Source organism: Anser brachyrhynchus (genome assembly GCF_964034855.1).
Source record: "Anser brachyrhynchus genome assembly, chromosome: 3".
Lineage (NCBI taxonomy): Eukaryota > Metazoa > Chordata > Aves > Anseriformes > Anatidae > Anser > Anser brachyrhynchus.
Genome location: NC_137696.1, coordinates 41,813,298 through 42,390,013, shown reverse-complemented (window position 1 = coordinate 42,390,013; position 576,716 = coordinate 41,813,298). Strand labels below are relative to the sequence as shown.

The 576,716-nt window shown below is 42.1% G+C and overlaps 8 protein-coding genes and 5 long non-coding RNA genes across 29 annotated transcripts in view; 7 read left to right on the top strand and 6 right to left on the bottom strand.

The window, feature by feature from the left end:
* Positions 1-39,395: 39,395 nt before the first annotated feature.
* On the bottom strand, positions 39,396-43,410 carry LOC308192812. The gene is made up of 2 exons (XR_013949134.1): positions 42,610-43,410; positions 39,396-42,489 (listed from the first exon to the last, which is right to left on the bottom strand). It is a non-coding gene; the product is annotated as an uncharacterized lncRNA (long non-coding RNA).
* A 6,924-nt stretch (positions 43,411-50,334) lies between these two features.
* Positions 50,335-86,862, bottom strand: ADSS2 (adenylosuccinate synthase 2). Of its 2 annotated transcripts, none has more exons than XM_080586727.1 (13): positions 86,557-86,862; positions 72,395-72,497; positions 69,926-69,994; positions 69,128-69,178; positions 66,828-66,894; positions 64,021-64,128; positions 63,711-63,792; positions 62,406-62,532; positions 59,420-59,574; positions 58,447-58,571; positions 57,336-57,433; positions 52,400-52,549; positions 50,335-51,673 (listed from the first exon to the last, which is right to left on the bottom strand). In XM_080586727.1, exons 1-13 carry the CDS (start codon positions 86,845-86,847, stop codon positions 51,621-51,623), a joined length of 1,479 nt encoding a protein of 492 aa, XP_080442853.1. In that variant the 5' UTR covers positions 86,848-86,862; the 3' UTR covers positions 50,335-51,620. The 2 variants fall into 2 exon arrangements, with proteins under 2 accessions (XP_080442853.1, XP_080442854.1); XM_080586728.1 differs by lacking the exon at positions 86,557-86,862 and adding an exon at positions 85,675-85,802.
* Positions 86,863-104,795: 17,933 nt separating this feature from the next.
* CATSPERE (catsper channel auxiliary subunit epsilon) lies at positions 104,796-111,135 on the top strand (the record flags this gene model as incomplete). Its single annotated transcript, XM_080587005.1, is given in 4 exon segments — positions 104,796-106,329; positions 106,333-106,356; positions 110,954-111,002; positions 111,005-111,135. Coding segments are annotated over 4 exon segments (351 nt in total). The 5' UTR covers positions 104,796-106,182.
* A 678-nt stretch (positions 111,136-111,813) lies between these two features.
* LOC308192813 lies at positions 111,814-115,159 on the top strand. Of its 2 annotated transcripts, none has more exons than XR_013949135.1 (5): positions 111,814-111,941; positions 113,523-113,636; positions 113,930-114,013; positions 114,100-114,396; positions 114,998-115,159. It is a non-coding gene; the product is annotated as an uncharacterized lncRNA (long non-coding RNA). The 2 variants fall into 2 exon arrangements; XR_013949136.1 differs by having other exon boundaries at positions 113,921-114,013.
* Positions 115,160-116,456: 1,297 nt separating this feature from the next.
* On the top strand, positions 116,457-130,232 carry DESI2 (desumoylating isopeptidase 2). Its single transcript, XM_080586741.1, has 5 exons — positions 116,457-116,878; positions 123,421-123,493; positions 125,313-125,406; positions 126,117-126,258; positions 128,166-130,232. The coding sequence occupies exons 1-5, from the start codon at positions 116,840-116,842 to the stop codon at positions 128,397-128,399; spliced, it is 582 nt and encodes a 193-aa protein (XP_080442867.1). The 5' UTR covers positions 116,457-116,839; the 3' UTR covers positions 128,400-130,232.
* A 5,449-nt stretch (positions 130,233-135,681) lies between these two features.
* On the bottom strand, positions 135,682-143,292 carry LOC308192814. Its single transcript, XR_013949137.1, has 2 exons — positions 136,085-143,292; positions 135,682-135,966 (listed from the first exon to the last, which is right to left on the bottom strand). It is a non-coding gene; the product is annotated as an uncharacterized lncRNA (long non-coding RNA).
* A 6,118-nt stretch (positions 143,293-149,410) lies between these two features.
* Positions 149,411-152,905, top strand: COX20 (cytochrome c oxidase assembly factor COX20). The gene is made up of 4 exons (XM_080586742.1): positions 149,411-149,566; positions 151,255-151,369; positions 151,508-151,571; positions 152,144-152,905. Exons 1-4 carry the CDS (start codon positions 149,534-149,536, stop codon positions 152,283-152,285), a joined length of 354 nt encoding a protein of 117 aa, XP_080442868.1. The 5' UTR covers positions 149,411-149,533; the 3' UTR covers positions 152,286-152,905.
* Positions 152,906-164,481: 11,576 nt separating this feature from the next.
* On the bottom strand, positions 164,482-178,055 carry HNRNPU (heterogeneous nuclear ribonucleoprotein U). The gene is made up of 14 exons (XM_080586724.1): positions 177,058-178,055; positions 176,358-176,469; positions 176,159-176,232; positions 173,723-173,862; positions 172,097-172,196; positions 170,941-171,053; positions 170,250-170,513; positions 169,905-170,024; positions 169,295-169,423; positions 168,755-168,923; positions 167,984-168,223; positions 167,316-167,518; positions 165,982-166,053; positions 164,482-165,607 (listed from the first exon to the last, which is right to left on the bottom strand). The coding sequence occupies exons 1-14, from the start codon at positions 177,797-177,799 to the stop codon at positions 165,554-165,556; spliced, it is 2,532 nt and encodes an 843-aa protein (XP_080442850.1). The 5' UTR covers positions 177,800-178,055; the 3' UTR covers positions 164,482-165,553.
* A 133-nt stretch (positions 178,056-178,188) lies between these two features.
* On the top strand, positions 178,189-230,099 carry DRC8 (dynein regulatory complex subunit 8). 6 transcript variants are annotated; one of them, XM_080586737.1, is made up of 9 exons: positions 178,189-178,527; positions 178,899-178,983; positions 186,018-186,343; positions 216,875-216,959; positions 221,592-221,664; positions 226,306-226,388; positions 228,250-228,292; positions 228,374-228,461; positions 229,474-230,099. In XM_080586737.1, exons 3-9 carry the CDS (start codon positions 186,175-186,177, stop codon positions 229,602-229,604), a joined length of 672 nt encoding a protein of 223 aa, XP_080442863.1. In that variant the 5' UTR covers positions 178,189-178,527; positions 178,899-178,983; positions 186,018-186,174; the 3' UTR covers positions 229,605-230,099. The 6 variants fall into 6 exon arrangements, 4 of the variants coding, with proteins under 4 accessions (XP_080442863.1, XP_080442864.1, XP_080442865.1 ...); XR_013949132.1 differs by having other exon boundaries at positions 178,189-178,983; positions 228,192-228,292; positions 228,395-228,461; positions 229,474-229,512; XM_080586738.1 differs by having other exon boundaries at positions 178,189-178,983; positions 228,395-228,461.
* An 807-nt stretch (positions 230,100-230,906) lies between these two features.
* Positions 230,907-244,933, top strand: LOC308193597. Its single transcript, XR_013949803.1, has 3 exons — positions 230,907-232,865; positions 232,983-233,178; positions 243,221-244,933. It is a non-coding gene; the product is annotated as an uncharacterized lncRNA (long non-coding RNA).
* A 179-nt stretch (positions 244,934-245,112) lies between these two features.
* Positions 245,113-250,145, bottom strand: LOC308192425. Its single transcript, XR_013948809.1, has 3 exons — positions 249,003-250,145; positions 245,593-246,845; positions 245,113-245,494 (listed from the first exon to the last, which is right to left on the bottom strand). It is a non-coding gene; the product is annotated as an uncharacterized lncRNA (long non-coding RNA).
* A 262-nt stretch (positions 250,146-250,407) lies between these two features.
* On the top strand, positions 250,408-544,189 carry KIF26B (kinesin family member 26B). Of its 8 annotated transcripts, none has more exons than XM_080586714.1 (15): positions 250,408-251,929; positions 252,024-252,425; positions 342,862-343,263; positions 372,719-372,885; positions 438,698-438,881; positions 479,437-479,643; positions 480,820-480,913; positions 482,963-483,225; positions 486,132-486,315; positions 491,190-491,349; positions 519,457-519,619; positions 520,729-524,164; positions 536,970-537,172; positions 538,485-538,635; positions 540,460-544,189. In XM_080586714.1, exons 1-15 carry the CDS (start codon positions 251,867-251,869, stop codon positions 540,606-540,608), a joined length of 6,228 nt encoding a protein of 2,075 aa, XP_080442840.1. In that variant the 5' UTR covers positions 250,408-251,866; the 3' UTR covers positions 540,609-544,189. The 8 variants fall into 8 exon arrangements, with proteins under 8 accessions (XP_080442840.1, XP_080442839.1, XP_080442843.1 ...); XM_080586713.1 differs by having other exon boundaries at positions 250,412-251,929; positions 342,862-343,395; XM_080586717.1 differs by lacking the exons at positions 250,408-251,929; positions 252,024-252,425 and adding an exon at positions 269,085-269,152 and having other exon boundaries at positions 342,862-343,395.
* Positions 544,190-566,124: 21,935 nt separating this feature from the next.
* SMYD3 (SET and MYND domain containing 3) overlaps positions 566,125-576,716 on the bottom strand; it is a 377,644-nt gene continuing 367,052 nt past the window's right edge. For all 3 annotated transcript variants that reach the window (XM_080586731.1, XM_080586733.1, XM_080586734.1), the window contains exons 11-12: positions 573,668-573,776; positions 566,125-567,162 (exon numbers count right to left, since the gene is read on the bottom strand). In XM_080586731.1, the coding sequence (XP_080442857.1) occupies positions 567,061-567,162; positions 573,668-573,776 (211 nt within the window). In that variant the 3' untranslated portion in view covers positions 566,125-567,060. The remainder of the gene's footprint in view (positions 567,163-573,667; positions 573,777-576,716) is intronic.

Below are 576,716 nucleotides of genomic sequence, written 5' to 3'. Positions count from 1 at the left end.
AAGCGGAGGCTCTGAGATCTGGAAACATCAGTCTGAGGATTCATGCCTGGCAAAGAGTGTCAATATTATTGCCAAGCATATTCTGCTGAACTTCCTGTGAGGTGGCTCCTCTTGTTTCTACACAACAGCAAACATCCCATGAGGTGTGAAAGACCACTGCCATATACTTGCACATTTCCACCACAAACCAAAGAACAAAGCCACGAAAATTTCAGTGATTTTCAGTCACTCCTACAGCCATTGTAGGCACAGTGGCTTTATACATGGAAAGCTGTATTGCACAGAAAGGCAAGTTTCCCACTCAGGATCTGCAAACCAGAATCTCATTCGTGGCACAAAGTCACTGGACTCTCCCTCCCTTGTACCCTGGAAAGCTAAGATGAAGAGCAGATGATCGGGCAGGAGATGATGTCTACTCTGTCGGAGCCCCCTGCTCCCTAATGGGATGGGGTTGGGTTGGGCATGGGGCTGGTCTGCACAACTTCGTAGTGAAGGCTTTTCTGGCTCTTTTACCTCCGCAGGCAGAGGTCTGGATTACACAGACACTCCTGTGATGCAAATGCTGTGCTGGCAGTCCTGAACTATCAGGATTCAACCTCATCCTCTCCTTCTTCCTTTCTAGCTCCTGTTATTTCTCTTTTTTTTTCAGGGATGAGCACATAACTCCCCATCTTTTTGTAAAAGGGTTATAAAATAGCTAGAACAGCACCCAGAGACACAATGCTATGGTCCAGGCAGAATCCCTTAAATCTGAACATCCAGAGGCACCTGTTACCAACAGCTCACTGAGTCAGCTCCCTCTACCATCAGGTGTATGCAAATTAAACATATTCTTCTGCCCAGGCCATTGGGTAAATGCTTATTTTTTAGTGATGCTATAGCTGTCTTCTTGGTAAACCATGGTTTAAAAAATAAAATAAAATCATGTTTACTTTAAACAACTACCAAAGGAAATGGCTAATGAACAAATTAGGCATTTTTTGACTGTGAAGGTGGCATCTTTCAGTGACATGCCATGATGAAAGCTTTGGGAGTGATGACCTGGAATGGTAGCAGGTTCATGCGAACAGCCTCTCTCAGCTATGCATCTTATAACTGGAGCTGAAGGAACTGAAGAGAGAGTGAAGGATTAAGAATGTGTTAGTTATCAGCTTCTCTTCTGACAAGTTTCTCAATACAACAAGACCCAAAGGCAAGTTGGTATGTGCCATGAAATCTGTAGATATTTATGAAACAGTGAGCAAACCTAAAAAGCTGTATTTTTCAAATGTGACTTGGTAGTTATACAGTGGAGTTACAAAACAAAAAAGATTTGTTTTGGAGACATTTTGCTTATCTGAAACTTGAGTCTAACTGTTTCTGAAGTGGAAGCAGGGTGGGAGAGAAAAACCAACATATCAGGAACACACCTGTGCCTCGTCTTTCCTTCCTCTTCTTTTCTCTTCCAAAACCCAAGTTTTGTCTAAAAGGCACAACCAACTCCTAAAAAAGTTTACTTTGACACCCAAATTCTGAATGTTGGTTGTTGTGTTTTTTTTCTAGGAAAGGAGTGTGAACACAATGGAGCATGAAGGAGACTGCAGCTTAAGTGGGGCAGAAGCTTGTGTAAGAGAAGATTAACGCTGGCTAGGAAGGGGCTGTAGTAAATCATTTCTCTTCCTCAGAAAATTAAGCGTATGCAAGGAGTCACAGACAGTGACTATGGGAAAACCTGTCAGAACAAAGTAGCAGTCTTCCATTCTCTCCTACCTACAGATGCAGCCAAATGCACAAGAATGGGGTTGGGGGTTGTTCATAAATAGTCTGGCTGCTGTTTGTCAGAGGCAACAGTTGAAATGTCCGTACACAATTGCTACTTTCGCATGTGCTAAAAATGACAATGGCATCCAGTCGCAATGGCCCCGCTGAGAACTGTCGTTCCAAGTCACAGTCATAAAACTACTGGTGGGTGGTCTTCATCTCGCTTGTCCTCATTATCATTTCATTGTGTTTCCGTGGCCCACTGCACCATGGCACTCCCTGCATTTTAAAGCATTTCATTGATGGGGCAGTTTGACATTCATATTTATATGTCCTTGTTGTACTGCAGTGGTTTCTCCTATTCTTGGGATCCAAGCCCTTTGTGAAATGGTGCGAGGAAGATGTGTATTCAAATCTTGGCCCAATGAATTGGGTATTGTCAGGAAATAACAGAAAGTTTTGAGGATTTAAACATCCTGGACACCATCCTGCTGCTGCCAAACGTAAAGGAAGGGCTTTTTCTTGCCAGGGACTGAAAGCAAGGCTGCAAAAGGAAATCAGCTGGGGAGCACATACCTGCCCTTGGGTTCAAGAGCAAACAGCAAACTTACCAGGTTACGGGGCTAAAGCAAGGCAGTCTGTGCTCCGTCCTCCTCTGCCAGGTATGGACAGAAAAGCTCCTGTTGACTCAAAAAACAGAAAGTTGAAACCCTAATAATATCCCTTTTTATTTCTCAATTCTTGCTTAACATGCAAATCCAAAGCTAAATGAAGCCTATATGCAGCTCAGTGATTGGGCAAAGCCTGAACTGCAAAAGCAAAACATTTGCCAAACCTGTGGAAAATAAAAGCAAGAGAGAGTTTGCACAGTAGAAGAGTAAAAACTATTGAAACCTGAAGATTTACTTCAATTGTTTTACTTTGTGCTGTTGGCAGACAGCTCCTCTGCGTCAGGAGCTGGGGCAGGAGCAGTGCATTTGTCCCATGGGCAGGATGGCCAGGGGGCACTGTGGAAACTTGACACATGCTGGGCTGCCTTCTCCGAGCTGGAAAGCAGAGTAAAGTGGGCAGGCATAAGAGGTACGAAGGGATTTTGCCATTTTGTGGGGCCAGCGTGTACATTGCTGGCTCACTGTGCGGCAAATACCCCTGCTCTGCATACATCAGGCTGCACTACATGGCTGTTGTGATTTTCCAAGTTTCACTCGTTCCAGACACATGAAGGAGCAGCTGCTGCTCATGTGTGCGTGCAATGTTGCCCAGTGAGGAGTTGAGGATGTGTCTTGGCAAATGGCAAGAGCCTTAAGTTTGCAGGTAAAATGCCATGGAAAGGAAAAGAACAGATAGGCCCAACTAAAAACGTAAGAAGGTGTTTGTTTAAATGTTCTGTGGATGACTGTTCAAAGTAGGGCAAGGCACTGCTTGAAAATCAAACTAAAAGAAGAAAAAGAAATCTGGCATGGACTTACTCCAGATTTTCCTTTAAAAAATCACCCTTGGCCAGGAAGTCAATGGGTTGCTGTCAGCCCAAAGGCCAGTCTGCCCCCAAAGTGCCCCTTCCTGGAATACAGCTTTTAAACATGATTACCTTCAGACACCACTACTGAGAATGCCGAAATTGGTGGAGGAGCCCTCAGCCCCCTGGGGTCAAAATTCCCTCCTTTACCCAGAGAGCAGGTCCATGCAAGAACGAGGTGTGCAGGCATCTGGCATCGCTCTTCCAATGTACTGCAGTCCTGATCTGCAAGGTTTCAGAGCAGGATTCATCCATCCCCTGTGCTCATACAGTCCTTGGCCTCCAGCTGCTGGTGCCAAAAATGAGAGCGAGTAGAGCCAAGAAGGATGACAGCTTTTTTGCCATGCTCCTTGGCCCACTAGAAACTGGACAGTGAGACAGCAGTAAAGCTGCCATTCTCAACCATTGCACCTAGATCCATAGCAAACCACCAGCATTAACAACTCAGTCTGGTACTTTTATGCTTAGATAGCAATGACCTGAAATGGAAGAGGTGGCTCTGGACAGGCAGAAGAGGCCAGTACACATCTCTGAGTGGTACAGCAGAGATTCTCTGACATGCTCTAAACTCATGGCCTGAGATCCCTGCCTGGTCCTCCTCTGTGAGGTGGAAGTCATGCACAGCAGAGCAATAGTAATGCTATTTGTTCAAATATTACGTGCCATGGTTGTAGCGCTTCTGTTGGTGAATGATTGATGGGCCAGCCAGAACTGTATTGAGCATATTCATAACTTTTTGGTATATTTTTGCTTTTGGCTGCCAATGGCTCAGGGTCATGATTTTCATCTTGTGCCTTATTTATGAGCTGTTTGAGCTGACAGTTTCCTGCTTGCCATTCACCCCTCATGGTACTGAGTTGATCACCTAAACCACACAGTACCCCTTCTGTTTCCCTCTGGGTAGGTAAAAGTAGTCAAAGAGAACAGTAAACAAGGAAATACCACCATGAAAACGTTCATGTTTTTATGTGGAGATGGGCATTACAAAGAGCAACCAACCACTCCAACAATAGACAACCCTCATTTCCCTAAGCAAATGTCCAGAAGACAGATCATGGAAAGAGAAATCAGATGGAATTTAAACAAATATTCACCAATCCTTGTTTTTAGTGCTTAACCTGTTCTGTTATTGGGATCCTCACCTTTTGGCCATGTAAGAATCTTTTTGGAGATAATATTAGTGTGTATTTTTAATGCTAGTGTGTGATTTCCTGATGAATTCTGTTAGTACTCACACAGGAGAGGGGAGAGGTTCACATTAAAAATCCTAACCAGTTACTTGGTTATTATTTTGATCTGTAATGTGTGCTCTTACCAGACAAAAATCAAATTATCTTTAGACACGGTTCTGACCTACATGCAAAAATGAGACCCGACATTTGAAACTTATTGAGTGCTTTAATTTTAAAGGCAAGTCATTTCACGAAACACATGCAGTTTCCTCCCATGCTTAGAACTGCACAGGTGCTCCAGTCCTTCATCAGACCATAAGCGTTGCTCTTTTTAAAGGTGAACCCCTATCTCTCTCCAGATAGCCTGCAAACAAGAACATATAACAGTTTTGTTGTGATTTAACTTTTTTTTTATCCCAATTGGTAACAAGAAGGGGGGGGAGTGGGGGGAAGGAAGGTGCCAGCCATTAGCCTGCATATTTGACATCCTGCCTTGATTCATTTAAGGAAGACTGCAAGAACATAAGACTGCAAGAAAGACTGTTACAAAGAATTGTGAAACGATGAATCTTGGAAGCGATTGCACAGGAATGATTGTTATAAATCATGTGCAGAGATTGTCTATAGACTGCAGGGAAATATGGAAAGAAAAGAGATCTTCTTCCTAAATACAGAAAAGATAGGTTTAAAAAGAAAAAAAAAAATGAAGCAAGGGATACCGGAACACTGCTGCTTTGAATGTTTCATTATGTTTGGTTGGATTTCGTGTAACAGTATGTGTCACTGACATGACTACCTCATTGATATCCTATACATAAGGATAAAATTCCGTGCAGCGGCATTTTACACTGTGTATAGCAAAGAGAAAAAACAGAAATACCCTTTTGATTTTTTTTTCTTTTGTCATTATTAGTATTGGAACATCTGCACGTGGATCCTGCTGTAATCAGGAGAGGTTTTGCCGTGCATTGTCCCCAGTGTCTGGCCGGCTGCTCGGAGGCTGCTCTGCTGCACTGAGAAGCACTCAGCAGGGAAACAGGGTCATGTTGGGAATCAGCACGGCCAGCTGTGACCCAGCTCTGCCCACATCCAGCATTACCGAGGGCCCAGTTGGAGGCGCGGGACGTGTCCTGGTCCCCAAGCGCCATCGCCTGTGTTACCGTATGCACACTCCAGCAGGGTGCCAGCAAGCTCCTTCGGCTGACCCGCTCCCTGCAGCCCTGTCCCACCTGACGCCTCCAGGAGGCCAGCTCCTCGCACCCCTCCTGCTGCAGTGGGAAGGTTGCTTCCCAAGAAATCAAGCTGCCCAAAGGCCCCAGCCCAAGATGACTGGAAGCAGCCCTTCCCCACCCAGCAGGGCACGTGGAAGTACAGGTGCCGGGGCTTGGGGTCCAGAAAGGCTCCTTCTAATATGCAAGAAGTCGCCTTGTGTTTTGAAGGCTTAATTTGGTCACTGGGCAGCGCCCCCGGCCATCTGTGCCGAGCGGTATCAGCCCTCACTGGGTGGGCAGAGGCACTCGGCTCCCCCCCGCCTCGCTCACCACTGACAGCAGCCTGACACCTCCGACTAGCCTCCCCACAGCCTCCTGTCCCCGCACCCTCTCTGGGAGAGGCAGCTCCTGCCAGGGTCCCCAAACCCAGGCAGAAAGGTGGCTGGATGGGTTCTGAGCAGCGGCCCCCCTCGCACAGTGCCCTGTCTCTGGCAGGAGCCGGTGGTCGGTGCCAGAGCAGGAGATGCACAGACAGCTTCCCTGCTCACCCCCCAGCCCTAAGGGGTCTGCCGGTCGGGGATGCTGAATGCCACGTTCACAGCCACAGCTCGTTTGGTACCCACAAATTCCCTGATTTCAAAGATTTTCTTCCAGTCCTAGAGACTCCAAAATTGCACTGAACCTCAGCTTCCAGAAACACCAGCAAGAAACATTTTTTTGTCACACAGAAGTTTTTTGGACGTATGTTCAATGTTCGACTGTCACGTCTTCAAAATGATCCCCCTTGAAGGAGGAAAAACCGAGTGCGGGAATGCCTAGGTGGTCTGAAAAAACCCTCGGCACTTTTTTGATACTAACGGCAGCATTGCATTTCATTCTGGGAAGAATATTCATGGCTAAGCTCTAAGCCTCTGATTTATAATGGAAATACTGATAGATCCAGATCCATTTGCAGATGCTATTATAGTGTTTCATCCTGGGGAGGGGAGGGGAGGAGAGGGGGAAGGGAAACAGCCTCCTTCCCTTTTCATTTTAAATATCGGTACACTTTGATATTGGTTTCATGAAGCATTTGGATGGGTCCTTATTCACAAATGAATAAAAATGAGTAAAGTCCTCAGAATCAAAGGTAAGCCAAAACTGGCACCCATAAGCACAAGGCAACCCAGAGATCCCATCTGCAGCCAAACCATGCAGCAGACCCAGACACAGCTTAAAGGCTGGCAACAAGACCGCCTGCAGAATCTGCCAAGGAGCCAGATGCTGTTGCTTCCCAAGCTTGGCATGAGGGTTCCTGATTGCCATCCAACAAAGAGGAAAAAGAGGAATGATATAATGTGGTGGGATAAAACACATCCCACCTCAACCTCCTTTATTGCTCATTGAAAAAAATCGTGGAAGATACTATTGGAAATGTATCATTGTTTTCAGAAATACATACATTAGCCACAACAATGGCCTTGCCAAATGGGAGAAGTAGTAGCTATTTAAATGTATGTGCCATTTGAAAAAAAAATTAGATCTTCATATGCTGTGTTTTGGGTATGGATGTCTTTGTGTCTTTTGTTAACTGTTACAGTGATAACCACTAAAATGAATACAAGTGTGGCAAAAAGCTTCCAGATTTTTACAGTAATATTTCAAAACCCCGTCTCCGCACAGCTGTCTAGATCAGATAGATCACACTGGTGGCTACTGAATGTAAAGAAGCCAGGTTTGTAAAAGGTGCTGCACATAAATAAATAAATAAATAAATAAATCTGTAAATAACGATATGTGTAGAGAAAGACATTATGAAACAAAAAATATATTGAGGCATTATACAGATAAGGGCTCTGCTCTTCCACAGAGTTACACAGCTCTGTGTTCATGTAACTTGATTTCATTGGCATTGCACCCGAGGGAAACTGAAGTAATACTGTGAAGAATTTGGACCAGGCAATATAAAAAGAAGTCATGGGGCTTGTACACCTGAGGATCTATAAAGAGATGTGGGCACCATCATGTATGGTAGGAGGAAGTGAAATAAATGGCAAAGCAGATGTAAAATAATATGCTGCAGGTAGGTAAAGAAATAGGAAGCAGTAAAAAAGTGGTGTAAAAGAAGAAATAAGAAACTAGTGTTAGAGTTACCTGAATAATAGCAACTGTTATCTTTACTCTTATAATCTTCACCATCATCTAATATTTTGGAAAATACCAAGTGCTTCCACAAATGGTATTTCAGGGAAGCACAAGCACATTTTTAAATTCAAGTAAAATTTGCTAGAGAATCTCATCTGAAACCAATACATCAGAACATGGTGGACAAATCCATCAAATTATTTCCAACACTAGCTGTTTTAGTACATTTAGAAGACTTAGGCACCTGTTAAAAAAGGGGCTTCCTATAAAATTGGGGGCAAAGGATCCTCTTTTATTTAATAGCACAGCTGAGGAGACTCAGCTAAGCCTGTAGACCAGTGCACAGGGTATTGTCTGAAGGGGGCTGTGGTGTGGCTTCACATCTCTTCTGTACATGGGAGAAATACTAAATGTCAAACCTGAGCTCTCCATGCCAACAAGGCTGCTCTAGCTGTTGAGATACTGGCTCACAGGAGCACTTCCAGTCCATTCCGTGTTTCCAACTTTTACTATTTTTCATTATTACACTTGACTTTCATTACTATTTTTATTGTCATTATTATGGCTTAGGAAATTGTTCTATTTTCTTCACATGAATCAGATCACTTTTAGATTTTCTTTTTGAATTCTAGTCTGGTTTTGGTCAGTCTAATCTGTTTTATTTTTTTATCAAATCCAATTATTCATACTTCCAATACACACATTCAGTCACACAGTCCTTCCTACAACGTTTTCAACAGATCAAGCTGAAAATACGTGGTGGAATATGAGGTATGTAAATATATTTGTAGTGCAAGAATATAAAATAGTGAGAAGTATATTGTAAAGTGTTACATACTAAAAGAAATAAGGTTGTTCTTGGTGCATATCCCTAAGTTTCAAATACATATTTATATTTATAGAGTGCTAGATGCGATAAATTTATTATATGTGTAAAATCTCCACTGTTAAGAATTTCAGTGACAACCACATTTATGCACTGGAAAGTGGAAAAATGTGATACCATGAGAAGGTGTATCTGAAATGGTTTCTTTCACCTTTGCAAGCCACTGAGAAATGTTTCCTTTTCTGGAAATGGGCATTTAAGACTAGTAATAAGGAAGGCTTTGGTTTGAATGGCCGCTGTGGATTTTTATAGCTGACCACTCCTGGGTAGGTAGCCTAAAAAGTCTGTATTACAATGCATTTGTGTCTTGCTCAATATAACTCTCTTCTTAGGGGACAACGTTGCTTATTGCAGCAATATCATATCATGATGTCGTATCATACCATGAATTACTGAAAACACAGGCACTAATGAGCACTAAAGTATAGGCCAAGATTTTCTATTCTAAAATCTTGCTTTGTTACGTCCTAATGTGTCTGAACATTCACCACTGGAGGTAATATTTTCCATGATGCTCGGCCGTCCCTGGCTGGTAATTACGGTTCTTATATTTGCTAAGTTTTAGAAAAAAAATAAATATAAAAAATGCTTCCTTAAAAAAGGGCCTTCTCTTGAGAAGTAAATTCTTACAGGGAGTTGACTGTCTGAGGACTCCTTTTCTGTGAGGGAAGAAGTAGGGCAGAAACGCCCGTTCCCTCAGATTTGACCATGGGACGGACCATCAGCCACATGCAGCCAACTCCGACCACATTACAGCTTCGAAGAGGCCAGTCTGGTCATGTCCAGCAGAGGTGGTCTGGGGACCAGCACCTCAGTCCACTGGGCAACTTGAGCAGAAATCGCCTTGGGGTGCAGCACCTGTGTCTCGCTCCTTGCCCTGCCCACCCCTGGTGTACGGCTGCTGTGTCAGCACTGTTGCGACTCTAGGAGACTGCCTTGGCCCCGTAACATGGCCGGTGCCGCTGTGGGTCCTCACACTGAGGACGTCTTGGCTGGCAGGGCACCTGGAGAGCTGGCGGCCGCCCAGCTCCCTGCTGGTGGGCAGCAGCTGCGGCTGAGGGGGCTGGCGGGGCTGGCACTGAGTGGCGGGGGCACCCCGAGGGGTCCCGTCCCCATGAGCAGGCTCGGGGTTGTTAACAGCTTCCCTGGAAGCCATGATGGGGCCTGGGCCAGGGCAGGCAGCCAGCCCAGCATCCCAGGAGGCTTCCTCAGCTCTCCTCGCCCACCTCTTGTGCTCCATCCAGTGGTGATGAGCCACCTCGGAGCCTGCAGGCGTTGATGATGAGGACAGGGGCTCGGGGTGGCCCCAGGTCCCCCCGGGGGTACATGGGGCCCCTTTGGGTCACTGTCACCCCACAGAGGACGGCTGACCAGGACCCATCACCACCTCCATTGGGCCAAGGCCCGAGCCCAGGGTGCCAGCTCCTTGGGTGCTCACCACGCGGGGCACCATTTGGCCCTGTATGATTTGCTAGGGATTTCACTTCTTCCTTTTTTTCTTTTTTTTTTTTCTTCTTTGACATTGATGTCTCTTTTATCAATGCTAAGCTCCGAAAATCTTCAATCTTACAATAATTTTTGTGTTTCCTAACAGAGAAATGCACTGTCCTGGCAGCAGGGGCCCAGCTGTGAAGACTGAGAATCTGACACCCCCTCCCCACTCCGTCCTCTCTTACCTGAGGTGTTTCAGATAAAAATAAACAAGAGCAAGTGCTTCCACTTCCTGGGAGCAGAGCCGGCAGGGCTGCAGCTCGCTGGAGGAGAGCAGCTCAGACCTGAAAAGCTTTCTTCTCTGTTGGGATCACAGCTTGAGCGTAGGCTTGTTGTGTCGGAATGGGCCTACTGTACCCAAACATCTGAGCTTTCTCCAGCTCCGAGAGGAACATTTTATACTCATTATACATGCAGCAGAATTTCAAAATATGTCCCTGGGACCAGAATGCAGGAGGAGGACATTAAAGGTTAGGAGGTAGTAGGGGAAAAGCAAAAGGAGTGAGTAATCTGGAGTTGCCTGATAACCATTCGAGGCTTAGCCAGAATTAACCACACCAAGCTATCGTGAAAGGGAGAGATGTGCTCCTTGACGTATTGTTAACAAAGAGAGGATTTTATTGCTTTAGCTACCTTTTAAAAGTAGAAAGCAAAGGATCAGCTCCACATCCCAGGTTTCAAAATGTTATGATCTAAGCGCAGAATTCATCACTGCCACCACTAAGAGATCATACATCCTGGAGTGTCATGAGCCATCCGTGATTTGTGTCATTGCAGAGGATGATAAATCACTGCTAAAGACATAACAAGCAGCATCATCACTGCAACACAATAGATCATGATGCATCAAGATCTTTGCTAAAATATTATTTACAGTTAGCAGGGGCTTGGAATGGCAAAGCAGAAGCCAATATTAATCTTGCCTGTATTGTGCCTTTGTGCACACTAACAGCCCTGCCCTGGGAAAAATGGGATCTGTAACTTTCACTGAGGCAATAACCACCAGTTGTATACACTGCGTCTGAAAGGGATTAAGTATATATATATTTTTATGGAGGAAGGAAATGATGGCAAGACCAAGTAAAGTCCCATCTTTCAGACCTTTGGGATCTCAGTGATTACACTGTTTAGAACCCATTTGTAAATGCAGGCATGTAAAAGTCCACATTTCTTACAGCAATGATGGAGAAGGAATTTTATCCTAAATGTTCAGGGGAAAAAGGACTTACTGGTGTTCAAAAAAGCTCTAAAGGTCTGGAAAAGTCTTAGAATTTCTTCCAGCTCTCCTACTATACAGCACGTGCAAAGACTGAAACAAATTAACTTAGCTTTACTCCTAAAACCACTTTGGGAATCACTTGTAGAGAGGTGCTAGATAAAAAACCACACACGTGCTAAATAAAAAATAAATAAAAAATAACAAAAAATCTGACCAAAGTAATGTTTGGTGATTATTATGTTTTTTGCCTTCAAATAAAATTATATTAAAACACACACACACACAAACAAACAAAAAACATTAAAATCAGACAAATCAAAATTCTGAATACTGCTACCAGATAATTTTATAGGACACTCTCTGGAAACACTCTGGCTCTGTCAATCCAGACAAGTGTTTCTGAGACACTAGGGACTGTGAATTATTTCTCTTTCTTATGCAGGACATTGCTGATTTAGGTCACATCAACAGGACTAACAGTTCCATTTAAAGAAATGCTGAGATGAGTAGAAAGTTTAAAAAAAAAGGCTTCCTGTTAGAAGGAAATCTGCATTTCCAAGCTGCTGATGACCTTTTTGACAACAACAACAACAAAAAACTAATGCTTTACCAGAGTCCCTTGAGCTCCAGCCTCACCGTGTCAATGCAGGAATACTATCCACCTCCTGCCATCCTAAAGACAAAAGACACAAGGAAAGTGCCTTTCAGTCTTATATCAGTTACTCATCCTGTGTTTGCCTTATGATGTGAAGCTGAGCCCTCCCACAGACTTTAATTGAGTTAAATCATTGCCAGAGCCTTCCAGGCTGCGAGAGCGCACCCTTGGATGCACGCACTTCTGATTAGGCATGTGACCAGGGACACGCTCCCAGGACAACCGGGAAGCAAGCCACCTACCTGGGAGCTCCAGATATTTCCATCAACTATATTTCACTTGGACATCTTCTTCCCGTTTAGATGATCATCAAAGTTGGGGAGGGGAATAGGGAGGAGCTGCGAGCAATTTACTGGAATATGTACAAGCATTCCCCAGATTTTCCATCCTCCTCCTTAATTGGATATTATCCCTCATTAATGACTCTGTCAGAGCCTGTACAGTACTAATTGTCTGTGGTTCCTCTATCTTTCCCTCCCCTCTCCCCTTCTAGTGATTCATCTTTTGTTCGGCCTCATGAAGTTTAATTTCTGTTCCCCTCACCGAGATGGGAAGCGCGTCCAACTTTTGTTCCACCAAAGCGCTCGGAGCCTGGCATCACCTCCCAGGACTCGTTCTGCAGGCACAGGGGAAGACCCACAGCCTCCCGTCTGCTGCATTACCAGTCACCAAAGCACAGCTCTGCTGGCTGTCTCGCCGTGGCCTGGCGTAGCAGCGAGCCTGCAGCCACCTCACACCCCCACAAAGCCCCTTCTTTACTCCCCAGGCAGGTGAGAATGCAGAAGCAGAGCCAGAGCTCACCGCCGCCTTTCACAAAAAGCAGGAGGGGGGGCATTTGTTGCGTGTCACCCCCATTTATCTTGTGAGGGGCGTGTGTTCTTTCACAGCAAAACAGCTAATCCCAGAAGAACAAACAAACAAACAAAACTTAATTTAAGCGCCTATTAATCAAGGACTGACGTGAAAAATGAATGGTTTTGAACGGCTGAGTTATTTTGCGTTGTCGCCTGCTGTGGTAAGCTTTCTGCCTGGTTTTGGCCTTTTTTTCCGTCTGGGTACTTTGCTAGGATATTTTAGGTCAGTTTATTTAAAGCACTAGGACTGGTGAAGCTTCCACCGGTGCTAGCGAGCCCCATGACATAACTCTGGGTACAAACAGCCCCTCCTGACTTACGGCCCGCTTGGTGCCGTTCGGGTGTGGAGCTGCTGTGGAGGTGCTCACGGGCACACGGGGCAGCTGGCAGTGGGCCGGCCGTCACCTCCACACAGCCCCACACAGCAGGGGACACTCTTTCTGAGACCTCGTCTGGGATTTCTGCCCTGCCCCGGAGCACAGCCCGCCTTGACCCCTTGCTTTTGTGCTCTGGGTGCTGGAGCAGAAGTGTGGGCTGTGGGGGTGTGTGGGGACCTTTGCTGATGTCTCTGGCAGAGTTAAAATCGCTCGACCTGCTTTGTGCTGGCCTGGAGGCCTGCTAGCAGGAGTCTCAGACATATTGCCCATGCACACTTTCTCCCTTTCCTGTAACTCACAACCAGGGACTGGCCTGTTACACAGCACAGAGAGGCACAGGTACAGAGCGCATGATCTTTTAACCATTGCTGCTTAGGGAAACCTCACTTTCCAACAAGCATCAGACGACTTGAAAGCAATTCTTCAGGAAGACCTTCCGTAAAGGGAAATTATTACTTGAACAAAAGATCAACCCTTCTGAAAAAGAACTGCAGTGTAATCCTCTGCTAGCCAAACCGGCCGTGCTGAGGTGAAGGTGACAAGTTTGTCCAAGGAGCTACAGGCTGTTCTCCAGCCGTCGAGTCGGCCCCAAGCGGCTCCGTTTCCAGGTCACCCCAGGACACTGGCGAACAGGCTGGCTCCTGCCCGGGGCCACACGTTTCTGGCTGGCCTGGCTGTCGGGCAGTCCCGTGAGCACCCCATGGCCATCTCCATCCTCCTCGCCACCACCAAGGTCAGCTCTGCCCGGGCCGCAGGCACAACCTGCCACCTGCCTCTGGTCCCCAGAGGGATGTGCCCCAGCACGGCTTCTGCCCCTGCCCTGCCCTGGCTGCCAGACTGGGTGTCCAGCACTCTCACAGGCCTTCCTCCTCCCCCTCCAGCCCTGGCCATGTGGCACCACTGCATCCAGGGCACCGCAGCTACTGGCACTGCATCCCACTGGGAGCTGTTTGTTCCCCAGCCTCTTGTTCTTAGGATGGAAGCATCTGGGGTGGTTGTTTTACTTTTGTCTGTCTCAGAATTGGATGCCACTTATTTTCCTGGAGACAAAAGACAGGAAGCCAGACCTTCCTCTCATGCACACCTATGCTGCTTAAGACAACTGGACCAGGAGTGTTTCCTGGCCCCATCCTGAGAAATATAGGACAGCAGTGACTACGTGATGGTTAGAGACTCTGCTATAAGGTCTGACCCATTTTTGTCCTCTAAAAGCAATATAACATCTGTTTGCAGTATTTGTGTGTGCCATTTAAGAAATACCTCTGAAAAAGCACCACTAATTCATGCCCGGTCCACTTTTGAATTGTATTTTTGCAGCTCCTACTTTATATAGGCTTGGGGATAAATCTTATACAAACTAAAACTTACACAGAATATTATTTTGGGGATAGGCTCTGCGGCCAGATGGACCTGTGGCAGTGAAATCTCTGATCAGTCTGACTGTCTTGCAACTCCTGGTGTGAATAAATGGGAATGAATGTTAGTTGCTCTGTGCTGAGGCATCCCTACAGAGCAGCAGCTTTTTGGAGGCCCTTGCACAGTCAGGGGGGAAAGGGACACGGCCCCATGTATCGGGGTGCCCCAAAGGGAGAGAGCCTGCTGCCCCCATGGAGGCACTGTGGCTCCTCCATTTCAGCCCAGGGCTCAGGGAGACCTGGCTCTTGGAGGTGCTGGCTTTTGCTAAAAGTCTTCTCCAGTCCCTGACCAAGACGTTCTTGTTCTGCAGATATTATCTGCCTGTAAATGCTCCTCTAATCTGAGAGCCATCAAAAATGCTGGCTCCACTTATTTTAGAGTCCATCTTTGACCTTTACCGCTGTGAAATACATCTACTGATATTCCACCAGAGGCTATAAAACATCTGGCCTGACTGTGCACCAAATAGCTGGAATTTTCTATCCATTTCAGCCTGTGGCATTGACCCCAAACAGCAATTTATCTGCAGCATTTCTGAGTCCCTTGGAACCTGTGGAGCCCATGATGCCGGGAGCAGCATCGATGTGCCAAGCAAACTAAGCCTGCGTCTAGGGGAATGGAGAAATCCTGATTTTGAAGGAAGATAGCTCCTGCACAGCATGATATAGCAGCCTTCAGGCAGGGCGAGGAGGCTGAAGGATGCTCCAGGTGTACTTGCGGATGACGAGGCAACGTGCCCCCTGCCCTTCAGCACACCCGCCCTGCGCACAGCAGCACCGCTGGGTGGCAGAGCCGTCAGAAAAGGCTGAAGAAATGTGGACAGTCCAGCAGGGTGGTGGCAGCCCCTGCTTCAGAGGCTGCAAAAGACTCACCTGCCCCTGTCCCAGAGCAGGGTGGCACCCACATCTGCCGAGGTGAGGACCAGCACCCTGCCCCATGCCCCGGCTTTCTGGCTCTGTCCCTCCCTCGGCCCCTCCACCACAGCCAGTGGGGCTGCCAGATGGTGAGTTGGGAGAGGGCTGGCCGTCATTTCAAGGTAATTTCCTCGGGCAGCAAACAACACCTTCACCTTGTGTTTCTTTGGCTGGGCTGCCAGGAAGGTCAGCTGCCCAGGAGCGTTTCTGGTGGTGGCATCCACGCTGGCGAGGCACTGCGGTATCTGCGATTGCACATCTAATTCATTGTGTTTTCTGCTACAGATGAATAGACAAAAGACCTTCCAGGCGGGAGGGGGGGCCTGCTCCGCCAGAATTGGGATTTTTCACTGTCAGCCAAGCAGAGGATCCAAACTCCAACAATGAGCTCCCTGCTCCAGCTGAAAAACATTTATAACCTCTCCAAGCAGAGCTCTGGCAGGGCGATACAAACTGTGAGCTCCACAAGCTAATGACCTTGAAAGTATCCATTTATCTTGGCCTTTCCCCCCAGCTTGAGATGCCACAGAAAATGTGAAGCTTTCTTTCTTCTCCTTTTTCTTCTACTTTTTTTTTTTTCTTTTTGAGCAGGAGGGATGGATATTCACAGAACACAGATGACATGGAAACTGCTTGGTTTCACCTCTCTGCCTGGAGCTCAGGGCTGAAATCCCAGCAAAAGCCCAGCACAGGGGTGACCACCGCTCCTGTCCTTAGTCAAGGTACACCAAGAGGGACATCCATGGTGAGAGACAACACTGCTTTGCCTCTCTTACCTGACTGGTCTCCACTGCCTGCTCCTTCATTAGTCTTCCTAAATAAACAATATTTATAGCCACAAAGTCCAATCCTCTGGGCCCATTGTTCTTACCCACCAAAAGCAGCTTCTATCTTGGTGTGCTGTGACAACCTGCACCACATTAAAATCCAGGAAACATGCTAGAAACGTCCCTCAAACAAATGGAGCTGGTGCACAGTAAATGGTATTTCCTCAGGGAGAGCAGCAACTCCCTGGAGAGTTTTACTTTTCAAAGTCAGTGTCTGTTTTCTATGCATTGCCACTGTATAGAAACCACTAGCTGGCACAGCAGGGTGCTCCCTTTCTTACGGGATATATGACTTGGGTGTAAAATAATCCCTTTTCATTTCCTTTGGCACTCAGTACAGACAGCTGAAAGTGAAAAGGAAAGTCACACAAAGCAGCTGACGGACATGGGCAGAAGCTGCTACTAAGAAACATCCTTCCAGTTACAGAAAAAAAAAAATATCTGATATGCCAAGATGTTTTCTGGCTGCTGCACATTTTAGCCCTCATACAGATGTGGTGGGAGCCGACCGCTCCGTTTGCAGCTCTCCCGAGCTGGCTGCTGCGCTGCAGATGCTCCAGCGCCTGCGGGCTGGGACCTGGCGCTCACCTTTGATCCCCGCCGGCATCGTGGGCTGTGTGCTGGGACCAGCATTTGGGCTCCAGAGAGAATGTGCTGGCTGCTGCCTTTGAAGCTGTGGAAGCGAGCACCAGCTCGTGTTTCCATTTTAGGCATACGTGTAATGTACATCTTTGCTTACTGGACACTCTGGGACGCAATCCAGCCTCAGGAATTCTTGGCTTCCCGCTGGGTTTTGATGACTTTATAAGAGGTGGTTTTGCACTGAAGAGGTCCGCAGTAGTCATCTCCTGACTCCCTGCCAGCAGGATGGAGGCTCACACGGTGACTCGAAGAACCGAATTTTCGCTCCAGAAGATGCGCCCCCGGGCGGGTGCTGCGCTCCCTGCGCACCCAGAGCCGGCGCTGTGCCCACCCGGGGCCATCGCTGGAGCTGTGGCTGCGGGATCGGGCGCAGCAAGGACACGGGGCTCGGTGCGACTGTGCCCCTCAGGCAAAGGCTGCCCCATGGCCCCAGGGGCCAGATCTGGGCTTTTTGGCAGCGTGAGGAGACTGCACAAATCCCTAGCGCAGCCACCCTTCAAGCACCCCGTCTGTGGGGAAAAGGTCGGTGAAATCACCTACAGCGCCTGCCTGGCTCCTCAGGCTCCCAGCTCTGGAACAAAGCAGGGTGCTCACCTCACCTGAAGAAGAAGGCTATTTGGAAAGCAGCCCCTTTTAAACACACCAGGTAGAGCTCTGCCGGGTGAAGGACTGCCATAGAAAGGGACGGTGTAATTCCCACCCAGTGGCTGCCAGTGAGATGCTGTGGAGCTCTTGGCCTGAGCCTGGCTCCCGGGGTGTAAATCAGAGATATACATATATATGTATACGTGCATATACATCTCTAACCCCGCAGAGCACCCATACCACACCAGATCAGCAAGGAACTTGGGCGCCAGCTCTAAGCCAGCGATGGGAGGTCTGTCGGTACTCAGCGGACCGCTCGCACAATAAGATCACATTCAGCCTGAATACAGCTATCAGAGTCTGGCTGCTTAAAAATACCTTTATGATACAAAGCTTTAATTATTTCTTTAAAAAACAAAAATCCCTGCACAGAGAAGGAAATGTCAAAGCCTTTTCAAAGCTCGTTAACACAGTGAATAAGAAGCCAATGTTGATTTACATAACAGAGATATACATACGTATGTATACGTGCGTGTACATTTGCATGAAAAGCATTTGCAGAGCATTCTAAAAATAGGAGACATTTCAGAGTTTTTTGGGGGCAAATAAATCTTTACTCGATTTTCTGTTTTATTACTTCCCTCTAAATTAATCGTTTAAATTAAAATCCAGTCCTTTGGTCTCATACGACGTGCAACGCAACGAACCACAGACTTTCCCACAAATACCTTGCTCTAATTCCTCCCTTGCAGGCACAGCCACGCACACCCAGTGCTACAGGGATGGAGGTAAGTAAAGGAGAGATGTCTTTGTCTGTGCTCTGGCAGTTCTCCTAAACTGAAACTCAACCTTTAATTTGGAGGCCATTTTTTCTCCGAGGAAGGTAGAAAAGTGGTAATACTTCCCTCTGAAACGCTATTTTGACATGAAAATATTTGGATGTTTGACGTACAAAGGCAGGAAAGGGAGGAGGTTAGATACCAGCTCTTGTGAACTGTATGCTCCAAATCCTTGAAAGGATGCTTAACCTAAAGCTCAGGCGTACCCTTGCTGACTCGGGGGAACAGCTCCCATACTTCACACTAAGCGTGTGCTTAACTGCTCCTCTGGGTCAGGGCCCCAATTAGCAGACCAAGATCTAATTTTATTCTCGGTTACAGCTGCATAAGACTATATTAAGCAAATCAGTTTGTACAAGTAAAAAAAATTAGTTTAAAATTTGGCTCGGGATAGAAAGGGAGAGCATGACACAGAAAAAGGTATTTTGTTGTTGGATGCTGCTGCCTCTGTTACATATTTTTGCTCTCTGGCAGTTCTTTGTCCTCCTATAATGTCTCTGCTTCAACCTCTCCCCATTCAGATCAGTCTTTCTAATCGCTTCTGTAAAGCAGCCTCTCAACAGAAAGTGCTTGCATGCCAGTAAGTTAACACCGCACACAAGAATCCCCCAATTTTTAAAACAAAGCCTGCTGGCTAAAATCTATGCGAGCCCATAGATAAAACCAATGTCACAAGTTAAACCCACAGCTGTGCCCGTGAGTAACCACGTGGAGGTATCTCCGTAACCTCTGTTTCTTCACCCTTCCCATCTCTCCAAGCTGTTTAGACCTTGGCCCTGTTGGGACCTCAGCCCAGGGCTGATGTTACTCAGAGGTCGAGCCCATCGACTGTGGCTTAGCTTAACTGTGTTCTCCACATCCCTCTTTTTAAAGATTTACACTAAATTATCCACTCGTTGCTAGAGGTGTGCCTTGGTGTTTCCCTGACTGAGACAGACTTAAACACGAACCCAAGATTTTCTTTCAGTGCCTTCTCCACCCCAGGTGCAACAAGCCCTCAGACAACCAGCCCTTAACCTGTGTACCCCCAGACAGGCAGCTGGCTTCAAAATGCCTTGCACACTGCTGGTCCACAAAAAACAGCTAGTACTGGCGTGCTTGGTTCCCCCATCACATGCACCTGTAAAAAGTCAGGGACAAATGCAGCAGAGATCAATAAGGGCAAATGGTGCGTGCAGCCAGGGAACGCGGCTCCAGTGCTCCCAGCTTCCCCGTCTGCCCTGGGGATACCACGGGGTCCCAGCCTGCAAACAACCATGCCAAAGCCATGGCATGACACCGGGCACGTGGGAGCATCTCCCCAGCACAACCAGGCCACCGGGTTTGGCCAAGGCCCCCCAGAGGCTTGGGGTTGGCGTTGGGCAAGCATCCAGAAGCTGGTAACACCCAACGCGGCGTCAAACAGATGCCTGCGCTCCTAAGGCGGTTCAGAGTGAATGAATGCACAATTCACAGCAAACACATGGTTTAGCCAATCTCTAGCAGCAGCCACTCCATTTTTCAAAAATATGGTTTCATCTGCATACAAGGAAAGTAGGAGAAAGCAGCATGGACGGAGGCACATTTGGAGACGACCAAAGCTTGTTTGAAGCACTGCCAGGCATTGGGGTCAGTCCTGGCTGGCTGTCCCCACGCAGGGAGGACAATCAACAAAGAAATTAAATGTTATTAAGTATAGCCATTTTTTTCTGTTACTTTTTTATTTATTTATTTGTCAAATGGCTGTAGTAGTTCTGATATGCAATGTAAAATAGAGGGTTTGTAGAATCACTGGTAGGACAGCGTCGATGTGGCAAGCCAAAAGTTTGAAGAAAAATCCATGCATGCAGGCTCCTAAATATGGATCTACACGGTTATTTTCAGCCAGAGTCTTGCACATCCATAGCTCTGGGTTAGAAAAACACAAGCCCCAGGTGAAATGCGTTTGGAAGCTCTCTGCCATCTGATGGGAAGGAAGACCCCTGCCACACAGTCATCTGTATGACCTACTTGCTGCTAAGGAATTGTCCAGGACTCACATAACAGCTCCAAACTCAGGCACATTCCTCGAGCTGTGTGAGGAAGCTTGCACATTGCCTGACCACATTATATCTGCCTCTAGGCAGTGTTATCACTCCTTCCCTTCCATATGCTTAAGCAGAATTTTTACAAAAATAAATGAAATACATATGTACATTATGCAAAGAGTGTTCTTGAGCCGTGCTATATTTGGTTTTGCATGATACGTATCCAGCGTGTAGACCATTGGCACTCAGTTTTTAACTGTTAGAGATAAGCAGAGTCACAGCAAGCTACAAAAGAGTGTAAAATATGCAGGGCCTGATCCTCCGGCTGACGGAGGCCCCTTTACATCACTCTGGCACCGCACTGGAGCCTAAAAGCAAGTGCACATGTGACTGGAATCCACTCTGAGGCCCTTTTATACTGCCAAAAGAGCTTAAAGTTGCCTGCATTCAAATGAGACTCGGATGCCTGTAGCACAAGCCAGTAGCCGTAATTAAAAGCTTCGTTAGCACGGCTGCCCATCTGCCCCCAGAGGAGCGGGAGCGCCGTCCTGGGACAGGCACAGCGGGTTAGGCCTGGCGGTGCCCCCACACTGGGGACGTGGGGAGAGGCTGAGGGGGACGGGGCATGAGGAGGAGCTTTCTGCCTCTCCCAGCCGGTCCCGCACAGACTAGGATCTGCATCGCCCGCAGCTTTCTTTCCAGGGCTGCTTTTCTGTGCACCAAGCGCCAGCAGGGAGCAATGTGTGCGTATGTGCCCAGGTACACCCGCCCCTGGTGGCAGTCACCCAGCACAAGCCAGGGCAGCACAGAAGTGCTCTGCCCTCTCCTTGCTCCCCGTGCAGAGCTCGCTCCTCGGATCCTGCTGCCCACATGGGTCCCATCCTCTGTCCTGGCTCTGCCTCCGTGCTCCTCACCCAAGGACCTGGGCACATCCATGGGTGCAGCCAGGAGGGAAACCTGGGCTTCTGGCCCAGGACCACCAGTTCACGGCTCCCTGCTGCAATAAAAGAAAGTTCTCTTACATCTGAAGTGCTGGGGGGAAGGATTTTTTTTAAATATATATATTTTTTTTCAATCTCCAAAGTCACATGGCCAGACTATTTTAAACATTCCTGGCTATTCCCCCATGCACCAGCTCCTTTGGCTGGCACCGGGGTATTCTCGAAGCTCGGGTAGGAGAGTAAACTCTGCATGTATAATTTATCCATTGTAAAGGATGCAAAATCTACTGGGAACAGGAGGGGATAAGAAAGAGTGAAGACACTTGTGGATGCCAAGAATTCCAAGTGCCAGACCTTGCTAGCTCTCTTCCAAAATGGAGGGTCCTACACGGCTTGCGTTCAGCTAGAGCTGAACCCAGCCCTGCCTGCTGTGTTGAGATTTGGCAGCCGGCGCCTCTCCATTGTTGCCACCTCGCATCCAGGCAGCGGTGCCAAGGCTCCGGCTGCAGCCCCCGTCGCGGCGTGCGCCGGTGCCGCGCTATCTGGCTGCTCCGGCTCTGCCGGGGACACCGGGACACCAGGGGACAGCCACCTCCCGGCGAGCCTCGGCCAGCCCCGCGTGCTCCCCGTGACGGATCGCCGCTACGAAAGTAGCAGAAACATGGCAAACAAGCGGGGCGGGGAGGGAATCGTGAAATTTTATACTTAATCCTCCCTGCTGGGCTAGCCGAGGGGGCCTCAGCAAAGCAGGCAATAAGGCTAAGTGCCCTGGGCGCTGTCACGGGGCCGGTGCCCGCTGGCTGCAGGCAGCTCAGCCCCGGTGCTCTGGTGGCAGGGAGAGCCAGGGGCTGTGTGCCACAGCCCGGCGCCCCGTCCTCTGCTCCGGGTGGGAGCAGCGCTTCCTCCCACTGCCAGCCCCCTCGGGACCTCATCCTGGTTTGTGTGGAGACGAAGCGCAGGCTTTTGTACCTCAGCAGGGCAATGGTGTCGTTTCGAGAAGCAAGATGCGTCAGTGGCACCCAGCCTGGGGCCCCACAGCTCACGTTGGCCTCCCTGGGGTTTGCCTTTCGTTGGCATGGGGGGTCCAATGCAGACACGGTGAGATTGCTGCAAGCAGCTATTTGGTGGTTTTTTAACCTCATTCAACGCTGGGCTTGAACTGGATTTTGTACAATGTGAATCTTGTAAAAGCCAGGACTGAGCCATGGCTGCCATCCCAACAGGAGATCCCTGGGGAGGGGATGCGACAGGGGGAGCCAGCCCCAGCTGCATCCCAGCTCCATCCAGGGCCAAAACGGGGTCCAGGTACCCGACCCCCTGCCCATCCCTCTGCACACCCCTGGAGAGGGGCCTGGCGCTCTCCCCTCTTTGCGAGCACCAGCAGGGTTTTGTGGGTGGCATGGGAGCATGCAGGTTCCCCAGCAGCAGCTGCAGGGGACACCTGGTTGAAAACCAGAGCTGCACCTCGAGGCAGGGGCAGGGAGCAGGGGAAGGTCCCAGGCACCAGGGTGTCACCTGCCCCATGCCACCACGTCCCAATCATGCCTGTCGGCCAAGCCACAAGTCTGGGAGAAGCGTTGTGCTCCGGGCACTAGGGCAGGGAAAGCAGCAGTGAATGAATACGCCGCTTTCCCATCTCCCTTTTTTAACTTGGTCTCAGCCTCCTTTTGTTTCTATATGTACTTTCAGTTTGCCCTGTTCTTTTTCTGACCTGCTAGTCCATTTTTTATTATTATTCCTGTTTCTCCTGTCTCTTTTTGTCTCTCTCTCTTTTTTTTCTTTTTTTTTTTCTTTTTTTTTTTTAATCCGGTTGCCTCTCCTCCACCATCAATGACCCACAACTCACTTTTCTGGGGCTCAGCCATTCCTGTCTCTTTTTCCCCGGATCTCCTTCGTTACCTCCCCATACCATCCCCTCTCCTCTGCATGGCCCCTCTCCCACTGCATATCCCCTCACACAGAGCACTTTCTGCCCTGTGGTACCTAGGTGCCTTCGCAGTGCTGCACACAGGTAATTAGCACAGGTAATTAGCACCGGTTTAATGCCTGAGCCCTTCCCACAGACACCAATGTGCTTCCCTAGCTTCTGGCAGATAAGAAAAGGGGACCTAATGACAAATAAAACCTTCTTCATAAGGAAAACGCAAACAAAAGCATCTGAAGATGCCCCTGAAGGAGGGCAGCCCGCAGGCCTCAGGGAGGGCAAGGCACAGCACTGCGCAGCCCGGCTGGGCTCTTGGGCCTACGGGTAAGGCAAGCTGGTTTTGTCCAACATACAGGAGCCAAATAACCAAAATCAAGTTTCTTTGTAACTTCCCTTAATAGCTTATGAGAAGTCAGTTTCTTCAAAGAGAGAAGTAGTGACCGATAAAATTACAAATGACACCAGTCTGGGAAAATATGCATTTGCCTGCTGACTTGTTGGAAGGCAACTGAGCATGTTCTTGTGCAGAAAAAGGATAATAAACATCACCTTGAGAGATTCCCCCAGATGTCGGATCGAGTCCGTAACGGGAGCTAATCAAACCTCTGCCATAATTGTTTATTATACAAGCTGCACTTCAGAAAAAACCTGCGCTGAGAGTCCCATTAATGTAATGACTGATGGTAAACGCAGTTACTGCACACAGGGAAGGGCACCACTCTTCAAGGGCAGCCTTTAAATGTTGCCTTACTCCGGTTTGGCAAAGGAAAACTCACCTTCTGTGGAGTGAGCCTGCCGGGGGACACTTTTCCCAGTGTGGTTTCGGCAGTGCCATCACCTGATGCAGGGCTGGGAACAGAGCATCCTCCCTGCTCTCTTCTTCACGGGACACAAGTGTGTCGTGGGTCTATTCCCAAACACCCAAGAGGCGTGTTTACTGATTGCACAGCCTTTTTGTGTAACGCTTAGCTGGCAGCTTATGATTTCCACTTAGTGGTACGCTGCTATTCAGATCTGTGCTACTAATATGCTTTGAAAAACCACATTAGCTGCCTCTAACTATAACTTCACATAGTAAGACGTCATTATTATTTTTATTTTACCAGTTCGGTGCTGCTCCTTGCCCCTAGATGACACTCACTGCAACTGACTTCCCTCTCTGCTGCGGGTGCACGTGGCCCAGTGCTGAGACGCGTACCCTCCCCGGTGCATCATGGCCGGGAATAAAATCAGGAAGCCTTCTCCTCCTGGCCATTCCTGAAGGCCACCAGTGAGTGCATCCAGTGCTCAGGGAAGACTCTACGGCATAGAGCCCCTCACTACTGGATCTCCAGCACCACCTATACATGTGTGTGAATGCACCCAATGCTTGGCTTCACTTGGGGACAGCCGGGAAAGAGCCCATGGCCATGGGAGGGAGGGAGACAGGTGGTGCTCAAAAAGTGTTAAGAGGGCTTGAAAGCCCTGGCCAGCAAAGAAAGGCCTGGGAGCAGCACCTATGAAGTTGTCTGTCCCCTTCAGGGACCCCTCAAGTCCCTAATGCTTTTCCACAGTTGTACCCATTGCTCAGAAACTCTGAGCCCCGCTTCTGCTATTGCTTTGTAAATGGGATGGCAGGGAAACTGCTCCTCCGTCTTCTGAATGGAAAACTTCCTTCCCCAGTCTTCTCTGGTGCACTCCCCCCATTACCATTGGTTTTTTTTGTTTGTTTGTTTGTTTGTATTTTAAACACTTGACGTGATCATCCCATGTGATTCAAACTTGAGCCCACTGGCACCCCAGCCGCCGCGCTGCCAGCCCAGCCCGTCCTTCTCCCCATTGTCACGCAGAGCGCAATTTTCACCTGTTATTGACAATTCAATATTGGGAGCTTTTAATTCCAAAGATTTTGATTTTTCCATGAAAAAGTGAAAATGAATCTCGGCAGGACTGCAGCAGAAATGTTGCAAATGAGCGGGTCACGTTGAGGTGGAGGGGGAAGGAAACAGGGAGGAGGAGAAGGACAGAGCGAAGGGGAGAAGCACACATAGCTGGCCCTTGCAGGAAGGGGCTTAAATAATTCAGGTGGGAAGCATGACCAGCAGCACAGATGTAGTTTGCTGCACAATCCAACAGAAAAGAGCACTGTTTGCACTGACCCATCTGTTACATCGGTGCAGTTGTGCCTGAAGCTCAGCTCACACCACCCATGAATTAGGACCCCCCCGATTTTGGAGTAGTTCCATGACAGAGCTGCAGGTCCTTGTAGGTGTCATCCTTATTAAAAGGAGTGGGATTTTCCCCTAAGGGTTGATTGGATTGGTAAAACAACAAAAAAGTGGTGTTTAAGAAAAAAAGAGTCCAATAACCAAAGTTAAATATGGGTCTGTTTTCCCTGATATTTCTAATAAAATAGCCTATATTAAATATTAATGGGTCACTTTTTGGTCTTCTGTGCAGCTGGAAATCTCACAGAATAGAGGGCATTGTGCTAGTCCTTAGTCATGTAGGACACTGACCTCTGCATCTGTGTAGGGGCATGAAGAGAGAAACACAACACCTCTGCAGGTCCCAGGCTGCCTGGCAAGGTTTTGGATGGATCCTCATACCCCAGAACCAGAAGTCTTCCTTGATGCTGGTCTTGGGGACATGTTATCGTGCCTCCCGTGTCTCTGCTGGAGACCCATTTCCTACCTGCATCAAAATCTGAAGTCTTTCATCGTCTTGTGATTGAGCAGCCATCGGCTTGTGCCCAGCAAAAACACGGCTGCCCGTCTTTCTCCTGTCCCTCTGGCGGCTCCCCGTATCTCTGATAGTCCCGCACACCCCTTCACCCACCCCACCGCCCTCCAGCCCCCCGCCCCTCCATCCCACCACCTCCATCCTCGCCCCACGGTGTCACCTGGGCAGCGGCTCCCGCCGGCGCCTCCCCCGGGCTCCCGTCCAAGCCCGCGCTCTGCCGCTTGCAGATTCTTTCTGCAGCACGTCTCTGAGATATGGCCTTCCTTACCCATCTGTACAGCTAAAACTCTTGTCAAGACTCTCAGCGTTTCACATCTCAATTACTGCAAAATCCTTCTCCCTGCTTGGCAAAGGCAGCCTCAGCCAGCGCTTCCTCTTCCATCTCCCTGCCCAGCCACCACCTCACCCGCCAACCGCAGCTTAAAGCCATTTATGCACCAAAGGATCACGCACAAACACCTCCTAGCAGTTATTTTTCTGCCACCCCTCGCTGGCGGTCTCAGAGCAGTGGTGAAGACGCGGGTGCGGTTTTACAGGTCTCCCCTTCTCACAGCCATTAGGACCTGGGAGCTGGGGTGATCTCGCCACAACGCTGAGATAAAACGAGGCAGCCGGGGCCGAACCCCGCCACAGCGTGGCACTGCCTCTCCCGTGGCTCTGTACGTGCTCATCTCTTCCTCCCTCGTCCTCTCCTCCCAGAGCTGCTCCTCTCCTTCCTTCCCCTCCTCCTGCTTCTCCCTTCCCCTTCATCTCCCCTCCGTGGTGTGAGGAAGCCTGTAGCTGGCTCCTGCGCTTCTCTCCTATTTATCCGCAGGTCTGCACAGCTTTTACTTAGTGTTTTCTACCCTGAAGATGACAGCAAACTGAGAGTTTAAACAAATTTGGCTTAAGGTGCTTTAATGAAAAATTAACGGTTTTAATACTGGCTTAACCATCAAAAGAAGAACATTAATGTTTAATATCTAAACAACACGTCTTCACAATAATTCCACCACATTTCACATAGAGGATCCACAGCGAATGCCTAGGGTAAGGCAATAAAAAACCCCAACAGTAACACTAGTTACTGTCTTAACCCCTTACTGACTGCCTTCCCTAGTCTACACAATGATCTTTTACAAAGAGAATTGAGACATTTTTCAGTGACGTGTCCTCCTTTCCTCAGCCACAGTGAAAGGTAAGAATATTAGACTTCGGATCATAGCCCTGACTCCTCAAGCCTTTTCAAGACCAGGGATATGAAAATGTTATGTAAATGAGTTGCCCTTTAAATGCATCTTTAGGAAAAAAAAGAAGAAAAAAAAAAAAAAGAAAGGCAACAACACATCACTGGAGAAAGACTGAATTGACATTTCATCTTCAGTGCATACTGTCCAGGTACGGGTCTCAAAGAAAAGCTTCAAACGATAAGGAATGGCTCCAGCATCTGTATATTTTTGAAGTCTCCCCAAATTACTACATGCTAAAGGGACTTCTTGCCTTGAAATCGCAGTACGCCTCGCAGACAGCCTGGGATGGGGTCCGTAACTCCTGCCCCTCTGCAGCCCCGGCTGAGGGCCGAGCATCACCCAGCTGATATAATGATTTCTTAAACTGTGAGGACGTTTAATTTGAGACAGGAGTCTCACTGAAGTAAATCTCTGCCCATAAAAGTGTATGATCCAGCTGGATAGCAAGAAAACAAATCACATGCACTGCAATACAGAGGAAAGAAACTACAATGTTTCCAGATGCATATTACAGGAAAATAATTAAATAGCAGCCCTGGAAGTAGACATCACAGTTGAAGTAGATAAATAAGAAAGCTTTGTTGATGTGAACCCAGAAATAAAGCAGAGGAGGAAAGCACTTAAATATAAAAAGTCATCAAAGAAGTTGCGTTTCTGCCTTGATCGTGCTTCCAGAAAGTTTCTAGGTCACATGTCCGTGCAGTTTTCCTTTCAAACCTGAATTCTGTAACACAATAAATATTAGGCATGAAAAGATGGACAGCCAAAGCAGAATGCAGGCAAGGATTCTCAGACCAAGACATGAAACATTGCCTGAAAATTCAGGTTAAAATGTCTCTGTGCTCTTCACGTGGCGCACATGAGCAGCAAAATATACCAGTAGGGAAAGCAGCAGAGTGAGGCTTTCTCAGCCCCAGCCTGGGACTGCTGCAGGCACTGACTGCTCCACCGCCCCCTGCACCACGAGGTCATGTGCCAGGGTGCTCTGATTCACGAGGCAGAACATGCTATTAAGATCAAGGATGTTCTTTTAAGAGCTACCATGTCCAGGCAGTTGTGGAATATAACTGATGAAGGTTAATGTCAATTTTAATTGGCACTCTTCCTGGAGCGGCTCAGAGGACTCTTCGTATGAAGCCTGATAGCCTCCAGCTTCCACTCCCAAAGTCCTGACATCCCCACACAGCCAGAGCCTTCTTACTGGTGGCTACCACCCAACCTCAGTCCTGTGAGGCTGCAAATGACTCCATGAGTGGGAAATTACACAGCAAATATCCCCCAGTCCAACTCTTTGCAGCATTATCCTTTACCCAACTGTCTTTAGGGTTGTGTAGGTTCCTATGATACCCTTAAGCTCTCCACAAACTGAGAGTACCCCTTCTTTTTCTTCTTCCTGTGAATTATTGTGCCCACAGCTCCCAGTAGAGCAGACTTTCCTCCACAGCCGGGCTGACACCCCTGTGATGGGACCATTTCTGCAGGGGGTTGAGGAAGTGTACTGCTTTGATCACAACCAAGTGTAGAGCATGCTGTCCTTTCCTTGTGCAGCTGTGCACAGTGCAGCACAGAGGGGCTTGCTCCACTGCTGCGACTCCTGGCTGCTGCCACAATTCAAATAACGAGTAGGGTGAACACATTTTTCAATGGGAATCGGTGATGCACAAGCCTCATCTGTATTATGGCTAATTCCACTTTCCTCGGCTATCATTCCCCCCCTGGTAATTGCTGCCCCATCTGAAAGGTCTTTGGTGAGTGGAAAGCCCCATGTTGGGGACCTCAGAAGAGCAATGTTGGGACACGGTGTGATGCTCATGACGCTTGCTTTGATGCCGAGCAGCAGCTTTATATCGGGTTCAGATTCCCACTGCTCTGAATCACATTCAGCAGAAGTGTTACAATTGCAAGCTAAAGCCTTTTATCTGAGTTTTCTCAGCTGTTTCCACAAATTTTCACTGGTGGCAGGTACTAGGACAGGATGCTGCTGCTTCCCTGCAGGGGCAGGTGCTACCTGCTAGTTTAGGATGTATTCCATTAGCATGCGGGGCCAGGAAAATGTCAACCGAGAAAGGAGGGCAGGAGTGGCCTTAAATGCACTCACTGAACTACTCTGGTAGGGAAAGCATTTACTTCATTCAGTTGCTTGTCACAGCTTTTTTGTGCTGGTGCCATACACAAATATGCACTTAGAGCCTCTTTTGCACACTCCTGCAAACTGTTCCTATTAGGTAGCGGACCCTAGACTCGATGTCAGTTTGCAGTGCAAGCAAACAATATTTAATCCAAGGACTTTTTACTGTGTATTAACTTTTCAAAGAGCTTCACATGAAAGCCTACATTGTTTCTAAGTGCTAGACATTTTCCTTCTCTAAAGTTTCTAACACGGAACTTCTGCTGGGTTTTGGATTCAGGTCTTGTCGGCTCCTTGGCTGCCAAAATGACTTTTGTGAAGCAGATAAAACTTGGAATAGATCTGGTTCAACCTTTACAGCCAGCTCCTACGCCTATGAAGTTTCTGAAACAAAACCCAGAGTCTCTGGGGGGGGAAAAAAAAAAAAAAAAAAAAAAACGTCGCTCGGTTCTCAGAGTCGGGTTTCATAGTCGGGGTTCATCGCAGCCCTAAAATCAGCGAGCAAAGTGAAACCCCCTGCTAAACTTGCCTTTTATTCCTTCTGCCTCTCAAGGTGCACCCACCTCAAGGCGCTGGCGGGCACTTCGCACCGCGGGGCCGCTAACAAAGGCACAAAGCGGGCGGCCAGGAAATCTGAGCGGTGTGAAATCACTCCCCGTTGACCTGAGGTTTCAGCGGCCCTCTGTGTCCGTCCAAGCACAGGAAATTTGCCTGTGCCGTTTAGGAGCTGGAGAGAAGCATGACCTGGCAGAGCACGGCATTAAAAACAAAAAGAAGCCCATTAATGCCGCCTCCTGCCTTAACCTCCCCTAAAACCAGAGGCCGCCCCGACCCCCCGGTTCCCCCCGCCCGCCCTCAGGAGCCGCCGGCCCGGCCCCGCTGCCCCCCGGCAGGACTCGGGGCGCGGCCCCCGGCCCCCGGCCCGGCCCCCGGCTCCTCCCGCGGTGCCCCCGCTGCGGCTGCGGGCCCCGGCCCGGCCCGGGGAGCCCCGCGGCACCAGCCCCGCGGCCAGGCCGGCCCCGCCCCGCCGCCCGGCGCCGGGATCCCGCAACGGCGGGCGGTGAGGGACCCCTAGCGTCCGAGCCGCCCGGGCCCGGCTCCCATCGCCGGGGCTGCGGCACCCTCTGCTGCTCGCCCGCCGCATCCCCGGCCCCGCCGGCAGGAACGGAGGGCGGGTGGCGGCGGGGATGCGAGCCCCGAGTGTCCTGCGCCACGGCAGGGCCCTGGTCGCGACAGGGAGCCGGTGCGGCCGATCAGCGGGGCCCCTTGTAAAGGCAGAATCGGGAATTGGCAGCCAATTAATTAGCCTCTGCTAATTAACAGCACCGGGCCCAGCGCCTTCCTCAGGGGGGTGCGGGCACCCCCGAGGCCCCTTGCCTCCTCCTCCGAGGGAAGAGAGCAAGGGCCGGGGCAGCCGCCTCCCTGTGCAGGGCTCCTACACCTCAGCTGATGGAGAAAAATAAAACATGTGCGGTTCAACACACTACACGTGGCCTCGGGTCTCATTCCTCTGCGGCTAGGTAGCACCTCGGGTGCTGACAATCTTCCCTGACCCCATCTTTGTCCCTATCCAGCCTCACACCACGTGGCAGAGCCACATGGAAAGCACAGGGAGAGCAAAATCTGAGGGGTTTCCCATCAGGAAAACCCAAAAAGGGCCTGCAACGCTTGGCAAGAAGGTGTTGACACCACCTCACGCCTGGCCTCCACCGGAGAGAGGCTGCTGCCAAGCCACCAGAAAGGCCAGCCTTGCCAAAACCAATCGTTTTGAAACGGTCAGTGGCATCGTGAGGGTTTTTGTCTAGGAAAGTGAGGGAGGGCATGGCAATGGGCTCCCTCGTGGCACAGGGAGAGCGAAGAGGCTGTTCTCTGCGCTGACTGGAGGCAGAGGCAGAAGTGGTGCGCTCAGCGAGGCGGTGAGGTGCCTCCACCTGTGAGATACATTGCCCGCCCTTCCCAGCCAGCCAGGTAACTTGGTGGTTATAGCAGAGTACCTCAGAGAACTTAAAGTGTGTTTTTTGAGACTGGGGAGCCTGAGCGAAACAGCAGCCTGGTGAGCCCCCCAGAACTGCTTCTGCAAAGCAGGCAGAGGAGCTGCAGAGCCAGCAGTAGCCATGGTGCTGGAGCCAGAGCCTTGACTGGATCCTGCTCATCCTGCCGGGGCACAGGAGTCTGCCACTCTGCCCCTCCGTGCAGGCACCGTCTTGCTCCCATCCACCCCACAGCCCAGTGCCTGCCCAAAATCATCACCCCAGGCAGCTGCTGAGCACACGGCAAATGCACCACACCTACATCTGGGTATTTACAGGCTCTCGTAACTCTCCTGTCCTTCCTTGTTCTCCACCAGCCTGACGAAACACCCAGCGCTTCAACAAGGCCATTGCTGTTTCCTGCCCCTTGTCGCCTCTTGTTTGAGCTCAGAGATTTGGCTGCTGATGTGCAAATAGGTGCATAACTCTGTGTTCTTTATTTTGTGTGAAGCGGAGCTGGAAAAACTTAAAATAAAGAGAGGGGTCAGTTTGTTTTCCCATCTTAGAAGGTAATGCTTGTCTTGCCCCGCTTTAGTCTTGCCCTGCTTTATTCTTGGTAAACCTGGATGGATGACAGAAGAGCTTGTCAGATTGAGACATGGGAGGAAAAAAGCGAGTGTAATTGATTTGCAGGAAAGTTACTTTATTGTATTTTTGTGGTTTTGGCTGTGCCTTGAGCTTTCTTTTAGACCTGTGTCTCGTATTTGGGACATGCATGAGAGATGAGGCAGTCTCACAGGCCAGCTCCCTGAGACCCGAATCAATGTTCCTGGAAAACAAACCTCACAGGGAAGATGAATTTTGTGACCAGGATATTCCTGTTAATTTTACGTAGAAAAATAAAAAACACTTTGTCCTACCAGCTATATATCACAAGTAATGAAGAAAGGGCGTGCTGTTTTTTTCCACAGAATGCCCCCTTGAACAGGTGAAGAGGAGTGGAAGATGTAAGTGAGGAGGAGGAGCAGCACAGTACTGCATGCCAATGCCATGCTCCCTGATGGATCTCCCCACCTTTACGTGAGAGATGCACACGCACACGCACACGTGGCCTGGTAGCACAGCAGAGAAAGATCACCCGAGGCGGGGCTGCCTCCGAGCTGAGCCGCACACCCCCAGGTACACGCAGTACTCATGCACTCTCTGCTGCAGCAGCCGGATGGAGAACATCACTGGGTGGAAAACATCATCTTAAATGCAAGGCAGCATGATGCCTGGTGGGGCTGGAATATGGTGGAGGTGTTGGGTGGTGTTTGGGGATGGGGATGTGCTGGCGGTCCTGGGGAAATATCCAGCGGCTCCTGTGAGGAGGCCCTGATAAGTGGTGGGTAGGGTGTGGGCTTGTGGCAGGGTGTACTACACAGTCCTCAAATCCCTGAGTGTGACAAAAACTGTGAGGCCCCGTCGGCTGCACCATGGAGAAGATGCAAGCAAGGATGCAGAAGTGCCAAGAGGGACACAGAGAGCAGGAGAGGAGAAGACAGCTGGGGGCATTTCTGGAGGATGCAGCCAAGAACTTTGTTTCTGACCTCACAGAAGTGCACAGAGGACAGCGTGCAAAGGGCTAGGAATGCATTTGGGGGAAATGTGGCAAAGCAGGTGCTTGCTGCCTGCCTCTGGGCATCCTGGAGATGGGGTGGAAAGCAGAACAGAGTGCTCTGCTCACCACTGCCCTCCTGGCTGGATGCTACAACCCCCAAGGCCATGGTCAGGAGGAGCACGGAGACTGTGTTTCAGTCACTTGAAACACAGAGAACCAGACCGGAGAGGGGATGGAAATGTGGGGCGAGGCTCAGTCTGTGTCGTGAGGGGATGCTGGGCTCACTGCTAGCTCCACGTTTTCCTTTCCTTTCCCTGCTGGTGTGAGAAAATGCACGCTGCATTTGTTCGGCTGCCAGGAGGATGGCAGCTCAAGCACCATCTTGCTAGCTTTGCTGTGTGTCTTTTCCCACAGCATTGCTTTAAATAATGAACGGAGTCATGATCCACCAGCTGGATTAGATGGTATGAACTTATCTGGCTTAAACCCAATGGTGATATATTTGGTCTCATTATTTTATTCACAAATGCCACAAAACAGCACAAGATATTTCTTTTTTCCTCCAAAATACTCTTTTTTCTTTTAGTGCTGACATTTATTTGCAGTAAGATTTGCACCGAACAGCCTGTGCCAGGCCAAATTTGTCAGACAGGCGTGCCTGCATGCCTGGTTTGTCCCACGAAATCAGGTGTGGAAGTCGTACACCCTGGTCCTGCCAGGGGACAGCGAGTGCTCCCCAGCCAGCAGGGTGACCCCTCATGGGGGGGGCCTGCAGAGCCGAGGGAGGGCAGCTGGTGCTTTGCAAAAGCTGAAGGGACCAAGGGAGCAGAGCTCGTGGAGGGGTAAGAAATGCCCTGAGCACAGGATGAGGAGAGGGCAGAAGCCTTACTGTGGCTACTTCCAGCGTGCAGCACTGCGGCTCCTGCAGAGCCTGGCGCTGCCGGAGAGCCATGGGATCGCCTGGGAGCGGGCGCTGGTGTCTGGCCACCTGGCGAAGTGCAAGAACAGATTCACAAAGAGATGCAAGTCACCTGGGACAGTCCTCAAATGATGGTAGTGCCCATCAGCTTCAAAATTACAATTTAGTTGCGATAAAAGTGCAAGAAAGGAGATGCTGGGCAGGAAGCTTTACCCAGGCGTCCTGGCAAGATCACGCCATGTTACAAGTCAGCCCAGCCCCCAGGCAACGTCTTGCTGCTCTGCTTCCAGAAACAGTCAGTGCCTGCACTGGGCATTTCATCTGACAATCCAGAGAGAAAGGGAGAGTAGGGAAGCAGAAACCTACAATATTTGAAAAGACTTTTGTTTTGTGTTTGTTTTTTTTTCCTTTTGCTTTGTGTTCCCTATAGTCTTAGGCCAGTACGTGTGATTGTGCTGAGTCTGCTATTTGGAGGAGTTGCTGAAAAGTAAAGAGCAAGCTCAGGAACATCTGGAAAAAACATGAGCAAAACAAATCTAAAAAGCAAAATCAGGCTCTCCCCATTCTGTTTTTTATTAAACTGAGAAAGGGAAGAGAGTGCTTCATGTATTCAGCCATTCAGGTGCAGCGTGCTCAGCGCTGCCTGGCTGAGCCTGAGCACCACTCTGCAAATATCAGCAGTCTCTTCAGTTAAGCAAGAGCTCTCAGAGTTTAATTTTAAGTGCTCATTATGTGTGTTCCTCAGTGGCAGTCATATAATTAGGGGAAGAACAAGGCCAAGGGTGCCTGGTGTCTCTTCCAGACAGGTCTGCCCAACGCCCCGCAGCACCACGGGACCCTGCTGCAGGAGCTCACCTCTGCCGCCGCAGCCGGGCCTCCTGGCTAACAGCCCATCCCAAGCGGCTGTCTTAATCCTCTGTACGGATCCAATGATTTAGGGTGAAGCTTCAGAGAGCATTCGTTTTTATTTTTTTTCCTAATATTTCAGTCTCTAGCAGACACAGGGACATTTTACAGACTCATAAAAATGCCTCCAAGACTGACGAGCTCCTCTGATGGCAGTGGCCGCCATCCCCAGGCACTTCACAGACCACAGTGACACGTTTGGACCTCATGAGAACACAGCTGAAGCACTCCCAGCTCCGGGGCTATACGCAGTGGCTGCTTGAGTGCCTGTGGTTTAACAACAACATGGGAAAATCCCGTGCAGGAAGGGGATGATGCCTCCTGTTTGCAGTGTAATCAGGAAGCAGAATCGGGGAAGCTGGAGCACATTTCCATACACACCCCTGGGATACGCTTGGGATGCGGGAGTTTATGAAAGTCCTGCAAGAAGCACTGCTGGATCTTCAGTGGCCACAGGTGGCCAGGATTTTGGTTGCACGGTATTCGAAAACTCTTCACTAAAAGGAAGGCCAGCCTGTTTTCTCCACTGGGACATTTCCTATCCCCCCGGCTCCTGATGTAAGCCACGGGCCGTCTGTGTGGTAAGATGTCCCTCTTGCTTTCTGTGTTACAGAGATGAGGAACGAGAACTGGACCCCCCAGCTAGCATGACGCAAGGCCTCTCCAGCGCTAACTGCTCAGCGCAGTCATACAAGGCGACAGGCAAAGGTTTCAGGAGCGTTTTAAAACTGTCAGATAATCGATACAGAGGCAGAGGAGTAGTGGTGGGGTTCACAGCTAAATGGATAAGGTGTCGTGTCACGTTTGACCTATTTCACAGCATCAGCATCATTTCTGCCCCAGTTATCTTTTAAGAGACATCACTGGATCCCGCTGCTGCTGGAGAACAAGAAGTAAACACCACAGTCTTCCACCGAGGTGTTAAATGGGCTCCACCACAGGTTCAATTAGCAAGCCCCAGCGTAACTCTTCTCTAATATTTCTAAAGAAAAACTGAAGAAAAGAAATAGAATTGTCCGCAACCATCGCTCGGGGCAGACTGTCAGCAGTGTGCTGGCTGCCACATACCCATAGGTGCACCCAGCCAGCTTCCCCAGCACTCAGCTCACTCTCAGGCGGCCTTGCCCTACAGGAGAACAGGGCAGGGCTCCATCTTTGTGCTCCCACAGCCACTACAGGATGATCACTGACGAATTCGAGATCCCAGCAACCTGCCAGGCTGGAGCAGGTAGGCAAAGCAGGCAGACTCAATGCCCTAGGAGTGCAGCAAGCCTAGTTTGCCTTGTAAAATGAGTCCGTGCTTCTGGAAAAACAAAGTCATGCTGATCAGCAGGTATTTGCATGGTCCTACCCAGAAAAGTTTTGCTTGCTGCCAAGCTTTCTGTCCCACCACCTGTGGAAGGTCAGCCCTGTACACCATCGCCTACAACTGGGAGGAAGTGCTGGACTAGGTGATTCCCAGACGTAGCCTGCAAAAGCGTTATATATGGGGTGTAAGGACTGGGTTAATGAATGGGTGGGCAACAAAGAGCTGGTCCAGATGAACCTGGGGGGAAGGCAAAAGCAGCCACAAAGGACACTTCTTCAACCTGCCCCAGCACCTGCATGCGTGGCACCCCAGGATGCGAGTGCTCCCAGTTTTGTATGTTTTGGTGCTTGGTAGCACACGGCTGCTAAAGGGTTCTCGCTCCCAGCTGGGGCACAGACCAGCCCTTGTACCCAAGGTGAAATGCAGACACGTCAAGGAGCAAGACCTCCCCTGCTGCTGCACCAAGTGCTTTTCACCATTAGGGTCCCCGCCATGCACTAAACAGTTTCCTCCTTAGGAAATGGATGTGTTCAAGGATCCCTTGCTGCAGGGCAAAGGCCAGAACCAGGACATGTGGAAACCCAGGCAGCAATCTGTATCTCCGCTTTGACACGCAGAATCAGTCCCCTGCATGCTAGGCTGAAACATGAGTGAGTGATGTCGCTTGGATCCCTGCCTGGCATTCAGCGCTCTCTGCTTTATCGGCCAGGAACAAAGACCTTTCAGCTACGCGCTACTTCAGCTGCGTGTCAGAATCGTAGCCAGTGGGGCTGGAAGTGCCTCCAGAGGCCTGTCTCACCAGGAATGGTGATGACAGGAGGGAGCTCCTCCTGCTTTGGGGTCTGCACACCTCGGTGCTGTCCTCCCACGCCGTCCAGGCACAGTAGCGCAGATTCAGATTCAATGTGAAGTGAATTAGGTGTGGTTACTGCTGGGCAGGTGAATGAATGGGGCTTGGACCCCTACCACTGCGTGTCCTGCTCCTGGATGCCTCCGTGCCTAATGTGCTCCCTGTAGCACCACTTTTTGCTTCTGCAGTGCTCCTTTTGCAGCTGCAATGCTTGTAACACCTCCCTCCTTTATGGCTCCTAGTTAACACTGCACCCGAGCTCACGTGGGTTTGGACTTACCTTTTCTTCCCAGATGTTTTTGCACAAAGGAACAGAACTGCAAGGACTGAGTGTCTTTGAGAACATCACCTTCAGCCAAACAGGCTGGAAAGTTCAGGAGTCATTTGGAGGGAGCTAACAGTGATCATCTAGGCTTTGTTTCTAGGCTTTCAAAAACCCACAGGCTAAAAGGTACGGATGCTTCTTTCACACTTACGGTCCCCTTGCCCGTTCTCCCTGATTTGGCCAGCTCATGCTCTCACCCTTCCTCTCTCATCCGCGCAGAAGTGTGCCAGGCACCAAGACCCTCCCAGCACCACCCCTCAGCACTAAAACAGCCTCAGCATCCAGACTTTCTCCTCAGCCACCCTGCGTTCCCCAGGGGGCCCAACATCTTGCTGCAGTTACAGACCAGTTTGAGCTAGTTTTCCAGTTTCCAGCTCCTCTCCCCCGGCTGCTACAACCAGAAAGCCAGGCAGGTTTCTCCGGGGTAGGAACCGACTCCTCTGCATGCCCTGGGTTTGCTCCTGCTTCTGCCTCCCGGATCCCCCTGCACCCGGTGCCACTACCCGAGCATTTTCCTTTTCAGAAGTAAGGACAGCATATGTCTGGATCTGCAATTACAAGTTGTATCTTTGTGAATCGCCAAGAAAAGAATGCTCCTTGATCCAGCCCATGTGTTGCTTCTCCCCCCTGGTGCCAGCGCATATGATCTGAGCGAGGCACCCAGCCTACCTCTGCGGAGGGGAGCTCTGCTCAAAGTCACACTCGGGCGCGAGAGCTGAGAATAACGCAGTGCTGCTCCCCTTCCTCTATCTCGACGCAAAAAGCAGGGAGCAGGCCTGGACTGCCATGCTCCCGTGCACATTTGTAGGTGCAGGGCAGCCTTCCAGGGGGCAGGAGCAGGCGAAGGCAGAGCCGTCTCGGTGCGAGGGGTGGCCGTGGGTGCTGGGAGATGCAGAGCCCGGCACCGTTCTGCCTGGGTGCGCCTGCACCGGCGGCTTTCCCAGAGCTGCTGCTTACTTTAAGCCACTTATTCTATTATCATCCAGGGGGAATTTTTTTTTTCCCAGCTGAAGAACATTAATGGCATTAAAATAATAAGAGATTTAGAGCATCCCTGTGTTTATACAGTGACATGCCACAGTGACAGCCTCAATATAAATAGCTAAACACTGAGATAACTAAACACTTAGGCTGATGAAAAAAAATACCAACATTTTTCCCATTCCAAATTCTTTAGAGTAATCTCATTTGACCTCCAGCACAATGCATGCTTTAATGGTGCCTGAATAATTACTAGGCAAGGAATTAACTCCCACAGTGGGTTAACACACTCACTTTCACCCAGAAGACCGGGTCTCAATCCTGAATAAATCAAATGGATTTGGTGATCTCATTCCCGTTCCTCCCGGCCCTTTGTTCACATGCCACGATTTGATACAGCCGGTGGCCTCGTGCGGAGAGAGGCCTGGCATTTGGCTACCAGAGACGCTGCAGGTCAGAGGCGGGGCGCATTAGCAAAAGCCAGAAAGCCCCCCCTGATGCAGGGGTCCTGGCCCCATCCCTTCACAGCCCCTGAAAGAGCAGGAGTCGGGTACGGAGCGCTTCTGGAGAGCGGCAGCACCGACACACCACCTCCGGGAAGCCGAATGCGAGCTGCTGTCAGACACCTTGATGTCAAAAAAAAAACACTATTTTTGACTGTGCAGCAGATGTTTGAAGAAAACTGCCTCAGTGTGACCAGCTGCAGATTTGTCTCACCAGTTTTACGAGTGGGAGAGCAAACGGGATTCGTGTAACCTGTGGGAGGGCAGGGGGAGGTCTTCACCAGGTGGCTTTGCTGGCAGCGTTTTGCGTGTCCTATGGAAACCCTGCACCTACAAAGCAGGGAACTTGCAGAAAAAGAAAAAAAAAGTTCTTCTCATGCCCTGTATTTCCTGCATTTCTTTTATGCTTGCTGCTGAGGACACTCGGACAAAGTGGGAACCTCTGAGTGGTGTTTTCAAATCCTGTTACCGAAAGCTAAATGCCTGGTACCCGTACTGAGGCCCAAAAATGACATCAGTGGAAGAACAAGTGCTCGGTGACTACGAAAATCACATCATTTCTGCCTACAGGCTCTGCTGGGGTTAAACAAACTGAAAGGCTGCTTTGTTTTCGTCTTCTTTTTTTATTATTATTTACTTATTTAATATCTCCTGGTAGGACCATACCCAAAGCACAGTCAGTAACACCACAGACAATTGATGTGGAAATAACTGAGTCAGAATACTCTATTATTTCACTTTTAAAAACGTAGGCAGCCAAATTCAAAGGCCAGTGAAGCAAAGAGCATGTTTCCACGCAAATATAACTGCTATTAACAACAACGTGTGGCTGGCACTCCATCCCAAATCAGACAGAAAGAGAAATGCACTCAGAACTTTTCTGTGAAGCCTCGTTCAGAGTGTAAATACACTAGGAATAAATGCTTTTTAAAAGATTAGTACGGAGAAGTTTTAACAAGTCTAATTTTTTCTTTTCCTGAAGGTGATGTTGGCTGCGGCCTGGAGGCCTGCAGCATGATGTGAGGACAGCTTCAGACAGCTAAGCAGTGCTTTTGCCGGGGACAGCCCGGTCACACAGGAGTCCATGGGAGCTCATGCCCTTATTTAAATAGCAATGGCACGTCATCCCATCTTTTCATGTTCTTGACGTGCATGTTAATAAGACAATCTTTTCCGGCAACACAAGGTACTGAAACACTCAGAAAATGGTTTGGGTGCTGGTTAGCAAACCAGGGAGCACTCCCGGCACAGCAGGATGTCCTTCCTGCCCCGACCTCGTTTCATGTGTGAAACATACGGAGCACGTTCGCGCAGCTGAATTACGGAGCCCAAATGGCGTCTGTGGCTCTGTGGAGCCAAAGGGACTTGAGCCCTTCCCCTCTGTAGCACAGATCCTGCCTGTGAGCTGGGGCTGGAGACCGCCGTGAGCTGCTGCTGAGCTGCGAGCACACCCTGGTGCTGCCTGAGGAGTCGGAGAAGTACCTGCAGGTGGGTGCAGAGGCATGGGGGTGAGCTGCCCGTCCCCACAACATGCTCCAGCTGGGAAGGGTGACACCGTGGGGAAGAGCACAAGCTCACCCTGGCCTAGCACAGCTCGTCACGCACCACCAGAGCTCCCGAGTGAGAGGCCGGGGTCAGGAACAAGGAGCTCTTCACAAATGTTTCTGCACCACGAGGTCTCCGTGAGGTTGGCCCACACACAGCTCTGCGGCCGAGGGAGCCAAGGTGGAACAAAACGCTCCAAAACGCCCAGGCAATGGGTTCCCGTGCAGGGTGGCAAGCAGCAAAGCTTTGCTTCCACCCCGTGCCTCCGGGCAGGGCCGGCCGCACCGCCCCGGCAGCCCCACACTTCACGCTGTGCGCGCTCTCCCTGTTTGCACACACGGATTTAAAGCATCTCCCCCGGTTTCTCCGCAAATTGCTGCATTCAGATGAAGTGGCAGCTGCTGTAATTAAGACACAGTTAATTACATATCCCCTTAATTGCGATGATAGGATTTTGTCAATTTGGTAAATAAGAATTGTGAGGTTTCTTCCGGCAAGTTGAGCCCCGGCGCGGCTCGAGCACGCCTGGCTTTGTCACCCAGCGAACGCCGACCCCAGGCTGGGCACCGGCAAAGGCGAGGGCAGGTGCTCTCCTCGGCTAAGGGAGAGCCCAGCTTGCAGAGTCCAGACCTGCCCTCAGGAGTGGCTGCGAAAATTACCTTGCAGGCTGCTTTCTGAAGGGCGTCTGATCCGTTTCCTTGCTGTGCTGAACCTATCGATCACTCTTCCTCTGCTAAACTGCCAGCCCAGCAAATCCTGGGGCTGCAGAGGCACCGCTCGGGTGCTTGTCCTCAGCACCAGCGTGCTGCAGCCCCAGTGCTGACGGCTGCTTTTCGGGGACGAGTCCCCACCCGTGCCAAGGTGACCGGGTGCCCACAGTGCTGCCTGAGGGGAGAGAAACCGAAGACAAAAGGGCTACAAAATGGAGGGACTGACTCGGACCTTCACAGCCTGTTTCTGGATGACAGCTGAGTCGGGCTCTCCAGCAGTGACCACAGCCCTGGACGTGCTGTGGAGCCAGGGGGATGCCGAGGTGAGGGAGAGGTAACAGGTACGGGACGTGCGGGATTTTTGGAACCGCCTTCCAGTGACTCAGTACACAGAGCCGCCATCCACGTTAACTAATGGACTGCAGCTGACTGAACAAGTACGCTCAGGCTGTTCTCACACAAAAAGCAGCAGCACAAAAAGTCATCTAACTAGAGAGGATAAACTACAATCACCTTAGGCTTGATCATTAGTTACAAATAAGTCATGGTTAGTTAGAAATTGATGAAAATGTTGTTTGTATTTGCCTCCCAACCCCTTATCCAATGGGCAAACCCAACCTGTCTCCTGAGGAGATGTGGGGAACAGCGGGCTGAGCCCTCACACCGGACCCCCTGCTGGCCCAGCGTGAAGCCATGGGCGGTAGTGGGAGAAGGCCCCTGCCCCTCGCCTGGTGCTCCCCCACTGCTCCTTGGGGCCTTCATGGAGCCACGTCCACAGGGACCTCCTCGCCCATCCTCTGCCTGCTGAGGCTGGCACAATCACGAGGTGAAGATCAGGATGTTTTCTTCAAGTATTAGCAAGCCGCTGGTATCAGCTCAACCGGCAACGCGTTTCAGCTTGCAGGATGCCTTCATGAGCAAGGAAGGAACGTGGTCTAGGTAGACCTGCGCTGGGGTAGGTGCAGAGTGGGAAAAGGGGAAAAAAATCGCATCCCAGAAAGCGATTCACCATCAAAACAGCAAAACGCATTCAGCGAGAGGCTCTGCTTCCATACAGTTCACGTTCTTCGTTACTGAAGTCAGCAACAGAAGAGAGAATACACTTCGTAAAGTGCAGGTGTTGCAAAGCTGAGAGGAGCTGCACGGATGCTGGAGAGCAGAATAATAGTTCAAAATGGCTTCAACAAACCAGAGAAATGGTCTGAGCAAAATAGGTGCAATGCAGCGAGGCTCTAGGCAAGACTCTACCTGTAAACAAAAATAAAGTATCGACAGGAAATGCAAAATGGAATGAAACATAAATCAGCAAAGCTATGGCATTGGAAAGATGGAAAACATCATACTGGAATCCATAATTAGACTTCTTGATGCAAGATATGCGATGTCATCTATCCATTCTACTCGGTATTGCAAGCATCAGCGAACAAACTGACTTTTTATCAGGTCCCAACTTCCTGGTGACAGAGGAAAAACAAGAGTCGCAAACAGGCTCAGAGATCTCCAAGCAAATAAGGAGAAAATAGGGATTTATCAGTCTGAGGAAAAAAAAAACACTACTGGGATATAGCAAATACCTGAAATATCACTGTGGAGAAAGGGGGAATAATCTGTCCTCCGTGTCCATAACAAACAGCAAGCTTAAGATGACAGCAGGAAGGATCTGAGTGGATAGCAGGGGAAACTTCCTAATGGTGAAACAGAGGAGCAGATCCTCTGGGTGGTTATAAAGTCTCATGTCAGGAGGTTAAACAAGTATCTGCCTGGACCAGCGAAGGCAGAGTCCTCCTTCCCATCCCAGGCCCACACTGACCAGAGGGTCCCTCGTGGCTCTCCCTGGTTCCAGGGGTCTGTCCCAGGAGGCAAACAAAGCTCTTCCTTCTTCCCTGCCCCACCTTGTCTCTCCCGAGGTCCCCCTGTTTCACTGCTGAGATGCAGGTTGTAGCTCACATGACAGAAGGGTGTGTAAAAAAGTTCCAGACTCAAATTACACCTACACCTCTAATTCCAGAAAGGCTAAATAAAGCTATACCTTCTGTCTACAGCAAGTAAGATGCACCGAAGGGTCTAAAAAAATGTCCAAAAAATAAAAAGTTTACTCCATATCCAGCCCTGAACGCTTTACTACTTGTGTCAGTCCTTCTGTGTTTTCCCATCCTTTGAATTTATTAAATCTCCTGCTGTCAGGGGATGCTCCTACACTCAGGCCTAGGAGTAACGTGAGGACAGTGCAGCTTGGGGACCAGAAGACACAACTGTCTAGTTCACCAAAGTCCAGCAGCACTCAGAGTGGTGGGTCGGGAGTACAGGGGCACAAGTTTCCACCAGGTCTGCTGGCAGACTAGACTTCCCCCTCCCCTGTCCAGCTCCCAGTCTCCTTAGACTTGTAGATGCAGTGCTCAGGGGCATGGTTTAGAGGTAGACTTGGCAGTGCCAGGTTAACGGTTGGACTCGATAACCTCAGACATCTTTTCCAACCTGAATAACTGTGTGAGTCTGTGATTCCATCACGATCTTCAGTATGACGCCAGTCCTTCATTTTATTGTGCACATGGCAACACTGCCAGCAAACTGGCTCCAGCAGCATTCACAGACAAATCTGCAAGTCTGACAGTGCCAGGCCTGATCTCTTTGCCCACAGCAGGGCAGGACTCCCCTGTCAGCGCCTGAAGGAAAGAAGGAAGCATCACAAAGCCAGGCACGGTGGGGGAAAAGGCTTTGTTGCATCAGCTTCACAAGGGGAACGGAATCCGGGCAGGCAGCCCCACCGCTGTGCCTGGAAGCTGTGCAGTGCCCGATCGCCCCTCTGTGATTCATCTCATCCATAAACCCACCATGCATGAACTTGGGAAGGAAAGCTCATGTTATAGCCTCGATCCTCACCTAATCTGTAAATAGAAAGACCACGTGGTAAAATAAACTTCACTGGGATGGACTTTCTCGATTCTGAAAAGCGGAATGGATTTCATCCTGAAAAAGGGGACCACGTCCTTCAGTGTGCCATGTTAGGTAAGTTTCAAAAACAGGATCAGGGCATTTTTAAATAGCTGCTCATTATTTAACATGAGCAGGTAGGTTACAGATGGGCCACAATTTTAATAGTATGGCTTTGGCACTTGGATATACTGCTTTTCCCTGCCTGACACAGGCTTCCTTCAGGCCTCTCCATGAATCACTTAACCTGTCTTAGGTTCTACATGCCTGGTCTGCTCCGACCAAAACCACGTTGCTCACAGTACATTGAGCTTTTTAATACATCATGTCTCAAAAGCTTCCAAGACCTGTAACAGAAGCTACGCATGCAAAGTTAGAAAAAAGCTGTAACCTAGGCACTCACTTGGCAAATACTAAAAATCGTCCTGGCTGCGTCCAGGATGGAGGACAACTTTTGAGATGAGAGCCTTTAAAGTGTACACCAACAGACAGTGAACCCAAGGTCTGGAAGGAAGGTTGTCACTTCTGTGGGACACAGTCGCTACCGCTGGCATTACATAAGGTAAGGGGGTTGGCAACCTGAATAAATAATTCCTGTTGAAGGAAGCAATGTGCAACTTCCCTGATTTCCCAAAGAAGAGCATACGAGCAATGCTTCCTACTAGAGTCATGCTAAGGGTAAAGCCGGAGAAGAATAATCACCCACGGGGAGGAGCCGGGGAAAGGAGAAGAATCTCTGTTGGTGCTGCTGACTATGATGAGGACAACAGTTGTGCAGAACTGGCTGACAGGGATATGGAAATGTTGGTAAATATAACAGTGATTCTCAACAGCTCATATTGTGTGTGAGTGTTGGAGTTGTCACTTTTGTATGTTGTATAGCTACATTTTCCAAGATTGACTGAAATTATCTAAAGCATGAAAATACATTCTTTTGTAGACTGATTTGGATAAGGGGTTTTTACACAGTGCTCTACAACTAAGTGGAAGATGCACTACTCTTAGTTTTAGAAAAGAATCAAACTATGGACACATTCAAGGAGTTTCTAAGACAGCAGTGCCGTGATACTATTCAAAACAATAGCCTGTGACTAAGATCTCTGCTGAGAACAGCTTTTAACATCAAACACCTCAAGCTATAATATTAATTCACACTGCAGTGAAGTAGTTGCCATGGAGTGGCCAAAACATAATTCACTGACTCTGATGGGCAACAAAATACAGAAAACATCTACTTTGTTTTCCAAATACTGGTGAGTCACTGTTTTATACATATTAGCCAAATTTCATTCCTCAGGAGGTAGAGCAAATTACTACTTAATTGTGACAAATGAGCAGACCATCAGACCCACTGATATAATGAATCAGTCTGCAAAGAAATTCTGCTTTGAGTCACAGAGCAGCACTGTTGTCCTGAATTATAAAGCACCATTTAAATAAGTTAACTAGTTCCTGCATTTATTTCTATTTTAAGACCTGCTACCTGATATTGTGCAACTCATTCTGTGAGCTTCTATATCTCTGCAAAAATGCAGCATTTTGTAGAACTTCACTTTTACACATATATTGGTTCTTTTCTTCCTCTAGTCATTTCTTGGGGGATTCCCAATTGGTATGCTATTCCATAGAGGTTTTGGCTACCAAAATAGAGATTAATACACTCAGCCATGTAAACAGGTCATTTTAGGTCTATCAGTAGCTCCTTAACAAACAAAATTAACATTTTACATCACTGTTTGTTGGAATTTGTCGTGTCGTACTCTGCAAACAAGCTAAGGGAGTTTATAGATCCTGCACCGATCTTTCCACCAGGGTAAGGCTCCTGAACCATACGGCATGTGCACAGGCCAGGCTCTCAAGTTAGTTGTACAAGAAAGCTGCTCGAGACCCTACCTTCTCAGACAGGTACTTTTTGTAAAGAAGCACATTCATCTGCACAAGCTCAGGTTTTTTTTGTTGCCTTTTTTTTTTTTTTCAAAAGATGCAAGATTGTACCTTGTTATCAAAGTCATTCCCTTATTTCCTAGTAAGTGCAATACTAGCATAAAAATATTTCTTTGCTTATTCATAACTGCCACATAGACAATCTGCTTTTCCACAGAATGGGCGGGATCCTGCCCTCTAGCCTCCTGCTCATACCACCACTATCTTCTGTTTGCTTGCTTTACCAGCTTAGTGGTTCGCCCAGGATGCCTATGGATTCTACCCTGGGCAACTAGGACGGGTCCACCAGGCAAACACGTCTAAAGGAAATCCAGGGTAAGCTGGCGTGTCAAAGTAAAGCCATAGGAACTTTGGAATAAACCTTTCCTGTTTACGCCTATTATGGGCAACATCACAACAACTCTAATGATTTTTTATGACTTTGGCCTAAAAGAGGAACAAGAGAATCCAGGCAGAGTAAACCAAAATTACATCCAAAGGGGTTTTGGCCATACGAGGAGTGCTGCATGTCCGGAATTTATTATGTATCTGAAAATCCAGGATAGAAATTGTTCGGTACTTTTCCCCCCATAAAAATTTGTTGTATTACATATCAACTTCAAAACAAGTATACTTTTTTTTAAGTATCGTAGGCTATTTCAATTCAGAAGTCAAGGCTTTAAAAATTCTAAACTAATCCAGTTAGTTGCTTGCCTGCAAGATGCACAACCCTTATCATGCTAATTACAAGTCAGATGGAGATAATAGAACAATACTGAATTATTAAGGTCTTACTGTACATCTCAGGCTGTTAATATCTATTAGATTACAGCTGCATTATACTGAGTGCTCATTTCAGCAGGAGATTAGAAAGTACATTTATAATGCTGGCTACCCTTTGGGTAGATCATGGTATTTACATACCATATGTCAGCATGGTATTACAGAATGATTTATGCTTTTTGCCTAGACCTTTCAGTAAACTGCAGCCAGCTCCAGTAAGCTACAAAGCTGAAACTCCATTTCAACCTTTGACAATGCAGCTCTCAGGAAGTACGTTCATTTTCAAAAAATAGTGAGAAAGCCCACCAGTGACTGGTACAATCAAACTTCATACAAAGCAGCATTTGACTTGCAAGAGGGGCATAAGACAAACAAGGGAGGTTTGCTCTGCTGTAAATGTTAACCAACTTAAATTTCATTGAGAAAAAAAGTGAATAGTGTTATCTCATTTTTTTTTCCCAAAAGAGAGCTGCCACCTATCCCCCAAAGCCATATTCTCTCTCCACTACCAACACTCAAGTACCCTGGTTCCCTCTCTAATATACAGAAGGCAAACAATGGATGAGAACAAGCAAGCTACTGATAGTTGTGCATTTCGTTATTTAAAAATGATTAGTTAAACGTGCTGTACATAGTGCCAGTAACATTTTAGCTCTATGTATGCAAGTACCTGAATGTGTGAACAAATTGATTCATCACTGAAAAAACTGAGTAGTGGAAGAAAACACATTGATTTAATACATTTGATATAACAGTTCTAAAGTGGCAGTGAAGAGCATTAGGATTTAACTGAAAATTATCCATTTAAAGCTGTATTGAAAGTCTTTGAATGTGAAAGATATTTACAGGTGATATGTCAAAAGTAAGCTCATTATGTACAATCACAGTTGCAACACTCCGACCAACAAAGAATGGTATAAAATTCTAAGTACCTGAAAATTATGTGTTATCCTTGTTTGTATGTATCTGTGTGCAGCAGAGTACCTTAAGTACATAAAACTGTTATACACCAAGAGATAAGCTTGATTATTATACCACCGGGTATATTAAGATTCACTCTTTCAGAGACTAGGAGCAGTATGGGTGGGAGAAAACTCAATGGAATGAGTTATCCCTCACCTTCAATCCCAACCATTTCGCCTTTTACTTTTTCTAAACCAGCTAAGCCTCTGATTATGTTTCATTAGGGAAGCTGGTTGTGACAGCAACAGGAAACTACGATCTTCTATTAGAAAGTAGATTTCCAGGATGATGATAGACAAAAGCAGCTGTCATGCATTACATCACCGTATCTGTCTGCCACTTTATCTGAAGGGTTTGTCCATTAGCTGCACACCAAAACCCAATTACATGTGGAATACAAATGGAAAAGCTAAGCAGAAGCGTCCCCCACTTCCTCTCCCATTAGGTTAACAAAGCAGACTCACTAAACCACAGGGACATAAGGGTTACTAAATGCTGCAGTACAGCACAAACCTAGGAGTATCAACCAAGTAAGTATTTAAGTGGAAGCAAGAACAGCATGAGATCGGAATACTTTTTCTGTCAGACACCTTGACAGGTCAACCAGGGATTCACGCCTCTCCTGAAAGCATCCCATTAGCAGGAGGGGCATTTGGTAGAGAATCGGTTTCAGGTGCTATCCTGCACTACTATCCTATCCCCTTACACACTAATGACAGAAGAGACTTCATAGAGGAAAGGAGTATACAGGAATGGCCTGAAAAATACAGACTTGCTTTTTTCAATGGCAAGCATAAGGACAGAGGTTGTGTCTTTTATGACAGCTCACTACTAACGTAGCTTGTGACAGACAACTGAAAGCTTATTATTAATGACTGGGGCAATTCCTTTGAGGCCAAAGGGCTCTTGACATCACAAATGGGAGGTGCTGGGGGAAGCAAAGCAGTGTATTTTGGCTTGAAAAGAAACTATAAAAGCCTTCAAAGCGACTTAAACATTGCCACCAGTAAACACACCTACTGTTGGTACAGCACTGGGCTGTTCTTTTCTTTCATAGAATGGCTTTCTCCTCGCTTCTGTTGTTGAACACAACACGGTTTCAAGAGCAAACCACACAGTGTTTGAAAATCTTCCTAACTTTTAGCTCATTTCTACAACATTCAGGCTGGTGATCAGACATGTATCTCAGCTTGACCAAGATTTATTTCCCCACATGTACAAATGAAAGAAGGGGTAGAAAAGCAGCACTGAAAAAAGGGGAAAAATAGCAAAAAAATAGGCAGGGTATAACCTTTCTATAATCTTTTTTTTTTTGACACGAGGAAAGCAGCTGTGCAACAATCCAAGAATTAACTCATAAGCAAACTTACACAAAACTGGCATGCAGAGACAACCTAATAAGCTTTACAGATACCAAGTTTAACCACCCAAAATTGAAAAATTCTTTGTTTCAGGTCATGAGAATAAACGCACACCAACAACAGATCCTGGACCACATACTGTCTGGACAAGTACTAGTCAGAGCATGTTTTCAACCTTCCAGGCCTGCATTTGAGCGGAAGAATCAAAGAAAAATCTCAGCTGAACTTAGAAGAGGAGCATAAATCACTCTTGCATCCAAGACAATTGTTTTGTTTCTTTAACTGCACAAATATTTCATATCATTTTAGGACATTGCTATATTGCTTAGAAACCCTCTTGAGCCTGGGAATATGAATTCCTCAACTAAAAAACAAGGGTAGTTTGTACAATGGAATTACAACAGCGTGAAAATTGAAACAGACTTTAACTGTAAAGTCTCTGCTTACCAGAAGTGAGAGACTGGTACATAGTAAGCCCTCTTTTATTTACTTGCTGCAGAAGCAAAGCATTCCCTCATTTCACCCACTCCTTGAGCCAATGACGCCCCCATTCCTTGGGGTGGTAGTTTCACTGACAGCTCCTCCTACAGCTATACAGAAGACAAGAACACTTTGTAATTATTACCTATAGTTCACACTTCAGGATTTATTCCCTCCATCTCCTAGAAAATACTGTGGTTTTTAACCTTCTAAATAAACTTTGTACATTATGTGTAACAGTTCTTCTCTCATCACCCTTCTCTCATCACATATTTCAAATTCTTGGATTTGCCTTAGCTAGGGATTCATGTGATGGTTTTCTCCTGAACAGTGAGGCTGAGAGCAAAACTAGGTCCCCTAGGTCCCTATCCTCTCCCCTTCCAGAAAAAAAAAGTTTGTTGTTTTTTGTTTGTTTTGTTTTTTAAACTACTGAGGGGAATGATCCTTGCATGCAGTGCTAATACAAGGGTCTCTCAACTTATCTGAGAATTTTCCAGCATTCTGTGTTATCCTCCTCTTTCCCCATCAGGCCAGTAAAATACACACACTGTTAACTGCTCTGTCACGTGCAAACAATTTAACAGGAAAATGCTCCCTACATGTCAGTAATTTTGCCCAACTCTCCTATTCCTCAGCTTGTGATGGACAATCCTATTTGATGCCAACTGGGAATATAAGCATCGCGCTGAACACCGCAGAAGCAGCAATAATCCAACAAGTCTACCCAACTTCAGACAACATGGTAATCTAAGACATAACATGGAAGGTCCGATTGCTTTTATTTTACATTAAAAGTTTCTTACATTCACCTGCACAGCTGAAATCTACTGAGCTGCCCTGCCTCACCCTGACACAAACTTGGTTTTAGGAAAAGTAAATTTTATTTGGAGTGAAAAGGAAGCACACGAATACCACAATAAAATGTATAGAAACAAAGTCATTGTCAAAAAATCAGGAGTAGGAATATGTAATTATGGGTTATTGCCAAAAAAAATCAGATTCTTTGTATTAAATCGTAATGGTTATAAATGAAAATCATTCTGGATTGTTTTACAACACTAATGAACCAAAATATGTCAATGTCATAAGGTGAATACTTATTTTTCCTACATCTAAGGCAAATACACGGAATATTCTTCATGTTATTTCTAAAGCATCTTCAATTTATAATTACAAAATTGTTTGTGCTTTGTTAGCTCTCCAGAGAAAGATCTTCTATTAGTTATGTAAAAAGGAATTTAAAAGGGCATCAAAATGTTAGACTTCTCACCAAATAAAAGCTCAGTTTGCTGAAACTGCAACAGCCTAACTATAAGTATACAGTTTCCTAAAACATGCACTTTGGAAGTAAAGAAGTGCAGTGATTTTAATATTAAAAAATAAAAAAAGTAACGTTATAAAACATTTAACTCAAAATCAAAACTGTTCTTTAATAATCGCAAATGAACTTTTTACAATATCAATTTTCTAACTTTCTGGGCACACTTTCCAGTAAACATTTGAGTGTCCTCTGTGAGTTACAAAGAGTAAGTTTCCTGTGCTATACAGCTAAAAAAGCTGGACATTCTTAACAACTTGGCATCACACCTTTTTTTAAAAAAACAGATCACGCAATAATTTAGACAGCATTTATAGCATTACAAAATCAGAATCCCTCTCTTTAATCACTCACAAGAGCAGCCATAAAGAATACAACAGCTTTAGGAATACAAATAATGAGGATGTAAAACTATCTGTGCAAAACTGCATTATTTTTACTGTCTAGAATTTCAGGGAAGTAACACCGCCAAAAGCAGAGAGAGGATAACAAAAGACAAACAGTCATGAAAGTAATGATACCTTAGATTTTCAAACAGGAATTACATTATGAAGTAAATATTAGGTATAGAAAAAAAATCTGATGGCACCTTGAACAACAAATGACAACAAATGTCCTTGAATTTGCAGCTGAATAAGAACAGACACGGTTTCATGTTAAAGTCTCTTTCAGGAGTAGCAATTGATTTAGGGGTATCAACTCTAGCATTTCTTTCCATGCAAAAAAAAAATCTATCTTTCCAACATCTTTGCTTTGCGGGCTACCAATGCATTTAAGAATGAGCAGTCTTTTGAGGAGTGTGCTTTCTTCCATGCATCTGAAATCTTTAAAACAGCTGGATCATTGATTCCCTGGATTTCCCTACTCCAATCCATTTAACTGCAGAAGAGAAAAACAAACTCTTATTATAAGTAATACAAAGCAAGATCAGACTTTATCTTAAGGTAAGATACAAACTTAAGACCTTAAATACTTAAGAAAATAAGTACTATAGTCTATGAAGAAAAATATTACACTATTAGTAGGGTAAGAAACGATAATTTTGTCTACTCTTCTTAAAGTAGGAATTCACAGGTAACTTAGAACCGTCTCAGGCTCACATTATAAAAAAAAAAAGTGTCTTCCAGATCATATGAAAAAAGACACAGAAACTGACAAAGAAGTGAAGGTCTGCCTCACCTCCTTCTCCCGGCTTTGGATGGAATCACAAGACCAGGTTTATTAGGAAACTTAAGAGCAATGAGCAATTGTTATCTTAGGACCTTTTTCTATATTTAACATCACATTAGCATACCAGTGGTCTCACTGACTTTATAATGGCAGCAGAACTAAACCCCTACTATACCCAATCCAAAAAACAGTTTCTTAAGCAATCTCTAAAAGTCTCAGTTGAAAACGAGCTACAGTGTAAGCCAAAGAAAGGATGCATATTAAAACAACAGCCAAACAGATAAATAAAAAGAAGTAAAACAGTAATTAAAAGTATCACCAGGTGCATCAGAATAACTGTAGATACAAACCGATTTTCGATATTTTGCATGTTCATTAAGGCAGAGTGCATGAGAGAGAAGTTTTATGGAGCTGAAAAAAATCTACTTTACTTACCAGGAACACCCAATTCCATTTCTATAAAGCGAACATAGTTTTGTGCATTTACAGGCAGCTCATCGAATGTCCTTGCATTTGATATGTCTGTATCCCATCCTGGGAGTGTCTCATACCGAACCTCTACTTTATTTAAGACTTCCTGGTTGGCTGAAAATCAAACAGAAACAGGATATATCCACAAAGTTTATATATTTTCTGCCACTAAACACAGCTATAAGCTTTTTGTTTTTTTTCTTATACGAACAGATTTTCTCAGAAGACAATACCAGCACCAAAGGTGCTAACTTGTACCTTTTTCTTAATATAAGTGGAGAAAATAAACCCAAGCAACTATCAGGACTTAGACTTTAGGAATTCTTGTACAGTTTGTGGTTTAAGCAAAATATATCTGTGTGACTGTGAGTACTTTTCAGGAAGTTTAATTCTTTAAAATATTGATTCTTTTTGCTATACAAATACCATGATCCAACCCTCCCTTTGTGAAGGAATTTGGATGATGTGAAATGAAAATTATGTACCAGCTGGTAAGTACTAGACAGGTAAAATATATTTTACAATTGCATTGGAGTGTTCTTTTTATTAAACGGAGTCATAGCACGTCAAGAGTACATAGCATGTACTGTTTATACATAATAAAATTGTCATGCCCACAGAGCCTTTGCCCCAAAACTCTGCAACAGACTTTTGTTTGTCTGCAGCCAGCTAAGCTCTTAAGGGCCTCAGCTATAGAATACTGCAAGGAAGGCAGTTTGCCGACACAGTATACAACATTACCAGCCCTCTTCCTACGGCAGAGCCTGAAGCATTTACCTTGATCAGACATAGAATGAGTATCATCCTATATTAAAGACAGTTTTTAGTGTCTACCATGACAGTCAACAGCACAGGGGTCAGATTTTGTCTATCAGGTCAGCTCTGTGACCTGAAGGTGGAGTCACACGTGATGTACGAACAGTAGCTGTTCCAGTTACTTCTCAGAATAGAAGCAATGACTCTATTCTATTTTGCCCTTTATTTAATAACCTGCTATAATGATGTCCATCAATTCTGAATCCTGTGATGATCTCAAGCACTGGAAGAATACATTGCTCTGGAATCGAATCATTCCATTAATTTTCTGAACATTAATCTTGGAATGACATTGGGCAGCAAAACAAAAACCTTAAACCCAAAGACAGTAAAAATATTTCAACAAAAAATGGAGGCTACTGGGCATTCTCGCCTTCCTGAAGACAACGGTGTTTTACCAAAGGCATTGTAATTAATGTTACATAGGCTCCATGTCTCAGATACCCAATCAAGTCACTGCTGCAAAGACAGAAGACATCCAGTTCATCTGGGAAGGTGTCTGAGGTACAAAAGGCACAATAAAGGTGCAAATAGAGATCATAGCTAATCCTCCCGAGTGTGTGTTTAGCCAACAAGCTCAGGCTCAGCACATTGAACTATTTGTCCTGGTGCAGGTAAGAGCTCAACAGTAGGGATGTCATAAACACAGCCTTTATGAGCTAGACATTTTGAGTACGGGTGAAAGAGGGCTATGTTCTACTGACTTTGGAGCCAACAACAGTGAAGAAGTGCACAATTTTTGGACCAAGGTGTTTACAGGTTAAGGCAAATGGTTCTGAATCAATACTTGCTGTAATAAGGTCAGCCCTGACAAGCAGGCAGGAATATTAAGAATGTTGGGTTGCAGAAGCCAAGAACAAGCACTTTCTTTTATGTCACCAGTAGTAACAACTGAGCTGCTGTCTGCTGCTCAGGTAAATTATAAAATACCTATATTCAGAGTGCAAAACCACAAACTAATTTCCAGACATTGCAGATGATCCAGAATAAGATGTCAGTCTTCCTCTAAGGAACACACAGTGACCAAACACCTAACCTTGAAAGTCTACAGACATCTTGGTTTTACTCTGAAGCCCCTCTAATGATGATAACTGGGAGAAAGCTGAAAGCACTTAGAACTGAATAGTCTAATCTTGCCTACAGACTTCCATTACTCTTTGTTCAATTCCTTACTTCCCCGAAAAAAAGGTAGAAAAAGATGTGAAATTTCCTGATGTTTCACACGATTCTCTCATCTTGCTCCAGCAGGTGTGTTAACAGAAGATATGTGGTAAAGATAAGCCATAAAGTGAGCTCCCTGTAGGAACAGATACAGTAACCATCTAGATTTCTCTGAGCTCTTCCCTGAGGGGATTTATCTTTCAGGCTCTCTGAAACATCGCTTATTAAGAGCTGAATTGGATAATGGAGAGAGCAGATATAATGACATCTGGTAGTCTGGTACTAGAATTTAGAGAAAGAGGGGTGTGATATTACTTCCAACTCAAAAAGAATAGCTGGAATTTGGGATCTCGGCATCAAAGTAAATGATCTCAGCTTACAAGACTTCCAGAAACCGAACAAACAGTTACACTGGTCAGACCAAAGATCCGTCTACTACAGTGTCCTGGCTCTGTAATCAACACTAAATGCCCAGGAAAAGAGCACAAGGAAAAAAAAAAAGGCAGGCATGAAGTAAAGTTTCTCAGAAATACTCTTGCAACCTTCTAAGAACCTGTGGTTTCAGTCTCCTGAGCAAGAGGTTGTATCTTTCCATCTTTCTTCCATGAGCACATGAGAATGAAGTGGCCAGCTCCACAGCAAAAGACTAAAGCCTCAGTGTTACCACCTGAGGTGAGCTGTAAATTTACAAAGCATGTTTAGCTCTTTCTTACCAGATTATGAAGTGTCCACAGAAAACTAAGCTGAAGAACTGAGCAAGATTCCTATGATTCTCAGATGCAGCAAGAAAAAGAAACAATATATGAAATATGGCATGATTTTCCTGAGATGCTGCGTACTCTGCGTGCTTCTAATTTACAGACAGTCATTTCAGAAGAAGGGTAAGTCAATAACATCTCCAAGAAAGTGGGAGGTAGGGAAGGAACAGGGAGAGAAACAGCCTGCTAGTGAAAAGGTTCCCAGTCTAGAATTTTTTTAAATTAAATTCAAATAGTTAAAGTGGCAAGTTAAGAAATAAACACCTCTCTAAGAGCCTGCAAAACAAAGGGTAAAGGAAGTTTCCTTTTGCTTTTTTATGACAGGGGCAGGGATAACAAGTAGCCTGCAGTGTATGTGCTGAAAACACAGCCAAATGTTGAGAAGCACAGCAAAGAGATGTGGAACACACTGAGGCACTGTGAGAGATAGCATCTTCCAGTTTAATAGATCAGCTCAAACTCCTTCCTGCCACTTATGGAAGACAATGTATCAACAGCAAAGACAACAGCTTCTACTACATTTCTACCAGGATTCTTAACAGTTAATAAATAAAAATATTATTAGGCAGCTGAGCCAGGTTGTGCTGCAATGACCAAAGGTCAGCTTCCTTTTACCTGGGCACATTAAGGGAGCAAAGTCTGTCCTCAGGAGCCTTAACAAGATTCTGGTCCCATTTGGGATGCAATGAGTGGGGAAAAAAAATAAATCACTCAGTTAAGTTTTAGCACTGGGAAACACGGACACCTATTTACATCATCTTTAATGATGGACTACCAGAGGATGTCTCCCTGGCTTGAGCACAAGACAGTGCAAACAACCCTCAGGTTAGACGACAGGGCTACAAAGTACTTGCTGAGTAGTCCTCAGTTCAAACATGCATTGTTCATTATGTTCAAAGGGTATTTAAAGTACACAGATGTCCTTAGTATTTTGAAAAGGATATCAAACAAGCAATACTTGAGTTTTAAAAGTAGAAAAGCACTCCTTGGTTTAGTGCAAATGAGCACTAAACTTCCTGAATAACAGTGCATGCCACATTACTCAACATGCATTCACACTGTAGCTGACGCTTTAGCTTGAAGATACTGGAGGGTTAATCAATCCGAGAATTCCCCCAAGCACGTGGAAAAAGAGAGTTACAAATTTCTCCCAACAGACCTGCTAATTTCAATGACTACTGACAGATCACACTTATACCTTTGTACATAATTACATCTGAATACTCCATAAACCCTGATGTGAGTTGTATTTGATTACTACATTTGATATCACCCACAAAAAATTCTCTGCTGATGCTATCATATAAAACATCATAACCTGTGACCAGCCTCAAACCCTGAGGTAGTAAGTGGAATGAAAACATGTCTATGTGCACATCAGAAAATCAAAAAGCCCAATCCTTAGTACTCGATGTTTTTTTTTTTTTTCTCCCCGGAGTATCTCTACAACAAACTGAAAAAGACGTGTTACCCGTGAAAACAGTACTTTGAATACTTCAACTGCCAGATACATTTTGACCACTGTCCTCCTTAGAGAGGAGCTATAGTTTCCATCACGCTAAGCTGATGTACGTTGGTCCTGCATTAAAAGATACAGTCTTGCTTTCTCCTATGTCAACTGCTCATTTCCTCCCTGCACCTTCTCCCCCCTCTTTTCCATGGTGCAGGTGTGTCTGGCATTTGGCTGCTCTGTGATCCGTTAAAGGGAACTGAATTGTTAGAAAAATAACACAAACACAGAGAAGTCTGGCTTTTCAAGCGCATTAGTTTCCTCATCTGGTTCACTGCACACCTAAATGAAGACGTGTCCCGCAAGAAAATGTGATGAACACAGTACTGAGAATAAGACACTGGCTATAGAGTACAAAACGAGAGCTTCGGATTTAGCTTGAAGGTAATGCATGCTGTATTAAAATAAAGGGATAAAGCAGATAACATTTACATTTAAGGAGTCAAGCTTTAGATAGCATTTTGCACCTTTCTAGTAAACAAATGACACTGGGGTACAGGTACAGGTGTGGCACAGAGTGCATCTCAGAAGACATTAATGGCTTGGTGCTGAAGTGACAAATTCCTGTCATACATTTTACAAGAAAAATTCAAATGGATTTAAGTATCAGATTACACTTCACCAAAATTTAAAATTGTTAAACAAGTAGTCTTACCAGGAAAATGAGGTATGATTTCACCATCTAGTTTGTATGCAACACCAACTTTGATTTCTGGAAATACATCCAAGATATCCAATTTGGTAAGAGCCAATCTGTAAAGAAACATTATTCCGTTTAAACATGTTTTTAACAACTCAACTTTGATCATATTTTAAAGATACAGGAAAAAAATGATTCCTGCACTTTGCATATACTACAATTAATCATCTTTCCTTAGAGAAATAGCCTCTATGACACTGTTCCATTTATTTTGTGACAAAAAAAAAAAAACAGCCTTTTTGTTGTGTACTTAGATCTAATACTAAAAAAGGGCAAAATTCAAACGACAAGTATTCTTCAATTAAAATAATTGGTTTATAGTTTTAAGTGGTAGAATTTTAACTGGACAGAGTGCTGCCAAGATACTTTATGCCCATTCATTTGACGTGGTTACATAGCATGATGCCTGTTGCTGTCTGTTCTTGTCCTCTGCCAAATGTTTCTGTCCTTATAGAGAAGACAACGAAATAAGGAAGTACTGTCTCTGTAAATATCCAGTTTCATAACCAAAGCATACTATTTTAAATGCAAAGCACAAGGGACAAGAAAAGCAGGACAATTTAAGTAAAGCATGTGTTTATACAAGTTGATCTACCAGAATTTTATACCAATTTTGTTTCACATACCCATTTTTCATTTTAATGAAAATCCCAAGTTGTATACATGTTTTCTACACTTACACACACTGCTAAAGATACCAATAGGTTCCATCTGTCTTTCTTTGAAAATTAACTAAGAACCCCACAAACTATAATATATTTTAAGGCCCTTGTGGTGCATTTGATTTGGTTTGGTAGGATGGCAAAGAGAATAGCACAGCTTGAAGAATCAAATACTATGAGATGTAAGCACTTCTACAATATAATAGAAAAAAATTGATATGAAAACATATGATACAAAAACATTTACTACTGAGAAAAATAAGGGATAGTTAATTTATGAAAATATCAAAACAATAAATCAGTACTAACAGTCTGAATGTTGCTTACTACTACATATGTAATTTAATCTGTAGCGTATCATGATTCTATGTCAAGTTGCCAGCAAAGCTGAGAAAATAACTTACGCAGTAAATCCATTAATCATGTAGGCATATCGGAGTAGCACAAGGTCCAGCCAGCCACATCTTCTCTTTCTACCAGTGGTAACACCATACTCTTTACCTCGCATTTGCAGCAATTCTCCAATTTCCTAGCAAAGAATAGTACTATCATGTGAGCCTTTTTTCATTTGCATTAAGTACACATCTGCATCATGTATTTTAACACCATTTTACAATACTGTTAATTACTTTAAAACTTCTTCCCCCTATTTTTCACAACATTGTCTATAGAGATGAAAACAGAAAAACAAAATTCTATTTCCAGTTCAAGAGAATGCTACCTGAGCAAGTCTCTCAAAATTTGTTCCTGCTTTAGCCTTCTATTCCACAGGGAGATCTGAGAAGCTGATAATCAGATTTGGCAGTCCTGTAAACTCAGTTTAAAATGACAGAATCGTTGTATGGTTTGGGTTGGAAGCTCATCCAATTCCAACCCCCTGCTATGGGCCAGGACTTCTCCCACCAGACCAGGCTGCCCAAAGCCCCATCCAGCCTGGCCTTGAACACCTCCAGGGATGGGGCACCCACAGCTTCTCTGGGCAGCCTGTGCCAGGGCCTCACCACCCTCACAGTGAAGAAACTTCGGAGACTGGACTCCTTCTTTGATAATATTCTCAAAAAACACAGCTCATTGCCTGAACACTTTCTGCTATGTCCAGAAACTGAACAAAGCTATGATACGTTTTTTTTGCAATTAAGGCTACTCTTATACCACAAATAACATGGAAATTACTTTACTTGCTGGTGGAGACGTGTAGGAATCTTAGCCATGATGACAATGAGCAGGAATAAACAAATAATATGATCGGAAGAATGAGATATCACAACACATTGTCTTCTACTCGCATTTAACCAGCCGTACTTAATTTAACGTAAGACAAACACACCAAGTTATTTCACCCAGTTACAGGTCACACCTAGGGCAGATAATGCTCACATTATTTTGTTCTGTAGGAAAGGCACCAATTCCAACTCTAGTTGTATATGCTTTCACAACTCCGTACACTTCCCCGACGTTCTGTGGTGGCATGCCCAGACCTGTGCAAACACCACCAACTGTGCAGTTTGATGAAGTCACGAAAGGATACGTGCCTATGAAGAAAAAATGGGGGGAAGGGGATGTGTTAAAATCACTTTTTAAAAACAGCTTTAAAAACTACTAAAAAAAAAAATCTAACCTGGTAAGGATCACTACTAAATTGCACTTACCTAGATATTATAACACTAAAAACCAAAACCAACTACACAATAATTGTATTTTGAGGTAACAGATTTAATAAGCTCCTAGATCTTACGTACAATGTCTGATCCTTCTTTACTAAATCAATAGAAATCTTACCACTTCACCTGCAAAACTTGACGACGTAACAATTCCAAATGACCATACCAGTCAAGAATTTGAATGAGACACCAGGAAACCATACCTCATATTATACAAAATACATTCACTGACAGAACAATATAAAAATTTGGAGTGAGACCCTTAAGAAAATTATATTGGGAAATTAGAAAATATGGATTTAGCATTTTCTATTTTTGGAGGAAAAATAATGAGTTCTACAAACTGGTCAATATAATATAACAATAAGAAATCACAAAGAAATGTCAATGTAGACGTTTAGAAAATAATTTTGGAAAATGTAGAATTTTGCTTACCAAATTAATTGAAAAAATTGATTGCCACAACTGAAGTTCAAAAAAAATTAACAAAAGACACACATAAAAAAAAAAAAACACACACACACCACAAATTCTACAATATAACCTAGTTCACCAATTATGAGAGTTTGTCTCTGGTTAAATATTCAGCCCTCACTTAAAGAGCAGCCTGGACATCAAAGATAGCTGAACTTCCTATAAAATCTTTAACAGTTTTGCACCTTTTTTTTTTTGTTAAACAATGGAAGATGAAACAGTATACTAATCTTTAGTTGATTTGAATCGAACAAATGTTTCAGCCACACAGTAACTACAAGTGAGAGTTTTCCACCTTGTGCTTCATATTTTTATTTTTTGGTGTAGGAGTCAAGAGATGGGTAAGAGAGTGACAGCCAAGACAAAAATACAGCAGGACAGAAAATGGAAGCAATTAAAGACTGTTCAGTGAGATTTTGCAGACTTGGCAAAGTTATCTATGGCTTTTTTGCTTAACTCAAATCTCTAGAGAAAGACACAGGTTTACCTGTGTAACATGTTACATATGTAAGTGCCGTTTGCAAGCACTAAGTCCTTATCATCTTTGTGACAGCACAGCTGAGTTTCTCTTCAGTAGCAGGTAGTATAGCTAGGGGATGTCACAAATGCAGTCAATGAGATAGCTCTTACTTATTTTCAGCTCCCCGCAAGGTAAACTGACAGTGGTTTACCCTCATTCACTATTTAAAAAGACAGAAAACCAGATGCACAGTCAGGGAGATGTGTACAAGCCTCGTTACACACTCTAGAGAAGCAGCACGGAATGCAAGACTTAACCATCTTCAGTGCCCACAGACACACACACTAATAAAATTTACTTCTGCATCAGAACAGAAGTTATATGTATCTGCAACAAGGCACAGAAAATAGCCTCTTTCAGAACACTGAATCAAATTTGGTATTGTCAAATCTTTTGAACAGGACTTGCCTGTTGTCAACCTAAGTGTCCAACCAGCTTACAGTATCTACCTAAAAGAGAACAGATTTTTCTATCAATCCGTTCCTCACAGCATGGGCAGGAAAAAAAATCTAAGTGACACAGAGATCTGTCAATATTACAGACATACCTGATGATTTTCAGACATGATCTGCATTTCCTGTGCTTATATGAAAACCAAAATTCTTCTTAAAAAAAAAAAAAAAAACACTAGAGTTTATTGCAAATACCTGTTTTGCATCAAACACTTTCCTGTAAAAGCCTATTTGAAGGCTTCTTTCTTCTGACTTTCTAAAAACGGAACTTTCTTCCAGTATTCAGATTATCATGGGAAAACTTTGTGCTTACATTTGTAAGGGCTATTCTTAGATAAATCTTCCTCTTAAAGTATAAAAAAGATTTTCAAACTTGTTTTGTTTGAAAATGCCCAATATCAGAACTCCAATCAGTTGAACACAGAGCCCATGCCAATTTTATACTCATTTGACATTACTGCTTACAGGCTTTTATCTCAGGCATAAGCATCTTTGTAAGAAGAAAAATGATGCAGTTGCACGCTAGTGAGACTGAACAAAAATGTGACAAAATGCAGGAGCCTATAATATAGGTTGTTTATGCCTACATAAAGGTAGAATAATGTCTGTCCTTACAATATGGTAACAAATACAGTAATCTCACAATACAAAAGGTGTTTCTATCAAGAAGCTTCTCATTCTATTAGCAAAATTACAGTGCTAATTACCACTTATAATTTCAAATTGTTTGGGATAACCTTTTCAGTCTTACCCCAGCAACAATCCAGATTCCTGGTTTGTTCTTTGAGTTGTAAATCAGTGAAACATTGTTAAACAGAGTTGAAAAATGCAGTATGACTCTTCAAAAGTCAGTAAGTATTTTGTGCATATACTTTGCCTCTCTCCTATGGAGTATTAAAAAGCTTTCCACCCTCCTTCTCAAGTCTTTTCCCAAGATGTATACAACTGTGAGCTACTCCACGTGAAATTTGTATACACTGAAGTAATAGTTCCACTCTATTTAAGAAAAGAAATTTAATCGCCTAATCCTTACTGTCATTCAAAAGCTTGATCTTGGGAGAATCTTAAGCTTTTTGAAAGTATGTAGTTAAAAACATTACTTTTTCCTCTAATTATTTGCTAATTATAGATGGTACTGTTCTTCCAGAATAGAAAACAATTCTTCCGTAAGAACAGCTATGCACAGAAGAGCTTATATTGAATTCTTTCACAATATAAATATATACCAACCTGTGTCTCATTAAGGTTAAACCTACCAAAATCTATGTCCAGCAGTGCTGCATTTGCACCTTCTACTAAGATCTTCTTTGGTGGTCCATGTAAAGCTTCATACATGAAATAGACACCATCTCTTACCATTGGTTTTATTTTTTCCATGTAGGCCTAAATAATAGAAGAGTAGCTTATAGCACAATTTCATTATAGTAAAGCTAGCCAGAGCGCAAGTGCTCATATTCACGCTATTAATCCTTTTGAAAAGTAAAAGCAAATGTAAAGAAATGCTAAATAAATATGCCATAATATATGAACAAGGGAAGGAAGAACATCATACTCAGATTTACATAGTACATATGCAACAGAAACTAATTTTTAGGTCTACATATTGATAGAAATACTGCAATTCAGCATGTGTAACAGATATCATTTAATGTGAACCAAGCAGAAGTTCTAAGAACTCCCACATACTCCATTCTAGAATTGGCAAGCTGAGTAAAGCAGCAACTAAAGATACGAGAAGTATGATTTCTTTGGCCTGATTTTCTGAAAGAATTAAAAATATATAACTGTGCACACCCTCCTCTGTTCCACATATACTCCACTTTTTTTTTTAACCCATTTGTCAAATTTGATCAAGGTTTTCTAAGGGGTAAAAAAAGAAGTCTCAGACAACTAAACTTCTATAAAACAAAAAAGAAAAAATAAAGGCTGAATAAGGGTAAGATATATAAGAATACAGCTGCACTGTGAAATTGTACTGCTAGGCATAAGGGAATCAACACTAGAGAGAATCCTCACAAGTGTAACCCAGTTGCTGGGGGGGTGAGGGATCAAATTAAATTTCATATTTAACCACAAGAACAGTTTGCTGGCAATCAGGCTTCATTACTTCTGCTGCTATCAACTTACAGTCCAACTACATGCAAAAAAATGTTTTTTCCTTAAGGCTTTATTGCTCAGAATAGTAATTTACTTCAGTTCTTAAGGTTCTAACACGAGGAAATCATATTCTGCATTACAACGAAGACATGCCTTCCCCAACTACAATCTTGATGTTTTTGTTGTGTTTTTTTCTAGCTAGTATAAGTCAGAAATAATTCTCCTTATGTAAGTTCTTAAAGTCTACAGTAGTTCTCTTGAAACCAAGTTTTTAAATACTGCATAAAGAGGCTAAGGTGTTTTAAGGATGCTAGCAGACTTTTTAAATTGATACATATCCATTTCCCATGTTATATATTAAGTTCCCACTCCTCACAGAAGTATGAGAGTCAACCACCTTGAGATTTACATATCAGTAACCCTACACAGTGATTACATCATTTAACAAACAGAAGCAGGCTTACCTTGAGCTTTTTCAATTCCCCTTCAATATCTATCTCTAAGGTAGGATATATCGCTTTGTACTGATTGGCTAACACTTTAAACCTGGAAGACAAAAATTCATTAAGGTTTGTTTTATTTGTTTTCTTTCTCTCTCCTCCACCAACCTTACAATCTACTGATAATGTATTTACAATTATTTGCAATTAAATAATTTTAAGGAGACTGAGAAATCAAAAAAATTTAACAGCAACCAGCTGTAACTGTTTCCACAGGGACACACCCAGATATTGAAAACTATGCTCAAAACTTGCATTAAAGGACAAAAATTACCTCTCAGAAAACTCATCAAAATCAGAAACAAGATCACACATCCTGAGTCCACTTCGTGCAGCTTTTGAAGAATATACTGGACCAATTCCTTTTTTGGTAGTTCCCAAACTTTAAAAAGATAATAGCAGGAGTTATTCTTGATATACAACTAAGGTGTTTTTTTTTTTTTTTAAAGCTAATACATTCTTACCATAAAGTGAAATGCTGTTATTGCAAACCTTCTTTTAAACATTCAAATACAAGATACTTTTAGTACATAACTTAGTTTCAGAACATCACTGTTTATAGACATAAATATATTCATCTTCTACATACTTCTGTTTTTAGACCAGTAACTTTTTATACTTCATTGAATCTTATTTGAACACAAATCCCGACTTTTCTACTTAAGGAACTGAATGCTAAAACAATATCCTTCAATGCTATGAAATGAAACTAACCATACACCTTCCTAAAAACATATTTCATGAAGAGACGAAAAAAATACAACCAGCATGGATTTCAGATTTGTGAGAAATATTTCATTTAATAGTAAAAGCCTCCAATGGAGCCAGAAAAACAAATACTGGCAAGTATCTAAGTAACACTGATGCCCAAACACTGTACATACAAAATGGTTGAAGAATAGATTTTCCCTGTAGCTGATTCTGAAAACCTAGATTATTGCTCTCACTCTTACCTAACAATACTTCCTGAAGAACCTATAGCTTAAAACCTAAAGCAATCCTTTTTAGCTTAAGTCAGCGACATCATAAGACACAGTTTGCTTGCATTGACTTTAAAGTCAGACAAGTAAAGGTAGATCTGAACTTGCTCAGAAGAATGACGCCATATATAATAAAGCTGGCTTGCTTAATGTGAGCAACAGTTTCATATCAATCAAATAATAATCTGAAAGACTGCAAAGTAACTCCTTTGCCACGTACCATTAAAAAGACTAGAGCCAATACTTTTTTTTTTATAATATACTTTAGTTTTTACTGTTGAATATTAAATGGATCTTTTCAGCTGATACTGGTAGAGCAAGAATGTCAAATTTAAGTTTGGTATCTTCAAATTGTCTCGAAGGTATCATACCATAACCCAATTCAAGAGCGACTCCATTTCAAGTAGAAGATACAGGTTAATCCCAAGGTCATATCTAAACTTCATATTAGAATGTATCAATTGATATGCAAGTGAACTGAAATACAGTTCATGATAAGTACTTGTTTTATCCAGACCATTACAAGTTTGGAGTAGATTCAAAACAATAATCTTGGAAAAGGTAAAACAAATGTTCCAATTAGACTGATCTCAGGGTGTGGTATGTTTGTCTCCAGTCTGAAATGAAAGCATGGTAACCAACCTCCTGTAATACAATATCATGTAACCAAACCAGGAGGCTGTGGCTTAAATAATTGACTCTAGCCTCTACCCCTATTCATACTCTTCCCAGGTAATTTTTTTAAGAGGCGTTAGCTTCCATTTATTAGGACATGCCAATTCATAAAAGAATTAAGTTGTCAAAAGATTGTATTTATAGTTGTTAGAACAATTGCATAAGCATAACATACTTCTGTATTAGATTACCTTTTTCTATAACCTTTCTGCAAGGGAGGCTATAGAACCCTCACTTGTGATTGGTTTTGCGCTACATTTGAACAGATGAAAGTATTCAATTAAAAATTAACTTACTATTTATAATGATCAGCTTTTAAGTGTTAGATTCAAAACAAGTTTAATACAAAATGCGACACAGAGTCAAATCTACAGTTAGACATATTGGCAAGCTATTTCAAGTGGTTTTTTTTTCCCCCTCACGCTACCAGGAGTCTTTCGATAATCAGTTTCTGACATCTCATGCTTTGCCAATCCTCAATAGTACTTCCCCCACTACAGTGACTTAGATAGCCTTAGAATTTAGGAGGAAGTAAATAGATTAATGCTTTTAATCCACAGGCAGTTTTAACAAGCTTGAGAACTGTATGATCATTGCAGAACGTCAGGATCATAATAATCCCTACATAAAGAATATATACAGCACTTTTAAGAGGGTCTTAAATTTCTTAGCTTTGAATGTAACTTTCTGGTGGAGCAGGGTTCTTTAGATCAGATGAAGGCAGGAATGTTTTAATTGGGCTTTCCCTTACAATCTTTAACATTGACTAATGAAACAGTAGTTTCATCTCAAAAGTAGCTCAGTGACTGATAGCATTTTTCAATCCCACAGAGCTATTTTAGCTTGCACTCCCCAAGCATTCCTCAAAGTAGCTAATAAAAAAAGTAGTAGCTCATTAGAAATACACACACATATTCTACCTGTTTACTTTTTAATTCCTAAGAGAACAGGTACCAAGACAGCTGGTACAGCACAGTCAAGTGTGAAAATGACCAAATGCAAGAATAATTGACAAGTTAACATGCAATAGCAACCTGCATGAAGATATGCCCAGAAGAGACACTCTTAAAGGCTATTGTCATGGATGAAGACCTTTTAGACTTCTCAGTAAGGAAGACTGAATTACTTTTCATCCATGATACAAACATTATTTCAGTAAACAATTAAAACATGAAGACAAAGGAACCATTTTTGTAAGGCAAATTAAGAACCAGGAACTTTTCCATACGGCAACATATCAAGATAAAACCCTTTCATTATACAATGTTTTGCTAGCCACTGGAGTACAAAAGTGTAACTGATCCCAGAACACTCCACATTAGACTTACAGGGATAATCAATACATTTTAAATTCAATGACAATCAATAACGGAAATCCAATGCAGCAACTCACGCTTGTACTAAGCCATCCATTAAAACTACTTACTTCTTCCCTGCTTGTTCTTGCCTTTGTTGTTCTTGGATGCCATCAGCAGCTTGGTGGAAATCAAATACTAAAAAAAAAAAATAATAATATTTTACATAAGCTGACATTTTGCATGAAACAAATGGCCGTATCAGTAATGATTTCTTCAAACCAATTTTAGTCCTGTTTATCAACCTGGAAAAAAAACATGCACACACAAAAGAGAGGGAAATAAAATGACAAGAGCTTTTTCTCTTCTTTTCCATGATAGCCCCCCACCCCTCCCAAGTTCAGCAGTTGTGTACACACCTTCCATAGAAAAGCTAAGACATTACAGTCTTCTAGTGGCCCAAAAGAATGTATGGACAAGAAACAAAGAAAACATGTAGTTGAAAGAAATCCTGGAAAACAGGTTACGGTAAGAAGTCATACTGTTGAAATTTAAGGTGGAGACTTTAAGTAAACATTCTCATTCGTTCTGAAGATTTCGTAGACCATTTTAATTTTAGCAAGACAGCATCAATGGAAATGAATTTGGAAATAAAAGAAACTCCCAAAAACATTACCCATGTAAACAATGCAATTGTTACCTGAAGACAACAGAAGTCATTTTTACAAGCCCTGATTTTTTCTTAAGCATTACATACTATTAATGACAAACAAGGATTACGCAAAATATTCCTTCCATCGATTCTTGTCTACCATAAAGGCAAAAAATAAACATGACAGATTCATGGCAAATATGAACAGAGAAGCAACACTTTGCAGTTCAACAGATATTGGCTCATTTTTCTTCAGCACTATGTCCTCAAAGTGAAGTAATTAAGCTACTCTTTACAAGGATAAGATTGAAAACTTGTAAGAAACTTACTGATTTAATAAGTGTGCTGGTTTCTCTAGTATAAGTGATTTTCCTCATCTTCCTTACCAAGTTATTTTTGTATTTACTTCCACACATTCCTATAACTCAAGGACTAGATCATCCCCAGCAGCTTGAACCTATTGTTAGTTGATCATTTGTTACAGACTAATAGCTCACAGACTGCCAACACCCATTTCAGAGAAGGCATTTGTAATGGCAACACATCTCCAGACCGCCCTCAAAACTTTCTGAACAGAAGCATTCTGAAAGTCCATTTATGCTGACAGATTGAACAATTACAGGTGGCAGTCGGTAACTGGTCCTTTTTTTTTTAATCAGGACCTGTTTATCCATGAAAATTTCACAGTATTGCCATTGCAACATAATAATTGCAGAACAGCCTCTCTAAACAACTTCCAAAGTATTCACCTACAGTGATTCTACTCTCAAAAGAATTTTAGTAACTTAGGAACAGTTACTCAACTATTCCAAATGCAAAGTAATTACATCAAAGTAAAAGCATATTTATTCTGAAATAACACGTTTACTGACTAATCTACTCCTGATTTCCAGATTGGTTAACACACAAACAACAACAAAAAATAAAGGAAATACATTTTTTCCACCCATGTCATAAGCTTTTATCTGATAAAGACCTGAAAAGTTTGCATCTTCAGAAGATGACTACCACTGCAGCAATAATTCCATTTCCTAATACATGCAGTTACGTAACTATTATGCCACATATCTAATTTAAAGGAGGAAATTAAGTAATAAAGATGGCCTAGGAGAGATATAGCCTTTAGCACTGAAGTTCTGTTTTTGTGGTTTGGACTCTCAACATTTTACTCCAGGCTCTTGAACTGAAGCGTTTCCTGGAACAAAAGCTAGAACCAAACCTTGATTGATGAACTCCCTCTGAGAGAAGGAAAGCCATTCTCTTGATTCCTACAGAGCTCTTCCCATACAGTGTCTTTTATGAAGTACATGGCATTTTAGTTGGTAGGGAGCTCATTAATTTGGAAGTCACACCCACTCACATGGTTTCCCACCAGAAAAATTGCTCTATTTCAGGAAAGAAAAGCATAACTGCTTTTACACCAAAAAGGGAAATGAATCCTTCACTGAATTAACTTCTGAACTGCTTATGACTGCTTTTCACATCTAACGTTCAGCTTGGAAAGCGAACCTGCTTTCCTGAGTAGAGTATGCTTACAGAGTGGGATTAAGGACTCACTGAAAAATAAACCTAGGAGGGTCCTGAGTGATGGACAAGTTTTTCTAGGATCTTCTATAAGCCAAAGTAGATACAATGCCTAGCATACAGAGGCTTAGCCCAAAGAAATTTACATACCAATGAATGGTCAGGAAGGCTAAAACAGTCACTCTTACTGCCATGGAAAGTTCAGAGAACACAAAGTTAAAAAATAATAATAATAATAAAGATCTGGGAACTTACCGATATGAGCCCTGTCAGAAATTATTAGTCTTTTTTCCCAGCCTTCTAGCCCTTAAAAGACAAAGGAAAATAATTCAAATTATGTTTTATATAGTTTTTTTTTTTCTTCTGATGTGTAAAGGAAAAATACTTTTCATGTTTAGTCTTTAGTTGATCTATTTAAAGGATAAGCAACCACATTCTGGAGAAAAAGAGTGGATTGGAATTATGAAAACTTAACATCAGCCTATAAAGCTGAGAAAGTCAGGCTTATTATGATAAAGAACTCCTGGTGATTCTACTAGTTCTTCAATTTCAGCAACCAATTAGTAGCTTTTTACTTATGAATAATTTAGTTGATTTACCTTACTTCCAGTGGACTGCTATCAAGCATGGCCATTGACATGACAACAAGAAGCCAAAAAGCAAGTTCAGAATCAAGAAAGGATTTATATTGCATATATTTGCATTAACATGTGCTGTCAAAACATATGCTAAGATTGCAAGAAGTAATGTGTCTACAAACTACTAACACACTTTAAAAAGTTGTTTTACTTATTAAGCAACAAAATATGTCTGCAGATAATTCATATTTAGAACATGTTCTGTTCTGAAACTGTACAGAGATTCTTTTTGCCCATCTATACTTCCCATCAAGGCTCTGGGTTTTTTGATAAGACTCTGTCAGGAACTAGCAGGTAAATGGAGTTCTGGAAAAAATTATCAAATGTAACCTCTGCAGAGGCATCCTCTATCTAAATCTTTTAATGAAGTGCCCACAAACTACTTTAAGAGTAGTAAAACTTCAAGTTTTCTCACCTTTTCCTTTCTTTAAATTTTTTTCAGCTTCTTCAAAGAGCCCTGGCAAATGAATTACAACACCATTTCCTGAAGAAAATCATTAGACAAAGTTTAATGGATTACACTGAACATGGAAAAATAGTATTTCAACAAATTCAACGACACTTCATGTTTTGCATGCAATGTATTTAAGTTTTTAACCTTTCAGTAAATTCCTAAGAATGAAAGTTGTAACGTATCTTTAAAAGACTGACTTAAAATATGCATCTTTAACTACATGCATTGAACCTTTTTAAGAAGCTTTATAAACTTTCGGTTTAGATCATGACAAACAGTAACACCATTGTGGGACAGTTCAGAATGCCACTTCCTCTTCCTCATTTCTAAAATTAACTTCCTTCTTTGCACTTCGTTTTAATCACCCAATTGTTTTTAAAAGCTTAGCACATTTCTAGCATCGTTATAAACGTTAGCGTTCCCTCAGGCACTTTTCATCTGTAAATAGACATAGTGTATTCCATACACAGAGTTCGGTTTGTTAACAGACTAGCAGAATTAATACGGAAAAGGCTCCATCAAAAGCCAGCTCACTGTCCTAAAGACAGCAGAGATTTACCACAATGTCACATTGCTCAGAAGGACTGTTAGCTCATACAATTAACCAGTATCAGCGAGTGCTTTAAGAAGAAGCACTTCTACAAACGATATTGAACCATCTTAAGGTCATGCCAAACTTAGTAGATTTGAAGCAGCCAGTATAACAATACCTACTAAAGAATGAAGGGACCTACCATTTGAAATTATATACAAATCACCTGATTTCACAGATGAAAGCATTCTAAACACCAAAATACAAACTATTTAAGACTTTTTTGTTATACATTTCAGCATATAATCGTAATTGATCGTAATAATCTATTATAATACTCTAACCTTTCTGCCCTTTTCCCACTTTCTCTTTTAATTATAAACCTTTTCTGTGGAATCCTAAATCAGATTTTTTCCTTCTACTAAATACACTTGAACCACCAGAAGAGTTTTTAAATACAAGTCTGACTTCAAAGAAGCTAGAACAGCAAACTTCAGAATAGACGGGCCAAGAGGTGGGAGACAGATACAAAAAGATTTGTAAAAAGCTCTCCCCTGCCCACTGCACTTTTACAGGATTTAGTCTTTTCTACCTGACCCTGAGTCCAGCACACAGGACATGGCAAATGGACATCCCTTTTTCCACTGCTTACCAGCAATAACTTTTAAAAGAAACATAATACAGTAAGACACCAAAATAGAGTATTGGTAGTATCATCTGCCACAGCCCCCCAAACCAGGAGTCGTTAACAACCCAACCTCCCCTCTGTCAGCGGGGATCTATTTCCATGCCTGTTGGCCCAGTTTCCATAGAAAGTACTAGGAAGGGCCAGTTAATCCAAAACCACCCCACTGCCAAGTCACAGCGTAACAGCTGAAAGGAGGCACAATCAATGACAAATTCCCATCAAGAATGGTGTTAATGCTAACTGAAAGCACACAGTCACTACAAACTGGTCCTAATAATTCAGCGGGTATCGTTTATGAATCAACAAACTACTGACAGATGCTCTTCAGTTGCTGTGCTCTTTAGCAAAATGTCAATGAGCACTTACCCAAAAATTATCACAAAAACAGGCTGGAAATGTTGATAGGTCATATAGCCTTTAAGTAACCTAGAAACTAACCTGATTTGTGAAAGAGCACACAAACATACATAGTTATAATGCTGTGTAGGACTGTTATATATTCACCTGCATCTTTAGAAGGAAACTTTAAGGGCTATGCAATGTTAAGTAGTTTGGTTATACAAGTAATTTGAGGAAAAGTAGGACTAGATTCCAAGAGCAGAAGGAGGGAAAGTATGTTGGTATGGAGCAACAGATAGTACAATCTAAACCTCCTTTTGGAAGGCAAATAGATCATAGATCCTGATATCACTTAGTACTGCCACAACCCCAAACCTAATGTAGTCTCTTGAAAAGACCTTTTGCAAGATCTATATAGTGCATAAATCTTCTTGGATTCAGCATTCCTTTTACATTCCAGTGGAAAAGGGAGGAAAGATTTATGTTGCTGTAAGTACTGGTAGTCATTTAGGAGGGCTGAAGACTGAAACACAGGAGGAATTGTGAGAATAAAAGAAATACGTGGTAGAAAAAAAATCAGATGGAAGGGGAAGGGACAATGAAGATACACTGGGCAGATAGCCATTTGCATTGATAGGGGAGATAAGAACAAAAATGACCTAAGACAATAAAACACCCATAATCTAAACTTCATGATTGAGTTAAGTCAATATTAATAAGGTAGTAGAATTACAAGCAAAGCTCAAGCCTCTGGGAATGAGGAAAAAGTGTCCTAATCCTGTATGCCCTCGGGTATACTTTGTTATTTTAATATGTCCAAAGATTGTCACTACATTATTGTCCATTTTTGTTTCAGAGATGTCCCACTTACCAATGAATGCCGTGACTTTTGGATTGATGATCCCACTTGGCAGAAGATGGAAGTCATACTCCACAGAATCCACAACAACTGTATGCCCTGCATTATTGCCTCCCTGAAGAAAAAAAAAAAAAAAAAAAAAGGAAGTATTAATAGATCTTGATACGGAAGACAAATGAAGACACAGTACAGATAGGGAATAAACTCATTCCACCTCCAACTCCGCAGCTTTCATTTTTGCTGCTGACAAAAGATCTACATGAGATCTTCCTCACCCAGGAAATCTGCTGAACTTGGTTTGTCAAACTTGACCATTTCCACATGAATATCAAATGTCATATAGATTTTTGGATGGTATCGTGGTTCAAAGGTACGAATGCTTTGGAGTACGATGCTTCTAGAAGTTATTGGACAGACCCATAAACATTCTAGAATGTGGAAACATTTCTAAAAGCATTCAACAGTTTTACTTGCTTCCTATTACATTTAGGAAAAATAAGTATTAGAAGTCAAATTGCAACCCTAGCAAAATAAAACCAAAAACAGTTAAACTGGGTATGTGAAGCCATGGAGTTATTAGGGAGGATGCGTGCTGCGGGTTGGCAACGTGCATGCTTCTTGTTCCGAATTTGTGGTTCTGTCTTTTGCTGATTGTTTCTCATAGAAAAACATTCAAAGTTGACTGGTTTGCTCTATACCTCCTCAGCTAGCACAAGGTATTTGTATCTGAAGTCTGCTGTTAAGGCATGAATCTAGAGGTAACTAAGATGATCGTGGTTTTCCCAATTTACAGGAGACCACTTATACCAAGCAGCCCTCAGTGCTCCTACCTTTTTTCATTACCATGAATCATGAGAGTATTAACAGATTTATTAAACTGCGAAATAACATCCAAAATACAAAAGGAGCCTGTGTCCAAGTCTCAAAGAGGGTCAGGATAGGCTTATGAAACTAAAAAAAGATTACAAAATAGTTACCAAATATCCTCTGTTCTCATTCGCTGTACTTTTGAAAATAAGCTTACACTCTCTTGTGACCAAATTGTTTGTGCAAGACACGGTTACACACAAAACAGTCCTGTTTGCTGTAACCACAGGAATATTTAGAGACATCTTACACACAGAGTGCTTTGTTCAAGGGAAGACAATGGAAAGACATAATATTCCAAGCCTTTTTCAGTACAAGACAAACTGAAGAAAGGCATTATATGAAAAGAAGAAAGAAATATGAAATATTAAACCATGGAATTAAACCTGAAATATTTCACAGTAGTTTATAAAAGAAGATCTTCTCTAAGCAACGGACCAAAAAGCTATTCACTACTTCTGCAACATTTAAAAACATGAAAACAATAGATAAAGCTGTACATCTGACATTACAAATAACAAATATTCTTAGCTCTCAAACCTCCCTGCAAGTATATAAACATATATTCTACAGGTAAATGTTATCTCAGTGAGGTCAGCAACGAAACTTCTCATAATTTCAGCATTATTTGAGGACTTATACCAGTCCCATCTCCTTTGGAAAGAGAAGGAAGCCTTACAAACTTTCACCCAAAGTTGAAATGAATTTGTGACATGTTACAGAGTTTTCCCATTTAGTAAGCAGTACCTTGAAGTGGTAAAGATTTCTGGACACGGATGGCTTTCCCTGCACTTGATCCGACTTCAGCAAAGAAAGCCAAATTTTGCATTCACAACATATGAAACATATCAATTGCATAAACAAAGCAAGCCATCCAAGGTTATTCTTTTAAGAAAATAATGAAAGTTCAGGAATAACCTCCTTCTTCCTCCCATCCTCTCGGCTCAACAATAACTGTTAAGAAAGCTTTATCAGTCCACCACCTCTACCACTGCACCTTTGATTGACATAGCAAATAGATCATTTGTAACTGTTTTCTAAATGCAATGCTGATTCTCCTGGGGTACTGCAAGTTATCCCAACAGTAGGTGACATTTAATGTTTTGCTTCTCAAGTTACTTTTAAATAATAGTTTTCTAGCAACATGAAAAAGAAAAAAATGACCATTGTAGATCATGATTACTGATAAATTCTTAGTCTCTTCTAAGTTTGCCACGCTACTGCCATTCAGACGTGCTAACAGAAAGTCCAGTGGCCAGCCTGCTCGAGTAGGGTGTTCAGCAGGGAGACGCAGAGCGAGTAAATCATCAGAACATAGCTGCTGGGTTTTGGTGGTGTCCAGACTTTTCCCTAGCACTGCTGAATGACGTCAAGATACACAGAGGTGTGTTGTTTCTGTGCTCATTTAAAAATACCCTGACATAGTGGCTGACAGAATTAAAATGGCATTTTACCCTTTAAACCCTGAACTACATGTACAGCACAGCTCATACTTCATCTAGAAGCAAGCTGGTTACCCAAGTTATATGAACTTCACCATCTTTGCTATTAGTAGCTATGCTTTAAGGGATTTTGCTAGAAACTAAAGCAAAAAACCTCAGCACTGCATGTGATGAATCACCACTTGACTACACTCTTAGGCCATACTCAAGGTTTCCTAATGCTTGTTTTCAGCTTATACTCAAATTTCAATCTCAGAATACGGTTGTTTGCATTATGATAATGCTTGCAATATGAAGAGATTTGATCCCGGAAGAGCTATTGTTATCAGTTGCCTGGTAGAACAATTGATAGGTAGGACTGTCTGGTCAGTCCACATCCTGCTTTGGGCATCACTCCATCAAATTCTTTCATTGCTTTAAATATTTTTCATTTCAAACTGTGTATTAGGAGAACACTACAAAAGCAGCATTCAATTAATTGAGTCTTCAAAATGTTGATTTACAGGTAAGCCCTAACCTAACGCAGAAGTGCAAGCATACAGTTACACAATTAGGAATTGCAGTATATTAAGAGAATGATTCACACTACACTAGAAGAGAAGTACTAGTAAAAAGTGTACCCATGCTGTCTGCTCAGATATTGCACAACACAGCTGTGATAAACATTTCTAATTACAAAAACTTGAACTCAGAGTTCTAGTGGCAGGGGCAGTTGTTGAGTTTTGGGTTGGGTGTGTTTAGGATTTTCCTTGACGGAAGTTCCCCTACCCCTCACCCCCAACCCAGGAACTGCTAACACCAACATCATCACAACTATTGCCTCTGGGATTAATTCAAGGTAGAAACTGATGAAGTCACTTCTGGCATTGGTCCTTTCCATCCCTATTTCTCTCCTCCTCCCTCACTATGCTAATCCAAAAGGGATCAGTTAGATCATTCAAGCTAACACTCCTCTGATTAAAATATTTGAACATTAATGAAGTACTCCTAACTGGGTTTAACTAATAGTGAAAAATTACACGGTTTATGCCCAAATAAATTTCAATACATCGTATAAAGCTTTTGCCAGAGGGAAATAAAGACACAGAAGTCATTTCTTGAGGTTGGCAGTACTTTCTGACTAACTGGATAGAGTAATCTGTCTACTGTATCTTGGTAACCTGAGTTCCCAAACTGGGAGAATTTTCTCCCAGCCCCAGGAAAATTGAAACACCTACTTTGGGACAACACAGACAGAGAGAGGGACCAGAAGGTGTTCCTGCTCTGCGTGGACCACACCACGTGCACGTGGCAGCAGCTCCTTTCCCCTTCCTCCCCGCACAACGGCACGGTTCCTTCAGCTGAGCCAGCCAGAAGCACCACGGCCAACGTGCTCACCCACCGGGGCACGGCAACCCCGGCTTTAGCTACCGATGGAAGGACTGCAGGAAAGGGCTGAGGAGAGGAAAAGATGACTTCTTATACACGGGAGGCACAGTCAGGCACCAGTGGCACCCTGAGCAATGAACTTTTCTTAACGGGGATGCTTCCTTCCCATTCTGCAGAAAGGTGGCACTGGGAGCCCCTCTGGAAGCTGGGAGGCAGGCTGTGGAGAAGGTCAGGCAGCCAAGGCAGAGCTGGCTTTGCCAGAGTAAGGAAAGAATATCATGTGGAGTTAAAAAAAGAAAGGAGACAGAAAATAGAGAATCAAGAAGAAATAGCATGAGACATTGAGGAACTTCTAACAGACACTGAAATCTCTCTCTAGGTTACTACTAGGCTAGTCAGGTAAAAATTTAAACCATCTTCTCCCTGACCTCCTAATAAAGCTTACTGAGAAGACAGAGATTTTTATTAATTTAGTTGTGTATCTCTATCAATGCACAGCACTGCATATTTTTGGCATACTCCGAGGTTTCCAAAATTTGATTTTCAGAAGTCAGCAATCTTCTTAGCATTGTGAGGAAGGCTAACAAAAAGTTAAAAGCATTCAGTTCGTTTGTCCTCTCTTCTTTCCTTATGCTATTTTTTCCCCTCACATCTTTTTACTCTGTATTTAGAACGTCTCTCTCTCCTCCCATTACAGATTCATTGGTGCTGAAAGGATCAGCCCTTTCAGCAAGCAGCCCAAAGCTTCACCAAATTACAAAAAATGTTAAATTGCATCTCAAACAGGATTTACTCAACTTGTCAACTGCTATGAGCATGGACTTTGCATTACAGTTTTGCCCTTTCTTAATTTTTGACTTTTCCTTGTAGTCTATACCTAGTACCACCGCTGCTTCCCAAAGCCGGCTTCACGACTGGTTTGCAGTTTTCCAGTTGCTGCCAGCACTTCTGCGAGCAATTCCAACAGGAATTGCCACCAGGTGACACCGAACATTTGTGCTGAGAATGGGGGAAAACACGAGCTTGCTCAGAGAGAAAGGTGAACTGAACGCCTCTTTTTTTCCCCAACGTTTGACCAGCTCACACAGCTGTGAAGACGGGGATCAGAGAAATAGCTCTTTAATCATAGCTTTAATGCAAAACCAAAATCAAAACAAAAACACCCTCAGCTATGAAAGCTCCTTATTAGTATTCCTTAAAAAGTAGGGTTTTTAAACTTGTGTGCATATCCAGCTCAAAAGTGTGCCAATTGGATCAGAAAGGAGAAGTTTCTATTTATTTGGAGATGCAGAGCAGAAGTCATGAACAAGCATCAACCTACTCATTTCAGTGTACGGATTTAGTTTGGGGACTTTTTAGTTTGGTGCTATTGGATGAACAATTTAAAATCCTATTGAGACCCAGTAGCCTTTTTTTTTTCCTTTTGTGATAATACGACTGTTAAATTATGCTACTATTTTAGAGTATTTTATGTCATTAAGTAGAAATGGAATAGTGAACATCAGATTACGCTTAAGACCACTATCCAATCTATAATATTTAAGCAAAACCTGTTGTTGTAAGATAACTAAGTACGTAAGCTTTTTAAAAAGGCATTATTCCAATGTCACTAGCGCAGTATGCTTAAATCCCCTTCTTGAAAAAGCATATGATCCCTGGCCACCAGCTGGTAATCCTGAAATATCCAAGCTATTCAGCATGGAGAACAGCTAAGTATACAGGAATCTGATGGAAAGGTGCACACTAATAGACAAATTATCACACCAGTACAGTTAGAACGACAGCAGTCATGGTAGCAAAACCCCTTTATTTATCTACTTTCCAGAAGCCTCGTTCCAAAAAACATGGCCTATGAAACAATTCTTCTGAAGTATTCCTTGCAAAGCAGTAAGCTGCTCAGAGAGATTTAAAAGCAAAAAAAAAAAGGGGGGGGGGGGGGAAGGGAGTGCCTCCAACCTGCTGAAGAAGATTAAGTAGCCTAAAAATCCTTCTCAGTGTAAGCACCACACCCAAGAACCTGCATCCACGTATTCCACATCGATAAGTTGGTCGGTGCTATGCACCAAGCCAGACGCTGTTATGAATATACCTATCCTGGCCAACCTGAACAGGATCGGTTACACGTGCACAGAGGGGGCATACGATAGCAAAGGCAGCTACATGTATTGTACATCTGGGAGCCGTTTGATAAACATGCTTAGGAAACACCCCGTCTGCAATAGTGTTGTATGCCTGGAGATACTAATTTTGAAGGGAAAAGTCATTATCTGCTAGCTGACATTTTACTGGAAACAAACATGAATTTTCAATAAATCAAACAAGTGACTGCCGCTAGCCAAAAACCACTCTCAAAGCACTGGAAGGCAGTACTTACCGCAAGCAGCACACACACATCAGTACCAGTACCGTATCATGATCAAGACAGTAACACTAGAAAATATACTGAGGATAAATCAACAGTATCAAAGAGGACTTCATTTCAAACACATCAACTGAACTGTATTTCTAACAGGACATCTATGGCAATTTTAAGGTAAATTATTTCAGCATTTCCCCTGCCTATGCAAAATGACTTGTTTTCTCATACATTCTAGCTATAGTTTTTATATGTCTTAACTGGTAGTTAAAATATTTGGGGTAAAGAACTAAACAGAGTTTGGGATAATGTCATAGACGTACCTGACTACAGTTTCATGAATATTTCCTTAGCTCTGAAGACTAAAACCAACTTTTAGGACACTTCAAAAGGCGTATTCTAGAACCAAACCGGTAAACTTAAAGAACGTACCAACAATCTCTAAGCAAAACAGTCTGCTCGCTTTGAGCCTTCCTCTTGGGCAAGAGCTCCTCAGCTCGTTACATGCCATCCATACATAACAGCTTCCGAACATACAAAGCATGGAGAAAGAGCTCTCATAATAATAAGCAACAGCCATGTTTTCCCCTGGAATTGCATTGCTGTACTGGCCAGAAGATCCCAAGGAATTGAGCTGATATTCCTTGTATGTTGAGCTGATTCACCGGACAAATAAGGACCAATTATTTGGGGGAGAGTTATTAGAAGATAATTTAACAAAGTTAGTTTAACAAAATAGCAGTGACTTACATCTGCCTTCAGAAAGTCTAACTGACAACTGCTTCACCACTCTCTACTTCATGACCTTTAGTGTCAGCATTAAAGAGATGTTCTTCTTAGATAAAACAATTGGAGGAATGGACTGAAGTTGCGCCAGGGGAGGTTTAGGTTGGATATTAGGATGAACTTCTTTACTGAAAGGGTTGTTAGGCATTGGGATGGGCTGCCCAGGGAGGTGGTTGAGTCACCATCCCTGGAGGTCTTTAAAAGACGTTTAGATGTAGAGCTTGGCGATATGGTTTAGTGGAGGACTTGTTAGTGTAGGTCAGAGGTTGGACTGGGTGATCTTGGAGGTCTCTTCCAACCAGATTCCGTGATTCTGTAATTATTTTCTTGCTGAAATAGTACAAGAAAGTTCATCTGCTAAGACTTCAGGTTTACTGTGCTTTATCAACCACTACCAAAATTCAGCTAAAGAAATACCGAAGTTGAAATAAATGGCCGTTTATCAGGGTGTTCATTTCTCTTCCTGTCTTTTGTTGTTGTTTGTTTGCTAAATATGCAGGTACAAACACAGTGTTTCCTAAGACGTCATTATTTAGCTTTCCATAAACATACTTCAACAATAATAATATTCACCAAGGACATAAGATTAAACTGAAACAATAGTATAACGTCTGCTAACTTAAGAGCTCCTCTGAAGCCAAGTGAAGCCAGCCATTGAGGATGCACGGAATCTCATTTTCTGAAAAGACTCTGAAGATGATATAAAGCCATATTCAAAGGCTTACAGGAAAATCATGAAGTAGAACTTCTCTCTTCTTCCATGAGCTTGCTCAGGAAGTCCCTTGCTCCTGGGTTTACAGCCAATCTCACTGACTTACCTGAAAACCACCCACAGGACTTTACTGCTTCTCCTTCCAGTTTGAGAGAAGGATTTGCAGCAACTCTATTTTCCTGGTATATTGGACTCTTCTAGGAAAAATGTACACACTTACTCTGTCACTCACTGAATACCCTCACTCCGAAGATGAAGAGGTTCATTCTAGCTTTACATACTTTTTTCTTTGAAGTGCAGCCTAATAGGAAATGTTAATGTACCAACCCAGATAACCGGCAAAACCAAAAAGGAAAGTGGTGTTGCTTGTTCACAAACTGAAAGCAAAATATGATTTCTCTTAGGAAAAAAAAAAGACGATGCCTTTTAAAGCCTTGTGTTGAGCACCAAGAATAAAAGGAAATTTGTGCTATGTGCACTAGCCAAGGAAGTCTAAGCTTAAGTATAAGGCATGTTTCAGTATACACAAGGAGAATATGCACTGCAGGAACACAGAAAAAAATATACCACGTTTTTAAAACTGAGATGGAGGAACAATGGCATATCCTTCCCCATTTTAGATCTACATAAATTCAAAATACACATTTAATTTCCAGCACATATCTTCGTAAGTCAAAGCAGCCCAGATATTGGTACAGTAACCAGAGTACTTCAATCTGCTTCGAACAAATGAGGACAGAAGAGCAGTTCTCGATGCCTCATGAACACCAGCACCCTCAGAATTGCCTGGCCCACGTTACTGCAACTTCACCTAACAGTCAAAGTACATAGAGGAAAAAAAGATTTATTAAAAAAGCAGACTGAAATTACTATTAAAATCATACTGTGAATGGCTCTCTGTACCGATATTAAACTCAGAATTATTTAAAGCAGCTCTGAAATACCACGATATGCACTTCAGAGACCCCAGAAGCCTATGATGACAATCACTGGCTTTTCTTATGACATGGTAATGCCAAAACCAGGATGCCCCCGGGTAGAGCAAAGAAGTCTTTCAAGTTATCTCCTCTAGAACAGAAATTAGTTGTCTAGTTTAAAGCGATGTTATCTTATGCCTCCATTAAGGAAGAAGTCATACGCTCCCTCGAGCTCTCCCTGTTGGAGGAGTGTGTACACGGGCAAGCGTATATATATATATTTTTTTTTACAGTTGACTTTCATTGCTACCACATTCCAGCATTAATTTTCAGCTTGGGGCAACCACTGTTGTTTTTGAGCTAGTAATGCAAGTGACTGCCAAGTCGGGCAAGAAGCGAGTCAATGTTGCTCTGGCATCATATGGTTGTAAACACTTTCATTTAACTCTTAGATGGAAAGCCAAAAATAGATGGAAAGAAATGATACTACCACTACTTACAATCTATATATTTTTTTCCTTCCTGCCACAATCAGCTTCTTGGAACGCTGAGAACACACCTCTGGCAAGCTGATCAGAGCCTATCTCACCCTTAACTCCACTACATACCCTAACACAACATAACTGGCAATCACTACGCTGTTTGCTTCTCATTTCAAGCCATATTGCCAAAAATCTAGCTTCAGCTTCAGGTTGCCAACCACACCTCCTTTAAGGAAAAAAAAAAAAAAAAAAACAGAAGAACAGCACCAAGGTGCAGATAACAACTTAATCGCCTCACATCTCTGATGTTTGTGATTAATTTCTCGCCCCTTTACACCCTCCCAAAAAAATGAATGTGTAGTTATCAACTGTACTATATAACCTACTCCTGGATTTCAATAAAAACAACATTCAGCATCTGGCAATTATCTTTGTTGGTATTTATGCCAATCAACTCATGTTTGTAAGATGTGAACCTAGTTCAAGGAGCCATCACGTTACATGCTTACCTTTTAAGCTTCCTGAAAGTTTGGCCAGACTTCAGAAATTTCTGAATGTGTAGTACAAGAACTAGTGCATCCGAACAAGATCAAGGGTTTGGTTTGAGGCAAATGTGACAGCCTACACACAGTCTTATTTGTTAGAAGAAAACAGACAACTGTTTAAAAGAAAACATTAATTTTACTTAAGTCCAGCCCAAGTTTCTTTTACTCATCTCAGAAAACTCTGTATGTTTCTCCGTGTTGACAGACCTAGCACTGAGGAACTGCTACAGGAACATGGTATTTGGAAAGACTCTTTAGAACTAGCTTCAGCTTGGTTTCACCTCATTTGCAAAATCTTTATATTGTTGCAATGCCTCACATGTACTAAGTAGGGAACAGATTCCATTATGCAAATCTTCATTCGGGTCCAGAATAAAGACCAATCCAACCCGAAGAGATAAGAGAGACCTACTGAGGCAGGCTGATAAGGAACAAGAAAAATGCTGAAAGCACCAAAAAACCGCTGTTTGCTACATCTCACAGTAAAAGAGTTAAGAAGGGTTATGAGAAACAAAAAGTGGCTTTGGGAATATTTACAGGGAACATCTTCTAGATGTGGGAGGTAGTACGGGAAAAATAAAAAATGTATTTGAAATTTCACTAAGCTGCTACAGAGGACTCCATCTGAACTGACCAAATGAAAACAGCAAGATGTAACAACGGCAAGGCGGAAAGAACAGTGAGCAACCAGCCGACCGAGGTGCAATTTGTTCCTTCGTACTGTTAAGATCTCCTGTTGATGGCACAAACTTTATGAATGGGGAAGTGGGGTTTCAGCTGCCCTCCTGCGTGAAACTGACAGGGTTTCACTGCTTGCCACAACCGGAGGTCACCTGCCAGGGATGCTCCACGCCGGTCGGTGCAGCGTGTGCCTCGCTCATGTGGCAGGCTCATCCCGCCGACCTCCCTCTCTCCCCTCACCAGCACGCATCACTGGCACGCTGCCGACCGCTGCAAGGCCCACAGGCGCGCCCAGCGCTTCAGCGAAACGGGAGCTCCAGCCGGACGCCACGTATCGAACGCCTGACCAGCTGAAAAAGCACCAACTGCTATAGATAGCTATCGATCCTGCTATTCCCGGCCCTGCGTGGCCTGACTAAAACACCTCTTCAGATGGGAGTATTTAAAAAAAATAAAAAAGTGGGTTCGGTGGGTGGAAAACACAAAGATTCCTTTTTTTCTCTTTTGAAGTAAGTGGATATATACAGACAAGTGACACAGAGGCGTAAGGTCTGAGGACTTAAGCAGTTGTCAACTGATCGGTGGCAACTGCTTAACCCCAAGAACCTGCCCGCGGAAAACTTCTCTCCTGTTGCATTGTAATTGCCATGCATCAACTGATGAGCAGGGGCATTACTACACAAACTTCTCTGAGGGAGGATTAAGAATCCACACACTGCAATAACTGCACATTAGTGGTCCAGGGGCAAGAACTGTGTGACCCCACAGCACACGGAGCAACACTGGGGAGCCAACAGGCAGCCAACACTGAAATCAGCTCTGTTTTGGAGTAGTAGTAAGGCGTATAATAGGACTGAAAAAACAGAAAGACAAGATTCTTTAGCGTAGCAAGCATGGCTTAATAATAATTTAAGAATTCAAAATCCCATTCACCTGTGTGAATTATGTGCTCTGAATAAATCAGGTACCTCCAATACTAAGAAAAGACAACCACCAACAAATCTGCTGATGACATGGCTGAACGAGGGCTGAATCATGCAGTGAAGACAGCATGGGTTTTTTTGCTGCACTGTACACACTGGTACATGGGGCAGGAGTATTAATATAAGAGATACAGTATATTTTTGTACTGACTTTGTTTTGATAAAATGGTTACCTAAAATCATTTGCTTGCATCAATTTGCCATTCCCATATCCATTAACAAATGAAATTTTAGTAATTACATTCCCTTATTCGGTTCCATTTTGAAATGTAGGAAGTCCTTGAATCAGAGCAAGAAATGTTTTCCTTTAACTTTCCATTACCCATGGAATTGATAAAAATACAACGTATGCTTTTAGAAATTGCCGGGTTTGAGAGCAGCAAGGCTAACTGCTTACTAAGAGGGAACTATGTCAATAAAAAAAACACAAAAGCATTGTTTTTCTGGCAACTTCTCCTGAATCCCAAACCCATTCTTGCTCTGTTCTACTGTCTGGACTACGATTTATGTGATACCAGCTAAACAGACTTTGCTCTGCAAACCACTGAAGCCCAAATGTAGCTTAACTGTAGAAGTCTTACAGATGTGTTTGCTTTATCAAAAGCATCATTTTACCAGATCTCTCAGAAGTAAATTAAGACCAATTCAAACATAACAGTGGAAGAACCAGCGCATACTATGCCTGTTGTGTAGACACGTCTGTATTAAATGCTTCTGAACCCTCTGTCCCAGCAGTGCCCTCATGAAACAATCTTAGTTGCCAGGGCAGCTCTATGCACGCGGCCACTGGACACATCTTAATTTGAGCTTGGTCTGCAAGGTCGGTTGTTGCTGAAACCACAATACTAATTTTGATAAATGCAAGTCTGGCCTGTCTCCTGACAAGGAAATCCCGTATTCTTTCTCTGAGCACAAGAGTACTTTCAACAACCTCAAAACTTGAGATAAAATAAGTTTGGGGGTGCTATCTGGAAGAAGTACAGCCATAATACAGCTTATGACCAGATACACTGGTTTGCTTACTTGTACCTCTTCCAGATGCCACAGTCAGCCAGCCAAACAAATGACTGAAGAAGTCATTAGGACACCTGATAGCCAGGAGACAAGAGGGTACAGCCACTGACTTCAGAGTACAACTTCTCGCAATGCCTTTCTTTACAGGTGTTGTAAAAGTAAACAACTGTCAGTTCTGGGACGGGACTGTTTTCATGGGCTGCGTCTGCACAGAACCAGGCACAACTAGAAAACCACACCAGAGTTCCCAGAATTTCAATGCAAGTATCACGCAATTTTCTAAGACATCTTAAGTTCTGCTACAACTTACTAAGTCCTCCAAGAAAATAGCTGTATTAACACACTTTCCATAGGAAAGTATTCGGTCTCATCCACAGGTATTCTAGCAACTCTGCGGCACGATAAACAGAAAGAACCATCCTAGAACGAGCAGTGTATAACAATGAAATAAGAATCAGAAGTATGGACTGCAGAAATCCAACAGTAGCAAGGGGCGGACCGAGTTGTAATCTTTCTTTATGGACTTGTACTGATATGAAAAGCACAAGAGTCATTTTCCCACTCTTGCTTACCAGCAGTAACAAAACCATCAAGGGTATTCTTGCACAACACAGAGCAAGATAACTTAATAGCTCAGTGCCTGCGGTAGAGAACATTCCTATTTTCCCTCCCATTCTAAGATACGGTTCTTTGTGCTTACCTTGTCCAGGGTTCCTCTTTTTATTACGTTCCTCTGAGCCAAGTAAATTCAGTTTTGTTTACTAAAACAGGAGAAAGTAAATCCAACCCAAAAAAATAGTTCCCTGCCATTTTGGTGAGTTAAATCAACTTAGCAAAAGCAGTCAAGTGCAAGGGTGAGCACATGGGAGGAGGCCAAGAGAACAGGAGGCCCATCAACAGGAAACGGAAGAAAGGAGGGAAAAAAAAAAAAAAAAAAACTCTTTCCTTGCAACAGCACCAAGCAGTTAGAAATGGCAGGACTGGCCACGAAATTCAAGCCTGAGATAACATCGCAGCTTTGCCCTTTTCTCGGTTCGACTGCGCTGGGAGGAAAAGAAGTAACAGACGACTTCCATCCCCAGCACACGCACAGCCGCTCAGCCTGCCTCCCCCCGACCCGCACGCCTCCCGGCACTCACCTAGGCGCCTCCATGTTTCGAGGACAAACTGAGCCACCAGGGCCGCCAACCCTCACCGCACTGCCGGGCGGCCGTGCCGCAGCACCGCAGCTCGTTTTATTTCTTTGCCCACAAGGTAGGCGCGGAAGAGCCATTCATTCGCAGAACCAGCTGCCCGAGGGCACGTCCCTTTACTGCGAAACTACCGTCTCTGAAGTTCAAGTTTGGGGTTTATCGGCTCTGGAACTGACTCGGCTCCGACAACCCCAGTGCTGCGCGCGGTTCTCGTTAGGTAACGGGAGGTGTAGGCCGTCGGGGGCAGGGCACCCCGCTCCCGAAGGCGTTTGTGTAAGCGAGGTTTCCCTCGCGCGCCCACCGGCGGCGCACGGATAACCAAACTCCGGCCAAGTCCCCGCGTGGTGCAGGCGCGTGGGGCCGCCGCGTCGCCAACTTCGGGAGGGAGAACGGCACGCGGCTGCGGTGCGCGCTGCGGGACGGCCGCACGGCCAGCGCGGAGACAACCACCTCCCCTCGGACCGATGCTGGCTTGGGGCAGGCGCTCGGGGCACCCTGCTCGCCGGCTACACGCGCTTTTGGGGGGGGCGGGCTGGTTTTTGCCCCCCTGCTGGAGGAAGCCCCCCGGGGGCAGGTTTGGGAGGGGGCTCCCCCACGGCCATGCCGGCCGCGGGGCGATGCTGCGGGCGGCGCCGCCGTCCCCATCCCGTCCCCGTCCCGTCCCCGGCGGCTCCCAGACAAAGGGCGGGCGGGCGGGCGGCGGCAGCGCCCCGGGCACGCTGCTCCTGCCGGCCGCGGCGCCTCGGGGAGACAAAGGCAGCGCCGCGGGGCCCGAGGGGACCGCCGGGCCGCGTCCCCCCCGCCCCGGCCCCGGCGTCGCCTCCTCACCTGGCACCTGCAGACGATGTCGGCGTCCTGCGCCAGCAGGTCCACCACCTTGCCTTTGCCCTCGTCGCCCCACTGGGCGCCCAGCACCACCGTCACCTTGTTGCCGGGGGGCCGGGCGGCGCCCCCGCCGTTGGGCACGGCGGCCGCCGGGGCGCCCTGCTCCGCCATGGCCCGCGCTGCCCGCTCCGGCTGCGGCTGCTGCGGGGCTCCGGGCACATGCGGCAGCGGCAGCGCGCGGCGGCCCCGCTTCCCCCGCCTCCTCCCGGCCGCGCCGCGGTGCCGCTGCCGCATCCAGGCGCCGCCGCCGCCTACCGGCCCCCGCCCCGCCGCTCCCCGCCCTCCCCCGCCGGAGGAGGCCCGCCCCGCTCCCCCGGGGAACAGCGAGGCCGCCGCCGCTGCGGGCGGCTTTTTTCCGTCCTTCCCCCCCCCCCCCCCGTAGCCCGCCCGCCGCTTCTCCCGCGCCTCGCAGCGCGGACTACGTTACCCAGCGCGCCGCGCGGCGTGCCCCTCGCAGAGCGCCGCGCGGGGCTGCGCGCGGGGCGTGCTGGGGGTTGTAGGCCGCGCGGGCAGCACCTGTAGCGGTGCGGGGGGGTGGCGGCTGCCCCATGCGGCCCCGGGCCGTGGACGTTAGGGGCCGGGGGTGGGCTGAGGGGCCTGGCGCTGTCCCCGCTGCCGCTATGGCCGGAGGGCAGAAGCCCCTCCGAGAGGGGCCGAGGGGCGCCGTGCGGGGCCGTGGGGCGGGGAGGAGGCCGCCGTGCGTGGGGCCTGGCCGCGGCTCGTAGCAAGGCGCTCGGGCTCGGGCCTGGTGGCGGCGGATTCCCCTCATGGCCCCCCGGGCACGGCGCAGACCTGGCCCGGCACCTCCGCTCCTGGTGCATCTGTGGGCAAAGCGCACCCACGGTTCTCAGCGTACATGTCAGATATGCAAATAAATGTTTTGAGTATACCACAGCGTCGTGTGTATGGTTAGTTTTGCACACTTGATGGTAAATTAGCCAGGGGCTATACGTGAGAAGCCATTTTCTCCAGAGCCACCAGAACATGGCCCCCAGCTTCCTCATGAGAAGAAGAAAACAAGAATGGAAAAAACCCATAGCAGAGAAATGCCTTCATCATGCATACTTGAGGGTTTAGAAGTGGAACTGGTGCCTCAGAGGCTGTTTCATTCTTTCCTGTTTCACAGAATCAACACCCCTAGGGGGAAGATTTTTTTTGTAAAGTAGCTATTAAAAAGGCAGAAGTTTGAATGATGTAATTATTGCTAAGACAAGCTATTCAAAAACCTGAGTCACTGAGCAGTCACAGTCTGGGAAGTTACGGAGTTCGAATCGGGTTTTTAGTTGCTTCTTTGCACCTTCAGGCTTGCTCTAATCAAGAATTGGAAGTGCTGTAAAAGTCACCAGAGTAAAGTTTAACTATGTCTTGTAAAGCTAGAGAGATATAAAACAGAAGATTAAGTATAAAGTTGACCGTACAAAGTTGACTGAGAACATGAAAAAAAAAAAAAAACTAAATCCTGAATGTCATTGCAAAGAGGTGCTATGACAAAGCAGTCAGCAGTTCTGTACAGAGATGTTGAGCAATTGCGAATGATACGAATGATATGTGAGGCGATTGTTTATATACACTTCACAGAGTAAATGGTCCCCTAAGCACTTGGTATAGTCCATAGTATTGATATTTTTGGATGCTTGTGCTAAAAAACGTAGACATGATAAATCACTGGACAGGGATCGTGGGAAGTCACTAAAAAGCGCAAGGAGCTGCCGAAGTCTCTCCAGTTCTGCTGACACAATGGCAAACTTTGCTCTAGTGCAGTCACTTTGAAACAAGAAACTGAGGCTGTACATCATCTCATGACTCCCCAAAAAGTGGTGTTGATTTATTTTTTACGATACGATTTTCCAGTGTAGCTGAATGATACTAAAGCCTCACCATTGCCAACACAAACATTCCCTTGAATCTCAAAATAATTTTGAGCCTGTCAGGGTAGTGTTCTAGTAACATGGTGTTAATGTAGAATACTTAAGGTCAGAAGAGACCTCCAAGATCATCTGGTCCAACCGTCCCGCTACCACCACTGTCACTCACTAAACCGTGTCCCTAAGCACCAGGTCCAACCTTTGCTTAAACACTCCCAGGGATTGTGACTCCACCACGTTCCTGGGCAACCCATTCCAATGCCTGACTACTTTTCCTGAAAAGAAATTCCTCCTAATTTCCAACCTAGACCTCGCTTGTAATGCTACTTTTCAAAGAGGTATCAGACATACAATGTCGTTGCACTGCTATTTTTATTTTGGCATAGAAGAGTTCTGAAATGTGTGTTTTTGTATGTTCTCTTGGTAGGTATAGAACCAAAGAAGAAAACTATGAACTATTTACTTCCAGAAAACCTGTAAGTGTTTAATGAAGATCAAGCAAATCAATACTGATTGGCACAGCAACATTCAGAATTTTTAGTTACAGATCCATCATGTTTAGTTAGTATATATCTATCATTCACCCACCTCCTTTTCTTCGCAAACTAAATGGACACTTTTCATTCTAATACTGTAAAAGATGCTAAATTTTCTTTATTCACTAACTGTACTTATAGTATAGTTCTAGGAAATAGTAACTCTTGACTAAAGTACAAAAACAACTGGTACCTAATGTCCCTTATCAAAAATAGGCATCTGTTGTAGCATAAGTAAGAGGTTAGAATAACACAGTGCAGAAATTCTTTGTTGCATTTATTTTGGTTTATTCACTATGAGCAAGAGAACCAGTAAGTGCATGCAATGTTACAGTAATGTTTTTTTCTTCTATTCACTTTGTTTTTTTACCTAGTTCAGCAAGCTGAATCTGCTCTGAGAGGTCAGGTGAGCATTTAGAGTTGACGATAAGTTGCAAGAGTTTGTATTCGAGGAATAAAGGAATGCAATTGCTCGTTCTGGCATTAGCAAGTTTGGGATTAACTTTGTAAAACTGAACCCACGGTAGAAGTGTACATTGATAAAGCTTAGGTTTCATTGTCTTCTGAATTGTTGAATGCTTTTGATTGGAGGCATTTATCACAAATTTGACCACAGTTTGGATACATTCATATATTTTCATATTACTGTCATTTCCTGTCTACCAATAAATTTCAAGAGACAGGAACTTCTAATAAATTAACACAGACCAGATGCAGCATGAGATAATTTCTGCATTTCATTCAGATGAGTTGAAGAGATACGTGGAATGTTTACATCCGTATGATTTAATTATTCTGATAGAGTACCCCACATTGATGAAGTAACCCGCATACTCTGATATGTTTGTTTTTTGGTTTTTTGTTTGTTTGTTTAAGAAAAGTATTACAGATAAGTTGGTTGGAGCTGAATTTAAGTTAGAATTTCAGTAGTTCATAAAATCAAAGATGAGCATGAATAAAGAGAAAATGCTGTAAAAGAGCCAAGAATGTCAGCTGGACTATTAGCTAATGCTCAGCATGGCTGATGGGTCATAAAGTGTTATTTCTTTGTCCTTACTAATACTTCTTAATTGTGTTGAAGGACAACTGAAGGATGTTATTGCTTTTCTGATACTGTTTTTCCTACTGAAAGCAGTTTCCGAGTTTCTTTCAGGAAAAGTATAGACTGAAGAGAGAAATAGCCCATGGCAATGCAATTGTCAGGGTATATGGTACAAGTTCTTTGTTAAATCTGGTTCTGTTCATGACAGCGATGTAATACTCAGATATTTAACACCCAGGCCTTACCTATGCTAGAACAGTGGTTGTGGAAAAGAAGTCTGTGGTCCATGGTTAGCTAATCCGTAGGTGTCCTACAGAACTATGTTAAAATTAATCACAGTAAGTCATTACCATTTTTAATAAAAGGAAAGTTTATTTAACCTCCTAATTATTTGCACCAACTTTGTAGCATTTTCCTGTTTTAAATTTGATGTTACAAGATAAGAGTGGCTCACAAAAAAAATGGGTGTTGATAGTGCCATGGTGCAAAAAAGTCTTAAGAATTACTGTGCCAGACAAGGTTGGCATCATTAGCACTTCAGACTCTCCAAAATGCCATCACCCTACCTTTTAAGAACAAGAACTGATTATACAGCAAGGACATATCTAATTTAATTTGAACAATGTGCTTAATGTAATTGATCCCTGCTTGTTTATTATTGTTTTTAAATTAGTTGTTCCAAATAAATCTTTATTTTCGTTAAATTAATTAATCTTTTTATCATGATAAAAATTGGATTAAGAACGTTATAAAGTAATACTTGTACATGTTCTCATAATCAACACGTTTGTAAACACAGCAAGTGTTTTCAGCTCTTTGGTTAAATATATCTAGAATATGAAGGAACTTATTTAATGAGTGGGAATTTCCTGATGCATGCACTACAGAAGATAAAAGGTAAGAATTTCACAATTGAAAAATGTCACCACAATAAGCAAGATTTTGAATTCAGAGAGAGAATAATTAAGATAATACAGTATACTTTTGAAATTTCATTGGTACTAAGAGAGGTGGGTTTTTTACATGCAAGTGCAAACAAGGTAGCAGCTGACAGGGATGGATATGTACAGGAAAATAAAATGCTGATTTTTGTTCTTTGAAAAGATTTAAAGCTAGATCCTTTGCTTGGAAATAAGATTTGTGAATTATGATTTGCAAAGACATTTTATGTAATAATACTAAAGAAAATGAGTGAAGAATTTTTAAGTGAGTTCTTCAAACCTGCATGTTCCATTTTTCCCTGAAAGGATGGCAAATGAATTGCTGTCATTACAGAGCAGAAATAAAACCGAATTTTTGTATGGATGATGTTTTGGGACAAGATGGATGAGAATAAACTGGTTAATGGGATGAAATGTGACCTTAAAGACAGGCAATCAGGATGTGCAGGCTGCTGGAATGTCCTATACCATACTGCATACTTAGAGAGCTCAAGGATAGGGAAGTGTGCCCCGGCAGTTGGCTCTCATTAGGGAGCTTGTTTATTCAGCTGTTGAGAGAGAGCAGTCTTGTAGTTCTTAATTTCCTCGAAGTGTCACTCTGATACTGTACAGTAACTAGGTTGTCTCACATACAAGTAAGGAAAGACACAGCCAAAAGCTTTATAAATATTTCATATGCTTTTAGGCTCAAGTTTCTCTCACATTCTTTTTTTTTTTTAAATTTTGTACAATGAACTTCCATGTCCTACAAATACAATTTTTCGATCTTAGAGATCTAGATTGTCTGTCACCCAAATACTGAACTGCTAGACTCTCTGTTTAATAGAAATATGGGGTTCCTTTCTTGCATAGACTTTTGAAGAGGACCCTTAAATCCTAAATTTTCATGATTTAATCTAGTTAGATTCTCAGACACATATATCTGTTTTTAAGTACCATGTTATGTATAGTGTTTATTCTTATTTTAAAAATAACCTTAGTTCACCAAGAACACTGAACTGTCAGTTTTCTGGGACTTATAGAATAAAACCAAAAGTAAAGACTGAGGTAAGCTGTGAAAATAAATTGTGAAAAAAATTAATTGTGGTCTGATAATTATGTATCTAGTGATGGTTTGGATGCAGATGTCTCTCGTTGCTTCCATAGTCTCTTGTGAAATGGAGCTCCAGAACTGAACATGCTATTTACAAAATAACCTCTCTTCCAAGTAAGAACAGAGTTTAACTAGTATTGTGATGGTTCATTAGCTTGCAAGCTTAGTCAATGAATTCCGAGGTTTTTGATAGCCCCTTTTATTTTATTAAAATATTAAATATTTTACACTCATGCCTCTAACATCCAGTTCCTCTGCTTGCTCTAGAGGCCTACCTGCATGTTGTATCTTCTCTGGTGAGGCAGCTGTTTATCATATAATAGCAAAAAACCTCAGCTTTCCCACAATAGTTCTTGTAATGACCATTGAGTGTTTTTATACCAAATTCTGTCGTATGATTACTTTTTTTTTTTTTTTAAAGGGGACAATTTTAACAGATTTTAATCTTAAATTAAATGAGAGATAAGAAACCATCGTACAGGCATTATTCAATTTCTTACTGAGATCATCAGAATTCTTAATTCTTAAATGGATTTGTAATAACAGTATTTCCTGCCTGTTGAACTGGAATGGCACAGATTATGTGGATATTGTCACAGATTTCCTTCATGTTTACCACAAAAAAAAACTTGGAATTTGACTAATTAGGATTTTTTCAGTATTTTGTAAAGAATATAATTGGTGTTTTGGGTGACCATCCATACCTGGAGGTCTTCAAGGAACATGCAGATGTAGAACTTGGTAGCATGGTTTAGTGGTGGACTTGTTAGTACTGGGTTAAAGCTTGGACTAGATTATCTGAGAGGTCTTTTCCAACCTGAATGATTCTATGAAATCACTCTTAATTTTATTTTTCTCCCACCAGATGTATCGCTGCAAATTATTTCATGAATGTCGAAACTAATTGTTGCCTACTCATTCATGTTGTCTCTCTTCTGTAGTGCAAAACCTTAGTCCCCTCTCACGTTTCACCTCACCCATTCTGTCTCAATAACCCTAAGCCTTACCTGTGTGTTTGAGCTCTCTTCACCCTTTAATATTTCCCTTCCCTCATAGTATTTCTTGAGCCATTACAGAATAGCTTTCAGCTGCTCACGTTTTCAAGTACTGGTTGAACAAGAGGTAGCAAATGCTGTGATGAGTTCTAACCTACGTATGTGACAAAGGTGGTTAGGACTTAAGAGTTTCCTAGCATACACGTATGTTTGTTAATAGTCTCACTGAATTCAGTTGGGTTATTTATAAATCAAAACTTCTTCTGTAAGTAATAGAGCACTGTATAGATCCATATATTGCTATAAGTGAAACATAAACCCATAGCACTAGGAGGACAGTGTATCAAGAAAAACATGCTGCTGTCTTTGAGACTGAGGATAAAGGGCAGTACTTGCCTGCTTCTTATCATTCTGATTGTTTCACATGGTGTGTGACAACAGCTTCACAAATAAACAGGTAGTTTTTTTCTATGTGAATATTTTTGGAAATATACTAATATTTACTAACAGGGACAGTATTTTTAATGAACTGCTTGAAGAAATGAAAAATGTGTCCGTTTAGAAGTTGTGAATTTTGGATAATGTTGGATAGCGTAGAAATATATGTTTCTGTGTTCACACGTGCAATTAATTGAAAACTATTTTTTCTATATTGAATTACAATTCATGGAAGGGGAAAAGAGAAGCTTTAGTGCTTAGTGCAGGTCTAAAAATGAAGGATACTGATGTGGGGATTCAGACGTGGCTCTGCTCAAAAATGTAGCCAGACATTGCCCGGGGTCTATCAGCGTTTCAAGACAGAATTGCAGAAGGCAGCTAATGAGCAATAGACTACAAAGAGAAGGGGGTTTTATTCACCTAAAGATACAGACTTGGGAGGATGTGTGTCCAACAGGTCTGAAGGTTATAGAACATGAAAGCAGGGGGATTTTGGTTGCAGGGGCAGTGTTTAAACATAGTAGAAATAAACAGCAATAGCTTTCTTTTCAGTTTTTGAACCCCTCTGGTAACTCCTGAGTAATGCAAAGCATCATTTGCTTGCTGTCAAAGCCAAAAAAGAGCACTTGATTGCTATTTTTTCCTTTTGCTAGAAGGAATGCACTGAGTACAATTATCAAATGTAAACAAAATGTGATTGACAAGAAGTCAAAGACAGCAACAATAGCAATCTCTCTTACCCTGAAAGAACTGTTCATCATACTTTTTTCTACTTACACACATTTAAGTCGCTAGTGAGAGCTATTTGTGTCTCCACCTGAACTCACTTGGATTTTTTTTTCTGTAAATTTGAAGATAATTGGTAGATTTTGGTAGATTTATAACATTTTACTCAAGTAATTAATAATGTATTATAATAATTAATAAATTATTCATGTTTCCATATTATGAGCTCTGATCCTTGTCTACAGCTTTTTTTTTTTTTTTTGCTTAAACTGATGAAAGAATTCTTAACCTCTTTTGAAGGCAATGAATGTTTTAGCATTGCCTTCATAGGAAATAACATTTCATCCAGGATGTTTAGTGGGGTTTGATTTCATGCAGTCCTAATTCTATTGTATTTCTGACATCAAAGATACAGCAGTTTCCTTGCCTCTCTTCAAGTCGCAGCCCTTGGACCTTACCCATTCCAGCCACAGCAAGAGTTCAGAAGACTCAGAGGCCCTGTTTCTAATGCCAGTAGCACTTTGCTCCCTGTCATGTCATTACAAAGATAGACATGTTTCCCGTATTGGAAAGGGGAGTGTTCTGATAGAGTGCACAACACAGGGCCTCCACAATGCACTCTGATACAGCAGGTATCCTTCCTTGCGATCTTTTTAATCTGATAATTTTAAATAGGATAAACTTCAGCAGAAGACAAGCTTTCTCTAAACAGTACATATCTTTGGTAAGAGAGAAGGTACATTATAAAAAAGTCTATGAAAGATGCTTAGAGTATGTTTTTAAATGAGAACCATCAGCAAATACAGATGCCTCTCTTTAAATAGTGAAGTATTTATGCAGTGGAACAACCAATGCCAGTATGTTAAACGCAATATAACATTTTAGACACTATGTACACACCTCATACAAGCAGATTGATTGTAAACCTTCTAAAATAATTTTATCCAATAGAAAACTTTTAAATGATAATTTAGAGTATTGTATACTTTATTGTTTTTGCAGAATCTGCTCTTCCTAATGGTAAATTTAAGTTTGCACAAGGTAAATTTAATTTAAGCACAAGGTAAATTTAAGTTTGAATGAGTTCTTTGACCTTATATCTTAATCTAGGTCTCTAATTTTTTTCATTTTTATCAAATGCAATTTTTACACAAATTCAAGCTGATTAGTGGCAGATTTTGGCTAATTTATTATTCATTTCTTTGAATTTGAGTGCTTGCTTGAGATTTTTTTAGTGTGTGTCATACAATGAATATGATTAAGCATTCTATTGGTACAGTAAACTAATATCTAGTTTCTAAAATTACTTATTTAACAACATCTGCCAAATTTAATAGAAAGAGATTACAAGATAAATTATTTCCTACCTCTCCCACTTTTTGTTTGACTGTGAAAGAGACTGTGACCATATGAGGAAATACAGAAACTTTTTTTTTAAAAAAAGTATCCTTGCTAACAAACTGAATTCAGGTAGCTGCAGTGTAAGTGATGCTAGAAATGATTGAACTTCACAGCTGTGGAAGCAAGCCTATATTCTGTCCAAGTTCTTTTGCTCATCCAGCTCTGAGAAAGCAGCTGTGTGATTACTCAGCTTGCCCTATTCTAAGGACAGATTGCAAGACTTGGCATTTTGATTTGAGTAGATGAATAACAAACTGCAGGATTTGAACTGCGGGATGTAAACTTGCAGCATGCCAGCTGTTTTGTGACAACCAGTCATAAAACTTCCAGTGCTTGTGCAGCAACAAGATCATCCTGTGACTCCTCAAAATACAAAGTATGGCTGACTGTGGCCATGTCAGGGCTGCTTCTTTCTACTTCAGGATAACTTTGTGCTTCAGTAATGATTTTGCCCTTTTTCCATTTTTAAAGGGCAACTTGTTATGTTAAACAGGTTTATCCGCCCTTTGTTTCATTCACCATAGTACTTAAAGATAAGTAAGTGCCTTTCAGTCCTGAAAATCTTACTGCGTGTCATTTTTTTACTTGGTATGTATAGAAGCCCAGGGAGTAGAAAGCAAGACTGGACTCAAAAATCACCTAAAATTTTTACTATAATGAATGGTCTTTGAGTCTTAATTTGTAGGTATCAGTTCAAAGTTCAATGTCCCCCCATCCAGGCATGCCGTTCCTGGAACTTGAGAACCAGCGTGAGCTATTGTGTCAAACACCTCATCTTCATTTAGCAAAAAATCCGTGGCCAGATACTGGTACTCATCCTTCTCTAAGCTTCTATGTCAGGGTTTGCACATTTTTACTTTATCTGCTGATATTACAGGCACAAACAGAAGAAAGGTAGCTCAAGTAGAATGTCATTCAGGCTCAACTAAATTGCTTGTAGTTATCTCTGCTAGTTTGTTGTCCTGGTTTCAGCTGGGATAGAGTTAATTTTCTTCCTAGTAGCTGGTATGGTGCTGTGTTTTGTATTTAGGATGAAAATAGTGTTGATAACACCCATGGTATAGTTTTACTGAGCAGGGTTACACTGCACCAAGGAATTTTCAGCTTCTCGTGCTGCCCTGCCAGCATGGAGGCTTGGGGTGCACAAGAAGCTGTGAGGGGACAGAACCAGGACAGCTGACCCCAACTGGCCAAAGGGATGTCCCACACCATGTGGCATCATGCGGAACAATTAATATGGGGGAGTTGGCCAGGGAGTGGGGCTGCTGCTGCTCGGGGACTGGCTGAGTACCAATTGGTTGGTGATAAGCAATTGCACTGTACATCACTTGTTTTTATTATCATTGTTATTTATTTATTTTCTTATTTGTTTGACTTTTTTCTTCTTTTTTAAATTAAAATTTCTGTATCTCAACCCATGAGTTCTCACACTTTTACATTTTTTGATTCTCTCCCCCATCCACTGCACGGGGAGAGTGAGCAAACGGCTGAGTGGCGCTTAGTTGCCTGCCAGGTTACACTACAACACTTCTTCAGGATTGAGTCCAGGTATTTGTGCAAAGCATCTTAGACATTTTCTTTCACCTGTTTGCTGAAGGGTTCAGCATGTTCTGTCAGGCTTCCAGCAAGAATCAATACTTAACTATACCCTTGTTGAGCTATAGTAGGGCAATGGTGATTGTAATTCTAACAGTAATATGTTTCTAAACATATGTGATAAAATAATACCCAAAGTATTAATCCTCCTCTTAGTCATGCTTTGAGCAGTGGTTTGCATGTTCTGTATAGAAAATAGGATAGCAAGAAAGTGGTTGGAAGGTGAAGGAAAAATGAAAGGGATCCCAGTGTCTCCTTGTGCTACAGCATCCACCATCAGGTGACATTTATAGCAGTTCCTTACAAACATTATATAGGATTCCAAAGAATTATTGAGGAGCTTTCTTTTCACAAGCAACTATGTCAATTTTCTTGGAAATAAATAAAGAGATTATGGTAAGACTTTGAGTATGGACATCCACAAAAAGGCAATTCATATATTCAGACCAATTACCTTTAAAGAGCTTCCTGAGGCAGTGCTATCCCCTCCAATTCCTATCTTTTCTGTGCTGGAGCCCTTGATGAAACTCTTCTGCACTGTTTTTTTTTTTCCCCTATTTTGGACTAACAATTCTAATATGAGGACTCTCGTTCTGTCAGTTGCTCTACTTTTCTTACTGCTTACTGCATTTTAGGAAAATTTCTTCTTTTCCTTTCCATGAGTATGTAGTACTCACCATACTTTCCAATTTGCTGTGAAAACACAACAGCTTAGCAGTGAGAAAAATTCAGAGCTTTTATTTGATCGTGAGTCCATAAGAAAATAGATAAAACCAGTGAATAATAGTAATGTGAATGTACCAGGAGTTATATTTAGCAAATGTAATTGTCACCAGTTTTATCCTGCATAGACCTCCAGTGATCCTAATCCAAATACATCACAAGTAAATTTGTTCACGAAGTAATGAGAATGAGTCTGGGTTTACATTTTACAAGGGATTCTCAACTGCAGCCGTTTCCTGCTGCAGGAGACAGATCTGCCATCTGTCTCTTTATTTAGTCTTGTTTTATATACTCTCTGAACACCAGATATAACACGCTCGCTATTATTTTGTTATTGTACCCTCTTTTTGAAGAGTTTACTCTCAGCGTATAAGTAGTGCTATGTATGATACTGCAAGAAGCGAGTAGGACTTTTAACGGGGCGTTAAATACTTGTTACATAGGTTTGGTTTGCTCTCCCTCTGACATCTTTATCAATTGTATGTGTCTATTTCATCGCTAGATGGCAACATAGCAACACGCCATACAAAAAGTTCCTTTAATCAGACATGTTTTTTTCCATCATAATTGTCACAGCAGAGCTAAAATAATTCCCTGCCCCACCCCGTGAAGTGGTAATATATGCATTCTGGCAATTTCAGTAATTGTTTCTTAATTATGTGCGTTCTGGTATTACTTCTTTTTTTATCTTACTAACTGCTGGTTTGTTAAGACAACAGAAGTACAGAATAATCAAGTACAAGAAAATAAAATTGTTTTATGAATTAAATCCAAATAAAGAAGAGAGTCTATTGATTCACCTGAATCACACACACACGGTTATTTTGCACAAACATCTTTTATTGAATCTGGTGGCACTTGCATTCATATCAACAAGAACAAAATATGCATTATTTTTGCCTTTTGAAATATTTCATTTATTGTGGTAAGTCTGGAAGTTAATACATCTGTTGACAGAACAACACTAAAGTAAGTTTGGGGTGTAACAACGTGTGTCCAGTAATCCAGCATCCCCCTTGAGACCACTGAGCCTGCAGACTAAATCAAATTCTAGCCAGACTGGACAGGGTGATTATCACTGTCTGAAATTTCAAACTCGGAGAGAAAAAGAAACAAAACCTGTCCTAACTGAGCTGCTGGCATTTTTTCCTTTGGGGGCCTTGGACAGACTCCTAGTTTCAATAAGTATTTACTAAACACTTAGTGAGAGGCTCTTAAGTCTCCATTGAAAGTCAGCAGCAGCTTCCTAGGAAACTCAAACAGTTCATAGAAATAGGAAAAGGTCCTGTCCTGTATCGCATTTTCTCTAGAAACCAAAGCTACAAAGCTTATACTCTGCTTTATACTGAATTGAATTTTTCGGTTTTTAAGTTTCTGTCAGCCCTGCTGTATTCTGCTGTAGTGAAATAGACCTGCTTAGGCCTTGGTTTCTTAGCAAGTAACCTCCTTCAGCAACGTTGGCCTTTTGCACCCCATCAGATCTGTTATTATCCTACATATTTCATGACCTAGCTATATTATTGTGGTGGCTACCTAAAGTTAGGGAAGTAATTTTGGAAAGCTGTACAGCTACTGTTCATTGAAAAATAACAAAGCATCATTTCTCTGTCTTAATGAACTTGGATTATTCTGTTACCTCCAAGTTTCAAATTCTCTCCAGACTGGATATATTATAGCTACTACAGCTATGTTCATACCATCGTATATTCTAATAAAGGGGCAGCGGGCTATCTCCCTATCATTAGTAGGACCATACAGATTGTTGGTCTCTGCGAGGAAGCCATTAATTACTGGATTAATAGAGTTCATCAATAATCCCATGGAATGCACTGATGATTGGCAAGTGAAGCATGTAAACATAAGGATATAGAATTAGGCAATATGATTCGTTGTCTTTATCTGATTCTGTAGTTAGTTGCCTACCAAGCATACTAACGCTTTCTGCTTTCAGTGCTCAGAATGGCTGCGTCAGGGCTGCATACATACACACACCAAGAGGATGAGAAAGTAATTCTTCCCAAAGACTCAGAAATTCCCAACATTCAAGACTATTTCTGTTGTCATGCATGATTTCATGCATAATTCTGCAAGATTTACAATAAGACTATTCCTACAAGTAGGTTTTCTCTTTTAAGCCACGTTTTCTCTTATTGCTTATTCACACAACTTTTCTGAATTCATCAGTGGCCCCAATCATCATCTGCAACATGGTTTCGTGTTAGCTCTTGTTAACCTCTTTTCTTCTACACATTCCAAGTAGCTCAGTGGAAGTTATAAGAAAGGTGGGGGAGAAGGTGTTCTCAGTAATGGTGGAAGCTGTATTATTCCACAGAGCTATAATGTTACAACCATTCATTTTTAAGTCCAGATACTCTCTTCTCAGTGAGATCTTTCAGACATGTACAGTTCCCAGACACCATTGAGATACAGAATATACATGTTTTTTAAGTTTAGAAATTAAAGTCCAGCTACAGGCAAATTTTTATATTTTTCTCCCAGCTCTGATTTCATTGTCTACTTTCTGGAACTTGGAAGAGATTTAAAAAATAATTTTGTACCACTGTTGGTGCAGTTCTTCTGAGAGTGTGACATTAATCATGTACCTCAATTTCTTTCAGTCAGTTCAGTTCAACAATAAGTTTTCACACTGCTATCCCCCTTTCACATGTGAGATGACATATGGTAAGACTGCTAGAGTCACTACATTGAAATTTATAGTCATTAAAAGCAAAAAAGAGTTTGCCTTCCTTCTTCAAAATGTGCTTCTATCTATACCAAGATCTACCTTCTGTCCCAATGACATCAGGATTCTTAATAAAAAAGAATTCCAGTTGACAAAGGAAATTATCCTGCAAGATTCATTGTTTGTTTCTTTTTTTCTTTCTTTCCTTTTTTTTTTTTGAAATGGGATTGATATTGAAAGAGCAAAGGATATGTCTGTCAGCCACTATCAAAAGACACTGCTCTAACTTGGGGATGTTTTATGAATGAAGTACATGCAGATACTATATAAGAAAGATAACAACTATAAGAAAAATAAAGGCAGCCATAATCCCTTGTAAATTAGAATTATGCAAATGTGTATTTCTGCATTTCTTCTTACAGACTACTCTGGGAATTTATTGATAAAAATAAAAAATAACGTCTTGCTTGCCACAGAAACTGGCTTGAGAGGACTCATAAAGCCTCCTATGTGGATAAATAGGAGGAAAAACATGATCCTTTATTAGAATCCATCTGCTAATATGTATGTTATTAATTGATGGTTCTAGAATATACCACCAGATCTATCCTTTGGAAATTGAAATCTTTGGGCCTACATTTAGCTCTGAAGACTCTTGCTCAATTGCAGCTTTTCAACACAGCATGGATTCAAATGTCTTCTATCTCAACATGGGAGATAAAATGACTTTTTGGTCTCTGATAGCTTCCGATGACACCGTGGCTGTAAGTACACCTCTGGAAGGCTAGGGGCCTGACCTGCTTTAAAAAGAAATTATGACAAATCATAAGCATCTGTGTGCAGAAGCAAGGAAAAGACAAGAGATGGGAATGAGGGTCCTGAGTTGCGCAGTCCTTGAACATATATTACAGGCCTGACAGTGCTTTTATTTTCAGATGTTTCAGGAAATAACTGTATTGCTTAGGTTGAGAGTAGACCTCCTGAGTGCCTTTTCCAAAGGAATCTGAAGATTGTAAAAGTACTGAGAGGTTCAAGGCTGTCTTTTGTGCTAGGGAATTTGTCTTGACTATGTGAAAGCTCCTGTTTTGTGACATGCATCTGTCTGTAGTTTGGGTATCTAATTTAGGGTAGATGAATCCCAGATACCATGTTTAGGCAAGTCAGAACCACATGAAAAGAGAAAAGATTCAGCCTCTCATTTATCATTGGTACCGTGAAGTGATAAATGAAAATGATAAATACTAATTCTCTTATCCTCACTGTTGTTTTGGATTTGCATACAAGTTTATTCAAATCTTTTCTCCATTTCTATACGTGTTATTGACACTCAGGTTACTCAAAAGATAGTTCTGACCTTCTTCCATACTATTAACCACCTTGTTCGTAGAAATGCAAATATCTCTTTTACAAGCAAAATGCTGTTGTCTTTTGTACATGAATGAATTAATGACAAACTGGTAGCCTACTGAAAGCTAAAAGTCTTCTCTCATTTGATAGGCCTTTTTGTAAGTATTGTACAGTCTTTCCAGACTTTAAACTTTACATTTCATATACAAACTATAAGCTGTTCTTCCTAAAAAATATACAGGAGATTAATGAGTGTGGCATGTGACGGAGCCAAACCATTCTTTGAAGGAGATTACTTCAGCTACTGTTACAATAAGCACCTCAACGTGTAACCTTAATACAGTGCTCTGGCAAAGGATCTAGCAGGCTTTTTTGTATGTATAAGATAGAGAATATGAAGAAGAACTGAAACGATCGATCTGCATTGGTTCATAGCGTTGATAAAGCTGAGACTAATATAGTTGTGTCCAGTTCTGATACTCTCTGTTCAAAAGCAATGTACAAAATTGGAGAAGGATTTAGGATCACAAAAATGATCTGCTGAGTGAAGAAAAAGTTTTACAATGTGAGGTCTAAGAAATCGGTTTGTTTCCTGTATTTTGATAAAAGAAACATTTTCATAATGCTTGCAACTTTGTACAAGAAAATTGACCTAATTTAACGTCAGGCTTAGGTATTCTATCAGCTATGCTGTAGGAATTAGAAAGGTATGGTTTTCCCCAGTACTCAATGGCTAAATTACTGTGAGGTGAAGGCCTTTCTTAGACTTCATCTTTGAACCAGCAGTACTGCAATTCGCTGGCTTTGGAATTCTTATACCAGGATTCAGCCAGATACTCCTTTACCAGGAATCATCAGACACTGCTTCATTCTGTTGAGGAAGCCCACCATTAATTTAGGATAACAGATGATTTTAAAACCTTCTTCAACAATTAGCATGAAATGTATACTTTGGGAAGCTGTTCTGTACACTTCTGGATTCTGCTACCAAGACTCACAGGGAACTCACTGTCAATGAATGAAGCAATCTCAAAGCTATCAGTAAGTCTATCATTGGCAAGCCCCTGCATCTTCCATCCCCATTTCCAAAGAGAACAAGTCTCAGCAGAGAATACCGTATTTATCTTTAGCTACAATGGTAATCACCTATGCCATTGATAGTAACAGTGATGCAGAGAAAATCCAACATTTTCAGGCTGCTTCATGCAACCCAAACTCGGGGAGCAAGCTGCAATCTCTCACTTGGGGAGAAAGTGGAAGGTACTGGATGCCCAGAGTTAGCACACACATTCCCATGTCCTTTTAAATCAGATTAGTAAATGTATCGAGCCAACTTTATAAACAGAAATTTTTGAGATAATTCTGCTTATGTTTTCCTCAAGCACCTCTATGCAGTCGAATCTGGTTGCTTTCAGGTGACTTCCCTAGTCACTACTGTGATGTAAAAGCACAGTTAAGCCCTTCGTTTAAAGATGTCTGATTATTTCAGACTTCCTCCTCCCTGCTCCCTCCCCACAGCATGCTGCTCAGTTTCTCTTTCAGTACCCACTCTCACCTGCAATGGCGACAGGATTTTTAAAATGCCTGTGTGTATCTGCCATTCCACCAGTTTTTTCCTCCGCCCAAATCAGTCAAAATGGATTGCTTCTTGGTAAGTTATAGATTTCATGCAGTTGATTTCAGGAGAGGATTCAAGGACAAAGGTCTTGCCATTAATATATTGAAGTATAGAGCCTTAAAAAACCGTATGTGCATCCAATGATATCATCACTACGCTCTGCATCAAAGCACAAAGTAGCCTGATTATTCCTTTGTCAGAACCAGTTGAGCTTTCAAAGTTTTCAATCAAGCTGCCAATTCAACTCTTAGTATTCTCCTTCAAGGAGTGCTAAAAATACTAGTGAACAAGCCTTGCCATTTCAGACTCTCAGATCACAGATGGGAAGTACAATCAGGTGTCTTCAGGACTGTTTTCAGGGACTGATGATTTTCTGAAATTGATTTCTTTATGGAAAGCTACAGTAGGAGCGCCCAGCTAGGTACTGCATTTAAGGGCTGCCTGAGTCAACAGTCTCTGACCAACAGATTTCAGATTGAGTGCCACAGTACGTTGTCTTATGCCTATCATCTTACCTCAATACACGCCCAAGTTTACAAAGAGTGAAACTGGATAAGATCTCTGTAATTCTGCTTATTTCCATCTGCCTAATTCCAGGCTGCACTGAACGTGCTAAAGGGTTCAATAGTAAGCCCACATCTCTCCTAACAGTGATCAGTCTCCCCTCCAAACTTGACCTTTCTGCATTTCAAAGTATGAGTTGTCTGCAAATTTAAAAAAAAAAAAAAAAGTGTGATTTTCCAATAACCCTCTGAACTGTTTATATTTGTGATGAGAAGTACAGTACTATCAGTACAGTACTATCAGCTCAAACTTCATTCTTGTACAGGGATTTCTCACGTATTAAAAAGCTTAGGAAAGTAAAAGCATATCCAGTAGATCTCTTTTACCTTTAGAATTAAATTAAAGCTAGTCTAAAGTTCATCCCAACAAGCCAGCTTTTTTGTATTTTCTTTAAAACTGCATAGCCTTAAAAAAATCTTATCACAAAGAATAATTGAAGAAAAAGTAAGTTTTCTACCAACCTGGAAAAAAAAAAAAAAAGTAGTTTGTTAAATAGTCTAGGAGTGGAAGCTTCGGGAACTATGTTCTGTCAGTTTATGTAACAACAAACTGGAGCCATGTTTGCTTGTTACTCGTAATTGAAGCACAGTTTCTGGAGACCAATATTTAGACATATGCAGGACGATGTATATAGGTGTATATTTAACAGCTTTCCAGAGTTCCTAATATGAGGTTTGAAAACAATCCATTAACATCGATTTTAGCTTTGCTAATATGGATGGAGCTATTGTACTTTTTATTGCTGATATGGAGAGTGAAACGGATGTGAGATTTAATTCTTAATAAAATAATTTGGTAACACACTGAAATTATTGGAAAGGGTTTTTTTGTGAATAGAGTTCAGAATGCTTAAATAATAGATGAAAAATTGTACAAAAATGCTAATTCTTATAGCATATAAAAATGAAAAATAATTTACATGTTTGTGCAGTGCATACATATTAAATGAAGCTAATTTATGAATACCATCTTTTCTTTTTTTTTTAGGGCCTCAGGTGTAGTCTGTGTAGAAAGATGTAATTTCTCTACTTATTCTCTACCAGGACAGTGGCCTGATGGAATCAATGCAGAAAACTATTGAAATATTTTTTTCTTTACTCAGATTACTGTCTGAAATAGCTGCAAAAGCATTATTTGTACTTGATCCCAACAGGCTGCTATAGATGAAAATTTTACCCAATGCGCTGTTAAAAGAAAAAGTTAAAGAAACAAAGTAAAGAAACTGGGGGCTGCAATTTTTCTGTTATCTAAATTTTTAGTTATGTGTTCTGGGTAATGCTGGTATCAGTTGTTGGCTACAAATCTTTAGAACCTATGGTCATCTTTGAGTAAACTTTTTAAAACATAAGGAAGCTTAAACTGTATAGTAGAAAGACTTGCTGCTTTTAAGTCATAAAGATTGGCAGGTTGAATTCTTTCTATGTAAACAATTGACACTATATTGTATCAAGAAAAAACAAGAGGTTTAACAAAATGATTGTTGATTTTTTTTTCCTTTCATTAGGAAATTTCTGTGGCATCCAACAGTTGAGGACCAGGTGAGAGTTACAGATTTCATTCTAGTTGGGCTGCTTATAAAAAAGAGAAGTGTGGTGCAATATTCAACGTACAACTTCCCCATTTTCAGATAGCCCGTTATGACTGGAATGAATATGGTTGCCTAATGGAACTTCATAATCAAGAGCATATCCAACCTGTTATTTCTTTGTAAGTAAACTGCTGATAAGTTGTGAGGCACGAGGAAGACTTCTTCCACCAATGTTGCGTACGGGTGTGAAGCTGCAGAAACTATCCAGGTCCAATGGCAAGAGTAATATTATCAAATCTTTATGTTCCTTTTTGTACATAGTACAAGACGCTTTAGTCCCAGTGGGTACTGCACCACATCGGTATTGTAATTCCAAGATGCCCTAGGATGTCTTAGAGTAAGGCATCTTGTCAGCATGCTGCCTACCTGTCTGATCCTCTGCAGCAGCAGCAGCTCTACATGCTCCCTGCTCCATGCACAGTTACGAATACAAAGGCTGTTTGTGTGCTTATCCTTTTCTACTGAGATACCACATTCCTTGTTCTACAGATACAATGGCGATTTTTGTTAGAAATGCTGAAGCAAATTTTATATTATGGGAGATAAAAGGCAGAACTGACTAAGGGTATACTTCATCCATCAAAAAAGTAAGTCAACCACCAAGGATGTAATTTAAATGCTTCAGGCATAATGGTCTACATGCAAAATATGACTGTTGTTACATATATTGAGACCTCTTTAGGTTGAATGGATGTATTAACAGCTTAGTATTTTAGCATTTAATGTAGTGGATTGAACATCATACATTATTCAAAAATAAGCATGTGGGAGGTATCAAAATGATACACTAAACAGAAGAAAAACCTGCCCATGAGAATGTGGTTTGGGAAATGAAACTTAAAAATCTCTTTGAAATTTTAGACTTCCTTCTCTCTAAAGAGGAAAAAAAAAATAATACCCACTAATCCACATGGTCTTGTCAAAATAAATTCTGCCCAATCTCTTTACAACTAAAATGAGTACATTACTTCCTTTTTCAGGAGAATGGCAAAGGATATTTAAGCCAACTCCTCATCTACATATAGTGGTAAGGGAACTTTGATGGCCCCCTCTGACAGCCCAGTTTATGAAAGAAATGCTTGGAGCAATGCTGGAGGTTTGGACATGATGGTTGATACTTACTCATTTGCAACCCTGACAAAGACAATTATCTCCTAAAGAGAAGTAAATCAAACATACTGAAACATGATGCCGCCTTCTTGTGTACCATATTTGCAAATGATACACATTTCAATTTTACATTTTTAATCTGTTCAATTTCTATTTTTAACAGGAAGGTTGTCTGTATAAAGCACCATCTTGGCCCATGATGCTTAATGAAAGTAAAAACTTTACATTGGATGAAGTATGGGGACTGCAGGTACGAAAACATATGTTTAGAAATAGCTTGTAATGCTGTGAATAAAATGTATTGTCATCTTGCTTCGTGTTCTTGCATTGCTAATATCCTTGGAGGAGGGGCTATGGACAAGCACTGACAAGGTGGAATAAAGCTCATATGACAATACAGCCTTGATTTAATCGTACTCAGAAAGGATAGTTTTATACCAAAAATATGTTATTAGCATTGTTATCATATTGTGACAAAAGCAAAGGTATCACTTAATGCTCAGCAAAGCATTCTTTGTGGGCAGCAGTAGAATAATTGAAACCCTTTTGTAATATAAATAGTAGAACACAAGGAAGAGTGCTAGACAGGAAGCCAGAAGAGGATTATAGAGAACTAAAAAAAAATCCTCAGATGCAAGCACACAACAAGAAGCTGTTAGGAGAGTGGGTTCAAGCCAATGGAAGTGGAATAAGCAGCAAAAACTCTGTACAACTTTCCTAAAAATTAAAGGCAAAGAATGAGTTATTTCTTGCACACAGGGCTGGAGTATCTGGCTTGAAATTTCTGCAAAATCCTGTGTTCTGTATGTTGTTCAGAGAAACATATTTGTTTGACATCTTCTCCGCAGCAAAGCCAGAGATGGATTTTGTTTTCTGATGCCAGTTCGGAAAGGACTCCATTTGAATATCCTATTTATCAGTAGTTTCCTTGGCAGTTAGGTCAACTTCATAGTGTTTATTTCCCATCTAAAAAAATTTCTTTCACAGGACCCCAAACTTGGGCTTCTGCTCAAAGGGGCAATAATGTAATTACAAATCAGTAAGCTTTTTTAGTAGTCCATCTGTGGTCTTGACAGTAGAAGCGCAGCTACAGCTACATTTAGGGTAAATCTTTTGAAATCTATTTCATCGTTACAGCTAAATCTATCTGTTTACAATACTTCTACTATCAGAGTATACTAAAACTGTTTTGATTAGAAAAGGACACTCAATTCTAGCTATTATAATGTAGCTATATGTAATACTAGCTAGAAAATATCACAGCTAAACGTTCTGCCTGTTTGGTGTTTAAACCCAGGTACCGAAAAGACAGGACACAGCTTCCCCAAGGTGCTTTGCTCATGCTGACATGTGCAGCAAGTTCCCAAGCTAGGAGACCCACAGTTATAACCAAACACACTATCCACTGTTTTTCGCCACTTTGTCAAGTCCTGCCTAAATGACTGACAGGAGATGGTTGCCTTTGACTGAGACCAACAACCAAATCATTTTTGGAATTGCCAGAGGCTCTGGCTTTTGGAAGGAGGGGAAAAAACATCTGAACCCTTTCATTCAAGTGACAGTAATTCCTGTACAGAGTCCTCCCCCTAACATACCAAGTCACCATCAAAGGAGAGCACAGAGTAGAAAGCCTACCTAAATACCAAAAACTTCCATCAGCAGCAGCACGCGCAACTTGAAAATCCTCAGTGGCTGATCTATTGGCTAGCACAGACACGTACTTCTGACCATCCAGATAGTTGTTATGATACAGACAAAGGGTCCTTTACATTTGACAGTACAGCCAGAAGTTCAACATTACGACAGCCAATGTATGTAGAGCCTGAACAGTGGAAACTTTCTCTTCTAACTTCTCTAGCCTCACAACCTTCTGATACCTCTTAAAAAATAAAAGAACCTTCCTTCAGTATTGGCCATTTTTTATCTCCCAATAGGCACAGAATGACTATATGTTATTAATAAAAAAGTGACTTCACAGGACAGTCATTTGAAGCTCTTTTTGGAAGCATCTTAATCTTCATTTGACATCTTTCATCAGACTTTGATTTCAAAGCCATCGTTTCCAGTTAATCCTGTCCTTTGGGATTCCACTCATCTGATCTGGCAAAACCCACTGTACTTTAGAGTTACATTACAAAACGTAGAAAACAAGTACTGTATTGCACTGCTAGCAAGTGTCAGTTATGGATCCCATTAAGAAAGGCACTTGGACTATTTTAGGTATTGATTAAACCAACATTTATTGGCGATATGAAAAGGTAAAAGGGGTATCATAGATACCTTACATCCCTTCAGATGCTGGGAACCCCAAGTCGTACAGCATTAGCTGGACCTTTAGTCAGGGCACAGCCTGCTACACAGATACCACCCGTGGTGAGATTTGCCAGCACTGGAGTCTTTAGAGCTATTATAGGATTTTCTTGGAAGTAACCAACTCTATTTATCATTTCTATTCTCAAGTGAAAAGATATGTGAACATGCTGCTTCACGTCAAGATAAGACGAGACGTGCCAGGCCAGGTGCCAAGAAAGAGCCACGTATAGCCTTCTCCTCTGCAATTAGTAGGTTCATCCAACATTCAAGCGATATGTACAGCACAGCACACGCATGTGCCTGTTCAAGTCAGCTGTTACGTGGGTCATTAACTCCTTGATGTACAACAGCCTTCTGGTTAAGGCCACTACAAGCACCTGTTCCTGCAGGACACGAGCCTGTCTTCACACAGCCTCATTAGCCGCCTCCTTAGTGGCAGAGGAAGGAACAGCTGGGACAGAGCCTTAATGATAATGAGGACCTTAAGCACATCGATTGCCTATAAAATACGCTCCCCCCACCCAGTTTTATATCAAGCTGTTCTTTTAATGGAATCTTAATTAAATTTCTACATCTGTTGAAAAGAAAATCCTTTGACTATGGGACTACAAGCTTCTTCTAAACTTGTCCTCTAAGATAACCTCTTCAATAGTCATTACCTTGCCCTATTAATTTAGGTGAGAGAGTCAGTTCCTCATGGCTAACCTTTCTTTTGTATAAAGATAATGTGACTTTTAGAACATACATAAAACTCTTATCCAAGACGGTTTTTGACATTTAACTCAGTGAAATCTTTGTATGCATCTTTTTTCCTATAAAATTCATTCTTCTTCTCTAGAAGCACCCCCTCATATCTTATATGTTAGTGTACCTGGTCTATATTAACAGGATAATTTTCTAACAAATAGAGTTTATGTATGCATATGGATGGTATTAATGTAGACATGTATATACAGACAATAATATATTTTGAGAAGAAACTTTGAGTAAGTAATTTTTTATTATTTTTTTTTGCTGCTTGATTGATTAGATTCCCATTGGAAGCCATGTCAGGAAGTCATAAGCGTTTGAAAGAATGTAAAGAGAATGTATGAACCACAAAATCTGTTTGTTGTTGTTGTTTTAATTTCTTGTTCGTGGTGGTTTTTTTGTTTGTTTTTTTTTAACCTTCAAGTAGCCAAGCTGGATAGGAAATAATAGAATATGTTACATAAAATCCACAGAGCTAATACTTTGTCCTGTCTGCCCAAGATGTTCTTGTCTGGACTTCAGCCATAATTATGAAGCATCTTCATAACTCTTTCAGATTAAGGAAAATATTTTCTGAAGCATCAGAAGTAAATTCTGAGGCACTCTAAAGTTCCCTATCTATTTTATATTCTGCCTTTTCTGTCCAGTAGTAGCCTTGAGATCTGTATAACAGAGACCGAGTATGATAAACTGAATGCAGACTGACTTCCAACTATAAGATCAGCAAGTTCTCTAAGAGGTCATCTTAAGGAGAGATACATGTTTTTTAAGGACTGATATTTGTATTTGGTAAATTACTGGTAGTTTCTTAATAGTGCTGTGAAGGGACTGAATTACATAATTTACGTTCATTGGACATTTAATTTGTGCTCAATTGAACATTTACATAGCAGGATCTATTTATCATTTTTAGCCACTACCTGCATATTAAAGAAAACAAAAACAACAACAAAAACTGTCTGATTGTTTTTCAGAACTACCTCAGAAGCAACTCTTTTTGTTTCTGTTCAGAATTACAGATCTTGTGTTGAGTTTCATGAGAACAGAACAAATGAAGGATGTATGAGCAGAATCAAATTTTAAATAGCACTTCTAAGAATTACATTGTTTGGGCTTCTAGTCCTAATGCCATTTATCTGTTCAGAGTGAGGATATTAGACCCAAACTACAGGTTATTGTCTTCTTTAATGTGAAAAAGTGTAATGATATGGGGCAAAAAAAAGATAAAATGCTGACCATTTGTATTTTTAAAATATTTCTTCCCCGGGATTTCCTTTTGCTTTGGTGTTAACAATATTTTCACTGTTCCCTAGCTCTAACTTAGAAATGATTCTGATATCATTCTCAGAATCCTTGACTTCTCCATTTTTCAGATTAGTTCACAGCATAAATACTTACTACATAGTCTCAAAACAATGAGGCAGCTACAAAAAAAGAACCACACTGCTTGTAAACACAGGTAATCTGAAAATCTTTGAAAATGTCCTATCATGTTATGTTTTACAAGAACTTATGAGAGTATAGTTTCTATTGAAGAATTTTTGCCTTCCTTTTACATTAAATTAACAATTTTGTATGTTAACATTTTCATCCGCTCCGAATTCTAAAAAAAAAATAAGTTGATCTGTGTAATATTTAGTGTACTACCCCACATTCCATATATTTTGGGGAATATACAATAAACCTGAAAATTCTGACAGCTCAATAAAACAAACAATGTTCACGTTTCCTTATTAAGTAATTCTACTGGCTACCCTTACAGTTGAAACCAACGAGATTCCTGTGCCAGGACCCTTCTTCACAACCTGAAAAAAGAGAGTTTTGGCTTCTCTTCTCCTCCTCTTTCAAGTGTACATGCTTGAAGCCCCAGCAGAGAGGTCAGTTTGAAAACAGTGAGGACTGGTTAATGCACTGCAGTTTCTACAAAATTCCTTGCTTATACTAAACCTACAGTAAAGGGAAGACTCTTTTCAAGTCTTCTCTAGCCTCTCTCAAAGCTGTAAGTGTTCCTTTTTATCCTGATTTTTGCAGAGACATATTAACTATGTTTAAAGCCCTGCTGATACTGCTGGGCTAACTCTTGTAGAATGTGCTTTTTCCAAAGCACGGCACGTGTAAAAATCTGTATTTACATACCCAAATGCTCACAAATGTTGACTCTACTGCCGAAAAATTAATCATAACTGCAAATGTACTAAAATTTTACAAGATAGTTCAAGTGTTACTTATAACTACAGAAGGGTTTAAATAATTTTAATACTAATTCTAATCTGTTTAACAAGAACTTAAATTTTTCATTAAAATATGCAAGGACGGGTGATGTTGGGAACTGGACAGTTTCATAAGATTCTCTGCCTTTGCTCTCAATTATGAAAATAACCTAACAGCTTTTATTTCAGTTTTTGAGATTTAAAAGCATTCTTTGCAGTCCGTACATTAATAATGGAAATGCATCAGCTAGTAAATGTTTCTAAATATGACTATTATTTAATATATTAAATTTGTTTTCTGTGTTCTGTACAAAAGATACCTGGTATTGGTAAGGTTTTTAAACAAAATGAACTTCTAAATACCCCAGTACTTTTTACTTAAAACAGGCTTTATTCTTGAACCTTAATCAAATGAATCTTGTTTATTAAAGGATGATTTTGTAAGCACTTTTTATATCTCTATAGTATTATTTCATGTATTTAGTTTCATATATAAAGGGCATGCTAGTCAATGTAACTTTAACTTGCATGTTAAAGGTCAGTGGTAGCTAGTAGTTTTTCAACAGACATCTTCCAAGCTGAGCTAAGTTAAGCTACAGGTGTGAGCCTCATGCTTGAGTTAGCTTCGCCTCTTTATGGCTTTCACTAGCTTACCTGAAATATTAGCATTATTTTTCAATGTAAAGTCTGATAGAAATACTTGTGCAAAATTTCCACTCTGTAGAAGGTTTGCAGCCAATTCAGTTCCAAAAATGAGTAGCACAGTCCACAGAGGGAATATTATATGTCCTTGAAGGCATTTTTTTTTGATACTGCATGTTTTACTGATATTTAACAAATGTTAACTCTATCTTAATAGCATGCATTTTGATTATATATCCTCTCAAGCTTATTTACTCCTTCAGTATATAAATGCAAGGGTTATAATATTTGTTATAACAGTTAAGTCTTACTTGCATCTACTTTTTAATTCCAGCTGAAGACATTTTTGCACTTCTAGCCAGAATTTTCTTATCATCAAGTTAAGATACCTTGCAAAGCTTATGCTGTTAATGGCAATTTTTCTGTTTTTCCTAAAATAAGTTTAATTAAACTCCATAGTAAATAAATGGTGAAATTCTTACAATCACATTTGATGTTCACAGTTTATGAAATTTTTCATAAAGATTATAAGAGTTGTAGAAATCTGGCTTGAATACATGCACATTTTTAAACATTGTTACTGATTCATTTTGCATGACTCATATCCCATCTATTTCTGTACATTTTGTACCAAGACTGAAATCAGAAAAAAAAAACAGTAATCAACTTAGAAATCTCACCTGCAGTGAAAATCTGTTCCTACTGAAGTCAGTCTTCCCTTAAAACAGGTTGGTCCCCTGGGCGAGAGCACAGATGAGAGCCCTCCAGTTCCTCCCACAGCATTTGCCCATCTGTGTTCCACCTTACCTGTGAGGATGTCCAATGCGTGGGACGCACAGGAGGTTTGTAGCAACACCTGTGTGGGGCACTCTGCATTCCTCTGTGAATCTAAGCTGCCTTGGTGTTCTCAGTTCTCCATTACGGCTGAAAACTGGTGCTCCTCTACTGTTTCTGTATCTTTGAAAACAAAACAGACAATGGCATTTTCCATAAAGACAAGAACACAGACTGCTCTTTTAAATGCATTTCTCCCATACAAGCAATTTAAAATGTTATGGTATAAACTAAATGTCATGAAACTTCATAGATGGACAGACAATGATTTAGTTTTTTGCTCTTCTCTGAGATTTTCCAGGTTCCAATTCAGGGCTCAAGAAGCTTGGCTTTCAGTTTTACAAAGCAGAAACCCTGGATTTCACACATTAACACTTCTTTTGAGGTAACAGTGCCCACGGCTGACCACTACCCCCTACCCTAAGATGCCTAAAGTACATACACAAGGGTCCTAGAAGTAATATCTTGTAGGAGACTTATCCTGAGCAGCCTGTGCTGCATTCTGACATGGAAAGAAGAGCTTGGCCTGACTCCTCTCCACCACCTTCTCGTAAGACTTTCCAAACTGTAGCTACTTAGGATCAAAAGTCATCTTCAAGGAACAAAGAAGACCCCATGAGCTCAAGAACTTTGGTCACCACAGTTACTCAGCCAAGATGTCACTTATTCTGTGCATGCCAAGGTAGCAGCATCAGTTTCAGCTCCTCTGTGCCATCAGCACGCAGGGCCTGGAATAGTCAGCTGCTTTTTCGGGACCTTACTTACCAGGTACTTACTGTTCTATTATTGCAATCTTCTGATTTCTCATCAGTAAATTCTAAACTGCTAGCCATTTCTGTAGCACCTCCACTTTGGTACCAAATGTGATAGAAATTTATATGGTAGAAAGAGTTTTTTTTTGTGTACTTTAGTGCCACGTACTGTAGTGTCACAGGTCAAAGTGTCTTTTACCATCATCACTGGTGCACATCCCTGAATTAGTTAGTAGTCCTGTAGTTGCCACTGTTGCAGAGTCCGTAATATTGTCCTTGTTTGTATCCATACTAAGCCTCAGGAAATCATGGTTTTCTACCCCTTCATCACTGGAGAGGTAAGGTACTTGTTGCAGATCTGGAGTGAGATCTTGAAAATCATATGCTGTCCTCTGATAATATCTGAACATCCAAATTGCCAAACTGATCATAGTATCTTGAAGTAGCCCCATACCATACTTGCTCACTCTCCAAACTACACCTATAAATACAACCTGGTATGAAATATACCGTCTAAGGCATAACTTTCTGCAGCATTCACATATGGTTAACATTGTGTCTGACACCTAGCTAATCTCCAGTCTTTTTGCTCATAAGGCTTTTCCTGTCTTTTGCAGATAATGGCATGAAAATATCACTGTATCACTGAGAAAGACAGAGATATAGCATTGTGGTACTACTCTGTGTAATAAGTCTAATATTTAAATACCAAAGTTCAGCTTCCAAGTCAAATAAATGACACATTAGAACTTTTTCAGCCTTCTTCATATAAATGTGGATTTTATCTCTCTCTTATCACTACAGGCTAGAAGTTATGTTTTCCTCTTTCTTCACATTGCATCTTGTAGACAAGGAACAAGCAGGAGAGTGAAGAAAATCATTCGCTAGAAGTCACTGCAGACTTTTGTACTTCTCTTTTCCAGTTAACGCATACTGTTAGTTGGAAATGAAGTCCCTGCCTTTTCAGAGGTTTTTGACCCGTGCTGTTTTTAAGATACAATCATATTTTCCACAGTATTCCCCGATATGGAAGCAGCTTCCTTCTACAAAACCCTTTGGTTTCGTAACAGCCGGCTTGTTTCCTAGCTGCCGGCCAAAGGAGCAGATGAAGAACATGACCCAAAGGAGTTACAGGCATCCTGTCCACAGGCTTACAGTTTCACTGGCCAACTAAGGGATTACTGCCAGCAGCCCTCAGCAGCTCAGATGGACCCGAGGTTTATACACCAGTCTCTTAGGCATTTGAATTACTTGACCATCAGCAGCCAAACCTTTGACTGGTTTTTGCAACAATACCATTTCCTCTAACCAAAGATCACTCTCTGAACAGGGAATGGCCTCAAGTTACCCCAGGGGAGGTTTAGGTTAGAAATTAGGAGACATTTCTTCTCAAAAAGGGTTGTCAGGTATTGGGACAGGTTGCCCAGGGAGGTGGTGGAGTCACTGTCCCTGGGGGTGTTCAAGGAAAGGTTGAACCTCATGCTTAGAGACATGGTTTAGTGGGTGACAGTGGTAGTAGGGAAATGGTTGGACCAGATGATGGTCTTGGGGGTCTTTTCCAACCTTACTGATTCTATGGTTCCATGATGCTTTCGTGACTGTCTGCTTCAGTTCTGTAGTACTGGAGGGAATGGAGCTGTTCTGCATGCTAAAGGACTCTTCCCACCATTCCCCCCCCCCCCCCCCGGGGCACTGCAGCTGACCAGCAACGAGGACTTTTAGCTGGGAAAAAAGGGTGCAAACACCTAAACATCTGCTGCCAGAAAGGGTACCAGGAGCCAGAATGCTAGTGGGGTGAGGTATGTCCTCCCTGCTGCAGCGCCTCCTTCTCAAGGGGACATCCTATTGTGAAGGGCACCTTTTATGTAGTAGTTTATACGGTTGTAAACGGAATCTGCGCCTCAGGTTAGGCGCTGTAGGACAGAAAACATCTCTCCTCTTACTGGCAACTCCACCCGCGCCGGGCCCCAGCGCTCCCCCACCCCTCGCCCCCAGCGCCACAAGATGGCGGCTCGGGAGGCGCTGCGCACACCTGCGGGGAGGCGGTGCCCGTGCGCGGGACACGCCGGGAGCTGTAGTCCCCAAGCCCCGGCGGAAGGCGGGGGCGGGCCGCAGCGGCTCCATTTTGCGCCCACCGGAGGGGGCTGCCCGGCGGCCGCCGCCGCTCGCTCCTCGCAGCCCCGCCGCCGCCTTCTCCCCTCCTTCCCTCCCTCCCTCCCCTGCGCCCCGCTCCCTTATCGCCGCCGGGGCGGGGCCCGCTCCCCGTTCCCGTTCCCCCCCCGCCGCCCGCCCGCTCGCTCCCGGCCCCGCCGGCGGCCGCGGGCGAGGCGCCGTCCCCGTCCCGCCGCGGCGGCGGCTCCATGGTGCCCGCCGCCCCCCGCCGCCCCGCAGCAACAGGCAGGACGAGGAGGAAGCGGCCCCCGGGGGTGCCCGCGCCGCGATAGCCGCCCGGCGGGGCGATGGCGAACCAGCTGGTCGTCCTCAACGTCTACGACATGGTGAGCGCCGCCGGGGGGCTCCTCTCCGGTAGGGGTGACCCCCCCCGGGGCTCCCGGGGGGGAGGGAAGGGGCCCGGTGGATGCCCGTGGTCTGGCCCCCGGGCTCCACACGGAAAGTTTGGTGTGTGCCGCGGGAAGCGCTGCCCTTCGCGGCCCTAAAAGCAGCGGGGGTGTCCCGCCGGGCCCCTCTGCCAGCAGCGCGGTGCCTAGGGGTGGCCGCTGGCTCTGCAGGGATAAAAGTTGCTTGGCGCGCCGTCGGTGGGTCTTGTTTTTAATAGACGGTAATTCCCGAACAGCTTTGGTATGGGCGAAACTTGGCAGAAATGAAGGCATTGCTTCAGCCGGGTTTGCGGTCCTATGAGCTCACCTTCCAGCTCTCCTTCCCTGTAATCTTTCCGTGACACCGACGGCAACTGTTGTGTTGTCGTGGGTTCGGCTGGAAGCTGCTCAAACGCCATGGTAACAAATGAGGTGTAAGTACCTGCACAGCACAGGCCACGCGGATAAGTAATGTTAGGAAAATATTATCCGCTAATGCCTTTCAATCGCTGGAAAGTAGAACAAGTGCCACGAGTTCTTGTCTGCCCATGTTTTGAGTCAACTGGTACAGGGATACAGGGACAGTAAAATTTAACAACTAGCTTCAAGTAACAACGTTGTCTGCGTTACTTAGTTTATTTTGGATAGGCTTTCCTTCTGCTACTGCCACCATTTTAAAGTAAACTTTTGGTGTTTTGAAAGGGCAAAGGTGTATAGCGTAGAGTCTGATTGCTGGCAGAGAGAAAATGCATCCTTGTGCTTGGGAATACTCAGGCTCAAGTGCTGGAGTGTTTACTAGCAGTTAACAGGGAGCTGTCTCACTTGAAACTAAAATTATATGCTAGATGATATCAGCTAGTCTGATTCCCGTCATTGGTTTCTATGGTAAGTATTGGAGCGGAAGAAAATAACGTCCCTGCCAAAGGAATCCCTGTTTCACCTCCCGTGCCTGACTTCTGTCCCCAGCACACATAACCTGTTGGTCCTGCTTTGGTTTTCCTTCCTCTCCGAGAATGGGGGGGGGGGGAGACTGGAGACGGGAGCAGTCCAGTCACTGTGACTCCTCAGAGAGACAAAAAGCGGGGTTTTGCTCACCTGGTTGTGCACATATGTGATGCCTTATGACAAAGTCAGCGTGCAGTATTAATGGGAGACTTAAGGAGAATGGGTGCTTATGACATGGATATGCATGACTTCTTTGGGCTACAATTTACAAACGTGCACAGGAGGAGCTCTTCTAGCATTAAAAGAGCTGTTTTTATGTATATTAACTGTGAATACTTGAAAGTAAAGCCCTGTTTCTTCCCCTGTACAAGACTCGTACACAAGATGTTATCTTCAAAGTCAGAGGCTTGACACACCTCTGACTTGTGAACGGGGAAGATCCAGTGTCCTCGCAGAGGCGTGCGTGGCGTGCCAGGGGTTGCCTGGGCCCTGCTTACAGGCAGCCATGAAAACTAACAGAAGAGATGGCCTCACGTGTAAGCACCTGCCTAGAAGGTGATGTGATGGTGTTTGAGAAAATCCGTTCTCGCTGTGAGAGCATTTGGGTGAGGGGGGTGGCTTCAGTGCTGCTTCAACGCTTTGTCACTTGTTTTTGGGACATCTTTGCAGGAATCTGCATCTTCTAGGGCTGAGTCTGGTGGTGGGTTTTACTCACTTCCCCTAGCAGGTCTGACAGGAGCAGGGGGAGCAACAGGAAGGTCACGCTCATAAAAACCAGCCTCGGTTCATGCAGAGGGCTCTGACAGCTGTCCTGTTGTGACTGGGAGGGCTCTGCCGGCAGCAAGGAGTAGAGGAGTCTGCAAAGCCACCACCTCTGGTCAGCGCTCGCTGCCCAAAAGAAGCAAGCAACAAGCGGGCTTACTAGTGGATGTTTGGTCACACAGGGGTGGGTTTTTGTGCGTTGGTCTGCAGCTGTGGTACTTGTCGAAGCTGTACATCACCACAAATTATACATACCGAGCTGAGACGCCTGAGCAAAATATTTCTTTATCCTACTTCAGCTATGCTTGTTGTTTTATAATGACAGCTAGAGAAACAGATTTCCTTCTGACTGTAAAGAAAAACTGAGTTTCTGACTGTGTCTGAAAGCCACTGTCTGTGCACAGCCTCGAACTCTTTCACAAACTATGTCTCAGTCCGTTTTAAACTGGTTTGAAGCAGGAGCTTAAACTAAAGCCTGACTTTCATGTTGCATAGCGTTTGTTACCACATGAAGAAAGCCTACTGAAATCAACGGTAATGCATCATTTGGAGCGCTAAGTGTGAGGGGGAGAAGGGACAAATCTTTTATTACAGCTGTTCTGAAGTTCTGTTTGTTCATCAAAGGCTACCAGTTGTGTGTTGAGGCACTCACAGGTTTGCTGCTCTCACTTCTGGCGTTTCACATCATTTGAGGTGTGTTTTGGGGGAGGTTGGGCTTTGGTGAGTGTGTTTTTTTTTTTTGTTTTGGTTTGGTTTTTTGGAGCGAGAGAACAATATTAGTCACCTGTTGACAGAATCAACACTGCTGTAGCTTCAGCAGTTGTAGGAACAGCTTCGTGTTAACCTGGGTGCTAGCTGTAGCTCAGTTCCTGAAAAAGCCACTTACATATGCAGGAGACTAATGGGTGACCTCACTGCTGCTGGAGATCTGTACAGGACTGAGTTGGTTCACTTCAGAGCATGTACACTCTGCTTTCCTTAGCATTTGAGAAGAAGAAAACCTGTGATAAAACCAGAGGCTGAGGAGGGGTGTGTGTGCTGTGCTCGAGAGCTTACTTTCTTGTAGTGGTAACTTCCTGGAGGGAAAGAAACTTAAGGGCATGTTTATGTGCTTTTGTTCATGCCTTTGAAAACTTTTTATCATAAAAAGGGTCATAAGAAAACAGCTATTATGTTTTGAGAACTGGAGTATTTAATATAGTAAAACTGCCTTTTTTTTTTTTTAGGATTCTAGCTTTTTTGTGGCCAAAGTAGCATCCTCTTTTTCACTTGTAAAGCTATAACAATCTAAAGTATTAACATAAATGAAAGCTCTGAAGAGCATAACAAAAATACTTTTGAAGCACTGGGATTAATGTGTTTTTCATTTCAGTGACATGGCTTTATTGCGCACATAGAAAAATAGTTGTCTAATGTGTGTATCAACAAAAATATTAAACACGAATCCCCGTTTCACAGGACTGACTGACTGCAAAATACTGAGGATGTGGGACTGTGGTCTTACACGTTCTACTGTGGTGAAATTCAGATCAAAACTAGATGAAGGGAATCTGTTTTGTGTAATGAAAGCAAGGATGTAGCTTTTGGGATCAGTTCGGGATTCCAGAGTTTGTCATACTGCTGAACCAGCGAGCTGTATATATGTCATTTATGGGCAGTCTTTATTTTGTAAGTTGTATGTTATCTTGGCAGCTGCAGCCAAATTCAGCATACTGGAAGCTGCATTTTTCCCGTGTTCCTTTCTTTAGTGAGATAAGGCATTTTGCTCAATGAGAGGATGTGACCCACCTTCCAATAACTGATTCAGATTAAGTAATAATTAGATCTAATTACTGTTCCTAGGGGAAAGTAATTCTGCCTTATTGAAATTCTTCAGTTAACCTACTCGGTTCTTGCTGGAAGTGTTAAGTGAAGTGCTGTAGGCACTTCTTTCAAGCTGCTAACACTTGTTAAATTTGCTACCACTGCTCAGTTTTTGGAGCCTAGTGAGCCCCGCGTACCGAAGTGCTGCCGCTGATAAGGGCTGCTTGCTGGGATGGCGCTGACCTTGCTGCACGCCTTGCTGCGGCAGCTCCCCGTCCGCTCTGCCTCCGTAGGGATCGCTGAGGCAGCTCGGTGAGCCGCTTTCCTGTTGTCTGCCTGTCCTGTGTTGGATTTCACAGGGCTGTAAGAGGGGAGGGGAGTGAATAATTGTTTTTTCCTGCCTGGTAGCAAACTAGTGTTATTGCTGGAGCGCTTACGGGATGTCTCGTGTCACTTGTGTTCCGCTGCCAGAGAGCTGCGGTAGCCTTGTGTGCCAGTGACGGGTCTGGTGTGTGTGAGGTGCAGGCGGCACTGGGAGGCCAGGGGTTAGACACAGAATTTCCTGGCAAAGCGGGTGGCCTGTGGAGGGCTACGGTACGAAGGACCCTCTCTGGCTCCGTTTGAGGTTATGGTGATTTGGACGTACTCTCTCTAGGCAAGTGTCCTTTTCCCCTGTGCTAACAAATTACACGTTGAATATTCCAACAGTTCTGTTTGTAAGGATAAGCCTAAAACTGTTTTGGAATGGTGAGCTGGGAAAGTGAGGAAAACTGGCTTCAGAACTGAAGCAGATTTATGTTTGAGAATCTCTTGAATTTTCCTGTGGATTTTAATTTCACTTCAATGAACAGAACCTATTTTTTATGCTCACAAACTCATTAAGTTAGTTGGGCAGTCTTACCTTTCTCCTTGCGTCCCTTGTTCTTATGTTCTCCCTGTTCTGTTTTTCTATACAGAGCAAATCTAACCCAGTGTATTTCTGGAGGTAGCTTGATCTGAAAAGTCTGATTAGATGCATATGGATGAGCACTCTGCTTTTTCGTCTGGGGAGAGGAAGGAAAGAATTGGGAAGCCTTTAAACAGATTAAGGTGATGGTTTCGTGTAGTCATCCATACCACGCTCACTAGCACAGTGATCTGTTAACAAAGCCGACTGTGAAGCTCACTCTTAAGCAAACTGTATCCACAGATCTCAATGCCTGCTAGCTTTCGATAAACATAAGGAGCAAGACCTGCCTGCTGCTAAATCGTGTTGACAAGATTTCCCACAACTGGCATGGCTGGAGACAAGATCATAAAATCCTTAGTCATTGAAGTCTGGAGCCTGCAGCACTGTTGTGAAGTTTAGGCTGGAAAAAGTGGGGTGCTGTTGTTTGGCTACTGCGGGTAACTGAATTTGGGAGACCACTTACTCTAGGTTTGACAATATGGATAAGGATGATTGTAAAAGCCAAATGCATCCAATTCTGATGCCTGAAAACTTGTAACATTTGGCCTGACTTGCTCTTTTTGCCATTTAACTTCCTTTTATTTTCATGAACAGCTTTTCAGTCCAAAACTTAGTGAGAAGTGATTCCTCACTGGAGGAAAAATGGCTTTTTCTCCAACTGCATGTTAAATGCCAGGATGACTAAAATGTCTGTGAATTAACGTACCAACCCGTTAGTACACATCAACAGTGTGACATCTGTAACCTTTTACATTTGTATCATCAGTTGTGATGTTTTAATAGTGACTTCACATCAGAAAGCGCTTACTGTGTCAACAGTTTGTGCAAATAAGATGGATTTTTCTCCTTCCTGTTTACGAAACAAATAATAACTTGCTGAGGATGCTGCCTCGGTCTGTATCCTGACTGCCAGCTGACTCTTTGAAGTCTGATTTGCAGAGCCTTGCGCAGTGTGCTTCAGGTCTGGGTGACCTGGGAGGAAAGTTCCCACTACTGGAGTAATTGACAAAATAATGTTTTTCATGTATTTTTGAGAGGGTTTTTTTGCTAGTCAATTTCGGCTTTAAGAACACTGCTTAGACTTTTTTCTTTGAAGTCTTTGTTTGAGGTTCCTCTTGAAATTGTTTCAATTGGTTGAAATTTTTTTGCTCCTTGGAGACTGATATTTTGAAGGTGGTGATAGAGCCAAGGAAAGTCAGTAACCTTGAGGTTTTTATTTTTTCAAACTCTGTATGCCTTTATGGTGTTGAGGATAATTGTTAACTCCTGATAGGCACTCACTGCTGCTGCTTTTTAAATAGAAAATAGTGCCAAGGAATTTTTTTCTTTCCTTTTCCTTTTTTGGAGGGAGTGTGGTGTATGTGTTAGAATTAAAAGAACCCAGGAAGTGATAATTTTGAAATACAGCTGTAATCTGTTTTTTATCATAGAAGTGATATGCTAGGAACACATACTGGATGTATGCAAAGGTCTTGCACCTGATGTATGGAGACAGATACATCAGGAGTCTGAGAGTTTAGGCTATTGTACGGTGATTACCAGTTGAGTATTCAAAGACGTAATACAAGGTAATTTCATCTTAAATATCTCTGAGCGTCTTGTCATCATCTGGTCATAAGCAAAAACGGTCATTGCTCAAAGTGACAATTGGTGTGTGTATATTAGTCCTACATTTTGATGTTCTTTCAAAAAAAAAAAAGTGCTCCTGCCAAATTATTGTAGTTGATTCCAGTATGTATTCAACTAGTGGAAAACTTTTGTAAGTTTTAAATTGTTGACAAATAAAGTTGATTTGGATTTCTCCCAAATGTGGTCTCCTTGGTTGACAGGCAGCGACAGCACTAAAACATCGAGTAAAACCTAATGGAATTAATTGACTGTGTATAGCTGGGGAATTTTAATAGCATGTTCTGTTCCTGTTTAAAAAAAAAAATGGGTCATGCAGTTTTGTTTTGTGGTTGGCTTTTATGCTTTCGATGTGCTGTGAGAAGACAAATCTGTATTGGAAACTAACTAGAGCCTTTTTGTTCTTCTTTCTTTTCAGTATTGGATGAATGAGTATACTTCTTCCCTTGGAATTGGAGTATTCCATTCAGGTATAGAGGTGTATGGCCGAGGTATGTACAAGAAAACCATCATTTACTCTTCTGTTTGTCTTAAGTAACAGTATTATTCAAACAAAAATGGGTTTTGGGTAGTGAGGGAAGTCTGGCTCCTGAAACCTGTTGTTTTCAAGTTCTCATCTCTTTTGCCTCTGGGGAAAAAAAACCACTTATAATCTGGTAGTCATCTTGTATTCTTATGTAAAGCTATGTAACTATGAAAAAATGTACATTTTTTTCCAATAGAAAGAGCAATATTTGTCTTGGGTTTAGAAATGCCTATTGTTAAAACAAATGTATGCTTCACATAAGCGTGATGGATCATGGTTTTTAGTATTCTGCCAGCACTTGTGCAAGGAGTTAATTTTTAACTATAGAGACTGATCTGTTGCGGTCCATTCCTTATTAGTAGATTTGTTTGTTTTAAGGAGAGTTTATTTAAAAGGTATCTCATGCATACTGTTTATTTACAAAAGACACACCGCTGATAAATAGAGCAATATGTTCTGATTTTGCCCAGTGGGTTGTACTCTGGGAGGCAGCTTCCTGATTTACGTAGGTCACTTTCAATTCCAGTCCTGACCAGAAGGGGTGCAAGCTCAGGTCTGAGGTGTTCATGCCTAGCAGTAAACCACTCTATGAGGTGATGGTGTTGCTAAAAGTAGTCTGATTAAATATATATTTACATATACTTGAGTTCTTTTTTATTTTTTTTGGAATGTGTTTGGAGTTGAGGAGAAGCAACAGAGGTGGTGAGCTGATCCAAAGACCCCATTGTGCAAAGTATCTTAAGCTGTAGGTGTTACAGCTACCATAATAGTAGCGTTGTAACTGGGTTTGCAAGTGTTGTCAGAGGAATGGAGAGCTGATGAAATACAAGGCTTACCGTTAAAAACGTTTTTGAATTTCTTCTAATCCAAACCAGAAAGGCCTGACTCCTAGTAGTGCTGTGCGTGAAACCCAGTCCTTGAGCTGTGCCAAATCCACGTCTCCCTTCCTGTACAGCTTGTAACAGCTTTCTCATATTAGGTTGTGCCCCTGCTAGAACAATGACTTGCATTTTTCACAGTACCTCAAACTTTATTTATTTACCTGTTGTAAAAAAAGGTTATCCACAAAGCTGAATGCTAGACTTGGATGATGTATTTCAAGTTTTTAGGAAAGGAAGTGTGAAGTCATGCTTAAAGCTTTTTATTATACCCTGGGTGTGGTGTGGTGTGTTATCTTACAGACGCAGAAGGAAGTTAAAGCACACTGATACCTTCATGAACTGTAAGGGCTTATGCCAGCAGATGTTATATGCAGACTTCAGATCTGTGCACTGGTTTACTTTCTTCTTAGAGAAGAACACAGGATAGTCTAACTCTTGCATATCAAGGAACTCAGAAACGTTTTAGGCCAATACTAGTTGGCAATGCGTACTGCTGTAGCATACCATCAGACCTTTGAGGATGCTGTACTTTGAATCCCTAATCTGTGAATATTTAAGTAGACTTTGGAGGTAAGCGCATGTAAAAAACATTGTTTTCATTGTATAAGTGAAGATTTAAAAGTTAAATTGAAAATCCTACCAGTTATATACGCTTATTAATTAAGCCTGTATGCTGATATAGGAAGCTTTTTGTCAATTTTCAATTAAGTTGACTTCGAAGTTAATAAAACTATTATTTGCCAGCTCTTTGCGTTTGTTGCCTTGGTTTCTAGGTTTAGATCCTTGTGAAGTTCTCATCGACTAGAAGATCCTTGCAATTGATATACCAGTTGATGAGGTCTGTTGTTCTTTACTGTCATCTTATGTTGTTGTTATTTTTTTAATCTGAGCTTTCTTTTTCAGAATTTGCCTATGGTGGTCATCCATACCCTTTTTCTGGAATATTTGAAATTTCACCAGGAAATGCTTCCGAGCTAGGAGAAACGTTTAAATTTAAGTAAGAAAAATATATATTTTCTTGTTTTTGAGAAGGTATGTTAAAAAGACAGCTTGTTGAATGTATTTTTAAGGATAGGTGTGTTAAATGGTACCCAAGGATTTCTGACTTTGTGAGATAATAGTGTGTTTTCTTTTCTTTGAAAAATGGGAAAAGGTGATGACAGCAAAAAAAAAAACCATTATTTTGAGCATACCGTTAAATTACTTAACTGTGCATAAATTATGTGGACTTGTAGCTAGCTTTTTATTATTCATACCATATATACAATGGGGTAACTTTTTCAAGGTAGTGAAATTTTTATACAAAAGTAAAGGTGTTGCTTTTCAAGGTATCTATGTCTTTTTTTTTTCTGGTTTCTCAGTGTGGTTGTCTTGACTTTCCTTGCATTACAAACTCTTACCGATTCCCAGCTGTCTCAGATAAACAATATCCTTTGGAGAAGAGGGGAAAATGGCAGCCTGCACTTCTGTGAGTTAAGCTGCAGAGAACTTAAGTGAAATACAGGTGGGCAGTCAGCAAGAAAATAACCTCATGTAAGATGGAAGTGGTGCTGTAAAATGTAATAGCGAAAAAAAAGTATGTTATTCTAGGAGGGCAGAAAGATTTCCCCACCTGCAGTAGGGTAATTTTTGAGCATTTTGAGAACAGTTACCTACTTATTTTATGGAAGCCTGATCATCTTCTAATCTCTCTGTTTCTCTTTCTAGAGAGGCTGTGGTTCTAGGCAGTACTGACTTTATGGAAGATGACATAGAAAAAATAGTAGAAGAGCTTGGAAAAGAATTCAAAGGAAATGCTTATCACCTAATGCACAAAAACTGCAATCACTTTTCTTCAGCTTTATCTGAGGTAAACAAACACAAGGGTCTATAGAAAGGTGCATCCCAGGTGGCTACAGAGCGTCATCTCCTTCCTGTCCTTTGGATTGTTTGGCATAATTTCCAGTGTCTTATCTTTATTACCTTGGGTAAATGTCACCATTTCTTCAGATTTTTGGGCTTATGTCCAGAATGCAAGATTATGCTGCCAAAAATGCTAAATGTTGTTACATGTAGTTTGAGTTCCAGAAGGGGGGGAGGCATTCCTAATTGAGAGACCTAGTAAAGCAGGTATTAACAGGATTGCAGGACCTTTTCAGACTCTTCACAGATCACTACAGGAGACAGACCCACATGCTGTTTTTACCAGTGTTCCCTCACAGAGCCCTCACACTGAAAATAATTTCTAAAGTTACGACGTACTACTAAAGAATAACAAAAGCATTGAAGTTTCATAGATGAATCTGCTGTTTGAGAGGCTTTTGTCAAGTTATCCCTCTGCCAGCACCTGTGTCCTGGTCATGTAGATACCTGTGTGGGTGTGCAAAAGCATCTGGTTGTGGAACTGACTGGGCTTTGCTTTTCCCTCTCAGCTTTATTTTAACCTTACCAGTTTGCAAGTAGGATTGAGTGCCTGCTCACTCACATGCTTGTACCAACACAAGAGGAAGGGTGAGGAACAAATAAGCCAGGACAAAGAGGGGAATGGCACTTGCGTTTTCATTAGTAGTTGCTAACCTGTGCTTGTCAGAATTTATTCTAATGGTCATTGAGGCCTTCCGAAAAAGGGATGGCTTTGTTTTCCATGGCTAACTTCCATAAAACTTAACTAGCCTGGAGAAAGAGGAGGAGAAAAAAAGGAACAGTTAATGGCACACTTACTGTATAGCCTTTGCTTTATGTAGTCTGTTTGATCTTCCACTGGTGCTGGAAAATTTTGAGGTGGGTGATTCGTGTGCAGCACTGGTACAAATAAGTAGGGTGGCCCACTGATGAAGCTGCAGTTGACGTGACATCTGCCCAATATGGCCAGGCATTTTCCATACTCTTGAACTGCATGATCATGTCGTTTCTGTTTTATCTCATGTCCTATTTAGTGTTCAAGCTGCCTAAAAACCAGGGATATAATTACAAATAAAATGCTATTCAGTTTTAGCAGAGTAACATTCGTGTTAGCTGTGATTTTCTCCAGATTTGCATTGGAATAAGTAATGCTTGAAGTGAACATGGAGGCAGTTAAATAAAATAGGTCACTCCCTGAATAGTGACAATGAAAACATTTAATGACTGCTGTGTAGTAAAAACAAACATTTAATGCAAATTTATATATTTTTGAGGGGTTGAAACTAGCTTTGTATTATATTGCTTCTCTTGTTCTAGTGATCTTAGCAGCCTGTGTGGTGTGAGATAGTGATCTCTTTTCCAAAGTCATCAGAGGCCATCATAGTAAATATCCTCGGTTGTGTGTGTTACTCCACGTAGCTGTAATATTAGCACTGTCTTTTTGACTGCTTGATTTCAGGGTGCACGTCTGTAATAGTGAGCTTTCTCCTTCGGTTGCTGTTTCTGAAGAATTGTCTGTGAATACAAAATAAACCTTAACTCATTTCCGTGCCTCTTATAGAAACTATTCAAAAAGATCAAGGTGGTTGGGCTTTTCAGGACTCAAAATAAAAATACACCCCCCATGTTCTACCCCTCAGAAAAAAAGCAGGACCACATGTCAAACTTAGAGTGGAAAACGAGTCTCTGCAAATTGGGTTGGTGCTTTTACTGATGGAGCAAGTTGTCTTAGTGCAGCTGAGTGCTTCCTGAGTGGTGTTTGTGATGCATAAATCTAAGACTGCTGCAGCCTTTGCTTTCTCTTTACAGTAATGTAGCTTTGTCACTGCTGAACCAAGAAGATAAGTTAATCTTTTCCTTCCCCTCTCGCCCTAGATTCTGTGTGGAAAAGAGATTCCACGATGGGTGAATCGTCTCGCCTACTTCAGCTCTTGTATACCGTTTCTCCAGAGCTGCCTGCCGAAGGAATGGCTAACTCCTGCAGCCCTCCAGTCTAGTGTTAGCCAGGAGCTACACGAGGAGCTGGAGGAAGCCGAGGATGCAGCAGCATCAGCTTCCTTGGCAAGCTCAGCATCTGGGTCTAGAACTGGACGTCACACCAAATTATAAGTCCTCCTCCAAAGTTACAATGGTTTGAAATACTTCAATTTAATCTCTCCAGCAACTGACTTCCTGACAGAACATGAGAGCTGACTCTAGAACACTGTTTTTATATGCAAAAACGGCTCTCATCAGCCCCTGTTTCAGCTCAGGATTATTTACGTAGTGAAAAGAATTGCTGGGAGGAAAGGGAAGGATTTTATGTGAAGCCACCCTTTTCATTTTCACCTGTTTGATAGACCTGAGTTAACCTAACATCTTGTATAAAGCAGAACTTAAATTATTTGTTTACAGTATGGTGTACTACTGTTTACAAGTCCTGTAAGGACTCCTGCCACCATGGAAGAAGAGAGAATACGTGTTTTATTAACTGTTGGTATAATTCAAAGGCAGTAGTATTATGCCCTGGATGAACTCTCCCCTTTGTTTTCAAGATTTAAGGCAGGTGAAGTTTAAATTTCTGAGAAATGTACAAACTGCTGAATACTATATATGCGAACAGGGTACTGTACACTTAAAGTGGCTGATGTAAACAGGTAGATTCCAGGATGTAGGGAGACTGATTTTGTCTAAGATCTCTTACTGAAGAAGTATGACCTCTACATTAATGAAACTGTGGATTTTTGCACATATGAAGGGAAATTTCTATCTCATTACACTGCACATTGATCCCTAATGTTTTTTTTTTACTTAGCCATGTAGTTTGCATCCTAACTTCCGTCTGTATTTACAGTCTACTTCAGCCAGGATTTAGACGTGTAAATATCACCTGTTGAAAGCATCAACAACTTTTTTTTTTGCTGTTTGCTTTACTTGATTTAAAACTTGTATATAAAAGTTAGTACTTGTATTCTTTTTTTTTTCCTTCATGTAGTTTGAACAGTGTAATACAAGCCATTTATGGTTGGGGAATGGCCTTGCTTTCTGCTGCTGACTTTTGCTTCATTTGAGTTTGTAAACATTAGTGTCTTTTTTTTTTACTTATATATTACTGCCCAGTCGTGCAGATTCGCACAAATTATAGAGAAATCCTAATTTATTTTCCCGCAGTTTCTGTCTGTGGCATTAACTTTCTTGTCAGATGTAATGAAGAAAAACCTGAAAATTGCTTATGCACCTGCGTGTTTACACAGCAGAACCCACTAATCTGCACACATAATTATATCCGAAGGTAAGAGATGCTATTTTCTAAAACACAGAAGTATGTTTGCTGGTAGATTATAATTAGAGCTGAATTATAATTAGTGATCAGAATATATAATGGAATGCCTTATTCTTGTTCACTTACCAAGGGAATTAATGGTTCTTCCAGTTATTAGTGTAAATTAGTGAGGTTCTATTGTGCACATAAGGATACAGTAGCACAAACATGAGGGAGGTGAGCTTGTGTATTTTGTAAGACTTGCTGCCTTAAACTAACAAAAACATCTGTAAACTGATCAGCTCTCAAAGAAGTGTGCATTACTAGAAGTATAAATGACTTTTACGAGCTTTGGTTTTGATTTGTTGCTGGGTTTAATTTTTCCATTAAGTGAAATACTGACTCTACAGTTTCTGTTCCTTAAAAGGGGGAAAAAAATCCTCTTATGAGGCAAGAATGCTTAATGTTATGTACTCTCCTAGCTGTGTGTAGTCAGTGCCGTTGAACCCTTCAGGAAGGTGCAGTAGGTTATATGCTAGTAAGAATTCATATGATGGCCAACTCCAATTCATGTTAGAAATGAGCGAGAAGTCTTTCTGCTAGCCTTTGGGCTGCATCATTTTTAAGACGGTTGAAGCTTTCACTGATCTGTGGTACATTGTAGTGACAGAAAGAAATGCTAACGTTCAGTTCGGGGGGGGGACAAAAATCAAGTGCTACTTTTTTCTTGAAAGAGTGGGATAATGGTAGAAGTCTTGCTAACTGTGCTTTGGTACGTGTTCTTATAATCTCTTCTACCAAGTGGGAAATGCTTAAGACTGACAAGTCTATCACGATATCTGTTTGGTCTCCAGAAGTTGGATATACTGACTCTCCCTGATTGTTTTTTCTTTAAACTTGAATCTCTGAATTTGAGTTCTTTTTTTCCCTGTTGTGAAAATGAACATGGTGGTCTCCAGTCAACTCTCAAGCATTAGAGAAGGAAAGATCACACTACTTACAGCGAAGGTGACAGACCACAGATAAGTTTTGTCTCTCCTGTGCAGCTGTGGTAGGAATGTGACTAAGTCTCTTGGTCAAGGCAGGTCCTTTATTTCAGCTCAGGGTTGAGGCCACTGATCTAGCAATGTACTGTAGCTCTTCCTAGGCTTTAGGAAAAATAAATAGAATGAATTTTCATTGCTACCTAACTTTTATGTACCAAAACCAGCTTTTTAGGCTTCTAATATATCCAGAGCTCTAGGTCACAAATCTCTACACCTTCATTAACCCACACAGTTACAGCATGTACAATGCAAGAAAGCGACAGATCACAGCACAGTTTTTATTTAGAAGTAAAACTAAGAATATTTTTTATAAAGCAGACTGGAAAGTTTGTAACAAACGTTCATTTTATTGGTAGCTGTACAGGTGAAAATACTGTCTTATGCTCCATTTTTTTTGTTTAAATACCATCCATTTGTAAATCCTGTGAGGAAACTGACACGTGAACCCTGAAGGCTGTTGGGTATTGCATCGAAGCAAGTGGTACTGTAACTTCAACCATGTGCTGTGAACTCAGCCTCTGCTGGATGCCTACAAGAAGTCACCCTGCCAGTGGTTACTCCGATTTGTTAGCAATAGAACAAGTTACCTTTCACCAGCATTACTGCCAAGCAGGGATTACTTTAGTCTACTAACAACCACACTGTGCTAGGACTAGGACACTCCAAAATGCTGTGAGAAAGCTGGACACCTGTGGAGTCTTTTCCATCAAAACGGGTAGAAAAATAATTCACTACTTCAGGGTTCTGCTCTGTTTACTTTCTCGTTGTTGTTTAGTTTTCTGTAAGATAGTACTTTTGATACGTAGTGTATTCTTTAACTTGGTCGTTTTATTTAAATGCCATTTTCTGTTCAGCAAGCCAAAAAAATCCAATGTACTGTCAGTGTGCACCAGTAACTTCAGAGTGGCTTGGTAAAAATATACTTGCATTACTTCTAAAATTTGCAATGCAATTCTGATCACTATTGATACATGATAATTTTCACTGTTGGAAGTTGGTTACAAGCTGAATATTCACTGATGCATTTTTGGTAAACTTGTATTCAAGTTTACAATACTACATAGTATTTGTATAAAATTCAAAGAATTTTGACTTTTGTTACCTGTACACGGCAACAAGTTGTCTAGCATCTTAAATCCATCAGTTTATTAAAAATACTTTTATAAAAAAGAGAGTTGGCTGTGTTTCTTACTCTCCTGGTACCTGTAGCTCGTTTTATCAGTGCTGTGCAAGCTGACTTGTAGTTTTGATGTTTTGAGAGGTATGAAACCACTGGGTAGTTGTACTATAGCTACTTAAGCTATAGGCTATATTCTGACTTGGGTGGCTCGGTTTGTTTAAGGCACTGTTAAAAGCCATTAGTTTTTAATAGACTAAATTCAATTTTTTTCATGTTTGGTGTGTCAACCACAGCTGTTGGTGTATGCAAGCACTTAGAGTATGCTTGGGACATGTTGCCGGTATTATGTGCCACCTTCTATAAACGTGCTCCAGAGCCCAGATCTGTATCTGTTTTTGCACCAGCCAGAGCAAACACGGAGTGCTGCCTTAAATGGCTCAGCTGTTGGTAATTTCGTGAATTACTGACAGCTAGTGCGGAGCCTGTGTTTTGCCACTTCCTGCGAGCACGGCACAGCAAAGGTCCCCAGATTGTGGTAAAGTGCTAAGAGCAACACGTACCCAAGCCACTGCAGCCTGCGCTACACCCACTCCTGCAGCAGCAGTGCCCCTGGTCGTGTGTCCCAGCACTGGCACGGGCTGGAAAAACTCCTCTGGCTGTTTAATTAAAAAGCTGCCAAGCTGTTTCAGAGCAGGTCTGCAGCGGGGTCTCAGCCTGGCTCCCTGCACCCTTCTGGGGGGCTGTGGCCATGCCTCTGCTCAAGGCTGTGGGCACCAGGGCTCCTGGCTGCTCCTCACAAGCCTCAGGGCTACAAGGGGGCAGCCACGCAGTGAGCCAGCCAGCGAAGCCAGATCTGGGCTAATGAGACATACAGCCTCTACTTTATAAGAGGCTGCAGGAGGCAAGCGGGTGCTCAGATTTTAACAGGATGGGAACATCTCTGAGCCTGGTGTCTCCACATATGCTGCTGCTGCTAAGGATGGGCTAGGATGTGAGTTGCTAGAGAAGCTGCTGAGACGCAGCAGTTCCTTTGTCCACCTGCTACTGGACCCAAATCATGGTCAAAGTTGCAGGAGAGTTTGAGGAACTTCAACTTACTGAAACAAAACTTGACAAATCCAACTGAGTACTTCAGCTGACGCTGATGTGAATATACGGATCTGTTTTGTATGTGGATTTTCTGCTCTGAAATTTTGAAACTGAGTGCAAAGCGGTTGGTGTTTGTATAGCATGGCCTGTGCTGCTGTTCTAGACAAACACCTGCAACATCCAGTGGCCAAGAGTGCTTATCCACTCTGGGAAGGCGTTCAGTACGCAAAACGTGCTGCATTTTTTGTTAATGGGTGAGCAGCTGAGTTTAACTGAATTGTTCCTGGAGAAATAAGAAATGTCTCAAATGAGATTTCATTTTCTAAAACTTGCTTTGTGTATGCAAGGTTTACATTGCAAATTTGTTATTGGAACAGCTTCTCACTAGGTAAAGCTTTTTATGTCTAGAGGTCCCTTAATTATATTGCTCCACTAGTATAAATGTTTTCCTTCAGGGTACTTAATGCATTAGAAATGGTTATTGAATAGTTTCTGAATTTGCCTAATGTCCTGTGGTTTGATCTAAATCAGATCATAAAAATGAATGAACCTTTCAATGTAACAAGTTGCCAAGGAAGCCTGTAGCACTACTTTGAGGAAGCAACTGACCCCTTCACAGTTCCATTTTCTAGTGGACTATGGTAGGAATCCCTTCTTTCTCAAATGGTTTGGCCCACAAAAATTAGCATATCACAAAGTAAAACAGGGTCCACATGGCAAAATGCAAGATTCCTGCACTGGTGCAATCTTAATTTGCTTTGGGGAAGGCAGAGGGCTACAGCTATCCCAAGTCTCCCTGGGGAGGGAGGTTATTCTCACCAGCACTGGCCTTGCTGCTCAGCCACCAGAGGGTGGCTTTGAGCAGCAGCAGCAGCCAGGTGGAGCTGGGCTAATGCCCTTCCTGCCATCGGTGGGTGGCCAGTGGCTCTCCTGCTCTTTTCAAAGCGGTGTGTTAATCCTGTGATCCTCATAACAGAGCCTGCTGTGCTTGACGATTACTCGCCATGCTTTTTCTTGCCCCACATGGTTAAAAGAGAAGAAATCACTATCATCATCTTCTGGAAGAAACTGAAGAAACTGAAAGACAGGGACTTCACATTATGCCCCATTGGGACTGGTCAAAGTAAACTCACCAGTTTCAAGTCTGAGATTCCTTGTCAGGTAGCTTTTTTTTACCTCCTTACCCCTTTCACCTTTATTACAAACCCAAACAAGATGCCCAAGTATTGCAGGACTTGGGATGCACCTTTCGTGGGGTTCAGGTCTGGTCCCAGCACGGCCTATATAGGTCTTTCTTTATGGCAGGATAAATGGCGCGTGTCAGATGTGTCCCTGCTGGGCTGGGCACAGGCAAGTTTGGTTGGGCCCTAGCTAAACGTGGTCAACCCCCAGAGTGTAGGAGAGAGTGGGAGGAGAAGGAGACTGCTCCCACTACGTGCTCCAGTGCGATGGTGAACGTGGGTTAGGCTGCTTCCCTCGTGTTTCCCAGGTCGGAATGGTCATTGCTGTTTGCTCAAGCAAAGCCAGGGCTTTCCTCACAGAACAAGACTGAAGCCCTATTAAAACCACCTAATGACAACACAAATCATGTTGTACAGAAAATAACTTGTGTTCCCTGCTTGGGATTTTGAGGCTTGTGGGTTTTGTTCTGGTTTTCCCTTTCCTAATTTGCCTGTGGGAAACTCTGCCTCCGTACCAGCACAAGCACACAATAGCTTGTTGTCTTTTTGCCTGGAAGGAGTTGGTGAGTGTTTGAATAGCTGGAATTGAGTTTATTTTTCTTCTATACTTCAGCTCATTCATCACTACGGCATCCTAAAAGTGAGGATTTTCAAGAGCATTGGAATCTCCCTCCATTTTTTTTTCCTAAAAGATGTTCTGCATCTTAAATTTCAGACCCCAGCCCCTTGTTAGAATCGCTAGCTAATACTGCAGTAAAATGCCAGCTTCAACCAAATGGATTCATGTGCCATTAAGCAAATATGAGCTGAGTAGAAAGGACTAGAAAGATCCTGTGATAATGTAGCCAGCTCAAATGCAAATGTAAAAGTCAATTATTTTTTATGTCGAAGAGACTTGGAAAGTTCAGTAAAAACAGTGAACAAGAACTGATGAAGAAATAGGCTCCGCAGCTCCTGTACCCACTTACTATTATACAGGCATGCTTTGGACTTTTATATTAAGTGGAAATAAAAGTCCACACGATGCTTAGCAAAATTCAACTTAAAGCACTGCCTAAATCTGCCTGCTCTTTGTAATGACTTCAAAGTTGTCTTGTTTTGTTGTCCTAGGTTTCTGCCAGTACTGAACCAGATACTTGCCTACCAGAATACTGTGCCAGCAGCAACTTTTTCAGTTTCTCTCCTCTGAATAGCATTGGCAGATAGGAAGAACCATAAGACAGGAGACTGATTTTTGTTTTTGTGTGTGTGATTCTTTCAGCTTTTGTTCCTAGATTTAAAAAAATCAGCAAGATCCAGCAAGGCACCCGAACTCCTGCAGGTCTCCCAAGGCAGCTTGCCCTGGCAGAGCAATGCCTTGGGGGATTCCTGAGCCTTGGAGGATGCTCTCACCTCTTTAAGCTCCTTTGCCCTTTGGGAGCCTTACAGCTTCCATGCACATTAAGAGGTTTAAAGGCAGGGTGCTGCTTCCCCACTCACAGCCTAGCCTTCTGGCTGGTGCCCCAGCTACACACCATCCTGCAGGAAAGGGTGCCGCACGCTCCCTGTGCTGGTGGGTGCAGGGGTGGGCATGGGAGCATGGAGCCCATCCCTCAGGGAGAAAGGGAGCATCCAGCTTCTCGCTGGATTGTGCTGATCTTCAAGGGCTTTTTGCTTTGACATGCAATGAATAATGAGCACAGAAACAATCGACTGCTTTTGGCAATAAGCACTGTTACTTGCTTCAAGCTCATTTAATCCACTTGGGAAGAGACCGCAGCAGAAACAAGGAAAGGTGCTACTCTATACTTCTTTCTCCTTATTTTTGGGGGAGGCTTACTGAAAAATGTGAAGTACCAGCAACAGCAGAAGTAGGTTCTTGTTTCATCTCCACCAGTGGCAGCTTCCACAGTGTGTGCCTAGTGGCCAGGAAAACCTTAGAACCTTGTCTCTGTCCCTCCTTGCAGACCTCCCAGGTCACCTTCTGCCACCAGAAACCACTGTTGACTTTAAGTTGTGTCTGCAAGCATGAAAACAACATGTTGAAGTAGGTTAATTTTTAGTGGATCAACTCCATAAATTTTAATCTTCCATTTTTCTGGGAGACAAACACCTGAACAATGACTGAAGGTACTTACCAAGAGCAGTCAGTTTGGTGCAGCAGTGAGAGAGAATACTGGGAGCATTCATAGATCACTCACAGTACACACCAGCCCGGTATTGCTCTGAGATACGCTCATTTAACAGCTTAACTCACAGGAATACGCCCTGTGCAGCAGGATGAAAGAGTGAAGGAAACACCTCAGGTCAAAGGCTCCAAAAACAGGGGACGTTTGCATTCAAAGCGGCATTCAGACTGAACAGTCAGGGCAAAATTCTGCGCTGCTTTTCAAATATCTGGATTCAAATCTGCAGGCTGTGCTCTGGGTATGAAAAGAATTGCTTTTTTTAAAGGTAAAACAAATACCTCTGGGATGGGAGCAGCAGGATGGAGATGGAGGAGCATGGTCCATTTGCACCCCCCATTCCTAACTCCCTTCCTCCCCCAGCATTTCTCAGGGAAGCTGGAGCCACCCTCTGAGTCCATCTAAGAACAGCCTCTGCCTTGTTGTGAAAGTGCAGGCCACAAACCCTGCCACCTCTGCTGGGGTGGGAGGAGGGTGAAGGCATCTTGAGACCTTCCTCCCCCTTCTGCTGCTCTCCTGCCTGGCTGTGGGACAAGCTGCCTGGGGGGTGCGATGGGGAGGGATGAGGAGGGTGGGAGGCAGGGAGAGGCACTGCCTGCAGGCTGCTGCCCCCTGAACATTTTGAAGCCTTTGAACACATCACAGGCACAAACAATGTGGGTATGTGAAAATGGAGCAAGGACAGGCAGGGTAGAAGGACAGATGTGGCCATTGTGGCGGTGTGCTGTCGCAAGATTGGCCCCTTCCTCCTGCGCTCGTACCGGCAGGAGCTGCAGCCGTGGGCCTGCCTGCCTGCTAGCAAACGCACGTGTGCAGCCACGACCAGATCTTTTCCACCTCCTATGATATTCTGAGAAAACTCCTGTGGTTGTGCTGTAGGCTGGGTTAGCTTGAGTCGCCTGCTCTAAAAATGCTGAAGTAGCCGTGACAAACCTACCAGGGACGGTAAAAGGATGAGCTGGTGGCTTTCAGTTGCCTCAACCCGTCAGTTTGGGGGCTGGCTTTTGCAGGCAGCAGTGCCCTGGCCTGGCCCATCCATGACAACGCCTCACACTGCTCCCAGGCGGCCCCGTGGCCCGGGCTGGCCTGTCTGCCATGAGGGGCCAGCAACGGGCAGCAGCCCGGCCATCTTCTCCCCTGCTGTGGTGAGGTGCTTCTTGGCCTCCCCCAGAAGCTCTGCAGGTCCACAAGACAACCTGCAGAAATGGGCGCTGCATCGCAAGGCCCAGGCAGGGGAGAGGAGGAGGAGGAGGAGGGAGCAGGGCCCCAGCACATCGAGGCCCCGCTAGCCTCTTGCAGGCATGGGTCAGAGTGGTACAAATGGCACCAAACCGAGCCAGGCTTTGATGGAGTAATGGTCAGGAGAAAGTGCAACATTTAAAAAGCTTAACTTTCCCTACAGATCATTAATTACTCGATCAAATTTTAAGCGGAAAGACTCCACAAAAATACAGAGAAGCATTTCACCTCATAAGAGAAACACCAGGGCACTAATAAGTGTTCATTACTGAGAACAGTCCATGTTCCTTCATGCAGAGAACGCTACATGATCATAAATGAACATTTTTCTGCATCTCTTCTGTGAAATCTACTCAGGATGACTCTACCGAATTACCCCTGACCCCGTTTCTGGAGAGACTCCCACAGCGAGGCTCTACAAAACTTAAGGAGATAAAATGAGAAATCCTCAGAGCACAATCCCTGCTCTGTTGTGGAATGTTTCATCTCTTTGTGCGGTGCTAAAGCGCTGCCTTGCAGGCCTCAGGAACATAAACACTAATTACTATAGCTCTGCAACTGAAGCCATAAAGAAATTTACAGTATGACTAATAAGCAATTAGATGCTAAATTAAGAAGCAGAATTTGGTGGTCAATAGTCCATCAAAGGAGGAATAAAACCCTAAAGAAAACAGCTATGGTATTTTATGGGAGAAACATGTGTCTTAGAAAATGCCTCGATATGGCATTTATACACAGACAGTGCAAACAGCCTTGTGGTGCTGGTAATGACTTGACTTTACATGTATGCTTAGTCTGCCAACAATGTGATTGAAAAGAACTTTGGTGGTCATTCCATAGATGAAGACAGCAAAAGAAGAATAGATATACAACATATAAGACTGATTAAATGTACAGAGCTGTGGCTCGGGTTCTTCTGATTCAAGCTGCTGGACAGTGCAGGCATGATTCAGTTGCCTAAATACAGTTGCATTGGGTCCCTCTTGATTTAGCCACCCAAACATAAGGTGCTTTTCCAGGTGATTTATTACTGTCTTGGTAACAATGAAACTCAGGTATACCTGAAAAGAACTTGTTCGGCATGGACAGGGTTTGCAGGATTGAGTAAGCTCTCTGTCATGTAGCATTTCCCAGACTCCCTTCTGAATTTTCCCAGCTCACATCTGAAGCAGACAGAGCAGGGGATAGTTTCCAAAATTTTCTGTATTCTGTCTCACGTGGTAGTCTAGAGAGTTGTGTTGCCAGACTTAATTACTTTTCTGTTCTAATAAAACACAACTTAGACAGCCACGTGAAGAGACGTGAGGAAGAGCGGGGTGAGGCCAGCTCAGTGCTGGCTGGCTCATGCTCCCCACGCAGGCAGCAGCACCGGCTGGCCAGGTTGCAAGGCCTTGCTTCCATTTTGCTTTGCTGCCACAGCTTCTGGCTGCCACAGAGTTAGTCAAACCCTTGGATTAGGGTATACATACAAATGCTCGTGTCTGACACAGATTGTTCAGCCAAACACATCGAGTTTCAAGCCAAATTTCAGTCTAGAACTTGCTTGACCTGCAGTCATCATGGGAGTGGGGACAGTGGGTTTCAGAAGTGGTTCCCAGTGTTCTTTTTCGACACCAGCACACAGAGTACAGGAAAATCACCCAGCAGCCTTGTAAAGTGCATCTTATGCAATTTGTTAACTGAAAATTGTCTGAGACATTGATAAATCCAATTTGATCTAAATTACACAGTGATAGCTGAACTCCATCCTGGATCACAATAGTGGGCTTTTGATAGGGTCAGTGAACATTTTCTTTGTAGATCTATCTTTTCAACGTTAACGTGTTTTTTTAGTTCACTGATGCTGCTGCGCAGCTGCTGTCCTATAGCAGTAAGACTTGAGTATCCTCAGCAACGTGAGAGGAAACTGGGGCTGGCAGGCCCAGAATTGGTGCAGGCAAACCAAGCAAATGAAATATGCAACTAAATATGAAATCCATGTGTCCTATGAGTGATAAAACAAGGGAGTTTTGTTTTGTTTTATTTTGAATCTGACTCATGCATTCATTTCCTCTGTGTAGGGCACCACACAGGTGAGAACAACTTCATTTTCAGTAACTAGAAGACGTTTCCCTCAGGTGGAACTTCCTTGGTCAATATCTGCTGGCACGTAGCCTGGGGAATTTCAAATACTATTCTAAAATAGTTTCTGAAGTAGGAGGGGGCTTTAAAAGGGAATTAAGCTGAATATTTCTGAACAGATCAGCTAAGCCTGTAATAAGTGTGTCACCTCCTAACCGTGGAATATCAATGGTGAGATCTGCAGGAGGGCCTCAGCACTGCTGAGAGGGAACCAGAACATTATGGTGGCACCAAGAAGTCTTCGTAGCATTCAAACGCTTTTGCTGGCCAACTTCTGTAACTACATGTCTGATCTTTGCTTAGAGATACACACTTTCCTAGTGTGCTTACTCTCTGGGGGTCCTGGCAAGGGTCAGAGAACATGGTCCAAGGACAAATACAGACAAAGCCTTTGCTTGTGGAGTGGGAAGAGAAAGTTTCATAGCTGAGAAAGTTCCTTCGTACCCTCCAGGGCAGGAGACACCAGCTCCACCCCTTAGCTCCCTGCCTTTCTCAAATTTCCCATTCGTGGCTGTTGCTTGAAGAGCCATTGTCAAGCTTCTCTCCAACCACCGCATTTCCCATCAACTCCTTTTAAAGGAGCACTGGAGCAAACAAGGCTCCAGCTCCTTCCCCTGTTCTGTCACCTCTTCATAAAGCAGCACAACAGCAGTCTTCCACCACTGCTTTCTCCTGGGCAAAACATCTGAGCCTTCTGGGCTGCTTCCTTCTCTCTAGCAGGGCAGTGTGCCCAAGGCTGGTGAGGGCAGGTTACCCAGAGCTTAGAGGCTTTGGGGAAGATTGGCACTGCGGTTGTTGTCCAGGGTCCACCCTTTGGCAGGAAGACAACTAAACGCATGTTCAGCCTCCACACTGCATAAGGTAAGGCCAGAGGTAAACACAACATAGGCTTTTTTTCTTTTTTTTTTCACTCTGTACAGGGTCATGGTGCTGTGAACAAGGCAAGGTGTGGCATCTTCTGTGACATGAAGGGGCACTGTAACATCACAAATGATCCATTCTCTGCTTGGAGACTCTAAGGTACATGTGAAAGTCGTTAATTCTTCTAGTGAAGCCTACCGCGTTTCATAATTTATGTGAGGTGAACCACACAAACATCAGCTACTTTTATCTACCGATCCAGTCCCCCCATTGCCCTGAGTTACTTTCTAATGCAGCCACAGCTCCACTAGCACAAAAATCACTCAACAACAAGCAAAACTCTGCCAAATACTCTGCTGGGAAGATGGCGGGGAGGCCAACAAAGCAACCTGCAGCAATTCTGCTCAGACTGCTCAGGCTTCTGCTCCGTGCTGGCAGCCCCAACCAGCCTGACTCAAAATAGAAGACATACAAGGTGAGGTACCTTTCTCTCCAAATCACAGCTTACCTAGCAGTCTGACTGACTCTGCTCGGACACGTTAGCTGGATCAGGCAGCATCAACAGGATCATAAACATTGGTACTAAAAATTAAATATATTGGTACTTTAATCTTTCTTTCACATCAGTATTTTATGGAGGCATTCATTTATGATGATATCCTGTAAGTGTACTTATGCAAGGAGGATGCTAGAGGCAGAAAGGACTTGTGTGAGTTTTTCTCTACTCCATACTTCCAAGACAGCTCTGGGCAAATGACTCCTGCTTCTCCGTTTCTCTGTTCCCCAGCTGTCCACAATAGGGATCAGAGAACTTCATATCTTGTGGGAGCAACTAGGAGGAGTCCAAGAAGAAGGAAACTGCTGTTTCCTTTCTGGATATTACCAACAGGCTGTTGGGTTTTTATGTTTCTATGTGAGGAGCTCTTTAGATTGAGCTAGATCTTTAATTGAATCAGCCACATGTGGTTCCTAATGAACAGAGATGGAGATGGATGAGGATGAAGATGAGGATGGGGATAAGGATGAGGATGAGGAATCTGCTCGACTTCCCAAGCACCCCGCTGAAGATGATAAGAAAGACAACAGGAAGCATTTCCTTGTGGAAAGAGCAGCAGAGAGGCTGCAGAATATCCCTCACTGGAGGCCCTAAGGTGGACAGTAGACAAACTGCTGTCAGCAATGTGGCCTGAATATTTGGGTTTGCCCTGGGACAGGAAGCTGGACAAAATGATATCTCAGAATCCCTTCCAGACCTATTTTTCCCGAGTACATAGTGCCATTTAATGCTAACTTCGTTGTTACTGGGAGAGAGGCCACATAACAATTTCTTCTGGACAAGAAATCAGGATTTATTGAATGATGCGGTTCTGTACTGATTACATGATATGATAGCACTTGTCAAAATTCCCAGTGACTGTACTCTAACCTCTTTTTGCCCCCAAAATCACTAACAACCTCAATCAATGTGAAACTATCAGAAGGCTACAGGGATATGGAGAGCTTAGTGTTTTGGTGAAATATCAGGGCACGTATGTTAAAATGAATTCTAGAAACTTTCCATAAACTGAGCTGTATTAATTATGAACTATTTAGGCTTAACCAGCATATATATATATATTTGAAGATTCTGGACAGTTTGTAGCTGATATGCCTTTAAAAATGAACTAAAATCAGTCTGTACGTCATTCTTTATAAACAAAAATTGCACATGAATATGGAATTAATTGAAAAAAAGCAATGCACGTGGATATCACCAGTGTCAAAATTTAGTGCTTTTCTCACCTAAAATCTGCAGGAGTTCATCAGTTACCTGTCTTAGCTTTGGATCTGGTGAGTTATATTCTCAAAGTCAAACTCACTTAAAAGCACACTGACAGGTGACATTATTAGGCACATCCCTGCTAACTAAGGAGTTGTTGGTTATTGAAGTTTAAATTAAATCAAAATCCTTAAATGTTACTCCTCTGAATGCCTGGCAGCCCCGATTTTTCTAGGGGAGATCTAATAAATAAACGGTGAGGCTGTGGGAACTGTTTCAGGATTTGACTTATAAATAACAGCACAGTGCCTGAAATTCTTTTTAGGGACTGTTCTTTCACCAGATCTTGTCAGAACAGATAATTATGCCAGTTATAGATTAAAATTTTAAAGAGACATCTAATATGTTCCAAATAAATCTGAGACTTGCATGTATTAGGTTGGAAAAAAAACCAGCAACAACAACAACAACAAAAAACTTTGAACAGCATTACTTTTTAAATATTCATGAACAAGTATCTGAAAAGATGGTGGGTTTAAGATAAACAGCTGTATCACAACAATCATTGTGATCAACTAATTTAAAGTGTCCTCACAGGAGGTAAACAAATGTAAAACGGAAACCATAAAATATCCGAACGTACACGTCACTCCCATGAGCAGGGACGAGGTGGGAATCAGATGGAACTGACACTATTATTCAGAATTACACTGTCATAAACCTAAGCTAGCACTCTGAAGGACCATTCATCAAAATAAGCACTCCTTTCCCTTCCTCGTGTTAGAAATGGCCCCTCTTTTGTCTTAGAAGCATAGAATTTGATGAAATAAGCAGTGCAGCTTTCTGCCAACACACACTTCTCCAAAACTGGAAGAATAACTTACCACGACTGATGTTAGGTCATTTTAGCTTTAGCAGACCAGAAAAACTCATCTCTTAGACACCAGTTATATCCAACTCTCTAAGAATTTTAAACAGCTTATAAGTGAAGTAATTAAGTGTATGTTTAGTTTCTACTCTTGTTCCTGCAGAGGTACTGAGAAGGCACCAGTTTGACATGCTAGGAAAATAAAACTGTCAGCATGGGAAATTATGGGAAAAAAAAGCCCTACCAGCATAAATAAAGAAAACCCTCTGCACAGATCAGCAGCCACAGCATAGATGTCCGTGCCCAAGAGCTCTGCAGCTGAATTTACTGAGCAGCCGGCTATCTTGCTGGTGAGGATAATGGCATGGGTGAGGATAATAACCCTCCGCTAAGAGCAGGAGACTGCGAGGGCTTCCCCAGCAGCACGGCGGTGCAGAGCGCGCACACAAATCCCACCAGTCCCCTGGGAACAATTGCCCCAGCACCCAGAGAGCTCCGGCTGCTCTACCAAACCTCAGAGCAAAAACAGCTTCTGCCCCAGGCTGTGTTGCATCAGGTGGTCTGTAAATTCATAGAGATTAGTGATTTTAGCCCAGCACCTGATGCTGGGAAACTAGGAGTCTCCAAAATTGAAATCTGACAGAAGGTAACAGCCCTTGGTAGCCAGTCACCAGCAGATTGACTCAGACTTGAGGCCAGGTCACAGTGTGGCATCAGAAAGAGAGCAAAAAATACTGGATTCAAAAACACTAGTAACAAGTTTTTAATCTCTGATCCTTCTCAGGAAGCAGCAAAATTCTCATCATATATAGAAATATTTATTTGCTAGATTAACGCTCTAAGTATTGCAAGACATTAAGTCATTCCTATCACTTAACGAAAAAAAAAAAAACACCTTGAATTCTTGCCAGGGAATCTGAGCACCATAGTGGGACACCTGAGGTGTCTGCAAATCTGCAACAACTGTTTGGAAACAATATATTCTGCTATACTTTGATCTCTCAAATCTCAGCCTTAAGGACTAGCTGTTTCTTATGAGATCCTTCTGAAGCCATAAGCTTTCTCTTCTCTACCCATTTTCTCTTCTCTACCCAATAGGGGCACTATTTGGTATAGGAGATCCTGCCCTAGCATACTAAAACTAGCCTTTCAGCATGATGGAAAAAAAGTATGCTGACATTTCTGAATCTCTTAGTGTATTTTGGATGGCAGCTGTCTTAAAAGTACACATTATTACTTAAAAGTACACTTTACAGTTATTTCCAGTGGAACAAAGCACTTTGCAGCTGGCATGACTACCAGAGGACAGTCAAGTCACCAGGCAAGGTGGGGATAAGTCAGTGAATTGTACTCTAAAATGTTTGGTGCTTTATTACAAAATTAGAAACCAAACCCAGAAACCCTTACAACCCTTACCCCACACACCCCACACCCTACTCCCTCCCCCCCCCCAAAAAAAAAAACCACACAAAAAACAACAAACAGCATCAACAAAACAATGAAATCTACCTGATGCATCTTTTTTTCTTTCTTTTTTTTTTTTTTTCATTCCTGTAGTTTTTAGATGGCATCATTTCTGGACATCTTTCCCAGTTAGTTGTCTGAGTTGAGTGTCCCCTTTGACATGCTCTGTTCCTCAGAAGCAGCCTATCTCCCTGGATAGTGCTAATTATACACCTACTTTAACAGCACATTGCATACAAAACACAGCGTCAAAGAAGCTCCTGAACACCACTTCTCTCCTCTCCTACCCTTTTGTTGAATGATATCATTATATTCTAGCACTGTCTGTGTTAAAAACGAAACAGTTGCAAAGACCTTAGTATATTAATGCAATTAGAAGATTTTTTCCCTTCTCTGGGCTTTAATCTCAGCAAAAATTAAAGAGTCACAGTGATTTATGCAAGAAGTTACTTTAGCTAGTGTTGGATATACAGGGAAAAGTGTAAGGACAGGAGAAGCACGTAGTAATACTTACTCACAATACCCTAGCAGCAACCAGTGAGGGAATTCTTAACCCTGAGAGGGTGCCTGAGTATTTAACAGCCTTTGATAGATTTTCTTTTCCTCTGAATTTTGCAGTGCTGTTTAAATAGCTTATTTCTACATAAATTTCTTACTGGCGTAACTCTATTCAGTTTGTTATGAATTTTCAGAAACCACATCCCAGAAGAAACAATTACCATACAAATATCTTATTAGTTCTAGTCTTCGGTTTTCTCTGAGGAATTAATAAAGATTAAACCTGACACATTCATATGACAGACATGGAACACGAGGCTTAGAGTTCATAATAATACCCCTCCATGCTATTTCTGATGGAAACCTCGGGACAGCTACTCTGTTTTGAAAAAATTAAGATGTGAAATGTTTCTGGGAATCTTTGGCAGGGATAAAAGCAGCAATACTCTGATTTGGAGGACCTGAATATATAATGTTCACAGGTTCACAACCGTGACAAAATACAGTTTTGAATGAAAAGGACTATGATTTCACTGGTAGAGAAATATGAAGTGTAACATATTTATATATATACATATATAAAATACAAAAAAAAGTGGTATGACCAAAATACGGCAGATTTCTGAAATAATTCATTTTCTGCAAATTGATCAATTGTTGGGATAGGTGATCTAAAGCCTATTAGAGTACCTCTTTAATAATCTGTTAATATAATTTCAATTTAATTGCAATTAGAAAACAGATTGCTGAGAGAAGCTGGGGGATCCCTGTCTGTGGAAGTGTTTTAAAAAACTTTGACAAGCTTGTCAGGAATGAGACAGCATAAGTAAAGTAAAGAATGGACTAGCAAACCTCTCATATTCCCCTCCACACTCCTATTTCTATAATCCCATGATTACTAGGTGATTATTACAGAGATTTGTTTCAGAAGTAACATACATCTCCTAAAGTCTTCAATTTCAGAAAATATATTCTAGGTCTTAAAAGGCTGCAACTTAAAAAGAAACGGACCAAAACCAGACAATTAAATACTACCATCATCTGCGTGAAGTGGATTACAATGTCATACAAGAAAGCTGAGTGTCTTTCTGTATTCACCAATAATAAATTTAAGACATGCTTCATAAGCAAAATAGAAAACATTTTCATTATATGAAAGATGTTGTTTAATTAGGAAAATTTTGGTTCTGTTTTTAGTCAGATGCATCCTTTAGTCCAGTTGCTACCAAGAAGTCAGGAAATTCTAAAGGTAGCTCTACCTCTGACAGTTTAACTGAAATAACTGATAAGGTTTTATATGTCTTTTTTTAATAGAACCCCCTTGTTCTTTTTGAATCATATACTTGAGTAAGATTAAAAGATTAAAAGATCTGTCAGAAGAAATAAAGCCATAGGAGCCTGCCTTCATTTCCTTGGCTTTTAGAGGAGTATGTTGAATTAACACCTCATGTTGTAGCTAGAAAGATAATTTGTACAGAAAGATCATTTGTACAGGTAGCTAGGAGCATTGGAACACTACTCTGTGCTGGTGTGGCCTCACCTCGAGTACTGTGTGCTGTTTTTTACACCACGGTATAAGAAAGACATAAAAATAGTAGAGTGTATCCAAAGGAGGGCTACAAAGATGGTGACAGGTCTAGAGAGTAAGACCTCTCTATGGAGTGGTTGAGGAGCGGCTGAGGTCCCTTGGTTTGTTCAGCCCATAGCAGAGCAGGCCGAGGGGAGGCCTCATGGCGGCCTGCAGCTCCCTCACGAGGGGAGCGGAGGGGCAGGCGCTGAGCTCTGCTCTCTGGGGACAGCGACAGGACCCGAGGGGACGGCATGGAGCTGGGACAGGGGAGGGTCAGGCTGGGTGCTAGGGAAAGGTTCTGCACCCAGAGGGGGGTCGGGCACTGGGAGAGGCTCCCCAGGGACGTGGTCATGGCACCGAGCTGCTGGAGTTCAAGAAGAGCTTGGACAAGGCTCTCAGACATAGGGTCTGATTTTCAGGTGGTCCTGTGTGGAGCCAGTACTTGGACTCGATGACCTTTGTGGGTCCTTTCCCACTGAGGATATTCTGTGATTATCTGATTCTGTGTTAGTCAAAGTCAACCTATGGAAACGATCAGCAAAGCCAGCCCAGAATAAAACTGGTTTGCAGTTGAGACTTAATTTGCGTTAGGATTAATGCTGGAATAAAAAAGGCGATTTGTTTTAATTGCATGAGCGTGGTTCCCGACTGCCTTGGCAGCAGTAGCCTGCACACACTCTTTGTGCCTTCTCCCACAGGGAGCAGTTACTCTGACATAACCTGCTGGACAGTATCTCTACAACCATCATAGTAAATATTTACCACCACAAAACCATCAAAATTCGTAACTCCTACACAACTACATCCAATAATATGATGTCCTCCTCCTGAAGGACAAACACTCTTACGAAAACCAAGGACATGAATGGAATAACCATCCTCTTTCCTGACTTCTGGCAATGATAAGTAACCCTTGATTTCATGACTTAAAACATGGCACCTGGTCACTGCAGGCAATTGATTGACTTCTTTTTAAGCAGCTTCAAGCTGACCATGAAGACAGATAAGAAGTCCTACAAGATTTGTTTCAAGGCATGCCTCCACCAGTAGCCCAGGAATCTGCCGGCCTGCTACCTACCAAGCAATGCCTGTTAACAGAGCAACTTCTCGAGGCATTTATCTGCTCTCAGAAGAGCAAACGTGTCTCCTCTTATGTTCAACGGTGACAAGATTGCATGTAGGTTCAGACCCCTCGAGAAAGTGCTCAGCATGATGAAGGAAATTAGCACTGAAGCCAGCAAGCCAACAACAATCCAGTTCTTCCATTCTTCTTCTTCAAAATATTAACTTCTGCAGGCCAGGCCACATCACCACCAGTAAAAGCAGTATCTACTTCTTACCATTTTGGCCCTATTATTCTCAGACATATTAGCACACTCCTGAGATTTCTTACTATACACCTCAACATTTGTGGTTGTGCAATAACATGCAATTACATGGTGTTTTTTTTAAACCAACTAAAATAAAAACATACATTACAAATTCCAAGAAGAGATTATGCCAATAGTTTTGTTTCCACATTTTATTATGGTAAATGTCCTATGTTTTAACACATAATACACATTAGCTTTAAAAAGATTAGATACTCACAATTCCAGATATGTTTATGGATCTTTTTAAAATTGTAAATGTATCAGATCAGTTTGTTCCATGAATTCTGAACATTGCCTCTAGAGACTGCAAAGATGATAAAGCAATCAGATTTGGGACTGATGGGAAGGACTGAGACTTGTTTCTAATCTATTAAAGATTTCAAATAACCTATGCAAATGTAGAGCAGCACTTTTCAACTAGTAATATATCAGTTCTGTGTAAAAGTACATTGTTTTCAGAATCCTGAAAACACATAAGTAATATAAAACTCAAACTTAAAATCCAGTGAGTGCAAAAGAGCATTCTATTCAGCATAGAATTAAAAATAAAACATCCAAAATAATATTTTAAAAGGTCTGAAAATATCTAATTATTCCTAGGAAAGCAAGATACACTGTTTTTTTAAATCAATACTACACATCTCTCATCCTTGTTTTTCTTTGTTGCTGCGATGTAAAAGGTCCTAAATTGAACCTAGCTGGAAAATTACTACTTAGGAGGTAGAAACGTATTTTCTTCCAACAAAATGTGTTTTTACAGTATGTCAGAACTATAAAATGCTGTCCTGAGTCAGTTAGCACCACGTACCTCTTCAGATTTAACTCCTGGTAAAATTTAATGGCTAATGAATGATTTCCAGTGTGTGGACCTTATTTAGCACAGGACGCCCTAGTAAACGCACTAGTTATTTTGTCTAATTTGGTTGTAAGGATCCCAAACAGGACCACTACTTCAAAAGAATATTCTTTGAAGAATAATTCATGCACCTACTCCCCCCTGCCACCTGCACAGGTTTCTCCCAGCTGCGGGTCATTTTCCCGTGTCCTTTCAGGTGTTTATGAACATGGTTCAGTGGTGACATTGCTGGGAGGGGGCTGGTTGGACCAGGTGATCTTGGAGGGCTTTTCCAACCCTAACGATTCTAGGATTGTTAGATGGCAGTGCCCTGGCTCCGTCAGGACTCACGTTACGGCACGTTGGGGGGGCACACGGGGCGGGTGAGGAGGAGGCAGAGACACGAGCGACGAGGACGGCCGGGTGCCATGCTGCGGGGGCACCCCGCGGGGCGGCGACACCCGCAGCGCCGCCATCGCTCCCTGCCTCCCCTCCCCTCCCCCCCTCCCTCCCCGCTGCGCGCCCTCGCGCCTCCCCCTCCCGCGACGTGCGGGCGCGCGCACGCACGCACCCAGGCGCACGCGCGCGCGCCCTCGCTCCGTGACCCATTTCGGCGAACAAAGGATCTCGCTGCAAGCTCGGCCCGGCACCTAAAATGGCGCCGGCGCCTCCCCCTCCCTCCCCCCCCCCCCGCCAGCTCCGCGCGGGCACCACAGAGACGGGGCGGGCCGCGCCGGCCAGAGCGGCGCCTCGCAGCGGCCTCTCTAGGCGCGTCCCGTCCCCGTCTCGGTGGTGCGCGGGCGCTGTCGCGTCATGGCGGGCGAGGGCGGCTCTGAGGCGGGGAAGGTAATGGCGGCGCGGCGTCCGGCTGCGTGCGGACCGGCGGGCTGCTTTCGCTCCGTATCTTTGTTATTTTTTATTTTTATTTCCACGCGCTCCTCCACAGGGCTTTCTCGTTCGGGGTGAAACGCTGTCGTGACCCTCGAGCCTTCATAAGAGCCATAACGGTGGTTGGAGTCGTAACAAACGATTTCATGTGTAGCAACAGGTGAAACCCTATTTTAAAAGGGCGCATCATAGATGTAGCATGGGTGTCTTAGCCAACAACGGCGGCGTATCGTATGACTTCTTCCAAAAGAGAGTACTTGAAATTGTTAGGAGATTAGAGCAGGCCTTTTTGTCCCACTTGTACAAAGGGATTGTGTGGAAACAGCTGACAACATAGATAAAAATTATTGATGGGGGTTTCCTTACTTGTGTGCAAATCCAGCTGTTGCCAGAGGCTTGCCATCCCTCTTACCACAGTCGGGCATCGTTCACGGTGACTTCCCTCAAAGTTGCCAACCCTTTGTGGATGGTTTATGGTAGTATCCCATCTTTAAAGTCCACTTTTTCCAACTACCAAAAAAGTTTAAAATCATTGTTAATGATTTTAGCTGGTACTGTTGCACGTGCAGTTTTTAATGATATTTAGTGGTTTAAAGTCAATGGAATGGTTGAAGACGATTATTGCACCATCACTAACAGATGAATTAGGAGGAGGACGAGCAGATTCATTACAGTTCAGGCACCTTCACTCTGACCATGTTGTTTTGAGGCCTCTGTACATGTAGTTTTCCATTCCTGCTTGTGACACCAATGTGCACTTGCAAGGGTGTTCGTCAGGTGGGAGATACGAGGTGTAATCAAGTTAGAAGATTCAGATCGTACTTAAGCCAGTGCAGGCATCTCAGAAATTAAAAACATACTTGTCAGTCCACAGTTGCGTGTATGCACGGCAATATGTAATTGCCATTTGAAAATTAAGTAGAAATTTGACAGTAAAAAGCTAGTGTGGGTTACAAATGTGAGGCAGAGTATGAAATAATTAGAGTAATTTTTACCAGTAGGTTCATTTTGAAATCCATTTGTAGTATATAGATGAATTTACATGAATAGCCCCTGTGTTTAGGCATACACGGGATTAGGTTAAAAATGATGTTTTTATTTTGTGTTTAATATAAGGTTCTTTGGTACCAGCATCTTCTCCAGTAATTTCTTTCACTTTTTTTTTTTTTTAAACACATGTATGTGCCTTTTCAGATATTAAAATTACAAGGCATAACCTTACCTGGTTGATTGTAACCTCACCTGTTATACAACCTGATGTATGTTGGTTTTGAACAAAGGAACTGGGCTCCTAAGGGTTTTCTCCCTTCCTTTTTTGGGGGAATGTAAAGGAATAAATGAAATAATCTTCAATAGGAAGGATAGAAGAACTATAAGCCACCAGGTTTATACAAAATGATGTTGCCTAAATCAATTGCTAACTAATTTAAAGCAGTTCTTGATACAGCTGTGCATATTCGCTATGTATGGTTATCTTTTGCTCAAATATAAATTGATTTTGCTCAAATACAAATATATTCCTGGGAGCAGGAAATCATCCAGTTTTTATTGTTGACTACTAAGATAAGTCAGTTTTACAGGGAAATTGGCTACTTCTACAAAAGTAGTTTTTAATTCATATTTTAATGTGTTTTTTTTCCTTGCAGTCCTTTAAACTCCTAGGATTTCTTGATGTTAAAAATGTCCCGTGTGCACGAGAATCAGTGCTCTATGGCTCAGTGGGATCTTTAGTTTTGGGTCTTGGACACTTCTTAGCAACCAGTAAGTACTTACTCCTTTTGTTTCTTTGTATGTGTTATTTGTAAGGAGAAATTCATTCTTTATTTCTATTAAGCATTATTAAAAATGGGAAGCCACCCTACTTTTTTCCTCTAATTTTTTGGAGCATTTCTGTTTCAGGTAGAGTGAAAAGATCCTGTGACGTTGCAGTTGGTGGCTTTATTTGCACAATGTTAGGATACTGGTATGTAAAATGCTTTTTGAATTTTGACAGACCTATGTTGGCTACTTTTGTGTGACCTTTCATACTGTTTTTGAAACTCCATAAATGACTTGCCTAGGTAACTGCCCTTTTCCTTCTCCCCCAAATCATCTTCAAGGGAAAAAAGTTCTATGCCTTCAACTTTTTATTTTCATGTATTTAAAAAACAAAACTGAATTTGCTCGTTTCTTGAATTCTCAGAGATCAGACCATCCAGTTATCTCCTCCTTTCTTTCTTTTTTTCCTTCACATGTGCCATTCTTCTGCCCTAATTATAAAGGCAGGATATTAAACGTTCACGAGGTTGAGATCCAAATTATGAAAGTGAGCGTTTTCCATTCGAATTGTATATCCTGTTTCTCAGTAGGAGCTGCCTAATGTTTGCCTTAAAGAAATAGCAGGTACCTTAGTATTTTCACTATGCGTTATTTCATTGTGAATTTTACTAACATTATCGTATGTGCTTTCAAAATTTCAACTGGCTGAATAACTCTTGATTTGATACTGTCACACATGTAAAGCAGGGAATCATGTTTTCTTTTTGTCTCCTCTAGGTTTTACTGCAGGTACAATTTAGCCAAACACAGGATCCGGCAACGAATGCTTAAAGAAGGAATGAGAAACAAAATTTTATTTGAAGGCAGTTCTTTTGATCCAGAAAAAAAACAAGCGGACAGTGAAAGAAGCAATTCATAGTCTGCTCTAGAAGAATCTGTGGGCTAATACGGTTTTGGGAGAAGGTGGTCCAAAAATGGTGGTGTTCCCTGTAAACGTGTGAGGTAACTGATAAATCATGCTGATTTTCCTAGAAAATTCAAGTAAGAAATTCACAGTGTTAAATCAGTATACAAGCCTTTCTTTGTTTCATGTATGTATGTATGCATATGACTACGTACACGGTCAGGAATGACCTCCATGGTTTTGGCTTGTTAAACATTTGGGAACTGATGTGGTCTGCTGCAGGGTCTTGGAGGATTAATGACAGCATTTTGGGACTGCTTTCACTTTATTTTAAACAGAATGGTTCGTTTTAGCAAAGTTGTAATTACATCTCATTTAAATACAGGAAAATATTTTCATCAGCTCTTCTCTGAGTAAATGCATCTTTCAGTGCTGCTGGTAAGTGGGCTGTTTGTAAAACAGGAGTATTTAAACAGTAAGTTAATGCCTTGCCTGTGCAAGGTGGCTATCAGTAGCTTTTGTAAGATTTCAGCTGCAGAGCAGTGGGCAACTTCAAATAATCTATATATACTGTGAACTTCCATCTTTGTCTGTGCAAAACAAAGAATAAAACCACACTTCAGGAGGAATCTCAGGTATTTGTGTAATATCTTTTGACTTGATTAAAAATCTTCTCTTTGAGACATTTCCTTAACAATTGCTGGAATAATAGTTATATTACTTATAAGTAGTAACGGTAAGCAGTTCATTGAAAAAGGCATGTTCTCTTAATATATTTTACTGTAAATCTTAAGATAAAAAATATAACTATATACTTTAAAGGAAACATTGTTTTATTGGGAAATAGTGTTAGATCTAATCGCATGTAGGCAAAAAGATGAACGATGGCATAGTATTCCTTTGCTTGTATGCTTCTGTCTGCACCAGTGAGAATGTTTTTTTGTTTTGTTTTGTTTTTTACAAAATGATTTATAGTACATCATGTTACAAGCACCTTTTTGGTCTAAAGTCATTCACTGAGCAAAAATAGTACCCTCTACTTAGTCTGAGGGAGTTTGTGATCTGTCAGTGACTCAGGTTGGTGGCGGGCGTGTGGGGATGGGAGTCCAGATGTAAGCACCAGCATTGCTCTACTTAATTAATTTTGAAGTATGCTTGAGAGCACTAAACAAGCATGCTGTTTACACTAAGATAATTGAACTTTTACCCTCTCTGGTTTAGCTTCTTACAAGAAGAAAACAAACCTGTATTCTCTAGCGTTTCTTTTTGTTCCCTATTCCTCCTGTTTCTTCGGGAGGAAATAAAAGAATGAAGAGAAGTTTTATGGAGAACTTTTAGTTCAATAATTTATATTAAAAAGTCTCCAGAGAGCATGAGTTAGTGCAGTGAAACACTCTCTGTCCTCACTGGAAAATTCAAGCTCAGAATTTAACACATAGCTAGCTCTAATTCACAAGATAAAATGTTTTCCCTAGTTTTATGCTAGGAGGTGAAGAGGAGAGAGAAGCTCCCTGTCTTTGGATTGTGTAGGAGGCGTTGCCTCATGGAGCCCTTTGAGTGGCAGTGGGAAACTGAGCGAGCCATGAGCAAGTACTTAGCAAGCTCCTATTTTAATACATGGTCGAGTTCTTTCCTATCTGACACAAGAAAAGGAGCTGCAACCTAAGCCGGGGGTCTTTTGGCTCTGAGGCCATAGTTCAGTTGGGGAGTTCAGAAAACAAAAGCATCCGGGTGAAAATCAGATAAGTTGTTGAGAAAACGTGGCTTTGTGCTGACAGGAAAGAAGGCAGCATGCCTGTAAGGGCATCCTTCAGAATGCTTAAGTACGGTGACCACAACGAGGGGAAAATGGCAGGGTTAATTTCTCTACAGCGTTAATTGGCTGTTGTTTTAGGCTACTGTATTTAAGGACATTAGGTCAATAGCAGCTTAACAACAGCATTAGTAATTCTGGCCAATAACAATCAAATTCTAGGTGTATCCGATTGCTTAAATCATCAGTCTAACGCTGCCTCCCTGTACAAGACATAAAATGAGTGTGCCAAATGCTAACAGAAAAATGGGGAAAGAGGTAATATGCAGGCAGTCTGGCCGACGTGTTTGAGTCTCATTATTTAAAAATCGAGGTAAAATTGAGCCAACCAAAAGTCAGAACCTTTGCAGAATGGGGAGTGTGGGGGAGAGGAATCTGTGAGCAGGACTCAGCTGGCAGGAAAGGGGAGGGTCAGCAACAGCAGAGGAAAGAATGCAGATAGTTAAACATGGCACAAAAAAAAGGCTGACAGCTCTTCAGAGTGCCAGCTACAGCTGCTTCTGCACCCGCTACGGAAGGTGGATTGAAAGTGACTGATGGGTGACAAACCCCTGTTGAAAGGATGAGCAACTTTGTGAGGGACAGGACAAAACCCCAAAATCTCTATTAGCTGTGGTAAATTAAGATAAATACACATGAGAATAAAGATTATAGTAACTCAGCAGAAGTAATGTTCAAAAACAAAGTCCTAACTATTTCTTAAATTAGTGAGCTGTATTCTTATTAATACTTTCTGGGTTTTGTTTTTTTTTTAGTTAAGGCATTCATAGAAGTATGTAGCATGCACCTCTGTTTTATTATTGGACTTTATATCTCTGTTGCTGCTAGTGACAGATGTGATAGCTCTTGTTTTATCAAGGTTCAAAATACTCCTCAGATTAATAGATAGCTAACACAGAAGAGAAATAAAAGTATTGAATATGTTTTTCTGCACTCTGAATGAGTCCAAAAAAGGAGAGAATGAAGTGTAACACCTTTAAACTTAGAGACCACTGGAAAAAAATCCTCTTTATTGCACTGACAGTTACCTTATTTGGTCACTAAACTATGATTGACCAGAACACATCTTTTTTAATCTCTGAAGTTAATAAAATTCTCCCTACTTTAAAGCAACCTAAAATACCACCAAAGTAAACAAATGGGTCTGTGGCACCTTGCTCCCTTCCACACCTTAGCCTTCCCGCTCCCAGCAGTACTGATACTCTTGGAAGAAGGAGTTTGCCAGCTCTCCTCCAGCAGCATTTCACTCTGCGCGCCTCACAGTGACTGGAGCACACCGCACAAGGGGGGGGACATCCTCCGAGCCTTTCAGGCACTAAGTCTCTGTCCAGGCACCCAGGCAGAAATGTGGCAAACTAAGGTTAATTGCCAACTCTGTTATTGGAGGTGTGTGTGAGATCAGATTGCCTCTGCTCTCCAGAATCATTTGCTATAGCAAATGTAATGTTTCAGCCATCAACAATTGTACAATTGTGACACGCTCAGAACCTAAATTTTTAAGTTGACAACAGAGGCAATTAAAACTGTTGCCCCAAACTTGTCAGTTACATCTTTACCCAAGCAGAGATTTTTAGGAGATGTTGGCTTTGCTTTCTTGCTTTATTTTGCAGGCTTCCAAGCTATTTTGTATATTGCCACCCAACCCAAGTCCTGGAGTGTTGGAAAGGGAAGTTCACCTGTCATTCAGAAATGAGTCTGGCTTTTGGTGGGGTGATTTCTTTTTAGGGGGGAAGTACATTGGTTATTTTTGGTGTAAGCAACACAGTTAACAATGGAGCACTGTGTGAACTTGGTTGTAATGAGTTCCCAAGTGAAAGAATTATCTCAGCTTAGTACATTAATTTCCATGCTTCTCCCATTCCTGTATTCAGGTTCTTAGGTCAAGAGCTTGGTGATTACTAGTGAAACTCTGAAGCAAATACAGTAAAATTACCATGAAAAATTGGTTAGAACAAGGTTCTTAGAGCATGTTCAGAAGATGAAGATGACAAGCTTTTGATCAATTCCTTTGAATTTGAAGAATCAAGAATAAATATGTCAGAAGTAGAGCTGCGTTTTAGTCAATGTGACTAGAGGCCTTGGAACGTACATCATTCTTTAACTGAAAACATTACGCTCAGCGAGTACAGTTGGTGAACCTTCAAAGGGGGCAGGGGAACAGGTGGATGAAGAGAAGAGAAGGTAGAGCCTTGGATGATGTGAGTAAAATGAAAACTCATGGCTAGCAAAACCCTGGCTAAAACTGTTCTTAAGCCCCAAACCTTTTCATGCATGTTCTGTATTTTTTCTGTATGTGTATCATAGTTTGCCCAAGAGCAGTCCAGCAGAGGGTCTGCCTGCTGCTGTGCGAGCAGGTCACAGTAGCCCCATGACTTGTTTAAAGATTGAGGGCACTCCTGTTCTGGGTGCTGAGGATGGCAGTTTAACCCTTCCAGCTTCTGTCATCTGTCATGAGCAAGACGGGCACAGCCCTCAACTTTTCTGGACGTGCCAGGAGCCTGCTGGGAGTACATCGAATTTACCCTGGGAGCAGACGGTTACCATTATGGAGCTCTTTTTCTTCAGACTGGCCAAGCACCAATAATGCACGTACTGTATATTGTGGTGATGTCTTTAACAAAACCAAAGAATCCCCTTCTGTCTTCATGCTCTGAATAGAATGAAATACATTCTTTGATTATTTTTTAAGCTTGTTATCAAATGCTGTTTCAAGGAGCAGCCGTGTGCCCTCAGCCAACATGGATTCTCTTCCCCAGATTCTGATCTCTCCACTGATGGCAAACAGCTTGTGATCAGCTCCAGTGATCGTGGTGTGTATTTATCTACAAGAAGTCCTGGCCTACAAGGCCACGTAGACATGCATGACAGGCTTTTGAAGTTCACTTGGAAGCTATGTGACTGTGGCTAATAATCACTTTTTTTTTTGATCTGGATCAAGAGTTCTTACTACGTTTACCTCTGTCAGGCACTCAAATCCCGTGAGAGATCTTTCTCTACCACCTCATCACTGTAACACTTTGCACAGATGCTTTGGAAAGGGGGTGAGATCCATTTGACCTCTTTGCCTATTTCTGTTGCTTCTAAGCAAATTCAGTCAGGAGCCCACAAACCCAGCCACGGGCATATTTTGGATATGTTACTTAAAAAATTTTTTTAAAAAGGTAACATCCCCTCCCAGTCAAGAAACATTCAGGCTCTGGATGAAATAGTAGCAATATCAGTGAAGGTATAAAGTCGATAAACGATTTATTATTGGGTGGAAACAATAACACAAACAGCTGTTGCAGTTCTTCAGATCCAACATACAGCAAAATTTTCCAACAGCCAGTTCTCAATAAAGAGATTCTCTGTTCAGGCACCCTAAAGAAATCTGGAACTACCAGTGATTTTTACATGCTTTGCTTACAGCATATTCATCCAACATCTGAAGCCCTTGCGGGTCATCCTGAGGCAGTGCTGGGAGACCATGACAAGAACTTGTTTTACTTGGTTTGTTAGATCTGATATTATCTAAACACAATGTTCTTTAGTAGTCCTCTACTCAAACTCCCAGGTAAAAAGAGCTCAGCTCTTTCTTCCTAAACATCAGAATGTCCCTTCAAACCACTACCACGGAGGGCTTCGTACACCTGCTAACAAGCAAGACGGGCTTTTCAACCCAGAAACCCATTCACCGTTTCTAGTCATCACTTTTTACGTCACTGTTCATTCTTCTGGGAACACCATGTTTTGGCTTGTATGGCTCTGCCACCCACGTGTGTTCTTGAGATCTCCACCTAAAGCAGTCGATGACCCAGGTGGTCTTTTTCTCCATGCTCCACCTGGTACGAGGAAAGAGGAGTCCACACGTTCAGGATGTGGCAGACACAAGGCATTTAATACCCTGATCAAGACTAGGCGTTTCGGTCTGTCTGTTTCTCCGTTGCTGTGTCGGGCCATGGGGAAGACCACAACATCTTGATCTTGTCACAGAGCATCTGAGCGGGTCATACAGTGCTTTCTCTCCTACCACACAGCCAGAAGGCCTCTCCCGCACACTGACAAGCATGGCTCAAGCTGAGCGAAGGATGCACACAAAGGATGCATCCCCACTCTGTTTCAGGAGCTCTCAGTCCCTGAGAACTGCAAGGCTGCGACAGATGTGCTGCAAGCCACATGTTTTTATTAAATTGCATACTCCTGCAGTTGCAAAGCAGACAAAACTGGGAAGAGTCCTGTTACTGATTTATCAGAAACACCTTCTGTCTGCTGGTTGTCTCCAGGAGGATCCCTATTAGCTGGAGTTCCTCAGATACAGCCACCATTCAAGGAGGAAACCATTCGCTCCCTTCCCCCACCAACCCTCCAGTTGCTTTCAGTAGTGTAATTTTCACTGTTTAGTTTTGGAACTAGAGGGTGATGCTTGTATTTAGTACTTGCTGGGTAGTCTCCTTTCCAAGGCAGTAAGTACATATAAAAGCAAGTTCACTCCTGAAAACATCCATCGCCTTCAGTTTCTGTAATAGAGTCTGCAAAAAGAAGCCGTTGGAATCCATCATTTCCCTTTCATGGCCGTTTCTTGAAAAAAAAAAAGAAAAACGATGGCAAGCTGCCAAGCCATGGAGGCACATAAATATCCCGGGGCTGAGCCAGCGCCGCTGCTGCAGTAATAGTTGCAGCCCCTGTCTGAAGAATGCCCGGGAGCTGCCAGAGAGGCTCTCCTCTGGCAGCGCCTCCCGTTCCCAGCATATGGCCTCCGCGTTCCTCTCGCCGCCCAGGAGATCGCGGGCTTTCCTCAGAAAAACCCGGCTGCCCCCTGCCCTGTGGACTCGAGCGCTGGATTACGATGCTCCTTTTCGCCTCGTTCCTTCAGGGAGAAGGGATTCTGCGGCAGCCACGTATCGCGGCGAGCCCGTCGGCTCGAGCACCGGAAGCCTGCGTAGTGCTCAGCGGCCCCTGCTCCTCGGAGATCCTCCCCTTCTCTTTGTGGAAGGGAGCAGGCAAATTCCTGTGAAGAATATGGCTGAAAGAGTGCCTTAGGTCTGGAACCCAAATGCTTTTTGTAACATTTAACTATTGCGTTCTCTGATGTGTAAGTACTGAAGTAGTTTTTGTTACTCTAGCGCGGTCTCCTCCTCTGAGGTCTCCCAGAGCCAGAGGGAAAATACACAAGACATTTAACTTGCACAAGTCATTTATGTCTAATATTTATTTTTGAGGTGCTTGACTTCCTGTTTAACAATTCAGTAACACCCATGATGATGATGATGTAGCTGCCTGTGCAACAGAGCGCACAGCAGAGGCTGGGAGCCAGGCGGCTGACTAACGCCCTGCAGAAACAGTGCTTACAGTGGCCGCCAAGTTGAACGTGGGCCAGCAGAGAGTTGTCGCTGCAAACACGGCGTGTCACAGGCTGGGCTGCATCGGGGAGCACGTGGCCAAGAAATCAGCGGGAGCGCTCGCCCCCAATACACGACACTGCGTGCAATAGTGCTGTCCAGCTTTGGCCTCTTGGCCAACGGAGATGCTGAAAAGCTGTGGAGGGTCCTGTGAGGTGGTGGTAGAGCCAGAGTGCATGTCCTCTGGAAAAAAGGTGGAAGGAGTTGGACTTGGTCCGAGGAGGAGCAGGCTGTGGGGTGATATATAATAAATAACTGCCTAAAACGATCTGCAAGGCAATTGCAAAGATGGATCCAAACCCCTCTTGGTAGTGGCAGATGATGTAGAGGGGGCAATGACCACAGGCTTGGGAGCGTCAGAGCAGGTGGCTGGACAAAACCTTTTTTGCCAAGAGGGCAGTGCAGCACCGGGATGGGCTGCCCAGGGACATGAGCTTTCTGTCCTTGCAGGTTTTCAAGGCCCCGCTAGACACAGCCCTGCTGGCCCAGCTGAGTACTAGCGTCCGTCCTGCTTCAGCTGGGAGGCTGGGCTACATCTCCAGAGAGCCCCCGTGAGCCACGTCGCTGCGATTTGGTGACTTAATGAGAGATGGAGAACCCACAAAGTGGTGCAGAGGACCACCCACCCAAATAATCTCCCATTTAGGTTTCAGAGGTTTAAATCCTCAGCACTCCCCGGCTGTGTTGGAGGCCCCAGAGCACCGCAGGTGCTGATGGCAGGGACCACGCAGCAGAGAAGCCGTGTGTGTGCAGTGCAGGTGTGATCGGGCTCTGGGTGCGTAGCTCTGCTGCTCACACCCCACAGGTGATGCTGTGCGTGGATCCCCCCCCCCGCTAACTCAGCTATTTCAGAATCTGGCTTCTTTCTCAGCATGTGAACAAACTGCAAGTATTTATTCTTTCAGAAAAAAGTATTAAAAGCCCCTCCAAGAAGACTTACTCATTTCCTCTACCCCCTCCTCTACTACCTTCTTACCACAAAGGCAAAAGTCCTTTTATAACACAAGGGCTTATCTTATCAGCTTGCTCAACAGCCCCACAGAGCTGAAAGTTCAGCAGAGCCCAAACATAGCTCCAGCCTGTGTCACAAAAAAAAAAAAAAAAAAAAAGAGAATCAAGTCCTTTGTGTGTCTCTCACCTTGTAAACAATTACTGGTACTCGAAGCATCCAGGTACAACAGGGGAATTCTTTCAGGGAGTGCTCAGTACTGACGAACCTTTTTATTTTAAAACTGCTTCAGGCACCCGCACCATTTCAGAGCCAGTGCTCCCCTCAAGCACACATCTCCCCCCTCTAATGCAAGTCAGTTTGTTGGGAGAACCTCCAGAGCAGAGTGCTAGAAGAGTTAACGTAGGCGAATGTGGCAGAAGCTAAGGCCTGGTTCAGACCAGAAAACGCATACTGGTGTTTTTCTGCCACCTCAGTTATCACAGGTGTCCCAGTAAGCAGCAATAATAATCTGCTGCTGCTGAGGCAGCAGATCCAGCATCATTATTTTGTGTAAATTGCATCTTCCTTTGACTATCGCCTCATGAAACTTCTCTAAGTGTGAAAAAGTTTGGCTGAGCTCTCTTACCCCTAGTTTCAGTTTCAGTAACTTTTAGGACCACAATGATTCTGCAAAGGTTGTTTACTAAAACGTGAAACAGAACAAAAACAAAAGCTTGCTCTAAGGTGACGCTGGTACGGAAGGACCAATGGCCGTGAGCCAAGCATTAGAAATTGTACTACAAGTTTTCTACATTTGCCTTTGCTTTTTCCCTTTTGAAGTTTACAATATAAGTGTTTAGCATCTTTTCTTTTAAGCTACCACTGAGTTTATGTAGCTATTTACTCCTTGCTGAATCTTCCTGCCGCTCCCAGCACTGGCAGAAAGACGAACTGAGGCGAGTCCCATCCAGACTAACTGCTGGCCAAGTCCTGACTTCAGCTGACTGATTCCCTGCAACTGCCAGCTCCAAAAACGCCGCTGCACTGGAGGAGGCGCCTCAGTGTGCACGCACTCTTCTGCTAGTAAAATACAGAGAGGCCTCCTTCTCCCTCCACCTAAACGCAGTCACTTTGTCTAGGAGTAGGTAAGCTCTGCATGACAAGGGGCGCTGCTCTAACTTCACCACAACGGGTCTGTTAACACTTGAGTTGTAAAGCTGCTCTTCTAAATTTCTGCTTCCCTTGCAGTGGTGTTTTGTGATAACCTACAGCTGTCCCCATCCTCTGCAGTGTTTCAGGCTAAAGCTCTACAAGCTGTAGTACAGGCCACGGCGTATGCACTTCTTCACTCGTGAGTCTCAAATTTGGCCGCTGAACATCTGCAGAGGTATTAAAGCACCTCACATCTGTAACTGAGCTCCATATCTTGGGGCTTAGTCTGAAGTTGCACTTTTAGAAAGCACTGGCCTGATTTTCCAAAAGGTCATGGATAGGGAAACTTCCATATCTTAGGAGATGACTTCACTGGCTATTTACATTAAACACATAGATAGTGTTATAGTAAGAGGTTTGGAAAAACTAGTGCCTTACACCACAGTTTTCTTTTTTTTTTTTTTAATCCAAGTGGCATGGGCTGCACTAGGCATTGCCAGAATGCTGGTTTCATCACTCCCACTGTCAGAAAGATTGGGCGCTATTGAGGGAGAAAAGCAATTTCCGTAAGTTTTAGCTGATCGGGAAACGTTCTGCAATAGGCACCCAAAGGAACTTGTCCCGTGTGGAGGTGCCACCTGCATCGATGATGACGTGCACACATGCTCGCCAACAACACTGCTGGGGACTTCCCATGCAGCCCAGCAGTGCAGCACCGGGAAAGGCTAGCTCATTACAGCAGAGCCTGGCTTTGAGGACAGGGATCGCGTAAGGCACCCCACGGCAAAAGCCAAACCCCGACATCCCACAGGGAAGAGTCTGTTTTCAGGCACCTGCGTGCTTCGGGGTGGGCCTGACATGCACAGAGCCCCAGGGACACGGCCCCTTGCCAACACCAGCCCGTCAGGGAAGGACCCGCATTCACCCTGTGCGTACCCCAGTGACTGCTACCAGCAAGGGCTGAAAGGCCGCGAGCACTTCGGTTTGCTTTTTAAATGGGAACTACCTGCCCAGCTGCCCAGCACAGCCCTGCCGTCAGCTCAGCCAGGCACGCAGGGCCCCATCCCCTAACGCAGGGCAGCTGCAGCACGAAGTGCAGGCAACTCCACCAGGCTGCTACAGCTGCTAACATGAGCACGGGCAGCATGCCACAGCACTGCTGCCACAACCCCAGGGACAAGGCCCTCCACATTTGAACAGCTTTCGGAGCCCCCACCCGCACCCTACGCTACGTGCCGCTAGCATGTGCAGCACTGCTACCAGCAGCGCAGCTGCCGCGGTCCAGGCGCCCTGCCTCGTGTAAACAAGTCCTTATAAGCTGGGAGTTGCTCAACGTGACAGATGGCCCCGGCCTCCCATCTTGACAACATACAGCTGGGCTTTCCGTGCATTTGTGTAGCCACTAGATTTCCCTTTTTTAACCCACAATTATTTTAATATTAGTGATTGCCTAGGTAACAAGCCCTTCTCACTTTAAAATAGATGCCTTTCATGAGAATAATCGGAGCTAACTTGAAGGCTTTTTCCTTCACGGATAAACTCGGGCTGAGGAAAGCCTTACTGAGGGTCTCTGTCTACTGTGATAAAGCATTTAGACTTTCTGAAACTATTTCTAGAGTATTTAGGCTTCCTGAATTAAATGTACCTCCATGATGCTTAATATTGGAATGTCGTGATTTCTGCTTCTCAGAGCCCAGACAGCACATAGTGCTGAACGAACAACTTAAAGCATCTTTTCCTCAGGCAGGAGTATTACTACATACTCCTTTGGCCTTTGTACAACGCTTAAAGCCCTTCCTCTCAGTTGTGGCATTATTCTCTAACACCGTATGTTGAATAGAAAACAAAACATCCCAGACTTTTGAATTAAAATACAAACTTTACAACCACATAGTAAGCGTAGGCTCTTATATTTAAGACTATATAATTCTATAGAGTACCAAAATAAGCAAAGGATCAGCACTCCATACAAAGTGTTAGGTTCTTGGGAGGAAGGTAGAGGGGACATGGAATTTAATTACACTAATGTTGTTGTTTTTGTCTAAAGAAAATTCCATTTCAGCAAAAACAGAGTTGGGTTTATATTTCCCATATTTCTAGTTCATTAAATAATGCTTCTTTAAAGACAATTTACATTTTTCTTGTTCAAAGTAAAGGGATGATTTAAAGCAATATTAACAAGGAGGTGGTGCTGTTAATGTTTAATGTCAATATGCAATGTCATCTGCTATAAAGGCTAGAAGAGCAACACAACTTTATCTGTACTTCCAGACTATAAGAAATCGACTAACATTGGAGGAAAGTTTCAAGCACACTACGCTGCCTCTAGGTCTACGCTGCTGCTGGTAAGCCTCTGCTAGTCTGTACACTGCCACTAGGAACTCGGCACACCGCTCCCACCTCCCCGCTGCTGGCAGTAATGCCTTCACATGTATACTGTCAGTCCAATTCACAACTGTTACGTCTCTCCCCTGGTGCTAGGATGCAAGTAAATCATTAGCTAACATTACCACTACAGCATTACAAAAGCGCAAGTCTGAGCAAAATAGCAGTTAAAACAAATTGAAGCGCTCTGTTCCAACTCCGGGTTTCGTTCTGCGACAACCCTCCTTCTGTCCTATTCCCCGGGGCGGTTTCTTCCCCCACTCCTTCCCTGGCTTCTATTTTACAATAAATAGATTTAAGTGGATTTACATGATGCAACTCAAAAGACTTTTGCCCTACACACATAACCATGTTAAATTGTGAGATTATACATGTGATACATCTCTAACAGAGCAACCACCAGTTTAGAGTTGTAAAGAAACACAAGTTATTTCAGCATGTACACAGTAATGAGTTTAGAACTGTCCAACATCAGCACTTCCATACATTCTCTTCCTCTTTATAGCCTTAAAGGGATTTTAGACCTTGATGGCGACAATCCCAAAACAAGAGTAAAATGAATTTATTTTATTGCAAACAAACGTCTAGAGTTAAATTTCTCCACCCACTTTCTTTAAAGAGAAAAAGGAATCAGCAGGCTACGGAGATACACCCATTTGAGAATTGACATGATTAAAAATTAGATATAAAATGGGTGACTCACAGTTTCATTAGCTTACAAAATGGTGGAGTAACTACTACAAGCACACTAGGTATACAGTATTTTGTGGGGAAAGTTATACAGACACACAGCTAACTTCATATAGATCCCATTAGACAACTGGATTTACAACAAGTTTTGTTTAATAAGAAATGGGCAAAGCCAGCTTCTTTTCAGAATCAAAATGCAGAACAAATGGAAAAGAAATTATGGTGGTGTACCTTCACAAGTTTGAGCCTCCACAAGTAATGCAACCAAAGTTTTACAACTTTAAAGAGCTTCTACATACACTCCACCTTCCCTATTTAGCTCCAGGTTTCCTCTTTGCCCCCAACATCTTATTGAGCTCCAAATGTTACAAAAGAAGTCCTAGTTATTGCCAGAAACTTTTACCTCCCCCTCCTCCCCTCCCCACCCTGAAGCTTTATAGAGAAGATGGAGTGTAATACGGAGCTTTACAGTATCTCATGGCATTCGTGAGGGCTACTCAGGAGCCTCCACACGAATCTGGTTGCTAACATTTCGATCGTATTGTGACATGACTCACGACTGTTTCTTAGAAATCGGGGAATGGGGAAAAAGGAGAAAATTCTTTAATAAAAAGACACCAGGTACAAAGCAACGTTTTACTTTTGTTGTGGTAAAAAAAAAGTCACATTTTACAGATAAAATGTAGAACCCTGAAATACTGACACATTCTCTTATCGTGCACAATGCTGAGGTTCTCTTACGAATCACTTTAAAACTGCAATTAAAAATGTACAAAAAAAGAAAAGAAAAAAAATCAACCCACAAAGCTTCTAAAAAAGGAACCCGCAGGCACTTCCTCTTGTGGAATGTTTAAAAAGTTAGCCTACTAAAGAAAACAGTCGACTTCTTGTGAAGGTTTTGGAGAAATATGTATCAGTTCATTTATTTGGGTATTCAATAGTATCCTTGGTGATAATGCTGACTCCATGGCTTCTGACCCCAGAATTGCTGCAATAAATGGACAGATAGTTAATTTTAACATCTTACAGAAGAAACACCTTTAACAAACATGCACTTCTCCTGATTCAAGTCCTCTCAAACAGCAGCAAATTCCTAAAGAACTGAAGACAGTTAAGTTCACAGTAGCAACATGAAGCCAAATATTTCATACCATTAGGACCAATAAGCCACGGCTGATATTTGATACGTCAAGACAGATTAAGCTTTGCAGAGAAAACTATTTATAGCAATATTACCTGGCATTAGAAGATTATGCTATCCAGTTCTGATTACACATCTACTTCTAATTATTTCAGCCAGCATTTTCAAACACTCAAGTTAACAATCAGTGAAAAGGAACAAGTTTAGTTGTTATTACTTACACCCTGCTGCCACTGGTTGTAGCCCTGAGATTGGTTTTTGTAGCCACGATTATTTCCCCTTCCTCTGAAGTTCTGAAAGAGGACAACAGTTTTGAACTACTGTATCTGTGCATATTTTTCAGAAATACACCACTACCAAGTCTTTCTATTGACACCAGAAGATCACGTACCATACGTCATCTTCCAAACACAAGCAATCAGGTCTAGGCTGAAGAATTAGAACAAAAACAATGCCAAAAGCCCCCTCCAAGCAACTGCTTTTTAAAACATGGGGCAAAACCACCAAAACTAATAAGTCAGCTCAAACTATTGTTCCCAGTGGTCTGGAAAGCTGGCTAATCCAGTTTTGACTCACCCTATTTCCAGCTGCTAAACTGCACCAGGACAACTAAAAATACTAGAGCTTGCCTATTTTTAGTTAGGAAAGGCTGTAGTTGTTACAAGGATGTTATCTGATCAGACAAAAGGATATGGGTCATGCAACTGAAAATAGTTCGTCCACAAAACTTTAGATAAAACACAGTATTTCCCCTGTTTGTCAGCATCAGACAAACCTAATCTATGTTTACTAGCTTGGGCTCCATCTGCTGGCTCTTCAGTAATCAAAATTATGTTTTCAAGTACTTCCACTAATATTCCATCAGTTAAGACTGAAGCAGGCACGTCCGTAATAGGTGTTTGACATCAGACACCAAAGCAGACTCTCTCCAAGGCTATTTCCAGAAAGCTCTAAATGCTCCTTGCTTTACTTTCAACTTGAAGATACACCTTTGACCCTAGGGCCAAACAACGGTTATTGCTATTGGGGGTCAGGTGGGGACTTGCAGGGGAGGGAAGAGGCAACAATAAAATATACATTGTGCATGAAACTTGGTAAAGTTACAGAAATACCTTTTTTTTTTTTTTTACCTATTCTTTCTCACATAGGCATTTGCATGCCTTGCGTAGCAGAACAAGCAGTGCCCAGTTCCAGCTCAGCTGAAGGTGCAGAACTAAACCAGACCTGAGCGTTTGCATCCTACATCAATTGCAAGAGGCAACTCTTACCTGTCGAGCACCCAGAACCAGGAACTGCTAAATGGAACCCAAGCCTAAAAACGTTCAGCTTAACAGAACTGAGGTAGTCTTACCAGGAAACTGCTGCATCAGTGTTCGAGTTTAAGACAAATGTTTAGAGCTCTAGGCATGTGCACAAAACTAGAAGCTAGACCTCTTACTGTGGAATCAGTGTACCACAACAACTAAGTCTGCCGCAATTCACAGCTACCAAGCCTTTCACACAGCGCTGTCCACAACACTGCCCAGCGACTGTTAAGCCCTCCCCAAAGCATTACCTGGTTGTAGTTTCCCCTGTTGGGCATTCCACCTCTGTTATAGTTCCCTCTGTTTGAGTAGCCACCTCTGCTTGGAAAGACAGGGCCACGAGGATACGGGTAGCCAATTGCGCCGCTGCTGCCACCGCCGCCGCCACCGCCTCCGCCACCTCGCTGAGGCATGTTGCCTCCCCTCCGGTTGTATCCACCACGATTGCCAGGGACTGCAGGGAGAAAGGCACTCAAATCAAGTCACTGTTAGGTCTTCAGTACTTCTTATAGGAAGATTGTTCAAAATAAGAGCACAATGATGTTACAGAAATACGTAGCCAAGTTCAGAACAAAGATTTCAGTGCAAAGATTTCAGGTCACTTGGTCATAGTAAAGAAATATAAGCATATGAAACCCCTCTAATAGCGCCTCATGCACGAGCAAACAACAAACCCACAACAGGGACTTGGACATTGTGTCTCAAACCACATGAATAGCATTAAAAGTGAGGATCATCATCAAACTCCTGGATGAAGTTGTAAAATTAACTTTGCACTAAATGTCAGGGTATTAAAAACTTCCTGGAGTTGAAATCAAGCTTACCGCCACACAGTAAGTGCAAATGAAGTACTACACAATAGTTTTTTTTGCACAGCAGGTACAGTCTCCAGAATTTACAGGCTTATTTCTAGGCTCACCTCCTCCTCTGAAGTTGCCACGCATGTTGAATCCTCCACGTCCCCTCTGACCTCTATTAAACTGATTTTTATTGCTCTTCTTGTTTTTCTTTGAGCCAGTGTTCTGTTTCTTTTCTGGCGGAAGAGATTTCTTACTTTCTTCTTTATATTGTTCCAAGAGCTTCTGAGCTTCTTCTTTTTGCAACTCTACATAGATTATTTCATCAAAACATTCTGCTACCTCTGGCAGTGTGAAGTTCCCTATAATTGCAAAAACACTGAGTATTCAGCATCTCCATTCAGCTACAATTCAATCTGTATTTAACCACCTTTCTCCCATTCTGCCTCCCACCCCCTGCATTCCCTCAGCATAGGGACAAGATTAAGTAATTTGACCATTTTAGATATGTAAGAGTGACAAAAGAAATAAACGGGTCTCCATGGAGTTGCCAGTACTGTTCCAAACCTTGAAAGCATTCTGCCTATATCTTTTTTTTTCTTTTATAAGCCTCCACTCAGAACACCAGTTTCTGCCAAATGTCACTTAAATAGGGCACTTTATGCCAAGACAGCTTTGTGCATCTGCATGAAGCATATCAGCATAAATGAGTAGTGTTAAGGACTGCAGCAGAGGGAACACAATATAGTGTTGTCCTACAAGTTACAGTAGTCTTCCAGTTTTGTTTAAGTACAACTGTTTAAGATAACGTGAATTTTTAGATTTCAGGTTTACTTAATCCTTTAAGCAGATACTCAGCATCCTAAAACACAGTATAGGATTATGTTCCATGCCTTTCATTTTGAGAACTGCATGCTCTGGAAGATCTTTTCCCTCCACCTCTGCCTTCTTTTGTGTTCTTTGCTTGTAGTCTTCATCTTTTGGGCAAACAACAACTGCTTTGCGCTGGAAGCCTGCAAACAGGCACATTTTTCTCCTCTGCGCAGCTGCAGACACATTTGTCTGAAAAAAATGCAGTAACTTACTACACGTAGCTGTCATTGTAAGAGTTAAGGAAGTCAACTTATGGTGTATAGACTTCACTTCTACAAGAGCTTGCAATGAAGTTTACATATAACTGGACATAAAGATGCTGCATAATGCAAAGTTACGAGCTCATATCCAAGTGTTACAACACTATGCCTCCCACATCCCATAAATCCAGAGAAGTTCAGACAAGCATTTGTAGCAGTATCTCAACTTTGTGCCCCCGGAACCACTATTACGTCAGTTAAGTGCAACAACTGCTATTACAACATAACTTTAATCCCATTTAATTACTACGCTAGAGTCTATAACAAAATTCCAGAACAATTTTTTACTGAAGCTTCTACCTGATCCAAAATGAAATTCCGCTTCTTACGAGCTGCAATCTCAATGAACTTTCCAAGACACTGTGGAGCTCTCTGCAACAGTGTGTTAAGTTTTCCGGTGTCTGCCATCTGACGCTTAAAACCTGCAACCTATAGAGATTTCCCAGAGTTAGTCCTTAGAAGTAGTCCTTACATGCATGGTTCAAATTTTGTTTTACTCAGTGCTCTTCTCATCTGGCCTCAAAGGTTATTAAGGCCACAGCTACAAACTCGTAACTGAAATTCCCAAAGCCTTTACAAGCTGTACAGCTTTATAAACAAAGAATCTAGGTGAATCAATGCAGCTGAATCTAAGGTATGCTCATCACCTTCAAAAAGCTGCATATTCTGAGGACCATGACAAATAAATGGAAATACTTGAGCTTCTTATACAGTACAACAACAATAAAAAAACTTCAGAATCCTGCTGAGAAGTAGCTCAGCAAGACAGGAGACATAGTGGTCACTAGCAGTCACAAACATCTGCTTCTTTAATTTCTTAGGTCCAAGAGAATCCCGTGGCAGCCAAAGACCTTGGATTCACAACAACCCTTTAACATACCAAAATGCAAAAGGCTGTATTATCACTTACCATCATTTTGTCCATAATAGTATTTGTCCCAAGAATGTTGTATTTCCCAGGATTTGCTGCTGCATGTTTAGTAACCCATGTAGTCTTGCCAGCTCCAGGCAAGCCAATCATCATCACCACCTATTACGACAGGTTCTATATTTGAGATACTAGTTCACAGATCTTTAATACGCAACTAAGACTAGCAAGTATAATGGAAATTGAGTACGGGGAAAAGAATCATGGGATACACCAAGTATTGAAGTCTCCAAGCCAAAAGGGAAAATTTCTATTATAGTATATTTAAACTCCACCACTTCTGTTCATCTCTGCCTCAACAACTTTGAGATAAAATAAGAAACTTACCTCACAATCTTTCTTTTGCTCAGGCCCCTTTGGTCCTCGGACCCTGTCCTCCAGGGGGACCTTCTGGATGAAGGTGTACTCTTCAGGTACAGGAAAGTAAGGTTCCTCCTTCTGACCAAAGTTGAACTCAACCGCACAGTTATGGCAGAGAACATGTGGGAACAGTGGGCGCCCATCAAGAGCTTCCTTACTGATTTTGAATGCGACGCCGAGCTCTTGTCCGTTCTTGGAGTATGAGAGTTCCACTTCATCACCATCAAAGTTCTGTTTTGCAGACAAAGCATTAGTTTGCACAAAGACACCTATCTTGTGTTGTAAAAGCCACATTAGCCATTTCACTATACTAGTTGCATTCACTTGACTTGTATAACCACTCATATCATGAAGTAAATCCTTAAAGGCTTTCTCTCTTAAATTGATCAAATTGATCACAGTCTCTTATATTAATCATTTCCTCTTAAAATGATCTTAACATCTGAGTATTTAAAGCCTTAGAAAGACATTGCCTGTGAATATGAAAAAAGTTGAGAGCAGCAACTGTTGGCTATACATGCTATTTCCACCTCCTCCCTGTATGTTAAGCAGCTTGTCTTGCTCCAAGTTTTTGGTGATTTCATTTACTGCTTCCCACAAAGCAGCCTGAAAATGCAAGGATGTTTTTCCTCAAGAGAAAATTTAAGAGAAAACTTACAGCAAAACATCCAATCACATCATTTTCATCAAACTTCTCACCAAAGTCTTCAGTCTCACAATTGCATGTCTTTATTCCTTTTAGAGAATATCCGTAAGAAAATTCTTCTTCACCTGAAGAAGAAATGTAAACTTATTTTAACATGCATTTTTATCTAGAAATGCAGTCATTTTACAGCTACTTAAATTAACTGTTTTCCAGGATGTTTTTAATTGATGCTAAAACAAGCTATGACCCCCCAGAAGAGCTACGGCTCGTTCTTGCATTTAAGTACTCAACACTCTCAATTTAAGATTGAACAGCAGCATTTCCCCCACCCTTGTCTTCAGAGCATTATGCTACTGGTTCCACATTCATGTTGACATGAAGTTGAAACACTAAAGACAAGAGTTAAGTATTTTTAAACTCTGAAGACCTGTTTATGCACCAGTATACCTGTAATGCAGCTGGTCACAAAGGCTTTCTGAATTAAGTCTCCAGTAGCACTTACCCCTCCCCATTTTAAAGGGAGTTTAGCAGACATTCAGCCTATGGGACAGCTGAGGATGAAGCTGCAAGGAACAAGCTAACAGCAAATGTCAAACACAAGAACTCAGGTGGAACTTAAGTACTTTAGTAACTAGAAAGCTGCTGCTGCTATGAGAATATCCCTACTCATATGCACTTCCCACAGACATATCTCAGCAGCAGGTATTAGTTAAAATACCATAATTATCTGTTCCCATTTATCTAATTAAGTTGTTGTTCGTTGTTCTAGCTACTTTTAGAAGTGAGAATTCTTCCCTCACTCCAAAAGAATAATGTAATCATGTAGCTTTATACATTTTTTTAAAAAAGCAAAAAATCATCTTCGTATTTATGACATTACATGAGAGGAGATGCTTAACCTTGTCAGGTCTCCAGTAACGTTCTCCACAACCCACACCTGACCCCTGAAAGAATTAACTCAAATCATATCCTCCTATATAAGCTTGAATACTTAACCTTGCTTGGTCCTGGTAATAAACTTTCTCCCACAACACTCAGAACGATTCAAACTGAGACCACTTTTCAGAATACATGGATTAAAGTCACTAAGCTTTTCCTATCCCGTTAAGAAAAAAAGACTACAACCACATACACAATACAGAGAAGTAACCAAATGCTTAAGTCTTACCCAGCAACATTCCACTTGTGTTCAGTGACCAGCCAACTCGCACTTCATGTATGTCAATGTCTTTTGTATACAGGTGTTTAACAGGAATCTTTTCTGTAACCTATTTTAATTCATTAAAAAAGTTATGCAGTACTTTTTAAAAACACCAACAAAATGGAAACAATGCTAACATCCAAAAGTTTTATACTTTGGTTAAATCTTGGCCTAGTCTCAATAAACATCTACAAAAATGTAAGATATGCCTAAGTCTGTGAAAACACAAACCAACTGCTCAACACTCCCATCTCTCGCCTGATGGAGATGCAAGATAACAGACACCTTCAGAGATCTTACTCATAGCAGTCCCTCTTAGCGGCCAAAAACCTCAATCCTTGACACTGTATTAAAATTGCAGTCTACAAAAATTTCTGTATGTAATGTAAAAGAAAAAAAGGCCAGAACTTTGGGATTAACAGTAAATTACTTTGCCAATACAGTGTGGTATTAGATGAAAACAGTTTTCTAGACAGATATGGAAAAATATTGCACTCATCCCTTTCCACAGTAAACAGAGCTGTTGGGCAAGTTGCCAGCTTCCAAACAACGTAACTAAAATCAAAACTCCCACCCAAAGGCACCACAATCTACTGGCAACCAGCTATTTTTATTTTTTTTAAATAAATTCCACCAAATTGAGTGGAAAAACTGCCTACTATCCCACCAGTTTCCACAAGTATTTGAGCCAGGTAACCAAGGCGAAACCTTAACCAAGCTGATTTAGAAGTGAACAGGGCAATACACAGTGACATCAGTTACACTTCAGTGTCCTTCCAAAGTTATAAGCACCAACAGGCACAGAAATCACTCAATGCAATAGCGCAGAGAATGGGATCGCTACCCAGTCCTCATGGTAGCAGTTAGATTTGCCAGTACTGGAGGAAGAGAACAGAGTAAGCGTGTGTACACACAGCATGCGCAAGCGAGGCTTTAACATCACTAAAACCCCAAATCAAGGTTTGTGCATCCCGCTTTTCTTCCCTTACCATGTTGGAGCAATCTGTCTATTGTAAGGCCAGAAGCTTTTCCATTCTTTTTTCCGTTCTTACCCTTGAAGGGAACTCTTGCTCTCAAAATTGAAATGCCCAGCTAAATACTCACATTCATTGTGTACACAACCCAGAATCATTCGGGTTGGAAGGAACCTCTGGAGGTCATCTAACCAACTTCCTGGTATAAGTGGTGGTTTGTAGGTTTTTTTTTTTTTTGTTAAATCCAAGTTTTCTGTAATCTTCAGAAAACATAAGCAAACTTCTGACTTGTGCCTTAAGTCTTTAAGTTCTGATGCATAAGGTGCAAAGTAAAATTCTTGGTTCAAAACTAAAACCAGAAGTTACACGTTCAGGTCAAGCACAACTTTTTTTTTAAGGAAGTCCTTCAAAAGAGGAAGCAGTTTGCAAATTAAGTCATCTTCTATTGAGAACCATTTCACAGGCTCATGACAGAATGATTTCAGAAAGCTCTTAAGCTCCCTTCACCTGAATTAATTGCCATTAAGTAAAAAGAGGACTGAAAGAATGGCAAGCATGGGCAGTATTATTATATTTAATTACTTAAAACAGTCTCCCACAAAACATCAGTCCAACTCACCTTCATCTCAAAGCAGACTTTGCCTTTAGAAACTCCATAGGAGGCTCTCCCACCAGCCCAAAGGAAAGCAAAGCTTTCCATGGTCAGTGAGGAAGCACTAAACCGGTCTCTTGAGATTTTAAAATGCAGGTCACAGTTATCTGTTAACAAAAATCATTGTTTACTTTATTAATAAAAATAAAGCAGAACTCTCCAGTTTTATGCATTAAAGGGGATTTCAGCTTTCACAAGTAGAAACCTCCACTCATTTTAAGACAAATCGCTGGCATTTGGCAACTATTCACCATCTTTCAGGAAAGGAAATGAACACACGCCTAAAGCTGCAGTCTGAAGTTCAGCCAAAACCCCGGGGAAACCTAACAACAAATTTGATTTTCAAGGTACTACCATGCTCTATCACCAAATTCCCACTGTTTTGTCTTTGCTCCTCAAGTTATTTGATAGGCACCGTTTTGTGAAGTCTTATCCCTCATGCCCAAACCTAAAGGCAGCTATGTAGGTAAGTACAAACGCAAGAATTTTAAGTATTGAAAGTAGTACCATCTTCAGTGAATACAGTCCTTTAGCAAGTCCAATTAGATTAAGTCAATTAAAATCAAGTCAGTTAAGTGCCAATAGGTTAAGCATGCAGAATATGGTAACAGAACGTTTCACTCAAGAAATGTCATCTGCAGCGTGAATTCACTTATCATCCTAAGAGAATCCTAGGAACCTTACACAGAACCTTTGTTGTATGGCTATCTTCAAAGCTGCAGCACCGTCAAGTTTCTGATGTCCTAGTAGCTTTCAAAATGACAGTGCAAAACGGTCACATGAGGTGCGGGACATGGCACTTGAATTCCCCAGAGCAAGGAATCCACAGAACTAACTCCAAACCTATTTGATATTTATAAGAAAGGTGTAAAATCAGGAAGCGGAGACTACCTTCTGCCCTAGCACAAGATCTGCATGGTGCCTGAGCACATGCACTAAAATGCAGTCTTCCCGGTATTACTGGTAATTCTCATGCACGAGATCTTGTTTTGTTTGCATAAAACCATCTCTGGTTACAGCTACAGTGTTTGTGACTCAAGTGTTCTCATTAATACTTTTCTGTATTTTGTAATACTAATTTGTTGCATGAAAACCAAACAATAGTAATATACAGTAAGAACCTATCTGTGTAGGTTACTTTTAGAGAACAAATGAGAACAGAATTTCAAGCAATAGCCTTCTTACGTGACAGGTGAAAAAAAGCACTTAAGAGCACTAAACTTCTTATATCTGGATTGTTACGGTCCAGTAGAAGAGAGCCAAACTGCTACACAATTCAGTCTTGAAGACGTGGTTGATCCTGCGCTCCGGACAGCCTGTCAACACTTTTAAAATACAGTTCGTCCAGTAACAAAGTTTCCTACTAGGAATAATAATCTAATAATCAAAAGGAGCTACTAGTTAGTTATTAGGAAAACTAGGAACTCCCACAGAGATGGCTACTCACCAAGTTAGCAGCTAGAAGATAATCAGCTTGAAATTGCTGGCACGTTCAGCAATATAGATGGCTGTAAGCTAATGCATCCTTGCATTTCTAAGCACTTCTCAGGAAGAAAAAAACTGAGACTACTAGGAAACATACCATGCCAAATAAAATCAAAGCTTAGAGGTTCCCTTTCATGGCATTTTAAGAAGCCAATGAGTTAGCACATTACCTAAGTTTAATTCTATAGGTCCTTATACTTACCCTCAAGAATACAAACGTTTATCCCGGTCACAGACTGTTAATGTTGCTACTATTGTGATATATTGCCTTAAAACCCTCTTATTGGTATGTTTTAGTCAATCTGGGTTCTCTGGACCAATTCTCTCTGGCACCTCGTTTAAACAAATCACCTCCACACCAGCCCCAACTCCCGGATTGCATAAATGGGTCTTTTTTGTTCCAGAAAGCCTAAGTCATTTTGTTAAATTTATCGGAAGGAAGAAAAGTGTTTATCTATCGCTGATAAGTAAGTAGGGCCTCAGCAAACTGTGTGGGAAGCTTCCTCTACAGATTTTACTACCCTATGTATCACTGGTTCCTTCACTTCTTGAAGTGAATATTTCATGTGCCAGAGAATGTTCCTCACGCTGTTTCTAGTGCCATCTATGCTCACTGTACACTCAGCCAACTTAGTTCATAGACTAACTTGGTGTTTCAGTCAAGATTTCTTCAGGAAACTGTATGATGCCACAGATTTCGTGGAAAAACCTCAGCTTACTACTGTTACTATAAAGACCCATGTGTCCTTTTGTTGTTTTGGATGCTGAAAGTGGACGGAAAACACTTCTATGTTACTTGGCGATGTTGGCAAAACAAGTCAACAAACATATTTACCCTGCATTTCAGGAAGTGCAGTTTTAAGACTAAAAGCCTAACACTTTTATCTTTCCAGACTGAAGGGAAGCATGGTTACTCACAAGTATCAAGACAAACTACTGTGTCATCGAAATGCTCATCTTCTTCTTCAACAGGTGGCTGAGGGGACTTGGCCCTGAACAAAGAGAAGGAAGATTAAAGGGAGGGGTATTTTCATAGCGTGAAAGGCAGTGCTGTCAGAAGTACGCGTACATTACTCCTTGCTCACAAGATGGTGCCCAGCAGCGAAGCCGTATTTACCTGCTGTACTTATTTTCCTCGATGTACTCGAAATACCCGCGGCCATGGTCCTCCCGCGGTCTCTTCACGCCCCTCTTCTTCTCTCCCGGTTTCTGCTCCGCCTTGGCATCTCCTGTAGGGGAAGGGCCGCCGTTACCCACACAAAGGGCCGCTCTCACCGGGGACAAAGCCCCGGGCGGGGATTCCGGCGGCCGGGCGCCGCGTGAAGGCGCACGGCGGTGGGAGCAGCCCGCGGTGCCCCCCCCCCGTGGCGGCGCGGCGCCAGGCGCGCGCACAGAGAGCCGCTCCCTCCCCCCTCCCCCCCCCCTCGGCGCCATCGTGCCCGCGCGCGCCTCCTCCCGGCGGGCGGGGGCAGGGCGCGAGCCCCGCGCGGGGCCGGGATTCCTCCCCCCTCCCTCCCCCCCCCCGCCCCCATTGTACCCGGCCTCCCCGACGCCATCCCGTGCGGCGCCCCGGCCGGAAGTGACGTCAGGCCGCCGAGCGCCGCTCGGCACAATACAGCGCGCCCCAGCGGCCCCGCCGCCGCCCCTCCCCCCATCACGCTCCGCCCCCTCCCCAACGGCCCCTCGAGGACCCCCCCCCCCCCCCCGCGGGGGGGCACCACGCGCCCTCCTCGCGCGCCCCGGAAGCCGCCCCCCCCCGTCCCCGTGAGGGAGGGGGGTTAATGGCCGCCCCCCCCCCCCTCCCGCCGCTCACTCACCCCCGGCGCCCTGAGCCCCCGGGCGGCCGCCGCCGCCGCCGCCTTCCGCTTTCTTCTGCTGCTGCTGCTGCTGCTTGGCGGGGCCCGCCGAGGCCGCCGCTGGGGGGCCCGAGGCGCCGCCAGCGCTCTTGGCTGCGGGTTCCTTGGCGGCGCCGCGCGGCTGGAGGAGCGGCGGGGGCTGCTGCTGCTGCTGCTGGGGCTGCGGCTGCTGGGGCTGCGGCGGCTGCTCGCCGTGCCCGTTGGCGTCGCCGGCCGCGGCCTCCTCCTCGTCGGCCAGCTCGTCCTCGCCCTCCTGGAAGCCCTGGTCGTCGCCGTTCTCGTCCTCCTCCTCCTCCTCTTCCTCCTCCTCGCCGCCCGCCTCCTCCTCCATCGGGCCGCCCCCGGCCCCCGCCCGCTCGCCGTTCTCCTCGCCCAGCTCCATGGCGTCGCCATCGGCCGCCTCCAGCCCTTCCTCGTCGTCGTCCTCCGCCGTGGAGGCCGCGGCCTGGTCGGGGCCTCCCGCCTGGCGGAGCTGCGCGGCGCCCCCGCCGCTCTCGGCCGCCTCCCCCTCCATGCTGCCGTTGCCAGGCTCGGCCGCGCTGCTGGCGGGGCCTCCCCCGCCGGCCTCCTCCTGGTCCAGCGCGGCCTGGAGCCGCTCCATGAGGTCGGCCTTGAGGCCCTTGTCGGAGAGGCGCCGCTTTTTCAGCTCCTCCTTCAGCTCCGACACCTTCAGCTTCTTCACGTTCACGGGCGAGCAGCTCATGGCGGCGGCGGCGGCTCGATCCCTGGGCGGCGCGCGGGCGGCTCTGGGCTCGGGCTGGCGGGCTCGGGCTGGCGGCGGCGGCAGCTGCTGTGAGCCGAGGCCCCGGCGGCGGGCGGCGGTGGGTGGGTGGCGCGGCTGGGCTGCTTCGTGCGGCTGCGGCAGCTGCAGAGCGGACCCGCCTGGCGCCAAATCCTTTCACCGAGCTCGCGAGGGAGACGCGCCTCGCGGGGCCGAGCACGCAGCACTGCCCGCCCCGCCCCCGCGCACGTCGGCCCTCCTCCCCCCCCCGTCCCCCCCCCCCCCGCTACCGTAACGGCCGCCCGCGCGCGCCCCTACCGTAAATACCCGCCCGAGCGCACCCGCGCCATGTTGTGCCGCGCGTCCCCCCGCCGAAACAGCCCCCTGCCGCTGCCGGCGCCCCCCGGGCAGCCCCCCCCGCCCCCGGTTAAACCCGGGGCTCTCGGCCGCCCCCACGCGCGGGGCAGCTCCTCGCCCCGTAGCTCGCACCCCGCTCAGGCCTGGCCTGAACAGAGGGCACCGCGAAAGGGGGCTGAAAGTGAGGGCTGCTCCTCGAAGCAGCCGCCCGGGTCCAACCTCGTTCCGGCGGTTACGTAAGGACAGAAGTAGAGCTGTACAGCCATCTCCTCGCGGGCTGCAGCAGCACGAGGCACGCAGAGACCAGATCGTAACGACACCAAGCTGCTCTGCGAGCCACAGGGCTAACAAAGGTACTTCCAGCGCGTTAACTCACCACCACACACGGAGCGCTAGGCAGCTCAGCACAGAGCTGATCAGATAACCAACTGCAGCCAAACACCTCGGTTTTTCCCATCTTTCCCTCTACTTTGGGCCTTTCCTCAGCCCGATCAAAGTTGTTCAGTGGCTGAATTTCTCCAATTCACCCAAAAGTTACTTGAAAAGAAACACTACAGAGGACTAGAGGTGAACAGAAAGGCACCACTGAAACAATTCTGCTTCCGTAGGGAACCTGAACTAAAAGCTAATTTTCACTCACATAAATAAAAAAAAGCAAGCCAAGTAACTAAAAGATAAGTATGAAGTCCTACTGAAGGTATGGAGTTGCCTTGTATTGGTACAGGTCACGTGCCCTTCTGAACCAGAAGAAATTATATTTACCTGCAGCCAGAGGAAGGGAGGAGAGACGAGGAAGTCTCTGTTTAAAGGTAAGTGCTCTTTTAAACACACGCACACACACTGCTCTGTCTTCAGTCAGGCTGGATCCCTTTGGAGGAAACCTGACTCACTTTGCAAGGTTGGCTCAACCCATCACTACGCAGAGTCTTGCTGGAACAGAGACAGGAAGAGTTCCCTCATGCAGTATGTCCAGATTATAAATTTTCCCTTAGTGTGAATGCAATCTGGTGATTTTATCTCAATCTACTAGGTCAGAGTCATCTAAGTAGAGAAAGAAAAGGATAAGAGTGCACGAGTACCAGAAGGTTAATCTAGCTGCACAGATATAAATCATTACCTTTCTTCACAAAAGAGCTATCTAAACCAGTCTGCTGAGGTACTATTGATGCTGCTGTTCTGCCAAGGTGGGAACAAAACTAGGGTTTATCTCGTTAATATTGCAAGATGACTTATAACCAAAGCTTACAGAAAACTGCATTAATTTAGATGCCATCTGCCTGTCCAACCTCTGTGTTTGTTTTATAAATGTAAAAATTTTACACAGAACATGCAACACTAAGTCTTTATGACATTTTATCTGAATCTCTGAGCCCTACATTGAAACCTTGATCTGGCACAGATCACATGTTGAGCCATGTTTCTAGAAGAGCTTCGTTGAACTAAGCCGATAATCCCCCTCACCATAGCAAACTTTCTAGATTGGTAGATTCTTTTAAACCAGTTTTGGATCCCTGAATCATGCCTTAAATTAGCACATCTGCACACATTCACAGCACCTCTGTTGGAAAAAATGGCCTCAATCAGACTCATCTTAGAGCTGGAATCCTCACATGTAATCCCATTCCTAAACAATGTCACGTCTGCCTACTTCAGGAACACACTCATACTGCTTTATACTCCCGTTACCATGGAGAAACAAAACAGCTAACAGCTTTGAGGCACATTGAGAGCTTACTTACTTACCCTAAAGCATTCAAGCCTGTATATGAAGGTTCAAGTACATAAACTAAGAATAATATTTTTTCCCCCAGAAATGTAACACTACCAGCCTGAAAAGTAGTGATTTTATTGTTGTTTTTGAAGATGTTAAAGCTATCTCTTTATTAAACCACAAAGAAGGCCAAACTTTTTTTTTTAAAGGAGATTAATTCATGCCATAATAGTAAAGGTACTACCTAACCGCACACTATCAAACAGATATTAAGTGTAGCAGGACCATGCTTTCTGACTACAGTATGTTGCTATCCATTGTTAGAAAAGTGAGAAATAACAGTTGATTTTTCAGATGCCAGGTGATTTAATTGTTCTAAGAACAACACTTCTTATAAAGCTAAGTACATAAAATATATACAAAACTGAAATGGATGAGTAGTATTATAACTGCTTCTTTGTGTAAAATGCAAGTTAAGGCTTTTTGCTCTTTAAATACATTTCTTACACATTTGTCTCTGGGAAAACCTCTGTAAGGTATTTCACTTGCCCTCTTTGAGTCCCACGTTTCAGGAGTTTGCCTCTTCCCTATTCATACTTTAAAGGAAGAAAAAAGTTAAGAGGATACAATCTCCTCATTGTTGTACACTCATTTCAGAGGGTAAATCCTTTAACCCAGCATTTCCTACATCATGCAGATACCAGCCATATCAAAAAAACAGTGTTTGGTAATGTAGACTTCTGAAACAAGAAAGTTCTAGAAGAAAACACTTCAGCTGTAACATGCAAAGATACTACCTGTATGATAATGATGGCCACATGAAAAATATAACATTAATGCTGACAAACACAAATATTCTTCCATTAAAATTGCCCTTTCTTCAGCCTTCAGTATTGCAGGAGGACCTAGACATTTTTCTTTGCCCAGTTTTGCTCTCTTACGGCCTTGTCTGACCTTCTCATGCCTTACCCTACTTCTGACCATTACAACACACTCCTGGTCTTTTCTGTATGTCCTCAACCTATCTACCCTCAATTAACACCGCCTTCAGAGTTCAACATTCAACACACCATTACTTTTAAAGAGAATATAATTCCTGAAATACTCTGCTGCCTTTTATGATAGCAGGGAGCATGTGGAGCAAGTCTTTTTCTTTCTCTCTTTTCATCTCTCCTCATGAAATCCTCATTAATCATTATTAAAGCTAGTCAGAACTTTTCAGACATTTTTTAAGTACTAATTTGTCACAAGCAAGGTTGCATGACAAAGAATCAGTTCTGATGATTTGTCAGCCAAAAAAACCCTTACGTATCTATATAAATAGAGCCAATCTATTGGACTACCAGGAGGCTGGGAGCCTGCTTTGGTCTAGTATCACTAGACGCTTGCCCTGTTCTCCTCTTCCTGTGACATGCACTACTGCTCACCATCAGAATCAGGCTGCAGAACTAGACTGATCTTGCCTCACACTATCTATAATCTCTTCATGATATTTTAATACCCAGTGAGGTCCAATTCATCTCAGAAACAAGGCGGCCATTTGCCATAATAAGGACTATTAACTGCATGAGAACTAGATCCTTATCTCAGCCCTAAGGATGTTTAGTGCCTGATTACAAGTAGAGCTCTGCAAGTAGAGTTCAAGGGACAAAATCCAGGTTTCTGGCATTGGCTTGGTTAGCCAGTTACTCCTTGGTAGCATCTTTTTCCTATTACAGTTCTGCGCAGTGCTCCCCTTCCTGCCATTGGGCCTCCAGGTGGTTGTGTGTTGTATTCAATATACAACTCTATTTTAAGATACTAATATTATTTTGTTTCTCGCATGCTACATTTAGATGACAGTGTGTTGATGTAGTACTTCAGCAATCCCACCAAGCAGCACAAAGGGTGTCAAAGTTACATTGGGACCACCAGTTGACCCTCAGTAGTCCTTCCACATATGCTAGCTCTCCATAGTCATCCCCTAAAGCAGCAGTTAGCAAGAAGCAAAAAGGTTGAAAATGGAAGAGAAGTAGTGATGTGAAACAAGGAATAAGGGTACGTTTGTCACAAGTAACGAGGAAGCACTCCCTCCCCTTCAGTGTCAGCAGGAACACTTCATACTAACTAAAGCAGCTGCATTTTCATCACGCAAATTAACCCCAGCCCATGTCTGTCACCCTTCAAAGTTCAAGAACCCAGTGACCCTGTAGAGACAAAAATCCCCCTTTGCCCATTTTCAAGAAGTAGTTTCTCTTGGTTAAAAAAAAGAGAAAACAACGAAACACCAGGAGTCTGATGAATAGTTTCTCAACTCAGAGCATTCAGATACTCACACAGCTTCTAAGCCTGGCCTTGGAGAAAAGGCTGTATCCTCCAACATCAAGAACAGGAATCATTTTGGCTTTATTCTGAGTCATTCGGAAGCTTACTGATCACAGACATATCAGGTGTTACATATGATCTAATTCATCAAATACTCAGGTCAGAAAAATCAGATACCTGCCATATATAGACATTTACTAGAGCAGGGCTATGAACTTGAGAAAGTTATATTAACTAAACCCCTCTGAATAGAGGTCAGACTGTAAAAGAAGAAGTAGCATTGTGAATCAACTTGCAAATATTTTCCTGAGAGTGTGAAACAACTCTTTCAAGAGAGTAACAAAAATTTTCTCCAAGGGACTATTAAGACGATCCAAAGCAGGCTTTAGAGTGTCAGCTCTAGTGTACCTTCCTGCTCGTATACCTGAAGAAATACATGGTCGATACATTTACGTAGAACTACAGGATCTCACAGGCACAAACTAAGTGGGGCAATTCAACTGGCAGCCAACAGACCAGCTCTTGCCTAATGCAACTTCTTTGATCAACCTTTTAAAATTTATGTTTTAAACAGGAAAAAAGCCACATTTAATGTCCCAATGACTATCTTCTTGATTTTTCCTTCCCTTCCTCCATCCCTCCCTTACATTTTGCCTGCTCTACAGTACACACACTACATTCTACACTTCTATCATAATTTCACTCTTTGAATACACATTTCTTTTTCCCATCTTCTGATGCTTTGGACAAAAAGGGGAACCAGTGGCACCAGAGCACCATGAGGTATTAGGCCATCTACCCTATTTCCCCCATAAACCCAGGTCAGAAAATTCTTTTCACAGATTGGGTAAGGTCTTGCTAAACCCTAAACATGAAAACCCTGAAGATTAAAAAATATTATACGCTAACAAAAGTTACTACCATGGTTGAACCCCATACGTTAAATCTGCAACAGGCAATTTTGAGTAAGCAAACTGTTTTTGAATATTTACTAATCCCTGCTAGCATGCTTTCAAGATGGCCATTTTTGTAGTGTGGGCTTGCCACAGGGCTGAAGCACTGCACATTAATTGATTTACATATCCCAACAACAGAAAGTTCAATTTTATTCTTCCTGAAGCTGTTGGTTTCTTCCCTTTAAGTGCCACAGCCTCAGAAGGCATACAGGCAGACAGAGGCAGTCCTTCAAACTTCTCCCCAGAACTGATTCCTGTATAGGAAACATGCCCAGTATGTTTGGGGTGGGGAAAACAAAAACAAAAAGAATAGCTAGATGCCAGGGAGTTTTCCCTGTCCAGGCACTTCTCTGACAGTCCCACAAGGCTGGTGCTACAAAACAGTAAGGTCTGCTGAGGTAAAAAGCATCAGAAAAACACATGGAAAGAGCAAAATTGCTTCCTCCCCCCACAATCTTGGTCATGCACTTCCTCACTCTTACCTTTGGAAGCAGCATCCTAAAGCCTAGCTACACCTCCATTAAGGCCCAGAATAAGCCAGCACAAAAGAATAGGAAAAAATATTCAGCATAACTGGTGAAAAAAAAGAAAACAGAGACTTCTTTTTTCTGCCCTCTCTCCTTCAGCCATACATGCATTGGCTCAGGAAGCTACATAAATACCTAACTATGTATTAGCAAGCAAAGCACAACCATTAGTGGCATGTAATTTAAGAGTTTATATACTGTATCATCTCTAAGTCAAAAAGTATAAAGAAATGAGATTTTTTTTTCTTTTTTGGTTTTGTTTTTTAAGGAAATTACTTTCTATCCAATTAAGTTTACCTCATTGAGGAATGCTACTTGGAAAGAAAGTCATTTTGTATCAGGACAACTTTTCATAGACTGTTCCTTTACCTACTCTGCTGGAGCAAACCTGCTCTGCCTTTATTTTTAGGGTGAGGAAAACCAGCATTATTTCATATGACAGACTAGCAGCAACAGAAACTCTTCCGTCAAAACAACAAAAGTGCCTTCTACCAGATGGCTACAGGTAATCTCCTAGGAAAGCATCCGAAGCCTCAGCAAGCCCCCTACTACCTCTGTCAGACCAAAGAGCACTCGTACTTCGCCACAGCCGCCAGAACAAAAGCACTGTCACTTAACCTTGCTGCTCCACATCCATAGTCTAGGGCCACTGCTAGGAGCGCACTGCCAGAAGGCAGGCAGCCCTTCCAGCAGGTGTTATAACCCACGGCCAGGTTCCCATCAGCTCATGCTGCTTTAAAGAAACAGCAGCCTGCGGGCCGGGGAGAAGGGCACGAGAAAGAGTTTTCCTGCAGCTTTGTCCTGTGAAGTTGCTAATCCCATAGTTAATGAACTCCTAAACTCTCCAGTTAAATTTTTCTGATACCAATCATAAAGCAAAGTAGTTTTCAAAATAACATCAGGCCGATGTGTTTCACGCAACACCCTGATTATCGGTATTTACAATCCTAGGCTCTTTATCTTAGGGCTTTTCCTATGTCCCGGGGCCCCCGTGACTCTGATGAGTTCATTACGGGGTCAGGGCCTAAATGAGATTCTGGATTTTATGAGCTCTTTTCATGCAAAAGAAAAAAGAACCGCCTGGCAATTCCTCTATGAGATAAGGCATCTGCACTTGTTTCTCCTGTTCCTTCCCTCTCCACTTACTAGCAAAGTAAGAGATCACCAACAGCAAACATTAAAACAAATAAAACCAAATAAATAAGAAGCGAGGTGAGCACAGCATGCTGGTCATAACAAGGAACTGCCTTAGCAATCCTATTGTCATATATAGGACAGTATTTCTGTAATAAAATAAGAGCTCGTTGCTAAGTGACAATACCGTGCTTGTCTATCATAACATTTACAAACTCAAAAACTTAAAACCAAAAGTGTCGTTAAAAAGGCAAGAAAAAGACACATACACTCCAAGCATAGCTCTTGCAACTTCGAAACAGAGAAGAAACTGAGTGTCCACAAAGAATCTAGAAGATTATTTTTTCATTGCCAATGTATTTCACCTAGAAAAGGCTCAAATACTCTAGCTGCGGACAGCACTCTGAAATTCTAATGCACTGATGCATAAAAGGCAATTAAAAGTAACAAAACAAAACACTAAAGACTTGAAGCTATTACAGGAGAAAATAATGTTATAACTGATCAGCTTGAAATGATACAAATGCCCAGTGTTCAGATGGCAAATCTTTAAATGAATGCTTAAAGCCAACTTTTTTCCTTTATCCTCTGTTTCTTCTCTGTCATGTTAGGGAGAATCTGGACTCATCACAAAAGCCAACAGGTTTTTTTAACTCCATAGTAACTAGATCTAGCAATCCCAGTTCAAGTTCTTAGGCTGGACAATACAAGTTTGTGCTTAATGCTATGCTTTAGCAACCAGCAATAAATCAGAAACCAGATTTAGGGGATTTGGTTTATTGTTTATTTGAACAACTTTTATTACCAGGAGATGTTTCTGGTAATATTTCCTTTTGTTCTTTCACATTTCCTTTTTTTTTTTTTTAATATGTATTTCTTCCCTACTAGTTTATAACTTACTCTATATTCCCTCCCCCATTTGTACTTCAAATACTTTCGTATACTTCAAATACTTTAGGTTTATCACGCTTCTATAGAATTCCACTTTGCTGGGACGTTGAAATGCCTGGCTTGCACCTGGCGCATACTGGCCGTGGATCGCAGTGAGTGGCAGCCCTCCTGAAACGAGTTGAAGATCTCGGCCCGCTTCCAAGTGAACAAGGGCTGCTTTGGAGAGCCCAACCCCAGATAAATCCCAAACTGACAGCCAGAGAGTGAAGTGAATGGACATGGGTCTTCATTCCCTTTTCACCTTTTTTTGCTGTAAACAGGTAACATCCACAGAAGCCCACTTGGATACACAGAGGTGAAACTTGTGTAACACTGAAAATACTCCTCCTTCTGCCATGCCCTCCTCTTCCCCTACACATCCACCTACACAAAGAGTCCTCCGGGTTGGAACTGGAAGCCGATGTGACGGGCACCACAATGGAAACTTGTCCTGGTGCAGCTGGGGACAGAGCACTTGCCTGTGCGAGACAGCTAGCTGAAACCCTTCAGGAGCAAAGGGCTGGTGTAAACTCGTCACCCACAGCAGGAGGCACGTTGGGCCTAGTCTGCCAGGCGCCTGGGAGGCCAAAGCCACCTCTGAGTCAAGGTTGGAGAAAGTCTGAGGCACCAAAGGGGAGGACTGGCTGGGTAGGTGGGGAGGGAGGAGTGCTGCGGCTTTACAGGGAGGCTCTGGCTTGCAGGCTGAGGTTGGGGAGGAAGGGCATGAAGCCCAGGTGGTGAGGCAGCCCACCCTGCACGGGCTGAAGCAGGAGGGCTGGTGGAGCAGTGAGGAGAGGAGCCTGGCTGAACCTGCTGTTGGCAGCCTCGTGCTGGGGTACTACGGGGTGCTTCTTGAGTAACGTCGAGAGCACATCTGAATGAAAGAAAGTCCAAAAAAACACTGAATAAATACCAGTGGTAAACAACGTGCTCTTCCTGAGTGTATTCTGGATTTTAATCAGTTTTGTTGAAATCTAAAATTCACTTTGCTTCTTTGGTCAAGTTTATTACACTAATTTATTACCACTACTTCTGGAATCTGTTAAGAGATTTTGTTATTCTAGAAAATAACAAAAATCAGAGAAGTCCTTAAAATTAAGAAAAATAATTTTGTGAAACACAGTATTTCAATTAGCAATTAGGTTGCTTGTTGCAGGGCTCCGAGATGTCTTAAAATACTAACAGCCTATATTTTAAAATAAAAACATTTAAAACCGGATAACAGTATATTAGCTTCCCCCATTCTACCTTTCAGATATATTTGGAACCACATTTGAAATATAAAGAAAAAGTATTTTCTTTTGGTGATTTTAACAGTCTGATGTTTTATCTGAATTGGAAATTGCATTTGAGTTCTGTCGTCTTGTCTTTTTTTTTTTTTCTCTAGTCTTTACTGTGGCTGCATTTGCTGAAACTGGGGGTGGAGAGAGGGAGAAGTGTGATTTACACTGGTGGAGCTAGCTTACTGCTGAACTCACTGGTGTTACTTGTGTGAGGTAAAGCTAAGCATACATATATATGCCTCATGGCTGGGATTGAGTATATGCCTCAAGACTGGGATTTTTTGATTAGCCATTTAGGTCTGCTGACATTTTGGATCACTTTTCTTTTTTCTTTTTTTTTCCTTTTTTTTTTCTTTTTTTTTTTTCACGAAAACTTAAAGCTCCTTTTATATCATGCTAACAAATACAACTTTTCTATCTGATTATCTGTATTCAGTTTTTCTTTCATCCTTTTGTTTTCTGATGTTTCTGTTTTCAAGAATTTGACTATTTTCTCACTTCTGTTCTTTGTTTTGTTCTATTTTGAAATCCTCTCATTTAGGTTTCATTCTAATTCTTCTTCTAACAGTTACCTCACAGATCTTTTCTCTTCCCAGTACATATTATCTGTCTTTCTCAATAGATAACACATATGCTCTCTCTCCAGCTTCCAGATATTAGCACTTTTATTCTTGATTTCCAAGTGACAATAGAAGTGATTAATTCCATGCAATTATTTGTGATCACTGAGCTGACAAAAAGCAGTCTTACAAGCCAGGTTCATCTGTGAAACCTTATGCTTAAAATAAAATCAACTCTTACAGGCTTCAATCCACCAGATTATTGAAGGATGTTGTTGGGAGGTTGGACAAAAGAATTCTTAAAAATCTTAAAAGAAGGCATCTTCCCAAAATCAAGAACCATTGGGTTGCTGCTGATGGCAGTGGCTTTTTCATAACCAGCCATGTCTTACGCAGATCCAAATGCCAGGCCTGGAGCTTTGAGTGATCTGTGAGTTTATGGAGCTGCCTTTTTTTTCTTTTCCCCTTTGTAATTCCTGAAAAAAAGAGATGGGTATTCAGTTATTCCAAAGCCTGGAATCATAGATTCTCCTCTGTGTTTCTCGTTTCTCAAATCTATAGGGAAGCCAATAGCTCTAGGCTGATAACTTTATGCATTCATATTTTATGGCAATGAATATAAGTCGGAAAGTGTTAAAAACAGAGCTCTAAAAAAACGTCTCCTTCCTTCTACGGCTGAAGCAAAGTAATCCCACAAAGACAGAAAACCTCTCATAGTCCTGGCTGGGACTGTGATATTTACTTGAGGAGGTCTCTTCGGTCACCTCTGGAAACTGGACTTTTGAAAATGTGCTGAAAATTTTGCCTGCTAGAATTGTTTAGGAGAACAAGAGTCTCAGGCTTCTAAAATTTTAGATCAGAAGAATCATGTGGATCTCCATGGCTACCGGATCCGTTTGTGAGCATCCTGTCAGATTTCTGGTAGCCATTTTGGAAAGTTTCACAGATAAGCTGCCTAGCCATGCAGGCTTCCTAGTGAGACCAAGGCTGGGTATATTTGACCGCCAGTCAAAAGGGAGGACATCCTACTGCACCGCCTTGCTGTTTGACCTTGTTAAACTTGCCGGTGTCAGGTTAGAGATGAACAAGATGGCTCATTAGTGTCTTGTGACCTGGCCGTCACGGCCTTGTCTATGTCTTTGTGCAATCTGAACTAGTGTGCAAATACTGCACTGTGGGAAAATGGAGAAGTGGTGGTGCCACCACAGGGCGGGCGCCAGGGGTGTGTCTGCTTTCAGGATCATCTTTGGATCTTTACAGAGGCACAGAGGACACAAAATGAGATCCTTTTCAAAAGGCTTGGCACTTGGGTATGCCATCTGCCCTAGATCCCACATTCCTCCCACACACCTCCCTTCTTGCTAAGTGCTCCACTTTTACTTATTTCTGTGGCTACAAATTAACCTCAGCCTCACCTCTTTCATACTGAATTTTAGTTCTCTCTTCAATCATGTACCTTCAACACACATCCCGTAGGTTCCACACTATATCTATAAAGAGACGTACTACTTGCAAAGAGGGTAGAGAGAGAGGCATGAATGCTATCTTAAAGATACTATAAAATATACAACACTAACGCTACTTATTCAGCCTACGTGCAATTGAAATATATGATATCACTTTTCAGGTAAGAAAATACAATCTTTTGGAGGTTTGGTCTTAATCCTGTAAATAATTACAGGTGGAAAATCACTTACATGTGTTAGTGTTAGAAAAATGGGTGTCAAAAGACTTATCCTGGGTCACAGCTGAGGTCTGGTAACAGAGAAACTACACTTAATAATTTAACTGACAGATTCTGTCTACTGTAGCTACAGTAGTTCAAGACCTTGTCCCAGCAGCTGCAGTGCTTGAGAAGTGACAAAACAGGACATGTGATCATTCCCTGGGTCACAGCTTAGTTTATCAATTTAAAGGATCAAATATGCTGTGCTGTGCTGAACAGCCAGGGTGAGTTGAAAGGAGGCAGAAGGAGATGCACCCGAGGCATCCACACGCGTTGCTATCTGGTTCTGCTGTTACAGAGGGGGAGATGGCAGCTGGCAGAGGAAGGTAAGGTCACCAAGTGTTACCTCAAATCACTGCAGCGAGTTTGGTCTTTGGGCTTCCAGTCCCTGTGGTTTAAAGAACTACCTTCCCTCTGAGACTCTGCACTTGGCTGAGCTAATCTAAACTGACAGTAACTGTACCTCTCAAGGTGGTCATGAAGTATACAGCAACGCCAATGAATGCTGCTGTATCATGAAGTATGTACAAAACGGAGAAAATACATGTTCTGATTAAATCATATACTGCAGTTAGCAATTCAAAGCAAGTGACTGTCTCACACCGTAAGTGATACCACTGTTAGGTGTATTTATAGTTATCCTATTCCTGATGGTAAGTCATGGTGCTAATGACATAAAACTGGAAGAGATAACCAATCTACCATTTACTGATCCTCAGTTTAGGATGGGTTATTAAACTTGTATTTCCACTTTATAAAGTTCAGTTAGCAGCTGAACTTGCAGTTAAGACATATATATATTAGTAGTCAATTTTCACTGTCATGCATAATCTTAGTCATAACTTCCTTAAGTGAGAGGGTAGTTGATCACAGCTATCCTAATATTGCAAATATTTACATTTGCAATGTAATCATACTCACCAATGATTGCTGTGTCTATTCAGCAACAGCGGCTTAAGCAGTTGTCACTCCCTGCATTACTCTGTGCAAGTATTTATATGGCTATTCAGCAACTGAGAACTCATCTCGTGGAGAAATAACCCATTACTATTTTGTTGTCTATTTGTTTTTCCCGGGTTATTTTTCAGGTTGTTTGTCATTTCCCTGGTGTGGTTCATTGCACTACCCCATAAATGCTTAAGTGATTCAGCACTGAATGTCCAATCCTAAGACAATTTAAATGGCTTAATCAGGATCTTTAAGTCCCTCTTCCTGTTAAATCTTCTTTATCTGCATCTATCTGCCATATCTAGTAGAATCAGTTTATTATGTTGCAGTTTTCTCTGCTCCTTAGGCCTTTGTGGGTGATAACTGCTTGTCCTTCTGTCCCACAAGGCTAATGTCCTGTACCTTGCAGGTGCCAACTAGACTTTTCCCTTCAATCATCTGAATGCTTTAACATAAATAAAGCTAAATTTGTTTGAAAGCAATTGCTACCATATTCTGTTAAAGGGATGCAAAATCTATTTCAGATCTGAAAAGCGGTTCATATGTCTAAAACCAGACTTTTTTTCCTAGCTTTGTCATCTAGTCTAATAAACAATGATGCTTCACCTTTCAAGCCCTAGTTTTGCTTCCTCGTGGGCCTCCATGTGAACGGAGCATGACTGAAGCCAGTTCAGGATGGCATGCACATGAGTGAGAAGAAAGCAAGCCAGCAGTGGACCAAGAACCCCTTCCACCTTCCTGATGGAGGATTGTGTCCAAATTCCCAGGCTGGTGCTTGGTGGAAGGTATGAGTTCCCTCAGCCCTAGTCAGTTGTTCTTATGCTGCCCCTTTTGCTTCACTGGCCTAGCTATCACAACAGCAAAAAAGGATATTTTTCACCTGATTCAGTTTCCTGCTCAGATCCTGTCATGGCCATGCCCTGGAACATGGCAGAGAAGGCAATCCAAAAGTAGGTGATGCCACTGTTTGTCCTCGCACAGTGCCACTGAAAGACCCTGGCCAATCCTACGTATTTGTTACTCCTCTTAGTTTGAGTTACTGTCTCTAAGTGGCTCAGTAGACAAATGCTTTCTGTTTCTAGACTTATGATATATCTAAATAGCTACAATGACAAAATTTAAAAGTGGAAGAGCCGTTTTCCTGTTCCCTAGAATGAAGAATACAGCAAAATGTCAACTCTTCCTGGTAAAATTGGCTGAACTTCAGCTTTTGACAGTGTAATAGTCTATTGTGTTATGAATATTTTACATTCACAGCCAGCATGCAAAGTCTCTGAGCACAGATTAGATTTCCATTAATACAGTTATCTATCTTTTGGCCACTGTGCATCAAACTCCTCTATTCCTCATGAGGGAATCAAATAGGAGTTCAATTTCTTTCTTATTTTAAAGGTAGAGATAATATTCATTGGAAGTGTCTTAGTTCTTTTTTTTTTTCCCCTCTTACAGCATTAAAGTATATTTTTATTTCAAACTGACTTTCATATTACAATTGTTAGTCTATGTAGTAAAGTTTACAAAACATAGTCTGTGCAGTATCTCTAGTTAGATTGGATTTAATATTATTTAAATATGGAAATGAATTTAATTTCTGCAAAGTTAAAGCTAAATTTTAAGCAAAAGAAACTGTTGGGAACCTGGAAAACTTGGAAAAAAAAAAGCTATCCATGCAATCAGCCCTTTAAATAATAATAATAATAAAAGACAAACACTGAGATGAATGAGCATTGAGATGAAGCTTATGTTATAAAATTAGCTTTAATCCTCTGCTACTTGTGTCAGTGGAGATGAATAAATTGTGAATCAAATTAAGAACAATCCCACAGACCTCAACATTATTCCCACTGAAATTCTAAGTTAGCATGAACAGGTAGTAGGGCAGACTGGTGAAGTGAAATCCTAAACACATTTAAGTTACTGGGACTTGTTATGATTTTCTCCATTACTCTCTTACTGTAGATTTAAAATGATAACGCTACATAAATTCTCAAAACATTATCTTCACAAGCAGATGGTCTGGACTTTTTTTTAATAAATGAAAACTTGCATTCTGAAAAAAAAAAGAAAAACAGAAAAATTTTAAGTGCTTAAGTGGATGGGTTTTCTTATACCCAGATTAATTTTGGGTTTGATTATTAATAACCTAGTGAGTACAGCAATATCTCCCTGTCTAAATCATCTTAACTGAAGATCTAAAAGAAAGTAGTTCTACTACTCATATACTAGGAGGGTTTTACTGGGTATTAAAAATCATGCCTCATCTCAATTGATTAAGTGCCATATATGATCATTTAGATGTATAACCTTAATTCTTCCTCTCAAAGCTGTGTCGTGGCCGATGGCTTTGCAAATGTACTTTAAGCCTATTGACTCAAGCTATGGCCTTTACATCCTTAACTTGAATGTTATCATATAGCAAAAAAAATGAAATGAGCTTTGTTTTTTTTTTTAAAGGCTAGATTCATGATATTCATAATACAAACATAATTCCAGTGTTCAATATTCTCATTCAATCGCGATTGTCCAAATGTCAGTCTGAGACCTCTGATTTTGTCTATTTCTCTCATATATCTCTGCTTTTACACAGCTTCTAAAGGACTATGTTATTAAAAGGCCTCCCTTAAATATTAAATTACAATTAATGAGTGCTTCTCTCCTTTAAGAACACAAAGCCAGGCCTTGTAGGTCAGATCAAAGGTCCATCTCTTTGAGTATCTTCTCTCCTACTGTGGCCTAAAGCAGGTGCTTGAATATTCTCTCTCAGCCTCCTACAAATGGTTTTTGGTTCAAGGACTTCCTGAGCTAGCATTAAAGAGTATTTCCATATATTCATATATTCAGTACCAGTCATGGGTTTTTCTTCCTAAGTAGGTTAATTCAGCGATTTAACAGTATTTTATCTGGGGATGTTTTGGTATGGTATTGAAAGGTGTGAAGGACTTTTTCTAAAGAAACAAAGAAAGGAAAAACAGAGTTTGTGTTCTTCGGGGGCTGCCAACGCCATCTCTTTTGTCTCCTGTGGTTCCACTGATGTAGACTTGCTGCTCTGAAAGTCCTGCCTCCCTCACCTGTGAATGTCACACCACTGCCTGGCACCTTGTAGGGGAATGCAGGTGCCTTGGTTATGAAAACCAAGGTCTCCACTGGAGGAAGCAGTCTTTCTTTATCAGTACCGGGCCCTTGAACTTGGCTTGGTGTTCAATGGCGAGCCACCGCTGAGCATGGAGCATGGGGAGAAGTACTCATGGCAACCTGTGTTGCTAGGCAGATGGATTATTGTGTTTTGTTCCTGCCACAGTGTTCTCAGGGATCCTGGCTTCATTTCTAGATATAATTAATGGTAATAAAGTCTGAAGGTTAAAATATGTGGATCACTAGGGCCGTTTCTGTGCCTGGGTGGGATGGGGAACAGCAACCTGGCACTTGCATGTAAAAGTGAGAGATTTTTTCTGCTGCAGCTCTTCATAGTCCCAAAGGCTAAGCACTGTCATTAGTTCTTTGACATTGAGGAATATTGCTGAGGGGAAGAAGTGCTACTCTTTTCCTAGTAACTCTTTTTAACGTATATTTGGCCACTTTTCCCCAAATGCAACGTTCTTGTAACTGGACAGAAGCATCTAAAGATCCATGGGATCACAGCTGTATATAAGCAACAAGCGGTATTTACCAGGGCAGTTCCAATGCCATGCCATCCAGGGACTGAGAAGCATTTCAGACGCTGCCATTACAAGCAGACTTAGAGCCTATTTTTCCCTTCTGAGTTTTCCTTACAGACTCAGCAAATAACTGAGCTTACTACCTCTAAACCAGCATCTCACCCTTGCTGCCTTCATCCCTATTTCTTCCTCACTTCCGATTGCATGGTACAACTTCCTGCCTGGGCCAGCTCAGATGCTTGGCAGACCCTTTGCCACATTTCTTAACATGGCAGAAGCCTATTCACTTTTTGATGGATTGTTTTTCTACTACTTCAGTGACTCGTATCTTCCCTCAATGAATAGCGCAGCTAGTACAAGGTAGAAGGAGGATGTGCAGCTGGCAGTAGTGAAGGAAGGACAAGAACTGAAGAAACAGCTGGATCCTCCTTTTTCAGCATCAACGAACTCCTGGTGTCCCATGGAAATATACCATCTGATATAATATTTAAGGGATCAGATTTTGGGCTTCAGGGTTGAAGTACTTGTTTGTTACCTGTGTGAAGAATTAAAGGAACTCCCTTGTCAATTTTTGTGCTTCTTGCTATTCTATAGGTCAGAGCGGGAAGATTTTTCTTTTTCAAAAAGAAAACAGTAAGATGCCAGAAATGGTTAATAAGAAAATGGCAGCAGTCTGGAAGAAGTCAATGGTAGGACTATTAATGGGACACTATTTGTCTGGCTCTACCACTCTCTTAGACTTCTTGTCATCTGGTCCAAGGATCAAGGTCTGCAGTAACAAGGCAAACAAGCCAAAAGAGAAGCCGTGTCCCCTCCCACGCATCAAGGAACAAGGTAGCTGCTCTTAATGTAATTTACCCAAAATTTGAAGGAAAGACACAGCTTAGGCAAGGTACGATGGAGGCTTTTTCTTATTTTTATCTGCTTGCTGTGTATCATTTGGGTGAACAGATATGTTTAGATAATTCTCTGTTTTGAAGAAGCTGTTTCTGAGTCACTCAAATCAGCAGCTGATCCCAGAGAAAGAGTGGAACAACTATGCCATATGCACTTGGTGAGAAATGGTTCTGCAACACAGAAACACCTTCTGATTGGTAGGGCTGCGCCCTTTCAGCTGCAGAGGAGTTAAAGGTAGACTCCCGTCACAGAATCGTAGCTATTAATTTACTTTCTCTCTGATGGACAAATGAATACACTTACTTGTGTTTTCAGTTTTACGGTCCCAAAGAAACCACAGAGGGAGTTCCATAGCGAAAGTCTTCAGCAACTGGTTGGAGAAAAGATGTGTCCAAATACTGCAGTCCCCAAACCATGGGGGAACAGTCCTTTGTGAGACGTTACTATTCCTCCTTGAACTACTTTATCTTCTATATCACTTCTCCCATTTTAGAGCTGTTTTTTGTGCTGAGCAAAATTTCTGAACATATGCATGGAAAGTACACAAAACGTGTGATAAGACCCTGATAGTTGAGAGAAATGTATGCGATGAAATTAGGCGCAGAGGCAAGGGTACCTTACCACTATTAGACATCAGTGGATTCAGGCTTTGTATCAACAATGCTGGTTCCTTCCGTATTTTTCCCTGAGATATTTTTTTGACATTTTTAAAATGAAAAATTACAAGTTTAAAAGGGTATGTTCTCTTCAGAGGAGCTCTTTAAAGATCTTGCATGCAGCAGCTGATATTTCAAGCTGTTGAATTAGTAGTTCTGGGTTTCCTTTTGTACTTGCCTGTGCCAAAATGCGATTAGTTGTTTCAGCCCACTCATACCCTTGGTTTGAGATGTCTGTGCATTAAGTTAGAAGGGAAACAGTCATGTGGTTCAGGTCCAATATTTGATCTGCATTATAATTGTTAACATTTTTTTCCTACATAGATTTTTCAAGATATGTTGCCAGGAAATTTTAAAGTGGTGAGTTCTCATTTTGAAGTGCTTTCTCATTCCATATTTTGTTCTGCTTCTGGAGACAGACAAGACACCAAAACCTTGTATGTCAGGAATTGGGGGAAGAAAGGGAAACAGGTGCTGACATTTGGCTGCGAGCTATTCAAAACAAAAGGAAACTCTGGTCTAGAGCGGGCGATGCAGACAAAGCACTTTGACTTACAGTAATTGTTCTGAGTGGAACATCAACAGCAGAGGCAGGAGAGTGTGAAATACTGTTTGCTGAAATTAGTAATAGCTGTAAGGGACAAAAGATTTTGGAGCTAGGCTAGGGGTGTCAAACTTATCAAGTATAAAATTCCAGGATTTGACCAGTACTTTTATATGTTTGGAATAAAGCTCTCCCAAAGGAGCTATCATAGCAGCGAGTAAGGGCCTGAGTCAGCTGCTACAATAGGACATAGCGTGGTGAACACAACATCATATCTGTTGCCTACTTCACAATTTCCCCTTTCTTTCCGGCTTTTACACACTGTTTTTGTTCCAATCAGTCTTGGAGGAAACTGAGATAAGTATACATTAAATATGTAAGGCTGGTAAGGAAAGCCAAGTCTAAACCCTGGTGAAATTGCTGGGAAGATGTTAAAACGTAAGTGTCCTGAGTGGAATGACTGTCTTACCACTTCACATTTGTGACAATTCACATCAAGCCAAAAACTACTGTAAAAACACAAGATTGCTCTTTGCTCAATCAGATAAATGACAGAGCAAGGGGGAATGTTTTTAAACTAAAAGAGGGGAGATTTAGATTAGAGGTTAGGAGGAAATTCTTCACTCAGAGGGTGGTGAGGCACTGGAACACATTGCCCAGAGAGATTGTGGAAGCCCCATCCCTGGAGGTGTTCAAGGTCAGGTTAGATGAGGCCTTGAGCAACCTGATCTAGTGGGTAGCATCCCTGCGTATGGCAGGGGGGTTGGAACTAGATGATCTTTGAGGTCCCTTCCAACCCGAGCCATTCTATGATTCTATGAAGATTCTCAATAAATTTGCACAGTAAGCAATATCTGTATGTATTCTAAAGCTGAACGTTGTTCATATTTGGCATATGGGTTTGGCATGAAAACCTGAATGACTGGAAGAGTATTTTTTAAAGCATTTATTTGGGGAATCTGGTAAACACTTTGAATTAAGTCGACATTTGTAGAAGAGCTCTAAATGTCCTATGATGAGTCAGGTGATCTGGAAAATGACATAAGAAATCTAATGCTTGGGCACAATATTGAAGAACACGAAATTTCACATTTAGAGTTGGAGAGGGAAGTAATAAAAAACAATGTATTTTGCACTTGTCTTTGGTTTCAAACATATGGCTGATCCACTACAATAGATCTATAATCAGGAAAGATGAAGGTTTTGTGTGTAGAGGGGTTGAGGGAATAAGAAATGGGACTTCATCAGACTGAAAGATAAGGGCCTTTCCTTCTTCTGTTGCATTCCAAATTCTGCATTTGGCTTCTGTGTCATTCTCACCAAAACTTCTGTTATCTGCTTGAGAGGAAACAAATCCGTGTTACTCATGTAGTCAAACATATACCTTGAAATATTTAGTTACTTTAATAAACTGTTAAAGTCTATAGATAACCATTTGGAAGGATCAGCTTTGTTAGAGAGTATAATCATCCGTTTTCCCAACTGAGTAATTGCAAGTTCTCTTGGGTGTCTATTATATCTTCTCTATTATATCCTCTTTACTCTGAGCTACGTTCAATAAAAACACAGAAATAAGTAAGTGGCTGAAAGGCACCGAGGATAGCTATTTCCTGCGCATAGCAAATCTTATAAAAAAGTGATTTTTTAGAGAAAAGAAGCCCTATTTTTTTTTTTAATTTTAATTATTCTAGTCCTACACTAATACTGAACACCTCAAAGCTGTCTGTTCAAGAGGTGGATATGAGTGTGTGAAGAGGCATTATCCAAATAGGCTTTGCAAAATTTTAACATCTGACAAGCAAGCACCAGCTGTGGTGAGGACATTTTAGTTCTAGGAATCCCCCCCCCCCCGATTTCCATGAGTATATGGTTGCATCTTGTTGGAATGTTAATATTTGTATGTTTTTTACTTTCATAGTTGTTTCAGAGTTGGAAGAACCATGCATTGCAAATACGTCTGCTAAAATACACAGCTATATTTAAACTGCAAAGTTTTATTTAATATCACTGAGAATATTTTAGCTGTTTCAGAGCGATGGTATTTAGAATAAAATGTTCTTTCACTTTCTAAAGCCCAGATACACAGAAATCTCTGCAGTTGCTGGGAAAACTAACAAGAAAGGAACGTTGTGAAATGGCAGACTGCTGGGGCTGGCCCACGGCCTCCCTGCCAGGACAGCAGCGTGAGCACCTGCCGCCACACGTGCCTGATGTAGCTTTTGGTGGTGGTTTATGTTTTCTGCCACCTTGGCATGGCAGGAGTGATGCCCTAAACCCTGCTTGGGATGGTGGGGACCACGGGTGTGGGGTTCCTGGCGGTCACGGGATGGTTGCAGCCTGCATGCCTGGGCTCCGTGTTTGGGGTGCAATTGATGTTTTTGGGCGTCAGTGCCCAGGGCTGTGGCTCACTGCTCTTGAGAACACGCGGTGCAGTATCTAAGGTGTGAGACTCGGAGACTCAGTGCACCGCACCAGCCATGTTTCATTTCACTTTGATTTGAGCAGCCTCCGTGAGGGCCGCAACTGCTTGCCAGGGCGGAGGGAAGCGAGGTGGCTGTGCTTGGCAGCCGAGGCCCGGGGCGGCGGCCGCGACCCTCAGCCGCCGCTCCCCGGGGGCCGCCCGGCCCCGTCCCGTCCCGTCCCGTCCCGCCCCGTCCCGTCCCGCCGTGCCGCCCGGGGAAGCCGGGGCGAGAGGGCCCGGTGCGGCCCGGGTCGCCATGGCGACGGCGCGGGGCCGCTGCCATGGCGGAGAAGGAGGGGAACGGCGAGGGTAAGGGCGGGCCGGCGGCCGCTCGGGGCCGGGGAGCCGAGGGCCGAGCCCCGGTGAGGCGGGCATCGTGCCCGCTTGGATGTGCCAGGCTCCCTCTGCCAAGAGAAAACGTAATCTGTGCCGCCGGTGGCACCGGGGCTTATTTTTAGAGGCAGGCGCGTTGTGCTTCAGGAAGCGCTGCCAGAAATGGGGTTTTGTAGGCTAAAGGTAATTCCGCCTGCAGGGGCGTTCGAGTATGGTTTCGAGAAGAGCATGCTTTCTGTAAAACTCGGTGTTGTGACTTCGTTAATCCATCCCTGCCATAAACTCGTGCATGTCGTAGTACTTCAGAGATTCCGAGTGCTGCATTCAAAATAATGTAAATAAGGGATTATTTCACATTAATTAGTAAAAGCAGTGTTCTCTGTAGAAAAGTCGTGTGTAAATAGTCATTGTGGATAATGCTGAAGGGTTGATTTTGGTAGAAGTATTTCCAAGATATGCTTTGCAGTATAGATACATTGGATAAATGAAGAATTAAGACCAATGTCCCTTCAGTGAGGTCGGTTCTAACCGTGTTCTAACCATGTTATTTCTTTTATATTGTTTTTCATTTGTGTTTAGTCTTGAAAAAGCACATTTTTAGCATCATTCCAGTTTTACAAAAGAAGCTGAAGCACAGTGCTGGCAGAGGTAGGTGGAGATTATAGGATAAGAGTCTAGAAGTCTGCTGAACCATCTGAGAAGAGGGAGTCTGGCGTTCTGGCAGGGTAACAGGATTGGGAACTTCTGCCTTCATACATATTTTGGGCAGCTGTATGGATGGTATTGAGCTCTCGCACCATTTTGTTAATCCATAGACAGAAACTCCTGGAGAAGGAAGACTTTTTTTGATTGCTTGATTAATGGCCTTTAATGAATTTTTTATAGTTCCAAAATACTTTTAAAGAAATTGAAGTACTATATTTGTAAAGACAGACTCTTTTGTTGACTTTTTTTTTTTTTTAATTTACTTAAAGTGTTCTAACATCCTGTAAAACACTATTCCCCATAAAGCATAAGATGTAATCATCTAGAGGAATATTATGCTGTCATCCTAAATAACTGTGACCCCAAAACTCTGTTACCAGCCTTTCCAGACTTCTCAATAGATCGTGGGAAAGTGACAGACTAGGCTTTGGCTTCATGTCTGCAGAATGAGGACAATGACCTGTACCACGTGGATAATACAAGGATGAGGCATGTAGCTTACCTTCAGTTACTCATTAGAATCTTACTCTGTTAGTAGGCAGACCAGTTGCTTATTGCCTTATGAAGGTGCCTCATTATTATAAATATGATTGAGGCAAACTAGCAGTCAGTGTCTCATTGAACTGCAGAAGCAATCCCATAAAAGTAAGATGCTCATATCCATTTCAGAATTGCTATTAGACTTCTTGCAGAAAGCAGTTAGAGGGTTAATTAGGATCCCAGATTCTGGATTCACGCACTGATCACGCTTGCTTCTGACAAGCATTCAACGTATACACAAACTGCAGGTTTTACTTTATGATGTCTCAAACCGAACAATAACATTAGTTGTATTTTCAACTAATTAGTCTTTAGGGTATTCCTCTTGATTCATCGTAGAACTGCAGTTTCACCAACTTTCATGGTAAAGGTTTCCCTTAGGTCCTATTATTTTCAAGTTCTGTCTTCTTCAAAGTTAAAATGTCTGCTTAAATGTTTTACAGATGTACAAGATGTGCACAAGAAAAAAAAAAGTGAAAGGTCAAATGCTGCAACCTCTTGTGCATAACATTGTTCACGCGAGTGTTACTCCCTAACTTACGTAGTTCTCATGAATAAAATCTTGCTTGTGCATGTGTTAATATCATGCCCATACTGTCTGGAGCTGTATGTTTTATGCATGAATTTATGTCCCCACATTTGTGCTTTCAGCATTGTTAATGTTTTTTTTTATACCCATCTGATTACATTAGACTGTTTGCTTCATCTTTCTCTTTTGCATATTTGTTTGTATCTTTTTTCGTATCATCCTATTCCTTTCCTTTTTTTTTTTCTACTTCATTCAGTCTGTCTGTTCTTCCATTTGCTCTCAGATACTTTCTTTATAATTTGACAGAACATGTCAGATTTTCTAAGTTTTAATATCTCTGATCTCAATACTGATGTTACTGGAACCTGAAAGTAAAATGTCAGACCGGTAGTGCCTGAAGTAAAACTAGACAGAAGACAAGACATATTTTTCTCCAGCTGGGATTTAAGAAATTACATGGAAGTACATAAAAGAAAGAACGCTCAGTGTTCCTATATCATTACGGTAATGTTGTATAAGTGATCAGTATTAAGAGTTTTTCTAAGACCATATTCTTTGTGCCAGCACGTACTTAAAATGCAATTTATACGTCACGAATTTTAATCCAAAAGGAAGTAGATTAAATAGTCTGAGCTTCTGTTTCCCGCACTTACACCCATATGAAACTGAATAACTGTTCCTGGATAACAGAGATCTTCCAAAAAATACCTGATGGTGATATGAAGACTTAAGGAGATGGAGAATAACCAGTTTGTGGTGATGATTTTTTTTTTCTGGTAAATAATTACTAGTTGTTCTGGGTAATTTAAATTACAGCTGCAGTATGTAATCAGTCCTCACAGATCCTTTTCCCCACTAGTGAAACACTCACATTGAGGTTGTCAGTAGAGATAGGAAAGAATTTTTACCTCTCTTTTAGTGCCTGGAGTAAATATAGTAACAATGTGTTGAGTCATACATATATCTGCTCTTTAACTGCCCTGGTTTGCCACCTGGCACACTGGTGAAATCAGAGATTTACTGCAGTTTACATTTGGTAGGAACAAGCTGCATATCCCATTCAACTATTAACTTCTGGCTAAGAGGCAGAGTTGCCACTGCTTTGGTTGCCCCGCTCGATCTTCCTACATCTGGGGGATTTAAACTTTCCTTTTACCTGTATCACCGTGGTCTGCTTGGAGTCTGTCTTTGCTGCAGAGATTAAAAATGCTCTCTTGCTGTTCGTTCCATTTTAATCGTTGTGAGTCCAACTTTAAGGAGCCCAGTGGCTGCCATGAGCACTGTAGGCAGTCGTAACCATTAATTCTGCTCAGAGCACACTTAATTAACACAAGAGTTTCAAACCTGACACAGCAAAGTGCTTAAGCTGTGTACGGCTTTGGGGAATCCCACTGAATGCGATAACACGATGCACATGGTGTTAAGCACATGAGTACATCTAAGTGTCTTGCTATACTGAGGATTTTAAAATGTTTTCTTGGGTTTTCACAAGTAAGCATCAGTATATGAAAGTACGAAAGTTATAGATTAAATACTTGCAACAAACCTTCAAGCTAAAGTAGTTCGTCAGATAAATTCTTTCTAATTATAAAAGTGACTGTTTCGTTTGTGCCAAAAAATACAAAATTAGTCTAAGTTGTTAAAACAAGTAGCTTTCTTAGGGCTCAAGCAAGGAATATTTCAGCTGTAGAAGAATATCTATGGGAAGAATGTATGAGACCACTTAGGAAATCACTTTGGAATTTACAGATGGACACTATGAATATTTTTATTTCTTCTTGTTGATATTCCTGTGAGAAGCTATTTGAGGAGAAAAGTTTATAGCTTTCATTAGATAGCAATGCAGTTTAACATGTACCTTGACATCAATTTGAGTTATATTTTAGTATTTTGTACTTGAGACTGAAACAAAAAATAACCACAGGCTGTAGATTCCTGATCCTCTTGGCTCTATTGCAGTAAAAGTGACCTCAAATGCATGTAGAATAGGTAGTTGCGGATTGACAGGTTTCTTGTTTCCATAGCACATAAAATAGCAAAAGTTTTTCAGTTTGGTTCTACTTCTAGCTGACTTACTGAATACAAAATTAGCTGGTTTGCAGAAAGGCTTTAAACTTTTTTGTCTTCTAGACAATGCCAACCAGCAGATACGCAGTGCTGACAGGGAGCTAGAAAACTCCCACAAATTCTCTCTCCAACAATAGTTAACGTGTTATTAAGAATTTCCATGTCTACATACTAATTATTCTGAGATCTGAGTGTTTTTTTTTTTTTTTTTTTTTTTTCCCAGTTCAGGAGCACCTTTACTGTATGTGAGCAGATACTGTTTCATTGCTGTTGGCAAGGCAGGGGGAAGGCGATGGAAGTAAATGTGGAAGTGAGGTCCCAGCCCAGCCTGTGCAGAGCCTGCAGGCACCTGCTGTGGGGTAAAGGGCGGGGGTCCCCAAACCCAAACCTGGCTCTGGTGGGTTTGGAGGCCGGACTGCATGCTACATGACAGGTCCCATGGGATATTTTTATACGTGGTCTTTAATATCAATCTTTAAAATAAAATACAGACTCCAGCTCTCAGGGTATGTGAAATACTTACTGCTCAACGTGATGTATGTGTGGGTAGTACATGATAGCCCTGTGAATGGAAGGGATTTCCTTGAGTCCAGCCTGCTGTTGCAAACAACTTTCACAAGTCACTTTCACAGACTTACCAAGCTGCATCTTAAAAATGGTAAGGATTTTTGTGTTGTTGGTTTAAGTTGACAGAAGTTTCTGGACCGTTATTGCTGATGATCAGGTTAAAATTAGACATGAATTCTGAAATGTATCCACGGACAGCTTGTATTCTTTGGTTTTTATTTTTTGTACTTGCCAACCTTCTTCATTTCTTTATAGAAATGTCTTATCCCCCATTGATGATAAATGTAAATGTCTTAAATCTGTCAGCTGAAAAGCTGTTCATATTCAAACTATTACTCTTAGGCAAACAGAAAATTGGAGGTTGATGTTCATTCATGATATGTAAAGAAAGTGGTTTAGCACTGCAAGTGATGCTTTCATGGCAGCTCCTTAAAAACAAGCAGCTGCAGCAAGCCCCTGTAAATCCCGTGCCAGGTCGTTTCACTTTCACACTCTTCCTTTGGCTGGTCCAAGTCCTCACCCCAGAGCAGAGCAAACAGAATTGCAACCAGTAGAGAAGTGGTGTTTATTAACCCATTTGAGACCCTGTGAAGAAACTTCAAGGAGTTGAGGTATGTAGCAGCATGGTAGCAGCATGTATTAAAAGTCATCCTGAAAAACATTAGTTCTCACCTTTCATTTTAGACAATTGCATGTCTTTCAAATGAGGAAAGTTCACACGCTGCTGTATTCTAGCAGCGCTACTGTGCCGCTGTAGTTAGTTAAACTTTCTGCTAGTTTATGTTGGAAATAAATTACTTCCAGGAGCTCTAATATCCACATGATTCTGATCTCCGCTTCATGACCACTTCAGCAGTCAGTGTGCAGAGGCAGTTCAGCGGGCACATTAAATTTAGGAGGCGCTTGGTGCAGATGTGCTCAGCCAGGTGTGCGTGCGTGCTGTTGGCGCCCTGCTGGGGCATCCCCAGTCCCGTCGGAGTTAGCCAGGCCTTGGGGCGCACAGCAGCCACTGCTGCACTGCTGCAATTTGTTGTGAATTCGGTCTTGGAGTTGTCCCTTGTGGCTGTGCCACCTGATTCTTTGGCCAGCCCTGCGGAGAGCCCAGGAAAAACAGAGGTAAACGCCCTCAGGGACCGTGCAGTACAGCAGCACAGGCTGCCTTCTGCCTCTGTTGCAGCCTGTGCTAGCTCTTACCTTTCAGAGGCAGCTGGAGGTACAGCGAGACTCTGAGCATTGCCAGGAGAGCTATATATCCTTGCAGGGCACTTTGCCGCTGGTGATGAAAGAGAATATAAGTATGGGCTAGACATCACTCTTTCATTAGCTCCCAGGTGTGGCTGAGATGAAAGATACAGAACAAATTGCAGCAGTGGAGATTACTGTTTTTGCCAGCTCGGAGCTGCAACAGGAGTGCTGACTGGAACAACTGCCAGAGTTGGGAATTTAGGGGTGTGCAAGACATCCCTAATGGAGATTTATGCTGAGCTTATCTCTGCCTGATGAAAAGGAAGTCTACGTGCAGCTGGTATTGACTTTAAAATAAGTGTGGCAATTATTTTTGCAGGCTAACAAACGTCAAGTGCTGGCATTTCTTTTACTTCACTCTAGGAAGGATAACATCATGACTTTCTGCAAGAAAAGTAGAAGATATTAATTGTATATTACCTGTGAATCACAGGTGTACAGGAGGCAGTCCAGATCTATGCACAGATAGGACTTTCTTGCTCTCTTTTGATGGCTGGAAGCATATTTCCACATCCTCTGCTCAGCAGACAAGTAAGATTTTTATATGAAAAGGAAATTTCCCCCTGTTGTTCTGCAGGTTAGTATGAAAAAGTGTGCTGTTTCACTGCCCTCCGTGCCGCTTGTATGCAGTGACAGGTACTTGGCAGCTTGTCCGAAGACAGCAGCTAGCAGAAGGAGAGCTTTGCTCCTGGAGCTGGACCCGTGCAAATGGTTATGGTGAGCAGCATTACTCAGGGCTCGCATGTTCGGCTCGTGCCGCCCGTGGCTCCCTGAAGGCAAACCCAGCTACCACTTGAGTGGCTGCGGAATAGATGCTTTGCCTGGCTGGCTGAAATCCATGTCGTAATTGAGACCTGTTAGGTCCCATTTGGTCACGTGTTTCTTGCAAATCCTTGTGGTGTGCTGCTTCCACGGTAATAATCTGCAGGTGGTGTGAGCACCCAGTGGGTGGCTTGGGAGCAGCAGAGGCCTGTGGGCCTAACGCGGCGTGGCTGGGGCCAGCTGCTGGGGAGGGCAGGGGGGGCCTGTCCTGGGAACCGCAGCTGAACATCTCATGCTGCATCCTGGCTGGTACCCTAAAAATGCTACAGATACTCCTGACGTAAAATGTTTGACAGCTTATCAACCGAAAATGCATGTTGTTAAGATTCAGGACTCTGTAGCCTTTTTTTGTGATGTGTCTCTTTTTGTAATTTAAGTGTCTCATCTCAGAGCACTGAGGCCAGTCCCATTCGGCCCTTCCCTCCTTGAAATGCAAAAAGACTAAGCAGATAGGAGGTGAAAAAATGTTTTAACACATGACAAAATATGAGAGAAAGAAAGAGAAGAAAAGAAAGAAAGAGAGAAAGAGAAAAGAAAAAGAATGAAAAAAAAGAAAAAGGAAAAGAAAAAGAAAAGGAAAAGAAAAGAAAAAAGAAGAAAAAGAAAAAGGAAGAAAAAAAGGAAAAGAAAAAGAAAAGGAAAAAGTAAAGGAAAAGGAAAAAGGAAAAGGAAAAGGAAAAGAAAGGAAAGGAAAAGGAAAAAGGAAAAAGCCAAGAAGGCTTTTTGTAAGGACTTTGCAGCAATAAATGCACTGTGTATGGGCAGACTTGCATGAAAGCTGGAGAAGCCATTAGGGTCACACTAGGTGCTGTTGCATTTTGAAAGTTGCTCATGAGAACTGCCAGGCATTTCTGCTTTAAGTAACGAAGATTTCAGGTTCTTTGAAACTGAGATTATCCCTACTTTTTGTCTAGAGGTTTTGGACACACACGGGACATACCCTGCATGCGTTCCTTCTTGTTCCCAGTACGGCGCATTCCCCAGAGGACAGGCAGTGAGCTCTGTGTTACTGTTGGCAGCCTTGCCCTCCTTAATGCGGGGGTGACAGTGGGCTAGGACAGAATGGGTAAGGTGCTTACGAAGGTCAGGTCAGGGCACTGGCTGTCTCTGTTGACCATTGCAGAGCTCAGAGAGACTTTGTACTCGGGGTGAGACAAGCCTGTGAGCTGTAGCTGCAGGGAAGGGAGCAAGGCAGAGCACAGGGAAGGTGCTTGTCGCGGGGCGCTGGCAGCAGTGCCCCCAGCAGCCAGGGGCACGGTGGCAGCTCGGGGCTGTGGCCAGGTGGAGCTGCACACAGGCCTCAGCAGCGGCGCCACAGGAGGCTGGACCTGGAGGGCAGCTGGAGGGCACGTATTTGTGCACATCCCTGCTACTTAAAGGTAGTAATCCTCCTGCACCGTGTCATCCTGGCTGGTCAAAGCAGAGAGCAGAAAACCCGCCTCTGCTGCTGCGCACATGGGGGTCCAGCTTGCATTGTCACTGCCTGATGGAAGGCTTGTGCCTACTCATACCCGCGAGGCAGGGGACGACTGCCTCCACTGGACCATTGTCCTTGCAGACACAGAAGGAATGCTGCAGTGTGGCTTACAGATTGCTCACCAGAGAACATCAGAATCTTTTTAAATTTTAACCTGAATTAGTCAAACGCGTGGTTTTCGTTTCAAAACTTTTTTTTTCCACGGCCTGGACTGGCTGGTCTTCTCTGGGTTCTGCCATGGGACACTGGCTGGGATTGCCCCAGGTCAGGAATCCCTTCTGCCTCCAGAGTCTGTCTCACCTTAATTGCTTGGACTGGGAACATGATCCGCACTGCATCTCGCTTGCAGCCCTGTCGTACCAAGCAGCCAGCCTCGGCTTCTCCGCTTCTCCTCTTTGGCAGATGCAGACCAAAGTGTGAGTTTATTTTGTAGAGAGAAAATAGGAAGGACTCCTTCCATACCATCCCACCTAAAGAAAAGCACAACAACAAACAAACAAACAAAAACAACAAAAAACTGATCACTTACTAAACCTCAGCTACTGCCTCATGTTTGAGAAAATTGAACTCCAGCTGAGTATAACTAGGTAATATTCCTTGATCATTTCCCAGGGTTGTAGGCTTCTCTTAATACTTAGGAAGATCAGTGCTTCATTCTCTGTAGATATAGCATAGATACACAGATTGTGTACAGTAAAAGCATCAGGGCATATTTTGTTGAGCCTTCCCTGAGTTGCACAAAGTACGCTTTGGACATGGATTGATACATGCCTGTGTTCGTCACTCAGAATTACTGCCTGCAAGGGAGTGGGATTTTCTCTAGCAAATCACATGACTGTAACATCATTCTCCTGTACGTCACAGAGTTGTATAGACTTAGCTTGCCATCACCAATAAGCTGCTCAGGAGCTCTTCGAACAGCGGAGAGGAGAGATTATCTTGCCTGTAGGGCAAGGGAGAAACTAATCACCGCCTTCTTTTTACTGGAAAATAAGTCTCATCAGCAGCATCTCAGCTGCTAAGGATGCAGGCACACATGGCATCTGAAGAGGTGAGGGTATGGTGACACAAGTAAGACATTATAATACATATGTGCAACATTATATATATGTATATATATTATATATATATATGTCTGTATGTAAGTGCAATATGATGTTAGCAGGATCCCTGCTGGGACCCAATCCCACTCAGCCACTCTTAACAATCAGCCCCTCCTTCCCTTGATATTCAAGGTCTGCTCGGTTGTAAATACTTTCAGTAAGTTTAGAGTACGTTTGGTTTGCATTTTATATGTATAAATATTTTTTATATGTATAAATATATTTATATGCATTTACTGCTTTGATTAACAAATTACAGCCCTCTTTTCTGGTGGCCTCCAGAAAGAATTGTGTAGACCCAGGGAAATTAATGTCTCTATTTCAGAAGCCTGGGCTTAGGGAGGCTGACAGGGGTCGTAGTATAGGAAGTGATGCAGAAAATAGCATTGCTCCCCTCCAACATATGGACAATTTTATGTTACAACAAGCACCTGTCAAAGAATTTGCAGAGGTAGCAAGGGTATCCCTCAATATTTGCCCTTCTCTGTTCCCATAGGTTGCTGCATTATTTGCAGCAAGCCCAGACAGTGGGTGTAGTTCCACCGGGGCTTTGTGCTGGCATACTTTGTCATCTGCATCCCTGGGCTTTAAGTGCAAGCTCCGGGCGGAGCAAGCAGGTAGGATCCTGGTGGGGAAGTGCAAGTCAGGTGTAATACAGCAGCTGTTGTATCATTGTGAATCAGGGCACATAGGTATGAGTTACTGAGTGCTGAGGACACAGACTAATCTGTGTGGACTGCTGTGGGGGCTGTTTGTTTGCCCAGTGCAAACCAGGCAGAATAATGGCACCTTGCAGGAGCAACCTGAAGTGACGGCAGTAAAAGGGCTTTGATGACCCTGGCACAGGGATGTGTACTGTGAGGGAAAGACTTATTTTTTCCATTGCTGAAGAACCATACCTGACCCAGAGGGGGGGATGACAAAAGATGGTGTCTACTTATGGCTTCTTTTCCAGCTTGAAATGACATCGGCCATGGCCTGTTCTGTTCTGTTACAGCGTCAGATTAAGGATTTTGTGAGCAGCAAGGAGCTGGACTTCATATCATAGCAGCAATTGTTTCTATACTTACTTTGTTTCTCAACAGGTTTAGTAGTAGAAGTAGTTTATTAATTGTCCCATTAGTTTTCTTAGTTTTGGTTCCCACATGTACTAAAACTTCTGAATCTATGGTAGGTTAGAATGCCATAGAATTTAAAATACCATCTACTGAGCAATCAAAACATAGGGGAATATTCAAGACAACTTGTTTCATCAGCTGAAGTTACTGGCAACTTGTAGCCCCATTAGATGCTGCCAATGGACTGTCACAAACTGGGTATGTTCTGCATTTTACAACTTGGAGGTTGAAACACACAGTTGTTATACCATTCTTTTTAAAGTCTTTAATGGATTTCTCAGCTTCTAACTGAAATAACCCAAATATTTCCATTGTGGTTGATCCAAACTTTAATTTTTATTACTGTCATCATTCTATAAAATAATCACATTTCCATAGCTAAAGCTGGAGTCAAGACAATGCTTAATTTTTCACTTCACTTTATTATATATTTTGCCCATATTACAATTGTCTTGTGTAAAGAAGACAAAAAGGAAAAAGAAAATATTTAATATTTTTGAGTCGGAATTTGATGTAGCTTTTCCAGTTCACTTTGCCACCGCCTGTATCATCAAACTGACAGCCTGCATTTTATTATCAGACATCAAGTTAATAGCTTGAATTTTCTAAAATCTTACTTGCTGGTGGTGGTTTTGTTCTCATCATGGGATGAGAACATGTTCTCATGAGATGTTCTCGTGCCATGGGGCTGTGCAAAGATCGTTCTGATTGCCCCACTCTGAGTTCTCCATATTGTGTGTCTATTTTTGAATATATAGTCCCTTTTTAGAACATTTTTACTCATTTTCCATAAGGCAGCCACTGTGATGAAAACAAAATAGTAACTTTTCAATTCTGACATATAATGCCATTAAGGAAAGAAGTATAACAATAGGGTGAGGTTATGCTCTTAGCCCAATGTTGATTGCATACACGATGGTGGGTGTATGGTAGGGTTTTGGTTTTGTTGATTCATGCTGCTGAGGGGGTTTGCTTGTTTATGTAGATACCACATGGTGTATGCTGTGACAAACGTAAACAACAGGGAGCGATCATATGGCTAGTCCTCAGGAATTCTGGAAGACAAGAAAAAACTCTTACTGTTCCTGAGATTTAATTTTTACTTCCTTGAAAATGCTTGGAAGTGACCTCTCCAGAAACCAGTTAAGCTTTTCTCTTCTTCCACAGGAGACAGACTCAAACTGAATTTGCTAAGTACCATCTGTGATAACAGGGGATGCTTCTCATCTAGGAGGGAAAGCATTATCCCTTTCCTGAGTCCGCAGACCATAGCTTGGATCCCCAGATGGGACTAGGTACCACTGTCAGTGAAGATTTCAGCTCGATCCTTTCTTGGGACCTGCTGTATACCAAATTTTATGAAGCTGCGTCTTTAACTCTTCATTCAGTTTGAGCAGCAGAACTCAGGAGACGTTTCCTATTGGTGCCATAAATACTTGGGGTTGTTTCACCTCCCAGTCCTTACATCATGGTTTTCCCTAGAGACGACAAATTTCACAAGACTCCTTAACATCCCAGCCTGCTTGAGGATGATGAGCAATGTGAAAGTCCTGCTTAATGCTGGAGAGTTTACGTGGCAGCTGTGCAAAGTTCCTGCTGACATGGGGCCCTTGGCCCGGCTCCCTCGCAGTGGGAACCTGCTGCCTGGGAGCTGTACATTCGAGGCATGGAGTTACAGCTGGAGCTGTGCTTAACGGGAAATGCTTCAGCTGCTCAGTTGCAGTGTATATAGTTCCTAGGAAAACGTATTACCAGATCTTTCCCTGTCCTGCCTCACAGATGGCTAGCAAGGTATTTGTTGTAATTATTAGCTGGTAGAAGCATTTCCTAGATTCCCCCTAATTTACTGTCTGGATGGATTAACCCAAATCTTACATATCTTTAAACTCATGGGATTTTAGTTTTGGCTGCAAAGAAACATTCTTTAGGTAAGGTTCTAAGAAAAAAACTTCCTACTGTCTATTGAACGGAGTCCTGAGTTTTGCTTTGCACTCTTTTAAGTCTAGGGAGTGATCTGATCTGTTTTCTTCGGACTGCAATTTAGGACCAGCCTTATCCCTTCTTTGGAGGAATTGAGGTGCTTTATAAACCTCTTGTTTTAATTCAAAATCTTTTCAGAATTAAGATTCTTTTCAATGACCATATATTATGTCATTATATATCACATGACACGAAGACATATTGCATATTCTGCAAGCTTAGAGCTTAATCACATTGTTCCTTCCTTTTTTGGTATTTACTGTATTTGTATTATGCATGCTGTTGGAGTTCAGAGCAGAGAAGAAAATACTTCTCTTGCCCACCTGTTTCTAGAGCATAGCACACAATTATGGTTTCAGCATATTAGGTTAGCTGTACAATAGGCTTTCTCTGGAATTAAGGTCACTAGCCAAAATCTAATGCACACCTTTTCTTCAGCAGAGAAGAAGGGTCTTGCCAATAAGTCAGATTGAAATGACCTCTAGATTATTTTCTGGCTGTATACCTTTTCCTTAGTAATTTCCTTGAAATAGAATTAGTTAAATGCTGTAAGTTTTCCTTCTTTGGTGTGGGGAGAGGTTTCTGATTTATTTTTAAGTGAGTCAAGTTCCCGAATACACTTCATGAGGGCAACATAAACATTTGTGGCAGAATAATTTAGGGAGTGATATACTTTGCTTTGGAGTTAGGAGAAAGAAGCAGTAGCATAGGAACACTTTATGCTGCTGATACAGGCTCCAAGAATTCATTTTATGAATCTACGCTGGCTTTCCCTTTGTGCTCTGGAAACAAAATGTCTTAATAAAACTGATGAGTTTATTTGAGAGAGTTTGAGATTTCACCTGTGCTGGTGATGCTGAGTGTTATGACTGCTTTTTAAGATCTTGACCCAGGTGGTAGTTCAGTTAACACTTGCTTAAAAGCCCGATTAGATCTCGTAAGAGCTAACTGATAACCTCTCCTGAATTGCGGTTGTGAAGCCTATTATTATTATTTTTTTTTCCCTCCATATTTAGGAAAATGTTCTTTACATTAGGACTACAGTCAGATTTATTTATTTATTTATGTATTTTAAAATTCTCGTGCCCTTATTTCATTAGCGGTGTTGTGAAGGATTTTGGAAGAGCTCAGATGAAACAGTGGCTGCAAACATCAAAAACAAATCATTTTTGCTTTTTTGTTAATTTCTTTCCTCCTTCTGCCCTGTACACCTAGGGAATAAATTGGGAATTGCCCTTAAAGGGAATGTGGTACAGGTTTCAAATCTGCAGGAACTGCACCATTCTCCCTCTATACTGGGGAACTTTTACTGCATTTTGACACATTTCTAGGATTTGAACTCTGTATTAAAGCTGTTGAACATCAGAGGAGTAAGAGCTGTTTTAGCTTGTCGTGTTCTGCTTGTTGGCCAAACCCTTTCTTGGATCATGCAGATTTCAAGCAGAGACTTCATGCTTACTTTTCTGTACCTTTTCCACCTCCAGCTGGCTGAGATACTCCCCAAAGCCCAACCTTACCTTCTCACCTCTCCTTTTTCATTGGCATCACGCGGCAAGACAGACAGAGCTGCTTGTGATTTTGGGGCTGATGGCCAGAGCTAGGATTTGCAAAGGGTGGACATAGGGGTCCTATGGACGTGTGTTGGAGCAGTGTTAGCAGTGTGGTTGTAAATACCGCAGCTCGGATCTGTGAGCAGAAGGAGAAGTCTCCCTGAAGCTGAGTGGCAGTGGCGGGGGGCTTGAACACTCACATTTTCTTGTGTGTCTGCCTGCGCAGTCATGTCCCCTCTCATGTCCGTTGCCCTCTTAAAAATGTTCCTCTTTCTTCTTGGCCATCTTCGCATCACATTCTGAGTGTTTGAACCTACATGATCAAGACGGCTGCTATTTTTTGGATTGAAATAATGGCTAGTGGGAGAGAGAAGAAATGGTGCTGGAGTAGTAAGAGGGCTTAAGTGTATCCACTGGTACAATTCTGTATTAAAATATTTGTAGATCAGTGTTTATAAAGATAGATGTTTCAGGTTTGTTGAGCAGTAACATCAAGGAATAAAGTCAAGCCCATGGGTGCTTCTGTGAATCAGACCCTAATCTTAGTCTTTATGTAGTTTAGTACCACATTGTATAAAAAGGTTCATCAAGCTGCATTGAAACTGAATCTTTTCCCATGAGCAGCAAATACTGCTCCCTAGCATCTTCAGAAGTTGTTGAAGGTTGGCCTACGTATTCTTTTGATGCCACTTTTTTCTTCAGGTGATTTCTTCTCTGTGGAAGGAAGGGTTGGCTTTTTGAACCATCAGAGCAACTGGCCTGAAGGAAGAAAAGGAAGCAAGCGCGTACAGTTAAATGAATAGTAGAATCTAGCAAATTTTCAAGTATTGAGTATTTCAAGTATTTTCAAGTTTCTAATATCAACTAGAAATCACTTTTTAAAATGCTTATTACGCAAGAGTCTGGCAGAGCCACTTCTATTTAATTGCTTCTGTTCCCTACAAAGACTGAAGCTGTGGTCTTTGAAGAAGAAATGTCACAACTGGGACAGGTGTGCAGTTCATGGGCTGGCTTCAAATGGGCCTCAAGTGGTAGGGAACAGTCTGGACAACCTGGAGAGGAAATAATTAGTCTGAAAGAACCAGATGAATTAATCTGGGAGTCCCAGTTCCCTGCCATTCTTACTTAACTGGCAGTGTCTAGAGCTTTATTTAGTTCATGCTAAACAAACTGGGAAAAATAGCAAAGGATAGTACAGGAAAGAAGACTGGTAGTGAATACACTTTTTGGTTAATGTATCTGAGGAATGGATTTTAAAACATTCAGTCTTATTGCTTGTGTGATAGGAAAATAATGAGAATGAGAAAATGAGAAAAAAGCATTTTACCAGCATAAAAATGGAAATAGTATGGCATTCCTAAACGGAGCATTTGAGGCAATAAGTAGTTGTACGTACTGGAATCTTCTTTGGCACAGTATGTTTCAATGTGTGTTATTTAAGCCATTAGAAGTAATCAGATAATGTTTATCTTTGAAATGATATATTGTTTTTCTAGTTAGAATTACTGAGTGAAATCTTTTATTTGACCAGAGCTTAGGTATTTCTTTCTTAGAAACTGCTGAAAAATTGCAGTTCAACATGAAATCTTCATTGATTTATCCATGGAGCACAGTCCCCTCATGCAGAAAAATTTCAGTACTATAGAGCATGATATCTGCTGAGGTAACTGCATGTTTCATCTGTTGATGGCCTTCTTGAAGGTATTGTTTTAGACCTTTATGCATCATTATCCTAGAACAGCAATCTGTCTTTTTTTCTCTCCCAATGAGAGGTTTAGAGTGAATCACAGAAGTCTTTTGGTAACTAGCTTTGCCATCCTGAACTCTGTTGAACTTTATTGGCCTCCATTCCTAGAGGAACAAGAGAGATTTAGGCAATAGTTTATTAGGTGTTCACTCAACTTTACAGAGTATTTGAGAGGATTACACTATATTTTATTTTCTTCCATGGATATTGCTCTTGATATTGCTCACAACTTCCTCTCAGTTCTTGGAAGAAATATAGATGATCTGGTATCTAGATTAAATCATCATTTTCATGTCATTTCAGGACATCTCTTTGCCAGGCCTTTTGAAATGGGTAAAATTAAAGTATAGTATTTTAATGGATGGCAAAAGCTTGAGAAGGCTGGATGGCTACATTGTTCCAGCACTGGAAATGTTTCCCTGCCCCCCCAGGGTTAATTTTTATTTCTACAGAAGGCTCAGTCATCAAGCCAAGAATGTACAGCTATAAATATTCCTTCAGCATTTCTCTGTTGCAAGACATACTGTACAACTGAAGTGCCTGATCTCATGAAGACTAAACTCTAACAGTGTACACTGGAGACTGGATCCAGGACTCTTTGAAGGCGGTGAAAAAAATCCCATCAAATTTAGTAGTTTGAGAGTAAGTATGTAGGGCCTTTTCCACAAGGAATCAGGTCCTCCTAGATTTACCCCTGTTTTTTGGAAAGGAGTTATATGTGGTTTGTACTGCTTAGGCACATAAAAGGCAGGGACTGTTGTCAAGCTGTGAAAAAAATACAGCTTGTCCTGTACCTGGGGACTGAGCAGGGCTCCTCTTCCTTGACGTGCTGCAGTCTACAGTTGATTGCACATGTACCTGCCCATGCTTCCCTCAGGGGACTAAACTCAGAGAGGAACACTGGATATATCCCTACCTCTCTTCTCTTTGAATATCTTCTGGGGGAGTTCAGTACCAAACCTGGGCAGAAAGCAGCAGGCACCTGTGCCCTTATAATGGAACACACCTCTGTTCCGTATGAAAATGAGCTTCCTTAGTTTTGCCTTGATCCACTGCTGTATTACAAGTTCTTGAAGCCAGTGGTGTGTTGACCATGGCCAGCTACCAGATACCTACACAGCCGCTCTCTTCCCCTTCTCAGCAGGACAGGAGGAGAAAATGAGTTGGAAAAGGTCATGGACCAAGATAGAGATGGGGAGATCACAAAGCCAATGTTGCTTTTATTTATGTCCAGTTCTGATATACCCTTTGCCCGAAAACAGGTATTTCTGTTATGAGGGCAAGAGAGCAAATGGAATAAATGGTTGCATGCTGCAGACCCTGGGATTCCCAAACTGTTGGGATTGTAGAAAGCTAGGTATGAATTTGTTATGTTTATAGAAACAATGTCCAGCGATTTAGTGTTGGTTAGAGCTGCTCAAAAACACTTTTAACACCAGATGAGCCTAAAGAAGAAAGTAAGTCTGTTCTAACACAGAAGAGTTATGGTTTATTATTATGCTGAAAATAGAGAAGTGTGAAAATGAGAAAACAAACTCAGAGTATACCAATACCAGTGTGATATTCAGACTATCACTCAGGTGTTCCCTGGGGTGTTTCTGTGGAGGCCATTACGCTAGCTCACAAAACACTGCCTTCTGGTCTTGGTCTGCAGGCTGGAGATTGGGGCTGTATTCTGCCACAGGAACCAAAAGGTTGACTCTGTATCACTTTGCTTCCTATATTCTATCTTTTGTTCTGGAGTCAAACTACAACATTAATAAATGGGCTAACCAGTTTGCTCTTTATTTGCTTCTCCTTGCCAGGGAGCTTGAGAAGCACCCCGAGGGCATATTTCTTTTTGTTAGAGGTGGAAGCCTCCCTCTCTTTACATTTTTCTCTTCAAAATTTATTTCCTGATACTCTCCTTACACTAGGAATGCCATTTCTGGCTTTAGATGAGGTATAACTGTGATAACTTGTGGTTCTTCTTTCCCCATTCTTTGAGATCAAGATATGACAAGCAAATGCAGCAAATTACTCCTTCCTCTTCCCTGAGAACTTCTTCCTTTCCAAACTGTTGCAATAAATTATTAACTATGAGACATATTCACTGTGCACATGTCTGTGCTATCTTTGTTCCTGGTTCTCAGCTCTTCATGTTATGGCTAACGTAGTGGACATGTGAGCACTTACATTTCCTGGATGCAGAATCCTGAACAAAGTGACTTACCCCACCTCAAGGCAAGCCTGGGCCCTTATTCTCTCTCCTTGCTCATTCCACTGGCACCAAGGTGTCCAGGAAGGGCCCAGGCACACATTACAGAAAGAGCTGTTGCACACTTTTAGCAGGGTCCACACCTGGCCAGCCAGGTGATCATGCAGCTGAGACGCACCGTCAGCACCAGATTTGATGTAGCTGCAGAGCCATAGCAAGGCCGTGTTGCTAATATAAATGTCAGACTCTGCATTTACAGTGTTTTTTTTTTTTTTCAGAATAACTTCTGCTTTTTCAAAGTACTTTTCCTGTCTGCTCCTTCATCTGTTTTGGTGCTTCTATTGTCACTGTACTCAAATTGGAAATAAATCAATTGGTAACAGCTCAGTGAATCTTTCTTTTGCTTTTCCTATGTTTCTTCTTGCAGATGGCGCAGTAGCTGAAATTGAGAAGAAGATTATAGAAGCTTTTGAGGTGTTTGACCACGAATGCAATAAAACTGTGGATGTCAGGTTTGTAAATATCTTCACACAGAAATATTACAGGCTCTACTATGGAGATAAATAACTCTCCAAACTTGTGTCTGCTTTACCAGAAAATGTAATTGAAACAGTCCTCTGATTGAAACAGGCTCTGATTTTACAAGTATGTCTTTGCTTGTTGAATAAACATCTTGCATTGTTCTGTAGTTGAAGACTGACACTGGCTTGAGAAAGGGAGTGACTTGGCTGGGACTGGTGGAGCCAAGAGGCAAGAGGAAAGTGAGCCTAGACAAAAAGTCTAAGGCTATAATTATTAGTAGGAAAACTCTCTTCCAATAGCTCATTTGGTACTGTGTCCTGGTCCCAAATAGATTCCTTCACTTTCAGATTAGTCCCAGCACATCAAGGAGTGTCCCTGCCCATCTGTGTCACAGTTACTTGCTGTCAGAAGGTGACCCCAACTGCAGTTCACCCCACACATCCCTATTCCTCTGGGGTGCTGTGAGGGCGGATATTGTTCGGATGAGGAGGTGTTTTTACAGAATCACAGAATCACAGAATCGTCTAGGTTGGAAGAGACCTCCAAGATCACCCAGTCCAACCTCTGCCCTAACACTAACAAGTCCTCCACTAAACCATATCACTAAGCTCTACACCTAAACGTCTCTTAAAGACCTCCAGGGATGGTGACTCAACCACTTCCCTGGGCAGCCCATTCCAATGCCTAACAACCCTTTCAGTAAAGAAGTTCTTCCTAATATCCAACCTAAACCTCCCCTGGTGCAACTTTAGCCCATTCCCCCTCGTCCTGTCACCGGGCACGTGGGAGAATAGACCAACCCCCACCTCGCTACAGCCTCCTCTTTTAGGAAGTCTCTTTTAGGAAGTCTCTTCCTCTTTTAGGAAGAGACTTGCATATAAGTTGATTATATAACTGTATAACAGTATTTAATAATGAACATAAGGACAATCATACTTGATTGTACCAAAAGTCCATTTGGCTGAGTACCCTCACTGTAACTAGTAGTTACATGGGGAAGGAATAGAAGGAATTGAGCAAATACACAGTATTTCTTGTTTGTTTTACATCTGCCACATGGATTTGAGAGACTCCTGACTTTTTAGCTAGTGTTATAGTGAATAATTGTTCTCTATTGATCTTATGTACACCACTGATGATTTCATAGCTCTCATTCTCTGTCACCGTAGTTGAAGGCCAAAGAGTCCATATGCATTTAATCTTTAATGAGAAGCTGTTCCATAGCTCTCGTCATTTGTTTTTGTGCTTCTTGTTCAGTTGTCTTCTTTTTGAAATGGGATGACCAGAACTGGGGGAATGGGCTGACCAGGTGGGAGTCAGGAGGGAGAACTGCATGTGCAATACCTTTAGCATGCAATGTTATGGAAATATAAACAAAATATATATCTGAGCAAGTAATAAAAAGTTCAGTGAAAGATAGAAACATGGACTGTTAGACTCCTCAGGGCATAACTGGGTAAAAGATAAAGAGCTAAAGGAATTCCATTTTTAAAATTCCCAAATAATTTTATTTTTGATATTTTAAAAGTTTGAATATTTGACAATGCTACTTCAACTTCATTTTAACATAAACATCCATAGCATATAGTAATATGACTTTTGTTATAAAAATATAAAATACATATTTATATCTTAGTGAGCAGGTGCTGAAGTTGTTATTGACTGCTTTCATTAAAGCTTACTAAAGGAATTTTTCATATTTCCAATTACTATTTTCACAAGAATCTCACCAGATCTTTTAATTATAATTAAATTAATGAGTATAAACATTACAAGGGGGAGAACTGGTGAAATTATGTCATCATTAGACGTTCCTCACATATTGTATAATAAAACCAAGTAGGAAAACATCCGTAAATGTTCCAGACTTCTTTTATATATAAACAGAGTAGAGAAAGGTGCAAACTGTTTATGTCATGGTTTTAGCAATGCATGCTTACTATTGCTTCTAAATTTAAGAAATTATGGCTACTTTCTGGAAGTAAAATGATTATTCAGTTACTGTAGATAGGGAGAATTTCAGGACGTGTCTCTACACTTGGTGCAATTCCTTTCCATACTTCATTGAGCTTTTTGTGAAGATTGTTCTGTTAAATCTCGTGGCTCATCCCCATCTCCAGGGAGATGCCCAATGCCCACGGACACAGCCTTGTGTCCTCCTGGCTGCTTGCTCCTGGCTGGAGCAGCGGGACCCCAGTTCACCCTGGGGAGCCCCCAGCCTTCACTGCACCACAACATACCTGTTGTTTATTTGTTTTTCATTTGCATCTGGAGTCTTGTAAAGTCTGCTACACTCTTCACTCTATTCTATAATGGATATAGAGCTTGAGAAAAATGTTACATCAGTGAAATGGTATGAATAGACTTTTCTGTTTATTTTTTTTTCATTCAGCTAGTATTGTATTCATGCATTCATGTATTCATGTATAATGTATTCAAAATCTATTTAACATAGTAAATGCACTACTTCACACTTTTTTTTAATCAAAGAAGAGTTATGACAATGAAAAACAATTTATAGCTATGTTATTCCTACGTTCATATTGCAGGGCTGTATCACAATAGTGTGATTATTAATGGCTGACTATCTTGTATCAGAAGGTGGCAGCACAGCACAATTCTTAGCCACGATTGTAGAAGTATGAATATTACTTCCTGAAATATCGGATACCTGTGAAGAATGTGGAAAACTACCCTGGTTGACAAGCCAACACCAGTATCTGATAATTCCTAATGCAAATACAAATTAGTAAGAAATTAAGCCTGAGGAAGGCAGGCTTGTTTCATTCTGCTTGTAACATACCCCGAGTCAAAGGTATCCATGATTGTGCAAATCTTGTAACTGAAAATATTATATCTGGGGTGGAAACCATGACACAAAATTTTATTGTGTCTGCATTACAAAGCCTGTATGAACATAAACTCATTTTAACCATCATTTTTGTCTGCTGAAACCTACACAGTAGAAACTGAAGCTGCTGAACTGAGTCAGAGGAAGTGGTTGAGAGGAAAACATAATTATCTATCTGGGGTCCTTTACGCTACACGTTACTACCAAATGTGGCATGTAACTTTCTTGACCAGAAACACTTCAAACCATAGCCTCACACTGACACATGCACAGACGGTGCGAAACAGCACCCAGCAATGCAAACTCTTTTAGGGGCTGGCTTACCTTACTTACATTGCAGTTCTGATGATGTGAAGGCTGAGGCAGGAGTGGGATGGCAACTTTCCTGTCTCTGGCAGTCTGGGATATTGGAAGTAGTGTGGGACAGCTGGGGGGCATGATTGGCGCTGGATGTTTTTCTGGGGCAGGTAAGAATATTTACAAGAGTTTTATAGCTGGTAAAAATGAAGGAGTACAGGAGTGAGAGCATCAACTACAGTGTATCTGTACTAGAAATAGGATGCATGGACAAGAATTATAAAAAATTGGACTAAATGTCTGAGGTCATTGAAGCCAAACTACCATTAATGTTCACAGAGGGCAGGGTTTCACTTGGAGTCATTTGAGCAGAGGTCTTAATTCCACAACAACTCTGTGTGTGGGATTGGGTATTGCTTTGTGCAGCCAGCCTTTTCTTCTCTTTTGTCTATGGTAGTGCTTCTCACGTTTTCAATCAGAGTGGGAGCTCCTCAGGACCTATCTCAGAAGACTAAAGACTGACCTGCCTACTTTTACACATTCATGGTGCGCTATGTTTGAGGTCTTACTGTTGTACTTTGATTTTACAGAGATCTTCTTCTCGTGCCTACCATTTTTTTTCGTCAGTCTAATTTTCCAAATGTACTGGTGAAGGTGAGGAAACCACAGAGTTTTGAAACACAGCAGTCACCATTGCTGTGGATAGTTATTGAAATGTACTTGAATTTCTATGTTGTGGAACTGGACTGAAAATCTCTAGCAATATTGATACTTCTGCTATTTTGTTTTCAGTTGTACCATAAGTCTCAGTAGTACTTTTTTAATATCTTTTCAGTACTTTTGCTTCTAGTCTGCAGTGTTGTTCAGCTTTAACTTTTTTTGTGTGTGTTTAGAACCACAGAACAGTTACATGAGGTTCAGCAGTAAATGCAAGCTATGAATATATTTAGCAGCATAAACAGTGTGATGATAAGCCGGTGAGTTGGGCTGTTTGACTCTTGGAGTGCAGCAGGGGCACAGCAGGTCTGCCTCTCTCCTGACCTTTTGTAATTGTTCTCTACTGCAGTTAGAATTTGTATCTTTATAGTATTTAATGTAAACATATATTTTTGTCACCTTTCATCTCAATAGATGTCAAAGTGTTTTGTTAACTACGTAAAGGTAGACTTTACTGAATTTCAGCCTAACAATTAGAGGACATCAGCTGAAAAGTAACATGCACACTGTAACAGTACACTGTAACACAAAGGTAACGAAGGATTTTTTTGGGAAAGCCCCAAGTACAATTATACTCTTCCAAAAAGCTTCAGGATATTTAATGTCTGTAAAAGTAGGCATTGCTTAGTGAGACATCATCTTAAAAGTCCACATACATATGCTCGTGCATGTGTGTGCTTGTACATGCACGCTCCTGTGTGCACAGCCACTCTTGTATTGCAAATTTACTGACACAGATGTTCTCTTTTTCCTACAGAGAGATTGGTTCTATTGTCAGATCACTGGGTTGCTTCCCAACTGAGGCAGAACTTCATGAACTGCTTGCAAAGGTAAAAGTTTTAAATCTTTTCTGTACTCTTCTATCTTAAACTTGCACAAGTTTGGCACTTCTGCCTTGCTGTGTGGGAAAGCTAAGCTCTTGTCTCACTCGTGAAAAGTGTCCTGGAAGTGAATCAGGCAGTCTCTCAGGTTGCCGTGTAGCAAACACTTAGGCTGATGAGGAACAACACTGATGGATTAAAATGAGGAGCCTTTGACTGTCTTTTACCCCAGAAGGTCACTGTGACACTGTGACAAGGTGAAGGGCTGTTTGTAGAAAATGGAGAAATAATATAATTTTTGGCTCATTAGAAAGATTGCCCTAAACCACAGTCAGATTAGGATATCCAAATCCTAACTATCTCACTGCTCTGGACATGCCATAGACAGACACTGGATGACTAAGTAACAAAAACTGATTCTTGTACAGATGTTAAAAACATACATTACATTCCAAAAATATGTAGAGGGAAGGTTTGCTGTTTTTCTTCACTAGTTCCTGTTATCACTACATCTTATAGCCAAATTGCTCAATTTTCTGACCTTCCTGAGGCCTCCCCCAGTCTTGAGATCTCTCAGTTATAGCTAGGTAATCTTTTCTTGCATGATTACTTAAGCTTGTAAATCAGAATTCAGACATGCAGACTCTCAGGTACTCCCATTCTCCCAGTGATGTGCAGGGGTAAGGAACTTCAACCATATTTCTCCACCGTTTTTTCCTACACAGTAATTTTTATCTCCTCAACCCATGCTTGTATTAGAAAGGCTGGTGTGATGGTGCCTTGACAGTGTTTGGTTAATAAATGGGACATAGAAGTGGGAAAAAGACTTCGCATTGTTTTTACAAAGTGGGATGCCTTAGAGAGGTGAGAGAAGGATCTTTTCATTTTCTCATCAGAATGCTGGGAATTGCTCTCTCTGTCTCTTTTCCCATCTCCAACCAAAAATTTGGGTGATTACATGCCTGTCTCTCCTCAGGAGGCTTGTCCAGTCTCTTGTGGATCAGAACTTAGTGTGAGAAATCTTGTGCTAAGTCTTGTGAAAATGACACAACTGCTTCAGAGGATGATGTACAAGGAATGATCAGAGGAAAAAGATTTTTAACGTGATGCTGCAATCTGTCTTGGTTCTGTACTCTCAGTACCAGATTGTCCCAGCTTCCACTGACAAAGAGGACAAAGTGGAAAGATAAACTATTGTGCTTAATATAGATATTTTTAGTGGCCCACAGAGTTTTTTGTTTGCAGTAAATGAACAGTGTAACTGACTCAAGATACAGAATTAAGAAGAGGAAGGGGATGTTTTGACCTTCCAGCCAGGGGAACACAGAGATTTTAAGGCCTGCCTCCCTGTCCCAACCTATTTTTCCCATTTTTTAGCATTACTGAAAATTTGAGATAAGTAATATAACGAAGTGTGGTGCAATGCAGCTATGAGGTGGAAAATTCTTGAGATTGGGCTGCCCAGAGAAGCTGTGGATGCCCCATCCCTGGAGGTGCTCAAGGCCAGGCTGGATGGGGCTTTGGGCAACCTGGTCTGGTGGGAGGTGTACCTGCCCATGGCAGGGGGTTGGAATTGGATGATCTTTAAGGTCCTTTCCAACCCAAAGCAGTCTATGATTCTATGAGATGCAATGGTGTAAATCTATGCAATTCTTGATTATAAGAGTAGGAAATTAAAGTACAAATAATACAAGAAGAAAGAATGCATTCAAGAGTAATGGTTAACCTTACTGAGAATGCTGAACTGGAAGTTAAATCTCAAAGAAGGTTTCATGGTGTTTGTAAATGAAACCTTGGCATCGGTTCAGTACCAGAAGAGCCCATCTTGCAGAATCCTCAATGTATTATGCTAATCGCTAATATCAAATTATCTTAATTTATGTAAGTTACTATTACCACTGACTATGGTAATACCATTTTATCTTAATCTAGATAAAGTAAAAATTGTCTCTGTAGGCCAGTTTGTAATCATGCTATTTCTCCATTATTTCTGCCCTTTGTAAACTGTGGTTCATTTCTGTTTCTCATTAGCTGTGTCTCTCAGTCATCTATCTTTCTATTAGCCTCATTTTAGCTAACTACCATATGTTGCCTCCAAATTATTCATATCTGCCAAATCACTATTTATATAAATATTTAATCTCTAAAATTATCATATACTGTTTCCTATATTGCCTTATGCTAAATACTGTGCTAAGTATCGTATATCTAGGCCTACTAAAAGAGTTGAGATTAAATGACAGGTCTAGAGATGGTGAAAGCTGATCCAAGGGTTACTACAATGCCTGGAGTTTGAAATCCCAAATTCAGTTCACTGCTCCACCACAGACCTCCTGGATAACTCTGGAAGATGGTTTTGTTTCTTTGTGACTCACCTTCCCAAGTGTTATCTGGACAATAACAGTATGAGAGCTGAGATGTGAAACAGAATGAATGCTACAATACAGCTGTTATGGGAGCTGTGGATGTTCGTAAAGGTGGTGAGGTTAATATATATTTGGTTTACTAACATATCTATCTAATGTTAGAAATAAGATTAATTTTAACAGTTCAAGACATTTCTGGGCCTGTAGACACACTGAAATGGTAGCGGTTCTTTCCAGGTCAGAGGGAGCTGAGGTTGCTCGTCACCTCCCAGGATTAGGTCTGCTGTCAGGAAGGAAATGTTTCTTCACAGACTGCTTTCTGAAGGCAAAATACAAACGGCATACTAAAAAAAAAAAAAAAAAAGAGAGAGAGAGAAATAGACAAATCTGAATATTATTTGTCAGTGGGGGCTGACACTTTCACAGGTATTTGTTATGTTGAGTTCTGGAGAGGTCATTGCCAGTGGGTTCTTCTGGTATGAAAATTAGGGCAATATTCAACTGTTTGGAAGAGCAGATCAAATGTTTTTTGGCTGTTATACATGGTTTATATAACTTAACATCTTAGTAGACATCTCGGGTCCTTTTCTCTTGTTCTGCTTAATATAAGACATGTTTACCTATTTCTGATATATAGCTATCATACTTCTTTTTCTGTCAGTGGACTTGTGAACTAATACTAGTTGAAGCACAGATGTTCCCTAAACCATTCTGTGTGCTGATAGCTCTCAAAATTTGTGATGCATGGGATCATTCAGTGTATTGACCAACTGTTATGTCATTGGAAAGAAATTTTACCAGGTATTTTGTTACATCTTTTCAACAGATTGAGCAGTAAAACAAATTACTCTAATAGTAAAAGGTACCATTTCATATAGCACAAATCAGGCAACAGCTTCATTCCCTACCTAGAGATCTCTTCCACTAGGCTCACCAAAGTGCTTTTTCAAGTGAATTTCTGCTCTAAAGCAGCAAGAGTTGGTGGCTTCCTGCTTCTGGCAACCCAGATCCTTCAAGAGCACTGGAAGAGAGCAAGCAGCAGCAGTTGCTGCTCTCCGTTGAAGCAACTGGATGCATCAGGCATCGCTCTCTGCTCTGACCCAGCTCCCAGGAGGAAGATTCTTGCTTCGTCTTTCCCTGGCTCTGTTAGGAGGTTTCAAATCGGTGCCTGTTTGAGTCTCCTTTCAATCTGAGCTGTGTTTGTGAAGGGCCTAGCAGGGTGTCACTGCTGCCATGTGACTACAAGGCAGGCATCCAGTTTCAACACAGGAACAGGCTAGCTTCAATGAGATGACTCCTTTGGGGAGTAAAACTTTAATTTTTCAGGAAAGAGATACATACACCTCAGTTATGGGGAGCAGTTTTTACCATGTTCATCTCCTATGGAGTATAGGAATGCCATGAGAATGCTGCTAGAAGTCCACAGCGTTTTGGGACTAATCTGTTAATTTATTTGGGAGGCAGAGGGAAGCTTTTCTTCATGTAGTATTTTATGGGCTGCCTTATGACTGTTTCAGACTGCCCTGAGTCAGTCTGTCTGCCTCTCTGGTCCTTCCCTTGGCGACTCTCTCTGGCTATGAAACATGTGGAGGCAACAAATTCCATCCTTGAGGTGTACTAAACTGGGGCTATGTCCAAATTAGCACATTAAATGTGCCCAGAAACGTCCTTGGGTACTGAAGCCAGCTGGCACAGAGCAGCCCTTGTCTGTGCTGGCGGGTGTTTCACGCGGAGCGGCTGCACCACACGGCCCGCTGGGGAGAAGGGCCCGCGGTCCCAGCGCCCAAACTGGGCCCGGGAACTAACTACTGGGGAGAGGGCTTGGTGGCACAGGCTGAAAGCATGCCGGGGGACGTGCTGACAGTTTGCTGTGATGAACGATCACATTGCACGGCTTGGGGGTGTTCCAGGTCACTAGACTTCACTTGTATGCATGCAGTCCGAATGTGTAAACCTCTACGGAGTTCCTGTGGGAGATCAGATCAGTTAGTAGGCATCCAGTTCTTTTGCATGAATGGTTTCTAAGCACAAGAGGGCAATATTGAGTTGCTGAAAGTTTATGTAAGAGCAGGCTGATTTTGCCGGGGATATTATTTCTTCCTCTAATTTCTTTCTATTTGATCACAAGCATTTCACCCAGATGTTATGGTGGTATTAAAAACCTGATATAAATACTCAAAGTCCAAATCTGTAATTTTAATGCAGGACTCACCCCAATTTTCTGGTTTTCCTATTAGTTTGCTAATGAGTCATACGGCCTACCATGCTTAAATTTTATTTTTAGGTGGAAGAAGAAGAAGAACCAACTGGATACATTCATCTGGAAAAATTTCTTCCAGTGATGACAAAAGTACTTCTCGACAGAAGGTAATGGAAAGTAGGTTTTCTGTGGCTGTAGTTTATTCCAGACTGACAGGGTTGATTCTGAGTGAATACATCTACAGTAATTTTATGTAGCTGGAAGGAGTACAGATTTTTTTTTTTTTTAATTTAAACGCAGTCTACATTAGCACGATAGTGAGATTTTAGTTCAAAATGACTTAGTTTACATAAAATTATGTTGTACCTTTGGTACAAATAATACCAGCTTATAATCATGAATTATGATATTGTGTATTTTTTGCATTTTGTATGTGAATCAGAATTAACTCGCTATTTGACGTGTTTTGTGCAACTCTGAAAATATTTTATATGCAAATTAAGGTCATAACCATTACTTTCTCTGAATGCATAGGTTAGGGTCGCTGAGAAGCACAGTCTGTTACAGTGGATTTTTAATAAGTTGTATAAATCAGCTACATGTTCATTTCTCAAAGTGACTGTCAGGTACAGTTGAATGTACACAACCAGCACTGATGACTAAAGACTGATGATCTAAAATATTGGTTGATCTAAAAGTCTGGAACAAGAATGCTGTTCATTGTTGAAGGGTACATAGAAATCTTTGCATATACACAGGAGCTTGTGTGGTTTTGATATGTTTGCACTAAAAGTAGTATTACCTATAGAAAATTTATCTTTCTTTTTTAAAGACAGTAACCAAGGGTTTGGGGAGACTCAGTCTGGTCCGATACCGAGAAGCTGTTTTGCACACAGAGCTCCTTTGGTGTCCTACGCATGAAATAACTATGGGGTTTCCCAAAACCATCTGGCAGCATCCAGTGGCAGTGGGCACCCATGGGGCTATGTTTGAGAGTCTTTGGGCCCATGCTGGGACAGGCAACCAGGGACGCTGGGTCCCAGTGTGCTAGTGCAGGCACGTTGCCTTCCCAGGCTTCTGCACCTTTTCGTCCTCTGGCCTTCGCGGCACGTTTCTGGCTCCATGCTGGTGTTCGCCCCTTCACAAAGTGATGCCTTGCTGCTCCGGGCTCTCTCCTCCTCCTCCACCCCCCGCCTTTCACACAAACACACACGCACAAAAACACACTTTTCCCAGGCTAGTGCAGACTTGTCAAGACCCACGTTTATCTTTTGGGGCTATGTCTATAGTTCACTTATCCAAGGGCACATGAGATCTGGATCAAAAAGAACAAGGTCTCTGCTTAGCACATTTGATTTTTAGATAATAAGAGTGAGGCGGGTCTGGGCGAAACAACCAAGCATTTTGAACCTCCCTGGCTTTAACATCTCTTTAGTATTTTTGGGATATGGTGAGAGACTGCCTGGATGTGGAAGGTCTCCACTGCTGTACAGGGTTTCCTTTCCAGCTGTGAAATCAGCCGCACATATGCATGCGCACACGCATGCAGTGCTGCTTTCTCTTTGAAATTGTTAGTGACAGGCCAGTTTTTTTATAGCTACCAGCCTCCTTTGCTCATCATCAGCTCATTAGACTGTCAAAGTCCCACTAGGTGATCTGTTGCCTAGCTACCAGCCTACCTGGACAAAACTTTGTTTTCTTGGTTTGGCAATTCTCAGTTCAGTGCATTTGCTACGTGGAGTGATTCAGCTATTATTGATTCCTACTAACCCACTCAGCCAGCCCAGACATGCATAAGCCATTCATTTGGCTGCTTAGCACAAGGAGAATGAAAGAGGAATAATACGGAAGACACAAGGGGTGAAGGTATGCACAGTTCCAAAAAGTCAAGCTGGAATTAAATATGTGACAGACAAACTGTAGAAAGTAGGTTTTGCCTTTCTTTTAGTACTCATATTTTATTCTTTCAGAATAGTACAGCAGCCTTACAAACAGTGACTCTTAACTTTTCTGACTCGATGGTTTCAGCTACCGGCCTATTCCAGAAGATGTTCTCCTACATGCATTTGAGGTGTGTAACTAAATATTCAAGTGCCTAATTGCTGCAAAGAAGTTGCTGATTCTTGATTCACTGTGCTTAAAACCACAACAGTTTTATTCTTTTTCTTTAAAGGCTTTAGATGAGAATAAATGTGGATATCTTACTAAAGACGAGCTGGTAAAACATATGACTGAAGAAGGTAACGTGACTTTTGTAATATCAGTATTTAAGTAAATAAACATTACATGTGTATATGGCACCTTGAGGTCCTGATTCTGCATGCCAAAACTTGCAGGAGTAGATACAGTCTTCAAACAGTCTGCTGCCTCGATGAGTGGCTGCAGACTAGAACATTTCACTAGTGAATAATGCAGGGAAAGGACATTTATCTGCCTTTTGCAGATATTATAAGATAGAACTTTTTATTGAGTCATAATCCAGCCTCGTGTGAATATTTTATGATTCTGTGCATGTCTTTGTGCTTTGTAAGGATGTTACTCCTTTTCTGTCCCCCTGTAAAACTTTAGTTTAGATTTCAAAATGTTTCAGGGAGTTTCAGTGCTCATTCATTCCTACATTATCTTGATCTTAATTCTAGTGCCCTACGCAAACAAAGAGATTCAAAGACCAGATTTAAGTTGTATATCATGTAATCCTCAATATCCCTTGAAGAGCCTGCTTTTCTTGCATGACTGAGTCATGCTTGCCTGCCTCAAGTACAAAATGACAAACATGCTTTGTGCAAGACTTTCCAAGACGTATTCTCAGATGGGGACCTTGTTCTCAAAGAGGGACGCAGTAGGCCATCAACAGCTTCGAAGCTCCTAAAAGAGAAGAAAACAAGGGCCTTTCATGGTGTAAATACGAGGGAAAGGAGAGCCAAATGAGAAATAATAGTACTAAAGTAGACATTAGAAGAATTAATTCTGACAGAAAGCGTTGTTTTGAAATCCTTGTGGCAGAGACAAACAGGCTGTTTTGGAGCCTGTGAACTAAATGGAGATCAGAAGATCCAGGCGCTCTGCCTCCTTTCCCTTAAACCAGCTGGTTTGGTATGCAGGGCTTTTACATGTGCAAAAGTAAAGGAATTGGATCCTCTTCTCCTCTGCATGAGGACAGAAAGGAGAGCCTTGCAAGGGAAAAGTAAAGTAAGTTGTCAGCCCTGAAAGAATATTTATCAAGCCAAAGGGTTAATATCTCTTCTCTTTCAGGTGAACCCTTTACTGAGGAAGAAATGGAGGAGATGCTCTCCAGTGCTCTAGATCCAGAAACAAATACTGTTCACTACAGAGATTACATTTCAATGATGATAGTAGATGAACCTGAAGATCTGCCCCAATAAAGTTTGAGATGCCATTTGGTAACAGCAGTGTAACTTGGCAGTTGGTTGAAATTTGAAGTATAACAAATCTCAGCTTGTGACCTTGTGCTTGTAATTAAAATAAAATCTGTGCAGCTATATTTCCTTGGTTCTGTATACATACTGAAATATATTCACACCTGGAAAAAGAGCTCTTGACAGAAATATTGTGTAAGGTCTGGAAAAGAAATCATGGAATTTGGTTTGAAAAATAACAGGAAAAATAATGTTAATGGAGTCAAGAAATGTCTTTACAATTGCTTCTGAAAAAAAATAATGGAAAAGTGAGACCTGGGAAAGTGGGTAATAAGTATGTAAATGAGTACCTTAAGACGACTGAAATTGTGAAATCATGCTACTAAGGTAAAACTTTTATATTTAAATGTAGGCCCTGTTTGTGTTTAACTAATGAGGCACTGGGTAGATTACTGCTTTTGAAATAATACTACAGATCAAATAAACTTTCTGTAGTTTCTACATTTTGCCAAATATTTGCGTCTTGTTCACCACAGCAATCAAACCAGTTAGTTCCATTTTATGTTACTCACCCATAGGCACGTGGTATTTTGCTTCCATTTTAAACATGCAGGTAACACCCAGACCACTGTTGGAGTCAAATTTACAAACAAAATAATCCTTAGAACAGTTCCTCTTTCATAACCAGTTTGAAAGTCAGGAGCTTAAATTGTTCAAAATTTAGGAACATAGGACTGGAGTTTGATTTTCGTAATGTATGAAGCAGTGTCTTTTGAAAGAGGTTAGTGTAGAATACTTGTCTCCAGTACCCTTGCTAAAAGACTGCTGCAGACCTACCTCAGTGCTCTTAATAATTTTCTTGACTGTTACTGTACTGTTGTCCTTTAACTTCGAGTTCTTTCCCCTTGAGTTCTTTCCTTGTACATCATCTTCTAATAACTGACAAGTGGTTGCCCTCAACTAAGAAGAAGATCCAGCTTGCAGGAGAAGATTCTGTGGTCTGGCCCCCAGGGGCACCACCTCGCACTTTGTGCTCCACACTTTCCACCCCATTTCTCTTCTTCCACTCAAGTTTGGTTTCCTCCTGTACGGTGTCCTATCACTCCCCTGTATTAACTGCATATCCCAGCTCTGTGTCATCATCAGACTTCATCAGCTGATGAAATCTGGGGAAGACTGATGCACAGAGACATTAAATGCCTTACCCCTGTCATACCCTTCTAGTGGCAGAGCTGAGAACAGGGCACAGGAGTCTTCGTGTGACAACTTTTGCTCTACCCATTTGTTTCACTTGAGCTGGAAACTCAGAAGAGCTGTTCTCAGACACAAGAGAGCTGCTGTGTTTCACAAAGAAGAGGTTAGTGCAATCTAAATGTTGTGATGGAAACAGTTTGAAAGAGACCATTTTTTAAATTCTCTTTTTATCTCTATCCCAAGTTGTCTTTCACTGACATTTTCTTAAACAGCAGGGAAGCAAAGAGTTAATGCAGGCAAACATTTACCTGCTTCTTAAATGGGTTTCCATGTGGGAACCACTGTGGCACTTGTCCTAAGACTCAGCAATGCACTGCTGGTAACACATTTACTGTGTATTTCATTTCTTTGTCAGTAAGAATGAAAACCAAAGGTAATCATTAGGGCTATAATGTGTGAAGATGCAGATTTTTGAAGATTAAAGCAAGAGCAACAAAGACCCATTAAGAAAATATATTTTTTATTAGTCTTCTTTAGTTTCTCTTTGGAAGCTGTAATTGTTTTCCCTAGGTGAATCCTTCCGTTTGATATACAGTGTGTTGTACTGGATCTCAAACGCAGCTGGTGTGCATACAAGTTTCATTCATATTCTGCAGTCTGGGAGCCACTGTCAGCCTCATCTTGGATGTCAGCAGGAAGATGCTCATTTCAGGAAATCATTTCGTAGCTCACAGTGCTCCAGAGAGCACAATTTGTGTCTGGTGGTGCTACCCCAGGGGCCACCTCAGCTACTGCTGCATCAAATCAGGATGCCCATGTACAACACAGTTACATTTCATAGTACAGATAGGATCTTAACATACGTCCTTTGATGATACATGTAATTTTTATCCTGCAGTCCTCACATGAAAGGGAAGAGGGTATTTGTGCAAGTGAAAAGTGGTATTGTGTCTGAATTTATCACGCAGCAACTCCTCCAGCCCCAGCTTTTTATACATCTCTTGAGGAAAGATAACGTGCAAATACAACAGATAAAGGCACGTTGCAGTCTCGACTTTGGGCATAAGCAACCACATTCGGCTGCCTAGAGGGTTTCCAAGCTGCAGGCGAAGGAAGGGTCAAAAAACCAATCTCAGATTCTGTAAGATCCTAAAATCAGAGTGCTCCCTGCTGGCTAGGATCACACGGAAGTGATCTGACCAGCCTGTGAAGGAGCTGCCCCGTGGGCTCCCCAGGAAGCAGCCAGGCAGTGCTGCACTTGACTCTTGCGTTGCACTTGTCCCCCATGACTTGCCAGCCCCCGTCGTGCCCAGCTGGCTCCCCGTGGTGGTGTGGGGCTGCCTGGGGGGCTCCGAAGCTCCCCGGGATGGGCTCCCCGAGCACCCTGCATCCCTGTGCTCCCAGGGATGAGCAGGGTCCTGTACCCTGGGGGGTGCTGGAGGGGAGGAGGCTTTGCGAACCATTTTGCTATCACTAAATAAACTTCTTTGTCTTTATATTTGAAAGGAAAAAAGCATTACTTCATTCTTGTCCTTGAGATGGACACATTGAACTTTGACTACGCTGCCGAACGGTCTTGAGCTGTCTCTTGCTACATGCCTCTCCCTGCTGGCTGTTTTGCCTCTTCCCTCAAGATCAGGAACCAAGATACAGGAGCGGATTGCACCGGGAAGCCTCTAGGGAGAAACCGGCCTAGCACCTGGACTGGATCCACACAAGGAGGCAGAGCCAAGGCTTTGAAGAAGCTGGAGAAGTCAGAGGCTTTTTGACCTAGTTGAAGGAGGGAGAGGGAAGGGAACTCATTATGCAGACATAAAAAAAAAAGAAAAAAAAAAGAAATCAAAGAAGCAAATGTTGGAAGCCATATACAAATACAACTGAATCAGCAGGCTGTTTACATCATGGCATTGTAGGCTGGACAAGACTTTACTTGTTTAAAACATGAAGTAGGTTCAGCTGTGTCAGGCCGCATCTGGTATATAGGGAGGCCTTCTCCTTGGTCTTGCTGATACTGTGGAGAAGCTCCTCCAGCTGCTGAGCCTGCATTTGGGAGCCCAGCTGCTCGTATTGCAGGTAATACATTGCTGCTTGTGTTTCCCTTATCACATTCAGAGCTGCTTCTCCAAAACACTTTTGTGTCTGCTAGTGGCAGTCCCATATATATTCACATTTCTTTATTGGCTTCAACAGGCTTCAACATTTTCCCATTGCAATGTATACCAGGATGGTATTTGCAGTTCCTGTAGACTCTCCACTGGCTGTGGTCAGAAACAGAAGTTGCAGGACTTTCTCCACCAAAACGCTGAAGGGCCAGCATCAGACCTGGGACTTGAGGAAAGGAACTGGGCTCTTCACCTGTGCTTCCTTTATGCATCTTTTCACAGAGGTAAGAGCCTGCAAAATGTTCCCCACTTTACTGCTGTGTTAAGAAACTTCCTTGAACTCTACTAGTGCAGGTCTTCTTGTTGCCTTGCAGTTCCCTGCAAATTTTTGCTCATGACAGGCATGCCTAAACTGTGCCAGGTGTGTTTGGCACTGCAGAGGAAGGGCAAGGACTGTCAGTGGCAGGCACCTCTGCAGGCACCACATACAAAAAAGATTGAAGGTCTCCCAAAAGGGCCAGGAAGGACTGGTTAGGGGCTGGGAGATGCAGCAAGAGGCTGTCATGGAAGGCGAGGCATGTTTCCTGGCTCCAGTAGGGGAAGGGGAAATGAGATTAAGGATGCTTCTGGAGAAGAAGAGCAGGAGACAAAGGTCTGAAGAGACAAACATTATAGTATCTGCTGCTAAATTAGAAGAGACTGTAGAAAGGACAACATATAACGGGTTATTTTGGAGATATCCACTGCCTCTTGAGTTAAAAGCTCTGCTAGCCTGAACAGCCAGCTCCTGGAGCCAGTGGCTCTGCCTCCCATCCAAAGCTTCTCACAATTTTGTCACAAAATGTCTTTTCTGTCCACTGCCCACGAGGTTGACGTTATCCATCACCCCAGTGGGAAGCACTGCATTCCTGCTTTCTCCCTCAGCCTGATCATTGCAGCAGCTGCCTCTGAAAGGCAGAAAGTCTGGCAAAGATGGGTGTTATAAATGTGGACAATTTGTGGAGAAGTCCTATCTCCCAGCAGTTTCACTGATTCACTTCAGGGCATGGCTGCCATCCGGAGAGACCTAGACAGGCTGGAGGAATGGGCTGACAGGGGCCTTACAGAAATCAGAAAGGACAAATGCTGGTCCTGATAGCTGGAGAAGGAAAAGCTTTGCAGGTGCCAAACAGCAGCCCCCAGTCCCTACAGGGAAGGTGTGAAGAGGGCAGAGCCAGGACCTTTAGTGGTGTATGGTGGGAGGACAGGGGACAGATGGGGTACAAGGAGAAGCTTCTTCACCCTGAGGACAGCCAGGCAGTGGAGCAGTCTGCACTGGGAATTCACAGAGTCTTAGTCCATGGATGGTTTCAAGACCTAAATGAATAAAACCCTGAGCACCCTGGTCTGATTGCAGAGCCAACCCCGCTTTGAAAAGGGGTTAGACTGGAGACCTCCTGGGGTCCCTTCCAACCTGGGTTATGGCATGATCCTATAATCTGTGGAGCCACCTGTCAGATTCTTCTAACTAAATATGAGCATAAGGAGAAGGTAAGAAAACATGGTCTCTGCTGACTAGAGACATGGGTTGCTCTGGGGGACATTCACCTAGTGTTGCACAACCTTCCAACATTCTCTGGATTTAGCTGACACAGTATTTGCATCTTTTGCTGGGATGATCTTCTAGCAATAACTGGTAAGTCTTCAAAACCATTGTTTCTCAAAGGACACGCAGCCTTGTGCTGACAGTCTTCCCAAAGCAGACAAATCTTGCCTCCAGTGAAGGCTTCTCCTGCCACTTTATATTTATCCTGGGGAGACCCACTTCCAGGTAACATGCCCATTGGAAGTTCTTCTTTGTAAGCTCATTTTCATTTACATCTTTTTAAACACCTGAAGACATAGTAAAGAAGGGATCAATAGCTCAAGGACTACAAGATGCCATGAGATTTAGGTACAGTCTCATGAATGGAGTACACATCTTGGAGAACTCCATGATTTCTCTTTCCTAGCCCATCACTAAGGAAAACTATGGCTTTGCCCTCACAAGAAGGACTGCAGGAAGATACCTACAACTTTTCCCTCACAAAAATGCTCAGCTAATGCCTCCTATAATTTCTGTTCCTACACCACAAAATGTTGATGCCACCACCAGGACAGTTTCCATTAATCACAGTGTTCTAAGATCAGGGAGCCTCCCCATCTGTTGCCTGCTCCACCATCCTATGAAGTAGGAATTTATTTTGCCTACATTTTCAACCGAAACCCACTACTGGCTCATTCAATCTACCTGTATCACACCTTTGTGAAGGAGAGCAAAGGAGCCTGAAGACTGTTCAGGACCTTTCTCAGAACAGAAAAGAACTTGTGATATTTTTCCTTCTTCCTCTTGTTTCGGTCTATCTTTTCTCTTGGTTCTCCTTTACCTTGTTTCATTAATCCGTTTGCATGATAACCTCTGAGGGTTGAAAATGCAAGACTTTAGCTCTGCCCCGCACTGTTGATGCCCTACTGCTTGCTCTGACCGCAGTTACTAAGACAGTATCAACTGCCCACATCAGGTGTCAACATCAGGTGTCATTTAGCACTGGATCTAGACTTGCTGCCACTGAAATCAGCGCTGGCAAAACTTGTTGCCAGTAAGGGGAAGGACCTAGGGCTTTGGTTTAAGGGGGAGGGTGGCTGGTGATGCTGGGGTCCTGCCAAGGCTGGGACTGGAATGGAAAGCTACGATTTTTTTAGTCCTGTAATGTAGTGTTATCACTGTGTAAGAAGGAGGAAGCATAGTCCTGACAGTAAGGCAGCAGGTTGGCAGCCAGGTTTCATTCTAAGACTTTTGAGTGGCATTGGGTAAGTCATGTAATCTCTCTCTCTAGCTGAACTTTCCATCTGTAAAGTCAGAGTAATTGCAAAGAATAGGAGATGGGGAACCTATCTCATCTACCTGGACTGTTGATGTTTTGTATTGCTAACTCTGATGGCTGCAGAGCGTCTGGTACTGTGATGTTCTGATGAAAATCAGTGTCTACAAACCTCCCTCTCATATCACAAAGTTCTCAGCCTTCAGGTCTTTTGTTTCAGACTGTGCACTCAGGTCACAGCTTTTAAACAGGTCAGTCTACAGCAAGTATGTTTTCATTGAACACCACTGTTTCATAGTGCCTCACACCATGATAGGCTTGACTGTAAAAGAAACTATTGAAACATTTGGCCTTGCTGTTGGAGGGGTTTTTAGGGCACATCAGTAGAAGACATGGGGACCAGACTGATTTAAAGGCTAAATAAAGTTGTAGGCTGAAACAAAGCAGATTCTCCTGCTTAACCCATTTTGAATCCCTGGGGCTACTATTTGGCTTAATATAGTTCTGAAAGCCAAGAAAATGTTATTCATTATGCTCAAAAGATTGATCACAGCATTTATATCCCGAGGCCTGAATCCTGAAGTCCTTATTCAGACAGAACTCCCATTGACTTCAAAGGGCGTTCTGTCTGCAGAAGAGCTTCAGAAATAGTGATGTACTGGCTCACAAGGCACTGTAAAAACCTTTTAGTCTCTATAAAAGAAGCCTCATCTGTGGAAGATCTAACAGAGATGTACAACCAGCATGCAAGTTTTGTCACTGAAATGACCAGAAACATAAAACCATGGGAGCAGGTAGTTAATTCTTCTCTATATTAATGCAAGCAAGATTCAACAAGAGTCAGCAGACAGAACTTTTCTGTATTGTTCAGACTACAAAAAGTCAAATCTAGGGATGCTACTGCATGAAGGCTTAAATTATGCCTTCCTGCCATTACCCTGGAAACACTGCAGCCATAAAAACACATACAATGTTGCTTCTGTGATTTCACATATTAAAAATTCCTTTTATCCTGGACTCTAATTATTCCTTTCAGAAGTTCTTTTAGAACAGGCCTTCCTGTTCTAAATACCTGCCCAAATGTGAGCATAAAAGGGAACAGAGTGAAATAAGACGTTTTCATGTAGAGGAAAGCCTTCGAATATGTCCTGCCAATATATCCAGCAGTCTCCTTCCTGACAAGATAGCAACATCCTTGGATGGTCCTAGGCTTTATGTTAGGGCATGTAGCCATGGCTTCTCCTAGAGACCAACCCTGTGATTGAAATAACCTGAGTGGAGTTCTCAGGCTTTCAGAGGTGTGATTTTGGAGCCAGTGTGCAGAATTTGAAGCTATCTGAGGTCTTCCACATTGGCAAGTTGTCCAAATTCTATGCATTACAAAGTTTAAGTTTTACAGTGATGGAATACTAAGGATGTGGTAGAGTCCATCTGGAAATGAGTAGCAAAGGCTGAAATTTAGCTTCATTTTAATTTAAAAGACAGTGAAGAAAAACTCAATAGTTTAAGTTTTTTCTTTGTTGAAATTTCTGTTTGCATAGAGAAGCTGCACTCAGTATTGCAGAGGCAAAACTGAAAAAAAAAACAACAGACAAAACCACCAGTAGCCAGTTTTCACATGATGTTAAGGTGTTGCATTGAGAAACAGTGCCATTCTTCAGAGCTCCCCCCAAACACAGAGGTAAGTCTCAATTCAGATGAAATTTGGTGGAAAACTGAGAACCTGTCTCAGGGCTTCATCAAAATTGCAGAGAGAGTTTGTTAAGCTAAATGCAATGTTTTACTATCAACTGTTGAGATCAACAGGGCTGAACTACCTAACAAAGTTGTGTGACGAGGAGTGGGAAGCAGAGCACTGCAACTACAGGGCCGTTGCTCCGTTGCTCCACTGGAGGCAGTTTGTAGATTTTTCAGGACATGCGTTACAGGACATGTCTAGCTGCTGAAGTTTCCATTCAGTTTACAGAGGTTGGTTTGAGTCTAACGTGTAGTTGTTTGAATGTAGTTTGCTCTCCTTGAGAGCTTCCTCTGGTGCTTCATCATCTGGAGGCACAGTGCAGTGCTGCTGTTCTTCACCTTTCCGATTGCAGGAGCCCTATGAAGTTCAAACTGGGAATAGTTTCATCGTGGTGTATGCTCTAACAACAAATATTATCTAATCTAAGAACATGTAAGATGCAAGGGAGGGTGGGGCGACAATAAAACCAGTTACATACTCTTTTTGTAGTTATATCATTTTATTTAATTACAGTAATTTACAATTTCCATAAACAAGTTATGAGTTTCCTCTGGTGCTCCTTTGCCAAGACAGGTTTCTTTTTGATGTCACACCAAGTACATACACTGGAAGCATGTGTAAATATGCACTGGAAACAGAGGTACAAGGAACTGTTGAAAGCATGCAACCATTGGTTTTACACCAAGGTGAAGAAAGAGGTTCTTCCTTTCCTACTGGCAGTGTGCTCTTGGGCTTTCATGAAGGTGTTCTCACTGAAATCTTGTGACCCAATGGGGTCAAACTCAGTGACCATGACAAAAGGGGGCATGTGAAAATGTGTCCTTTGGATCTTCTCATATAAAGGACTGAAACTTTTTTTATCATCTTCCCAAACAAGAAGGGATACAATGCCTTCTGGCAAAGTAGTATAACGTGAGTTGCATTTGCTGGTGATATCTCTGACTTCCTCTTCAGAAATGCACCGTCTCTCCTGCATAACACAGGGGATTAGTCGTAGTAGGGGATCTTTCCAAGGAACTTACTCTTTAAAACAGGTAAATGAATACTGGGGACAGTAGCAGACATCACAGAGGTATAAAAGAACAATAGGGATATTTCTTTATATGGACTTTTCTGATTGCCAGAGGCACGTTCTGGCAGAGATGACTTAGCAATACACACTGAGGGGATGAGCTCCAGCATGTAGAGGAGAATAATGACAATGCTTCTTTTAGCGAAGATGGCAGAATTTTAACAAGGGATTCCCACAAACCCCATAAACTCTCTCTGTAGCATGTTTCAGGTGTTGGGGGATGTGCCTCTTACATATACTGAGAATGGCCTACACCTACAGATGTTAGTCCCTGTTTGCAGAAGAAGATGGCCACTTTGTAAGCCATGCTACCAAGCCCCTGAGAACCAGAAACCATCGTTTCTGTAGGAGGCAACACCAGCTGGGAGCATACAGCTGTGAAATGAAGAGAAAGGACGTTCTTCCATTTCCACATGTTCACATTCTCAACACAGAAGCTGAGTGTCATTGCTCACTTCCCACCTGTTCTCACTGAGGAAGCAAAGGCTTTACAGTAATCCAGTCACAATGGGGAAATGGTGAATGATAAACACTAGACATTTGGGACAGAGACAGAAGTTAGAAAAAAACAGTCTACAAGTAGAGGTGTTGAACCTATATGCCTTTTATGTGCAAAGATCACACCCAAAACAGCTAATGTCAATCATACTCAGCTTACAAAAAGATGAGTTCAGGAAAAAACATTTAAATTCAGAGAACAAATTCTTCAGACACAAATCAAGATGGGAAGTAAGGTCCAATTAAGTGGCAATGACTTGCTGAATAAGGTCCCTACAAAATAGGAAGAACCGACACCTGCATTCAGAGTCTGAGACACCCAGAGAAACAGTGTCTGCCTGGGCAAAGGTGACAGCTTCAAGAGATCAGTAGCCATGGAAATGTCAGTAAACAGAATGAATTTTAAGGAAACTTTGACAAGAGGGTAAGCAGTAACTGGAGAACCCTTCAGAGGCAAGAATACATGTACTGCCCTCTCCACAGACATTTATTGTACAAACAGTTCTTATTTTTTTAGATACACAGTATGTTCTCAGTGACATCAATAAGAAACTATCTGGGGCAAAGACTTTGTAGTATCTCCTTCATAGAGTAGCCACATTTTTGAATTTTTGAAGGCCCTGGTTTTAGAAACTTAAAGTCAAACTCACTCTCAGTTCACATTTAATTAAGAAATAATCTGCTTTCCTCACTTCTGGCAATAGCTTCAAAATAAAAGAACGATCTGAAAGTAAGTAGCACTGGAAGACTACAGCATGCCTTTCTAACCACAGCTCGTGTGTTGCACTGTCCTTTGTTGGAAGCCAATTTCTGATTCCTGCTGTTCAAATATGATTCACATTTCTGCAGTCAGTGAGGTCTGTGAGGTACACCATCAGAAATGACAGGTAAACAGTGATGGGGGAAAAGGCAGGAGCGTTCTCAGACACACACACAGAGCTTGCCTGGCCTTTCATACAGCTGGCAGAACACCAGATCTGTGAATCAGCTAATGAATGTATCTCAAGAAGCAAGAGACGAAACAATGCATTCATCACTGCTAAAATTTAACTTTGTAACTTACCTTTCGGCAACAAAAATTCATAACAAGGATAATAAAAAGGGCAACAGAGGAACATTCTTCTCCTTTCTTTATTGGAATAACTTGCTGTTTGTCCAGCACTCATGTGCACTGAGCTGAGACCAGCAAGTTCACTTTCCTTTTGTTATGCTGTGAACAGAGTATAGACCATAAGGTAAAAACTTGTGCACTAAATGTCTGCTCTGCTGGTGAAATCTTTAAGCCTTACAACAGTTGGTTCAAAGGAACAGATCGGATTCTGTTTGCATGGCATTTTTTAGATAGCGTGTGGATTAAATGACTCTGTTCAGAGATGGCTGTCTCCAATCCCTGCTGATCAAGGAGTGTCCCTCTGCACAGCGGCGTTTACAGACCCTGCTGTGACACCTGAGGAGGAAGCCATGCTCTGCCCACCTTGCAGCCCCGCTACAGCTGCCCTGGCAGACTCCTGGTGAGTAGAGCCGTCCCCAGCTTTCATACTGCCACTGCTGCTTCACTGACCATGCCAACAGTGACTATCGAGAACAAATTAAAGACAGGCCAGGCTGCAGAAAGTCACATTCCTCTCACTCAGGATTGTAAAAATGATAAACTCCACATTCATTGCTACTTTCATAGTACCAATAATGTCATTAATCTACTGCAGTATTCCACTGACCACTTAGCGTCCATCTCACAGAGACAGAACCGTGTTTTTCATCATCCTTGACCCTCTCTGGGGGCACGTGCCTGATCGGAGGCATGGGGGTACCACTGGGGATGCCAGGAAGGGGTCTCTGAATTCCCCTCTCCCAGGTCGTTAGGAGAGGGCTCACAATTAACATGATTGTATTCAGCAAGCTCTGTATCTCCTGTGTTCCTATCATAGACTCACTTTTCTTACAAATCTGAAGTCAGATGGTTATGTCCCCATATAATGGCCTTATCGGCAGGGTCTCTTTTAAAACTCTGTGTACCTGAGCTGGATGTACAGAGTATAATTTGTATAAGTAAGTATTTTCTGGCCCATGAACGCTTGTACTGTTGAATGCAGGAATAGGCTGTTGCTGGAGGGACAGGTATGTTACGGGATACAGAAGAGCACCTACACCACTTTGGTTGTTGTATCTCTAACCAACATCAATGTGCAAAGGTGCAAATTAAGGGATCCGCACGGTGTTTAGCTCGGAGCCTAACCTAATGGGTTGTTGTAAATAAAGTCTGTGCATTGCTAGAGCAGTTTGCTGGAGACAAAAGAGCTGTACCAGAGGCAAAACAGGGCAATATGGTTAACCTACCCCATTTCATGGTATTGTGTAGACCTTTCTCATTGCTCTAAAAACTTAGTACTTATGTTCCTTTGCGTTGTCTTTGCCTGTCCTGACTTCTGGGATGTGCCAGACCTATGCAGTAAGGGAACACACAGTGCCAACCTGCTCTCTCGTCGTCTCCTACCTGTCCTCACGCTGGTGCATCCAAAGGACAGCGTTATTTCCGACACTGAAAGAGCAAGGAGCAAGCTGTGCCTTCTTCAGCAGGTACTTGTTTGGGTCAAAGGTTCATATGCAAGAGCATACTTTTCACTGCCATCTTCCTCCTCCTGGAGAGAATGCCTCACGCTGCAGGAGTTCGAGTGGCGTCAACAGCATACTTTGGATGCCTGCTAATTACAAAAATCTGTAGATCTGCCACGCACTGCTACATTCGCAGATTAGAAACGGTTCCCATTTTTGCAGAACAGTCCCTCAATTATTCATTAATTGGGGCTCCATGTGCCACTTTCCTGCATGGTCTGTGCTTGCCAATCTAGTCCAGGGGTCAAAGGAAGTTACTTCCTTGTAAGCAGAGTTGCTTGGTGCAGATCTTTCATATTTATTCCCCTTACTGGCGTCTTCAAGACCCTAAAAAGAAGTTGGGCTTGAGAAGGAAGAGAGGCTGTCCGTGCCCTTTCTTGCTACAGATGCGATGTCAAAGTGCACCAACAAATAAGTGGTATTACGATGCCACATCCCATCTCTAGCCACTTGGCAGTTGTCCCAAATAAGAAAATGAAGACCCTGTTTAAAAGCAAGGGACTTCTTATCTGCTTGATGAAGGCAAGCAGAAGAATTTCAGGATTAGACTTGTGCTCTATTGAAAAAATGCATCTTTGTGGATCTGATGTATGCAAGGTATCCTAATTTGTGAAGACAAGAGCTGTATGGTCCTTGGGTTTTAAGGATTGCTGTTGTCAGTATGCCATGTACCTAAAGCTCAGAGAGCTATCTTGAATATATAGGATGTTGGGTTCACTTAGCAAACTGACTTCATTTATGCAATCCATTAAAATACACCTCCTTGGCCCATCACACTAAGGAGTGTGAATCGACCATTATTCAAGACTGGTTTACAGAATTATTACTGGTAATGATTACAATTAAGAGATGCATAAAGTAAGTACTGTAAGTATCTGTAATGATTTCTTGTTTCACTTCTTAAAGTTTTCATATCTCCTTAGTAAATCTGAATACAACTGCAGTGCCTAATTAACCCCAGTTTCGTTTCATTAGTATGCTGTAAACAAAAAAAGAAACAGGTGTCTAGGCAGGTAGGTAACCTTCATAGTAAACAGTTCATCCTAGGAAGAGACGTAAGTGTTTTTGCTTCAGCACAGAAAGTGGTAAACACAGAGACACACAAAGAAACACCCTCTCCCCTCCTCCCCCCCCGCCAGATTCCTGGATGCCATCAGGACCTTTCCCTGGAGAAGCCTACAAGCTCGTAGCCTTCATTTTATTGCTATTATTTGTACATTGTTATTTGCATGGCAGTTAGTAATTACGAGGTTGCCATATGGCCCTAGCTGCCCATTCTTTTCCGGATTGATTCAAGCTACATGTAGCAATTTTTTCTTCCTGGTTTGTCAGAAACTCATTCAACAAAGCCTCTTCAACTCACGTGGACCCCGGCTCATTAGCTAGCATCTGAGCAGCTTCCTAAAACACTTCCTTAAAAGACTGCAACTTTCCTTTTAAAGTCTAAGAAAATTTGATCCAGTCAAGCATGTGAAAAAATGCGAACTACTGGTCAGATATTGCACGCACAGAAAAAAAGTAAGTCATCTATCTGTATCTGTCAACCAAAGACGTTTGCTTTCCAGGTGATGCTGGGAAGCACCTTCCTGCGAGGTCAGCCTTTGCAAGCAGGAACGGGAGGGCTGGTGGATAGGCTGCCTCTCCACCACACAGGCTTTCTGAATGCAACCTTGCAGCTGTGTGACAGGTAGGAGGACAGTTTCAGCTGTAGAAATTTTGGCAATACTCCTTTCAGTCCCTCTGGAGCTTTCTTCATCCTTTTTAGCAAAGGAAATGTTTTCTCCATGATAACTACATCAGCTCAGAGCCCAAATAAGATGGAGATTCCTTGAATGAAACAGCCTTGTGTACATTCCTCTCCAGGCTGTGATCCTTACATCAACTCTTATCACCATCCTGAGGCAGAAGGCAGCCTTTCCTAGAAAAAAAGTCAGAATCACTACACTCTTCCTTTTCTGATTTAAGACCTAATATGCTACAGAGACACTCCATTTCTCTTGACATCCTCCACTCACTGGTACTGGTGTGTTTATTTATTTGTATGTAAACAACCTTGAAAGAACACCCCTCCCAGGCTTGCAGTATCTCCTCCACCTAGCAAAGATACAATCATCACACACACTAAAGCGTAAATAACACAGCAGCAAACCCCAGCCTCCCACCGGCAACAAGAACACAGATCAGTGCGAAATCACCTGAGCCTTGGGGACCCAAAAGGCTCCTGTCCTCCGGCTGCCTCCCCAGCCCTGCTCTGTTCCTGCTGGTGAATAACGAAGCTGCGGCTGTCCCCGGCAGTGCGGGATGCCCTTCCATACACGTTCACAAACAGAGTTCTTACAGCTCCAGGGCACAGATTCCAGCTCTTTTGGACCAAAAGCCTGTTTCAGTCAGCAGTCGCATTATGAAGATAACTGCGTAAATTTACTGGCACTCAAGGCTTCTAAGTAAACATTAAAATTATTAAAAGTGCCCTCCCCTGGCAATGTTCATCCCAGAATCTTGCTCTGTGTTTTCAGAAGGGAACAGCCTCAGCCATCACTGCAGCACTTCACGCTGAGTACCTGACTGCTATCCAAAACTTCTTGGTCACCCAGTGGCACCTGGACTTTAGATACAACATCAGATGCTTTCCAGACTCTCACTCTGCCTGAGTGACTTCTAGGAAATTTGGATGAAATTATTTACTGTAAATTGATGTCATTGCCTTACTGCAGCTCATACTGTGTGATGAAGACAGTAATGAGGCTAGTGCTGGTTAAAACGCCCAATATGACTAATTGCATGGGTGAACATTTCTTTAATACAGACAAGGTGAAACAACCAAATTAAAATGTAAAAGATTTTAAGTACTTTGAAGAGCTCTATGCATAAAGAGGCATCCTGCTGGGTCTGCCGTGAGGGAAACCTCTGAGAAAGGGGCAGTGAGGAGCAGTGGGGGCAGACTGAGAGTGTCTGCCTCCTCTTCCACCAGCACAGACTTTTGCCAAGTATCCATCTTTCTACACTGCAGTTATGACTGTTACATTAAATCAGCCTTGTCAAACCAATGCAGATTTATGTCTGAACATTTCCACCAGCTTAAAGATGGCTCACTCCAGTTGAACCTGCTCATACAGGGGTACAAGCTACATGGGCACAGGCTAACCACTACAAGGCAGCTTTAAATCCAGATAACCACCCAAGAAGGTCGTGCTGATGACCATTTATGTTAAATTGGTAAAGCATTCACAAGTAGACATGCCCTCTCTAAAGAATAAAAGAACCTGCTTTCTGTTAAACTTGGTAGCATAGGGAAATGTATTCCAGCCTGCCATGCTTTCCAGCAGGGAGGAAAAAATGTCTATCAGTTGCTGCCAGCCAGCCTCAGAAGCTGTGTTTGTGTCGCTAGCTGCCAAGGTGTGGGATTGGTTTCCTTCTGTCATGGTGTTTGACAGAATAATTATGGTTCAGAAAAGAGCCGCATCATGAAGGCAGAGGGTGAGGGCATGCTGCTGAGCACAGCTGCCCCTTGCTCGTGTTGCTTCCAGGGACAGAGACTCCCGAGGTTCCCTCAAGCTGCGAGTATGCCAGCCCTGAAACCACACAGCAGTTCTTTACCCAAGCCTGCCTGTGTACGCAGCCAGGCTGTGGGAGCATGGAGTCATCTACCCCACGCTGACTGTGCTCAGTGACGCTCATTTGTTTAAACCCGAACGAAGCTCCTTGCACAGCTCACCTGGAGCACCAGCCTCACGGTGTCCCTCAAGCCTGAACATCCCTTGGGGGGCAGACATGAATGTGGCAGCCCTTTGGGTCCAGCCACGAATCCTCCTGGACTCCCCTGATGTAGCCAGAGCATTCTGCAGTCAGAACAGGAGGTCGTGAACAAGCCACAGGAAAACTCGTGGTGAATGGGAAAGGGCAACAAGGGCAGCCTGCACCTTTCTTGGCCACTCACCTGCATCCATAGGAGGTGCCAGGTCTAGCCGTGGCTCTGCCTCTCCAGCTGCCAGCGAGCTGAAGAGGTGGGTACGGGGACCGAGATGTGACTTTCAAGGCAAAGAGAAATGAGAGGCAGGTAGCAAAGAGGTACGAAAGGAATGGCAGGCAGATGAGCCCGTCATCAGCCCTCTGTGGCTGCTTTACAAAGAACATGGATGCAGTGACATAGTGGAGAAAAATGAAACATTAAATCTTTTGGAAATCTGCATGCTATAAAGTTTACCTTTAACCCCAAGCTTGGTGATAAACAGAATGTATGAAATGTTTGGAAAAGTGTTGAAAAAGACTATCAGACTAAATGGATGCTCACAGATCTGGAGTGCCTACCGCCACAAAAATCTCAGGAACATAGTGGGGTGAGACCTATGCCTTAGCTTATGATGAATGTAATTCTCTGTTGTTTGAGCACTAAGTTCACCACAGATGAGCTGAGGGGCAGAAAGAAATGCCCGCTGCTTTTTATACAGTGCTTCATTTAAGGCATTTACACATTCAGTACTTCGACAGGCTAGCGCCTGTGATGCCAGCTCGGTTGTTGGTCTGTACTGCTATAAATTGCTCCCGCAGCAAGGAAGGATGCAGCATAAAAATGTGATGATACAAACACTTCACTGTTTGTCGCTCAGGGCTGCCTGTTCACTTTGCTGTGTTATCTCTGCCTGCCCCCCCTTCCACACCATCTGCACCGCGTGCCTGTGTCCCTGGCTCCTGGGGCAAAGCACGCACAGTAGCTTTGCGCTTGCTTCCCTCCTACAGCCACTTTGCCAGCTTTCTAACTGTGGCACGTGCTGGCCTATGTTCCTCCTGTTAATACCGTTATTTCTTAGTATGATTTAATACCATCTTCTCCCCACTTCTATCTAAAGATTTCTGAGCATAGTTCTTTGGAAGACACATTTTTCCTTGCCCCCTGAGACAGTGAGGAGGGTGTCTGATGATTGTTTAAAAGGACTCTTTTGCCCTCTGCGATCTCCAGCCGGCGTCCTGGCATTCAGGACGGCATCGCCGGCATTGTGCTGGGGCCAAGTCCGAGCAATTCAGGCTGCTGCAGGCCCCCTCAGCACGGCTCCTCTGGCCGAAGCAGCCAGCGGCCGCCTTCACTGGGGGCTTTGGTCCCAACCCACAGATGCTGGACGCTGCTATCGCGTTATCTGGGAGGCGGCTCCACCTAGCCCAGCACGGCAAGCAGTTGATGGCTTTTCCACGTGCCTGCAGAGACAACAAGGGTTTCCAAGTGAGAAAAAGCTCACGTCTTTCTCCTTTTGAGGCTGAGACTCTGGCTTTTGTTACTCCAGCATTTCCCTCTGTTGCTGTTCTGCGTAAAATTTACATTGGTAGGGCTCAGCACTTCGGGAGCCACAGGTACCCGCCATTTCATTTTTCAGACTTGGTCTTAGTTTGGAGTTGCAATGAATGCTTATTGTGTCTGAGTAACAGAAAATGGGATTCTGTCAAATTCCAGTATTTGAATTTATGAACTTAACAGAAATTGGCTGCAGACTTGTCATTGCAATGCATCCCACTGCACAGAACGACTGTAAACTTCTCCATGCAACCCTGCTCTGTGAGTATACGTACGTGCATGACACCGCATCCTTTCTTACTCATGAAACACATATCAATATTGTATTAATAAGTAGGCATCGATTTTCTACTGAGAACATAAAGATTTATGAAAGCAGGCAGTGCTGTGTGGCAGAAACTATGAAAGCAGTTTCTAGAAAATCTATGAAGTACTTTATATTTGAGATACGGAAAAAAATTTCCATTCCAAGTAAATCCAAATAGACAGTCCTTTGTGAATAATAGATTGCTTTCATATCAGGCAAGGGCAAGATTTAAGGGCATCTGGTTTGCGACAGAATGCAAATCTTGGTCCACATTTGAACACAAATGGCTTCCTTCTACATTATGGAGAGATTCAGGGAAGCTCCCAGTGGAGCAAGGAAAGTACAGGCTAAACACCTGCGCAATGGCCCTGAGGCAAAAGGGCTAAGCTAAGGAAACAGGGAGACATACTCCTGTCAGGCTGACAATAAAACTCTCTGGTGGTCTTCAGAGTAGGAAAAAGGGTGTTTAAAATGTACTGATGCAGATGTGTTGGTAACAGCAAGAAGCAGAATCTGTAATTAGGACCATTTAGAGAGTTCCCTGTCTGTATTCCATCTCCCAGAGCTAGGGATTGTAACAGGGCATGAGATGTACACGTCCAGTGCTTGTCTTTTTTTATGCTGACACACAAGGTCAATCTTAGGACTTAGAAATTCTGCTACAGAAAATACCTCAGAAACCAGCTCATGCCCAGTCTTATTTCTCCATGATATCATACTCAACAGTTGTCAAGAACAAGTAGAAAAATACACCCCTGAAGCCTGGCATATCCCAGACAGTACAAAAGAAGCATTACGTGCAACATAATCAGAAGTACAACTGCAGTCCCTGTATCTGATTTCTTCCTGTACTGCATGCATCCTTAAATCCTGCAGAATACGCAGGCTGTGGCTGTGTGTGTTTCTGCTGATGTGTGTACTACACAAAAGGATAAAGGACTTGGTGTGCTCTTAACAGAGCTTTCTGCTGAAGTGTTCCTATACTTCAGCAAGGGGATGGGAACAAGAACTGGAAAGGTTTTAGAGAAGAAATATGTCAAACTAGAAAAGTCCTGGTAGTTTTATTTGTTGCCCTCAGTAATTAGCTGTTTCTATCTTTATAATTAATTTTTTTGTCACTATTACCACAAATGCCTTCAATTTCCTCTGTCCCCCAATGGCCTCTGAGTCATTAATATTCTGCTTTAAGCAAGTATCGGAGCTGTCATGAATTTCAAATCTCCCCAAGGAAGCTTTTTAAAATTGTAAGTAAGACCTGATACTGAGACTTATTAGCACCAAACTTGGAAACAAAGCTTCTGTGCAGGCAGTGACGACTCTTCAACTTACAGTTGCTGTCACCTTTTTTATCCTGAGATTTATTATAAATGTGAATACCTCAAAGGATTTCTTTGATGCAGCCAACATTTCCAGCTCTCATAAACTGCTGTTTATTGATAGAACTGGGATGGTGCCAGCATCTCAGATTTGAGTGATGAAGCTGAACTTCTAGGTCAGATTTAATTGCACCCATACTGAGATCTGTTCAGAAGAAATCCACTGAAAGCGTCAGAGTGATAGTACACCAGAGCAAATGCACTGCTGTATGATAAAGAAACTGGAAATGTGTATACTAGCTAAAAGACAGGTTATAAACTCCATAGAGTTGCAATATCTAGATCGAGATCAGATGCCAGACTCAATGCTTTGAGACTGGCTCTTGTTTGAACCTCTCAAATGATGCCTGCATCCAATGCTTTTGCTCCTGTCCACTTACCTATTAATGTCTGGACAACTCCATTTTTTTCAGCCCTGTGTCTGGAATTAACACCCCCAGCTGAAGAGTAAACCTAAAATTATCTGCAGATCAGAAAGTCCTTCTTCATTAACCTACCACAGTGTCCTCTGCAGCCACAACTATTTCTAGGTATTTTAAACTAGTAAATCAGTCTGCACTTGGGATCACACAGGTGCTAAATCACCTTACTGAAGCTCACTCCAGAAAGGGTAAATCTCCCCCCCTGCCTGAACTTAGAAAAGCTGTAAGGAAGGAAGGTCCCAATGTGAGATGATTACTAGAACCTGTAGCAGAAGTTTGAGCACCATCGTGGCCCCATCTAACAGCTGTTCTGAACTGCTGGTGTAAGTGATTTGCAGCACAAAAAATAGGTAAACTTGAAATAGAGAGGCAGCTATGGAGGGAGCTATGTGTCAGTGGTGTGCTGTTGACACTAACTAAACATCTTTCCTTGGTGACACATGGAGCAGGAGTTATGAGAGGAAACCTCATGAACTTCCACACAAGGGAGCCCAAAGAGAGGGAGAAAGCGTTGTACTTCGACGCTTCTCAGAGCAGAAGGTGTTAACCCAGAGACAGGGTTCTTAGTAGGGCTTCTTGCTCGAGTTATACTACAGCGTCTTGTTCTTTGGCCAGCACAAAATAACAAGAAACGCAGAGTTTAGCAGAGAAAACTCTCCAGCTGGAGATTTTGGTGCATCTCAGCTTCCAAAAACTCTCACAGTTCAGCAAAGCCTATTTTGAATGACCCAAACCATCGATAAACACTGTCACTTGTCAGGAGGGAGAGACACCTGAGCGCCAACACAGCTGTCTCCTAAGCCTGGCCGTCAGAGCCACGCAAGACTGCAAGAACAGCTCTCTCAGTGCCACCTTAATGGCTCCCCCAAACCTGAGAGGTGAGAAGATGGCAGTTAGCTGCCGAGCCTCCTCAGGCTGGGCAGGCTTGTGTGTCTCAGCACACCCCGAGCCCCTTCCCTGACTAGTGGAGCTCTCCCTCCGCACCAGCCAGGACCCTCCTGCTCCCACTCCAGCCGCCAGCTGAGGACTGAGGGAGCCGGACCCCGCGCCGCCAACGGCCGCCAACGGCCGCCAACGGCCGCCAACGGCCGCCAACGGCCGCCAACGGCCGCCAACGGCCGCCAACGGCCGCCAACGGCCGCCAACGGCCGCCAACGGCCGCCAACGGCCGCCAACGGCCGCCAACGGCCGCCCGTCCGTCCTTGCGGCCGCCCGCAGAGGGCGCCCGCCGCCCGCGAACGCCGCCGGCCCCGCCCGATCCGCAGCCGCCCCTCAGCGCTGCGGGGCCGCCCCGCGGCCGTGTCCCCGCATCTCCCCGCGGTCTCCGTCAGCCGCCGCCGGCCGGTGCCGGGCTCTGCCCCTCCCGAGGCCGTCTCGGCAGGGGCTGCCCCTTCGGTGCGGCGGCCGGCAGGGCAGCTGTGCGCCCGCGCCGCGTTCCTTCCCCCGGTGCCGCCTTGTCGCCCCGATGGCGGCCGCCCGCGGGACAAAACACGCGTGGCAGCCGTGCGTGGCGGCAGGAGCCGGGGGCGTCGCCTTTGTGCGCCGCCTTGGGCGGCTGTTCGGCGGCACGGGACGCAGCTCGAGGTGGCCGGGCTGCATCGCTTGTGGCAGCTCACAGGGCAGCTTTCTTAGCAGGAATGGCCGCTCCGCCGGCTGAGCGAAGTTGTGACAGCGGAGCAGCTCGCACACCTCTCCTGCCGGCACGACACTGAGAGGGACCGGGGCACCGCTGGGGGCTCCCCACGGCCCTCACAGCCGTGAGGGTGCTGCGGGGCTGCACTGCTAGGGGATAGCAATAGGAGGCTGCAAAGGGGGTGCGGGTCCCCCGCGCGTTCTGCCCTCTCTATCGCATCCCCCCTGCTTTGGCGGTACCAGGGGGTCTGGCATTCGGCTCTTTATGGCATCCGTTTCTGAGAAAATCACCAACTTGCGGCGAGGAGGAAGATCTATCACAAACGATTGTGCTGTGTGCAGGGCTCGAAGTGAAAAGGGAGCTGTATGTAACCAGACGCACATAACCCACAGCCTGCAAACAGAAATCATAATCGTAGGGAAAGATTAACAGGGAAACAAGCCTGTAGAATTTTATTGTTAAGAGATCAATTTATTACGCCCTCGGCTGCGAGTTAAATTAATACACGCAGAATTACAGCACGGCAAAGGGATGCCTGCGCCCGTCGCGGGGAGAGCTCGCTTTTTCTTTCGCAGTTATTTAGGGAGGACTGGGAGCACTTGTGAAGTCATGTCCATGAAAGCCCCGAACAGAAGCGAGTAACCAATAACTGCGGTGCAAGCAACAAGGTCCCCCCCACCGCCGCCCGCCCTTCGCAAGAAAAAGGGGGAAAAAATCGCCGGTGCCAATCAGGGCGCACCGCAAAATCGCAGGGACCCTCCCCGGCAGCGCCTCGGAGCCCCCGGCCCCTTCCCGTGCGAGGCTGCGGGCACGGCAGGAGGAGGAGGCGGCGGCTCCTCCCAGGGACCGGCTCCCGGTATTTTTTGGAGGATTTGCTCGCAACTCGGCTACGGACCTGAGGGGGGAACAAGTTGCCGCCGTAGCGGGGGCGGGAGGCTCCGCAGCCGCCTCGGTGCGCTGCGACTGCGGCGGGGAGCCGAGCCGAGCCGAGCCGTGGCACCGGGGGAGCGATGAGGAAGAACCGGGCGGCGGAAAGCCCCGCTGCCGAGCCCCTCGCCGAGGACTGACGGCGTTTCGGGGCTGAGCCATCCCGAAGCGGCGGAGGCGCTTCCCCGGGACCGCGGGCGCCCTCGGATGCGGGCTGGGGGGCCGCTAGGAGCCCCCAGCCCCGGCGCGCTGCCGAGCCACCATGACCTCGGTGGCTGGAACCAAGGAGCGGGGCGCAGGCACGGCGCGGAGCAGAAAATACGGGGTAAGTTGGGGCCGTGACCGGCCGGCACGGCTCGGGGCGTGGGGGGGAGCGGGCTGCCGGCCCCGCCTGACCCGCTGCTCCTTCTCCGCTGCAGGTGACCGAGCCCTGCTCGCCCACCAAGCCCGGCGCCCCCTTCTCCCCCGAGAGCTGGTACCGGAGGGCTTACGAGGAGTCCCGGGCCGGCAGCCGCCCGGCCCCGGAGGGAGCCGGCTCGGCGCTGGGCTCCTCCGGCACGCCGTCCCCCGGCTCCGGCACCTCGTCGCCGGGCTCCTTCAGCGGCTCGCCGGGACCCGCCTCGCCCGGCATCGGCACCAGCTCCCCCGGCTCGCTGGGCGGCTCGCCGGGCTTCGGCACCGGCTCGCCGGGCTCCGGCAGCGGCGGCGGCTCCTCGCCGGGCTCCGACCGCGGCGTCTGGTGCGAGCACTGCAACGCCCGCCTGGCGGAGCTCAAGAGGCAGGCGCTCAAGCTCCTCATCCCCGGGCCCGTCAGCAGCAAGGTGAGGCTCGCGGGGTGTGCTCGGGCTGCCCGCTGCTCGGGCTCGTTGCTCTTGCCCGTCCCTTCCTCCCAGTTCGCGTGGGGTACGGCAGCCCCGTCCCCGGGGTGCGTGGCAGCCCATTGAGATTGCCCCCTGCCGCCCCCTTCCCCTGCATCACTGGTGGTTTTGCACTGTGGTTTACCAGGTGGGTGCTCTCGTGCCCGCTGAGGGGTGGGCAAGGGTGGGGATGCCACACGGGAGCCGTGGCACCCTTCCCATCCTGCTGCCGTTGATCCCTAAGGATTTACAAAACGGCCTAGCACTTAGCAGCCAGCCTAGTGGCAGGGTGCGTATGGTCTGGTGACTGCACGGCCAGGTGCGGCAGAGACCCTCCTGTACTTCGGATGAGGCATTGACATGCTGTATGAGCCCGAAGGTCAAATAGGGAAGCTGTGGCAGACCACGACGCTGAACCCAGCTTTCCAGGGTGTTGTTAATGTAAGGACGACTTGGTGATGGTGTTCTCTACAGAGAAATGGTAGATGGCGTTCTTTTCTTTTTAAGAAGACCTAGAAATACTCTAAGCTTCTGCACCCAGAGCATTGGATTGAATAATCCAGTGCCTAAAAAGTATGGAAGCGTTTCTGAAATCCATCCTCAGGTTGTAAGAGCTGATTGATCATGGGTAGGAGCTGAAAGTCTTTGGAGAGACCAGACTGCCAACAGAGGCAGACATACTCTGGAATTTCCTGATTAAATTTTATTTTGCATTTTTTTCCTGTTTGATTTACGTATAAAGATTAAGACCAACAGCCCTCGAAGAGTCCCCAGTAGCCAGCCCTTGGCTGACCCCGTGCTACCAAAACAGTGAGCGTTGGGCTCCTCCATAGCAACCCTGTGAGCGTTGTATTGTGAACGGGTCTACAGCTCCCAGAACATAATACAATGCAATTTTGTTTGCCCTGTTGGGTTCAGGTGCTATCAAATGGTAATATTTACTCTTCCACTTCAAAGAGTTTTCATTAGTGGTTGCGATAAAGAGGTATCATGGAAAACAGCCGAGTGCTGAGAAAGGGTCCTCAGTATTACTGTTGTTATACGCCCCATTATTTATTTATGTGCTGTTTGAGAGGGAGTTGGTGCTGTCTTGAACAAAAGACTAAAGGGCTGGTCATTACCTTGTCTCAAGAGCTGGCTTAATTGAATTCATGAAAAGGAAAAAGGGAGAACCATAAAAATTGATATCACTAAATGGATGGTAATGGTTGGTTCCATGGAAGGGACTCTGTACCAAAATGTTTACAAACTTGAGGCTGTGTGGTTTGGCAGTGTTTACCAAATTCTCCAGAAGTGAGTATACTACGTGGGAAACTGGATACAGATATGGGAGCTATTGGAGCAACTGAAATTGACCATGGGGGTAAAATATAAGCAGCAAGGCTTCGTATCCCTTGCAAAGTGTTAGCAATAAACCACTTTTGCAGTGACGTAAAGATGTGTGCAGGATTTTCTTGTTATAACAGTGGTAGCTGTTGCCTGTCCTAGCCTTCCAGAGATGTTCCCCTCCTGTTACTGTTGTTAATTGTTCTGTTGTTCAGAGTTCAGCTGATGGTGTTGACCAGGCCAGTCTCTATTCACATCAGTACTAATCCTTACTACTTCATTTTCCGCCACCTTATCCTATGCTCTTTTCTAACACCTCTCTTCCAAGCCTTCCAGTTCTGTAGGTCTGCCCCTTACAAAACTTTCTATTCAGTGTGTAGGTGTGGAGTTAGGGAGGAAGAAGGAAGCATGAGTAAGGTGGTTTCTGAGGGCTGTGGTGACCCTCTCCCCTATTCTCTGTGCTTAAAAGTACTTGCAGGCTCAAGCCTCTTGAGGTTCTCCAGCCTTTCCCATGCAGCTCTCTTGCAAATGGTTGTTACCTGGCTGTGGCTGTTGCAGAAACATCCATTTCTCTCATTCTTTCCATCTTTACAACTGTTAGGAACTTCTTGGGCTTCCTGCAGAGGCAGCCCAGCACAGTGAGTCTTTGGTCTAGGTGGTGTAGAATAAAGGTATCACGACTACTGCCAATGACTTCTTAGGACTGGGTATGCGAACTTGTTACTGGCATCCACTAGGCAGCCTTATCGGTGTCTGGCTGGGGGACAGCAGGGTGTTGGTGTGGGCTCTGCCAGCTCAGCCAGGGCCTGCTTGGTGCAGTGAAGCACCAGGACCCCTGTACTGGGAGATACACGGTGCTTTTAACAGTGCAAATGGCCCTGTGTCTGGGGAAAGCTTGCTTCTGTTTGGATTGAGGCTGGAGCCTACTGTGCGGTGCTAGTGTGGCTAGCATTTATCAGGGTCCTGTGAGGTACCCTTTTGATTGCTGCTGTGGGAGTAGGTGTTGGGGTGGATCTGGTCCAGCCGTTGGGTTGGGTGGAAGAAGGAACTGATCACGTTCTTGAGCCTGGGTGTTCCCTCCAAACTTGCAAAGCATCTGACAACTCAAGACTATGGTGTCCAGTAGTATTACCAATTAGTTGTGTCCACCTTTATTAGAATGGAGCATTTAAAATGTCAACCTTCTTTCAGTCAGCTAGGTCTTGGTTACTTGCCTGACCACTCTTATTGGTGCTGTTGAAGATGGCCTAGAGATGTCATTAGCATAATAAATCAGTGGCACCTGTTTCACATCTGTGTTGTAGTTAGGGATGCATAAAACCCTGGGTACTGTGTATTGCAGAACAAGCAGAATGTGAGGGTATCTGTGTTTTGACACGTATCTTATAGCAGATATTAGAATTTGCAGTAACCTATCTGAATGTGAACATACATTTGCTTTCCACAGCGTATAATCATGTAAAGGTTTGTCTGTATGTGCAAAGTGTAACAGTACACTTAATTGCTGCATAAACAGACCAAGCTTTATGCATGCAGCTATGCACTGAAGCTTCTCATTTTGATACAGAAAAAACAACACGTAACCTGTCGCAAACTGCGCTGACTAGCTCGTTGTTAGTGCTGAGGTGTAGAGCTTTCAATTCCTAATGGAAGCATTTTCTCCTAATATGTCAACAGGATGAAAACTTAATACTCTTTTTTTGGGGGGGGGCGGAGGATGATGAATATACAACTGTAGTTGTGCTGCTCCTTTATTTTAACTACTTAAAATGTCATGCTTCCTGACAAACAGAAAAAGAAAAAAGCTAACATTTGTTTTTTTCCCCTTCTTGTGATACGGATGTGCCTAAATGTTGTACAGCAATTATCTGCATACGGGGGGTTTTGTGTTAGGAGAATGAAATTTTATTGTAACTCCTGTATGAAGCATGCCCATGGGAAGTGACTGGCACAGGAGGCTGTTATAGTTGCACGTTGTAGTCTGTAACTGAGAGGATTGTAGAGCATTTGGTGGCCATTGTTTTTTGTTGTTGTTGGAATCAAACACTTGCATGGTAATAAGAGCTGTCTCAAATTACTAATATTGTTTTTTAACAACTTTAAGCTTGTTCTTGGGCTGTATTTTGAGACAGGCATCCCTCAAAGTTCTAGCATAGGAGCTTGTGGCATCGCTCTCCATGCTTATCAGAATTCATGAGAGATCTGCTTGCCGTCACTTCAAACCTGTGATAGCCTCTGGCTGCTTTGGAACACTAAACTTGTGGGTGTCCAACAAAGAAATGATCAGTAGGTTTAATTGAAGAGTTGCTATATTTATTTACATCAAATTATATAGTGTGTAAACAATCAGTTGAATGCTAGTAATGAGTAGTCCCAAGCCAGTGCTTATAATTTGTTAATATGGAGTTGAGGAAAAAATAATGAATGCAGCCTTTAAACCTAGAGGTAATTCTGGTGTGCAGGCACTAATATCTGCTTTGGTGTGCTGTGATTAATAAGGATGCTGACGTATTCTGGACCATCCCCTGGCTAAAAGGTCTGTGCTTGCAAGTGTAAGAGATGGACAAATTCTGGTTTAGCACAGTGTGGCTGTGAATGGAGCAGAAGTTGCATTCAGGGTAGTTCTGTTTTTCCCTGGCAAATTTACTGGAACTCTTTTGCTTGCGTGTTGTTGAATTAGCCTTTTCTGTTCAAGGGGTGTTAAGTAGTCTAAGACTTGACTAATAATTATTAATAATGAAGAAAGCCCTGAAGCTGGTCTAATGAAAAATAGGTTCCCGTTAGCTTGGAGCTGCTCTAGAAACACTCCCAGTAGACAGGACAGTAATGAACCCTTCCTCAAAGCTTAGCGAGCGGCAGAATAATGGAATTTCATTTCCGTCCGGACCTTTAATTTGTGAACAAGCACGGCCAGTCTGTATGGTTACTTAATTCACTGTGCAAAAATCTCAGGCACCTAATCATTTCATCCTAACTCATTGTAATGCAGATAGGATTATTGCATTAGAAATGTGATTTTAAATGGCCTGGGGCAGTAATTTGTCAGCATTTGGAAGGATTAACTCTATTAAAGTTTAGGCAACAACAACCATTCTTTTGTGTTGCATCACAGGTTACAATACCAAACATTTAGCATAACTCATCTGTGAATCTTTTTACAACTGTATGTTTCCTGGCAAGTTGGGAAACAGCAAGCGACTTTGTTTGCCCTAGAATTACAGCTGCTTAGAGGCAAAAGGATATGCTTTTACATCTGACAAATGAATGTCAACCCTTTTCTAGAGGCAGCTGCAAGTCACCTGTCTTATTGTCAGTGTGTGAAATGATGTAGGTATTTCTCTCAAGCTTGCAAATGTCTTGTGAGGTAAAGGTGAAGATACTGTATATTGGGGGCTGTCAAAACTGCTAGCTCTGCAGCTTTCTCCATGGGATTGTAAGAGTCATTCTTACCGAGTGCCCTGGAAACTAGGAACAGGCCTATGATTATGTTTAGTGAATTGAGACTATGGCGTTTTTCTTATCAGAAAATACTTTCTGGAGACCATAGGCTGTGTTGTTGAGGGGAAAAAAATATTTAAATTTCTGTCTGAGGTAAACCTCTAAGGAGGAGCAAAATTTTGGTCAGACTGCTCTTTCTACAGAGACTTGGCTGAGCATCTAAAAATACTGTATTCAGAAATACAGTACCTAGTCTGTAGCTGGCCTTTTGGTGCCAGGCTATTATAAAGACAGGTTCTTCAAGGTGCTTTATACCTGCCAAGAACTCTAGAATGATTTCTAAAATCATCTTGTATTTTCAGGTTGTTTTGTTATCTGCCTGGAAACATGAGTTGTGATGTGGGTAGTAATCTTGTATAGTAAGCCCAGGATTTTTGGTGTACAGTTTTGGAAGGGGAGGAGGAGGAAAGGTAGTCTATTCTGAATTCCCTGGAGAGCATTAGGAAAAGTGTCGTGTGTCACCAGTACAAGCCATTGGCATGTACTGGGACTCATGCTGGTGTCAGCAGGTTATTAGAAAGCTGCAACGCTGTGTCTGCAGGGTTGAAAGACGCTTGCAGTTTTGCCACATCAGTGGTGTGTAGCCTTTTGATGTCACATCATTGGGGTGCTTCCAAGCACGGAACTTGCAGCATGCCACTGCAGTGAACTTTACTGCTGTTATCTATGCAGTGATGTAGCAGGAACTGTAGCATTTTGTGGCATGCGGTCTGCATGTCAAAGGTGTGGATGTTCTAACTTAAAATGTTAGCTTAGATCTTAGTGAAGTGTCGTGCTGTAGCTTCGGAGGCATGTATGTTAGAGTGTGAGGAATACAAGCATGTGGGCTTTTCACAGAATCGTCTAGGTTGGAAGAGACCTCCAAGATCACCCAGTCCAACCTCTGCCCTAACACTAACAAGTCCTCCACTAAACCATATCACTAAGGGCTACATCTAAATGTCTTTTAAAGACCTCCAGGGATGGTCACTCAACCACCTCCCTGGGCAGCCCATTCCAATGCCTAACAACCCTTTCAGTAAAGAAGTTCTTCCTAACATCCAACCTAAACCTCCCCTGGTGCAACTTCAGCCCAGTCCCCCTCGTCCTGTCACCAGGCACGTGCGAGAACAGACCAACCCCCACCTCGCTACAGCCTCCTTTAAGGTAACTGTAGAGAGCGATGAGGTCGCCCCTGAGCCTCCTCTTCTCCAGGCTGAACAAGCCCAGCTCCCTCAGCCGCTCCTCGTAAGACTTGTTCTCCAGACCCCTCACCAGCTTGGTCGCCCTTCTCTGGACTCGCTCGAGCACGTCCATGTCCTTCCTGTAGCGAGGGGCCCAAAACTGAACACAGTACTCAAGGTGCGGCCTCACCAGAGCCGAGTACAGGGGCACAATCACCTCCCTAGCCCTGCTGGCCACACTGCTTCTTATGCAGGCCAGGATGCTGTTGGCCTTCTTGGCCACCTGGGCACACTAATGGCTCATATTCAGCCGACTATCCACCAATACTCCCAGGTCCTTCTCTGCCAGGCAGCTTTCCAGCCACTCATCTCCCAGCCTGTAGCTCTGCTTGGGGTTGTTACGCCCCAGATGCAGGACCCGGCACTTGGCCTTGTTGTTTTCCCCCGGTATTGGATGAATAATGCCCACTCCATGTTGCTTGTTGCTGAAGCTGCAATTCAAGAGCTATCCCTGACTGCAGGAAAGCAGCTTGCATGTTTACTTCGAATTAAGCAAGCTTCAGTATGTAACGACCACCTGGTGAACCAAATGGTATCCCAAGAGTGAGAACTTCTAGAAGTGTCTTTCAAAATCTTTCCTATTACTGGTCCAAACTTTGGTTGCACTGTGACACTGATTGAAGCAACAATCATTAATTAAGGTACTAATTAAGCTCTTCTGGAAAGCAGTGGCGGGGTAATAACTGCAAACTGCCTTCTGTAGTCACACTGAAATGCTGCTTTTATTTGGAAGCTTTATCTTGCAGGTTTGAAAGAAATGGCAGTGTTTCACTGAGCAGTTTTTTGACAAGGGGGTGCTTTTTGGAGCAAGGTTAAGTTTAAGGGGATCATACCATGGCTACATCCTTATTCGTAGGTTTATAGGACTCAAATCCTCAGTGAATCATGGTGCCCAGTTTTATTTTCAGTTGCCTGCTGTTCAACCTTCCTACATCAAACCAGGAATTACAAAAAGTGACTAATAACGAGACTGCCAGGAACTGTTTAGATCTTGTTTCAAAACTTGAAACGCATAATCAGATATAAGACACTACAATTGTACCAGTAAGGTAACATTCATATGTATTTGCTTATGCTTATTTCCTCCCCTTCACCTTTTTAGCCTAATATAACTTTGAAGTATAGCTTAAAAATGCCCTCAAAGCATTCTTGAGGTTTCTCCAAGCAAAAGCATGGACCCTCACAAGATAGGCAGTGTAATGTTGACTGGACTGTTCTGATGAGCTTGGGGTGGAAGACTTTTGGAAGATCCTGCAAGAAGTGTTGAATATTGAAAACTCTTACTTTCTTAATGAGTTATGCCTGATTACATACAATAAGAGCAGAGAAGTGGGAAGGAGAAGAGGGAAGTGATGGTCCACATCTGAACTGTGTCATTCTGTTGACTGGTATGGAATCGTGGCTGGATTGTGACTTCACCAAAATCAGCAGGGTTACATTTAGGCCACAGCTCTACCTACTGCATGCCTTGATCAGGAAATACTTGCATGCATTTACAGCAGCAGTCAGATGCCCTGCTCAGGCTGAGCAGGTCTAAGAGATCCTGGACCCTTCCGAGGTTCCTAAACTGTCTGTTCTTTCTCTTTTCCATATGAAGGTCATAAGTTAGCATCCCTGCCGGTCTCCTCTGTGAATACATGGTGGTTGCTCCCTGCCTTAGTTCTTATCAAAATGATAGATAGTTCAAACACTTTCAGTAGTGCTGCTTTCTAAACTCAGATCCTTTTGATTGAAAGGTCAGGGAGTGACTAGATGTGCTTTTATTACAGCAGATGTGAGGAGGCCATGATCTCTGAGAAGGGTAGTGATGAGAGCTGCACAATGCATCCAACCATAACCTCAGTTGTAACCAGTACAGAATACAGGGAGTATTTTTAGTTACTTACAAAAGAGAAATTAAAAGGAAAATAAGAGATTACCTAGATAACATAATCATTTTTTAAAAAAATGGTGTTTGATTGCACCTTGGATTTGCTTTCATGGTGTCAGAATTAAATTTATTGGTTTTGCTGTGCAGTAAGGATGTTAAAAGCTCCTTACCATTTTAGCATTGGTATGGTTCTTAAATTTTATTTTCATGTTCAACTGTTTGTTTAGTCATCGCTAAGACCTTCTATTCTGTTCAATCTGTACTATTAAAACCTAGTCTGTGGTTGATCTTGCATTTCTTATTATAAAATATTGTAAGTTTTCTGGGAGGGAAGAAGAAAACTTCAATCTGAGAACCCTTCAGGCTGTTTCCTCTTCTCAGCATTCCCCTGAAACAGTAGTCAGTAGTACTCTTTGTACAAGGGAAAAAAATAAATGCTAAGGAAGTTCTGTTTGAGAGACCCGAGGGAGCTAAAAGGGCCTTAAATTGGTCTTGGCTTACAAGTCATGACAAAAACAGAGGAAAACCCTCTCCTCTGAAGGAACTGGATACCTTTGGATTCTAATAAGTAAAGCCTGTGTTGGTAGGAGATTTTTGTATTGCATATTTAAACTTGTAGTACCTTCCTCTAACATAGCAGGGCTGAGTCTGCTCACTTTGCGCAACAGGTTGGAGAAATTTACTTAAAGACCCAACAGTGTGTGTTCTGTTAGTAGGTGGTGAATGATCTTATTCGATGAATTTGGTGATTCAGAAAAAGCATCAAAAGCTTTCTTAATTATTTTATTCTAATAAAACGAAACCCACTAAGCCAATATGAGTTTGGCTATGGGAAACAAGTTAAATGGGTGGTGATGTGTCAGAGGAATTGCATATGCAGGAGATATGATGTCTGTCTCCAACTCTGCATGACAGATGTGAAGCATCCATCCAGGTCCAGTGTCTGTAGGAAAATCTCAAATCAGGAATAGGATCTGTTCAAGCATTTGGTTTCCAAGTGAACTTCAAGTGGAAATTGCTTTATTTTTTTTTACAAATGTTTCAACCTGCAGATATTCTGTGATCTACTAAGAGCAAACTTCTACTCTTAGTTTATATCTTGCTATGTCCCTGAAATCATAAATATTTTGACACGATCATTTATTTGCACTTGGGTATTCACAGAGAATTCTCTATTTCATGGGCTTGCACGAGAACAAAATTCTACTCACATGAATGTTTTGGGGAAAACCAAATGAAAGGGGGCTTTGACAGCTGTCACAGTAAGTGTGTGGGTTACTTTTTTTGAAGGAAAAGTGAAAATTCAGTGGTTTCAGGGTGTTCAACTTTGTTTGGAGCTGTCTGAGCAGACCTACCTCAACAGTGCAATTAATTTTCCCAAAGTTATGTGTTCATTCCCTCTTCTTCTCCCACCCTCATAATTAACTGAAGATAAATGAGGGTTCAGGAATACAGCCCCTCAATTTCTGTGGGGCCCTGTGTGGTTCTCTTGGGAATTGCTTGTTCCTTTGATCACCGCAGGTCTACTGCAAGATGTGACGGAGGTTCCTGCAGTGCTGAAGAGGATGGTTGTTCTGCAGACTTTTGCTAAAAGTGGGGCAGAACTTGGCCTCTGCGTGTTTCTGCCCTGGCTCCTGTAAGAGTCACTTGGGCAAAATCCTGCCCTACCAAAGCTGGGCTTGGTTACGCTGGACCTACTTGGAGTATGGGATTTCGCCTTCTAGCTGGTAGCTTGAGTTATTGTATGCTATTATTTCAATTGGACGGTTTTATTTTTCTGTGCCTCATAGCTAAATGAACCTCTGACCTGCCAAGTGCCAAATGGTGGAAGAATTACCCACTGACTCCATCCACCTGATGGACTCCAGCAGAAAGCCTGGTGGGCAATAAGGCTGTCAGGGCTTTAAGCAGGCACTGAACAGCAAGAAGAGAAGTCATTACTCTTCATTTCTCTATTAGTTTCACTGCTCATTTAATAGTGCTGGGCAAAGAAAAACATTAATATCCTATTCAGCAGCCAAATGCACCGAATTGGGAGTTGTGACTCGTGTGTTTTCCTCTTTTCTAATGGGTATCATTAAAATTTAACAAGTCATCTAAATCATGTTAGTATTCCCAGGGTTAATATCGCTGAAATTGCTGGCAGCATTCCCGCAGGAAGAGTTAACAGTTGCTGAGGCTGGTGGCTGGCATTTGTTGCTGGGAGGGAGGTGTGGAGACTGGAGGAGCCCTGGCGCTGGGAAGGCACAATGAAGTCTTTGGTGACAAGGGGCATTTGCAATACACATACATATTCTTTCCTTTTCACCTCTCCCTTTTCACTCCCTTCCCCCCCCTTCTCTCCCCAGCAGTCCTAAAGCTGTCATTTCACTTCATACACATTAGATTTCTAATGGAAATTCTTGACAATAAGCCTGCCTGCTTGTGAACCTAGCAGGAAGGCACACAAGTGTGCTGGTGTGCTAGTCAGTGCGAGTGTCAGATTTAAGAGATTGTTAGACCGTAGATGGCTTTTACCGGAGGTCGAGGAGGCTAACAAAGTGGGAGATGCAATTAAAATGGTATTCCTTGGAAAGGAATAGCTAGCTGTCTGGGCAGGCTGAACCTGGGGAAATGATGGGTAGTTGGAAGGCCATTAGCGATGGCTTTGTAAGCAGTTTTGCAGCATGGGTGGTAAACCTAAATCCAGAGCTGCTCTTTTAGCATGCCTAATCAGACCTCTGTTTTCTCCCATGTGTCAAATACACTTCTGAATAATGGATTTGACAAATTCTGTGGATTTTCTTGGGTTAGATTTTCAGGTGGGAGAAAAGTTGCAAGCGGGCGGAAAAAAAAGAGGGGAAGCTGGCATAAGGGAGGTTTTGGGTGCATTCTCCGACCACCATGAAGACAAGCCTCTGGATTTTGCAGAGCTGATTTTTTTTTTTTTTTGTGAAGTCATTGATCCAAAGAGGCTGGCTGATGTAGAATATAAGTGATTGGACAGGCAGCTCATTAAAATGCCTGCTCATTTTAAATGAACAGTTGAGACCTGATTCCTATAAATTCTTGATAAAAATTCTGATATTTATGTTTGTGTTAAGAAAAGTATTTTTGGAATTGCTTTCCCCTCTTCAGTCACTCTCAGTTGTCAGAGGGATCTGGTCACATCTCTCCTGTGCTCTTCTTGGCTGGAGAATGGTTGGGTGTTTGGTTTCAATGTCAATGCTTTTTTAAAATTCCAAGGGGTAAGGGTAGGCACTTAGAGCAAATTGACCAAACATCTTGGTGCCTTCAGGGAATTCTGATGTCTTGCTCTTCTGGGTGTTTTATATGATTTCTATTTAAGGCGTGGTAGCTGCAGAATGGAAGCTTGTAACTCTTCTTCCTTTTGATGATGAAGATGCATAGCATGTACATGTATCCCAGGACAGAAATAGCAGGCAGTGGCTTATATAGTTAAGGAAACTGCCTCACGTGGTTATTCTGGATGCTTTAAGGCCTGAAACAGCCAGTTACCCAACAGGAGAAGCAGAGAGGAAGAGGCATCCACAAAACCAAAGCAGATTAACAGAACAGCATGTGCATTGGTTGTGGTGGGCATGAGCAAACCCCGCAGCTGTGCTCAGCTGAGCCATGGCCTATCCCTTCAAGCCTGCAGTCAGCTCCTCTGGTGAGGGGTGTGAGATGCGAGAGCAGGAAAGGCACACGGAGAGGAGAGGTGCCAGACTTGGAGAGGAAGAAGGCAGGCTGTGGAGACAGAAATGAAGTGGGAAACAGAGTGTGCCTTGGATGGGCCAGGCAGCAACGGAACGGGGCTTGAACAGAGCTTCTGCGGGAAAGCTCCATGCTGGGGAAGTGGGGAGAAACGGCTGGTAAACACAAGTCCTGTAAGAAGGAGAGCTTTCTGCTGGGGTGCTCTGCTGGTGTCCTGAAAGCTTTACGGAAAGAATTCATATGAGGATTGTGTGTATTTTTTTCCTTATTACTCTTCTTCTCATTTTCTGAGCTCTAGTCTATAGTTCAGAAACCAGCAAGCAGCCAGAAGAGCAGAAGGCAGTTTGGGGGAGCTGCCTTTGGTTTAATGCACTTTATTATTTTAATTCTGAGTTAGGTCTTCCAAAGGCTGAGGCACTAGTGCATCCTGTGATCTAAAGTTATAACTGGAATAACTGGGTTTTCTTTCTTAAATCTAATTCATTTGTTTCTCTGTTTTCCAGTCAGAAAGACCTATACATTCCATACCGTTGATTTGAGGCTTGCTATAAAACAGGGACTCAACCCATTGCATTAACAGCTTTGCCCAACATAGCAATTAAATGGCATATATTTCACTGTATCGGTAGTAGGGTAGGAGCTGACATTCTGGAGTGTAGTTATGAATTCAACCTGTTTTTCACTTTCCATACGCCAGTCTCTGAAGGCAAGAAGGCGTGACTTCCAGATTAATTTAAATCCTTATGGTATTGAACTTACTAATTTTGTAGTATTATTGTATTGGACACTCTAAGGTCATGCTATTAAGCAGTAGCTGTTCCAAATACTTCACAAGCAATATAGAAAAGACACAAGGTGTGAAAGGAAAGCTCAGGAAAGGGAGGGGGTTATTCAGGAAGGGAGGGCTGAGTGCACTGGCACTGATGGCTTCTAAATGCAGCACTTTATGGATTGGAGTGCTTTAAATTGCCAACCTTCTGTGTCACTCCTAGTTACTTAGTTCTTTCTAGCTTGGTCTGCCTCTGTCTTGCCTGTTTAATATTCCACTTAAGTATAATGAGAGATGAGACATGCAGGATGCCGGTGTCCTCCAGGAGTCAGCTCTACTGACGTGAATACTTGTGTTAGCTGTTTATAGGCAATGAACTAACAATGAACTAAACATGGGTATAAAGAGGAGGGGGAGAAGGAAAAGGAAAATTGTTGTGACTTCTCTTAATTTGCTATTCCTTTTATCAGCAAAGGAAATAAATTCTTTCCCTTTCCCACTCCAAATGCACGCACTCTGGTTAATAGGAATCATTTCAATAAGTACACACTGGTAATGCCCAGATAAGGGTTATTTCTGTGCCTGAAATATCAGGGCCCAGAGTGTGCTATGTGGGAAGCTTGTGTGGAATCACGCTGCCGAGGAAGCAGTGTGTAGTAATGCGCATGGGTGACACTGATAAATGGCTCCTCTAAGCAAGCATCTGCAGCAAATTGTCAGACTGAGACTTCCCAGCATACCCCAAACCTCTGTATGAATGAAATCTCTGTTGTGCCGTTATTTACCCACCTCCACATGAAATGACAGGATAGGATTCATTACTTCAGTGTAGCTTTTATACGATTCTGCTCTCCTCGTGTGTGTATATATTCTTTCTGCACCATTTTGGCAGTGATGGCTGCAGAACTCGTAGTGTCCTCTCACTGACTAGCCATACAGTTCTTTGAAATGGGGCAAAGCTACTTTCAGCATAACGTACAGGTCTTTGGTTTCTGGAAGCCTTAAATGAAGTGTTGTATGTATTCTTTGGCCAGACACTTATAACTGAGGCAAGTAATAAGTATGGTTTGGTATTGTTTTATTTTGTGGTGGTCATTCTGGTTGTGGTGACTGGGAAAAAAGAGGTTAAAGCTCTTGGATTCTTTTTTTTGAGGAATCATGATTATTCTCTTCAAAGGGCAGTGAGACAGTCTGCAAATCTTTTTTTTTTGCACTGAAGTAAAGCTTCTCCTGTGCTACCACTGGACATCGCTGATGCATGAAAAGGATTGGACTTGCTCTTGGCTTTTCTTCAATAAATATTCTTTTGGACTTGAAGCCTTGGTGATTTTTCTAGAATAACTTGTCATTGAAACTGAAACTCAGTTAATTTAAGCTTTGGAAAGGCTTCCTGGGATCGGGGTAAGATTTCTGACACACTTTGAAAACAAGCTGAGACTATCTAAGATTTGGAAGTTAGCATAAACGTGCCGTTAACACAAAGGTGTCAGTACATAAAGATAGATTCCCTGCTCCTCTTAATTCCAGCTGATACATCAAACCTCAGGGCTCTGAAAAACAAAACTCTGTGGACTTAGCTGCAAGGATGTAATATGGGAACCCTCTGACAGAGCAGCAGAAAGGTAACACTGTCAGGACAGAAGAGAACATCCTGCACACGTACCTTAGCTACCAGATTTCACTAACAGGCACCTCAGCTGAAGTTTGCCTTCACTGGAGAAATAAATAAATTCAGCAGGAAGCCTGGGTGCAGCTGGGGTGAGGGTGCTTGTCTTGCCCTGTTGTGGTGTTGGTGGCTGCCCACAGCTGTCTGCTCCACCCTGCTGCTGCAGCTGTCTTAAACTGGTGCTTGGCTATTACAGCCCTCAGCTTCTTGCTATCTTAGCCTTTGCCCTTAGGCTCCTCTTGTCTGCCTTGCTGTTTTTTTTTTTTTGTGTGTAAAAAGCTTTAATAGCTGCTTGTTTATGATGTGGAATGGGAGTTTCTCTTCAGAAGCTTCCATAGCAAAAAGACCTTTTCCATGGCTCAGCAGAAGATGACATGCTGCTAGGGGTAGACTCAAGTGGTTTGTAACACTCATGCTTGTGAAAGTTGCAGGACTTCACACAGTTGCAAATACTCAAGTTGACATACCTATTACTGTTGTACTTGTGTAGATCTCATCTCCTTAAAGTGTAGGGCGGGGCTGCTCCTTCCATTTTTACAGCTGAGGAGACACAGAAGCATCTTCTCCTAGTCCTGATGAACTGATTGTATAAAACTGAGGCCAGGTTTCCTACATGCATGTGCTCTTGATGAATGGGCTTTCCTCTCTTGCTAATACTGCCACCTCATTCTGCAGCAGCTCTTGTGTACTGGCTCAGCATTGATTCTTTTGACTCTGTACAGAGAGGAGTTGTGGTTTGCATTTCAAAGCTGTCAGCCTTAAGGGGGGTGGAATATGGCAGTTGAATATATGGCAACTAATTACCCAGTTATGACAAAGTCTTTAAAAAGACCTTGACTTCTGATTCTGTGATTGGTACCAGAAGCTAGCTGTTAGCACAACAAAAAAGGAAGAATGCTGCTAATGGTGTTGTATGTTCTCTTGTGGTATGGTTTCTTTTTTTTTGGGACAGTGTTTATTTAATTTTCTTCCTTTCTCCTCCTACCTTGGACAGTTCATATCTATGAATAATTTAATTGTCCTTGGCTGTCTGCTGTTGTGAATGGCATGCTGTTAAGTATTCTGTATTCATGTGGTATTTGTTAATGTTTATTTTGTATTCTGTCTGCCTCTCTGCCTTTTCAGAGATCAAATGGATGATGCAAGGCTTGACAACATATAAATGCTATTAAACTCTATCTGAAAGAACAGAATGGGGGCCTTTGTCATTTCATTAGCTAGGCCGTTAATTGGAACAGATTGTTCAGTGTTTTCCTCTAGTGGAGAAGTAAATGTTTATGAATGCATTTCCCTACTTTTTGGAAAGTTTGTCTTGAATGCATAGAATTCATATGTAACTTGTACTGCCTTATATCTCAGAGGACTCCTCCTCTGTTACCTGTCCCTAGCCATTCTTTGTTAGTGTTATTTATAGGGTTTAAATTGCAGAAATACAAATTTTCCATTTCTTCTGACTGAGGATTGTATTGTTTTAACACCTTTTGTCCTGAGTCTGGGTAAGCCAAGAAAAACATCTCAACTTTTTCTGATCCAAACACAAGCATCACTACTGGTATTCCAAACATTTGTTTAGGTCCTGTCTGTAATCTTTGTGAGCCTTAGGCTGAGATCCTGAGAAGAGTAAGCAGAAAGCACACCCAAAGCTACTCCACAGTTTTACCAGGTGAATGAGAAACCAGGCTAATGCTTTACTGCATTTCTATAGTGTGTGTGATCTTGGGGATGATTCCTTCTGAGAAAGTATCATTCTTCAGATGCGTCATGCTATGAGCAAAAAATATTTGTCATTGTGGGTAAATCACTTAATGTCCTGCTTTCCTGCTGGCTGTTATATTAATAGTAACTTCTTAAATATAACATCAGTGTTTTTCATCATCCACAATTCTCTAATTTTGAGTGCATGTTGCTGCTGTAACAGCCTCTATTTTTTGAGCAACTCTAACAAAATCTACAAAGTGTCTCAAGTACTGTTTATTTTCTTGTTTCTTCTGGTGCCTACCAGAGTCCACTGCACACCACTAGACCTCATAAAACTTGCATAGCCCTGCAGTCAGCAGAGGGTCTTCTGTTGGTGAGTGCACATGCAGTGTCTAATTCCTGCCAGATCTGAGTGAGTAACTAGGTTTCTGTACTTCACCTCAGCCTTGCAGTAATTCTTACAGCAATGGTTCCCTTGCAGAATGAGTGTCTAACCCAAAACAAATGGCTGGGGAGGAGTAGCTGTTGCAAACAGGATTTGCAGGACTCATTCAGGAGAAGGAGGCATTAACCCATACCCCTCCTTTGTCAGATCTCACTGGCAACTTTCCTTCTAAGAGGAGTGCTCCAGCTGCTGTCTCACAGGGACTTGGAGCATGGTGCCATGCAAGTCAGTGGCTCCAGCTGAGATCAGCACTTAGCAGGGTCATAGTCTCTGCTGAAAGCAAGATGTCACAGAACAGCATCTTGTTCCTGTAAGTGCAAGGGATGAGGGAAGGGGGGCTTGCAGCTGCCTTTGCCCAGAGTGGAAGTCGGAGCTGCTGCCTCACATTTGTGTACCCGCCCCAGCATTGCCTTGTTACCAGTCTGTTAGGAAGCAGACCTAAAGCAGAGGAGTAACTTCTATGAAGCTGACCCCACTGTTGCTGGGCGGCCGGCTCGCAGGTACGTGCGCTTGTTTTGCTTGGCTGATGCCTTGAGAATTCAGTCTTGCAGCTCTTGTTCCTGGATGTAAGCCAGGAGAAGGAAAGTGAGTCCTGAGACTGGGCATCAGCTATGCAGCATGCTCTGCAATGTGTCTCGAGGCAGGCATGTTTGGAGACGCTTCCCACCACGAGCAGCACTGGATGTGCTGCCTCTTTGTCTGTGGAATGGCTTATTATGCCACCTTTAATCTGAACCATCTGTGATAACCTGTGTGCTCTGTTATAATACTGTTTTTGTGTCAGGCTTCCAGCAGCGTGCTGTGAGTGAGCTGGAGACCAGCATGGGAATTAAGGTAGAAAATCCACTGGCAACATATTGCAGTACACATACCATTAATTGAGAAATCGTTGTGTTAATTGTAAACTCTACATGCCACACCAGACTCAATTTTAGTTTTTAATTCTGGAAACTGTAGTGACGCAGTAAAATTGTAGGGTGTATAAAGGCAAAATGTATTTGTTGGTGTTCTGGTGTTGGGTGAAGCAGTAATGGAGTTTGTGCTTCCCTCCTTCATTGCGTGTTGAAGGATCCTGTCAGGCAGTCTGAGGCTTGTTTATCACCCAAAACATGGAGCTGCTAATTGGCTACAGCCCTGTGCTTTCTTTACATGCTGCTGTTTCCCTTCCTGTTACCACAAAACACCTCCATATACCCCTATACTTTAAAACAAAAAACATTTATGCTGTTTTAACCTCTCTATTCCATCTTCTGCTCTTGCTTTTGGTAATTTTATTTCCCCTAACTAATGGCTCACCTGGATAGGATTGCCGCTGGCTCTGTGATTATAGCAATTAACTCTAACCTCAAGAAAACAGCTTGCTGTGTTGCCTGGCAGCCAGGGCCTACAGGAGCTGGTAAAACAATGCATTGGACTTCAAGACCGAAATGAAGAATAAGTATTGCTTAGCATGCAAAGCAAATTATTATGGAGGATCTCCTCAATTTTGAGGTTGGTTATAATATTCCAAAATCTCTTGCTGTGAATTCTTTACAAGGCAACTCTGAAAAAAACACTTTTGTAGTAAACTGCAAAGGCTAGGTGACAATGCAAACAAACCATCTGAATTGGGTTACATGGCCCAATTAAACCTTTATTGAGCTAACAGCAGCCTCCTGAATTGGCTGCATGAGAGAAAAGTAGGTCTGCCTACAAACACGGTGCTGGCAGAGCTGCAGCTTGTTTTTGTACCTTTATTGCCCTTTTTAATAATTCTTTTACCGAACGTCAGCACAGGGGAAATTCCAGCCGAACTCCCTGAACCAGTTTTGTGGAGTGGGAAAGGTGTCGTGCACCAGGGCAGCTCCTCTGGGCTGAAGCGCTGCCAGCAGTGGTGGCAGAACATTGTGGTTGGAAGGGGCCCCTGGAAGATACCTAGTCTAGCCACTTCTTCAAAGCAGGGTGGGCTTTGGTGTTAGATCAGCTTGCTTGGGGTGCTGGTGCAGTCAAATTATGAGCATCTCCAAGGTTAGAGATCATGCAACCTCTCTGGGCCCCTGTTGCTGTGCTTCTGCAGGCCTGTCCACCCAAGCGCACATTTCTACCAGCACTTACCTGTCTGACCTTGTGGTGAGCTGCTTAGGGAGCTAACCCTGCGACCCCTCTGCCACCCCCAGGTCCCTGGTACTAGCAAAAAGGGGATCAATGCATGCAGCGTTACTCAGTAAATTTGACCTTGTCTCACCTTCTGTTCTCTTTCAGTCTGGAGGTAATTGCATTTCCTATAGCCAAATATCTACACCCGGCTGAGTGATTAAGACATGCACTGCTCATCTGACATCAGAATATTTGTAAACACTATGACAACACATAGCTACAGGCAAAGGAATTTTTCCCAGCAGTTTGACTGCATCAAAAATGTCTGCTTTATTTTTCCCCCTCTAATTATGAGTACATTTCAAATACCACAGTCTTAGTTATTTACACTTCTGTCAGCATTTTCCACATTTTTTGGTAGGTGATAGAAAAATGGACAGAGATGCCAATCCGATTAACAGAATGTCTACTCTTAGAGCTGTTGTGAAAGCCTGTGAATGTAGTACGGCAATGCAAGAAGACAGGCAAGTATTATATTGATAGTACTAAATCTAAATATAGTATTTCATTCTACCTATGTGTGGCCATGAGTGACGACTTGCAGTGACAAATAGCGGATTAAATATCATCTAATCGAAGAAGACTTATAAGAAGGGGAAAACTGCTTGAAAAAACAAATGCATCTTACACATCTATGTTCCCCCCTATGTAGACTATGAAAAGATGTGATTTAACCCTGCTGATACTGAGATGTTTGTGCCGGGCTGTCCTGTTGTCTCCTTAAAACCTGTACTGCACCAGCTGTTGTTTCTGCAGCTGTACAACATGGAGACCTTCCACTCTGAGCTGCTTTTACTGAGTGACAAAAGTCTGCTGCAGCGTTCTCTGCCTTCGTAAGGGACTGTGACGCCAAGTGCATGGGGTTCTTCTTGATTCTGTACTGCTGGTCACCACAGGCAGTGAGCTGCTAAGCTCCTATAAGACAAGTGCCTTATACATTCAGTATTCTCCTTCACTCCCCCTTTGCTGTGCCTGTGAGCAAAGAGGAATATCCACTTGATGGATCAAACACTGCATCTGCATTGCAACAAAGTGAATTCATACTTGACTGTGTTCTTGCAATTATAATACAATATTCAGTGTCAGATATTAATCTGCAGTCACAGAAAGGTCTGTGGTGTTCAGCAGATCTGCAAGTTCCAGATTAATTGGAGAGAATCAGTGAAGCATCAATGTATGTTCAAAATATGGATGGACCTGTCTTGTGAAAGATGAGGATTCTTCTTAAACCAGAATGAGATTTAACTCATCTGCAACTTAATTATGGAGGAGTTACTGAAAAAAACAATTTATTAGCCACAAAGTAAAACATCCTGCTAATACCACTTTCTCCTTGGGTTGAGTTTACTGTGGGATACCACTGCACTTCTCAAAATTATATCCTGGGCACTTTACTGTGCTGGAAAAGTCAGTTTTATTATAGCTCCCCAGTAGCCACAAACCAGGGTGTTTCTGTAGGCCAAGATTTCTCTACAGAAGTTCATAGCATTTACTGATGCAGGGGGTAGATAGGAAGAGAAGCAGCATTTCTGTCTTTCTGTGGCTTGTGCTGTTGTTTATTTTCTTTTCACTAGTCTCTGGTGGTGGAAAAGAGAACTAATTACAAGTCCCTGGCTGTGACTACTGTTTGTACTTTAGGGTTTAATAAAAAAAAATTTAGGGCTGCTTCTACCTGCAGAGGTAATTCAACAAGTTCAGGGAATCCTATGAGCAAACGTTGCTCTGTCTCTTGTGTCACCCAGAAAACTTTGCAAGCTCACTGAATTGCAACCGTCCTGGGCTAAAATGTTAACTATGGCTTGGCAAGGTAGAAATGAGCCTTGACGATGGCTTTCCCCTGCTGAGAGGAGGTGCGTGTGCCCGCAGTGATACAGTAGTGATGTGGCAGAGGAGCATAGGTGCTATATGCCAGTTCTGTACCTGGTCGAATCCTCTGGAGGCTGGTGACCTAGGTTTGCTGGCAGAAATGACTGATGCTCTTCTGGTTGCATAGGTGGCTGCTGTGCTGTACTGTGGGAGATTGCAAAGCATAAGTGATGAGCAGAAGAAAGGCATAGGGAGCGGGAAGTGTTTAAAAGCCAACCAGCAAACAAAAAAACACAAACTTTTTTCACTGCCATCAGTTCGATGTTCTCTGAGGTGTATACTTGTACCAATGAAGTCATACTTACTAGGAACTTTCTCATGTTCACAGTTTAATTAGTCAAATGCATTAACAATTTTTTGTATCTGGACTTAGAACTGCTGTATTTATTACTAGAACTGTTTTGGAAATCCATTTAAACAATTCACAAGTATCAATGAATTATCTTCAGGGCAGATGAAAGGCTGAAATAAATATACGACTAGAGATCAAAGGTATGGAGGAGTGAAAGGACTTTTCACAGTCACAAGAATCCTGATAGTTTGATTCCCAGGACCTTTTATGACGAGAAGCAATGTGACATAGTGAATGGTTGCTAACCGAATATATGGAAGTCGAAATTCTTTCTTGCAGTAGCACAAGCAAACCATATGGCCTTGGACTAACTGTGCTACCTACTTGTTTTTAGCTTTGTTTCTTTACCCTGGTTACTTTCCTTCCCTACAAAGACTGTACATTCTCATTTGGGAAAAAGCTTTCTGCCTTCATACAGGACATGGCATGTTTTTTCTTTTTTTGTTAAATTAAAAAATTTTTAGTTGTTGCCTCTTAAGTACTACCAAAATATGAAGCATAAACAATAAATGTGGAAATGGATTTACCATGTGTTACACTCTTTCAAACCGTAATTTCTTTAATCTATTCTTGCATTTCTTCTTTTTTAGCTCTGTGGATGTCCATAGAGCTCTAGACTACCACGAAGCTCTATATTCTACATACCTGCATACACAATGACTTTCTCCAATCTAGTTCCTGCTATTTACAGATCAAATGCTCAGACAGCAGTCTGACAGTGCTCTTTTCTGTCTCTTACCTTCCCCATGCTGTTGCATTACAGAAGGACCAGGTAAACTCTATATTGACTGTTGTGCTGGTCCTGCTCTGTGTTTTTCTTCGCATATACTGCCCACCAACACGATGGCAAGCTTAAATGAACCTCAAATCTAACTTTCTGTTGGACCAGGACTGACTCTAGCCTAGTATATTTTTTAAAGGAGGGAGCGTGTATGTTAATGTCACACACACATCTTGTCTCTCAAGGCTCAATAGTTTTAGGCCGGCTGCTTGCCTGTGTAATGCTTGCTGACACTCAGAACTTTGCCTTCTAATTGTAGCAGGGGAAAATACAACCCCTGTCAGAGTCACTGGTGGGTCAGTGGAGAACAAAGGCAGTAATCAATCCAAGGCCTAATTAAAGGCAGTGGTGCCAGGAAATGATAGGGAATTCAACAGCCTGACACTCAAACTTCCCTAATTGGACTAGTGTTCTTTATAAGTGCCCTGTGCCCTGCTCCATATTGCCCCAGCTATGATAGCAGTATCTCAGTCTGTGTTTAGTGTTTTGCTTTGCTCTGGAGTTTGAGGCAGAGATGGTTAGAGGGATCCGTTTGCAGTGACTGCTGTAGCTTCGTGCTCTTTCATCTCTTTGTTTAATCTCGGTTCCTGAATGATACTCATAAGCAAGTTTATATTTCTTAATAAAAGAGTGTACCAAGAGAAGAACACTGAGATGTCAACAGCTCTCTTTTCATGTTTTAAAACTTTTTTCTACTCCCCCCTCTCTACTGAAGGGTTTGTTCTGCAGGCCAGGTTGTCCAGGAGGGCCAGCTGCCTTCTGGGCAGTTTCATAAACTAATAATTCTGTGCAAGGCAGAGCAAATAAAGGAAATTGTATTTTTGTATAGAGAGGATGACTTTGGTTCATTAACAATTTCATTTTAATAATTTCAATAACAAACATTAATTAACCTAAATTTGTGTTGTGGTCCCTACTCCATGAGATTAAAAGGAAATTCCTTTGAATAACTTCAGAAAAGGGGCTTAAACAGCATGTCTTTGTGACCAAGTAACAAGACTGTTTTCTACACCCGACTCTGTAACCGTATGACAAACAGTATTCTTGTATGCCACAAGAATATGGGAGAACTTACAAACCAGTTGAGAGTTCTCTATTAGTACAAAAACATTATCTTGAGCTGTGCAATACATTTCAGTTAAATATTATTAACTAAAGTTAAGTAAGCAATGCTATTGCTGGCTTCTGTCACTTCTGCATAAAAGGGTCCTGCAGAGCATCTCAAGTGTAGAGAAGTCCTCAGCATCTTTGAAGCGAAATGTGTTTTGAGCATCAGACTAATTTTCGTACTTCTGTGGAAATCTTCCCATGCCACTTGATACTTTACTGGCTGCTGGAGGCTTCTGTACAATAGTGAGAAACAGAGTTAATTCCTTCTGAATTTTATGTCAAGAAGAAGCTGCTTGGGAATAAAGTGTAATGAGTGTCTAGAAAAAGAATGGCAAGATCTTTTTTGGGGATATGAAAATCATTTGTTGGGGCCGGGGAGAAGAGAAAATTGTGGGTAGGAAATGGCAGCATGACAAAGAAAAAATAAAGCTAACAGCACCATGGAGGATTCGATTATGAACTCTTGCAATTAAATCACTTCTTTCATTCCTTCCTCAGCTATATGGTAAGATCTCATAAGCTAGAGAACTATAAGTAGTTTGATGGACTTCACTGGGATGTTGCCATACGACATATCTCAGCATGTCTTTGGAGGGCTGAGATGTTAGTGTGGGCCTGATGGGACGGGACCCTCCCCTGATGCCAGTGGAGCGTGTGCCCTGTCCTCACTGCTTTAGCGATGGAGGAGATGTGAATGGGAGGCAGAGATGTTTCCCCTCTAAGCATAAATGATTTGATATTTTTATTTCCAGAGAAATAAAAATAATAAGTGCAATAAGTGCATGTATTCAATTACTCATTGGTGTAGTAAGCTACCCATATAACTCATTTTCCCATGTATTTTTTAATTGGGAGTTGGATGTCATCGAGTATAAGGGATTTTCCGCTATGAAGTGGAAAGGCTCTTATGAAGCAGTATTTAAAATACAGAAGTTCAACATGCACGGTGCTGTTTTTGTGTTAATAGCACTTGTTTCATGCCATTTTTTACATGAGTAAAACAGAAACCGAGTCAGGTCGCTAGTCTTTTTGTGTTGTCTACCTGACTGCAGAATGAGCTCTGTAAATAGGAGTGCAGTGAAGGACCACTGAATGCTATTTTTTTCTCCACCTGGAAACAATTGGTTTTGATGACAATTCTACACTTAAAATTATGGGAATCTTAAAGCAACAGGCCATTGCTTACCTACACATACCATTTTCAGCCGAGCTGTTCTCTAGTACCTAATTACAATAATGGGAGTTAATCCAGGTTTGAACTTCAAACCATTTGAAGAATAACTAATAAACACAACTAATGACTGGGTTTTCTGTGTATGCTAGAAACAGTATTTCTTTGTATGTTACTTAAAACACTTGAAAATGTCTCTGTTGCTTTTCATAGGAGGTGTGGAAAACTCTCTACAGACTTGCCTGTCTCCTAAACCATCCAGCCTCTTGCAAATTATGTACCTTGCAGAGAAACATTATTAATTCCAGCGGACTGGTCTGTGGCACAGTCTGAATCTGTTTATAATCTTTCAGCACTCTGATATTGCCTGCACCCCTAACAAGAAGTATCAGAGGCATGCGGAGGGGGAGGGATGGGGCCATGCTTCATTGTAAGTACTTTGAAAAAAGAACAGCAACTGCTTTCTCTTAAACCTCTACTGTTTAACTCAATCTAGCGATATAGGAGTTCATTGTGAGAAATGATAATCAAACAAGTCTACCTGATGAGCCGCTTATGGGATGTGGAAGCAGGTTTTTTTGGATCTAGGGGGGTTTTCTGATGCTCTGAGTTCAGATCCTTTTCACTAAAGAAGAGTCAAGAATTTTTGGGAAAAAATGTAATGAAATCATAATGTATTGCAGGCTGTCAAGGGCTGGTGCATCATTATTTATCCTTTTAGACTGAGTTATTAGTATCTTTTAGTGTACTATAATAGGTCACTATATACTGGGAGTTAATAGCGTGTTTGTGCTGCCAGCAAGATATTTAGGTACATACCTAGCTGAATACCAAGTTTCTTTGAGCAGAAAGACCCACTATGTTCAGGACTCCTCCTAGCTAGCAGGGTAAGTTTTCCCAGCTTTGTTCTGTTTTTTTTTTTTTTCTTTTTCTTTTTTTTTTGGTGTAGCCAACCTTGTGCTTCAAATCTATCTGCTGCACAAATGTACCATATAGAATGCAGCATGAGACATAAGCCTGCTTAAATTCTTCTAGCCTTGATGTAAAGAATAATGCTGACTAGAGAAAAACACAGTAATGGTTTTTTTTGGATAGACTGTAAGGGGCTTTGCCAGCTGCAAATAGAGAATTTTCCCTGCCTTTTGAGTGAATAGCAGACTGTCAGTCACCACTGAGTTTCTCTGATGCAGTGGTTCAAAGGCATCTATATTACAATTACTACTTGTTATTACTTACAATCTTTAAGTATGGAGTAATGTTTTCTCATCAACAGGCTACATGGGTGTCGTACATGCTGTTTGTTTGGTAGCTGCTGTTGTTTTGCGGCATTAGGAAGACCCGCTGTTGCAGAGACCACATTGCTTTCCACTGTTACAAGCAGTCACTAATTGCGTTTTGACTATTTCCATGGAAGGTTTGGGTTGTAACTGCATTTTCCTTGGTCTAGTGGCAGTTTACCCGTGTTCTGGTCCTGAATGAAAGTGATCAAGTGAGAAGTCTTGACTTGCAGAACATGTGAGGTAAAGCACAGCACAAGACTGCTTTAGCTTGCCAGGACCTGACTTACGCTGGAGTGAACGACACTCGCACAGGGCTGTCATCTTGGGCCTACCTTCTTCTGAAATTGTCTTTTTGATCTGGGATAACTGACAAAACTGGTGTCTTCTTTCTGATGTGTATTCTCACATTTCCAACACGTGCATTCTAATCCTTAGCCGTTTCCGAGCTTTCAAGCTCATCAGATTCACTTAATGTTTCTCCTTTGATTTGTTTGCCATTAAGAAATCAGTATTTGACACCTACGCAGCATTCAAAGCTGAAGTTCGCTGGTGTGAGCTACGAACACTCGCTGTCTGTCAGACACAGTAGGGCATTAATTAAAGGGAAATGATGGACTCCTTAACAATGTTGTTACATTTTTTCGAGGCCGAGCACAATGTTCTCTGATATGTTGTGTGAGATTGTCACATTCATAATAGGGCAGGTTAGGAGTGCAAAAACCACAGCTCATTTAAATTGTTTACCAAAGTTTGTTGTAGGCGATGTCATGTTCTTTCCTGCTTCATTAGCACTGGTTGAGTTGTCTTTTGCTTTGTTATGCCTTTGCACGCCTCTCAGACTCCATCATGTTGGCCGTTGCACCTCATTATTTGCACCTCACAGTAAAAGCTAGATATCTGTGGAAAGCAGGTCCTATTATGGCATGCACTGTGTACCCAAAAGCAATGACTCTTTGCTCTTAATCAACAGCAGCAACTTTTAAATTAAGAAGGAAGTCTGAGGGTGTACCTCAGCGTTTTTTTTCCTCCTGTTCGTGACATGGGAATTCTGAATAATCACATTACATTCGCAGCCATCCACCATAGATAACTTTCTATTCTGATTAGTTAGGATTATGTTTCTAATGCTTTTAAATGCTACATAGTCCCAGAGAAGGGGGGTTAACAAACCCAGGGTATAGGGTCTCCCTAAATTTCCAGAGGAGGCAGCAAGACTTGTAGAACAATTTTAAGACTGAGGCCATGAGATGAAGAAATGCAAGTTTCATGTACCTACCATGTAATACTCTGCAAATACCAATGCCTGAGTTTTGCTAAAGGACTGTAAGCAAAGGGCTCATTATACAAGGGCCACGGCAGATTTTAGTACTTATGTTTTCTACAGAAATCTTCAGGTGAAAGGTGTTGAAAAAATTCAATGTGCTGTGGTTAAGCTGTATTATCACTCTAACTTATCACCACAATTGTAATAGTTTAAAATGGATTCGATGATTAAGTCACCATGAATAATTTGATATGTTAATAAAAAACAAATCTAAGTTGTGAACTATAAACACAGCTGCTTATTCTGCTTTTATTGCAGAAGCAAATGAGAGAAAAAAAAAGCCGTTACGTTGATAAAAACTTTTGCCAAAGTCCCTGAACTTTTGACGGCTAAGGTATTGGAGGGATAGAAAACATTTCCTCAAACATCTCCGCTCTTTTTTTTTTTTTTTTTTCCTCCTTTGGGCAGCTGTTTTTATGACTGTAGGGAAACTTTACCCTTCAAGGGTTATTCACCACCTGGATCATTATAACACTATAACCTTTAGGAGGCTTCTACCCAGAGGCAAAAGGAGATAACTTTGGTAAATGGTCTATAATTCTAGCTCTTAGGTCTTTCACCTTGCCCTGTGCTCATTGCTTTCTGTTGTGTGTATGGATGGGGAGAAGCTATTATACTGAGAAATCAAAAGCAGTGAAATGCAGGTTGTTATCCTGCTTTCAGATTACCTCAGGGTGGCAACGCAATGAAACCCTTGTGTTCATATTGTGACCGCCTTTTTCTGGGGATTGTTCTTCAGTAAATAGTCTTTGTATATGGCCATGGCTCTGATCTGCAGGCGCTTAAACTGGCAGGCTGGTTCTGTGCCAGCGTGTCTGCAACGGTCAGTAGTGGTGCCTGAGTGTAAGTGGTTCTCCTGCTGTGAGCGAGTGTCTATCAGCCAGACACGTCGGCAAGCACTTACCTGGAACATCCCTCTCCCATGCTTGAGGTACCTAAGACCTGGAGCGTGCACACTTAGTGCAGCGTGCTCCTCCTGTAGCAGTTCCACAGCTCTTTCTGGCTCCAGGCTCGCTGGAAGGTGTGGGCTCCCTCATGAAGCACTGCGGTTTATATCCACGTATGTATGCCAAATGGATACCCTGTGGTCACAGGCAGCATAGCATCATGGTATCTGTTTTGTGAGTTGGTGTGTCAAGAAGGTAAGTGGCATATGTCAGTTTTGTGATGCTAATGCACGAGTCCCCTCTCCTGCTCCTCACCTTCACATGAGCCAGTGCAAGAAATTTCAGCCAAATTTTGTAGCATGTGCTTACGGGAGCATGACTCTCTTCAGTGTTTAAAAAAGCCATGGTACCGTGACCGCAGGAGGAAATCTTTAATTTGTGAATCAGGAGAGTTCATCTAGAGGCAGACACATGTTGGCCCTTCATTCTCCATGGTCACTGGGGCTAGAGAAAAATGAATGCGGGTTTTAATACTCAGACCTGTTGGCCTCTTCTTTCAAAATGAGGAATTAAGCCTTTTCTGACCACAGTCAGCACTGTGCTGAGCTCAACACCTAGTCTGCAGTTCAAACAATGCCTGGCAAAAGTCTTACGGCTTCAAAGAAAGCTTTGTTTGGATGATAATAGAGGAATTTAGTCTGATGGATACGGCTATAAAATAATTTGGAGGAGAGATCGCATGAATTGGGGATGAGTTGCCTTTACCTGTAGTGTTTAAAAGAGTGTTTCAGATGCAACGCATCATCTGTGTTGAAAACAGCATTAAGTGCTTTATTGCTGCTATAGTGTGGGAAGCAGTAGAAAGGAATTACACAGACTAGCAGAAGAGAGCTTTGACTTGACTTGCTGTGAATTACTAATCAGGTGTTGAGTACAGGACTAAATATTAACACCTTTGAGGACACTAAACACTTGTGAACTCTGCCTTTAATCTCCATAAAGGTACTTGGCATGGAGAAGGAAGAAGCAATTTGTTATCGGGGTTGGCATGCATTTGGAAAGGGTTTGTTGATTTGAGAGGCAGTTCCACATCAGGCCATCAAGCTCGACAGTGAGCTAAATTTCTAGTTCAAGTGCTGGTGTGTCAGTAATACTGAACAAATGCCGGATGCTTTCTGGATGTCTGATGAAAGGAGCAGGTAATCAGATTGTACGTGTACCTCACTTCCAACCTTTCCTGAACTAGCAGAGCTGCCATCCAGTGGGATGGGGGAGAGAACTGAAGGGCAAAAGTGAGGAAAAAGCCCTTGTGGGTTGAGATAAAGACAGTTTATTAAGTGAAGGGAAAAAACAGAGAGAGAAAAAGGCAAAGAAAACCCACAACAAATGTAAGCAGTGCAAAAGCAGTCACTTGCCACCAGCAGACTGATGCCCAGCCAGTCCTTGAGCAGCTGTAACGCAGGGCAGCTTCCCCTGCAGTTTTATTGCTGAGCATGACGTTGTACTGTAGGGGACATCCCCATCCCTCTGCTTGGCACATGTCAGCCATCCCCTCCCAGCCTCGTGTCCACCCCAAGCCCGCTCACTGGGGCAGCAGTGTGAGAAACAGAGGGCCTTGGTGCTGTCGGTCAATAGCTAGTTATAATAGGCACGTTGTCAACGCTTTTTTGGTCAGCCATTTAAAATGCAGCTCTCTGTGGGCTCCTGTGAAGAAAATTTTCTTAGTCCCAGCCATGCCTAGTACACCCTCCCTGTTAACTGGGTGAATGTTGGATTTCAGAGTGCAGTAACCTGATGGTTTAGCTGAGGTCTATTTTGGGAATAAAGAAAAAACTCAACAGTCAAGATTGGCAGGCTGTTCAAAGCAGTATGCTTCTAAGAACCTCCGTCTTTTCTTTTTGTATAACTGTTTTTTTTCTTTAAATTAGCAAAACAGAGAGGAAATCACATACCAAATGCCCAAACAGATGTAGGAGACTGAGAGGAAAGAATGCAAGGCTCTGTATATTTTTTTTGTTTGTTTAACAGTTTGCTCTGGTGTGTTTTATTTGGGGTTGATTGTGGCTACAGACTGTAGATATCTGTTTCTTACAGAATGTAAAGGCAATAAGCACGAATCTCATCTCTCTTTCTCCTCTCCCCTTTCAAATATTAAATGACTTACCCCTTACTTCTTCCTCATTTTATCTTGTAATTCAGGTAGCTCCCATCACATTTCTAATTCTCACTGCTGAATGTTAATTGAAAGACTTGGTAGAGACAGGTGTCTTGGTCTGTCTGTTCAGGTACTACTACTTGTGGGATAAAAATGCATATGAACACTTAAATTTAGAGGCACAATTTTATTTTTATCACCAAAAATATATCAGCAAGTAGAAGTGAAAAAACAAGGCCAAAGTTCACATTCAGTTAATCTACTTATCCCAAGCTGCTTAAAGTGTCTATTTTGAATGAAGTTGCGGACCCACTCTCATTTGAGCCCTAAGTTTGAAAAATGTCTGAATAACAAAGCTGTAATTGCCATTCCCCCTGGTAACTGAGAACTAGCTGCAATTGCAGGGAAAATACGGAGTGTGCCTGTGGGCTTTCTCAACATGCAAAATAACCCTAAACTATATCCTGCCTTTAAAAACATCAAATACTATTACTGGAGAGCCTATATTCTTTAGAATAAGCAAGAGGGCGTAGGAAAGGAAGAAAAGGGTCAAATTGCCTACAGCAAGTCTTGTGCTTGAGGTAGTGATGGACTGGCAGGTTGTCAAAACACAGACAGACGCTTCTGTAATGTATGAACAACATGGCATCAGAATGAATGAGCAGTGTTCTGCTTTTCCAGCCTCCTTCCACCCCCGCTGCGTTATTAGCTGCATTGCATAATTTCTGTGTGTGAAACATTTTATATAGAGTCAGTATGGTGCTTGTCAAACTACCTGTCATTATCCCCCTTGTAAGGCAGTTATTCTGTCTGCTCCTGCTTTGGTCTGCTCTCTTCCCTATGGGAAGTACAGCACAGCTGACTTGGATTTCAGTCTCAACTGCTGTCTAAAATCATCCCTTCGGAAATGCATCTATTGACTTTCGATGGGAGCATCATTTGTAGTGAGTGCTGGGGGTAGGTCTATCAATAAGCCAAGACTTGGGTGCTCTTGGACCGACGAGAGAACGCTGCTCATGTTTTTGTCTTTACTTGAATGATTCTGTTAACTTTGAGTTAATTGACTGAGGGCAGGAGAGATGAATCCAAGGACAAATATTCATCATGGATGAATTTTTGTGAGATAAAATCTGGCCATGTAAATGAGCAAATGACAGTTGACCAAAAGCTCACATTCTTTCATATGTGAGGTTGTATCTGTGTGGAAGTCTGGGAGGTTTACTGCTGATGAAAAAGCTGGACACGGAAGTTGAGATTTCAGACAACGTTTACTGACTGTTCTAGGACCTCACTTACAAACTTGAGGGTTTTAACATTCCATTACAAGTATGTTCTGTGCATCTATTTGTCTATAAATTATACTTATCTTAAAAGCAAAATATTTTGACTTTCTCCTGGAAGTAAAATGCAGCTGTTTAATTCGGTGACCCGAAGTTTCAGTTCTGAGCTGTGTCAGAATAAAAATACAGCAAATAGACAAAAAAAGGAAAAAAGAAAAAGGTAGGCAAAACCGGGTTCCAAGTTCATCAAATCTGCCAAGCCTCATCGCCTACATAGTTTTACTCTGCCAGGTTTCAGGTGGCCTCCTGAAACGTAGCAGGCACTCAGAAGTGGCTCTGCCAATGCTGCGGGCAAGCCTGTGTACATGCACCCTTGTACGTGCAGGAGGTGAAGGAATAGCTGGCTGCTCTCCTTTGAGTTTGTGCTCATTTCTGCTGCCCAGATGGGCATAACTCTCTACAGAAAGGGTTGGAAGTGTTTCAGCTGAGGAGATTCTAACATTGCAGGGTATTAAAATCAGAGACATAATTGGGCTGCCACTAATCCTATGCCTGTAAGGCAAACACATGACAGCAATGGACAAAGAGGAGGTAGGATGTGAGGGTGTGTTATATAGTCGAGGGGACGAAAAGGCTGTGGGAGTCTTCAGGGAGGCTTAAGGGAGTGGTGGGGCTACGCTCCGGGTTGCCTGAAAGTGTGGAGTGAAGCACAGATCCAGGATACCTGTGGGAAAAGCATCGGGTTTGGATGCAGGATACGAGGAGAGACGGGACATCCAGCAGCTGTAGGGAATTTTCAGCAGCAGGCTTGGTCTGCTGGCTTCTGCCCAGACTGCTGTGTCCCAGACTAAACCGTGGCTCTGTGGGCTGCAGGTGGGAACAGACAAGCACTGCTCATGGCATAGTCTCCATAGTAATCAGGAAAACCATGTTTAATCTTGTTGGATAACTTCTCTGCTCTCTGTGGGGTTGTAGTAAAGGTGAAATAAACTTGGTTGCAAGAGAGCTGACTGCTCATGAACTGAAGCCCTGTCCATGCCGTTATGGGGACTGAGCAGCTGGGGCGAGTTATTCCCTCGTGCTGCTCCAGAGCTAGTGTTTTGCTTGCCTATTGCAGAGCAGTTTGCCAAGATAATTCACAAATATGTGTGCAGTGCTCAGTATTATGAACCAAAACAGAAGATTTAAGTTTAGGTGCAGATGCCCTTTGAGATTAAGGCCCAATTACGGTAAACTTCTGAAGTGAAAATGAGTCCTGCAAGATGCTCTTCTAGGCCTGCTAAGATCAGGTTATGGAAATGCCCCATCACTCTGTTCATGTGAAATGCTGTCCTTGGTCTTCCAGTGAAGGTTTACTGGCTTTCTCTAGCAGTAAGTCATCTCCAGACTAACATTTCCTTTTGCTAGCGCGATGTGTTTCTGTGTCAGTGTGGTACAGTTCCAGTTCTCTCTTACAGACAGGATGATTTTCTTGGCAATCTATGATACAATTATATGTTGAAGCATGCAGTGAGGGACTGTCTTTGGCCAGTGATAAAATGACAATGATTGCACATAATTGCTGAAAACAATTTTGAATTTTATTAATGAGATACTCCAAACAACATCTTGTAGACTATTGTCTCAGTTAACAGCCAATTTGTAAGAGTTAAGTGTTGTGTAATTTGCGTTTATTTCCCCTATTTATATTGAAATGACACTTGCTGTCCATAATTACCCACCCTCCAGATACAAGTTGTTGCTTTTTAGTTGCTGTTTTCCTTAAAAGAAGTGGAAATAAAGACACAATTTAGAGTTGTATTGATTAGTCTAATCCAGGGTATAAGTAGGGTTTTTGCTGGGCATCTGTTTCCCTACATTTTGGGAACAGTAGCTACCGAATTGGTACAGGCAGTGCTACTCGGTGATGATGAAATCATCTCAGCTGAGTGTGCTCCTGCCAGCTGGCCCTGCTTTGGGAAGGAGGTTGGGTCAGGGGTCTCTTGGGGTCCCTTCCAGCCCGGGGGATCCCGTGACCCTGTTTTGTGATCAGTGCCTGCTCCCCCTGCCTGTGTTCCAGGTTCCAGTGATGCTGAATCCAATCTGAGGAAGAGGGACTGTTCTGCCAGGTTATACATAATGCTTCCTTTTTTCCTTTAGGAAGTTTATTTTAGGTTGAAGTTCTAGTAGTCATGTGGGATTATAAAGGTAGGAAAAGCAATTCTCGTCCAGCAGATCAATAGAGAAAGTTTTTATGTGCATCAGCTCTTCCAGCCAATGTTCCAGAATATTATAGGTGTGAGGAAATATAGTCTGTTTCAGAAAAATGGAAGGAAAATACACATTTTCACTCACTTTTGGCTTTGATCATCAGCACTCTGTTTTATGATAGCAAAAACACTGAGACAAACCTACTTTTTCATTCTTCTCACCCCCTAGTAGTTAGAGATGCTGTAGAAATGCATATGGTTGAGAGATTTCTGGTTTGTTGTCCTCCTCCCTATTCGATTGTTTATCTACTTTGAGAGGTATTACTGCCAGTTTCCTGTAGGTGGTGTTAAGTGTTGTATAATATGATTTATCTGACTGCAGGGAAGGATGGAGAGAAATTTCAATTGGCCAATTTTTCTGCTCTGAAGTCCTGATGTTGACAGATACCTATCCGGTGCTAAAGGAACTCCATCCACAGTCTTGATATTACTGTCTACAAGAAAGAGGCTGCCACACATTTCATACACAGGTCTGTCTCACTTGCTGAGCCTTCTTCAGACTTCTGTGCCTCTTGGTAACTGAAATTCTGTATACTTCTTGAAATAATGTGCCTAAATGATACCATAAGAACTAGTTGGTGGAATAATTCAACTATTTGCTTAATCAAATAAGTGATGGTATTCAAATAATTTTTCATCAGAAGCGCTGTGATCCTCTGATTCCCCAGCCTCTGCAGGAGGAGCTGATATCTTACTTACTGTGGAATTCATAAGCTGGGTAGTATAGGCTGAGGAAAAAGAAACAGAGCGTCTTTCTCACTTTCTTCACTGAGGTGTAAATAGGATGTGTCACTGCAGTTCTGGTAAACAGATATGCAGTCTGTTGAATTTCTTGCTCATCTGATGAATTACAGGAGTGTTTCCACAGATGCTACCCAGCACAGTTTAATCTGGAGGGTACATCTCTTCCCCTTTTTTCCCACTCTCCATTTACTGCTGCTAGCTTTGCCTTAGTGCTGACTTGCTCAAGAGGAGCAGAAATATGGGATTCAGAAATGCATTGCTTGAAATGAAAGCATTCCACATAGCTGTTAAATCTTTGAAGCTGATGATAAAATATTTGCTGTGACTTTTTTTTTGTTCATTTTATTTTTTCCTGTAAATTTATGAATGAATTTCTGAGGGCTGAGAGGAACCTCATGAAGTTCAACAGGGAGAAGTGCAAAGTCTTGCACAGGGGAGGAACAACCCCAGGCACCAGTACTTGCTGGGGGCTAGCCAGCTGGAAAGCAGCTTTGCAGAAAAGGTTCTGGGGGTTCTGGTGGACACCAAGTTGACCGTGAGACAACAAGGTGCCCTTGCAGAAATCCCTGAAGGGAGGCTGTTAAGAAGACCAAGCCAGGCTCTTTTCTGTGGTGCCAAGTAATAGGGTAAGAGGCAATGGGCACAAACTGGAACACAGGAGCATCCCAGAACACTTTTTCACTGTGCAGGTGATGGAGCACAGGCACAGGTTGCTCAGAGATGCTGCAGAGCCTCCCTCCTTGGAGATCTTCAAAAGCCTCCCAGACATGGTCCTGGGCAGCCACCTCCAGAGGTCCCTTCCCACTTCAGCCCTTCCATGGTTCTGTAAATTCTTGCTTGTGATTTCTCCCAACAGTGAGTTTAACAGCTCTTGGCCATTCCCCTCTGCTTTGAACAGGATTTCAAGAACAAGTAAATCTTGAATGATTAAAATTGTAGCTCTTGTAGTGGGCTGAATTGGTGGGAAGAAAACTGAAGCACAGGAAGCTTGAAAATCTGACAATTGGGATCATTTGATCAAACTTTGAATTTACTGATTTAATCATAGTTTTATTTGGCTTTTCTAGAAGGCTGCAGTAATCATAGAAATGAAGGATTTCTTTCAACTTTGCAAATAACACTGGAAACACGTTAAGTTTGTTGGGTCAACTTTGAAGAAATGGTGCTATTAAACAGGTGTATAATCAAACAGACCTGCAAATAGTAATCACTGGCTGAGAAATTACGGTCTCTTTCAGGCACAGGGAATATCTAATTAATCCCTGAAGCTATGGGTGGGCTAGAACACACCTGCTGTGATGTCTGGAAGATGAGACCTTAGGTGGCAAGGGGCAGGAGAGCAGAGGGATTAACTCCCTATTTAAAAACAAAGCAAACCCCAGATACAAACCATAGTATTTCTTTTTCTCCAAGCTTATTGTAGAACTGTCATTTTTATTTTCTGTGTAGGTCTGCCTCTGACACTTTGGAGTACTTTCAAAATTTGTGACGGGAGGATCACACCCGGATGACTCATTCACAGAAGGAATATCTGTCCATCAGGCCCCTTAAATATTTTTGTTAACAGACATCGAAGGCTATACATAGTAAGCGCACAGTTAGTGGTACTTGCAGGAGGAAATGGTAGTCTTGTGCAGAGGTATCTCTGTGCTCTGATCTTCCTGTGAAGAGTGGGTTGGAGCCTTTCAGTCTGTATCCATGCGTGCATGCTTTTTTATTTTAATTTTTTAGACTCTTTATTATGTGTAATCTCAGGAGATCTGCAGATACCAAAAAGGCTTGTGTCAAATAAATCAACTAGCATGTAAAACATGAGTATATACCTTTTCATAGAAAATTTTAATTTTTCCTCTTTCAAGAATAACATTTTTAGTCATCTAGTGTAACGTCTCCTTGTCAAAGTTGAGGAATATTTCATTATTAAAGATAAATACCTTCTTACTTGCAAAATGGTTTCAGCTGTGCTGTGGTTGGATGTGAATGTGAGACAAACCAGAAATAAAGTGGAACTTAATTCCTTTTGGACAGTTATGCACTGTTAATTCTGCAGTACACACCTTACTATTTTTGTGTGTGCATGTCGGATGTTTAAAACAGTTCCTTGGGTGCTTGGATTTGTAAGTTAAGCTGAAGCAGGAGAGTGAGTATGGGATTCAGGGGAATATACTGTACTTAGTCTTTGTACCGTCTCATATGCACTTCCAAAAAGCAAGGTTTTCTCCCAGATAATCCTGTTGTTTTGTATTTTGTTAGGGAGAATGATTGATAGCTTGTTTACAAATACTAGTGTGCTGATTATTACTATTTTAATTTTGCAATAATTATATGCTTTGTAAATTTTAAGAGGGCTGGCACTGAGTAGGAGGTACGACATCTGAAACCAAATGAACAGCACTGGATAGAAGCCCTGTTGAAGTTGGTTGTTTCAAAGATGGACTGGTCCCAAGAACCTAAGAAGTTGTAGGATAAGTGATAAGACTTCTACTGTGCCTTCTGGTTTGCAGCTTCTGATTAATGTATCTGAACAGTATAAAGTAATGGAGTTTAACTTCAGAAGCTTTAATCACTTTTTTTTGCTATATATTTTACATTTTCCTTAGTCTATAGATTAAAGTATTGAGTTTAGTATGTGTGTGTTTGTTCCCCCTCCTGCCCAAAACTTCAGGTTCTGTGAAAGCTTGGGATTAGTATCATGAGTGCTAATTATTAGTATTACTAATAATTACTAATTATTAGTATTATTTTATTCCACTAAATCTGTGATGGAATAGGCAGGTTGCAAATTAGTTCTCCCTTTAGAACAAGTGTTACATGTTTGTCTTAGAGCCATGATGTTGCATACAGAGAGCATTTATCTCCCTTCTTCCTCTGCTTGATTTGCTGCCCCAAGGGAAAGCAGGACCTTGAAAAACAAGATTTGATTACATGAGTGGAGGAGAAACTGACCTTCAGATGCTGTACCTTCTGTAATTGGGGGGAGGGAGCTTAATGGTTTAAGCATATACTTGGTTGGAGAGAGATGTGCAAATCTTGCTTAGGGAGGCAAAACTCTTGCGCTCAATTACTGTCTTACCTGAGAGGAGCTTAATATTTTTGTCCCTGCTGTTTCATTTCAGGAATGGTAACTGATGTGGCAGGCAGTAATAGGAAAGAAACCTTTACAAAACCTTTCCAGAAGCGGACATTTCATGCTGAGCTCTTTTGTCTGGTAGCAGCTGGCTTGGCAGCTTGCAATCTTGAGCTCCAGGTGTTGGAGCAACCTTCTTTCCAAAACCTGTCCTATTATTCTACCTCCTCTCCTGTAGCTGTATGATCAGCGATGTGTTTCGTGAGGTACAAGAACGCTTACGGTTGCTGCCCATGCCTGAGAAATGAGACGTTTCCGGGTCCCTAACTATTATCTAGACATAGCCGACACTTCAAATGAAGCTTTGACGTCAACATCAAGTGGTCATTGGTGTCTGTGAGCTAATCCTCTGTGCCTAAGGTCAGCACTGTTTATGTGAAAATAAGCACAGGAAAGATGTTTTTTTTAAAGCATTCTTTTATATGCCTTCAGAGTTGTTTTGATGCCAATTTCAAGCACTTTATGACACTTCATGTCTGGATGTCTCTGGGGTCTTGTGAAGCCGTGAGGGTTTCAAGTGTGATGGAACGACTTCTGTCCGAGTGTTTCTGTTCAGGCAGATAGCAGCGCTCTTAATATATGTGCTTGGGCCTAGGCAGTTAATCTATTTGTCAATACAAGGATCAGCTATTATTAACTTTCTGAAACTTACATACGCAGGCTTTTGTAATAAACTGTGACTCAGTACTTAAGTCAGGTTCTTGTTACCGTTGCCTGACAGGAGGACTTCCAGGCTTGAGACACAGCCTGCAGAGCCTACTGAACATTGTGCTTCTCAGAGAGCACCTTGGAAGAAAAACAGCACCAAACCACCAGGACGAGAAAGTGCTAGAGAGTCTTAGTCTCCTTCCTTTCTGAATGCTGCAAGGCTGCTGCTTAAACACTTGTACTCCTTCCTGAATTTGAGGGTTTTCTTTTTCCATTTACTGGATTAATTGCTGTTACTTGGAGAAACAATGAAATGTCTTTATTTGGAGATGGAGAAGTGGTCTTGTATGTTAGTCCTGTCCCGTAAGGCTCCTGTAATGCTTCTCCTGGACTGATAAATGCCACAAAAGCTGCCAGTATGCTTGGTCTTTCATCAAGACACCGCTGAAAATGGTCTGGTACTGGACTCTGGAGCACCTTGTACTTGCAGTGCCATGCTTCACGTTTTCTCAGCTTGACAGTGAATTACTGAGAACTATTGATCAAGAATGTTTTTTCAGCCAGCTGTGTGCTTCTTTAGTTGTAATTTGATCTAAACCATATTTCCTTAGTTTACTAGAGAAAGATCATGTGGTTTAGCTCCATTACATTCAAGCAGTTAAGTTGCACATCTACTACTTTTCTGCCATCTTTTAAGTCATATATTGACTTGACATTTTTTTTTTTGTCTCTGACTATTCTTACTCCCTGCGTGATTCTAAGCCAAGTATTTTTATTTACTTTTAGTATTTTTATGGCTATCAAAGCTATACTGACCAAACCTTTTCATTGCTTCCTTCCTACTGCTAGTAATACTGTTTGTCCTTTGGGGGTTCTACCTATCCTGTAAGAATTCATTAAAAACTGCTTTATTCTTCGTGTTCTCAGCAGTTTGCATTAAACCATGCCAGCCTAAATATATTCTGTGTACCTACCTGTATTACTATATCTTTTTTTTTCTGTTTTACAATCCCTAGTTCTTAATTATGTTTAAAAAATAGAGAAAAAAACAACACATGAAGACTAAGGCAAAAGTAACAGTCTGTGCTGTGACTTCAGGTATTTCTCCACCTTTTCTGTTGGTTAACAGAAAACTTTCCTGTGCTAATGGATTTGTGTATTCTGCACTCTGACTTATTTCTAAATATTAATCTAAATTCCTTATAGTCACTTCAATTTCTCTTGGTAGTTGCAATTCATAATGTGTCTGTGTCTTAGCCTTTCGGACTTTCATATCCCTGTGCTCGTACTAGCCTCTTTATACTCGCTGTTATCAATGTATCTTTGTTTTCATTTTTTTACCACTCCTTTTTGACTTCTAAGATGGTGAAAGAGCTCTTGATGAGGCCTTATTGAGCTCCTGTTGTACATCTTGACTTTCATCCCCAGAAGAACACTTTGCTGTTGGGCCTTTTAATGTTACCGTCCTACAGAAAAGAACTGCTTTTCATTTTCCCTTCTGAGTTGCTTCCTATGGGATCACAAACTCCCTGGCCTCCCTCCCCTTTCTTGCTCATTGTTTCACAAGCTCTTCAATCTAAAATGCCTTTTATGCTTAGAGTCTGGCAACTGGAGGCATTTGTGACAAAGGGGGGTTACAAATGTGATCACTAATTTTGATATAATTGACAAACTAGGGTGACTGGAGGCTGAGGGAAACTTGAGTCCGGAAGGGCTTGTGTTACTCACAATCGGATTAAATATCTAGAAGGGGAGAAACTCTCATGCATCAGGGCACAAACGAACCCCTAAATGAATTGGTATAAGAGATGGATGGACCATTACTGTGATCAGATACAGCTATTTCTGTGCTTTGCTGATAACCTGAGGGATGGCAGATTGGTGTATGGTCTGTCAGAAAGAAGGGAGAAAAGAACTGCTTCTTCCAGTGTCTGTCAATATGTTTGTATTTCTGGATAAGGATTAAATAATCATAATAAACATCAGTGTTGCTACTGGCTGTGATAGGAATTATTTCGTCTGGGTATGTGTGAGCTGTGTATGGGATTAGGTGCCAGTATCTCTAATGGTGGTGTCCACAGAGGAATTTCTTTCAAAGTTGGTGGAGTGATTTTAAATCTACCCTTGTAACAATTAATGTGGCTTATAAATGAAATACGTACAACTATTTCTCAAAAAAAAAAAATATATATATATATCTATATATGCGGGGACAGAGGTAGATTCCTTAAAGATAACTAAAATGCTGTAATTCTCATGTCGTGGTCAGTCCATGGAACATTTTATTCTGTATTAGCCAGCATGATTAGCTTCATGCTTATTGTCCATTCCATGATATTCATGTTGCAGATAACTTCAGATGCACAGCTACTTTAAGCACAGAGAAACTGAGCCTCCTGTATTGATGCTGTGTATGTGTTAGTGAGGAATATGGCAAACGTGGATGGAGACTAGCCATAATTTCACTCTGAAGTTCGTTATTCTGTCAAATTTTTCTGCTGAAAAAGTACTAACAGTCCTTCAGCTGCTTGCTTTTTTTGATACAGCTTAAATCATGTTCCCATAACACCCTTTGTCTCAACACTGTTTTGCTTATATATATATATATATATATTTTACTTTTAATTTTTAATCTATCACTTGGTATATAGAGCAAATAATAAGCTTTGGAAACTAGGAAATTGCTTTCCATGGGAGTGCTTGTTTGTTTTGGGATTTCTGTCTGATTTCCTAACCAATTAACAAAACGGTCTTCCTCTGTTTTTAAGAGCATTGCTGTGGAGGACGGGGTGTTGAAAGCTTCTTGAACATAGTTGTAACTGTGAGGGAGACAGACCACCCGTTTTCAAAATGTTTCAGAGAACAAAAGACGTTCATACTGACAGATCATACGTTCTGTCATTGTAACACCAAACTATTAAGTAAAACTGTCCCTCAAGGCAGAGCATTTCATTTATTTTCCTTTGAGTTGTTCTCAACTTGTTCATTAAGATGAACTAAGTGCCTAAATCCAGATTGTACTGCGCACAAGGAAAATTGATTTATCACAGCTCTTTGGTATTGGGTGTTTTATATTTAGAGAAATTATATTTAGTTTTATATTTAGGAGAATATTTTGATAGCAGCAGTGGGATGAAGAATCAACTCCTGCTCTAGAGTATGCAAAGCATTGTTTTTAAACCCTTTCACTCGTGATATTGTGGTGGTGACTAACGAGATTCTGACAACAGACACAGGGAGTGAGCAAGAGAGTTGAGGACCACGTGCATACCTGTCTTCATTTAGTCTCTTAAATCAGGTAAGGAAAATACTTGGTATTCTTACACAGGCACTGGATTTTCTTTAGGGGAATGAAGACAAATGGACATGGTCATGCTGAATTTTTAAGCAGGTTCTGCACATGTGTTCTAAGTAGGGGTCATCTGGTCAACACGGACTGTTCCATTAGAAGACATGACATCCCTTTCCTTGGAGTGATATCAGTTGTTTCCCTGAGAGGACTGAAGAAAGGAAGGGAAAGAGGATGAACTGAACAAAGTAAAAAAAGGAATTCTGCGCAAGGCAGGGAAACGTTTGAGAAGTTACGTGCTTGTGTGTGAATGCGGAGGTGTGGGAGGCAAAAATGTTCTTTGTCTGCATTTGCATCTACGCCTGGGATCTCGATCTGGCAAAAGAAGGGACTGAAGCTCAGGGAGACAGTGGGCACACAAGAATTAGTGGTAACAGCTATAATCAAAAGGAAGTAAAACCCAGCACCAGATGGTCTAACCTTGCGCGGCGCTACTCAGTCATCTCGTGGGGACACATGGTGCTGATTAAGCTTAAAAACTGCAAATAATGATATAAATTAGCTGGCTAGTGCTAGACTGTTTATGATCCCTAGCTTTGCAAGATTTTGTTACCTCATCTGAAAAACATCAACTCACAATCAGGTCTAAAGCTTTTGGGAAAGGGTTTAAGGAAAACCAGCGGTAACATTGCTAATGATTTCTCCTTCCCATTCCCCTTGATCTTCCCCTTTTTCACTTAATTCTCCTCTATTGCGCTCACTTCTATATGCACTGTAGCTTTTAGCACGTTGGAACTGGTCGTGGTTTTTCATTCCATTCTGTCAACTTGGGCTCAGACCCCTCTCGACTCTTCGAGCTGGGTTTGGGCATGGCTTTCTAACTCAGCTGTGCCACTGAGACTTGGGAGTAAAACCTTCTCTGACAGGCTGTGAAGCTGAGAAAGCCACGGTGATGCTCAGCCTCACTTCCTCCATCTGTGAAAAGCTGAAAAAAGGGTGGAATAAAGTGTGTGTTAGCTGTCTTGTTTTACAGGGATTGCAAGCTGCCCAAGCAACATGTGGTCCTTAGCTGAGCGCTTGAACAGTATGTAGCACGTGTGCTGACTTTAGCTGATTTCTCTGAACCATAAAACAAGCGGTGTTATATAGTTCCTATCTAGCAACAAGGATCGTCTAGGGAAGGACCAGATTTAGAAGTCGCCGTTTGAGGACAGCTAATGTAGCCACCCCAAATATTGTTATAAGATCTTTCTAAAACCTGCGCCAAAGTTGACACATAGCTGTGCTGTATGTTGGAGCCTGTTAATTCTGACCCTGTGTGTGCTGGGTGTCTTGTTCTGTAATCACCCCAGACACCTGAGCAAATAGAGATAAAGCATGAATAATCTGGTTGGCCAGGAATATGTCTACAGTAATTGCGTAGAAATCAGGAACACACTCTTTAGATAATATTATGCTGCATCTTAGCTTCCCAACCAAGATGTTTCTCTGTAGCCCACACATCATTTATTTTTCTGTTTCCCTCTTTTGGGGGAGGGGAGAGGCAATATTCTACAGAGCCTTCTGAATGCAGTCTTTTTTTTTTTCCTTCAAAAGTATCATTCCCCCAGTAGATGCAGACACTGCTGTGTGGTCTAAGCACAAAATAGATTGCAGTCAATTCTGCCATCTGCTGATGATCCATTCTGGCAGCTTGCCACCATACTTGTAACGGGGAGCTAAATCCAAATCAGTTGAGGACCTTAAGAGGATTCTCTCCACTGGTAGGCCTTTGCTATAAGTAAAGAGAGGCAAAACTGGGCCTGTCTTTTGATAAAAACAATGATTTTGTGCTACTAGAATTATTCTTGGTTATAAATCAGGACTCACAGGCAAGAACTTTAGTATGACGCTGGTAATAAGGCTGTAACAGGAACACGAAATCTCTAAATACTGCTGATTGCAAAATGTGGAAACTGGTCAGTGTTTTGAATCTGAATATCCTCAATTGCTGGGGAATTTAGGCAATAAGATGGGATTTGATTTGTAAGGGATTTAAACCTTGCCTGTATTGTGCTCAGGACATAACAAGCTTGCTTCTACTGCAGTTTGGATACAGCTAGAAGTCTCAGCAATGTATTCGTGTGCTGAAGAATTGCTGAGGGGAAGCCTTCAGAAACTAAGGACCTTACATTATTTATTATTATTATCAGTGGGAAAAAGTAAAGAACAAAGTAAAACTGTTTCCAGCTGTTGATTTACATCTGTATTCCTAGTGTTTGCTTTGTCCTGGATTCCCAGTACTTTTCTGAATGTATCCAGCACCAAAACCTGCCTTTTGAGCCAATCTCTCCCAGAACATTGAACCAATAAGGGGACAAAAGTGAGAGGAAATTTGCAGTAAGCCTGCAGTAGATGACTTACGGAACATGCTATGAGGATACAAGGGATACAATACTGAAACAATCTCTCAGAATGCAATTTCTTTAGCATTTAATTTGTATATTCATTTTTTATATAAAAGAAACTGCTGCAGTGTTAGCAGCAGTCAGGATGGAAATGGTCTCAGATCAGCCAAATATTTTTTTTTTTAGGAGTCAGATTAGTCATGAGAGGAGGGTGGGTAAAAAAGTCATTTGTGGTATACTGTACTTCAGTCTGCATTTTAAGGGGTTTATGTCTTCCTGAGAAGAGTCAGTTGTTTAGAGCTGTTTGTTAGTCCTTGCTGGGCCATGTTTCTGGAAACTTGACTTGTGTGGCAGATTTTCTTCTCCCTGTATACCTTTACTTGCTGTCCTGTGACTTGGCCTCAATTTCTGCCAGGTAGGCCTATAAAGCTACAAAGGACTTCAGCATAAAAGCAGGAGGACGGCTAGAGAAAGGTCTGAGTAGACATCAGATAATGACAAAGTCAGTAGAATGACTAATGACAAAGTCAGTAGAAATTTTAGCCTCCAATCCTGGAAATACTTAACCATGTGCTTTATTTTATGTCCCATGACTAATTCTAAGAAAAGCAGTGGGGCGACTGAGACAGTGCAAGGAAGCATTACATAGCTCCAATCTGTAGTATGGCTTGGTCTGTTAAATGGCACCTACTTGGCAAAAAAGTTCACTACCTTGTGTCACACCATGTTGATGCCTTTGTGTTTTGTCTGAAATTCAAAGAGGACCTGGACATTAAAGAGTGCAAAGAGGGAGAGCATTTCTCCTCAACTGTGGCTTTCCAAATGCACTTTATGCTTATTGCTTTACAGTTCTAGATATTCTTCCTCTCCCCCCTTCTTGACTGGAGCAGCAGAAAGTTATCCATTAGGTAGCAACAGCCCACGTCCCCAGTAAAAGGACCAGGTGTAAGTTGGGGTGAAGGAAAGGAGGGGAGAGTGAGTGGGCATGAATTGAAGAGGTTCTTGGGCTTTGCAGTAATTCAAGCTCTGGCTTGGATTGCCGCCAGCCACTGGGGGTTACAGTACTGTGGGAGGGGAGGGAAAGGGTAGCTCGACTGATTTATTTAGCAGTTAATTCAAGTGGTTTGTAAGCTTTTGAATGCTGAGCAATCAGCCCAGTAGGGGAGCTCTTCCACTGTGTCTTGTGATGCGCGCTTGCTATTAAGTGTTTATAACAGAATAAAAGCATGTTGTGTTAAAACAGTGTGTGCTTAACAAGCAGCATGCATCTTAGCTAATCTAACAGACATCCTGTGTTTGGTTGGAGAAGTATAAGAAGTCAGCATGGCCTTTTTTTTTTTTAAATGTTTAAATTCTCATTGACCTCCATCCTCTTAGGAAATAACTGAAAAGTTAAACCCACAAATTCTTCAGCTTTTCTTAAAACCTTAGGTGGTTCGCTGACACAGACATTGAGAAAGAGGACATCAAATGTCTTCTTACCATGCCTGAATGCCAGCCAGCATGCATGGATTTTTATTTCAATAAGCTTCTAAATGTAGAATAGATTTTTAAAGTGGCCTGTAAATAACTGGAACCTTGTGCCTTTTTATTTTATAATAATTTATTTATTTCTGTTTTCAAGTAAAAACCTTTGTTTGCTGTCTGTACTCTTGGGTTCTATCAAGAATATTGAGCTTATGAGCTCTCTTATCAAAGTCAAGCTTGCAAATTCATGTTCTGGAGTGGAAACAGGATATGTTAATTAAAGATATTAAATATTAGCCAAAGGTGACTTATCCAAAATTTTAACTGTAGAGTCAAATGAATGTAAACAAAATAAAATGTCTTCTAAATTAGCCTGGGCCAAAACATCTGTTCTTGACAGATATCTAAGGCTGTCAGGATAGGTGGTGGCAAGATAGATATTTGGCATGCAGAAGAGATGGGAGATGTAGTGTGCGTTTTTAGTGGTGAAGTAGTAGGAAGAGATTTCTAAGCAAGAACTTGAAAGGTACAGTGCTAGGGGTAAATAAGAGGTGGCAACTAGTAATAGTTTTTTTTTGCCAATTTGTTTTGTTCTGCTGTGTCTTGCAGGCTCCTGTGTAGTTGCCAGGATTTGTGCGTGTTGTGAGGGAGGAAAGAGGCTGGTGTTGTCCAACTCAAGAGTGCGGGTTTCTGGGCAGCTGTGGGACCTAGCTGATGGGTCTTGAAATGTGCAGTCCTTTCCCAGCGGGGCACCCTCATTTCAGGGAAGCTCTGCTGGCTGGAGCTCTGTGTCACTGGAGTGGGCCAGCTCCTCACCAGATTCTTTAGGCTGTGGAGAGCCTAGGTCTTGTCAGCTTGTGTCTCACACCACCCCCACCCCACGGGCTGCAAGATGCATTTCTAATGTGGAACAACAAAGTCTGTCTTTCACAGGAACAAATGACACTGTCTGCTGTGCCAACCTTCTGTCTTGCCAGGGAATCAGAAAGGTCTCTAGGTAACTTGCAAAGTATATATCCCAGCCACTGAATACTATGAAAACAAAGCAGACCTCAATTCTTCCTTTTTATTTGATAGGAAATAATGGAAAGGATATCCTGTGTGCTTGGGTTTGGTGAACGTTTAGTGTTCCTTGAGAAACTTTTGCTCACCTCTTTCCCTTTATTTTGATTAATACTTCGCTATTGGTATCATTCGCGGTGCAAGCCATGTTGTCTCACTTGTAAAATCAACATTAGATGTTAAACATACTGAGAACTATATAATCCCTGCAGTTTCTCTTACCCTCTCATACAAAGCTTAGACTCCGAGGTGATTATAAGTGGCTTTTATTCTTTAATCACCATTAGTTTATTTATTTATTTGCATCTCTTTCAGCTTAGATTATTTCATGCTGCTGTTTCTATTGTCTTGCCACAGAAGTCTCCATAATATTCCTCCTCCTCCCCTCAGTAACCGCTTACTGTGTCTGAAAATGGTTACCTTAGGGAGGATATTTTACTTGTCCCCTTGATATTGGTTCATGCCTGCAGAGTTTTTCAGCTGCAGTTCTTGCCTGGTACAGGTAAGAACTGCATTTGACCCAAAGTTTTGGAAAGTACTACTCCCTCTTTACTGAATGCTATGTGGATTCTGTTTTGGTTTAGATCAGGTATACAATGGAAATCATGCAGCAAATGTTATATTCCTACTAAAACTTAACAGCTGCTGATAATAGACAGGTATTGAGCCTTCCCATGGTTCCTATACAAAGTAAAGGTATGTTCAAGGCTGCCACACCAAGGCACCAACCACATAGTAAAATATTTGCTTCCTTACAGCTGTGTTTTTTTTTTAAGATGTAACTACTTCTGCCTTCAGAATCTGTATTTCCATCAGAGTGAATTGCATGTTTCATAGGTTAAAAAAATAAAAAGCTGTTTCAATACAGCTTTACAAACAGTAGGCACCAAGACCACTCCTCCTCCTTTTATCTGTGTAATACTGAAATACCTTCTACAAGTCATTGGTTCCAGTCAGGTCTTTGCACTCTTTAGTCTCTGGAGAGGTTATTATTAAAAGTCTTTTCAGTAGACATGGCAGCAGCTGTTAAAGTGCATTTTTCTTACAATAAATAAATGTTTACCTGCAAGAAATAAAGTCCAGCATTTCTGAGCAAGAAGAGTCTTGGGTGTTAAGAGTTGTGAAATATGCAGTTGATTTCTGAAATAATTCCAGATCAAGGCTGAACATACTGAGCACTGTTACACTGTATGTAAACAACAGTATTTGTGTTGGAGCTGGATCAAAGCACTTTTTTTTTTTTTTTTTTTCTGTTATAAATGGCTAAAGAATGAACAGGTCAGTGACTAGAGATTAACATTCATTTTAGTCATTTCATGTCTGCATGATTAGCAGCGGGCCTCCTTCCAGGCTTCACCTGTTTCATGCGGCGCTCCCAAACTGCAGGGCCTGCAGGTTCTGCAGCTGAGCATTCAGGGAAGCAGAAGACTCTTCAACAACTACAATTACGGGGATTCATTTGAATGAAAATTAAAATAAGCCAAAGTACTTTTTCAAAACTCCCAGCCCATCTTTTTGCTGAGCTGAAGAACTGACTTATTTTCTGCCTTCTTTTTGTCTCTTGGCTCATTGCTGATCGAAGATGTTTTACTTCTTACTCAATGATTTAGTTTCTTTAACAACTTCTGCTGGGGAACTTTCCTGACATTGTTTCTAGAAATAGAAATAAATAAGGAATTGCTTACTATTCATTCACTACATTGTTTGCATACCGAGGAATTTGAATAGATGACAATAGTAGGCCTTGCATGGTCCGAATTGACTAGCATGTTATGCTGTGTGGAAAGAGCTTTCCTGTAGTCTCCCGCCTGCTACAGAATAAATGGTAATGGCAAACGCTTGGGTGCAGCAAACCAGCGAGGAATGCTTTCCTGTGCAAGTGGAGACCTCTGCATCTGCGGCTGCCAACAGAAGGCATTCATTCCCACGTTTGCTACCTGCCTTGATCTGAGCTATCCATGCAGTGCAGCCTCCGTTGCTGAGGCTCGGGACAAGCCTGTCAGCAGGAGGATGGAGGCTGTGAAAGTCGCATAGCACCGATGGCATGCCTCTGGGTAGTGCTACGCAGAGTCAGCATCGAAACCAGGATAAGGACCTGGGGTAATGCGTGAGACCTGCAGTGCTCCTTGAGGTAAAGCTTTGTGCGCTGACTTTCGTTTCCCTGTTAAAAAGAAAGGGACATGTGATAGGTTAAACTGCACGAAGCAACTCCATTCTGGAGATTCGATAGTAAATATTGGGTTTACGTGGGTTTTCTACTTTCTAAATTGTTTGGGCATTAACTTACACTTCAGAGAGAGATTGATCTCCCTCCAGTCAAACCCCAGAACTACACCAGCACTGATTTGAAGTCCTGTTTTTGCATTTTTTTTTTCCTGAGCTTTTTCTTAAAATTATAAAAGGAGGGGGAAAATCCCAAACCAACAAACAAAATTAAAACAAACCCCAGATGGGCCCTTATTCTGAAGCATACTTGGCGTACCTTCTGCCTTTGAGAAATTTACACGTCCTGTAGAAGTCTAGGCTACAGATTTCTTCTATCAACAAGATTTTTTGTGGTATTGTAACCTGTTGGTCCTAAATACAGATCCTAGTGATTAGCTGGTCTTTGATTATATAGGAAAAAAAATAGTTCCTCCTGCAGTAGGAACACTGGTATTGATGCTAAACAGAAACATTATTTTAATGCAATGATTTAGTTAAAAAATGAAACCAAACCAGCTTCTGTCCTTTAGCCAGTTCATCCTCTGTTACTAGGCCTGTTGCTGGGAGCATCAGGAACCAGTTAGTATCCCAAAAACTTGCCTGCTCTCATTTGAAAAAGCAAACCACTCTGCAGCAGTTATCATACCTCTAGAGCCCCTTTTTTCTGAAGTAAATAAGATGTTTTGGCCTTGATTAGCAGATATAGGGAAAGTCATAATAGAAGTGATGATGGGATGGGTTTTAATAAATTTTCTTTCACTGGTACCATTCTATACAGGTTTTTAGAAAGGAGAAAAGAGGTGTGCTGTAAGTCAAACATAACTACCAGGTTGTAATCCTCTGGAAAATGCCACCGATGAATCCATTTCCTTATGCAAGTACTCTGCTTCAAACAAATCCTGAAGATGAATTTGGCTTCCTGAAGGGAAATGTGAAGATCTGAGAACCAAATTACAGGGCAGCCATGAAATACTTGGGCTTGTAGGGCTTTAAGTGTACTCACAGTTACTCAAAGATATTTACCAGGTGGTGGCAATGTCTTATGTAGAAAAGAACTGGCAAATTAAAAATGTGACTCATGTCGAGCCATAAAAATAATCACATTTGCTTAGGAGAGTTGCTGTTCATAACCTTTCAAAGAAGAGATGACCAGAAGGAAGAAGAAGAAAAAAATTGTTTATGCAAATACAAATGCCCACTTACTGGAAGCTTTCAGTTAGATCTGTTTGGTATTTAGGTACAATTTTGTGCTTGTCATTACTGACTCTCCTCAACATGCTGCTGGGATGTGAGAAATAGGATAATAAAAAGTTGTTTTGAAGTCAGTTATTTAAGCTATGCTTTGTTCCATTCTATAGGGTTCAGGAGTTTGGAGTATTTCTGAGGTTGGTTTAATGCAAGTAAGATATTTTGGACATAATGTGCTGTTATAATGCCATACCAATTACTGTAAGTAAGCTGGAGTGGAAGAACAGATAGCAAGTAGCATGGAAAACATTAAATATTCAAAGGAAATCTATGAGAAGTTGTGGACACACAATGTAAAAGGATGCATTTCTATTGGGTGTTCCTTTTAAGATCCTGTCACTTTCACCTCCATTTGGAAGAGGCATCCTCCTCTTTTAAAAATAGAGAGGGTTTCCAATGAAACACATCCTCTCTACAAAGGAAGAAACTTACATGTAATGAATTGAGTTTGTGCAAGGAATGGTTTCCTCTAGTTGAAATGCTAAGTCTGCTCAAGCTCACTACGATGGATTCAGAAAGGTATTTAGGCATATACTTCCCAGCAAACTTGTGGATCTTGGCCATCTGTATGCAGGGAGTTTCAAATGGGAACCTGTATTACAGGGCTGAACAGAGTTTGGGTTTGAAACCTACCCTTGTGTCTTGTCTTCTTTTCATTGGAGTTAACCAGCGAGGAGCTGCCAGCACCAGTAGAGGGAGAGGTGTACGTTCTCTCAAGATCATCACAAGAAACTGCATCTTGTAGGGTTTTTTATCACTCAGAAAACTGTTCTGGATCTTTGCTTTAAACTATGAGTGTTACCTATTTAACTATGGTTTACTTTGTTTGAGGAGAGGAAACGGAAACCTCTGAACTAAGGTTTTCTGCATAGAAGTAAGATCTGTATTTCTTCTACATTATGATTCAATTGATTTAGTTCCTGATCCACTTAATAGATCATGCGAACACTGCACTGGAGAATACCGTCCTCTGGATGAAATATCAAACATACTAGTTAAGATTCCCATACTTTTGTTGTTGTTGTAGAAAGTCTTTAGTTCTTTTGGTGCCATGTTTTAACACTAATAATCTCAGTTACCAAGTCTTTGGCACATTAATAAGTTACTACACGTCATCTGCTCTGCAGTGATTTTGCACATTTTTACCCATGCATCTTTCTCCTAAGGAGCCCAGGTAGGGGATAAGTTGAACCCAGCAATGTGAGGTATGAGTACTCTTAGGCAGACAGACCACAGGAGACTTGATTTCTGGTCACTTCAGCCATACCCTTTAGCAGCTTCACACCCTTTCTCCAGTAATTTGTGACAACATGCTGTCTTTTGTGTAGGTTAAAAAGTCTGGATACAACAAAATATTAAACTTAAAAACAAAACAAATCAAAACAAAAAAGGTACTTTTAATTCTCTGATCATAACTGCAAATGTTAGTCCTGCTTTGGTGGCTGAAAGTCTTCTAAATGCTTATTGTTAGTTTTTTGTCCCAAACAACTCGATCCACAGGTGACTGTTTATTGCAGGGACCCACAGCATCCCCTGGCTTGTGCTTCCCCAGGCTGCTGGAATTTCTGCTTCCAAGTTCTGAATCTCTGTTTTGTGCGTACCAGCTAATTTCTGTTTTGAGCTTTTGTTTGAATCAGCATTTGGCTCTATGTTCATGTGGGCAGCTTGACTGGATATCCAAGCTGATTTTTGGGAGCACAGTTCCATAGGAAATAGATCGGGTTGAACAGGACACGTCTTAAGCCCACTGCTTGGATCAGCAAGCGTGAGGGAGGCTACTCTGCCATGAGAATTCAGTCAAAGCCTTTATTGTCAGACAATGTGCTCTGTGTGCATGGTGGAAAAAATACATACTAAAACCTCAGCAAAGGATTCTCCTGAATATATAACATAATGGCTTCAGTAGAATTAACCTTGGTTTTTTTTTGGTCTGAGAACATAACACTAATTTGTAGAATTGAGAGAGACTTCAATGACCCCTATCTTAACTCAGCTGTCAAAAAGACAAATTTACCCCTTTCCAAAATCTTTCTTATCATTTATCACTTCTGGTTTAGTCTGAGAGCTCAGCAACTCACTTTCAGTTACCTACAAACACACTGCCTGTGTATGATAAGGAGGCATTTGCTAAATCATTTTGGGAAATGAAAGCCAGAGAGATTATATTATTGTTGGTAGCCTTTTGGTAAGTTTTAATACCGAGTATTTTTTTTCCTTGAAATCACAGGCCACTTACAATATCACAATTTACTAAAAGGTTACAGTAGTTCTTCACCTGAATGCATTCTATATGTAAAGATAAATTAAATTTACTCTTTGGTGACTGCAAGCCCATATTATATTCCTTCAGAGCCTAAGTCTAGTAATAGATCTAGTAATGGAATTACTTTAAGTTTCATAGATGGCTGAGTGTCCGGCATTAGTCACCACAGGCTCTTGATCAGTGGAGTTTGTGTCTGAAGTGGGGGGAAAAATAATTCCATTGTATGTAACTTTTCTCATTGTCTCGGTTTCTGCTTTGTTGGGAATGAGCTGCATTCAGGAACGGCTTTTGTAGGGACTGTGTACTGTTTAGGTTTCTCATGAACCAGAATTGGGTGCAGGTAGCTTTCTTATTTATTTATTTACCGTGACACGTTTTTTTAGCGTGCTCCATAAATTTACACTTTCACATTAATTTCAGGCAGAGTACTAGAATGTTAGTTTAGATCTCCCTGTTACTACAGGCTTCTTATTCTTTTTACGTCCGAAAAGTGTATATGAAGGTACAGTCTTTGTCCTTACTGTTCTGGTAAGGAGACAAGTTGGGGGCTGCTTTTTTCTTCCCTATGTTCTTTGACTATTTCTGAGCTAGTAGACAGGGAAGCTGGAAGTAAGAATGTTTAAATATGCACCATGTTTTACCACAATAAAACCAGCATAAGAAAAAAAAATCAAGTATTGGAAATTTAGCACGTGAAGATGTTTGTTTCTAACTCTAGTGATGAGTGTGGTTTGGCCAAATGACATGCTCATGCATCGCTGTTCTGGTGCATCAGAAAAGAAGCTTGGGAAGACAGTTCAGAGGAAAAGTGAAATTATTCAAGTATGAAAGAAGAAGATGGTATTAGGAAAAATGATTCTAGGAGCAGTTCAAAGAAAAAAAAGAGAAATATTACTGAATTACAGTGCCGTAATTTTTCAGTCTGCTGCCACAGCCTGCTTTTCAGTCTTCGATCTGCATACATTTTAGTGAAGCACTCTTCATACGTAATTTATGCAGACAGCTTTTCAGTCACCCAAGTTGATTTCATTATCGTGGGATAACATTCTCAGTTCGTTCCACTCGCTTCGAAATGCTCCCTTTTAAAGTTCCACATAGCCTTACAGGTAAACAGCAAACTGTGTTTCATGATATCTTTTGCATGCTTCATGCTATACTGATTTCATTGAATCTGCTTGCACAGATAAGTACTTGTCTGTTTAGGCGCTGCTGTAGGTAAGCCCAGAGTAATCAGAATTTCAGATTTCAGACCTTGGAGTTCCTCTGATGTACTTACTTGGTCAGAAATAATGGATAGTAATTTTTTGAAGTTAATAAGCAAATTCAAATATGTTTAAAACATATTTAAACATTCAAATATGTTTAAAAAAAAAAAAGGAAATGGGGACTCTTGCTCCTAGGTTTGAGAACAGGTTGATAGTTATGTATGTATGTACTTAAAAAATAAAAATAAAATTGACTACTCTGTTTTAGAGGACATGATGTGTTCTCAGAGACTATTGGCCCAGTAAAGGTGAAAAGCTCAAATACCTGTGTTAGAAGATAGACCAGAGACAGTATTTGTCAAAATGGACGTGCAGCAGAGCTTGCATGGGTCAAAGCTTCTTCTCTAACTCTTACGGAAGGTCATAGGTTGTTGTTCAACCACTTTTGCAATGTTCTACCTTGTACCTCTCTCATTCAATGAGAGAACAAGTAACGTCAACAGCTGCTGCAGCAATGACTTATTTCCTTCTCCATAGTTCCAAGCTGTGTTTGTTTTTATTTTTCATTGTTTTTATTTTTGCTTTCCTTCATTAGTATTTGAATACATGGACTTGTTCTATTTATAAACTTTTGAATTTGGAAAATATCCTGTGTCATAGTTTAGAGGCCCTAATTTGCAGCTGACAAAAGTTGAAGAGTAAAAGAAATAATGCCTTGAGTTTTGCAATAAGAGAAATATAGTGTTCTCTTATTGATGATGGATTATCTTACGATATTATTACTGGAAGAAGTTTCTAAGTCAACAGAATGCTTCCACAGATTGATGTTGTGATGGCAATTACAAAAGTTGCCATGTTTTCAAAAATCAAAAGGCTGACACTATGCGTACCTACATCCACAGTATGACTCTTTAATCACTTTTCAAATTACTTTTAAAATGTTGTTGCTTATCAATGTCTGGGTGTGTATTTGTGTGAGGAGGAGGCGGCATAGGAATAGTGTTCAGTTCTTCTGGGCGTTTGGGACAGTGACCTCACCACCTTCTGGTGATGTCCAGCTCCTGGTGTCATCACGTTTGCCCCCATTCAAGCTCTAACAAATGCTGTTGTCTCCTGCTTCCCAACTTGTTTGGACTCTCTCAGGAAGGGCAAGCAGCCAGTGCTGGTTTCTCCTCTGGCAAATGGCAGGGCTGAGGAGAATCATCACCAGCAATATTCTGGTGGTGTCCTGCTTGTCCCGGCCTGCTCTGCTTGGGCAGAGAAGAGGAGAGCATGTTCTCCCTGCCTGCAAGAAGAGACAAATGCACTTCCCAAAACATTGACAAGCAATCAAGTTGTTCTGCTGGATCAAAGGGTCTCTATTGACTTAGTGCATTTAGGGGATTAACACTTAACAAACGTGACTGACTGACTGAATACAACAGCTTCAAAAAAAATCACTGAACAACTGCACCAAAGAAGTGTCACACTAGCAAAAAAAAAAAAATACACCTATGTATTTTGCTTTACAGTTACGTCAGAGGCTGTTACTTGTCTGTGGCATGCTCTGGTTTCCTGATTAGAAGACTGTTAGGTGATTGTATAGTGCTTGTTGAGAACTATCTGGTCAGAGTTGCATTTGAAAAAAACACTCTTAAAAATACTTTTTCTCTTCTACAATGAAATGAATCTCTTCTGTAATGAACCTTTTTTAAATTTAAATGTTGCTTTTTAAAACATCATTTTCTTTCTTTTTGATTGCTCTTCACATCTGTATTTCAAAAACAAGACAATAATTGTAGCCAAGACAGTTTAATACTGCTCAAGTTTAACTTGAGTAGTGTGATGAATTAACAAGATGGGCTAGGGAGTCAGTAAATTACTAGAGGAGTGGGCAAAGACGTGAAGAATACCAAGACAAATCTTGGTTTATTAACTTTAGGTAAGAGAGCGAATTCTATTTCCAAAATAGTAGTTCCTTTCTAGACCTAGAACTAGGGTTAATTTTTCTTTCCTGGAGATAATTCTGTGATTCTGTGATAATACTTAACCGTGTCTTAAAAGAACAGAAGTCCTCAGATCCAGTAAAGAAATGGATTTCTCTTTGTCCATAGTATAAGCTAGCTTCATGTAAGTCCAGGAAGAGGAAATTGAAGATCTCAATAAGCGCCAAGACATGACTGTTTGCAGGATACTATGGATTTTCTTGCCACCGTAGTTTTTAGGGCCAGAATATTTTAAAATGGGATGTAGCCTGACATGTGCTGGAGCTAGCCAGTGAAGTTTTCCAGTAGATACCCTGAAATTTTTTTTTTTCGGTAGAAAACATTGCTGGGATATTTTTTTCCCTAGTAGATGTATTTCTGTTGTATCTTTAACGACCCTAAACTGGAAACTTATTTTGGTTTGAGCACAGGCACTTTGTTCTAGGCAGGTGGGTTGGATTCTGTCACGCCTTCTGGGAGCTAGTGGAAGTCTCCATCGTGCGCTCACTGATTGGGATGTCCTACTGTAGTTTCTTCTTTGCCCAGTTAAAGCGGCTCTGGTGTCCCAATGCAACTGAGCAGAACTAGTCTGTTCAGTGAGTCCAGCTCATGCTGATGACACAAATCAACGTAGCCACATTTCCTGCAGGATGTAAATTTGGAATCTGCACTTTCTTCCATCAAATGCTAAGCATTAGTGTACATATGTGTATGTACTGTGTCTGTCTTTGTGTATTTATAAAATTATCAAATAGGTAAGAACAACAACAACAAAAATATATGTATTTGTAGTCTGAGCAGGGTTACCTACAAATGGAAAAGCTTGGGATTTTTTTTTCCTATTTGTTTGCCATTGATGGGTGTTCTCAAGAGAATGCTGTGTTCTTGTGAAAACCTAGCAGTTGTTTTTTCATATGCATACTCATAATTCACTCAAGCTATTCCCTGTTCTCCTCAGCTGACTCTGTTTTCTCCTTCCATTTAGGAAATTCAGTGTTCTCTAAAGCCCAGATAGGGGTTATCAATCATGTTCAATATTAGGTTACTTGCAGAAGAGAGTCATTACCTTTAATGTGTAATAACTGTGCCATGAAGATAATACAATAAAATCCAAGAAATGCAATTTAGAAAGGCTTCCTGCTCAAGCTTTAAAAATAAATAAATAAATAAAAGTTATAATCTCATCCTTAGGGTCACAGAAAATCTTGTTTATTTTATTCCTTCTACTTTTGTCTGTGTCTTTTGGGGTTTCTTGCAGGGTAATGCATCTTGTGCCTGGATGGCCTCTCGGTGAAGGTCTGCTTCATTCAGCTATTTCTATAGAAACATCTAAGAATACTTCTGTCGTAGTACAGCTGCTGTGCTAAGGGCTGCTGCAGCACAGAGAGCAACTATTGTGTTGTACTCTGATTGTTGTCCTGCTAAAATCTTAGGATTTGATGAATTACAGGGAATAGGGTTATACTGTACTTTTGACATGGGTGTGAAATGAATCTGATGTTAGGTTATGAATAGTGCCCAAATGGAGATACTGGAAACATGGAAAAATAAGAAAGCTTTTGTGTTCAAACCTGTCCCTAGGGAAGCAAATGGTTGTTTTTTGGAGTGGCTTCAGTGGGAGGGAGGGTCAGGGTGTAGAGCTGCTGTTACTGCTTTTGTACCTTTTCTTTTGGCTCTGTTCTCTAGCACTAACACATTACTGAGCCTGGATGTCCAACGGGGAGCGAGCAAGATAGTGTCAACTTTAGAAGGTGGAAGAGTAATGAGATAAGTAGCAAAGGAGATTTCTCACACACATTTCTACCTTGGGAAGGGCAGTGCAGCCCAATCATTTCTACCAATCTTTTGTGGGACTTTTCCAGCTATGACTGGATTTCTCAGGAATAATTGAAAGCAATGGTTCAAAAAAACATTATTTTTAAGCAGCAGTGGCAGTTCCTAGTTCTGTGGTTTTAGACTTTGACAGTGTTTTTCTACTCCTATGAATGTTGCAGGGAGGGTCTTTGCATGAGGGGAATATTCCTTCTTTCTTCATTACCTTGGAGTAATATTCTGACTCAGTTGCCAGAATTCTTCTATCTTCATTTACTTCATTGAGAAACGTTTACATTTTCAAAATATTGAGTAAACTGTTCATTTTATTTCGCTATTTCTCCCTCTCTTGGGTATCTCCCCACTATGCTATATGCCATCCTAGTTACTATAATCCAAATATGAGCAACAGCAGTTTCTGCTAATTTGATCAATTCACTTTTCCATGGGGAGGATTCCACTACAGGGATATGGTTTCCATGAACTATTCACTGTAGAATAAAAGACTCTGGTCTCCAGTTAGTAGGGGTATCATTTTTGTGATGTATTTTGATATTAAACTTTTAATGGGAATCCTACTCTCTTCTGTTGGAATCTGTTTCCTCCTGCTGTTGTCTCCAACTGTACATATCTTGGAGAGTAAAGCAACCTTGTTAGGTAAAGATAAACTTTTTTGGAGTTATTCCTTCATTTCCTTCAGGTTTGTACTTAAAAATGAGCAGCCATGCAGGGTAATAAAATCAGTCAACTGAACTCAAGTCCTTTTAGATCTAAAATTATAACTGAGAAGCTAATGGGGATTACAGTACCAGTGCTCTGTATTACTAGCAAGAGGTTATGATGAAGGTTTGGGATGGAAATCTGAACATGTACTACTAGTAGTACTACTGTCGAAACTTGGTTGAGGAGGTTACTCCACAGAAGGACAGCAGAAAGCATGACAGCTAACCAAACTCCCGAGCCATTCCTGCAACAAAGGCTTTGTTCAGGTTGTGTGGAAGCAAGAGGCCTGAGGTAGCTCCCACTCGTGTAAATAAAACTGAATGGATTTGGATTCTCTCTCTCTATGTAAAATTCCTAATTCCCTCAAAGTTCTGAAAAAGTAGGATCCAGTTAAAAACAGAAGCAGGTGAATATACAGAAATCTCCCCTGTTCCTTAGCTGTATTTCTCCCCACAGCTGCACCTAAAACTTGACATGAACTTGCTCCTAACTGTTCTCATGATACCGGTGTAGCATTGTCTCTGGACACTGAAATAATACAGTCCTCTCTGCTGAAGTGTAACTTTAATTTCATAATCACATCCACAGCAGTTCTCAGAAATCCTATTTGAAATTCCTAATAATGATTGTTGTTTCTGGAAATGCTTAAAAAACAATCCAGTCAGATACCAGAAGCTATTTCAAGTGACTTTTCTAGCCAATCTTTGTTAACCAGTGCGGGTCAGAATTTTAGTCTCTAAGTACCAAATAGTGACAACACCCCGTGATTAGTCTGTGGAGTAAGAATCCTGACAAAGTACTATGGAATAAATTCTAAAGGAAAATTGTAGTTGATTTACCCTAGGAAAAATGCAAAGTGGATTTGTCAAATTGTATCTGTTACGAGTTAGTGTTTTGGCTTGAATTAATAAGAGAAAATTATCCATAAACTATTAACTGGATGACACTTGTTGATGCAATGTCAGATTTGGTCTATTAAATATCTTTTTCCTAATATTAAACCCCACTCCTCGTCAGCACTAGTTAGATGTTTCTTATTTTTCTGACCTTAAAAAATATTCTCTGAAATTCTAAGAACCAAATGTTTCTTCTCATTATAATGTTGCATAAACGAGAGAGTAACTCTGCTGCTTATGTGTATACTCTTGTGGTTGGCTCTCAGGCTTGTGTGACTGGAAGTTGCATCTGACTAAGAGCACTAGTGTTTGGACAGATGTCCCTATGCGATGAGCCCCTGGTTCAGTCCTGACTCAATACTGGGCGGATGGCGGGAAGGACGGGGTTAGGGACACAAGCCAAGATAGCTCTATCTTGCAGCAGATTGAACAGGGCAGTGAATAAGTCTGCATTTCCTTTAAAGATGTTCTGAAATTTGTCCTAAGTGTTTGTTTATATCCACTGATCTTACTTGTAATGACACCACGACATTGTAGCCTTAGTCACAAGTTGTTTCAGTGTTTGTCCTGTGCTTTTCTGGAAGTCAGAGGTGATGATGCCATCCAGTTAATCCTGCAGCTGTTTGGACTAGCACTGATTTAGTTTCTGTTTCCATACCCTATCTTCAAGATTTTTTATCTTTCGTGTTAAGTTGTCAACCAGCTAAGATAGCTCATCATTCTCAGAATGAGTCTCTTTGGAGACCCCAGTGTTTTGATGGGTGGCTGGCATTCAGGGCCCTGAGAGCCAGCTTGGATGGCAGAGGGAACGGGAAGCAAAAAGCCTTCAGTGGAGCTGTAAGTTGGTGGGAGGTTTAATGCAGGAGCCAAGAATGCAGCTTTCTACATCCTGATTTCTGGCTGATAGCATCTTTCTGTGGAAGTATTTTTTTTAAGCCACAAGTTCTTCTGAACATAATCACAGTTAGAAAATGATTGTTAGCACTACAATTTAGGAGTTGTATCTCGTATTTCATCACTCCTTTTCTGAACGAGTGAAGTTCTGAAGTGAGGTGTGTTGTCAAACCTTTGAATTGTCCATTTGTCCCATTTTAGCTCTGACTTTAATGCGGGCTAGGAAAGGAGATGGACATAACTATTTTAGATCTTAAATCATTAGTAAAAACAATGAAGGTAGCAGTGCTTTATTAAAGAATGCCAGTATGGAGTTTTTGCCATTTTATGTGTTACTGGAGAATTTGCCCATTTTGGCTTGAAAACTGCTTTGCAGTGTTTTTAGTTTTTAAAGTCAAAATAGCATGTTACAAAAAATATTAAGGCAAATCCTGTAAATAATTTACCTTAAAGGGACATAAGTCTTTCGTTTTCTTCAGCCTGCCTGCTGACTAGCATTTTAAAACCGCATAAAACTTTACGTGGATAGTGTGCCATTTCTGAAGTTTATTTTCTGTGGGATTTTACTCACTGTGTATAAATCCGCAGAACAAAACCAAGACTCAAGTAAAACTAGATAGACCTTGTATTCATGCATGTGCGCTTGAGGTTTTGTGGTTTCCACTGAAATGGAAACTGGACGTAGAAGTGTATGTTCTGCTGTAACTTGGCAGCAGGGTGTCAGGCAGGAGAGTCTATGAAACTGGGAAACAAAATTTTTCTCTGGAGGGAGAGTAGATCTAAGGTTCCTGCTCTTTTGTTTTTTTAATAGCATTCTGTGCTTTTGTTTGTATTAAGAAAATTCTGTGGTCTGTTTACCGTGGCCAGAACTTCAAGCAAAGAGAGATGGAGAATTGGTAAAAATGTCCATCTGTCAGGTGTTTGCAAACTGTTTGGGTTTGTGATAAAACTAAAATGATACTAAAAATATAAGTGTTGAATCACTTAATCAAAGAGGATGGCTTTTACTTTGGACTTTTAATGAAACTGAAATGGCTTGAGCAAAACTGGTTTTGTTCCATAGTTTATTCTTCTCTCTGCATCATACTGTTTCTTTTAGATTTGGGTTTTATTGTGATAGTTTGGCACATTGCTATTTAGGATCTGCACTAGGGCTAGTGGGAATGGAAGCAGCAGTAGTGTCAGGAGATGTGGGTACAATGTTATCTAGGGTAGCCAAAGAAATGTTGAGGTGGTTGCCTGATTTTTATGTCGTTAAATATCTGTGGCTAGATTTCTGTCAAATATATGCACAAATAAGTTCTACTCAGCTGTGTTGAGTATTTTATGTAGGTCTATGTAATGCATTAGTGCATTGTCTTAAGATCAGAGGGATCTTAAACATACGGAGCGCACTTAATATGACAGGGTGGTGTTAATAAATTCTTCTTTTATCCTTTTGCTTTTGTTAGGTTGAAGTTTGACAGCGGTTCCTAAGCTGTGGGCTCACAGCACGCTTGTTAGTGGTTTGAGGGGAGCAGTACGATTCTGTGGCACTGACTGTCTCCAGCTGCCATTCGCATTAAGAGAAAGCCACAAACAGGATGCGCTGTGGTTCCCATCATCACTGGGCTGTTACAAAATTATGGTTTAGAGAGAGAGGCTTTGTGCAGTAGGAACTGGTAGGGCTTGTGTCTTCAAGATTCTTCCAGTAAGCCATGGACTGTCCAGTGAAAGCCTTTTGGAAGCCTTGAATTGCTGCATTTTATGTTTCTTATGATACAGAGGTTAAAAAAAAATATTCCTGTGGGTTTCAGCACAAGATTTATTTGAGCTGTTAACTGCCGTGATGAAGGTGATCCCTGAAGTCCTCAGCACAAGCTTGGTAACAGATGACTTTGTCAGGACGGTATATTGGATCTGTTACAAGCAAATGATGTATGACTTGAACAGATAGCATTTGTCTGGGATTTTTGTCCTGTTGTAGTGGAAACTCTGCTATACAGTCCTTCACCTGATTATCTAGTAAGGACAGATGCACTATAACTATGTGCAACATAGCTACTAGCATGTAACACACATTCAAGGCTTAAATTTGTCTAATTTAAATCTATGTTTTCATTTAAATCTGTTGGCAGAGGAGTTCTTGACTGGGAAACAAAAAATGAGACTTGTGCATTTGATACTGACTTCAGTAAAGTCCTGCTGTTCTGTTGGGCTGAGTGATCCCTTTCTCCTGGAGAATAGGAGGTGGAATGGGGCTGCAACAAGGAGACTCCAAAATATCAAAAGGGACTTTGTCCCTTGGAAAGATGTTGAAAGGATCGGGAGTGCGAGTGGCATTCTCCTATATCCTCGTGGTTGTAGTCTGGGACCCAAGAAGGAGACAAACGGATCAGGTGAATGATTGCTGCCACACTCAGGGTTTTGGGTTCTGTATTAGGTTTATGGGGCAAGGTTTTGGTATCAGGGGGCTGCAGGGGTGGCCTCTGTGAGGAGAGTTCAGAAGCTGCCCCATGTTAGGTAAGGGCCAGTTTCAGGTGGCTCCAAAAGGGACCCGCTGCTGCACAGAGCTGAGACAATGAGTGGTGTTCTTTGTTCCTCTGTGAGAGTGTGTTTAAGAAAGGGAAAAAAAATGCAGTGCCACAGCAGCTGGGAGAGTGAGGAGTGAGAACCAGCCCTGCAGCCCCCAAGGGCAGTGCAGCAGGAGGGCAGGAGGTGCTCCAGGCAGGCAGCAGCAGTTTCCCTGCGGCCTGTGGAGAGGCCCCTGGTGGAGCAGGCTGTCCCCCTGCAGCCCATGGGTCCCACACGGAGCAGATCTCCATGCTGCAGCCCGTGGAGGAGCCCCCGGTGGAGCAGGTGGATGTGGCCTGGAGGAGGGGGTCAGGACGGCATCCCGTGGGAGGGACCCTGTGGAGCAGGGGCAGAGAGTGACCATGAAGGAGCGACAGAGACGAAGTGCTATAGACTGACCTCAGCCCCCATTCCACGTTCCCCTGCAGCACTTGGGGGGAGGACGTAGAAGAGGGTAGATGGTGGGAATGTATTTTTTTTTTTTTTGTTTCTCACTGCTCTTGCTTGTTAGTAATAGGTAATAAATTTTACTAATCTCCCTATGCTGAGTCTGTTTTGCCTGTCATGATAATTGTTGAGTGATCTCCCTGTCCTTATCTGAACCCCTGAGCCCTTTTCATCACATTTTCTCCTCCTTTCCTTTTGAAGAGGGGGAGTGAGAGGGCAGCTGTGGTGGAGCTCAGCTGCCCAGCTGGGTAAAACCACCACAGGTTCTATGATCTTGGATACACCTTTGAGAGTGGATGTCTTGATGCTGGATGGGGCTCATCTGACCAGGTGGGGAAAGAGAGTTCTGGGCAGCAAGCTGGCTGGGCATATTAGCAGGACTTTAAACTAGATTCAGCAGGGCAAGGGGATGTACTTCTGAGTGATGGAGAAGAACTGGGGAACACTGACACTTCAGGAAGCAACAGGGAAAAGCCTGTGAATCCTCCCAAAGGAATTAGGGAGGACTCCTCTAAAATGTGATGCGGCTGACAGCCCAACTGAAGTGCCTCTACACCAATACACACAGCAATTACACCATGGTGCAATTAGAAAACTATGACCTAATTGCTATCACAGAAGTGTGGTGGGATGAATCCTGTAACTGGAACACGGCAGTAGAGGTCAACAAGATTTTTGGAAGACATAGACAGGGAAGGGATGTAGTCACGGCACCAAGCCTGTTGGAGTTTAAGAAGCATTTGGACTGTGCTCTTAGTCATATGGTATGAATTTTTGGGTAGACCTGTGTGGTGCCAGGAGTTGGACTCGATGATCCTTGTGGGTCCCTTCCTACTCAGGATATTCTATGATTCTATAAGGAGGGGTGGGGGTGTTACCCTCTGTGTTAAGAAATGGATTTATTAGAAAGAGCTGCCTCTGAGAAACAGCCATGAACAGCCTGAAAGCTTGCGGGTAAAAATCAAGGACAGACCAATAAAGGACACCTTGTGGTTGAGGTCTTCTACAGGCTGCCTGACCAAGGAGAGCCTGTTGCTGTCAAGTTCCTGCTTCAGCTACAAGAAACATTGCACTTGTAGGCTCTCATCCTGATGGGGGACCTCAGCCACCCGGATGTCTGCTGGGAAAGCAACACAGCAGGCTGTGAGCAATCCAGGAGACTCCTGGAGTGCATCGAGAATAACTTCCTGGTCCAACCAAGGAGAAGCATTACTGGACCTGGTGCTCACCTGCGCTGATGAACTCAGAAAGGAGGTTAAGATTGGAGGCAGTATGGGCTGGTCTGGGCTGCAGTGACCATGCCCTCATTGAGTTTCTGATCTCGAGGAATATGGTTCTGGCAAAGAACAAAGTCAGGACCATGAACTTCTAATCAGTGAGCTTCCAGCTATTTAAAGAGCTAGTGGATGAGATCCCCTGGGACACTGTCCTTAGGGACAGAGGATCTGAGAGCTGGCAACGCTTTAAGGATACCTAAAAGTATCCTTAGACCTAAAGTATCCTTAAAGTGCAAGAGCTCGCCATCCCCATGCGTAAGAAATCAAGAAGGAAGGGTAGGAAACTGGCACGGCTGAACAAAGACCTGCTGGTCAAACTGATTTTTTTTTTCTTATTTGATTAAGCAAAACTTGGAGCAAACAGATGGAAAATATCATGGGATCTGGAATGAATATAGCTTTTGGTAGGAACCAAAATGCGATTTGATCTTGTAGCCTTTCTTTTCTATTATTTTAATTCTCCGTATTGCATTCAGGGAAATAAATTAGTCTTCCTGTGGGTTATTCATCACCTGTAATTTTCCATTAGCATTTCTCAAAGTCTCTCAGAGTCACTGTTTTTGTTTCATGTATCAAAGGAAGTGAGATCAAATCCTGTTATGGTGTACTTTTCCATCAGGTTAGCTGAGTTTTCTCATTTTAGAGTAAACTTGGGGGGAGGATGGGCAAAAAAAGATATCAAGTAATATCTAATAAGCAATCATTTTTGTCTCAAACCTTAAAAATAAAATTGCATCTTAAGATAAAATAAGAAGAGACACCTCATAGAAAATGTATTTATCTTAGATATTGAAGATTTGATCCAACAAATACTCATGTGTGTGTAAACGTGCTCAGATTGAACATTGCTGATAGTGAGTGGGTTCACGCAAAGTACCTCACCCATGCAAGAGTGTGTAGGTCCTCACTGGCCCTTAAATAGCCCATTTGAGAAGAAGACCTATTGTTTTTGTAGCCACGAGGCAGCAACTTGGTTCATGCACACCCTGCCTGCCCCTGGGGACTGCTGATTTCCTCCGTCCGGCTCCGTACAGGCAGAATTGCCAAGTGATTTTTGAGCAAACTTGCTGTGGGAAGTGTCCACGCAACTTCTACGAGGAAAATTTTTTTCTTGGAGTCTGAGGTGCAACATCTGGGGAAAAAGAGAAGAGATCCTATAGAGTCAGACATGTTGTCAGGGTATTCAGCTAAGCATGTTCATAACAAAGTTCAACTCACCTTGCCTTAACAAGGCAGAGTGCCCATCACCACACTTTGGAGAAAGATTTTCATTTTGGAGCAATTTTGTATGAGGAGATGAGAAAACTCTTTGAGCGAGCGTGCAACAAATTGTATTGCTTGGTGGGTTCAGACAGGTTTTCTGCATATGTGAGTATGATGGTAGGAAACAGCATCCGGACTACCTATGCCTTGTACAAATGCCCAGACTATTAGGGTGGGAGTGCAGAAAGCAAAGTACTCTCTCTCATATTCATGTTGCTTAAAAAATAACCTAACATTCTCTTCAAATTCTGGTGAGATATTCTCACCATCACCAGGTAAAATATCATCAGATATTTCATCTGGTTAGCAGTGGCACAAAGACATTTCTTCAGGTGAGGAGGCCAGACATTGGTGACAGAAACTGTGTGGTGTTGGAAACTGCACTCAATGAGAAACCTGTCACAGTAACTGTGGTCACAAGCTCTGCTTTTGTGCATTTCTCCTCCAAGTGCATGCCTTGCGTGGAAAGGTGTTGGATGTTTTTTGGATTTTTTTTTTTTTTGATGGATGCCTTGTGCCTTGTAGATACTGATTATAGAAATTCACGCTCAGGAGGAAGCTGTGGAACAACGGCTTTCAAAAAGGGTCTGTATTACCTCTGAAGAAAAGTACGTTGAGAATTTCACGGTTGGCTGAACTCTTTGGTCATTGACATCAATGTGAATTTTATTACTGGCTCGGATTGGCTCTGTCCTTTCGTAAATCTCATTCTTAAGAGAAGCACAGAAGCCTAGATTTCTCCTCAGCTCTGGTCACTTTTGTACTGTTCTTGTGACTCAGAGCTATGAGTCAAGTTTAACTGGCTGGTAAAATCGAGTTTGCAACTGCATTGTTGAGTTGGTGATGTGCTAGCAAGGATGTCAGACTTGTTCCTTTTCTTCTACAGCCTGTTCAGAGATCCATTGTTATTTGAGAAATATTCAGTGAAGAGTTGGAGGGCATACATCAAAGTAGTGATGTATCCATTTCCCTCAAAACTCCTTCTTTTTCCTTTGATGTCTCTTAGTGTCTTGCACAACACCTATCGTAGAGGAAGCCATTTCTTTGTGAATTAAATTTTGCTTCTCATTAGCGAGATATTCTTTAATTTTTCATCTGATGAACGTATCCAAAGAAGATCCAGACTCATACCCAGTTGAGTCCTGATGCACATCATAAGCTGGTTGTTACAGTTAATCTGCATTGGGACAGCAGTGATTCCCAAATATTTAACGTTTTGAGAAAGGTCAAAGGGCCAGACCAGAACATATAAGACAGAAATGTAGGCACGATTTTAAAGGCCCTATGGCTGAATGGTGAGATGTATGCAGCGTGGTGGTGATAATGAAATTGCAGCTTAGAGAATTTACTGACTTTTTCCCTGTGATTTTGCCACTTTGTGTTGTCCCACAGCTAGGGTAAGACCCCCTGCCTCCTGAAGCCAAGGCGCATCCACAGATAGATGGGATGTGTTCTGCATGTGGAGGAAAATAGATTCTGTGGGCTCTCACAGTACTGCTTGTAAAGTACATGCTTTAACTCGAAGTTGATGGTAATTCACCGCTGATTCTTAAAGTGGAAGTCTTCTGCCATTTAAGTTTACAAGAAGAAACCTCTGAGACTGGCTGTCAGTTAAATCTCCCACCCAAAATCCAAGCTTATTACAGCTTATCTTTCTGTTTCTGTATCCATTCGTTCTCTCACTTCAGAGACAGTAGCTGCCAGATGCTAATAAAATTGGAAGGGATGGTGATGCTGCAATGGCATCCCATTGGTACAACTAGTGCATTCCAGGGGTAGCAATAAATGCTATCTATGAGATGCAGAGAGCCATTTTGCACTAGCACAGATGGTTTAGTGTCCCTAAAGGAAAGGGGGAGGATACACCCCGGCTGAGGTGGGAATCATGGCCATTGCAGCCTTCCTGTTGGGATATAGGATAGAGCATCATCAGAGAGACCCGTCCCAAATAATGCACCTAGACTTCAGGTGGGATTTACAGGTATGGGTGTATGGTGTTCAATGAATATAGCAGCCTACTTAACTGCAGGAAACGGTGTCATTTGGCTATGCTATTTGCTCAGTTTTCAGGGGGAAAAACAAGAACAAAAACCAACCAAGCAACCAACCACCTCCACCAAAAACCCTCCTCTTTTTGGCCATGTGCCAGGCATGACAATCAGCCTTGAACACAGTTTGGCGACAAGGGCTGAGGGTTTTATTTTCTTAACTTCAAGGTTTCTTTACTATAATGTCTTTTGTACTCTCTACAATAATTGCTACGCTAACTTTGTTTAAAAAAAAAAGAGAAAGAAAAGGAGACAAAACAAAAAAGGAAAATTGACAAAGTGGTTGATTTTAACAGGATTACAAGGAGCAAGAACACTTCCTTTTGTGCCTGAAAGCACTCTAAGTAGCCTGCTTCTCTGACGACTCAGAGAGGACAAATTTAAGAACATCTACCAGGCTCCATACACCCTTCCCAGATGTAATCCCTGAGACATCTCTTGTGACCTCCTACGAGGTGGTTCCCTGCTGAAAGGGAGCCTGATTGCTCTGCAGAAATTGCTCCTCAGAAATTATGTTATGCTTCCAAAGTCAGGTGCTAAGTCTTCAGAATTGTGGGAGGTGACAACTTGAAACAAACACATTTTTAGTGACAAACAATAGAGATTAGGCTAGTGGGGTTTCATTTTTATGTCCCCTCCCTCCCTTTCCTTGGATTTTTGCTGTCATTATTACCATATCCAACTGGGATTTGTGAATAATTTGGCTAGCTGTCAGCCCACTGTGGTAGGTACTGCTGAAGCTGGGAGGAATGATTTGAGAAAAGTTGCAGTAAGAGAAGAGGCTGGCATGTATTGAGTGTTTTTCCAGTGGGACTGTTTCTTCTCTGCTTCTTCCTTGTGTCCCCTTCCTTATTTCTCTCTTATTTTTGGCACCTAGAGACCTATGTCTCTAAAGCCACATACAAACATGGATGGCCTCTCTACTCCAGTAGCAATTCATGAAATCCCTCCTCACGGTGCTGTATGATTTCATTGATAAACCTCCTTGATTAATTTTCCATTTCAGAATTTCAGTGGAGCTGCAGCTGGGCATAGATGGTGGCCAACATGGAAATACTTTTTCTGCATCCCCATATATACTAGAGCAGGTCTATCTTCATTTACTTCACTACTTTTAACCATATTTTATTTAGACTGCAGCCTAACCCTACAAGTCCTGTCACATCAGGAGTGGTATGCCTCCTGACCTTTCTCTGTGTTGTTTTTTGTTTTCAGGTAGCTGAACTCTGCTTGGGAAGGACCCATGGGTTCTCCTCTGTAACAGAGGGGAGCTTTGCAACTAAGCATGTGGGATGAGAGACCTTGGGTTGCTGAGCTGACAGTAGATCTGTCCCTTAGGAAAGCGGTGCAGGTTGTTTATTTCTGACTTGTAGCATCTCATCCTCAGCCTTCTCAGCACCATTCAGGTTGCCCTGGTACTCCTTTGGAAAAAACATGGGGGATAAAAATTTTAACTTCCTGCTTTTTCTGATCATGCCATCTATCTGTAAAGACTTGAAAATGAGTAGAGTCTTGATTCTTAATATTGCTGTGGGTTTTCTACTCTTTAATAGTGCCCTCTCTCTTCTAGTGTGGCAAAGGTGATAGGCTTAAATTGTAACGTGTTCGTGTGCAATTCTCATCCCTCTGTAGTTAAACATACTATTGCATGCAGTTTTTCAGTTTAATTCCAATTCATTAGGTCTGCAGTGGTTATTCAGTAGCTCATTTTTGCAGTACCTTGAGTTCCCAGGTTATTTCCCATCCAATCCAAATTAGCTACACCTGCTCTAAGCTCAGGTAGGCAGAACAGGTACGCATGTTTTTGTAATGGAGGGCTGAGGGTGTCCTCAGAATTCTTTTGGGATATGGGAAGGCTGGCTTGCTTCACATCTCTATGAGGGCAGGTCTCAGTGAATGTTAACTGAAGATGTACAAGTGTACCCAGGGTGGCAGGACCTCCCTGTGCCAACTCATACTTGCCACAAAACGTGGTTCTTGACTGTTTTGCCTCACATGTAATCACCAATCTCTGTATCAGATTTGGTGCACATTTGCACCAAAGGGTTATAGTGTTTCTAAATAAGAGCAGGAACATGGAAAATCTGCCTTGTCAGTCAACAGAAAGGTGCAGAGACAGATGAGAAAGCCTAATATTGTCCAGGAAGTGTTTTGTGTATTCAGAAGCTGATAAAGAAGATAGAAATGGTTAGCTACTGAGCAGAAACTGGGAAATGCCAGTGTGGGTCAGAAATGGCGTGCCAGGCCAGGAGTATGGATGAGTTTCTTAGAGCTAGTTATTTACCTCTCTTCTCTCGTTCCCTTGATGTTAAATCGAGGTTTGGTCTTAGCCTGATCTCTCCCGTCACATGGATTCCAACTTTGGCACACTGCCTTTGAGGGTCGTCTAATCCTCTCATGACCTAAACTTTCCTCTGATCTGCACCAGTGCAGTAGCTGTCTGAAATATGTGGGTGTCCATCTTTTACAAACCTTTTGAGATTAGGATCCAAGCCTCTAGTCTGAAGGACATCAGCACTTGCTGGTATCCCTGCAGCACAGGCACGGGAGTGCTGGCATCCGCGTGTGTGGTTCACAGGCCGTGTGGCGGCCTGCCACACTTACAGGTTTGGCAATCGCATTGAGAGGAGGGAGCAACACAGAGCAGGGGTAGGCTGCCTGTGGCAAATGTATTAGGCCAAGCTAAGACTGTGGCAGTACAGTGAAGTAAAGGAATGGCTGTATCTGAAATAGCGTACCTGCATTCGTTTTGAGCTAGCTAGTCTTGAAAATGATAACCAAGAAGAAGGAATAGTGCATACTTCAGTGATAACTGCCCAAAGGTGTATGTGGAGATCCTGGTATGTGCTTGGCCTTCTACCCTGATTAAACACTGCAGGTCCATTAATCATGCTAATTCGAGGCACGTAACTGAATTCTGTGCCTACATTAGTAGGTCATGCTGGCTTTCTGCAGTCAGTGGGGACAAGCACATCTGTCAGATAATTGAGATTAAGGCACCTCCCGAAAATGATTCAGATGACCTCACATCTCTGTGGACCATTTGGGGAGCCTGGAATGATTGCTCTGTACTTCAGTGCACATCTACAGATTTAACAGGGTAAGTTTAGACTGAAGTTTTTGCTGCCACATCTTTGTCACAGGGAAGGCCTGTTTTGTTAGCATGAGGGCGTCATAAATATCTCACCTTTGTTGCTATGAGCTGCTGCAATTAGCAGTTGGGGTATGTGTGTTATGAAACAGAGCTGCCTACGTTTTTATCAGGTGTTGTGTGAATGGCTTTGTTTTCTACAACTGGGACAAGGAATTAGGGGTTGCTGTTGAATTTGTGAGCTCAAGTTTGGTGAGGTGCAGCCAGTTGATCAAGAAATTTCAGGTCAAAACGCTGGTTCTTCTCATGTCTTTCTGTGAATAGGTGTTTAATTCCCAGCATTTTTAAGGGCCTCTTCCGTGAATGGTGCTGGAGCAGTTTCATTGTGCCAAAAAACTATGATAGACTGTTAATCCACGGCTCCTGGGGACAGGTGGGAAAGAGAGGCCCGTTCAGGAAAATAAATTGTTTTTGAAGATATGCCAGAGGAAAATTAATTAACACCTAGCGAAGGCCACTTCAGTGTTTCTTGGAACTGGGTTTATCCTAGAAGTTTTAGGTACACTGGTCTGTAAATTACTTTAAATTTTCAATTTTACTGATTCTTTTTATACTCTAGTGCTGTTTGCTTTATTGCCTTTTTTTTTTTCTGTGCCCCTGTGTAACATCTGTATAACTTGGTATTGTGCTTCCACATCCCAGGGAACCACAAACATGTCATACATCAGATTTGCTCTGAGAATATTGTTCATTTCAAAATTCAGAAATCTGTATTTAATCTTAAATGTATCCACTGTTTTCACAGTAATCATTTCCTGTTAGTAAATTAAATGACTTTAAAGTTAATGAACAGCAAACAAAGAGAGGACAAAGAACAGAAAAACTCAATTTTCTTGTTCAGTATTAACAGCATAATGTTGAAGGCATCCTCTTAGCTTAGCTAGGAGGACCGTTGATGACCTTTTATAGGAATTAGAATATATGGGTTTGGTTGCTGGCTCTGTCCAGGCTCTCAGTTTAATGTGGCTGTGATCTCAATATGCTCCTTGGATATAAATAAAGCTGTCACAGCAGTGGTGGGTTCATCCTCCCATGACAGAGACTGTGTCCCTTCTCCCACACATGTAATATCTACTTGGACCAGAGAGGCAAGGATGCCTGACCGTGCTTTATCTTCTACTCTTTTGCTTTTGAAAAGCCCAAGTCTGGTATCCAACCTGTGGGTTTATGGAAAGAGGCAATGACAAACATGGTGTTTTCCTGCCCCAGGGGTGCTACACCACTTTAGTTATTTTGTTTGTTGTTCTGAACACTTTAATGGGTATCATTCTTGGAACAACATTCTGCTTCATTCAAACCATTTCATAGATTTGGAGTATTCTTATAGTCAGTGAGGGAAGACAGTTTTCCAGAGGTGATTTAAGCAGGAGGTAAACTTTACAAACTCAGACACTTTCACTTTCTTCAAAGTAACCTATCTTCCTCCTTTGACTATGTGGGCCTAGTCAGGCTCAAGTGATATTAGAGCACTCTATCTTTGCATATCCATTGTTTTTATGACTTTTGGATGTTGTCCAGACACCATTCAGGTATAAATTGAATTGAAAATTTTTGAGTTGTATTGCCGTTTTGAATCATAGAATATCCTGAGTTGGGAGGGACCCCAAAGATGATCAAGTCCAAATCCTGGCTCCACACAGGACTATCTAAAAATTAAGCCATATGTCTGAGAGCATTGCCACATGCTTCTTGATCTCCAGCAGGCTCAGTACTGTGACCACTTCCCTGGAGAGCCTGTTCCAGTGCCTTACCATCTTCTCATAGGTGTCTGATGTTTACTTGTGCAAACTCTTGGTTATTGTGCTGTGTCAATGAGGAGGTGCTAATACTATTACTTGTGACTTTTTGAGGATATGTGTAGTTGATAGCCTTCTAGGAGAGGTAAATCTGTGCCAACAGAACTATACATCACCAAATCATTCCATATGACCTGTGATAGTGCCCTAAAGCCCACTGAGCATGAGGACTGCTGTGCTATGAAGACATGGTTTTCACAGACTTGGTGTTGATTCCTTAAATGCAGAGTCTGCTTCAACCAGTAGAAACCAGTCCCAGGTATTTATCTTTTAGTAGCGCTGATAAAATCATATCTCCAAAGTAGATAGACTTGTCATTTAGGGATCCCTCAACATGAAGGAGCTTATCACAGATTCCGGATCAGGAAAGCTGATATGTTTTATGCTGAACGTTTTATGTAATGGATGAGCCTTTTCTCAGTGGATAAAAGTTTCACCTTGCTGGCTGTTTTAATTTTCTTTTCCATTTATTTCAACTTCCTGCATCAGTTCCATTCACACTCACTTATTGTTTTTCCCCTTACCATGTTGTTTCTGGTCTTATATTAACAGCCTGCTTCACAAGACACTATAAATCTTACTCTGGATGGACAGAAATGGGTATCTCATCAGTTCATCGAGGGAATCTTGGCAGGGGAAAAAAGATGTACTCATTCCACACACAAGTGCTAGCTGACTTCCCAAGCTGGTCAAGATTTGGCTTTCAAGTGAGTTGTAATTGCTTCAGAGTAATTGGGCTGGAAGCTTCTAGTTTTGTGTTTAGTATGGTCTCCCTCTGTTTCCTGATGATGGCTTTGGCCACTTGTCAAATACAGAAAAGATCCAAAGGTCTGTATAGTAATATGAGGGAAGAGAACTTGCAGTGGGCCCTTGCTAGTCTGTGGGTTTGTAAGGCTCTTGATGTTATGTGAAACCAAAGCAGAGGACTAAAACTTTTTTTTTTTTTTTAACGAAGAGTGCTAATTCGGTAAAGGAAATAGCAGAATTCGAGGGATGTCTGCTAGCTAGTCTGTACTGCATGGGAAATAGCTTGGGAGGCATGAATATCTATCCTTCAACTTCTATATAAATCTTAAATTAAGTTAGGCTTGATTTACTTCAGATTAAAAAGGGAAATGGATATGCGTAGAGAAGTGCACAATGCACAAAGCCCTTCCGGCTGGAGTATTTCTGCTGTTGTGGAAGCATTTCTAACACCACTGAAGCACAGCTCCTTGGCAATGCAGCTGTCTTCCCCTCTTTGCAATGACTTCTGATGAAATACCCAGTCAAACCTGGGGTGCTCAGAGCTTAGGTTTAGCATAACCAAAAAGTTAGTTAAACTCTGGAAGAAAAAATGAAGATGCAATCTCACTCTTCAGAGTGAAACTACAAAAAACACTTATTTTAGAATGAGACAGAGACCTTGTTGCACCTATGTTGAGGATGAGTATCAGTAAAATCCTTTGCAAGTCTCTTCATCTTGCTCAACATACAAAGTCATTTGACTTGGTTTTCTTTAATGGCTATGTTGTGATTTGTGGGGTTCACTTCTGTTGGTGTAACTACCCGGTCTATCAAAGTAAGTATTTACGCTCTATTTCATGTGCTTCTACATCTGGAGGAGAAGATGAAAACAGTTTAATTTACAACTGAAAGATGCTTGCATTTGGCTGAGGTGAGTGTAGTAGAACATAGGCAGAACAAAATACCCCCTTTAATAACATCAGCTCACTGGTACTTCTAGTTCATTTAGATCAACACCCTCTGTCTATTAATGATACTGTTTCTGCTCCATACCTTTGCTCATAGCTGAACTAGCAGGAGGTTGGTTTGAAGCTCTGTTGGTAAAAATCAAAATCTCAAGCAGCCAGCATTTTGGAAGTGGAGATTTTCGAACGATGTCCTAGCTGTGAGGTTGATATTGATGAGCTGTTTTGGAGAAGCGGACATTGAGGAGACAACTAACTGGATAGTATAAATCTGCTCAGATATCTGATCAAAGGTTGCTTATGTAAGGAGACCATAGTAAGAGAGAGGGCCTCAGGAATTTGCTTTTTTGTTTCTTTCTGGAAAGGGAAAATAAAACACTTGAACCTATTTTTCTTAATTTGAATTTATCTTATTTGAAATTACATGACTTTCCTCTTCATCTGCAAAGGGGAGAAAGGGAGTTAATTCTCACCATGTAGTGATCTTCTAGCATTTCCTTAGTGGTGACTTGTGCATATGTTCACCGATAATAGTTTGAAGTGCTATATATCACGCAATGCTGTGTTTTACAGTTTTTTTCTTTTTTTTTAATTGACAAAAAGCTGGAAAAAAGTAAAGTTGTTGCATATTTGTGAAGTACTTGTAGAAGATTGGAGGAGAAAAGAAATATTGGGGGACTTTGTGAGGGGAAAAACAGAAAGAGAAACATAGTCCTTTTGGAATTTGGTCTAAATGGAATTAATGTGAGCAGGACCAGCCTTGAGCATTTAAAAGGATATAGAGCACTTTAAAGACCTAAAGACATGCTTTTGTTGTCAGACTGCAATGCAAGTTGTTTATAGTTAGAGGCAAAAAAAATGGGTTCTTTCTGGCTCTTGCAAGATTTAGTTACTTTTGGTTAGTATTTTATATTAGAAAAGCCTGATGTGTTTCAAATTAGGGTAATTTGAGGTTTTGGATAGGAGCTCTCTAATAAACATAATCAAGAAAAGATGTTCCATGGGGTAAGTCACATAATATCTGGGTTTGTTAATGTTCTTTTCTCTTCCATGTCTCCACCACCCAACCAATGTGAGAATAGTCTACAGTTATTTTTAGCTTTATATGGTTTTTATTTATTTATTTATTTGCCACTTACATATTGCAGCATTATCTTGACTTCTAAAAAGATTTAATAGTTGGAAACCCTAGAGGGCTCAGAGAGGCCAGGAAATTGTCCAGGGAGAAAATGGGGTACTGAAGGGAGAGGAGGGGTGCCCAGCACCCCTTCTGTTTGTGCACAGGCGCTGCCTCTGTGAGAACAGAATTGAGAGAATGGTGTAGCAAATATCATTTGAGAAGAGTTAAATTGTAATGGTGTAAAGGCTTAATGAGATTCTTGGTAGTCCGAGTCAGGGAGATCCACACCCGTGAATGGGGTGCCATGGGTCTGCAGCATGGGCACTCAGGCACATGTTTGTTGGCCAACCCTTTCCACAGCTCAGTGATAGGTAGGACATCCATTTCCCTTCTGTGAGATTTTCTGCACGCATGACTGCTGTGACACCACTTACTACCTTGGCAGTTTCTTACACTGTTTTCTTCTGTTTTCACAGATTTATTTAACATGAAATGAGTATGTCCTATACATGAAATTGCCCTATACAAAGGGATATAATTTCTGTAGCACCGCACATTATGAACCATTACAGGTAAAACATGTCCCCACCAGTGGAAGTCCTTCTCAACCTTGTATGGCTACATGAGGAGCCGCCAGAGTGCAGACTCTGGTTTACCCTAAAAAATCCTTTCTGGTTTAGACACTGCACTTAGTGGCCTCGGCAACTTGTTTCTTGGATTCATCTCATGAGTGATGCGCTGAAAGCTGCAAATGAAATATGATATAGGAATTACTTTCTGGGACCTGAAAGACATTTTCATGTATTGGAAGGAAGAGTGACTTTAAGTAGCGTTGGTTGTTGTGATGAGCCTTCACATTGACTTCCCAGGTGCCAGCATAGTGAGTATGTGTGAAGACAGGGAATCTCATGTCCGAAATGGACTGAGCACCCTGCTCAGTTTGCTGCATCTGTTCTGCTGGGTACTGTAGCCCACACAGGGAGCCGGATTGCTCCAAAAGAAATGAGAAAATGTGTTAGGAGGTTCCATCTGAACATCAGAAAACACTTTTTTTTTTTTTTTTTTTTCCTGCAAGGGAGACAGCACTGCCACAGGTTGCCCAGAGAGGTTGTGGAGTGTCTCTCCATGGAAATACTAAAAAGCCATGTGGACATGGTCCTGTGCAACTCTAGGTGACCCTGCCTGAGCAGGACCAGGTGACTTCCAGAGGTCCCTTCCAACCCCAGCCATTCTGTGATTTTGTTTCTCTGCTTTCCTCACCCAAATTCTACGAAGCACTCCTTGGCTCAGTAAGAATGGGCAAGGAATGCATTTTCTGCATTCTCTATTTGGGTCTGATGTCAGGAAAGAGAGAGTTATTCTTTATTCTCTGAATTGTAAATTCTCCTCTTGAGGTTAGACACAGTTCTAAATGTGATAATTTCTACTGTCTTCAGACCTTTGAGATTTATTTTCATGTTGTCCTCTGAAAGCTGATTTTGCATGTTACTATGTAGCAGAGAAGATCTCTGTCAATTTTTTAAAAAATGCTAATATGAACATGAGGAAACTAGCCATAAGAGTTCAGGACAGAGACATTTCAGAGCTTAATTTGTGTGTTAAAGTGCTTGGGCCACCTCATGCATCTGACATCGCTGACACTTGCTGCCAAGAATAGATGTGAAAACAATTAAATGCAAAGCCTGGCTGGGAATACAGGGGCAGGAGGTGGGGTGTAGAATCAGAGGTTCACATTTATTCTGAAAGATGGTGTAAAATGTTTTGGCAGTGCAGGCATAACTGTCCCTAGAAATAAAATGACCTTAATATGCAGTAGTGTATTCAATGTTTAATTTAAAAGAAGAAGCAGAAGAAAAAGCCGTAAAAAACTCTGAATGTATATACACACAATCAAACTTCGTTACAGTTATATTTGCACTGGATACCAAGTGATATCTCTGTAATCCTTCTCTTTCCGTGTCCCCTAAGTTTCACATAATAATTCACAAAATGCTATAGAAGTGGATGCCAAAAAAGGTCTCTGGTGGAGTTTTGTGATCATGCCATAAAGTATTCTATGGATGGTGATGTGGGAGAGTGAGTTAAATTACAATACTAAATGTATGGTTTAGTTGAGAGAACCAAAAGCATTTAAAACTGGGGGGAAAAGGGGAGTGGAGGAGTAGTTGGACTTCCCAGCATCTCCAGCTTGCCAGTCCCAATGGTAATCAGTGCAGACCCTGTAAACATTAATAAAACAGAAAGATCCCAGTGTTCTAGCATCAATTCTGGAAAAGCCTTGAAGACCTTACATGTTGCTAATGTAGTATTGATAAAATGTGTGAAATAATTTCTGATAGAGGCTGTGAGCTGGAGGAACACTTCTGATTATTAATATCAAACTGCACATAAAAATAACGTGGAAAAATAATTAAAATGATTGTAATTAAGTAAAATATAGTGAGATATTTGAGTGTACATTGAAACTTGTTTCCACCCATAAACTTGGAAGAATGGGTTATCAAAAAAATATAACAAGTAGGGCAGCTGTATGCTTTTAAAACGGTGTTGTGTAGGGATTGGGTTCTTACAGCTCCCAGTGTGTGGTTTTTTTTTTCTTCTTTCTTATGGGACATATCTAGTGTTCTTGCTAGCTTTAGCAGTGCGGTGTCATAGGGCTTTTGTGCCTGTGTTACTCTACACATAAAAAAGAGGAAATACAGAATAATGAATGGATTATTGTCAGTCTAGAAGTCTAGTCTTGAATGTCTCAAATTAGGTCAGTTGAACGGGGCCTGTCCATGGCTTCACTGATGACCAATCACCATGGTTGATGACCATGATGATTTTTTGTCATGGGGTGGTAGGTGCTGTTGGCCTAAAGGGCATTCTCTCCTGGAGAGAATGTTGCAGCCACCTTAGCAGATGGAGAGGGTCTAATGAGTTGAACACAGCTCTGGGGCTTTATTAACAGCAAGATATAACCTTGTGTTTGGCTGTTTTCCTTTGAAAAAGGAACCACCATTAAGTGGTTCCTTTTTCCAGGTGTCACTGCTGAAGTGTCCACGTTGCTCCTCTTGGTTTAAAGGCTTCGGGCACCAAACTGCAGTTTGCAGGTACTGCTGTAGGAGCTGGCTGCAGAGGACAAGCATGATGCTCAAGACTGCCATACTTTGTGAATCTTGCCTAAAGCCGTAGCAGTACGTTTCATTTCTTCTGATCTGCTCAGACTCCTTCTGCCCTCCAACTCTTGCTCTGCCTCCATCTCAGTTTGGCTCTTCTGCTAGAGTACTGCAAATAGTGAGGTTTGGTGCTCATTCCAGAGCACTGTGTTCTTTAGTCCATGCCCCATCTGCTTCAGAAAAGAACAGAGCAATTTCTTTGAAGGAACTGTCCAGGTGTGTGTGAATGAGGAGTAAAGATGCATGAGCAACAGAGACGAATTTCAAATTTAAATGAATAGCATCCAGACTCTGCAAATGAAACTTTAAGGAAAGTAAGGTAATGCAGTGATAGGAGAGCTTTCTATCTCATAACTGAAGCTGGATTTATTTTCTCTTTCTGGATATCCAGCTTTCATTTATTCAGACAAAAGAAATTTAAGACAGTAGAATAACAACTCCTTGTTTCCCCCTTCCTGCACTGTTGTTCTTTGAAGAGGCTTTTCTGAATGATGTTGACACTATTTTTTTCTTCTTTTTTTTTTTTTTAAATATAAATCCAGATGTCAGGTTGTCTTTCAATAAATAACAAAAAGTAGATTTTTTGCATGTTGGATAAATTCCGGACATACGTAGGTTTCATAACTTGTTTACCTGTCAGCGGTTGCTGGAATTCTGACAAGGTGCTTCAGGAGGCCACTGGTTTTCTCTGCTTATTCTAAATCTTTTTTGTATAGGCAGATACGTCCAATTTTTCTTAAACTGGGCTTGATTTCTGAACTTATAGAGCTGAATCAGTAGAGAAGAACCTGCAGCCCGAGTTTACAGAGGGTTGCTGTCTTGAAATGATAAATTAATTGCAGGAGTTGCCTTTGGTAGGGGGATTTAATCAATGCATTTCAAGAGCAGTGCCATAGTGGCAGTGGCTGCCTCTAGAGCTAGCAGTTTCATCCTTTCAGATGTCATTCCCGTTTCCCTATCGATTATGCTGTGACTGGGTACGCAAGGAGCCCTGTATTATCTGAAGTCATAAGTGTCTTTAATCTTTACAAAGGTTGGAAGTCCATTCTCCTCCCTGCTGCTTAGAGAGCTTTTCAGCTGACACCGTAACCTGATGAACATTGTATTTTGATTTGAGGCTGGGTAATGTTACCAGGCTCTACTGGAAGCTTTTTCTTCCCCTTTCCCCCTTCTCTTTTTTCTTTTTTTTTTTTTTTAGTTTTCTTTTTCTTTCGCATGGCTCACTTGGGGACTATTTGGGAAAAGATTTGTAATCTTAGCCTTCATCAGACCACACAAGTCAAGAGGCTGATCCCCTCTTGGGCTTGTCAGCAGTCAGCTTATTGAGCACTGAACGTGAGCGGTGCCGGGAGTGGGGGAGGTATGTTTTAGCCCACACTTGTAGATCGGTGTCACGGGGGGCCACAACACCGTGCTGTTTAGCAGCGAGGGCTCATTATGTGCCTGTCCCCTGTGGTCCCTCAGCAAGGGCTTGAGGCTTCTGTTGTCAGCGGATGCGTGAGGGGAGAGGAGGGGCGGGGAAGGGAGTGCTTGGCCTCCCTCGGCTCTGAATGCTTTCATTGAGACCCTGATGAGAACGCCTTCCAACTGAGCCCTGTCACATCCTCCACCCTCGGAGTTGCTTGGGATTTTGTGAGGGTGTGGAGAACGGGATACAGGCTGTGGTGTCTGTGACAGTGCGGGCACCTTTGAACAAACCTAATAGTTCTGAAATGATACTGTGCCTGCTTTTTGGGTTTGGGTTGTTCCTATTTTAATCAGTGACAACAGAAGAGTTTATTAGCTATGCCCCAAAGTTTCCTTAATTTCACATATCTGACCATGAAGTTATGTATTGCAGCAGGGCATTAACCAGCCTGGAGAAGTGCAGTAGTTAGTGTTAGGCCACGTTGCTGGTCCTGGCTCTAAGTCTCCAGAAGCAGCAGTGTTCCCAGAGGACGCATCAAGGCCCACAGAATCACATTGCACTCTGTGCTGTGTAGTTACAGCATGGATGCGTTTCAGAATGGTTACAGGAATGCTTGGAGATCTCTTGAGGAAGGTATTTATAAACAGTGTCCCATCCCTCCAACTCCCAGGGCTGAAAATTGCTGGTAACTTAAAGGCAACATCCTTCATCTGTGCAGGGTGGCCAGACAAGTTCCAGTGGCTAACACAGGTTTCCTAACTCATATGATGGTTTCTTATCCTTGGCAACTCTGTCCAAATAGTTTCTTTTTCAGTTGGCTTCAGATCCACGAAGGTTTCTGCTGTACCCAGATCACCAGCTGCCCGGCAGCCAAGTGACCCAGCAGCCTCTGGAGCCGTGCCCGTACCTTGTGTGGGACAGCCGTGTCGGCCTGGGCCAGTGCTGGTGTGGTGGGTGCCTTGGGAGGGAGCAGCCAAAGACAGGTCCTTAGGTGTCTCCAAAAGCCACAGTGAGTGGAGTTGGAGCTCTGTTCTTCTCACATAAAGCTACACTCAGTAGCCCCACAGCTTCCATCCTGACCACAGCTTCTCATCTGCCTCGTGCATCTTTCTGCACTCACCAGCCCCTCAACCCCAGTCTCTGTCACCTACCCTTGGCGCAAAGTGCCAAATCCTGTAAAACCCTTCCCCCAGCTCCACTGCAGCAGATGCAGTCAGAGTATGCTGAACTGGACCTGAAGCATATGCTAAAGCATACAAATTAGCTTATAGTTGGAGTAGAAAATCACACAGAGTTTAATGAAATTTAGCAGGTATGTTTGTAGCATACTTCAGAGAGAAAGACTGCTTGTTGAGGGCTTGTCATAACACACATTCTACCACTTGAGCCACGTTGGCATGGTTAAAACAGTGCAACTGCCCCAAGGCTGGAGAACAGAACAGAGCTTTGCCTGGTGCAAAGGTGTCCCGTTCTCATGCTGTATATGAAATGGTCATGTCTGTAATTCTTTTCCCACTGAGAGAGCTGGCAGATTCTTGTTACTTCCATTGTTTTTTTCATGGTCTTGTTTTTTTCTTCCACCTCCTCTGTGCATGCCCCAAATATTTATACCGTGCTAACCAAACATAAGTTGATCTAGCAAATGGGTGGAAACCTGCAAACAACTTTGTTCCTGAAATTATTCCCAGCTGAAAAGCTGAGGTGTGCTTTAGCTTCCTGCCCTTTATACTAAGTGGAATAAACGTCCTTTCATGACTGCCCTAATGCCCTTAGATTACTCTGACTGCATGGAGTTGGGGGCACTCAGCACCCTTTAAGATAAAGATTTTACCTTTGTGGTGCATTTTTCTTGGTTTTAGGTTGTTTTTGTCTATCTGTAATTTTGCTTATATAGGCATAAAAATGGTATAAATGTATCTAAAATACTTTACATGAGAAATTTGTAGAGTATAGGAGTCTCTTGGATCTCACTGGAGTGAGTCATCAATAGTGATAAAATCCTAAAGAGAGAAGTATATTTACATACCCAAATTTCACTTCTAAAGAAAAATGTCTTTGATATGTTACATCTCATTTTAGGGGTTCCAGGGATCACAGGCAATAATTACAAGTTATCACATGCACACAAAAGAAATTAAGCAAAAACATAATTAGACAATTTTGATAATTAGATCATTAACATGCTCTTAATATAATTGTGTTAATGGAGATGGCTATAAATACAAAGCTATATCTGGTTAATGTCTGGTATTACATCAAAGCTGAGAAGCTTTCACATGCAAGTGTAACCCACACTGGGATAATTTAAAACTGTTAAAATGAAATTTCAGTGCTTGCACTGGGATTTTTCTTTGCTCGGTTCACAGTATTGATGCTAATAACAATAATGAATAGTGTCACGCACATCCAGTGTGATCAGTGTGGTATCGATTAGCCTGAACCTGGGATTAGCAAAGCACAGGGTGAAGCGGAGTGGCAGGGCTCAGGGGCAGGAGAAGGGGCAGAGGGGACCTGCTTGGTCTGGGGGCTCTGCACACCCATTAGCCCCAGGGAGCCAGAGGCAGGACTGCAAAAGGCTGTGCAAGCCGGAGGGGAAGTGTAGGTACTGTTTTGCGTGGAGGAAGGAAGCAGGACGGTGGTGTTTTGCCCTTTCTGTGGAAAAAAGGGGGATTTCCAAGATGCTGAGTCACAGAAATGTAGTTTCATCTTGGACACAATGGGAGTTTGTGAAGAATCCAAAGGCAGGACCAAGCAGGACAGCCCTTTTACAGGTGAAGGGCTTGGGGGTGAGAAAGAGGCTGTAAATGCTAACAGGCCCAATACTACTGAGGGAAGGGATTTAGCAGGTGAAATTGAGGCTAGGAGAGTCTGCATGGCTAGACAGAAGGGGACATTAGCTGCCTACACAGCAAGTGGCTGTCAGCACCTCATGTGTGGCTACCATTTAAACCAGCAGCCCACCTCAGGCCTGCTGTACATCAAGGAGGACGTTTGAAACAGGTGCTGTCAAACCTCAGAGCTGATAACAGGATGCTCTTGTGCAACTTCTTTCCACCTGAAATGCAGCGTAAGTCTTTCGGGAAAGCAGAGTGGGTACAACACATTAACAGAGATGTGATTCTCCTCCTAGGTCAGCAATTCCAAATCTTTGCTGACCCCATCAGCTAGGCCTTCAAATTATTTATATCAGAAATCAGTTTGGAAAAAATATATGTTCTTTCATAGATCATTCCACTGCTTTTCCCCCTTATTTCTCACTGTCAGCTTCAAGTAGGTATCTCACTTTCTCCCTCTGTAACCTCAGGGGTTGCACAGTGATCCTGGGACTGTTCTCCATGTCTTAACCAGCCCTCCAGATTTCACAGTGCCCACTTCATCCTGGGTCCATTCATGTGAAGGAAATAACTCCTAAACAAGGCATGTAACAGCTCTCCAGATGCTGAGGTGTATGCTCTTTAGTTCAGTTGGAATAAAAAGCTGGTAAAAATCTCCAGTCAGTGCTAGTTTGAGATATGACTGCTGCTGAGTGATAAGAGCAGGTCTGCGTGCAGCTTGTAATGCTCCACATATGCAAAGATTTGAGAATCAGTGCAGAAGGGAGACTTGCTCCTATTTCCAAATTACGTGTTTTTAACAATGTTATCCATCTAATGCAAACTGAAAACAGCAAAGAAGCAAATATATTTCAAATTTTTGTGTCTCTGACTGTGAAGTTGCACGGGAGAGACTTCATTATTACTGCAAAGTGGATATTGTCTTTGTGATATACTTTCCCAGAGGTCAGGAAGAAAATTCTGTTTCCTAGCTGGCACACAGATGAGCTCCATCTGTTTTGAATAAAGTGGGCAGGATTTTACTTTTACTTACAGTTTTGCTAAGATTAAGATTAGTTGGGTTGTCTGGTGTTTTCATATTCAAGGACATTGAAGAAAGTCAATTTAATTAAAGTGTGAATTTCAAATGGCTTTGTTAAATTGCAGTAAAGCTCTGCATATAGGGACTCTTCAGGTTTTAACAGACCGTAATAAGTGTTGCACTAAAGCTTGTGATGGGCTGAGTTTAGTCAATTCATACCCTTGACCTTCCCAGCTCCTCACCAGTCAAGCTGGGAAGGAGGGAAGAAATCCAATAGCGACAGAAAAGAAATTAGAGAAAAGATTCTGAATGAGTGTTGCTTGAGAAGAGCATATCCAAGATGAAGGAGAGTTAGCTCAGGTCAGAATCTCTGCATTAAATACAGATAAATGCAGGTAAAATTTTATTCATGCAGCTTTTTGGAATAAAGAAAACCAAGTAGAGAAAGGAAGATCAGACGTGCAAAGGCAAATCTCTTTACCCACTATAAAATAACCTCTGTTAGTCTACAGGTATTTTTTTTTCTCCAGAACAGTGATCTTAGTTAATATGCCTGCAATATGAAGATACTTACGTTTCTTCGTATGGAGAGAAAAGCACAGGAGTGAGCATGCAGGAATGGTTTTCAAAAACAGAACACAAAAGTAAGCTGAATAGGACACAATCTTTTTGAGTTTCTGATGCAGGTCAGTTGTAGATGGCGTTGAAGCTGAAAAGATTTGATAAAGTTACATTCTGAATAGCTCTTCTGAGAATGAGAGGGCCATGAAATAAACAATAATTCTGCTAATGACTGTTTGCTTAAAATAAACGGAATATGATTCTTATGTTTGAATAGCATTTACAAGAGATTTCAGCTTGCTGCAAATCCATTTGTAAATCATGAGTACAGTAAGTATGTAGGTGTCACAGATAGTGTCCTGACCTTCACACTTGTGATGTTTAGTTACCATTCTTCGGGTATGACACCTATTTGAGAAATCGCTGGTTACAACGTCAATACTTGCTCAGTGCTGGCATTCATCAAAGGACTGCAATGTTCTTCTCACAGGAAAAGCAAGCTAAGCTTTGAAAATCTGGAGTTGTTTTATAAGAATAATTGCTACTGTAGCCTGGTTACCTAGAGGTTCATGTGATCTGTTGATTCAGTGCTTACCAAAGCTTGGAATAATGGGAAAAATTGAAAAGATCAAAGAAAAACAAATGTTATTCCAGTATTTTAACAGGTCTGGCCCATGTAGTTATAGGTCAGTCATGCTTTGTGCTTATCCCAGGTGGGTTTGAAAGGGTGGGTGCAGGATGCCAACAAGAGCAGTGTCTTTGTGAATGGCATTCTGAAGGTTTTTGTGGATTAAAAAAAAAAAAGTATTACATTTGCCACTCTGGTGAGGAGTGAGGCTAAACATCTGGATGATAAAGATAGCAGTTTGTAGGCTCTAGAAAGCATCTCATTCTAGCAATAGCTAGGTCAAATTTGAGGCTGGCGACCAGTTTAGTGAAAAGGCAACTATGGCAAGTGAGTTCTGTGGGGTGACTGGAAACTTGAGCAACAATACATCTGTGCTACATCTAGGTTTGGTACATGACACAAGACTGCTTACAGCAGTGATGCAGAAAAGTACTGGGGGGCCAAGGTGAATAATCAATTGAACACAAGCTCATAGTGTGCTCTGGCGGCTAGGAAAGCAGATGCAATCTGTCAACATTTGGGCAGGAGCGCACCAGGCTGGAAGTAGAGAATAGACCCACTGCTTTTTCCAGTACAAGTGAAGAGGCCGGTGCTGCTTTGTGTTTGTTTTTTGTGCTACAGAAAGGCAGCTGACAATTTCTGCCCTTTTGGCAAGGGCTGAGTTTGTCTACCATGTAGCTATAGAAGAAACATCCCTGCAGGACACCCTCTGCATGCTCTGGTCACAGATTCAAGTCTGGGCTGCAGAGCCCCAGACAGCTGAACAGCAGAGCTCATTGGGCAAGGCTTGGATTTGCACCATTGAGTGTATATTTAGATTTTCCTGCTGCTATTCCATCTCTTCTTCCCAACCCAATTAAAAATCTGGCTGCTGTCTAGCTATCAAATGCGAACACAAACACCTGTGTGCCAGATGTGTGCAGCTGTAAGTCTGTCAGGCTGATCCATCATCAGAGCCATAAGCTGATCCATTGGGCAATTAGAAAACCACTTTTTGTTTTGCCCCTTCTTCTGTTCCTCCTCCCCCTTTTTAATCCTCCTGTTTTTCCAGTGTTTTCTCTCTCCTGCTTCCTGCTGCGGCAAGTTTGTGAGAGGGAGTCTCGCTCAGACTTTATCTGTCTCTTTCAGATAAGAAGACAAAGAGCCTAAACCAAAGGAGTGCGTTTCTCTGGCTGCAGAGTGGCTGGTTTGTACTGACAAACGTTAAATTATTAAAGTCCAAATGTCAGTAGTATCTGCCAGCTCATGAAAAACTCCTTGACACTGTTGACTATACCAGAGAGGATCATGATATGATTCCCCCCCTCCCCTGCTCTATGAAAAAATTGCTCCTACGTCCCATAAATGTGTTCTGGAGATGCTCATTGTAGGACAAGGAGAATTCTTGTGGCCTTTGTGAAAGTGAAGGCTCACATCATCATCAGAAAGCAATTCCTGAAGCTTGAGGGACAAAAATGTTATTAGCTAAAGAGGTGGGTTATGATAACACTGTGGAGGTTTTTACTGCAGTTGATGAGAGAGTCTCTCTGCAAGAGCTTGTCGGAAACAGGGTCATGTAAAAAGCCTCTTCCGTTACTCCCTTTCTCTTCCCTTACAACCTTTGTCTCACCTTTTGTCCTCCTTACAGTCCTCCAGTTCAGGATTCCCCCCTTCTCTGCCCCCTCTCCGCTCTCTCTGCCGTCTCCCAGCGTGCAGTAACAACGCTTGCAGGGGGATGCTCCTGCCAGGGAGAGGAGAGGGTTCCAGAAGGACAAGAGGGAAATCTGTTCTCCTTTTCTAGCAAGGGAGCTGAGATATGCGGAGCAAAAGAAAAAGGGAGGCCATCGCACTGCCCTGTTGGTCTTGTTCACGTACAACTTCTGCTTTTACTTAGCAAAGGCTGCTTGTGCTAGCAGAGATCCTGTCACCTTAGATAATTCAGATGATTCAGTCTTAGCAAAAGCAACTGGTTTTTATCTGAAGGCTCCCAGCTCAGTTTGGTGGTACAGTCCTACTAATTTATAGTCATGGTCCCTCTCCTGTCATACTTATTTGAGGAAAAACTCCCACTGACTTAGGCTTATTTGAACATGCTTTTGCTTTAACAGAAGTGGTGCCATTGTAACAGTGAGAAGCTGTTTTTCAACTGTTGGGGCTCTGGAATGCTGAAAACAGCAGATCTCTGAAATGTAGCCTAGAAGATGATAGGATATGTTTAAGTTAGGATGCAGAGTCACTTGGAAAATAGCCCAAGTGCCTCTGGAAAGTAAATTTACAAGTATAATCTTTTTATTAGGTTAGAAAGTGAGCCCTCAAGAGAGAAAAGAGAACAGAAAAAGATGACTATTTATTTATTTATTTATTTTTAAATAGAGACCAACCGTGGACTAGCATGATTGTGTTTAGAGCAGAGATGTTTGCACAGTCATGGAAAAACATGTGTTTTTTATCAGGGTTAAGGCTCCCCTCCTACTTACATTTCTTAATTAGTTCTTTTACTCCCTGCCTGTGGAGAATGGGAATCTGGAGAACACACTTTCCAGGGCAGAGCTTTGATTGTTGCTTTCCCCCCTACTTCTCCCCTCTCCTTGTGTGATGGATTACATACCGGTGGTCATTGCTGCCTGGACCCTCTCAGAAACAAGAGAAATCCATGAGTTTTTTGTGAGCATCTCCAAGCAGAAACTGACCTCTGTGATCTAGCTAGTGTTGACTGCTTTGTTCTTCCCTGAAGAGCAATGAATAATACTGGTGTTGAAAACCAAAATTTGATAAGCAGGTTTTGAGATCCATTGTAAAGTGGAGTTTTCTCTGAGGTAATGACATAGGATTGGCTACAGTTGGCTGAACCAAATTTAAGATTTGCACAGTTGCATGCCCTACATTACTGTTGACCTTCTTGGTTTGCGAAACAAGTAGCGTGCATACGAAATATTTGCTTATGAACCTCTGATCAGCTAGGTTCCACGTAACATGTAAAAGTGCAAATTGGTCATCCTATTTTTGGCCTGCTACTCTCTGCACCAATTGAGCTCTGCCTGCTTGTGCCCCGTCTCCTTTTGAGCTTTGTGCGAGTGTGTGTGAAACACTGTCCTTCATGCTAAAAGTGTTTGTTTGCTTTCTCTGTAGAGGGAGATGGGCGCCATGCTGGATAGCAGGAAGGAAAGAATTGCTCTTCCTGATCTGCTTTCCAGTGATGGAGTTGCAATGTCATGAAAATTGTAGAGCAAGGTACAGCTTTACGAAGGCAGACAAAGAGAGGATGCTTCTGCATTACCTTACATGATCACACAGTTGTGCTCTCCCCCCTCCTCCCTGAGGTCAGGGCTGCATTTACCCTGTTACAGCTGTGAACTTCAATGTTTTTTAACTAGTGCCTGCTTACTGGGTAAAGCAAGAATTCCTCAGCATCCCTGTCTATGACGGCTCTCTAAAAAGCAAAACTTCCTTAACTCTACTGTATTTCCAATGTAGCTTTATAATTCAGGACCAAAGATGAGGGATAAATTAATAGATGGCCAGAGTGGAGAAGGTCAACAGCCAAACATAGCTGGCTTTGGTATTTACTTGAGGTTGAAAACTCAATGCGAAAATGCTCCTTGCAAACAAGTTCAGTTCAGTGCTCTGTTTAGTTCGGTGCTTGCCTTGTGCATTTTTGCTGTGGTCCATGTTGTGACTGATCTCCTGAAGCTTTCAAACCTCTTACACGTCTTCATTTGTTTATTCTAGGAATAGGAGTTTATAGTAATGCTGTTTATACTAAAGATGGGTGAACCATTAGAGCAATAAGAGAAACCATCGTGAACCTTTGCCCTGAACTCAAACCAAACTCTTATGTGACTTTTAAAGTTCTGTTTCAATTTCAGTGTCACTGTACTTTGTTCTGTCAGGACTGGAAATGAGTGCCAAAATATAAATGGTATTTCCAGTGTCAACCTCAGATTTCACAAGCAAATCTGCTCTCATGACAGTGTGTATGGAGATTCTGAGACCTCACAAGTTTTAGTAGTGAGTATAACCTTTCCAACTCCTGCTGCTCAGTGCAGCTAGCACAAACCACATATTCATGGGGTTTGCCCATCGCTATTTCATACAGGCCTATGGGACAAGATACTGTTTATTGAACTAATAGGCATTCTGTAGGGAAATGTGTGCAGATGATTGCTTGCACATGAAATAATGAAACATAATGTCATCTAGCTGCATTTCCTTGTTCTTCAAACAAGGGTGCTGTGACTGTCCAGCCCTGACCTTCCCCTAGATGTGTTGCAAGTCTGCCCACTAATTCTTCTGTGAAATTACACTGGAGCTGGCCAGTGCAGAATAACAAAGTAATGGGCTCTAGCATTTTTTTATTGTTGTTGAGAACAGACTGTGACTAACGTTTCTGGAACCTGTGTTTCTCCAAATTCATTTGCTATCCTTTAGGATTTTGTTTCATATTCCGGACCTGGATCCAGTTTTGAGCTATCTATCTAGGGGAGTCTGATAGATAACGAGGGCCAGTTGTAGCAGTAATCAATTCAGGTGGTGTCTGTTTTCTTCCTTTCTACTCCCGAGGAGGAACAGTATTCCTTCCTCTTTCTCTGTTTATTGTTGTATCAGAGAATGATCTGATGTTTGTTTTAACACTGAGATGAAGCTGGATTCACTGCTGTCCAGCACTCCTTAAAGCTGGTGTGCTACTTGAATATTTATATCATGCTGACATTTGCTTACTTGAAGAGAAGACTTTATTTCCTTGGAATATTTATCATAGTATCCAGGAATTTCCATGTTAAACTGCTGCTGGATCTGAATGCTGTGTAAGTACCTGGGTTCAAGGCCAGTTGCTTAAGGGAAGTTAACTTTCAAAGAACAACCACCAGCTCTGTGGCATTAGCTAGCTGCAGGAAGAGCTGGCAAGGATTTTTCCTGGACTGACACTGAGCAGCCTGGAAAGAAGACTCAGACCTCACTTCAGCTGTATGGATGGCTTTGTGCATTAAGGGAAAAGTAGAGTCCTCTCCCTGCGTACCTGGCATCATGGATGGGGTGCCTATATCTGATGTGATCTGTTGACCTAGTTGTGGTCTTGGATGGAAAATAGGATTTGACATCTTTTGCTTCCTGTTTTTTCCCCCTGATTTCCATCAGCCACTTTCCTGAAGGTTAAGGGGGGAGGGCTGATGCAGAATCCAGTTCCTGCCTCCCTGACACACTTTGATGCCCTGACCCCCTTTGTGCATGGAATAGAAATGACCAGTTTGAGGCTTGATCAGATCTCAGCCTCCTGTTGTTTCCCATCAGCTTATATGGCTCTCTTGGGCTTCTGGGGCTAGAACTGCTCTTTTGCTGCTGTGCATAAAGAGGCGCCATGATTTATGAATCAATTAATCACTGCATGCTGAGGAGCTGTTCACGGTAGTTAAACAGTGAAAATAAAATGCTTGAGTATATAATAAAGATGGATCATAATGAATGTGACCCTTTACCGATGAATTTTCTCCCTCCTTATATGATACCCCTACTCATTTTTTCCCAGTGTAGCTAAACTATCAAGACATGAAATCTGTCTATCTTTGATGGCATGGGGTTCATCAAATTACTCGATAAGGGTGGTCTCTATTTTTGGATTTTTTTTAATTTCTACTTTTCCAGTTTGATTTCACTTTCCTGCTTAAGCTGATAAAGCCTCAAAGAAGAAGAAAAAAAATAGATTCTGATGCTACTGCATGTAAATCTTTTTAATAATTAGAACAAAATTCACCAATAAGTCCCCAAAACTTAAGGAGGGGAAGCCTGGCCTGTAAAAGCACTAAAATATTGTGTGAAATTTCCATAACCAGTGACTCAAGTATAAAGCTCTGTTTCCTCACCTACCTTATCTTGGTTACGTACATATATGTATGTGCATTCATATGTATGTGTATATATGTACATATTCTCCACCACTTCCAGCATTGCTGGTCTAGAACTCCTGTTTTTTGCATGTAAAGAGAGAACCTCAGATGAGTACACTAGAAATGTTAGTTTCCATCACGTAGCTGTCATGGTTTGTTCTGCATAACATCATTGCTCTGCATTTGTGAGACCACACAATACTACATAACTAGTCAGGTTTGGTGATAAGCCCTGCTATGACTGCTGTTTGGCATCACAACTTGCTGAAGCACTTACTGTGCAGATTGGGCCAGCGTTGTAGTCAGATTGGGGTGGCTCCACAGAGAGCACCACTGACATTGAAAACTCTACCTATGAGGTAAAGATATGAGGTAAGTGGTTTTAAATCACACATGGTTTTGTCTCAAAAATACACTTTCCAAGGAGAAAATTATTCGCTACACATGATGAGTAGATAGTGAACCTTGCTATAAGCCCATTGATTTTAGGGGAGTTGCTCTTGATCTCACCTGTGTAACTAAAAGTAGATTTCATTCAAGTCAGAAATTAGGTGCAGTGGTGTGTGTGAAGTAGGTTAATTCGTTCTCCCTGCCATGCATTGCAGCTTGCATTGGAATTATAATATTTGTCATTTATCAGTAAAAGTAAAATAATTTTTTTTTCCTACATGATCCAGTTTCTCATTTTTGTTTAACTGCTGCTGGCGTATGTTGACTGTATCTAATGGCTTTTGTTTGCATTCTAAGCTTATCTCATAAATTGGCTTTTGAAATGCACAATCAGCAGTAATAATGTTTCACTGTGGTGACAGTGGTTAAATATTTCTCTCCTGTCCCCCCCTCCCTTCTCTGTTTGCTCTTTAGGACCCGTGTTTCTCCTCAGTGATTCATGACAAGCTCCAAGTTCCCAATACCATTCGGAAGGCATGGAACGAGAAGGACAACAGATGCGATGTTTGTGCCACACACCTGAACCAGCTGAAGCAAGAGGCCATTCAGATGGTGCTGACCTTAGAGCAGGCTGCCAACTCAGAACATTATGATGCCTCGCCAGGATCTCCCCCACCCCTCTCCAACATCCCCACGTTAGTGGGCTCCCGGCACATGGGCAGCTTGCAGCCCAGGGACTGGGCATACATGCCTGCTCCTTATGCTACGTCTAATTATACTGGCTTTGTTGCCAACAAACACAGTGGAAAACCCAACAGTCTAGGAATTGTCAATGGGGTGGAGAAGAAAAATGGCTCTCCTGGACACCAAGCCAAGGTCAGCTTTCAAATGGCCACCAGCCCCAGCAATGGTAACGTTCTTAATTCTGTGGCTATTCAGGCTCATCAGTACCTTGACGGCACCTGGTCTTTGTCGAGAACGAACGGTGTTACTCTATACCCCTACCAAGTAAGTAGTTTAAAATAACAAAGTGCGTTCCTTTCTTTTATCTTCATTTTTTTTTTCCTCATCCAAGCTTGCAGGGGCATGCTGACACTGCTTGTTCCTGTTGGGGAGCAGTAGAGCCAATCACATAGTAAGGACCAGAAAAAGGAGTGCTATAAATTCTCTTTTCCTTGGTAGGGGGGAAGACACAGATCACAACTAGTATTAATTAAAACACCTCTTATTAATGCAGCTGTTATTAATAATAGAGCCATGCTGTTGTTATTAATAGCTGATAATTAGCCACACTGTCCATTTATTCCTTCACACAGTTCACACAAACTCATTCACTCTCATAATACTTGGCTGGAGCAACAACTGGGAGGCCAAACACATTTGTCTATTCAGAAGTGGAAAACAGCACTGATGTACCAATAAATTCTGGCTGGGTATTTGTGAAGTTCCTAGAGGGTCCTTTGGTTCATCAGGGCATATATGATCCTATAGTCTTTGTAGAGCAGCCACCAGCTGCGTTGATGTGCCTGAAGTTACACAGGTTCCTATTGATGCTAGTGTGTGCTGGTGGCCTTCTGCAGATTAAACTGATTCTTGGTGTTCTGATTTTTATTAATTCTCATGGATTCAGAAGGATCAGTAATCTCCAGAGTTTAGCAGTTTGGGGAATATTTCCATATACTTCTCAGTAGGTTCTTTCCTCCTTTTTGGATGGCTGACTTTTGGTAACTATACACACTCATAGGTAGCTGTAGAACCCACTCACATTAACTTGTGCAGAAGGAGGAGGTAGGCTTTCCAAAGCACTTGCTTTTGCAGGTAGTGAGATTTTTAGAGTGCCCAAGCTCTTGCATATTGCAACACAAGCCTATTCTTTTTGAATTCTGCCAGCTATCCCTATTGGCTTCCGTAGGCACGTGAATAACTATTTTTGGAAGTTGGTCTTTCTACTAAGTTATGAACAGATTGCAACATAGGTCCCTACATTAGTATTTAACATTTGTTGGTATGAGTGACTGGTATTATAGCCAGAAAAAAACCACAACCCACAGTGCTATTCATAAGCATTAAGATATAGCCATGCACCAAAGAAGGGTTGGTAAAACTGGAAATGAATTACAGTTATTTTATCTGGAAAATATGTGACTGTTGTGTTGTGGATCTATGCTCTAGTGAACCTGAGTCACATTTGGGCAGATCACTATGCGATGATAGTTTGATCTAAGACAAAAGCATTTGATCTAAGAAAAGAACTAAACAACACATATTAAGAAAACTGAATTATTATTTGTATTAGGAAAATTGGTTCAGTCTCATTGCTTTCACAATTGTTTAGCTCATCTTCTGTGAAAATGTCTTTTGTTTACCTTTTAATAATGTTCATGGTTCCTAGGTGGTTCATTTTGTCTTAAAAAATATTCACTAAGGAGAATCTATTACTCAAAACTTTCCAGTCTGATTCTGTTCAGCTCCAGTTACTATAAGGACTGCTGTTCCCAGCCATTTTCCTCTACTTTTGCTAACGTGGAAATAGAAAAGATAGTGGCTGGAATCTGCTAACAGATTCAACACCTCCCTTCCTGCAAAACAAACAAAAAACACACAAAAAAATCTACCATCCCACAGATGCTGGTCTGTAATGGACTGTTTGTTGACAGTAAGTTTTATAGTCTCTTTACAACCTTCAAACGTTGAAATTCTCGCTTTATTTAGAGGGTCACAGTTAATTGTCCAGTCAGGGAATAACGATGGTAGCTTTTGTCTTTAAGCACTTTGAAAGGATTTTAGTGTTTGGTTATGTAGTTAGTATCTGTATCAGACTGGAAATTAATCAAGTAATAAGAATAACTTTGATTAGTGATCTCTGCAACTTGAGATAATAAGGAGATGCAAGCTTTGCTTCTTCTTTAATGTACAGAAAACAATGTTGCTATGTATTTTTCAGAACATTCTAGATCTCTCTACCCCGTATACATATAATTTTCATTATGTACTTACTGTTAGAGTTACAAAACCCTGCTGGGGAAGAACATTAGGAAGATGAATCTGTTATCCCATCTTAATTAGAACTCTGATTTTCATGATTTTGGGGAAAAAAAAAAAGACGAAGGCACTAGTTACTTACTTGCAAATGTCTATTAATTAATTTTTCTTGCCTTCCCTCAAGAATAGATTAAGAATAGAAGCCTCACTGTGTATTAGCTTAGAGGAATAGAAAAGAAGTAAAAGAATTCCTTGGGATGGAAACCTTGTACTTCACACAGAGTTATAGTACCCTTCTACATTATAACTTTGTCATACTGATGTCCAGGGAGAAGTCAGTCTCATCGCTCTAGACTTAATGGCGCCTGTTTGTAGACCCCTCCCATTGTAAATTAGCTTTTGTTAGACAGTCCAGATAACTTGACAGCAATGGTAGAGTACCTTGAAATGTGACTGTATTTTCTTACTGAAGTATCACAAAAAAAAAAAAAAAAGAAACACATTATTCTGGAAGAGACACACTGTGGCTCAGAATTGACTTATGGTAACTTTAGGCACTAAAAAATATTCCTACTATTGTAATTTCTAGGATATTGATCCCTTCTTAGGATCTTCTTCTCCAGACTGCCTTAAATAGCACCTTGTTGTGGGGAATGAATTACAGCTTTTCTTTGAGTTCCGCTGAAATAAATAAAAAGTTTTGTGATATTGTAGGGCTCACCTGCTGAAATAGTGTAGGGCAAGTCTTAAATAACACCCTACTATTCAACCAGTTCTGCAGAAAAAGCAGTTGCTATCAGGAGTAAGTAAAACAAATGCAAATTTATATACTACTGAATTTAGTAATTCAGTATATGTCTACAGCCAGAAAAACCAGAAGTAGTAATGATGTCTTTAACTGGAGTTGTATGTTAGATATAAAAGAACCTCTCTAATGATACAGACAGTTCAAATAAATTTCATGGAGGCATTATGGGAACTCACCGATGGAATCTCCAAGGAGTAAGTCAGAGAATTATCTGCTAAGTAGTGCTTAGACAAAATTGTCCCTACCTGGAGATTAGGAGATGGAGTACGTGACCCTGGCTGTCCCCACCATCCCTGTTTTATGTGATTCCACGTTTAGCCGCTCTTTGACTAGACAGAAACAAAGATCTGGTTCCCTGTGATCTTCCCTAGGCTTGGCTCACAAATGAACAGCTGATGCTGTTTTCTGTAAGGAGCTGAATCAAATTTTGCTGGTAAGCAGCCCTCTTGTGAGGCAGGGAATCAGGGGCAGGGAAAGGGAACTGATTAATCTCAAAACGTATGGCCCATTAAGACCCTCCTATGAACACTGGAATGCTGAAATGGTTGCTTGAAGAGGGTAATTGTGATCCCTTTCTGACGATTACATATCGGAAAATACCAGCTGAAATTCAGTAGAACTGAATAGAGTCTGAAAATTGTGCTCTTTCAGTCACCAGCAGGTAGCATTTTTATGCATGCCCTCGGGATCAGACTGTGTTTTAACTCTTGTAGAGGCTTCTGTTGATCTCTCTATCACTCAAAGGAATTTCAGTCCTTTCTTGCTCGGAGAAAACTCCTTGGAGTTGGTGAGGTTTTTACTTGGGAAGGCCTGTAATTGTATGTGCAGCTGCTAATGTGAATTATAGGATATCACAGTGTCAGCACACTTATGTTACTTACCAGTTGTCACAAAATGCTTTTAAAGAGCAAGAAATGGTTGAGCTATTGTAGGAGCTGCAAAGTCCAAATACCTTGATGAGATGACTGCTTCTACTAATTTTATACAAAATGTGATACCAAATTAAATGCATAATGTTTTTGCTACTTATTATCCAAAGCTTCTAAAATATCTGAAACAAAACCACCACATTAATGAGAATGAGATAGATTTGAGTCTGTAGTAGTTCAGACTGATGTAGGGTTAGCTTTCAAAGGGAAATGACTGGAAAATAGGTGACTGGATTACAGTTAAACACTTTGGAGTAAAATTCACCACTATTTAGGAATAGTTGTTCCTCTTTAGAATCAGTACCCTCTTTTAACCTAAATGAACAGTGTAGTTCTCCTGTTTTAGTACGCCTCTAAGCCAAAAGCATGGTGTGAACTGCTGAACATAAAATCGTGGGCTTTTCCTTGGTCCATGGACCACCTCTGGTTACCTTCCTGAATCTGCATAAGAATCTTTTAGTGTATCTAAATTTTAAGTAGGTTGTTTGAAAACAAAACAAGATTAGCACAGCATGGTTTGCAGATCCGAGTGACAGAAAGGTAAGAGAAAAAGCAGAGAACTGGGAAAGGCCAGTTCCTCCAGGAATAATGTGGGCTGTGAAAGGGAAGGGTGGGGAGGAGAAAACATGGCTGTTGATGTGGATAGGGTGAGTACCTCCTGCTTCAGACTTTGAGGTTGTGAAGTTTGAATTAGGTATAGAAAAGATAGTACATGTAAGGATTTGAGTGATCATGATATTCAAGGAAAAAGTGTTCCTTTCTCTGCTGCACTTAAAAAGACCCTTTTGACCAAAAGTTTGGAAAATGAGATCTTAAACTGCAGAGAGCCTCTTGGCCCCAGGCATAATGATCTCAAGCCTATTCAGAGAGTTATCAAAGGCTTTATGTACAATTGATGAAAGCCTACAGTATGTGCTTTCTGTTTCCTCTTTATGTATAATATGTGTGTAGAAGAACACTGTTCTCTGAGAAAGAACCAGCTTGTTCTGGAGTTTTGCAGTGATGAATGATTTGTTTGGAGTTTACTTAGGTCACATCTGTCTCATAACACATCAGTTCTTTCAGGAACAGCCTTTTAAAAAGAAACTGGTAATGATTAGAGTTGGGCACAAGATGGAGAGTTCAGATACAGAGCCAAAGCCTGTGTGTGGGGTATGCTCATACAGGATTTGGATTCCAAGCTTTTTTTCTAAGTGTCTACTGTCTAATTTATTTCTCTTCCACTTGCTTCTGCTGTCACTTCTTAAAGTGTTCAGCAGGATAAAGCTAAAATGTTAATGATTGCTACAGCAGTGCCAGGATAATTTAAATAGCTTCTGAAGCATAGGTACAGAAATCATGTTATTTGCTCCATCTGTAGATTAGCAGGTGTTTTCTATAAAATTATTCCACGCTTCCTAGAGCCAGACCTATTTTGTCAAAGCATCTTAGCAATAAACAAAAAGGAAATTTGTGTACTGGTCCTTCTAGTACTGTGTTCTTATGTGACCACACTCAATTCCATACAAGATCTGTAATGCAGGAGGTATTTTGCCCATGTGCAGTTAGGTTTTGGCCCAGAATATTTTGGATGGCTTGCATTCAGTCACGAAATGCATGAGATCTTCATTTGAGTGTGGTGGATTCCAGAACAACATAGAAAACTTTGTTCTTGTTACTACAAGCTCATAAATGATGATGTTGAAGAAATGCATGCAAACTCTTGCGCTGATTTTTTTTTCATTCTTTGACCAAAGTAACTCGTGGTGAGACTGTAGACTGAAAGTGCAGGAATTTTATTTCCAGGGTTTGTTTGACTGGACCAAGGAACAGATTGTCAAACAAATTCATTGGCACTGAAATTAATATCCCCACTTAATTATCTCTGTTGCCCTTGTTCCTCATGCATTAGTTGTTATCTCTGAAGTAGCTTTCCTTTAAAAGCCTTTTTAAACCACATCGCTAGTAATTAGATATGACCCTACTGAAGTCACTGTATGTCATGAGCTGACATTTTGCCGTGATTGTTTGATCATTCAGTTTGTATATTACAGGAGTTGGCTATTTGAATTTTATTCTTCCTGTCTACCTCCTCAACTAACAGCCCAGCTGTATATGGATTTTCTAATACCATCAAGAGGGAAAACTGAAGTCTGTGCTAACTAAAGGAGGAGGTTCTTTTTTTTTTTTGCATTACCTTGGTGTGATTTGATCTCTTACAGCATTTTTATGCATGGCTTAATGACCTTAGAATCATTACTTTCCCCCTTCATGATACCAGGGCGACCAAGGGAAGAAGGAGGTAAAGGGTATCCCATGGATTGAAAAGAGCTAAGTAGGCTTATCCTATGAGTATGAAAACCCCATGACTCAGCTGTGATGTGAGGAAGAAATCTGTGGACTATTACAGGAGTGAGTTAATCCTGTAAATTAGCGAAAGCCAGAAGATCACAATTAGTGAGGATTTGTAGACTTGCTTTCCTCCCCTGCTCTGTTGCTTAAGAATTTTGTCCAAGTGTGAGACTAGTTTCTTTTCTGAAATAATATCTGTGCTAATTGCTTGCATCATTGAACAAAAGAACAAATTGAGAGATGGCTGAACAGTGAGGAAAAATGATGCAGAGATGGGATGGAGAAAGGGAGATGACAAACTGATGCATTAAAATAAAGTTGTCCCTTTGTCTCCCACACTGTAAATAAGGTGGCACAGAATCAGAGTAAAATGGTCATCTTGTCCTTACGCTTTATTTCATAGTTCATGAACAAAGGAATTCAAAAGTTAAGGCAGCCAGTTTGGAAGTGAGAAAAGGAAATATGCTTTTTATGCAATGTACAGTTTTGTGAAACCTATTACCATGGAAATAGTGTTGAGGCCAAAAGCTTAGGAATATTCATAAGAAGGTTGTATGTTTATGCGAGCAGTTAAAAACAAACAAAAGAAACCACCACCAAAACCTTTCTGCTGTTAGGATAATAAAGTTAAGGATAAATTTCCATATAGGATAAGGCAATTGGTATCATATTCTATGGAGAAAGCTTCCTTTAAATACATCTAATACATAGCTAAGGACTAGAATTCCTGAAACCACCAGGGAAGTTTTCCAGCACAGGAGTAACTGGGCTGACTGGGAGTTGGGTTCTGATGTACTTAGTCACCTCTTAGACTCTTTGTTCCTCTGTTCTGAAAGTGGCCCTTGAGTGGCAGCTGGAGAGAGAGCCTAGATTAGAGATTGAACCTGGTGAAAGATAAACACCAGATGACAACAGATGACTGGTGCTCTGTTTTGGATGGAGGCCTGTAATAAACAGATTAGTGAAGAGTGCTTTTCCAACAGTTCCAACAACATTGCCAGAGTTCGATGTAGTTGTTGTATGTTTCAGAATTCTTTGTCTATTTTTATATTTATTTTTATTTCTTACTCAAGTGTGTGAAGATTCAGGGCTTCTAAAAACAAAAGCAAAACAAACAAAAAACCACCATTGGGTTGAATCATTCCTATAAGCAATGTACTGGTCTTTAAAGCTGCATAAAGATTCAGTCCCATGGCTGACATTCCTCCTATATCTTGCTATTGTTCTACATCCTTTGCAAGAAGAGAGAAAATAGAGATATTTGTATAAGGGTAACTCATTCTAATTGAGATGTGGAAGGAGGGAGTGATGGCAAAATAATCAGAAAGCAAATTTCTAGTAGTTTTCCTTTAAATTTCTAAAGGGTACTACTCAAAGAAGATGCAAATCAATGTATTGTTCCCTTGACAGAGACATTTGTTTTACATCATAAGTGAGACATTAAGATTATACTTAGTAATATAGTAAATACATTGTCGTTCCTTTTATTTTGCTTAGGAAAAGCATTGGGCTTTAAAATATGAAGAATTGCATTACTGTGCAAAAAAAAAATAATAAACTGATAAAGCTTTTTTTTTTTCTGATGCTATGCTGTGCTTTTGGGAAGTAAGGAACAAATAGCTAGAGGCTGATGTAACTCTGAAATGTGATTCCATATAGCTATCATGTAAAACTATTGTTTTCTTTTCTCTAAAGTGTTTCTGAAATGGCATCAGAAATAGAACAGCAAACTCTCTGCTGGCACAGCTCTCTCTTTAATTCAGTGAATGTGAGTTAAAGTGGTTGGTTTTTCCCCTGTCATGGAATAGTTGAGTTCAAAATTTTTGGTGTAATGACAAAAAAGGTCAGCAGAGTTGCCACCCTGGACTTTAAGAGAGCAAACTTGAAGCTACTTAGGGAGCTAGTTAGCAGTGTCTGCCGAGAATTTGTTTGAGAAGGTTTAGGGGTCCATGACAGCTGGTCACTTTTTAAGAACCACATTTTAAAAACACAGGACGAGGCAATCCCATTGTGCCACTGTCCTGGTTTCAGCTAGGATAGTTAATTTTCTTCTTACTAGCTGGTATGGTGCTGCATTGCAGATTTAGGATGAGAATAATGTTGATAACACACTGATGTTCTAGTTGTTGCTGAGCAGTGCTTACACTGTCATAGTAATTTGATATTTTTTTATGGTAAGGTCACCTGCTTGGTGGATGAAGGGATGGTGGTAGATGTAATATTTTTGTATTTTATTAAGGCCTTTGCACTGTTCCTCACAGAATCTTTCTGGGAAAGTTGTCCAACCGTGAGATGAACAGGTGCATGCTATACCGGGTAATGAACCAGCTTGATGGCAGAGCTCAAAGGGTCATAATAAATGGAGCTGCATCTGGCTGATGGTCAGTCACTAGTGGGGTTCCCCAGGGCTCGATACTGGAGCCAGCCCTGTTCAACGTTGTTATCAGTGATCTGGATGCAGGAGGGAAGTGCATCCTCAGCAGGTTTGCTGCTGACACTAAACTGGAAGGTATTTTTAACTGTCTGGAGTGATGAGAGGCCTTGCAGAGAGATCTAGATATGTTGGAGCATTGGGCAGTTGTCTATGGCATGAAATTCAACAAGGGTAAGTGCAGGGATCTGCACCTGGGATGGAGGAGTGCCAGACACAGGTACAGACAGGGAGGCGAGTAGCAGTAGAGCAGCCCTGCAGAAAGGGATCTGGTGGTGCTGGTCACAGCAGGCTCAACGTGAGCCAGCAGCGTGCCCTGGTAGCCAAGAAAGCAAACTGCATTTTGGGACGCATTATACACAGCATAACCAAAATGAGATGAAAAGAGGTGATTCTCCTGCTATATTTAGCGTTGGTGCGGCCTCACCTGGAATATTGTGCACAGTTCTGGGCTCCACAATATAAAAAGGATGTTAAGGTACTTGAAAGTGTCCAGAGGAGGGCAAAAAGCTGTCAAAAGGGCTGCGAGGCCTGTCCTGTGAGGGGAGGCTGAGGACACTGGGTTGTCCAGTCTGGACAGAAGGAGGCCGAGGGGTGGCCTCGCTGGTCCCTGCAGCTCCCTGAGGGGAGGCGCAGAGGAAGGTGCCGGGCTCTGCTCCCTGGTCACCGACGGCAGGATATGTGGGATCGGCACAGAGCAGAGCCAGGGGAGGTTCAGACTGGGCTTTAGGAAACATTTCTTTACCATGAGGGTTGTCAAACACTGCAACAGGCTTCATAGAGAGGTGGCTGATACCCCATGCCTGTCAGTGTTCAGGAGGCATCTGGACAACGCCCTCAATAACGTGCTTTAACTTATGGTTAGCCCTGAAGTGGTCAGGCAGTCGGGCTAGGTGATCTTGAAGGTCCCTTCCAACTGAACTATTTTATTTCAGACCACTGCAAATGTGAGAGATGTGTGTTGTATAAAATACATTTGGGACCAAACTCTTCTCTCTCACTCCAGGATAATTGGCTTGCAGTTGACATGGCTGCGTCGGAGTAGTAGAGCTAAGAAATCTGTTGGAGTTGCTCCTCTTGACAAATGAAAACATAAGGCTGATTATCCAGCATCTTCTGAACTTTGATTGTGCCTAGCTCTCTTCTGTGGACAGTAAGGAAGATTACATCTGCATGGTGTGAAGAAAAAGCCACTCCCAGCTAATGAAACCATCTTTTTTTAAACCCACAATCTTCTTTGAAGAGAAATGAAATTGCTCTTCAGCTTTCACACTCACCTAACCTCTCTGTAGCTGAACTTAGAGTTGCTCCAAAGGTTGAAGGGAAAGGGAGGGTAATGAGCCCTCAGCAGGAGCATCTGTAGCTCTGCCTTGCATGGGAGCACAGCAGTTGTCATCACTTGTATTGTTAAGGTATCAGAGGACTTTGGTTTAATAATTAAAAAAAAAAGTCTGACTGGTAGATGCAAATGTACAATGACTATACTGCAACCAGTGCAAGGCACTAGTTGTGTCGGTAGTGAGGCTTTTCTGTTGTGACAGCTCTTTGAATCAAGTATGTGCATCTGTCGTAGCTGTGCTTTACTTCAAATAGTTTGATTCTTTTAAAATCTATGATGGTGGCATGTACTTGTGTTTATTAAATAGCTGTCGAAATGTACACGCAGGCTTTTGGCTAATGGGAAAGACAAAAAGAATTAAAGGTTAGAACTATCCTTGATGATGTCACTTCTGCTACTCTAGTTTCGTTGTGGCTGCATTGATCTACAGCGAGTATGGTTCAGAGTCTCACTGTATAATTGTAATGCATTCCTGCCTGTGATGTGAATTCTGCAATTCCCTTATCCCTTTTACTGCAATATTACTTTTCAAGAAACTCAAGGCTATTAAAAAAGAAAGTGTTTAGCCTGAGTTTTGAAAAATATTTCATTTTTAAAGCATGTAGAGTAATATTTTCTTCCCTGTAAGAAAGATGTAGCTAATAAATATAAGCTAGTTTGAGACTCTGATTTTTGTCACTAATTTATTTCCTCAGGAGTTAGAGAAAGGAAAGATTCCCAGTAAATGTTTTATTTTCATAAGATACTGGCCTCAGATACTCTTGGTCAGATCAGAATATACAAGTTGTCCGTAGCCATGCCAAAAGTTTGGAGAAGGGCTATTGAAGATGATGATCTCATTGCATCAGAGGGCAATATAACGCTATTAAAAGTACGAGAGATACTGTTAGTTACTATGACTTTTGCAGGGAGATGTATTCAGCTCTTCCATCTTCGCAGGAGTTTACAAAGATGTAACCAGCGTCAAGAAGGAAAGTTGTGAGGCTTTATTTTTCCTTAAATCCTGGCGAGTTTAGGGCCACTGGAGGTAGGCAGTGTTGCTGGTTTTAAACCCAAACCATGAACACAATCACGTCTGTTTTATTCTTGTATATTTGCTCAATTGCAGTGCAATATAGAAGTTGGATAATTAATTAAAGTATTATTAAAGAAATTATACAGAGCACATCAGAAGAAAATGTATAGTAGTGAGATATAAATTCTTAATTGATTAGTTTCTTTCATCCTTGACGGCTTTGTGCAAAGTTCACTGCCGATGTGCGCGAGGTAAAACTAAAAAAATGTATGCGACATGATTCTCAATTGTACCATGAAGGTATATCATGGCAGTGATCGCAGACAGGACTGACAGAGCAAGCGTGCTCAAAAAACTTTGTCTACGTTTGGATCAGCTTCTATGAAATTCACCATGAAGAGCCTTGCAATGTTAGGCAGATTGAACTGACACTTACTTTGCAAGCTTGTGGAAGATTTCTGATTTTTGTTGTTGTTGTTGTTTTGATGAAAACCAGATATACCATCATTTGTCCTGATCAGCAAATAATATAACCAGCTACTGTTCATGTGACGTATGAGAACAGCACAGCTAAGGGTTCTTGACCATCAGGCCTTCTTGACGAATCATGAGAGTATCAGAGTGTCCTAAAGCTTTTATTTATTTATTTATTTTTTTTAAATGAATGCTTTGGAGGAAAATAAAAATCAGTTCTTGTATTACCAGCTTTGTGATTCTCTGCCCTAGTCAGTCATCACAAGGGTCTTCACCTGTGTAATCCTGAATTCCTGGAAGTGCCGTTTAGCCAGAATTTAGCAGTTGAAGCTGATTATCTCCTCAGTGTTGTCCTCTACTTCAGCCTCTTTGCAAAGATCCCTTTAAACACTGCCAGAGATCATCTCATCAAGATTTATTCCTACTTACACAAAAGGAGGTGAAATGCAGACACCTGGCCTGATGATAGCAAGAGCAAGACCAGGATTCCTGGAAAGGAACTTGAGAGAGGGGTTATGCAGGTTATGAGATTTTACGGGCTTAGTGATGTGGGTTTCTTTGCTTCCTCTTCCGTTCACTGCTCAATGATTTTAATAGGATATTATAAGCATTTTCCTCCTCTTCCTGCCTCCTCAATCCTTTGTCTCTGAAACGGGAACAGTTGGCAGTGCAAGGAGGCTCTAGACATTTTGTGATATCTATGATATTCATCTTTGAAGATGTATAGCACCTTATTATAGCACCTTATTCCTCATACGTGCTCCAGTATAGGCAGTTTAAAGCATGGCAGTGGAGACCTTTTATGGCTTGGTTTCCGTTTGTGTGAGAGAGGAGGAGGGTACCTATTAGTTGCTTAACAGAAATATTGTAAAATAACTGAGTGCTCTTAGGTTCCCCTTTTATCTGCTAGACATTTTTATATCATCTTTGAGGGGAAAAAAGTTTTTGTGTAGTGCCTGTATGCTATTGCTGCTAGTATTGTGCCTGATTTGATTACATTTAAGTAGAAATGCCTCTGTAGTTTCTTGGAGAATCCACAGGTGGTACCACAGAAAGCCAATGGACCTATCAGTAGCCACAGCTCCACTAGAGCAAGAGCATGGTTTGTGCTTATGTAGATAGAGAATTTGGATCCTAGACATTTTAAATATTGCACTGACATAGAATGGGGGAAAAATTAAATTCTACTGGCAGAATACCTAATATAAATCTGACTGAAAGATCTGGAGCAGTAACTGTATAACATTTTGCAGACTTTAAAGTCCATTCCTGTAAAAGGACTCAAAATACTTTGTACATCAAAACTAAACCTTGGCAATAGATTTGAATGAAACAGTTTATTGTCCCATGCTTTATATGTTAAAAATCCAATTTACAGGAAAGTGGAAGGGTGTGCCTGAGATGAGTGCCATGCAGTTTATGAAATGTTGAGAAAATAACCTTTTCTTCTGTTATTTGTGCTCTGGACAATAAGGGTCACCTTGTGATTTTATTTGTGGAAGTTAAATTTGTGGCTTCCTGGAAGAATCAGTATCAGAGTGGATTATAAGATGGAGAAATTATAAAGGTTCACAATAACTTGGAAGATCTTTAGAAGCGGAGGAGACTGGCCAAAAGTCAGTTTCATGAAACTGATGTTGATTTCTTTAAAACTTCAAATACAACTTGAGCTGGAATTCTTATCAACTGCACAGATTTCATGCACTTTAGCATTTACAACAGGTTGCTACTGTGCTTTCTGGGAAAAAAAAAAAAAAAGATTGGAACCAAGAGCTTTGTTTTAGAGGGATTCACTTGAAAGTGTGTTCTTGGGAAGATCAAGGCTATGGAAGTTTTAAATTGACCTCTGAAGTTTTTAGGTTTTAGCACTATTGAAAATGATTCTTTCAACAAGCTTGTGAGTCCAGGATATATCTCCCCTGTTGTTTGTTTAATTCCTTATAAAAACAGTTGTTTACTCCTCTAATTCCTAGTAAAAGTAGCTCCAGCAAGCTACAACCCTGTCAGCCTCATACAATGTTCTTTTTGCTCCTAGGGAATGTTCCATAATGCTGTTCTGCTGAAAAGTCAAGCTTTGAAACTGTAGACATTTTTTTCATACACTTTCATAACTATCTATTTCTTCAATAGGACTGGACACTGTGTGCATTGAAACCCATTGTCAGTAGGGGATGCTATGCAGGAATGGGTATTTCAACCTCCAGGTTGGTCAAAGGGCTACGCTGCCCCCATTTTGTAGAGCTTCTGTAGCCGTGACTGTTACGAGCAGAGCAACTCAGTGGTGGGAAGTATTGGAGAATTAGTCTAGAACCTCCTGAATTTTTGGTTTTAGTGCATACATATATTGATTCCACTTCTGATGTTTTGGGCATCCATGTTTTGGTTTCTTAATTTTTGTACACATGTATTTTTGCTTGTACACACACAAATATGTCTTTTTATTCCTCTTCATTTCCTCTTAGAAAGACTCCTTTCCTGCTTTTCCAAAGGAAACTGCTGAGAAACTTCAGGATAGGTTCTGATCTAAAATCAATGTGAAATCAAGTTTACTTCTCTGGTGACAGACCAGCAATCATAACTCTTGCTTTTAGTAATCATATGCCATTCTGCTGACATTAAAAAAAAAAAAAAGAATCAGCATTGATTTTTTTTAAAAGGAAATGTTTGGAAAGGAAATGAATGGGGAGTGTTTCAGCCCCTCCTAAGAATACTTCTTAAGTAGCAGTTCTAGAGAAATATTTCAGGAGTGTTTTTTTTTATTATTATTATTATTATTATCCTGCATATAGAATGGTCCTCTACTGTTTGGAGCTAGTTCATACCTATGTTGTATTCCCTTTGTCCTAGTGTAAATGACTTAGCAAATGTCTACAGTATACACTGCAAAGAGACAGGAGACTTTTTTTCTCATTTATATAGATTACATCACTGCACTCCCACTGACCTCTAGTCAGCAATCTTTCTTTTGGCATGTCACTGTGGAGCAGAAAATCAGTTCATGATGCTCTATTAAAATTTAATTAAAATAAAGACTTCCTTTCAGAAACTGGTTTAAAAGTAACTTCTGAAACTTCTATGTTACAAATTGAGTAAACAAGTTGAAGGGGAAAAATCCAAAACATTTCACGAGCAAATAAAAATTCTCTGTGGGGTGCTGAAAGCCAAAATGAAAATTGAAGATAAACATGAGACATTTATTACAGTTCAGAATGGTTTGCTATATTTCAGATGATGAGCCTGTTTGTTGTTATATTTGGACTTCATTAGATGCATTTAATTAAATCTATTGTAAATCTGTTTTATTCCCAGTGGGCCAGTTAATGTAATCTTGGTGTTTGCTTATAAAAAATATCAACTAACAGTTCCTGCACTAATTTTAATCGCTATTTATTTTTAGATCATAGTGGAGTGTGTTTTGTCAGTTTAGGTTATTGTGTAAACTCCTTGGGGCTGTGACTTTTTGTCTGTGTGCTATGTAGAAGAAAGTAGATATTAATTGCTACTGTGTTAAAAAAAAAAAAAAAAAGTAGAGAAATAGCCTTCTGAAGCTTATTTAGGTTGACTTTTTTGAGAAAGAATTATAGCTATAAGTCTTGACTGTATACTTCCAGACAATTATTTTAAGCTGATATTCTCTTTTAATCTTCTGTACTTTTATTATTAAGTTTTACAAATGTGTGTTGTTATATTTTTTTTTGTTCTTGTCCTCTCCTGTCTCTTAGGCTGCCAACAGAAAAAGTGATGAGGGTATGTAAAAGAGCAGGAATAAGCATTAGCAGGTGTTAATGGTAAAGATTAGGAAATAATAAGCCTACAATGAGGCAGAAATTAAGAAGAATCACAAGGGTCTTAGATATTTCACAAAGTACATGTCTATCTGAGATTAAGGTGCTATAGAGACAGGTAATAATTTATAGCAGGAACTAGAAGAACATAACTGTCTATGTGCTGTGAGCCACTTCAGCTGTGAAAATATACACAAAGAATGCATATGAATAAAAGAGTAAATAATCAGCAGTATTTACTGTGAGCACTGCCTTCCAAAGTTAAACGCATTAGGGAAGATGCATAAGACTTTTGTATATGACTGTCATTTGTCTTTTACTGCCCTTCTTCTATATAGGAATTGGTCAATACTGCATTGATCATTAAGGCTGTATGGAGTCTACTTCTGGGTTGATCTGGGTTCTGTTTTAAGGGAATATAATTCTTTATGAATTCAGTGGTTATTATTTGCCCATCCAAAGTTCTCATTATTGGATATACTGTCTGAATTTGAAAGAATATCGTCTTTCGAAAATGTTCACCATTTATTAGTGCTTCAGGTTGTGAATGTTCAACTGTGTTCCTTCCTGCCTTTTCAGAAAGTGCTGTAGAGCACAGCGAGACTCGAGCCTGTGCCCCTTTTCCCTCTATTATTCACTTTTCAGAACTGTTCAAGTTGGAAAATGTCTGTAGTTTATATCTTCGAAACTGATCACTGATTTTTTAAATGCCATCTTAGGGAAGTAAAGGAGTTGTGTTGCCTAAATAGAAGAAGCATCTTAAATCAGTGTTGAGGAGAAAATTTAGTTCTTCATCTGATGTTATTTAGCTGGTCAGGAGAGATGGGGAATGGTATCAATTAAACAGTCTGCAAGTGAGTGTGCGCTAAATTCCAGCTGGGAATGGATAGTCAGCATGCTTGAAGTACTCAGCGTGCAAGGGACCTAAAGGGAAAAGTGGGAGTGTGATTTTCTTACCGTAAAGCTGTCATAGTGAAGATGGATTATGATGGTTCCTGCAGACCAAAATGCAGATTACATGTACTGGGGAAAAAATCATTGCATGCATTTGAATTAAATGTTTGGCCAGCCTCAGCTAATGTGATGTTCAGCTAGCTCCTGGAAAACCACGCTCAGCTTGGATCCCTTCAAGAAAAAGACCTGGAAATTGGAAATGGCCAACTGAAACAAATGGGCTTGAAAACATGATAGAAGCTGCACGCAATGACTGGATGCAAAATCACAATTTGCTTGGAAAATAGAAGCAAACTAGGAGTATACGCAGAAAGCCGAGAATCTTTGGTGTTGTGTAGGAAATACTCATTTAATTCAGTGGAGCGTCATAGCAAGTGCATAGCCTGAAGCTTGCAGGTTGAGCTCTTTGCTGAGCCTCTGACAGGGGGCCAGAACAGAGCCGCCCAGTCCCTAGCGGTTTGCAGCACACCCTGACTGGGCCTAATTTGGTGTTCAGTTGAGGATGTGCTCCTTCTTTTCTTGCTTTCATTAGCTGAGATGGCAGTAAATCTAGAGCAAACAGAGGAGAATATAGCATAACTCAGCACCTAGTCAAGTCTATAGAATTCACTGCAGGAAGAGGCCTCCAAGTCAAACACAGTTGAACGATTTTTATGACTGCTAATACCAGCTGTAGCTATGCAAACCAAGGTAATAAGGCAATCAAACCTGTGCCCTAAGGCATTCACCTTCGGGGCCGGGAAGGAGCTCTTTCTGTCCGGCTAGTGGTTTTGTTTGAAGGCTCTTCTGGCACCTTTTGAATTCTTTTCATGTATTGCTGTTAAAACTGATGGTTGCTGCTGTCATAAAATAATTTTAAAACCCCAGCAGGACATTTTTATTATTAACATGAAAGTAAGACAGGTGTGCAGGTATTGTGACAGAGATTAGAAAGACCAACCTTGTTAAATTTATAGACAGGTCACTGCCGCTGATGCATGGCTTTTTTTTTTCTCTTTTAGCAACTGAATACTGACTCCTTCGGAAATGAGACAATTTCACGGCAGGTCCCATTAGCACTGATAACTGTGAAATTAGCTGTTGCTACAGCTCTGCATTGGTATCATGAAAGAAGCAACACCTGCAAGGGACTATTAATATTAGGGACAGAAAAGGGTGAGGCAGCTACACAAAGCCAAAGGGCAGTGCAATTCAGCATGACTTACACTGTGAGATGGTAGATTAGTGCATGGTTTGTGTAATTCACCAAAAAGGGGGAGTTTTCAGCATGGAAGTTGAAGCTAAATGCTGTTTCCCTGTGGGGAAAGAGGAACACTATTGTTATGCTTTTTGACTTGAGAGGTTGGCTGGGATCATGGTCTCACAAGGTATTTGCACTGAAAGGATATGCTGTTCGCTTCTGAAGATTGTATCAGCATCTCTGCTTTGGGGACGGAAATACGAACGTTTCCTAGGCAAGTGCAAGGCTTAGCTCTGAGCCTTTTCCAGCTGGAATTCAGCCCCCTAAAAGTGCCTCTCTTGCAGCACCACACTGTTGGTGCTTCTCTTGTTTCCACTTCTGCACATCTTCCATGGATCTTTGAACTAAGTAATATAGCCAGTTCTCTGTGTTTACATTTCACCCCACAGACCCCTTCTGAACATAGAGTGTAACTCCTGAGCAGCTCTGCATTCAGCTTTGCATAATGGTTCCTATTTTAGCTACGGCTACATCAGAATGTAACAATTTGTTTTGAATGAAAACTGGATGTCACAGCATCAACTTCAATAAAGTTTCATCCACATGCCACTGTAATATTATTCTAATCTCCTCTTAGGACTCTGACGTGTGATCAGCTTGATAAGTTCTCAGCAAGTTTACTAATACCTGGTAAATGTGAATGCATGGTCTTAGCTTACAGCAAATTCAAGATGATTTGAATTTGTTTCTTTCACTTAGGTCTGTAAGAGTGACTAAGTAAATCACATTACCTTGCACTTGCAACAGGCTAAGAGTGTACATGTGGACAGCTGTTATGATGTAGTATAAAAAATTTTCTTTGCCTGAGCCATCATAACCTTTTAATACAATGTCAGGAATTTGGAGAGCAAACTGGCTCCTTAGACAGCATTACAAATGATGCATTGAATGGGTCACCTGACGTGCAACTTCAGTGACATTAATTTCATTGTGAGCACTTAAGTGGTTATAGCAGCATTTTAAGAACTAAATTTTGTGCAGAAGACTGGATATTTTATATTCTAAATGCTTCATGTGGAATTGAGCCCAAACAAAGCAAGCAGAAAAAATGCTTTCTTCAGAAAGGAGGCAAATTTCTCTTTTTAAGAGGAGAGATCTTACTTCAGTACAGGTAATACACTGGAAGATATGCTGCAGTATCTGGTAAGCTAAACTGAAATGCTGAGAAGGGACAAGCGAGATTTCAACACAGTATTTCTTTTTATAGAGCTTTTTTTTTTTTTTCTGCCTGAAGGTTTCAATGGAGCTTTCAGAATAACTGAGAGCACTTGGAGCCTTAGACCTGTCCTGAAAGACATGAATTTAACAAAGCATTCAAATATTCATTTTAAGTTTTATTTCACTAATGGATGAATCACAATATACAAGATTCTCCTTAGAGTCCTTTCAGATGATGTGTGGTTAATATTTCATAGCAGAAGGAAAAGAGAAAACTTCATGAGTAATATTAATAATCGTTGGTGTCAGAGGTTAACTTTTATTTAGTCAGTTTTTAAAAATGTACTTCTATGTAAAGATGATTTAAGGAAGCATATGGAAAAAGATATGCCGGAATAAATCTTCAAACTTAGAATATTTGATGAGTCAAGGAGGATTTCCTGTTCTCTCTTAACTTAAACTTCCTAGACTTCTGTATTGCTTGGTCCAACTGCTTGCTGGCCTTTAAATGATTTGACTCTTGACTGCAAACAGCCCTTAAAACAGTCAGAAACTTGCTTCATACACCATCTTGGGCTAAGTTTCTACAAACTTAGGGATGTGGGTGTCCACCTGGAAAGATTTGAGTCTTCGTGATGCACTTCCCAAAATGATTTTGTTCTGTTTCTAGAGAAGTCCAAGCTGAACTTGCTATGTTTTCATTTAGGGATAATACCACTGCTGCTGGGATAAGGCAAAATGCCTTTTAGTGCTGTAGCTTTCCATGACTGAGGCAGTTTGACTTGCATCAAATAACCTCTGCTATGACTTGAGAATACATGGAAATTTTACTCCTAAATCATTAACTGCTTTGAAAACTACTATCCAAAACTCATCTGATCTGAAAAAATTAGGAAAAAAAAAAGGAAAAAATAATGTAGCTGAGAAGATAATTTATTTTGTGTTTGTGCACACGCTCATGCCTGAGATCATAGAATATCCCGAGTTGGAAGTGCCCCACAAGGATCATCGAGTCCAGCTCCTGGATCCCTAAAGAACCCCCCCCCCCCCCCCCCCAAAAAAAAAAAAAATCAGATCATGTGTCTGAGAGCATTTGTCCAGTCAAGTCCTCTAGTTGCTTCCTTTGTAAGGTACTTTATGGATAGTTGTATTAGCCAACACACAGATGATCTCTGCCACTGTGGTATCTGCCAGTACTGCTATAGTTATACCTTTGGCTGAAGTTTATGGATGTCAGCTTTGTGATTTCTGTGTAATGGGGAAGCTGGTGGAATGGTAAAAACCTCTGAACAGATTCAAGACATTTGCTGGATTTCTGAGGGTCAAACCCACGCAACCTTCCAAGAGCAGCTGGATAAGAGGCATGTCAGACATGTAGTGGTCTTATCCCCCCAGAAGGTGAGATCTTGTGGTGACTGTGTGTGTTGGCCAAATTTGTGTTATGACGCATTTTTATGCAGTATTCAATATGGGAATCTCTACGCCTGTCATTTTTTTTTCGTACTGAAAATTAATTACTTTTCTCCCCGCATTTTAATGGTAGAACTTGATCATATGTCTTTTAAATAAAGACTAATGATCTAGTTCACACACCTATGTGTGGAAAAAGTAATGGTGTTTTTTATTGCTTACTCTCTTGCTAGCTATAGAAAGAAGTTGCTTTCTGGGTCAATAATGCCATTTAAGTTAAGCCCTCATGCTGACACACTCTGGTAGCTTCTAGAGCTGCTCTTGTCAACTGACAGTGAAAGGTCAATGGCTTACAGATTGCTGTTTGTGATAGGGAAGCAGCCACAGCAAGATTTGAACTTCTTATAATGCCTTGACATTGCTGGCAGGATAGTAGCTGATCAGAGAAATGAAAGTTTGTGTTCATAACAAATGTATTGCTCCTGCACACAGTGAACTTGAAAGACTTCTGCCTCAGCTTCAAGAGTGCCCTTACTTCGTTTGGATGCTGCTCCGTGTGCACAGACGGACAGAAGTCAGGTGTGACTGCCTTTCATGGTCCACACATGCTCTTCTGCCCTACTTATTTTAGCACAATTAGCCTGACCACTGAAGTCTTAAGAGGTAGCTGATGCAGCAAGGGTTTACACTGTGATCACTGAATCTGGATGCATGCACTCAACTTTAAATGAGCCACACAAAAGAAAGTCCTTTTCTCTTGTAAGAGATTTCCTTTTGTAATAGGGTAAAAATATGATAGGAAATATAGAAGTGATAGTAGAAAAAAAAATCCAATTAATTTCCAGCTGCACAGCTTTATGATGCAGCAGGAGGATACATAGGTAATTAAGAGAACCAACAACTTTAATGAAGTAGACTTAAAATAAAATAAATTCCGAAAGGTGGGGGCAGCCTCAGCTTTCCCACAGATTGCCATGTTATTATTGTCTCCTTGATGAGAAAGAAAGCAGGTTTATTGTGTAGCTGCACAGTATTATTTTTATTGGTTTATTTTATTTTATTTCATTGCTGAAATGCCTGGGGACCCAAAATTGAGGCTAGAACCTCTTTGCTAGCTGCTGCTCCTATGTTTCATTTGCAGAGTAAGCGTGGGGATATGCCAGCTGGGAAACCTGCACTGCTGTTCTGTCCGCAGAGACTTGGCTGGTGGAGCTTCAGGAATGAAAGGGGTGTGTGGGTCTAGCTGAGAGTGCTTTGCTGCTTTCCTCATAAGGGACAGCTCGCAGCGCTGCTGGGGTCTGTCCACGGGGAGTCTGCTTCTCTGGGGCATGGAGTCTGCACCCTGGGCCAGCTCTCCTGCCTGTGGCTTCCTTGGGGAGGGCAGGAGAGGCTGGTATGATCCTGAATGGAAAGGTGAGTTATGAAAGCTGTTGTGTTCCTGTAATGAGGTAGGCACTTTACTGTTCAGAAAATATATTGATAATGAAGTAGTAGCCAATAAATAAAATTGGCAGGTCAGGTGACTCAGGCTAAAGGAGCACTGCAACCTGGAATCTCCAACTTGTGTACAAGGATATGTTTGCTTTAGGTAGACATTTGCTGTCCTGAACGCTTCAGATCACGTAATTTCCCATCCTTTAATATTATTTTCCTTTTTGTTTGTCTTTTTGCTCCATAAATACATCAGTACCAAAGTAGAGAGGTAGAAGTAAGCTTGGCCAATACTCTTTCAGGGCCAGTATTCTTTCAGCCCCAGTACACCGATTCCTTCTGATGTAAATCGAGTACTAACTGTTCCTCACATGGATTACTTAGTTTAGGAGGGTACTGGCAAGCTGAGAAAAGTGAATTTATTGCTAAGCAGGATCCAGCAACCTATATCCCTCATGCCTTGGTGGTGGAGGTTGCTTGGGAATGTGCATCAGCTTATATTTACCAAGCTATGGTAGGTATGGGAATTTGCTGATTGAGAAAATGAACCATTGTCACAGGCTAAATAGAGCAGATTTCCTGTTTTATAATAAAGCTTTCGTTGTTGCTAGAAAAAAAAATGCAGTTCTTACTAGGTATTGTTTTGAAGAATGTGTGCTCAAGAAGTAACTCATGGGTTTTCAGGCAGTACTGTTGCTCTGTATGTTTTTGAATTATTTTGACTTGCTTCACTTTGCTTTTCAGTTCAAAAGCTAGGGCAAGAATGTGCACTGAGTGAAGGCGTGAAAGTAATGCTGTCATTATTTACTGTGGAAAAATAGAGCATAAAAAAATCAAAAATACTGTTTCATAAGACAGAATTCTTATGAAGAGGAACGGGGGAAAATGTCTCACAGCAGAGATAAATCCAACATTAGCTGGATGTCTGATCAGCTGTTGGATCAGCTTCTAAGTAGCTGATCTTAAGACATTCAGTGATTTACTGTAAAGTATTTCATTTAATGGCATGGGCTCTTGGGTGTGAGACAGAATTAACTGTATCATGGCACTTTTGATGGGAGGATGTGCATGTGTCTGCACAAATTGGGATTTTGTCTTTGCTGAGGAGTGCTGGATCTGTGTTAAATAGCTATCTTGTTTATAGAGGGACATGGGATGTGGCTGCAACAGTCAAAGGTCATATCTCTTTTGGACAGCAGGAAGCTAGAGGCTGCAATTAAGCGCTAGGTGCTGTCATGGTAACTAAGTAATGTTTAAGTGAAAATAGTTTATGCTAAATACAGTCTGACTCTTCCTTGTTAGAAGTAAAGCATAATTAGCATTCTTGCCATCCGAGCAACTCCCCTTTTGACAAACCTTACTCTTTCTAAAGATGCGTTGTTTTATGTTTCAATACAAAGTCAGTACCACTACAGTAGCCTCTTCTGTTAAGTCAATATTTCAGATTTTGTGTGGAAATTTGAATAAAGCAGGAGGAAAACATGCCTGAGGACCCTCCCTTCAAGTTTCAGTTTTTGCAATGAATGGTTGCCTTTGGTAGCAGAATTTGGAGTGTTTACATCACAGACTCTTAAGAAAGCCTGAATGCAGCAGTTGTGCATGTCCTTTTTCAGTCCTTTCCTCATGGAACACATCCTTTTGATAGGAAAGGACTATCAAGAATTGCTCACTCGGTCTCTGCGTCAGCAGTTACAGTGATCTCAAGCTATAGCAGCTTAGTATTCTGCTGTGAGAGAAAAAGGTCATAATCAAATGGCAAGATGCTATGAGTGCCCTTAGCTACGGGGAGCTGGTTACCATTCAAAAATGATTTCTTCTACAGGTGGGTTTTGTGCTGAATATTTCCTGAAATATCACCGTTGCTGTAATGAGTGATTTGTGGCAGACGCAGTGTGTGTCCTTCATTCTCCGTGGTATGTTTAAGATGACTGCCTCTGCAAATCCCTACCACTTTCAAGTTGCTCTGATTCAATGGTGTTATTGTTCCTTTTTGCCCTGTGAAGGATGTGTTAAAATTAATTTGTGAGTTGTGCAGGAAGCAAAAGAATCCTCTGTCCCTCTACCTTCCACCCCCAAAGCCCCACTTCAGTTTCAGTAAACACTCTACCCAGTTTACCTCAATGTATTTGAATCTGTTTAACAGTGATAGTTGAAACTGACTCTGAAGTATTTCCCTTTTCTATTTTCACATGATAATTTATCCCACCAAATAAATTACAAAAATTAAGTATATTAAACGTCAATTTACCCACATTTCTCTTTCTCTTTGTGGTGCTGAGCACAGTGGATCCTAGCTGTTACCTTGTACTTTGAATAATACCGTAGATCATTTCTTTCTATGCTTTATTTTTTTTATTAATGCACAGAACATAATGCAGAACTTGCATGTTTGGCAAACGGGATGAAGAAGTCAGTGTTTCCAGAGGGGCTCAAATAAAGGAGCCAAATTGTAGGAAGAGGACCTACTGCTTATTGATACATTCTCTTGCTGAGAGATGCTCTTCTGCATTTACTTGATTTTGCTTGAATAAGCAAATGATTTACTGTGAGATGCCTCTCTCATTGCCTGTTTCATCACTCCCATAGACCAGAAACTGAGCTCTTTGAGCCAAACAGGAAGAATAACTTTATCTTGTTATCACTGAGAGTAAACTCTGATGAGCCAAAAGGAGTTGGACAGAAGGTAAAAGATGAACATTTTAGAAGAGCCAGAACACCTGATTGTGCGCAATGGAGAACTTGAAATTAAGCTGCTAAACTTGTAGTCTAAGCAGATATATAAGAATTTATGATGTTTTTGGTGTGTGAAAGCGTTGGGAGAGGTATCCTTTAGAGCTTCCATCATGAACTCATCTTTTAGAGGGAACCTTTCACAAGAACGTGTTTCTTGGTAAATGTAGACGTTTGCTGTCTAAAATAAGTCAGGAAGTTATTTCTTCAGTATTTATTGGGTGGAAAATTCAGGGCTGCTCTGAATCAAGAGTGGATTGCCAAAGAAGTCATTTATGAGTCTGCACGTATATGAAAGAGAGCTTTCTACTATCAGTTTCTTCTTGCTAGTGAGCTTTTCTCTTCAGGTTAGGATCTTTGGATGCTGAAGATCGCCTTATAGTGACTTTGGACACAGATTTTTATCTTGAATTTGGCTCCAGATATGGATACATTTCATAAATTTCTGTGCATCTAGTTCATTCATCAGTCATTGAAGTTTACTAGATTTCAGGGATGTTCCTGGGTGCATCATGTCATCCAGAGCAAAGAATGTTTCACATCATTCATAAATGTTAAATTCCATTTCTACAGTACTTCCGGTTGGAGTCCTCAACTAGGAGCTTTAGAAACATGAATGAGCTTGGCTGTAAAATGCCCTTACGTAAATATAATTAACCTCATATTGCAGATGGCACGTTGTATTCACAGAGCGACACTTTAATTGGAACAGGAAGAGAATCTAGGCTGGTTGACACCTGTGGTTTAGCTGCAGAGCAATCTTTTTCCTATGAAGTAGAGAATTTAAATCATGACTTATCTCCAGCTCTTGCTGTATACTGTCAGAAAGCAGTGAAAGAAGAGGTTAATGGGTGCCTCGCTTTTATGAGACAGGAGAAAAATGGGGCTTGGGGAGGGACATCTGTCTTGTTCCATATGCACTTAAAAGGTTTTTATTGAGGCATGAAAGGTTGTGTTGTTCCGTGCTTTGTCTTTTCGTTGCTTATCCATGCACTGATGTGCTGCCAACAATTCAATAAAGGAATTTCTCAAAATATATCCTATTAACCTATCTTAAACCTCATGTATATGGTATGTGGGTACTAACAGAAGAGAAGGGAAAGAGAGTCAAGAATCTGTGCTTCTTTTCCCCATTAATTCCAGAAACTGTATTTAGTGAGAGAGCAGTGACACTGAAGAGGCAAATTTATGTGAATTGTACTTGCCAGGCAAACGTAATTTACATTATTCTGTTGTGTCTCCCTTCTTCCTGCAAAAGCCCAAGTTCAAGCCATGATTTTCAACTGTGTCTTTTGAACTAGGATGGAGAAAAAGAAATTTTCTAAGATTTTCTAAATTTCTAATTTATTTTATTTTATTCATGTTTGTATATATGTGAACTTCAGTGAGGAATGTAAGAGTAGAAGGGATTATCTGGTGCTGTGACTGGAGGACAAGGCAAATGGGATGTTATGATACCACCAAAGCCCACCCTTCAGTTTGGTATAACAGTTTAAATTATTTGTATGCTCTCTGGCCTATGAAGCAAAAGAAGGAAATACAGTAGAACTAGTTATTGTTTCGGAACACTTGTATATGAATTTTCTGGGCTTATTTCTGTCCACTACTGTATGTATATGCATTGAACTCTGAGAATAAATGAGGATTTATTAGTCAAATATTGTAGGCATATATACCGGTGCCAGGTGAGGTGCTTAGCCTGTGGATTGACCCAGGTGTTGAAATTTCTGCAGCATAAGCTGTACTGGACATGAAAAAAAAGGCTCCCAGCCTGGCCTAGGATTTGGAATAGCACTTTGCCCTTCATCACCTCTGGCTGGGTGTCCAAAGGGACAATTCCATAATTAATTGTCATGTTCTAGTTTGTTCTCCAGTTCTTGCCTTGATGTAAGGAAAAGATAGCAACACAGTGACTTGAGATGCTTCTTCAAGCAAAACCTGACGTTCTGTTTGAGGCTGGGTGTTGCTGTATCACAAGGTACTTCTGTGTGTTTTGACCTCTATAGCATGAAGTGGTGTTGAAAACTTCCTGGATGAGGAACAGTAGAACCTTTGAAATTCGGGGTAATATTTCAGCTTTCATTGCTTCTGGAGACATTTCATGGTTGAAAACCCCCCATTTTGCCAGGCCAAGGAAGCAAGTGCTAAAACTGGAAACCATTCCTAGTTTAGGAGATTCTGGGCTGTGATTTAAGACAGTTCTTACTTTGTCTTAATTTGTCTATACCTTGTGCTAAGCAAAATAACGTGTCTTCCCATTTCGGTATCCTTGCAATACGCTGTCAGCTAAGAAGCCTCCCTGCTGAGGCAAACAGCAAATTAACAGAGCAGAAGGACAGACAGTATATACATTTGGGAGTTTAATTTTGAGAGAGCTCATGCTGAGAAATGGATTTTTGCCCAGGAAGCGTGCCAGCACGAGTAAAGAAACCAAGCAGTGATGCTGGGCCCTCAGGAGCAAAAGGGTATGTAACAAGCCCAATGTGCCCCATTATGAGTGTCCATCCAGGGCAGCTCTGGGAGGGCTCTCTGACATGGCTGTTTACACTGGAATGCAGCTTTTCACAGATAATGCATCATTATCAATGTCAATAGTAGCTTCCTGCTTTCTGCAACAAAGCAAGCTTATGTTACTGAGCAGGAAGAAGAGCTGTAAGAAACTGCTGCTGCCTTTTCAGCAGGCTCTGGTGGTCAGTGCCATGCAGATGTTTCACAGCTTGAAGTTTGAGCGACTTTACCATCCTTGTAGTATTTGGATTGTATTAGTATGGCATGATAACAATAGCAGTACTACTGAAAAACCATGGAAGCAACCTCATTCTGCTTTAGTTCGTAAGTGTATGCTTTTCCTAAAATGAGAATAACTCATCTGTTTTCTCTCTTTGTCCTATGGGTAGTATGGTGCTCCACAAATACAGAATTTGTAAATATGTTTATTTCCAGATTCTTACTCAGTTCCTCTAAATTTTTAATATAAATTCTTGTACTTAGGTCATACTTTCTTAAGATCTTCATCCCCATTTGTTAAAAGGCATTAATGTTCCTTTTGCTGGCTAATATCTATTTCTGTTTGTGTGCATAATTTAGGAGGAGTGGTGTATATTTGTATCTTTTTAAAAGAATCTCATGTCTCCTTGGTAAGAGAGTATTTGATTTTGAGCTAAATATTCAAAAGTTCATGAACCAAGCATCTCATCAGCTTTTGAGGAAGCCTGAGAGTAATACCTTTCAGGAAATGTGCACAATCTGTGTGAAACTCTTTATTTCTTGTTTGCTCTGTCCTGTTCTTGCTAATAGCATTTGTCAATATGTGTGGCTTACATAAAATTCTCCATAATTGCAGAAACCATTTAATTACTCCTTTTATGTCCATAGCATGATGCTGCAGTGTATGTGGAAACTCATATTTGGAACAGCAAATCTTATTTGGCAGTAGACGGGGAAGTTATGATTGCAATTGAGACTGCAGTTGAGATATGTCAACTCATTGGCTCAACTGTTATCAGGTTCCTGCGCAACTGAGCTTCACTTCCCACTTCCCTGTCAGCACTGACAACTGAATAATGATCACAGAATCACAGAATGGTATGGGTTGGAAGGGACCTTTAAAGATCATGTAGTTCCAACACTGCTGTCATGGTCCATCCCTGATTTCACCGATATGAAGTGGATGGACTAAGACAGAATTAAGTTTGTGTATGTGTTCTGCTCTGAAGGAAGAACTTTTAAAATCTGTCTGCTTAGCAGTGGCCATTGTGGCAGATGATGAAATTGGTTTCAAGGTAGTTTGAGATGATAAGGCAGAATCTTGTGCCAGTTCATTCATGGCAAATGTAAAGATCTGAGTTAACAAAAATTATGGAAAACTTCAGGAAATTATTGTTTAGTGAATTCAAGTGTATTGGATGCCCCAAGTGGACATGTGTAGGTTAGCACATTGAAGAGAAAAAGTTTGGTTGCCTGCATGCTGAAAACACAGGGAGGTACTGGCAGCTAGCCTAAATTCCTGAGTTTTAACACTAAGTAGTATGAGATGATTTAAGTCCAGGATTTCAGCCTTCTGAGACCCACTGCTCATTCATTATAACGAATCACTAAATCAGAAGGCTCAGTGTGCAAGTAACATCATTGGGGTACTCTCAGCGACTTTACTGGTTCCTCATCTAACACAGTGGCTTAATTTAGTGCTCCTGTAAGTATTACAGTTAATTGCCCTCAGAATAAGTACAATAGGGATAAACTCTTAGACTGTCTTCTTAGATGTAGCAGAACAGGTAACACTTTTCTATACAAGAAGCAGAGGTGGATTGGAGGTTGGTCAATGCCTATGGAATAATCTTCTGCAGAATGAAAGAATGTTAACCATATTGCATGCTGTTTCGCCGTATAAATGAAATCACAGTTCTTCAACTTCACATTTAATGACCAAAATGTCTAACAGCTGAAATAAAGCAAACCTAACTAGAAAGAGAGTTAACTACAGGATGATCTCGAGTACTTTTCTTGATGTACCTCACAAAGATATCCCCTTTCTATTGTGGTGGTATCACCACCTTACAGTGATGCTAAGGAAGGGAATGAGAACTGAAAAAGAACACATGAGTTTTGCAAACTTTTTGCAGGACGAAGGAAGCTATGCTTTGGAAGATTGCTAGCATTATCTGTTTTTCCCAGAGAAGGACTGAGATGGGGCTTCCTAACAAAGAAAATGCTAAATGGGCCATCAGAAGAATGAAATCATCGAGTGTTTAAAACCTTTTAAGAAAGCTAATGAAAGTGAGTGGTAATGATCCCAATTTTCCAGAGAGATGATAAACAGTCTAGGATCCCAAGGGACTGACTCCTTCCTATGCTTTTGTGTTGGCCTTTCTGAAGAAAGGTCAACAAAACTATTTAATACACTAGTGCTGTGTTATTTTACAAAGGTAAACTTTTTTTTTCTTTTCTGAAGTAAAATGTAAGTATCTTACATGTTTCTAAGCTGTCTCTTTTGTACCATAAGGGGAAATCCAGTAAGGATTTTGGTTTACCCTTTCTTTTCCATATGGATGGAAAGCCATTGACATTATTGACATTTCTAATGATGGGATGAATTTATCCCATTAGTTTTAATGCAAACAAGGTTAGGTCTGAGCCAAAGTACTGTAGATTAGCATGACAGAAGCAATAAGCTTGTTCACAGACCTGCACAGATGTAGTGAATGAAATGCCTCTCTTACTTCATCTGCAACCCAGAGGCACTTCTGGATTAGGAGGGGTCAGCAAGTGAGTTTTAAGCTGATGACTCTCACTGCTTTTTTTTTTTTGTCTTCAGATATCTCAGCTTATGACAGAGACTAGTCGAGAGGGCCTGACTGAAGCAGCACTGAACCGCTACAATGCAGATAAACCCTCCTTGTACAGCTTCCCCGCCTCCCAGAGCACATATGTTGCTACTGACGTATCCACAGGCACTTCCGTGGCAGCATCATTTTTTGCCAGGTAAGAAAGACTTCTCAGATTTTACCTCTGGAAACGATTTCTTTCACAGGAATTTCGTTCATTTTGTAGTGAAGACATGGGGCTGACTGAGTAATGCACACATGACAAGAGACATGCTATATATAAAGCTCATCACAAGCCTGCTGAATTACCATGAAAATGTTGTTTGATGCACCTGTGTACATTTGTCTCTAAGATGGCGATGATGCTTCTACCCTCCTCTGTAAAATAACAATTTCTTGATTTGGGATAAAATATGATTGTATTTGCAGAATAATACCTGATCCAGTGTGATTTTTATAAAGGATACCCTGAGTGAGAAGGACCCATCCAAGTAAATTTTTTTTGAGATAGGCAATCAATTGTATTACTAACTGGAGTTGGATAGTTGTCTTTGCAGGCAACCTTCAGGTTTGGTGAATTTTACTTACATCTAGCCAAATTATTAAGATTTATATCTCCAGACTGAATATTTTAGGTTTCTGATTTCAGTTTCTGTCCCTGTCATGCTGTTGAGTTGACCTGATGGTCTAAACTCTGCCTCAGAACACCCTTTCTGTTGATCACTGAGCCAGTGTTTCCAACAAAGTTTTCAAAAATCTGATGAAAGTTTCATTTAAAATCTTATGGTTATCTCTATTAATTTTTTAGTAAAAATGGTTTGTTACATGGGCATACCAGCTGATAAGTGAAATATTCACTATTGACAATGGAAACATTTTTCTGTGCAGAAATAAGCTCTCTACAGAACAGGCTTTTAGCCTGCTTGAATCCTGGTGTAACTAAAGAAGTTGAAATAATCTTTGTCTTTTAATGTTCTTCAGTAATTAGAAGATTGACTTGGAAAGAGTTGTGGAAGCAATGAAACAGCAAGAGAATAAGCTATTTTCACATTGCTTCCAATCCAATCTAGTGAGATATCTGAAACATTGAGTGAATTTTTGAGTAAATGCCTCAGGCATACTCAGATTAGCTTCTTACCCTTTGGTGAGCCAACTATTAGTAATTCCACATGATTCTATTTCATTATAAAGGAAAATGGAAAACTTATAAAGTTGCTGAACTTTGAAGGCTGTAAATCTGGAATGAAGATTTTCCTATTTTTCCTCACATGAGGACTGCATATGTTCAACCAGTGTCACACAATAAATGAATCATGTAAGAGGATTAAAAGCGGTATTTTAGAGGAGCTAGTGAACACTGTTTGGGACATCTCTGCCGTTTTTCTTTACAGATGTGATGCTGCAATAGCAAATGTGAATGAGGACAGCGGTCTTGATTTGCTGCCCTTTTCTGTTAAACTGCAGGCAGTTTAAATTAAAATTGCTGAACATACTCGTATGGTAATATCTAACTGGAGTGCAGATTGGGATTAGCACATATTTAACATGAATTGATTTATGAAGATTGCTTAACTCATTTGCTCTTCATTGTTGCACCTTTATGCTGATAGAATTCATTTTCTCTTAATATACACTGCTGAAGTGTAGGAAACTAATTAAGTTTACTCAAAATCCCAAGATTAGGTCCCAGCATTTTAAGTAGTACTCTTAGTTTCTAGCTGATGTTGTGAATACTTGGATGTCCTTGGCCCAGCAGAGAGACCCCATGTTTAGGCTGTTTATTTTTAAGCTGTACTTAGCAAGATGAAAGTGACTAGTTTAGTTCGGAGTATTATACTAGATTAATGTCAGTTGGGTAAGTCAGTTTAGTTTTAGACTTCAAATTGTATCATCTGCTGATAGTTCAAGCAGAAAATCAAATTCAATCATTTGATGCTTGACATTTTAACAAGAAAGTCCACAATTTGCTTTGAAAATGTGGACCTTCTGTTAATTTTTGTTTTGCATCTGATGTGTCTTTTTGCATTTTTGTGAAGTTGGGATATGAAGTAAGAACCTGCATGTTGTATGTGTTTAAAAAGTAGAAGTAAGTCTTTAAGCTTCTAAGTTGTTTTTTCCTTTTAGTATAAACGTATGCCTGTTTTTTTTGAACATATATGTGATGTCGTGATTAGATAGATGATCAGTAAAAAATTATTATGCAGGGAAATTTGCTAATATGAAGCTGAGGTTGGAAGCAGAGGAATGGAAAATATTCTTTTGAAATTAGAATCATGTAGCACAGTATTTCACTATGTTCCCTAACAAGCAAAGTGATCTTCAGATGAGCCTCAGATGTAAAAGTAATCCATCATCATAAAAAAAAAATAAAAAAAATAACTAAGATGCAATAGTGTGAAGGAAATGTCAAGGCATCCATGGGAACTTTTGGTTGTAATTACTTGAGAAGCATCAGGAGTGGAACAGACTAAGAACTAGGAGCTTAGATTTTTTTATTTATTTTTTTTGTTCTCAGGCACTGCTGGTCCAATAGTGGTACTCACTGACTGGCCTATAGCTGGCTGTGAGCCATGGAGAAGTTTCTGAAGGCCACAGCAACTCTCAATCTTTTGAAAAGCCAGCAGATTTATCAGTTATCTCAATACTTAACTGTCATGTTTCATGATATATAGATGACAGATTTCCCAACCAGTTAAAAGGCTTGCAACTTCTGTGAATTGTCATTTGTCAGGATATCGCTGCAAGAAAACTTATATGTAGAATTCCCATGGGATCGTATGTGACTATTTTAAAGGAACAAATAATGAAAATTGTCCAAAGAGCTGTGCTGGCAAGCTTATGAATATTAGATGATGCATGTATGAATAATGAATTTCTGACAGTGATTCTGACATAGAAGCTGAATTGAAATGATAGCATTTCTAGTGATGGGCACCAAATTTGCTGTCCTGTTAGGGTTTATCATTCATTTTAGCTCCCAATACCCTCTAGTCCGTGCTAATTCAACATCATCTTGCTTCTTATAAGTAGTCTATTTGTGATAAAAATAATTCATTTAGTGAATGCGAAATAATGTTAAGATTCTTTACATAAAATTTGGATGTTGTCATGAGAAGCACTGGATCTTTGGGCCTCGTGTCCTCCAGGCATAATGTAGGAGTGTGTCACCACCAGCTGAGGGAGAAGAAAAAGCCTGTGCTAATGCTGCCACAGAACTGAGGGAACGACCTTCTTTTGCTGGTTTTCATAGTGTCTCTGTGAAGCTCTAGCAGGACAAGGGATGTTGTACTAAACCTTGCTTACTATCTCATTTCTCACATGGGGAAAACTTCTGCAATGCTGATTTCAGCTTTGACCTGGCTACTCCATGAATAAATCTGGCTTTATGAATTGAATTTTTCTATTTTGATCTAAGCTGTGGACTCTCAATAGTCTCTTGAAGCATGATATCACAGTGCAGGAACTAGAAGTCAAAACTGAACCAAAGCCACTCAGTTAACCTTAGAACACTCACAGGTTCTTGTCATGTTGGTACTGTTCCTTGTTTGCCCTGTCACAATGAGCTTGCTTTCTGGGAGAAGAAAAACCTCTACTACTTCATGACAAAGGAGAACTGTAAAAGCCTCTCTCTCTTTGGACCTCAAAAAGAGGGAGATAATGGTAGGTTTGAAAGTTGTTTTCTGTTGCTGGTCACAAAGTGTAACAGCGTATCCTGAACAAAAGCCCACCACCCTCTGAAATCTGATATAGTTGTATTTGATTTAATTAAGCCTAATGGGAATATAGATAATCTTGAGCGTAACCTGAAAAAATCTGTTCTAGGGATCATCTTCCATGTCTTTGTAGATCTTAAAACACTAGGCAGGGCCACACAATGCTCCTCCTGTAGATGCAGCAAGTCATCTATGTGTTTTTCAAAGCAAATGCAGAAGTATCCAGATTTTTGAAATATTTCCTATTTTGAGCAGAAATGAGTATAGAAATACTTAGCTTCGTGTAACTGACATGTAGCTACTCAGCATGGGATAAGCTCTAGTAACAGTTACCTCCTTTCTTGGAAAACTGCTGGTGACCCTTTTGACACTCATTCCCCCTCCCTGTGTGGTTCGGCAGTTGTGGGAGGAGGTAAGGCAGTGCTGTACTGGAAAGGGATATTGTGAACGTCCTATTCAGAATGCTCCGATTTCCCTTCCACTCATGCAAATGCTTTCTATTTTTATTTTTTAAATTATTACCATTTTTTAAAATACTGGTACAGTTTCTGTGGGACCCTCTTGATAAAGCTGTTGTGCTAACTTTGACCTAGGAATCAAGAGGACCCCAGAACCTTGAATCTCATGCCTCACTGATTTTTGCATGCATGTGGAAAGCAATCAGCTTATCATATAGCTTTTGGTGTTTGCTGTTTTTTTTTTTCTTATAGGTGCAATATTATGTGATTTTTGTTGAAATTCACAACAAATTTCACTGCAACTCTGCAAAACCTTTCCTCCTGTAGGGAAGAAAAATCTTTGATGCTCAAAGGCTTAGAATCCAGGAACATCAGGGTTTTCTTCTTTCCTTAAAGTTTGGGGATTGGTTTAAACTAATCATACCATTTTAAGGTCCTGGCTTGAATGTTTTGGAGGTCTGTGGGAAGCTCCCAAAAATGAACTTTTCCTGCTGTTTCAACAGTGGGTTTGTATGAACATGTGCAGTGAAAGGGTGTAAGAAACAGAGGCAGAGGCTAGTAGAGAAGGATATCACCTGGAGTGGATGGGTATTCCTGTATCACAGAGCCCAGCTTTGGCTGGGGCAGCTCCCTGGGAGAAAAATATCTGATTTGTGCCAGTGGTCTGTCTGCAACTGGTGTGGCTGAAGCATTAGCCTAGCAGCTGAGGAGCCAGGCCAGGAGTCGCTTCCTGCTACTGCTGTAGCTTGTGCAGGTGCGCAGCAGGTGGTGTAGGCCCAGGCAGCACCTCGGTGCTGCTGAGGCTTGGGAGACTTTTTGGAAAGAGGCTGTGACTGCTGTCAGAGCACGAAAGCTGCTTGTCCCATTCCCTGCACCTTTTCTCAAGAAAGTTCTGTTGAAGTTTTGAATATTTTTTAATGGTCTGGGTGCAGATGACTCGTGACAGTGTTTCCTCATGCTGAAGAGTGGTGGACAGAACTGCATTTTCTAGCCACGTGGTAGTTCCCTGGTTTAGGCACTGCTTAATAGATCTATGATGTCAAGTAGTGCTTACCTCAGCATCTCTAAGAGAAAACTATATTTCTGAGACTAAGGTGAAAACATATTTTGTTTTCTTGCTGTTCAGACTGTGCAGAACCTAAAAGAATTTTCTTTCATTAGCTGAACAAACCAAGTATAATAGTTAAATTGTGGACAGTTTCTCAGACATTTTGAAGAACTATATATTAACAAACCTGATCAGAATTTCAGCCCTTTTCCCTCATCCTCATAATATACTGCATAAGAAATACATAAAAAAAAGAAAGTTAATAGTAAAGATCCATAAGCTGTCTTTCACTAGGAATGCTGGGAACAAGTTTTAAAACATCAGTAAGTCATTTCCACAAATATTTCTATTTTCAAAGCCTGTCTTGGGGCTGACGAGTAGGGGAAATTTCAATCACAATGATCTCGGTCATTCTGAAAGATCATGAAATAAGTAATTACATTTGGCACCTAAGTTTGAGTGCACAACTTCAGGGTCTGTTTTTTCTTACTTGCTCAGTATTCATCAGAAATGCAGGAGATACATGTTCATAATCACTGCTTTTCTGTGCTCTCCATTGCTGTAAGAGCCCTAACAGACACTAGAGAATGACTCTTCCCGTTATTGGTGTTATTTCATGTGTATAAAGTAAGTGCCAATCAAAAGAGAATATTGACTGTCACAATGCCAAACGGGGCTAGTGGTTGGGACATGAAGAATATTCTCCCTCTTTTTCTCTGATTCAATGTAAACAAAAATAAAAATGTCCCAGCAGAAAAGACTACATGCTACATGTAGGAACAGCTGCTGCCTGGTAGTTGAGTCAATGATCTGATATGCAGGAAAAGAGAGTTAAGTATGACATCTGGATGAGGGAAAGCAAAAATACATGAACGATCTCGAATTTTGCATGGTAGTTCTATCTTGGGTCCCAAACAATTTCCAGTGACTGTTTTGACTGTCAAAGCTGACACGCTCCCCATGGCACTTTTGTTTTGATCAGATCATATCTTTTAATTACAAAAAAGTTTAGTAACAAAATTCCAGACCAGGTCATTTTCTAACAGGAATTGCATAGAGTACATGTCTGAAACCGTGGTGCCTGAATCTTTGGATATTGCACACCACTGTTACTTAAAAACTTAAGAAACTACATGCATATTTAGCCCTGTGTTGGAAATCTGGTTGTGATATGTTTAATTTGGCATTGGGCTGTAAACAAAAATAATTTGAACCTTCATGCCAATTAGGTACACTATATGTTAGTGGCAGGTTAATAGGTGTTATTCAGAGCTTGAAATAGAGACAATAAACCTTGATTTATAAGCAGGATTTTGGGATCAATCAGTGGAACTATGAAAAGAGATCAGCTAAAAATTATGCTTTGATTATCAGAATCCTATACTTGCAGGGATGTGCTGTCTGCTTAGCCTCAAAGCAAATAACTGATAAAAAAGATACAAATCCACCCTGTGTTCCTAGTATCAAATTAATACAGGATATACAGGGAGTTTACCATAACAAGTATACTTTTCTGGACTAACCTTGTTTTAAAAATAGTTATTTAGAACAGATTCATAACCTAAAATAAAAGATAACTATCCAACAACAATTTATTGATAGTTGAATAGAGAAGTTAAAATTCCAGTCCATAAAAGGTATGTTACTTTGTTGTTATGCCTTGCACTGAAATATGCTACACCTGCTTCTGTGCACTGCACAAGTGTTTTCTCATCTGCACTTGCCCCACATCTGGAATGTTTCGTATTGATGGTAACAGCAATAAAGTCATCAATGAATAATGTTGTTATTGACTCAATAATGTTGTTATTGAAGTGGTCATCAAGATTTGGAGTTTTTTGTGTAATTAGCTTTTCACAGCCTTGAGAAATCTTGATAATGTTCTAAGTAAAGCTCCCCATTCCTGCCTTTTTCTTTGGATAGTTTTGTGATGTTTCTTCACTGTGATGCAATCCCCAATTTCATTTTATGAGTATCTGATCCTGCAAAGCAAAGGGAACATAGCATGAAAGTTATTTTGCTTAAGAGATTGTTTTAAAACAGATGTCTCCTAAGTGTACTTCAATATATTAGTTGTTTCTGATATATCTTACCTGAAATCTAGAATCTTAACTCTTTCTTTTCTGATCTCCGTCAGAATCTGTGGTATTTAGTAAGTTTGTGGACGTGCCTTGAGAATTCATTTGTCCTATTAATTTTTATATGATCAGTTATGTTCAATTTTAAAATCTAAAAAATTTACTTAGGGATACAATACGTTTATATATGCTTTTCCCTCTTTTCTACTTATTTTCTCAAGTACAACACCATGATTGTATGGTAATCAGGACCTCCACTCACTAGAAAGAAAACCCCGCCCATCTATTAGTGTCAATAACTGATGGTATTACAATGAAAGGGACCAGCGATGCAAACAGATACTTAATCTACTTCATGTATTGTACATGCCTTGTAGGAGGTCTAAATGTTTTATAGTCTCTGTCAAGGCAGAAGGAGGCAACGAAGACACCTCCTGTCTTTAGGAGTTAGCAAAGGCCTTTGCCCTGTGTTTCTGAGGTGTTACCTTAACTTTCTCTGTTAGCACCTCACTGATTACTGCTATTGTAGATAAGCTTCAGATCTGCAAATCACAGTGCTGGCCCCATTCTTGATGCATCTCATGCTTTGCATTATAGAGGGGTATTGGATGCTGATGTTAGGTCACCGAGGCACCAATTGGTTTTGTGGTTTGCTAAGGAAGGAGAAAATTTTTCATGGATGTGTATTCCTGATTCTTATAGGTGATTTTGAGCATTTAGTACAAAAGTGTCTACATGTATGAAGGCTGAATTCGTGTTGCTCTCCATATACTATGCTAAATCAGTGGTAACTCCCTTACTTTAGTGGTAACTTCAGCCACATCTTGTGATTTCCTGCTGATTTCAATAGTCTGCAAAGGGAGAGGCTAACTAAGGATAGTTTTGGCCTTTAATTTCTAATGGCTTTTGAGTACCAGAATATTTGCTACACACCTGTTCCCTGTTGATTTCAGGAAAACTTAAAAGGAAATGAGGCTATTTCCTTTCCTCGCAACTCCTTAGCACTGCCTTTTCCTGCACCTGACATCTACATTAAGAAAAACTTCTAGCAGCATATACAGTAATCCTGCAGCACCTGTTACCAAAGACTCCTGGTGTTTAATCTTGGCTTTTACTCTTAGGGCAGTGGAAATAAAAATGGACAGCATTAATCTTCTGACTCCTAGTATAGCTGTGACTGCCAACTATAGTAGATGCAAACTCACGTTGATTTACTGTTTTGCATATTTCTTGCTTCTCTTGAACCTTGACATAAGAGATCTGATTTATAGTGTTTCTATCTTGCCTTGCAGAAAGATGAATTGGTGTAGTTGCACTGTCTATAGCACTGTCTATAGCAGAAAATTATATGCAGTACCAGTTGCTTTCTCCCTCTGTTTTTAACACCACCAAACTAACCTACTCTCAAAGAGATCATAAATCCACAGTAACAAGACTTTTTCCTAAACACGTGGGAGTTCAGAGTGGCAAACTTTTTATTCTAATTACTGCTTTCCTGTTGCAAGAAGTACTGTAACAGTGCTGCCCCAGTAGCCTTGAAATTCCAGCTGTGATCTACCTCATCTGCAGAGTCTTCCACTCAGCTGCTCAAAGAGCCAGAGTTTTCTTAACCTTAAGAGAGCAATCTGTTCAATGGCTTAATGGCTTTTCCGTATGATTACCAAGGAATACATACCATTTTATTTTTCTTTGTTCATAGAGTAAAATCTCCAACAATAAAACTGGTTGAAATGTTGAAGCATTTGCTTATTCCAAAGAATTTAACATTAGGTAGACAACTGCCAGTTGGACTTGCACATATTCATCCCTGTGATGTAGTTATAATATATGAGAAGACCATAGTACACCTGTTTTTACATGACTAGGTGGATGGTAGGAAATAGAAATTTAGAACCTCACCTCTTGATTGAACATGATGCCTATCTCACAGATGCTGTCTGTTGGCAAATTTCAGCAAAAAAATACTGGTTTGGTCTCTTCTGAGTAACTCAAGTTCAGCATTACATGCATGCATTGTATGCAGGACAGTGACTCCAAAGCTTTATACCACACTTCTGTTTATTGACAATGTAAGATGTCTTTCAGGAGACAGACCTGCTAAAGGAGAAAACAAGAATAAACATGTACATTTAGGAAGCAAGTAACTACAGGACCAGTGTGGTTAACAGAGACTGTTTTCTCTATGAATCAGTTTCCTAAGACTTCATGACTTTGGGGTGTAGCTTTAGAGGCTTTTTATGACTAGAGAATTTCTAGGGGGCTTTTTCCTCTTGCTTAATAAAGAATTGCCAGCCGTTCTTCAGTCAAAATGTTGACATGGTCTGCCTCTCCTATTCATTGGTCTATTTTCAGGAAATCAGGAGAGATTCAATTACTTTAAGATCTCCTTTTCTGGTTAAAGTTGGTCAATGGATTCAAATGTCCTTATAGTGTAGACAAAGAGATTGACTTAGATTGCGTATTAGTCATTCTGATTTGAGTAACCAGACAAAAAACTAGTCCTGATAACTACTAAAGGCGAAGCAACCTTTGGTTTTATTACCCCAACAATAATGAGAGAAGGGGACCAAATTATTTACTCCATTGTCAGAATTACAGCAATAATCTCTTTGAATCTAAGCAAGAATGATGAAAAAGTGAAAATTGTGGAAATCTAGGCAAAGACAGAAAAGACAGTATTAGCAGAAATTATTTCCATTTCTTCTCAGAATAGCTCTTTGTATGCAAATATAGGGAGAAATCAGACAGCCTTTCGTTAGAAAGGAGAAAGTACATAGAAATTGGACAGCATCATGTCTTTTGTTCAAGCCATCTTTAAGTAAACTGAGTTACTTATCCATCCAGGGTGGAGCATATCAACACAGCATGAAAGTTTAAAGTTGCCTATTTCTGCTTTTGTTTTTTATTACTGAAGTAGAAACAAAGGAACATGAATCTAAGCTTTCTCATTACAATAGCTAATCCTTTTCTAGTTTTCCTCTTCTGCCATGATTGTGCCTTTCCACAGCAGCATCAACCTTTTATTAACACAGCACTACTTTAATTCAACCATGTGAATCATCATGAAATGATGTTGAGAACTGATAGGAGTGAGGAATAAATCTGTCTTCCATGTTTTTCTTGAGGTTATCACAAGCTAATAAAGTACAGTTAATAAAACACTGTGGATTTCACTGAGATGTTTGGGTTAACATTGTGAATTCTTGATTAATACATAAGAGCAATGCAAACCAAATGTGGAATGCATTAGACAGACTAAACTAGATGAAATTACGTATTATGTTAAATGATTCTGCTCCTGTTGGGATTCTGTAGAGGTGCAGAATGCCATATGACATTAACTGGAAAAATATTATTACACCTTTCAGGTGATGCTGAAATGGTGGTGTTGGGAAGATAGTTAACAGATTGCTTAGTCATCTGGGCCAACAATATGTGTTATATCACTGTCAAATGTAATATTATAAATCTAGGAATAAAGAATGTAGACCACGCTTACAGACTAGGGGCCTATGTACTGGGAAGCACTTACTAGAAAGGATCTATGTGTCATGCTTTATTAGTTGCATATGGGTGTACAGCGGGCTGCTGTGGCCGAGAAGGCTAATGCATCTCTTGAATAGCTGCAAGAATAAGAACGTGCAAAAAGAGGTTGGGTTGTTACTTTAACTCTGCATTTGGAGTAGATATAATCACAGCTAGAATATTCTGTCTACTTCTGATGTCCACAGTTGAAGAAAGATGCTGAAAAAATGAAGAGGCCTCAGAAGGGACACAAAGATGATCAAAAATTTGAAAAACATGCCTTCCAACAGCTTGACTTCTTTAGTTTATCAAACAGATTTAGAGAGATGTGTTGACAGTGTGCAGGAAACCTCTGCAGGGAACAGAAACATGATACCAGAGGACTTCAGTCTAGCAGACAAAAGCATGTCAAGATGTAATGGCAGGAAGTTGAATCTAGACAAACTCAGAGTTGTAATGAAACGTGCATACTTAAGAAAGGGCAATGACATGTTGAAATGAACAAGAGTAGCAGCAAGTTTTCTTTTAGTATGTGTTTTTTCAATTAAAATGGGTATTTCAACAACAAAAAAAGGCAGCAGTTAACCACAGTTTAGGGGCTTTAAGAGATTTAATGTAGGCAAAATCCATCGTTTTTGCTGCACAGGAAGTTAAATATTTTAGAGAGTCATAATAGTCTCACTTAACAATCTGGGAAGACATTCATTTGTGTACAAGTTACAGCATCAAGGAGTACTATTTCTGTTCCTCTCTCAGACAAACGCTGTAACAAAGCATAAGATAAAATTGCAATGAAGAAAGGAGTAAACTATTCATTTTCTTGATTTAGCTAGGAGTGATTGACAGGTAAGTTATTTAATCTTTTTTGTAGATGAACAGAGGGCTTCTTATGTTTTTAGCTGCCAGTATGTGGAATTTTAATTTTTGCCATTTATGCAACAAGATATGGAAATCTTTGTGGATTTTTTTTCATGGCTTCCCTGGGCACACATCTGGTTGAGTAGTGCATTGTTTTGCTCTTCTTTTGAGATTACATCCATTTGTTGTCTGTTTCAGAAAGTACATCAGTATACAGCATAATACAGCATAAGAAACCAAACCAATCCCCTCCCCAAACACTAAAAAGGCTTTTTTTTTTTTTTTTTTAAGTTATCAGTACTACTTTTCTTTGCCTTTTGGATTGAGGTTGCCAGTCAGCAAAGGTGATGGATGTTTGTTGCTGGTAAAAGTACATTAGTCAAAATCATGAGTGGGAAAAAAGCATCTTAGTATTCTGGTATGAAAATTAAGAGGAGCAGTTACGAGTCAAAGCTGAAATAAAAAACCATTCTGTATCTGAAGGCAAAGTCTTTGGGGCAAATGTGTGTGCTTTAAAATTACTGGGATAAAACCAATGTAAAAAAAAAAATACAGCTGTTCCACTTGATGGCTCATAAAATCTGAATAAAGTCCTTCAAGGGCTTTTTTTTTTTTTTTATAGTGAGAGACTTTTTTGTATGTGTAGTTATGGTAGCATCTGGTTCCCATCTCTGGGAATTCAGAGAATCCACAGGCACCAACATGCTGTCTGCTGCAGAGAAGCTCTACAACACAGATAAATGCTTCAGACAAGTACTCGATACGTAATGTAATTGTCTGCAAGCTGGAAAGATGTTGGTGTTTGCTGGGAGGAGGCAAAATCTGAATCAGTAAAGTTTGATTAACATAAGCAATAGGATCAGCCCCTGCATAAAATTTCCTTTGTTCACCTGTGAAGAGTGGACTGATAAGCTAGCAACACCTGAGTCAATAGGATTAATCAGTCAGAGAAGGTAAGCAAGGCATACCAAGAGGAGTCAGTGGGTTTTCACAGAGGCTGTATCCTTCACAGAAAGTTCAAACAATGGGATCGATAAACTAATTGTCAACAAATTTGAGCAGGAAATATATAAGGGGCATTTTATGAATAATGACATTGGATTTAGCTATTGTTGAATGATGAAGGAAAACACAATTTGTCTGTTATTTATGGTTCATCACATTTTTCATTCTAATGCCTTATCCTTTCTGTAAACAGGCTTTGTGTATTAGTAGTCATATCATTACCTTATATGAAATTATATTACATTGTGGTAAGAGTTTGTTGTACATTATCAACATATGTATCACAGAAAGCAAAATCTTCAGCATGCCTTGAACATGGGCACAGACAGCACAGATTTTCTGGCCCATATTGTGCTCAGCGTGTTGTTGCTTAACAAGTAATATGCTAGAGCTAATGGAGAGGCTATGTAAATATTGTACTGCTCTTATGGACGGAGATAGGCTCAACCTCAATAAGAGCTAAATATGAAATGCATTTAAGTACAACTTTGTACATGAATGAAACTTGTACATGAATGAAACTCCCCTGAAATTGAAAAGAGTCAAAAAATGACACCTCATGCTACCCAAAGGAATGCCTTATAATTGTAAACAAGGATGGAATAGATCCTTGCTCCAGCAATGTCAGCTAAGGATGCTCCACTGTGTAGACAGCAGTGTGAGACCCATGGGACTGTTGGCCAGGAGGGCGAGCCCTTCCCAACGCCCGGAGAACAGGGCCGGGCAGGCTGTGGCTGCTATTCACTTCCTCCAGCAGCCACATCTAAAAGAAAAGAGAGGTGCCAGATGCTATCTGTGACTTTGCAACTCAATCCCAGAAAGAAAGCTCAGGCTGTGACTCCGAGTTCCACACAGGTGCCTAGTTCTAGAGGAGTGCTGTGGTCTATGAAAGAGACAGTATTTCAGAAATTTCTTTTCAGCTTTTCCTATGGTTCAGCTTATATGTTTGTGTTGTTTCAGGCTGGGGTGGTGGTGAGAAAAATGCCTGAATCTTCCTATTCACTGTGTACAGAAATTAGGTGAGATGAGGTTGTGACTTTACCATTATCTGAACTGCTGAGAAATCCTTGTGCCTAAGGCCTTTTCTGGATCTAGGATGAAGTTTAAATCTGAATCTGAAGGGTATGTGTAGACTACATACAGACTAACAGTTTTGGTTTTCATTTGCGTTACAATGAAAAGTACATTGTGAATACAAGAACCATACATTTCTAGAGCAAAATTTTCAAAATTGCTGAAGAGACTGGGTTTCCAAGAGCACTGAGGTGAGAATGATTTGGGAACCTAGGTCCCAATTTCAAAAACTGAGTGCTTAGGAACTTAAGTAATGGTGACTATCACCTAGATTCCTGAAATTCTAGGTAACTTCTGAAAACTGTACCTGTGTGATTACAACTTTTTCAATACTTCCAGGAGACAGATTTTATAGCTGTGTTCTGATTCAGATTTCTCTTTGGTTCTGTCATAAAGTACTATTCTTGTATTTTGAAAATTGTTTATTTTTAATTCCTGACAAATAACTACACTTAAACTGCAAACACATTATACAATATGTTAGCTCCAAGGGACAATATCTTAAATAGAAACAGATCCTTTTCTTTTTCTTCATGCCAGCTCTTTGTTTAGTAGTATGGCAATTGCACACACACATCCCAGATGTTCATGGAAACAAAATTCCTTTTTAATTTACAGCAGAATATGGTTTTATCCCTTGCTGGCATTGTATTTGTCAAACGCACAAATGTTTAAAGCCTTATACTCAAATATACTACAGTAGTATTCTGCATGCCTCTTTAAAACTTACGTTTATAAAATCACAGAATAATTCAGGTTAGAAGAAACCTCTACAGTTTATCTAGTCCTACTCCCTACTTAAAGTAGGCCCAGTTACATCAGGTTGCTTGGGTTCTTGTCTCATGGAGCTTGGAATATCTCTGGATGGAGTTTGGACAAATTCCCTGAGTCCCTGTTCCATTGGTTGGCCATGAAAAAAGTTTTTATATAGAATTGGAATTTCCCATGTTGCAACTTTCTTTTGCCTCTTCTTTCCCTGTGCATCTCCAAGAATGCATCTGGCATGGTCTTTAAACCCTCCCATCAGTTGTAGACAGCTCTAAGATCTCCTCGTCACCTATTCAAGGCTGAGTAAACCCAGATGTCTCAGCATATCCTGGTACTATACATGCTCCAGCCCACCATTATCCTGGATGTTTATCTTAGTGGACAAAGAGAGAATTGTCTCATTGGAGAGAAGGTCATGGAGATGCATGTTCAGTGAGATACTGTTCTAGAAATGTAAACTTCTTATCTAGGAAACCTATCTATGGTACAACTCAATCAGCTTTTGCTGGTACTTAAAGTTCAGGTTTTGATTGTGATCTCTAAGATTCAGGTTTTAATCTCTGAAGCTCAATATATTTTCCATTGCTTTTACCTAAGCAATATGTAAATACATAGGAGAGACTGAATTGACAATGTATTTTGTAAGAAGATGCAGGATTTTATATTTTAGGTGTAGTCATTTCTACAGGTAGTTTTCTCTGCTGTTTTCATAATGAATGTGGATAATAAAGTGGAGCACCCAACAGTGGTTCATTTGTATTTGCTTTGCAAAGTCTTCGGCTGACAGTCAAACAGCACTGACAGCCTCAGCATCTGCTTCATACAGTCAAGAACCATTAAATATTGATGTTTCATGGAAAAAGTCATCTTCACAGACAGTGCTGATTTGGACACCAGATGATGGCATAGACCACAACAGGATTCCTCCCCAGATTACTTTTTCACACAGACTGGTGCTGTTGCTTTGGGTCATGAGGGATAAAGGCTCAGACAGTGCCAAGGTCTTTTCAGGGCTGTACAGGGGCTGGGGCTGGGGCTCCTCATGGGGGCTCAGGGCAGGGCCTGTCTCAGTGCCCCAGCCAGGGGCAGGCAGCAGGGGGCACTGGGGCAGCCCCGGCATCGGGCACCACCCTGGAGCCGGGCCGATGGGTGGCCCTGGAGGGGCCTGCAGCAGGGCATGTCCGCAGGGAGCTGGCGACTGGTCCTGCTGCGGCCTTGCTGGCACAGGGGCCAATGGCCACAGGGGCTAAAATGGGGTCTTGGGCCATGGGCAAGTTTGGAGAAAGGCCTAGGGGGCCAGGGCAGGACCTGTAAGGTCTGGGGGTGCCCTCAAGGCCCTGGCAGACCTGGAACTGGCCTTGGGGTTAGGAGGAGAAGGGCAAAGCCTGGACTGGCAGTGGGTGTGAGGCTGGAAAGGGGATGCAAACAGCAATGCAGGCTGTGAAAATGTTTTCTCTGCCAGCTTGTTCATCTGGGCCTTGGCTCTGGGGCTGAGGAGCCAAGTTTGACCAAAGCCTAGAGTTAGGATTAGATGGAAAAACCCTGAGCAGTTATCTGGCATGAGGCTGAAAACAGGCTGGAAAATGACAGAGTAGGCTGCAAAAAATTGTCTCCCCCTGAATTTCTACCTCAATGATCTGCAGAGTAATTTGGCTGAGGAGTCGATTAATACAGGAGAAGGGAGGAATTGATGTGTTGTCTGCAAAATTACTAGTGTAAACCTCTGTCAGATTCTCAGTGTGGATCTCAATCCTGTGTACAAAGTATATGAAAAACAAGCCAATAACTAGACCTGTATGAACTGTAATTTTCGTTGGACTGCTTAGTTTGTTTTGCAGTCTTTATTTTTACACTGGAATCAGAATAATTTCAAACTTATTTTGACTCCCACTGTGGAGGGTCGGAAGAGATGTATACAGTAGTGGCATTCATCTCTGTGAACCTTATTGCACTGGGAACTAACTAGCACAGCCCTCATGTTCTTACTGCTTCAGCTATTAGTGAAAGGGGTAATGGAGAAGAGTCAGGGAATTCAGTCCAAGTACAATTCCTTTTTCACACAAGCCACAGAAAACCAGCAGCAAGTGCTAATTATGGGTTTTAAGTTGAACATTTCCTCTTTATGCGTCTGTTTGCAAACAGCAAATTCCCTCCACACCCACATGTTTCAGACACCAAGAAGATACTGGAGCATGCAAATACATATTTTACTATAAACCGATTTCAGATTTTTCTCTTTAGTATGGGTATCAAAATAGAATATTGTTTAGCTTGGTCAGTCAGTCTTTCTTGACTAGCTGGATGTTCACAGCTTTATCCAACACCCTCTGACCTGAGAGGCAAAGGAAAATAAATGTCAAGTGGTAAAGTGCTTGCAGAGTGTCCCTGTTCAGCCTTGATCGTCTTCTTCCCTACTTTGGGGAAGCTACTGTCTTCTGGCACTTGATTTTCTATCTTTGAGTTCACAAGTCTTAAGACAGTGCCCCATCTTGAGCTGGAATTTAATTCTGGATAATAAGGGGGATAATAGTGTTTACAGATTCTCTCTAAAGGGAAAAAATCTTCTCTTCCTCCAGTTTGTTGCTTCAAAGTTGATACTGGAGCACCTAGTCAGTTGTACTTGTGCCCCAGAGACCTGGCAGGCACCATTTTGTTGCTATGTCCTGGCTTCTTCAATACACTGACTTCATGGTGTGCATACTGATGTTACCAACAGCATTTTGTTACAGGACAGTATATATCTAATGGTTTATCTTTTCTGATTTGAATGATAATGCTATTACATACATCTTCCTCCTCTGTAAGGATTTTCCACCTTTTAGGTTTCCTATGGCAAGTTGGGATTTTTCAATCTTTTGTGGTTCCCCAGTACTCTCTCCTTAATTGTTTTACTGTTTGTTTCAGCTCTCTTATTACCTTTTCTTGGATTCTTCTCCCATTGGCATTTGCTTCCGTATGACTCTTACTTCATGAATTTTGGGACACTGAGAAGCAATTTTGGGTGTGTAATAAAGTTAAGAAATTTCTATCCCTCATCCTCCCCATATATCCTGGTTTGGCTCTGGGCCTTCCCTTTGATTGTGCTGATGAAACCTTGGGCCTGCCTAGCATTGTGTACCGTTGAATGACTATCCTTAAGGATAGCCCTCCAGCAACATGAAGTTCTTTTAACCTGAATCATCCAGTGGTCTGGTTTTAGAGAACTGGTGGCTGCTTGAGCAGAGCTTAAAAGGGCAGCAGACTCTGATGAGAAGCGTGTAGGAGGGAAGAAGGACTATTATCTTTAACTGCACACTGAGTTATCCTGTTGTACCTTCTAAGGCCTGAAGATGGAGAAGTACCGTGTGCTAAAACATATTATTTTTTTCATAAAAGCAATACAAATATTTGAGTGGGCATTTGTATGTCTCAAAACACAAATGCTGTTTAAGTACTGAAGTGTAGTAACAATTACTCAGTTGTTTAAATTGTTGACACAAGCTGCAGCAGTAAGGATGTTAGTTGCCAATCTCTGAGTTAAGATCTAGGTTTCTCTAGGTAAGGAAGTAACCAAGACTTGAATCCCAAAATGCCCAATAATTTCTGTCTGTACAGAAAGGTACCTTGGCTCTGTTCAAAAGAACGTGCAAACCATTGTATGCAATAAAAGTTTGAAAACTGGTGCTTTGAGTCATATGTAAATTCTTGTTCAAATTTATGGTTTCTAAATGTGTGCAAATTATGACTTGTATTTTCTATGTGATCTATGAGAGAAAAGAATGAGCCATTACCTTCAATAAACCTTCATAGAACTTATTTAATTTGTCACTACAAATTGTATATTGAGCAGGAAAGTCTTGCTCAACTAACTTAATTTCCCTTCACAACAAGGTTACTTATCTAGGTGATGAAGGGAAGCTAGTAGACATGATTTTTTGGATTTGAGCAAAGCTTTCAGTACTGTCTCTCACAGTGTCCTTTTGGACAAAATGTCCAGCGTACCACTAGACAAGTACGTAATATGATGAGTGACCAATTCGCTGGTGGGTTGGATTCTAAGGGTTGTAGTGAAAGGGCTTACATCAGGCTGGCAGCCAGCTACTAGTGGGTTACCACAGGGCTCCATTGTAGGGCCAGTTCTCTTTAATTTTTTCATAAATGACCTGGAGGCAGGACTTGAGTGCACACTAATTAAGTTTGCAGGTGATACTAAATTGGGAGGGGCTGTTGACTCCCTTGAAGGGGGGGAGAGGCCTTGCAGAGCATTCTTGACAGACTAGAGGTCTAGACATCTGAAGTTTAAGGAGCCAGTGCTGGATTCTACACCTGGGGTGGGGCAACCCTGGCGATACATACTGACTGGGGGATGAGAGGCTGGAGAGCAGCCCCACAGAAAGGGATCTGTGGGTATTGGTAAATGGCAAGTTTGATATGAGTTAGCAGTGTGCCCTGGCAGTCAGGAGGGCTAACTGTGCCCTGGGGTGCATTAGGCACAGCATTGCTAGACAGTCTAAGGAAAGAGATTGTCATGCTCTGCTCGGTGCTGGTACAGCCCCACCTCGAGTGCTGGGTGCAGTTTTGGGCATCACAATATAAGGACATAAGAGTATTAGAGAGCATCCAAAGTAGGGCCATGAGGATGGTGAAGGGTCTGGAGGGCAAGATATTTGAGGAATGAGTGAGGTCCCTTGGTTTGTTCAGCCCAGAGCAGAGCAGGCCGAGGGGAGGCCTCATGGCGGCCTGCAGCTCCCTCACGAGGGGAGCGGAGGGGCAGGCGCTGAGCTCTGCTCTCTGGGGACAGCGACAGGACCCGAGGGAACGGCATGGGGCTGGGACAGGGGAGGGTCAGGCTGGGTGTTAGGAAGGGTTCTGCACCCAGAGGGGGGTCGGGCACTGGGAGAGGCTCCCCAGGGACGTGGTCATGGCACCGAGCTGCTGGAGTTCAAGAAGTGTTTGGACAAGGCTCTCAGACATAGGGTCTGATTTTTGGGTATTCCTTTGGGGACCCAGGAGTCAGACTCGATGATCCTTATGGGTCTCTTCCAACTCAGGATATTCATTCTATGATTTTGTGTATGTCAAATGTTGAAATTTGTAATTCATCTGTCAAGACAGTGTTACCTTGATTGTTGGGCGGGAAACAGTATTTTAAGTGATTCCTTTGATATGCCTATGTAGCCATGGGAGGTTTGAAGAGTGGCACAAACTAGGTCCTCTGTGGAATCAATTTTCATGTCATTTTGCACCAGAAAATCTCAATTTTGTTTATTGCAAAAATCAGTAGGGTTCTACCCAGCAATAGCAAACCCTAATGAAAAGGTGGAAGTGACTATTTATATGACAACAGAGTCTTTAGGTCATGTTGTGTACATATTCAGCACCCTGGTGCATTTTGCTGCAGGGATATGGCCAGGGGAACAGCAGTTCAGGATGTGCTGCCAAGTCCTTGGGGACATCCGCACATCAGGTATTCTGCAGGCTGGCAGGGATTCACCCCCGCCTTGTCCTGGTGGCACGCACTCACCTGTTCCTTGTGTGTGAGGCTTCCCACTCCTCTTTTGTATCTTCTCCTAGCTCAGGCCACCCAGCAGCTATTCCTGCAAGAACCCATGCGCTCTGCTTTGAGTTGCTTTGTCAGGATGGAAACATGAGTTTAAGGGTAGATGATGTCTGGTTTTTAACACCTACCATTGCAGCTTCCACAAAGCAATTCTTTGCTGTTTTTTAAAACTTTTTTGAAAGCACGCTTGCTCATACAGATCCAGTTATGCACCTTGTGAAACAGACCAGCACATTAAAATTAATAAAGATTAATTAATAAAGAATTAAGGCAATATAATTAATGCCAATCAACAGGAACTTATGGAAAATAGCTCTTGTCAAAATGACTTGTAATTTCATCAAAAAGAAATATCAAGTAGAGCTGATTAAATATAATTGCATTGATGTGAAATTTGGTAGTTGAGGACTCTTAAGTCTTCTGGGTGTGTAAAAAGAGGCAATGGCTAGGAAGTGAAGAAAGAAGAGCTCAGATCGGAAATAAGGTTTTTGCTATAAGGACAGTTAACCATTGCGGGCTGAGGAACAGCAAAAGCTTTTTAAGTACAATTAAAAAATATACAGTGCAGATCTGTGGCCTGTTATATAGGAGGGGAAGCATGGTGATGATGTTGTTCTTTTGCTAGGTGTATAAACCAGCAAACCTCAAAATGGAAAAGCTCTTAATGTAGCCTGGGGGCGAGTGAGGAGGATGGCGGGTGTTTCTTGTGAAAGAAGCAGCAAGGAAGTTGTAAATGTGAGTCATGGATGGGTCCAGGAGGAAGAGCCAAGTTGAGAAGCTGTGAACTCTAGGGAACAATGTGAAACTTGGGGAGCAGTGTATGTGCTTTTTAATGAATAAGTATTTATGTTAAAATTTATTAAATAATTGGCAAAAATGTTTTCCTAAATGTTTGTTAATTGCACAAATTTCCAATTAAAAGGTCTCACTCTTCCACCTACTGTCATGATGCACAGAGCTTGATATTTGACCTTTTTTTTCCTTTTCAAATAATGCTATTTATACAAAATTTTCTGTTGAAATAAGGGGCATACTGGTTGCACTCAAAAATAGAAAAATCTAAATATTTGATTGCTGCCACTTATTATTTGTATTAAATAGTATATCAATGGACTATTTAAATCCGTGAAAAGACATTGTTCTAAGTAAGACATGGGTATTCAAGCTCCATCACTTCGAGAAAAGCTACAGGAAGTGTTTTACCTTAGGTTAAACTTGAATGAAATTGAGCTTGGGAGAGCTATGGAGATTCCTTCAGGGCACAATTCCTTCTTTTCTATGCTCTTATAATACGTTAGATTTAGAAGCTTGTAATTTACTTCGGACTTACAACATCATGTTTTAATATCCCTTAGGCATTTCAGTTGCACTGACAAACACAAAAGGGATAAGAAGTCAAGGAAAGAAACCCTTTCTTCCGCCTTCCTATCTAGTTCTTGTGTACCTGGTCTGGCACAAAGGCATCAGTTCTGATGAAAATTTATGTGTATATATAAATAGATTTTAAAAAATGCTTTGTCAACAAAAGTGTCTTGTTCTGAATCCTGATTTTGCATCAGTGTGATGTTACTTAGGTGACCCAAGAAGAAGAAGCCTTGCATAATTGGTGTGTACTGACTAGGAACCCTAAAAATTGTGGACTGACTTAGTGTGTCAAGAAAAATCTGAGACACAAACAATAACATCTAAAAATGCAAACTGATAGACTTGCTGTGTTGTTTTGCTCAGTGTGATTGCCTTTACTGAAAAGTTCAGAGGGATGGTTCTCAGCTGTGTGTGCTCTTTGCTTCTGGCAAGTTTGGCACCTCACTGCCACACCACTCAGGGTGAGGGGATGGGTGGGATGTTTTTGTTTGTATTTTTTTCCCCACTGTGATAGCAAATGTGTCTTCTACTCATCTGTAATGTGAACAGCCTCACTCAAACATTCAGAGAGAAAACTGTATTTGTCTGTGGGTCTGTCAAACAGTTTAAGTCAGGTTTGTATTTAGAAACAGTGTAAAGCCTTTCCTTATTTCTGGTATTAATAAATTACCAGACGAAGCACCTGGCAAGTATCAAGCCTATCTTTAGCAAAGTTCTCATGCTCCTGTCATGTTCCCAAATGTTGTCCCCCACATGCCCTCCCTCTGGCGCAGCTTGCGTTATTACCCCGTTGTCAGAGTGCCTTCCCTGAGGACCTGGGCAGAAATATGACAGGATACTACTGAGCTTCTGTCAGAGCAGAAGAGCTATCCTCATTTCTTATGGAGTGTAGCAAGTGGAGTAGAGGCTGATGGAGATGCCAAATACAGATTATTAGTAATAATAATTAGCAGGTAAAATCTTACCCCATTTTGAAACCGATGTGAATTTTGCCATCAGCTTCACAGGTCAACCTGTAACCTAACAAGGAGCCAAACCTGCTTGCTTTCTATTTCTTACTCCATAAACAGCAATACTGATTGCAATGAAAGGGTGCCCTGGCTAAACAAGGTGACTTGATACAGACGTCTAATAGCAGAAACGTGATGTGAAATGCAGTTTATCATTATGGCTTATTTACCACATTGTGGGCTCTGCTACTGGAGTCAATGAGGAGTCAGTGGAATGATTGAATCCTTCCTTGGCATTATCGTAGTTCCCATGCCAAATTATGTGTCTGTCTTGCTGCTGAACTTTATGCTGGTCTGGTGACAGGACGAGGGGGAATGGGCTAAAGTTGCACCAGGGGAGGTTTAGGCTGGATGTTAGGAAGAACTTCTTTACTGAAAGGGTTGTTAGGCATTGGAATGGGCTGCCCAGGGAAGTGGTTGAGTCACCATCCCTGGAGGTCTTTAAGAGACGTTTAGATGTAGCCCTTAGTGATACGGTTTAGTGGAGGACTTGTTAGTGTTAGGGCAGAGGTTGGACTGGGTGATCTTGGAGGTCTCTTCCAACCTAGATGATTCTGTGATTTCCTTGCTGGTAGTTCATGATTCAGAAGACCTCCTGTAACAACAAGTTTCCTGAACTTAGAAGGACGTGAAATACGGTAGTTGGTCAAAACAGTTCTGAGATGTTTTTGCTTATTTTGCCAGCTCCCCACTTACCTATACAGCTTCTGTCCCTTCTTCAACCGAAAGAATTAAAATACTAGTAATCTGATCAAAATTTGGAGCTAGTTCAATATTTATATTCTTTAATCATCTTAAATCTTCATTCTTGGGGTTTCCCAAGTAAAATCAAGAAAATTAATACTTGTGGTAAAAGACCTTTTTCTTCCAAGTACAGCTATGGACAAAATTGCACCTCTGGAATAAATACACAGTTTGTCCAATGACATTCTGTGCTTGTCTCCAAAAGAAAGGAGCAGAAACATTGCATCTGCACTTCAAAAGCTGCAATAAAATTTTATATTAGACTGTAACCTCAACCTGAAGAAATAAATACACTGTGTAGCCCTTCTAAACCTATTTCTTTTAATCTCTTGGCAGCATATGCATATAGAGATATTCCTGACAGCTGATTCAGCTTCACTCTTTAAAAAAAAATAAATGAAAATGCTGAAGGCTCTTTTTTTTTTTTTAAAGCACACTGCATTTAGTTTTCATAAATAACTGTTTAGTATAGGAATGTGTTTATTCTATGGAAGAAAAAGATATTCCTGGTTTTAGTATTTTTGTTTTTATTTGAAGGCTTTCACTCCACAAGTATGGCTCTAGACATCTGATGTCAGGGTAACTAAATGCCTAGGACAAAATTTTACCCAACTCCCTGAGTGGTGTGACTGGTGACATTTTCTTTATCATTGGCCTCGCTGCTAATTTCAACTACATCACATTCATTTCTCTCTGAGTAGTATACTGGTGCAAGTACAGATGTTACTAGATCTAAATTATCACCCTGGAGATTTGATCATCAGGGTGAAGAAGCTGATTCACTTATCTTTGATGGTTTGCAACTGGCAGAACATCCTACAGTGATAAAGACAACCGAGTGTGTTCAGGCATTGCTTCTGTTCTTCAGCCTAGATGAACATCGCCTCAGAAGCAACTTTTACATGAAACTTTTAGTTATAAGGTATGCTCAGGCATATGTGTTGATATACATGTGTATGCAGTGGGTGTGGGTGTGAACAAATGCATTTCGCCTCTGTCAAAAGTGAGTAAATATTGTTTTATTTATTAGATTAAATTCAGAGTTTTAATTGAACAAGTATCACAGAATATTTTGGCAGTACATGGACAGGTTATAGAGATTGATCCAGTTCCCACTGAAGCCAGCAAAAGTCTTTAATATGATGGAAGCTGGATCAAGTTCTTTGTAAGGTATCAATTGTTTGGTTGTATTTGTCACTTTTAAAGTAACAAGAACAGATATTTCATTGTTTTGGATTTAAAAAATAGAAATTTGCTTCAATACTAGTGGAAACTACTTTGACTTGTTTTCCATAAATATTTTTACAAAGAGATTTTGTCTGCAAAACTGTTCACAGAAACAAGTGTCTGTTCATCTATGTGTTTACTACTGAAGCGGTTATTTTGGAAACCTTCCTTACATGTTTGGGAGTCAGACAGGAAGCAAAACGTACATTGTGCAATTTAATTCAGCAATCAATTTTTTTTTTTTTGGAAAAGAGCAATGATCAGTTTTTAATTGTCTAGAAACTGTTCTATGTGTAAAATCATGCTTTTGAGTAGCCTCAAATAAGGAAGTTATTTATAATTATCTAGTTATTTCAAAGGTTTGTAAATAGATCATAGGACGTTTTATATATATACATATATATATATATATGCAGCATTCAGATCTCACTACCAGAACAAGCTGGATTTGTAGATCAGTTACGAAGAAATCCCCATCAACAGCCCAGATACAAAGAAATTCTCCTTCCATTGCTGGGTTTCTAGGAAATGTATTTACTCATAATTACACTGGCTTTCCAGTGTAATGGATGTGAAGGAGTAGGTAACCCGTTCAAGGAATGAACCTAAGGAACAAAACTGCAAGCCAATCAGAAATACTACAGCTGTTGATATCTGGTATGTCTCTGTACTGCTAGTTGTTTTCATCTACTGGATTTGTCTACTGTAGCCGGGATTGAAAGAGTGGAGCTTTTCTCATGCCAGGGAGGTTGGGATTACGGTCCATGTGAACGGTTTTTGCAATGTGAAGGCACATACAAAGTCTACAGTGCTGTATAAGAAAGTCAGTCTGTCTTTCTGACTTCTGGCAATGACAGTCTATTCTACAAACAAACAGTCTTCTTTTGTCTGTTCTACAAACAGACAAACACAGTCTACAAAGCCAGCCCTTCATGTACAACTTTGGCAATGTCTTCCCACTTGTCATCTGTCTGCTTTGTACGGCACTGCCAAATGGATCTGACTGTGCAGTCAGCATACCTGGGCCAAGAGGGCTGTCTCCACCAGGAAGGGAATTATCTGGTAGCACTGGGGCTGTCGTGTCCTGTTGTGTCTCTGTCCCTGGGATAGTTGAGTGAAGGGATCTTGGCTTGGCTTTCTTGTGCAGCTCCATTTCTCAACCTTTTGAGACTTTTATAACTTGGCGTAGAAGTGCTGATTCTTCTACTTGTGTCAGAAAAAGGGCAGGGAATGCTAGATATTGTGCAGTTTTTATAAGCGTACCATAAATCTTCCGAAGCACCTAGTGTGAAGATCTTGTGGCCTTTTTAATCTCAGAGGTAACCTCTTAGCTTGGGGTTTCATCTTTGGTTTTCTGTTCTAACCGACATGGATAAGTCTTTCTTTATTTGCAGAGGTAAAGAAGGCTTTAACTTTACGGAAACTTTGTAAAAAAACCTCTCTCTGTTTGAGGCTATAGCTGATAATTAACTGGATGCCAGACAAGGTAGTTTAGGTAGTAACATAAGAAAAATTCATACTCATTAACTCCATATTCCCATCAAAATCAAATTTATTTTCTCTCTTTCTTTTATTTTCGTCATTTGGATTATAAATTGTACACAAAGTCATGGGCCACCGGACAGTCATCTGAGTGCAGCTTGCTCTGAATAAATGATGCTGAACAGCATGAGGCAAGCCTTGTTCCTTTACAGAGATAATTTTAATTAAATTTCAATTGACCTAAAAAAAAAAAAAGGAAGAAACTAATTAAAATTATTAAGAGGTATTTCAGTTGACGTAATCTGTCAGTAAGAAAGAGAGAAAATCAATCTGCCATGGAGTTTTCTGGCACCATTTGTACACAAAGCCTTTGCGTTATGATCTTTATTGACAACCGGAGGGGAAGGAGTTACCTAAGCAGTAGTATCGAATCAATACTTTACTCACAAAGCAGTTCTGAATAGCAGTAATGGAGAGCCTTTCTCCTTTAAATAAATGTTAACTCAGTGTTTTCTTAATGCGTGATTTTCATCACATATATTTAATGCTGTTGACACAATTCCCTTTACTGTTCTTATGCATCTCCGAAACGTCCCTGAACCAGTGGCCATGGTAACCCTCTCTGCCTGTACATTAGGTTACCTCCAAGATTGCCTTACTTGGGCTGGTTGTTAATGAGCATCATTTGCCAGTTCCCTTGTACAAGGTCGTTCTTAATTTCCTTCTGGTTTTAGCATAAGCTCAGCATTGACGAATCTCAGCCCTTGGTGTTTTTTTTTTTTTTTTGGCCAGGGGAAAAAAATGTTTAAATATAAATATTTCTTTGTTTATCATTTTGCTGATGTGGCATCTTACCCATTTGCTATTTATTTATTATTTTTTTTTATTGTTGAAATATGAAATTTTACCAATTCATGGCTCTGCACAATGTATCTGGGGCCTCCCTGTACATATTCTGGTTATGCAGACAAGATCTGAAAAATGCTATGGATTTATTGCTGTCTGTCTGCCTGTGAGCTAGTGTATGGTAAATGGCGTGCTATTTGCATACAATTACATAGTTGTGCCCTTGTTGTTAATACATTAATTGTGCATCATTGCTCTACTAACTGACAGACCCCTACCTGACTTCTAAAATGCCTTCTGCAGGCTCATCCAGACTTCATTGTCTGTATCAGCGTGGCCTTCAGCGGAGCTTCCCTTGCAGCTGGGAGGTGACCAACTGAGCAGCATGGAGCCATGGCCAGAACTGGGTAGCTGGACATGGTGTGCTTGTTACAAAAGTAGTATCTTGGAATTAAGAGTAAAACTATTAGCAGTTTTCTGCTACATTAGGAACTCGGTTCCAGTTTTGTGGGCCAGGTTCTTGCAGTTTAGTAAGCTGAAGTGGAAATTAAGGCAAAGTGTGAGAATTTGGGCCAAGCACTTCGTTACTTGAAGCATCATTTTTCCTCCCAGAATCAACAGATTTGCAACTGACCATATAGGAGATCACTGTTGAAAGGGGCTTTTTGGCTTCTGTATCGGTTTACAAATTTAAAATAATTTCTTGTAATTAAGGACGCTGCAGTTTTTGATGCTCTTAAAAGATTGTATCTTAACTAAATGGCAAATTTTGCACAGAGGTTGAAACATAGAGAATACAATTGTTTGTCATATGTGATTGTCACTTCTTTTTGACTGCCTTATAAATTAAGGTAGGCTGTGCTTTACATTAACAAACTTTATTCTTGCTGCACCGTGTCTTTCTCTTTTTCAGAGTTTGCTTTTTGTGCGTATTCCAAATTAGAGCCACTAGCTTTAATCACAGTAATATGATTTTACTACTTTTAAGTCCTATCAGCATTACAGAACCCATAAAGCCATGTGAGGAGAGGGTTTCCTTGGCCTACACATTCCTATTTTCCTTCAGAACGCCTCCTCTGCATGAAGGCAGGTGGCAAGAGGCAGCTCACCTGCACCAGAGCTCCCCTTGGCGATGAACATTTGAGGCAGAAAGGGCACAGTTTTCTTTAATTTTGGTCTGGCAGTAGGAGAAGAAAAATCTTGTGAATCTGAAGCCAGAGTTAATTTGCTCAGCATAATTGAAAGACGGTGGAAAGGGAACCTCATGCTGCCTCTTTTAGCAAATTTTCAGAGTGGAATCAGCTGGAGGGTTCAGGGCTTACCAGTTTGAATAATATGCAAAGACCATTAAATAGTGCTAGAAACATTCTGGGTAGTTTGTCCTTTTGCTGTACAGGATGTTTGTTTGGAGGTTACTTACTGGGTTTCCTTAGACATTTCATTCCCAAGTCAAAAATTACTTATGTAAGCATTTCTTGAAGGGAATAAGAAATCACTTTTGGAAATTAAATTCCTAAACAGTGTTGCAGATGGTTGGGTAAGACTTTCTGGATTCTCTAGTTCTGGCAGGGTCATGAAACCAATTAATAATTCTATTGCAAATGGCATGCCAGATGGAGAAAATAGCACTGAAAAGCTAGTTACAGGTTAAATATTTTTTATCCCTAAACATCATGACAAACCTGTAGTAACATGAAGTAATCAGGCTGGGATGTTTCTTGTCTTTCTTTGTGAGAAATAGAAATGTGGTTTCTGGAGCAAAGCAGAGGAAAAGGCAGATGAAGGGTAATGTTTAGACCTGTTTTTATTGCACCTCAAAAGAAAGCTGCAATTATACATTAAAAAGTCACTTTTTTCACTTTAATTAATAGCTGAAACTGATTCATGCTTCTTTGCATGTCCCGTGGTGCATATGCCATGTGCAGCCATCATGGTTTTCAGTCTGTGACCTTTCTTTAAAACCAAAAAAACTAACTATAGGTCAGTGCAGCCTGACTGGCTTGTGAAGTCACTTTGCAGAAAAGTGGCCAATTCTCTTTATAAAGAAAGGGACAGATTTCAGTGTATAGATAATGTCTACTCAAAAAGAAAGACTGGGGAAAACTTGTCATATTTGTACTGATGAAGTAGGTGGAATGGAATCTCTGAAGCACTGGTCTGAGTTTTTAGAGAATAGCCATAAAATGGAAAAAAATTCCAACAGGCCGCTACTTCGTGCTGTTTCCATCCATAGATGGTGATGGAATACATCCGCGATATGCCAGTGTTGGCACTGCATTGTGTATCACTCTGTTTCAACCACTATTGAAATAATTGAAATAAGCATTTGATTCAGTGTCAAGCATTGGTTTGGGAAGAATCTTCTCTATGTCCAGAATGTGTCCAAAGGGTAGGTTTAGATGTCTACAGAAACCCACAAATCTGTGAAGGGCCAAGCCATAAATAATAAAAACTGTTGCAGGATAATGAGTCTTTTAAAGACAAAGGAATCACAGAATAGAGTACAGAATACAGAGTACTGTATTATTTTCTCTTTATGATTAGCATTGAGCCATGTTAGCAGAAAACAACAGTGATTTCTGAACTGGGATCTTCCAACGTAAGTAGTGTTTCTTTCAAGGGGAAGCACCAAATGAAAAAGAGTGCCAGGCAGTAATTTCACAAATCGGTGAATTTGTTTTGAGGCCATCCAGAAACAGATGAAAACCACCAGATAAATGGTACAAATCACTGAACTGATGCCAAGCTACTCTACCAGTTCACATTTATTCAAGGTATGTAAAGGGCTAATTTGCCCTTGCAGGTTTTTTCAGCTAGATCAAGTAAAATCTGTCATACTACCATTCACAGAAAAGCCAGCAGGAACACCCTTTCTACAGAATTAGCTAGGTCAAGAGAAACGCGATTGTATGTCTTTCTCCCAGTCAGAGCAAATTGTACTGCTAGGTAAATTGGGACAAGGCAGATGTGGTATTAACAGTTGTATAACCATGATGGTAATCTTTGAGGATTAGCGTAAGAAAATATGGAGGCTCAATTATGGCAGAAGTCATAAACAAAATTAACTTGATGAGTGGACTCAAACTTCTCTGTTGTTCACCAGTTTCCAGCAGGGACTGCATGCTGTCCTGGTGGTACCTACCCGCACAAGAAGCTGGGTATATAACAAAGTCCAGGCTAATAAATCTGCTGGTTTTATTAGTTTGGGCTCTATGCTGGCACCACAGGAGGCAGCAGGAGGGATGCAGGGGTAAAAGGATACTGATGAATCAGCAACATGTCTTTTGTGGGATGAGGAAGTATCTGTAAAGCCTTTCTGAAAAAAAGGTCAGAAAACCAATACCGTCATGGATATTTGCTGACATTATGAACTTTCACACACCCTTATGCTTTTTCTTTGGTGTGGGTCATGGTCTGCTGCTATCACAGTAGGGGTGTTTAACAAGTTCTAGTAAAAGAGAACTGTGTGTATGGAATCCGCTGTGCAGATTTGATAGGATGTTAGGATGGAGTAGCAGAACAGTCAATACACTGAGACGTATTGTTAGGCAAAAACTAAGGGAAGATACATGTATATTTTCTCTTTGATGAAGAGTGAGTCTTTGTACTGGGGAGCTCTGCTGTTAAATAACTTGCAGTGTACTTCCAGGATAACGTCTGCTTTTGACCATGATGGTTTCAGAACAATCTCCCCAATGCACTGTAACAGACAGTGACTGCAAAGGCAATGTTAAGGAATTGGTAATCCTTTCTGAATTGCAGCCCTACTGTGTCAGTGGTTAGCACACCACTCTTGGTTTACATTTTTTTCTCTGTAATACACGCTTCAGTGGATTTTGAAAAACGCAGCAAAACCTTTGAAGAAGGATAACTATTCTTTTTTCACAGCACCACAAGCCTGCATTGTGGATGCAGGAGGCAATGAAGTATTCAAGCAGGAAAGACATTTAGTGGGTAAATGTGCAAGAGATCTGTTCAAATGCATTTCTAAAAGTTGTCTAGAAGAAAGAGGATGGTAATACTGTAGTACTGAGACTTGTATTGCGATCTGACCCCATTCTACACGGTCCTTTACTTCTGGTTGTTCACAGTGGATTTTTGAGTCAGGAGCTTCATAATAAGTCAAATTAGTTGTGAATAAGACAATGAGAAAGTGTCTGTGCTGCCAGCTGGATTTCCTCGTACTCAGCCTTGCATGTTCAGCACGGATGGCTTGTGTGGGCTCTGTGAGAATCTGGCAGAGGTTGCTGAAGGTGAGGCTAGCAGTTTCAAACACCAGAACCAAAAGTGTTGGATAAATTTTTTTCTATTATAAAGCTATAGCAATTTTATTCACAGTTTATTTAAAACATAACTTAAAGAAGACTGCAGTTTGATTTCCAAAGTTAGACTGAAATGAGAATGCTTGATCATTTTGTCAATTTACATGAGCCTGTCAATTATTAATATACATGGAAGAGAGATGTAGACATAGAGAAATATACTTGTACACTAACTGAATTATTCCCTTCTGAGTTCTTTTTGGTAGGAAATTATACAAGATGTAATGAAGTCTTAGAGTGGAAATCAAAGAAATGTCACCCTGTATGATTGGGTGTAATGGCACCAAGGGAGCCTGAAAGTATTGTCTCAATTTATCATTTCCAAGACAAGTGCCTTGCATTTAAAATGAAGCAGGAAAGCCTTCAGAAATGTTCATTCAAAAAGCTTCACTTCTGCATTTGTTATTATCCTAGAATCTTTGAATTCTTGGCATTTAAAATATCCTTTCGGTGTCATTGATTTACTGCTGGTCAATCATATTTTTCCAGCTGAAAAAGGAAACTAAAAAATCCCTTCCCCATTCCCTTCCACTATCCACAAAATAAAGACCATTAAGAAGAACTTGATTTTTTCCCAAGAGTTCTGTTTGATTGAGACCCATAGAATAAAGGCCAGCATGAATGTCTCTGGTTTTTGCCAGCTCAGTATTTTCTTATGCTAATATGCCTCATATCTCATTGTGTCCCTCTTTTCGCTGATAGTTTTCCATCCTGTGGTCTACTATAATAAGAATATTTACATTATTCATTCCTTTGCTTTGTGCTTCACTATTTCCTATCAGCTACTAAAGTGTAAAAACTGAGCTTGCATGATTGTCTTTTCCCACCTGCTTCCCTCCTGCCTTGCACCGCTGTTTATAACAGCATATTAAAATACAAAGCTAAATTGAGGTTCTTTTTTTTTTTTTTTTTTGGAAACTTTTCACTGCTCTTTCCTTCATGCTCCTTTTAGATTGCTCCTGGGGAGAGCTGGGGTGTTTGTTTCATTAATTAAAAGGTCCTGTAGTATTTGGTAGAGGGCTATCTCCTACTGATAGACTTAAAGCAGCTTATAGGATTTAAAAGGGTAATGCTGCTCTGCTATAGAACTCAGTTACATAAGTATTTCTTTGAACTCTCCTATGACCTGTATGTAGTTTACGGTAATTTCTATAGAGTTTATTTAATTTATTTCAGACTTTTATTGGTTTGATCCTTATTATATTTGATGGGAATTTCCCAAGAGAAAGGGATAAAAAAAAAATTCCAATGAATTATGACTTGAAAAAAATACCCTCTAGTTATATGCATTTGTTGTAGAAGAAATGTAGAACTGTGTCCTTAATTGGTAACATAACAAATTAATGTATCTGCCTGCATTCTCAATTTTCATTTTGGAAAAATGTGGTATTGCAACTGTTTTTCAAATTATAAAAAGCTTTCTATAAGATTGAGTAAGAACATTTCTTAAAAAAAAAAAAAAGCATAATATAACCCTGAGGTGCTGCACTATTTTCCTTCACTTCCTGAACTTCAGATTTACATTATGATATTAAATACGCCACAGTAAAAACAATAGGTACTTTGTAAGAGAAAACACAGTATCAGAGTAAATGAGGCAGGATAACAATACAGACCCTAGCACTAGGTCTTTAGTATCAGTTGCTATTTTCTGTACATTTCAATATAAATGTAAATAGAGAGAGTACATTTTCTACAGGTGGTGAGTTTTGTTGTCTGTTGCACATGCCTCTGAAATTCTAAAATCACAGCATGCAGTTCCCATCCGGTTTTAAGCTATTACTGACTTTTTAAATTTAGTGTGAGCTTTTGATTGCAGATGGGAGCACAAGGGAAAACTTTATCATGCAGCCCCTCAGTCCCTTGATACAAATACAGTCTTTGTCTCCTCCTGTACTGGTACTTTGTATTGCACCTTTGTTGTACATCCAAGTAATATATGACCAACCTGCACCTCTGGGGCTGGAAGTGCAGTGTTTTCTTTTAAAATATTTCACTGTTATTCATTCCTTCCAACCAGTGATATCTGTGATGCAATAATTAGTGCTTTGCATTCATCTAAGATATGATAATCATATTTTAGAAACCACATAAACCTGTAATTTTTCTGATGTTGCCTTTTTTTTTTTTTTAAGTGTACTAATCTAGGGTTGCTCTGACTTTATTTGCAATTTGGACATTTTCTAAAGCCAGCCATTTGACTGCATGTGGGGGTTGAATTAGAGATGAATATCCACATATGATTTGAGGTATAAGTATGGCATTCCCATATCAGGTTGAGAATTTCCAAGTCACCCCTGAGCACTGATGTCCAATGACCCAATACCCCTTAGAGTTGTCAGGGTATTCAGCAGTTTTTAATACCTTCTAGAAACATATATAGTAGCAGAAAACACACAAATTTTACATTTCTTCCCTTTGTTTTCCTGTTTATGTCAAGGCTCTAAGCTCTGTGCTTCTCAACACACTTTTTATATGACACGTAGATGGTGTTTTCACATAATTTACAGTCCTGTCAAATAATACTGTTGTGCCTCAAGGCCAATTAATCTGTGAGGGAAATGAAGAAATTTACAGAACATTTAACAAGATGAAACGTTACCAAATCTACAGTTACAGGATAATGCTTAGATTTCTAAGCATGTAAGATGCTAATTCCATAAACATGTGGAAGACAGTTTTGTTTAGATCCTATGTGGAACAACCAAGCAGAGGAAGATCAGCAGCTCAGTTTACAGCCCTTCTCTAATGGAAAACAAGGCCTTTGCACAACGAGAAATGCAGTGATTGCAACTCTACTGGTGCTTTGTTATGGGTCAAATAGGTGACAGAAATGAAAATGCATCTGTATTCTGCGGGTTGAGGTTTTAGGCATTCTCCCTTGACAGGATTTTGTTTCTGGCACCTAAAGCTTACAGTCAGTACTGCAGTAGAGCTGAGGACGTGTGCCATATTGCACTACTTGTGTTTTCAACCTGATTATTCTTGTGTGATTGGAGAAGCTAGAAATTGAATTGGAAACCTCAAGGGCCTCTAAAGTGAAAAGTCAGCCAGGGATGCTAAGGTTATCACTATCAGCTCGGTATGCTTAATTAGAAGTTGAGTAGCAGATTATCATTTACTTTACCAGTGTCAAAACCTTCATTAGAAATGAAACTGTGATGAAGAGGAGCATGTGGTGAACAGAGCCTGTGAACCATAACTCATAGCCCTGTTTGTCTGGGGCAATGATTGGAAAGAATGAGAGGAGAGAAATGCTGGGGCTGGCATTACCCTGGGTGAACAAAATAATGAGTTTAAGCTGGTACTTCTTTGGAGCTGTTGAAACCTTTTATGTTTTTTTATGGTGTGGGGGCTGGGGAGAAGGAATGGTTTGCAAGCCATTATGCCTTTCAGTTGTTGACATTGCCTTTTTACTTAAAGAATTTAAAGACAAACAAAAAGAGTCCAATATAGAGCCCATATCCAGATACAAGCAGTGAGGTTAACGTGAATAATGTTCTGTGTCTGTGGACCGAGGGTGGGTTTGGGTCACTTCCCTCACTACAGGGATGCTACATCACTGCAGAACCCTTGCTTAAGAACGCAGCTCCTCTTAGCCCCCCATACCTTGTTTAGGTAGTGAGCTCCATCTTACCTGCTCAGATACATTCAAATCAACCTAGGAAAAAATATCCCAGAGGTTTAATTGCCTACCTCACTGTTGCGAGGATGTCAGCCTGCAGCGTGCTGGGGCTTAACGTGACAGAGCCTTCCCAAGCCTCGGTGAGCAAAGTCGTTCCTGCGTGCGTGCAGAGGCTTGCAGACAGGCTGGCTCTGGTAGCTCTGATAACCACAGCATTTGCATTTTCACCTTCAACTGCTGATTTACTCCAGTGCTTTTACATCAGATAACCTACTTAAACAGAGCTTACAGACAGGTGAGGAGCAGTCACTAAGAAAGCTGTAATGGCTTAGGTGGGCAGAGGGAGATTTGTGGGTAAAGAGGTTTAAGGAAAGCAGAGTTTGGTTTAAATCATTAACCAGTGGGTGTGAAAGAGGTATACTGCAAGAACAGTTTTTGCTGTGCTTTTTAGTGTCTCTTTTATCTATGGTAGATCTCTGGTGTGTGTAAGCAACATCAGCAGATTCCCATTTTTCCCTTAGCACAGACTGTTATGTAGTGAAGCAATTCTGAACAAAAGGAAATGCCTCTTCAAATAGTGAGTGGCAGGAGTTACATATCTGATTTGGATTTCAGTTCTGCTCCTAATGCTAATGCTGCTACCAGCTTCAATAGGATCATTTTAATAGAGACCAAAATAGAGGAGTTAAGTTGTTTCTTCTTCTGAATGGAGCAGTACAGGTGAAGGAAAGTCTTGTAGCAGTGTTCTGTTTGCTTGTTCCCCTCACTTGTACAAGTGTGAGGAAGCCTGAGAAAAGCAGACAGTTACATACCAAGCAGAAAAAATCCTTTACCTGAAAGCATTATCACATCTTGCCTGAGATGTTTCTATCCCCAAATCAGCCTGTAGGTTGCACCCACCATTTCACAGTGCTGACCCGTGTCTTGTTCATGTGACGGATGTGCACCAGGCCAAGTGTCAGGGAGAGTCAGCAGAGCCCTTGGCAAGAGAGCGGCCAGGAGCTGGCTGATGCTGCTGGAACAATTTGTCTTCCTACAGCCCACTCCCTGCCCCTGGCCGAAGGCCCTGCAGGAAAACAGGGGTGGCAGGGAATCATCTGTAGGTGGGTGAATTGTCTTGACAGCCTGTGGTCTGTAGGCAGAGTGTACACGGATGCCTGGGGATCATTCCTTGCTTAGGCTTTTTGAGCTTTCTGGACTGGTGGTGTGATGACGATGATGATGATAGTGATGATGATTCCAGTGAGCAGAGAATATTTTTTGCTAAACTCCTAACAGTGTCAACGGTAAGTTCAACAGAAGTAATGTAGCATCTGGTCTGCTACCTGTTAACATATTGAATGCCTTGGGCATCTTGGCAATGCTTTTAGGTATTATTGCCAGCAGCTTGTCAAAACTGGCTTCATTTTCTTTTAGAACCCTCCAGAAAAATCTCCAAGGGTGTCTGGTGGCTTTTGTCGTCTTCAAAGCCTACCAGAGCAGAGGGAGGCTCATGTCCATCTATGGGATAATCCTGAATGAGGGAAGTTAGGATGCTACACTCTCTAGCATCTGTGAGCTATGAAGGAGCATAAAGATGCTCTAGCATAGGAAGGCTGAGGGAGCTGGGCCTGCTCAGCCTGGAGAAGAGGAGGCTCAGGGGGATCTGATCAACGTGTTTAAGTATCTTGAGGAAGGGCGTCAAGGGGTTGGGGCCAGGCTCTTCTCAGTGGTGCCCAGCAACAAGGCGAGAGGCAATGGGCACAAACTGCAACACAGGCAGTTCCATCTGAACGTGAGGAAAAACTTCTTTACTGTGAGGGTGACTGAGCACTGGAACAGGCTGCCCAGAGAGGTTGTGGAGTCTCCTTCCCTGGAGAGATTCAAAAGGTGTCTGGGCACAATCCTGAGTAATGTGCTCTAGGTGGCCTGCTCGAGCACAGCGGTTGGACCAGGTCCCTTCTAACCTCAGATGTTCTGTGGTTCTGTGTCCAGTGGATGCCAAGGACGACGTCAGCTTTGCTGGCATGACCATCTCTTTATTTATTTATTTATTTATTTTGTTGTTGTTGTTTTTACTGAATGCTGCATAACATGCACACACCTGGGACTACTAGCAATTTTCCTTAGTTGTTAAAGCTAGTTTTTTAATGAAACCTTGAATTAAATTCTTCCCTTTTCATTATAATTTTTTTCAATTTTCCATTTAATGAAAAAAGATCCTACATGTAGAGAGAAAAAATATTCCCCATGCAAATGTGTTCAGTATGGGTTTTCTTTATTTTATTTTATTTTATTTTATTTTATATATTGTTAATACAACTATAATTTTTTAATTACATAAACTTAGACAAATATTTGAACGCTTTTAAATGCATGTATAGTGCATTTTATGGTTCATGCACAGTAAAATGGGGTTCTACAGTCATCTTCTGTATTGTAGTAGGTATTACTTGTGCTTGTTGGTAGTGTCACATTACTGATTTGGTTTACATACTTGTTAGTTAGCCACTTGGTCACGTATGTGCCCCATCAGAGTTTTGAATAGCTGCACAAGGAAATATGAGGTTTAGAGCTGCCAGTTTTAGAGGCAGGAAGAGACTTCTGTCATGAATGAGTTTTTTTATCTAATGTGTTTAAATGATATCTGATTCCTGAACAGAAGGTATGGGCTCAGTGCAGTACCTGCTGAATGAGTTTCTGTGGCCTGTGTTATGCAGGAGTTCAGACAGGATTGTAGGATGATGCTTCTGATTTTAACATCAAAAAATATCTTCTATAGTATAGTTTCTTCAGAAACTTACTCAGCTCTTCCCTTCTCTTGTGCCAGATTTCACAAATTAGGCTTGTATTATTGCATCCCACTGTTTTCATACAGGCTTTAAAAAGGCAGATTCAAGCAGAGGCTATGCTTTGAAAAAGTGTTTGTATGTTTTTATACATTTGGTGGTTGCCATGGTTAGTTATTGTCAGTATAACTCAGTTTATAATATAATGAGCTATTTTTGAGGAAATTCATTTGCTTCAGAGCATGAGTAGGTGCATATGAGCTTGGGTACATGCATGCATGCCAGCACCCAACTGTGCTCCTGTCCTAAGCATCCAGTTTCAATAAGTTCAGTGAGTGGGACTGTTACTTTATGCATACATATTTTTAAAGGAATAACATTGCTTGCTGCTTTTGGAAACTGTCCCTATTTTACAGCAAGAGATATCATGTGGCTCCTGAATTCTTTTACCAGCATTTAATATAATTCCATGTTATAGTTTATTTTCCATTATGCAGGACAAGTGGAGAGCTGAAACAACCTGAAAAAAACACATAATGCAGTATTCAGGGGGGACAGCTAAGTGACCACTACAGCCAACATGTCCATAATTTGGCTACCATTGCGCTGCAGCTACTAATCCAATGCTGCCTTCTGCAGATCAGACAGGAGTCCAGGATTATTGTCTCAGCCAGAGCATCCATCTGCGCTGCTCTTCATTGCATCATGAAGACGATTTCCAAGAACCTACAGATTGAGGAAATGTTGACTGAGTGGCTCCTGTGGAGTCAGGTCAGCTTGGGTCTGGCTTGTCTGCTTAGCTCCAGGTGGGTGCTGCCCATGCAAAACCCAGCCTGTCCCTGTGCAGAGCTGTTTGAAGGTACAGCAACACACATAATGTGTCCTTCTGTGACTGGTCCAGCAGGAGCTAATTTTTTGGACTCTGCTTCAGGGGCACTCACGGCTACTGTCGTGTATTTAGTGGAGCACTGGGGCTTGTAGCTCTGGTGGGCCCTGGAGTAGAAAGTCACTTTGGGAGTCTCAGCATCTGCACAACTGTTGATTTCAGATGGTTCAATTGTCCTGGGCACATAAAAGATCATACTTTTGACTCATTGTAGCATGCTTTTATTTCCAGAGCAGTTCTGAATAGGGTTTACCTGGAAAACAATGTGTGTAGGTACTTCTTATGAAAATTTGAAACATTTTATTGTTGTCTAAATTTTATATCATATTTTACATTGAGTTTTTACAAAAAAAGTAAGTGTTCTTCTCTCCCCCTTAAAAAAGCTATAAAAAGAAAAATCTGTGTCATAAAATGGAAGCTGGAAACTAACTGCAACTTGAGTTGCCTAATCAGAATTGTGATTTCTTCTTTATGCTTTTCTGTGAGCTAAGTTCTCTACAAGATGAGGTGTTACTGGTGGTGCAAAGTGCCTTCTGTGAAGGAAAGATTATCCAGTAAAAGACTCCAACTATTTCTATTTTCTTAAAACAAAACTTTCTGTTATATCTCGTCCACAACAATTGTTTTTGACTAGCTGTGCTTATAAAGGACACAGAAAAAATTTTAGATCCTCTTTGGGAGAATTTCTGCTAGCAGTCCCTGGCTACAAGGAAAGCTGAAAGCATCATATCAACGTGCAATTCCCATGCAATTGCAGGGAAGGGGTAAAGAGGCCTATCTTTAGGACAGGGCCTCTTGAGCACTTCAGAGGCTTGTGGATATGATGCCCTTGACAGTCCTTGACTCTTTAGATATTCCCAGCACACACAGGCTGTTCTGGAGAGCCTCTACTCTGTGATAACTGCTAAGGATCCTGCCTGCAATGTTCAGAGCAACAAGGTCGATAATGAGGACGTTTCAGATCATTTATCCATATGCATGTTATGGATCATTCCACTGTATTGGTTAATGGTGGTCTAGCGATGTAATTGGAATTCTGGAAACATAAATTAGCGTCATCCTCAAAAAGAACCAGACCAAAGTGACATGTTTTATTGGTTATTCCATTTAGATGTAATGTAATTTCAGATACTTGTAGGATTATAACATTGAGGCCTTATATGATAGATTCTGTAATTGGCTGGATTGGCTGCTTGATAAAAATTAACAGTGAAGCAGGCCTTTCTTATTGTATTTTGGTCTGAGACAGAAAGATCCTTTCAGTCTTATGTCCGAAGATTCCCCAAAATACTACTTCACTAATCATTTAAACAAAAATCAGAGTATTTTAAAATTTAAATAATTAAGAGTAACACAAACAGTTTAAATATATTTTTTCCCCACTCTTTCTGTTTTTATCGTGGCATGTACTCCATGAGCTCTATGTGTCTACTGGAATAGATGCCCATGTATTTAGCGTGAGAAACAGAAGCTGTCAATCCTGCTTCAGAGAGATTCCTGCTCAAGTTAACAGATAACTTTTCGTATTTTTCTTCAATTATAAAGTAGATGATGATGTGCATTCCTCTGGTTAGTTCCCTCAGTTTCCTTTCTACAGAACATTTGATGGTGCTGTCCATCAAGCATGATATAAGAGGAATAATGGGAAATGAAAGAAGAGGGAACCTGGAAGCACTGCATGTGAAGGTGATTGGGAAAGCCGAGGCTGGGGAGGCGAGTTCATTATTGTCTTTGTGTGGTTTCTATCAAGTGGAGTTCTGCTTCACGTGGCCATGCTAGTGACAGCTCATGGGATTCTGCTCATTCTCATCCTAAATAGGTTTTTACAGTTACAAATCCAGGAGGAAAAGTAAAGCTACTAACTGAATGTAAAGGCTTTCTGACTTGGCTCACAACTTACGTGAGGGCTGCCGAGTGCCTACTTACGAGTCATAAGTAAGAATGAGCTTTCTGTTTACAAACAGTGCATTTGACTTGGCTGAGGCTGCCCATAAAAAAAAAAAAGCTGAAAATGCAGTCTCATGACTTATTTGAAATTTGAAATCTGTGGAGGTAACAGATTTTACCACAGTAAAATCCTTAGGCACATTATCAAGGGAAAAGGTGCAGAGTTGTTTTGAATCTGAAGAGCAGCAACTGTGTTCTGCTTCTAAGATTTACTGTCCTAAAGCCCTGGACAGTGCGGGTAGTATTTCCAGAGTCAAAACAGCTGGCCTGAAAGAATAAGAGAACATCTCAGGAGAGAGAGTAAGAAGAAAAATAAAGGAAAAAAAAAAAGACAATGAAGAAATAAGACATCAGGGTTTTGCTTAGTTGCACTTGAAGTGTTAGGTCTGATTATAGGTGTTCAAACTCCCCTTCACTGAGCCTCCCCTGGCAGTCAGAGCCTCCTGCTCAGCCCAGCATCCTACAGCGAGGGCAGGGGACAGGTGAGTGACTTTCCAGGGCAGCTGCCCCTTCCCCTTTCCTCCCTGTCATTTCTGCCCCTTCTGATGGCAGCAGCTGTCCTGCTTCTGGGGCAAAAGAGGCAGCCTTCAGCACTGAGGCAGCTGTTCCCTATCAGCCAGGCTGAGTTCTCTCTCTGGGCGACCAGCTGGGGACATGCAAAATGGATAGGAATGGACAAAAGCAGTATTTCCACATGCTTAGCAACATGTCCATCTTTCTATTTTTAGGCATACCTTATCAAATCCTTAAAACCTGCTGTCAACCCCCATTTCCCACAGCGTGCTGTTCCCTTATGGGCCTGCTGACTGTAACATGGCTGGACACGGGCCCAAGCAGGGGCAGGCAATTGCCTGTGCTGCTCAGGAGTTAGCGTGACCGCTGGGCACCCTCTGAGAGAAGGCCGAGGCATCGTCCACAGCCTAGCATGGACCACAGTTGTTCCAAGGGGCTGTGTTTGGGTACAGACACCCTGTTTTAGGTGCTGAGAGCGTTTAGCTAAATGCTCTACCAGCTGGTCTTGAGGCCAAAATATGGTTCCTTGCCCATTTTGGGTACTGGTATAAGCACAGCTGTGGGTTTCAGCTAGTGGCAGGTGACAGTGTAAAAAACTTATCCTGGTGCACCTTCCTCATGCTGCGGGAGGTGACTTTTGCTCTGGAATTGATCAGGTGGTCCTGGCCTCGTTTTGGCTCTTCCTGTAGTCTCTGGTGAAATTCCCTTTATCTTTGCTGTGAAAGCAAAGCTGTACCCCAACCAAAAGCTTAAAACAAAATAGCACCCTTGTCTGCCATGCTTGTTACTAGAAAGTTTTTTTAAAAAAATTCCAAAGGAATCCCAGGGTGTTCTCCAATAGTCAGGTGTGGGGTAAGCATCCGAGCGGGTGGATGCTGTTGTTCAGTAAAATGTCCAAAACCATCTTCTGGCTGAAAGAATGCTTCACTTAAAAGATAAAGTCTAGATTTCCAAAGGCCAATGGAGTAAGGGCAATGAAGTGCCAGAACAGATGTCCTAGGAAAGCTGTGAAGATGGCATCATAGGGTGTCTTCAGAAGTAGGGTGGGCAAGCATCTGTCAGAAATGGCATAGGTACGGTCAACTGTGGTCAGAAAATTTGGATCTGTCAGTACAGATTCCAAATTTTTGAGACAGATTTTCACAATACAGAGTCAATAAATCGATTCTATCCACAGAAGCTGAAACTGTTATTTGTGTACGGAAGTGACTGGAATACAAGAATATAACTGAGGGAAACCTCTGCTTGAAAATAGCATTACTGCAGTTTTTCTTTGGCTTTGAGTGGTTTTACTCTGTGGCTGTTGACAAAGAATGATTTAGATAGTGCAGATAATTGCAAATGGAATTTTCTGCAAACTTTTGGCAAATCTGCTCATTCACCAGGAGTGGCTTTTGCTGCTGAAAGGTTTTTCCGTGTGCAAAGGGAGTTTTTGATGAAAGATTTCTGTGTGAAGGAGTTTATGCAGAGGCGCTGCTCTACTTTTGCGTTTTGGGAAAGCTCTGCACAGAAAGTGTCTTCTGACATTGCATTGACTGTGAATGCAATATACATTACAATTTCAGCAGATAAATCATTCTGGATCAGGCAGGTAACGCCAGCTCCATAGACTGCAGGGTGCTCACTGTGAATTGCATTTGGACACACTTCCAGTGCTCCTTCATGATTTCTTTTTCAGTCAGTTGCTTCTATTTGTCTCTACTGTGATTTCTAATTCACATCACTACACATCTTACCCTTATTCTCTTCACACGGTGGTGTTCTCTCCTAGCCTTTATTTCTTTTCCATATCCCCAGTGTAAGTAGTAGGCTCATGTCACTGGCATGCCAGATGATATGATTCTCCCCACCCCCTATATTTCCTCTGAATACTGCTTGATTCCAGTGCTAGTACCCACAGTCCTAACCTCAACAGAACCGGATCAGGCTGCTGAAACGCATGTACTATATGAAGGAAACCCCAGTTGCTTATTCTGATGTTTTGAAATTATAGAGGGCTCACTTGAAATTTCAGTGATTCAGGAATGGAAATACTAAGAGCATAAAAATTAGTGGTTATGTATGTTCCTGTTCTTGGTGGTGCACTAATGAATAAATATTTGGTTGTCTAATCATGAAAACTAAATATTGTACCTCCTGAGATGTGGTCATACTCTTGATTAAGGAGCCAGTGTGGAAGAAAAATTCATTTTGAGTCAGAAGAAGAAAACAGATTTCTTGGAAGACAAGTTTTTGGAAAACAATTATAAAAAGCAGTAGACATACAGAGGTGCTTCTGAAGTTGAGGACATGCAGAAGACCTGCATGTGCAGAAGAACAGAAGTGAAAGCGAGTCCCTCATATGCAAGTCTCCTGAGCAGGCCTTGTCAGTTGTAAGCTGTAATATTAAACTAATTTATATGTAATGGGGGATTTTTGTACTAACCAGCTGATAAAATTCTCAATGTATGGAGAAGCCGAACTCCTACAAGCATCAGCTTAGCATTGGAACCTAATACAGGTGCTCTCAATTGTCTTTTAGAGGAGCTTCTTTCTCTCCATAGACTGTATAGAAACTAGAGGTACTATTTGGGCAAGTAAATCAGGTTCACATGGCTCAGAATTGTGTATAAATTTAATTCTTTTCTATGTGCTTTGTCTCACCGGAGATGACATAAATATGAATTTAAACACAGATCTGTGAAGAGAGAAGGAAGTTACTGATTCAGCATTTGGCACTCTAATTATTTGTTACTGTTGTCAGAACAGCGCTTGTGAAAGGAGCCTAACTGTGACTTCTGCTGTAGGACTCCCTTCTGGGTTACAGCATGTCTGTGCTGCCTGAGGGATGCCCCAGGGCCCTCCTCTAGTTACACACAGAACTCTTGCCCGAACAGCACTTTCACCCTTTTAAACTCTGACACTGTAATGAACTGTATGGGTCTGGTGAATTCATGAGTAATAGACTGACCAACATACAAGTAGTTGCTAAGCCCAGTATAGTCTTACAGCGTAGCTGCTGTTTCAAATCTAAGGCATTCCCAAATGAAAATGTTATTAATTTTAATGAAAACTCTTAAAGTTCTCCACAGATTATAGTTAGAATAGTTGCCTCCGAACAGTGTCTTCACTGATTGTTGCTACACGACTTACTGCAAGTCTGCTTTCTTTTCCCACATTCTTGTCAGTATGTAAATTAATTTAGATTAGTATAATCATTTGCCTCAGATTCTGCCAATTAAAAGAAGAAGAAAGATGAAATAGTAGTATTGCTTTGCAAGTGACAATTATATATCTTGCACTGCCTTAGGTTGCGTTTCTGTTTGTTTTCCTAATTTCCTTTGAATACAGTTTCACATTTCTCTGTCTTTTTACCTCTTTTATCTTCCAGGAGGATTGTCAGCAGAAAATTCTAATCTAATTATTCATGGATCATGTTCTTGCCATGGAATGCCTTTCTTGCCATAAATCCCCTTGATAGGTTGGTTCCCTGTGGTATTTCTGGCTGACATCCTCCTAGCCTGGAGTTTTCGTATCTATATTCCGGTCATGTTATTGAGGAGAAGGTGTATAACAACCCCTTTCAGTAAAAGATGAAGATCTCTACATGTTCACTTTAATTTGGCCTGACTAGTGAACATGAAATGTTGTGTGTTCACTCATGCAACACAAAATGCCATAGGCCTGCTAGGAACTGTGGTTTAGAACAGTGTCTGAGGTGATGGTCACACTGTCACAGCATGGTCATGTCTTACCTAGGTATTTATGTGGCTGTGACTGTCAAATCAGGGCTATGCTCTTAAGAAACAAGAACTGCATCTGCTAATGAAGCAATGGTCACACGACTGCGGTAGGCAGAGCTGAAGCAGTATAAATTGCCGTGAGTTCATGCAGAAGAGGACATAGGCTGGCATGTCACCAGGTGGTGATGAGTTGGTGCATTAAGCAGAAGTTGTTGCAGAACAGAAATAACTTCTGGACCAAGTTACCGCTCATTTAGTTCAGTGTCTGCTTTCTAACCAGCAGCTTGCAGCTTCTGAAGAAATGCAGGAAATTCTGTGGGGGCCAGGCATAAGCACATCTGACTGCTGGTACAGCACTGCTTGCCACATTTTATCTAGGACTCCTGGATAAGGAGCGAGCACAGCATCAGCTGGGGCAGTCAGGTGGTGCACCGTGTCCCCCCGGCTCAAACCGGTGGTTGCATACTGTGAATGTCCCCTAACAGGCCAGGGCAAGGAAAGAAATACCCTGCAGAAATGAAAGAAACATTGTGCATCCTCAACTAAGTTGAGATGGCATTTACTCAGCAGTCTGGATTTCATACCAAGGTCTGCCATTTCAGTTGCTCAACTTTAAAGAACATGTAAAGTTGTTAACAGGACTTAAAAGGCTTTTCTTCTTTTTGTTTCTTATGGTTTAGCCTTCATTAGTCAATATTCTAGTCCATACTAGATTTTCAGTCAACAAATTACAAAAAATCTCCATAGGAATGTTTGAAAAAAAGTTTTTTTTTGTTTGCCTTTTTTTTTTGTTTTAGCAACACCAGGGCCCAAGTCTCTTTGTCAGAAGGACTTCTGCAGCTACATCTGATTGCAATACAGCAATGTTATTAAGGAATGCTGGAATACATCATTGTTATGTATTACAGTCTGACACTTCATACTTGTAGACATTTCCAGGCAAATTGGGGAAAAATATGTAGTAGACATGGAAGGAAGAATCTAAAAAAACACCTTTGGAGTTTTTTTTTTTTTTTCTTTTTCCAGAAACAGAGACTAGCATGTGGACAGCCTATGAAAAATAAAGGGTGGCATATATCTCAAGTGAAGTCAGAGGTTACTGATACAACTCCTATACTCTTAGTCAAAGCTACTGTGTAGGAGTGGAGAGTTGTCTTTCTGATAAATGTTTTTCATTAATCAGTAGGGCTGCACAGCAGATGAGTGTTTAGGTCACCATTTCTTGTCTTGCCAGGCTTAGATAGAAGGCTAGAAGTAAACTCACTCTCTCTGCTCCCTCTTTGGCCCTCCAAGGCATGCAAAGCATCCCAGTGGGTGCAGAAAGGGTTAAAGATAGGTTCTTCACACACTCTCTGGATATATGCTGTAGCCTGCTGAGGAGGGTTGATTCTGTGGGAGATCAGATGTACCCTGTAAATATGTGCTGTACCTGCTTCTCAGTCTTTGCCTCTCTACCCATCTCACAAGTGATTCAGAGTCATCTCCTCAGCATTTCAAAGCTTTTAATTGTATGAGCCGAAGCCACCGATACCAGCAATGAATCCCTGTTGTTTCATTGAGGCAGTGCCTCAGTGATTATGCAATAGTCAGAATCAGTATTTTTATTAAATGCTAGCTCAATATTAAGAGTATTAGTTGCAGCAGAGCACTGCTGTTGTTTTTTAGAAGTCAGTTTATTTTTACAGCCAACATTTACTGAAAGCACCCATGGTGACAGAACAGTTGCATTTCTAAAAATAAAATAGGACAGTAGTGAGAAGTGATTACACCTACCTTGTTAGAACAGCACTGAAAATACAGTACTGGAAATAAAATTGATTCCTAAATCACAATACATGGCTAACAGTATTTTAGTCAGATTTTAGGTATTTAGATACTTAATATTCAGTAGCTTTAGATACTACTGAAGCTACAAAACCAGGTAGAAGCTGTTCCAAATTGGGCCATTTTATTACTGCAAAAATGAACATTGTACTAAACCTTGAAAGAGAGAGCAATGAGTTTAAAAAAAAAAAAAAAAGGGAAGTGAGCACAGTTTCAGATGGTGGAGAAAGCCAACTCTTAATCCTTTTTGTGGGCTTTGCTCCAGTCGGGCTTGCCATGTGAGTAAGGGAAGCAGGATTTGGCACTGGGAAGCAATAATGCTGAGGAAGACATAGGCACAGAGAGATGCAGTATGCAACAGCTAAACTATGTTCTGTACTTCCCGAAACACTGGGATGTAGAAAGGGGGGTTCCTCTCTCCAGTCTTGTGATGCAGGAACATGGGGAATACTGGCTGCATTGTTTTGAGAGAGACTGAAATCTTGGGGAGTTCAGAGGAGGGGATTAAGAATAATTAATGAGTCATAATAAAAAGGACTAAATATGTATAGTTTGGCTAAATGGTGACTAATGGGGCCTGAGGGATAGACCAGCCCACAAATACTTGAGGGATGGGACTCCCTCAAAGAGGGAGGGAAGAAAAATTATTTAGCATAAAGGATGAGTTTTAGCTATAAGTAAGTGGAGGAAATTAAACAAAGAAAATCTTAATCTGAGTATTGGGAACAATTTCCTGAATGAGAGTTCTGCTATTGCCCCTTGGAATAATCAGCCCAAAGAAGCACGGGAGCCTGACTTCTCCCTGTATTAAACACTTGGCTGAAAATACACCACAAATACTCACTTGGAACAATCTTAGCCCTAGCGAGAGGGAAGCGAGGAGGTGGCATCACCATTGGTCTACCGCCCCTAGGTTCTCTGAAAGAATAAAACATTCCTGGACCTGTTTTTCTGCCAGGATTTTCATCTTCCTTCTAGATATCAGTTCAACTGTATTGATACAGTTGCCCTGGGCAGGAGCTTTTGCAACCCCACAGGCAATGCAGCAAAGGGCCTGGTGTCCTGCAGGGCAGTGAGCAGGCTGGGCCTGGCCCAAGCCATGCCCCTGTAGCAAGGGAGGGCACCAGCAGCCCCGGCCGTGCTGCCAGGAGCGGGGCCGTGTGTCAGCGCTGCGCCTAACCCCTGGGTCCGCTTTGAGCCTCCCACTACAAGAGTCGTGGAGAAGCTGGAGGGAGCTCAGCGGGGACCACCAAGAGCCTGGTTTGAGCAGGAGGATGGACCAGAGACAGCCCACCCAACCTGAACCAGCCTGTGGTCCTATGCAGTATTGGTTTGGTTTTGCTTGGAGCCAGCGATGCACATCAGACAATCTTCAGAAGTTTTTCTAAGAACATTTTATTCCAGTTCATCCTACAGAAAACTATAAGATGATGTACAACCTTAGGAAGAAGGTGAAGGATGTTATCGGTGTTTTAAAAAACAGCACTAGCAGTTTGCACACCTAGTAATACGTTCAGAAGTAATATCTCTTTTTTTCCTGTTCACATTTTTACTTTGAACAGAACCTGTGATGTTGGGTTACACTGATATACTTTTTCTCCTGGGAAAGAAGGAAAATAGATACAGAGAAATTGGAAACAGCATAAAATCCTTGAGATGGCTCTACTTGTCCAAGCCACAGTTGTGTCTGAGGAGCATGTGGCATCCCCACTGTCCTGCTGCTCCCTTAATGGCATACTCCGGATGCTGCTTTCGCTCACATCCCCTGTGTGCTGGTGATGCCACTGTCAATGCCTGTCTTCTGTGTGGGTCGTGATGTGCTGGCTGTGCAGGCTGCATACGATGCGATACCTCTGGCAGCTTATGCAGATGTCATCACTCTGGGCTCTTGCACACGTGTAGGGAGATGGTGCGGCTCTGCTCAGAGCGTCTCTTTGCTGGTAGGAGATCATGCTTCGCTTGCTCTGACATTCTGCCACTTGTGCAACTGTTTATACCCTGGCCAACTGAGGATAAATTGCTTTAACATCTGAATTTCATGCAGGTAGAAACAATTAATGAGTTTGCAAGGTAGTGTAAAATCGGGCCTCGGGTCCTCAGCCCTGCATGGTGTATTATCAACCCTGAGCAGACGGCACCAGTATTTGAATGAGGAGGAGACATGCAACAGTGATTCTAAAGTCTCAGTAGAGCTTTTGCAAACACACATAAACCGCACTTTGAAAACTGAAATTGAAAGGTATGTTATGGCAACAGCTGGGTGAAAATTAAGAGGCTGGGGGGAACACAAAGGGCCATGGTGGCACAGGAGAATAGGGACACAGGAACTCACCCCACTTCTGGCTATACCTTGATTTCATGCCACAGCTTACTACCTGCCTCCCCCTTCCTTCCCCATATTGTGTGGGTCGGTGGTGTGCGCTGGATCAGTGCTAGGCTAGAAAGGCAGCTGGCTCTTCTGGGCTGCGCCTGCTCTCCTGGCTGAGCAGGCTGTGAGCAACAGGACTGCAGAGGCAGCTGTGGTCCAGCCTTCCTGTTATATGTGAGCATCGGCTTCTGCACCAAATTGGACCTGCCCTTCTCATCAGCCTTTCCAACAGCCTAGGTTTGAATGTGTACAAGATAAACATGCGTGATGGCCACATATATTTATGCATACTTTTCTATGTAAATTATGCTTAGCTAGTTTCATGACAGAGTTAGAAACTACATTTTGTGCACATCTGTATATGAAAAGAGCATATATTTTAAAGGCATAATTCCTTCTGCTCTCTGCAAGGGAATTCTTGAGTGATGGGTTAAATGGAGTCCCAGCAAGTGTTTCTGCCTCAGATCTCTGCCTCCCCAGTCGCACACATGGTGCGTGCCTTGGTCTTTCACAGCCATGCTTACATGTTGGATAGCAGGGAAGAGAGAAGCACATGCAGTTTCTTTCAGAAGGCTGCAGGGAGAAGTTTGCAATGTGCTATTCAAAACCTGCTACATTAAAGAGAGGCGTATTGCTAGAGCAGGTACAGGGTGAGATGGGACATTACCATGAAATTCGGTGGAGCCACATTCTCAGATCAAGTCTGTTTGGCAGTGGTAGCATGTGCCATGAGAGTTGCGACTCTTTCATTCCTTCTGGCCTTGTGCCATCCCAGTGGATTTGGGGATCTTTATGGTTGTCTTTCTTCACCTCCGTGTCGTTGTGCTTCCATGAGGGAAGCTGCAGCTCTAACCAGGAACATCTGAACAAAACGTTTTATTATTGAACATGAAGAAAAGTTTCTTGCATTTGATTATTTAGCCATAATGTGGTAATGATAATGATGGATTGGAAGGCAATGTAAGTAATGTGATTATAGTTATTTGGATGGTGAATCAGAGGAGTTTTATTACGTTCTTTGCTTCTTTTATAACTTTCAATATGCCCATTTTAAAGTGTAATCAAAACAGTATGCTTTCTTGGTTTATACATTAGTCACTATGAAAAGTTCCTAGCATTGAGCTATGCAGATGTTTTTTCATGAAGGAAAGGCTTAATGGTACATGTGAAAGACATGCCTAAATGGGTCTGTCTTCCTCTTTTTGGATCAGCACAGCAAGAACTGAATGGATAAAACCCAGTAAAACATTACATTAGCCTTTAATAATATTCACTGTTATTTTAATTTGCTTTATTTATTTATTTATTTATTTTATTAGCTGACCGAACTTTCATCCTTTCATCTTTTTTCTTCCATTTTAACAATCATTTGTGGATTAGAATGTTTTTGGTTTCGCATCTAAAGAGGCAATTTTATACTAATTCAGGATAAAGAGTGGGACAAATTTCAAGCTCTCCATGAACCAGCTGCTGTGAAATCAAACATGGAGTGACCCTGCCTTAGATTTCCTGAAAATTTGCCCCAGATGGACTATGCACGATTATGTTAGCATCTAATCTTTTTTTTTTTTTATTCCTGAGGTTGGCAAAGTTTCTCTTTGGCAGTGCGTTTCTAGATACTGTAGTATTTCTGAGCTATACACCTGAGCAGCCTTGGGAGAAGCTGGCAGTGGTTTGTTGGGGTAAAGCTCCACACAATTGGGTAATATCAGCAGAATTCCTCCTCTAATTCTGGTCAGGTTAGTAACTAAAGCTGTATGAACAATTGGTTTTTGGTTTGGCAGCAGAAATAAAAACAACAAAATACTGTTTTGAGTTAAACACAACATTCTTTTCAATCTGATACAGATGATTTTATTTCTCTTTTCATGTATGCTAAAGCTTAAAAACTTAGGTGTATGTGGTTTTAAGACATTGACATGTTTCACTGGTCTTTTCAAAATTTCAGTACATCTCTTCCTTCTTCATGGTTTTGTGACCAAAGCGATTTGCCAAATTGTTTTGCCTGGCCAAACTGACCAAAAGGTTCAGACCTTCCAGCTTCTTTGGCAAATGCCAGAAAATGCCTTCTGCTCATGAGTTTCGGGTTTCAAGCTGCTGACTGAGCAGGAAAAATAAATCATTACAGTAAGTGCCGTAAGAGAAGCCCTAACCTAGAAGCCTAAGAAACTGAGGACCACATCCTACCTTACCCTGTGTTGCTTGTCTGTGCTAGTTGAGAGAAATAGTAGAGGCAATGTTAGCTCTCTCCACCGGCAACCCTGGGCAGCCCTGTAGCACTGGCAGGCTAAGCTGATGCTTCACTTGTTAGCTTTTGGGCAGGAAAGTCCTCCTTTGGCAAGGATCAGCCACACGTCCCTTGCCACTTGAAGGCCTTCCTTCCTGCCCTGAGGGATTCAGATCAGCGTGAGGGGTAGTGCTCGTGAGCACCACACGCTGACTGCTGTCCTTGCCTCCGGGCTTATCATCTGAAGGAAACACCTCTTGGTCCCCTCAGCTTTGGAATGATTTAGACGTTATGGAGGCTTAATCTCCTTGGCACTTTCTTTCTCTAATTCAGCCTTCAAGGATTTATGTAACCAATATTATTACATACTAATTAAAACTAATCTTCAAGTGGTCGCACATACTTATTTATACTTCCTTAGCTTGCGGCAATGTGACAGACGGTGTTCAAGCATCCAGAATAACCGTGCGTGCTTCCTGTTATATAAGATGACTCCTTAAAATAGAGACTGAGAGACTGTTTTATTGGTGCTTTTTCCCCCCAGGCAGCTTCAGAATAGCACAGCATTGTCCTCGTATAAGCCAGTGTGACTGCCCTTCTGCTTCTGCTGAAATCTTTTTTAAGCTTGGTGAAAAACATGAAAGTAGACATTGTTTTTTTAATTTGACTTTTCTTATGACATCAGATAGAGAGAGGGGAATGGCATAGTCATCATAAACGCCCTATGTTTATACTCCTGTAATTCCTGAATGTGTTTTCCTTGAAGTTCTCCTGATATTGGGTTTGTCTGCAGCACAGGCAACCAGTCTCTGTGTGCTTGTGAGCCATTTTACTCCCAGCCAGGTGCTCATGGGCTGTTGTAATTCAGTCATGCTTGATAAAGCAAGCGTGGCTATCTTGGTAAATAACGATAGTGTAATGATGTCTTGCCCTCCTGGTGCTCACTGGCTGGCTGCCAACCCAGACAACTTTTCTGAGAGCCTCGTAACAGCGCTGGTTGGCGTACTGACCAGCTCCCTTCGCGGCCTGGTTGTCTTCTCTTCCAGCCTTGGGGCTTTCTGTAGTCTGCTCCTTCAAGATACTGAGTATTTTCTGCTTCTGCTTCCTTCAGTAGCAATACAGGGCACACATCAATTTGTGGGATCTGGTCCACAGACAGGAATCCCCTTAATAACTCAGAAAATGCCTATTCTTGAAACTTGTCCAGCCCCTTAAGGTCCCATTAGTCTCAGCAAGTGCTGAGCACACACCACAGCGCACTTCACAGGAGGTACTTAGGTCCTCGTAAAACTGAACTTGCATGGCAAATTCATCATACATTTAGAAACAAGTGAATCTAAGATTGGCCTCAGTGAGCTTCAGAGCACAGTCCTCTCTCCCAAGATTCATTGAAACTGCCCCTAACTTCATCGATTTGCATTTAATGTGATCAGTGCGTCTCCATGCAGTGTTAGAGACGTGAAATATAACTGTGCAAAAAGGCCCCATGGATATGCTGTTTCTCCTGGTTTAAAGTTGCTGTCTAATTGTGTATCACATAGTCCATGTTTTTTCTTTCTGTATCTTCATTTTCAGAGGTAGCTACCTAGAACAGAAAATAAATCCAAAGGGGAATATCAATGTGCTCTAGCCTGGGGAACAGAATGGCAAATGAAAGTCTGACTGAGTGCAGTGAGTGGGCAGGAGTTGATAACAGAGCGAGGACTGTAACATCACTCCTGAATGGCTAGCAGTATGTGTTAGTGGTGAGCTGTGTGCATTTCATCCCCCTGCTGTGTTTCTAATACTTTTTGATTAAATGAATTGATGGAACAGTAACCAGACAAAGCAAAAAATGGATAACAAACTCTATGTAAAATAGCTACAAGAGCATCTAATAAAATGTCAGAAAAATGAAGCCAGTGACACTGATGACTGAAAAAAAGAGATCTGTGGGCTGGTAGCCTTGTCTGGCACAGTATTGTGCTGTCCCAGCTCTGGTGTGAAGCAGTGTAGTGAGTTTTGCCCAAGTAGCAGGGCCCATCCCCTGTCCTGTGCTCTGCAGCACTTCTGTTCTTTGGTTTCTGCCTGCGGGACCGGTGTGGATGGTGATACGTTCAGGGGAAAGTTAGCTGGTGGTATTGCATCTCTGTGTGTGTGTATTCAGGCATAGAAAATAAAGACATTTTAGTTGTGGAGTATATTTCTTTTTGCCAATCTTACATAATTGCAATGTTATCATTAGGTGGTACTTTACATTATATTCCCTTATTCCCCTTTCTGTATGAGAATAAACTGTGCCAGAACAAATACCTTCATGCTAAGAATGTTATTTGCTATCACTGTACTGCTGAAATTGCAATGGTATAACTTAAATTTATTTTTTAAAGTCTGTGGCTTGGTGAGAGGGTGCAGAGTATTTTTTTTGGTCTGGAGAAAGGAAGGTGCTATGATATGCTGGTATCTGCATACAGCCTTTTAGAAAGGGCTGGTTGCAATCTCAGTTTGCTGGGTATGAGGACACGGAAGAATCAGGGTGGGAGGCTGAAGGGGGAGCCAGCCTGAAGCTCCTCTGAGTTCTGAAGTTTTGTTTTGAGCCCAGGAGGCCTAAACTGATAAAGCTAGGCAGCTTAGGTAAGTCCCAAATGGATCGATACCTCACAGTTGTAATGAAGTTTTCATTTTGATCTGAACCTTCAACAGGAGAATGTTTTACTCTGGAGGAGATGGAGAGTTTAATACAAGGAGGCGGCCCCAGACGTGCCAGATCACCGTCGGTTTCCTTCATTTTAACTACGCTACCCATTCAATAAGGTTGCAGTCCTCTCTTGTTTAAATCAGATAAAAGCATTTCAATTGAAAGCAGTCTCATGACATTGGAAACTGAATTCTGAGTTTTATCTCCTGGCTAGCCATTGTGTAAAGGGGTTTACAGTTATTTAAAATGACCAACAGACCGGGTGTATCAGCGGTGATCAGATTTTCAGAATGGAAAACAGGGGCAAACACAGGGTGAAGGAAAATTTTGACTGCTTGTGCCTTGCTGTAGATAACTGTAGTAAAGCAAAAGAAAGCAATCCTTCCTCTGTTATCCTCTGGTCTGGAAAGCAAATTATATTCACCTTTTTCTGGAGGCAGGATAACCAACAACACAGACTGTAAGGCATCGACATACACGATCAATTTGTTCAAAAAGATGGGATAATTTACTTTGCAGATGTTTAATTTGCCCATATGAAATGGGAAATGCCATATATCAGGATATCAGACAATTCTAATACCGCTTATGAGTTTTGGGGTCCTTGCCCAACATCAAACTGATCGTAGGTACTCTAGGCAGTATATACTCTAGGCCTTCTTCCATAAAGCCCCTATTCTGAAAAAATGTCCTAAAAAGATGAACCAGAATTCTTGAGAGGAATCATAATGAAAGCAGAGAAAGCCGTATCCATAAGATGACACAACCAGCTTAGGAGATGGGCTATTCTGTAAGGTGATTGCATCCATTTGTCTCTTGTAAATAGGAAGAAAGAGAATGCTTCAGTTTTAAATGTCAACATTAGCACAAATTGTGCAAAATTGCATATTTTTTTTTTGGTAGTCTCTGTATAAAACCATTTAAGATATTTGAATCATAACCTCTTTGGTGGTGGGTTTCTGAAGAAAAGTTGCAACATCATCTACCCTGTGGTGGGATTCCTGGTTAGGAAATGAGCTTTTGTTCTGGCTGCACTGTATGAAACATTCACACCTAGCTCTCATTAGAGCAAATGGCAATGTTCCAGCCTGCAAATGACAAAATTAAATCTCAACAGCAAGGTCTGTATCAATAAAAGAAATCATAGCTTAGTTTTCTATTCATCTGAAGAGGGAAAAGAGTATTCTGGCTAATATTGCTGCTTGCATTTGTCATACCTGCCATGGTCCTATAGGACTCAGATACTGCAGTACCTGTAACGATCCAGAAGAACAGAGAAGACCCTTGACAATTTGTCTCATTCATGCCCCTCCAATCAGTTTCAGCTGTATTTTATAAATGCTTAACATGAGCTAGTGACACGGTATTCAGATGGAACAGAGGGGTGCATATGGGTATTAACTAATCAGCTGAGGTTAATTTCCAAGTTAAATCAAATGACAAATGTATTTCTCTATCTTCTTTCTATATGACAGGATGCATTGAGAGGAACTCTTTTGGCCTAAAATTTTGGACCATTGTAAATAACTTTTTTGTTCATTTTTAGAGGTATTTTTCCTAAAAATATTTTTGTTAAGAAGTAAAAATACATGTCAAATACTTGTTTGGCTTAGCAGTTTGCCCAACTGTGTGAAAAGTGCCCTCAGAACTGAAAATAAAATGGGCTTTCACTGAATTTGTATAGGTAATAAGCAAAAAGCTGTAGATTAAAGTCTTTATATCTCTTACAAATTCTGCTTGTTGGTGCCTGTGCCACACCTCTCTACAACTCATTTCCTCTTGGGCATGGTTTACTTCTTTGTGTGATGCATTTAATTCCATGTTGTTTTTCATTTCACTTGACTGGAAATAGAAAAATAAGTACAAAAGGGTTTTTGTAAGTAGTAACAATAAATATCAACAGTAATAGTGTTTTCCAGTTTCATAATTTTTCTCAGTAATTCATTCTGCAGCATGATTTAAGTAGGTTAATATTAAGGTCACCTCCCAAAGGAGGTGGGGTCTGAGCTAGCAGAATGCTGAACATTCTTGCAAAAGGCTGGGCATGTATGACTTGCAGGATGAGGACATTCAGTGCCTTGCATAATTGCTTCCTAAATCTTCAATGGTTAGAGGGAGAAGGTCTTATAACAAAGCACTGAAGGTGGTTTGGGTGAAATTTTTGTCTAACTTTTTACCCAGCAAAAAATGTAGATTTCAGTCAAATTAAATTGCTCCATCAGCTTCTGCTGATTTAATTTCCTCCCAGAAATTAATCTAGAATCAAAACATCAAGACTTTTTAAAATGTGTTTTGGTTGCACACTTGCAGAAAGTAGTAGTAGTTATTTTTTTCCCATTTGGAATTGTAGTTTGAAGTTTGCTTCAATTATATTTAAATTAAATTCTAAAACTGAAACCTTTCATTTTGGATTGAATAAATTGCTGAGATTGATGCTGATTTTGTAGAAAATTTTCAGAGAAAAGATATTTTCAAAGACAAAAAAGAAGTGTCATATTTTTATTATTCTGCTCTCGGAATTGCAGTAATATATATTTGGATCATGGAGGTTGGAAGGGACCTCAGGATGTTTCTTGTCGAGCCCCCTGCTCAAAGCAGGCTCAGCTCTGAGGTCAGACAGGTTGCCCAAGACTTTTGGGTCCTGAAACCCCCCACAGGACAGAGACTTGTCAATCTTGCTTGTCTGTCCACAGGGTGTAAAAGCTTTTCCTTGTAACTCATCTGAACCTCTCATGTTTCAGCATATGCCCATTACCTGCTGTCCTCCTGTCGTGCACTGCTTTGAAGAGCCTGGATCTGTCATTTTTGTGCTCTTCTTGTAGGTACAGGGGGGATGCTCTTAGGCACCCACCAAATAACCATTTGCATGATTCTGCTGAAGAGACCTAAATTAAATTACTATTTGCCACAGCCCATGAATTTCTTCGTGTTTTGGCATATCTCTGTAAAGGTGGGATCATAATATTCCTGTCTTTGTCTGTTCTTTTTATAAGCTGTTGGAGCTGGACTGACTTTAGCAAGTGTGTAGGCCATTAAGAAGATGACCTCAGTCTGGGACCTTGACATTTTATGGATAGTGATGGTGACAGGCTCCAGTAGTTGAAGAGCTAATTTATTTCAGGAAGGTGTAGTTGGCTTATTTAATAAACCGGAGCTTCTTTTAAACATAATGTTAGGAATAAATCATGCATTTTAAAAGCCATGCTGTGCTTTAAGCTCTTATTGCCTTGAATCCTTGTGCCTTATTATTCCTGTGCTGTGTATGTCTTTCCAGTATGTTTCTCTGTGCTCAACAGAAGAAAAGTGAATTTGGAAGGACTGAGAGAAAGCTGAGGACAAATGCAGGCCTTGGCTACATTTTAGAGGTGGAAAAAAATATCACTATAATTGAAATATGGGTATGTGTTTAAATGTTCTTCTGTAGTGGTGCCTGTTTTAGGCCACCACTGGGGAAAGCAAAACAAAACAACACAAAACTGTCTCAGAGAATTATCCCTGTCTCACAGTAGTGACCTAGGTATCAGGCAAGGCTTTCAGGTACTCCCACAGGAGGTATTTTTGACTATGAGAGGAGATTGCCTGTCAGGGCTGGGTTTAAGTGCATTGAATTTCAGTGCATCTGTGTTGTCAGTGTTTTCCCATTTGTATGCTGATGTTAGTTTAAATGTATTGGCCGCTGAAATAGTGATGAGGCAAAGAAAACTATAAAGCTTACCCACCTTTTGGCCTTTTTATGCATCTCTTTAATTGTTCTGCCAACCAGAAAGTTAAACAATGACACAATGGGCTATGAATCTGTGTGCTGGCTGCTTTTCCTCCTGGTGTTATGAGAGGCTTTGGCTGGATGGGCCAGAGATAAAGCAAAATAGTTTTCCGCACAGTGTGTGGTCAGGCTTTAGCACTGAAGGTAATAAAATAACCTCAATCTTATAAGCCTCATAAAACTTACAATTAAAAGAATTGTTTTATGCGATTTTAAGGACTGTTATTAAACGGCCTCTCATTGCAAAGCTTCTGTTAGTCACGTTTTTGAGTTGTCGTCACTGTGACTACTTGATCATGAGGAGAGTCAGCTACGGGCAGCCTGACCGTCAGTCCTGTCCCATGGCTGGAGGTTGGGTAGGTGAATTCAGGCACTGGGAAAATCTGCTTGCCAGCCATCCTCGGTGGTACTTCCAGGAGAAGGCAATGTAACTGTACATCTGCGCCCCTAATATTTTCCAGCTAACACTTGAAGACTGACAGATCTGTGTGTGTTTCTTGTTTTACAAAATAACAGTGCAAATATAAAACAGCGCACGTCTCCTTTCCTATTACTTGGTGGCAACGCTGGCATCTTACAATCTAAATCGTAAGTGTATGCAGGCAGTACCTCTTAACACCCAAAGCCTGAGCTGGACAGAGCTCGTTTTGGGCCTTTCCTTGAAAGGTACTAGTGCCCTCGCCCTCAGCAATGCACGATTGAAATTAAGGCTGCTCTGGTCTGTGGCTGTCAGGCTCATGCCTGTGCAGTTTTCCTTTGTGACTTGAAGATGCATTGCCAAGTAACCATAGCAGTAATTGGTAAGTGCTTACATTTGAATTCGTTTGAGTTATAGTACATGTAGCTGGTTTTCTTCCTGTATTAAACTGGTGCTAAACATCTGATTTTATTTTATCTAAGTGTAATGGTTCAGCTTGCTTCATGCATTAAGCATGCAGTGACACGTATCCAACTCATCCTCAGAGCTTTCCAAGAACAGGATAATGCTGTGAGTACCGTCATCTCTGTGACCACCGTTTCTTATAAAAGCATTTTTTTAGAGACAAAAATAAGTTAGATTAATTATAAAAGCAACCTCTACCCAGTCTTAAAAAAAAAAAACAAAAAAAAAACAAAAAAAAAAAACAAAACAAAAAAACCTTAAGTGACTTGTGATTTGTCTTCTGTATTTCAGTGCTGAAGATTTTCTTAGAGTGGGGTCCTTCTGCTGGTCACCAAAATCCCTCCTTGCCATAAAAACGCAGGTTGCTTTTATGTTTGAAGTTAATAACACAGCAGAAAAGGTGACTCTGGTCATTTTTATAGTTTGTGTGGTGACCTGGATCAGTAATGCCTGAAATTTAGAAATAATACTAAGAACAGAAGAGAAAGAAGAGGAGAAAAAGAAATGAAAAGGAAGGGAAGAAAGCAGAAATGGTTTTGTCTAGCTAAATGCATCAAGCTATTGAGTCAACATGTAGTTTTCTTGATGGGTACTATTTAAAGACAAGGGTATCATCTCCTGTAGAAATTTCAGATTTCATTTCATTTATTACTTTTTTTTTTTTTGGCCAATATTACACCTGTGTATGAGAGAGAGTTAATGATTTTGATGCTAAAATCAGAAGGAAGTCTTGTCACTGAATCTGGGCTTACCAGGTTAGGTGAAAAGCTCTTTGCTGCGGTATGGTATTACCTGGTGAAGGGAATCTTGTGGATCAAACAGCAATGGCATGAGAAGTGGTTTGTTTCATACCTCGCCATAGCCTTGTCTAAAACTGAGTTTCACCCAAATAACAGCAGTATAGAATACAATTCCTCCGTCCATCAATATGCATTTGTGTATGACTTTGAGCTTCCCATTAAGCTATTGATCTTCAAGCATATTGATCTTCTTCATCTTGGAGCAACTTAAGAGCAGCTCTGATTTACACGAATTTGAACTTGATATAAGAGGCAGTCTGAGCAGTTAATTTCACTGAGATTACCTGTGTACAACAAGCTTTGGGTTTTATAAGGCATGTCCTGAATAAAGATCGAAGCCCTATTTTGACTGTGTGCTAGAATTAAATAATAATTTAAAAATAATGAATTTCTGGACATTTACAATACAGTTCCAGGGGAGAGCAGTCACTAAGGCATTGTGGCCAAAACATCTGAATTAACCACCCAAGAAGTAAAAGATTGCAGCCTGGGATAGCTTTATTGTTGCTATGAAATTGAAGGCATGCATACAAATAAAGAGAACAATAAGGGGCAAGCGTTTACTGGGCATTAGAGAGATGTTTATTATACCTTCTACAGCATAAGCAGAAAGCGCAAATTATCTCCAGATTTTAAAGACATTGTAAAATAATTAAACACAAATACTAAGGATCTTCCTGGAAGTACAAATGCAGAAAATGTTCCTCTGAGGATTCTTATTTCATTCTTTACATCTCTTACTAAGCTGCAATGCCACAGCCCTGCATTTGGCCACCCAGAGAATTAAAGTGGAGTGAAGTTGCCCCGATTCTCATTCCTAGCTCAGAAGTCCTGTTGGAGGGCAGGGAGTATGGGCCGGGAATGTGAGTGCAAGATTTATAGCCCTGTCTTTTTACTTTCAGTCTGGATAAGAAAAATTGTTCCTTGTAGAGATATAAGAAAAAGCCTTTGGAGATCATTCTTGCTCTGCTCATGGAGCAAGCTTCTCAGGTGGTATCTTCCATTTGCAGCAGATAATGAAGAAGCATCCTAGCCCCTTGCACCAGAACACTGTTCAGTCGTTGGTAAAACATCCTGTAAAGCTTCTCTCTTCTCTTTGCTTTAGAAGATGCAAAGAAACGCCTGGTACAAAGGAAGCTATGTGTCCCGGCCAGATTATGGCCCTCCAATTAGATGAGATTTTGCATGAAACCACATTTAGTACCACACGTCTCAGATTTTAGGGTTGAGGAAGTGCTTGCCATATTAATTCATGCATATTAGCCATGTCAAGTGAGTGTGATTTAGAGTACCCTTTAGTGTGAGCCAGTTCAGGAGGTTAAAGCAGTAGCAACCAAGCCAAAATAAATTGAGGAAAGGAGCAGGGGAGGGGAAGGAATTACACAGACAGAACACTGGCATGTATGGGGCCTTCCTTTTTGATGGTAGTACCTAGGTCTTTAGCTGTATTGTCATCTCAGTGAGCCTTTATGACCTCTACAGATGACTGAGAGAAAGAGAATCCCTTTTAGGTAGGTTGGGTCCCTATCATTAGGAAATGTGTACATCTGATTTAGCGTCCAGTGTCCATCTTGTGTCCATCTGGCTTAAAATACATATATATAAAAGAGGATATCATCAATAGGCCTTACGTGTTGGGGGTGAGGCTGAAGAATGTTAATTTTCACTTATAGGTGCGCAATCTGAGACCACAGGAATTGCCATATATGAGTGTTTCACACTGGGTAACCAACACTGTTAGTCACAAAGGTAGATGTGTGTTACCACTAGTGATATATCTGCACAAATATGCTTAGGGACTTTTTTCAGAAGACTGATTTCTGAACTAAACTTCTAACTAAATTCTGATAACTAAATAACTGATTTCTGAACTAAACTGGGTTTTCCAACCCAGCACTAAAATACAGCAGGCAAGGCAGTTTTGGATAGGTAAAGGTAGCGTTTTGATTACTAGAGAGGACCATTAATTTCCTTTGGGCTTATAAAACAACCCCATCTTTAGGTAAGACATCCTCTGCACCTATGAAGTTCATACCTTACTCCCCCAAATTTTATTTATTTTTTTTAACAAAATGAAATGTATGCTTCCAAGTAAAGGAGAGAAATAGATTTTTAGTTTTAATGAAAATTGCAAATTAGAATTAGCTAGTACCTGACTATTTAGCCTCCCCAGCTTGACAGGCATTTATTGTGTGGAAAATACAACATGAAAGTGAGCTTATTTTCAATTTTTATTTTGTCACAGAAACTGATATACTCACTGGACCCTATGATCTGGAATTCTGTTTACAAAGGTGATAACTACTAGATACAATATAGTATAATATAAAGCTCCAGTAATGAATAATTATACAGAGATATGCCCCGAAGGAAATTTCACATCAGTGCTGAAGGGGTGTGTCAGGTACTGAAGCGTGAGAGTCAGTGCTGCTCATCAATGATGGTCTTTGCTGACACAAATGTGAATTATATTTTAATTATCCACATAGGCGTTTACTCTCCTTCTGAATTTCATGAACCTGTTGGCCATGCTGACCTCTTGGCTTGAATGATAAATAGTTGAAAAAAAAAGATCTTTTATGAACCTAAATAGTTCCCCTTGAATTTTATTAGCAGCGCCTGTTTTCTTACTTAAAAGAGAGGAAGCAAATATGCCATGAGCTGCAACAGCCAATCCCCCCTGAAGTTCATAATCTTATACGTATTTGTGTCAAATGAGGTTCTGCATGACTCGGTTCAAGCTGAAGGCATGTGAGCATTTTGTATTGCAGGGAGGCTTTATTTTCAAACAAAGTGGAAAAAAAAGTGTTTGTTTTTCTTTTCTCTCCCGACTATTGCATAGCAAAAAGTGGATGTATGGATGTCGTCCTCAGTTTCTGAAGCTGCTTTTTGTAAGCAAAATTAATTTAGATCTCATGAATGTTCGAACTGTTCCTTCCACAGTTTCCTTGTAAATGTTGTACTGCAACTATTACCCAGTTGCCTCTCTAAACAAGCTATTTAAAGTTTTCCATAATGGCTTTTATTTTGATTGAAGTGTTTTATCAACTTCATTGTTCATTCATGTATTGCTTACAAGTAATATCAATAGCTTAGCAGAGATGTTTGGGTTACCCATAGCAGCATCTTTCTTCTGTATTAAAAATGGATTATTTAATCTATTTCTGTTCATTCATCTCTCTAGACAAGTTTCCAAAGAATACACTTTGCCACCAACTTCTCCAAGTTACCTCTCAGTTGGCTTACTTCCATTTCTTCAATAAATCCCACAGAAGGCCTTCAACTTTCAGAAAATTCGTATCAATCAGGAATTGGCTTCCACCGTACAGGAGTTTCCTGTGCAGTGAATGTGTCTGATGATCCCAACCTGCCCAGGGAGTTTTAAGGGAAAAAAATGTCCCCATTTCTGCATAGGCAGGAGGTACAAAGCCTTCTGACTGCCCAAAGATATCCTCTATTAAACTTGTATTTTACTAGACAAAAAGCAAAGAATGTCATTTCAAGAAGTAAACTCAGCCTCTTCTATGGACCAGCTGGATTTTTGAGGTACTTCCCCATTCCTGCCAACAATTCATCAGTTTTATTTGGAATAAACTTTAATCAGCTTTCTAACACCCCTCCTGCAATCTCAATTCTTGATCTTGTGATTATTTTCTCTGCCACAAATCTCTAAAGCTTTCAAAAAGTCTCCAGCTGCTTGTTTACATAGGGACTTCCAGGAAAAATAGTCCAAATTAACTGAAGGTGTGAATCCAAAGTGTGTTAGCTAAACAGCTTTAAATTGATCTTCCTTTTGAAGGTAATTCAGTTAAATCACATTCAAGACACCTCTGTGGTGAATGAGCGTGGCCACATAGTGGCCAAATACAGGTTAAGTTACCCACTTAAGAAGTTTAATTTGGATCCAGTTTCTTGTGTGCTTCTGTGGGCACTATCCCTGCCACAGCTGTACCCCACGGAGTGGTGACGTGGTCTGCATCGTGCTGGAGCCCACTGCGCACCCTGCACTGTCTGTAGCTGATATTACTTGGCTGAAACGGGATGTAACATAACCTGGAGCACCATCAACTTATTGTCAATACATAAAACCAGGCTCCCATCATTATCATTACCGCTACTGCAGTGGTACGCGTAGTCTAAAGTGGAAATCAGCCCTATTATACTAGCTATTAAGTGAAAACAAATTAGCTGGCTCCTGTACAAAGAGCAGAGTCAAAGAGCTGCGGGCTGGGCTGGGCTGGGCTGGGCAGGCAGTGAGCTGCAGCAGTATTGGGTCTCCCAAGGTCCGTCCTGGTGCTTCGCCAGAGAGGTCTTGGTGGTCCAGAGAGTCTGTGTGGGAGGGCTAGGCCTCTGACTTGCCTGGAAAAATAAAATGTGATAATTTCTAGCCTGTGCTAGATCACATGGCCAAACTCAGCTGCAGTTTGCATGATCGACTGTGTTCAGAGCAATGCTAGCCACCCAAGCTGAGTGATTTTACTCATGCAAATGTGCTCACGAGAAAGTCACGCTGTACAGGCTTGTGCCATTTTGCAGTCTACATCTGGTTGAAATATCCGTCCTTTCCCAGTTAAATGCTCTGGGAATTACCTGAGACTTATTGCCTTTTTGATCCCTTTCAAAATTCAGTAAAGTCTGATAGGGCTCGTAAATGATTTTCTAGCCCTCCATCCATTGATTTTTTCTCCTTGGGGAAAAACAGAAAACCCCATGAAGTTGTGAGATGTAGTTCATTGCTTTTTCATACATCTTACCAGTTGCAGGCCAAAAATATAAAGTAAAATGCAGGTTCTTCCATTTGAATGTAATCTCAAAGGTTATAACTGTCAAACTAGAATACAGTTCCAAGGCTTTGAAAAGGCCAGTTGCCTCCAACAGTGCTTTTTCTTTAAGAAAAATGCCAGCCACCAGCTTAATTTGTTCAAGAAGTGGTTTGTATTACACTATCAGCTTCGTAAAAAGAGCAGCATAATGTCGTTAGTGACAAGAGAGAATGGCTCAGTCAACTTAGAAAATGCTTTTTAGGCAATACGTATTCCCCCAAGGTGAGTCAGTGAGACCAGATGTATGACCAGAGAGGGGGAGCCATTGCCTTTATTTAAGCCTGGACTACTGAGCTTGACCGTGTAAAGACCATAGTAAATTTTTCATTCCGTGCGTTCAACATTTGTATTTTCAGCTGTTGCACGTACTAAAAGATTTGGCTTAGAATAATGTTCTATGAAGCTAAGACACATGGGAAATCTCGATTCAGCATGGACAACTTTATAAAAGCATTAGTAATGGACAACGTGGAAGCTAAAATCAACAAACCCTATCCAGTCATTGACATGGTGCTAGGAAGAGGGAAAAAATGGTGCTTTTTGCTTTGGTTTTGACCAACTAATTCTGATTACGTTTTCTGAGAAAAAGCAGACAATCTTAAAAGAGAGGGCCAGGTTACGCACTGCAGTCTCAAAGCCAGAAGGAAGGGGCAGGTCAAGGGCAAAGAGGTAGCGCAGAGACTTCCGAGTTGTAATTGTGTCAGGTCAATTAAAATCTCCTAGTGCTTCTCTTTTGTTAAAAACTAATTTATCGAGAACTGCTTTGCATTTGCCATAGGCTAAAAGAATACACTGGGGTGGCACACAGTGCACACGTGATCAGCTGACATATGGCAGCTTCATGCCCAGCAGTAATTTGTTCGTGTGTTTGAGACATCTGATACAAACACAAGGTACTTGCATACCGAAATTAGTGTGTGTATATATATATATATATATATGCACTCAGTCTTTTTTCCCTAACTCTTTGGGATAAAATAATTTAATCACTTTTGGAAGTTTAGATTTGGGTAACATATACTAATACCAGTGTAGTAGAGCTAAAGTTTCTTAAAACCTAGAAGGGTTGACTGGTCTTGACTGTCACACTTCAGCAAGGTAAGGAGAGCTACTGTCAACATAGACTGCTTTTATACCTACCTCAAGCCACAGTTCTTTGCCAAAGCAAAGAGCAGGAATGTAGCTTCATGAATTGTTGAGCTTCATCCTTTGGGATCGTGCTTCAGTTGACCCGCGCTGTTTGAAGTGTCCATTTTACAAAAGGGAAACTCTAGGACAACATGATGAATATCGGCTTTATCACTGGGCAGAGCAGAATGCACGTGTGTTGGAACAAAACAGCTGCAACAAAGGCTGAGTGTTGAATTGCCTCTCAAAACATTTTGCAAAGCAAAATATTGAAATGTTTCTGTTCCAGAAAAGCTTAGCTTTTTAATGAAAGTCTACACAAACTTCAGCATTCTTAGCTAAGAATACTGCAGCTTAAAAACTGTCTTCGTTGTTTTCCCTGCTTAGTGGTTAATGCAGCTATAGATGGTATGATTATCTCATTGCAAGCAGCAATATTTTCATTGGTCATCACTTCTTAAGCTTTTAGACTGTCTTATGTTTTAAGAATTGATAGAAATTTAAAACAGCTAGTGCAAGGCTTCTTACACCTCAGCAAATTCACCTGAGCGTTTAATACTAATTGGCGTAACAGTGGCTGCTTACATCCAAACATTGCACAAGTATTCATTTTCTAATCAGAGGCTTATGAGTGACAAGTAATTCTGTGTTAACCATTTGGTGACTGAACTTATTTTTATAACAGAAATTGGCATATAGCTCATTGATTTAGTTGGAGGTTCTGGAGCTTTTTTTGCAGGCTGAATTGTTTCAACAGATGAGACAATGACAGAGACCTGATTCTGACCCTACTTAATGAGTAAAGTACCAGAATTGTAGAGCTGTTGCAATTGGTGAGGTCAAAATTGAGATCCTATATAAATGTTAACTGATAATTACCTTTATTTATTCTTGACTGCTTGTGTTGATGAGTTTGGGTTTTTTTTAGCTTACTCTTGTCATTTTTCCCACAGAGCTGCTCAGAAATTGAACCTGTCTTCTAAAAAGAAGAAGCACAGACCTTCTGCATCGTCTGCTCCTGAATCTCCGCTCTTCTCTACCAGCTTCAGCAGTATCCTTCAGACTTCCCCACCCCCTGCACCACCATGTTTGTTAAGGGCAGTCAGCAAAGTGAAAGACACCCCCGGTGTGGGCAAGGTAAGCCTTACAAGTATCACTAAAACACTTATTTTCTGTGGGAGGAGATTTTTTCCCTGTGCTAAGCATCAAGAGAATTGGAAAAGCACGTCGTTTCTTGTTTGGCTTTACTGCAGTTGGTCCCTGCACATGCACAAAGGCCTGACAACACAGACTACTTAGTACACGCGAATTTGTAATAAGGTTGAAGTTGACTTGAGCACAGGCAGCCCTCACCATGCAGCAATAATACATTTCGAGCTCTCAGTTGGGCAAAATGCACCTGCACTGGGGCCGTGGTGCTACCCAGGGGTGACAGTGTCCATTCTGCTAGGGTTTCTGGAGAAGGTTGGTCTCTGCGGCTGTGTTTAAACTGTGTAGCAGGTGCTTGCTGTGGCATATTCTGGGTTCCTGATCCCTTTGTTGTCCAGGCTGGTATTTTGGCTGGATGCACCATAATTTGCTTCTCACTCATCTATCCTGGCTTTCTTCCAGTGCAGTCAGGACAAGGCTGGACATACCTGATCCGCATACCTGAACAAAGCATATGCTGATAATGATGAATTACTCCCTTTTCCTTCTGTCATGTTACTTCCTTCCATTCTCCACAATCACACCCCCTTAAAATGCTGTGTAGGTGCATACTTATGATAGAAAATGGTGGAAGCAATGGGGAAGGTGGCTATATGGTTTGTTGTTGCTGTGTTATTTGTCTGAGTAGCCCTTTTTCCCTGTCAGAAATGGAGAGCCTGGCACATTACATCTGGGAATACACACACGCGGTTGCTGAAGACAGCAGTTTGCTTTAATCAAGGTAGTTTCTTATGCAAGCATCTGTGTGTGCGGCTTTTCCATATTCATTGGGTACGAAGCAGAGACAATGAGTTTGTTGCAAATCTTTTTGTTTAGAAGAGAAACTGTAATATATAATCTAGGAGTACTGAACATATGATGTGCTTTGGTATTTCTGTTGCTGGTTTTGGACATTCACTTTGGGAAATTGCACAGTTCCATATTTTTTTTCATAGAACAGCGGTATTACTTTTGTGGCTGGTTTATGCCCATTTGAAAAAGGCCTGTAGGATTCCCTCCACATAAGGCTCCCTTCCTTTCCTCTGGCTTGGTAAATGGGAAGAAATGTACAAATCTGTCATGATTTGATAAAAGGTAGTAGTGATGCCTACTCTGTCTTCAGTGGGAGGGGGAAGAAGCTTGAATGTGTTATAGTTCGTATAAGAACCTGCTATGGAAAATAGAAGCTCTCTTCTCAGGATTCCTGCATTTCTGTGCTTGAGACAGGTTATATCTGAGTACAAATAAAATTTCTGCTGAGGAATCATGAAGGACGTGGTTATAAAAACAGGGGACCAATCTCCCTTGTTGAACTATGCGGACACTTACCCTGACTGTTGGTTTTTGTCCTTCCCAAGTAAAGGGTCTACATGCTTGCACAGATGGAGCTCCGTGAAAACACTGTAAGCTTGACCCGAACCTTTCTTTCTCATCTGATCTTGGATTTCTAATGAACAGGTCTTGGGGACCAGTCTTGCAGTACACCCAAACAGAGATACAGTTTGCTTCTCCATCAACACCATGTACCAGAACAGGCTCCAGGCTATATATGTAAAACTGAAATTTTGCAGTCCAGCAAATGAAGAAGCTATTGGAGTATGTGAGAAATATCTAAGAGGCTCAAAAAAAAAAAAAGTTTTAATACATGCTTCTCCAAGGTAGCAAACCAAAGTGGATTAATTCATATAGTCAAAATAGAGAAAGTTCATTTTTTCCACGACATTCTCATTAGCAAAATTATGTCTAGCCTGCAGTTTCTGGAATTCAGTTCCATTTTTCACCTCTGATTTCTTCTAGGAATCACCCTGTAGTTATGACCTAAAGCTCCTATGGTTTCATCAGAGTTGCCCATCAGTTTACCTCTATAGCGTAATTTACATTTCAGTAGGTGAGAGATGGGTGTGAGGCATAGTAAGTGGGCAACCGCAGTGTAACAATGTAATTTATCTGTCAGACTGGGAAAACTTCAGATGAAGTACTGGAATTTTTAGCTTGTTTGCTTTTTATTTATTTATTTTTTATATATATGTTCAGTTTGGTGGGCATATGTTCCGGTACGAACATGCAAAAAACTATGTTAATTTTCTCAGCATTTTCTTTCACATAATGTTTCTGTAAGTTTATAAATCCATAAATTGTGGACCCGTGGGGAGGAATTGGGTTCAGGGAAGCCAAACTTTATTTTTAGTCACTTAGTTTTTTTCTGTTTTATATTTAAATACCATGTTATGAACAATCCCAGTGTGATAAAACTCTGGTTCGCTTTGGGCTTGAATGGGCTGGGAATTTTCTGGCAGGGCAGTTTGTTACTGGAAATCCTGGCTCACCAGAATGGAAGGCAGGCCCTTGCCAAGGTGTTTGGTTTCCAAGATGCCTGGGTATGGCATCGTACAGACAACCTGGGGCTAGCTTCCCAGCAGGCGGGCTCTTGGCTGTAGGGCTGGGAGCCCCAGCACAGAAGCTCTGTGTTACTGGCTTGGCATCAGCTCGAGAGCTCTCTGTTTTCCGGGGTAGATAAGTATCCAAGAAGCTGCAGGATTGGAAGTCAGGAACTTCAAAGCATAGACTTTGAGGTTAAATTTCATTTCGCAGTTTTCTAAAATGGACTGGGCACCAAACAGCAGACATTTTTTCACATCTGCTAGTAGAATTTTCAAAGATTCTACTTCTCATTACAAAATTGATGGGAATGATTCATTTCAAATTCCAAAATTTCTTAGGAATGGATCAACTGTCTTGTGCAGGCATATAATTTTTTGAATTAAACCGGGAGGATTTTGCTATCAACGAGATATTTAAAAGTTAATTAGCCAGCTCAGTTAGTATGGATATGGGTACAGCTGAATAGTCTAAACAAAGAGAAGTGAATTAGAGAGTTTATATCCAGGTTGTGTGCTTCACACCTTTTCCCACAAAAGCACTTGCAAAGCAAGCTGTACTAGCCTGGAAGTTGGAAGAAGTATTATTTGAATGCTAACATTCAGCTTTACTGGAGGAGGAGGATGAAATAACGGAAAGCAGTATTTTACTTCAATGTTAGACACACCGTTGACCACACAGAGAAACAGCAGTGTCAAGGTGAAGTAGTAAGGGATCAGATCCTTTGTTGGACTCATTTCCAATTATCTCTCCCTAAAGTAAAGTAAAAGGGTTGCGACTATATTGCAAATAAATTGGCAGTGGTGCTTGTATGGGTTGTGACATACACATGTGCTTTGGGTTTGCCTTTGCTAGCAGAGGGAGCTGATCCCCAGGGAAGTAGTCGGTTATTCCCACAGTTGTTTCTTGATAGCAGTTTTCTTTTGGGCTGAACAACACTCCAGTTCTGCAAACTGACATAGCTTGAGCATCATTTTTTGTTCTCTCTGTGCTGTCTTTGAGTCATTGTGTTCTGGGCTATTGTCCAGAGGAGAGTGGCAGATTGCTTTCGCTGGACTTAAACACAGACAAAGAGTGCCGCTATCCTGGATGACTGTACGTGCGGTTTCCCCAAGTCCCATCATTTTCCGGAACATACTCCTTAAGTCTGTTTGTTCTTTCTGACAATGGGCCAAGAAATAGGAAAAAAAAAAAAAAAAAAAAAAAAGGCTTTCCATGCAGAAATAACAAATTATTCCATGACTAAGATAAGATTTCCATGGATTTGCTCCCCAATCTGCTTCCCTCCTTCTCTCCACCCTCTGTGTTACGTCAAACAGGAAGGAAACTAAACCTGAAATGTTCTTTCTGTGAAAAGATGATGTTTTGCTGAATCTCACATTTCCCATGAAAAACAGTTTAAATGAAAAATTTGCTGCCAGCCTTAATATATAGGTTGTTTTCAGGTGGCACAGGGTTTAGGATGAATGGATGTGATCTCTGGGCTTTCTTTCATTTATTATTTTTCTGTGTGTAGTCTTACAGAACTCTGCCAGTGAGAAGTATTTGTTATGTTTGAACAGAGATTAATTTACCTTTACTTACATATTATTTTTGTGTGTGTGTGTGAGTTGTTGTATGTTGGTACTGGTCAATATGAAAATAAAATAGCAATGTTTGTTAATAGAAATCATCCCGATGCAAAGGAGAAGCACGTCATCATTGAACTTTCTTTGGCAAGTCTTTTCAACCTACTAACGAAATGCACTTTAATTGTGTTTACTTTTTTTGTGTTTGTGTTTTACTTACACGATATTGTGTTTACTTTTTATTTTTCTGTAGCACCAGGATTTTCTTGCTTGAAAAGCCTAGTCCTATTTTGCTGGATAATATATAAATTCAGACAAAAACAAAAACAAAAACACGTCATTTCTGTTCCAGAGCACTTACAATCTCAATGAAGGGAGAAAGATGAGACAGATGGGAAGCAGGAAGAAAGAATGAGGTATTATCGCTCATCTTCACAGTAGTGTCCTCAGCCCATCCAGCAGTCCAATATTAGATAGCCCTTGTCAAGTTTTGGTAGGTGTTGTAGAAGATGAGATTATTAAAATCTTTGAAATGGGAGTAATAGGTTACACTGCAGATGCTTCTGAGGAACCCTTCCCAAGTGTGTAGGGCAGGGTAGGAGGCAGCACAGATGATTTTTTTTTTACAGTCAGTAAGCAAGTGAGAGATGCAGGAGATGGTCTTTTGGCAGGGACTGAGCATGGAGCCTGGCTGGGAAGGGCCATGAGTGACAGCTGACCTGCGGCTGTGGCCAAATGCCAGGAATGCTTGCAGAATGCTGGCAGGTGAGCTGATGGTGTGATAGACACTCCTGAGTCACGTTCCTTTCTTCTAAGTATCTGTGTCATGTACTGCAGAAGGTTCAAATAAAAATAGTGCCTGGCTTGTAAGAATTTAATCTTCCATTAAAGCACAATACTTGATTGAAATAAGCCTAAAGCTTACTATTCACTTTACATTAGTCTGCAGCTTACCTTTCCCTCACACTGATTTGCCTAAAACTCTATCTAGAAGCATCAGACAGATTTTGTCTGACCTCAGATTGCTTCTGCCAAAACAGCAGAAGATTTTCAGAGGCACTCAGCTGTGTCGTTCCTCTCACTTGCTGCAAATGTCTCAGCGAGCTGGTACCAACTTCCCCGAATCCCACTGCGGGTTCCCACCATGAAGGCTAGCTGGTGATTATCTCGGTGAAGGTGAACACATTTGTGTGGGGAGAACTGTGATACTCCTTGCTCCTTTGAAGGCAGGAGGTCCACAAAGACAGGATACCACTGATGATTAATGGGCAGAGTCTTAGATCCTTGGCATAAAAAAGGCAGTGGTGTGTTGTTAAAATCAAAAGATGGTCTAATGTCATATCATCCCACTTTGAGTATTGATCACGTAACATACTACTACTGTTCTTTTGATCCAAGTGGCTAGTAAAGAAGCATTGCTTCGCAGAGTTTTTCCATATTGGGAAAGTGATATAAAGGGAACAGATCAAGTATTGTTAATGCAATTCAATTCCTTTACTAAGAAATACAAAATCTTGCATTATAATGAAGAGAAGCAACCAGAGGTAATTTTCCTTCTTACACCACCAGGACCTTTCAGAAAGCACTTCGTTATCCCATTCCTTCCCCAGTTTAAGGGCATTTCTTGGTTCTACTGTACCAATATTTGTTCAAGTTTTTTCTTGTCTATGTTGCTCTTTCTGTCCGTGCTTCTCTATTGGAGCTGTTTCTTGTTTTTGTGTACCCCTGCCAAAAGTAACAGTGAACAAGCCCTACTGCCCAAGCAGTTCAGGTTTCTCAGTAGGTGCAGAACTATCTTTTGGGGTAACAGAACATGCCAATGCTTTCACCTTGCAAACTGCTAGTTTTTCAGCTATCCACTGCCTTAAAATAGTTTATTGGACTTTTCACTAATTAGGCAAAACTTACCGCACTGGCCTTGACATGTTTTAATCCAGGCTATAACAGTGCAATACATGTGTTAATGGTGAGTTTGGCTATTTGCTGTAGCCCGTATGAATCATGGTTTGAATAGTCTTTGCCAAAAGATATTTTCAATAGCTGTGTCAACTCTTTGGATCAGTACAGTGGAAAGTAGAGAGACATTCTTAGATTTATGTGATTTGCAAAGTTGATTTAAAGGAAACAAAATTGATGCACATCTTGACTAAGCCCAGAAGATAAAGAAAACCTCCCTTTTTACTCAGCGAGTTTTCATTTTGACTGATTTGTGGATGTGAGGATTTTTTTGACAACATTATTGTGTACATTAAGTGGGTGTTTATGAAAAGCTGTGTGAAGGTCAGCAAAAAAACCAGCACAGCTTGCAAGATATGTTCTGTAGTTCACTTCACTGCCATCCATCTTGAAGCTTTTTCAGAGAGAAGCAGAAGTGCTCTTCCCTTTGCGAAGGAGAGGTTCTCTCTCCTTTATCATTCAGGTGTATAGGGAGAAAAAGTAACTGTTAGGCGATAAACCCTTTATCACAGAAAGCAATTTCTGAGGTGGAAGCTGTTTTTGCCCAAAGTTACCATGGTTACTGAAATGGGGGAAAAAAGGATGATCCCTTGAGGCATTTAAAGGAGACATATGTGTTCATCATTGTTGTCAACATGATTGTTGTATAAATTAAATAGTTAGTTCCACTTGGAATTAAATCCAGACGGTCTTTTGCCATCCAGAGTTGCTCAGAACTGGGGTTTTCCTTTCCAACTATATCAGCTGGAGCAGACAAAAGCCTTCATGCACCTCAGCGAGATTTCTGCTAGGTGCACTTTTCTCAGAGGAGTTTTAATACCTCAAGCTGCTTTAAGAAAAAGGTAAAATTAATAGAATTTGGAAGAATCGCTATAAATAATAATCTCTTACTACCCTCAGTCATATTTTCTATGCACAGATATTTTGTTTTTTCTCTAAAGCCAATTGTTGTGCAAGTGCCATCCCAGGAGCCTGTCATTGCATTTAGGTTGGCTGTGAGGTTTAAAGAAAGATGTGTTTTAAAGAAATTTCTACCCAGTCATGTTTCCACAATTTAGAGGATGGGCATAATTCCTGTTCCTTCTATTTGCAAAGTGTAGAAGCTGCAGCTTCATGGAAAGCTAAGAGTGCGTATCATCCAAGCTTGCTACAGGAAAACCTGTCCCATTGCCTAAACTACACAGAAATTCTGTGTGGAAAAACAAGGCTGCATTTCTGCCGTATAATCTAGCCAGTCCCTTTGGGAGGGGAGGATTAGATCTCAGCCCTACTCATTAATGAGCCAGATTAAGGGCATTCTGTCCGTTTTGGCCCACCTACAAACCACTGAAAGCTTGGGAAGTGGTCTGACAAGTTGTCACTCCTGGCATCAGGAAAATTCCTTCTTTTTTGCCCCAAAGAATTAAAAAAAAAAAAAAAAAGAAAAAAAAAAGGTGTTCCTCTTTTTATTGACATCTTCCTATGTGTATTCAGAAATTGTACCTATGGGTGAACTGGTGAACACAAGAGGTGGATGGAGGATGTTTCCCGATGGAATTGAACCAGACAGACAAGATATGAAAAAGGCTGCACCTCATTTTGATAGTATTTCCTATTTCTTTTTTAGAAGAATCAATCCTTTCTGTGATTCTTTCATAGTGCAATTCACCCAGGGAGAGAGCTGTAAGCCCTAATTTTATATTGTTTACCGTGGTCTGTTTTGTTGAATTTTTGTGTAAACATTGAGGATCAAAAGAAAAATAGCTTAAATCACTTCAGCCTGGTGCCATTAAGTTTTGTACATTCCTGAGTGACTTTATTTATACAATGCCCTCTGCATTGTCATGGATATATGATTTCATGTGCATCAGTCTTTGACTTTTAGGTTACTTGCCTGTGTTCTTGAATTGAAGCCTCTTATTGGTGTGAATGATCATAATTTATAGACATGTAGTTGACTAGGAGCCTTGATACACAATCACATGGCTCAATTAATTTGGCTGTTCCAATGTTGCCAACCTTCATTAGCTGCAGAAATCTTTAACATTGGTGACATATTAAATATGTTTTAAACATACTCTTATGCTATTGAAATAGTATCACAGTAGAGTGGCCACATTTTAAAATCCCTTAAACATTAATGCTTATGCAATTTGAGTGAAAATTACTGAGATTTTTCTAGAATATAAAAACCCATTGTTTTTAAGACTTTGATTTCTTCAAACTTTGTCTGAGCTATTGTATTTTCTTTTACTCCGCTTTTCAGTTTAAATTATACTGCTTGTTAATATTTTGGGGCATTATAATAGGTCTAGTTAATCCTTTCCAGTTCATTTCAAAGACTTCCAGTAGTACCTCTTGAAATGTCCCCTTCTTCCCTGCCCTATCCCCCCTAAATCTCTCACCCCATTAAATTTATATTTAAATCCACGAAGAAGAGGTTAATATAAATCAGGAAAGTCAAGATGAAAGAAACTGAAAATTACAAGGGTGTTTCTCAGACAATGCTGAGCAAGGAACTTAAATGCTGAATAGTTTCCTTAAACGTGGATCATGGTAAGTTTTCTGAGATCTTATGTAAATTGAAGGCACTGTACTTTAAACTCTCAATTGTAGACCCTATTACATTTTTTTCCTTAAAACTTCCTAAAGCTCTTCTCCCCCCAACTTTTTCTTTTGTGTTTGACTCCTCTCAGCATGTGTCCAAGAGCAGTGCTCAGTGGCACAGGCAGGATGGGGACACTGCTGGAGGCTCCTCTGTAGCACTGCTGTAACATCACGGACTAATGATTCAGCTGCAAGGCTATTCTGATTTCTATTATAATAAAAATCTGAGCTTTGCCTCATTTCTGTTGTACAACATTGACTTAAATAGATAACCAGCTGAGCTGAGGAAGAGTCTAGTGTGACCTGTAGCTTAGTAGTGAGAATACCACTGAATGTAGCTTTTTTCATTCACCAACTCTTCCCTTTTCTGCCTCTTTATTTAGGGATCAAACACATTTTGGGGGGAAGATCTCTCTGGATACATTTACCCTTTTTTGTGCTTTTCTTTCAAAAAACCTGCGTCTCCACGCTCCAAGTCATTATCTCTTTGTCTTTTTCCTCAGTGTTTAGAGCCACAATTATTGTGCTTTCTTAGGCTGGCATTTATGTTGCAAAATTAAGTGAATGCTACACTTCTGATCTAGGCTGGTCATATAAATTCCTCCCATGGATGAATGGAAAAAAATGTTGCCTCTGTTAGGATGGGCTGACTTGCCTACCAGATCTAGTTTTCTTTCTTCATTGATTACAGAGGTGACGTAGACATCTGTCTTGGAATAAGATATCTGTGTTTTGGCTCGCTCAGGTAAGGTGAAACGAATCTCTCCCTGAGTAGGAACACAGCCTCTTGCGTTCTGCTCTGAACCTTTAACTTTAGTATGAAACCAGCTACCAGGAGAAATAATAAGATGCTTGCACAAAGTTCTAGATGCTTGCAACTTTCCTCCAGATGGAAGTCTGCATCCCCTGCTTTCCAGTCTAAGAAACATTGAAGATTCACTGTACTGCACCCAAGTCTACCCAAGGCAGCACAGTGACTTCAGATGCTCCACTATTTATGCATGAAGCTATCGGACTTTCAAAGAAATGACCAAGAAAGCTTTTTCATGTTTGCCCTTATGCAAACCAAGGGAAGGCTGAATTGTTCTTTATTGATTTAAGGGCTGGAGATGTTCAGCTTTCCTTCTGCCAGGATGGACCTGTAAAGCTGATGACAATGCACACAACCATTAGATGAGAGCCTCTGGCCCTCAGATCCCCAAGGTGTCATTGCTCTGTAACCAGAACAGCAAGCTGCTTTCAGTGAGGGCTCCTTCCTAGAAAGGTAGGTAGTGTGGCTTGGCATTGAAACATTGCATTAGTGGATCTGAATTCTTGATAACCAAATGCCATTTCATTTTCCCCGTCTAAATAGGTGTTTTAATCTATAGTGCTGCTGAAGTGATTAGCAGTTAAAAGACCTTTAATTGGATAGTGAGATATTAAATGCCAGGAATGAAATGCAATACATCAGCGTTCCCACTTTTCATTATGAAAGAATCTTTCTTTTCTATACACTAAAGGTAAAAACGAAATTTGAAAACGTTGACCTGATCAATTTTGCAAATGAATGAGGTTAGTTAATACAATTTTTAAGGTCTATCACCATCAAAACTACTTCTCTAGCACTCAGAAGTGAGAAATGGAGTGGGTGCATCTGTGAGGGGTGGGTGGTTAGGTATATGTGCAATACACACTATACATAGGGTGTATATTTGTATCTACAAACATACATAGGTGCATGTGTATATATATATTTACCTCCCCCTTCACCCAGCACAGTGGGAATAGATTGCAAAGAGCAATGTATGGTGTTGCTGAACAAGTTTTCTGAAAAACTGAGAGGATAACTTGCCAAGACTTTATAGACCAGATGATTTTTGTAAGAGGAAGAGTTCAAAATTTTCTTAAGATATTCCCAGTAACTTGATTTTAACCAAGAATATTATCCTTCTTCTTGCTTAAGTCTGTCCGCCTATACATCACATGATTTTTTTTCTCCTTTGGGGTGACTGAAAATGCTCATAAAAACGGCAGCATTTTACATTAAATTCTCTAGCTATCTAGCTATCTGTGAAGCTCTATTACATTTCTGTGGATCCCAGTTGGTCTCATCCATATTAATTGCTGCGTGATTTTTCCACAGATCTGCTCAATTTATAATATTTGTACTGAAGGGGAGACACTTAGTTAGAAAAAGATGTGGTGTAAAAATGTGGTGTGTATTAAAATGCCAGGATAGCTGTACAGTAACCTTTACAGCAGCACGTATTCCATTACAGAAACATAAACGTGGGAAAACTTAAAAACTGTTGATCCTTTCTTCCCTGCCCCCCTTTTTTCTCTTTTTTTTTCCCCACAGAAATTGTAACACATGTATTTCCAACTGTACACTGAGCATAATTATTGTCTTAGAGTTGTCTTTGATGTAATGTCTTGCCCCCTTCTTTCCACCATTTTGTATTGCTAGAGTTATTAGCCAAACAAAGATCTTGATTTCCTATAGACTTTTTTCCTTGACTGGCTTGGCACCTGGGCCCAGATTCTGGAAGCAGTGTGGCCAGAAAAGCTGCTATACCCCCCCACCAAGAAAATACCTTAAACATCGCATTTTTGTCTTTAACTTTCTGTCAGCTCTGAGGAGCAGTGCTAAGGTATGTGCTGGCAAGAGATCTGACAGAGGCACCGGGGCTGTGTGTTGCCTGGCCACACAGAAGGAGAAGGCATGCACCCTGATTGATAACAGTGTGTGCAGATGTGATAAACATGGGGAGGCCCTGGCTGCTTTCTGGGAAACCAAATAGCAACACGGACGAGGATGTGGGACTCCTCCTGGGCCTCGTGCCCTGTGACCAGCAAGAATCGTGAATCTCCTCGGATAGGAGGGAGCTATTCATCGTAAAGGCTATCAAGCCATGAGAGGCATTGCTGAAACGGACCACCACCATGCTATTTCCTATCTTATCAGGGTGTATTAATAATGCAGCAGTAATAATAGAAGTACAAATTAAAAATAACTGGATGGGCAGATAAGCAGAGTTCTCGAGATTAAGGGGATCGGGAATTGCTTCAAACAGTTAATTGCAGAGCAGCACAGAGAGGGAATTTGCCTTTGCTGTTTTGCCTTTATTATTTTCTTACTCTACATCTTATCTCTGTGAGCATTATTTCTAGGGCTTTTACGTAGAGACTAACAGGCACAATATTTCCTCACAATTTTCGACTGTTCTGTTTTTATCTCCAAAGGAATGAAGAATCTTTCACTGATCCATCTAATTCAGCAGAGACTAATAATGCTGAATAAGAAGAGTATTGTGATTATTAGCCTTCCTCTATATAAACCTCTTACTGTTTTCTCCTCCCACAATATAAAGCCAGACAAGACATTACTAGTGTGAAATATTCAAGCTTCAGGATGAATTGATGCAGGGTGTTCCCTGGAGGTCTGTAAGCTCCTTTTGGATCACAGCGGCATGAAATCCCTGGCGTCCCTGAGTCTCCTGCGGCATAATAGCTGGGCTGGGCAATGAGAAATGTGAGCATCCAGTTGTCCAGCACCAGATGACAGTGCTCTCCCTCCATCCTTTCCTGTGCAGCCCATGGCTGTCTGTCAATGACTGGCAGGGCTTTGCCTGATTTGGGGATTCTGCATGATACCTTTCAATACTATTAAAATAACAACTCACAGCTACTCTTTGGTCACCTGCTGGGTACCAAAATGTGCTTTTACTTGAGGCATGAGAGAGTACTGTCACTTTGATTTCAAGTCCTGTTTGCTAAGCAATTTTCAGAACACTGAAATTCTGCTCTAAATGAAATAGGTAACACAGCTGGTGCAATGTGCAGCCATTTTGCAGTTCTGTCCAAGCAACACTGACCCACTGAGAGATAAGGCTATCAAGGGAAGCCCATTTGATTAAGCGCCTGATACGGTGATGGAGTAGAAGCTTAGCAAAGAACTGCAGCATGACCTTTACTCCACCATTTTTCTGGAAAGCAACTGCATTTGTGAAACGACCAATATAGGAGCTCAGTGTCGAAGACTGTAAATCATATGTTGTCCTGCTTTTAACATAGTTCTAGTAGTCCAAAAAATAAAGCAAATGAAACCGTTCTCCATTTAATATTGGTATTAGTGAAGATTTCAATCTACTGTGTAGACTAGTTTATCACAGGTGGTTGCTGTGGGAATATCCTCCTTTTTTCATCAGACTAAAACAGTGGAGAAAGCTGCTGCTGCTGCTTAAATATTGGTTTCTTCAGTAGCAGAAGATACAATGTGTGGGGAGGTAAAGTGCACAGTAAGTGCCTGTGGTCCTTCTGCCTGTGTTTGTTCCTGTCTGAGCACTGTATCTTAATTATTGATGTTTCTTCTCATTCCAAAAGCCTTGTTTTTCCCTGATGTGATTTACATATGCATCGGTAAATGCTTTATTTTTTTTTTTCTTGCATCTAGAGGGTGGAAAAGGGGAAGACAAGCAGCCAGTTACCAAAAACTGGAGTTAAAGTGTACAAACTGAAACTGCTCTTCTCATATATCTGGATCTCCCCTAAATTCTCAGACAGTAATCCCCAAACAAAGATTAATCAAACAATCCTTGTTTTAAGGCATTGTCGGCATCCGCTGTCTCTCAAGGCTAGACTGCAGAGATTTGGTCAGATCTGCAAAGAGTACCAGAGAGGCAGGCTATTAATATTTTCTTACAGATTTCCCAGTTACTGTCTAGACAGATAATATACAAGGTGGATGCCTGCCCTGCATTTATATATATTTTTTTGCTTTTTCAAGGAAAGTTTGTTAGAGCTGAAAATACCTCCTGGGCTGTTTGTGTTTTCATAGTAAGTCTTTGCATCTCAGTGCTTGTTTTTGTGTGTGTATGTGATTTGCTGGTTTTGTGTGTGCATGTTGTACAATGATATATATCAATTTGTCTCTCCTAGAGGGTAGTCCTAGAGCATCTGGATAGAGAAGATACATCCTGTCTAAAATACCAGACTGCAGACAAAGCCCACCTTTCTTTTCTCTGCAAGTTTCACTTATCTTTATCTCGCTGAAGCACCCTTCCACTTGTTTTTAACATGCTCCCGTAAGACCCAATTATTTTTCCTTTATTTTTAGGTTCTTTTAGTACCGTGAAATAGAAGAGTATTTGCCAAATTCTCTGTCCCCCTTGGAAATCTTTTAAAAATACACTACTAAGTAAACATGTTCATTGCTTAGTTCAGGATCAAATGACCTGACAAGAGAGATAAAGCTGTGGTAACATGCTCTCTCCCTCCCTTCTTCCCAACACCTTAATCCTACAGCACTGCCGCCCACCCATACCCTTCCTTCGTCTCCTTGGAGGATTGTTAGCTTTCTTCCCTAGCTGTCAGGGACAAAATGCACACAACCTTACACTGAAGCGCATTTCCTTGTTTTGAAGTAAGTGGTTCAAGTCCAAATTTGTAATGATTGTTCAAAGTCCAGCTGATCAGAAAATCAGACTGTGAATAAAGGCTGGTAATTGATTTTGATACTTTCTAGAGACTAACTTTCATACCTCATAGCGAGCAATGGTTTAGTAAGAGTGGTAATAGGGCAAGTAACTAAGGTCTGAATCGGAAGCTGTATCAAGTATTTGTCATCTAAGTGTTACCATCTGAAGCCACCTTCTTTAAGACTAGATGGCAAACAAGCCTCTTAATGGAACGCAGAAGCGTGTAAGGCTCTGTAAGAGTGATGCTTTCTGAACCAAAGTGAACCAAATTCAGCTATGACTCTCACGTGTAGAAGGCAAATGTTGAATTAAAATGGCTGTTTCCTGAACACAGTGTGCTCCTGCTGCTGGGATTTTAAGAATGGAAAGATAAATTAGCTTGCTTTGCTTGGCCGCGCAAGCCTAGGGGGCTGTTTGCATATCTGCTGCCCACCACACATCACAGCAACATGTGCAGTAACTGAACTTCAAGGCTTATTTAGGACAGCCATCACCCCACAGTGAGCAAGGGACCCTCAAGCAACTGCCCTTTCCTATGTGGGGTTGTGCAGGAATTCTGCTCTTTGGATTTTCAGAGATGTTTTGCCGGAGATAATTGTTCAGAGAGAGAGACCATGAAAGTCTGCTTCATTTTAATAATTTTTATTATATCCCAAAATGGAGACTGAGTGGAAAGATACTTTCTTAAAAGAAGGTGTTAGAGGAGAGGTTTAGGGCTTGATATTTTCAAAATCCAGACAGCTCGAGATTCAGAGCAGTGGAGGGAAGGCTGTTGGTGGTCTCACAGTGAATTGACAAATAGATCAGAAAAACCAGTATGTGAATTAGCAATCTTGACTGAGAGCCCAAGATTAAACAGGCAGACACTAAACAATTCTTTTGCCCCTTGAAATGGCCCTAGCCAAATAGAGCTGAGGTATGTTAATAGGTAAACTGATCTGGATACAGTTTATGCAGTACGTGGTATGTTTAGAGAAATATTTTGGCCTCAAAAATTGTCAACATGGCATCTTCCGTAGTATTTAATTCACTTCATTAAAAAAATAGCAAAAATAAATATTGCTTTATGCATGGTGGGCAGGTTGTCCCCAGCAATCATGCCTTCAGTTCAAATCCTAGCCTGTGCTTGCAGAAGTCAAACAAAAACACCTCTGTCATGCAGTGGTGCCTTTTAATTTACACAGCCCAAACAGCTGCCAGAGACCGCATCAAGTTCAAGAGTACCAGGGAGGAGGAGGAAGGATGAGGAGGATTATAGTCTGGCAGGAAGAGCTCTGTGTTAAGTGAGACGTTAATTTGCATTTGCTGATACTTAGTCGAGCTTGGAAGTAAAGGCTGTTGCAGCCCCGTAGTATACAAATATTTTTGCTTTTGCTTGTGCTTTTTTTCCCCCATTAAGAAGACAGTTTGTCTGTGTTTTACTGATCTTAGAGATAACACAGATACGGAAAGAAGTGAACCTTCCTTTCAATTCAGACTGAAAAAAAACCCAACCAATCTTACTCCTAGCTCCATCTAGACATGCCTTTGTCATCATGGTTCAGATCTGATCCCTTTGAAGAATTTCTTCTGAGTTGTTGTTAAAAATGTCACAAAAGAATGAAAGAAGGAAAGTAAGAATGAACTGAAAACTCGTAGACCTTTCTTGGCTTAGTACTTTGCCTTAGCAGAAAGTACACAAAGTGGTAGATAAATCATTATCACAGACTAAGCAATAATTTTTACATTGTTGAGTAAATGGCTTTATTTTACCAGGTATACTCATCAGGCCCTTGTACTGGTGGATCTGTAAGGATGTTGCTTGCAATTCATGGATTTTCTTTCTTTTGATTTATCAAGGGGCAAAAGCAGTTGAGCTAATACTAAAAGACTCTACTGATAATAGAAAGTAGTATAATTTAGTCTAAATCAGATAGAGAGTACAGATCACAGATTAAAGCAGTGTATCATGATTATGAAGGGCTCCTTGGAAATAATGCTTTCTTTTCTTTTGACTGTCTGGTTTTTGTCTTTAAAAATAATTGTAATTAATACAGCTGATGAGATGCAGAGGGAAGATGGTGTAAGCAAAAGAGACTGATAGCAGCAGTATCAAAAGTGTAAATGGAGATGCATAAGGACTAGTGTCCTGTACTCACCTGCTTTCTTTTGTTATTGTTTTCAGCTGCTCCAGGTCACAAATACCCATTTTTTTTGTTTGTTTGGTCATAGAGAGGTTACAAGGATGTTTCTGATGTATTTGCATTGATTCTGTCTTAAGCTCCTGAATATTGTTCTCAGAGGACATTCATTGCTATGTGCTTTTGACAGACAAAGAAAAATAATTTCCAAGTGAGAAATTAGGTGCTTCCGAGCACTAGCCTTTTAGAATAGCGTCTGCAGACAGAAAGGCTAATCGTCCAAATGATAGACATGCATGGTTGACTTTCCTCTTTATGCTGCCTTGATTGAGACACGATGAGCATGCTGCTGGCCTTTACAATGGATAATTTTGTTAGAACAATATCCTCCGGGAAAGGCTTTTATACGGCAAGGATGACAAGTGTGGCAAATTGCTTACAAACCCCAGACCTAGAGGCTTCTCTTTCTGAAAGCTGCCAGCCCACAGTACAGCAGCGCTAAAAAGCTGGAATTCAATAACTGTTTCTGCTGCTGTAAAAATTATCTCTTTTTTTTTTTTTTTTCTAAGCTGTTTCCTTATTTTCTCAGAAGGCTTGTTTGCACAGGGCCAACAGGTTTGGGAGGCCCAGAGTATATGAAAACTGAACAGAATCAATTGTTCCCAATGAGGACTGTTTGTTGTTAAACTAATAATGACAGAAGTGATCAACTCCCAATTAAGTGAAGTAGGGCACTGTCTTCTCTCTTCCATTCCATTTCTGATACAGAAGTTTTGTCTGTGGTAACTGCAGCCTCTTCTCGTCTAGTAGTTTTGCTTTTTATCTTTCCTATTTTTGATTTAAGCAGAGTGCAGCTGCCAAAAACATTGTATTCCATGGCATTTCTTATATACTTTGTAGTAGCTCCAACACAAATATGTAGTTTGTGATGTGCTTCTCTTCCAATCTGTGTGTCTTCCGATATATTTTATGGAGGTGAGGGCTCTGGTTCTAATTGCTTACAGTCTCATAAGCAGAATGGTCTCTGCAGTGAAATGAAGAGGCAGGGCAGCACATCATTACCACAGTGGGTGACAGATCCCAAAGGATTTATAATCTAATTTCAGTTCATTAATGACTGTGATATTTAACTCTTCCACCCTGCCCTTTTGCTGTCTGTCTAGTTTTCAGGACCACAATATCACTCTTACTCTACAGAATATATCCCCTGACTACATCTTGCTGTCTTTGCCTTGTCTTTGCTTCCAGGAGTATGGGCCGTCTACCTTGTCTTCGTCAGTGCCACTTTTTCACCCTCTCACATTCACCTCAGGGCTGTCTTCTGTTTCCCCTTTTTGGAACCTGTCTTTTCCTCTTACACCAACCAGTGTCTTCCCTCCCATCCAGCTTCCCCTGTGCGTCCTGCTGACACTACTCTGTTATAAAAAGGGAGGAAGATGTCTGTGAGCTGTAGTGGAAGACAGTGATCAAGTAGATCAGGGCAGAGGTCTGCAAGAGCAGCTTCACTGATCAATGCTTACTTACATCTGGTAAAGATCTGGTGCCTAAATTTTGTGCAGTCGCAGCTAACTCACCACCTCTTACTTGTTTATAGATAGATAGGACAAGCAGACAAGTACCTGGTTCCACTCTGGTTATGTGAAAAGAGGAATACAGTATAACTGTAATCGGTCTAGATGCCATTTATGCAGTAACAAATATCTCTATTATCTGATACTTGAGATGTTGCGTGCTAGAAACAGCACTTTATTGGACTTACCAGAGGCAGAAGCGTCCTGCATGCTCAGCTAATGCTGGTGCTCCATCTGTGTGGCCAGAGGGGTGCTACCAAATCCTCCTCAGCCTCCGTTCCTGATCTATCCACTGCCTTCTAATGTGAGGATCTGCTCCCATTTCTGCCATAACGCTTTTTATTTCAGCTGATGCCATGATCTTTATTGTACCTTTAGGATATATTTATATGTTATGAATTATATTTTACTCCCACACTGTTTTCTCTTTTCATAAACAAGCCTTACAAAAATCTCTGCATTGGGCAGTTACATATAAATTTTAACCTTTGTTTTGTTCACGGAGAGGATAAGGTAAATGATGGATTGCATTAATAAAATATACCAGTGTATCGCTGTATGTAAACTGGTCCCTCTTGGTATAATATACCTCTCTTCAGCCCTGTATCAACAAAGCGTTCAACAAGCCATTCATTTAGAAAAGGGGAAAAATATCACCTAGCCTGAAAGTTCAAGCCCAGAGTTAGCACAATGTAAGGGTTAGTGAAGCATACAGACGCTTCTTTGTCTAAACAGTGTGCCAAGGAGAAAAAGGCCAGAAACGACCCACCTGGAATGTGGAAGCTTTGGGACCATAAATGAAGAACCTCGTTTGCACTTTAACAAAGAGTGTGTTTAGAGGTACGCTCGTTATTTATTAGTATGTCCTCCCAGAAAGCAGCACAAAAGCTGAACAGGCTGTTCTGGCTTATATGTGCAGTGGGACATGACAGAGTTCTCATGCTTTTCCAGTTGAACATAACCGTGGATGTTGTGTCAGGATGTATGATAGTAATTCTAGAGAATAATCCAGGCAAATCCTGGCCTTGCCCAGTCCACCCCTCCATCAAGAGAACTGTTGTCATGAGGAATTAAAATGCTCCTGAAATGACTTACCATGGCTGTGACATCGTGTTTCTATTTGCAACTCTCTGGAGGTTATCAGCCTTGTTAATTCATGTGTCATGGATATTGTTGAAGTTAATATCACATCACAAATCAAAGTATATTTATAATATTGGTTTAGAAGTAAGATAGTTAGAATTTTTTGCATATTGAAAAAGAAAACTCTCATCATTCAGCCAAAAAAGTAACGCTGGATTTTCTGTCATTAAACTGACAGGATGTTATAGCTGCTGTAAATAATACTGACGGCTAAAATCTTTTGGCCTCCCCAGTGTACAAATCAACCAGACATGGATTAACTAGTTTCCTCTGATGCGGTTTGCACTAATCCAATATGCTCCGATAACAGGAGAAGGCCTTTAATTAGAACATTTTGGTTTCTCTTCTGCATATGCTGTGGTTTCTCAGAAATCACTTCTTAGCTTGATGGAGTTCAAAGTCAAGTAAACTTTTAAAATCTGTTACCTGAATGATGCCTTGGGACATCCGTGCAGGGCTTTCGATGGGACATTAGAGCTGGATGCATGTCCCTAGGAACAAGAATTGGATTGTGAGTAATTTGGACATTGCTAGTAACAAGATGGTCAGGTTGCCCCTTAGACTTGAAAGCCTGCAGATAGGCGGTACTGTGCCACATTCTTAGTCCCCCGTGTGCTTCACCACATATGGGAATGATGGGAGGGATAGCGGGCTCTAGGTGGGTCCTGACCGTCCTCTTGTGTTTGCATCTTTTGTTCTCAGTTGCAAGAGCCGAACAGCTGCAGGGCTGCTCTGGTACTCCTTCAATGGCCTTTCTAGAAGCCTTTGCTTTTAAATGAGAGGTTTTGTAGTGGCACCTATTCTTTCAGCATTTCCTTTGCTCCTGACATGCCTTTAACGAGTGGTCCCATCTGGGGCTGAGCAGTGGGAGTGCAGATTTCCCACATACGCTGCTCTGCCTCGGGAGCCCCCTACATTGTGGGTATTACGTGAAGGTTGGAGTCAGCAGCGCAATGACTTTGTCATGCTGCTGCAGAGAAATACAGAAATCAGCTGGTTTCTGGGGCTGACAGGCAGACAGACTGGCAGCAGCCATCTGAATTGAATGGTTTCATTTTCAAGTTTTAACAAAAAAGAAGAAGGAAGTTATTAAAGGTGGCAGGAGTAGAAGGCAGGCTGTCTGCCCGTCTCTGCACTTTCATCCTTCTCCAGATGACATTGTGATCTTCAACCAGTAACCACTTCCCTTTCTGGTAATGTCACCTTTGCTCTCTTCTGCCCCTTTTGGTCATCAAATTTAAAGCAAAACGTTTAGGGGTTGGCGAGAGAGAGAAGGAGAGACTGAACAGGAGAAGCAGTCATGTTACTTTAATAGAATACAGGCAGCCTGGTGCCTGAATAGCTTTGCTGAAATTTTCTTGTAACAAAGCAGAAAACTCCCCATCAGCACAGATGCCTGAAATGCCTCTGCTTTCTAGTTAAGTTTGGGGAGCTCGTTTAGTGTCTACTAGCTAATATGGTCTCAAGAACCTTAAAAAATTGACTCAAATACTTGGTGCTTTGATTTGTTAGGATTTTTAGTGTGTTTGATTAACTGAACCCTTTGAGGCTGGTGTTCTCCCAGAAAACCAGGCTTGCTCCTATTTAGCAATTCAAGAGACTTTCTCCACCTTGGAGGAATCTACGGCTAGTCAGGTAGCACCTTAACATGGTAGCACTGCTGGAGACGTGCCAAACAATTTTAACGAGGCTTAAGATCTCCACAAGCTTGTCAAGTCTCATGAGGTGTGTGTGAGACCAGTCGCAGCTGAACCTCATCTCAAGCTCCCCTGTGGCCAGGTCTGTATCTCCTGGTTTTGAAGCCTAGTGAGACCTCCTTCCTGCTTTCTGACCTGCTGGTTGATTTGCTCACTAGCCGTGCCTGGTGTGCTGGGCCGAGGAGGAGAGATGTGGCTGGAGCAGTACACGTTTCATGGACTGGCTCTGGGCCCTTGCACCACGCGAAGGGATGTGCAGCTGTCCCGCATGCAGAGTGCTGGTACGCGGCTTGGCACGTGGAATTTCATGCACTGGAACAGAAGAAAGCTGGATCTAACCAGGCATCTGCTTTTGACTCCCTCGACAGACATTTTACGCCCTCAAGAAGTACGTTATACCCATGTAGGTTTTCCCTTGACTCCCTCAACAGTTATTTACTTTTGGTCCTTCAGTGCATAAGCCAGTCTTCCGTATCAGTTGTGGATTGGTTCTGTCACAGAACATTAATGGTTTGAGCAGCTGAGAATCAGAGGAAGGAGGAATAGTGAGGAGAGAAAAGGAAGCTAAATCTCTGTGTTAATGAACATAGATATTTTAAAGTACTTTATTTGGGGGGGGCAATGTTTGATGCACAGTAATTTTACTGTGTAAATTATCATCTTGGATGAACTCAAACTAGAAAAAAAACCTCTTCATTTCTTTTTTTTCCCCTTTTTAATACATTTGGAACCTTTTGAGAAGATTGCACATAAAGGTTTTGGAGATTCACAGCTTGGGGGAGAGAACATTGATTTTATCATTTTGTGTAGACACACACATCCACAGACAGACGCCAAGTCACTGTAATAGTTTATAACAAACCGTTCTGATCCAGAGAAGTCTGTGTAATTAGATTAGCCTTTGGCCTGGCAAACACTTCATAAAGTTCTGTTAATACAATGTGAGAGAGCTAGTAAAATAAAAAGAGGAATTTATCATGGGCTGAAATTGAAAAAAAAATCTATTCTTTTTTAATTTCATGGCAATGAATCCACTCGATAAATATATTTTCCAGCTGGTCACAATAAGGGTGTTAAACTAGGAATACTTAACTAACAGTCAGTCTCCATGTTTTTTAAAGCAGTATTTTAAAAATCTCTACAGGTTTCAGATGGGACAGATTTCCATTCCATCATGCACTGAAAAATTGATCTTTAGTGGCAGTTATTGTTGTTGTTTTTATCTTTGCCATCAGTTTGTTCAGCGCTGATTCAATGATCCTGTCCTCTAAATCGGACTGAGAAAACAGATGACACACAGGACCAGGATACAGACAAAGTCCAAAATAGAGAAGAGAGCCTGAGCTGTGGCATAGCACATGGATGAGAGAGAAGCTTTTGCAGAGCACAGCAAGGGTCTATCCCTGCACCCATACCTCTAAAGGCAACAGGAATTTTATCACCAGCTTCAGTGGCAGCCTAATTAGGTCCCTGAAGGCATTTGGAAAATCCCTCTCGACATCTGATGACTGTTCCCTGTGGTGTCAGTGGAAGAGGATGCATCATCTGTCAGTACAAAAGATGGCCCTACGTGGAACTTTTTTTTAGAACAAATTAGTATTGCAGCCCTGCTTTTGTCACCGTGTGGCTGAAGCAAAGTGTAGCCTTGTCGATGAAATATAGCATGAGTTTGTTGTGAAAGCAGACAAATGGCACAGTAAGTTAATGCAATAGTCTATCTCTAGACATCTGGGTTCACACCCATGCTCAGACCTTGTGTAAAAATGAGTTTGTAGTCCCAGTGGACTCTTTAGCACACCTCATTCACAGTATTCCTGCATGTTTTGGCAGGTTTCCATCTCTGGCCAGAAGAGGCTTAGGGCTAGAATAGCTGTGGAGCTTTTCCAGGTGAGAAATGAAGAGTGCTGATAGAGAATTGCAAGAAAATTGTTCAGACTGTCTGTGGTGAATGGATGGAGATACCACCAATTAGGTGCAGCGTTTTTGGTGGTTGTGTGGACACTTGCACTGTGTCATTTGGTCTTGGCAGTTACAGTTCTGCACCTTTGTGCCTTCCCTGTGAACCTGAATGATATTTTAAGGAAGGCTCTGCAGGTTCTGGGACTGCTTAGCACTTACTTGCTCAGTAATTTAAGAGCTAATTTTGAAATCTGAGGCTATGTTGCACAATGCCTTACTTTTACAAATCTCATTCCTCAGAATTCATCAGGAGAGAGTAGTATTTGGCCTGATTAAGTGTTGAATTTGTCAATTGCTGAATGCTCAGGGCAAAGAGCTGATCTTTTCTCCTCACGATAGTAGAGTATCTTGCAAAGTAATTAAGAGCATGCACCTAATGAATCATAGCAATAAGGCCTGAAGAATTGAGTTATATATGAATGTATAATGGAATGGAGGGAGCGAAGGAGGAGAAACCCTGCTTTTGTAGGCATTGAGTACTATGAGGTAGAGATCCAAGGACATCAAATAGTTCCACACAAACTAATCTTCATGCCTGAGTGTATTTATCAAAGATGAAATCAGTGGTCCATACAGTCCAGTCTCCTGCTGCTTCTATCGAAGGCCATTGCTTGGTGATTTAATGGACATCTTAAACTAAGTTTCAAACTACAGCAGCATGGGTAAGGGAAAAGAGGAGGAAGGATTCTTTCCTTACACCTGTGGACAATTAGGTGACACAGTCTGGCAGGTGGTTTGATTGTTCATAGCATCCCTATGGAACCGTAACTGCAGAACAAATCCTGTTCAGGTCACACCATTGTCCAGATACCAAAAAAAAAAAAAGCATAAATCCAGTTATACAGCATATACCTTAATAGCCTTATGCAGTAGTGTGCTGCACATTGAAGGGAAATGCTTGGTATTATCATTCCTAGAGTTTCCCTGCTTGAGAATTCAAAGTGAATTTTTTATTTAACCATTTATCATGGAGTGTTAGAACTAGAAAAGCCAGCTTCATCGCCTTGTAACTTACAAACCTTTCTACTATAGTCCCCGGTATTATAACTGCAAAGTTCCCAATGTACAGAGGGCAGCTGAGCTTCATCATAGGGATTATGTCCTGTTTGGGGGATTATCACACCAGCTGTATTGATGCATAAGTTGTTCCAAGTGCTTGGCCAGGCATAGACTCTCTTCCTTCCTTTCTCCAACGGTATCAGCAAGGTTAAAGTAATTGGCTGTGTTCAAGCCTTGGGGCACTGGTGGTCTCCAGCTAGCCCTTCTTTTTCTGTTCTGAGGAAAAAGATGGTGGATGAGGTGGAGGAGACTTGCAGGCTAGGTCAAGCCTTCAGTCCCCAGCTCCAGGCACTCTTTCTCTTTCCAAAGAGTTTGACTTCTTGCAGGAGTTGCAAGAGGAACCCACTTTTGAGGGATACTCTGGTCATGATGTTCCTTTCATATTTTTGTTTGTTACGTCTAGTGGAACCTTTTCCTTCCAGTCTGAAAAGATCCTGTTAGTCTTCAAGAGTTAAATTGATGAGGTCCTATGATTACCTAACCTGCCTGAAAGGTATTATGTGGATAAAGTCAGTGGGACCAGGGTTTCATCTTTTACAGTTTGACTTGTCTGTGCACAAATATCATCAAATATTTTTTAAACATTTTAAATCTCTACCATTACATTTTTCTTTACAGCAGTTCTGCATACTACATTTTTATTCTTGTGCAGGAACTATTTGCAAAGGCTGTACTATTCAGATTTCTGTATGCTTTCCTAGGTTTATACATGAAAAGCATGATTGTTTTCCTTTTCAGACTCTGGAAAATGCAGGTTCTGGGTAGTGTGCCATGTACTCCTGCTCCTATTCAAAGTTTTCTGCACAAAAATATATTGTCTTTTAGGTTGGATTTTGGGGATTTTTTCTTAACTCATGTTGTTTTATACAAAGATTATAAATGGGTTTTATTAATGGGGAAACGTGTTGGATATATGTAGACTTCGAGTATGCATCTCTAGAGAGAGTAACAAAGTGTAGATTAGCTCTATGAAATACATGTTAACACTACTTCAAAAAGATATAATTATGTGCTTAGAACTCTTTTTAGAGACATCAATTTGCTCAGTCTTATTTTCCTCGTTTATTTGAAGTCTGATGTGAAATTTTAATAATTATTTTTTAATGCTGGGATTTGCTTTACTTTTTCAGTACTTAAGTGCTTAATACACGTCCAGTTAGTAGGTCTGGTTCTACTACAGCATGAACTTAAATATCTTACGTCATTCTTTGTACTAGTAGCTACATTTCTGGATAGCTCCTCATTGTCATGTCATGCTACTCCCCAGTAGTCACCAAATCAGATTATCTAAAAATGGACTGAATTGATTGAAACTTGAACCAATGACTGAGCTAGAAATAGCTGGTTTTTGTTTGTTTGTTTGTTTGTTTCCAATTCGTTTTAATTTATTTTCTGGAACAAAACAAATTTGAGATTATGGTAGTCCATAAGTATGGAGAATTTTCATTTCAAAATGACTTTCTGTTTATGAAAATATACTTTACATTACACATTATAATGTATTTTGACAGTCAGTAAGAGGAAAGTATTTTGTTTTATCAACACAAACATTTAGAATTCATCTAAAATAATTTCAGCATTTCTCAGAAAAAATCAGTCATGGAGACTTTTATTTCTATGCAAAAAAACCTGTATTTTGGTCAAAGTCTTTGTCCTGACAAAACAGAAGTTCTGAGTCTTCAGTTTTTTTAAAGATGTAATTGAAAGTTGTCAAGTTAAAATGTTTGTGATTTCTTGTAACTAAAAGAGCTTCAACTGCTTATGTTGCAACAAGATAAAGGAAAAAAAAAAGTAGGTATAATTGAGAGTCCTTCTCTTACCAAGAGGAAAATAAGGCATTTTACAAAATTTGCTGGCTGATCTGAGTTTGGAATTATAGCTTCAGGGAAATAAATGCCACCCTGAAGAGGTTTGGCAAGATAGGCTTTGAGTGTACTGTCCCTACTGTCTAGAGGAGAGGAGATGATATTTTAATGCCTTCTGTAAATATTTGCAACAGTGAGTGTCAGTTGGCAGAATTGAGTGGCTTGAGTTTCATCTGAAGGGGCTGCAGGGGCTGAGCACCATGTAATCCAGAATGCATTCTTCCCCTGCAGTGCCCGAGTTTTCCTGCCTGATGAGCTGAGGTTTGTTCCAGTCTACAGAGGTATTAAAAGGTGATTAAAATATGTCCAGATAAGAAGTTTGGACTCAAGTGTTTTTTTGAGGCTCCAGGTAATAGCAGTTTAAATGTAGTCTGTTAGGTATTAGAAACATCTCGTGTGTTAGGGCTGTAGAAAATAATGGCATACTGAAGCAGCAGATAAACCACCTTTTTTTCTAATGAAATCACTGGAAAGCCAAGCTGGCTGATGCGTAAAGTAGATTTCATGTATCGTGTTCAGGCATTGGTGTGCTTCGTTAATGGCAGAAACTATTCTGCCAGGTGAGCTAGCAGGAGGGATTCTGAGTTACCTGGAAGTCATTATAGATAAATGACATCTTCTTCCTCATGCCTTTGTCCTTCTGGTCACTTGCAATATTTCAGAATCCATTTTAGAGGATGTTGCGGTCTGTGGATGTTCATGCAGTAAGAGACACAGTAAATTAGACTCACTGTGCATGTCAGTGAGCTATACAGAAAAGATTTGAACCATAGACCAGAATAGTTTGGAAAGAGTTATTACAATCTGTCAAGTCAATAATTCACATTTTAGAAAAGCCCTCAGTATAAATTTACAGTTCGGATTCATTTTACAACCTATCAGGTCATTAATCAGGGCTTTGTGAGATCCCCTAATGTAGTTTTATATAATCTGTATTTTTATGTTTTGACATGATGGACTGTAACAGCTTAATTAAAATAATGTTAAGAGGTTTACTGAATCCCACACTACCGAGGAGATCCAGAGTTAGTCACTGCATTGAAAATGTACCTTGCTCTGTCTTGTTATTACACAATGAATGGGATATGTCCTCAAGCATCTTGACAGAGAACATGTTTCTTGCAACATGTAGGCAAATTGGTAGGAATTAATGACAGAGTGAATTTCCTTTACATTGATGAGTTTATATGCAATATTCTTACCCTAAATTGTTTTGAATATTAGCTAATGAGCATTCACATGCAGTCAGGTACGATATGTAGCATTTAACAGAAATACAGTAAGAGTAGTGGAATAGACAAGGTGGTGTATGAACCATGACAGATTACCATTTATTAGGATCTACGTTAGTAAATAATCTGAATCAAAAGCCAGATGTAAATATACCATAAGTGGAGATGCATTCTTTCCAAAGACAAGATCTATAACTTAATTTTGCCTTGTGTAGCAAAGATACTTTGTAAGAATGAAAAATACTTAGCTATTAGAGAAGTAAGCACAGAGATGCATGGTTTGCCTCCCAGATGAGTGTTGCTGTGATGACAGTCCTTAAAAAATGTAGGGCTAATGTACAGCTATAGTGCTGGACGACATGGGATGAAGACAAGTGCCTCAGAAGGCCAATTAAAAATCCACAGTACTTGCCTTAATGTCTGTGACTGTACCTGAGACTTTCCAGCTGGACCAATCTTTGGTCCATTCTGTCTAAACGTGGTACACTGTCAATTCCTGGAACTATTTGGAAAGATTTTGTGTAGTGAAAGAAATGAGGAAAATCCAAGTTGATCCAAGTTTTGGCTTTGGCTCCACCAGTGAAAAATCTGAATATTGTTGTGGTTGGCATGACTCTCCTTTGGATCCTGTCCCAACCCTGGCCACACTCCCTTTCTGTGCTTCTCACATTTCATACTGATGTATATGATCAGTCTGTACTCATGCAGTTTCACTTACATCAGACATACCCTGTTCAGGTTTTGTGGTATAAAACCATCCCTCACCAGACAGGCAGGCAGTAGAGCTGTCTCCTTGCCTACCACATGGTGCTGACTGAGGATCACATTTAGATTTGGAGTGTGAATATTTCATCAAGCTTCCTTCTATGCTGCGCATAAAAAATCCACTGTGCGTTATTTGTTGTGGTATCTTCTCCCTTTTATCTTTCTGCTATATTTTACCTTGCTTATTTGTTCTGCCTATGCTCTAAAATATTGTGGGAAGATGCTTCTAAAAAGAAAAAAAAAAAACAAAAAACAACCAACCTATTTTTTTTGGTTTCATTAATCTTTCTATTTTGTGCTGAGTGACAAAATGTTACAAGGCATCAAAGATCATTTCTTCCCTGATACTAAGCTACAGTAGTGACAAGCATGGAGGATAAATTATCTTAAAGTGGGAGATCCTTTTATTGCTCAAGAGAAGGCTAGTTGCTTCAATCATTTGTGAAACTTGTGTGCTGACTGCTACTTTCATAGCCACTGTATGGCACGCAGTGCCACCCGTGACAAATAGCAGTGTTACCATAGACATTTTTGTAGTAGGTGGAAAAGGACTTTTTAAAGAGATGGATTTAAGAACAAATTCCTCGGTGTAATAGCTAGGATACCTCCGCTAGTGACAACAGTGATGTAGTGTCTCTGCAGGAATTGCTGCCCGCCAGAGGCACTGTGGCCTTTGCTGAGTGATCTCAGTTTTGAGAATGCTGGGTCTCGTTGATGACCCATGGTGACATCACCGTGACCAGCGTGGATTTCATGAGTGCAGAGGAGATGAAGCAGACAGCTCTGTCTCCCACGTCCAAGAGAAAGAGGAGGGAGACATGGAATTGTTGCCTGCTCAGCCTCACTGAGGTCTTCCACTTGTTCTTATCCACCACCAGGTTGTTCTTTCCGTCTGCATCAGAAAAGAAAGCAATCACATTGTCAGTGTAGTTCAGGCTAGCTAAAGGCAAAGGCTTCCTAGGCTGCTGATCTTCGGATAGGAAGCTTATGTGGCTGACGTAATTCCCATCCTCGCAGTAGGTGCAATGGAGGGAGCCTTGCTTGGATACAGAGTCCAGAATGAGATTACACTCTTAGCTACTCAGATAAATAATATATCTAGAAAACTGATTGCTCTGGCTTTAGGATTTGACGAGGCAGGATCACTTTAGCAGCTACAGTAAAATTTGTTAAGCCCTGCAGGACTGCAGCAAACTTATTAGACTCCTGTTTTCATCATCTTGCTCATATCTGTCATAGGTGATTATGTACCTTAACTGTTGCTACTCTGTTTACTGCTGGATGCAAATTATCAGCAAAGGAGGTGGAGTTGCCATATGCTTCTCTGTTAGATCATTTACTAAGAAAAATGAAAGCTTTCCGTAACAATCAAAACTACTTACTCCTTCCATATGTGCTTCACTTAGATATCAGGAAGAGGTAAAGTTCCTACCATTCTCTTTGTTGTAATGTTTGTCTGATTGCTTCATTAATCTGAGGTTTTGAAACCCAAATACAAATGCATTTTTCATCCTGTATAACTAGCAGCTTAGGGACAAAGTACTATTTTGACAAAGTTTTGCTTTAAAACAGCTCTTGTAATGACCATTGCATTTATACTCAGTAAGTCCTTATTTTGTGTCTTGGTTATGGAAAAAGCTAATTACACTCAACACAAAAAACATATTTGCAGGTCTCAGCAAAGTTCTTTTTTATAGCTCTTGTGGACAGCAGCTGCAGGCTATCAGTCTGGACCCTTGATAAATGGTTTTGACATTTTGTACAGACACCCCTCATGAAAAAGGATTTTTATTTATTCTCAAATGTTGAATTCTGCATTATTGATCAGGTGCCATTCATTAAAGGCTGCTACTTGCTAGAAAGAATTACACAGTCCCTAAGCTACACACAACATAATGAATTATTCTGCTGGTGAACATCAGCGTTAAAGCAATGCTAAGGTTGCATGGTTAAGCGTGCAAAAGTCAGGAAATGGCAGTTAAAGTTGAAAACAATGGGAGTTTTGCCTGAGTTAAGATTGCAGAATTATGTCTTAGGGCATGTGCAAAGACTACTAGCAAGTGGTAGATATTAATTCCAGGGCAAGTGTTTATAGTTACCCAGTCCATTCACAAACACTGCCGTTATTTATTAAGGCATTTAACAAGGCTGCAAGCAGTGGATGAAATCATTAGTGGTAAGCGGCACCAAGCAGATGGGTATTTTGCGGGCTGTTTCTTGGTTGAACAATGCTACAGAGTTGAATTGATCAAGGTTGAGGGTCAGTAGTAATGCTATGCCATAAACCACAACCATGGTGTAAGAAGTTAGTTGCTCACTGTGATGTGAGGCAAGTTTCATTTGTCAAAGTACTGTTTCTATTTAGCTTTCCCCTGGGGATTCCTGTTTAGTTTTCTTTCTGTCTGTCTATTTGTCTGCCTTTCTGGTTTGGTATCATTTAGCTAGTTACACTTGGTACAAAAAGCACATTTACTGCACTCAACAAAGTTGGGTTTTCTGGTTCTTTGCAGTTGCTTCTGCCAGATGGCTATAGCCGGTTGCTACACTGTCTGTGTCTGTGCCATGAGGAAAGATGTACAGTCCTGACGTCGTGGTTCTGTGGTCAGACAGACCAGGATCAGTGCTAGGTGCACCATACCATCCTGCTTGCCTGCATGCTTGTGTTTCTTCCCATGGGAACACAGGATGCAGCGGAGATGAGCTGCACCCTTCCTGTAGTCAGATGCGTGCCCAAGAACCAATGCCGCAGAGTACAACACAGAGATCATTTGCAGTGGCAACATAGACTTAGATAATATGTTTTTGGATTTTTCTGAGTAAGTAAGAGCATCTGTGTACCACCAGAAGCAGAGTTTGCTGATCCTCCGGCATTAGGAACAAATTTTCTCAGACATGAGAAATGTTGTTGGCTTTCCTTGCCTTCAGGGGTAAGAGTCAGGTTGTAGTGCCTTCTAGTGGCTACTGCAAATTTCGGCTCCATGATCTCTACTGGTCAGAAAGCAATTGGATGTTAGAACTAGTTAAGAAAGGCATAAAGAACAAAGTAAAAATACTCTGTATGCTGCTTTATTATTAAGAAATCTATTGAACATTTGCGCCATGAACGTTGTGCACCATGTCAAAAAGGGCAGAGTGGTGCTGGAAGAGATACAGAGAAGAGCAGCAGGATTAGTAAGAGATATGGAGGACTTAATGAGAATCAAATAAGGCTTTGCTTACATCGTGGACGGTTGGGGGGAAGCATGAGGAGTGCTGTGCAACTCATAGGGACCCAGAGAGCTTAAGACAGCTGTCTCTTCTGATTTAAAGAACTAGGCAGCATCAAATAAAGTAAGCAGGTAGCGGACTCTTTTAAAAAATATAATAAAAGGAAGATGTTATCTATGAGAAATGTATATAAGGCATGGGAATACTTGGCAGAAGATGCTGTAGGTGCTAAAAGCTTACAGAGGCTGGTAAGATTTGGTTCAGACTACAAGCTGGATCATCAGGGCCTGTGGCTCTCCCTTGACACTAGGAGGTCCCTCTAGTTTGTGTCTTGGTAGGACGCAGGGTGAAGGAAATGGACCACGCTGGCACAGTGAGCCAGGCAGGTATTGTCAAGCCACAGCCATGAGGGGACCAGTGGGATGTCAGCGCAGCCCACCACCGTGTGAGGCTCACAAGGTTGGTCCCTTTTGGAGATGGGATATTACATATTTATGTGAACCTTTAGATTCAGCTTGTAAAGCCTTTTGTTTTCTTGTCCCAAGCACAGTAAGTAATCCTGTTCATTTCAGAGGCATGCGGAATCAAGCCCACCATAAAAATTCATTCCGCATATTTCTTTTAAGTCTCAACAAATGTATTTTTAATTATAGATAATATATAGCATTACAAATGGATCTCATTAATTCTAAGTGGCTGGCTGCTAAGGCTCTGTAGCTATTGTGCTTTCCTGTACCACTGCCAAAGCAGAAGCATGCAGGTAGTGTTAGATGTGATATAACATGAAAGAAAAGGTAGATTTAATGTCATATTTATGCCCCTGGAAATATTACAGTTACACCATAGGAAGAGGAAGAACTAGAGTTCAGGTAGTCTATTTAAGTAAAACAAGCATTTCCTGGGATCTTGGATGATTCATTTATTCTTATGCTTTATTTCTTCAGTTGGAAAATCAGCATAACTGTAAATAGGTCGTAATCCTGTCAGGAGCTTTTGCAAAGCCCTGCAGGATCTTTGGATGGAAGGTTTACTAACCATATAAATAATTTCATTGCTTAGATACAGAACCTTGGTTTTATCATTTGCTCCTTTTTTGAGTTTCCTTTTGTTCGTGGTTGTTCCTAAGAAGGGTCAAATTCAGATCTCATATGCTTCCAGGTAAATAAGGAATTATTGTTGATAACACTGACATTATACTATATTAAATTTCTTGCTAAAGCATCTAACTCTAATCCTTGAAGTCTTTGCTGGATGTTTCATGCCACATACAGCACTGGAGGGTGGTTATGCTCCCCTTCTAGAGACTCTATTTCTTCTCTGAATATTCAAATGCATATTAGATATCTCATTTAATGTGATGATTGTATCTCCTTCCATTTATGTGGACTGTCTTTAGCAATGCCAGCCCCTTACTTTCTTTGGGCTTCTTTTTTTCCACATGAATTCCCAAATGTTTTTCCTAGTAAGTACCATGAACCGTCCCTTTTATTTACTGGCTGTCATTACCAACTGCCACTCCAAAGCTCTACGCATCTTTTTCAACACCTATATACATTAAATTGTAATTTTTCACCTCTTCCAGCTTGGTTTAAATAATGTAAATCCTTCTTATTTGATTGCATTCCTACTCATTATTTATGGTGCTATGCCATACAATGTTATGTGCAGACTGGGGAATCTTTTTTTGTATGCAGTCGTGAAGATCACCTTTATAAATAATGAAAAAGCTTACAATTGTGATTATACATCTTCTGTGCAATACCTGTATATACTTTGTCTCTCTAGCACTGGAAAGACATCTCAAAGGCACGCGTAAGAGAAACTTTGTCTTTTATCTGCATTCTTTCCACCGAGATTCTTGTTTCCTGAGACAAAAAACAGAGAGCCTTGTTCATCTGGGAGTTCCTGCTCTCCTGAGAATGTATAATGCGAAGCCCTCGATGCTACCCTCTCTCTAATTAGGCCTGAGATGACCTGCCGGCTTACACTTACCAAGCCACATCGTGTGCACCATTCCCATAGCTTCACAGAAAGGAAACTGAAACTCTACAGCAAACATAATTACCAATGAGCATGTCTGAGACACTGCTACTGTTGTTATTGCTACCGCTTTCTGTCCACACCAGTCCTTTCAGCAACCACGTCAGTACAGCTCTGGTGTGCTGGAAGGGCAGGTTTCTAAGAGGGAACTTTGAGTGGGTGAAACAAAAATCCCGTTAGTCTTTCTGCACTGCAGTGGGATATGAGCATAGCCTATGAGAAGGAGCCAGCTAATCTGGTGCTGCCTGCTCCTTCCTGCCATGGAGGCTGATCATAACCCCGTGTAGGCTGCCTTGTCATTGATCACAAGAGGGAGGAAAGGAGTTGCTTTAGGGAGACTTGCCTTTACTGGTGTCAGAGATGTGCTTGCTGGGCTTTGTTGATTTCTCTGCATGGTCTGCAGATGCCAAGCTGTGTTGGAATGTGAACAGAGCAACATTTGGCACATCACTTGCTTGGAAAGCCAGTACTGTACCACCTGAGTTTCTTGTATTAAAACAAGGGATAGTTTGGCCAAGCTGTGCAGTGTTCTGTGGCTAGGATTATAATGTCAATTAAACAGGACCAGGAAACATTTCCTGGGCACCGGAACTCAATCATCTGTACTCCTGCATTGATAACAAGGTCCCTGGCATGATACTGGGCTGGTAGACCACTCTCCCAGACAATTCCAGGCATGGTTGAAAAATGATCACAGGCAAGGAACCACCTTAGTAGACCATTGGTATGGCCACACCGTATCAGAGGATGAAAGTTACAGGAAAAGATGCTGGCCGTTTTGTGCCAGAGGACAGGTTTTGCCATGTTTCATTTGCTAGACAAATGCTCCCTATCTGAAGACCCTTGTGAAATGGTTGTATTAAGATGAGAAAAGGAAGGGGGAAAGGGGTGGGAAGCTGTACTCTAAAAGGTCACTGAAGTGAAGCAAAATATTGGTTTGATTTTGAAAGGTAAAGAGATCTGATGCCAAGGAAATGAGGAGCACTTGAAATTCATGGCAGCCATCTGTACTTGCTTCTCAGCTCAGAAAAATAAACTCTTACCAGAGTGAGAGGGTCAGTGCAAATTTTTGTCAGTAGTAGTATGCTAGAGGCTTAAGGAAGGCATCTGCATACTTTACCAGTGGGCACATGCTTATGTATCTGCAGATCTACTGCAGGGAGGATGATTTGCCAGCTGATCCTGTCTTGTTCATGCTGGGACTGCTGAAGGCTTTTCTATGTTTTTCAGTTCTTATGGAAGTATCTGTAACAGTGCCACTTATAGATATTCTCCAAAAAAAAGGTGAAATTTCATCCCCACACATGAGCTCAGTTAGGCTGTTGTTGGCTCCATCATAGCTGCAGATACGGTTCTGTGGATGCATGTGGAGAGTGTCAGAAGCTGGGAAAAATCCTCCTCCTGCTTGAGGCAACACACAGATTGCCCCAGCTGTGCAGGTCTGAAATGCAGACTTCCCTCAAAGAGATCAGAATCAAACAAAAGGAAAACAAGGAACACAGAATGTCTTTGGCATGAGGGGAAATTTAGGGAAAGGTTGTTTCCATGACAGGGTAGGGTGATCCTTATGTCTTTTTTTTTTTTTTCTTTTAAGAAGAGAACAAATTTGCAATGCTCTGTGTTATCTATCAAATGCTGAAGTAGCAGTGTGAGAGCTGAGTGACTGGGCTGATGGGACGTACATGCTGGTTTCAGATGGTGTAGGTGCTCAGCACTGTCTTTCAGCCTTACCAAATTACAGGAACAAGACTCAAAGCTACTGCTGACACAAACAAGACAGAGGTCACCGAGCCATGCCCTGTGACCTGAGTGTATTTCACACCAGATTTTACTGAGTTTATTAATAAAGTTACATCAGGCAATCAACAAAAAGATACAACCCTGATAAGGGTAAGTTCTTAAGATAAGAATAACAACATTGGTGTTTGGTTACAACGCATGTAAACTACTCCCCTTTATTGCTGGAAGTGCCAATTAGTTCAGCTGCTGTGCAGGATGGGCTTGATGAGCCAGTAAAGGAAATGTTTCCTTACTAGTTTTAGCAATGGCACGAGAAAGAAACAGAGGGACGGTTGTTAAAAAAAGAAAAAAAAATAAGACCTGCGAGCCCAATGATTTTTTTTTCAATTGTTTTCATTGCTTTTCCAGAGCAGTATTTTGTTGCTTGCAGTAATAGCGACAGCCCTTTCCACACTGAATGTGAGTGATCTGGCCTGATTGTTTTCTAATTTCTGCTGAAGTGAGGCACTGACACCTACAAGAGTTACCTTTGTGAGAACAGAAAGGGAGGAAGGAGAATGAGGCCCATGTACACATGGTTTCCTGACCAATATACATCAGCATAATTTACTGTAGTTTTTTTGCCAAATGTGACCAGCAGACTTCCATTAAAACACTGTCCACTCGTACAAATCTTTATTTGTCTCATTCTTGCTCCGTCTGTTTATCTTAACTTTCCAAATTTCATTTTAGCACAATCATTTAATTGTCTCATGATCTGTAGGAAAGACCCTTGAAAATACTTAAGAGACTGTTTCTCTATTCTCTGGGCACTGTAGAAAGGCTTCTAGCTTTACATCCATCATGCAAAAGCATGTATGTGCTTAAGCACTTGGGATGCCATAGATTTTCCTGTGCTGTAGTGTTTTGTGGCTGACTACAACAAAAATGCATGCCTGCCACCATTATTTACAACTGTAACAGTGAGAAATTACAAAACCCACTCTTCATTAACCTCCAATAAGGCTGTTCCTGCAGCCAGTGATTGCCATTACATTGATGGAGTGCTAATACAGCTCAATAGCCCCGGTTGGCCTGTCTCGCCCATGACTGCATCACAGCTCCTGCCTCCCACCACTACTCAGCACACGTCCAGCAGAAGCTGCTCGAATGATTGATGAGAAAGGCAGCTCATAAAGGCAAGCACAGTGCCCAAAGCAACAGCTGTCTAGCCCTATCCCTGCAGTAATTAGATAAATGAACCCCAAATGAAATCTTACAGGCAAGAGTAGAAGGAAGTGATAATATCCCCATTGCCTCATTCCAGCCTCTGCTTGTAGTTATTCTTCTTTGGTACGGATTTGACAGAGCTTACCTCTCCCCTCTTCCGCACTCACTTCACTGCTGGTCCTCCAGACAGACCCCTGCAGGCACAGGAGACATGGGAGTGTCAGTGGCTGGGGCTGCACTAGGTTTTCTCTTTTTTTTTCCAATGGCACCAGTTGTTTGAATCTGCAGAGCTTGCTGAACCTTTGTCCTTCTCTGCAGAGAAAGAACATAACAAAAGGTCCATGACAGGTCACAAATTGAGTTTAACAGGAAAAAATCGTGCAATTAGCAAATGCCATCTTCAAGAAATAGTTGATGTATTTGTAGGGATGCACTAGATAAAAAAGGAGAAAACAAAGGAATATGGTTCAGGCAGCTGAAATTGCAATGGAAGCAATTAAAAGGTCTGTGTTTATTTTTATGGTACGAAAGCATTGTGATATTACAGCAATGTTCCCTTGATGCTACTGAGTAGTACCCATGAATGAACAGTGACTATTTAATGCCCATAATTACCACATAGAGAGAAAATTATGAAAAAAATGCATATATATAGTTATATATAAATTCAGAAAACATCTATACATCTATGCATTTTTTTAAAAATAGTTTAATATAATTACGCACAGAAATTAAATATAAATATGTATGCAAGAAATATAAAGAAACCCTGTTGAGGAAATCTAAGCAGTACAGATCCAATTTTGCTTTTATTTATGCCATTGCATATCAGGTATAATACTGCGGAAGTAAATGACTGTAAAACTCATTCAAGAACAGAACAGTTATTCCCAGGTAGGAACTGATGTCCAGAGAAGTAAATGGGAGTCCTGTTGGATTTAATAGTTGTCAAATCAAATCCTGTGATCTCACAGGAGAAAATACATTAACAAATGTTTCCGGCATGAGCAGAATTAAGAAGTGAATTTATGTCCTAGAAGAGGCACAGTAATGATGCAGAACAAGTGACCTTTTCTTTTATTCTTTCTCTCCACTCTTAAGCTAGGGTAATTCTTGCTGAGTTCAGCCAGATTTGCAGGAGTGTAAACTTAGATCAAAATTAGACCCGGGTTGTTTGTTTTACCAGCAGCCCATGTCTCAAGAGAGGGCTTTCATCTCTCCCTGTAGAAACAGTCAGAGGTGCGTCTAAGGCTGGGCGCTGCCAAGACCCGATCACTGGGATTCAAATAAGAATTTCTGGCAGACAGAGTGGTCCCATTAATCACAAGTGGTATCTCTTAAACCCTTCAATTACAAGAGATTAGTGGAGAATTGTAGCATTGGACTAAAGCAGTAATGACACATAGGAAGTGAAGCAGAAAACCTGCTTTCTTCTTAAGAAGAAGTTCAATTTACAGTTTATTTAAATATAAATTGCAAGCGTAAAGTAATAGAGTTCTTAAACTTCACTGTTCAGTTAGTTTCAAATTAACCATACTGTACTTCTGCCTTCCCCAGAGCGTCACTGTGATCTTCAACCTGTCTGTTCCTTAAATTGAACCGAAGTCTTTTAAGTCCATTAAGTTCCTGTGCTATCCCCATAGCTGGCTGAATTACATTCTCCTCTTCTCGCACTGCCTCCCCCGTGGCGAGGATTGCAGGGGTCAGCACGGACTCCAAACCTCCCCCTGCTATCCCCCAGTCGTAAATCGCCTGAAAGACTGTGAAATGGCCGTCTTCTTCTATCGTTTCTACTGCTGTAGCTTAGTTGATTTACTGTCATCCTAACTGCTATTGGGAAATATTTTGCATGAATCCTTGGGTTTAAGTTACATGCATAATAATGTTTAATAATAGAGTGCCTACCTAACGGCAACTGCCAGTCCTTTGAGGCCCAGGTGCGCAGACCTCTTCATACCAGCTGCAAACAAACTGTCTTCAGAATGAGAAGTAGCTCGGTTATCAGGATACCCACATATAGTCAATGCAGTATTCCTTTGCCCTAACACACAGGAAAAATTAGATCTGAAAATAAAACTCCCCAATACACAGGAAATACAGAGGTTCATGGCAATAGCGTATTTTTCTTGTGAATTGTCTGTATTTGCTAGAGCTGAGGAGCCGAATGGTCAGAAAGTTTATGTCATTAGACATCTCCTGGGACTTCTGAGATGAGTTCCTTTTTATAGTGGTTCATTCGGTTTATCTGATGCTACTAAATTTTTAGGATTTCAGTTAAATTGATCTTTTACTCCAGGGAAAGACAAACCTGATGCTTGAGCTTCTATCACTATAGCTGTTGGAAGTTAGGAGGATTTGCAGTATTACTTCAGTAAGAAGTGACAGGTATTATTCTGGTTTTGTGTGAAGAGGTTTAAGTCAGGGCCCAAAGCTTGTGATGTTATACTGGTACAAAACTGGTAGCTGAACTTGAAATGAAGCATCCATACAGTTTGAGGGCAGAAAGAATGTATTCATACCTATATATGAAGGGTTGTTAGATTTCACCTACTTTCCTTTCTAAAAAACAAAACAAAACAACAAAAAACTTACCCTTGGGGTATTCAGTTAGCTCTCCTTTACACATAATGATCAAGGATCTGGAGGACATGGATTCACAGCAGCCAAAGATGCACGTAAACTTATAGGGAAGTAGATTTGTAAACTAGAGCGAGTATTTTATTTGATTTAGTTGAAGAATAGCAGTTAATTGGGTTACTAGAAGATCAGTCTAATACTCTTATAAAGTGACATCTGTTCAAAATAGGATACAATAGAAAAACCTAGCTCATCTAAAATTGAAAATAGGAAAAGAGGTGAAGACTGATATTACTGACTTCATGGCGGCCTGCAGCTCCCTCACGAGGGGAGCGGAGGGGCAGGCGCTGAGCTCTGCTCTCTGGGGACAGCGACAGGACCCGAGGGAACGGCATGGAGCTGGGACAGGGGAGGGTCAGACTGGGGGTTAGGGAAAGGTTCTGCACCCAGAGGGGGGTCGGGCACTGGGAGAGGCTTCCCCAAGGGAAGCGGTCATGGCACCACTATGCAGGAGTTCAAGAAGCGTTTGGACAATGCTCTCAGACACCTGGTTTGAGTTTTGGGTGGTCCTGTGTGGAGCCAGGACTTGGACTTGATGATCCTTGTGAGTCCCTTCCAACTCAGGATATTCTATGATTATATGTTTTAGTTTTCTTTCTCCTCCAGGACTCAGTGTTGCCCTCCCTCCCCTCTGTGGTTACTTGACGAGTGCCTCTATTCTGAGCTGCCAGGACACCTAGGGCTGAAATAAACCAGGCCCAGTTCATTACAACTGACTGGGGGTGTTGATGGTCTTTGTCCTCAGTAGAAATTAGCTCTGCTAATTAGATTAATGCCTTGGGCAAAATGTTGGAAGTGGCTTTTTTCGGTTAGGTGTTAGGTTTCATAACTGCTGAGCTGAGTGGTTGAAAAGAGAACCCCTGCACACCCAAGCTGTATTCTTCCTCTTTCCCCTCAACTAGTCATGTAAAACTGAAATCAGACTCTTGACCATTTCACCATCTAATGACAAGTTGTTTTCCTGGTTTAAAATTGTATTCACATTACCAATTTGACTCACAAGCATATAGAGACGACATCACAAAAATACTGAACAATCTAGATTGATTTCTGGTCTCATTCTATTATCTTCAGAGGAGCTGTGTAAAAAAAATGAATTTTCCCACATTTGACCTCTCAGACCAGATGATTTATTTACATGTGGGATGAGTTTGGGCAAGCATGAAATGAGGTCTACATACGAAGAGCACCAATCTCATTGAGGCTGACAGGAACCACAGCCTGGCTTGACTTTTGGAGCTACACTTCCCAGTGTGTTTCTGCCATCCCCAGCAGTGGCTGAGTGCCCACCCTGTGCTGAGGTGCCTCTTCATGGTGACTTGCATGCCAACCATGCGTGGTTTTTAATACAACTGAGGTATAGTTAGAACGAAACAATTAGATAAAAGCTCTGGTTGGCATGAAAGTCAGTCTGCCCTAGGACAAAGTAAATGAATGTGTGGCTAGAAGGCAAAAGCTGGCAAAGAGGTGAGGTTTGCCCTGTAAAGTTCAGGAACTGATTTGTCTGCAGGTAGTGAATTTATGGGGAGAACCAAAACAAGACCGATTATCATCTGTCTTACTTGCATCTAAATTGCTTACCAAGTGGGCTAATGATGCAGTATAATCTCATTAAATCCATGAAGATGTATTTTTGTCTAGAAATAACGTCTTATGTAGCCATTTAATGAGTTGTGAACTAACATGTTTTAACAAATCTTTTATCACTTATTACATTTCACTCCCTTGATGATGATTTCAAAATCTGACCATTAAAACAGGGCTCTTTTCACAACTGTTTGATGATGACACTTAGATGCGAGCAGTTCATCTTTTTGCATTTGGGTAGAATCAGAAAGGTGTAAATTACAGATCTGGCTTTTATGTGCTTGTCTTATTGATCACACTACTGTGTAGAAACTGCAGTAGTTCTGATAGTTTAGCAGCCTAGATTACATTTCAGCTTTCTTAATTGGGCCACTAGGGTACAGTTACTTTTCAATTTATACCGAGAGTAAGACAAGGTGATGTAATACTTCATCGTTGTACTTGAGTAACATGGGCACTAAAACACCATGAGGTACCTTGTAATTCTAAATACACGAGGTGCTTGTTGAAGTAGACAGAGACAAGTTCTGGCTTTATGCAATGTGCATTTTAGACCAAGTTCTATCTGTAATCATTCCTGTGTCTTCACTGACTTCCATGGAGCTACAGCAAAGTGAGTCGAGTGGCTTGGGTCGAGTGTTTTTGGAAAGTTCATTCAACATACAAGAGTCTAGTGCATCCAACAGTCTCATCAAATGTGGTCATCTTTTTGTGTTTGCTGACAGGTCAAAGTCATGGTGCGCATTTCTTCCACGCTTGCCAGAGACACATCTGAGTCCAGCTCTTTCTTAAAAGTCGATCCCCGTAAGAAGCAAATCACACTCTATGACCCAGCGACCTGTGGAGGTCAGAATGCTTTTCAGAAAAGGGGCAACCAGGTTCCACCCAAGATGTTTGCTTTCGATGCAGTTTTTCCCCAAGATGCATCACAGGTAGGCAAAGTCTGATCAGAACAGTTATCTAACAATAGAATGCACCAGAGCCAGACTGATTTCAGCTGCAGCAGCAGTACTTTCAGTAGAGTTAGACCAGAGTCGAATTTGATCCATCAGTGTCATCGACAGTGAAATCAATTTATTAAATCATATCTAAATGATTGTGTGCTTTCTTTATTCTTTACTGTAAACAATTGGTCCTAAAATTATACATGCAATAAATGTGCTAAATGGTACCTAGAATGCAAATCCTCAATATCAACAAATTATTGTATATTTTAAACGGATTATTTGGTGTATACAGCAATCTGATCAGAATGGCAGTTCTCTAATACAATTCTCTATTCATTAAGAAGTCAAGGATTATTTGTACACTGTTTTATTGTACAATTTACAGTAGAAGGTTGGAGATTTTAATCCACATATCTCCATAAGTATATAATCAGATTTCTCATTTTTATTAGACTTTGGTTTGATGAACTGTTTTACAAATGCCATGAGGAAGACAGTGAAAGAGTAAAGTAGACCAGAGAGTCTGAACCTTAACTCTAAGAATGCCCTGGGTGAATTTGTGTGTTGTACCTCTTAACATACTACTACTGTCTTCAGGATGGAGTCTACTGCTGCTAAAAGCTAGGAAGACTCATAGTAAAATAGAGAAAAATTAAGAAATGTCACCTAGGTAATACCAAACATGCTGTTTTTCCCCCTTACATTTCTTACCCACCTGCTAGTGGAAATTAATTCAGTCCATAATTGGGGAAATAATAGAACCTGTTAAAATTTCTCAGTATTTCCTTTTCAACAACAAAAAAATATTTTTAAGACTCCTTAATAGACAGATCTATCAAACCAACCACATCCCCTTTATAGTATGTGTATTTTGTTTAACCCCACGACAGATGTTGATACTCAGCAAATGAAACTTCCTTGAGAGAGCAAAAGTCTTGTTTCATGTGCTTACACAAATAATGCCATTACCATCAATAGTATCGGTCACACAAATGAAACAAGTAAGATTAGACTTTTTGATAATTTAGCATGCTATCTGGAGCACTGATGACATTATGACTATTTATACTGAAAGTACTCTGTTGATTTTCCTATATTGTTGATTATTTTCTTTAATTTCTCTCTCTCTCTTTTTTTTTTTTTCTTTAATATTGGTTACAGGCTGAAGTATGTGCTGGGACTGTGGCTGAAGTGATCCAGTCAGTGGTCAATGGTGCAGATGGCTGCGTGTTCTGCTTTGGCCATGCAAAACTTGGTTGGTATTGCTAAATTTCGTATTTGAACAGCAAAATGAATATTTGTAACCAAAGGTTGTTAATGCTCGAGATTAGGGAAAACAAACCGTCATTTATCTGTGCATAGTAATTGTATTTGAAAGTAGTACACTGCGTGCGTGGCCTTATACTACACCTTCACCTTTCATTAGCACGTCTCTCATCTCTGCATACTGTCTAAATGATGGACAACATGCTCTTTGAAGCGGAGGTTGTCTTTGAGTTCTTGCTTTATTCAGTCCCCTGAGCACTACAGCAATTGTTAGTATTCTCCTCAATTGTTAATGGATGATCCAATAGGGATCTATAGTTTTACAAACGTGTCTAGTATTGGAGACTCTTTGCCAAAACACTTCTGTCAAGCTGGGTAAAGGCTGAGTGTATCCACTCAAGTACTCGGCGTTTGTGGTGACACTGTTCAAGTGCAGTGACTGGGCACTCAAATCATATGCTTTCTCTCCTATTCCCAGATTAGACAATTCTTTAATTATTGTTCCCTGTTCTGTCTCCGAGAAATCCTATTCTAATGGTTAACTGAATATTACCAACTACTCAAAACTCACTCTTTGCATCAACAGCATTTCAGGTGTTCACGGAAAGACAATGAAAAGGAGAATCATTATCATTAACAAACTTTTCTTTTGAAATAACTGTATTTTATGAGCAATCATATTTTTTGTTCATGTTTATTGAGAAGTATTTTGAAAATAATGTCTCTTTAATGAACAAGGGTTTGTTGTGAATGGGTACAATGATCTCTATTTCTTACTGTCTCAAAGAAACAGATATACACACACAACTTAAAAGGATAATTCCATTTTTCAAGTGATAACAAAGATCAAACTGTATCAGGCTATGATTATCCCAATTTAAATGCAACAAAAGCTGGAGAATACAACAAAAGCTGCAGTACCACCCACCAGCTCTGGTACAATAAATGGAGCAGGGGCACTTGTCCAACTAACCACAGGACCCCTCTGGACCATACAGGAGTAACAGTAGGATAAACACTTGGATATTTAATCCTGTGTGACCTGCCAAACAGTAGATGACAAGTGAGATGGAAAAGAAAGCCATCAGATGCTGGTGACTCACAAGTCCTACATGTCCTTCAGAGAGATGGCTTAGTTGCAGCTTTACTGGAGCACGAGTTGAGTCTCTGCAGTTGCATCACCATTCCACCAACCGTGGACACACACAGACACTGCCACAGACACATGCTTAAAAATATTTTGTCCACTGCTCTTCTTCCACATAGATTCAACATATGGAATAAATTGAAAATTTAGAAAATTTAGAAAACTTGTCTCTATATACTGACACCTAAAGCAGCACAAGATAGAACTTGTTGTTTGTTCTTGTTCAACAAACTTTTACAGCAGAGACAAGCCAAAATTATAAGTGCAGAATAAAATAATAGTAAAATAGGGGAAGCTTTAGGTCCATATGAAATATTTATTGTTGTGGACCCACTTCTGCACCAAATGACCACGTGTACCTGTTTTTTTTTTTTCTCTTCTCTGTATAAAGTTACATCTCTGTGATCCTGGGACCAAGGTTATGTCAATGCCAGTCCCACTGTATGACACATATTGTAGTGCTTTGAAGTAAAATGGTATACAAAATATATCACACAGTATCTAAAGTATCTAAAGTATCTAAAGGGAATTTTATAGACCATGGCATTCCTGCTCTGCTCAATTCTCCTCACTATTCACCCATGGTACTGTCTGCAGTGTTGTGTGGTAGGGACCTGCAGACCCTGCCTGGGGCACGGGGAATGTCGGAGGTATACACGAGGTTACAATTCTTGAAAGTGTCTCAAGATTTCATCTGTTGGTTTTAAATGCTCTCCATTTTCCATGTATTATTTGTCTGCCTGTCTGCCTATCTCCATTTTCTGGCTGTCTGGTTGGTTGTGAAGAAGTTGTTTTCATGAGGCCGATGCAGGATAATATCACTTAGCAGAAGGCTGTGAAGGTCCTGGAAATGACATTGTTATCTTTTCTCCACCTCCCCATTCCTGACAGGGAAGTCATACACCATGATTGGCAAGGATGATTCCATGCAAAACCTTGGCATAATCCCTTGTGCCATCTCCTGGCTCTTCAAGCTGATTAATGAACGCAAAGAGAAGACAGGAGCCCGCTTCTCAGTCCGAATTTCTGCAGTGGAAGTGTGGGGGAAAGAAGAAAATCTTAGAGACTTGTTGTCTGAAGTGGCTACAGGAAGCCTGCAGGATGGCCAGTCCCCAGGTGTCTACCTATGTGAGGACCCCATTTGTGGCATGCAGGTGAATCCAGTCTTCATTTTACACTAAAACAAGCAACGTGATTTTTTTTTGAGCTATTGAGATGGTTCAAATTCAAGAACTACCCAGAGCACAAAGTTTATAGACTTGAAAGTGTTTACTTTAAAGCATGCAAGAACTTTATGACCTGCAGCTGCAGGGCCATCTGCTCTCCTGGCCTAAATATTTGTACCTCTGGTATAACTGATGTTGAGCAGGGGCTTGTGTTTGCAATAAAATGTGAAAGCATTCAGTGCAAACAAAAATTCACCTCATTCTAAAAAAAAAATAAAAAAGAAAGTGTGATCTCTCTTTTGTAAAACAACAAGATAAAATATTTACAGTACTGCACAAATAGCTGGAGGCCATTAGTATGGCTGTTTATCTCTTTATAAACATTATTTATAGCACTTGCATTAGCAATGTTGTAGGAAGCATTAATCGCTACTTATTAATTGCTGCCAAGACATAAATTCCTGAGCTGGGTAAGCCAAGAATAACTCCAGATCTTCTCAGGTTTAGAGGTTTAGCAGGAATGAGTAACTGGTTCATGTATTTCCTGGGTAACCACTAGAAAGTCTCAGCAGCCCTTTTTATTTATTTGTTTATCTATCTAGCTATCTATTTTTTTATTTATTATTTTTTTCCTTTTGGTTGGGGGGAGGAAAGGCTTATCTTTTCAGTTTGTTGTCTGTGAAGAAGTGAATCTGATTTTTGTATGAACAGATGAAGGGGGAGGAGGGGGCAAACTAGCTTCAATACATTCTTTCAACCTTAAAGGCAACGGCTGCATCCAACCAGGAACTGCAGAGCAATTCTCTCCAGGGATGGGAAAATGGAGGGAGGAGGGAACAGACCCTGTCTGCCTGCTCCCTGTTTCCAGCTGCAAGCATCTAGGAATTATGATTCATATCCCCAAAAGTTGTGAATCATGAGATTTTAAACAGCAAGTAGTAAACTTTGTGTTTTATCTCTTTGTGGTTTAAGCCTTTTGGAGATACTGAGAGCGTATTTTCAATCCTTTCGGTTTTACCCAAGGACTGCAAAGTTTCTTCTTGGTTTTAAATGATGATTAGAGTTCTTATTCTCACTTGACTCATAGTTTTAGTGCTTCACGAAATACTTACATTATCACAAGAGATCTCACCCCCTGGTATCTAGTAATGGGTGCAGTTCAGTGAGTATAGATGGGAGACTTAAGTCTTCACAGTTCCCATTGGGGTGATAGATGGGTTGGTTTAGATCTGAATTAGAATATGTATGCATGTTACATATGTTGCATAACTGTGTGACAGATAACCCCTCCTTAGAGCTTAATTCTTCTCTAAGGTATTTAAGCACAATAGCAATAAAAATAAATATTCCACAATAGTAGACTATTTTTACATACATGCAGATGTAATAGCCATATACAATGTGAACTGTTTTAGATCAGCGGAGAAAAGGTAGCTCCATGAGAGGGCTGTGCATCTCTGCAGTGTAAAATACTGAATTAGAGTAGGAGCAAAACCTCTTTTTACGTGTGTTTGCAAGACATAACAGTGTTCTGGAGTCATGTCCTACACCTGAATTCTCAAAATCCTCGGTTGAAGGCAGGAGATTATATTATAGCCATACAGATATGCAAAACCAGCAGTGTGTATAGCAAATGAATAATCACCATATGTCATACTGTCTGTCATTGGGCCTTTCCAAGTGTGCACATTCTCTTGTTGCTTACATTAGTGAGATCCGTCCACAGACTGGTCTGCCTTCTGCTCGCTGGGTTAACTCCTTCTTGCCTCCCTTTCTCTTTCTAGAGAGAGCTTAGCATGCGGCTGTGTTACCCCATCCCGTGCCTAGCAATGGCATTATTCCTCCTTGGGCTGATTAATGATCACAAAGGGAAGGCAGGAGCACTGCCCTCCTTAGGGAGAACTTAACTTTTTGCTACATTACCCAGCAGGGAAGCAAATCCCGAGAATGGGAATTCCTCACTGTATTTAAGCCAGACAAAACAAGCCTATCCTATGGGCTGTGGGCCAGTTCTGCATACTGCCAAAACTAATGCCATCGGATTGTACAGTCACGTGTCCTTTCCACAGGCAGGCTAGTCTTAGGTGATATGAAACACACATGCATTCCTAACATTATGGTGGGTTAATAATATCTGCCCTCCTATGCTGTCTATCACTCTGGAGAGATAAGAGCAGGCTGGTGGTGGCAATTGAGGTCCAGCAAATACGAATGTATGCACACTACCTGTCTTGCTCCGGTTACTGGATTGCTCTATCTTGTGAGCAGGTGCCAAGGCTTGTGGTGTGAAGGGGTATGAAAGTGTCTTCCCCTCGGTGCCTCTCTCCACACACTTTGGGTCTGACCACAAGCTTCAGTCCTGTTATCACACAGATTTGGCTGTGGACTGCTCCCTTCTAACACTTTCTGAAGAATAACACGTGGGCCTGCCCCTGCCAGTCTTCACCAACTGTTGGGCTTGATGTGTTATCCACAATAGCTTATTTATCTTCTAACCGTCAGGAGGACACAGTGATTGCCAAAGCAGGAAAAAAACAGGCAGCAAAAATAACAAACTTTAATGAACGGCTTAAAATTCTGGAAAAGTAGAGGAACAAATGTGTGCATCTGTCCAGCCCGCAGGACAGATGTTAGGCTTATTTGTAACAACTGCCACCAGAGGTACCCCAAGCAGCGACCCTCAGAAATGGGGCCTGGGTTCAGTAGTGGGCTACCTGGAGGACATGGCAGTGTCCCTGCCAGTGCCAGGAGGTCTCATTCAACAGGGCGCTTCCTTCTCCCCAGTCCCATCAGAAGCCAGCGCATCCACAGTGTTCATTGACTGCAGTTGTTGTCTGATAGTGTTGACTCCTGTGGAAGTTTGTGGGTAACTTCTTCCCTGTGTCAACCCCCAGCTCCAGAACCAGAGCGAGCTCCGCGCCCCCACGGCAGAGAAGGCGGCCTTCTTCCTCGACGCCGCCATCGCCTCGCGGCGCAGCAGCCAGCGGGACTGCGACGAGGAGGATCACCGCAACTCCCACATGCTCTTCACTCTGCACATCTACCAGTACCGCATGGAGAAGAGCGGCAAGGGCGGAAGTAAGCTGCTCCCCCACTCCCTTCCCTTGCCGCTGGTGGCTTTGAATAAGCCTTTAAGCAGTGTTCTCTAGTGGTGAAAATTAGCAGTGGTCTCCGGTGGGGTGGGTCCATTTAGGCTGCTTACCGGTCTGGTGAAGGTCCAGCAAAGGCCATTAAAGGCCACGAGGGATTATTGCCATCAATTGTCAATTTAGCTGCTGCCTTTGTGGAGGTATTAACAGTTAGTGCTCAACACTGTGTGTCTGTCTGTGTTTAGATGCAAAAGTGCTCTTCAGGCTGGCTTTTAGTGTTATCTTTACTGATGGCTCCAGGGTTGAGATCATGGATGAAAATATTGTGGCGATGGGGATTCCCTGCCACCCTCATGTTGACTGTTCCAATCCAGCACTTCCATAGGGCAGGGTGTGTGGGAGCTGATTTTGCCAGTACATAACCTACAGCTTTCCTTGGAGGAGCACAAGGTTTTAGTTGCTGGCCCACCTGCATGTGTGCTTGTGGTTCTTTGTGTGAAGACTCCAGGCTGTAGGTTTGCTCTCTCTCTTTGCCGTAGGTATTTTCACTGACTTGTGTCTTTATTCCATTTCCTATTTGTAAATGAGGAAAAGGTGCTTCCAGTATCTGCTGTGTCTATTCACATATTCTATAATTTTCAAAGGTTTCTTTTGACTCTCACCATTTATATTTTTTATTATATTTATCTTTTCTTTCAAGTCTCCCAAACTGTTTATAGCTAGAGATATACTTTTTTTTTTTTTTTTTAGCAAATTCCAGTGATAAATGATTTGTATAATATAAGGAGCACCCCCACCCAAAAGACAAACTTTCCTATTTTTTTTTTTTAAATAATTTTTTACAGGGAAAAATTGTTTGTTTGAAAGACACCTGAGACCTCTGTTTTTTTTTTTTTTTTTTTTTTAAATTGGTGGATTAAGCAGTTCTGCAGATATAATACATATTTCAGTTCCTGGCACTGCATAGGTCATTTGTCATAAGGAGTAGATTGCAAGTAATGATGTGTAGTGGGTGAACACCACTGCAGCATTAATGTCTGATGTTTGAATGCAGAAAATTTACATTTACTGTACTTATAATGTGAGAGAGAAAACCAGAAAGTTGTTCTAAATGGAAATGCAGTTTGCATGTGTTTAAGTAATAACCCCAGCGGAATTGGCAGGCAGAAAACTCAATTAACTAAAGGTTTATTAATTAACCACCCTGCGGTGGAAAGGAAGACTGTGAATGCTCAAATGGACTGGTGCATAGGAATAAAGATGGCTGACTTTGAGGGAATTATTATTACAGTTATTTAATACTCCCTGTTTTTTACTACAGGCAAGTACATGTACACACAATCCTTTTCTACTATTTTCAAATGCAATTAATAAAAGAGAAAAAAAATATTTTCCTGTGGCTATAATGATTCACTTTAAAAAACGAAGATGACACGATCCTGTAAGATTATAATATGGCATGCTTTCCCAACTGCCTGTAGTTATATTTTCATCTCTTGGCCATACCACCTCCTGTCTTCAAGTTCCCATATCTGAGTGGCCTCTTGAGCTGGGCAGGGTCAGATCTGGCTGATAATTGAATGAGGGGGGAATTCCAGCTGCTCAGAAAAGGCACCTAGTGATTATCAGTGTCTCCTTCTGTGATGAAGGACTTCTCAGAAAACAACGTGCAGACAGTAGAGATACATAGATTCCAGTAACAGGATTAAAAAAGGCTCGGAAAAAAAAGGAAAAGAAAAAAAAAAAAGAAACCTGCCTTCTAAAGGATGAAATTAAAGGGATGGCTAATGCATGATTTTGGTAAAAAATGACAGTTAGAGTAATGCATCAGTACTGTACTTACCTCCTGGTTAGATTCATTACCAGGAATGTCATGAAGCGGGCTTAGTACCACTGAAAGAAATGGAATTGTGGCAGAACTGGCACCGTCATTTTTCAGCTGTCAGCTCTGCAAAGTCTCTGTGGCCATTGACAAAAACAAGTGCTAAGATGTTCCAATTCTCTTCTTCTCTCTATAGCTGCCAGGTACATTAGTGGAGAACTTGCCTAACAAATAATTTCATTTTCAGGTCAAGCAAGTGGATCTGCCGTCCTGAAACACGTCCTATTTTGACTTGTAAATTAAATAAGAATGAAAGATCCAGTCCTTTCTCTTGTTCTGGATTTCCTCAATCTGTATAATAGGACTATATGTGCAAACAATATGACTGAAGTTTGAAAGGCAGCGATTGTCTTCATTTTGTTTTGTTTCCCCAGTGTCCGGTAATCCTAGCAACAGAAATATTTATTATATATAATCCAGTACAGTCACCTGCAGTCATTTTTGGTAGCAACTAAACATATTTCCTTGTTTTTCTAAGCAAAATCATCGGGGAGTACTCACAAAGGATAACTTCAGCCTTCTGAGGGTAGCAATCTTAGAGGATTTAGGGGATCCTAAGTCTAAGAGTTTAAGGACAATTAGAGGGCAAGGTTCAGAGGCAGTGAAGGTGCAGCTGCCTGCATGGTTCTCCAGGGGAGCCTGACTTTTTGCACTGAGCTCAGGCATTTGTAGCGTGCGTGGATACTTCCCTGTGAACACCTCAGAGAACACGGTGTTGAAGCATCCATGGACGTTTAATGGGTTGTAGTGTAATCTGGGGAACGTTACAGTATTTTGAATGTCTGGCTACTACTATTAATTTTAATCAGACATTTATTCTTCACTTCTTTTTCATCATATTCAACATGACTTAGCCGATATTGCACTATAATTTGATATGTGGAAGTCTTCTTGCCAAATACCTAATGTAGCTGAAGAGCTAACAAGACCTAAAAAAAAAAAGCAGCAGTTACTGTATTTTGATAATTGTTTCGAGAGATACTGGCTACATTATTGGAATATTATTGTCAAATTCCATAGCATAAACCACTTTCACAGAAATATTCATCTTTCTTCTTTTTTCTTTTTTTTTCTTTTTTCTTTTTTTCTTTCTCTTTTTCCTTCTATTTTCTCTCTTTAATTTGCTCTTTTCCTTTCTTACTTGTCTTCTCTGTTATTTCGTTCTCTTTTTTCTCCTCTTCATTTTTCTCCTTTTTTCTAATTTATTTCCACTTCTTCTTTGTTCCTTTTTCTTTTTTTCTTCTTTTATCATAAAAATCTATTTCTAGTTGTTTATTTTAATTAGCTATAACCTACAACTGAATCAGAATTTTAGCATTGTATATAATGCATTGTCATGGTTTCTACAGAAAGGCTTTGTATTTTTAGAGTTTTGTGTCATGCAAGATAACAGGTAGTAGCAATAAGCAGTGAGCCTTGTGCTTTGCAGTGCTTGCAAAATGAAATCTCCCTCCTTATTTTTTGAATGTAGGTTAACATCTTTTAAGTTACATATGCCTTTAGTATGCTGATGTTTCATACGCCTTTAGTAGCTGTATGATTTATATATTTAGATATGTATTTCATACTAAACTTTCTCTAAGTAAATCTGCAAAATGATATGATCATGTATCACCTTTTAGTCAACACGCAGCGTTTTACAAGTTTCTTCTTCACATATCTATGTGCACTTATTTCCTTCTGTGGATTTTCTTCTACCTCCTGTGGCGCCTACATGCCATGGTACCACAGCTACTCAATGCAGGATCATTGAAAAATGTGTTTGTGGTTGTTAAGGCATTTCCAAAGCAATGAAATGGATCTGGAAACTTCTTTTCTAAGATCTCCATCATATAGTTGCTCCCATCGCCATCTTTTCTTGTGAGCAGGTCTCCCCCAATTGTAATATATATAAATATTTTTGATTAGATGCGTGAGTTAGGGTGCTATGTAGAAATGGATGTGAATTTAGTTGCACAGAGGTAAACTCAGAAGTGAAAGTATTTCTACTTCTGTTTATGTTCATATCCTCAAAGAGTGCTAACTTTTGAGTTATGATGCTATAACAAAACTGTCTTTTCCTTCAGTTGCTTCTAAACTAACTCTTGAGAATAGGGAGGACTGGTCAAAGATCAGATGTAAAACAACAACAACAACAAAATACAAAAAAGGAAAAAGAAAGCAGCTAGGAAATTGTCTTCAGAAAATAGAAAATTAGAAGCACTTCTGTTAATTCTATGAAGTCCCCACCCCTGGGTTCATAAAGGAAACATAGATTTTTCATAAGAGCAAATATCTGTTAATCTTGGTATTTCAAAGGTAACATCCTTCACTTTCAGTGTAGTTGTGTTGATACAGAGTAAACATGACAGAAAACAGGCACCCACTGCCAGTTTTACAGAAACCATTTTCAGAACAGAACAGCTTTCTAACAATCCACTACCCACAGCATGGAAAACCTTTTCTTAGCCCAAATGATAATGTAAAAATATGTAAACTTAAAGCAAAGCTGAATATCCCATTGATGCTTTGGTTCCTATGGACCTTCAGTATCCAAGATGGGAAAGATAAGAGAAAAACTGAAGCTATCACAAAACCACTGCTCACCAAACAGCAATTGTCAACGTGTAGTTTTCCAGGCAGAGAAACAGAAATCTCAGAGAGAGAAACAGAGCCAACTAAGGTATAGGCTAAAGGAGCTATATTAAAAAATAATAATAAAAAAAGCACATTCTGCCTGCCTGCCACAGAGTTAAACTTGCAGGAGCGGATGAGTAGTGAAAACCTCAGCAATTTGTAAGCAAGCCAGTAGCGGACAGAAACGTATAGCAATACAGGCTGAAAGTGAACTTGCAGGATCCCTACAGTTTGCTGCTGATACCACGAATTAAGAGAGGTTTCTGGATTGTTTCCTCTTCACAAGTCGTAGCTAGTCTTTAGCTTTCTTGGGAAACTGCTTTTGGAGGCACATGCTAACCATTTGCTTTCTTTGTTTATGGCAGTGTCTGGAGGTCGTAGCCGCTTGCACCTTATTGACCTGGGGAGCTGTGTGAAAGTGCTCAGCAAAAACCGCGAAGGAAGCTCTGGCCTCTGTCTCTCGTTGTCAGCACTGGGCAATGTCATCCTTGCCCTTGTCAATGGAAGCAAACACATCCCGTACAAGTAAGTGATATTGTTACACCTAGTATACATCTATGTTACACCTAATGAGAGGATGCTTGCAGGCAGTTTACTTGTCTCACAGCAGACTTGTGGTAAGCTGGGAGAGAGACTCCTGGGGTCAGTGCAGTCCTCTTGAGGTAGTCTGCAAAACCTCCCTGAAGTTCAGTGAACCCTAATCTAGCGGTATATCTGGTAGCTACACTGTATTTCATGTTCAGGTTACAAAGGAAGAAGCCTGAAGATAGAGGACCTAGTTGCCTTAAAGATCTTAAGGATGAAAGTTCAACACATGAGGATTTTGTTTTCTAGGATTATTCGAAGATTTTTTAATCCTTTAAAGCTTCAGAGATCCAGTTTTGTATTTGCTCCATGGAGGCAAAAGTTGCTCTCATAAAGGAGATAAATCATTATTGAGAAAAATGTTTTACTGTTCATTATGCACATTTTTGTTTCTCAAACGTATCTGTCACAATGTACATGAATCTTTGCCATGGGATTATTTCTGTGATGCAAGGTTACTTTGCATTTTATTTTTGTGTGGTTTGAATCTCTGTCAGCCTTTCACTTGCAAAAAAAGAAGTAGACCCTGTTTGTCACACTAGACAAGTGGCCTTTGCTACTGCAGGTGCCTTCTGGGAAATTAGAGGAAATGCTCACCTAGTAGGTATGTTTTGTACTCATTTCTCTTCATTGTTGTCTCAGCCCATTCGTCATGTATACAGGTCTGAAAGCAAGTTTGGACTCATTACCCAACCCAGACAGTCATACAACTTTTATTTTAGAGAGTTTTCTGATTTTGTGGAAGGTATTGCTTTTCTCTAGCCTAAATCCTAGGAGTAGCAACCAGCCTCATAGGAATAGTTTACGTAGCATCTTGTAATCAAACTGCTACTGAATGTAACCATCTGTGGAAGATGTGTATATCAGATCTGGAGTTGGGAACAGTAGGGTGACATGAAAATGAACTAAGAAAGTCATTCACAGAGTATGTTTGAGTCCATAAATTCTACCTGTTTTACCATTTTGAAGACTATAAATACCATGTTTCTCAAGTTAATTTAAGAATATAAGATATTGATAAGTTTTACTTCTTTGGTTTTGTCTTCATTTTAGAAAATAAAGATGAAATGGGTTTTTGGTTTTAATTTTATTTTTCTTTAAACATTTATTTACCAAAATTGCTTGGCATTCAGGGCTTGAAGCGTGCTCTTCAGAAATATTCCTGTTCCTGGAATTCAGTCAGACTGGAATTCAGTTAAGGGCCAACCAAATTTGTACACATAAATATTCATGAAATGTTCTGTGGCTCGATCACCTGGTTGTAGTGTGGAAATGGCTTAAACACTGCTTCACTAAATGCAGCTCAGTCTATGCTTATCAAAAAAAATCTGTCCTTCTTCCTTTCAGTTTTTATGGAAGGGAAGAGAAGGCAGACTGTAGAAATAGAAAAATGATGTTAATGATGCTCCCTAGGCTAGAACTGAACACACAAAGCATAGTTACCACATACAACAGCTGTTTTTCCTGGCAGTGCCCGACTGTGAGAAAAGCATTACCAAACATGTCTCCCACTTGCTGCACTAGCAATCCCTTTCTGTAGCAGTTCCCAGCTATTGCACTTCTGAGCTTCCACAGCCAGTGGTGCCAGCACACTTGCTCGTCAATGTCTCCGTACTGCTGTAAGAATATAAAAGCTCTCTTCAGGCCAGCATCTCCTCTTGTATCTGCTCCTATAAGAACAGAAGCACAGTAATACAGCAGTGGTTTGTTGTCTGGAAATCAGAGGCAATGTCACTGTCTCCAAAGAGGATTTTTAAAATGAAATTTGCTAAACATGCTGGTATATTTTGGAGCAACTTCTGTCCACTTCTTGCTGAGAAGAGTGCAGAATGTGTTTTTTCCCAAGGGTGATCTATTCATGAGTGGTGGCTGTGGAAGCATACTGTTGCTCAACGATCTGGCAGTGCAGGTGTGTGCAGCCCCTAGGTGGAGGAGAGAGGAAGGAGGTGTGTGTGTGTGCTGCATTGTAGAAGAGGCTGTGCATCCCATAGACTGTTGTGATATGTGTTCAGTAGCACCTCTTATTTGCAGCAACGGCTAGCCTATCTAGCTGAGATCATATCCCTTTGTTTAGGGTTATTCTCTTTCATTGTTAAGGATAAAATTAAAACTTTGTTGACTGCCATTTGTGAGTGGTACTGAAGGAAAACAAGGGAAATTTTTCCTTTATGCGATAGCACTGTGCATTGTGTGTGTGGTCTCAACAAATTTCCACATAGCAACAGACAAAATGGAGCATCTTTTCTGTGCCCGAGCTATTAAACAGCCATTAGGTAGTTGGTGGCAGCCTGTCGGTAGGCACTGTATGGCTTCCTGGGAGCCCTGAAATAGTGTCTGAGAACAACACATAAAGGTTTTCTCTTACTGCAGAAATGTTTTCTGAACTTCGAGAAGCTGCAGTCTCTTAAACTCCACCTAGTGCTGTATTCAGCCTTGTCTCTACAGGTAGCAGTTGTAGGGAAAAGCTTGCTCAGATTCATTGTTGGTATAGGCAGATATTACTCCATTGTCTTCAGCAGGCTGTGTGTTTGTGCCAAGATGAATTTGCCTCTTTGTCTGCAGTCTCCATGAAACACGCTGGTGTTCAGCACATTTTACATTTTTTTCTTAACCCATAAGGCTAGAAAGCCTTGGAAGCCAGTAACTTGGAATTTTTCTCCATTGGGAAAAGAGTTTGGGAACAGTAACACAGATTGACATTATCTTCAGCATGAGCTTGTCTATTAGAGCTGTAAGAAAGTAATATAGAAATTCTCAGACATCAAAAAATACAGGTTAGGATCTTGTCCTGCAATCGAGTTAAATTCCACTTGGGTCTGAAGAATGGGCAAGAATCTCTATAATGGGCAACCACATGCAGCTAATAAGTGACTATGCCATGATTTAAAGGAGCTTGTATCTTTCATTAAAGTGCTTATAATCTCTCTCTAATATATCAGTGGGTTATCTCTTTGTCATTATTAATGTCCAGACCAATTTTGAACATTTTTAAGCACATCACTCTGTCATGGTACGATATGAACCAGTGAGTTCTTCTAGCTCAATATGTGTCATATAAAAATAGAATTATTTATTTGAATTAAATATGTTGCCATTTCATGTCACCATTTTCTATTGCTCTTGAGTTAGGAGCAAATCCCTCAGAAGACTGGGCAAGAATGATTTCCTCCACAGGAATGTCAAACATCTTCATGAAAATTGGAAAGGGGCACTTGCTAGCCAAGAAGAGCAAGGAACTCAACTCCAGCCTTGACCAAGTTTGACAGCTCTGCTATAGGAGGAGGATTTTGCTAAGCTGCAGCAATTATTAGAGCTGTTTTATTTTCTTAAAAGCGTTTCAGCTTTACATTAGTGCTGCATTTTCTGCATCTGATTTCTATGAGGAATGTGTTTTAAACCCTCAGATGAATACCCATTTGCACAAACTCCAGATACTGGTTTATATAGCTCACTATTCAAAAATTACTCCAGTTGCTAGGCAACAGTAGTGGCGATAATTCATGGTAATGCTGTTTAGGAAATAATCATTTTTATACATTTTAATGGCTGTGAGAATGTAAGAAAACTGTTTAGAAAAGTGCAAGGCTGTATGAATTTCTTTTTCAGAAATTGTTGCTTGTTTTATCTAATAGGCTTTTCTCTTAATGTGCTATCCCAATGTGTTTGTGTTTCTGGAGGCATCCTGGATTTTGAACTAGATGCTCATGCTTATCCAGAGGTGGAGTCTTGTTCATAAGACAGATGGGTGTGAGTTGAAAGCATGAATGTTGTTCTCTGAACTTCTGCTTCTCTCTCAGATGTTTGCAGATTGTCCCATATATTACATGCTGGTATTGTGTGTTCTTTTTTTTTTCTTTTTCTTTTTTTTTTGGTAGAAAATAAAAGATACTAAGTGTTTGGTATAAGGTTATACGAGAGCCAAAGCCACCATGTTTTAAGATCTAATATGGTGCTTAAACCTTAGGCTAAAACTTTCTTTCTTTCTGCATGACCTTTGGAAAATCATCTATTTATGTATATATTCACATTTATAAAACTGAGCTAGAAAAAAATCAAGCAGGACTTTGTAAAGGGCATTCAGACTTGGCAGAAAGCATGACTTACATTGTAAGTGTTGCTAGGACTCTGTTACCTTTATTTCAGAGCTAAAGGCTCACACAGATTGTTCTAATGGGATGGAAAATCTGGCTTTATGCTTTTCCCAAGGGTAGACTATTACTGCTTTTAAGTGAAAAGGAGAAAAGGGAAAGTGATGTATTATGGTATTGCAGTATAAAAGATGAGCTGAAAGAGTATGCTTTATGTCAGGTATTTCCTTAAATTGCTAGTTGATTATTGGGGTTAAAACAAAAATGAGGTTTGGATGAATCCAGTAATTCAGATTCTCTTCTTGGTTAAATGGGTGTATCTGTCTGCAGTTTTTTCATCTGTGTGAGGAATTGCATGAGAAAAGAATGAGGATATCTTTTGTTTATGCATCTTGTCTTTGCATTTATAGCACAAGTTAGAATATTTTTCTCAGATGAAACGTTGGTGAAAACTTTTCAGGAAGAGATAAGGAAAGCTAAAAACCACTTCACAATAAATTTAAACAAAACTGAACACAGCACCTGGAATTAACTGATCAATAGCACAGATGCTGTACTTTTCAAACACTACCTGTATCTCTGCCATTGCTTCATCTGTTATACTTAAAAAAAAAAAAAAAAAAAGATGGACTGGGGGCTCTTACACAGATGCCAGCTTGGGAGAAAGTGCATGTGTAAGAATAGACCAAGAGTTTAACTGATGTGAAGACAACATGATGGAAAGAGAGGCCATGATGGCAAATAAACTACAGTAGTGGTAATTTTCCTACACTCTCTTTCATCCCTGCATAAATCAGGAATACCTCCATTGTCATCAGTGGAATTGCAGCACTATAAAAATGGTACTGGCACAGAATCAGACACGGTATGTTTTTTTACAGCAATGAAAGACTCTGACAGGGCTTCCCGTATGCCTGCTACTAAGCATATAGTAGCATGATCGGTCTGACTCTGGGATTATCCTCATTGGTAGTTGCTCCTACTAACGCTCAGAAGGTGGAACATCACAAGGGATGGTTCTGCTAGTGCTGTCCTGGGAGGGTTTCTCTGCAGAGCAATTTGAACAGCTGCTGAGGAGAGAATTGGCAGTAACACCCAATCAATGAAAGAGTATTCTATGTAAGGAAAATGGTACGCTGCTTGGTGGAGTTCTTGTTTCCAGGAAGACTCCTGTACAATAACTAGTATGAGTACTGGAGATTTTATCCTTAGCTACATGTTTGTACTAAGTCTTAGTTTAGTGGGATTCATACAATTGAGTCTGCTTGGTAAGTGTAAGAAGTTAATGCCAAAATTGAACTATATGCTCAATGGGGAATCTGTTTATTGGTGACTTCACTCAAGTCTAAACCTAAAATCACATTATTATTATTTTTTGAGTGATTCCAGTTACTTATGCTTTCCACTGCTGCATTCCTATTTTCTGTTGCTTGCTTTTGCTTCTCCTCAATGAGAACATGGTGCAAAAGCCACAGAAAGCCTCAGAAAATAAAATCTTGTGCAGCCTTTGGAATCTGCAATCTTTCTGTGTTAATTTAATACTTAATATATTAGAAGTGGGTGAAGAACTGTTTTGCTGGTTTGCTTCTATAAATGTGAGAGCAGATAAATGGGGAATAGAAAGGGAAAATGAGGACATGAGTGACAGCTGAAACAGAGCCCCAGGACTGGGAAATGGTCCAAAATGAATGGGAGAGCTCCAAGAGAGACTGGGAGATAAGGCATAGAGGAGGCAACAATCCACAGAGAACTGGGAAGCAAAGGAGAAAATGAAATGAGCCCATTCAAATAAAGGAATAAGCCTAAGAAATACCCCCAAGTGATCCCGTTGTAGGAGAGCTGTCAATTGAGATTTATTTGAATGTGAAATATTTCCTAATTAGCTATCAAAACTGTGAGCTGCTCAGGAACAAAGGAAGTTTTCCATGACGTTGGCAGCCAGGTCGCACGGGCCAGAGCCTTGGCTAGCAGGCACTTAAGCCCCTGGAGCTTTGCCATATTATACCAGCTGAGGACCTGGCCTTAGGTGCACACTCTTTGACACTCGCCAGAGTGCTCTGGCAACTTGGAAGAGCGATGCAGTTGCTAGCAAGAGGTGAGCACAGAAACACTGTCAGCACGGATATAATGAGGATTTGGAGCATCTGGCAATTACTTTCACCTTTGGGGGTTTTCTGTAGCTGACACTTTTACTAGGTTGAATATCTGTCAATTTTCTTCTTTATTCCAGGGAACTATAGATGGAATCAGGGATGCACAGTCTGTGAATTAGGAAAACTTTTTACATTTTATTAGAGTAATTTAATCTGCAACTTAGGAGCAGGAGGGTAACAGATTTTGCATGCTCCAGCAATCACTGTTGTAGTGTTCATCAGCAATGCAGTTTATTGTAGGATGGTTTGTACAGCTGATAGTGCAGATTTGAGCTTTTTTATTTATTTATTTATTTATTTATTACAGTAGTGTGTTTCATCACGAAGTTAGTTAGAGGTAGTAGACAAAATCCTCAAGGAAAGGTTCAGTGGAGCACAAAGCCACAGCATGCCATTCCCCAGCTTTGGGTTTTCAGTTCAGTTGTGCCAGACTGGCAGCACATTAATTATTGGAGCAAGGGTGTCTGCATGTGTGTGGGGAGGATGCAGGTGAGTGTGTTGCTTTCACTGAGCCCGATCCCATTACCCCAGTTTTACAGCAGACCTCAGCTGACGTGGCTCCACTCTGCACAGATGTTCACGTGGGAAGAATCAGTCCTCGTGAGCTAGCTCTTCTAATGCTCTTTCAGCCACTCAATGAATTACTTCTTTACAGATACTGTAATAAGCAAATAATGATGGACTGCAAAATGAAATGAGAAGGGAAGTGCTTTTGGTTTATAGGAAGATTTAATAGCAATTACTAATTGCATTTAAATAGCCATTCCTATCATCAGCAGATAGCTGTATCAGGGAAGGACACCACATTGGTCCAGGGCCAGCACAGCCACGACTGGTAATGAACAAGCAATCCGGTAGCATGCAGTTATTGTTGAATTATAACTTGACTGGGACCCAAACAGGCAGTTGTGGTGATTTCATGTACAAATGAATCTATACTTAATTCATTAAAATGCCATTTTGAACCTTAATATTGCTTCAGTAAGGGTATCCAGCAGTTTATTCCCACCTGTTCCATGACTAGTTCAGGCTCAATTGAACACTAATACATTTTCTCCCATGGAAACGTGGTGGTAATTCATTTCATGTATAATTGAACAATTTTTAAATAGTCATATTCTTGGAATAATGAGATCTTTTGCAATGCAGCAAATTATCAAAAAGCGTGTGGTAATTTTTATTAGCCTTAGTTCACATTTTTGGTTATATCCAGTTCCTTGAACAGTTACGTGCAAATATTATCTGTGAAGCTAACTTTCATTTCCCTGATGATCCTTCTTTCCCTACACAAAACTGGTGTGACTTGGGGCAAGAAAGCACACACATGCCACTGCAGACTACCAAAGAAAATTGCTTTTCTTTGCATAGTACCAGATCCTACAATACCTCGTTCAGATTTGAGCACCTCATTGCTAAGATGTTACAGGCTGCAGAGAATTTAAAAGAGAAGCAAGAGGAATTGTGAAAGGTCTGAGGTGAGAGGGTTGCTTACTGGAAGAACACCATAACAGAAATGAAGCTTCATAGCTTGCAAGGAAGCTCCTTTCTGACAGGGGAGATGACAACTGCTCTGTAGTATTTCAAGGATGCAAGTACACACAGGAGGAGAGAATTGCTCTGGTGAGACGACGTGGCAGAATGATTATCCTTCAGTAATGAGACAGAGGGATGTAAGCTTGAAAGCACGCTAACAGTGCTTCCTGTTAGTCAATGGAATAACTTCCCAAGAATCAAACTTTTCATTGCTAGAATGAGCCTGTTTGCACATGGCAGGCAGTTGTATAAATAAATAAATATTAAAGAATGTTTTAGTTTGTCTCCTAGAATCTCCTGCTTTTAGGAGTCTGAAAACTAGCAGTCAGCTGGATTGTTACGCTTGCAAGACCTCCAGAAACTTTCAGTGATTTCTTTCTCAAGACTCATCCCTAGTGACATGAGACATCCAGACCATTTAACTCAGTTAACTGCTTTTCTTCCTTTGTCATTTAGTTACACTTTTTGTTAAGGTCTCTTTGTCTTTGAAATGCATAATCAAGTTCTCACAATGCTTGATCCAAAACTCAGTGTAAGTCAATGGAAGTCTTTTTATTGGGCTTTGACTTAAACCCAGAGATTAGAAAACATGCTTATATCTAATTAGATGAGATAATCCTCAAATCCTTGCTAAGGGGTATTGTATACAGTAGTTCATGTTCAGAAATCAATGATTAACAGCTTACTTTTTGAGAGAAGCAGTATGGGGTTAAGTGTTACCTAGTGATGGGATTGTCTGGGATTGCAAGGGATGAGCTTGATTGATGGTGTGAATTGGTGAATGTGAAAAGTGGAAATGTACGATCATCTGATGACTTCCTGCAAATGGGTCTGTGACCATGAATTTTGAGCTCAAGCAGGTTATATGGGAACTTGCCTCATAAATAGGAATGTGTGACACCTGAAGTGGCGCAGACAGGACTATATGATTTTCCTTTTCAAAGTCAGAAATGTATATAAATCACATTTGTGAACTCACAAAATCTTGTTTTACATTCTCTGGGCAAATCGTTGAACAATGTTTCTTCAGACTTTCTTTTCTCTGACTCTATACCACCAATATGAAACTTAACTGAACCCCCTCAATGGAGTGACAGGCCCATTTTGAAGAGCTTTGAAGAGAATTATGTGCTGGTAAATGCTGAATATTTCAGCCAGTTTTCAAATTGCTTCAGTAGCATTTGAATGGCATTGCAGCTGATGTTTTTTTTTTCCCTACAAACTTTTACTGAAGTTGTTATTTTCATAACACGTTGGAGAGGAAAGCGACGAAGACAATCCTCTCGCTGCCCTTCAGATACCAACTAGCTTCTGCTGGATGATCAAAGTTTTCTGGATGGTGCTTGCCTCCAGGCCTGTACACAGTGAACAGATGTGAAGTGAATTTTTTTAAAATATGCATTGACTTTTCAGAGTTGAGAAGGCTGGTGAGAACTAACTTCTGAAATATTAAAATGAGCTCCCTCTCCTGCTGCAGAACCAAACTTGTTAGATTATTTTAATTTTTAAAATTTTTGTTTATTTATAAATGCCATCAGGTGACATGTTTTCCAGCAATATGTGACAACACTTAATAAAAGTAATTTCAGACAGCAGGAACTGTTTTAGATCTATTTTGTCCTATCTATCACATCAGCAAAATTGTTCTATCTGCCATATTTTAAATTATGGGTTATTTTTTAGGGGGCTTGAGTTACTAAATTGTTTCTCTTTCTATTCCTAAGTTTTTGCTCTTGGGCAGAAAAAAAGCTTTACTCATTTTGAAAATCAATGATAAAATGTACATCAGTACTGTCAGAAATATCAGCCCTTCTGCCTTCCTTTGATTTCTGGTTCTGCAGAGCAGAGAGCTGGGTTAGCAGAACTGTGGCAGCGGCTATTTTGGGTACTGTTACAAAGGTGGGACCTGTGGAGATGCAGTCTTCAATCTCTGTAGAACAAAAGGAGAAATTGGGAGCTGAAGTAGATGTGAAGGGATTCTGGGGCTCAGAATTGAAAGAATAATGTGTTCACAGAATCACAGAATGGCTGAGGTAAGGAACAGAACTCTGAATGTCATCTGGTCCAACCCCCTGCTCCAGCAGGGACACCTAGAGCAGATTGCCCAGAGCCATGTCCACGTGGCTTTTGAAGATCTCCAAGGAGGGAGGAGGTTCTCTGGGCAACCTGAGCCAGGGCTCTGTCGCTCTCTGCAGGAGTGGGTGCTCTCACTGAGGTCTCTGCCCTGCTCTCGGAGCTTGCGGCCCTGCTGGGTGTCCTGCCTGCCTTCTGCAGCAGCTCGAGGGGACAGGGGTCTCCTGTAGCTCCTGTGTCGACTGTGCCAGTCCCTCAGGGCAGCTCAGGCTGCAGTAGGCACCTGTGCTGCTCATCTTGGAGACAGCTGGAGAGCAAATGAGGGGAGCCACTTACAACAAGAATTACTAAAAGCACCTCATCACCTCTCTGCCAGTAGGACCTGAAGGTCCCTGAAGCAGTCTTATAAAGACTGGACACAATTTTCATTTCTGCCTCCAGATATAAGCAGGGTAAGAGAATCTTTTGTGCTCCTAGACCGCATTTCTGCTCTGTTGCAAACAAGGTTTTTCACAGGCTCCCTGTGATGTGCTTTGAAGTTACACACCTGTGCAAGAGGACAAGAATTAGATGCTGTATCCAGATCTGCTACCCAGTTTGCATATACTGCATGGTGAAAAAATGCTTCCAAAGGTATAGTGTTACAGAAATAACTGCACTTCTGCGGAAAGACAGACTGTGCCAGGAGCTCTGGGTACTCAGTCAGACCACGCTCACATGTATCTCCTGACTCCTGCTCACCTTTCATGTATGGGCACTTCTGGAGTGGTGGAAGATAGTTGTCCATGTACAAAAGGGAACTGAGGGTAACTGTGCTGTAGTTGCTGTGTGTGTGTGTATATACACACACACACACACACACACACACACAGAGAACTGTGTATATATATATATGTATATACAGAATATAAAATAAGCCTGTTAAACTGGTTACAGATTTTCTTTTCTCTTGTTAGGTGACTTCAGCCATTTTAGATGTGTTGTGTAATGGTATTTTAATTGGTGGCTTTTGCTGGTCTTCAGCTACATTTGGTTGCAGTGCTTTATGGGTTCGTTCACCAGAAATAATGTGTGTGTGTGTCAGACAAACTTCAGGTAGGTCACACAACCAGTGGAGTCCTCAGTGTCCATTCGTAGGTGTCGTAACAGTTCCCCTAATGTTCCTCTCAGCACAGCAAGCCCCATGGCAATGAGGGTGTTTGGGGAAAAGGCTACTGCTGCTGTGAATCTGAATGCGATGCTTTGGGTCTCTCTCCTGTACACGTTCCCCAGGGCTGTCACCTGTGTTCCCAGCAGGGTCAAGACTTGTCCAGCCAGGGCCACGATGTTTTTGCAGTGCTGTGGAAGAACTTCCCTGGTTTCTCCTGGTATCAAATACTTCTGTTAAGTGTACTGCGAAAATTGAAATGGATTTTTTTGTCCTCCCAAGAAAATTCATAGTTTAGCTTAAACTTTTCTACCATTTTTTTTTCCATAGAGCAATAAGACAATGAAAATACATTTTTAATTCCATTGGCTAGGTCCCATCCATCAGTGGTGCTTCTCTATAGGGTGATGCCTGATTCTTTTAAGGAATCTCAGCTACACACTAATAACTGTTTAGATGCCTAATCAGAGAGCAAACTGTCCTGTTGCTAAACAAGTCCCCCTAGCCAAAGACCAGAGAGCAACGGGTAATTGAAGAGAGCAGCAACAAAAGAGCACACCTTTCAATACGAAATGTTTAGCTGAATGAAGAGCATTGCAGGCTGTGTGTGAAATTATAGTAAGGTAATATTCAATATAACAGTGTGGATATGTGAGTTTCATTTTGACTAGCGATATCACATTTAAGCACTAAATGGTTATTTTACCTATCTATATTGAAAGTTGCTCTAAGTTCAGAGCACAAATAAGTTTCTTAATAATTTTATGGTCCATACAGATATAAACCCAGTAACTGTTATGCTTTATGATAAGTATTCCCAGTGTGTTGCTTTACATTAATTCATCTCACAGGAATATAAAAATCCAAAATTTTCCTATTAATATCTAATTCTGTAATCCATATTAAATCTAATGAATTCTGTATTCTTCTCTGTATATTAATTGTGCTAGTAACTGGAGCTTCATATCAGTTCCCTTCTAAGACTGTACAATTTGGAAATACAGTTCTATTGTGCCAGAAGCAAACTAATACTATTTACCAGTGATTATTATCTTAATAAAAAGGGACTAAGTTAACTGACCTTACAGTTGATATCCTACCTGTATCACTTTTCACAAGTGTTTTGCAATACCTGAATGCAAGAGTAGGTTCTCCTTGGTTAACCTCATAATATGCAATAGGAATATGTATGGTGCTTTTTCCTTCCAGCTCCTTTTCCATAATAAATGAACATCTCTCTGCCCTGTGGTCTGAATATGTTCATATTGAGATGTTTCTTGCAGTTAAATCTTCAAACCTTTGTGTATTTAACTAGAGAACAGTATTTTGGGAGATCTAGAAAGATGGGCAGAGAGCAACAAGTCTTCACGCCCTTGCTTTTCAGGTTCCAAGAAAGGGAGTACTGAGGAATGATTTCTCCTTTTGTCCATAGTATGGAGAAAAAATCTCTACCACTGTCTAGGAAAAGGGTCCAGCTTCCTGCACATAAGAGACTACCTGCTTATCATCTCAAGGTCAGGACTAGATGAGTGTTGAGAACTTGCTCAGCATGCCGTTCTTTGGCATTATCCAGTTTTTGAATTGCGTAAGTAGAGAGCAGCGATGGAGGTGTTTGAGTGGTTGAATTAACAACATATTTTGTTTTTTAAGTCATTAGTATGAATTTTGATCATCTCTATCTTTAACTCATTCAGAGTAGAGTCCAGGAAGCACAGGACATGATTATTGGTATTGCTGGGTGAACCTCATAATCTTCAGAAAAGAAACTCCAGCACAGTTAGATTACAGGGAATGAGATAGCATCTAAATGTGATCTTATGCTGCTTCTCAAATCTTTGTCATTGCTCTCAATCTGTTTGTATTAGTTATTAAATATAAAACTTTTATATCCTGTAATACTCTTAATTTATACAAGCTTTATAGAATGTGGATTGTTTACATTTTCCTACCCTTTCCTACCTACATCTTATCGTCCTTAAACCTTTGTACTCATTAAAAAGTGAATATTATAAAATATCCTTTTTTCTTTATCTCCAATGTATTTCAGAAGTAATTCTTGTTTATCATATAATTCTATGTAATTTTAGCATAAAATTCTAGCAAATAATTATGAAACACTCATTGTCACTGCTGCAGCATCTGTAGTCCATGATTGTCCAGAGTCTGTACTGTGGATGCAGCTCCTCAAACACTTTCATAATCTCAAGAAGAATAGAAGTAAAGGAAGCAGACACAGCTTCCAAGCCACATTTCTGATTCTGGGCCATTCCCATGTGAAACCTTCTGGAGGCTTAACTGGCAGCAGGTACCCCAGGATGCCTCTTGGGCCACTTTGCGAGAGACAGCGCACAGTGCTGTGACCCTGTCTCTAACATGTCCCATCTATTGTCTGCAGTCGCATCCTTGGCAATCCACTATGCTGGACTTGTAGGAGACCCACAGGAAATAGTGTCTTGACTGCTGGCTCAGTGACTGTGCTCTTAAACATTCTCTGTTATCATATATATGATATATATGATGCTCTGTCTTATGGTGGAGAAGGTCTAGAGATGTGTGAAGCTCTCACCCTTTTATGTTTTCTTTAATATTTGCAAGATCTGGATTGGAATGTGGTGTACTGCTGTGCTAATTGATTAAATGGCATCTATCATAACATAAAGAGATCAAATAGAAATTTTTTCTCTCCTGTGTTACAGTTTAAAGCTCTCGATTCTGCTCAGATCATTAGCGTATAATTTTCAGATGAGCTAGCCAGAAGGTCCCTAAATAAAAATTAGTAGAAAAGATTAGCTAGGAAAGCTAGACTGGTAATGAGCTGTTGCACTATGGTAATGTGCTAGGTTTATAGTTCATATCTAGCCCTAATCAGTGATAAGTGCAAGTTGTCAGCATTTGATAGCTAATTGGTGTTTCTTGGAATTACATTGCAACAAAAACATTGAAATTAATATAAAGCTTTTCTTTATGTATGACAACTTAAGAGTTAATTATAAATGCCTGGGTCAAATACACCTCTTAGCTAAACTATATGCAAATGTGTTGCGCTGAGGGAGTATTTGTGGGTTGACAAATTTCTTTGGTCCCTTTTGCGTCATAATTTACCATTTTTGGAAACTGATACAGTAGCAGCTTTGAAAACAGGGACCTAAAAGCCATTTGCTATGTATTTAATGTGTCATACATCATATGAAACAACAACAACAAAAACAAAAAACTAAACCTGGCCTACTGGAAAATGTTAACAATACCATAGTGACTTGAACTCTCATAACAGCCAATTTGTTATTGATTGTATTTACTCCACGTTCATCTGAGAACTGCTATCTTCCCAGAGAATTAATTGGACATAAAATTGTAATATGGATCTGAAAAATTATAAAGCAGGAATAATCTACGCCACAGGACATGAAGAACTTAAAAGCCTGGCTAACTTGACATCTGTGAGCTGAGATTTTTGTCATTGCAGAGCTATAATTAGGTGGCTCTAATCACTCTCATAATGCTAATACAGGGAACGTCCTTTCTGTCCTCAGAAGCTGGTGGTGGGAAAGACTTCTCGGCACTGCGCTGTGTTTCAGAACTGTGGAGTCTGACAAGCTCCAAGAGCAGGACTAGCTCTGGCATACATACTGCAAGAGATTTTTAGCCACTTTTCTAAGACACTGAAGGGTACATCATCACATGTCTCTTTCCAGTCATCCCAGTAGATCTTTTAGTTGGCCATTCAATTGACCATTTCCACTCAGATTTAACATGGGGACAGGCCTTCAGACATTTGAAGCCTCCTCAAGGCTCCTGGGCCTGGGCGAGGGAGGGGGCAGAAGCAGGTGCCCGCTCAGGCTGAGCCAGGAAGGCATGAGGCTGCAGCCCTGCACTGCTCTGTGCTGCTCTACATGTGTGCTGGCTCACACAGGGCAGCAGGGAGAGGAGGAGATGAAACTGATGAGACGAGCTGAGTGGGATGCAGCAAGGTGAGGTGATAGGAAGCATGGAGAAGAGGGGACAGCAGAAGGGTAGGAAATGGAGGAACAGGTCGCAAACCCACAGGAAACCAGTCTTCATTAATTCCTCTATCCACAGAACAATTCGTTTCATTTATTCAGATCCTTACCATTCAAAGTGCAATTAGATGAATATATTTTCATGCTGAGTAAAATCCATACAGTCAGCAGACAAACCCTTCTCTAAATGATTTGCTCATCAGTGTGTATGGAGGATGGAGAGAAGAGAGGAGCTGAAACGAGTTCACTGCTAGATTGTCTGAATTAAATGATCAATTTTTGCTATTGTGATAGCTGCAGAGGTTAACATTGAAACGTTAAGAAAGTCCTGCTACGACACATATTCAGTATTAGCATTCACATGTTGGAGGGACAAATCCTGAAGGTGTGAGTGAGTTTAAACTCACTTTAGAGTAAGTACAGACACCAGATACAATCTTCTTGAAGGGGGAGCCTTGATATTTCTTGGCTGTTCCAAGAAGTGGAATTGTGGAATAGCCACTTGTGCATTTAAATTCAGCACTCCTCCATGACAGCCCCGGATACGACCCTTGCCATCTCTTTTGTGCGTAATGATACCTAATGTCTGATTTTCTAGGTGAAAGAACAGTGGTAAATGTCATCCGTCTAGACTTGAGTAAATAACTGAATTGGAGCCCCATGAGGAATTATTTGTTAAGCTGAAGAAGACAGGAAGCTGTAAGATGCATCTGATAGTGAAGACTGATGAGGCAGCAGTTGCTTGCATTGAAGTGGGAGCTATCAGAGTAGAGGAAAGGCCACCAGGGAAGTTCCTCAAGGATCAGTTTTGGGAGAGATTTTATTTCATGTTATTATCAGCAGCCTTGACACACAAAGCAGGAGCATGCTAATCACAGTGGCTGGTTGCACAAAGCAAAGAGCCATCGTCTGTACAAAGGAAGAACATCAGCTGGGAGCAGCTGCAGGACCTTGAGGGCTAGAGTAATAGAAATGGCATTAATGGCCTGTGCAAGGGCTTGCTGACAGACTGCTAACAATTTCTACTGAAATTTGGGAGCTCATCAGCTAGACAGAGGAGTGGGGGTGTCTGTGCTGATTTAGGCATGTCGGTTAATGACCACGGGTGTCCACAGGCAATGCAACACTGAGAAGGTAATGAAGTCTGCAGACACATGAGGAATGGCAATAGAAAAATATTAATGCCCCTATGCATAAATATTAGGACTAGCAATTCCTCTCCTGGTTAAAGTTCTGGTCACCTACATGGATGAAGAATGAATTCAGTCTGAAACAAGTACAAGAAAGGCTGGTGAGGGGACCAGGATTGTCAGGGTGTGTAGTGATAGGACGAAGAGTAATGGCTTTAAACTAAAAGAGGGTGGGTTTAGATTAGATATAAGGAAGAAACCCTTCACTCGGTGGGTGGTGAGGCCCTGGCACAGGCTGCCCAGAGAAGCTGTGGATGCCCCATCCCTGGAGGTGCTCAAGGCCACGCTGGATGGGGCTTTGGGCAACCTGGTCTGGTGGGAGGTGTCCCTGCCCATGGCGGGGGCTGGATCCAGGTGATCTTTAAGGTCCCTTCCAACCCAAACCATTCTGCGATTGTTGTGAGAGAAGACTAAATTAATTTGCTTTCATACCCAAATAGGGTGAGGCAACAGAGAGAGAGGGTGAGCAGCAATGTGTTGCCTGTTAATGCAGCAGGAGTATTCCCATTACTGGGGAGTGAGAGCAATGGAAACCAAAGGGTTGTGCTCGAACGTGAATAAACAGGAGATTTGATGGCTTCTAGCATGCTACTCTGCAATGGCAGTGGTTGTGGGCAGTGCTAGGAAGCCCGAATGTTTTCAATGATGGGTCTTGTAAATGCTTATGGAAGATGATATGATTCTCTCTACTGGGCAGGAGCAGGAGGTGATAATTCGTTTTCTTCCCACCCCAAGCATCACCCCCTTTTTGATGACAGTCTCACAGGAACACAGAACAATCAACGTGTTCCTTTTCCCTCCTTCTCTGTGGTCATTGGCCATATGCTGTCCTTAACACAATGACAGTCTTTCCTCTGGGCCTCTCTTGTGCCTGCAGACCCAGCACCCAGGGACTGACGGGATTCTGAGGAACGCATTTCCCCATCCTCAGGAGAGTGCAGTGGGCATGTGGAGGGGATGCAGGAGGGAGGCTGCAGAGCCTTGCTGTAAACCACAGTAATACAAAGTTAAGAACATAATAGTGGCCATACTGCTTCAGGCCAAATGTCCCTCTAGTATCCTGTCTAACTAAATTCAACAGCAGAGAGAGTAGAGAGTATAAAGCTAGGACAAGAACTTTGCCAAAATATTCCTGCAGCCTCAACTATTTTCAGCTGCAAGAATTACTGAGCTTCAGCAGCAGCTCTGTAAACAGAACAGGGCCCTTCCAGGCACATTGTAAATGAGTCCAGTTTGAGGCTTTCTGAAGATGGTTGAAGGTTGAAAGGGGCTTTTTGTGAAAGACTGGCTCAGCTTGTGTTCGAAATTTTATTTTAATGCTTCTGGGATTTTGAACAGCTGACTCTTTAATAGATATCTTTTTATCATTTAAAGCTAAATACATACAAACATTAGTAGTTGTATTTTGCTTTCTGGCACTCACAAGTCTGTTCTGACTGCCAATCTTGTGGAGAGGCAGCTATTAGCATGGAAATACTCAAATTTACAGTTGATTTTCTGGGTGTAATAGATGCCTATTGAATTCTAAAACATGCTCTGGTTACCTCAGGTAAAACCGCAAGCTATGTAAGGTTACAAAACAGCAAGTTTCAAAGAGTTCCTTTTCTTTGCTGTCACAGGCTATTAAGAGATCACTGAAGTGCTGGAGATATGAGAGTCTATTGAGGAGCTTGTCTAATTAATGGCATTATAGTGGGCAAAATAAATCCCACTAAAATAAAGAATCCATTTAAAGGGGGAGCAAAACTTCAGATAATATGAAAAATGCATGTGCATCATTAATATTTTAAATTGCTGCATAGATGAAGATAAATGTATTTGATACGGCCAATCTCCAAATGGTTTACATGACAAATACATATACATTTAAAATCATTATATATTGATTTGGCCACTTTTACTTACAATAAGAAATATTTGCATGGAGACTGGGGTCCCTCAGGTTTTATCTTGCATCCTCTATGAATAAAGTATGATGAAGTGTGAGGGGGGTAAAAGAACCAAACATTTAGTTTTCTTGTGCCTGTGTTTATAGATGAGAAAATTCCCACTGCCCTGCAGCAGCTGCTAGATTTGGCCCTGTGCTGCCAAAAACTTTTAAACACATCATAAAACTGCCTGTGGTTCCATGGTTTAACTTCATTGCCATGTATTTGACTTCAAGAAGGGATTATTCAATTCATCATCTCATGCATCCAATCACAGAATCTGTAAAAGCCCAACTCAAATCCTGCTGAAGCCTTTCTGTTGACTTCAGTGACAGCTGGGTTCGGACCACACTGCCATGGTTTTCAGCTCATAAAAGTCTTAGTTTTGAGGCATTTTTTCAGATATCACCAAGCCAGTCACAGATAAAGATTTTTTTCATCTGTGATCTTTAATTACAGTGCAAGATAGCATCATCACTGTTGTCGTTCAGTCTGTTTCATCACATCTCTCAATCAGCCCATTGTGAGGGTAGCTCAGCCCATCTGTACACAAAAGTTGTTGCTGTCTGATGGCCATTAATTTTTATGTGAAATGAGTTTTTGGTCTCTCTCCAGTTCCTAACAAGCTCAACTCATCCCTATTGGTTGTTGGCAGTGCAAATATAGAGGCAAAGGACTTGCGAGCCAGAGAACGCTGCCATTCATCTGGTTCTTCAAACATCATTGCAGGTGTTAAAAAAAACTTATTTTGACTTGAAAAAAGGCAAAATGGAATCTGTGAAGTGAAACCAGCTTTCTAGTCCATTTTGCTTTTTGGAAGAATATAGATGTAAAGGAGAAGCAGTGTAGTTAGACAACTAAGTCCAGACTTAGTTACTTACCCAGATTTTTGGAAGATGATGGACTCGCTTGATATCTGCTGACTTCAGTGGGATTTTCCAAGTGTCTAGGATCTGCATGTAATACCTGTACATGTCAGTACAGAATTCCAAAATATCAGTCCTGAATTCCTAGATGGTTTGCACCTGAGCAACTCAGGCATGTGGATCCCCAACTGACAAATGGGGAATGACACATAAAAATCCCCCAGTTTTGGAAATTGCTTCATCTGCTTGATTCCAATCCTAAATTAGCACATCAATCAGCTGTAGCAGAGTCCATCTTCCCTGCCAATGAAGACGTATTGCTTCTTTTAGCAGCTTTTAACAGTTTTATGCTTCTCTGTGAAGGAGAGTTTGGAGTTGTATGTGAAGAGGAACTTTAAAGAGCTAATAAATTGACTACCAAGGATGGCACTAATTCTTGAGGTATTTGACTGTATATTTTGCTCTGATGTTGTTAATTTAATATTTTTACTGTTCTACTTTGTGTTTTGACAGTTGATAGCCAAGACCACTTTCATATGAGTGGATCTTTTTTGGTCTGTTAATCTAAATGAGCAGTTCTGAGAGGATCAGCATCAAGAAAATCATGTTTCTAACAATTTGTCTCTTAATTTTGGCATCCAAAAAGGTGTAAATACTGGCTGAAAGTTGCCATGTGGTTGGCAATTTCTCTTACCTGTGTACCTTCCCCTTGTGTGTTCAAGGGTAGAGTTTAAGGACTCTCAGCCACTTTGCTGTGGGAGCACAAATAAGATTTCATCCATCCACCCAGCCATCAGTTCTCAGAATACTTGTGGAGACTTTGAGGCTTTTAAATTGTTTTCTCAAAGTTTCTTTAAATTAGCCAACAGGCAGAAAGTTTATTGCTGGAAGCGATAAGGCAAACTTGTGCACAGATGCATGGGCAGAATAAACTTCTAAACCTAACTTTCATCTGGAATAGGTCTAGTGAGTAGCATAGATGAGCCGTATAATTTTCATAATATTAATGGCAGATGAAGTCTGTTGTTTTTTTTCTCCATTTTTTTCCTTCTTTTTTTTTTTTTTTTTTCTGTGCAGGAGTGTGTGTTCTTCTTCCTCTATGATAATGCTGTGGGTTGAAGGCTGCAGGGGGCTGGCATATAAAATCTTACTTATCAAAATGCAAAGGACTTTGCTGAGTGACCTTCCAGTTTCCTGGAGATGTCATGTGTTTACGCTACCAGCACTTCCAAGTGGAGCGGTTTCTAAAACTGAACAGCAGTCAATTTATTTTCAGGTACCACTCCATTTGGGATTGCAATTAGGATAACTAGAGCTGCTCTCCAGCACAGGAAACTGGGAAGGTCACGCTGCCAAATTGTTGGCGTCTTGATGAAGGAGTGTAAACTGCTGCTGTCTCTACTGCAGATCAAATGAGTCTAACCAGAATGAAGTAATTATGAAATCCTCCCAAAAGATCATGAATATTCATGGATCAATTACAAACATTTGAAGTTAATTTTCTGTGTGAGGAAATAACCCTGGTATTCCACTCTCGGTAGATATGAATCATAACACTCCTTGAAAGCAAAGGGCAAAGTGCTGTTGCTTGCTTCCCGGGCTAGCGGGTGCCGCTGTGCACAGCAGCGAGCGCCATTTCTGTCCCCCTTCCAAATGACCACGCTGTATTCACCAGGCAGGCAGCCGAAATGGTCACCCAGCTGTCTGGGGAGCGCACAACACAAGGGTCATGCCAGCCTGGTGGGCAGGGGCTTGCTGCTTGCGCTGAGGTGAAAGCTGAGGTGGCCACTGCCCTTGCTGTAGGCATCTCGTCGCTGTGCTCAGGCCGTCACCCACCCGAATCAGCCACCAGAGGGGCTGCTGTGAAGGTGGCTTCCAGAACGTGTCGTCAACAGATTGCCAGGGAACGTGTCCTTGTGTTTCGGTTTTGCTATATGATTTCCCCCATCACTGCCCTGTACCAATGGTGTTGGCTCTCCACCTGGTTTGTTCCCAGGACACAGGCAGCCCAGCAGAGGCAGGCAGTCTCCTCAGCTACTCCAGGGGCTGTTCAGAAGTGGGTACAAATGTTGTCCTCTCATTCAAAGCAAGCAAATCTCTTCAGTGATAAGCGGAGCCCCTGTGATGCTTCCAGACAGGGAGCCAAGCAAGAAAGGATGGGGGGGCCGAGGAGGGGGGGCTTTTTCCTTCCCTTTGTGAGTGTACATTGTTAGAGGTTACGACAGAGCCTGGCCGCATGCAAAGTCTTTAAATTATTTAAAATCTGTGTCATTATTGGTTTTAACTGTGGGATTTTTTTTTTCTCCTGTAAATCACAGTCTATTTACTGCTCAGGTTTTCCTGTGGCATTGCTGGTTTGGGGGAATCTGGCTTTAACTCCAACATACAGTTGCAGAGCCTAATTAGCTCCCTGGATTAATTGAGCTTCTGTTTTTCAGCCGAGAATTTATTTGGAGCTGGCACTGTAATGACAGCTAGGCCAACCAGGATCCTTTTCTTTTGATTCGCGTTGTGCTTTGTCTGTGTGTTTTTAATGGTTCCTTGTGAGTGGAGATTGGCTCTGTGCTAGGAGCTGGAGGATGGAGCCCGTGCTGGTTCAGCTCTGCTGGCGGCACAAGGGAGCATGAGGTGATGGAGGGGACATCTTTCTCTGGGCTTCCCCAGGGCTGGTATAGAGGTGTGCAGCTCAGACCCTGGCTGGCAGTGTCAGAAACCATGAAAATTGCTTTATTGTGAGGTAGATCTACTGTGGATAAGCGTGAATTGCTCCAGTCTGGGGAATTTCTATGTCATTTCTGGATATCAGGCTTCTTTTTGGCTATTTTGTTGACTATTAAAGTTTCACCATCTTTGGGAGCTATTTCTATGCAAAGTTACACCATCTTAAACCATCCTTTTTTATGGTCAGAGGGACAGTCAGTTTCAAGGAGTCAGTGTAGCTGGAGCTATTTGGGTTGTCCTATTATTAATTTCTGTCTTTGGTGAAAAGAGAGAAAAAAATGCCATTTTGTGCATCTGTCACGTGCTTACGTGTTGTCACATGCACAAGGATCGTTCCGCAGTATGAAATTTGCACAGTTAGGCTGCTACAAGACGAGAATTGTGGGAGGAAAACCTACATTTCATACATATTTTTTAATATTAGAATTCAAGTATAAGCCCCTGCCATCCGATACTTGACTACAGCAACTCCTTTTTCCTGCCCTTGACTTCTGCAGTGTCACATCCTTTCATACCTGATTTTGATGTTCCCAGCACATGAATCTGACCACAGTATCTCCCCACTATGCTCCTTTCAGCTGGCTCCCCACTCCCCTGTGCAGTGAGGACAGCTTTCTGTTTTGTGCTGGTGTACTTCATACAAGATAACTAACTGTAGTGTAGATTTTCACTTCGCTTAGTTTTCCCTTTAAGGCTAGTTAGCCTCCATCTGGAACAAGTTTGCGATTTCCCCAGTGCCTCATTTTATCAGGTGAAGGATTCCCCAGGTTAAAGGTCCAACATGTTACCCATATTTCTTCAACTACCTTGCTTTGTTCTGCTTACACAGCCAGGCTTACATGGCTGAATCACCGAGTGGCTTTACCAGCCACTTGGCCTCACTTTGCTTGTGCCTACACACATTGCTCCCATTTCCTTGCTCCTTCTGTAAAATTTATTAACAGAAGGGAAAGACATAGCTAAGCAAGCTACACTGGTTCTTCATGAACTCAGTTGCTACCTACCTGTAACATCCAATGTTGGCTTTGTGCCTTTTAAGTTATGAACTGTCCTCTGTAGAAATTATTTCCATGCAATAGGAGCCAAAACCAAATGGAGTATTTATATGATTCTCTCATTATGCAAACATTTATTACTATGAATAAAGCTGTGCATTAGCACAAGGGAGCAGAGTTAAGACTGTGATCAAAAATAGCTGCCATAGTTCCAGAGATTTTTCCTTTGACATACCCCTGTAAATAATTAGATTACAAGACACCTGAGGGCATACATCGTCTTATCCTGTAACAATAACACCTTGAGGGACTTGACAACATTTTTCTTTTGGCCAAGTGCCTAGGAATACACCAAGGTGTATGATTAATAGAGAGCACAAACACACACCCATACACGTTCTAAAGCTTATTTATAATACTGTATTTTAATCCTTGTAGAGTGTTATTATTTCTATTCCTGATGGTGCTGCTTTTGTCACTGAATAGCCAAAATCCTTATAGTAGTGGGACGAGTGGAAGGGGAAGACAAGGAAAGTATTTTCATTAAGGTGTGTGGGGGGGGAGCAAAGAGTCTAATAGGATTTATTTAATAATTCCACAGAAAAATCATGATTCCAGGACTTTAGCTGGATCTTCCTCTCCAGCATTCCCTCCATTTGTGGAAAAGCTCTGTCCTTGCCTTTCCTATACAAAGAATGAGATGCTGGGCAATGAAAATTCCCGCAAATTTACTGAGCATAATATTTATTCTTACTGCTTCATTTTCCATTCATGAATTCTATTTTGCAGCCCTAAACAAAAGCAATTATCATTTGCCTCTTTTCTGCAAAACACATTTTGAACACATTACTAGCACGAATTCTCATAAAGCTGAAGGATCTGACAGATGCGGGAAAATACAGGAAGGCTCTGTCCATGCTATGCCCCCTCACCTATGTAGCGTGGTGCAATGAGCCATGCCAAGTTATGTGGGGGTTATGGGGTGCCTTTGATGGGTATCAGTGAGCAGCTGAGGGAACTCAAGTGGGGAGAGGGGTTTTGGTGGTTGTAGAGTGACAGTGGAGGACATTAATAGGAGCAAGAGGTAAGGAAAGAGGAGATCAGTACTGGGAGAGGTGCTAGAAATGATGCTGGAGACTGGCGAAGTCTGGTTTAGGTGGTTAGAGCACAGCAGCATGAAATGGAGTAGTGTTGGGCCACTTCAGGAGGGAGCAGGGGGGTGAGGATTATGGTATAGGAATGAGAATGAAGAAGAAGGGTGGATGAGGAAAGCCCAGGGTAAACACTGATAGAAGGGAACAGAAGTGTCTGATAAGAGAAGAGCATGGCAAAGAGGGTGTGAGCACATGAGAGCAAAACTCTCCTGTAGCGTACAGGAAAGGATTGCAGTGCTCCTGATTCTCACTGTTCCTCACCAGCAGCAAATACTAACAAAACCGCAAGGTAAATCGTGAGTCACCTCCTCCTTCCCTATTACTTGTCCATACAAAAAGTGGCAGCTGGATGCTGCTGCCAGCTGGTCAGCTTGTTCAGCAGTTGAGGCTTTTTAATACATGGGAAGGTTTCAGGCCTGCTGATACCTCATTGAAGTGTAAATATAAATCCAGCTGAAATGACATAAAATATATAAGAAGAATATGCAGATTGTGAAGTCAATTACTACAGGGGCAGAAAATGCCAGTAATAAGGTTATATTGGCAAACTTACTATGGCCCCATGGGCTATATATATTGTTTTCTCTGCAGGACTTTATTTTCTCCATAAAATTATCATCTTTTTCAAGGCAAATGAAGGACTGTCTTTGGAGATGAATCGGGACTGTACTGTGATGTGGTCATTGTCAATAAATTCCTGCCTTGGCCCGTGACAGAAGTTGGAAGGTGTATAGAAATTGGAGCTGTGCAAGGACAGGGAGGTATTCTGAAGGGAGCTGGTACCACCTTCAGAACTGGTTCTGCCGAAGCATTACTACTGTTTGTAGGTAGGCTGTTCCTGCATGCTCCTGGTTTGTTGGTACCCAGGCTGAGAAACAGCTGCACCATTTTCTTTGCATCAGAAGTCAAAGGAAGCTGTACTTTGAATATGAAAGTATGATGCTCAGTACTCTGAAAGATCAGTGCTTCACACCAAACACCTATGCTTAGTGAAGTCTTCAATGCTGCAGGTATTAACAGGGGATTATATACCTCACCTCAGAGGCATTCATCAGATATGCTTCATTGATGAGCTCCACAGGAAAGAGAAAAAAAGCCTTTGAAGAAATAAGTCATTCTGGATGCACAGCTGAGTTTGTGTAGTCCTAACAGTAGATAAGGCACAAGTCCGCACATTAAAAGGCAGGGATTAAACGAAAGACTGGATAACTTCTTGTTTAGTGAGCAGTGTTTATCCTGTGCAGTGATTCAGGTAGGGGTCTAGTGGAAAAATAGTATCCAGTTATGAAATTATGGACTTGTACTTAATGCACATAGTCAAGTGTGATTTAGGCCATGTCCGAGCAAACTTGTCATTATCTTGAGTACTTCATTCTTCTAATGTATGATTCGATTTTGTTTGAATCTGGGTATAATTAATCATGAGGAAGGAAGATAGATGTGTTTAAGAGGAACAGAAATACGTATGCTTTTTCCTTCTTGCTGAGCCAGTGAAAGAACTAATTCACACTGATTCCAGTTTGTATGGTGGTCTCAGAAGACAAGAAATAGAAAACAGTTCACAATGCTGCTGTGAGAAATCTGTAACATTCTGCAAACCAGCCTTTGCTTAATTTAATGAGCAACACGCACCCAGGAGCAGCAGCCCTTCTGTGAGCTTTCTTCAAAATTTCTTATGTCTTTGTTTTGCACAGGCAGAAGAGCAACGAAGTTCTTCCTTCTCAAAACTCTTTCAGTCCAGACCTTCTTTTTGTAAAACTGGAGGCTTCACAGGAAATTTTGCTTTTGCAAATAACAGCTTGTGAATCACCTAATGAAGCAATTCAAAGCCTTTCCTTTTTCAAGCAGAAATACCATGTCAGCACTCAGAAGAGCAAACCATCTACTTCTCATCTCACACTGTATGATAGGTGAATTTCAGTGAGATGCACAAAGTATTTTGTCAATAATTTTACTTGCTGAGGATAGGGTGAGTTGAAAATTAATAGTTGCTAAGCCACATGTTTGTGTTATTATGTTCCCTTTGTTTTTCATTCTTTCTTTTAGAAGTTGGTAGGTGCTATTGTAGGAGATCAGTGAATCATGAACAGGTGAAATGATTCACGACAATGTCCAGATTGACAAAATATGAGGTTAGCAAATTTCTTCCTCTTTATTTTATTTTTCAATATACAATAGTGACAGGAGACTATTTTTTTCTGTGTCCAAAGCTGATAGTCAAGATACAGGCAGTACTGAATGTGGAAACTCTGAAATTAGAAATCAGTATTGGTTGGGCTTTTTTGCTGCCAATTTTCCTGCTTCAATCCTAAAAAAATCTGCCCTTTAGTTTCTTTCTGGTATATGTCATAGAATTTGAATTATAGAATAAGAATTTCCTCTGTCATTCTTCTTGCAAGTGTGCATTTCAATACAAGGCAGATGGCACAGATTATTTTATATTCATAATGCATATAGCTCTAGGAGAGCCATGCCGCAGCGTGCTGATGCTGGCTGCATGGGTTATGTATTCCCAGGAGACCGACATGTTCAGAATGCATTCTTTTGCCCTTTCCTCTGTCGTCTCATGTTTTGCTATGATAGAAGCACTAGCAAATGAAAGGCTTGTTATTGATTTCTGTGCAGATGTTAATAATTTCTGTTTAACTCTGCATTGGAGTGGCAATAACTGATGTACAAAATTTGACATCTTAATTATTCCTTGATGGAAAGGAGGGCCACTAACCTGGGGTACAGCAGCCTATTAACTCTGGATCTGTGGATTCAAAGCAGCCTTAGGTCACAAGTGAAATGAGTGAGGCCATCTCAGTGTAGTCTTTATGGATGTTTGTTTGTTTCTCAAAGCTGCCAGACAGTTTTCAATGAGTCTGGAGCAGAAGGAAGCAGAAATTCTGAAACAGAAAATATTTTCTATCCAGTATTGCTAGCCTAGCTGAAATCATGAGTACTAGAAAACTCAGGAGAAGCACAATTTAGGAGCTCCCCAACCTTATTGCTAGATGCATTGAAATATGCATCCAAAATGCTATTGTTTTCCCAATCAAAATAGAGGTTCAAGAATTTTGATGATTGTCTGTCAGTCCTATCCAGTAGAAATAGGTTTATTTCCTACAAATTGCAGCTTTATGCAGAATTCCTATCAGCTGGGAATGTTATGTGGATGACTAAGGGCACGCATGCACCATAGGTATTAGCAGATATTGAACAGTGAGCCCCAAAAATCTGATCCATAACCACTGACAGTATTGCTATTATTACAACAGTGAAAGCAATTCATTGAACAGTAGGTAAATATTAGGTTGTTGTCTTTACTTTGAGCCATATGTAACGATTATCCACAACCTTTATTGTAGGAGATGCTCACTTCAAAATGATACTATTTTCCAACTAGTCAGCTAGTCGACCTGTGCATCTTGTAGCTAAAGCTCCCTTAAAAATATTTTGTATGTTTTTGACTACAGGATTGGATGAACACCACGGAAACGTTATATATGCATCTTTATGCTGTTAAAATTGTCATGCTTGACAATTCCCATTCTTAGTCCAGTCATAGCTCCTCAATAAGGCATCAGCATTTCAAGAGCTATCCTGTTCTGAACAATAGAGTAAATGGCAAGAACAGAAAATTTGATTCCCGTCTCAGCGGAAGAAAAGATCTAATATGAAAGAACAATTGTGAGAAGTCTTAAGGCTTGATTGTTTTGTATTTCACCAGTATCGTCCAAAATTAATTGTAGTGATTTAACTACTAGTATTATTGAATCATGCAGTGCCCCGGCAGGCAAGAAAAACTTTGGGTCCTCAAATCTAATAGTCTACATTCTTGTCCTCCAGAGCTAGGCCAGAGTTTGCTTGTACACTGCACAATGGAAGAGGGCAGCGGTCTGCTGCAGTGGCTCCTTAACAGTCTCCAGTGCTGGTCTGTAGCTCTGTATTCACAAAAATGACAGTGCTGAAGGAGTAAGACCAGAAGAAGACATAGAGGAGGAACTGGGAAGACAAAAGAAGTTTAACTCATAGTCCAGGGTCTTTCAGTGTGCTCAGCTGCAGATACAAGATAGTGCAAACCTGAGGAACAGAACTAATTAGGATTCCATTAAAAGGAGGGGAAAAAATCTTGCTGAGACCCAAGTCACATCACGATGGTCAAAGTGAAACCTCGATCGCTAATGCAGCCTTAATTCATTTTATTTTGCAGAGACAGCAAGCTCACCATGTTGCTTCGAGAGTCCCTGGGGAATATGAACTGCCGCACCACAATGATAGCTCACATTTCAGCCGCTGCGGGGAACTACGCTGAGACGCTGTCCACTATCCAGATTGCATCAAGAGTCCTCAGGATGAAGAAAAAGAAAACTAAGGTAAGGCAATGTATAACTTCCTTCTTGTAATGCTGGAGGGGGGAGCAAGAAGGACTTTAAAGGCTCCTTAATTGGGTAGAGCAGCATATACAACATCAGCAATCAATTCCAAAGTGCATAGGTTGTATGTACTGTCCTAGGCGAGTGGCTCAGAGCACATAGTAGAGTCTGGGGGGGGGTAAATGCTTCAGCTTCAGATAGAGGAATGACTTCAGACGTACCTGTTATAACAGGTTTGTAAGCTGTCCTTACTTAGTGATACAGCTGAGAGCATAAATTTTCAATTATATTCTTAGTACTAATGAAATAATAAGGAATGAAACTACTGTAAAGAAAATTGGGATTAATGAAGAATTAGATTCTCTGTGCTTCTCACAGAGAGCAGGAACAAAATAAATGCAAAGCAATGTTTCCATTGCCGGTACCAATGCTCCTTTTATTCTGACTGCTTCTAAATATTGGTGGTTGATTTTCCAAGAAGTAAAGAGATGGTGAGCCGTATCCAATTCTGTGTTTATGGAGGCCTGGTTCCTTCTGTATAGCTTGCATTGGGAATTGGGTACAACCAGTGAATGTCTGATTTAAATTGACTGCCTATGGATTGACAAAAACTTTGAAGAGAGACAAGAGAAGGAAATCAGTCCACACACCATCACAGCAGTGTGCCTTCAGAGACTCTGTGCACACATTATACAATTCCACACACTGGTAGTATGACCAAAAGGGATTGTCTTTATTTTCTGTGCCTTATTTGTGTGATGAGTTTTCTTGTTCCTCTTCAGACACACAAAATCAGGAAAGCCTTTGGCAAATATCTGATTTCTTTGGTTGGACTAAATTAGAAAAGGGATCTTGATTAATTTATTCAGTCCTTTTTATTTTTGAAATCTCATGACTCTTAGAATGGGACATTTGGAGCTGGGGCATTGGGTTCTCTGTTGAACACTGCCGTGTGTTTGCTGTAAGACTGAATATAAAAGGCTTCAGAGCTCTGTGCATTAGAGATTTCCCTGTTTAGATGCGACTGTGACATTTTTGTGCGTGTGCTTTGTGCAAGGAGCTGTTTGCAATACTTAAATGTCATGGTCACTGTCTCTCTGATGTTGCAGTACACATCGAGTTCTTCTGGAGGAGAGAGCTCTTGTGAGGAGGGCAGGATGCGGCGGCCAACCCAGCTGAGACCTTTCCATTCCAGAAACACCGTTGACCCAGACTTCCCTATTTTGCATTTGTCAAGTGATCCTGATTATTCGTCCAGCAGCGAGCAGTCCTGTGACACAGTGATTTATGTCGGCCCCAATGGCACTGCCCTTTCTGATAAGGAACTGACAGATAACGAGGGTCCCCCTGACTTTGTTCCCATAGTTCCTGCACTGCAAAAGACCAAAAATGAGGGAAGGCTGGAGGAAGGTAGTGAATCAGGGCCCAGCACATCTGAAAGAGATTGCCTGAAGTGCAACACCTTTGCAGAGCTCCAGGAGAGGCTGGATTGCATAGATGGCAGTGAAGAGACCGACAAATTTCCCTTTGAAGAGATGCCTGCTCAATTTAGCTCAGACCAGATGTCTAAGTGCTCTGTCTCAAGCCAACTGGCAGAGCTTAGCCACTTACCAGAATCAGATAAGGAAGATACAAAGCCAGAATGTCAGCATCCTGATAGAGAAGCCAAGGAAAATATAAATGCAACACCCAGCAAAACTAAAAGAAATCACTCCCCCATTCCTTCTGGAGCTCTTACTAATGTTTCAACTCCTTCTTCTCCCAGGAGTGTAACAGGCAGCTCTAGTAAAGAGCTTAACTCTTGCCAGTTAGCACACAGCACCAGCTTGCAGAGCAGCAGAGAAGGTCTCAACACCTGTGGATTTGTGGAAGGCAAACCTAGGCCAATGGGTTCGCCTCGGCTTGGCATTGCAAGCCTCTCCAAAACATCTGAGTACAAACCACCAACTTCTCCTTCCCAGAGGTGCAAGGTCTATACACAGAAAGGAGTCCTGCCCAGCACCACTCCCCCACCAGCTCCTCTGAGTAGGGATACTGGGATGACATCTAGTGAATCTTCATTACAGCCAGAAATCCGGACCCCACCTGTAGGAATGAGCCCTCAGATCATGAAGAAGTCGGTGTCTTCCAGCAGTGGGGATTTCGAAGACACCATTCTTGATGAAGATCAGCAACAAAGCATTTCTCCTGAATCCAAGAAGGAGATACTGAGCACCACCATGGTGACTGTGCAGCAGCCATTGGAACTGAATGGAGAGGACGAGCTGGTGTTCACCCTTGTAGAAGAGCTAACCATTAGTGGGGTCCTGGACAACGGGCGCCCAACCAGCATCATCAGTTTTAACAGCGACTGCTCTGTGCAGGCTTTGGCCTCTGGGTCTAGGCCAGTCAGTATCATCAGCAGCATATCCGAAGATCTCGAATGTTACTCCAGTGCAGCTCCTGTGTCTGAAGTCAGCATCACACAGTTCCTGCCACTTCCAAAGTTGGGCCTGGATGACAAATCCCAGGATGATGGCAGCAGGCGCTCATCTATCAGCTCATGGTTGAGTGAAATGAGCACAGGGAGTGATGGTGAACAGTCATGCCACAGTTTCATTGCCCAGGCATGCTATGGGCATGGAGAAGCAATGGCAGAACCCCCTGTTTCTGAGTTTGCAAGCACCATACAAAGTGCCAGCATGATCTGTGTAGGTGACAAACAGAAGCCAGTGACTGACAACATGCTCATACTGTCAGAAATGGGGGAGGAAGCTTTCGGCAAAGTGCCACCCATCAAAGGCTGTAAAATATCAGCTCTAGGGAAAACTACTGTCACAATTAAAAACACTGCAAGCCTCAGTAGCTGTGAGGGCTACATCCCAATGAAGACAAACATTACTGTTTATCCATGTATTGCCGTTAATCCCTTCAAAGCACAAGACACTGATGACGCTGTATCAGCAGTAACTGCAGACCCAAAAGCTGCCCATTCCCATGAGGAGAAAGAATCCAGTGCTAAGAAGGATATCAAATTTGAAGATCCTTGGCTGAAGAGAGAAGAAGATGTTAAAAAGGACAGCTCTGGGAGCAGCGATGGGCCAAGGCCTGACACAGCCACAGTTCCAGCCAAGCCTGAGCACAGCACAAAGCAGTCCTCAGCAGACAGGTTTAGCAGCAGCAGTGGTGGGGACGCCTCTATCTCCCCAGGATCTGACAGTCTGAAGAGGATCGTGGATGGGTGTGAGATGGCAGCATCAGGCTCTGCAATCCAAAGCCCCGTTCATTCCATTGATGGCTTGAAGAGCCGTAGCCTCCCTCGAGGGCTCCCAAAATCAGGCAAGCTGGAGGAACCTGACAGTCACCTCCTTCCTACTGCCACTGACAGCAGCGGAGCCAGCTCTCCTGCCCACCCCCAGCTTTCTAAGGCTAGCCTAGACAAAAAAATGGCCTCTCCCAAACACTGTGTCCTCACTCGCCCCAAAGGGACCCCTCCTCTGCCGCCAGTGAGAAAGTCAAGCTTGGATCAGAAGAACAGAGCCAGCCCCCAGCACAGCGCTGCCAGCAGCACCACCAGCAGTCCCTCCAGCCAGCCCGGGCCCTTCCTGGCCAGCTTCCCTGAGGAGCTGAATGCCAAACCCAAGGGCCCTGGCATTGACAGCAGCAGCAACAACAGCAGCAGCAAGCTGTTCAGTGCCAAGCTGGAGCAGCTCGCCAGCAGGACCAACTCCCTTGGAAGGTCCACAGGAAGCCACTATGAGTGTCTCTCACTGGAAAGAGCAGAAAGCCTGTCCTCTGTGAGCTCCAAAATGAACCCTGGCAAAGACACCACCATGCCGAGGGCTGGAAGGAGCGTCAGCCGCAGTGTCATGTCCTCACCAACCAACTCGGGGCTCTCGCAGTCTGCAGGGGCCTCCCCAAAAGCTGGACAGTCAAAGATCTCTGCTGTCAGCAAGCTCCTGTTGGCGAGTCCCAAGGCCCGAAGCCTGTCTGCCTCTGCCACCAAAACACTCAGCTTTTCGACCAAGTCTCTGCCTCAGTCCGTCGGGCAGAGCTCCAGTTTGCCTCCAAGTGGGAAGAATATGTCCTGGTCAACACAGTCCCTCAGCAGAAACCGAGGCTCCAGCCTCGCTTCCAAATTGCCGCTTCGGGCTGTCAACGGGCGGATTTCAGAGCTGCTCCAAGGCAGCGCCGGCTCCAGAGGTTTGCAGCTGCGGGGAAACTCAGAGGCAGAGGAGCGCGGGGGCCTTCATGGAGAGGAGAAGCCGGCCGTTCACATGCTGCCATCCCCTTACAGCAAGATCACCCCTCCCCGGAAACCTCACCGCTGTAGCAGTGGTCACGGGAGCGATAACAGCAGTGTCCTGAGCGGGGAGCTGCCCCCTGCCATGGGGAAGACCGCCCTGTTCTACCACAGCGGGGGCAGCAGCGGCTACGAGAGCATGATGAGGGACAGCGAGGCGACGGGGAGCGCCTCTTCTGCTCAAGACTCCATGAGCGAGAACAGCAGCTCTGCCAGCGGCAGGTGCCGAAGTCTCAAAAATCCAAAGAAACGCTCAAATGCAGGTAAGTTTGCGGTGATGTGAAAGAGGGACACAGAGAAAAGCAGAAAGCTAGTTCACGGTGGGGAGGCCAACCCTGAAGATGAGCTAGTTCAGTGCCAGCTGTATCTAGTAGCAGAGAAGCCGTGCCAGGTTAAGTGTCCTGGGCTCTCAGCTTCTTCATTTTGCAATGTGCACAACTCTGTATGTTTGCATTGCCTATGCAGCGGAGTCTCCCCCTCACCCTTTTCACTTAGGTTTATTTCACATTAACGGAACACGTATCCCTAAAGCTGTTCCATGTTGCCAGTGGCCATCACATTCAAGTATTTATTTGTACAAATATTCTTCTGATTTGATTCCAAAAAGATGCCTTTGCGAGGCAGTCAAATGTAATTGTTCTTAAGCACTTTGGGCACAGACTAACCTCTCGGTATGCGTGTGTTTCAGCAGCACAAGACCAGAGTCTTGCTCAAGAGCAGTATCTGTTGTGAGCTCACTTTAGCTCTTCGTGTCCTCTGGATGCCCAAAGGGTTCAAGATGCCCTGCAGCTGAAACTGAGTTCCTTCTTCCCACCCATATTAGAAGGCGGAACAAAGCTGTGCCCATGCCCCTTGCAAGATCATATCCTGCCTCTGAGTCTTTTGTTTTCTAACTTTTTAGTTGTGAGCCCTTCACTTCCAAGTATTTTTTAATTAATAAATAATAAATTTTATTAATAACATTATAAATATGGGAATTACTTCACTGAAGTACTTGCAGATCTGACAGCTTTTTAGTCATCACAGAGCGGATCAGAAAGACTTCGCCTTTGTTCAGCCGTAATCCCCAGTAGCTTTCATGCTGCATCAGCGCTTTTTAATCAGATAGCAAGAGCCTCCTGGGCCATGCCAGAAGTCTGTGCCATGCAGCTGGTACATCTTCTCACCAGAACATTAGAGTTTCAGAGGTTTGCAGGGAGGGGATGAGGAACATCCATCAGCTGGACACCTCACCTTTTTCCTGGGTGCTGCTTTCCCAGTCTGAAGTGTGAGTCATGCCTAGTTTCTTTTTCTAAATATGCATGTTGACATTGGAACGGGTATGTACAAGTATTTGAAATATCAGTGGCTACCTACCCTGCAGTAGTTCTGGCTGTGCAAAACGTGTTATTCTCATATAGTTCCTAATTCACCAGCCTTTCCACTTGCTGGGTTACTTGCCTCTGGGATTCATTTAGAGTGAATGAACTGAGTGATGCATTACCCTCTCTTTCCTTGTGCTTTTGACTGCAGTAGCAGGAAGAACATGTGCAGCACAGATGTGAACACAATAGATACCACTATTAAAACCATATCCATAAGTGCATGGCTGATTTTACCTGTTCAGAAAATACATCTGAAAGTGATAGCTGTTCATTGTGCAAGCAAGGGCCAAGTGATGAAATAATCTTTCTGATGCTAACTTTGCATCCTATGAGAAAGACTCTCTTCTATCCTTTCAGCATATGTGGCAATGAATTGATTTTCCTCTTTCTGAGGAGCTGGTCCTCTAATGGCTCCTTTCAAATATGTAATTTTTAATGGTAATGTGCAAGAAAAAGAAGGATGATTTTGTATGTTGTGGAAAAGGAATCCAAAGCTGACTACACAGATTGCATTGAGGGCATACAGGAAAGCTGGGGAGGGACTCTTTCAGGGAGTATAGTGATAGGACAAGGCGTAATGGCTTTAAACTAAAAGAGGGTGGGTTTAGATTAGGCATAAGGAAGAAATTGTTCACTCAGAGGGTGGTGAGGCCCTGGAACGGGTTGCCCAGAGAAGCTGTGGATGCCCCATCCATGGAAATGCTCAAGGCCAGGCTGGATGGGGCTTTGGGCAACTTGGTCTGGTGGGAGGTGTCCCTGCCCATGGCAGGGGGATGGAACTAGGTAATCTTTAAGGTGCCTGCCAACCCAAACCATTCTGTGAGTCTGTGATTTCTGAGATTGTAATGCTAACTAGATTGTATGTTATAGAGAAGTTGCCCATATGATATGGAGTTTTTCCACAGGACATTTGCCTTTTTTTTTTTTTTAATTCTGTAGCAAAAGCTTAGCCTCTTGATTTCTAATTGCCTTGGCAATGATACAATGACAGGCACGCAGTCACCATCCTTGAGAGATGTCCATCTGCAGTACACAAGTGGCTCTGTAAAGGTCACCATTCCTTTGTTTAGCTTAGAAATAAAGCTTAGACAATCCTCCTCTCTTGTGACAGCCTGTAATACCTTCCAGTTACTTCTGACACAGCTGGACAATGTCAACAACATTTGACCCAGGAATAGATGCAGAACTTTAACAATTTCTGTGAAAACAGGTAGCTGTGCAGGTGAGGGAGCGGAGAGAAAACTGCAGTGCAGATTCAACCTTAGTAGACACCAGAGTCCATCCCTATCTCTCGAATCTATCCAACTTTTATCCTACCTGTCAGAGCTGTAATGGTGGTTTGTCATGCAGTACAGATATGCAAAGACAGTGAGTGATGGGACGAGCAGGAAGCTTTCCTTACCAGGGAACATGGAGAGGCAGCTTTGCTACTCTTTCTTTACTGCTGAGTGAAATATGACCTTCTTCTCCAAATACAGCTCTCTCTCTGGATGACAAATTCATGTCTTTAGTCTAATTTCTTTTTAGTTTTGTTCCTGTCTCCCTAGTCAGCAATGGTGTGGGTGCCTACCTTTGCTAGATTGGAAGGTCTGGAGTGAAGGGTGTTCGGGGCACGGCCAACATCCCTGCAAGACACCTGCCGGGTAGGCTCAGCATGGCGTGGCATGTTGACATCCCTCAAAGTACTTTGCAAAGCTTCTCTCTTAACTCAGTCTGTCACCTGACATGGAGAGATCATGCGAATTAGTGTTATTTTTGATACTTTACTTTTGAGAATGATTCCCTGTATCTGCAAGTAATTCCTGTATTGTTTAGAATAAGTTGTATTTGTGTTTGTATGCAACTGCAACCAATATTTTAAAGCAATTAAAAAAAAAAAATCTTTCCTGCCTTCCATATCTTTAGCAGCAAACCACCATCCAGAAATTAATAAGGTTTCACTTTCTTATAACCCAGCTCCTGTTTGCATTTGGTCCTGCAGCAGGGAAGTAATAATTCTGTTTTGATGTGTTTGATAATAGTATAATTTTTCACATGTCAGCAGATTTATGATGGCATAAAACCAGGATTATGACTTCAATGCAGGAGAACATGAAGGAGGACCTGAGATATAAGGGAGAATGTAGTTGTTCACAAACATATTTTTATTGCATAATAAACAAAAAAATATGCAGAGGTCTGCAGTCTTTCATCCTCTGTAATATTTCCTGTCTACAGGTCTGTTCTCACCTGAATGATTTCTCTTAAGGAACACTTTTTAATGAAAAAGATAGCATACAAAGGTTCTGAGCTCTTAGAAGACAGATATTATTTTAATACATAGTGTCAAGAGCATTGGACCTTTCCTGATTTGCGGTCACAGATCCACTGTGCTGTAATGGATATGGCACTGTAGATATGCTCATTTCGGGTCAGGCAACCTTGTCCACTTTATTTATGATTATTATTAGCAGAAATGCTAGCTGTCAGACACGATCAACATGAATCAGCCCAAGGCCCCTTTAAGAGGAGCTATAAAGAGTCTTTAGGAGAATCACCAGCAACGCTGTCAGATCTCACAATTACTTTTGAAGTTCTGACACATTGGAAAGACATCATTTTTTCCTTGAGATTAAGATCTCGTCTTTCAGTGCTCTTAAGTGCATTATTTGTATGTGTAGGTGCTTCTGCACTGGTTGTCATACATGAAGCATCAGACCTACATTGACAGCTTTGGAAAGATAAAGCTAGTTGATATCCTTCAGTTTTAGCCTTAGGTTAAATTTTAGGCTCTACACAGGTATGTGTACAGTTCACAGACAGCCCAATACTGTGTGAACAAAATAAATAAATAAATTGCATGTTACATTCCGATACCTATTGAAAAACGCATGTTTACATCATGAACCATATAAGCCTCCCCCCTGTAGTAACCTATCAGTTTAATAAACACTTCCATCTTTCCAGCAATTAACATTGGTCCTATAACTCCACATCAGCATACATTACCCCAGAGTGACTGCTTATCGCAGAAACAGCTATTTGGCCCTGATAGACAGCTGTACATTTCAAAGCTTTGTGTAGCTGCCCCTTAATCCACCTTGTGGTGCAAATATTACTCCAGACCCCGTTTTACAGGTGTAGAGAGCTTTACTGACTTACCCAATGCTTACAGCTAAGTGAGAGCCAGATCCAGGATTAAATTGCAGGCACCGTTGACTTCTGACCTTGACCCCCAACTGACTTGGCCACACATCCTCCCCTGCCCTTAACTGAGCAGTGGAGAGGAGGGTTTTATCTGCTATTTTCTTTTTGTAGCACCCCCTCCCTCCCTCTCCACCCACCCACAAGCATCTGTGCAGCTGTGTTTGCTCCGATTTTCTTCTCTCACTCCGTTAGCCTTTTCCTTGCAGGAAACAATTGGCATCTCAACCATTTTCCTGGCTCTCACTCCATCCTCCTCTCTCTCAGGGAGGCAATACTGTTTCAAGCAGGGCACTGAAGTGTTAGGGCATAGTCATCTCCAGCACCAATTATATATTATTTTTTAATACCTCAGAAGTTTCAAGTGAACTGGCCCAGTGCTGGTCCACAGAAAGGCAATGACAAGGGTGCTTTTATAGTACAGACTCCTTTGTGTCATCAGGAAATGCATTCAGGCTTACCTCCATTTTAACCAAGCCGTATTTGTGTCCTGGGAACACAACAGGGACGAGAGGGAGGCAGGCAGGGTGGCAGATCAGGACTTGCACCATCTGTGTTGTGTTCTCAGGGGTGCTGCTGGTTCCCTCTGTCACCTTGGGCAGCTCGTGCACTGTCCGTGTTCCCTGCTTACCAGCTCACAAAACTAGATCATGGCCTTGTGGAAGAAGTAGCAGAGCGGGGTCCTTAGATCAGAAGTGTTATGTGGCTGCTTGTTGCTCTTCTGCCTTGTTAGTATCTTTTCCCCAGTTCAGTTAGGGTGTATGTGGCCTTTACTCTAAAACAACTCTCAATGCAAAACAGGACTGGGTGATTTCAGTCGTCCAGCTTTACTGCTTGTTTCCAGGTGCATGATCCCCTCAGCTCCCAGCTAGCAGCAAAGCAAGAGCCCAGGATCTAATAAGGTTTACCCAGCAAAGGCAGGCCCTATTTGCATTCCCACGTGATGTGCATGAATGCCTTGTGCCTGCCTTTCACCTCTCTCCTACAGATGATACAGGACTGCCAGGTCTGTGAGGAGACCTCCCCTGGGACAGCAAAATGAGAAGGGCTCTAAGACAATTTGTTAAAAGACGGGGCTTCCCATGGAAATTGCAGAGATGTTCCTGAGGCTGTTTGCTTTCCTGTTCCTTTTGGGAATGGGCTTGGGTGCCTGAGGGAGCCCCCAGCCCACATGACGTACAGTTAGGCCTAAGGGCTGTCGTGCATCATTGCCTGCAGTGATCTGCCAAGCTGGGAGGCTCCTCTGCCACAGGGAGTGTCTTCTCTGACTTCTGCTTCCCTCTGGATGAGGTTTTTCAGAGCTCTGAGCCTGAACCTGGAGCTTTACTGGTGCTGGCAGGGTGAAATGCATGGTGCTGCACACTGTGGCCCCGCTGGGCTGGGGAGAGCAGCTGGCCTGTGGCAACCAGCACAATGCACTGGTGGAGAGCAGGGACACAGGAGGAATTGCAGAATGGTTTGGGTTGGAAGGGACCTTACAGACCACCTGGTTCCACCCCCCTGCCATGGGCAGGGACACCTCCCACCAGACCAGGCTGCCCAAAGCCCCATCCAGCCTGGCCTTGAACATTTCCAGAGACAGGGACTCCACAGCTTCTCTGGGCAACCTGTTCCAGGGCCTCACCACCCTCTGAGTGAAGAATTTATTCTTTATATCTAATCTAAACCTACCCTCTTCTACTTTAAAGCCATTACTCCTTGTCCTATCGCTACAGTCCCTGGCTGCTTTCCTGTAGGCCTCTTTCAAGTACTGGAAGGCCACTGTAAGATCTTTCAGACTTCCTGAACGTGGGCTATCATAGAGCATTGGAAAACAAAAAATTAAGGGATGCTATTGGTAGTCAGGCCAAGTCTGAACAAGACTGAGGAAAAGACAAGGTTTCCAAATGCTGGCTTCCTGATTTAAACCTATGCCTAGGGCTGCAGTTGTCTTTCACAGCATTTGCAGGACCCTGCTCCTACCAATCCAGGATAGGATTTGCCTGTGTGTGTATATGTGTGTGTGTGCACACTTGAGTCATCTTTGCACAGGGAACCTGTCTGCCTATAGATAATTAAAGTTTCTTGCTGCAGCATTTTATTGCTTTTGCAGTAAAGTTTCATGACTCCTTACGGCTCTTTCTCAGTACTAAGTTTCACCACCAAAGTAGAGCAAATTGCTACATGATTTTAAACACTTGCATAAAAAGATAGACTATAAAGACATGAGAATAATTATCTGCAGTTAGAGTACCTGTTTTGCTCTTACCTCTGTACTCCAAATTTCACAGCTGGGATGGTTTTAAAAATGGAGATTTCAGGTTTCCTGGAAAGCCCTGAAAACTCCATATTCACACACGTTGCCCCTCTGAAAGCACTTAGCCCAGCCTACAAAAGCAGCAGAAAAAGCCAGAGGCTGAATCTGTAGGCTGTAAATTATGAAAGTCCATCTCCAACCAATATTACAAAGCAACACGTTTTGAAACGTGGCCAAAATGATAATGCTGAAACAAAACACCAACAAAAAGAGTCTGAGCTTTTCTCGTTGAATCCAAGTGAAAAGGAATTTAGTTCATGTTTAGACTGCCTAAGGCACTGTGGGGAGCTGAAAATTGCCCTTTGTATCACAAAGCTGTAGGGCATCTCCAGCATTTCTACTTTAACTTGCTTACAACTGATGGTAGCTAATTGATATCCTGCATTATTCCTTTAGCATGACAAAGGATGTTTAGCATTATACACCAAGACGCTGTCTGCGTGCAGGTGACCCCTTTGTGAGTGTGACTGCTGGCTGGACAGCCCTGGGGGGGGGAGCAGAAGGAGGGGCAGTGTGGGCTTCAGCTCCAATTTTTTTTTGTTCATTAAAACAACAGCATTGATTTTCCCAGGTCAAAGCCAGGCCATTTCATGCAGCAAATCTGTGTTGAAAGGGATCAGAGTAATCATTTTTTACACGCTTGACTACTGCATGCCAGCACTGAGCTTTCAGCCACATGAACATAGGAATGATTTAATAGAGGAAGTGGCAGCAGGCTATTGTGCACAGTGAAGGCTCCATGTAACATGCATGACTGAGTCGTGCAACATTAGGCTGGGTATAAATAAAACCTGCTCCTTGCACTGCCACAGAATTAGCTCACAGGAATGCCTCTACCACTGTCCCGTCGGGAGCTAACGCTCTGGCTGCAGAGCCCCTTCCTCCTCCATCTCTGCCTTTGCTGGCCAAGCCACAAGTGCAGCTATTTAGTGCGGTACTGCAGTAACAGTAACCGGCTCCTTAAATAACGCCCCAATGCCAACAAATCCATGTTAAACCACAATCTGGACCAAAGGGAGATGAAGATCTAGAAGAGACTCCAGTTGGTTTTTGCTAGGGATCGTGGGTGCCGAAAACGCAGTCCCTGTGATGTGCTGGAGGATCTTCCCTGGAGCGTCTCCCAGATTCCTTGTCAGCCTGCCACGCTGCAGGAGGGCTGCTTCCTCATCTGGTTTCAGCAGTGCTCATTCACCAGCTCTAAACTGCCCTGGAAGGCTCCTTATAAAGTGAGACAGTATCTCGGGAAGCATGGTTAAGAAATGAATGGGAGGGGTAGAAAAAAATTAGGTGTAGGCTGTACCTCAGCATATTCCTCATACCAGTATAGAAGCAACATGTCTTGTATAGGTATGGATGGAAAATTATAAACAAGGGTGGCTTTATTCCTGTGTACTGCAAGCAGTTATTTCTAGCCTTAGGTGTCCTTGTACTTCTTACTGATTCACAATGCATAAAAGCCACCACAGAATATGGTCTGCATTATTTTACAGTGAGGTGGGCATGGAAGATTTTTCTTCTGAATGACAAATCTCATCAGTGTTTCCTATTCCAGTTTTTAGGTGTGGCATAGTCCTTCCTATGCCATCTGAGTTGCCAGGATGAGTGAATGTTGTATAGATTTTCTGGCAATAAATGCCTGGATTTTTTGATGTTTGGAGCACCGACCTCAAGTTGGGCACCCTAAATACTTCTGATGAATTCTCCCCACCATCAGAGGGGCTTTCCTCTGGAAGGCATTGGCAACGTCTTGAGGAATCGGGAGGGGAGCACTGCACATACTGCATGAAAATCCAAGGAGGAGTGAATGACTGTGCTCTGCACTGAGGAAAAGGCACTGTACAATAAACTAGGAGGAAGGAGGTCAAAGAAATGGCGAAGAATTGCTTCAGTCACGGATAATTGCCCAGCAGGGCAGATCCTGTAGGAAATGGGGAAGAGAGGAGAAGTCAGCATTGCATCTTCAACTCAAACAAAGCAGGAGCCCCCTTGTCAGACAGTGAAGAGCAGCAGGGGGAACAAGACAAGTAATCTTTGCCAGTAAGCAGATAGTTTGATGCTACGTTGGAGGTTGATGCTATCACTACTGGACAGTATTTCTTGGAAATGAAGCCACAGAAAGAATGCGGTGAGCTTAGGGGTACTGCTCTACTTAGCCAGGATTAGTTTTTTGTAATCGCTTTCAGTTTGAATGGACTGTATAGTGAGAAAAAAACAAAATGCTGAACAACAGGTTCTGCACACAAAGGCAGTTTTACCTCCCACAGCATTTTGTGCAGTAGGGAATAGCTTTGGCTCTACATCCTGCCTTTAAGCACACACTATAAACTTCTGGAATTATGATATATCAAATTACAGTTTCAACTTCTGCTTGAAACATCTTGAAATTTCTAGGACAGCAGTTGTTTAACATCCCATTCAGCTGCATCCTCCTTTGAAGAGATACGCATCGTGCTTCTTTTCATGGAGATTTTGCATTTGTACTTTGTGCTTTTACCTTTTCCACAGAAAAGATGCTGAGGCTGGAATGTGTGCTTGGAAAGCAATAGAAAGGGAACGCTGCAAACTATACAGTATTTAAGCAAAAACAGACCTCTAGGGTTTCTGCCCCAGTCAACACATGCTTTTATGAGCACATATCCATATGGAGTTGGGTAGTTTTGCAGAGGTCAGCGAGTCTTATCCTTGAAGTTACCCTTACCTACCTAGCTAGCTTGGTCTGTTTCTAACACCTTAAAGATGAAGACTCCTCTGGACTTATATCTGCTGCAGTAGCTTCAGTGCCACCCTTCAGTCAGATCTGCTTTCACACTGCACACCTTCACTGCTATGTTGCTCCTTTTAGCTTAATTTTAACCTGGTTCATCATTGGCAGGGCTGAACCTGCCGAACCTTAACCAATAGCTCCCCGTAGAGCAACTGATCTGTTGCTAAAACAGATCTTGTAATCTGTGGGTTTTCAGGGCTATTTCACAGTGTGGTTATTCGTGCTCAAGCTAGGCTCAGGAGGGTTTGTTCTGAGTTCTGGGCTTGTTCCTAAGTTCTAACTTCAAGCTGAGTGAAAAACATACCCTGCCTTCCTGCAGGTAAAGGGGGAGAGTGGTGTGCTGCAGTTCCTACAGAGCATTTTATTTATTACCCAGCCAAAATGTAGGACTTCCTAACTCCCATCACATGCTAGCAATAAATATGTGACTTCAGATAGGTATTTTCTGTGTAAATGGAAAACTGCGTGCATCTGAGCAGTTTAATTGTTGTCTCTGTGTGTTGATATGGATGAGCGAGCTGTCAGCTGCTTTGTGACACACTCTGCTTAGGCTGTATCTCCTGCCTGATCCCAGTTAATGTGAAACCAGAAAAACCAGAGACAAAATGGAGAGGTCAGTGCCAGGAGTCTCCTGTCAAAGACACCCTCGTTTTCTGTACGTGGCCTAATAAGCAGCCTATTAATCAGTGCATATTGAGAATAAAGCAGTTTCAGTTTTACCTCCCTACAAATGTGCAGATTTCCTTTCTCCCAAAGCACTCTAAACCTCAGATAAATCATCCTGAGGCAGTGTTCAAGGCTCAGACAAACAGACTTCCCTCCTTCTGCCTCGTCTCAGCCTCACACGCAGACATACAGCCACAGCAGGGCAGTGAGACCTGTGTGGTGTCCCCTGTGTCCCTCATGGGACGTGGTGGCTTCCCCAGGTCCCCAGCAGGCGATGCTGTGCCCACCTCAGGTGGCTCTGCCCCTTTGCATTGCCTGGCTGCACTGGGAGCCGTTAGCCTTGCTGTGTTGTGATGACCCATGGGCTATCCAGACATGAGCTCTCACTAGGAAAACATGATGAGTGTATGTTAGCGTGTCTCTTGCCACTCCTCTGCCTCTTCACCAAAGAATACGAGCTATTAGCCAGAGCCTCATGTTGGAGCCCTCCTTCTAGACCCCAGGCTTCTGTTTCTCATTGAGCCAAATAAATACGAAAGGGAACTAAAAGCAAAATCATTTACCAGCATCCCTGTAATTCACACCACAGTGACATCTGTTTTACTTTTGCTCCAAGTGAAAGCCTGATGGTGTTCTTGTGGCAAGGTGAATCAGATTCATCCCCCCCTCTGGGGGAATTGCTGGCAGATGAAATTTGGAAGACTACTCCTCTGAGAGACCATGGCCAAACCCCTAAAAACTGTTTTTAGAAGTAGTTAATGCCTAAAGCCTTTTGGTCTCAAGTGACGCTTGGGGTGCACTCAGAGCCCTTCACATCTAGCCAAGCAGAGGGCTCATTTTCCAGGAGGGGACGAGCCCTTTGCAGGATCTCCCTCTGCATGTAACAAACGGTAAGGGTCTGCCACCCTGTCTCACCTACCCTCATGTACGCAGCTGCTGTCCCCGTTTGGTTGCCTCTCTCTAGCACCACGGATGAGAGTCACCCGTAGTACTGCAGCTTGCTGGCGTCTTCTCAAACCGTCTGTCATGGTTGCTATTGTTAGCTATGCTGGCATTGACTTTCAGTGGCTGTTGCAAAAGGTCTAGAAAAAAACTGCTTGCTGGTATTTAAAGGCTTCATTTATTCTGGCATGGGCTCATTTGCTGGGCTGCAGCTTGACTAGAAGTACGAGTATGATGGGTGTCATGGGATGGGCAGGGCAGGTCTGAGGCCATTGGGCGCAAAGGGGCCTTGTAGAGCTCCCTGTCTGATTTGGCTCTGCTCTCCTTTTCTTGCGTAGAGTTATCTCTGACGCATTGGAATAAAAGCTCCGTACACCAAGTTTTTGCAGGTGGACAGCAAGATAGACCAACCCTTCTCCTCCATGTTAAATCTAGCATTTACAGGTTAATTGCAGGTTACTGTGTTCTGGTTTCTAGCAAAGACTGCTGCACCCTGAAATCAATGGGACAAGATGTGGTAGTTTGCAAAGTCAGCAAAGAAAGCAGAAAAATAGACTCCCATGAATGAAACTGGCCAATACTATGTTACTTATAAATCCAAAAACCAAGTCATCAATGGATTTTTATTTTATTTTTTTAGCTTTCATTGAAGCACACAGTTGGCAGACATGTTGAAGCTATTTGCAAGCAAATTTCAATGAATGTAGTGCTAGAGATTCCTGTAAATGATTTTATCTTGTTTTTAAAATAAAATCTGCGTGATCATTCTGCATCCCTTCCCTGCTGGCATCAGTTTTGTTCCTGCAGCCAAGAGAGTCAGTTAATAGTTTCATTCAAACTTTCTGGCTCTGGCTTTTGTTTTTGGTTTCTCCCGTCCCTCCTATTCCTGCTGTCTCCTAGGGGAGAACAGGCAGGAGTTGTCGGCCACAAAACTCTTATTTTTTCTGTAACCCAGCCATCGCTCTGATTGTACTAAACTGAGCAGGGAAATGTAACCAGTTGTTTTTCCTTTTTTTTGCGTGTCTGCTCTTTCTCCCAACAAACCATATGCTCAAATTCCCTACTGCTGCCATCAGGCCAGTGACGTACTTTTTCTCCCTTGCTTTACCTGAGGCCCTGACTTGGCAACTCACATGGCAGATGCTTTCCATACGGCATAGGCTTTATCAGCCATGGTAAATTTTCAGCTATTGCAGCGCTCTGATCCGCTGTGCTGGTATTACAAAGCAGAGCGGGTGTGCGTGAGCGCTGCTCCTGCTGCAGGCAGTGACGAACCCTGCCGCCAGTCCGTCGTTCTTGCTGCTGTCTTGCCCTTCACCAGTGCTGGAGTAAGAGTATAAGTGACAAACATTTTAGAAAAATGCTGTACTGAACAGAGACAAGACTAATGCAGCTCTGTGGCATCCACTGAGCTTGGATGTACTTAGTGCAGACATTTTGTCCTCACTAGTGCTTTACTCCTGTAGCCGCTCTACAGGGCTGTTACAAAGGACTAGGTGGTGGCATACCGTCACTCAGCCCCAGCACAGTTGGGAACTAGGGCATCAAAGTGCTTTTTTGTGCTATGATTAAACAAAAAAGCAAGACCACACCTCCCCTTGAGATGGTCCAAGGAGAGGCTGGCTAATTCATTCTTGTTCTTAGCCTGTAGGAGCCAGTGCCAGTGGAGCGAGAGGAAAGCAAAGCTAGCCCAGTTGCAGCCCACTGCTCTGGTCCTTCACTGGCATACCTGCACGCACCGAGACCCGAGCAAAGGGAAGCAGGCACAAGCTGTGGAAGCTTTAGGGTGCGTATGGCCTCTGCGGATCAAATCTAACTGTGCTAACGCAGCATGGCAATTTCTGCATTTGCAGGCTCGCAGAGACGGAGGCTTATTCCAGCTCTATCACTCGACACCACTTCCCCTGCAAGGAAGCCTGCCAACAGCCCTGGTGTCCGCTGGGTGGATGGGCCCCTGCGAAGTGGACAGAGAGGGCTGGGGGAGCCCTTTGAGATCAAAGTCTATGAAATAGATGATGTGGAGAGACTCCAGCGGCGACGAGGAGGGGACAGCAAGGTGAGTGCAATCCCTGCAATCTGTCTGCCTCCTCTTGGAGGGAGGAATTCAGATCATGCAGTCAGCAGTGTGTAATATCATATATGGTTAATTCAATTGGCAGCAAAAAACGTATCTCATTTAAGAGCAGTTGTAACTCAAGTTACACCTTCTTCAGTAGCAGCTAACAGACATTGGTCCCTTGTATTTTTGCCCCTTGGTAATAGTCTTGGTGGCTCCTGTGTTCCAGCATCTCGTCACATCTGTCTTTCCACACAGCAGCGGTGCCTCAAGTACTTTGATGATATTGTTTCCAGAATAGCTTTTTTCTTCCCACTAACAAAGTTTCTGTTCCCAACCTCAGCCATCAGAACTTAAAAGTAGGCCAGAGAATTGGTAAAGGTCAGCTCCTGAGAGGTATGATTGGGAAGAGTATCTGAAGTTGGTGGTTTTACAATAACCACGTATGTAGCCTCTTTTATTATTTTAAGGCATTTTTCCCTCCTAGGCTCCCATCATTTGGTTAGGCTGTTCATGATGTTGTTGTCTGATACGGTTTTACATGAGGAAAAACATCACTTTCTGCGGTGGTGTTTCCACCCTCACACAGGTTTGGAGGAGGCTAGTTCTGGTACTGGGACCGCTCCCACCCCAGTAAGGATAGCACGACCCTCACCGTGAGTTCACTTACTGTACATCTTGATGGGTGCCACCACGCAGAGGTCCAGTGAGGTCAGACAGGCTGCCTCCGGCCAGCACTACAGCCTGTGCTGTTACTGTGCCCCTTATCTTTACAGAAAATACATCTTCATTATTTATGACTGAATTGCTAGAACTTTTCACAGCAACATATTTGTTTTGTTTAAGAATGTTTTAAATTTGATATTGCTACCGGTTTCCTTATTTAATGATGTGATTACTGCATTTCTCATGCACCAAGCACAGAGATATACTTAGGATTTTAATACACCAAGAATTGCTTCCTTCTCCCAAGAGCTTAGTTTTTTCTTAGCTAAACTTGTGGTGACAAAATCCAGAAATGTTTTGCTACAATTAATCTGATTTCAAGATGCCGTCTGTTATTAATTATTATGGTTTATTATTAACTATCATTGCAAAGTCTTCAAAGCTCACTCATGGAAAACATCAAAATCTAACAAAAGCAATAAAAATAAAACAGATGATAGATGATCTCGTGTAGTAATTCATATGCTTCCAGAGTAAATGGCTCATTGTTAGTATTATTGATTGGAAGATCATTTGGCTGAATGGATCTGGGTGTTTCTTCATCTCTTCACCTATTCCTTCCCTGCTCATTTTTCCTGGTTGGCAGGAAGTAATATGTTTCAATGCCAAGCTGAAAATCCTGGAGCATCGCCAGCAGAGAATCGCTGAGGTCAAGGCCAAATACGAGTGGTTAATGAGAGAACTGGAGGTGACCAAACAGTACCTGATGCTGGATCCTAATAAATGGCTCAGTGAATGTAAGGACATTGTTTTATTGCCTGAACTCGTAGGTGTCCTTTGGTTTATTTCACTGTGGGGAGGAAGGGGAGCAGAAAGGTTTGCTGAGAATGAGATGTGAGCTACTGTGTTTGTAAACTAGAATGAACTGACATATGACCTAAAGGCAAGATTTAGATTGACTGTATTTCTAGAACTAGTCCCTATAATTCTTATTAAATGTCAGCAGTAGAACTGAACAATCCTTTTTGCCTGAGAGCTGAATGTTAAAATGGTACAGCATTGTAGTGGTGAATGTTGTCATTGGTAGATAAACGTTCACACTTTTCAGTCCACATCTACTGAAAATGAGATTATTTTTTTGGCCTCATATCACTCAGACATATGAGCAATTTTATAAATCTGCTCTTCTACCACAGAATAGCACCGTGAAGCAAACTTGTCCCTTGGCACTAGTGGGCTTACATGAAGGATGAATTTGGCCCATTCTTCATTACAATATATGTGTAAAATTTAGTGAGCTTAAAGGGCATTTACATTCAAATGCAGAAGGACTTCCACACCTCGACGGAAAAAGATAGAGTACTGCAATAAATGTACAGCAATTTTTAGTATTAGCAAGCAGACGAATTCATGTCAGATTTCTCTGAAAAAAAAAAGTTTCAAGTTTGTTAGGTTATTTGCATGTGGTGAAAGGGTGCTGCGTTCTCTTAAAGCATGCTGACTCTTCCCTTGACAACTGCCATAAGTTAATACTAGATTGGCACTTTTGCAAAACAACCATGATACATGTTTTGGGAACAGTATTACGGAAGAGAGGTAAAAGAAATAGATTTAAAGGGAGCAGAGAATTTGTTATACATCACCATCCACTTATTGTGTGATGCCTTTGCTTCTGATTCCAGTGTGATAAATGCAGCAAGCCTCAAGGACAGCACAGACAGGGCTTCGATGAGATGGGAAGTGCTGGCTAACACTGCAGAGTTCCCACTCAGCTTCCATGGGGGCACCTGCCAGCTGTCTCTGGCAGCATACAGGAGCCTGCGGTGGAGTGATTGATGTGTACACCTTCCCTTACCACTCTCGAGCAGGCTAGTGGGAGTCACACAGAACAGGGAGAGGTGTGAGGAGCAAGGAGGTTGGAGGATGGTTTCTGACTCCAAGTTCTGATTTCAGCAAAGGACTTGTTCTCCCAGGGCAGAGCACTTACTTTACTCTCAGATTCAGAATCTCAGATTCAGGTCAGCAGAATGCGTGAGAGAGTCAGTACGTTTTATATACATGTTCCAAATAGAGATGACTTTGTTTAAGCATTAGGTATTAAGTGTTTGCTAAGTATGGTGCTGAAGCAAGCCCTGAATGGAAACAATCAAAATCAGTATGAACAGATTTAACTTGGCCAAATTTACATGTAATTAATGAATTTCCCTATCATGTTCACCGTGTGAGTTCCTTGTGGGAGCAAAAGTTAACCTGAAGCCTACAGGTGTTTTGTGCCAGCTTGTTTCCTCACAGTCAGCCATGTGGTTGCTGGAGAAATAGTCCTGCTGGCTTTTCTGAGGGAAAGATGGAGTGTGGCAAAACTCACCTGCAGAAGATGGCAGAGCATATCGCTCAAGAAATCATCCAATGCAATCATAACAGTATTTTTCACTATCAGCAAGCTGACAAACCATTTTAATAGTTGTTAAATAGAAAAGGCAAGTTTTAATGGTAATGGGAAGCTAAAGATAATGCTGTATACAGTACCAATGGGTTTGAAAGCTTGAATTAGATTTATCTCTCCCAGTAACGAGTACTCGGTTTTGTCTGCTTTTTCTATCTGTGTATTTTCTTTCCTACAGTTGATTTGGAGCAGGTATTTGAGCTGGATTCTCTGGAATACCTGGAGGCCCTGGAATGTGTGACTGAACGTTTGGAAAATCGTGTCAACTTCTGCAAGGCCCATCTCATGATGATCACCTGTTTTGACATCACCTCTAGACGCAGATAAAGAGCGAACCTCAACAGAATTTCAATGGGCATCTCTGCCATCCTCCTTTTCCCTTCCGAATAGCATCCCAAAGACAACAGAATGAGGATGAAGGTTGGAGTCAAGTCTCAACTGTGTGTATGAGAGATTTGCTTTACTATACGGAAGAGTAGTTTAAAAAAAAACAGGACAAGCATGAAAAATGGAGTAAGGATGTTGATTCTGTTAGCCTAAAAGAGCACTTTGAGGAACCTTTAAGGACATGTCTGTAAATAAGAACTGCTGGCAGAAGAGACTTCTTTCCCTGCGTTAGCTGAGGGAGGAGGGAAGGTGGTTGTAGGACTTCCACTGAGAGGTTCATTAAAAGAAAACCTATCCAGAAAGACTGTTTAAGTGCCTTGCAAAACTTTATTATCCAAACATTTATGTTCATACTTTCTTGTGTACAGATGGTGCTAGTCAAGAAAAGAAAAAGGAAAAAAAACAAACACACTTTCGAAATGTATTTACAGCTTGTTTTTCTCTTGGTGTTTTCTCCTATTTCAGACTTGCTGTTTCTAAGTAACTTGTGTTTGTAGAGATATTTCCTAATCAGTACGACATATGAATAAATGTTAACTGTCTTTTATTGTTACCAGAGTAAGGCCACTCAAAGAGAAATTCAGCTTTCCCAGATGACACGCAAATATTTCTAGCAGTAAACAAGGTTTGCTTATGTGTTCTTTTATACTACGTTCCACCTTAGAGAATACAGTAATTTTCCCAACCTATAGATTCTGCAACATGTGAGAGAGAAGAGGTGACGTTACATTTTCCATTTGTTTCAACCCCCATAACTCGTTTTCTTTTTCATGTATTTTAGCTTTGTACTAGCTAGAGCTATGGATGAGGAGGCCTAGCTCTCGTAGCTCCTAACCCTCTTTTCTGGGACTAATAACTCACTGGAAAATTACTGTTCAGGGTGATTGTTCCTGTGCTTATCAGTCCAAAATATCAGTCCAATTTATTCTGTCCTCTTTTCTTGAGACTATTGCTGATAACATTTAGCTTTGCCTCTTTTTGATATACACAACCGCAAAACATGTTTTGGCAGCTTTGGGTCCCTGGCCCGGTCTGTCCATAGTCACAGACATACCTGAGAAGTGCAGGCTCTGTTCAGCTCAGCTGGTTCAGAAATAAAGAGGAGTCATTAGTGAGCGAATATAACACTTCAGGCATGTTATAGAAGTGCTGTCTCCATCCCATTCCAACCCCCTTTCCACGGGCAAGGACATCTCCCACTAGACCATGTTGGTTGTTGCATTTTCCCAATCAACACCTCCCTTATTGGAGCCATGACAAAACTATATTGACATCAAAAGGATGAGGGTCTGGGCCTCAGTGCATATCCAAATGTTCTACTTGTTTGCATCTTTATCTATAAATGGTATGTGGGAAGGAACATCCTTTGTGTTACTTGAAGAACTGTGTGAAATTTGCATTTTAATTATGAATGAGCATAAAGAATTATTTTGTTGTATGGGTTTCTTCTTCTTAATATTAAAATAAGCCCATTCACAAAAATTCCTCTAGCATACACTTGCATGACCTTCCTGTTGCTTATGAGAAAATAAGAGCAGCATTTAACATATACTCAGTATGCATCAGTTCATGAATATATTGTTCTTAAATGCAGCTCCTCCTTTGCCTGCATCAGCACATTAATGCCATTTTACAATATGCACTAACTCCCAGAGGAAAAACTCTGCAAAAATACTGATAGATTTATTTAAGGGTTACCTGAAGAAAAACACATGTATGTTTGCCATTTTATCAGGATAGACCAAAATTTATTCGTGAAGCCAAATGGATTACACCAAGGATGCATTTGACACACTGAAAATTATGTAGTGAATGAACAAAATCGCAGTCCTTACAAATATTTTATCTATGAGGACTTAATTATAATGACCATTAACACTCATAGAATGGCTCAGGTTGGAAGGGACCTTAAAGAACATCTAGGTCCAACCCCCCTGCCACATAACTCCTATCACATATGAGTATTCATATACTAAAATCAATAGTAATCTTTTTTTTTTTTTTTTTTTTTTTTAACTTTCTGTCAATGCATTTCAAAATTTGCCACTGTATTTCTGGGAGTTGTGGTGGCTTAATGCATAAAAGGGAATGTAAATTTGCAGAGATTTGACATCTGTGGAACATTTTCTCTGTTAAAATAGCTTTTTACTTTAAAGTTTATATTATTATACTTCAAATATCTTCAAAACAGATAATTAAAAGCATCGTGACCTTATTAAAATTGCTTTTAGTCTATAGTAGCCAGCATTTTACAGAAGACTCAGACACTTCTGCAAGTCATCCAGGAAATCCCATTATTTTAGCAATGTAATAACCAGTGTAATGCTGCTTTTATCCTGTATTTTTTAAGAGGCATCGTTACCCAAAAGACATACCAGCGATGTGAATGGAATCCTTAATTGTTTGCATATTCAGAAATCAATCTCATTTCCCTGGAACAGCTTCAGTAGGAAACAGCAATGGTAACGCAATTAGGCCTGAAGGTTAAACCTTTGTTTGCATGTGCAACAGAGGATCACGGTTCTTTATTGTCAGGTTCTGCAGTGAGTGCAGAGCACCAGCCATTAGTTTCCATTAGAGGCAAGAGTTTCAGGCAAGGGCAGATGGGGTGGTTTGGGCCTAATTCTGAAAACTTTTCATCTTGACAGGCTTGAATATTATTTCTACGAGGGACAGAACTTGCTCTATGACCCCAAATTCAGGTGCATCCTTGGACTTGGGAGTTTGGCTGTGATCTGAATTCAACCATCCGGCTGGTCCCTGTGAGCGCCGGCAGCGGGCAGAAAGCCTGGGTCATGCACCAGCCGGCTCGGGCGCTCTGGGTCCCTTCGTTTCATAGAGCGTGTGGGAGAGCCCTAATTCCTGGAGCATTTGTCACAGCTGCATGTGGCTTCGCTCCCACCATTCATGCCTTGTACCTGCTTCAGAATGATTTCTTGTCAATTCATTCACATCTGAGTAATCAGAAGTACTATTTTGCAGAAGGCAGGCAAGCAAACCGATACCCAAGCTGTCCTTTCTTAGCTCTATCCTGACTGTTCTCATCTCGTGTGTTGGTGTAACTGTGTGTAACTCTGTGTGGTGAGGCACAACAGCATCAAGAGTTACGAGTTATAGCAGAGAAAACCCAGTAGTGAAGAAAAGGAAGAGTCACCTGCCACTATGGTGAGCTGTGCAGTTGAAGAACGGGCTCCTCATCTATTTGATACCCTGATGCATCCCTGATTTTGCCTAAAAGCCACGCACAGGGTTATCACTGACCATCCACAGGCTTCAATCCATAGTCTTAGAAGACTCCCAGTGTCACACCACGCAACTTCTGAAACTTGCAGCTACATAAAATACTTACTAATAAAGAGCAACGTCACGCTTCTCTGACACAAAGCAAGCTAAAAGTGAAAACTGCAGATAATGCATAGTTTTTTTTTTTTTCTTTCTCTGAACATGGGAATTATAGAGGCAGAAAGCCTGGAGTAATGCTGGGATTAATACACATCAGAATAAACGTAGTCCTTTAAAAATATTTTCTTTTTCATTTATCTCAATAGTATGGTTTGTCTTAAAATAGCCACTACTATCCGCACCATGGAATTCAAATTTTATGACAGCTGAAGGAAGTGTATTTTTTGACAAACATTGCCTTTTACAAATGTTTGTGATTTTGTTTGGTTTTTTTTTTGAGCCAACAATCATCAAAACTGAAGGGTAGTATATACATACAGACAAATGCATACGTACGTAGCCTGAGGGAGATACCCCCCACATACATTATTTTGGAGAGGTTGCATAGCTGTTCACAAATGGCAAAAGCCCCACTCCCTCCCTCTTCCATGCAGTGCCTATAAAACCTTTCTCCTGTCACTCACCAAGATGAAGCAGACTTATGCCACACTACAGGAAAAAGGCTTGAAAGACTTCTGAAGGGTTCCTTTAAAGGTCCTTTATTCCCCCTGTTCTGCATCCTGTAGGCCGAGTTGCTGCAGTTCCCATGTCGAGGCTGTTACTGAAATGTTCAAGCCTGTAGAAATAATCCAAATGAACTACTCTGTATTCCAGGGTGTCATGAATTGAAGGCAAGATATCTCATGATCATTGCTGCTAAATACAACAATTTGAGCTTATGCATGGTGTGTACACCCTAGTCACGTCAATTGAAAGCCTGGACTATTAACTCCTTGTGAGATAAAGCTTCCTGTCAAGTCCTCATAGATTTATAAATTGTAACCTGAAGTTTTTGTGTTGCAGATGACCAGCCAAAGCAATTATTCCCATAAATTAGAGGTTTATTGAACCTCCGATGGCTGTTCATATGGGTGGGATGGTCACACAGCATTAGGGATGCAGAGATCAGAGCAGTTGTATCAGTGCATGCTGATGGGAGTAGATGATGGCCACATAGGGCGGCGCTATTTCTCAAATCCACAGAGGGGTGACGTCGTGCTTAATCCCGCCATCATCATGGTCCTTGTTTTGTTACCCCATAGGCTTCTGCGTTGCTGACACCCAGCAGTTTTTGGAGACACGAGGCGGGATGTTGCTAGCTATTGCAAGACTTGAAATAGGTTTCCAAATAGCTATGGCAAACAAAACTGTGAATGATTTGTCAATCCAAAGTTAATTATCTCTATCTCTTGCATTTATTGTGTGCTCATCACAGGTTATCTGAGCTTCCATACCTGCTCTTGGAAATAATAAACCATTTTATTATTGGCTTTATCTTTTCTTCTTTCTCCTTCTCAAGCAAACTTTAAAAAAAAAAAGGGGGAAAAAAAATCAGTTTCCCTTGAAAATGTAGCACCCTTATCTTGACCCCTTTGAAGTCAATACGGATTTTGCCACCAGCTTCACTGGCAGCAGACTGAGGCTCACTTATGCAACATTTTGAACACAAAGGGTGTGATTATTTGTCAAAGAATGGAGGTGCTGGCAGTGAAAAAGTAACATTCATCTGTAATATTTCAAACTATCTTCAAAACTCTCTCAGACACGAAACAATCTACAACCCAAACCTTCTTACTTTGAGTGGTCCTACTTAAATATTGAGCAAACTTTATAATAATGGTTAAAAATGGTGCTTGAGGCAGTTTCAGCTATATTACATATTCTCTATATACTATAGATATGGATTGTATTCACCCTCTCTATTGTATATGTATGTGTGTGAATATTTACATCTAGCACACATACATATATGTTTTATGTATGCATAGATACTAACTTTTCTGTTTGACTTCTTTCTCTCCCATAGCTGAAACTGCTGGTTACTAACATCCACATCATATTCTATGTATGAAGGATATAATTTATTTGTAAACTCAGGATGTTCTTGTTTTATAGAGTTGCTTGTATTTTATAATTTATTTACACATCATGGGTGGAAATGCTTATCTAAGTGCTATGCATTGAAGTGTATGTTTGCTAAATCCATTTCACTCTGTCCGTGGCTATGTTCTTTCTTGTTATAACAATGGTATATGATAGGGCTAAGGAGGAGACAAAATGATGGATACATATCTTATGCTGGTCCCACCAATGGGTGATTCCAGGAGAGGATGTATCAGTAGTAGATATATATATATATTTTATCAACTAAATTTTATGGGGGAAAAAAAAAAAAAAAAGAAGTAGAAAGAACAGCATGAGGACAAGTTCAAAATGTGGCAAGTCACAGCCATTTCCAAGTTGGTCAACAAATGCATTGAGCCTTTCGCCATTAAAATTGTAAAGTTTATTGTTTGCTGGCTTAAAAAATATCCCTTTTGTGGTATCTGAGGTGTGAAACATTGTCAAAAATATGATGTCTGGAAAAAAAAAATCAAACTATAGTGGCATTAAATGTTTACTTTTATCTTACCGATAAATCTGCCTCCACCTCCTGACTATTTCACTTTGGATGAGAAAGTTTGTGAAATGGCAGAGAAGAAGGTGCTTGTGACCAAACACAAGATGAGGTGTGCTGTTCATGAGCGTGAGCAAGATCAAACCTGAAACTAAAATACCCAAAGGGGTTCTACCAAGCAAGTATTGCTGAGAAGCAAATGCACCAGAAAACAATAAGGAATTGCAGGGTTTGATAGCAATGGCAGAAACACTGCAACCAAGCACAGTGCCATCAACCTCTCCCCTGCTGCTGTCCAGAAACAGAAAGCAAGCACAGTGACCAGGCCCAAACTGGTTGTGTTTGTACATAAGCTGGTTATGGATACACGCCTCTTCATATTAGCAGTGGTTGCTCAGTTGGCATCTGTAAGCAAGGGAACAAAACTAAGACCAAACAAATGATAAAAATGTGTTTATCATTTCTCACTACTGCATCAGATTTCCCTTGCCCACTGTGCAGGTATTTTATGCAACATGAAAGTAATAAAAAGAGTTTATGGCCTTTCCTCCAGACACGTTATATGTAGCTCAGGTTCAGCTGCCCCCGAGCTTCGGCTAAAGTGTCTGCAATTTCTGCTTGGCTTTTGCTCATGTTTATGGTGTTCCCTATGGATAATCAAGAGTGCCTTGCTTGCAGGGCAAGACATGAATTATCTCTCTGGGCAAATCTCAAATGCCCATTAACCACTGGGTTAGTCCCAGTAAGGACACTGTGCTCTTTCCATTGGAAGAAAACAAAAAAATCCTATTTCTTGTGAAGACAAATAAGGAAGCTATTTAAGATCTCCTGTAAGACGTGGTATGCTGGTAGCTGATTCCGTCACATGGCCTGCTTTAGGAGGGCCATGTTAGCATGCTACAAGCCTAAATATTTGGTTGACACTTTGGTGTGCATTTAAATAGTCCTTCCTTTTATGTTCCTGTATCAGCCCCGTGTCAGAGCCAGCAGTCACAGTGGCAGGGGATACCGGCACCTATGACCATTGCTTCCAAACAAAAAAATCTTGAGGTGGCTGCAGAAGTGATGTCTGGCACGCAGTGAGATGGTGTGTGGCAGAGAGAGGCCTGAGGTTCTCCTCTCCCAGCAGCAGACCCTCTGACTCCAGTACAACTTCAGCTGTTGCCCCTGGGCCAATGAATTTACATGCTGGTGCCTCTCCACAGTAGCTGCAAATGAAGATAAACGGCTATTTCTTTCATCTGTGGGCTGTTCAGAATAGCTCTGATTTGCTCTAAAGAGCTAAAAGGCTTATTGCCTATTTTTGAGGTAATTTATTGTTGTGGTTTAACCCGGCTGGCAGCTAAACACCACACAGCCGTTCGCTCACCCTCCCCCCTCCCTCTCTGGGATGGGGGGAGAGAAACGGGAAAGTGAAGCCTGTGAGTTGAGATAAAGACAGTTTATTAAGACAGGAAAATAATAATAACAATAATAATAATAATAGTGATAATGGTAATAGTATTAACAATAATAATGTGTAAGAAAACAAGTGATGCACAATGCAATTGCTCACCACCCGCTGACCGATGCCCAGCCTATTCCCGAGCAGCCGGCCCCCCCACCCCGGCCAGCCACCCCTATATATTGTTTAGCATGACGTCAGATGGTATGGAATACCCCTTTGGCCAGTTTGGGTCAGCTGTCCTGGGTCTGTCCCCTCCCAGCTCCTGCTGCACCCCCAGCCTGCTCGCTGGCAGGACAGAGCAAGAAGCCGAAAAGTCCTTGGCCTGGTGTAAACACTGCTCTGCAACAATTAAAACATCAGCATGTTATCAGCGCTCTTCTCATCCTAATCCAAAACATAGCACCCTACCAGCTACTATGAGCTACTTAACTCTGTCCTAACTGGAACCAGGACAGATATCCACCCCTTATTCCATACCATTTATGTCATGCTCAGGTTACACTCTGTCCAATACATTCTAATTAATCACCATTTTCATCTATGATATATAGCAATCATGGTAGTGATGACATACATTATTATATAATAATTAACATACTACAATTCAACTCATGGGCTATTCTCACCCAGTATCAAATCCCCTTGAGGTACACACCGGACCTCCCCATTCTTTTGCATTACCCACCAAGTGCATCCAGGTCCCTGAGCAAAAGCAATTCCACGAATGGGTTTGCCTTTTCCTGAGGCAGGAGTAGCCCAGACTGTTTTACCCAGCATGTTTCTTACGTGCACTACAGGAACTTTATCCCCTTCTACAGTGCGTAACAGGTTTGATTGGGCAGGTCCAGCTCGGTTGGCAGATCCCCTGGTATTGACTAACCAGGTGGCCTTTGCCAAATGTGTATCCCAATTTTTGAATGTCCCAGCACCCATTGCTTTCAGTGTAGTCTTCAACAGTCCATTGTATCGTTCAACTTTTCCAGAGGCTGGTGCATGATAGGGGATGTGATACACCCACTCAATACCATGTTCTTTGGCCCAAGTGTCTATAAGGTTGTTTCGGAAATGAGTCCCGTTGTCTGACTCAATTCTCTCTGGGGTGCCATGTCGCCATAAGACTTGCTTTTCAAGGCCCAGGATAGTGTTCCGGGCGGTGGCATGGGGCACAGGATATGTTTCCAGCCATCCGGTGGTTGCTTCCACCATTGTAAGTACGTGGCGCTTGCCGTTGCGGGTTTGAGGGAGTGTGATGTAATCAATCTGCCAGGCCTCTCCATATTTATATTTCAGCCATCGTCCTCCATACCAAAGAGGTTTTGACCGTTTGGCTTGCTTGATTGCAGCACATGTTTCACAGTCATGAATAACCTGTGCTATAGTGTCCATGGTCAGGTCCACCCCTCGATCACGAGCCCATCTGTAGGTTGCATCTCTACCTTGATGGCCTGAGGTGTCATGGGCCCATCGGGCTATAAATAATTCACCTTTATGTTGCCAGTCCAGGTCCACCTGAGCCACTTCAATCTTAGCAGCCTGGTCCACCTGCTGGTTGTTTTGGTGTTCTTCAGTAGCCCGATTCTTGGGCACATGAGCATCTACATGGCGTACCTTTACAACCAGGTTCTCTACCCGGGCAGCAATATCTTGCCACAATGCCGCAGCCCAGATGGGCTTGCCCCTGCGCTGCCAGTTGTTCTGCTTCCATTGCTGTAACCACCCCCACAGGGCATTTGCTACCATCCATGAATCAGTATAGAGATAGAGAACTGGCCACTTTTCTCGTTCAGCAATATCTAAAGCCAGCTGAATGGCTTTTACTTCTGCAAACTGACTCGATTCACCTTCTCCCTCAGCAGCTTCTGCAACTCGTCGTGTAGGACTCCATACAGCAGCTTTCCATCTCCGATGCTTTCCCACAATACGACAGGACCCGTCAGTGAACAAGGCATATTTCTTCTCATTTTCCGGTAGCTTGTTGTACAGGGGGGCTTCTTCAGCACGAACCACCTCCTCCTCTGGTGATATCCCAAAGTATTTGCCTTCTGGCCAGTCCATAATCACCTCCAAGATTCCTGGGCGACTGGGGTTTCCTATTCGAGCCCGCTGAGTAATCAGTGCAACCCACTTGCTCCATGTAGCATCAGTTGCATGATGCGTAGAGGGGACCCTTCCTTTGAACATCCAGCCTAGTACCGGCAGTCGGGGTGCCAGGAGGAGCTGCGCTTCAGTACCGACCACTTCCGAAGCAGATCGAACTCCTTCATATGCTGCCAATATCTCCTTTTCAGTTGGAGTATAGCGGGCTTCAGATCCTCTGTATCCCCGACTCCAAAACCCCAGGGGTCGACCTCGAGTTTCCCCAGGTTCTTTCTGCCAGAGGCTCCAGGTGGGACCATTCTCTCCGGCTGCGGTGTAGAGCACATTCTTTACATCTGGTCCTGTTCGGACTGGCCCGAGGGCTACTGCATGAACTATTTCCTGCTTAATTTGTTCAAAGGCTTGTCGTTGCTCAGGGCCCCATTCAAAAGCATTCTTCTTACGGGTTACTTGGTAGAGCGGGTTTACAATCAGACTGTAATTTGGAATATGCATTCTCCAAAACCCCACGACACCTAGGAAAGTTTGTGTTTCTTTTTTGCTAGTTGGTGGAGACATAGCTGTTATTTTGTTGATCACATCCATTGGGATTTGACGGCGTCCATCTTGCCATTTTATTCCTAAAAACTGGATCTCTCGTGCAGGTCCTTTAACTTTATTCTGTTTTATGGCAAAACCGGCCTTCAGAAGGATTTGGACTATTTTCTTCCCTTTCTCGAAAACTTCTTCTGCAGTGTCACCCCACACAATGATGTCATCGATGTACTGCAGGTGTTCAGGAGCTTCCCCCTGCTCCAGCGCAGACTGGATCAGTCCATGGCAAATGGTAGGGCTGTGTTTCCACCCCTGGGGCAGCCGATTCCAAGTATATTGGACTCCCCTCCAAGTGAAAGCAAACTGTGGCCTGCACTGTGCTGCTAGAGGGATGGAGAAAAATGCATTAGCGATATCAATTGTGGCATACCACTTGGCTGCCTTTGATTCCAGTTCATACTGGAGTTCTAGCATGTCCGGCACTGCAGCACTCAGTGGTGGCGTGACTTCGTTCAGGCCACGATAGTCCACTGTTAGTCTCCACTCACCATTAGACTTTCGCACTGGCCATATGGGACTATTAAAAGGTGAATGAGTCTTGCTGATCACTCCTTGGCTCTCCAGTTGACGAATTAGCTTATGGATGGGACTCAGGGAGTCTCGGTTGGTGCGATATTGCCGCCGGTGCACAGTTGTGGTAGCGATCGGCACTTGCTGTTCTTCAACCCTCAGCAACCCCACAACAGAAGGGTCCTCTGAGAGACCAGGCAAGGTAGACAACTGTTTAATGTCCTCTGTCTCCAAAGCAGCTATGCCAAAAGCCCAGCGGAACCCTTTTGGGTCCTTGAAATATCCTCTTCTAAGATAGTCTATGCCAAGGATGCACGGAGCATCTGGGCCAGTCACAATACGGTGCTTTTGCCACTCATTACCGGTTAGACTCACTTCAGCCTCCAATACAGTTAACTGCTGGGATCCCCCCGTCACACCATAAATACAGATGGGCTCTGGCCCTTTATAGCTTGATGGCATTAGAGTACATTGTGCACCGGTGTCTACCAAAGCCTTATACTTCTGTGCGTCTGACGTGCCAGGCCATCGAATCCACACAGTCCAATAAACTCGATTGTCCCTTTCCTCCCCCTGGCTGGAGGCAGGGCCCCTCTAGTCCTGGTCAGAATCTTCATTTCTGTGTTTAAAGGACTGCCTGCTGGAAGTTGGAGCAGCAAACCTTTCAGAGAACTCCTTTTTCCCAATTGTTTTCCTTTGCAATTCACGTACCCGTGCCTCTAGGGTCGCAGTAGATTTTCCATCCCATTTTCTCATGTCCTCTCCATGGTCACGTAGGTAAAACCACAGGGTGGCGCGGTGTGTGTGCCCACCATATTGTCTTCCTTGCATAGATGAACGTTTACCCCTAATAGCTGAGACACTGGTTTGTACAGGTGGGGAGGAAAATAAACTCTCTTTAAGTTGGTGGATCTCTTCAGAAAGTTTCTCCAAGGTATTCTCTTTTAGCTGGTGGACACTAGTTCGTTCAGGTGAAGGGGAAGATAATCTTTCTTCAAGTTGGTGGATCTTTTCAGAAAGTTTCTCCAAAGCATTCTCTTTTAGCTGGTGGACACTGGTTCGTTCAGGTGAAGGGGAAGATAATCTTTCTTCAAGTTGGTGGATCTTTTCAGAAAGTTTCTCCAAAGCATTCTCTTTTAGCTGGTGGACACTGGTTCGTTCAGGTGGAGGGGAAGATAAATTCTCTTTAAGTTGGTGGACCTCTTCAGAGAGTTTCTCCACAGCTGAGACACAGGCCTTTAGGGAAGAGGAGAGATTTCCTTCGTACTGCCGGAGTATTTTAGTCACTTCATTCACTGTGGGATTCTCCTCCGTTTTCCAGGCTAGTATTGCCAATGAGTTGGCATATGATGATGGGGCACTCCGTACAAACTTCCGCCACATGGGTGGTGTACACTGGACTGCATCTGGATCTGTGGATGTTTGTGCGTCATCTAGGTCCTTATAAATTACTTCCCGTACGGCCAATTCCCTCAGGTACTGAATTCCCTTCTCCATGGTGGTCCATTTGCTTGGTAAACATACAAGTTCTTCCTTGAAGAGATACCTTTCCTTCACAGCTGACAGGAGACGCCTCCAGAGGCTGCGAGATTGTGCTCCATCTCCAATTGCTTTGTCAATGCATGCGTCCCTAGCAAGGGATCCCAGCCGCCTGGCTTCCTTGCCCTCCAATTCCACATAATTGGCTCCCGTGTCCCAGCACCGGAGCAGCCAGGTGACAAGCTGCTCGCCTATACAGCGACCAAAATCTTTTCGCACATCTCGTAGCTCACGCTGGTATAGAGTCCGGGTAATTACTGTTGATTTTCCGACATCCTCATCCTCATCTTCAGTCTCCTGCACCTTTGATGGCTGGTATGGAGTCCGGGTAGTTACTGTTGATTTTTCGCCATCCTCATCCTCATCTTCAGTCTCCTGCACCTTTGATGGCCCAGCCTCGTCTTCACTTCGCCCAGACTTAGCAGAAGACTGTCTGCGTTTTAAACGACCTGAGCCTCTATACCATTTTTTCACCTTGTCTACAGGGGCAACTTGCACTGCCACAGCTCGTTTCTCTGACCCAGCCACAGGGTCTGCCACAGGGGTTGGAATACCCTCTGCGGGGTCAACTTGCACTGCTACAGCTCGTTTCTCTGACCCAGACACAGGGTCTGCCACAGGGCTTGGAATACACTCTGCGGGGTCAACTTGCACTGCTACAGCTCGTTTCTCTGACCCAGACACAGGGTCTGCCACAGGGGTTGGGATACCCTCTGCGGGGTCAACTTGCACTGCTACAGCTCGTTTCTCTGACCCAGCCACAGGAGTGGGAGCAGCTGCACGAGCTGGGGCAGCTGCAGGAGCTGGGGCAGCTGCAGGAGCTGGAGCGGCTGCAGGGGCTGGAGCTGGAGCGGCTGCAGGAGCTGGAGCGGCTGCAGGAGCTGGAGCTGGAGTAGCTGCAGGAGCTGGAGCTGGAGCGGCTGCAGGAGCTGGAGCGGCTGCAGGAGCTGGAGCTGGAGTAGCTGCAGGAGCTGGAACTGGAGCGGCTGCAGGAGCTGCAGCTGGAGCGGCTGCAGGAGCTGCAGCTGGAGCGGCTGCAGGAGCTGGAGCTAGGTTGCTAATAACATCAATTGCAGCTCGATAGGCACAAGCCAGACCCCAGCACGCTACAGTGATTTGTGTCACTTTGGAACTGCCAGAGTCATGACACCTTTTTTTCAAGCATTCTGCCAGCTTTTTAGGATTTTGCAGTTGTTCAGGGGTGAATGTCCAAAACACTGGAGGTGACCACTGCTCTAGAAACCTGCCCATATCCTCCCACACTCCCTGCCACTCGCAACTATCCCGCCTCAAGACAGATCTCCGGATGAGATTCCTAAGTAGTTGTTTAACCCTCCACAAAATCTGAAGCGCATTCAGGAGACATAACAACAAGAGCAGGCTGGTCTGAGTATCCCAAGGATATTCAACATCTCGGAGAACCACCGTAACTAACTCGGGGGATAAGAGGGTGGTGGTGAAGGAGAAAGGGAGAGTGAACAGGTAGGGAAACATGTCTTCCCCTGTCCCCTTCACAGATTGGCTCCCTAACGAAAACAGGCAATAGGTGTAATTGCTAATAGTTTCCGAGATATGGGTTCCAAAGTATAGAGTCGACGTCAGTGCTGAGTACAAATACCAGGTTAAAGTCGTGACCAGATATTTCATCATTTCATAAGCCATTGTTACACCGCACAGTACCATAACAATCTTAAACCAGGGCCCGGAAAGGATAAACAGTGCAACAGGGAGCACATACAGAAAGTAACGCACCATAAAACTCAATTTGGAATACAGGTACAGCAGACTGGAGATTAAGGCAATCAACATCGTGACTAGCAACTATTAAGCAGGTCCAATACTTATACCAATTTTAGTTTAACACACTCTGGTCAGATTTGTCGATATCTCAACCCTTCGGGCCCCACGTTGGGCGCCAAAAAAGACTGTTGTGGTTTAACCCGGCTGGCAGCTAAACACCACACAGCCGTTCGCTCACCCTCCCCCCTCCCTCTCTGGGATGGGGGGAGAGAAACGGGAAAGTGAAGCCTGTGAGTTGAGATAAAGACAGTTTATTAAGACAGGAAAATAATAATAACAATAATAATAATAATAGTGATAATGGTAATAGTATTAACAATAATAATGTGTAAGAAAACAAGTGATGCACAATGCAATTGCTCACCACCCGCTGACCGATGCCCAGCCTATTCCCGAGCAGCCGGCCCCCCCACCCCGGCCAGCCACCCCTATATATTGTTTAGCATGACGTCAGATGGTATGGAATACCCCTTTGGCCAGTTTGGGTCAGCTGTCCTGGGTCTGTCCCCTCCCAGCTCCTGCTGCACCCCCAGCCTGCTCGCTGGCAGGACAGAGCGAGAAGCCGAAAAGTCCTTGGCCTGGTGTAAACACTGCTCTGCAACAATTAAAACATCAGCATGTTATCAGCGCTCTTCTCATCCTAATCCAAAACATAGCACCCTACCAGCTACTATGAGCTACTTAACTCTGTCCTAACTGGAACCAGGACATTTATCTTCATTGCTGTTATCATGCAGCCACATCAGTATTAAAAAGCCTGAAGTGCCTTAAAGTGACAAAACCAGAGGAAAATGGGTTAGAGCAAGACCTACTCTTTGTCTGAGGCAGAGCTGGTGGCGAGGGGACCTATACAAGCTGAAAACAAAATCAGATCACTGTTGGTCAGTTCTGAAGCCTTAGAGAGCTCAATGCTACATACCCCTGGTTTGGGGCAGGACTGACAGGAAAGGTTTAGGGCCCAGAGAGAGAGCAGGGGAACACACCTGGCAAAAGGCTGGTGACCTTGTGTGGCATGGCAGAAACGGCTGGTACCTCTTGTAAGCTAATGTCTTGCCCCAGCCCTGCCCAAGTCTTACACTGTCTTTGAAGCCAGTAACTTGCCAGGCTGAAGATACAAAGCAGGAGAGGATTTATCGTGTAAACCTGACGGGGATCCTGAGCAAGCTGCCCAGCTCCTGGAAAGCCTGGGGAGAAGAGCCAGTTGCTGAAGCTGCTGCTTCTCCTACGCCTGCCACAACACTGGGGCTCTGGGATCTCGCCTCACTTTGGTCGGCAGCGCTGGCTGCCATTGAGCCACTGAGAAGAGAGAGGAGGGAGGGGAAAAAAATCCAACTTGCTCTCTCTCAGAGAAGCACAAAATTAATATTTAGTTCCTCTAGTAAAAGGCCATCTGTGAGTGGATTTTTATGTTTCATGGTGTCTGTTAGTGTTCATCACGGTTGCCAATCTGGCAGTTTTGGAGGCTGACATCTGCTATTTAACCACCGAACAACACTATAGTGGGTACGACCATGCAAATGCTCTATGGTGCCCAAAGGCCTGTCTCAAAACCTTTAACAGCAAATAGGTAGCTTGGAGGTCCAGTCCGTTCTCCCTTCAAGAACAGCCCCAGCAAGTGCTGACCTGGGAACAGCGCTAAGCAGCCGAAATGTCCATCCCCAGTGGTCACTTGTCAAGGGAAAAGATTTGCTTTCCATTTCACGTACATTTACATGTGGCTTTTCTATGGAACCTTATTGCATGGCTTTGGCACCCATGTTTTGCATCAGATTGTGGATGGCATGCCAGCCAACTGGCAGCCAAAAGTATGCAGCTGTGTGTGTTTGGCACGCATCCATATTCCCATTTCTAGCTCCTGGCTAGCCATGGACAGCCAGATGTGTGGGTGTGGTATGCAGTACTCCCAGGCGTGCTGCGGAGAGAAAGTCTCACACCTCTACCCATGGAGGACCTCTCACTCACTTTAACGTGCTCAGGATCTGTCTCTGGCTCATCCCTGCTCAGCTTCATTCTCTGAATGACTTGAAACCATAGAAATGGGGAAAAAAAAAAATCTGCCATTTTTCTAAAAGAGCACAGAAGCCATGCTGCTCACTGGTCTGTGCTCCAGAGGCTCCTCCACACTGCTGCCTTCAGCATCCCTGTGCTGCCCTGCACAGTACTTTGCAAACTGCCCCCTTGGTGCTTGCTTAAAACAAGAGCATGGGACTGCTCTGAAGGAGTATCAGTGCTTTTACCCACCTTGCCCTTCAGCACCTTGTGGCCCAACTCATGCCTGTCTCTGCGCTCTTAGCTGGGTGCCCCAGGACTCGAGTGTGGAGAGTCTGAGCAGCTGCAGGAAGATTCACAGCCCTGTTTTCACTAAACAGCTCCCAAACCATAATTGAAGGAAACCCCACAATACCCAGCAAGCTGCACCTCAGGAGCCAAAGAAAACACTGTGAACATCATTTTCTCCTAATTTCCAAGGACAGTGGAAAGCATCGCAATTAGGCGAATAAGGCGAACAATAAGAGTTCAGCTACTCACCCTGCCATCAGTCACTCACGCTGCCCTGGGGGCTTGGGCTCATGCCTGACATGAGTTTCCAGAGGCTCAGAGAACATTTCTGAAGGTTATATGTAAAGCCATTAAGTGCTGTGAAAGCCACAGAAAAGCTTCTGGAAAGCATCTAAGCCTGAGCATTGCATGCTTTGCAGCCATCGGACTCTATTCTTTCTGCTGACCAGGCCAAAACAATGGAAGCACCAATCCTAGTCCTATTGGCTTGACAATTAGCATTGCAGTGGCATAAAGTGTTCTGCGGAGTGGCTTACTCACAGGAACTAACACTATGTGTGTACTAAACAAAAGCCTAGCCTAGCAAGAGGACTTCACCTGAAGACCTGTTGTCCCACCACCCAGAGGCCGGAGCTGATGGAGAGGCAGGACCCAGGGGAGGCCGGGGTGGCAGCGCCAGTCCCCATCCTTGGGACAGGTGACACTCGCAGCTTGCCCATTCTCCCACGGCAGGGAGGTGCCAGGTGAGCAATGTCAAAACTAGCTGTGAAGATTAGTTGTTTTTTCTTCCTTCCTCAAACAGGAACTTTGAGTAAAATTGACCCTCACGCTAAGCCATTTCGATCTCTTCACAAGCTGGCACCATAAAGTGTGGAGGCTGTTACACTGCCTTATCTTGCTGGGCTTGTAAACCTTTGAGCTTTGAATTGCCTCTGTGACCCTAGAAATTCTTCCCTGGACAAGGCAGAGGAGACCTTTTTCTTTTTTTTTTTATTTTTTTTTTTATTTTTTTTCCCTTTTCTTTTTTCCAGTGCACATACATATAGTAACTTATAATTGAACTCAAAATAAGTGCTTGAGATGGGCAAACCATAAACCAACTTCTCTAAGAAGTCATATACCTGACCACATCCTGCAGGCTTTACTCAAATGTGAGGCTGCACAGGCTGGTGAGGAGCTGGTCCAGTAGCTGATGTTTGCTTCTTGCATGAGCTTTTGCTACAAGAAAATTCAGGTAAATTTGGGGCTGTATGAAGCCTGGGCAGGGGGGGCAGAGGCTGAGAGCCATGCTCTGTCCTGCTGGCTGAGCGCATCAGCCAGCCTTGGGCCTGTGATGGAGGCACCTCTCTTGCAGGATGAGGGCAAGGCTGCAGCTCCCTTCAGGCCCCAGACAGCCACGTGCCCTGAGCTGCTGCCCTGGCTGGTGCACTCCACATGTGATGGTGGCACTGAGATGAGCGGGTTTCTGATGCCCAGCAGGTCACGGAGACTGATTTCTGGGGAAGAATAGGTGTCACTTCCCATTTCCTTCCCCCACCAACAAATCTGTGCCCGGGATCATCTGCAGGCTCGAGGCAATTTGGGGTTTCCACCATTTCAGTTTGGCAGGCTGCTTAAGGTTTCCCAGAGGAGTTGCAGATGGCACAGGGAAGCCGCGTCTAATGGCAGGTGGCTCTGCAGAGCGACGGGCACAGAGGAGCGGCCGTGGTGCAAAGCCAACGCAGTAGCTGAGGGCTTGTCCTGCCAAACTTGTTCTCCAACATTTGCCAAGAGTGGAGCAGCAAGCAAAACATTTCCATGCCACCTCAAAAATGGTTACTTATTGCCTCTGAATTTATTTTTTAAGTTTATTTATTTTTTTTAGTCTCTGCTCCCCGCACACACACAGACAGAGGCTGAACACATGACATCTTTGTACAAGGCTAAAACCTCAGTGGCTATAAGGTTGATGGCCCTGATCAGTGTGTGCTCCATGGTCAGAATGCAACCAGCAAGGCACCATTTTCTCCCAGGCACAGAGCTGGGACGTGGGAAGCTCTGGGCTGCTCCCAAAGAGTTGGCTGCAGCACAATGCGGAAGGCCTTGGGACACCTTTTCTCTGGACTGTGAGAAATGCGATATGCTCTACAGCTGGCTTTGGCACCTTGCTCTATTCCCTGCTCGTAAGGAGAGGTGTTAGCTGATGGCACTGCGTCAAGCAGGAGGAATAAATCCCTTCCTTTGCCCTTCTTGGCTCCTCACCAGGCTGTGCTCTGAACCGAGACAGCTGCCTGGCTAAAGGACGCCCTGATGGGTCTCAGTCAGAGCAAGGGAGACCGGGTGAAAGCCAGTCTGGGTTTGGGCCAGTTTTGAGTGAGTCTGCACGCCAGCAGAGGTCTAGCCCTATGTTGTTTCTGCAGCTCTGCAAACACCAGCCAGGAGCTTGCTGGCAAGCTGGCCTTTTTCTGACACACAGGACAAGTTCCTTACTCCCACCACACCATTAGCCATCATTTCTTCTGACCTAGTAGCAGATTTCAAGGGGCTGTTCCATAGCAGAGAAGATGCTGGTCTCCTGATAAGCTTCTCCACCACCTTGGAGGGACACATCTTGCCAAGGTTTTAGATTTGAATAGTGAAACAAGCAGTTTTGTGGCCTGGGTGTATCACAGTTGCATTACATGAACTGCAAGAAGAGCCTCATGACGCTGATGAAGTGAACTTGGATAATGTCCGTTTAAGGGATTTTTATCCATCTTCCCATCTGCCAGCCATAAAGCAAGGAGGCATCCTTGTCTGGTGGCTGGCAGGTGGCCCTATCCCAGGCCTACAATCAGCATTCCTCTGGCCTTTCTGGTTTCAAGGGGCTTTCTATTGGCCTATTGCACCTCTGCCAATGCTTTCATGTTGTATTGCAGGTTGACATCAGTAAAATAAACAAAAAATAAATAAATAATAAGCCCAGGAGTCACCACAGACCTATTTGCAGAAAATACAAAATCAGATTTCTGTCTGTTTTTTCACAAGTTATGTAACAGTCACCGCAGAAACACTTGGTAAGGGAAAATAATTCTTTGTATACCCACATTATATTGACCTTTAAAATACCATTACAACCGGTGCCTTCAGCCATAGACGTTCAGAAATTAACATTCCCAGATTATAATGATTACCTTCAGCCAGCATTCCTGCTAGCATGATGGGGACCTGGGGACCATCACTCCCCAGTAACTGTACTTTGATCACAGTCCTACGTAGGGGATAAGCTGGGTACAAGAAACTGTGAATGGAGAGTGAATTAGAGTGACTAGAAAACCACAGGCATTGCCAGTACATGGCTGAGGAATTTTTCCCCACAGCTGAAAGTGACTTGGAAAAGGAGACTCACTAATAGCAAGGGCTCAGCGAGCCACGTGGGAGAAAATGGATTGCCAAGGAGAAACAGAAAGGAACCCGCAGTGGTCCATGACTTCTGCCTTTCACACAGCCATTGCACAGAGCCCGCTAGGCCCGTTCCCAGAGCGCCGGCTGCCTCCCGGCACTCAGGCTGCTGCTGTAGGCCTGGAGGCCGGTGGTTCCCCGTGGCAGTGCCCAAAGACCACAGCGTCCTTCCCATCCCTCACCGCAGACTCCTGCCATGTGGCAGGGGCAGCAGTGAGTGACACACTATTTTGCACTCACGACCCGGGTGTCCCCACCTGGGCACGGGGCAGCATGAAGGATTGGGCCAGACCTCGGCCTATTCCACCACGGGATGCTCAGCACCGCACCTGGCCCCTACTACAGAGGGAAGGCAACACTAACATGGCTTCGTTACAAACAGTGTCGTTAAATGTAAAGAGTCAAGCACAGAGAGGAGCAGAGCAAAGGCCCTGGGGGAGGGGAAGAGTGGAGTTCTGATAATTTTCTCATCAGACACCTTTCTCTGTTACCGTCTCCTGACTCCTGCTCTGAAAGTCAAGTGGAATTGTCAAGAGGAATCACCTGTGATTTAAAGAGCAGTTTTCCTCCGAAGAGCTGTGTAAAATTGCCACCTTCCTATTTGGAGCCTCTGGGGACAGGGAATCAGAGCTGCTGAATTGAAGGGGCGGAGGCAGAAAACGTTGCTCTTTTCTACATTCTCACCAGCCCTTGGCTGAAACGCAGCTGGGGATCAGGCTCCTTAGCTCCAGTGAAGGAGACCACCAAGTGCCACCTGCCCAAGCCCAGGAGATGAAGGGAAACTTTAAGCAAAGAGGCTACGTGGTAATCCCCTTCCTCCTGTCCTGGGGGCAGGCAGAAGAGGAGATTGTGCTCTTTTCTCGTGTAGGTTTCTTTGGAGTTAAAACGGACTCAGGCAGGTTGCTTCGGCCCCACCTTCTTGCTGTGAGCCCCATCAGAATTGGGTTAACAAGGAGCTGGAGCATCTGAGACTACTGAAAAGCTTGTGTGTATGTGCGTTCCTGCGCGCGCGTGTCTGTAGCTATATAGAGATATATTTAAAAGAAGGTTAATTGGTCTCCTGGGAACTATAAAGAACTTGTTAGGTTCCTCTGTGTGAGCAGTGACTGTATGAAGCCTAATTACTGAGCCTGAGTTATTCTTTTTTGGGGGGGAAGGAATCTCTAAGGTCCTTATTAAAACCTACAAAAAGTCTAAAGAATGATGGAATTAGAATTGATTTGTCCGTGTTGATCACAAGTGCACAGCAAATAAAAACGTTGAACTCACCCCATGAAATACTAATGGGGGTCATATAGGCATGGTTTACACATCACTATTATGGGGATAAACAGAAATCCCCTTGTGCTGAATGACAAGACTAAGGAATAGAAAGCCACAGATTTTCAGGTAACCTGCATTCATTATTCTTAGGGCAAGAAAAATACACTCAGCTGTTTTTGTAGGGACCATTTTACGAAGCATTCATCTCAAATGTATTTTCAGCCTGATTAACTTTGTAAAATCAGAAATGAAAAGGCCAATGGGAAAGAGAAAATAGCCATTATAAAAGCAGAAATAAAAAAGAAGAGGACCTTTAACTTGGTAACCAGCTGTTGGCTGCCCTTCCCAAAACGCAAGCCTGGCCAAATATTTTTTCCCTATAATCAGTAGTTTCTTTAGCTGTCATGTATTTCAGAGAGGGGACCTCTCTGCAGCACACCATTGCGTGGTGCTGCTGCTCATATTGACACCATTTTCCGTGGGCGAAGCCACCAACCCCCAGGCTGTGGACGCTAGCCTTTGCTCCGGGGCTTTTTGCAGTTGTGGCATCATGCAGCCATGAACACATTGGTGTGTTTATCCTGGTGCATTTATCCATGGGCTTCATTTTCCTCAGCTGTGATATAATTCTTTGCCTTCTTTGGAAAGCTTCTGGGGGTATTTTGGGAACTACATCTTTTTCTGCAAATAGCTCTCCTGCTGTCCTGCAAATAATGCACTAAGGGAAGGCATGTAGATTTTTAAAGCCCTTTTAGGTAGGGAAGTAGCGAGGCAGACATTTGGAGAGTGACATAGCCAGTTCCTTTTTATTTTATTTTTTTTTATCAAAAAAAAAAAAAAGGAGTGAGCAGAAATTTCCCAAGGATCAACAACAACAAAGCCCAGCTATGCAACTGCACACATCAGTCTCAGCATGACCCTAGGTGATTTGCTCAAGGCCACACAGTTTCCACTGCAGCGAAGAAGCCAAACTAGAACTCCACATCCATAGCAGTAAGACCGTCCTTCTCCTTGTTTTATGGGAAATTTAATGCAGAATCAGGAAAAAAAAATCTTTATTGGCACAACTTCTGTGAAAAACAACTCTGTTCACTACGAGTCTTGCAGTGGCCAGGGACTATTTGTAATATACTCTGCAGGGAAATAACCTCTGCATTTCATAAATATGCTATGTTAAAAAACAAAACAAAACAAAACAAAATGTAAGAAAATCTAGCTTAAAAATATACAGCAGAGAACAGGGTTACAGCTACAAGCACAGAAAAGCTGAGTACTGGGAGACTTTTGCTGGCACAAACCTGCACACAATAGACTGCAGACACAGGGTGATCGACTTGAGAAGGTCACAGCTCACTGCATTTTTCTCACTAGCGTCTTTCCTTTCTACCACCTCTGCTATGAATTGCAAGCTCTGTTTGCTAAGGACCCAGAGATTTTTCAACTCTAACATAATTAGCAAACCTTGAGGGTTATGGATACAAAGAGTTGCACCATGCTTAAAAAAAAAAAAAAAAAAAATGTTAAGGTTCTGTTTTTATTTTATTATATTTGTTAAAGGTTTTGTTTTATTGCTTTCAATTATTCTCAGCAAAACTGTACAATTTCCTATTTTTTTTCTCTGTTGGTACTGCTTTTCTTCCAAACACATACTCCAATGTAATGCAATTCCTCTAAGTGCAATCTAACATTGACTCATAGACTAATTTAAGGGAAAGTGACCAAAAAAACAAAAAAAAAGTAACTCAAAATGTATTTCTGAGCCTTGAGGTGAACCCAAATTGTCATTACTTTCCAAAGGTACTGGAAAAATCTCTGACCCAGTCTGCTGAAAACAAGTTGCAAGCCTGCCAGTATTATTGATAATGTTGCGATCTGCCTCTTTCTGAGTTTAGACTTTAGCATCTTTATCTTGGCAAGCTGATAGCATCCAAAAACAGAAACAAAACAAAAACAAAACAAACAACAACAAAAAACCAAACCCCACAAACCAACCAACCAAAAAATTTGACAGATATCATTCTAAAGGGCCAAAACATCTGTGCATATATACTTCCAAGTACTTTGAGTTCAAGCCAAAAATGTAATGTAAAATGTAAAAATGTAAAAAACCTTGGAATGAAATGAGTGTTTAGCCAATGTGCCTTCCTCCCTGGTGCTCTTGCTTCCTACTGCACTTTCAAAATCTTTCTGCAGTCACAGGCCAGCCTGCTCTGCAGAAAATAGGCTGGAGTGGGAACACAGAGAAAATCTGCCAGCAACAATCGTCCCTGCAGCAACGACAGCCCTGGTGGTGGTGTTGGGAGATGCAAGTCTCCAAGGGAAACCACGCTATAAATGACTGACACCAACCAGACAACTTGACTGTTCCTTTGACCAAGCTGAAAGAAATGCAAGTTTTGTGTCAACAGAAATAAATGTAAAGCATGAATTATGTCCCTGTACTAGGGAATCTCTGTAGAAGAGCCCAGAGAAGCAGGCCAGGCAAGGCAGGCAACGTGGCGGTGCTCTCAGGACCCTGATCTTAGCATAGGTGGCTCCTTTAGCTTGCTGTAATGTCACCTTTCTCATCCAAAGACAGGTACCTCTGACTCTCCCCTAGCATCTGTCTTTCCCTGTTGTTGTGCTTGCACAGTTGTGGTGTCCTTGAACCAGAAGGCAGTGCTGCCGTTCATACATACAGCTGTATGTATGCATGAGAGCTGGTGGGCATCTCCAGCACGTGCTGCATAAACTGATGCACGATCTCGTCTCACACTCTGAAGTCCTTTCCATTTGCAAATCTTCCTATATGATATGTAATCATAAGATAAAACAAGTATCATCTTTATGCAAAACCACATAATGACAAATACAGATGTGTCCCTTTAAAACCAGAAAATAGCTCTTGAAGACTGAGTATCTCTCACATTTTCTGATTGTCCATCAATGATGCTATTGCTTTGTCAAAAATCCCAATAAATGCAAAGGTCTGACCTTTTCCCCAGATAATTTCCTTTTCATAACAGCAAGAAGACCCAACCAAGCAGTGAATTTCTGCGGGGATTATTGCACTTCTTGGGTGGCTGATACGGCGTGGCCTCTGGCCTCAAGCCATGCCTCGTACTCCAGAAAGGCGCTGCATTTCATAGGTTATTGCTTGCATATTACTGCCGGGCAAGTGAACGCTCCATACGGTGGAACAAATTCAAACGCCTTGAAAGGAGATATCTTCCTCAGCATTGGCACTCATGTGCTGGGGCTGTAAATTACGCCCGGAGTGTTCATTTTCTTTTTAAATGTGCTCCCATCTCATAATAATTAATGGTGTCAAGTTACCGGTGTGAAAAAAGCCTGACTTTACAACAACTATGGATTAATGAAATAACAGTCATGGCTGGAGTAGCAGCAATAAATTGTTAGAGAGGAGCGACACACCTGAAGCGATACTTTCAGAGGCCTTAAATTATTTAGGTTTCGACGTTCCTCATAAATATTTGGCTGTTGTTAACATTGGTTTCTGTGTTAAAAGTGGAAGTCAGCAGCTCTGGCAATAACAACCCTCTTGCTAAGGAGTGTGGGGAAATGGAGCACACGCTTTCCAAGCAAGGCTTCTCTTCCCCAAGGACAATCTCCTAGCTCAACACACCTCTTAGAGCCTTAGAGCCCCACCACACAGCCATGTCCTAACACCCCTACCTGCTTGCTGAGAGGGAGAGGAGGGGGGTATGGAAAAGAGGGAGGAAGGAACATGGCTGGCCTGGCAATCATGAAACTGAATTTGCTTAGAAAAACTGTTAACCACTGTGTTGCACTGCTCACATGCCAGAGCCGCAGGCTCCAGCCTGTTGCCGGCCCTGAGTGGGGAGGAGGTGACTGTACCTGGCTGCAGTGACCCAGCTGAGCATTTCCCTGGCTGGGAAGAAACTCCTAGCTAGTGTTGAGCTACAGGATTAAGTAGCCCAGAGCTCTATGCTCTGGAGTCCAAAATACTCTTTGGGGAACTGGAAGCAGTAAGCCCAAACAATGAAGGCTCAGAAACGTCTAGAAACCACAGCACCATCTTCCTGAGTACATGCTCAGCGCACTTTGCTGTGCGAAAGCAAAGCTGATGCCTCACTTCTGTTTTGGTTCCTTACTGAGGGGTAGGTGCTGGAGGCCCAGAGGTACCTCTGGGTGCTAGCAGAAGGTTTGACTTCAGCCCTAAAGTGATTTAAGGGGGCTTCCACAGCCTAGTTGCCCTATAAACCAGGTTATTCTAATTGTTTCATGAATGCTTTCTTAAATTGAGACACCTAGTGGCAAGTATAATTTCACCTCTAAAAATCCAAGAGGTAGCTTAAACATGGTCCTGTTGACAGCATTCCTGTATCTCTTCTGGCTTTATAGTAACTAGGTAGTTTCTCCAATTTTACTTTCATAAAAAGGAAGCAAACAAAAAAGCTGGAATTCTTTTTATCTGGACAGCTTATCAGCAGGCCTGTCACTGAACTTCTAACCCATACTACTTTTTGCACTGCCCCTGACACCCAACTTCTGATTTTGAGGAAGCTCCACAAAAAATTGCACCTGCAGACAAAGGTTTGAGCTCATAGGTCCAATCTCTTTTTAACACTGTTATGGAGTGAGAACTTGTTGAAGCAGTCAAAATGGTGAGACAGCAGGGTAAACAATTTCTGCATAGATACATATTTGATTAAATTTTTTGTTCAGTCCATTTTAATATCCAATATTATAACATATGAAATGCAAGAAAAAGAGGAACAGAACCCAAAAGTTAAAATGCAAGGGAAGAAAATCTCATTTAGAACACTGGAAGTCTTTTGTTTAATGTCAAATAGTATTGGATCAGGCTTTTGGAAAACACACCAAATGGTAATCCAAAGGGAAAAATATGCTCTCTCTACACAGAATGTTTCTGAGACTGGATCTTCAATTGCTGGCATAAACTGGCACAAAAAATTGTCTGCTGATGCCAATGGAATTATATTGTAAAAAATTAAGACTGTATGCATTTCCCAGCATTTATTATCAATTAAATTAGGTGTTGTAAATTGATAATCAAGTATTATCATCTAAATTAGGTGTTTGGTAGGAAAAAAAAAATCCAAAGGGTGTTCTGATAAACAGACATAAAACAGGCGGTAAGGTGAGACTTTGTGATCATTCCAGAGATAACGGGACAGATGCAGAAATCAATACATAAAGCACATGGGAGAAGCTGGGTCAAGTATCATCGAGTCAGAATTCAATTCTCGATTCTTCCTACATTCAGTGGTATTTGGATTGGAGATTCTGGTTATTAAATAGAAATGAATAGAATTGTTCCTCGCTATATGTTTAAGTTTGTATTTTTATCACCAGCATGTATTAAGATCAAATACTGAGACTTACCCACTACCATTTTGCCTTGCAGAAATTAGAAACTTTCTGAAAATATTATATTCACATATTCTTCCAACCATTAACTCAATTCAGAAGATCATATAGCAAAACTAACAAATTTTTGTAATAAAAGTAGGGCCTGATGAAAAAACACCAAAACCATTGAGAAGCTTCCTAATGTAATAAAAAAAAAATATTTCCTTTCTCCTTGAATATTTTGTTTTCCAGACTGGAGAATTTCTTCAGTGTATTCTCATGATGGCCTCACACTGCTCCTTTAAGTCCATCAAGGTTTGCATCAGGCTGTGATCTGTCCCATGGGTCACCTTCATAATTTTATAGGCCTGGAGAAGAGAGCAGAACGGGACACATTAGTCATTGTGCAGGACATCTGAAAGGGTTGGTAGCTGCAGTGGGGCATGGATTTCAGTGCCAACTCTCAAGCTGGGGGCTTTAATGCATGGCATAGTAGAAATCAGAGTGAAGTATCCCAAAGCATGTAACAATTTGTCTCTGACAAAGGAGGAGGTACTGACACATTATTCTTAGATGTTAAAACATTAAAGTCCCCTAATGTGTTGCACAGAGGGATGTTTGGCATAATAGAGGGAGATGCTTTTGCACTGAGGCATGAAGGCAATTTTAAGATTGATCAACTACGACACCCAAGGTTTCGATACATTATTTAAAAGATGACTGTGATATTTATGCTGTTAATAGCCTCAAAGTCCTTGAAACATAAATGGATTAATGCTTAACAAATAGAACTAAGTGCTCTGACTATATAAGGAGAAACTATACATAGCATCAAGCAAATATGTAAATTAATAGCTTCACTCAAAAAAGGCATGTGTTAGGAATGGTTCTTTGCTGCATTTCCCATAGATTATTTTCTCTCTGTGTTGGTCATCTTACATTGCCAGGCCAATTTATGCTTGCTTATATTGCCTGTTGTATTGCTGATTCCCTGCCACAGATATGTCTGACATACTCCTCGCCCAGCTCATGTTTCAATCACCATTTCTCATACGACATTTTGGCTTCTTCGTTCTGTTAAATTCTTCGTGGAAGAAGGGAAGTACCAGATGGAAACAGACTCAGCACTTCTAAGGAAAGAACAGGAGAGCTCCAAGTGCACCAACAGAAGAAAAGACATCAGAGATTTTTCTTCAACCCAAACTGAGGAATCATCAAAAACTAAATGCAGCCTGTGCTTGAATAAGTTCCTGGTCCAGTTGGCTGATAAAATTCAGCTAAATCAGCTTTAGATTGCAGAAAAATGATCTTTTTGGAAATGTGTCAAGGAAGGGACCTCATTTAAATTAGAAGATAAAAATAAATATAAAGATTCTTTGGTAGAACGAATGAAATTCTACTTCCAACTTCTAGAAACAGGCAAGCATATGGAAATGCTGGCATAATTTATTTTTGCTTCCAATTAGCTAACTTTTTAGAATAAGAGGAAGGAAGCAAAAGACTGAAAGAACAAGTTGAAATAGCAGTCAAAACAAATCAGAGTAAGCAAGGAATTCTACAAAGAGTCAGGCATGTTCTGAGCTACGACAGTGCCCTCCTACTACTAAATGGTAAAATACTCAGTTACACAGAACAATGGAAATTCTTTCATTTCACTAGAAATGCCTAACAAATGTGAAATAAAATCAGAAATCCTCATTTTTGCATATTTCTACTTTAGGAGAAATACAAATCTGTTTATGCTTTTGCAAAATGTTTGCAAGTAAGTCATAATTATATTCCCTGAAAATACTCACTAAGCTGTTCTTAGTCTTCTGTTTTCCTAATTTAACATGAGGGGAAAATGTTGTGAAGAACAGATCATGAAAGTATTTCAACATAGTTGAGCATGAAGTGTTAAGCTGTACAAGAGCTTTTTAATATAAATAGTTGAAGAGGTAGCGTACAAGGCAGGAATAAGAGCCAGTCCTTACTTGGCAGAGACAGTGGAGTGGAGAAAGATGAACACGGGCACGGTGTAGGAATCCCTGGATGGTGCAGAGCGGAATAGCTGCAGGTGGGATCCCAGGCATGTTGCTGTGCAGCACAGAGCAGCTGTGCTCAGGCTAAGCATGGTCAGGATGACTCCAGGGCAAAAGGGTGAGGGGGATTGGCCATAGATACAGACACATTTGGCATGTAGTGTTGACATGATCTGGCCAAGAAAGCTGATGGATTTATTGGGAAAGACCTGTGTTAACAAGCTGTACATTTGGGTTGGATCATAGTCCCAGGGCAGCTGACACTGATCTTCAGCCCACCTACAGGACACAGGTCAGGCAAGGAGTGATGGCCATCGACACCCTGATGTTACAGATGTCCATGAGGATATATCTCTCATAAAAGGCAAAATTCCTTAATATCATACCTAACCTTGAGGTACCATTACCGTGGCTGACTTCTCTCTCACCTGCAACATTTCTTTTCCATTTCATTTCTGTCTTCAGTACGGCAGATAAATGCACCCAGTCTTTATCCTTTTGTCTCCTTCAGGGAGAAAATCATTCTCAAGCAATGTTCTGTCTTACACACCGCACTACAAGTCAGAACCATGCTGTATTGAAGGTAGAATAGCAATGACTTCCCTAATTCTCAGGTTACACTGACATGAAGTTATGTATCTATTTTTGTAAAGATCAGATAAAAACTGGGGATAATTTCACCTCCAAAGCAAGGATTTTTTAACCGATGATGTATAAAAATATGGAGGAATATGCCAACTCTCCCCCCCCCCGTTCTTTTAAATCTTACAGCTAACCAGCAGAGCCAAGGCGGATCAGAGTCTTGTGATGTGTGTGGTCCTCCTCTCAGACAAAAGAAGAAATCTAATTATGAAACACTACAGTAATCGCAAGACAGCAGCTCAGGCCACAGTGTCACCAACCGCACGCTGTATCCCCGAAGAATATGAAACCCATTAGATCAGAGGTACGGCAGTTACTCCACGAATGCAAATGAAACGCAGCACAGCCCTTGGCGTCCCTCTTGCCTCGGTCCCCACCAGCCATCACTCAAGCAAGCCCATGGGCACAGGCTGCCACCACCACCACTGGGACTTGCTTCAAGGGGGCAAGGGTCAGAAACCAGGTCCAAGTCTTCCCCTCCACACCTGCCTCTCCAGGTTATGGGCAACCAAAGAGGGGAGTCTGCAGTGCTGTGAAGGTAACGATGACCCCTACCAAATATTTGTGCTACTGAGTGTGCACAGGGACAAACCACGGACACTTGCCAGGGGATTCCCATGAGCTCCAGAGATGCGGACCTGGGCTCCTGCGCGAGTGCCGCTTCCAGGTCGAGAAGCTTTACCCATCCCCAGACTGCCCGTTGCAACTGTCGTTACTGCCACTTTTTACAGTCATCCCAGCCTCTTTAAATTAGGTTTGTCAGACCGGGCTCCAGCTCCGGTGTTTTGCTGACAAAGGTTTTCCTGATCTATAATTCCATTTGTTCTCCCAGTATTACATTTTTTCATATATGTATATAAATTTAAAAATAATAGGTTGGCTGTACGATAAACCAAAGGTTACCTTTAGGTTTTACTCCAGAAGTAGATTATTGCCTCTCTGTAATACTTCTATTTCCAAGACCTGGCAAATTAGATTCTGCAGGGGATAATACGCTTTTAAAAGGTGATTTCATTTTAATGGGTAACACAAAGCCCCTCACATTATTTAAGCCTTCTTTCGGGGTGCAGGTGAGAGAGCTAAAACCAAAGGGTGATAAGAGTAGGGTGGCTGTAGTTGTGATTCACTTTCAGGTGACACAGGGCGCAGCAATAAGGGCTGGGCTGCACGGCCGTGTGAGAAGATCTACGGGTCCGAACGCACTGCACGGCTACCGCAGAGCCACTGTCAATCCACAGCAGCTCCGAGGCTGTGCTTGATTAAACAGGATTTATATGAGTGAGGTGAATTTCACTCAGATCTCGATTCCTCTGCACCTTCCCCATCCTTCTCCTTAATGCCACGCTGAAATTAGTCTGACGAGAGCTCCAACAGGGTGCTATTCAGTGTCAGAGTGTATTAAGAAGAGTAATGAAGCAGAGAAGGCAATCGAGTTTCTGCTCTGAGCATGTGGCATGCTCTGTTGACACATCTAATCACAAAGGGCCAAACTGTGTTCTGATATAACTCCAGGACATTATCTGAGTTATATTAGGAATCACATCCTTTACTCGCAACAAACTGGGAATTACATGGCTCTAATTTGCTCCTGTGTAGACAGCAATGAAGGAGTCAGCTTCAGATCCTGTTCGAAGAAGCGCTGCATCCCATGCATACAAGTTGCATGGGGAAGTAGGATGACAAGAAGCTTTTCTGTCTGCTTAACTGTGCTCGCAGAGAGTGGGAGGTGAGTCTCTCCCTGGCCTACAAATATGGGTGAAAAGGTGGAGACTGAATGGGGAGTAGACAAAGCTGCAATGGGATTAGTTTGTAAATGGTTCTGCATCCCAGCTGCAAAGCAATTACTGTGTCCTTTTGGACCACTAATGTCTTGGAGACCATGGTTAGAGATGGACAGAGGTATGGCATAGAACAGTAAACAGCATGTTCTCCTTTTTAAGGGACAGAGGAGATAAATCTGAAAAAAATGGTTTCTGTGTTAGGTATCGGTCTGCATTCAGAGAATAATACAGTAACAATCTGGCCTGCAACGGGCTACTGCACTAAACACAACTATCACACTATCACAACTTCTACCCTCACCAATGAGCAGCATTCAGATGGCTCTAGGGGAATTAACTCCAGTTTCATTTAATGCAGCATCATATTAGAAATGCAATTAGAAGCATGCCTGTTGATGTATTGCAGCAATATCAATGAAAACAGAAACTCCTCTGACTGGGGGCTCACTCCTTTTGCTAAAAAGGAAGGCCCAAATGTTTGGAAATCGTAAATATTACAGGGGAAATGGCAGAGCAGATTGCCTGGCACATGACAGATATATGGCTTACCTCTGAATAATGAATGAGAAATAGAATTGATTACGCTCCCATCAACTTCTTAATGATCAGAATTGGCCCCAATTTAAGTTAAATATATCAAGTGAAGATTTAAGTTACTAAGATTTGGTAAGAAAGGCGCCGTATCAAATACTGATTTATTATTTAAAGAGGTGAAAATGATCAGTTATTCACCTTGCATATGTAATCAGATGTTAAAACCTAACAGATAGGGTGGTTCAGAAAAGCAAGTATGAAACAGCAAATTATCTGTTGCATTGTGACTGCTGTTTAAAGGGGATCTAGACAGGAGTAAAAAACACTTCTTCCCCATCCCCAGCACAGACTCCCGTCTCCTTCTATGCCAAGCAGCTGCCCCTCTGCAACACAACTAGCTCTTCATACAATACGGACATTAAACAAAGGGGACAAAACAGCCAACCTCTGCACTGGAGAGGACTGTGCAGGAACACATTCAACACCCCTGATTAATTAGTTCTAAGATAATATATGGTGTAAATGGAGAAGCAGAGAATCCTATCAATGCCTACCAGAAATTGCAGGCCCACGTAATTACAGCTATTTTGTTCTCAACTCTATGAATGGGGAATAAGCCATCAATTTCTGGCATCTAATTTCAGACATTCAAGTAGAAGAGAGGAACGGAACAAGTGCTGAGAACTTTCCCAAGCTTGTGCTAGAAGCTCTTTAGTCCCTCTGTCCTGCAATTTCCCCATTTGGAAAATGCAGATGACAGCATTTCTCCAGTGGGATGTCTTGAGGATAAATGCACTGCTAACATGTGAAATACCCTGGCCTGAAGACAACACAGGCTGTGCAAGGCCCGAAGTGACAGTACTGTGACAAGTTCCTTGCAGAGGGCAAACTGCAGCTGGCTTTCTGCAGCACTGAGCAAAGGCGGTGAGGAGACTGCATCAGGCACTGGAGGTGGGCAGGGAGACAAGTGGGGGAACCTCACAGAGTTTGTGGTGTCTTCAGGCCAGCTTCAACAAAGGACAATCGACAATACACATGAATGAGCCTGAGACCTCTGAGGGGCACTTGAGGCAGCATATCTTCCAGGGGGAGAAAAATACCCCAACAGTGCCTTAGGATTTGAGATGTGAAGCAAGTGAGAGCCTATGTCCTGAAGACATATTGCTCATGGAAGGGGATTCTTCAGTATATTTAAGATTGTAGTCCCAAGCCAGATAGTAAAAGCAATATAACAGCAGGACAAATAAGAGCCCGGGGTAGGAGGAAATGAATATAAAAATCATTAAACCTGAACCATAAGTTCAGGTACAACAGGGACAGCTTAAAACTGAAAAGTAACCAGCAAAGCACCAGCTGCAAAAACAGATTGAATGGAAAGATGGTGAGCGACACAGAAACAGGGGGGATCAAGAAGCATGCCTGTTGATTGCATAGCTCACAATAAAATACAAGCATGAAAAGGCAAAGTTCTTCCATCCAAAATCAAAGATACCTAAGGAGATACTATAAGGAGGGTAGAAACTGCAGTTCTGCACCTGTTTTTGTACTTTTAGTGCTCCCAGAATCCCTGTGCTATGGTAATAAGGAGAGTAGAAGGCACTGATATAGTTTTATCTCTTCAGATCTAACAGCAATTTTTCATTCAGGCACTTCTGAGCTATCAAACTGTAATTAGCATTGACTGATACTGAAGGAAGGCAGTGCCTGAAACTCTGTGCAATAGTGACCCATCATCACATTCAGCTGCAGCCTGGGGAAACAGCACCGACGACAGAAAAAAGTGGTGAGGAATATGCAAAGGCATAAGGTACAGTCAGAGGAGAAGGGGAGGAAATACATGGCTGGTTTGGGGCTAGCGAGGGCTGTGGGAGGACGTAGCATTTCACAATACTGACCTGTTTCAAGGTCTCCAGTGCTTGAGGAAACATGTCTTGACTGTACTGCAGTTTGCCCACTCGCATCAGCTGGACAGCCCTCAGCGGATGGAAGCCAGGATAATACAGTCTGCAGAGAAAAAAGGAGGAAAATGTGTCACTGTGTCAGCTCTCACCTTCACAGTCACTGCCTCTGTGGAGAGCTATTAGGGTGGGACTGCAGAGTCATTGTGAATGTTAATAAGGTACTCAGAGAAAATTAGCTACACTACTGAGAAGCATGAAATACTGAGGGGAATTAGCAAATTATTACTCTCCATCTCAAAGGAATGCCTTTAACATTATCCTGTTAGAAAGTGACGGGAGTGGGATTATTTCATTTGCTACTGTTGGATAACACAATAGAATTTACTGTATTTAGTGTTGCAAACAGAGGTCGTTCACAATCCCAGGTCCCTGAAGAGCTATAATTTTAAAAGGAAGCTTCAGTAGGAAACTACCTCTTGGATCCTCCAGGATGAAGGAGAGGGGCAGCACAGAAAGCAGGTACATACATCAAGGCCACCATTTCTGAAGGTTTGCTAGCTGTTCCCTGTTGCAGAAAAGAACTGGTAATGCATGCTCAGGGAAACATCTCAGACTGGGCTTGTGCATCTAGACAAGGTATCTGCTAGTGTGAGGAGAAACTCCTCACTCCATTTCACAGAAGCAGTAGTTTTCCATCAATATTACTGGAGTTACTTCAGAAACACATATATAAAGATATGACTATGCTCTCTTCCCCTCCCCCCCCCCCCCCCCCCGAAGTAGATGGAGGGTGATGTCATCATTAATTTCCTTCAAGATGCTCATGAAATGTCATAAATCTCAAATGAAGATGTGTAAACGTCATGGAAAATGTCAGCCAACCTCCCCTTTTTCTGCTGATCCCCCAGTTTCAGTGAAGACATACAGAAACACATGGGAAGCATGCCTGGTTTGCTTGCCTCTCAGGACCTTTATCCATCAAGGTCTCTCACGAAGCAACAGAAACCAACTCCTTAATGTGAAGAATCCATCCTGAATTGCCACGAGCACCACCTGTTCATACTACAAAAACTACTAGACGTGGCGTTCTCAAACCTGTTGTGGGTTGCAATCCAAAAAGGCTGAGAGCCAGTAGACTAGAGAGAAGAAAAATGATAGTCCTTGTCTCAGTCCAAACTGACCACTTAGGAACTCTAAAGATCCAGTTAAACAAACACTGGAAAAATATCAGTAGATTTATTTTTTTTCTTTCTGATTATTATATCAATTAACATGGTGCTATCTGCTAGTAGTTAAGCAAGGAGGAAATACAACTAAGAGATTTTGCTGTGAATTAGTGAATAGTCATATAAATTGCAGAGATAACATGGCACAAATGGGAGTAGTGATGACAGGCACAACTTTGTAAAATTTGCAAAACAGCAATGCCCATATGGTTGCAAACTTCTGCCTTCACCTGTGACTGCTGCAATGGATGGAGTAAGAAGGTCATTTCCTCTCTTTCTGGGCTACTGGAATGCCAGGATGCCTGGGTCAAATATCACAGCCACAGGAGCAGGAGCCAAGGAGGCAGATTTTTGCATGAGAGAACTTTTTTGTAGTACTTACTAGATTGTCTGTGCTGTGCTCTGACAGTTCTGATTCTCCTCTTTATTCCTTCATGGCCTTCACATCTTCATTGCAAACCTCCACTTTTCATCCTTTCAACCATCTTTTTAATGTTTCTCCTTTCCCTCTCCTTCCTGAATAACCAGCCCTGTCTGAAATACCAATGCCAACTGGATGCTGCCTTGCCTGCAGCCGCCACAGGGGTGGCAGCTCACAAGGACAAATTCAGGCTGTGCTTCGGTCTGGCGACATGGGGCTGGCTAAACTTCACACAGGTCCATCAGAATGCAGAATCTGCCCCTGCATGCAAACGGGTCTCTTTCTATAGCGCATACGTTCACTTGCAGTCAATAAAGACTTAGCGTTGTTTGGTATATGCAATGCCAGAGCAAACAGGAGGCAATTTAACAATGTCAGGGACTCAACCCAGACTACCATCCATAAACCAAAGTAAGTGAAAATTTAAGATGAGGACACAGAAGGAGTAAGTGTGAAACAAAGAGCCCTGAGTTCATAAATATTTACAAAGCTGTTTTACTGTGCTGATTTATGTTCTGATCTTATGCATGTATATAGTTACATTTGCAAGCCTTAAAATTGACATTTGAAACAACTATTTATTATCATATTCTGGAATAAATCTATTAAACACCTTTTTGTGAAAGCACATCCATTGAGTGAGTTTATAAGAGAAATCCAGGCAGCTTGCAGCTCTTCTGAGAGATGCGTAAGTGGGCAGAATGCTGCTGGCTTCTTCCAGGCATCCCTAGGATTCAGTATTATGAAAAGCTGGCATGCCAAAAAGAGCTAAGAAGCAGCGTCAGGTATTTGTGAGCCTATCTGCTATCCCCATGCATTGCTCTGAACAAAACAAATGGATAATTTTAAGACTAAGGAAGACATTTACCAGCCAGGGAACTAGCACCTAAAGACTGTCAACAAGAGAATAACACAACTATAGCGAAATACATGCTGTAAAACACAGAGCAGCTCAGGAAGAATAGGATTTCAATCTGAAAAGGATTTTATGAGATTTACCAAGGCCTGAGGGACAGGAAAGGGAACAGTATCACACTAAAAGCTGAAATAAAGAAAGACGGTTCTGTGGAGTGATGTTTCCTGCTCCTTGGCACTGGTCAATGCCCATCAGTCCACTTGCAAAGAGAGATTAAACAGAATACAATAACTAACAAGTAAAATGCACTGTAAACAAGAAAACTAGAGCAGGCTGAAAAAGATCTTTACATTTTGTATCACAGCCTCCACAGCACAGCTTTGTTCCAGTCTATGACTAACATCATCCATGCCAGCCTGTTCCTCTGCCTGTCAACTGGTCCCACCCATGTGGCGTGATGTGCAGACAACACAGGAGTGCCTCCTGTTGCCTCCTGCAGGTTAAAGGGTGTTAATCGGGACCGGTCCCTGGACAGTCCCC

Bases quoted from the DNA above. Each gene is read 5' to 3' on its own strand.
- ADSS2 (XM_080586727.1), bottom strand. From the start codon at position 86,847: ATGCGGCAGCGGCACCGCGGCGCGGCCGGGAGGAGGCGGGGGAAGCGG. The intron at 62,533-63,710 runs GTAAGCCTGCTT...TCTATTATTTAG, and splicing joins GGGAATTGAAAAAGCTCAAG to GCCTACATGGAAAAAATAAA. The intron at 52,550-57,335 runs GTAAGACTACTT...TTTGATTTTCAG, and splicing joins AATCATACCTCATTTTCCTG to CCAACCAGGAAGTCTTAAAT.
- DESI2 (XM_080586741.1), top strand. From the start codon at position 116,840: ATGGCGAACCAGCTGGTCGTCCTCAACGTCTACGACATG. The intron at 123,494-125,312 runs GTATGTACAAGA...TTTCTTTTTCAG, and splicing joins TATAGAGGTGTATGGCCGAG to AATTTGCCTATGGTGGTCAT. The intron at 126,259-128,165 runs GTAAACAAACAC...CTCTCGCCCTAG, and splicing joins TTTCTTCAGCTTTATCTGAG to ATTCTGTGTGGAAAAGAGAT.
- COX20 (XM_080586742.1), top strand. From the start codon at position 149,534: ATGGCGGGCGAGGGCGGCTCTGAGGCGGGGAAG. The intron at 151,370-151,507 runs GTAAGTACTTAC...TTTCTGTTTCAG, and splicing joins TGGACACTTCTTAGCAACCA to GTAGAGTGAAAAGATCCTGT. The intron at 151,572-152,143 runs GTATGTAAAATG...TGTCTCCTCTAG, and splicing joins TGCACAATGTTAGGATACTG to GTTTTACTGCAGGTACAATT.
- HNRNPU (XM_080586724.1), bottom strand. From the start codon at position 177,799: ATGAGCTGCTCGCCCGTGAACGTGAAGAAGCTGAAGGTGTCGGAGCTG. The intron at 168,924-169,294 runs GTAGAAGCTTCA...CATTTTTTTCAG, and splicing joins GGAATTTCATTTTGGATCAG to ACAAATGTGTCTGCAGCTGC. The intron at 167,519-167,983 runs GTGAGCCTAGAA...TTCTCCCTGCAG, and splicing joins TGGCAACTTCAGAGGAGGAG to TCCCTGGCAATCGTGGTGGA.
- DRC8 (XM_080586737.1), top strand. From the start codon at position 186,175: ATGGAAACTTGTCCTGGTGCAGCTGGGGACAGAGCACTTGCCTGTGCG. The intron at 186,344-216,874 runs GTTGGAGAAAGT...TTCTTCTTGCAG, and splicing joins AAAGCCACCTCTGAGTCAAG to ATGGCGCAGTAGCTGAAATT. The intron at 228,293-228,373 runs GTGTGTAACTAA...AAACCACAACAG, and splicing joins TTCTCCTACATGCATTTGAG to TTTTATTCTTTTTCTTTAAA.
- KIF26B (XM_080586713.1), top strand. From the start codon at position 251,867: ATGACCTCGGTGGCTGGAACCAAGGAGCGGGGCGCAGGCACGGCGCGG. The intron at 372,886-438,697 runs GTAAGAAAGACT...TTTTTCCCACAG, and splicing joins GCAGCATCATTTTTTGCCAG to AGCTGCTCAGAAATTGAACC. The intron at 491,350-519,456 runs GTAAGTGATATT...TTTATTTTGCAG, and splicing joins AGCAAACACATCCCGTACAA to AGACAGCAAGCTCACCATGT.